This window comes from Bubalus kerabau, chromosome 9 (assembly GCF_029407905.1).
Source record: "Bubalus kerabau isolate K-KA32 ecotype Philippines breed swamp buffalo chromosome 9, PCC_UOA_SB_1v2, whole genome shotgun sequence".
NCBI classification, from domain to species: Eukaryota; Metazoa; Chordata; class Mammalia; order Artiodactyla; family Bovidae; genus Bubalus; species Bubalus kerabau.
Window position 1 is genome coordinate 32,797,056 of NC_073632.1, and position 439,640 is coordinate 33,236,695.

At 39.3% G+C, this 439,640-nt stretch overlaps 3 protein-coding genes, 3 long non-coding RNA genes and 1 other non-coding gene across 20 annotated transcripts; 3 read left to right on the plus strand and 4 right to left on the minus strand.

The window, feature by feature from the left end:
- Window positions 1-10,343: 10,343 nt before the first annotated feature.
- Window positions 10,344-12,376, plus strand: LOC129659981 (uncharacterized). The gene is made up of 2 exons (XR_008718275.1): window positions 10,344-11,061; window positions 11,698-12,376. It is a non-coding gene; the product is annotated as an uncharacterized LOC129659981 (long non-coding RNA).
- A 13,484-nt stretch (window positions 12,377-25,860) lies between these two features.
- CENPW (centromere protein W) lies at window positions 25,861-34,264 on the minus strand. Its single transcript, XM_055534948.1, has 3 exons — window positions 33,924-34,264; window positions 28,309-28,422; window positions 25,861-26,385 (listed from the first exon to the last, which is right to left on the minus strand). Exons 1-3 carry the CDS (start codon window positions 34,047-34,049, stop codon window positions 26,359-26,361), a joined length of 267 nt encoding a protein of 88 aa, XP_055390923.1. The 5' UTR covers window positions 34,050-34,264; the 3' UTR covers window positions 25,861-26,358.
- Window positions 34,265-127,246: 92,982 nt separating this feature from the next.
- Window positions 127,247-146,850, plus strand: LOC129619695 (uncharacterized). Of its 2 annotated transcripts, none has more exons than XR_008698041.1 (4): window positions 127,247-127,616; window positions 128,270-128,407; window positions 143,598-143,704; window positions 144,254-146,850. It is a non-coding gene; the product is annotated as an uncharacterized LOC129619695 (long non-coding RNA). The 2 variants fall into 2 exon arrangements; XR_008698042.1 differs by having other exon boundaries at window positions 128,274-128,407.
- TRMT11 (tRNA methyltransferase 11 homolog) lies at window positions 135,258-402,465 on the minus strand. Of its 13 annotated transcripts, none has more exons than XR_008698037.1 (15): window positions 401,872-402,463; window positions 393,578-393,643; window positions 391,708-391,781; window positions 386,886-386,967; window positions 386,690-386,782; window positions 386,259-386,393; window positions 385,363-385,519; window positions 376,401-376,481; window positions 373,632-373,800; window positions 372,978-373,054; window positions 371,414-371,486; window positions 371,144-371,275; window positions 360,878-360,998; window positions 143,252-143,365; window positions 135,258-135,322 (listed from the first exon to the last, which is right to left on the minus strand). XR_008698037.1 is itself a non-coding variant. In XM_055534949.1 (14 exons), exons 1-14 carry the CDS (start codon window positions 401,941-401,943, stop codon window positions 339,335-339,337), a joined length of 1,464 nt encoding a protein of 487 aa, XP_055390924.1. In that variant the 5' UTR covers window positions 401,944-402,453; the 3' UTR covers window positions 338,054-339,334. The 13 variants fall into 13 exon arrangements, 9 of the variants coding, with proteins under 9 accessions (XP_055390924.1, XP_055390931.1, XP_055390925.1 ...); XR_008698038.1 differs by having other exon boundaries at window positions 135,258-135,453; XR_008698040.1 differs by lacking the exon at window positions 135,258-135,322 and adding an exon at window positions 138,013-138,461.
- On the minus strand, window positions 261,770-264,823 carry LOC129619697 (uncharacterized). The gene is made up of 3 exons (XR_008698043.1): window positions 264,799-264,823; window positions 263,516-263,677; window positions 261,770-261,918 (listed from the first exon to the last, which is right to left on the minus strand). It is a non-coding gene; the product is annotated as an uncharacterized LOC129619697 (long non-coding RNA).
- Window positions 392,511-392,582, plus strand: TRNAC-ACA (transfer RNA cysteine (anticodon ACA)). Its single transcript has one exon. It is a non-coding gene; the product is annotated as a tRNA-Cys (tRNA).
- An 8,847-nt stretch (window positions 402,466-411,312) lies between the features above and the next one.
- HINT3 (histidine triad nucleotide binding protein 3) lies at window positions 411,313-426,084 on the minus strand. The gene is made up of 5 exons (XM_055534959.1): window positions 425,566-426,084; window positions 420,605-420,722; window positions 417,148-417,217; window positions 415,994-416,120; window positions 411,313-411,823 (listed from the first exon to the last, which is right to left on the minus strand). Exons 1-5 carry the CDS (start codon window positions 425,764-425,766, stop codon window positions 411,791-411,793), a joined length of 549 nt encoding a protein of 182 aa, XP_055390934.1. The 5' UTR covers window positions 425,767-426,084; the 3' UTR covers window positions 411,313-411,790.
- Window positions 426,085-439,640: the final 13,556 nt, after the last annotated feature.

Consider the following 439,640-nt stretch of genomic DNA (forward strand, 5'->3'; position numbering starts at 1 on the left):
GCTAATTTTGTTACAAAATCATTTCCTTACATACCTAAAAATCTTTGAGGACTATATAATTCACAAGATTTCAGAATCCCAAAACACTATCATTTATATCTTGCACCTTTAAATATTTTTCATATGTGAAGAAACATTGTTTACATAGTTATTCAACTATAAGAAAATATAATTACTTTGAGGCCGCCCCTAGAACCAAAAAGAAAACTGACTCAGCTGCATCTAGAAATAAAGTAACATTTAAAATTCCAAATGACTAACAGTAACATTTTATTACTCAAGGGCATAGAATCTATATTACTGGTAATATCCCAAAACACTTTGGAAGACTTATGTAACAATGAAATGATTGCATTTCCAGAAAGACACTAACCAAGTTTATTGCTGGTTCTTTCTGCACTTCTTCAGTGATTCAGTCTTTTGGCTAGACATTTTAACTTCTTCTGCATCGCTGGAAACTTGTCCAAAATGTATTTCAAATAACCACATACATTCAGAGCCTCATTCTTAAAACTTATAGGAATATTTCACCAATTCAGTGATCTCACTAACTAAATATCTTTGGCTATACAATTCCACACCTACATCACATATCATTTGGGGAACAGGGTGTACTAGGTATCCTGATAATCTATCTGGCTACGTTTATTTCCTGGTATTGAATTGTTTTAAGTACACCAGGCATTTAAAGTGAAGGTTACTTTATATGGGATCACAGATATTAGAAAGCAAGAGAATAAAATGACACACAATTTTGAAAATATAATTTAAGATGTTGAACATTAAAACTATAAATATGAAAATAAAATGTTTTATTTAAACATGTTTGAAACCACATATTTGTGTATTATTTTTCATATTCATAAATTTCCCCTCCAATTACAAGTATTTTCCACATTTTCTCACTAGTAAAATCTGTATTTCCTCTGGCCACACAGTCTGAGAAAGCAATAAGATCAAAAAGAGTAACAAATGTCCTGATTCGGTATTCAACATCTGAAAGAACTCCAGCCTAATATTTTAAGGCTTTAAACTTAATGATTTTAATATACATCTTTTGTAGAATCAGTGGGTTCTACAAAACAGCTCTTCTGCCAGACACACATATCTAATACATGCTTTTCCTTTCTTTAATGACAGAACCTTGACTGTGTTCAGAGAAAGTGCCAAAAATACTAAAATACTTATGAATAAAATTTAACCAAGGATATAAAAGACCTTAACACTGAAAAACTATGAGATAGAGGAAAGAAATTGAAGACACAAACAAATGGAAAAAGATATCATGTTCTTGGATTTGAAGCAATTTTGTCAAAACGTTCATACCCAAATCAATCTACAGATTCATTGCAATCCCTATCAGAAGTCCATCAGCATTTTTCAAAAAATAATAATAAATAAATAAACTATCCTAAAATTTCTATGGAACTGCCAAAGACCCCTAAAAGTCAAAGCAATCCTAAGATGGAAGAACAAAGCTGGAGGCATAATACTTCCTGGTTTCAAGATATATTACAAAGCTACGGTAATCAAAATCATATGGAACAGGCATTAAAAAAAGACACAGACCAGAAGAACAGAGGAGACAGCCCAGATGTAATCCCATGTGTATATAACCAACTCATTTTTAAAGTATTTATTTGGCTGCATCAGGTCTTGGTTGTGGCACCAGAGATCTTCACTGCATCATGCAGGATCTTTCAGTGCAGTGCACAGGCTCAGCTGCTCTGTGACATGTGGGATCTTAGATCCCAAACCAGAGATCAAACATGTTTCCCTTGCATTGTATGGCAGATTCTTGACCACTGCACCACCAGAGACGTCCCTGACCAACCCAATTTTGACAAGGGCGCCAAACACATAATGGGGAAATAATAGACTCTTAAATAAATGGGGTTGGGAAAACTGAATATCTACACACAAAGGAATGAAACCGAACCCCTTTCTTATACCACACACAAAAATTAACTCAAAAGGGATCAAACACTATATATAAGAAGTGAAGCAAAACGTAACTATAAGGCACATACATCAGATCACATTGTTTTTCTCTGCACAGAAAAAAACTTCTTTTTTTTTAAAAAAAATAAAAAAAATAAAATAGCAGTTTTATTTTTCAAATTTGAATTTTTAGTATTTATGCTTTACAACTACAAAGTCTTAAAATTTAATGCCAGTAGGGATCAAAATTAATGCTTTTTCTCATTTAGATCTTGGCAGACTTAACTCTCAAAACTCAGAGATAACATTTGATTTAAAAGCCCACTAAGAACAAATTGCTTAACCAGAAACCTGGACTTCACAATTAAGGTATTTCATCACCCACAAAATACAGGGAAAAGAAACATATATGGCAACAAAAGATAAAAATTCTCCTTTTCATTTAATGCTTTGTGGATAAGAAGTAGGAAAAAGAAAAACAGAAATGTTTTTCTTGCTTAACTAGTTACTGACATCCCTAAAAGTAGCTTTGAATAGCCTCTTTTCATCATAAACACATAGTTTTACACATAGATAACACTGCTTTTCTTTATACTGTGCTATCCTAGTTGTGGTTTGATCACAACTCACAGATATCTTTGAAAATCTGTAAAAAAGTCAAAATTTCATTTTAATTATCTCTGACTCTCAAGTTTACAATATTTAAAGATTAAGCTAGGTGATCTGAATTCTTTATACTGTGACTCCAGCGGTACGTGGTTCTACCTGAAAATTATGAAATTCTAGTCATTTCACATCACTCAGATCTCAAGACTCAGCAGGATCATTGTCTTCAGCATTTTTATCTGCTTGAAAATTGCTGAGCACATGCAATTTTGAGCATGATTATGAGCAGCAAACTACTGCTCTCTGAATCTGAGTCTCCTGATTTGTGTTTAAGTGCATAATTGTGAATAAAAACTATCTTTTCAGGCTTCTAGTAAAAACAAAATATCTCAGTTCAGTTGAGTCGCTCGGTCGTGTCAGACTCTTTGCAACCCCATGGACTGCAGCACGCCATGCTTCTCTGTCCATCACTCCTGGAGCTTATTCAAATTCATGTCCATCAAGTTGGTGATGCCATCCAATTATTTCATCCTCTGTTGACCCCTTCTCCTCCCACACTCAATCTTTCTCAGCATCAGTCTTTTCCAATGAGTCTCTTCTAAGCATCAGGCAGCCAAAGTATTGGAGTTTCAGCTTCAACATCAGTCCTTCCAATAAATATTCAGGACTGATTTCTTTTAGAATGGACTGGTTGGATCTCCTTGCAGTCCAAGGGACTCTCAAGAGTCTTCTCTAACATCACAGTTCAAAAGCATCAACTCTTCAGTGCTCAGCTTTCTTTATAGTCCAACTCTCACATCCATACATGACTACTGGAAAAACCATAGCTTTGAATAGACAGACCTTTGTTGGCAAAGTAATGTCTCTGCTTTTTAATATGCTGTCTAGGTTGGTCACAACTTTTCTTCCAAGGAGCAAGCATCTTTTAATTTCATGGCTGCAATCACCATCTGCAGTGATTTTGGAGCCCCCAAAAATAAAGTCTCTCACTGCTTCCATTGTTTCCCCATCTATTTGCCATGAAGTGATTGAACCAGATGCCAAGATCTTAGTTTTGTGAATGTTGAGTTTTAAGCCAACTTTTTAACTCTCCTCTTTCACTTTCATCAAGAGGCTCTTTAGTTCTTCTTCGCTTTCTGCCATAAGGGTGGTGTCATCTGCATATCTAAAGTTATTGATATTTCTCCCAGCAATCTTGATTCCAGCTTGTGCTTCATCCAGCCCAGTATTTGTACTCTGCATATAAGTTAAATAAGTAGGGTGACAATATACAGCCTTGACATACTCCTTTTCCGATTTGGAACCAGTCTGTTGTTCCATAATCTCAATTGTCATGAGACGAGATTGAGAAATATCTTAATCGTCCTGCAAACGGGGTGTCTTCTGAGCTGCTTTTACTCAGTCACAACTTGCTAAATACTAAATTTACTTTAGCCTACACTATTTCACTAACTCTTCTTCATGCCTCTCAATCATGGTTAGGTAGATGATGGGGGAGTGTGTAATTTCCTTGGTTCTGTCTCACTGCAGCAAAAACCTGAAGCGACAGACAGACCAGTGTTACAGCTCCGTGTTACAACTCAGTTTTATTTGGCAAGCAAAGGAAAATACATCCTTGAGGCATGAGGGCGGCCGATCCCAAAGAAGAGAGAAAAGAGGCCCCTGGCTCAATTTTGGCTCCTCTTTCTATATATTTTTTCTCCTCACACTGAGCCTACCCTATGGAAATTGAGCTAGCCAGGAGGGCTGTTTATTTTACCTGAGGTCCTTACTACAGTCCTCGGTCCTTCCTTTCTTCTATTTTTCAGGTTTTCCCTTTCTTGTCTTTTAGCCACTGCCATTCTGAATTCCTTTTGCCTATTCTAAGTACCTAACAGTAGATAGGATACTGAAAGAGGAACTCCCCTAGTAGGTAGGTGCCCAATGTGCTACTGGAGATCAGTGAAGAAATAACTCCAGAAAGAATAAAGGGATGGAGCCAAAGCAAAAACAATACCCAGCTGTGGATGTGACTGGTGATAGAAGCAAGGTCCGATGCTGTAAAGAGCAATATTGCATAGGAACCTGGACTGTCAGGTCCATGAATCAAGGCAAATTGGAAGTGGTCAAATAGGAGATGGCAAGAGTGAATGTCAACATTCCAGGAATCAACAAACTAAAATGGACTGGAATGGGTGAATTTAACTCAGATGACCATTATATCTACTACTGTGGGCAGGAATCCCTCAGAAGAAATGGAGTAACCATCATGGTCAAGAAAAGAGTCCGAAATGCAGTATTTGGATGCAATCTCAAAAACGACAGAATGATCTCTGTTTGTTTCCAAGGCAAGTCATTCAATATCACAGTAATCCAAGTCTATGCCCCAACCAGTAACGCTGAAGAAGCAAAAGTTGAACGGTTCTATGAAGACCTACAAGACCTTTTAGAACTAACACCCAAAGAAGATGTCCTTTTCATCATAGGGGACTGGAATGCAAAAGTAGGAAGTCAAGAAACACCTGGAGTAACAGGCAAGTTTGGCCTTGGAGTACAGAATGAAGCAGGGCAAAAGCTAACAGAGTTTTGCCAAGAGAACACACTGGTCATAGCAAACACCCTCACCCAACAACACAAGAGAAGACTCTACACATGGACATCACCAGATGGTTAACACTGAAATCAGACTGATTATATTCTTTGCAGCCAAAGATAGAGAAGCTTTATACAGTCAGCAAAAACAAGACCGGGAGCTGACTGTGGCTCAGATCATGAACTCCTTATTGCCAAATTCAGACTGAAACAGAAGAAAGTAGGGAAAACCACTAGACCATTCAGGTATGACCTATTTCAAATCCCTTATGATTATACAGTGGAAGTGAGAAATAGATTTAAGAGACTAGATCGGATAGATAGAGTGCCTGATGAACTATGGACAGAGGTTGATGACATTGTACAGGAGACAGGGATCAAGACCATCCCCATGGAAAAGAAATGCAAAAAAAAAAAAAAAAAAAAAAAAAAGGCTGTCTGGGGAGGCCTTACAAGTAGCTGTGAAAAGAAGAGAAGCAAAATGCAAAGGAGAAAAGGAAAGCTATAAGCAACTGAATGCAGAGATCCAAAGAATAGCAAGGAGAGATAAGAAAGCCTTCCTCAGTGATTAATGCAAAGAAATAGAGGAAAACAACAGAATGGGAAAGACTAGAGATCGCTTCAAGAAAATTAGAGATAGCAAGGGAACATTTCATGCAAAGATGGGCTCAATAAAGCACAGGAATGGTATGGACCTAACAGAAGCAGAAGATATTAAGAAGAGGTGGCAAGAATACACAAAGAACTGTACAAAAAAGATCTTCATGACCCAGATAATCACAATGGTGTGATCACTCACCTAGAGCCAGACATCCTGGCATGTGAAGTCAAGTGGGCCTTAGGAAGCATCACTACGAACAAAGCTAGTGGAGGTGATGGAATTCCAGTTGAGCTATTTCAAATCCTGAAAGATGATGCTGTGAAAGTGCTGCACTCAATATGCCAGCAAATTTGGAAAACTCAGCAGTGGCCACAGGACTGGAAAAGGTCCGTTTTCATTCCAATTCCAAAGAAAGGCAATGCCAAAGAATGCTTAAACTATCACACAATTGCACTTATTTCACACGCTAGTAAAGAAATGCTCAAAATTCTCCAAGCCAGGCTTCAGCAACATGTGAACCGTGAACTTCCAGATGTTCAAGCTGGTTTTAGAAAAGGCAGAGGAACCAGAGATCAAATTGCCAACATCTGCTGGGTCATGGAAAAAGCAAGAGAGTTCCAGAAAAACATCTATTTCTGCTTTATTGACTATGCCAAAGCCTTTGACTGTGTGGATCACAATCAACTGTGGGAAATTCTTCAAGAGATGGGAATACCAGACCACCTGACCTGCCTCTTGAGAAACCTATATACAGGTCAGTAAGCAACAGTTAGAACTGGACATGGAACAACAGACTGGTTCCAAATAGGAAAAGGAGTACGTCAAGGCTGTATATTGTCACCCTGCTTATTTAACTTATATGCAGAGTACATCATGAGAAATGCTGGGCTGGAAGAAGCACAAGCTGGAATCAAGAATGCTGGGAGAAATATCAATAATCTCAGATATGCAGATGACACCACCCTTATGGCAGAAAGTGAAGAGGAACTCAAAAGCCTCTTGATGAAAGTGAAAGAGGAGAGTGAAAAAGTTCGCTTAAAGCTCAACATTCAGAAAACGAAGATCATGGCATCTGGGCCCATCACTTCATGGCAAATAGATGGGGAAATAGTGGAAATGGTGAGAGACTTTATTTTGCGGGACTCCAAAATCACTGCAGATGGTGACTGCAGCCATGAAATTAAAAGACGCTTACTCCTTGGAAGGAAAGTTATGACCTACCTAGATAGTATATTCAAAAGCAGAGACATTACTTTGCCAACAAAGGTCCATCTAGTCAAGGCTATGGTTTTTCCAGGGGTCATGTACAGATGTAAGAGTTGGACTGTGAAGAAAGCTGAGCACCAAAGAATTGATGCTTTTGGAACTGTGGTGCTGGATAAGACTCTTGAGAGTCCCTTGGACTGCAAGGAGGTCCAACCAGTCCATTCTAAAGGAGATCATTTCTGGGTGTTCATTGGAAGTAATGATGCTAAAACTGAAACTCCAGTACTTTGGCCACCTCATGTGAAGAGTTGACTCATTGGAAAAGACTCTGATGCTGGGAGGGATTGAGGCCAGGAGGAGAAGGGGGACGACAGAGGATTGGATGGCATCACCGGCTCGATGGACCTGAGTTTGAGTGAACTCCGGGAGTTGGTGATGAACAGGGAGGCCTGGTGTGCTGCGATTCATGAGGTCGCAGAGAGTCGGACAGGACTAAGCAACTGAACTGAACTGAACAGTAGATAAAAGAATTTTGAAGGGGAACAAGATATGAAGCACATTAAATGTCCTTCATTCAAGTTTTCTTTGATGTGTATGTAATAAAGTGGACAGTTTTATTCACCCATTCACAAAAGAGCTGATTCTCGTGAAAAAAGCAACCCTGACAGAAAAGTTACATTTAGAATGGATAGTGGTTGGGGGGAGCACCAGACATAAAGGGTCAGGTGGTCACAGGAATATCTGAAAGCTCAATGCAGGGGGAAAAGAGGAGGAGCTATTAAACACTGAGGGAAAATAGTGCAGCAGTCTTGGAGAGAGTGTGTGGAGAGACTGAACACAGCAGAAATTTCCAGAATTCATAAATAGGTAAGTGAAATCTATCAAAAGAAAAACTTTAGAAGCTTTCTGGATAAACTACAGAAAACTGAATATTGTGCCTTAAGAAAGCCTAAAGTTACCTTTAGATAAATTTTGAAGACAGGTTTTTATTCCTTTAAATGTGATACAAGAATGATAACATCAAAAGAGGCTGGGTTTTAAGGTGTTAAGTGATCGTTTCTGTCATTCTTCCATTCAACAGTTATATAATCAAAAACTTCATTGATGCAGGCACAGTAGTACATTCTTTGGGACTATAATGCAGAATTCTGGATCTCAGGTTTAGTACCAAATGCCTCTAGGAGACAGCTTAGAACTACGTGTAGAGTACATTGCACCATTCCTGTCAAATCCTTTGACTCAGGATGCAATGGACCGAATGTAAGATAAATAGTGTGCACTGTTATGGTTCCTGGTACAGCAGCATCATTAAGGAAAAAGAGACATTACTGAGGTAAGTACAATTTGAAAAGGTCTTTCTTGGTGTTGAAAATACAGAAAAGCAAAACCTATATAGCACTATTATTTGTGCACTATATGAAGGAAGTCTAAGAAACTCCTCATGTGTGTGTTAGTCACTCAGTTGTGTCCGACTTTTTGCAACACCATGGACTGTAACCCACCAGGCTCCCCTGTCTGGAATTCTCCAGGCGAGAATACTGGGTTGGGTAGCCATTTCCTTTTCCAGGGGATCTTCCCCACCCAGGAATCAAACCCAGGTCTCCTGCACTGCAGGCATATTCTTTACCAACTGAGCCATGGGGAAGTTGCAAATTGGACAGAAGTCTTAATCCAACTTACATGGAAACAGGAAATCTTAAGATATTTGAGTCTCTTTTGGATGGGAGAGGTGAGGTTGATGGGAAATATGCTTGAATGGGCTCAAATATTTAGCCCTACTTCTACTGCCCAAGATCAGATTCTTTAAGAATCTGGCTGCTACTATTCAACTTGTAATTGAGCAAGCTTTGGAACCAATGATACAAAGCTAAGTGCTACCAGAAACTTGAGAAAGAGAAAATAACTGAGTCATAGCTAGGGCATGCCACTAAAATTAACCAGAAATGTCAAAAGAAATGCCAATTTTTAAGTGTTCAAATGGGTTGTGATTTCAAATATCTACAGAAATGTAGCAGTTAACTAAGGCAGGCCTGACTAAGTGGAGTGAACCAAATACCAAAGAAATGTCTTCATCTGAAAGGAGTTATGTAGGACCAACTGATTATGGCTGTTTTATTTCCATATTGCACAATTTTTCAAAAGAAGCCAGAAATCAAAGTTGCATGTAGAATTTAATTATTAATATGCGATCAACTAATTCAATGTTTAAAAATTATATGGGCCAAACTATACTTCTCTGCAATGGAGAAGGCAATGGCACCACACTCCAGTACTCTTGCCTGGAAAATCCCATGGATGGAGGAGCCTGGCTGGCTGCAGTCCATGGGGTCACACAGAGTCAGACACGACTGAAGTGACTTAGTAGTAGTATACTTCTCTGCAGGCCAAACACGATACCTCAGACAACAGTTTATGATCTCTGGTTATTCCACCCCATAACAGATGGCCAGCTGGGAGTCCAACAAAGAATTTTCGAACTGAGAATTAACAGATGTAGGCCATTTTTCTTTTAAAATGTATTTCTATGTTTTGTTTTTAAAATAAAATTTGACTATACATGCCAAAACTGTCCCAACGTCACCAAGATATATCCTTGAAACAACCTATCTCCCAGCAGTGCTATTTTTACTTTTTAAATTTCCTAGTTCAGCTATTATTTTAAAATAAAGTCAAATGAAAAAATAAGATTAATTTTACATACATTTATAGAACCCTTGAGCATTATAGGTTCTAGTTGCATTTTTTTTTCAAACTTACACTCATGAGAAATCCTATTATCTATAATTTATCTTTATACTAAGCAACTTCATATCAAAAATATGTATTTATATTGCAAGTAAGGCATTGAAATCTTGGTACAATAATGCTTTAAAAGAATTACGAACTTCTACATCAGACTAAGAATCTATGAGGCTTTCTTTCCAAGATGAACCATACACACATACTTTCCCTCCTTAGACTTCTTTAAAATAATAAAGTATAAAAAGGTATAAACCAAAATTGAATAGCTAAGATGTAGACTTCAAGAATCTTCTAGATGCAAGGAGGATATATTCTGAGTGCTGAGGAACAGCCAAAGAGGTTACAGGCAACAACAGCAGTAGCAGATGCTGCAGCAGACAGCTGACCTGTCCAAGCAGAATTCTGGGGCCTCCTGAGTCCAGATTGCCACATACAATGCAGGATGAGAGTGAGACGGGGCAAAACAAAATGATTAAGTGAAGACCTAAATGAGGGACAGACCACTCTCAGAAAGTTTATCCTGGGAGGGAGAGGGGGTGGATTCTTCTCTAATGAAATAACATTAATTACACAGAGGCCACGAGGATGACTGTGAATAGTTCATGATAAAGTTCTCCATGTTCTGAATTTTTAGAGTTCCCTGGCATTAATACCTGGCTCTCAGCTCATTAATTCACTCACCTCCAAAGAAAGCTTGATAAAAAATAATCTCTGCCTATACATACATATCTCTAAGTTCCAGACCACAAATAGTTATAATCAGACTCAGAAGTTTCATTTTAATCTAAGATTATGAGCCACAGAAAGATGCTCAATAGAAACATGACATGATTGGGTATACATTTTATTCAGACAATTCCAACTCTGTGGAGATGGACTAGAGGCTGGATGAAGGTAGCATAGGAAACCAGAGTCAAGGAAACCACATAGGATGCTATAATAATTCAGGTGTGGATACATATTTCCTGTATTAGACATTGAAAGAGAATCTGAAATGAAGCAGTGGGTATGGAAAAAGGTAGGGATAGACTTAAGATTCAAAGTCAGATCTTGGTGACCTATTTAACTGAATAAGGGAAGGAGGCAGATGGATGTGAAACAGGAAGACTCAAGGATAAATCTCAGGTTTTTAGTTTAGCTAACTGTAAAAATGGACTGCAATGGAAAATAAATGAATTTGAGGGAAAACTTGAGTTCAGATTTACATACATTAAAAAACAACTGGAGGGAGGGAGGAGCCAAGATGGCGGAGGAGTAGGACGGGGAGAACACTTTCTCCCCCACAAATTCATCAAAAGAGCATTTAAACATCGAGTAAATTCCACAAAACAACTTCCGAATGCCGGCAGAGGACATCAGGCACCCAGAAAAGCAGCCCAACTCTTCGAAAGGAGGTAGGGAAAAAATATAAAAGACAAAAAAGAGACAAAAGAGGGAGGGACGGAGTTCCGTCCCGGGAAGGGAGTCTTAAAAAGAGAGAAGTTTCCAAACACCAGGAAACCCTCTCACTGCCGAATCTGTGCCGAGCTTTGGAAGCACAGAGGGCAACATAAAAGGGAGGGGAAAAAAAAAATAAACAATTAAAAATCGCGGATTGTGAGCCCTACGGGAACTCCCCTAGCGGAGAAGCAGCGCAGATGCCTGCACACGGCATTAGCAAGCGGGGGCTGGGCAGGGAAGTGCGGCACGGGCTGTGTCCCTTAGAGTAAGAATCGGGCCGAATGTCCTGAGCGCTATCTGAGCGAAATAATTTGGGCTAGCAAACCAGACTGTGGGATATCTACCACGCGAAAAGCCAGCCCTAACCTAAGACACCGCCAGGCCCGCGCACAGAACAAAGGACTGAACAGAGATAGCCGGCTGCAGACCTCCCCCTCCGGTGACAGGCAACCAGAGCCGGAAGGGGGCAATCGCAGCCCCAGAGAGACACTATCTATAAAACTGTAAGCAGGCTTCTTTGCTAACTAAAACTTCTTGGGGGTCTGGACGGTCAACATCTGCCTGAGAAGGTGCGCCGGTTTTACACCCAGATAACCGAGTGGCGGGGAGGCGATAAGTCGCAGCATTGGCGCCCGCCAAGCACCTCATCGCCTGAGCTGCTCGACCTGGGAAGAACACAAAACGCAGGCCCAACCGAGTCTGCGCCTCTGAGGACTACCCGAGTGCCTGAACCTGAGCGGCTTGGACCTGGGAGCTCAGTCCAGGGCCGGCCTCTGATTGTTCCCGGCGGAACAACCTAGAGCCCAAGCAGTGTGGGCAGGGAGGTTACACGCGCCGTGAGCGGGGGCAGACCCAGTGTGGCCGAGGCACTTCGAGGGCACGCCAGTGTTATCTGTTTGCAGCATCCCTCCCTCCCTCCCCACAGCGCGGCTGAACAAGTGAGCCTAAATTAAAAAAAAAAAAAAAAAAAAAATAGGGTCCTCCACCGTCCCCTTTGTGTCAGGGCGGGAACCAGACACTGAAGAGACCAGCAAACAGAAGAAGCTCTAACAGAGGGAAACGCCTTGGAAGCTACAGGCCATAGATTAAAACCCTGTGGTTACTACGGATTACATAGGAAGGGGCCTATAGATCTTGAGAAATATAAGTCGGACTAAGGAACTGCCAAAAATGAACTGAACCCACAATACTCACAACAAAACCAGAGAAAGACCTAGATATATTTTTACTATTTTTACGATCAATCTTTCTTTCTTTCTTTTTTTTTTTTTTTTTTTTAATTAAAAAAAATTTTTTAAGTCCTCTATTGTCCTTTAATTTTCACTTTTATAACTATTACTTTGCAAAAAAAAAAAAAAAGACCCTATTTTTTTTTTTTTCTTCTTCAGCAAACTTCATATATATATTTTATAATTTTTTGACCGTGTTTTTCTTTTTTTTTTTTTTTCTTTTTTCTTTTTCTTCTTTTCTTTAACATTGCATTTTTGAAATTCCAAACTCTACTCTAGATTTTTAATTTTAGCCTTTTGATATATGTTATCAATTTTGTACCTATAGTTTTTTTCATAATTGCTGTGACTTTTTTTTTTTCCTCTGTTTCTTTCTCTTCTTCTTTTATATAACATCGTATATCTGCAATTCCAAACGCTACTCAAGATTTTTAATTTATGCTTTTTGGTATTTGATATCAATTTTGTACCTGTATTTTCTTTATAATTTTTGCGACATTGTTTTTGTTGGTTTGTTTGTTTTCTCTCTTTATTTTTCTTCTTCTTCTTCTTTTTTTTTTTTTTTTTTAACGTTGTATTTTTGAAATTCCAAACTCTACTCTGGATTTTTAATTTTTGCTGTCTGGTATTAGTTATCAATTTTGTACCTGTAGTTTCTTTATTACTTTCACGACCTTGTTTGTTTTTCTTTGTTCGTTTTTTCTCTCTTTCTTTTCCTTCTCCTTTTCATTAACATCGCATTTTTGAAATTCCAAACTCTACTCTAATTTCTAATTTTTGTTTTTATGTATTTGTTACCAATTTTGTACCTTTAAGAACCCAATCTTCAGGACCCATTTTTCACTAGTGTACGAGATTACTGGCTTGACTGCTCTCTCTCCCTTTGGACTCTCCATTTTCTCCACCAGGTCACCTGTATCTCCTCCCTAACCCCTCTCTACTCTACCCAACTCTGTGAATTTCTGTGTGTTCCAGACGGTGGAGAACACTTAAGGAACTGATTACTGGCTGGATCTGTCTCCCGCCTTTTCATTTCCCCCTTTTATCCTTCTGGCCACCTCTGTCTCCTGCCTCCTTCTTCTCTTCCCTGTATAACTCCGTGAACATCTCTGAGTGGTCCAGTTGTGGAGTGCACATAAGGAAGTGACTACTGGCTAGCCCACTCTCTCCACTATTGATTCCACCTCATCTCATTTGGGTCACCTCTAACTCCCTCCTCCCTCTTCTCTTCTCCATGTAACGCTGTGAACCTCTCTGAGTGACCCTCACAGTAGAGAAACTTTTCATCTTTAACGTAGATGTTTTATCAGTGGTGCTGTATAGAAGGAGAAGTTTTGAAACTACTGTAAAATTAAGACCGATAACTGGAAGTAGGAGGCTTAAGTCCAATCCCTGACTCCAGGGAACTCCTGACTCCAAGGAACATTAATTGACAGGAGCTCATCAAACGCCTCCATACCGACACTGAAACCAAGCACCACACAAGGGCCAACAAGTTCCAGGGAAAGACATAACAAGCAAATTCTCCAGCAACAAAGGAACACAGCCCTGAGCTTCAAGATACAGGCTGCCCAAAGTCACCCCAAAACCATAGACATCTCATAACTCATTACTGGACATTTCATTACACTCCAGAGAGAAGAAATACAGCTCCATCCACCAGAACATCGACACAAGCTTCCCTAACCAGGAAACCTTGACAAGCCACCTGTACAAACCCACACACAGCGAGGAAACGCCACAATAAAGAGAACTCCACAAACTGCCAGAATACAGAAAGGACACCCCAAACTCAGCAATTTAAACAAGATGAAGAGACAGAGGAATAGCCAGCAGATAAAGGAACAGGATAAATGCCCACCAAACCAAACCAAAGAGGAAGAGATAGGGAATCTACCTGATAAAGAATTCCGAATAATGATAGTGAAATTGATCCAAAATCTTGAAATTAAAATGGAATCACAGATAAATAGCCTGGAGGCAAGGATTGAGAAGATGCAAGAAAGGTTTAACAAGGACTTAGAAGAAATAAAAAAGAGTCAATATATAATGAATAATGCAATAAGTGAAATTAAAAACACTCTGGAGGCAACAAATAGTAGAATAACAGAGGCAGAAGATAGGATTAGTGAATTAGAAGATAGAATGGTAGAAATAAATGAATCAGAGAGGATAAAAGAAAAACGAATTAAAAGAAATGAGGACAATCTCAGAGACCTCCAGGACAATATTAAACGCTACAACATTCGAATCATAGGGGTCCCAGAAGAAGAAGACAAAAAGAAAGACCATGAGAAAATACTTGAGGAGATAATAGTTGAAAACTTCCCTAAAATGGGGAAGGAAATAATCACCCAAGTCCAAGAAACCCAGAGAGTCCCAAATAGGATAAACCCAAGGCGAAACACCCCAAGACACATAGTAATCAAATTAACAAAGATCAAACACAAAGAACAAATATTAAAAGCAGCAAGGGAAAAACAACAAATAACACACAAGGGAATTCCCATAAGGATAACAGCTGATCTTTCAATAGAAACTCTTCAAGCCAGGAGGGAATGGCAAGACATACTTAAAATGATGAAAGAAAATAATCTACAGCCCAGATTATTGTACCCAGCAAGGATCTCATTCAAGTATGAAGGAGAAATCAAAAGCTTTTCAGACAAGCAAAAGCTGAGAGAATTCTGCACCACCAAACCAGCTCTCCAACAAATACTAAAGGATATTCTCTAGACAGGAAACACAAAAATTGTGTATAAATTCGAACCCAAAACAATAAAGTAAATGGCAACGGGGTCATACTTATCAGTAATTACCTTAAACGTAAATGGGTTGAATGCCCCAACCAAAAGACAAAGACTGGCTGAATGGATACAAAAACAAGACCCCTGCATATGTTGTCTACAAGAGACCCACCTCAAAACAGGGGACACATACAGACTGAAAGTGAAGGGCTGGAAAAAGATTTTCCATGCGAATAGGGACCAAAAGAAAGCAGGAGTAGCAATACTCATATCAGATAAAATAGACTTTAAAACAAAGACTGTGAAAAGAGACAAAGATGGTCACTACATAATGATCAAAGGATCAATCCAAGAAGAAGATATAACAATTATAAATATATATGCACCCAACACGGGAGCACCGCAGTATGTAAGACAAATGCTAACAAGTATGAAAGAAGAAATTAACAATAACACAATAATAGTGGGAGACTTTAATACCCCACTCACACCTATGGATAGATCAACTAAACAGAAAATTAACAAGGAAACACAAACTTTAAATGATACAATAGACCAGTTAGACCTAATTGATATCTATAGGACATTTCATACCAAAACAATGAATTTCACCTTCTTCTCAAGCGCACATGGAACCTTCTCCAGGATAGATCACATCCTGGGCCATAAAGCTAGCCTTGGTAAATTCAAAAAAATAGAAATCATTCCAAGCATCTTTTCTGACCACAATGCAGTAAGATTAGATCTCAATTACAGGAGAAAAACTATTAAAAAATCCAACATATGGAGGCTGAACAACACGCTGCTGAATAACCAACAAATCACAGAAGAAATCAAAAAAGAAATCAAAATTTGCATGGAAACGAATGAAAATGAAAACACAACAACCCAAAACCTGTGGGACACGGTAAAAGCAGTCCTAAGGGGAAAGTTCATAGCAATACAGGCACACCTCAAGAAACAAGAAAAAAGTCAAATAAATAACCTAACTCTACACCTAAAGCAACTAGAAAAGGAAGAAATGAAGAACCCCAGGGTTAGTAGAAGGAAAGAAATCTTAAAAATTAGAGCAGAAATAAATGCAAAAGAAACAAAAGAGACCATAGCAAAAATCAACAAAACCAAAAGCTGGTTCTTTGAAAGGATAAATAAAATTGACAAACCATTAGCCAGACTCATCAAGAAACAAAGGGAGAAAAATCAAATCAATAAAATTAGAAATGAAAATGGAGAGATCACAACAGACAACACAGAAATACAAAGGATCATAAGAGACTACTATCAACAATTATATGCCAATAAAATGGACAACGAGGAAGAAATGGACAAATTCTTAGAAAAGTACAACTTTCCAAAACTCGATCAGGAAGAAATAGAAAATCTTAACAGACCCATCACAAGCACGGAAATTGAAACTGTAATCAAAAATCTTCCAGCAAACAAAAGCCCAGGTCCAGACGGCTTCACAGCTGAATTCTACCAAAAATTTAGAGAAGAGCTAACACCTATCCTGCTCAAACTCTTCCAGAAAATTGCAGAGGATGGTAAACTTCCAAACTCATTCTATGAGGCCACCATCACCCTAATACCAAAACCTGACAAAGATCCCACAAAAAAAGAAAACTACAGGCCAATATCACTGATGAACATAGATGCAAAAATCCTTAACAAAATTCTAGCAATCAGAATCCAACAACACATTAAAAAGATCATACACCATGACCAAGTGGGCTTTATCCCAGGGATGCAAGGATTCTTCAATATCCGCAAATCAATCAATGTAATACACCACATTAACAAATTGAAAAATAAAAACCATATGATTATCTCAATAGATGCAGAGAAAGCCTTTGACAAAATTCAACATCCATTTATGATCAAAACTCTCCAGAAAGCAGGAATAGAAGGAACCTACCTCAACATAATCAAAGCTATATATGACAAACCCACAGCAAACATTATCCTCAATGGTGAAAAATTGAAAGCATTTCCTCTAAAGTCAGGAACAAGACAAGGGTGCCCACTTTCACCATTACTATTCAACATAGTTTTGGAAGTTTTGGCCACAGCAATCAGAGCAGAAAAAGAAATAAAAGGAATCCAAATTGGAAAAGAAGAAGTAAAGCTCTCACTGTTTGCAGATGACATGATCCTCTACATAGAAAACCCTAAAGACTCCACCAGAAAATTACTAGAACTAATCAATGACTATAGTAAAGTTGCAGGATATAAAATCAACACACAGAAATCCCTTGCATTCCTATACACTAATAATGAGAAAACAGAAAGAGAAATTAAGGAAACAATTCCATTCACCATTGCAACGGAAAGAATAAAATACTTAGGAATATATCTACCTAAAGAATCTAAAGACCTATATATAGAAAACTATAAAACACTGGTGAAAGAAATCAAAGAGGACACTAACAGATGGAGAAATATACCATGTTCATGGATTGGAAGAATCAATGTAGTGAAAATGAGTATACTACCCAAAGCAATCTATAGATTCAATGCAATCCCTATCAAGCTACCAACAGCATTCTTCACAGAGCTAGAACAAATAATTTCACAATTTGTATGGAAAAACAAAAAACCTCGAATAGCCAAAGCGATCTTGAGAAAGAAGAATGGAACTGGAGGAATCAACCTACCTGACTTCAGGCTCTACTACAAAGCCACAGTTATCAAGACAGTATGGTACTGGCACAAAGACAGAAATATAGATCAATGGAACAAAATAGAAAGCCCAGAGATAAATCCACGCACATATGGACACCTTATCTTCGACAAAGGAGGCAAGAATATACAATGGATTAAAGACAATCTCTTTAACAAGTGGTGCTGGGAACTCTGGTCAACCACTTGTAAAAGAATGAAACTAGAACACTTTCTAACACCATACACAAAAATAAACTCAAAATGGATTAAAGATCTCAACGTAAGACCAGAAACTATAAAACTCCTAGAGGAGAACATAGGCAAAACACTCTCTGACATACATCACAGCAGGATCCTCTATGACCCACCTCCCAGAATATTGGAAATAAAAGCAAAAATAAACAAATGGGACCTAATTAACCTTAAAAGCTTCTGCACATCAAAGGAAACTATTAGCAAGGTGAAAAGACAGCCTTCAGAATGGGAGAAGATAATAGCAAATGAAGCAACTGACAAACAACTAATCTCGAGAATATACAAGCAACTCCTACAGCTCAACTCCAGAAAAATAAATGACCCAATCAAAAAATGGGCCAAAGAACTAAATAGACATTTCTCCAAAGAAGACATAAAGATGGCTAACAAACACATGAAAAGATGCTCAACATCACTCATTATCAGAGAAATGCAAATCAAAACCACTATGAGGTACCATTTCACACCAGTCAGAATGGCTGCAATCCAAAAGTCTACAAGTAATAAATGCTGGAGAGGGTGTGGAGAAAAGGGAACCCTCTTACACTGTTGGTGGGAATGCAAACTAGTACAGCCACTATGGAGAACAGTGTGGAGATTCCTTAAAAAACTGGAAATAGACATGCCTTATGATCCAGCAATCCCACTGCTGGGCATACACACTGAGAAAACCAGAAGGGAAAGAGACACGAGTACCCCAATGTTCATCGCAGCACTGTTTATAATAGCCAGGACATGGAAGCAACCTAGATGTCCATCAGCAGATGAATGGATAAGAAAGCTGTGGTACATATACACAATGGAGTATTATTCAGCCATTAAAAAGAATACATTTGAATCAGTTCTAATGAGGTGGATGAAACTGGAGCCTATTATACAGAGTGAAGTAAGCCAGAAAGAAAAACACCAATACAGTATACTAACGCATATATATGGAATTTAGAAAGATGGTAACAATAACCCTGTGTACGAGACAGCAAAAGAGACACTGATGTATAGAACAGTCTTATGGACTCTGTGGGAGAGGGAGAGGGTGGGAAGATTTGGGAGAATGGCATTGAAACATGTAAATATCATGTATGAAATGAGTTGCCAGTCCAGGTTCGATGCACGATACTGGATGCTTGGGGCTGGTGCACTGGGACGACCCAGAGGGATGGAATGGGGAGGGAGGAGGGAGGAGGGTTCAGGATGGGGAACACATGTATACCTGTGGCGGATTCATTTTGATATTTGGCAAATCTAATACAGTTATGTAAAGTTTAAAAATAAAATAAAATTTAAAAAAAAAAAAAATAAAAAAATAAATAAATAAAAAACAACTGGAGTTAACGGTCAACTTAACACTATCTATATGTCCTGTGTGCACTAGCTTACTAGATGCATGCCTTATATCAAGGAGTGCTACAGGAAATCCAGATAGATTTGAGAAGGCTTACTAAGGAAGTGGTTAAGTTGGGTTTTAAGGAATTTAAATGTGAAGTGGATAAGACATTATACCTGAAATATGTTCCCCTCAAAGTGGTTAAGAGGACAAATACAATTTCCTACTAATTTATATTATAAAATGTGATTGGTGTTATTCAGTCACTAGTTGTGTCAAACTTTTTGCAACCCCATGGACTGCAGTACCTAAGGCTTCCCTGTCCTTCACTATCTCCCAAAGTTTGCTCAAACTCATGTCCATTGAATCGATGATGCCATCCAATAATCTCATCTTCTGTTGCCCCCTTCTTCTCTTGCCCTCAATCTTTCCAAGCCTCAGGGTCTTTTCCCGAGTCAGTTCTTTGCATCAGGTGGTCAAAGTATTGGAGCTTCAGCTTCAGCATCAGTCCTTCCTATGAACATTTAGGGTTGATTTCCTTTAGTATTGACTGGTTTGATCTCCTTGCTGTCCAAAGGTTAGGGTTAGAGTCTTCTCCAACACCACAGTTCAAAAACATCAAATCTTTGGCACCCAGCCTTCTTTACGGTCCAACTCTCACTGGAAAAACCACAGCTTTGACTAGATGGACGTTTGTTGGCAAAGTATTGTCTCTGAGTTTTCCAAATTTGCTGGCATATTGAGTACAGCACTTTAAAAGCATCATCTTTTAGGATTTGAAATAGTTCAGCTGGAATTCCATCACTTCCACTAGCTTTGTCCATAGCAATGCTTCCGAGGCCCACTTGACTTCACACTCCAGCATGTCTGGCTCCAGGTGAGTGATCACATCATCGTGGTTATCCAGGTCATTAGGACATTTTTTGTACAGTTCTTCTGTATATTCTTGCCACTGTTTCTTAATATCTTCTGCTTCTGTTGGTTCCATACTGTTTCTGTACTTTATTGTGCCCATTTTTGCATGAACGTTCCCTTGGTATCTCTAATCTTCTTGAAGAGATCTTTCCCATCCTATTGTTTTCCTCTATTTCTTTCTATTGATCACTGAGGAAGATTTTCTTATCTCTCTTGCTATTTTTAGAACTCTGCATTCAGATGAGTATATCTTTCCTTTTCTTCTTTGCCTTTCGCTTCTCTTCCTTTCTCAGCTATTTTTAAGGCTGTCTTAGACAACCAGTTTGCTTTTTCGCATTTCTTTTTCTTGGGCATGGTTTTGGTCACCACCTCCCATACAATGTTATGACCCTCCATCTGCAGTACTTCAGACATTCTGTCTGAACATATAAAATGTGATACATTCACTTAAAGAATTCACATGTTCCACGACCCACCAATCCCACTGCTGGGCATACACACCAAGGAAACCAGAATTGAAAGAGACACGTGTACTCCAAGGTTCATCGCAGCACTGTTTACAGTAGCCAGGACATGGAAGCAACCTAGATATCCATCGGCAGACAAATGGATAAGAAAGCTGTGGTACATATACACAAAGGAATATTACTCAGCCATTAAAAAGAATGCATTTGAATCAGTTCTAATGAAGTGGATGAAACTGGAGCCTATTATACAGAGTGAAGTAAGTCAGAAAGAAAAACACCAATACAGTATACTAACGCATATATATGGAATTTAGAAAGATGGTAACGATGACCCTATATGAGTCTTTTGCTGATCCTATGTGAGACAGCAAAAGAGACACAGATGTACAGAACAGTCTTTCAGACTGTAGGAGAATGCAAGGGTGGAATGATTTGAGAGAATAACATTGAAACATGTATATTATCATATGTGAAACAGATCGCCAGTCAAGGTTTGATGCATGAGACAGGGTGCTCAGCGCTGGTGCACTGGGATGGGATGGGGAGGGAGGTTCAGGATGGGGAACACAGGTACACCCATGGCTGATTCATGTCAATGTATAGCAAAAACCACTACAATATTGTAAAGTAATTAGCCTCCAATTAAAATAAATAAAAAACAAAAAAAGATTTACGTATTCCAAGCCATGTATTGGACACTAGAAGTGAAGTCCTAGTCAGCTATATACTGGATGCAATTTTGCTAAATTGTGTCTGACTCTTTTGTGACCCCATGGACTATAGCCCACCAGACTTCTATGTCCATGGGATTTCCTAGGCAAGAACACTCTAGTGGGTTGCCATTTCCTTCTCCAGGGGATCTTCCTGACCCAGGGATTGAACCCAGGTCTCCTGCTTAGGAGGCAGATTCTCTACCACAGAGCCACTTGGGAAGCCCCATACTGGATAGAGAAATTTAAAAAAAATGTTTAAAATAAATTCCTTTTTCAAGTTGGTGGTAGGTTTCCACATGTGCCAGACGTACAGTACATGTACACTAGACAGTACAATAGAGGAAAGTAAAAAATTCTGGGAAGGGTTGAGGCATTTTTCAACACAAGTATCAAAAGGAACAAGCCAAAGCTGCTTAACAATTGGAGGACCCAATCTTCAAAAGGAAAAAAAAAGTTTCAGTTCATCTCATAGGGAAATTATTTTGTTAAGTACATTTCAAGAAATGCAATATCATTATAATAGGATATCCTAGAATTCTCATTTTATTTCCAAATTGTGCTAAACTGTAATTACATAATTCAAAAAAACTGATTTTAGTCAACATACTATCATTAAATAAAACCAAGAGCCAACTCTATGTTGGGCACTTTTCGTAATACTTCAAAACTCTGAGGAAACCAGGACATAAATTACAAGCAGGACCAAATTCTGATCTACCTAGCAAGCCACAAGGGAAGCCCATTAAAATTTTAGGTGGGAGGATATCCAAAACAAATCTAAATGGACTTGTGATTCATTAATTAGGAGTCTCAAATCTACTAACCACAAAAGCAGTACTGGCATTCACCAGGGCCAAAGGTATATTACAAAACTCTGACAAATTCCAAACTGGCACTGTAGTTAATGAGATCATTTCATGTGACAACTTTCAAGATTTTTTTCCCTTCTGTAATATTTATTAAAAATAAAATATTTTACTTAGCTCTTGGTAACTTCATCAAAGTCTTTCAGAACTTCTGTTTTCAAGAAGATAAACATATTTTACATACATGTGTGGGGGGATGTGCGTGAAACAGAAGAGAAGACAAAGGACTAGCTACAAACTTAAGATCAAAGGAAAAATACAGTGCTGAGTTCCCAAATTTGTCAAAAAACAAACACAAAGATTCGGTGACCTCCAAATAGTATATACCCAATAAAATCCATGGCAAAACACAATCACAGTCAAATTTCTAAATACTAAAGATGGGGGGGGGGGATCTTTAAAGTAGCCAGAGAAACAATGCACTATAACACGAGAAAAACATTTTAAATTACAACAGGTTTTCATCAAAAACTATGGAAGTCAAAAGGAAGTGATACAAGTGCTAAAAGAAGTTATAATCCAGTGAAATTCTTTATCCAGTGAAAATATGCTTCAGAATGAAGGGAAATCAAGACATTCTCAGAGGAAGGAAACAAAAATCTGTCACCAGAAGATCTACCCTAAAGTAATGACATAGTGAACTTCCTTTTTTATTTCATTATTTTATTCATGGTTTGAAAGACTCAACATAATAGAAAGATGTCAATCTTCCCTCAAATTAACACACAATTTAATGCAACTCCTAACAAAACCCCAGCAAGGTTCTTAGATACAAACAAGATTACTCTAAAATGTATATGAAAAGTAAAGGATTAGAAAAGCCAAACAATTCTTAAAAAGAATCAAGTGAAGGGAATCATTCTATCAGATTTTAAAACGAATTATATAGCCACAGTAATAAAGGCTATATGTTACTGATTGAGAGACTAAAACAAATCAGTGGAATGGAGAACTTAGGAATAAGCCCACGCAAGTATGACTGACAGATCTGTAACAAAAGTAAAGAAATTCAATAAAGGAAAGACAGTCTTCTTAACATGGTGCTGGAACAAGTGAATGAGAGATTTAAACATAAAACAGACTATAAAACTTGTAAAATAATACAGGAGAAAATCTTCAACATGTAGGGCTTGGTGAAGAGTTCTTAAACATGACACCATATAACATGACAAATAATTTAAAAATAAATTGGACTTCATCAAAACTGAAAATCATTGATCTTCAAAGATCCTGTTAAAGGATACAAGGCAAACTACAGAATAGAAGAAAATATTCGGAAACCACATATGCGATCAAAGACCTATGCCTAAAGAACTCTCAAAATTTAACATTAGAAAAACAAACAATCCAACAAGAAAATGGCATCAGATATGAAGAAACAGTTTGCCGAAGATAAAATATGGATGACAAACATATGAAAATATGTGCAACATCATTAGCTATTAGGGAAATGTAAATTAAAAAGCATGATTAAAGGGGAAAAAAAAAACATGATGAAACATTCCTATCAGAACAGCTAAAGTAAAAAATAACTATCAAGTGTTCATGAGAATAAGGAAAACATTACCACCTCACAACCTGCTAATGGGAATACAAAATGGTACAGCCACTCTGGAAAATAATTTGGCCATTTCTTTTTTAAAAACATTTACTGTAGAAAAAGCAAGAGAATTCCAGAAAAACATCTACTTCTGCTTTATTACACTGAGGCCTTTGACTGTGTAGATCACAACAAACTATGGAAAATTCTTCAAGAGATGGGAATACCAGACTGCCTTACCTGCCTCCTGAGAAATCTATATGCAGATCAAGAACAGTTAGAACCGGACATGGAACAATAGACTGGTTCCAAATTGGGAAAGGAGTACGTCAAGGCTGTATACTGTCACCGTTTATTTAACTTATATGAAGAGTACATCATGTGAAATGCCAGGCTGGATTAAGCACAAGCTGGAATCAAGATTGCTGGGAGAAATATCAATAACCTCAGATAACAGATGACACCACCCTTATGGCAGAAAGTGACGAGGAACTGAAGAGCCTCTTGATGAAAGTGAAAGAGGAGAGTGAAAAAGTTGGCTTAAAACTCAACATTCAAAAAACTAGGATCACGGCATTAGTCCCATCACTTCATGGCAAACAGATGGGGAAACAATAGAAACAGTGACAAACTTTATTTTCTTGGGCTCCAAAATCACTGCAGATGGTGACTGCAGCCATGAAATTAAAAGACACTTGCTCCTTGGAAGAAAAGTTATCACCAACCTAGACAGCATATTAAAAAGCAGAGACATTACTTTGTCAACAAAGGTCTGTCTAGTCTAAGTTATGGTTTTTCCAGTAGTCATGTATGGATGTGAGAACTGGACTATAAAGAAAGCTTTTGAATTATGGTGTTGGAGAAGACTTTTGAGAGTCCCTTGGTTTGCAAGGAGGTCAAACCAGTCAATCCTAAAGGAAATCAGTCCTGAATATTCATTGGAAGGACTGATGCTGAAGCTGAAACGCCAATACTTGTAAGAACTGACTCATTTGAAAAGACCCTGATGCTGGGAAAGACTGAAGGCAGGAAGAGACGGGGATGACAGAGGATATGACGTTTGGATGGCATCACCAAGTCAATGGACATGAGTGTGAGCAAGCTCCAGGAGTTGGTGATGGACAGGGAGGCCTGGTATGCCCATTGGGTTGCAAAGAGTCAGACACAACTGACTGACCTGAACTGAAACATATACTTACCATTCAACCCAGTAGCAATCATACTCCTGGGCGTTTATCCCAGTGAAATTAAAATTGCATAAAAGCTGGTACACAATTGTTCGTAACAGCTTTATTTATGATAACCAAAAAAAAAACTAGAAATAATCAAAATATTCCTAATGAGTAAATAGCTATACAAACTATGGTACATAAATACCAGGGAATAGGATGACTCGGTAATAAAAAAGGAACAAACTGCTATACGCAACAACTTGGAGGATCAAGAAAGTTAAGACAACTGAAAAAAACAAATTTCCCAAAGTCAAAACCTGTATGATTCCATTACAATGGCTAAACCATAGAGATGGAGAACAGATTAGTGGTTGCCAGGGCTTAGAGATGGTAGGGGTATGAGGGGGGTTGTATGTGCAGTGGTTGTGGGGAGCTGGGTGTAATTTATAAAAGAAAAGCATGACAGAGAACTTTGTGGTGATGAAATAGTTCTATATCTTGATAGGAGTGGTGATTACATAAATCTGCAAACGTACTAAAATGGTACAAAATTATACACATATTGTACTAAGTCAAATTCCTGGTTTTGATACTGTACTCTAATTATTTACATTGGGATAAAACTGGGTATGGAGTACAAGGGGACTTCTCTGTACTACTTTTGCAACTTCACATTGCAATGTATAATTATTTAAAAACAAAACGTAAAAAACACAACTATCAGATGATATGCAATAAATAAAAGATTTCTTGGGGGAACAGACACCCATCTATTAAATGTGTGACTTGAAGAAAATCAGTCCGTTTGCTCTGTAATTTTTTTTTTTTTGGTTTTGAAGAGAAATAGGTTTTAAAAACACTCTGCTGGTGTTTACAGTCAAATTATTTCAGTATACTATTGGCCTAATATAAAAGCAGAATGCTTTGCTTATGCAAAGGTATTAAACAGTTAAAATATTTAAAATGTATCTAAATTTGACTGTACATTGTCTTCCTTCAGAGATTAAATTGATTCCCTAATTAACAGTGAGTACGTCTAAATACTTATAAACTTAATTCTAAGAAATACATCTCTTCAAGCTACTTCATACACTAAGATTTCATTTTTGATATGTAAAACATTTGCAATACCAACAAAAGGGAAGTAGGATGAACTTGAAATAATTCCTCAAAAACAAAGATTATATAGTTCTACATGTTTAAGATATTTCAATACCAGCAAAAAACATACAAATACACACATCCTTCAACTAGCCAATATTTTAATACACAATATTAACTACTTTATAAAAAGTGCTTTTATGATCTGTTACCACCTAAAATAATACATCATACAATTTTCAAATATGTGTTCTTTGACTTCTAACCTCTGCTCTTCTTTAGAATTACCTGTGAGGGGGAGAAAATGAAGATTTACATTATACCTAGGGCAAATAAAACACAATTACTCAACAAAAAGTTTAAAAGTCCTATGTGTATAATATACAAGTCTCTGAATCCATAAAAACCCAATTTGGAATGTGATTAGGGAATCTTTTGCCTTATAAATTGTCTTAGACTTCTCTAAAATAGTCTAATTCTCTCAGAGAATATGAAACATGCCTAGATTCTCAAAATCTAGTTTTATAATAGTCACTTCTAGATGTGAATTTCTTCAATTGTGCCAAAAGTATCCAGATTAATGGCTTCCAACTTGAGGTTTATAGAAAATTCGGTAATTCGGGGATTTAAGATATGTTCTAAAACCTGAAAATCCTATTATAAACCAGGAATGTAACAACCATAAAGCAATACAAATTCATCCAAACACCAAATTTCCTCTATTTAGGGTGGAATTATATCAGAGACCAAGGCCAGTCATCTCAAGCTGAAAAGCTTGTTACGTAGATAATTTTCACAACACGAAGCCCCGAAGAAAAAGTAAACACAATGAAATCTTAAGTTGTAAAGGACAAAGAACACTAGAGACCAGAATATATATATACAAAAAAAATTCTTTTAAAGAACTTACCTTCTTTTAGGTAAGCCTACTTATAATTCACTAATAAAAGCAAACCAATCCTAAATTTAAGATACACACATAGACTCCTCATGTTCTTAAGCCCTGCTTTACCTGCAGAAAACACTTACATTGACTTTAACAGTCCAGAAACTAGTTGAAATGTTTATAATTGTAAGAGAATTTAAAGCCCCTTAAAAAATGCCAGGGCATGCCATTTCTAGACTCTCACGTGAGTCATCAAATAGATTTATACCCTAGGCCAGTACTTCTCTGTTCTACAAGATGTAGACTGCAAAATAAAATACTATGTACTCAAATTCATTTACAAAATTCTAAGTACATTATACACCCAAATTTACAAAAAGGTAAGTTAAACAGAGTTCAACAAATCACTGGTGTATTTCTCATAACTTTTGATAACTAAATATATAACTATATATTATAACTATAACTATATATAAGATAACTTCTCATAACTTTACATAACTATAGTTATATAAAAATGTTTACATTGTGGGAAGCTGGATAAAAGGTACAGTGGAAACAGTATAGTATTTTTGTACCTTTCATGGGTCTATAATTAGTTCAAAATATTTAAATGTTAAATAAAAAATACTTATAAAGAAGTAAACTATAAAAAATAAGTCTCTCTCTCACATCATCCCCCAGTGAACCATGTGCCAATTTCTTGCATATTCTCACAGAAATGAGCTCTCTATACATAACATTGTAACTATTCAGGGAGGTATAATATATTAGGTTATATCAACTTATTTGACCCTAAAGCCTTTCCTGTTGGGGCATCTATTAACATCGAGTGAAAATAATCTTGGGAACATTTAAGTGAAAATAATCTTGGGGACATATATGGCAAAAATTCTGCCTTAAGTTATCACACTCTATATTATATAGAAGTATCACTAAGAAGCAATCTTCTCTGCTTATGTAAGCAATTTGATTTAGAAGTCACTCAACTCAAAACAAATTTAGAAAAATAATTAGGTAAACTTAAAATGGTCAAGAAGAAAAGTTTTCATAAATTTTAAGGTAATAATGTTACTACAAATCACACAGATTAGCAGTCAAACATTCATTTTCCTCTAAAGCAATAAAGCAATGGCCATGAATCTTTCCATCAGAAATCCATACTATACATAATAAAGAAAATCTAACTCTGTAATTAAAACTCATGAAAAGCTAAGCATCAACTCAGTCAAGGAAACTGAATAAGGAATCTAAATCGGGCAGAGGTGACGAACTAGGTGGTGTTCTAAGGTAATTGTGCTCAAGAGAAGAATTTCAGATCTCACCTTTGCTGCAGCCAGTACATGCTCCTTTTTAATGACTCCACACTTACTCCCACAAGCATTTATCCGTGACTCTTCTGCTAATCGATGAACAAAGAGTAAACAGTTCAGATGCACCTGTAAAAGAGAAAATTCAAAACAATTTTTAAAACTCAAACATTGATATTTTGAAATAATGACTTCTAAAAAGAAGATCCCAAATTTTAATGCTGCACTATTTACTACTGTGATTCAATCACTTGACTTTTATTTAAGGTAACACAGAATTCAGTTTAATAAAGGTCCATCTTAAAATTTCATAAAAAAGAGACTTAGCTACTACAATACAGGAAACAAGAACGTGTAAAGCTGACCAATGGCCATAGACAATAGTACTACTCTAAAGGATCATTATATCAAAACTTAGGTAGGACTTTAATAAGAACAAATATTTCTGTTTTCCATTTCAACTAAAGTTTCCAATGTAATTTAAAATCCCCTCTAAGAAAAACATATCAACTACTGTATTTAAGGCTAATCATCTCTCATTCTACAATCCAAGGTATAAAATTTTTTAAGAAGATATTTAATTTAAAATGTCTAATCAAAAAAAATTTAATAATTGAAATTTTAAAAGTTTATTCAATTGAAAAGAGTAGATACACAGGTCAAGTTACTTGTTATACAACAACATGAGAATAATCATATCTACTATTAATAATTTTAAAATTTATTTTAAAATAGCTTTAAACTAGATAAAATAAGCAGAGAATACAAAATTCAAAACTGCACAAAGAACTAGAGTTATATATTAGCATTGTGGGAAGCTGTAGAAAACGAATGGGAATTCTGTACTATTTTTGCCACTTCTTGTGAACCTACAGTTATCTCAAAATTAACATATAAAGCAAAAAATCTATAAAGATAAACTGACAAAACTAAACCTCTCTTCAACATCATTCCGCAGTCAAGTCTGATTGCCAGTTTCTCGCATATTCTTACAGAAACAACTTCTACATAAATGTAAAATATATATATGTATCATAAAATATGTGTATATATATCTGTATCTTTATTTAACCTCACTATTTGAATGTGTACATTTTGCTAAATATATTACTCAAAGTTCACACTAGTCAATCAAAAAGTGCTACTCATTCTATATGCATATACCTTGAAAACAGTTAAAGTAGAGCACAAAACCCAAGTAAGTGAGAATGTATCCTAAAAATTCCCACCAAATAAAACTCTTAAAAAAAAAAGCAAGACTAAAGTGAGCTGCTGTCCTATTTCAATTCTCCACTAGTATCGAGTCTAGTGCTCTTGTATTTAAGTTATTGGTAATACTCCATCCTTTGTTTCTGCCAGGTGCCTGAAGGCACTACCAATTCAGGTCCAATTAAACAGTATCTTTAACATATAACTTCTTTGGTCATTTACTTAATGGTACACATTCTTTGGGCTTCCCTGGTAGCTCAGTTGGTAAACAAATCCACCTACAATGAAGGAGGCCTGGATTCGATTTCTGGGTTGGGAAGATCCCCTGGAGAAGGGAACAGCAGCCCACGCCAATATTCTTGCCTGGAGAACTCCATGAACAGAGGAGCCTGGCGGGCTATGGTCCATGGCATGGCAAAGAGTCAGACAAAACTGGGCAACACTTTCTTTCACTTTTACACATTCTTTGTAGTGAGAGCAATTAATACACAACACTTAACTCTTCCCCCACAGTTCACTAAATGCTAAATAACTAGGTAATGTGGTCCTTTCAATTATTACTTATTATTATTATACAGCATAAATCTTTAGTGGATTGTTATGTTTAGGAATGTTTTAGTGATAACTGGGGAAAGTATAGTAGGGGATTTAAACTGAACATAATAGAGAACCTTTGGAAGGAGATATTCTTTTGGTCTTCTTTATCATAAGAACTCTGAGGTAAATCACCCAATTGATTCTTTACACTATACCATGTCATTCAAAATATGTTTAAACTTCCTATGATATACCATTTCCTTTTGCAACAAAAACATTTCATAATATGGCAGTTTCCTCCATTAATCTTCATTCTCTACTTCTAAACCTAAATAGCTTCCAGATACCCTCAGGATAAACTCCCAATTCCTTAATGCTAAACCCCATTTGACTAGGTTTTTACAATTCCATCTCACCTTTTCCAGCTTCTAGTTCTATGCTAGGCCTTCTGAATTTCTTTCAGTATTCAAATACAGTTTTGCCTACTGCCATGCTACTGGTTTATACTGAAAGGACAAGTCCTCCCAATACATAAGGTTATATGGATCTATGGTACCCCGAACTTCTTATAACTGTACATACACAGACATTAGGCAGCAATCTCTCACCTCTCTTCTTCAATGTAAGGGCAAAACCATGTCTACCTTCCCAGACATTGTATCCCAGTGAATTTTAGCCTGTGGCCCAATATGCAGTTAAGCAGTCAATAATTATCACTGCATGAGCAAAAAATCCATCCATATCTCCCCAAATTAGGCAAAACAAAATTTTTAGGCAATCCCAAATAAACCACATTCTGTTTTGAGACTTGAGTCCTTTACTCTTCATGGGCATGAAACACAGACACTGAATTAATACTACTTTTTTTTAACATCAGAATTTTTTTTTAAAACAACGTATTTCTCTGTCATAAAACAGTTAACTGGTGCCACTCAAGTGCACTAAAGTTTAGATTAAAATGGTCATAAAAAAGCAATTTTAAGGTTTCAGGTAGACATTCAACCTTGGAAAAGGTAAGCCATTCCATTAAGAACTTACTTTGGGAAAATTTAAAAATTAGCTTCCTTGAAAGGTAAGCCAAAAGATAATTTACAAAGAAATATCCATTTGACTAAAAGACTGGGCCAGCATGACTTCTTCCCCACTTTCTCATAGAACTTTTGAGTTTTACATAAACCATAAGTACTCAGATATTTGCACAGTATCCCTTAGTGATAAATCTAAAAACTAACTCAGCGACAAGAAAGCTGAACAATCTGAGATTAACATATGCTCCCCAGTACTGGCCCGGTGACATACAATCAAGTAAGGTATAAAATAAAACAACAACAAAAAGCCAGTGCAGGAGAACTATAACATAACACAAGGAAGTTATGAATAAAATGTTAGAAATATCAATCCACATATAGTTACATCACTCTCAAATTGTACACTCAGAATGTTCAAGGAATAAACACAAGGAATACAAAAAGTTCCCAATTCAAAGTTCCCAGTCAGATGGGAGAACAAAACCCATAAGAAACTAAAGACAAATGTGTGACAGTAGATGATAATGGAAGATAAGATAGATCGTTTCTAAGATGATGAAGACTTCACTGAGTCTTCATCTGAAGACTGAACTCAATTTTGAAAGAATTGGTGTTTGCCAAGCAGAGTGGAATGAGGACATCTTCACGTAGAAGCATCATCTTATGCAAAGACAGCAGAGAAGATTAGTTTTGTGTTAAAGACAATGGGAGACACAAAAGGAGATATGCATGGTTCCTTCTCCTCAAGAAGCTGTGTACCACACTGGGGGACAACACTGACACACGAAACTCTTAAGAGAACACTGTCAGGGTCCCAGTAGCTAAGCTGTATGATGTAAACTCTATGGCTATCAACATTTAGAGAAAAAGAAATACAAACAGATTGCCTCAATTGTAGAGAAGTTTATGGATGACGTGGGACACCTGCTGGGTAAGATTATTAAGTGCCAATGGTAAGCAGAAAACCCTAAGTAAAGAAACCAGAGTGATGCATGACATACATAAGACTGTGAAGGAGAAATAACCAAAGCCAAAGATAAGCATACAATCTAGGGATAGACAGTGGCCAAAAGAACTTCCTTTCCCCTACCACTGCAAATGCTTAGAATTTCACCTCCCATCCTTTCCTGTACCACCTGGATCTGACTCCACAACAGAACCCACCTGTCCATGGGTCACTTTGAGGCAGGCAAGTGTGAATGTGGGAGGAATCTGACTACTTGAGAAATTTCTGGCCAAAAATTTGCACCAACTTGTAATCTCCTTCCCCTCCATTTAGAACCCCAACACCAGTGGAAACTTCACAATTAATAACTTAAAATTCTTTTGAAAAATCAATTTCACTTTAATACAGCTCACTTATGTCACCTCAATCACTACCTTCGGGGAAGGAAGGTAATAAAACAGTATGTATTGTCTTTTCATACAGAGTCTAAGCAAGGAACCAAAAAGAAGGACAGGAGATATTAGAAAGGCCACTTTTATAAGAAACAAAATTTAAAAAGTAGTTCTGGCTTCAGAGAAAGGAAAAGTGAGGACAATTCTATAGTAATCTAGCAAAAATAGAAATCCTAAAATCACAGGCGGCAGTAGAGAACTAGCAGAGGCTACAGAGAAAAGAGATGGGGAGGTGAGGGAGAAAAAAAACAATGTAGCTTAGGAACAAATTATTGCATTCCGAAGACACTCTCCATGTCATATATCCCTATTATCCACAATTCTTTATCCTTGATCTCCTGGAAATTAGGTGCCCACCTGTGGTGGTTCCTTTACTCCAAGAGCTCTTATAACAAACCACAGGAGATGCCTCCTACGGTACAAACCCAGGGCAAGTGTTTATTCTGTTAGAGGGATAATATATTCCAGGCATTCAACATAAAAGCCCTCCATTTATTTCAAAACAGAAATATTAGAGTGGTTTGAATGTGAGCATTTTTTATTAGGTGAGCATTATGTAGTAGTTACTATGAGTCAGGTAAAATTTTTAAGGTTGGCTTGAAAACTAAATTAATAGGTGTTCTCCCTGTCTAGGAAAACGAATTCACACTTGGGAGCATACTACTTACAAACTTTTGGATCAATGTTCTTTAGTAAGTAAACTGAAGCGGAAGAAACGGCAATGTATTTAATAACGTAAAAAGAAGGTGAAGGAAAGAAGACCAGGAGAAATGCACTTTAGAAAAGCATGTCAGTAATGCCTTTTACAGTAGTTACATGAAAGTAACCCACCCTGAATTTCAAAATCTATTTTTAAAAAACTATCTTCGAACCTTCACAAATATCACTAAGCACAGTGTAAGTATCAGACTGTGCTCCTAAAAAGTGATATTTAAAAACTAAAAGCAGTTAGTTTATTCCTTAAACTGATGTGGCTAAAAGGATTCCGTTAAAAAAAAAAAAAAAAGGTCAGGATATCTACATTTCAGCGGGCTCCAAAACAACTTAGCGTCAGGAATACTAACAGGCCCAGGTTTTGCTGCGAATGCCTCAAACCTAGGCCTCAAAAGAGCTAGACTGGCTGTTACTATTCAGTCGCTAAGTCATGTTCGACCCCATGAACTGCAGCACACCAGGCTTCCCTGTCCTTCCTTATTCTCCCTGAGTTTGCTCCAGCTCATGTCTATTGAGTCAGTGATGCCAGCCAACCATCTCATCCTCTGTTGCCCTCTTCTCCTCTTGCTCTCAGTCTTTCCCAGCATCAGAGTCTTTACCAATGAGTGGACTCTTCGCATCGGGTGGTCAAAGTACTGGAGCTTTAGCAGACTGGCTGGAGGGGCGGCGAAATACAGGCTGGGGGGTTTATTTCCCTGATCTATCCCCGCCCCACTGCCAGTCTATGAAGGGACAAAATCTCACCAGTAGGTCGCTACTCGTCTCCAAACGAAGGTGAGGCTTCTGTCGTTTGAAAACGCGCTTTAGAAAGCCGCGAGGAGCCTTGCGCCTTATCATCTTCCTCTGCGAGACCGTGGTAGAGAGCGCCATTCTCACCCTCGGGTTTTGGCAGCAGCCGCCTCAACTTCCCGGGTCTTCCTTGCGCCGCACTGAAGCTCACGCCAGCGAGTACACCAAGAACCCCGACTCAGACGCTCCCACAGGCCCCGAGACCCCGGCCGGAACGTTTGAATCTGCCGCCACAGAGCGCGCCCGGCGCCCGGTAGTGACGTTAGGGGCGCGCAAACCCGCCCCTTGGCGCCCGGATGTTGGTGGAACACACCCTTGGTGGGCGTTCCATGACGTCACAGACGGGGAGGGTTGCGGGTTTCCCCTTAAGTAGCTGTTGGAAGTCATTTCTCCAGTGTGCCATAAAGATGTTGGAAATTTGTGGGAAATGCTGGTATGCCAAGGCAGTCACTTGAAAGCTTACTGTCCCAGCTTTCACTCTCTACTGAGCCTAAGACCAATGAACGAAAAAGTAGATGAATAGAAGGAAGTTTGTCATGTTTTATCAGGCTTCTTAAAGAACCAATGCCTTCTTAGCAGGGCTTGATTTTCTAATATTAGAAAATATTTTTCACTTTTACATAATTTTATCTGGAGTTCACCTGAAGTATTTTCATGAGTCAAGCTTTTCTTTACAAATGCTGCTGTCTTTAATTTTAAGCCCTCTCTGCTTAACCTTGCGATAACTTCTGGTGTAGTTTAAATGCTACCTCTTTGAAATCTTTATTTGCAAGCAGTTAACTCTTCCATTTTTCGTGCCAACCCTATAAGTTCTCAGACTTCATCCTACAGCACCTGAAGCACCATCCACTGGTTTCTTGGTTTAATAGATCTGGATATGCCTGCGCTTAGTCACTTCAGTCCTGTCTGACTCTTTAGGACCCTGTGGACTGTAGCCCACCAGGTTACTCTGTCCGTGGGATTCTCTAGGCAAGAATACTGGAATAGGTTGCCCTGCCCTCTTCCAGGGTATCTTCCCCACCCAGGGATCCAACAGGTCTATTGCCTCTCCTGCAACGGCAGGCTGTTTCTTTACCACTCGCACCACCTCAGTCAGTCAGTCAGTTCAGTCGCTCAGTCGTGTCCGACTCATTGTGACCCCATGAACCCACAGCACGCCAGGCCTCCCTGTCCATCACCAACTCCCGGAGTTCACTGAGACTCACGTCTATCCAGTCAGTGATGCCATCCAGCCATCTCATCCTCTGTCGTCCCCTTCTCCTCCTGCCCCCAATCCCTCCCAGCATCAGAGTCTTTTCCAATGAGTCAACTCTTCACATGAGGTGGCCAAAGTACTGCAGTTTCAGCTTTAGCATCATTCCTTCCAAAGAAATCCCAGGGCTGATCTCCTTCAGAATGGACTGGTTGGACCTCCTTGCAGTCCAAGGGACTCTCAAGACTCTTCTCCAACACCATAGTTCAAAATCATCAAATCTCACACCACCTAGGAAGTCCCAATAGGTCTGGATGAGACTTTAGAATTTGTATTTCTTTCAAGTACTCAAGTTGTGTTGGCACTGCTAGTCTGACCACTCTGGTATCCCTATGATTTATTTTAATTACCTCTGTTACTGGGCTTCCCTGGTGGCTCAGCTGGTAAAGAATCCACCTGAAATGCAGGAGATGCAGGTTTGCTCCCTAGGTCGGAAAGATCCCATGGAGAAGAGACTGGCTTCCTGCCCCAGTATTCTTGCTTGGAGAATCTTATGGGCACCCAGGCAGGATACAGTTCAGAGGGTCCCAAAGAGTTGGACACGACTGCTGTGGTAGTTTTTGTGCTTTCAGTATCCACATGGATGATCTATCTGGCCTCCCATTTTCAAGCTCTCGCTCTGCCATTAGTCTTATCTTTCACCCTATGAGCCACTTACACCTGTGTTCATACACTAGGCCTTGTCATTGCTAATACCTTTTCATAGTCTCAGTTCAGTTGCAGTACTCTTCAACCTTCTCTCCTGAACTCACTCCCTCCATTATCTCCACTTCAACAGTTTACATGCCACTGAGATCTCTGTCCTCTCTGTCTCTACTATGCCCTTAACCTTAATCTATATTTTTATCCTCTTTTCTGTAGTCTGTTGTTATTATCATCATAATAGTGCCTTGCATTTCTCCTTAACTCTCTTCATGCTCTTTTTTTCCCTCATACCACTTGACAAAAACCTAGCTCTGCTTAAATTAAAAATCTCAGTCCATTCTGTTTGCATCTGTGCATTGACATTGGGTGATGCCTTCCGCTTTTAAAGCTTTACATACTTAAAAGAATATTTGAATAGAATATGATGGCAATGATTGTATTCATCCCTGTAATGAAGAATGTCCTTACACATTATCTTATTTGATTTAACAAAATTATAACATTAGTAAGGCTCAAATGGGTGTTATTGTTTCTATTTGACATGAAATTAAATAGAGAGTTTAAGTGGCTCTAAGTAAAAGAGTTTATGTGGAAAATTTAAGACATTACTCCTTTTCAACTTTCCATTATGTTATACTGTCTTTAAGTGTAAAGGAAGCATCTAAATTCTGCATATTGCTTTTCTAAACTAAAGTTTTTAATTTTTTTTTATAGATTTCACCTTCATTTAGTAGAGTCACAGTGTAAAATATTATGAAATTTCATCATAATTTAAATGTTCAAAATGGCCTCCTTTTTCCTGGTTTTTCAATAATTTAAGTTCCTTTGATCTAAAGAGTAAAAATCACAAGGCAGCTATTGAAACCCTAACCACACAACTAGACTCTTCTCCCTAAACTAGACATGCTTTGAGTGATGACAGCCCTTGACTCCAAATCCAGGGAAAGTAAAGGGACTCTAGATAGGAAGGACAAGATCTGGACAGAATCTTGACACCAGCAACATAAATACATCCCTTTCTTTATCCCAATTTTTTTCTTCTAAAGTAAATTTTGCCTTCATTTGAAAAGGGCAAGGCCCCTTTGATACAGCTGTTTACTTGAAGGATTTTACCCACTCTCATGTTATTCTAAGGAGTTGCTATAAATGAGAAACAATTAAGCTATTGAGAATTTTTGTCTTTTCTTGATGACATTTCTTGATGTCTGCTAAGATTCTCTTTAAAACAGTGATGAGTTTGTTTTTCAAAATCTGTCCTAAGGAAATTACCCTAAATATAAGATACATTTTTCCAGAGAGGTTTTTTTTGAAAGTTTTTAAAACGTGTCTAATGTGTAAATTTGGGTACATGCATTCAGTTAACAATTACTATGGCCAGGTTAAAAATGACATTTATGAAAGTTATTAATAGCCTGGAAGAAAGTCCAAATTTGTGCCAAATGGGAGAAAAATACCTGTACACCAAACTAAATGTAATATGATCCCAAGAATATTGAATGCATGTGCACATACACAACACTGGGAGCAAACATACCTAAACATGAACAGTTTTTAGGTACTAGGAATATGGATACTTTCGTTTTACTATTTTAATGTTATCCAATATTCCATAATAAATATACCTAAAGAAGTAATAAGATGTTTCATATTTTAGGTAACTGATGTTTGTATATGGTTTGTTTCTGAAAGAGATGGGAATACCAGACCACCTGACCTGCCTCTTGAGAAATCTATATGCAGGTCAGGAAGCAATAGTTAGAGCTGGACATGGAACAACAGACTCGTTCCAAATAGGAAAAGGAATACGTCAAGGCTGTATATTGTCACCCTGTTTATTTAACTTATATGCAGGGTACATCATGAGAAACACTGAGCTGGAAGAAGCACAAGCTGGAATCAAGACTGCCGGGAGAAATATCAATAACCTCAGATAACAGATGACACCACCCTTATGGCAGAAAGTGAAGAGGAACTAAAAAGCCTCTTGATGAAAGTGAAAGAGGAGAGTGAAAAAGTTGGCTTAAAGCTCAACATTCAGAAAACTAAGATCATGGCATCTGGGCCCATCACTTCATGGGAAATAGATGGGGAAACAGAGGAGTGTCAGACTTTATTTTGGAGGGCTCCAAAATCACTGCAGATGGTGATTGCAGCCATGAAATTAAAAGACGCTTATTCCTTGGAAGGAAAGTTATGACTAACCTAGATAGCATATTCAAAAGCAGAGACATTACTTTGCCAACAAAGGTCCATCTAGTCAAGGCTATGGTTTTTCCTGTGGTCATGTATGGATGTGAAAGTTGGACTGTGAAGAAGGCTGAGTGCCAAAGAATTGATGCTTTTGAACTGTGGTGTTGGAGAAGACTCTTGAGAGTCCCTTGGACGGCAAGGAGATCCAACCAGTCTATCCTAAAGTCCATCCATCAGTCCTGGGTGTTCATTGGAAGGACTTATGCTGAAGCTGAAACTCCAATACTTTGGCCACCTTATGCGAAGAGTTGACTCATTGGAAAAGAGCCTGATGCTGGGAGGGATTGGGGGCAGGAGGAGAAGGGGACGACAGAGGATGAGATGGCTGGATGGCATCACCAACTTAATGGACATGAGTTTGAGTGAACTCCGGGAGCTGGTGATGGACAGGGAGGCCTGGCGTGCTGTGATTCATGGGGTCACAGAGTCGGACACGACTGAGCGACTGAACTGAACTGATGGTTTATTTACTGAATAAATTTCATTAAAATACTTCTATAAGAAAATTACTTACATTAGAAAAAGCTAAAAATTGACAATACTTTCTGATGTGTGACAAAATCTTGGAAAATAATTTGACTTGCTTTTCATGTTTTTCAGTCCCTCAGTCATGTCCTACTCTTTGCAACCCTATGGACTGCAGCTCGCAGGCTTCCCTGTCCTTCACCATCTCCCGGGGCTTGGTCAACCTCATGTCCATTGAGTCAGTGATGCCATCCAACCATCTCATCCTCTGTCGTCCCCTTCTCCTCCTCTGCCCTCAATATTTCTCAGCATTAAGGTCTTTTCTAATGAGTCAGCTCTTCGCATCAGGTGGCCAAAGTATTGAAGCTTCAGCATCCGTCCTTCCAATGAACATTCAGGATTAATTTCCTTTAGGATTCCTTTTCATAAGTTGTACTAATGCATACATATGGAAAATATTACTAGGTAACATATTCCTGTGAACTAACACTTTTGGATCATTTTAAATTAAATGAATGATTTAAAAGATTATTTCTGTCTTGTGCTTTTGTGCTCATCAGCAAAATGTTACAAAAAGTGTTAATTGTAATTAACACTGTTTAGGTAGAATCTTGGGCTTCCCTGGTGGCTCAGACTATAAAGAATCTGCCTGAAATATAGGAGGACCAGAGTTCAATCCCTGGGTCAGGAAGTTACCTTGGAGAAGGGAATGGCAACTGATTCCAGTATTCTTGTCTGGAGAATCCCATGAACAGAAGAGTTTGATGGGCTACAGTCCATGGTGTTGTAGAGTTGGAAATGACTGAGCAGAAACTTTCATGCTTTTCACAGGTAGAATCTCATAGTTTGTGAAAGGTTTTGACACATTGTGCTGTTTGGTCCTTAAAATATCATGTTGATTATAATGGTTAAAATAAAAATTTTAATCCACTACATGAAGCGCAGTTGCCAAAAATTTCTACTTTAAAACCCCTGTTATGGCTTCCATTCATCATTTGTGAGATATAGAAGTTCACAAAATTTTGGAATGTGCACTATTTAAGTTTTTCATCAGTCCAGTGGCTTGTAAGACTAATTGCTCCAGGAGCTTTAGAAATGTTCACCTTACTTGTGAGGCCTCTTAAATAATATTTATATTTCAAATGTTTAGCTCTCATAAGTACATCTCCTCTTCCCATCACTGGTTATGTCATTTTTCAGATTGCATATGGAGTGGTTACAGGGACACACATTTATTTTCAAGTATTGATAAAAAGATACTGGCTTTGAAACCAATTCTTGTTATGAGTGCCAGACACCTTAGACTTCTTGATGTGTTTTCCATGATAAAAGATGCCTTTGAAATAAGACACAGTAATTTAAAAGAAATGGATATTGTTATGAAATACAAAGTGGAAATAAAATCATAAGTTAGAGTAAAATCAACATTACTAACAATAATTTTTCTGTAACATTTTATTGCTGGTTGGTACACTAAGATGAATAACTGTTAGTAGAATATTATTTGGAACAGGATAGGACAAAAGAAAGTGAAAGTCACGAAGTCGTGTCCTACTTCTGGCCAGAATACTGGAGTGGGTAGCCTTTCCCTTCTCCAGGGGATCTTCCCAACCCAGGGATCAAACCCAAGTCTCCCACATTGCAGGCAGATTCTTTACCAGCTGACCCACCAGGAAAGCCCAAGAATATTGGAGTGGGCAGCCTATCCCTTCTCCAGTGGGTCTTCCCGACCCAGGAAACAAACCAGGGTCTCCCACATTGCAGGTGGATTCTTTACCAGCTAAGCCACACTGAAAGGTGAACTCCCCAGGTTGATAAGTGCCCAATAGGCTGCTGGAGAAGAATGGAGAAATAATTCCAGAGAAAATGAAAAGACAGAGCCAAAGTGAAAACAACACCCAGTCGTGGATATGACTGGTGGTGGAAGTAAAGTCTGATGTTGTAAAGAGCAATGTTGCATAGGAACCTGGAAAGTTAGGTCCATGAATCAAGGTAAATCAGAAGTGGTCAAACAGGAGACGGCAAAGTGAACATCAACATTTTATAAATCCGTGAACTAAAATGGACTGGAATGGGTGAATTTAATTCAGATGACCATTGTATCTACTACTCTGGGCAAGAAACCTTTAAAAGAAATGGAGTAACCATCATAGTCAGCAAAAAAGTCTGAAATGTAGTAGTTGGGTGCAATTTCAAAATTGAGAGAATGATCTCTGTTAATTTCTAAGGCAAACCATTCAAAATCACAGTAATCCAAGTCTATGCCCCAAACAGTAATGCTTAAGAAGATTAAAATTGAATGGTTCTATGAAGACCTACAATAGCTTCTAGAACTAACACCCCAAAAATATGTCCTTTTCATCATACAGGACTGGAATGCAAAAGTAGGAAGTCAAGAGATACCTGGAAAGTCAAAGTGAAAGTCACTCAGTTCTGTCCAACTCTTTGCGACCTCATGGACTATACAATCCATGGAATTCTCCAACCAGAATACTGGAATGGGTAGCTGCTCCCTTCTCCAGGGGATCTTCCCAACCCATTGATCGAACTCAGGTCTCCTGAATTGCAGGAGGATTCTTTATCAGCTGAGCCACAAGGGAAGCACAAGAATACTGGAGTGGGTAGCCTATCCCTTCTCTAGCAGATCTTTTGACCCAGGAATCAAACAGGGGTCTCCTGCCTTGCAGGTGGATTCTTTACCAACTGAGCTATGAGAGATACCTGGAGGAAAAGGCAAATTTGGCCTTGGAGTACAAAATGAAGGAGGGCAAAGGCTAAGAGAGTTTTGCCAAGAGAACTCACTGGTCATAGTAAACACCTTCTTTCAACAACACAAGAGAAGACTCTACACGTGGCCATCACCAGATGGTCAATACCAAAATCAGATTCATCATATTCTTTGCAGCCAAAGATGGAAAAGCTCTATACAGTTAGCAAAATCAAGACTGGTGGGAGCTGACTGTGGCTCAGATCATGAACTCCTCATTGCAAAATTCAGACTTAAATTGAGGAAGGTAAGTAAAAGCACTAGACCATTCAGGCATGACCTAAATCAAATCCCTTATGATTATACAGTGGAAGTGACAAATAGATTCAAGGGATTCGATCTGAAGAAGTGCTTGAAGAACTATGGATGGAGGTTCATGACATTGCACAGAAGGCAGTGATCCCCAAGAAAAAGAAATGCAAAAAGGCAAAATGGTTGTCTGAGGAGGCCTTACAAATAGCTGAGAAAAGAAGACAAGTAAAAGGTGAAGAAGAAAAGGAAAGATATACCGATTTGAATGCCTAGTTACAAAGAATAGCAAGGAGAGATAAGAAAGCCTTTCTTAGTGATCAATGCAAAGAAATAGGGGAAAACAATAGAATAGGAAAGACTAGAGATCTCTTCAAGAAAATTAGAGATACCAAGGGAACATTTCATGTAAAGATGGACACAATAAAGAACAGAAATGGTGTGGACCTAACAGAAGCAGAAGATATTAAGATGTGACAAGAATACACAGAGGAACTATACAAAAAAGATCTTCATGACCCAGATAACCACGATGGTGTGATCGCTCACTAACCTAAACCCAGACATCCTGGAATGTGAAGTCAAGTGGGCCTTAAGAAGCATCACTATGAACAAAGCTAGTGGAGGTGATGGAATTCCAGTTGAGCTATTTCAAATCCTGAAAGATGATGCTGTGAAAGTGTTGCACTCAATATGCCAGCGAATTTGGAAAATTCAGCAGTGGCCACAGGGCTGGAAAAGGTCAGTTTCATTCCAGGCCCAAGGAAAGGCAATGCTAAAGAATGCCCAAACTACCACACAATTGCACTCATCTCACACACTATTAAAGTAATGCTCAAAATTCTCCAAGCCAGACTTCAACAGTACATGAACCATGAACTTCCACATGTTCAAGCTAGATTTAGAAAAGGCAGAGGAACCAGAGATCAAATTGCCAACATCTGTAGGATCATAGAAAAAGCAAGACAATTCCAGAGAAAAACATCTACTTCTGCTTTACTGATTACGCCAAAGCCTTTGACTGTGTAGATCACTACAAAATGTAGATCACTACAAAATGTGGAAAATTCTTCAAGAGATGGGAATAGCATACCACCTTACCTGCCTCCTGAGAAATCTGTATGCAGGTCAAGAAGCAACAATTAGAACCAGACACGGAACAACAGACTGGTTCCAAATTTGGAAAGGAGTACATCAAGGCTTGTCACCCTGCTAATTTAACTGATATGCAGAGTACATGATGAGGATCGCTTGGCTGGTAGAAACACAAGCTGGAATCAAGATTGCTGGGAGAAATATCAATAACCACAGATATTCAGATGACACTACCCTTATAGCAGAAAGTGAAAAGGAACTGAAGAGCCTACTGATCAAAGTGAAAGAGGAGAGTGAAAAAGTTGGCTTAAAATTCAACATTCAAAAAACTAAGATCTTGGCATCTGGTCCCATCAGTTCAGTTCAGTCCAGTTCAGTCGCTCAGTCGTGTCCGACTCTTTGCGACCCCATGAATCTCAGCATGCCAGGCTTCCCTGTCCATCACAAACTCCCGGAGTTCACTCAGACTCACGTCCATCGAGTCAGGGATGCCATCCAGCCATCGCATCCTCTGTCGTCCCCTTCTCCTCTTGCCCCCAATCCCTCCCAGCATCAGTCTTTTCCAATCAGTCAGTTCTTTGCATGAGGTGGCCAAAGTACTGAAGTTTCCGCTTCAGCATCATTCCCTCCAAAGAAATCCCAGGGCTGATCTTCAGAATGGACTGGTTGGATCTCCTTGCAGTCCAAGGGACTCGCAAGAGTCTTCTCCAACACCACAGTTCAAAAGCATCAATTCTTCGGCGCTCAGCTTTCTTCACAGTCCAACTTTAACATCCATACATGACCACAGGAAACACCATAGCCTTGACTAGATGAAACTTTGTTGGCAAAGTAATGGCTCTGCTTTTGAATATGCTATCTAGGTTGGTCATAACTTTCCTTCCAAGGAGTAAGCGTCTTTTAATTTCATGGCTGCAGTCACCATCTGCAGTGATTTGGGAGCCCAAAAAAATAAAGTCTGACACTGTTTCCACTGTTTCCCCAAGTATTTCGCATGAAGTGATGGGAATGGATGCCATGATCTTCGTTTTCTGAATGTTGAGCTTTAAGCCAACTTTTTCACTCTCCTCTTTCACTTTCATCAAGAGGCTTTTGAGTTCCTCTTCACTTTCTGCCATAAGGGTGGTGTCATCTGCATATCTGAGGTTATTGATATTTCTCCTGGCAATCTTGATTCCAGCTTGTGCTTCTTCCAGCCCAGCATTTCTCATGATGTACTCTGCATATAAGTTAAATAAGCAGGGTGACAATATACAGCCTTGACGTACTCCTTTTCCCATTTGGAGCCAGTCTGTTGTTCCATGTCCAGTTCTAACTATTGCTTCCTGACCTGCATACAAATTTCTCAAGAGGCAGATCAGGTGGTCTGGTATTCCCATCTCTTTCAGAATTTTCCACAGTTTATTGTGATCCATACAGTCAAAGGCTTTGGCATAGTCAATAAAGCAGAAATAGATGTTTTTCTGGAACTCTCTTGCTTTTTCCATGATCCAGCGGATGTTGGCAATTTGATCTCTGGTTCCTCTGCTTTTTCTAAAACCAGCTTGAACATCTGGAAGTTCACGGTTCACATATTGCTGAAGCCTGGCTTGGAGAATTTTGAGCATTACTTTCCTAGCGTGTGAGATGGGTGCAATTGTGCGGTAGTTTGAGCATTCTTTGGCATTGCCTTTCTTTGGGATTGGAATGAAAACGGACCTTTTCCAGTCCTGTGGCCACTGCTGAGTTTTCCAGATTTGCTGGCATATTGAGTGCAGCACTTTCACAGCATCATCTTTCAGGATTTGAAATAGCTCTACTGGAATTCCATCTAGCTTTGTTCGTAGTGATGCTTTCTAAGGCCCGCTTGACTTCACATTTCAGGTTGTCTGGCTCTAGGTGAGTGATCACACCATCGTGATTATCTGGGTCGTGAAGATCTTTTTTGTACAGTTCTTCTGTGTATTCTTGCCACCTCTTCTTAATATCTTCTGCTTCTGTTAGGTCCATACCATTTCTGTCCTTTATCGAGCCCATCTTTTCATGAAATGTTCCCTTGGTATCTCTAATTTTCTTGAAGAGATCTCCAGTCTTTCCCACTCTGTTGTTTTCCTCTATTTCTTTGCATTAATCATTGAGGGAGGCTTTCTTATCTCTCCTTGCTATTCTTTGGAACTCTGCATTCAGATGCTTTTATCTTTCCTTTTCTCCTTTGCTTTTTGCTTCTCTTCTTTTCATAGCTATTTGTAAAGCCTCCTCAGACAGCCATTTTGCTTTTTTGCATTTCTTTTCCATGGGGATGGTCTTGATCCCTGTCTCTTGTACAATGTCATGAACCCCTGTCCATAGTTCATCAGGCACTCTGTCTATCAGATCTAGGACCTTAAATCTATTTCTCACTTCCATTGTAGAATCATAAGGGGTTTGATTTAGGTCATACCTGAATGGTCTAGTGGTTTTCCCTACTTTCTTCAATTTCAGTCTGAATTTGGCAGTAAGGAGTTCATGATCTGAGCCACAGTCAGCTTCCGGTCTTGTTTTTGCTGACTGTATAGAGCTTCTCCATCTTTGGCTGCAAAGAATATAATCAGTCTGATTTCAGTGTTGACCATCTGGTGATGTCCATGTGTAGAGTCTTCTCTTGTGTTGTTGGAAGAGGGTGTTTGCTATGACCAGTGCATTCTCTTGGCAAAACTCTATTAGTCTTTGCCCTGCTTCATTCCGGATTCCAAGGCCAAATTTGCCTGTTACTCCAGGTGTTTCTTGACTTCCTACTTTTGCATTCCAGTCTCCTATAATGAAAAGGACATCTTTTTTGAATGTTAGTTCTAAAAGGTCTTGTAGGTCTTCATAGAACCATTCAACTTCAGCCTCTTCAGCATTGCTGGTTGGGGCATAGACTTGGATTACTGTGATATTGAATGGTTTGCCTTGGAAACGAAGAGAGATCATTCTGTCGTTTTTGAGATTGCATCCAAGTACTGCATTTCAGACTCTTTTGTTGACCATGATGGCTACTCCATTTCTTCTGAGGGATTCCTGCCCACAGTAGTAGATATAATGGTCATCTGAGTTAAATTCACCCATTCCAGTCCATTTTAGTTCGCTGATTCCTAGAATGTCGACATTCACTCTTGCCATCTCTTGTTTGACCACTTCCAATTTGCCTTGATTTATGGACCTGACAGTCCAGGTTCCTATGCAATATTGCTCTTTACAGCATCAGACCTTGCTTCTATCACCAGTTACATCCACAGCTGGGTATTGTTTTTGCTTTGGCTCCATCCCTTCATTCTTTTTGGAGTTATTTCTCCACTGATTTCCAGTAGCATATTGGGCACCTACTGACCTGCAGAGTTCCTCTTTCAGTATCCTATCATTTTGCCTTTTCATACTGTTCCTGGGGTTCTCAAGGCAAGAATACTGAAGTGGTTTGCCATTCCCTTCTCCAGTGGACCACATTCGGTCAGATCTCTCCACCATGACCCACCCATCTTGGGTTGCCCCATGGACATGGCTTAGTTTCATTGAGTTAGACAAAGCTGTTGTCCTAGTGTGATTAGATTGACTAGTTTTCTGTGATTATGGTTTCAGTGTGTCTGCCCTCTGATGCCCTCTTGCAACACCTACCATCTTACTTGGGTTTCTCTTACCTTGGGCGTGGGGTTTCTCTTCACGGCTGCTCCAGCAAAGCGCAGCCGCTGCTCCTTACCTTGGACGAGGGGTATCTCCTCCCCGCTGCCCTTCCTGACCTTGAATGTGGGATAGCTCCTCTAGGCCCTCCTGCCCCCTTGCAGCCACAGCTTCTTGGACCTGGGGTTGGTCCTGGTCCCATCACTTTATGTCAAATGAATGGAGAAACAATGGAAACAGTTACAGACTTTATTTTGGGGGGTTCCAATATCACTGGAGATGGTGACTGCAGCCATGATATTAAAGACACTTGCTCCTTGGAAGAAAAGTTATCACCAACTTAGACAGCATATTAAAAAGCAGAGATATTACTTTGCCAATAAAGGTCAATCTAGTCAAACCTATGGTTTTTCCAGTAGTCATGTATGTGAGAGTTGGACTATAAAGAGAGCAGAGTGCCAAAGAATTGATGCTTTTGAACTGTGGTGTTGGAGAAGACTCTTGAGAGTCCCTTGGACTGCAAGGAGATCCAGTGAGTCTATCCTAATGGAAATCAGTCCTGAATATTCATTGGAAGGACTGATGCTGAAGCCTAAACTTCAATACTTTGGCCACCTGATGTGAAGAGCTGACTCATTGGAAAAGACCCTGATACTGGGAAAGATTGAAGGGGGGAGGAGAAGGGGATGACAGAGGATGAGATTGTTGGATGGTATCACCCACTCGATGGATATGAGTTTGAGCTAGCTCCAGAAGTTGGTGTTGGACAGGAAAGTCTGGTGTGCTGCAGTCCATGCAGTCGCCAAGAGTCAGACACAACCGAGCGACTGAACTGAACTTAGGGCAAATAAGAGAAACCCTATAGTTTAAAAATTTTGCTCAGCTGGTAATGGACCAGATCATCAGGGTTTTTTATACTTTTTTTTAAATTTTTCTCATTTTGTGACTCCAGGGATTTTTCAAACTGGCCAGGCTTTCAATGAATAGATTGTTAAGAATTCTGTAAGAACACTGAATGACATCCATATCAGTTAATTCTAAAAAACAAACAAACAAAAAAGCTAATCATTTCTTGCCAGGCAAAACTTTTTGTCTTAAATCCCTAAAAAAGTCGTGACATTTATCTGGGAGAAAAAGATAAAATGAGGAAATTTTCAACATTGCTTATTACTTAGCAACTTGTATCAGAAAGTAGGAGGGGAGACAGCATGGAGCTGTAATAAAGAAAGTAATACATCTTCCTCTCCCACATCAGGATTCCCAGTCTGGGTCAGGTATGATTAGCTGGAGAGAAGCTTTAAATTGCATCTGAGTTCAAAGTTTTAAGTTTTACTATAGACTGTATTGCAATGATGGAATAATTATGAGACTAGACTAGATTTTTTATCATCAAAACAGAGGTCTTTTAGTTTATTACCAATGAGAGACAGTAAAATCATGAACTTTCCATCTAACAAAGAGAAAAAGAACAGCTTTTGAGGGAGAAAGAGAGAAGGAATAGAGTTAGTTTCTGCTTACACTTCATCAAGTCTATCTTTTTCAATCAACTCAAGTGATTAAAATATATGATATTGAAACGTTTTATCCTTTGCATTTACCATGTGCCAGGAACTGCTCTGTACACCTAAGGAGCAAGTGTGAATTTAATCTTCTCTAGAGTTTTAAATGGAGAAGGCAATGGCACCCCACTCCAGTACTCTTGCCTGGAAAATCTCATGGATGGAGGAGCCTGGAAGGCTGCAGTCCATGGGGTCGCTGAGGGTCGGACACGACTGAGCGACTTCCCTTTGACTTTTCACTTTCATGCATTGGAGAAGGCAATGGCAACCCACTCCAGTGTTCTTACCTGGAGAATCCCAGGGACGGGGGAGCCTGGTGGGCTGCTGACTATGGGGTCACACAGAGTCGGACACGACTAAAGTGACTTAGCAGTAGCAGTAGGATTTTAAAAATAAGTACCATCATTATCTTCTTTTAAAGAGAAGGAAAGTGAGACCCAGAGGTAACATTCTAAAATGGACCCTTCGAGTACATGGTGAAAATAATATTTATCAAACAAAATAACTGGGAAAAATATAAAATATCCAGTTAAATAAACACAGTGTCTCCACAGAGTGCCATACACTCACTTAAAATGATAATTTTAATCCCAGGTAGAAATATATAAAAATATAGCTTAACATGGAAATTGAAAAAAACAAATAAGATACTCTATTTTTGGTATGATTATTTATGTATTTTGTTAAAAATAAAGCTTATTAAAATATCTAGAAAAATCACAAAATGTGAAAGAAAAGGTGTGAATTTGTGGGTGACTTTTTTCTCCATAATTTCCTACTTGTTTCTAAAATGGTGACATTACTCCTCTATAGGAAAATAAATGTATAATAAAATGGGGAGAGGAATCTTCTTTTGAAACTTTTGAACATATCTAGTCAACGTGATTTATATTTTAAAAGTTGATTTAAACTAGGTTTTACATAAGCTGACTGTTGAACAACACGTTTGAACTACTGAAGTCCACTTATATGTGGAATTTTCCCCAATAAATATATACTACACAATTAGACTGATTGAATTTGTGGATATGAAACCTTCAATAGGGGTAATTTACCTACCATGGTGACATGGATTTCTGATTGTAGTAGGTGAGGGTGCCCTTAACCCCTGCATTGCTCAAGGATTAACTATATTATGAATCTAGCAATGGCCACAGCAAAATTGTCTTATTTTTTTTTAACATGGGTACATCCTTAAATTTGATCTTCTGTGAGCCCATCAATGATCAAGCAAGAACAAAGGAGAAGGTGGAAATGAAACATATACCCTTTTCTTTACAATCAGTATCTGAAAATCACACATACAGTTGACCCTCAATCAGTTCAGTTCAGTTGCTCAGTCGTGTCCGACTCTTTGCAACTCAATGAATCACAGCACGCCAGGCCTCCCTGTCCATCACCAACTCCCGGAGTTTACTCAAACTCATGTCCATTGAGTCGGTGATGCAATCCAAACATCTCATCCTGTATTACCCCTTCTCCTCCCACCTTCATTCTTTCCCAGTATCAGGGTCTTTTTCAATGAGTCAGCTCTTCACATCAGGTAGCCAAAGTATTGGAGTTTCAGCTTCAGCATCAGTCTTTCCAATGAATATCCAGGACTGATTTCCTTTAGGATTGACTGGTTGGATCTCCTTGCACTCCAAGGGATTCTCAAGAGTCTTCTCCAACACCACAGTTCAAAAACATCAATTCTTCGGTGCTCAGCTTTCTTATAGACCAACCCTCACATCCTCATATGCTGTCTAGGTTGGTGACAACTTTTCTTCCAAGGAGCAAGCGTTTTTTAATTTCATGGCTGCAGTCACCATCTGCAGTGATTTTGGAGCTGAAAAACATAAAGTCTGTCAGTGTTTCCATTGTTTCCCCATCTATTTACCATGAAGTGATGGGACCAGATGCCATGATCTTCGTTTTCTGAATGTTGAGTTTTAAGCCAACTTTTTCACTCTCCTTTTCACTTTCATCACGAGGCTCTTTAGTTCTTGTTCACTTTCTGCCACAAGGGTGGTGTCATCTGCATATCTGAGGTTATTGATATTTCTCCAAGCAATCTGGATCCCAGCTTGTGCTTCTTCCAGCCTAGCGTTTCTCATGAAGTACTCTGCATATAAGTTAAATAAGCAGGGTGACAATATACAGCCTTGATGTACTCTTTTCCCAATTTGGAACCAGTATGTTGTTCCATGTCCAGTTCTAAGTATGGCTTCCTGACCTGCATACAGATTTCTCAAGAGGCAGGTGAGGTCATCTAGTATTCCCATCTCTTTCAAAATTTTCCAGAGTTTGTTGTGATCCACACAGTCAAAGGCTTTGGCATAGTCAATAAAATAGGAGTAGGTTTTTTCTGGGTATGAATCCAAACACAATTTCGTGGCTCCTACCATTTTGAAATCAGATTGATTATATTCTTTGCAGCCAAAGATGGAGAAGCTCTATACAGTCAACAAAAACAAGACCAGGAGCTGACTCTGGCTCAGATCATGAACTCCTTATTGCCAAATTCAGACTGAAATTGAAAAAAAGTAGGGAAAACGACTAGACCATTCAGGTATGACTTAAATGAAATCCCTTATGATTATACAGCAGAAGTGAGAAATAGATTTAAGGGTCTAGATCTGATAGATAGAGTGCTTGATGAACTATGGACAGAGGTTCATGACCTTGTACAGGAGACAGGGATCAAGACCATCCCCATGGAAAAGAAATGCAAAAAAGCAAAATGGCTGTCTGAGGAGGCCTTACAAAGAGCTTAAAAATAGCTTACAAATTGAAAAGAAGTGACGCGAAAATCAAAGGAGAAAAAGAAAGATATAAGCATCTGAATGCAGAGTTCCAAAGAATAGCAAGAAGAGATAACAAAGCCTTCTCCCGTGATCAATGCAAAGAAAGAGAGGAAAACAGCAGAATGGGAAGGACTAGAGATCTCTTCAAGAAAATTAGAGATACCAAGGGAGCATTTCATGAAAGATGGGCTCAGTAAAGGACAGAAATGGTATGGACCTAACGGAAGCAGAAGATATTAAGAAGAGGTGGCAGGAATACACAGAAGAACTGTACAAAAAAGATATTCATGACCCACATTATCACGATGGTGTGATCACTCACCTAGAGCCAGACATCCTGGAATGTGAAGTCAAGTGGGACTTAGAAAGCATCACTATGAACAGAGCTAGTGGAGGTGATGGAATTCCAGTTGAGCTATTTCAAATCCTGAAAGATGATGCTGTGAAAGTGCTGCACTCAATATGCCAGCAAATTTGGAAAACTCAGTGGCCACAGGACTGGAAAAGGTCCGTTTTCATTCCAATCTCAAAGAAAGGCAATGCCAAAGAATGCTCAAACTACCACACAATTGCACTTATCTCACACTCTAGGAAAGTAATGCTCAAAATTCTCCAAGCCAGGCTTCAGCAATACATGAACCGTGAACTTCCAGATGTTCAAGCTGGTTTTAGAAAAAGCAGAGGAACCAGAGATCAAATTACCAACATCTGCTGGATCATTGAAAGGGCAAGAGAGTTCCAGAAAAACATCTATTTCTGCTTTATTGACTATGCCAAAGCCTTTGACTGTATGGATCACAATAAACTGTGGAAAATTCTGAAAGAGATGGGAATACCAGACAACCTGACCTGCCCCTTGAGAAACCTATATGCAGGTCAGGAAGTAACAGTTAGAACTGTACATGGAATAATGGACTGGTTCTAAATAGGAAAAGGAGTACGTCAAGGCTGTATATTGTCACCTTGCTTATTTAACTTATATGCAGAGTACATCGTGAGAAACGCTGGGCTGGAAGAAGCACAAGCTGGAATCAAGATTTCCGGGAGAAATATCAATAACCTCACATGTGCAGATGACACCACCCTTACGGCAGAAAATGAAGAGGAACTCAAAAGCCTCTTGATGAAAGTGAAAAAGGAGAGTGAAAAAGTTGGCTTAAAGCTCAGCATTCAGAAAATGAAGATCATGGCTTCTGGTCCCATCACTTCATGAGACATAGATGGGGAAACAGTGGAAACAGTGTCAGAATTTTTTTTTGGGGGGGGGGCTCCAAAATCACTGCAGAAGGTGATTGCAGCCCTGACATTAAAAGACGCTTACTCCTTGGAATAAAAGTTATGACCAACCTAGATAGCATTTTGAAAAGCAGAGACATTACTTTCCCACAAAGGTCCATCTACTCAAGGCTATGGTTTTTCCAGTGGTCATGTATGGATGTGAAAGTTGGACTGTGAAGAAAGCTAAGTGCGGAAGAATTGATGCCTTTGAACTGTGGTGTTGGAGAAGACTCTTGAGAGTCCCTTGGACTGCAAGGAGATCCAACCAGTCCATTCTGAAGGACATCAGCCCTGGGATTTCTTTGGAAGGACTGATGCTAAAGCTGAAACTCCAGTACTTTGGCCACCTCATGCGAAGAGTTGACTCATTGGAAAAGACTCTGATGCTGGGAGGGATTGGGGGCAGGAGGAGAAGGGGACGACAGAGGATGAGAAGGCTGGATGGCATCACTGACTGGATGGACATGAGTCTGAGTGAACTCCAGGAGTTGGTGATCGACAGGGAGGCCTGGCGTGCTGCGATTCATGGGGTCGCAAAGAGTCGGACACGACTGAGTGACTGAACTGAACTATCTGGGGCTTCTCCTTTGCTTGACCCTCCATATCAGCAGATGAATAATCAGCCCATTGTGCTGTGCCATTTTTTATAAGGGACTTGAGAATGGGGAGTTTGGTGTCTGGCAGGAAGGCGAGGGTCCTGGAATCAGTTCTACCCCCTCAATCAAGGGACAATGATACCATACCATTTCTATTCCTCTGGACAGAACTCTGGTATATGACCACCCCAAGATATAACTTTGGGTACAAAATGCTACTTGTATTTGGGCTACCATGTATCTAGATAAAAACCAAAGGATGTGTAGTAACAGGCTGTGACACTGGAGATTTTCACTGGAAGTCAATATGAGTAGAGATTACAATGGATTTTGAACTCAAACTGGAATCAGAGTACATATCTGTCACTTATTAGCTTTGAGAACTTGGGTAAGTGGCTTAATTTCTCTAAACAAGGATTATATTATCTTCAGTTGAGTTCAGTTCAGTTGCTCAGTCGTGTCCGACTCTTTGTGACCCCATGAATTGCAGCATGCCAGGCCTCCCTGTCCATCACCAACTCCCGGAGTTCACCCAAACTCATGTCCATTGAGTCGGTGATGCCATCCAGCCATCTCATCCTCTGTCGTCCCCTTCTCCTCCTGCCCCTAATCCCTCCCAGCATCAGAGTCTTTTCCAATGAGTCAACTCTTCGCATCAGGTGTCCAAAGTATTGGAGTTTCAGCTTTAGCATCAGTCCTTCCAAAGAAATCCCAGGGCTGATCTCCTTTAGAATGGAGTGGTTGGATCTCCTTGCAGTCCAAGGGACTCTCAAGAGTCTTCTCCAACACCACAGTTCAAAAGCATCAATTCTTCAGCTTTCAGCTTTCTTCACAGCCCAAGTTTCACATCCATATGACCACTGGAAAAATCATAGTCTTGAGTAGATGGACCTTTGTTGGCAAAATAATGTCTCTGCTTTTGAATATGCTATCTAGGTTGGTCATAACTTTCCTTCCAAGGAGTAAGCGTCTTTTAATGTCATGGCTGCAATTACCATCTGCAGTGATTTTGGAGCCCAGAAAAATAAAGTCTGACACTGTTTCCACTGTTTCCCCATCTATTTCCCATGAAGTGATGGGACCAGATGCCATTATCTTCGTTTTCTGAATGTTGAGCTTTAAGCCAACTTTTTCACTCTCTTCTTTCACTTTCATCAAGAGGCTTTTGAGTTCCTCCTCACCTTCTGCCATAAGGGTGGTGTCATCTGCATATCTGAGGTTATTGATATTTCTCCCGGAAATCTTGATTCCAGCTTGTGCTTCTTCCAGCCCAGCGTTTCTCATGATGTACTCTGCATAGAAGTTAAATAAGCAGGGTGACAATATACAGCCTTGACGAACTCCTTTTCCTATTTGGAACCAGTCTGTTGTTCCATGTCCAGTTCTAACTGTTGCTTCCTGACCTGCATACAGATTTCTCAAGAGGAAAAGGGGGAAATACCTAGTGCTATAGTGATAGTGTACATTTCCCATATTTTGGCAACCTTCCTGTTTTCATAGGAAATAATTATTGTGTGACTCTTGTAAAGCTATCCTCACAAATATCACACACAATTTGCTGTATATATCAAGATCCCATAATAGTTTATTATTATGCTGTGTAAGATATTTTTCTACCAAAATTAATCATTAAATTTTATGCTTAGTTCAATTATAATAATCATACGCCAAATATAAAGATGTGCTTTAAAAGAAAAAACATGCATTTAAGTGCACAGCAGATGATAACAGTGGTACCCTTGTATTATCCTCCAAAAGTCAAGTTTCTATTCCTCAACATAATTTTAATGTAATATTAGAGACCATGTAAAGAAAATAACCAACAGCAGCAAACACAAGAGAAGTAACAGACACCTGAAATAGATCCTCAAGAACATTAGATGAAGAAATAATTGAATGAAGATATAAAATAAATATGTTAAAAATTTTTAATTAAAATCGTCATTACTAAAATATGAAGCCAGCCATTTTTTAAAAAACAAAACAGAATATCAATAAATTTTCAAAGAATATTCTTTGAAATTAATTAATTAAGACGTTAAAAACAGCAAAATAGAAAAGTAGTGACTTGTAAATTGAAGAAACTATAAAGTAATGGAAAAGACAAAAGAGAATTTTTTTAAATATAGAGGGAAAATACAGCAATTCCAGGAGGAGAGACTAGACAGAATTGAAGAAAAGAAAGAGTCAAAAGATATTGGCTAGAATTTTCCATAACTGAATTTTTTACCATCCAAAAACCATGAATCCTAGGCAAGATAAATAAAACAAAACCCACACCTAGAAACATGTTAGAAAAACTCCTTAATACATTGACAAAGGAAGCATGGTAAATGGTAAACCCCAGCCTACAAAAGAAGAATAAGCTAATAACATAATTCTCTACAGTAACCATAGAAGCCTAAAGACAGTGAAAAAATAACTTCTATTTAAAGCTAGTAACACTCAATGTAGAATTTTGTAACTATCATTCAGAGAGAGAGAGCAATATGAAAAACATTTTCAGACAAACCAATAAAGATCAATACTATCAATAACTTTTACATAAAAAATGTCTAGGATCCTCTTCAGCAAAAAAGAAATTAAAACCAGAAATAAGAAATTGGATATAAACAGTAAAACACAAGTGAGTAAATCTAAACAAACATTGATTCTATGAAATAAGAATAATATTCAATTTGGGAGAATTTGGTGGAAATTAAATCTTGGACAACAATTACATGTGAGATAGGAGGAAGGATAATCAGAATGAAAAGATTCTATTTGAGGGAATATTTTACTAAATATTTTACTAAATGTGTATATTAAAATATTAAGCCAATGTTTTTGAAAGAAGAGGAATAAAAAATTGTAATTATACACACTACCATCCAAAGAAAGCAGATTTAGCCAAAGTCTTGTGGTACAAACAGCAACATTTTATTCACAAGTATATGAAATAATAGAGTAAAAATTTAAAGGAGAATAAAATATCAGTCTTAAAATGACTGAAGGTCATTAAAAAGCTAAAGAGAGTCATTTAACTGGAAAATAGATTTAAGGAAATTATCTAGAACATGGAACAGAGATATACTTTATAAAATTGTGGAAATTACTGAAGTCAAATGAAGAGATGTTGAGGTTAGAATGAAAATGCCCAACATAAATTAAAGATGAGTTTCATACTGAGGGACTAGAGAGAATAAGGGAGAGGCAATACCTTTTTAAAATGGCCTAGAATTTTCCAGAGTTGACAAACAACATGAAATCTCAGATTCCTAAAGTAGAAGCAGGAAAAAAAATTAATATACAGCAAATGCACCATACGAAAATGGCAGAAAATCTTAGAAATAAGAAGATATTAACAAGAGAAAGGTGAAAGGGAATATTTCTTAACTATTTTAAGGAAGACAGTATTGTTGTCACATAAACCTATATATATAAGAACAATAAAAGAAAAAGTATATAGGAAGATCTTACTTATGAACTAGACAGAAAATTCTAAAGAAAAATCTTTCCAAAAAAATCAGCAATACATTGAGAAATACATTTAACCCAGGAATATAAGGACTATTAACTTTGGAATAACTACTAATAAAAATCTATCTCAATGACATATTAAAGGAGAAAAATACCATATGAACATTTCATATGATAGAATTAAAACAACTTTGATAAACATTATCACATTAGTAATTTAATAAAACTACTACCAAGCTAGAAATAGAAGGAAACTCCTCTCCCTGAGGAATGTTTTCTATCAAAATTCAGTGCAGATAACAAACTCAATTTTGAAACATTCCTTTATAAATCAGAAGAAAAGATGCTTCTCATCATTAAATTAGGTGATCCTTCCAGTGACATAAGGCAAAAGAGAGGGGGAAAATAGGTAGAAGAAAGAAGAATTTGGAAAACTGTCACTATTTTTAGAAAATATTGTGAGAATACTGATAATTTCAGAGACTACAAAAGGATAGCAGGTTTGTTTGATATAAGTTTAGTATATAAAATTAGGAGTCTCAATGCACTTGAACAACAAACAGAAAAATACACTTTATAAAATGGTATTACCTTCAATGGTAACAAAAACCATACATTTTCTGAGAATAAATCTAATAAATGAGATACAACTCAACAGCCTGGGTTCCAGGTTCATCCATCTCATTAGAATTGACTCAAATGCATTCCTTTTTATAGCTGAGTAATAACCCATTGTGTGTATGTACCACAACTTCCTTATCCATTCATCTGCCAGTGGACATCTAGGTTGCTTCCATGTCCTAGCTATTGTCAATAGTGCTGCAGTGGACATTGGGGTACATGTGTCTCTTTCAGATTCTGGTTTCCTCAGGGTATATGCCCAGCAGTGGGATTGCTGGGGCATCAGGCAGTTCTAGTTCCAGTTTTTTAAGGAATCTCCACACTGTTCTCCATAGTGTGTGTACCAGTTTGCATTTCTACCAACAGTATAAGGGGGTTCCCTTTTCTCCACACCCTCTCCAGCATTTATTGTTTATGGACTTTTTGATGATGGCCATTCTGACTGGTGTGAGATGATACTTCATTGTGGTTTTGATCTGCATTTCTCTAGTAATGAGTGATGTTGAGCATCTTTTCATATGTTTATTAGTCATCTGTATGTCTTCTTTGGAGAACTGTCTGTTTAGCTCTTTTGCCCACTTTTTGATCGTGCTATTCATTTTTCTGGTATTGAGCTGTATGAGCTGTGTGTATATTTTGGAGATTAGTTCTTTGTCAGTTGTTTCATTTATTATCATTTTCTCCCATTCTGAGGGCTGTCGTTTCACCTTACTTATAGTTTCCTTCGTTGTGCAACAGTTTTTAAGTTTAATTAGGCCTTGTTTGTTTATTTTTGTTTTTATTTCCATTACTAAAGCACCACTGACTGTAATTGCAAAGAAATAATTTCTCTATTTATGGATGTTCAAATGGATCAATTTGAACATCTATAAATACAGAAATTATTAAGCAAATTATAGTACATCATACTCAGGAGAGCTATCAAAGAGTAGTATAACCCTGTATGAATGTGTGTTTGATTGATTGCATTGATGGCCCCAATTCTTTACTCCTCCTATTAAAGATAGGGCATTCTGCTCCACTCTTTCACTCTGAGCTAGATACAACACTCTCGTTGGTCATTGAAATGTTATCAAACAGGACAGTCAGAGGTGAGAAAAGTTCTTGTGCATTGGGACTCACTCTTACTGCCCTTGCTCCTTCTCCGGAACCGTGAGAACATCCCTGGGTGAGCTTGCCAGGAAATTGTGAGGAACACCTGGAGGAGAGCTGTATCATCACCACGCTCACTATGCAGACCATCCTATCCCAACAGGCCCCTCAGAGCCTCCAGCTGACTAGAGATAGATGTCTGAGAGACTCACACTGTCATCAGCCAGACTAAACCCAGATCAGTAATGCCTAGATGACCACAGACTTACGAGACAAAAATAACTTGTTTCAGTCCTTTTACCCAAACAGTAAATAACCAAGGAAAATTCTAGTTGGAAAAAGACTGTCATAGAATATTTACAATGTCATTTTCTAATCAGAATTTTTCCTGATAATTTATCTTTTGGGTAAAAAAGAACTGAAACATTTGTCACCATCACCTCCCCTTAAATGTCTCCTTCTTTAATTGGCTCTAAAGAGAGTTATTTTGATGTGAAACAAATAGACTGCCAGATATTTCTCCAGCAAAGATGGGTTTATTTGGGATGAGCTGTACTGTGCTTAGTTGCTCAGCTGTGTCCAACTCTTTGCTACCCCATGGACTGTAGTCTGCCAGGCTCCTCTGTCCATGGAGGTTCTCCAGGCAAGAATCCTGGAGTGGGTTGCCATTTCCTTCTCAAGGGGATCTTCCTGACCCAGGGATCAAACCCAGGTCTCCCACGTTGCAGGCAGATTCTTTGCCATCTGAGCCACCAGGGAAGCAGAGTTAGAATTTCGAGTCTACAACTATGAAGAACTGCATGCAAATCCCTTGAGAGCAAGGGAAGAGCTCTTTTATAGAAAAAGTAAGTTGGGAGGCTTTAGTTGCTGTAGTCATGTCTGACTCTTTATGATTGCAACTGTATGGACTATATCCCACCAGGCTCCTCTGTCAGCTGGATTCTCAAAGCAAGAATACTCGAATGGGTTGCCCTCCTCTCCTCCAGGGGATCTTCCCTACCCAGGGATTGAATTTGCAGATTGAATCTACCTCTCTTACATCTCCTGCATTGGCGGGCAGATTTTTTTTCTTTTCTTTTTTTACCACTACCACCACCTGGGAAGCCCATATAGTTCATGGCTTTTCACTGGCTGAGTCCTTGCCAGGAAAGAACAATCTTCCTTTTTCTTGTTGGGCTCTATTTCTGTCACAGGGCATAAGGGCTTCCCTTTCTGGTCTTCCATATCTAATTGAAATTTCTGTTATTAAGTTTTTTACAGAATTGAAATTGCATTCAGTTATAATCAGTATCTAGAAATTTACACTTGCTAAAATTTAGAGTTAGAAAACCTCAGTGTATATCAGAAATAAATTTCTATAAGGACCAGTTGCTTCCAGAATATAACATTTTAACAAGTGGTTAAAGAGAATTATTAAAAGGGTTTCAAAAAGTCTAAAGCAGGTTCTTCACATTAAAACTGTAAATACACTTTACAGTTGTACCATTATAAGATTGGAAGGATCCACAAGAGATTGCTTGGTTTCAATGCCTAAATTTTAAATCAGCATTCATTTTAGGAAATAAATTAATATGTGCATCTCTTTTATCTCTGCTCTCTATGTTATTAAAACACTAAGATATACAGAGTAGAGTCATGATTTTTTTGTCAAACTTTTGCAAAGCAGGTACTGCCTTAGCAAACAAATAGCAGACATGTTTTTCTGTTTAGGTAAATGTTAATAGTCACAGCTGGTTTGGTAATTCAGTTATTCAACAAAGGCATTATAAACTACTTGAAAAGAAACCATCTGGTTTGCAGTTGTAAAACTGAAACCAATTAAAACATTTGAATGGCATTTTGTTTTTCATATTAATCTGTAAAAACATATTTTGCAAGTTCTAATTAGCGGTTGATTTTTCTCTATTACTTTTATAATGTGAATCTGACTCTCGAATAAATTTTAAGTTCAACAAAGCTGTTTTTATTGTTATTTTATTGGGATACCAGATGACTTAAATGATAAAGAATATGAAGTATCTATGCACTGATACCCATACACCCAAAGAGTGTAATATATAGAATTCATCTGTATCAGACTTGATAAAACAAAACAAAATATACCACTTCACAAAAATTGATTGGTTAGGAATAGCCTAAGAACCTGAAAATTCAGTTCAGGTACTATCACTGTGAAAGAAAGAAGAGAAAGATTGTAATCAAAAGTATGCTTTTTTTCCCACTCACTCTCACTTTGAAACTTATTCAGTGATGTGAACTTTTCACTTTGCCTATGGAATAAAGCACAAGTAGCCCCATGACTCTTCTCACTTTCAGATAATAAAAAAAGTTATGATCACTCTGGGTTTGGTACAATAATCAAAGCCTGGATTTGGTACTTAGAACGTCCAATCTCATTACAGTCAAAGCGTCCAACTGCATTCAAAATTAGAGCTATTCCTAGTCCTCCAGGTGGATCTTCAGTTCAGTTCAGTTGCTTAGTCGTGTCTGACTCTTTGCGACCCCATGAATCACAGCACGCCAGGCCTCTCTGTCCATCACCAACTCCCGGAGTTCACTCAAACTCACGTCCATCGAGTCAGTGATGCCATCCAGCCTTCTCATCCTCTGTCATCCCCTTCTCCTCCTGCCCCCAATCCCTCCCAGCATCAGAGTCTTTTCCAATGAGTCAACTCTTTGCATGAGGTGGCCAAAGTACTGGAGTTTCAGCTTTAGCATCATTCCTTCCAAAGAACACCCAGGACTGATCTCCTTTAGAATGGACTGAGGCCTGTAATTAGCAAGAAACCAGTAAAGCCAAGAGGATAATAATTTTGTATCTTTTTGTCTCTGATTCTTCCCCTTAGGTCTTCTCTCCTTCACCTCCATCTAACCATATTTGAACCTTACCTCCAGACCCAGTGTGAGAGGAGGACAAGGGATGAGCTGGGGGCAGGGAGTTCTTACTTGACTGCCACTGTCTTAAGTTGCTTTCTCTTTCTCAAGGGCTGGCAGATGTTCAAAGTCAACACTTTCTCCTTTGAGCAACTTTTACATTTGTATAGATACAGAGAACAGTAGTGATTACCAAAGGTGAAGAGGGTAGGGTGGGCAAAATGGGTCAAGGAAGTCCAACAGTATGGTGACGGAAACTAAACTTTTGGTGGTGAGTTCCCTGTAAGATAAACAGAAGTCCAACTATAATACTGTATACATGAAACTTACATAGTGTTAGAAAAACCAGTTGAAAAATAAAACAAACAACCCACCCACCAAAATGCCTAGCCTACCCGTTCCCCATTCCAAGTGGTCTCTGGCCAGCAGTTCCCCTGACAAGGGCAAATGTGCTCCCTTTCAGTGCTTGCTGACTTCTCTACCATACTGAGTGATGACTCATGTCTAGCCTCTCCTTTTGAGGCTCGTTTGGCCTCTTGTGGACTTGATTGTACAGTATCTTATAAAGCATCTGCTCCAGCTCTCTCTCGCTGAAACTTCTATGATGTGCAACAAGCACTCAGACATCCTTAACCCCACACACCTAATACAACGTGACACTCCCCACAGAGGAGCTTCATTCCACTTTCATTGTTGCTAACCATTCCCTCACTGTCTATTCTTCCCTGTGACTCCTTAGCTGCAGGGACATAGCTCAGCCTTTCTGAGTAATCCTGGTAGAAATCCTCTCTTGAGATGAAGAGGGAATCATAATTTTGTTCAAAAGAGACTTTTCACTAATCTCCCCTCCCTGCTTTCTTTATTATTTATATTTCTAATGAGAGTAAAGAAGGCTGAGTGCTGAAGAATTGATGCTTTCAAATTGTGATGCCGGATAAGACTCTCGAGAGTCGCCTGGATAGCAAGGAGGTCAAACCAGTCAATCCTAAAGGATATCAACCCTGAATATTCATTGAAAGGACTGATGCTGAAGCTCCAATACTTGGCCACCTATTGTGAAGTTGTGTTTGTGTGTTAGTCACTCAGTTGTGTCAGACTCTTTGCCATTCCATAGCCTACCAGGCTCCCCTGTCCATAAATTCTCTAGGCAAGAATACTGGAGTGAGTTGCCATTCCCTCCTCCAGGAGATCTTCCTGACCCAGAGATCGAACCCAGGTCTCCTGCATTGCAGGCAGATTCTTTACCTCCTGAGCTACCAGGGAAGCCGGAGGAGCCAACTCATTGGAAAAGACCCTAATGCTGAGAAAGACTAAGGGCAGGAGGAGATGGGGGCAACAGAGGATAAGATGGTCAGATGTCATCACCAACTCAATGGACATGAATTTGAGCAAACTCTGGGAGATAGCGAAGGACAGGGAAGCCTAGCATGGTGCAGTCCATGGGGTCGTGAAGAGTCAGATACAACTTAGCGACTGAACAACAATGCTAGTAAGGGTTTTTTTTTTTTTTTTTTTTTTACAGACAATTCCTTTGAAAAATATCATCTTGGCCTGGCAGCTCACTTTAAAATTTCATAACCCATTATATTCTAATATTGAAATTAAATTTTCTTGTTAACATCTGGCCTCAATAGTGGTGGTTTCTTATTTTTTTTTTTTTTTTTAATAATAATTCCTGTGTTGTGCTGCACTTAGTCGCTCAGTCGTGTCTGACTCTTTGCAACCTCATGGACTGTGGCCCGCCAGGCTCCTCTGTCCATGGGGATTCTCCAGGCAAGAATACAGGAATGGGTTGCAGCTATTTCCTCCAGGGGCTCGTCCCAACCCAGGGATCGAACCTAGGTCTCCCACATTGCAGACAGATTCTTTACCAGTTGAACTACCAGGGAAGGTAATAATCCCTGCTGCTGCTGCTGCTGCTAAGTCGCTTCAGTCGTGTCTGACTCTGTGCGACCACATAGACGGCAGCCCACCAGGCTCCGCCGTCCCTGGAATTCTCCAGGCAAGAACACTGGAGTGGGTTGCCATTTCCTTCTCCAACGCATGAAAGTGAAAAGTGAAAGTGAAGTCGCTCAGTCGTGGCCCACTCTTTGCAACCCTGTGGACTGCAGCCTACCAGGTTCCTCCGCCCATGGGATTTTCCAGGCAAGAGTACTGGAGTGGAGTGCCATTGCCTTCTCCAGAACAATCCCTAGCCCGAGCAAATATTTAAATGTTATACAGACACCTTTTCACCTTTACATTAATAGTACCATTACAAATATTTGACTCTTCCCCCCCCCTCCCCTATAATCTGTATAATGTTATGACTTAGGAATTAAAGGTTAATAGATCAAAGTGGTTTCTTTTGTAGTGGCTATTGCCATGGCTGGCCCAGTATCCCTATGATCATCCTTTGAAAAACAGGCCCCTATCTTGACTACAGAGATGATCATGTGGCCCAGGCTGGATCACTTATAATTTGCTTTAGTTGGGGTCAGAGGGATTGGTTTGGGAATGGGTATATGCATCAAGGTGAGCCAATCAGAGTTTTTCCCAAGGATCTTTTTGCTAGAGATGATAAGAATCTTTCTTTCCCCCTTGGTCATGAAGCTCCAAGTCTGAGACTGCAGGACTTCCAGAAACCATGTCTGGAATGCCCAGAAAGCAGCACAGATTAGAGGCAGAATGTTTCTGACATCCCTAAGGCTATCATAGCTCTCAATAGCTTCCTTCATGTGGTCTCTCCCAGCATCTTTGCTATAAATCTTTTTCATTAAGCTTGTCTGAGAAACAGCTTTTCATTAAGCAAGCTCAAATAGATTAATTAATAATTAAATAAGAGCATTGTTTTTAATTATAAAATATATGTAGTAGGAAAAACATGTAAATATCTTCTCAAAAAAAACATAAGAGGACATACAGAGAATTAATTACCTAAATCCAAATATTTAAAAAATATATACATGCTGTTACCTGGTTGTTACTCTTCTCATTCGAAGAAAGATTGAAGTAGTAAAGGAGCAAGCACTTGTTTTCCAAATAGCAATTTGAACACTCTTTTCAAAGAGTCTCAGATATACTTTAGACCTATCGTATTCATGTAATCATCTTATGAATAATTTCTCCATTATTGTTTCTAGCTTCAGACACTTTTCATAGAAAGTATAAAGTTGAAATCCATTTAATTCTCTCAAAATTTAGAAATATTGTCATGTGAGCAGTATAGTTTCATATTTAAATAACAAGCTGAACTAAATTATATTTCTCATCTTGCCTTTAGATGCATTTTAGATTATGAACCTAGAGATAGCCTTATGTAGAGTGAAGAAAGAATTCATAGAGTGGATAACTTATCTGTGATTCATGGTGTCAACTTATTTTCTCCTATCTACTTTTAACCAGTTCATTTACTTATTCACTCATCACATATTACTTGAGCTTTATTTATTTAATAAGTATACAATAAGAAGGTATTTTCCATGTCTCTCTGTGATCACACAGAGAAGATAACCAGGCAAACAGAATATACATTAAAATGTGAGCATGGCTCCAGTGCAAGTGTGTTTACATGTGTATGTGTGTCCATGTAAAATGTACTAACATTGTGGAGGAGGAAGACTTAAACTTACCTCAGTTGGGGTGGGGTTAGAACATTGAAGAAATCTACACAGAAGAGGTAACATCTGATTTGAGAATTGAATTCAAGTTTCACTTTAGGCCTGAAAAGCTTATGCCTGGTGCAGAAGTGACATTAGAGACCAAATTATTATTTAGGAGTCTATATAGTTATATTTACAGAGTTAGTGGGAAGGATGCTGAATTCAGGTGGGAGGGGGATAGTCCAATGTAGTAAGTATTCAGTATAGCCTGAGTGAAAAGTGGTTGCCAGCTGAGTCACTTGAAGTTTACCTGGACTTCATGGAACCTGCAGAGCTTCTTAAGGGGGACCTTATATTTCTTAATGCAATGTTTAATTTTTAAAATTATATTTTATATTAATTATAAATGAATATTCTTGAAGTGCTAATTTGTCTAAATATACTGCTAAAATAAAAATTATTTTTTCTTAGAACTTTAGTTTGTTTTTAGAAAGAACACAACAATTTGCCAGAATCTTATCATTATAAAGTAGCTTTTCTTAAGTAGAAAAAAAGGCCTTAAATCAAATATAATTATCTTCTAAATTTACATTTTCTCTTTGTAAAGTAGAACATTCAGAACAGAAGAAACTTTGAACTCTATTGTCAAACAAACATGTATCTATTACCTTTCATGTGTTTCTTGTAATCCCTTTAACTATCACAGACAGTTGTCAAAGCTACAGTTAAACAGGATTTTGCTTTCTCCTAGCTTGAGTTCCTGGAGAAGGCAATGGCACTCCACTCCAGTACTCTTGCCTGGAAAATCCCATGGACAGAGGAGCCTGGTAGGCAGCAGTTCATGGGGTGTCTGGGAGTCGGACACGACTGAGAGACTTCACTTTCACTTTTCACTTTCATGCATTGGAGAGGGAAATGGCAACCCACTCTAGTATTCTTGCCTGGAGGAGCCCAGGGACGGGGGAGCCTGGTGGGCTGCCGTCTATGGGGTCGCACAGAGCCAGACATGACTGAAGCGACTGAGCAGCAGCAGCTTGAGTTCTCTATCTATTTGATCCTAAACTGAGATGTTGAATTTGTGACATCAAAACCCTATCTAGGGCAACCATTTATTATTGTGGTCAGTCATGACTTTACAATCTCCCTGTAAGAAATGAAAAAAAGTGCATAAAAGAGACTATTTGTACAAATTGTTCTCACAGTGGTAAAAAATTATTCTCATAGCAAAAGAAAATAATAGCTAACATAGCTGCTTCTTTATTATAGTTCTCAGTTTCTACATTCACAGAAGTATAAAACATCCCTTTTTTAAAAATTAGCACTATCGCTTTTTTAAAGACCCTGTTCTTACATTCATGCAAACATAAGCAACTTGTACAAAAATCACCATGTAATGTTCCCATTTGATCAGATTAAACATTTAAGTTTGGGGGAGGGGCAGGGAGACAGTGAGCGGCCAGAAAGGAGATGAGTTGGTCATATCTTCCAGAACTTTGAACCATATTTTTGGCATCAAAATCAAAGAGAAATGTATTATCCATTGCTGCAGTGTTTCAGGACAAATGTGCTTTATGCACAAGGGTCATATATTTGTATTTTTCTCTATTGTAATGGATTAAGTTTGAATCCCATAGCACTATAATATTTGTATTTACAAATAGAAACCATATTTATTCTGAATGCATTTGTAACCAAGTATACAATTCACAGCTTTATCGCTTGTTTTATGAGTCCATTTGGCTTGGCACAGAAAAAAATAATTAATCAGGTCTGTCGATTGCAGGGCCTGGTCTTTATTTATGCAGAAACTGCTTATTTATTAACATTAAGCGTCTCCCATTTGGTCTAAAAGAGATGTATAGTCACATGGAAACAGAACAGCTTTCAGTGGATGATTGCACAACTACAGATGCTTTTTTCCTGACACTGTCACAGCTGAGGAGGTCCCACCAAATGAAAAACAGTTCTGATGAAGTGAGAAACAGAAAAGCGGTACCATGCAAACGCTATTACATAATAAAATGCAGGCCAGCACACATTTTTTTAACTCTCTTTATTAAATTTACATGAATCAAGAGGAAAGGGTGAAAAGTATATTTACTGATGATAAAAATGATTTTCTGGATAATCTTAGCCATCTCTTTTAAAATTTATTTTTTTATAAGTTTCTAGTTTTCCCTACTTCCTTTTAGCTCTGTCATCTACCCCAAAGTCAAACTTTGGGGATTTAATAGAGAAATAGACTTTGCAGGTGGTATGTTCCTGAACATTCTAATATTAAGTGATGTTACAGAACAATTAAATGAAAATTAGTAGGCTGTCCTCGCTAACCTTAGCCTTAAAAATATTTTCAGATCATTCGTCTTAACCTGTTTCAATAGTCATATCAGACTGTGTGTCAATTCTGCCCCACTGGGAATGATGCCAGCCAGAAAATGCATGACATCATGGGATGTGTTATGATGCTATTCCTGAAAGATTTCCAGCCTCAGCTATACTCACAGCATTATACCAGAGGGAACCTAGCACCCCAATGGATTCTTAAAGTACATGCAGATGTGTTTTACTGAATATATGGAGCTAGAAATATTGCTTATCCTCCTGGAATGTACTAATATAGAGAAAGATACAAATATTAGAATCAGTAGTTGTAAAACATATACATGGGTTAAGCATATTTATTTCTTGCTTCCAAAAGCATTGTTTCTCCATTACTTACTATACGTGTTTGTGTGTGCATATATAGTTTTGCCATATATTCTATTGTTTTAGTTAAAGCAATTATCACAAAGCTTATTTCCTCATATTCAATTAGTGTACCTGCATTGGAACTGAAAATAATTTTTGTTCATCGCCATAGCATGCATTAAGCTTTTATTATTTGCCCATAATGTGTTGAATGTTTAATGTATATCATCTCACTTAATTGTTACAACAGCTTTATGAATTAGGTATTTTTATGCTGTTTCACCAGTGAGGAAACTGTGCATCTGAGAAACTGGAGAATATGTGAGACAACCCATTCTTTACCCTCTGAGCCACCAGGGAAGCCAAGTTAACAAGTAGGGAAACCAAAATTCAAATTCAGGCTCTAGTTTCAAAGCTATTGTTCTTAACCAGTATTTCTTTCAAGTCAGCTAACCAATAAACTAACTCAATATTTTAGCACAAAAGGGATATAAAAAGGATTGCAATTAAGTATGCTTCTTTAAAGAGATCCTAATAAATGAATAAAATGCATTCATTTTTAACTAAATGAACTAGGAGGGAATTTATAGCTCTACTGATTCTTTAGCCCTAAATGTCTTTCTGCTTCCTTACACCAACATCCAAAAATATTTGAGAGAAATATAAATCTATCATAGGGTCTGACGTAGGTTGATGGTTTACATTTGTATAGCATTTCTTTCAATATTATTAATTATTTAACTTCTATGGTTTTGTTATTTGCTCAAGTTAAAGCCACCCAAAAATGCTTTGTATACTGTTCCTTCAAGAGATTGCATCACATATTTAGTTTCTGTACAACGAGTTCTATTCTTCTATCATTCATTTTCCCTTCTGCCTTTTGTACTCTCTTCAGAGGTACATCCAAAGATAGAAAAGATAGGAATGAAATGAAATGGGCCTATTACCATAAACTTCAGAGAAAGCAGGGATAAAGTATTATCAAAGTCTGTTGTTTGTTTGGATTTAATGATCATCTGTAGTGTTGTTTCCAGCATAACCATTTTGAGTTCTTTTACAGAGAGAGAAAAATGAAGCTAGCATTCTCCTAGAGAGGATGAAGCTAGCATCTATTTTAATATAAAGTAAATCTAGAGTCAGCCCTTCACACTGGCAAGTAATATTTGAAGCCCCAATCTACTAGACTTGTCAAAGTTCCCATCATTATTCCTTTTTATTGGACAACAAAAGTAGGTATAGTCTTCACCCAAGACATACAAACAGATCAATAAAACATACTTCAACGCTACAGCCAATGAGATTGCTTTTGACAGAGTAGAATAGAGTCAATTCCTTTTTCAAAATGAGGGAAATTAAGTAGTACTGAACTTGTAAATCTTTTTCCTTCCTCTACTCTAAGTGAATCTATATAATCTTTTTCTCAAGGACAGAGAGAAATTATGCAAAGACAAAGCAGTGCAAAGAAAGAGGGTTGAATTTTAGAGCAGATATTTTTCCAACTTCAGTGTTGGAGAAGAGTGAAAATCTTTTTATGTTATAATTTTGCAGATATATTTTCTGTAGCAATTTGGGAACAATAGTAGCTTTAGTCACAAAAATGCAGTTAAATGTGACTGATCTGAACTCTAAGCCATAGCAGATCAAGAGATTATGAATTCTTTATAGTCACTATAAAATCATGATAAAATAATGCAACTGTTCTGACATTGCCTAGCCTGAGATATGTTGTTGAAACTAAAAGAGAAAGAACACATGACTTGGAGACAGGATGATAAATGAATGACAGAATCTAGATAAGAGTCAGACAAGGCTTTCCCATAACACATCTAAACAAAAGTCTCACCATTTCATTGTAATGAAAAATTAAAAGTTAATACATATTTGTACTATTTAAATTACAAATGCATGTACCTTTTAAACTGGGATACTAATTATAGGAACTGACATATATACATGGTTAACCACTTCAGCATTCCTGAAATAACAAAAGATTGGAAACAAACCAGATTTCCAACAAAGGGCACTCATTTTCTATATCCATACAATAGAATACTAGTAGCTATAAGAAATAATAAGGAATCTCTCTATGCACACTACTGACAGAATGTCTGATGAACTATGGACAGAGGTTCCTCACATTGTACACGAGACAGGGATCAAGACCATCCCCAATAAAAACAAATGCAGAAAAGCAAAATGGCTGTCTGAGGAGACCTTACAAATAGCTATGAAAAGAAGAGAAGTGAAAAACACAGAGGAAAAGGGAAGATATATCCATTTGAATGCAGAATTCCAAAGAATAGCAAGGAGAGATAAGAAAGCCTTCCTCAGTGATCAGTGCAAAGAAATAGAGGAACACAATAGAATGGGGAAGACTAGAGATCTCTTCAAGAAAATTAGAGATACCAAGGGGACATTTCATGCAAAGATGGGCTCAATAAAGGACAGAAATGGTATGGACCTAACAGAAGCAGAAGATATCAAGAAGAGGTGGAAAGACTACACAGAAGAACTGTACAAAAAGATCTTCATGACCCAGAGAATCACGATGGTGTGATCACTCACCTAGAGCCAGATATCCTGGAATGTGAAGTCAAGTGGGCCTTAGGAAGCGTCACTATAAACAAAGCTAGTGGAGGTGATGGAATTCCAGTTGAGCTATTTCAAATCCTGAAAGATGATGCTGAGAAAGTGCTGCACTCAATATGCCAGCAAATCTGGAAAACTCAGCAGTGGCCACCGGAATGGAAAAGGTCCGTTTTCATTCCAATCTCAAAGAAAGGCAATGTCAAAGAATGCTCAAACTACTACGCAACTGCACTCATCTCACACGCTAGTAAAGTAATGCTCAAAATTCTCCAAGCCAGGCTTCAGCAATACGTGAATCGTGAACTTCCAGATGTTCAAGCTGGTTTTAGAAAAGGAACCAGAGATCAAATTGCCAACATCTGCTGGATCATGGAAAAAGCAAGAGAGTTCCAGAAAAATATCTATTTCTGCTTTATTGACTATGCCAAAGCCTTTGACTGTGTGGATCACAATCAACTGTGGAAAATTCTTCAAGAGGTTGGAATACCAGACCACCTGACCTGCCTCTTGAGAAACCTATATGCAGGTCAGGAAGCAACAGTTAGAACTGAACATGGAAGAACAGACTGGTTCCAAATCGGGAAAGAAGTATGTCAAGGCTGTATATGGTCTCCCTGCTTATTTAACTTATATGCAGAGTACGTCATAAGAAACACTGGCCTGGAAGAAGCACAAGCTGGAATCAAGATTTCTGGGAGAAATATCAATAACCTCAGATATGCAGATGACACCACCCTTATGGCAGAAAGTGAGGAGGAACTAAAAAGCCTCCTGATGAAAGTGAAAGAGGAGAGTGAAAAAGTTGGCTTAAAGCTCAACATTCAGAAAACTAAGATCATGGCATCTGGTCCCATCACTTCATGGCCGAGAGATGGGGAAACAGTGGAAACAGTATCAGACTTAATTTTTTGGGGCTCCAAAATCACTGCAGATGGTGACTGCAGCCATGAAATTAAAAGACGCTTACTCCTTGGAAGGAAAGTTATGACCAACCTAGATAGCATATTCAAAAGCAGAGACATTACTTTGTCAGCAAAGGTCCATCTAGTCAAGGCTATGGTTTTTCCAGTGGTCATGCATGGATGTGAGAGTTGGACTGTGAAGAAAGCTGAGCACAGAAGAATTGATGCTTTTGAACTGTGGTGTTGGAGAAGACTCTTGAGAGTCCCTTGGACTGCAAGGAGATCCAATCAGTCCATCCTAAAGGAGATCAGTCCTGAATGTTCATTGGAAGACCTGATGCTGAAGCTGAAACTCCAATACTTTGGCCACATGATGCGAAGAGCTGACTCATTTGAAAAGACCCTGATGCTGGGAAAGATTGAGGGCAGGAGGAGAATGGGGATGACAGAGGATGAGATGGCTGGATGGCATCACCAACTGGATGGACATGAGTTTGGGTAAACTCCAGGTGTTAGTGATGGACAGGGAGGCCTGTTGTGCTGTGGTTCATGGAGTCGAAAAGAGTTGGACACGACTGAGCGACTGAACTGAACTATGCACTACTTTAGTCCTCTTGGACTGCTGTAACAAAATGCCATAGACTGGGTGGCTTAAACAATAGACACTTATTTCTCAAAGTTTTGGAAGCTTAAAAGTCTAAGATCAAGGTGTCAGGAGACTACATTCTAGGTGAGGGCCCCTTTTCTGGCTTGCAGACAGCCATCTCTTAGCTGTATCTTCACATGTTGGAATGAGAGAGTGATCTCTGGTCTTTCCCCTTCTTACTAGGACACTATCCTTTATGGAAGCTCATAACCTCACCTAAACCTAAGTAAATAAGTGTCAGTCATTCAGTCATATCTGACTCTTTGCCACCCCATGGACAGCAGCCCACCAGGCTCCTCTGTCCATGGAATTCCCCAGGCAAGAATACTGGAGTGGGTAGCAATTCCCTTCTCCAAGGGATCTTCCCAACCCAGGAATTGAAACCAAGTCCCCTGCATTGCAGGTAGATTCTTTACCATCTGAGCCACCCGGGAAGTCCCATCTAAACCTAATTATCCTCCAAAGGCTCCACCTTCAAATACCATTACATTGGGGGTTAAAGCTTCAACATATGAATTTGAGGATGTGCAACATTCAGTTCCTAGCAGGACTAGATTTCCAAGATCTATTTAGTGAAAAAAAGCAAAATGCAAACTCTCTTTATAGACTGCTATGAGTTTAAAAGGTGGAGCAAAATTAGAATATACGCTGATTTTTTTTTCAAACTTTACATTTTTAGAAATGCAAAGAGCTTATACTGGAAGCTAATAAAAGTATTTATTTATGGAAAAGGAATGGGAACTGGGAGGGTGAAGAACAGGTGAACTTAATATTTTTTAATGTGCAAATAATAGAGCTACTAAGTAAATATTTTACTTAAAAACAAAAGTGAAGGCCAATATTGAAATGAGGCATTGCCTATAAATTTCAGTTGAATTTGTGACAAAATTCAACACCCATTAATGATACAACTTTCAATAAACTAGAACTAAAAGGAAAATTCTTTTATAAGATAAAAACAATCCAAGAAAAAAAATCTTATAGTTAATATAAACTTAATGGTGAAAACTAAATTCGCCCCCACCCTAAGATTAGGAATGAACCAAGGATTTCCAATCTCATCCCTTCTCATAAATACTGTATGAAAAGTCTTAGGGAAATAAGGCAAGAAAAGGCCATTTTAAGTGTAAAGGAAAATGTAAGGGGCAAAATTGTCTTTTTTCACAAACCAAATAAATGAATGCATAGGAATTTATAAGAAATCAACAAAGAAATTTATGAGAACTAATAAGTGAATTTAGTAAGTCTAGAATACAAGTCCTATGAAACAATATAACAGAATAAAGAGTCGAAGAGATATTTCTTAAACGTAACAGAAAATCAGTCCTCAGTTGTGCAGAAATATGAACATTAAACCTGCAGAGAAATAGTAAGGAAGGACTGATGCTGAAGCTGAAGCTCCAATACTTTGGCCACCTGATGCAAAGAGGAAACTCATTGGAAAAGACTCTGAGGCTGGAAAGATGAAGGCAGGAGGAAAAGGGGGCGACAGAGAATAAGATGATTGGATGGCATCACTGATTCAATGGACATGAGTTTGAGCAAACTCTGGGAACCAGAAAACAATAGGGAAGCCTGGCATGCTTCAGTCCATGGGGTCATAAAGAGGCAGACAAGACTTAAAGACTGAACAACAACAAAAACTGTGGTGGATAAGCTTAACAAAGCATTCATATTCATATCCAATCAGATTCTAAACTTTTCTAAATGTCTTCCATACAGTGAATTTGATATCAAGAATTTAAGTTCTTGATATCAAATTGCAGTAAAGGAATTTTGGGGGGGACTTTCAAATGTATGGGTACTAAATGTCCATTGCAGTAATATTTACAATAGACAGGACATGGAAGCAACCTAGAGGTCCATCAACAGATGAATGGATAAAGATGCTGTGGTACATTTATACAATGGAATGTTCTGCTCAGTTCAGAAGTTCAGTCGTGTCCAACTCTTTGTGACCCCATGAATCACAGGACACCAGGCCTCCCTGTCCATCACCAACTTCTGGAGTTTACCCTAACTCATGTCCAGCGAGTCAGTGATACGATACAGCCATCTCATCCTCTGTTGTCCCCTTCTCCTCCTGCCCCCAATCCCTTGAGCATCAGGGTCTTTTCCAATGAGTCAACTCTTCGCATGAGGTGGCCGAAGTATTGGAGTTTCAGCTTTAACATCAGTCCTTCCAAAGAATACCCAAGACTGATCTCCTTTAGAATGGACTGGTTGGATCTCCTTGAAGTCCAAGGGACTCGCAAGAGTCTTCTCCAACACCACAGTTCAAGGCATCAATTCTTCTGAGCTCAGCTTTCTTCACAGTCCAACTCTCACATCCATACACGACCACTGGAAAAACCGTAGCCTTGACTAGACGGACCTTTGTTGGCAAAGTAATGTCTCTGCTTTTGAATATGCTATTTAGGTTGGTCATAACTCTCTTTCCAAGGAATAAGCATCTTTTAATTTCATGGCTACAATCACTATCTGCAATGATTTTGAAGCCCCAAAAAATAAAGTCTGCCACTGTTTCCCCATCTATTTCCCATGAAGTGATGGGACCAGATGCCATGATCTTCGTTTTCTGAATGTTGAGCTTTAAGCCAACTTTTTCACCCTCCTCTTTCACTTTCATCAAGAGGCTTTATAGTGCCTCTTCACTTTCTGCCATAAGGGTGGTTTCATCTGCATATCTGAAGTCATTGATATTTCTCCCGGCATTCTTGATTCCAGCTTGTGCTTCCTTCAGCCCAGCGTTTTTCATGATGTACTCTGCATATAAGTTAAATAAACAGGGTGACAATGTACAGCCTTGACGTACTCCTTTTCCTATTTGGAACCAGTCTGTTGTTCCATGTCCAGTTCTAACTGTTAATTCCTAACTTGCATATAGGTTTCTCAAGAGGCAGGTCAGGTGGTCTGGTATTCCAACCTCTTGAAGAATTTTCCACAGTTTATTGTGATCCACAAAAAGGCTTTGGCATAGTCAATAAAGCAGAAATAGATGTTTTTCTGGAACTCTCTTGCTTTTTCGATGATCCAGCGGATGTTGGCAATTTGATCTCTGGTTCCTCTGCTTGTTCTAAAACAGCTTGAACATCTGGAACTTCACGGTGCACATATTGCTGAAGCCTGGCTTGGAGAATTTTGAGCATTACTTTATTAGCATGTGAGGTGAGTGCAATTGTGAGGTAGTTCGAGCATTCTTTGGCATTGCCTTTCTTTGGGACTGGAATGAAAACTGACCTTTTCCAGTCCTGTGGCCACTGCTGAGTTTTCCAGATTTGCTGGCATATTGAGTGCAGCACTTTCACAGCATCATCTTTCAGGATTTGAAATAGCTCAACTGGAATTCCATCACCTCCACTAGCTTTGTTCATAGTGATGCTTTCTAAGGCCCACTTGACTTCACACTCCAGTATATCTGGCTCTAGGTCAGTGATCACACCATCATGATTATCTGGGTCATGAAGGTCTTTTTTGTTCAGTTCTTCTGTGTATTCTTGCCATCTCTTCTTGATATCTTCTGCTTCTGTTAGGTCCCTACTATTTCTGTCCTTTATTGAGCCCATCTTTTCATGAAATGTTCCCTTGGTATCTCTAATTTTCTTGAAGAGAGCTCCAGTCTTTCCCACTCTGTTGTTTTCCTCTATTTCTTTGCATTGATCACTGAGGAAGGCTTTCTTGTCTCTTCTTGCTCTTCTTTGGAACTGCATTTAGATGCTTATATCTTTCCTTGTCTCCTTTCCTTTTCGCTTCTCTTCTTTTCACAGCTATTTGTAAGGCCTCCTCAGACAGCCATTTTGCTTTTTTGCATTTCTTTTCCATGGGGATGGTCTTGATCCCTGTCTCCTGTACAATGTCATGAACCTCATTCCATAGTTCATCAGGCACTCTATCTATCAGATTTAGGCCCTTAAATCTATTTCTCAGTTCCACTGTATAATCACAAGGGATTTGATTTAGGTCATACATGAATGGTCTAGTGGTTTTCACTACTTTCTTCAATTTCAGTCTGAATTTGGCAATAAGGAGTTCATGATCTGAGCCACAGTCAGCTCCCGGTCTTGTTTTTGCTGACTGTATAGAGCTTCTCCACCTATGGCTGCAAAGAATATAATCAATCTGATTTCGGTGTTGACCATATGGTGATGTCCATGTGTGGAGTCTTCTCTTGTGTTGTTGGAAGAGGGTATTTGCTATGACCAGTGCATTCTCTTGGCAGAACTCTATTAGCCTTTGCCCTGTTTCATTCTATACTCCAAAGCCAAATTTGCCTGTTACTCCAGGTGTTTCTTGACTTCCTACTTTTGCATTCCAGTCCCCTATAATGAAAAGGACATCTTTTTTGGGTGTTAGTTCTACAATGTCTTGTAGGTCTTCATAGAACCGTTCAACTTCAGCTTCTTCAGTATTACTGGTTGGGGCTTAGGCTTGGATCACTGTGATACTGAATGGTTTACCTTGGAAACAAACAGAGATTATTCTGTCGTTTTTGAGATTGCAACCAAGTACTGCATTTCAGACTCTAGTTGACCATGATGGCTACTCCATTTCTTCTAAGGGATTCTTGCCCACAGTAGTAGATATAATGGTCATCTGAGTTAAATTCACCCATTCCAGTCCATTTTAGTTAGCTGATTCTTAGAATGTCAATGTTCACTCTTGCCATCTCCTATTTGACCACTTCCAATTTGCCTTGATTCATGGACCTGACATTCCAGGTTCCTATGCAATATTGCTCTTTACAGCATCGTACCTTGCTTCTATCATCAGTCACATCCACAACTGGTTATTGTTCTTACTTTGGCTCCATCCCTTCATTCTTTCTGGAGTTTATTTCTCCACGGATCTCCTGTAGCATATTGGACACCTACTGACCTGCAGAGTTCCTCTTTCCTATCATTTTGCCTTTTCATACTGTTCATGGGGTTCTCAAGGCAAGAATACTGATGTGGTTTGACATTCCCTTCTCCAGTGGACCACATTCTGTCAGACCTCTCCACCATGACCCGTCTGTCTTGGGTGGCGCCACACAGCATGGCTTAGTTTCATTGAGTTAGACAAGGCTGTGGTCCGTGTGATCAGATTGGCCAGTTTTCTGTGATTATGGTTTCAGTGTGTCTGCCCTCTGATGCCCTCTTGCAACACCTACCATCTTACTTGGGTTTCTCTTACCTTGCACGTAGGGTATCTCTTCATGGCTGCTTCAGCAAAGCGCAGCCACTGCTCCTTACCTTGGAGAAGGTCGCCCCTTATGACCTTGAACATGGAGTAGCTCTGCTCGGCCCCCCTGCACCTGTGCAGCTGCTGCTCCTTGGATGCCCCTGACCTCAGAGGTGGGGTAGCTCTTCTCGGTTGCTGCCCCGACCTTGGGCATGGGGTGGCTCCTCTAGGCCACGCTTCTGCACTGATCACTAATTGAATATGGTCATAAAGAAGAATTTAGTGAAATGTGGATATGAGGAGGAAAAAAAAAACCTCACTAGCATTATCCCGAACTCCTGTCTCACTAGAATATGTTTTCTTACACCCACTGCTCCACTCACTACCATGCCTGGATTTCACTCCCATCGTGACAACTAGGGGTTGATTTCATTTTCAGAGATACTTTTCCAGGAAATAAAATTTGTGATTTCAGAAGTTTTATTATTTCTGTTAAAATAAGAAAATTATTAATTATATCAAGCAGAGGATTCTTGCTAGTAGGTTAGGCTCTTTCTAGTGAACCAAACCTATGGTATGTTCAGTTGCAATTTCTTCCTAAGCCCAAATCAAATTTTTATAATTCAGATCCTTTCATGGTTGCTGTCATATTGTGAAAACCAAAAAATATTAGTTCCAAAAGCTTAAAAGACTAATATATAAGGAAATGCAAGACAAGATGCACTACTCCCCTAGCTCTGATGGGCAAAGTTTTTTTTGGTATTTACTTGCTATTCAACATTTGATAAACTTTAGTACATGAGCAATGGCACCCCACTCCAGTACTCTTGCCTGGAAAATCCCATGGATGGAGGAGCCAGGTAGGCTGTAGTCCATGGGGTCGCGAAGAGTCGGACACAACTAAGCGACTTCCCTTTCAATTTTCACTTTCATGCATTGGAGGAGGAAATGGCACCCCACTCCAGTGTTCTTACCTGGAGAATCCCAGGGACGGCGGAGCCTGGTGGGCTGCCGTCCATGGGGTCGCACAGAGTCGGACACGACTGAAGCGACTTAGCAGCAGCAGCAGCAGCAGCAGCAGTACATGAGCATCTGTTCTATGTCCAGAATTGTCATGGGCTTTGGGGGATTTAAAATAAGGTAGAAAGTTTTATTTTGTCCATCAAAGCCTTTACAATAGAATGCCTTCTAAGATATTCCACAAATACTTGCATTTCTTTCCTAAATTAAGTAAGAGTCTAATAAAATCCAAATAAAACAGCAATTTATTAAGTATCCACCACAAAGGAAGTACTGTGTGTGCAACTTTAGTGACAAAATTTGAATTCTCTGTGTAGAGGACTGTCCTTCTCATTATTATGATTTTCAGCAGCATCACCATCTTTCTGGCCATTATTTCTATGCTGCTTACATAGGCAATTATCAATACTGGTGGTGCACAGAGATTTGAAGTAGAGAGAGGATTTGAATGGCAAGAAAGCTTAGGGGTAAGAGAAAAGGCAAATTAATTAGCTTGTCAAATCCTTCCTCTTAGCACTAACATAGTAGTCTTCCACATTAAAGTATGGTGTCCCAGGAATACTCAGTGTCCATTTCTTCCTTCTCTTCATATTCCATTTTATGATTTCAGAAGTAATCACAAATTTATGTGGTTAATGTAGCCATTGCACATGGTTAGTGAAGAACATTTAGCAATATGAAAACAGCGGTAGTAAGTAATTTATATTATTCTTAAATTCTTATATAATTATGGACATAAGTGAAGGATGATACTGAGTTTACATTATTGCATGGATTCAGACATTGCTTTAAAAGATGGGTGAAAATTCATGAAGCAGTAGTAATTCCATGAAATCTTCATCTGATGAAATTAAAAATATTTTTTAACATTTCTGTGATTATAAATATTTATTATTCATTTTAATATTTAAAAATAGTATGTAAGATTTATGGTTAATTTCCAAATCCTAAACAATTTTGTAAAAAATTTTATTGATTTTATTTCTACCTTCCCAGAAGAAAAAAGTTTCTACAAATTGCATTTTATAAAATCCTACTTAAGAAGTACATTGGTTCAAGAAATGTTGTTTAATTTGACATCACTCTTAATAGAAGATAAATTATGTAAAATTACTGATTATAATGACATAAAGAGTGATTTTGTTAAATCACTGGGGCAAGGCAAATTTTATGACATATATATATATATATATATATATATATATATATATATAACTATAGTTTGTCTTTATTTTATTACTTATCTAAACATTGCTCAGGCTTCTCTGGTGGCTCAGTGGTAAAAAAAAAATCCACCTGCCAAGCAGGAGACATGGGTTTGATCCTTGGGTTGGGTAGATGCCCTGGAGAAGGCAATGGCAACCCACTCCAGTACTCTTGCCTGGGAAATCTCATGGACAGAGAAGCCTGGCAGGCTACAGTCCACTGAGTCACAAAAGAGTCAGACACAACTTAGTGACTGAACAGCAACAAAACGTCGCTAGTTGGCAAACAGTATGCTCAAAAATACCCAATGGTAGTTAAATTCAGCTCATTTTATCAATTTTAGAGCTATACACATATCTTTAATTTTAATTTTAGGAAGGTATATTTGTCAATGTCAGAGGATAGAACATATTTTATTGAACTGTTTCAGATGCATCTTAGGTGGGCCTCCATTTGTACCCTTGATCAGGCTCTTACAAACACTGGAGGAGGGATTGAATTTCCACTGACCATTCATTTGTCCCTAGCCTACAAGAAAGAAGGACAGTGTTTGCTTGGAGAACTAAGATGCGCTAATGAATCTTTTTCTTGAGAAAGCATTAGAAAGGTACTGTGTGTTCCTTTTATCCTGCCCTAGGGCAAAAGTGATATGGAGCATTCTCCTCAATTCAAATTAACCAAGGAAGGCTTCAAAATATGTCTCATTAGGTGATTAGAGGGGCATAAGGATTGCTTTTTGACTCTCACCTATTCAAACCTAAGGACTGGATCAGAAATTGGTTCAAGATGGCAGAGTAGAAGGATGTGCACTCATCTTCTCCTGCCAGAGTACCAAAATAGCAAAGAGCTGTTGAACAACCATTGACAGGAAGACACTGGAACCTACTAAAAAAAAGATGCTCCACATCCAAGGACAAAGGAGAAGCCACAAAGAAACGATAGAAGGGGCACAATTATGATAAATCAAATCCTATACCCTCTGGATTGGAGAAGGCAATGGCACCCCACTCCAGTACTCTTGCCTGGAAAATCCCATGGACAGAGGAGCCTGGTGGGCTGCAGTCCATGGGGTCGCTAGGAGTCGGACACGACTGAGCGACTTCACTTTCACTTTTCACATTCATGCATTGGAGAAGGAAATGGCAACCCCCTCCAGTGTTCTTGCCTGGGGAATCCCAGGGACAGGGGAGCCTGGTGGGCTGCCGTCTATGGGGTAGCACAGTGTTGGACACGACTGAAGCGACTTAGCAGCAGCAGCACCATATCCTCTGGGCGGGCGACTCACAAACTGGAGAACAATAACGCCAAAGAAGCTCTCGCAGTTTTGTGAAGGTTCTAGACAGCATATCAGTCTCCCCAGCCTGGGGATCCAGCCAAGGAACTGGGAATCCCCAGGGAATTTGACTTTGAAGGCCAGCAGGATTTGATTATAGAGCTTCCTTAGGACTGGGGGAAATAGAAACTCTTGGAGGGCCCAAACCAAATCTTGTGCACACCAGGACCCAGGAGAAAGGAGCAGTGACCCTACAGGATACTGAATCAGACTTTCCTGTGAGTGTTTGAAGGTCACCTGCAGAGGCGTGGGTCGGTAGTGGCCTGCCACAGGGGCGGGGCACTGGCAGCAGCAGTCCTGGGAGATGCGTCTTAGCATAAATTCTCTTGGAGGTCACCAATAGCCCTACTGTAGAAGTCTGTGCTCCAGGACTGAGTCGCCTCAGGCCAAACAACTAACAGGGAGGGAGCACAGCCCCACTCGTCAGCAGACAATTTTATAAAAGTTTTACTGAGCATGACCCTTCCTTGACCACAGCAAAACCCAGTTTTCCCCCCAGCCAGTCCCTCCCATCAGGAAGCTTGCACAAGTCTAAGGGCTGGATCAAACAGATTGGCAGCAGAGCAAAGAGAGAGTGAAGTGGGTGTATAGTAGAGGAGGGGCAAAGCTGTTTCCCCAAATCAGTGTGGATCCCACAAACAAAACTGGCCTGAAGTTGTCCTAGGAGAGAAGGAGCCCTAACTGAGAAACAGATTGCCATAAAACAAGAGCTGAGGGAGAAATCAATAGTGGTGTCCAGAGGATATACTTCCAGGCTGAAGGCAAACGATGTCAGAGTCCCCCAGAAAGCAGATCCTGGAGGAACCCACAATTGTCCTTCATGGGACAAGACATGAACCTCGGCCCCTACTGTAAGCTGACGCCAGATTTCAAATGCACCAGCCAAGTGAGGAGGGTGGGAGATAGAGCCAAGGTGCTCTGACACAAACTCATGCCATCTTCCACCCACTCCTCCTCTACCTGTAGCCATCTTCTAAGCTCAGTGCAGTCTCAAGCTACATGAAAGGAGACGTGGAACAGGACTTTATAATACTTTGAAAAGGAGAGTATCCATCAGTCATTTATGAGTTATTATTAAAGCTATGAGAAATCCTGCAAGATTGGGCTTAAGGGCAGGGAAAGAACTATCTGTCAAACTATATTTGACAAGAAGTTTTAGGAAAGAATGTAGTTGTTTTTTGCTCATCTTCTACGGAGTACATCATGTTCAATAAAATGATTCTACAGTAAACATCAGCTTGGAAAATGTATTTAAACAAAATAATGATTTTTTTTTTGTATTATGCTGAAAAAAACTTGGAATGTAAGGAGAATTTTGAGTTTTTGCTGTGGAAACATTTTTTAGAAATCCTGCAAATAATACTATAAAGTTAATAAAGTATCTTAACATGGACACTTTAGTATGAGTAAAGCATGGACCAGGTAGAAGAGGAAATGCAGAACTTGCAGAATATTTGAGATAAAATCTAGAATCAACCCATTCAGAATCTTTACTCTTAAAGAGATTGAAGGTATTTATGAATTAATCTCTAAAGAGAACTAAAAATGCAAATCAAAACTTCTCTACACAGTATTCAAACTTTGTAGCATTTATTTCTGTGGTGTTAAATCTAGAATAAAATAAATTTCATGGCTGTATGCTTTTCATCTACTGCTGTGGTACCAATGATACCCAGGCTTAGTTTCTTAATACAACAACCATATTATTTAAGCACTCTGCCTTTTCTTCTACTCAGGCCCTCAATGGATTGGATGATATCCATCCACATTGGGGAGGGCAATCTATTTTACTGAGTCCACCAATTCAAATGCTAATCCCATCCAGAATCACCCTCATAGAAACATCTGCAAATAACTTTTAATCCAGGCACACCATAGGCAGTCAAGTTGACATAACACTAACCATCACACTCTATGATCCCACCTGCTGCTATTTGAGTTCAATTTCTCTGCTTTTCCTCCCTGAACTCTTGACACTTGCTTAGGATAAATTTTAAACATGATTTTCCACTTGGTGATTGAATCCTTATACGTAACATTTGATAACTGCCCTCTGGTTTCACACAATAGAACATAGTTAACAGACATTCAGCTTTTTCCTGCATCTTTTTCCTTCCCTCTATTCCCCTCCTCCTTCCATTTCTCTTTTCTCTCTTCCACCTTCCTTATTTTCTTTCTCCTCCTCCCTTTTTCCCTCTCTGCATCCTTCTCTACCTACTCTCCTTCCCTCCCAAACGATTGTTCATGTACTTGAGTGTTGAGAGCACTACTTTTGTACTTAGGACCCAGTGACCAACAAGACAGATGTCAGTCTTTAAGAAACCTACACTCAAGCAGTACATAAATAATTTCAAAATTAATGATTTGGCTCTAATCATAAATACTATTAAGAAGCAAATGTTGTAATGAAAGAACACGATAGGAGTCTTAACATCTTGATGGGGGGGTCATCTTTGTGGAGTGAATGACATAAAAACTGAAATCTAAACAATGCATGCAAATTAGCCAGGTGACGTCTAGTGGAAATGGTTTTTCAGGCAGAGGGAGTAACATGAATATCCTGAGAAGAAAGGCCCTGGGAGCATTTGGAACCGAAAGAAATTCAATGTGGCTGGGGCCTCAGAGAAAGGAGAGTGGTGAGAGCTAAGGCTTCAAAGGATGGTAGGGGCTAAACCATGCAGTGCCTTGCGAGTGATGATGACGCTTCTGAAGGGAATTAAGTGGGGAGGGATTAAAAAGCACTTTGGTATCCAGTATCATGCATCGAACCTGGACTGGCAACTCATTTCATACATGATATTTTACATGTTTCAATGCCATTCTCCCAAATCTTCCCACCCTCTCCCTCTCCCACAGAGTCCATAAGACTGTTCTATACATCAGTGTCTCTTTTGCTGTCTCGTACACAGGGTTATTGTTACCATCTTTCTAAATTCCATATATATGCGTTAGTATACTGTATTGGTGTTTTTCCTTCTGTGTATACCAGTGGCGGATTCATTTTGATATTTGGCAAAACTAATACAGTTATGTAAAGTTTAAAAATAAAATAAAATTTAAAAAATAAAAAAATAAAAAAAAAAAAAGAGGAAAAGCACTTTGGCTGTGTGGCATTGAATGACCCAGCCTGACCATTAGTGGAGGGAGGAAGAGAAATGAAAGGACAAAACTCCCAATTTAAATGAAACTTTGAGATAATCTATAATTTGTGCTTACTCATTTTATACCCATTAGTGAATAATAGTTTTAAATCTTTCAAATTGAATACAACTGTGTTTTGTTTGTTTTTACTCTACCTAGAGTATGCTCTGCCTCTCTTCTTGACATATGAATTCCTCTCTGTGTTCTGAATTGAATTCAGAAGCCCCCTTTAACTGATACATTTTTGGAATTCACATGAAAGTAAAGGAGGATCAAGAGAATGCTGCAGTACTGTTTGTGGTTATCTGTTTACAAGAACATATAGCAATCAATGTTTGCACCCCATGGAAATGTGGTTTCAATTTTGTCCTTGAAATAGGAGAAGAGATGTGTTGCCAACACATATTTATTCCTGTAAAGCATCTTCTTATTGCTGGGGTGTACAGACATTCTATGAAGTTTTGCTTTCAATTCTTTCAAGTTTAGTTTCATCTTACTATGACGAACACCTGATAAATGACAACACTTGTTATGATGGGAGTATCAGCTCTGTGCCAGCAAAGATGGTGGATAGATACCAATTGCCAAGAGTCTACTAAGTTATCAACTGCTGACTTATTTATTGGGATTTTCATTTGAACATACTGACTGACTTTCAAATCTGAACTTTGCATTGATTAGAGTCAAAACAAGGGGCCAAAATTTGAGGCTGAGTGTTTAGAACTTGTTGCATTTTGAACTGTGTAGCTTATCACCACGGTATTGAACTATATAACAGAAAAGGATGACTAATAATTATGATTTTGAAAATTCCTTATAAATGTGACACATTCATTTACCAAAACTTTAAAATCTTAAACTTTACTTATGACCAATAATCTAGCCTGTAGTCCTTTGTTGGATTTCATGTTCATACTTTTTATTTTTTTAGCAAGAATTTGAAGGGAAACAATAGCAGGCAATCCAGCATTGTTATGATGAAAACCAAAATTTGAAATTTGTGTTACTTTGGTGATTCACTCTGGGATACAAATGTTCTATCATAATAAATGGGTTAAGGTCACCAAAGTTGGCCTTGATATTTAGGTTTCTTCTAGCTACTATTGTATTCAGTCCTACTTCTTTTACACCAACCACATATTTTATTATTGTTTTACTTTATTCAAGTACAGTACCCATGCAATTTTTGTTTTATTTTTTAATTGGAGAAAAATTGCTTTACAATGTTGTGTTGATTTCTGCCATATGACAATGAGAATCTGTCATAATTATATATATATTATATTTTATATATATATTATATGAACCTCCCTCTCCTCCCCCCATCCCACCTCTCTAGGTCATCACAGAGTGCCAGGCTGGGCTCCCTGTGTTATACAGCAACTTTCCAATATCTATTTTATGCATGATAGTGTATATATGTGAATGCTACTTTCTCAATTTGTCTCCCCCTACCCCTCCTCCACTGTGTCCACAAGTCCACTCTCTACTAGGTTCATCAGTACCATTTTTCTAGGTTTCATACATATGTGCTAATATATGATAGCTGTTTTTCTCTGACTTACTTTACTCCATATAAGAGGCTCTAGGTTCAACCACTTCACTACAACTGACTCAAATTTGTTCCTTTTTTATGGCTAAGTAACATACCATTAGGCATTCTTTGGCATTGCCTTTCTTTGGGATTGGAATGAAAACTGATATTTTCCAGTCCTGTGGCCACTGCTGAGTGTTTCAAATTTGCTGGCATATTGAGTGCAACACTTTCACAGCATCATCTTTCAGGATTTGAAATAGCTCAACTGGAATTCCATCACCTCCACTAGCTTTGTTCGTAGTGATGCTTTCTAAGGCCCACTTGACTTCACATCCCAGGATGTCTGGCTCTAGGTCAGTGATCACACCATTGTGATTATCTGGGTCATGAAGATCTTTTTTGTACAGTTTTTCTGTGTATTCTTGCCAACACAAATTCTCCAAGCCAGGCTTCATTAATACGTGAACCATGAACTTCCAGATCTTCAAGCTGGTTTTAGAAAAGGCAGAGGAACCAGAGATGAAATTGCCAACATCCGCTGGATCATCAAAAAAGAAAGAGAGTTCCAGAAAAACATCTATTTCTGCTTTATTGACTATGCCAAAGCCTTTGACTGTGTGGATCACAATCAACTGTGGAAAATTCTTCAAGAGGTGGGAATACCAGACCACCTGACCTGCCTCTTGAGAAACCTATATGCAGGTCAGGAAACAATAGTTAGAACTGGACATGGAACAACAGACTGGTTCCAAATAGGAAAAGGAGTACATCAAGGCTGTATATTGTCACCCTGCTTATTTAACTTATATGCAGAGTACATCATAAGAAACGCTGGGCTGGAAGAAGCACAAGCTGGAATCAAGATTGCCGGGAGAAATGTCAATAACCTCAGATATGCGGATGACACCACCTTTATGACAGAAAGTGAAGAGGCACTAAAAAGCCTCCTGATGAAAGTGAAAGAGGAGAGTGAAAAAGTTGGCTTAAAGCTCAACATTCAGAAAACTAAGATCATGGCATCTGGGCCCATCACTTCATGGGAGAAACAGTGTCAGACTTTATTTTTTTTGGGCTCCAAAATCACTGCAGATGGTGATTGCTGCCATGAAATTAAAAGACGCTTACTCCTTGGAAGGAAAGTTATGACCAACCTAGATAGCATATTCAAAAGCAGAGACATTACTTTGCCAACAAAGATCCATCTAGTCAAGGCTATGGTTTTTCCAGTGGTCATGTATGGATGTGAGAGTTGGACTGTGAAGAAAGCTGAGTGCAGAAGAATTGATGCCTTTGATTGTGGTGTTGGAGAAGACTCTTGAGAGTCCCTTGGACTTCAAGGAGATCCAACCAGTCCATTCTAAAGGAGATCAGTCCTGGGTGTTCTTTGGAAGGACCGATGTTAAAGCTGAAACTCCAATACCTTGGCCACCTCATGCGAAGAGTTGACTCATTGGAAAAGAGCCTGATGCTGGAAGGGATTGGGGGCAGGAGGAAAAGGGGACAACAGAGGATGAGATGGCTGGATGGCATCACCAACTCGATGGACATGAGTTTGGGTGAACTCCGGGAGTTAGTGATGGACATGGAGGCCTGGCATGCTGCAATTCATGGGGTCGCAAAGAGTCGGACACGACTGAGCGACTGAACTGAACTTTACTGAATGAAATTTAAATAAATTATGAGAGCAGACAGAAAATTTACTGATGGTTTTATTGTGTGAATGATTCTACCATGTTTTCTTTTGGAAACAAGAAAGTAATTTGTAAAATTACTTCAGTAGGTGCTTTTAGCCTGACAAAATTATAAGCAGAAAAAAAAGTAAACATTATAAAGATGTTACCTTATAACATATTCAGAAAATCTGCAGCTCTCAACATAAATTTATTTGGCAAAACGTCAGGAGCCTGTAGAAATACATCTCTAAAGCTGTAGTTGGCATATTATTAGTGTAGCTAAAGGAATAATTTTTTTATAAAACCACAAGATATCACCCCACACCAGTCAAAATGGCTGTCATAAAAAAAAAATTCACAAACAACAAATGCTAGAGAGTGTATGGAGAGAAGGGAGCCGTCCTACACTGTTGTTGGGAATGTAAATTGGTACAGCCACTATGGAGACCCATATGGAGGTTCCAATGGACACAAGTTTAAGCAAACTCTCAGAGACAGTGAAGGACAGAGAAGCCTGATGTGCTCAGTTCATAGGCTCACAAAGCGTCAGATACAACTTAATGACTAAACAACAATGGTGGTTCCTTATAAAACTAAAAATAGAGCTGCCATATGACCCTGCAATACCACTCTTGGGCATATAAGCCAGAGGAAAACATGGTCCAAAGGGTACATACATCCCCATGTTCATTTCAGCTTTATTTACAATAGCCAAGACATGGAAACAACCTAAATGTCCATCAACAGAGGAAGGATAAAGATTTGGTACATATATACAATGGAATACTACTCCACTATTAAAAAGAATGAAATAATGCCATCCATTTGCAGCAACATGGATGGATTTAGAGACTGCCATACTGAGTGAAGTGAGTCAGACAGAGAAGGAGAAATATCCCATGACATCCCTTATATGCAGAATCTAAAAAGAAATGGTGCAAATGAACTTATTTTCAAAATAGAAACACTCACAGACTTAGAGAACAAGCTTAAGGTTGCCAGCAGGGAAGGATAGGTGGAAGGGATAGTCAGGGAGTTTGGTATGGACATGTGTACTAAAAATGGATAACCAAAAAGGACCTACTGTGTAGTACAGAGAACTCTGCTCAATGTTACGTGGCAGCCTGGATTGGACGGGTGTTTGGGGAGAGTAGATGCATGTATATGTATGGCTGAGTCCCTTTGCAGTCCACCTGAAACCATCACAACATTGTTAATTGGCTGTACTCCAAGATAAAATAAAAAGTGAAGAAAAATTAAAAATAAACTTCAAAAAAAGTCAGGAGCCTGTAGAAACATGTCTTTAATGCTGTAGGTGGCATATTACTAGTTCAGATACAAGAGTAATTTTTTATCATGCAGTAAGATTTTTTTTTTTTAATTTAAAGGACCATGCAACTTTGCATAATGTGAAATAAACTGAAAAGGCAGAATCTTAAGACCTCTAGATAGACTCCAAACCTCATACATAGAATCATAACCTCATACATATGTTATCCTCCCAAGCTAAAGAAACACATCAAGAAGGCTAAAATAACATTCAGCCCAAAATGAAACTGGTTGGAAGAAATTGCCTTGGTGAGAATACCCAAGGGAAAGAAAGCACAAGTTTTCAGTTGCCAGAGTCAAACTGGCCTTGAATTTAGGGCAGTGCAGTTGGTAGGGTAATTAAGCCATGCTTATTCACCATTCTACAAAATGCAGCTCACCAAGAGCCGATTTCCTTGGCAGACATATATGAAAATGTGGATCATGGCAGATCTCTTTTGAGACTAGTTTAATAAATGTTTTGGCCAAAAGTATAAAAATATATTACTTCCCATAACTGTGAATTTAAGGTTCTGCTAATAATATATCAAATATGCACAAGCTCTTCCATTTTTTACGGCTAAGTGTCAGTTAATATGCTATTCCTTTCCTTTAATATCATGACTCTCTCACAGCCTTCTAAACCAAAGCATGATGACATAAACACTATGGGAAAAAAATCTAAGCACTGATGCCAGTGTTTGGCAGAATGAGAACTTGCTTCTATGACCACACTGCTAAATGACTGATGAACATTAAATCTTTAGTGGGTGAGGTGAAATCTAAAAAGTGAATTTTTTAGAAAGCTACGTGGGTGAGGGCAGTGTTCCATCCACAGATGATGGTGTGATGCCATCATGAGAGTTGCATAGAAAGTGGTGAAGATTTTGTAGGCAACATTGTAGGCCATGAAAAAGAGCTGGTTCACTGTGCAGAAAACCAGGCAATCTGATTTCAAACAACTGCAACATTAAGGAATTAGAGCCAACTATTTTGGATTTTTGAAAATATGCTGAGGCCCTTTAATATGCAAATGCAAAGCTGCCAACACATCAATGTATTAGTCATAATTAATAAATAATCTTTAGCTATTTTTCAGGAAATGCAAAAATAATTGCCAAAGGCAAAATAATACTGCCATTCATAATGTTCCTTAATAACTTAACATTTTGCAAGCTACCTCCCTCTGGTATCCTTCCATAAAGTGCTTTCCCATTCTATCCCTCCTATTCTTTGCCAACCACTTCTTCCATAAAGGTCTACATGCATTCATCTAAAATCAGTATTGTCAGATAAGGTTTAAGTTAATATTACAAAATAATAATGCCTGTTGTGTCATGTACAGCTTACTTTATGGTGCAATTTATGTAAAAGCCTTGTAAATGGCTTCACCCCTATATTAAAAGAACCATGAATGGTCTGAAGGAGTCACATTTTTAAATATAAAGTACTTCATTGGGGGCAAAGGGTAAAGTATGTGTGATAGGATTATTTGAAAATTTGGAGATTCACAGATTTCCAAGGAAATCTCAATGGTACACACACTAGAAAGAACAACAGTGAACCTTCCCTGCTCTCCTTTTGTAATGAAAATAGGTTCCATGTACACTGTCCTTCCCTTAAGCTTTGTAATCATATTTTCAGTTTGTGGAGAATGGAAACCATACCCTTCAGAATATAAAGTCTTCTTTTATATCACGATCTATAGAAGTTGTAAGTTAAAATGCTTAAGTAGGAGATGAAAGTATTTCTACAGCCTGAGTGTTTCATTTCAGTTGATACTGTGTTTTCATAACTGTCAGACTTTACAGGTAAATCAAGATTTCTCTCCATCTCCAAACCCACCCATCTTTTATCTCCACTTGTCTCTCAAGGAGGAGCTGCTGCTGCTGTGCTAAGTCGCTTCAGTCGTGTCCGACTCTGTGCGACCCCATAGACGGCAGCCCACCACGTTCCCCCGTCCCTGGGATTCTCCAGGCAAGAACACTGGAGTGGGTTGCCATTTCCTCCCTGGTGGCTCAGGTTAAAGCATCTGCCTGCAATGCAGGAGAGGTTGGTTCGATCTCTGGGTCGGGAAGATCCCCTGGAGAAGGAAATGGCAACCCACTCCAGTATTCTTGCCTGGAGAATCCCATGGACGGAGGAGCCTGGAGGGGTTTTGTCCACGGGGTCGCAAAGAGTCGGACACGACTGAGCGACTTCACTTCACTTCACTTCTCCAATGCATGAAAGTGAAAAGTGAAAGTGAAGTCACTCAGCCGTGTCAGACTCTTAGCGACCCCGCGGACTGCAGCCCACCAGGCTCCTCCATCCATGGGATTTTCCAGGCAAGAGTACTGGGGTGGGGTGCCATTGCCGTCTCCGCAAGGAGGAGCAGGGTTAGTATAACTGGTCAAAGTCCCAGACCTTACATTAGTTACAGTGGCATTAGGTAGAGTCTTGAAGGAGAGGAAATGTAGAGCTTCCTTAAATGTGGCCTTTTTGAGTGCACCCTCTCCTCCCACAGCTTTGTAAATCAGGAAGCACCAGTGTCCCAGTCCACTCTGCTCTTAGAGCTGATGTAAGCTCTCTCACTACTTTTCCTCGCATCTCTATCTACCCTGCCCCTTCCTCACCACAGTTCCCTTCTCCAGGGGTGGACCCTTCCCTTCCCGACGCAGGTATCGAACCCAAGCCTCCCACCTAGCAGGCAGATACTTTACCATCTGAGCCACCTGGGAAGCCCCCGAAGAGCAGCAGACCAAGCGATTTAGGTTGAGTCCGCAGAATGAGATAGGAACTGAATGGTAGGTTAGCTATCAAACTAACACATATGAAGGGAGAACACGATCAGCTCCTGTGAGAAAGGAGAAAGTGGTTAGAGGATTTTTAAGAAGTTTTGCTATGTGTGACACAATGTAATTTCCTCTTTACCACTTCATCAGGAGATGTGCAATAAATACCTACCTATTTTTAAAGTTTTATGTGGTTACATTCATATTTCTTTTAGACACTCTGCTAATACTGGCCTAAGACAAACCATTTTTCTTCCAGTTCTGTGGGTGATCCTGAGAGCTTGGCCAAATACTGTCATCCAATTTTAGCATTTCTTATATTAGTCATTTGGATTAATGTGTTCTGAAAACCCAATCCAACATCATCATTTTTGGTACAAAAATACTAAAATATACAGATGATGTAAGTTATTCTACTTTAGAAGGAGGAGGGAGAGCTTTTCTACAAATCATACTTTTAAAAAATTTCAATATATTAGGTATGACTACTTAAAAAGTATTTTGACAGCACGCAGCAATATGACTACATCCCATCTTAATTAAAAGTTGCATTTATTTATGGCATATTTATTCTGAATTCTGATTAAACAGCACTGAAATTTAAAAATGTAAATCTCTTCGAGTCACAATTTGCCCCGACTTGCAGCCATAATGGCTGTCAATTGTGTACATCAACTACAAAACCGGATAACTTTCTAAACATTTGGAACTCCTAAAGGATTTTGCTTGGAAAATAAATTATGCTAATATAAAATTATTTATTTTTAAATATATTTAAAGTATAAATGCCCCAAGTAATAAATATAAAATCTTAAAAAACAGTAACTATTTTTGAGAACTTACCCTATGATAGCCACAGATCTAAGGGCTGTTTATACATTATCTTCTTTAACCCTCTCAACAACCCAACTGAGGTAGATTTCATTTTGCCTATTTTACAGATGAGGAAATGGGCGCATAAAGGTGAAAAATCTTGCTCAAGGTCAAGTTAGAAAAGAATAGGAATTACTAAAGCAGTTTAACTGCCAAACCAATATACTTAACTATTATCTTACATATGTTGGCTTCTAAGATATCTAGATAGATAGACATATCTATGGTAATATATAATAATACTTATGTCAAAACCTATATTTGATATGGCTATAATCAGGATTAAAATATAACATATTCAGTTATTTTTTTAATTAATATTATGCCTGTTATTAATTTATTACCTCTCTGCTCCAAATTCACCCTTTTTGCATTCTGTGTGAAAATGGATCCAGATCCTTTGCTTTGTTCTTTACCAGCAGGCTCTGAAGCTCTCTCAGTAGAGGGCCCCGGAGAGACACGGCCAGAGGAAAAGAGATTCATTTCCTTGTTTCCATTTGCTTACTAGGTAGGAACTCACAGCACAGATAGCTCCTCTAGCACCAGGCTCCAACAGTGCAGCAGCTTCCAGTAGTCATCAGCTTTCCACAGCAGACCCCTCAGATTTCTGATGAGACACCTCCCTGTGAATAGCTTTCCCTAACACATAAAAGGGTGGGTTTCCAGCACATTCTACTAGTGTGGCATCACAGTGACGTTTTGGCCATCCAGTAAGCCATGTCTCTGCCCTCTCCAACAAGACTTGTGTCTCAAACTTGGGAGAATGGAGATTCTTCACTGAGTATCTATCTTGGGCCTAGAAGTAGTGCCTGCTTCTTACATCTGCTAGTCATATTCTTGAGTTCTCTCCACTTCTTACTTAGCCAATCCCACACTACACCAATTCCTGATACAGTTAATAGCATGTTACATTAAACTTTCTCCATTCAAATTACTGTGTTTTTCCCTCCTAATGGGGTCCTGACAGAAAGAGATACTTATCCCAAATGATAAATTTTATTTAAAGTACTCTTGTGACAAGTGATTAGCTATTTTATTAAACCTTAAAAACTTACTAGGAAATCTACAAATAAAATATTGTTTACAAATAAATGTGCAATTATTTTATTTATAATTATTAATTTACTTGAAATGTTAAATGAAATAATCATCAATCATGTTGAAATCTGTAGTAGTTTTCTCTTTTAAAAGGAAGTCTTTTGTCTATTATTTTGGTTCCTGTTTATTACAATATCTAATGGGGAGTAAATGAGTGAAATACCTAACATACTGATTTTGACCAAATAAAGCATTTAGGTTAATAATTATTTAGTTATTCAAATAAACCCAAATATACCAAGTTTAATAGACATAAGCTGTAATCATTATCTGACTCGGCAACTTAATATGTATTTAAATGTCTTTTTTATTTTGACCATAAATATAGCCTGAGCCTATATTTCTCAAAGTCTTGGGAGTGTTTCAAGCCAAAAAGAAATAAAAAATATTAGTTGAGTTTAATTCCTTTCAGCCAGTTATGCCTAGGGAAATACATATTGGAATGCAGAAAGTCAGCTCTGTTGTGTTTGAAGTGAAAAATTAATCAGAAAGCAGCATTTGTAGAACTCAGTAATACAGCTATTGGTAACTTTAAAAATCCATAAAATTCAAATCTAAGGAAAAGTTGGCAGAGAGCAACTGATTTTCAAGTACGATGAATTTCATCACAGGTCTAGCCTATTCAGTCATGATGACTGAAAAGCAAATGTCTAGGAGTGCTTACTGAGGAGTTCATTGCCCGCTGAAAATACGACTCTTAAAACTTTTGTTTATGCATAGAAGTGTGACTTTAAGGATTGGAAAAATCTATGTTAACAAAAGCTAAACTTTTCTGAAACTTAGGACCACCCTGGGCTGTGACTTTCTCAGTCCTCATAAAATAAACTATGTCTAACTTTGTCATTACTTAGAAGGAAGACCACCAAAGAAAATCCAAGGTGTGACTACATGCAGTGATTCAATAAATAGACCTTTTTGTGGAATCAGCATTTAATAGTACCTTCAAAATAATGTTCAAAACTGTCCAAACCACACACAGTCTATATGGACTGCTTTGGTTCCACGATTTCTGATTTAGAATTCGACCCCTTGGAGATTATGGAGAACTCAGTGACTAAAAGTGAAAAGACTGTAAGATTGATTCAACTCTAAAGATGCTGGGAAAGTAGCAGGCTTGAGTATGATGTCTGTGTTCAGATCATTTCTCCATGGAACGTTGACTTCCTCAACTGGTGTTGTCAGCCTAGTACAATTCACTTCACATTTCTAATCCTTGGTTTCCTCATCTGTTAACATAGAGATAATAATTTCAACTCATAGTGTTCCCATGTGGAGCAAATGAAATCATCTGTATAAAGTGTTCTGCCCACAGTAAAGGTAGTTCCCCTCACCTCTGCCTCATCCCCATTCCTCTGAACATATTTTTGCAGTTCAGTCTGGTGAGAGTAAGGTAATGACAAAAAGGAGATGGAAAGGAAGGTCAAGTCATGAAAATTAGATCTAAAAACTGGAAAGACAAGGAGAGAAAGTGGAGGGTAATGTAGAGACAAAAGAGTTTGTTGCTGTTCTACTCGAATTCTTTTTTTCCTTTTGATAATCTGGGCTTTCCATCACTGCATTACCTGACATCTTAATAACAACTTGCAAGAGAAAGCAAATAGAATATGCTTCACCACACAATCAAAGAACATTTTACCCAAGAAACCACTGGCCTCAGATGATATTTTTTATTTATATAATATGGCATTTTCTAGGTTAATAGGCAAAGAAATGCCCATGTGATGCAAAGGATTTTAATGATCAGAATGCCTTTGCTCTGTTTTAAATTATGTGGCATAAAACCAGTCATGCTAACTTTTTGGCCACACACACACACACATACATTTTTTAACATATGCATTATTTCACTTATTCCTTTTTCATAAAGCACTTAACATTAAAAAGACCTCACTAGTCCACTGTCAATAGTTAAGTTTTAAGACAATACTGAAAAAAGTCAAAACTTTTATTTTAAATTAAGTAAAGTCATAATATTTATACTCAGAGAACAACAAATAATATACAGAAAAAAAAATTTTAAGAAGCCACTTGAACACACAATTCTGAAGAAGGGTCATGTACTTTGTTTGGGTTATTCTGGGCCCAGAATATTGTCCATAAAGCAAGCTCAGCCCAGTCCAAGCACAGGTATGTAATATTTGCATGTGCTTTCTAAATAGGCACTTTATGAGAACGAACTATTGATTTATGACTAAACCCATATTATGTAACAATAGGCATTCAGTTCAGTTCAGTCACTCTGTTGTGTCCAACTCTTTGTGACCCCATGGACTGCAGCACACCAGGCCTCCCTGTCCATCACCAGCTCCCAGAACTTGCTCAAACTCATGTCCACTGAGTCGATGGTGCCTTCCAACCATCTCGTCCTCTATCATCCCCTTCTCCCCCCACCATCAATCTTTCCCAGCATCAGGGTCTTTTCCAATGAGTCAGTTCTTTGCATCAGGTGGCCAAAGTACTGGAGTTTCAGCTTTAGCATCAATCCTTCCAGTGAATATTCAGGACTGATTTCCTTTAGGACTGACTCCTTGCAGTCTGAGGAACCCTAAAGAGTATTCTCCAACACCACAGTTCAAAAGTGTCAATTCTTCGGCGCTCAGCTTTCTTTATAGTCCAGATCTTACATCCATACATGACTACTGGAAAAACCATAGCTTTGACTAGATGGACCTTTGTTGGCACTGTCTCTGCTTTTGAATATGCTGTCTAGGTTGGTCATAACTTTTCTTCCAAGGAGCAAGTGTCTTTTAATTTCATGGCTGCAGTCACAATCAGCAGTGATTTCGGAGCCCAAGAAGATAAAGTCTGTCACTATTTCTATTGTTTCCCCATCTATTTGCCATGAAGTGATGAGACCGGATGCTATGATCTTAGTTTTCTGAATGTTGAAAGCCAATTTCTGAATGTTTTAAGCCAATTTTTTCACTCTCCTCTTTCACTTTCATCAAGAGACTCTTTAGTTCTTCTTCACTTTCTGCCATAGGGTAGTATCATTTGCATATCTAAGGTTATTGATATTCCTCCCAGAAATCTTGATTCCAGCTTGTGCTTCATCCAGCCCAGCATTTTGCATGATGTACTCTGCATATAAGTTAAATAATCAGGGTGACAATATACAGCCTTAACATACTCCTTTCCTAATTTGGAACCAGTCTGTTGTTCCATGTCCAGTTCTAACTGTTGCTTCTTGACGTGCATACAGATTTCTCAAGTACAAGTACTAATTTGTACTTCTATATAAACCAACTATAAAGGTTTCCCAGGTGGCACAGAATAGAATCCCCCGGGCAATGTAAGAGATGCAAGAGACATGGGTTTAGTCCCTGGGTCAGGAAGATCCCCTGGAGAAGGAAATGGCAACCCACTCCAGTATTCTTGCCTGGAAAAATTCCCTGGACAGAGGAGCCTGACAGGCTACAGTCCATGGGGTTGCAAAGAGTGGGACACGACTAAGTGACTGAGCACACACACACACATAAACTAACTATGTAATGTTTAGCATTCTGACATTTGCCTTTAATTTCTCCTCAATAAGATGCTGATTACAATCCTTATCCAATGTAAGTCTGGACATAGTCCTTGTCCGCTCCAGATCATCTTCTGAATGTCCTGTAGCGTTCTTGTCTAGTGCAATATGGCCTTTACAGACACTTCTTTGTTCTGGGCCCTAAGCAGTGTACACAGAAAACTAGTCCTGTGCCTCTCAGACAACTGCTCTTAAGTTTGCATTCTCAATGAAAGCTCAGCATTCTACAGCTGTTCTCCTTGTGACCTCCTTGGGATCTTTTCTCTTTTTTTCAAGTCGTGTAATTTTGGTTGGTGAATTATAAGCCTCTCTCGCTAGGTAAAATAAAATCATGATCTTCCTAGAGTCATAACTGAAAATGGATCCCCCTTTAACTCAACCCCTTGACACTTCAGGTGCAATTCATTTTGTATTCTTTGACAACAGTGTCAGTCCCTAAATACTCAGCATTGTGCAGATGACATATGCAAGAGGTTAAATCCAACATTTTGCTAAATAGCCTGTAAATTTCCTTTTCAGCAGATTTTAATAGGACACATTTTTACTATATCAAAAATATATTTTGGCCTGCAGTTTCTCTTGATATATATCTTTAATGACCATTAACATCTCTGTGTGTGTGTGTGTGCTCAGTCGCTTCAGTTATGTCCAACTCTTTGCAACACTTTGGACTATAGCCCGCCAGGCATCTCTGTCCATGGAATTTTCCAGACAAGAATGCTGGAGTGGGTTGCCATTTCTTTCTCCAGGGGATCTTCCTGACCCAGGGATTGAACCTGTATCTCCTACAGCTCCTGCATTGACAGCCAGATTCTTTCCCACTTGACCCACCTGGGAAGCCCATTAATATTCTATAGAAAGTTTCAAACATGGGTTATCTATATGTAAACCATTTGGAAAATAAGAAACAAAATGATTGGAAGGATAAAGTATTAAAATAACACAATATCAGTTTTGCCCTCTCATTTTACTAAAATCCCTACAATCAGTGTCCCAAACCAAGGCCATGGGACAACACTTTTTACTCTTGAAAAAAATGTGTGAGGAGAACATGTTTGGAGCCAATTAAAAGATGATCCTTCTGGAACATTGGTTTTATGTGTACACAAAATTAAATTTAAAATATCTGGAAAAATGCCAGGAAAACGGTCAGAAGATGATAAGCTCTGAAAAGTAAGAACACACAATGTGCTTTTCAAGTACTTACAAAATCATAGAGAGGATCGAGGTTGAAAAACACTAGGGAATAACAAAGTGAAGTAAAAATGCATAAATGCATCTTATTTTTCTTGGCAAAAAGATATGAGGGAATAAATTCAGAATGCTATACTTGACTTTATCTTTATGTTTTCCTTTTGTTCCATGACCGAGAATAGAATCTTGTATTGCGTTTAGGTGTTATGTTCCTTGAGTCTCCATTAACCTGGAAAAGTATCTCTGTTTCTCTGTGTCATTCATGGCATTGGTATTTTTGGGAAAGATGTATGTTAGAAACCATGAGGTCATTCTGATACCACCAGTTACAGTGTAACCTCACAAGGCTCCTCCTTGCCACTCCTCTTCTATACTGTCACCCCTTGTCCAAAGTGAGAACTCTTGCTTCCATCATCAATGCATGTACCCATTCGATAATTCTATTATAACAACAGGGAGTTTCAGAATTCCTACTTTATACAACTAGAAAAAGGAAACCTCCTAAAAGAGTGTAAGATATAGAATCAAAGCACTGTATCCAGATTCTTTGGATTAGTTAATCCTTAAATGTGCTTCTGTCATTTATTTGAAATATTCTCTGCAATCTGATTAGGGTTTTTTCTTCATCTTTATGAATTTAATTTTATTTTGAATTATGTAGGGTATTAACATGCTTCCAAATGCCAAAATTGAACATCAAGGTATGCTCATATCCTTTCCACCCCATTCTTCCCTTGCAGGTAACCACTTTCAAAATTTCTTGATTTTTCCTTTTAATGTTTCTTTCTGCAAAAGTAAGTACATATTTATTTCCTTATACCTCCTTATTTCTTACACAGTATGCACCTTACTACAGAAATTCTTTTAAACTTCGCTTTTTTCACTTAATAATATATCCTATAAATCATTTCTTATCAGTTCATAGAGCTCCTCTTCTTTTTCTTTACACTTGCATAGCATTTCATTGTGGTTTTTCAACCAATCTCCTATATTAAGCACTTTCAAATTATTTGCAATTACAGGTAATGTTATAATAAATAACTGTGTGTGTATGTAATTTTGTAGAGTTGAACTGTCTCTTCAGAGTAACTTCCTAAAAATGAGATTGCTGGGTCAAAAGGTAAGAGCATATATGCATATTTAGTAATGCTTCAGTCACCTCCAACTCTTTGCAGTCCCATGGACTGTAGCCCGCCAGGCTCCTCTGTCCATGGGGATTCTCCAGGTAAGAATACTGAAGTGAGTTGCCATGATCTTCCTGACCCAGAGATTGAACCCACATCTCCTGTGGCTCCTGCATTGCTGGGCAGATTCTTTACCACTGTGCCACCTAGGAAGCCCAAGAGCATATACAGTTTTGTAAAATATCTACTTGATCTGGTATCAAGATCTAGCCTTATTTTTTTTATTGTTTTTATATGACTTATTTATTTTCCCCATGCTTTTCTTTCCAGCCTTTTTGAAAGTTTGTGTCTCCTGTGTAAATATAGAGTGTGTTTTGCTTTATCAATCAATTTGGAATTCTATTTTCCTCTAATCGTTGATTTAGACCCATTCACATTTTTTATATGACTTGATGTGTTTTGCACCAACTCTTTCATAATATTTTGTAATTACTTGGTTTACAATGTTGAATTTACCATTTTTCCTTTGCCTTGTAGTATAATTCTTTGCTATATTTAAAACTTTAATCGGTGTAGGAAGGTTTATTTTTGTCCTATACATTGAATTTTGGGTTTTAATATCCAATTTTCACACACAAAAAATTAATGACAGTAAATAATAAATGGGCTTCCCAGCTGGCACTAGTGATAAAGAAACCACCTGCCAATGCAGGAGATGTAAGAGATGCGGGTTTGATCCCTGGGTTGGGAAGATCCCCTGGAGGAGGGCATGGCAGCCCACTCCAGTATTCTTGTCTGGGGAATTCCATGGGCAGAGGAGCCTAGTGGGCTACAGTCCATAGGATCACAAAGAGTCAGACACGACTGAAGCAACTTAGCACACACGCAACTAACAAATACTTTGGTTTAAGTAAGATGCTTCTGAATACTAATAGACACTTTTATAACAGATCACAAACTTTAACAGGGCTTGGGAGTGTAGGCCAGCCACTGTGGCAAGATGTCCCAGGTGAGAAGGACGAGGCTCCAATCATGCCCAGATTTAAACCCTGGCATTCGTGGACCAAATTCTTGATTCTGTCAAGCTCAGTTAGTAAATAAATGATCTCAAAGGATGAGAGTTTAGAGCCTTTCACATAACCTATCTGTAGAGGTTGGATGGTTATGGGTACACCCTCTTACTCCAGCCTCTTCTTTACTCCCATACTATTATTTTGATACAGCTCAGGGCTCAACTCCCCAGCTCAACTCCAGTCCCTTCTACTGAGGGAAGTGTAACACTATCCAGGCATCTCCCAGCACAGAGAGCTGAATGTCATTGCTCTGCACAGTCTGATTTATATCAGGTTGGTTGAAAATCACCCATATGCTAGAAACCCCCTGTGGAGAGGTGTGCACTGGCCCCAGGCCATAGCTCTCTTCTTCTTTTTCTTGTTTTTGTCTCCTTGCCCCAAATCTGTAGTCGGAGGGACCTGCTGTGTATTTGTGAAATTATTCTCACAGGGACACGGAAGAACTTTGGCTTCCTTGAAATAATTTACACCTAACTTGGTTAAAGGCGCATACATGAAGGGCTGGCTCTAACCCATCACTAAGAAGTGTCATTTGCAGTACTTTTCATGCGAGGTTAGGGCACACACAGCTAACACTTTCTATCTTCTGGGGCTAGAAAATCTCTCTGAGTCAGAGATTATTCTTGACAATATGGTCCTAAATCCTTGGGGGAAAAAAAAAGTCAGGGCAGATGGCCTGGGGCCAGTCAGGAAACCCTTAATCACCCAGAAAAACAAGGAACGGGAGAAGTCATTATTCTTAGTGGGCCAGACTGTTAAACAACGTTTTTAAGTCTTCAGATTTATAGCAAAGCACCTTGAAATATCTTAGGCAATTAAGAACAACAAGACTGGTCCAAAAAGCATTATGCAAAATTTTCTTGCTCATTTTCCTTAAACAAAACTGTCTGACCATCTTCTAACTCAGTAGACAGCTTTCCTGTTGTCTCTCTCACTGGATCCTTTCACCATGGTAGATTGAGCACAATGACCAAGTTAATCCAAAACATCATAATAATTTAGCAGAAGGGAAGATTAATTGGGGACAAGGTATACACACATTCATTTTCAAGCATATAATTTGGCTGTACTATCTTCTACCTGCAAATGTAAAAAAAGCACAAGAAACTGAGTAGAAGGTGGGTGGATGAGCAATAATGGACTAGGAGTGAAAAATCCTAAAATTAAAGATTAATCAGAAAATGAAATTAATACTTTCCAAGCCCTGCAATGTGCCAGGCTTTCTCATAAAGTTCTTCATTATATCTTTATATAATATATACATTAAATCATTTCACACAACAACTATAATACAAAAGCTTATTGATGATGTTTTTACAAATGAGATAATTCTAACCTCCAATTGTTTAAGTGACTTTCCCAGTCTCACACAGCTGGCATGTGACAATGTTAAAATGCATTCCCGAAGGCCATGCTCACTCTGGGTTCCAAACTATCAGCGGATAGGGCCCTGTGGAAACAAGGCCTAAAGCCTGGTACACATGTGTGGGTGTTATGTTGCTTCAGTCGTGTCTGACTCTGTGCAACCCTATGGACTGTGGCCTGCCAGGCTCCTCTGTCTATGGGATTTTCCAGGCAAGAACACTGCAGTGGGATACCATGCACTCCTCTAGGGGATCCTCCTGATCCAGGGATCAAAAACAAACCCGCATTTCTTATGTCTTCTGCATTGGCAGATGGGTTCTTTACCACTAGCAGCACCTGGGAAGCCCAAAACCTGATATACCAAAATATGCAATACTATCTTACTACAATACAAATTAATAATAATGAACTATTTACATGTCAGTCTTACTTCTAGTACATTTTCACCAACAGTCATGATACTGCTTTATCTGTACAAGTAAAGGAGGGAGAGTACAAAAATAGTCTGTAGTCTTCTAACTCTATGCCTGTGCTGTCATGAATCTAACTGAGACTATAAAGAAACCATGATTAGGCATGAAAGGAAGTCATTGTAAAAGAACAATTTCCTTTTAGAAACAGGATGAAGCCAGGAAAGTTTGCTGAAATCTCTAAAAGTAGTAGATTACTATGGCAATGAAAATAAAAATGGATTTTGTTTGAGACAGTATCAACCTGCAGTTTAGCACAATAATACAACATGAAAGGAAGAGACCTTGGACCTCATTGTGTTTATTCCTTACGAGATAAAAATATGGATAGCCTTTATAAAAAGGAAACCCCATGCAGAGAGCAGCCCTATATTAAATAATTTATACCTAAAATGAGAATTGAATATAAGAGTTTTGCATCAAGTACAGAAATAGAGAAAACCTGGGGTATCTAAGTTCATAGGACTTTAAAATGCTTATGACAAAAAGGAAAGCTGCCACTAGCTATTAAATTAGCTATCAAACATGAAAGCCTTACGGTGAGCACACCCAGACATGTATGTTAGAATGCTCTGATGCTCAGTGAGCACAAGGCAAGAAAGTACTTAAACCACAGATTTAAAGTTTATTATTCACATTCTAAGTGGACCAAGTAATACTTCTGATTTTGGAATTTCTCAAGGCTCTTTCCACAAAGAAGGCAACACACTCTCTTGAAGAAATAGCATCCACAAAAAGTCAGACAAATTTGTTTTAGTCCAGCTACGTCACCCTATCTGGGCCACAGTTTCTACATCTATAAAATATTTTAAAATGCAACTTAAATAATTGCTTATATTAAATACTAATTATTATTCAAGTAATAATTCGGTTAGAGTTAATCTAAGGTCATTTGTAATGGTGAAATTCTGATTATGAGCTACACTTTGTCAATAAAGAATTTTTGTTTAAGAGTGGTTCATAATTCTGAATTCTAAAGACTCTGTTCCCTGGAAGGAAATCAGATTAAGGGTTTATGGATACAAGATCACTTTTAGAGACAACTACAACAAATTAAAGACATATGTTCCTTTTAACCTGTGATATTTATAAAGTTATATCTTGCCCATGTGGCTTTAAAAAGGCTACATGACTAGTTAATAAGATAGATTAATAGCTACAGATAATATTACTTTAAATTTTTCTTCTTTTTAGGTAATTTTTGGAGGGCCTTTGAACATATTGTTCTAGAATTTTCTGGTATTTCACTATTGCTTTGTATCTTAATTTTTTTTGTCTCAATGTTTCAGTTTCATAGCCATAAGACTATATGGAACTAAACAACCATATAGAATTATGATTATTTTAAAGGTAAAAATTTTGAATATCTTCCTTGAAGCCAAAATTTGGGAGAAGTTTAAGAAAATATTTTCAATTATTAAGACTTAGGTATAAACCTTAGATTTTAGGGATAAATTAAGCCAATGATAATAGCATAGAAGGAAAATACTACTATTATGCAATAGTGAGCATGGTGAAATGAGTCTGTCTTCACAAGATTAGTTGTACTTGAGAACAAGACTCATTATTCTCTTTGATTAAGGAGTTCCACAGCAAAAGCCAAAACTTTGTAACTCATACAGTGGATAAACAAGACACGGTACACACAGAACACTGATGTGCACACAGGTGTACGTGTGTATGTGAATGTAAATGTGAACATACAACACACATTTGGAAAAACTGAACTGTAAATTCAGTGAACAGAAAAAAATGTTTATATAAAATGGGATTTATTGTAAGGCTCTGAAATTCAACAGAACGAAGTCTGATTTGGCTTTCCCACTTACGAGCTATAGAAACAGAACCAAGAGGATGTGTGTGTATATATAGAAAGAGATTTACTTTTTAAGGAGTTGGCTCACATGATTGTGGAGGCTTGGAGAGTCCAACAGGGGATGGGGAAAGCCTGCAGGCTAGTAGAGACCCAGAAAGAGCTACAGTTAGAGTTCAAAGGCACTCCTGTCAGATCAGGAAGAACTGATGTTGCAGATGAAGTCTAAAGGCAGTCTGTCAGCAAAAGAGACACTATGTATAGAACAGTCTTATGGACTCTGTGGGAGAGGGAGAGGGTGGGAAGATTTGGGAGAATGGCATTGAAACATGTAAAATATCATGTATGAAACGAGTTGCCAGTCCAGGTTCAATGCACAATACTGGATGTTTGGGGCTGGTGCACTGCGACAACCCAGAGGGATGGAATGGGGAGGGAGGAGGGAGGAGGGTTCAGGGTGGGGAACACATGTATACCTGTAGTGGATTCATTTTGATATTTGGCAAAACTAATACAATTATGTAAAGTTTAAAAATAAAATAAAATTAAAAAAAAAATAAAGGCAGTCTGTTCCTTCTTGTTTGTGGAGGGAAGTCATTTGTTCTAAGCAGGCCTTCAGTTGATGGAATTAGGCACCCACATTATGGAAACCAATCTGATTTACTCTAAAGCCACCACTTTAAATGTGAATTTCATCCAAAACCACCCTCACAGAAATATCCAGAATAACGTTTGACCAACGATCTGGGCACTGTGGTCCAAGCAAGTTGACATATAAAGTTAACCATCACACTAGCTGGGCAATCTTAATCAAATAAACAGCCCTCTCTGAATCTCATCCTCTGTTGAATTAGGTCAATAAAATCTACCTCTTAGAAATGTTGTCAGATTATGTACACACAGATAGCACATAGTAGGCAATTAACATATTTTAGTGTTCTACAGCTACATATTTATATGTTCATGTGTGCATGCTAAGTCACTTCAGTCGTGTCTGACTCTTTGCCACCCTATGGACTGTAGCCCAGGAGGCTCCCCTGTCCATGGGATTCTCCAGGCAAGAATACTGGAGTGGGTTGCCATGCCCTCCTCCAGAGGATCTTCCCAACCCAGGGATCGAACCCACATCTCTTATGTCCCCTGCATTGGCAGGCGGGTTCTTTACCACTAGCACTGCTGGGAAGCCCTGTATGTGTTCAGAATCCCTTGAATGTAAAGTGAAATAAAACTGCAAAAATAAAAGAAAAAAAAAACATGTCTTGAAATATGTGTAATCCTCACAGAGTTGATAAAAAACAACGCAACAGAAAATAATTTATTCTTATTTACTCTCTATGCTTACAGCAGACTGTATTTTATGGTGTGTCCACAACTTGATTTAAAGCTCCTTTTGGTGTGATGCCCTAAGCCAGACCTAGATATGCACTGATGATCAGTGACACGCACTTGGCCATTTTGAAGCAATCACATGCTGTCAAACTCTTATTTGTGACATGCAAAACCAGCAGAATTTCAGTTTTTAAAAGATTGTTTCACTGTATTTCCCAGCCAAGAACAAAGAAATATTAATGATCCTTCATCTGGAAGATTAAAATAGGATTTTTTTTAAGGATGAATGAATGCAGCCAGATAAAATAGAAACTGTTCATAATCCCTAACCTTTGCTCCAAATTTAACCAAAGCCTCTTTCAGAGGTTTGAGGAAGCTCAGTGTTCCCCCCACCCCTGCCCTGAGTTAGTCTTCATTTTTGCCTTTCTCTGCAGTTTTGGATTCCAGCTGGAATCAAACATACCCAAATACCCAAGATGAGGCTGTCCTCATAAGATATCCAGCCCAGTTTTCAAGACTTGAGAGGTTCAGATAGTTCAGATAAGGTTTGAGATCAACAGCCAAGCACTTGAATGGTTATCTGGACTGAACCTTCCAAGTTTTGCCCAATATTAGCTCCTAGAACTGGAGATAAATATTACCTCTAATTAGCTCTCCATTTCTTAGACACATCTGGATCTCACGCAATGTTAAGACATTATATATATGGCATTTTGCATGTTCTGTGGAGATTGTTTTGTGATATTTTAATAAATTACAGTCAAAAAAGTAAATAGATAGAGAAGTGATTACTGATTCATTTATAATTTTGCCAGTTACATGTATTACTTTATTAAAGACCTACAAGGTTTAGAACCAGAAATAAGGATGACCTAACTCTATGGCAGATAGGAGCATATGATACAGAACAATGATTCATTATTTTCCCCCTAATATAACAAGTATGAATAATGTTTCAGAATCCAGATGGAAAACAATGAGCATTATTTCATTTCTATTTAAAAAAAAAAAGCACAATTGCTCAAGATGGAAACTAAGCTGAATACAACCTTCCTTTCCTGCTAGAGATCCTGATAAAATGACAGGAAAGGATAAAGCTTTGACAATGAAGTGAAGAGAAAGGAGATAAAAGCAGTGAGGAGTCTGTAACAAATGGATGCAAATCAGAAATAAGATGGAAGGGTGTTGGTGAGGTCAAAACAGAGCAAGGAAGGGGCAGCCCAGAATATTCAGGAATGAAAGCCTTCCATGGTGGCTCAGATGGTAAAGAATCCACCTGCAATGAGGGAGACCTGGGTTCGATCCCTCAGTTGGGAAAATCCCCTGGAGGAGGTCATGGCAACCTACTCCAGTATTCTTGCCTGGAGAATCCCCATGGACAGAGGAGCCTGGTGGGCTACAGTCCATAGAGTGGCAGAGAGCTGGACACGGCTGAGTGACTAAGAACCACACAGTATGAAGAAAACTGATCTTCCACCTAAATGCAAAACAGTTTCAGGCACAGAATCAGAAGACAGTCAGTTGTGAGAGTGAGAAGGGAGGCCAAAAATGTGGGCACTGTTAGTGATCAATCTGCCACAAACATTGCTTACATTATCAATGATCTCATTTCCTTCCAAAGCATAGCACTACCCTGAATAATCCCAGTGGGGGTCCACTGTCCAGCTACTGGGTCTTATTCATCATCTAGGTAAGATTTTCCACCCACGAGGGAAAGCTCTGTCTCTCTTGTAAGAGGAGAAAAGGGAATGCAGGAGACCAAGGTCGAGGCAGAAATCCCCCAAAGTAAGTCATCTAGAGGAACATATCAGATCGTTGAGGAAGAGAAACAGTCTTGCCTCTGATAATGTTAAATATTTTGTGTGACTTATAAGTATTGCCTGACTCAGCCTGGGCTTCCCAGGTGGCACTAGTGGGAAAGAACCTGCCTGCCAATGCAGGAGATGTAAGAGATGTGTGTTCAATCCCTGGGTGGGGAAGAACCCCTGGAGGAGGGCATAGCAACCTACTCCAGTAGTTTTGCCTAGAAAATCCCTTGGACAGGGTTGCAAAGAGTCGGACATAACAGAAGCTATTTAGCACACACACAGAAGCCACTGGCTCTTGTTTTGAGTGACCGACAGCAGTGGGGGGACGAGATACAGAAAACCTTCTTATGTTGAAGCAGTCAATTAACTAGTTAATACATACACAAGTATCTCTGGGCCTGAGGGTCCTCAACTCTAAAATAAGGAAAGGCGATTTGTAGGTCAATTTTTCTCTAAGTTCTCTAGAGCTTTAACAGTCAATTATGCTGAAAAATATAAATAACCAATACATTTTATAAATGGAAAGCAAGAAGATGTTAAAAACTGAAGGCTATTGAGCATAATCATAAGGTTAAAGGTTATTGAGCATGATTATAAGATTCTTTCATGAGTCTTGCTCAAAAGTCTGTCAAGACTAAAAGAGGGACTAGGGCAACAGATATCCTTGAGAGGCATATATAAGCAAAGAACTTTAATCATATTTATTAAATACAAAGTATGTGCAAGTATTTTGTTAAAACTAGGACTATAGCTGCAAACAAGGTATTTTCCCTACATTCCTGGGTGCTTATCAACAAAGGTAGAAAAAAAAGAAAACAGATGATATGTGATCAAGGCCATGATGAGTTAGTTGCGGGGGAGGGGTGTGGAAAAACCCAGGCTTAAAGTGTCAAGAAAGGCTCCGCAGAGAAAATGAAGATGGTGACACAAGAGTTAGTTCAGCAAACAGTAGGAAAAACTGTTGGGAAATGGTTAAGACTGATTAAACTATTTCTTGCATTCTATCTCTGTATGACAACCATCAATTAAATAGGTGGACATTTTAATGGCCCATTCCAGGAATTAAAGACAAACTTACTAAGCAACCCATCTTTACTTCACCTTTACCACAGAGAAGTGTTACCCTGTAACAATTTTAAGATCCTTTACTATATGCTACAGACTAAATGTTTGCATCCCCAAAAACTCATATGTTGAAATGTAATCCTCAGTGTAATGGTATTTGGAGGTAGGGGTCTTTGGGGTGAGTCATGAGGGTAGAGTCCCAGTGAATGGCAGTTTTGATATTGTTTAATGGCTAAGTCCTGTCTGACTCTCTTGTGACCCGATGGACTATAGCCTACTAGGCTACTCTGTGCATGGGATTTTCCAGGCAAGAATACTGGAATGAATCGCCATTTCCTTCTCTAGGGGATCTTCCCAACCCAGGGATCAAACTCACGTCTCCTGCATTGGCATGTGGGTTCTTTACTACTGAGCCACCAGAATGCCATTCATTCAAGCCCAATGAATGGCATTAATGCCCTCATAAAAGAGACTCAGGTCTTCCCTGGTGGTTCAGTGGTAAAGAATCTACCTGCAATGCAGGAAATGTGGGTTCGATCCGTGGGTTGGGAAGATGCCCTGGAGAAGAAAATGGCAACCCACTTCAGTATTCTTGCCTGGGAAATCCCATGGACAGAGGAGCCTGGCATGTAACAGTCTGTGGGGTTGCAAAAGTTGGATAGGACTTGACTAAACCACCAGCAAAAGAGACTCCAGAGAATGACCTTGCCATTCCCACCATATGAGGACACAAGGAGAAGACCAGGACATCTATGAACCAGGAAGCAAGCCCTCACCAGACACTGAATCTTCTGGTGCCTTGATCTTGGACCTCCCAGCCTCCAGAGCTGTAAGAAATAAATTTCTGTTGTTTATAAGTCACACAGTCTATAATACTTTGTTATAGCAGCTCAAATTGACTAAGACACGGTGTAATGTTCTGAAGAATAAACTTTTCAAGGGAGGAAGACAGCAATGCAGTGGAGAGATGAAGGGGCAAAGAGAGAGATGGCAGAAACAGAATTTTCCTGTTCTGTTAAAAATCAGATGAGGAGAGAGTTTTCCAATAAGACAAAACATTTGATTATAAGAAATAGCAATACCTAAGAAGACCTGTTGAAGAAAAGACAAACTAAATTAAAAAGATCTAAAAGGCAGGGTTGCATTTTGTCAAGATATATACAAAAATATTGATATTTATAAAGTAAAACTGATAGAATTAAAGGATGAACAATATAAAAATACTTAAAATCTTGCAAGAAACTTTTAAAACAGGTCAGAGACCGTGTCTGATCACCGCTACTGCGAGAGGCTTTGAAGATAGACGTTTCGAATGTCAGACATAAGAGTGCAAAAGCTACAAAAAGGTTTTCATGGAGATTTGGTAAACAAAAGAGGGAGAATTAGATGAAACAAGAAAGACTAGGACTTAAAGGTCTCTGTAAAAGACATGGAAAATTTTCCATGCACTTATCAAAAAGCATTGGCAAGGGAAAAATCAGAAGGATAAAACACATTAGAAAACCCAAGAGTTAATCCTACAAATGTGGAAAATTTTAATATTGAGTTTAGAAGAAATACACACATAATATTTCTGGAAATTTATATTTTTAGTAAGAGCATTTCTAATAAAGGAATATAGGCAGTATATGAAAGAAACACATTTCACAGGTAAAACAGTTTAGAAGAACAAATTCTGTAATAAGTGTGAGAACATTTAGCAGTGTATGAAGTATAACACAGATGTATTGTCATTAAAATACATGCTATTTGATTCTCAGGTATTTATAATCTGTAAGTAAAACTTGTCATGTACTGTGTAATAGTGCATGGTGGGAAAAAAATGAAAAAGGCTGTGTCTTGTAAACCTCAGATAACACAATGATCAATTATCAAAGCATAAGCAAGCAACACAGCCCATCTGCAATCACTCACAAAGTCAAGCTTCATCAGATTAACAGTTGCAAGATATTGCTGCTGCTAGTAAGACGCTTACTTATTAAAATAAAGCTTCCTTTCAATAGTTTCTTTTTGTTTTGGTAGTATAACATTATCTTCAAGTTAAATTCTAACCAGTAGAACTTTCTTTTTCTTTTTTTTAACCAGAGGATAATTGCTTTGCAATGTTGTGTTAGTTTCAACATGAATTGGCTACAAGTATACATACATCCCCTTCCTCTTGTGCCTCCCCACCCCTCATCCTCCACCACAGAACTTCCTTAGATTAAAGCAGAGTCATGGCATCTTTGGTTTTCTTCCCCATTGCACTTTTTCTAGCCTCTCCTCTTTGTATCAGACTACTGCTCTCGTATGCAAGAATAAAGACAGAAACACAGGCATGGAGTGCCTAGCCGTTTGATTCATTCAGTATTGCTAATTATGACAAGCACACAGTTCAGGTACAGGAGAAAACAGAACAGGAAATTCAAGGTCTCTGTTCTACTAAATCACCATGGCAGTGGGATAAATAATAAATGAAGATGGAATGATAGGTAGGTAGGTAGATATAAATGAGAAGAATATTAGAGGTAAAGCTATGAAAAGAGTTAAAATAGAGTAACCAGAAGACTATTTCAAATGAGGTGGTTAGAGAAAGCCTCTCTGAAGAAGGGCCAAATCTAAAGTATAAGAAGGAATGAGCCGTGTAAAGATTGGGAGGAATTAATTCATGTAGTGAGGAAAGAGGGCAAAGGCCCTATGGTGAGAAAATATCACACTTTTAAGAAGTAAAGAGTGGGATTGGAATATCCCAGAATAGAAGATGAGTGGTAAGGTGGGGTTGAGGAAAGATTATATAGGGTTTTATAAGCCAGAAAAGGCATTCGGCTTTTATTCTAAGAGTAACGTAAAGCACTGTTGTTCAGTTGCTAAGTTGTATCTGACTCTTTTGCGGCCTCGTGGACTGGAGCCCGCCTCGCCTCTGTCCATGGGCTCTCCCAGACAAGAATACTGGAGTTGGTTGCCATTTCCTTCCCCAGGGGCTCTTCCCAACCCAGGGATTGAACATGGGTCCCCTGGATGGGCAGGAGGATTCTTTACCATGGAGCCACCAGGGAAGCCCAATAGAAAGCATTGCTGGGTTTTTAACAAGAGAGCAGTAGGATGTGGTTTAAATTTGTTTTTAAAATGTTTCTTTATTTACTGTGACAGATCTTAGTTGTGGCATACGGGATCATTAGTGGTGACATGCAAATTATTAGTTGCAACATGTAGGATCTAGTTTCCTGACCAGGGATCAAACCAGGGCCCTCTGCACTGGGAACACTGAGTCTTAGCCAATGGACCCCCTGGGAAGTCCTGGGTCTGGTTTAAATGTTTTAAAAATGACCCAGGCTGCTAAGTGGGACAGAAGAGGAGGCTTGAAGACAAAGTAGGAGATACTTTCAGTGTTCAGGTGAAAGAAGATAGTGACGCCACTTGACTGTTTATAAGTCAGAGACAGAGAAAGGAGATGGGAATTTCTTAAAGGTATTTTATCCAGTCCCATCACTTCATGGCAAATAGATGGGGAAACAGTGGAAACAGTGGCTGAGTTTATTTTTCTGGGCTCCAAAGTCATTGCAGATGGTGATTGCAGCCATGAAATGAAAAGATGCTTACTCCTTGGAAGGAAAGTTATGACCAACCTAGACAGCATATTAAAAAGCAGAGACATTACTTTGCCAACAAAGGTCCATCTAGTCAAGGCTACGGTTTTTCCAGTGGTCATGTATGCATGTGAGAGTTGGACTGTGAAGAAAGCTGAGCACAGAAGAATTGATGCTTTTGAACTGTGGTGTTGGAGAAGACTCTTGAGAGTCCCTTGGACTGCAAGGAGATCCAACCAGTCCATCCTAAAGGAGATTAGTCATGGGGGTTCTTTGGAAGGACTGATGTTGAAGCTGAAACTCCAATACTTTGGCCACCTCATGTGAAGAGCTGACTCATTTGAAAAGACCCTGATGCTGGGAAAGATTGAGGGTAGAAGAAGGGGACGACAGAGGATGAGATGGTTGGATGGCATCATCGACTCAATGGACATGGGTTTGGGTGGACTCTGGGAGTTGGTTATGGACAGGAAGGCCTGGTGTGCTGCGGTTCGTGGGATTGCAAAGAGTCAGACACGACTGAGCAACTGAACTGAACTAAAGGTGTTTTATTAGGAAATATATCACTTAGTGCAATATGTCAAATTGAGATACACCAGAATCAAAATAAAGTCTAGAAAGTATACAAACATAATTTGCCCATAGAGTTTTCTGTCACAGAGTGTCTTGTAGAACTAAAGTTTGGTTCAGATGGTAAAGAATCTGCCTGCAATTCGGGAGACCTGGGTTCAATCCCTGGATTGAGAAGATTCTATGGAGAAGGGAATGGCAACCCACTGCAGTATTCCTGCCTGGAGAATCCCATGGACAGAGGAGCCTGGCGGGCTATGGTCCATGGGGTCGCAAAGAGTCAGACACGACTGAGTGACTAAGCACACACAGTAAAAACTGAAGAAACTAGTCTTCATCATCTAGCCTGCATTTTGAACAACAGACACATTACCAGTTTTCTCAGAGCAGCAGAAATTATCAATTGGAAGAAGTGGTGTTTAGATTATCCCTCTGAGTCCAGTTTGGTGGCCCCAGGATCAGATATATTAAATTATCAAAATTGATAAAAGAATATTCTTTGGACTAGTCAGTGAGATCACACAGGTGATTTTTATCATGATTTCTTGTTTTTCAGTAGTAATTAAATTCTTGTGACTAATTCTTCAGCTTATTGTTATTTTCTGATTTTTAAAACCATTCTGTTGCAAAATAATCTTCTACTTATTATAAAAGTTGCTGCATCGCTTCAGTCGTGTCCAACTCTGTGCAACCCCATGGACTGCAGCCTACCAGGCTTCTCTGTCCATGGGATTCTCCAGGCAAGAGCACTGGAGTGGGTTGCCATTTCCTTCTCCAGTGCATGAAAGTAGAAAGTGAAAGTGAAGTCACTCAGTCGTGTCTGACTCTTAGCGACCCCATGGACTGCAGCCTACCAGGCTCTTCCGTCCATGGGATTTTCCAGGCAAGAGTACTGGAGTGGGTTGCCATTGCCTTCTCCCTATTATAAAATTAGGCTATTGTAATTATAGACTAGAAGCTCACATTTGGTCTGGTCTCATGTAGTCTTCGAGATATGCTCAGTGGTGTTTATATTTTTGTCATCATACTGTAATTTTTTTTGAATTCTTGCCTGGAGAATCCCAGGGACGGGGGAGCCTGGTGGGCTGCCCTCTCTGGGGTTGCGCAGAGTCGGACATGACTGAAGTGACTTAGCAGCAACAGCAGCAGCAACAATTACAATTACAGGTAGAAAAGTTGTATTATTAAAATTAATACAGGAAATATAATTTTTATATTGGGAATCTGAACCTTTGTAGCCCCTAGTTTCCCCTCATTGAAAAATATTCATTTTTACAAGATAATATCTGATAGTACAAATATTCTGAGGAATCCAACTATCACAATATAAACATTACAGTAAAAAAAGTTACCATATATTATACCAAATGAATCAGCAGGTAGATGCTATACAACCAGGAAGATTATTTACCTATAAATACATTGTTAGGCATATATTAGATTACAACTTCTGAAATTTAATCCAAAGACATGGAAACATAAAGGCATTTGATGACTTGTAAACTTATACCCAGGCTTCCCAGGCGGTGCTAGTGGTAAAGAACCTGCCTGCCACTGAAGCGGACATAAGAGGCAAGGGTTTGATCCCTGGGTTGGGAAGATGCCCTGGAGGAGGGCATGGCAACCCACTCCAGTATTCTTGCCTGGAGGATCCCTTGGACAGAGGAGACTGTCAGGCTACAGTCCATAGGTTTGCAAAGAGTCAGATACGACTGAAGTGACAGAATGCTCGAACAAACTTACACCCATGCATTCTCATTCAGGTTCTGTTGGAGTTAATGCTAGATTTGACCAGCACATACGTATGTTGTAATGGCTCAATCCTTGGGATGTTGTTAACACAGAAAGAATTCAATTAATGCTGGTTCCACCCCCACCCCCCCCACCCCCATTTACTTGATGAGGGCTTCCCTGATAGCTCAGTTGGTAAAGAATCTACCTGCAATGCAGGCGACTTGGATTTGATCCATGGGTTGGGAAGATCCCCTGGAGAAGGGAAGGGCTACCCACTCCAGTATTCTGGCCTGGAGAATTCCATGTGGTCACAAAGAGTTGGACACCACTGAGCAACTTTCACTTTAACTTATTCACTTAATGAAGAAATGTTTGAAAATGCATAAAGAAACTTAGAAGTTGATATTACAATGTGTTCAGTAGTCTGAAAGTGTTCAATAAAATCATTCTAAAATTCCAAAGAGATTTTGTTTAATGGTCTTCAGTCATGTATTACTAAAATGACTCCTTTCTTAAAAATCTTTTCTCCACCTGCTCTTAAATACTTGTATTTCTTCTCTTTACTGCTTGGTTTTTTCACTTCTTATCCTCTATAAAGAGAAAAATCATCTTAAGCAACTAAATAAGCATTGTGACTATGTTAACCACAGCCACTAATTTGCTGACACTACTCCCGTTGAGAGACTGCCTTGGTCCCCTCCCTTTAATTTATGGTGGGTTTTTTAATCGCTTTTATCAATATAGTATGTTGGACATGATGCTACGTGAGTCCCAAGGCTAGTTCATACGAGACCATGCATGCAACTTCCCCTTGGACTCAGGGAACACTCACTCTTAAGGAGCATTGAGCTGCCTTGTAAGAAATCCAGTTACAGTGACACGGCCCTGCTAGAGAAGCCACATGTAGGCACTCTTGTTGGCAACCCAGGTAAGCGTAACCCTCAGCTGTCCCGGTCAGACACCAGACAAATGAAGAAGCCATCTTGAGAGTGATCCTCCCGCTCTCGGTAGTTCCAGCCCTGATATCCGAGTTACCCCCAGCTGTTTGAGTCCTTCTAGCTGAGATCCCAAACTTAGGGAGCAGAGAAGAGCAGTCCTTTCTGTGGCTTTCTGAATTCTAGATCTTCAGAATCCACGAGGATAATAAAATACAATATTGTAAAGTGATTAACCTCCAATTAAAATAAATAAATTTATATTAAAAAAATAAATAAAAGTAAAATGGCTTTTACTCCACTCAGTTTTGTGGCAGTTTGTTATAACAATCACCAACTAGAAGAAGCATTTTTAGTAACTTACATCTTATGCATGCATTTAACATTTGCAAGCATGTGTGCTAAGTTGCTTCAGACTCTTTGAGACACTATGGACTGTTGCCTGCCAGGTTCCTCTGTCCATGGGATTCTCCAGGCAAGAATACTGGTGTGGGTTGCCTTGCCTTTCTCAGGGGATCTTCCTGACCCAGGGATCGAACCTCTTAAGTCTCCTACACTGACAGGTGGATCCTTTACCACTAACACCACCTAGGAAGCCCCTCACTTAATGTTTGTTGTTGTTTAGTTGCTCAGTCCTGTCCGATTCTCTGGGACCCCATGGACTATAGCCGGCCAGGCTCCTCTGTCCATGGGATTCCCCAGGCAAGGATACAGGAGTGAGTTGGCATTTCCTTCTCCAGGGGATCTTCCCAACCCAGGGATCGAACCTGGGTCTCTTATGTGGCAGAAGGATTCTTTACCACTGAGCCACCTGGGAAGCCCTGCATTTAATGTTTATCAATGGCCTAATGAGGAAAGCTTTATTTCAGGTTGGATGAATTTCTCTGATTCCTTCTGGAAATCAAATTTTGCTAGAAGTTGTATTATGGAGGCACTGGGCAAGATGCTAAGTATATCAGAATTCTGGGCATGAATAAGCTGAGGGATAGATAGAGCAAGGAAGATAGAGCAAGAATGAGAACAAGAGAAAATAGAGGCAAAAAAGGGAACTTCAGATTTTTTTCTTCAACCTAATCTGACTACAAAGATTGGTATCTGGCCCAGAAAGTCACCTTGAAATGGCAGAGGAACCTTGGTTTCACTCAGGGAGTAACCTAGTTACTGAACGCAAGCTTCACTCAGTAACTATTTCTGGATAACAGAGAGAGATGGTTTATCAATTTAGCACATTTGTCGTAATCACTAAGGACTGGAGTGTAATGTAGCCTAACTTTATGAAATGAAAAAAAGTCACTGATATTTCACTTTTCCTAAATACAAGTAAATAGTCAGACGTAGTCAAAGACCCCTCTATCTTGCTCAATACAGAGAAATAATTACTTCTCAACAGCTTTAGAAGCCTCTGTAGAGAATGTCTACAAAAGGCATACCTGAAAAGGTGAACTAAAGGGAGGAAGGTGGGAGAGACCTTAAAATTGTAAAACTAAGCCTCCATGAAAATGTGTTGTATGCTTTCCTCATCCCAAAATGGAAAGATGTAGATATAATATTTTCTTGGAAAGTCTTTATGTGACCATTTCATTCTCTGTACATTTCATGATCCTTTCATTTTAAGTTAAAGCTATTTAATACAACACAGTCTATTTTAAAATCTAAGTGATTATTAAACAATTATGCCCTTTAAATGTCAGCTATTTAATTTCCACACACTCTCTCCCTCCCCTTGCTCATTGCAACTTCTTGAAAATAGTTTGCACTTGTATCTGCTGCCCCTACTCCCCTTCACTCCTCATCAAGGGTGTTTCCCTTGCAACCTTACTGCGTTCCTACTGTTGGTGGAAACTGCACCCATTGGGTCTCTTCCCAGTTGCCAAATTCAATGAACTCTTGGTGCTTCTAAGATTCAGCATTTACTTTTGTTGCCTTTACACCTTCTTATATAATAATATGTACATGAAAGTGAAAGTGTTAGTCACTCAGTCATGTCCACCTATCTGCAGCCCCACGGTCTGTACCCTGCCAGGCTCCTCTCTGAGAGGGATTCTCCAGGCAAGAATACTAGAGTAGGTTGCCATTTCCTTCTCCAGGGGATCTTCCTAACCCAGGGATCAAACCCAGGTCTCCTGCATTGCAGGCAGATTCTTTATTGCCTAAGCCACAGGAAAGCCCCTCTATGTGCATATCATTTTATATATATATATATATATATATATATATGATTTTTACTCAATAACAAAGTATGCTCATTGCAGAAAAAAAAATAACCAAAAACTATACTGAAGAGTTTAAAAAGTCCTCTCCTCACTATCCCTCCATCCCAATTGGAGGAACCAAAGCTCATAGTTGAGGCTCATCAGACCAGACATTTTTCTGTGCATATCTAGTATATAATCTAAAATTTCAAGTCCAAACTGAGAGGATTTGAGACTAAAGAATTAAGTACCCTTTACCCTCATTTTTCCTGGGCTTCCTGGTAGCTCAGTCGGTAAAGAATCTGCCTGCAGTGTAGAAGACCTGGGTTTGATCCCTGGGTCGGGAAGATCCCCTGGAGAAGGAAATGTCTACCCACTCCAGTATCCTTGCCTGGAAAATCCCATGGCAGAGGAGCCTGGTGGGCTGCAGTCCTTGGGGTCCCTAAGAGTCAGGCACAACTGAACGACTAATACTTTCACTTTCTTTCACTCTCAATCTTACTCTTCATTTCTGACAGCCATTTATACAAATTTATGTTGCTTTTGGTGGTCATATCTATAATGTTTATATTTATTCATTTATCAATTTAAACTATATCTAATTGCTACTCCTACCGTGAAGAAGGAGGAGTTATGCTGATGTACCCTGCTTTCTCACTTTCCTATTCCCACTGAGGTTTCATACCTCAAACTCTAAAGGCATATTTTTATTTATTAAGTTTTTAAAACTTGCTAATGTATGTTTAGCAAGTTCAGACTTAAATTGAAGAAAGTAGGGAAAACTACTAGACCATTCAGGTATGACCTAAATCAAATCCCTTATGTTTATACAGTGGAAGTGAGAAATAGATTTAAGGGACTAGATAGATAGAGTGCCTGATGAACTATACTGAGGTTCGTGACATTGTACAGGAGACAGGGATCAAGACCATCCCCATGGAAAAGAAATGCAAAAAAGCAAAATGGCTGTCTGGGGAGGCCTTACAAATAGCTGTGAAAAGAAGAGAAGTGAAAATCAAAGGAGAAAAGGAAAGTTATAAGCATCTGAATGCAGAGTTTCAAAGAATAGCAAGAAGAGATAAGAAAGCCTTCCTCAGTGATCAATGCAAAGAAATAGAGGAAAACAATAGAATGGGAAAGACTAGAGATCTCTTCAAGAAAATTAGAGATACCAAGGGAACATTTCATGCAAAGATGGGCTTGATAAAGGACAGAAATGGTATGGACCTAACAGAAGCAGAAGATATTAAAAAGAGCTGGCAGGGATACACAGAAGAACTGTACAAAAAAGATCTTCATGACCAAGATAATCACAATGGTGTGATCACTCACCTAGAGCCAGACATCCTGGAATGTGAAGTCAAGTGGGACTTAGAAACCATCACTATGAACAAAGCTAGTGGAGGTGATGGAATTCCAGTTGAGCTATTCCAAATCCTGAAAGATGATGCTGTGAAAGTGCTGCACTCAATATGCCAGCAAATTTGGAAAACTCAGCAGTGGCCACAGGACTGGAAAAGGTCAGTTTTCATTCCAATCCTAAAGAAAGGCAATGCCAAAGAATGCTCAAACTACCGCACAATTGCACTCATCTCACACGCTAGTAAAGTAATGTTCAAAATTCTCCAAGCCAGGCTTCAGCAATACATGAACCGTGAACTTCCAGATGTTCAAGCTGGTTTTAGAAAAGGCAGAGGAACCAGAGATCAAATTGCCAACATGAGCTGGATCATCGAAAAAGCAAGAGAGTTCCAGAAAAACATCTATTTCTACTTTATTGACTATGCCAAAGCCTTTGACTGTGCGGATCACAATAAACTGTGGAAAATTCTGAAAGAGATGGGAATACCAGATCACCTGACCTGCCTCTTAAGAAACCTGTATGCAGGTCAGGCAGCAACAGTTAGAACTGGACATGGAACAACAGACTGGTTCCAAATAGGAAAAGGAGCACGTCAAGGCTGCATATTGTCACCCTGCTTATTTAAATTCTATGCAGAGTACATGATGGGAAACGCTGGGCTGGAAGAAGCACAAGCTGGAATCAAGATTTCCGGGAGAAATATCAATAACCTCAGATATGCAGATGACACCACCCTTATGGCAGAAAGTGAAGAGGAACTCAAAAGCCTCTTGATGAAAGTGAAAGTGGAGAGTGAAAAAGTTGGCTTAAAGCTCAACATTCAGAAAATGAAGATCATGGCATCTGGTCCCATCACTTCATGGGAAATAGATGGGGAAACAATGGAAACAGTGTCAGACTTTATCTTTTTGGGCTCCAAAATCACTGCAGATGGTGACTGCAGCCATGAAATTAAAAGATGCTTATTCCTTGGAAGGAAAGTTATGACCAACCTAGACAGCATATTAAAAAGCAGAGACATTACTTTGCCAACCAAGGTCCGTCTAGTCAAGGCTATGGTTTCTCCTGTGGTCATGTATGGATGTGAGAGTTGGACTGTGAAGAAAGCTGAGCACCGAAGAATTGATGCCTTTGAAGTGTGGTGTTGGAGAAGACTCTTGAGAGTCCCTTGGACTGCAAGGAGATCCAGCCAGTCCATTCTGAAGGAGATCAGCCCTGGGTGTTCTTTGGAAGGAATAATGCTAAAGCTGAAACTCCAGTACTCTGGCCACCTCATGCGAAGAGTTGACTCACTGGAAAAGACTCTGATGCTGGGAGGGATTGGGGGCAGGAGGAGAAGAGGATGACAGAGGATGAGATGGCTGGATGGCATCACAGACTCGATGGACGTGAGTTTGAGTGAACTCCGGGAGTTGGTGATGGACAGGGAGGCCTGGCCTGCTGCAATTTATGGGGTTGCAAAGAGTCAGACATGATTGAGCGACTGAACTGAACTGAATGTGTGTTTTCAAATAAAGCAGAACCTTCTATTACTTGACATCTGTTTTAGGCATTATCTCATGCTTTCTAACATCCAATTTTATATCATTTATCTTCTCCTCTTAGAACTAAAAGTAACTAACTCTTTTGTCTGCTGCTGCTGCTAAGTCGCTTCAGTCGTATCCAACTCTGTGAGACCCCATAGACGGCAGCCTACCAGGCTCCCCGGTCCCTGAGATTCTTCAGGCAAGAACACTGGAGTGGGTTGCCATTTCCTTCTGCAGTGCATGAAAGTGAAAAGGGAAAGTGAAGTCGCTCAGTGGTGTCTGACTCTTCGCGACCCCATGGACCGCAGCCTACCAGGGTCCTCCCTCCATCCATGGGATTTTCCAGGCAAGAGTACTGGATTGGGTGCCATTGCCTTCTCCCTTTTGTCTGAAGGTTAATCCAAAACAAACAAACAAACAAACCAGCATTTACAGTATTATAATCATTTAAATGTAGTTCCGTGAAAAATCGAGAGGTAACTGGATAGTGAGTGGAGATGCAGATGGCAGTGGCCATTAATTTTGTTCAGCTGGAAGGAGTACAAACTAACAAACAGGGAAGGGGGCAAGGCACATTGCTTATGTTTGTTTATTTTTATGATTCTATACTTCCTTTTTATCACCAAAGTCGCTTAGCTTCTTAATCGTGCTTTATTACAGGAAATTATTTTTGGAGCCATCTTATTCCCTGTTCTAATTTGCACCCTAGACCTCCTACATCACGGTCATCCTGGAATTACTTTTCCTTTTATAAAATCTTCTGCTACCTATTTTTACTGATATCTGTTCTAAAAAAACATAACAGCGAAACATCGTCTCGGTACTCTTAAGATTGTGATCTAGCATTTGAAGTTTTCCTCCCTTGGACTGACTTGCAGAAGACATCTCATTTTTAAGAAAATCTTCTAAAGGTTTAATCATCTTACAAGTGGTGTTGGAATAGATATCTTTTCATGTAGAAGTTGAAGTGAAAAATTGGAATCTCAAATAATAGGTAATATTGAGTAGTTGCAATTTTTGTATTTGGAAAGCATTAATATTTTATAAAGAATGAAATTTTACTTATTACTAATGTTTGTAATAACAAGACTATTAGTTCATTCAACACATATTTATCAAGAACTCAGTGTGTTCCTGGCAGTTCTCCATGTTTGGGGTATATAGCAATGAAGAGTGGAGAAAGAAATGGCAACCCACCCTAGTGTTCTTGCCTGGAGAATCGCTGGGACGGGGGAGCCTGGTGGGCTGCTGTCTGTGGGGTCGCACAGAGTTGGACACGACTGAAGTGACTTAGCAGCAGCAGCAGCAATGAAGAAAGCTCCTCATGAAGTTTATTCCAGCAGTGAGGCAGAGGCAAAAAATAGGAAGCATATAAATAAATAGTTTGTTATGGAAATCAACTCTTGATTGATGCTGGAAAGGTGGGCTAGAGAGTGCTGGGGATCAGAGGATGGCAGTGGAGTTTTTGGTTGGCCATGCTCTGGGTGGGGGCTCCTGATAGAAAGGAGACTTGTGTTTTTTGTTGTTGTTGTTATTTGTTGGAGTATAGTTGCTTTACAATATTGTGTTATCTTCCACTGTACAATGAAGTGAATCAGCCATATGTATATACATATCCCCTCCCTCTTAGATCTCCCTCCCATCTCTTATCTCCAAAATATACAAATAGCTCATGCAGTTCAATATCAAAAAACAATTCAATCAAAAAATGAGCAGAAGACCTAAATAGACACTTCACCAAAGAAGACATACAGATGGCCAAGAGGCAGATGAAAAGATGCTCAACACCTCTAACTGCTAGAGAAATGCAGATCAAAACTACAATGAGGTATCACCTCACAGCAGTCAGAACAATTGAAAAAATCTACAAACAATGAATGCTAGAGAAGGTAAATTTGTTTTTTAACCTTGTAGAGTTTCCTTTCTTCATTTTAATTTTTTAATTTCAAAATAATCACAAGGTTACAGAACAGTTGGAGGCACAATACAAAGCATATTTTTTCCTGATCCATTTGAGAATAAATCGCTGACTCATTGTTCTATCCCTTCTGAATGCTACAGTGTACATTTCCTACAAAACAGTGATATTCTACTATACAACCATAGTAAATGCATCAATACAATAGATCAGGTATTCTGTTTAATGGATCTCATTTTTTTCCTCTTTTTTACATTCCTTTGTTGTTTTGCTGGATACACAGAAAGTAAGTCTTCCAAAGAGAATGGCTGGATTTTTCTGAGTCTTGCATATCTAAAAATGTCCTTATTTTACTGGCACTCTTAATTGATAGTTTGGCTGAGCGTTTACTTCTAAATTACAAATCACATTTCTCTCAGATCTCAGCCTTTGAGTATGTGATGTCTCTGATGAGAAGCTGCTTCCCATTTATTAGAGGCAATAAGTGGAGGATTTGAGGATCTTCTCTTTACCTGAATCTCTGTCTAGATGTGTTTTTTGTTCTTCATTCATGTTCGCTTTATTCTGTGTGCCCTTTCAAGCTGAGGATGCATGTGTTTATATCTCAAATATATTTTTCCAATTATCCCTTTGATAATTTCCTAAAATACTTTCTTTCTGAAAAGAGGGAAAATCCTTTTTCTTTGAAAGATTGTACTTCTCCTAGCTAGATCCTCTAAGATTTTAAAGTCTTTTTCTATACAATCTTCCAATCTTAATTTTTAAGCCTAATTCTAGATTTCCTCAGATTTTTATTTCAACACTTCTTTTTAATTTTTCTTAATTTCAGACATTGTATTTTTAAATTTCCAACATTTCTTTATTGTTCCTTAGTATCTGTGTGTTTGCTACGTCAGTTCAATCATGTCTGACTCTTTGTGACCCTATGGACTGTAGCCTGCCAGGCTCCTCTGTCCATGGGATTTTCCAGGCAAGAATACTGCAGTGGGTTGCTATGTCCTCCTCTAGGGGAATCTTCCTAACCCAGGGATCGAACCCTGCCTCTCTCATGTCTCTTGCATTGGCAGGTGGGTTCTTTTTACCACAGGAGACACGGGTTAGATCTCTGGGTCAGGAAGATCTCTTGGAGAAGAAAATGGCAACCCATTCCATATTCTTTCCTGAAAAATCCCATGGACAGAGGAGCTTGGCAGGCTACACACAGTTCATGGGGTCACAAACATTTGGACACTAAGCATATTACCACTACTGCCACCTGGGAAGCCCCTCTTTAGTATCTATGACGATATATCAGATTACATCAGCCACTCAGTCGTGTCCGACTCTTTATGACCCCATGAATCGCAGCACGCCAGGCCTCCCTGTCCATCACCAACTCCCGGAGTTCACCCAGACTCACGTCCATCAAGTCAGTGATGCCATCCAGCCATCTCATCCTCTGTCGTCCTCTTCTCCTCCTGCCCCCAATCCCTTCCAGCATCAGAGTCTTTTCCAATGAGTCAACTCTTCGCATGAGGTGGCCAAAGTACTGGAGTTTCAGTTTTAGCATCATTCCCTCCAAAGAAATCCCAGGGCTGATCTCCTTCAGAATGGACTGGCTGGATCTCCTTGCAGTCCAAGGGACTCTCAAGAGTCTTCTCCAACACCACAGTTCAAAAGCATCAATTCTTCGGTGCTCAGCCTTCTTCACAGTCCAACTCTCACATCCATACATGACCACAGGAAAAACCATAGCCTTGACTAGACAGACCTTTGTTGGCAAAGTAATGTCTCTGCTTTTGAATATGCTATCTAGGTTGGTCACAACTTTCCTTCCAAGGAGTAAGCATCTTTTAATTTCATGGCCGCAGTCACCATCTGCAGTGATTTTGGAGCCCAGAAAAATAAAGTCTGACACTGTTTCCACTGTTTCCCCATCTATTTCCCATGAAGTGGTGGGACCGGATGCCATGATCTTCGTTTTCTGAATGTTGAGCTTTAAGCCAACTTTTTCACTCTCCACTTTCACTTTCCTCAAGAGGCTTTTGAGTTCCTCTTCACTTTCTGCCATAAGGGTGGTGTCATCTGCATATCTGAGGTTATTGATATTTCTCCTGGCAATCTTGATTCCAGCTTGTGTTTCTTCCAGCCCAGCGTTTCTCATGATGTACTCTGCATATAAGTTAAATAAACAGGGTGACAATGTACAGCCTTGACGTACTCCTTTTCCTATTTGGAACCAGTCTGTTGTTCCATGTCCAGTTCTAACTGTTGCTGCCTGACCTGCATACAAATTTCTCAAGAGGCAGATCAGGTGATCTGGTATTCCCATCTCTTTCAGAATTTTCCACAGTTTATTGTGATCCGCACAGTCAAAGGTTTTGGCATAGTCAAAAAAGCAGAAATAGATGTTTTTCTGGAACTCTCTGGCTTTTTCGATGATCCAGCTCATGTTGGCAATTTGATCTCTGGTTCCTCTGCCTTTTCTAAAACCAGCTTGAACATCTGGAAGTTCACAGTTCACATATCGCTGAAGCCTGGCTTGGAGAATTTTGAGCATTACTTTACCAGCATGTGAGATGAGTGCAATTGTGCAGTAGTTTGAGCATTCTTTGGCATTGTCTTTCTTTAGGATTGGAATGAAAACTGACCTTTTCCAGTCCTGTGGCCACTGCTGAGTTTTCCAAATTTGCTGGCATATTGAATGCAGCACTTTCACAGCATCATCTTTCAGGATTTGGAATAGCTCAACTGGAATTCCATCACCTCCACTAGCTTTGTTCGTAGTGATGCTTTCTAAGGCCCACTTGACTTCACATTCCAGGATGTCTGGCTCTAGGTGAGTGATCACACCATCATGATTATCTGGGTCGTGAAGATCTTTTTTGTACAGTTCTTCTGTGTATCCTGTGCCATCTCTTCTTAATATCTTCTGCTTCTGTTAGGTCCATACCATCTCTGTCCTTTATTGAGCTCATCTTTGCATGAAATGTTCCTTTGTATCTCTGATTTTCTTGAAGAGATCCCTAGTCTTTCCCATTCTGTTGTTTTCCTCTATTTCTTTGCATTCATCACTGAGGAAGGCTTTCTTATCTCTTCTTGCTATTCTTTGAACACTGCATTCAGATGTTTATATCTTTCCTTTTCTCCTTTGATTTTCACTTCTCTTCTTTTCACAGCTATTTGTAAGGCCTCCCCAGACAGCCATTTTGCTTTTTTGCATTTCTTTTCCATGGGGATGGTCTTGATCCCTGTCTCCTGTACAATGTCATGAACCTCATTCCATAGTTCATCAGGCACTCTATCTATCAGATCTAGGCCCTTAAATGTATTTCTCACTTCCACTGTATAATCATAAGGGATTTGATTTAGGTCATACCAGAATGGTCTAGTGGTTTTCCCTACTTTCTTCAATTTCAGTCTGAATTTGGCAATAAGGAGTTCATGGTCTGAGCCACAGTCAGCTCCTGGTCTTGTTTTTGCTGACTGTATAGAGCTTCTCCATCTTTGGCTGCAAAGAATATAATCAATCTGATTTTGGTGTTGACTATCTGGTGATGTCCATGTATAGAGTCTTCTCTTGTGTTGTTGGAAGAGGGTGTTTGTTATGACCAGTGCATTTTCTTGGCAAAATGCTATTCTGTGCCCTGAATAATCAGGGGTTTTTTTTAAAGTTGATTCCTTGGCTCATATTGGCACTGTGCATATGTGTATATGATTATTTTTCTTCTAATATGATATTTATCCATTTAAACTAATAAAGTGGACTGCTTACTTGGCACACTTTGCTGACCTGGCTTCCTTCTGTTGGCATGCAGTCCTCTTCCCCACCTGCTCTCTCGTCAGTGACTGCGGTGGACTCTGAGCTCAACAGACAGTTTTCCTTCAAAATGCATGAACAGACAGCGGGGAGCAAACTAGGTCCACACTGCTGCTGCTGCTGCTAAGTCGCTTAAGTCATGTCCAACTCTGTGCGACCGCATAGACGGCAGCCCACCAGGCTCCTCTGTCCCTGGGATTCTCCAGGCAAGAACACTGGAGTGGGTTGCCATTTCCACACTACCTGGGTTTTGTTATATTTGGGAAATCCAAAACCAATTTCTTTGACAAGCAGTATTTACAGACGGAGAAGGCAATGGCAACCCACTCCAGTCCTCTTGCCTGGAAAATCCCATGGATGGAGGATCCTGGTAGGCTGCAGTCCATGGAGTCGCGAAGAGTCAGACAGGACTGAGTGACTTCACTTTCACTTTTCACTTTCATGCATTGGAGAAGGAAATGGCAACCCACTCCAGTATTCTTGCCTGGAGAATCCCAGGGACGGGGGAGCCTGGTGGGCTGCTGTCTATGGGGTCGCACAGAGTCGGACATGACTGAAGCGACTTAGCAGCAGCAGCAGCAGCACTTACAGAAGAGGTACTAAGTTGTACAACCTTTTAGAGACAAACACTGACCTCGATCTCTGAGCACCACCCCTTCATGAAACTGAACTTTGATCTCAAGGTTGGGAGCATTCTGGAAGCACCACCAGCAGGGAGCTTGGTTTCTGCCTCTATTGCAGCTTCTGTGTGTGCACATCCGACTCTGCTCCTGCTCCTATATTTTAATTCATAATGTAGTTTCAGTCTTCCTGAAATTCATCAAGTATGGTTTGTGTACATTTCTGCCTGGTTGGAGAACTGTTATAAATTTCTTATCCTTGGTAATTTTAAATTTTATTTCAATGGGATTTGCAGAAGGACAACGTCCAACCTACCACCTTGAAGAGGAAGTCTCCTTTCTTCAGTCTCAATATCCTCTGCCCCCAAGCCTGCTCTCTACCACTGCTCTGCTATTTATTTGTCCCACTCAGTGCTGCTTTCTTTCCTTTCGCTTCTCCTTTAAGGTTGATGCTCCATCCCTGTTCCCTCCTTTTCTTTTATTTATTCTCTGTGAACAATTTTCATCACTCGCATGGATTCAATGATCACTTTCAGTAAGCCAGTGGATCCATTCTATACACCAGCTCTTATCTCTCTTCTGGACTGCAGTGTTGTGTTCTCTACTCACTATTGTCATCAATACCATGTTAGTTTTTCCATCCCATCAGGAAATAGTATACAGTCAATCATATCTTAATCAATCAGTTAATTAATTAACTAGTGAGTGCTAAAGGATTTAGAACTGGTTTTAAGATAATCTTCCTACTACACCAAACTATTAACCAATTATTGTTCAGCAGTTCATCAATAACTGATGAGTTATTTGTTCATCTTGGTATGAGATCAACTCTGGGGCTTATCTTTACCAAAAAAAAAGAAAATCATATAACCTATTTTCCAGTTATACAATATACTCAAACTTCACATATGTCTCCTTCTCAAAAACTGGAGGCTGCAAAGCTTGAGAGGAGCAGAGAACCACACCTGTTTTCAGTTTCCAATTATAATGTAGCACTGTAATTCTATTTCTAATTTCAGTTATTATAATTGAACTTCTGTTATATCAAGCTTTTGGAGCTAAATACTCAAAGCAGAAGTTTTCACTTACCTAATTGGCTATCAATGCAGGAACAGATTCAATCCATGTGTCCCTAAGTGGGTATGTGTTTCTTTGCCAGTCTTCCCTTTGTTTTGGCTTTAAATTATCGTTCATAAGCCTGATTTCTCATGGAAGAAAAGCTAGTAACAGTTACTCTTCTAGTCTGAGCATTTCAACTTTAATAACTTTTGATACTGGGCACAGATTCTATCCAGTTCTGTCAGGATGAGGAAAAAATTCAAATTAGCTAAGATTCCCCACAACGATGGATTCTTTAGATGCTGAATAACAAACAGATAAATGAACAAAAACAAGGTTCTTTGTTCACATGGATCCCTAATAAAGTGGTGGACTGTAGACAGTGACAGCTCTTATTCTAACTTTAATCATTAATGGATCCAATCAATCTGCCCTCAACATTCAACAGTTCCAGGAATGATTACTCACATATTGCCCCAATGACATCAAAAACCTTTCTTAAATTTGAGAAACTACAGGCAGATGGAATTTTCACAGATCTGGAATCATAGGTCAGCATTTCTCTGGACAGTCAAGATAGAAAACACTTCACATGAATAATAGTAGTAATAATAAGCTAAAGTATGTTGAGTGCTAGTCACTACTCTAAACTCATTACATAGAATATTCCATTTAATTTTTACAGTAACCTTTGAGGTAGTTCTTATCATTAGTCCATAAAGAATTGAGGCTTAGAAAAGTTAAATGTCTTACTGAAACCATTTGCCCAGTTCCTAAATAATTGAGCACAGGCAGTCTGATAACAGAGCACACTTTTTTAACCTCTAGGCAAGGATATCAAACAGATTTCATCTTGTATGTCAACTGTGATTGATAGGGACTACATGGGATTGCTGTTGAAAAAACTTGGCTATGTGACCGAGTTCCAAAATGATCAGTGATGTCAATGACGAGCATGTTAGATTTCTGGGCCATATTCTAGGTACTTGCTCTCCCGAGGGATGAGAGAGAGAAAGATTGACCAATTATAAACACCTGTGTGTTTATAAACAACTCTCATAAAAAGCATCATTTAGGTTTTAGGGACATTCACAGAATGTACCAAACCCTGCCAGCAACTTGTCTTTCTCTATGTTCATTTATAACAGAAAAACTACTAGTGATTTGAATTTTTGTTCCACTTTATTTTCTTTCTTGCACACATGGATGGAGTTTGTTTTTCTGTAACTTATTTGTTTGGCTGAGTTGGGTCTTAGATGCAGCATGCAGGATCTTCGTTGTGTCATGCTGCTACATCACATGGGATTTTTCACTGGGGCCCATGGATTCTCTCATGGTGGCTCGAGGGCTCAGTAGTTGCGGCAGGGGGCTTTTAGTTGCTTTGTAGTGTGTGTGATCTTAGTTCCCTGACCAGGGATTGAACTCACATCCCTGCAATGCAAGGTGTATTCTTCACCACTGGACCTCTGGGTAAGTCCTTGTTTTTGTTTTAAATGAAAGTAGTAGTATAAGGAATAAAAAGAAGACACAATTTGCTGAGAAAACTATCACTTGGAAGACTGAGTCAACTGTGTTCAATTACAAGGAATTTTTTTTTTTTTTTAAACAGAGACGATTTTTAATTTTCTTTTCAGAAGGCTCAGATGTGGTAACATACAGATACATAAGATCTAAATGTGGTAGGATCATACTTCTGTGATATTCACCCATGTTCCTTTTTTCCTTCTGCAATTTCTTACTTTCCTTTTCCCTAATTTGAGCACATTGTCTGCTCCATGTTCCTTGATTTAAGGAAAGTTTTTCTAGTTTTTATTAAAGAGATTTTTAAAAATTAAAGCTAATTTTATCCAGATTAGAAAATCTTTTTACCAGCAGGGGAGATGGAGAAAGATGGAAGGGAGGTCAAATGAGAACAAAAACCTCCCTGGAGCTGAGAGCGAGGCTTTTGTGGCCTACTTCTCAGAGAAAAGTCCACGGGAGGCAAAAAGATCTGAGATATTTTTATAGAATATGGAAACAAAAGCTACCTGGCTCCCAGGAAAAACTTCAAGAAACAGCAGTCTGTACTTGTTCTAAGAGTTGTTTATAGATACACACTCAGTAATCAGTCTCTGTCTCTCTAGGTAGACAAGTACCTAGGAATGAAAAGGCTCTGTGACACCTTCAATTGAAGAGAACAATTGAAGAGATGCCAATGTCTCAGTATGGCTGAGGGAAGCAGAAAGATTTCATCCTAGGAAAAAGAGCCATAGCCAAACAAGGTATGCGCAGGAAGCCGAGGACATCTATGCAGCAAACCATGTGGAGTGATAACCCAGGACCAATTAGAATAGATCTCTCATTTGCTGTCTCCATGCAATAGGTCACAGAGACCACATGGGTTCTTTTCCCCAATGTCTTGTATCCTTTCCAAATTCTTAGATATATCCCTAAATATATGCCCTAGAGAAGTGTGAAGGAGGGGAAATCCCAAATTTACAGAAATATTGGGCTTCCCTGGAAACTCAGTGGGTAAATAATCCACCTGCAATGCAGGAGACCAGGGTTTGACCCCTGGGTCTGGAAGATCCCCTGGAGAAGGAAATGGCAACTCACTCCAGTATTCCTGCCTGGGAAATCTCATAGAGAGAGGAGCCTAGCGAGCTACAGTCCATGGAGTTGCAAGAGTCAGACACGACTTAGCAACTAAACAGCCCACTATAAGAGAGAGTGCAACATAGAGAGTCAGCTGAATTACACCATTGTTACACACAATTTTATAATCAGAGAGTCATCCTTGCTAGACCTATTTTTTCAATCTAAAAAATGATTAGGAAGAATGGGTGTTCATACTATTTAATGATAAGATAATTTCTCAGCTTAAAGAGACTGAATTTCAACAAGTTAGATACTAAGGAGTAAAATTAAATTTGAATATTAATCAAGTAGTCTAGTAAGGTGATATTAGATTATTAATACAAAATGTGAAATCATATTCATGATAAAGTGGAGCCCATGTCACTCAAGGACATAAACATTAGACCAAAGAAGGCAATGAAAGGTTTCAATGAGAATTCATCCCAGAATTCTGTAGTTTGTTTAATCTTGCTTTTCTATACTATGCTCTTTAGCATATCCCATGTCAAATACTTAAGGGCTAATGCAAACATTTTCTAAACCTAAACTTCCACATAAGAGAAAGTTTACTTCCTGGGTATAACTGGTTAAGTCCTTTTAGAGGAATTCTTACTCAGGTCACAAGTGTCTACTTAAGGAATCAAAGTAATAAATTACTGAATAAGAACCCTGTGACATGTGCAAATACACATGCCTCAGGTACCAACACACGGAATAATTTAACAAGCCCTGTCTACAGAGCCAAGTAGAGAGAAGAGGGACTCAACTGTCAAACATATTTTCAACCCACCAAATTCATGCAGATGATTCCAAATAGTCAGGCCAAAGAAAACAGCTATCCTTGCCTAGTTGGAAGAGATTGGTTAGGGCCATTAAAATTGCTAAGTACTACTTGGTTGCCAGAAAAAAAAAAGAAAGAGTGAATTTGTTAATTTTTGAGAGCAGGGACTCAATTTTGTTTAAAATATCCAATTATCAAAGAGTCTTTAAAAAGTAACATAGTACTCAGGCATTTTGACACCTGCCCTTCTCCTGAGGACACAGGAACATATTGCAGATAACCTAAGATTTTAAGGATGCAAAACCTAGATAATGTATCCAGATGTACTTTTTGTTTTGTACTGCAAAAAAAAAAAAAAAAAACCTTTGGTAAGATTTTGGCTTAGGTGGGCTCATCTTTAGATATAATCATGAGATTATAGAGTCTCCTCCTAAATCATGACTCTGTTCATGTAATGAGCATCTGGCTATTTTCTAACTGTGTGAGTGTCTCAAATGGCTCACCTAAGTATTCATACCATATGGACTATTCATGTTCTGGAGCAACGTTAGATAGTTAAAGTGATACTTCTCAAACTTTCTTACTGAAATAATTTTAATGACAAGCAAAGTAAGAACTCTATAGGCACACCCAAGAAATATCATCCACATGCTGAATTTCTTTGAATTCTTTTCTTTTGTTTGACAATTCGTGAACTGTCTCATTCTACTCCATAATATTTTTGTATTAGACCTTAATATATTGCAACACACCATGTATTTTTGTAAATATAACACAGTAAAATTTACGTCTAGAAACATTTACTGTGTTGACCCTATGATTTCAACTCATCAGTATATATTAAGACTATACACTAGCTTGGAATGCAAGGCTTTGGAGTAATTTAAAATTATTAGTTTTAATCACAGTCTTTGAAGAAAGCATGAATAGGCTGTCATTTTAAATGCTGATATGATTGAAAAAATATAGATTTATTTTTAAAGTTTTAAATATTGATATTTATGGAATATTACATTAATCCTAGCTTATTCAGTAGCACAAATAAATTGTAATTATTGGTTAACATTTTTGAAAAAAAACAAAGAACAAGGGTGATACAGACTATCATTGTAAATATGGCATATATATATATGGGTTTCCCAGGTGGCACAAGTGGTAAAGAACCCTCCTGCCATTGCAGGAGATGTAAGAGACGAGGTTCGATCCCTGGTCAGAGGAGGAGGGCATGGCAATCCACTCCAGTATTCTGGCCTGGAGAATCCCTTGGACAGAGGAGCCTGGCAGGCCACAGTCCATAGTGCAGCAGAGTCGGACATGACTGAAGCAACTTAGCATGCATGCGCATATACATATATATACATACATACATTTGTATACATATGTATATATATAAATATATATTTAAATTTTTGGCCACATCTCTTGGCATATGGAACTAATTCCCTGACCAGGGATTGAAACTGTGGCCCCTTGCATCTTAATCACTGGACACTGGGGAAGTTACAAATCTGGTATATTTAAAAAAAATTTTTTTTTAATTTTATTTTATTTTTAAACTTTACATAATGTATTAGTTTTGCCAAATATCAAAATGAATCTGCCACAGGTGTCAAGTCTTTGCTGCTGCGAGGGCTTTTCTCTAGTTGCAGAGAGCAGGGGCTACTCTTCATTACAGTGCCTGGGCTGCTCATTTCAGTGGCTGCTCTTGGTGCGGAGCATAGGCTCTGAGGCACAGGGCTTCAGTATCAGGGCCTGTGAGCTCAGCAGTTGGGGTTCAGGGCTCTAGAGCACAGGCCCAATAGTTGTGACACAGGCTTAGTTGCTCTGTGGCATGTGGGATCTTCCTAGACTAGGGATCGAACCCATGTCCACTGCATTGGCCGGCAGGTTCTTCACCACTGAGCCACCAGGTAAACTCCAAATCTGGTATATTCTTGATTCCCTTCCAGAAGTAGCTGCATTTATTCCTTGATTCCTTATCCCTCGAACGTGTTCTCAGTCAAGAGACAACCTTCTTACTCAATAAAACAAATTCTAATGAGTTGTAACTGCTAACTGATTAACATTTAAATTTAAAAATTATAATTATTGTGTGTTTCTGGTTATAAAAATCATCTAAATTATTAAATTAAATAAATATGAAAATAGAAATAAAATCACACCTTGTCATGGAAATTTTGCACACATTTATCTTTTCAGGTAGATAAAGACCTAATATTTCACATTCTATTTTGAAATGTTTTGTCTCTGATAGGGCAAGTCAGTAGATGCGAAATTTAGAGACAAACATGCTTTTTTTTTTTTTTCTTACTCTTTTACCTTTTTTTATTTTTTATTTTTTTAATTTTATTTTATTTTTAAACTTTACATAATTGTATTAGCTTTGCCAAATATCAAAATGAATCCACCACAGGTATACATGAGTGCCCCACCCTGAACCCTCTTCCCTCCTCCCTCCCCATACCATCCCTCTGGGTCGTCCCAGTGCACTAGCCCCAAGCATCCAGTATCGTGCATCGAACCTGGACTGGCAACTCGTTTCATACATGATATTTTACATGTTTCAATGCCATTCTCCCAAATCATCCCACCCTCTCCCTCTCCCACAGAGTCCATAAGACTGTTCTATACATCAGTGTCTCTTTTGCTGTCTCATACACAGGGTTATTGTTACCATCTTTCTAAATTCCATATATATGCGTTAGTATACTGTCTTGGTGTTTTTCTTTCTGGCTTACTTCACTCTGTATAATAGGCTCCAGTTTCATCCACCTCATTAGAACTGATTCAAATGTATTCTTTTTAATGGCTGAGTAATACTCCATTGTGTATATGTACCACAGCTTTCTTATCCATTCATCTGCTGATGGACATCTAGGTTGCTTCCATGTCCTGGCTATTATAAACAGTGCTGCGATGAACACTGGGGTACATGTGTCTCTTTCCCTTCTGGTTTCCTCAGTGTGTATGCCCAGCAGTGGGATTGCTGGATCATAAGGCAGTTCTATTTCCAGTTTTTTAAGGAATCTCCACACTGTTCTCCATAGTGGCTGTACTAGTTTGCATTCCCACCAACAGTGGAAGAGGGCTCCCTTTTCTCCACACCCTCTCCAGCATTTATTACTTGTAGACTTTTGGATCACAGCCATTCTGACTGGTTTGAAATGGTACCTCATAGTGGTTTTGATTTGCATTTCTCTGATAATGAGTGATGTTGAGCATCTTTTCATGTGTTTGTTAGCCATCTGTATGTCTTCTTTGGAGAAATGCCTATTTAGTTCTTTGGCCCATTTTTTGATTGGGTCACTTATTTTTCTGGAGTTGAGCTGTAGGAGTTGCTTGTATATTTTTGAGATTAGTTGTTTGTCAGTTGCTTCATTTGCTATTATCTTCTCCCATTCTGAAGGCTGTCTTTTCACCTTGCTAATAGTTTCCTTTGATGTGCAGAAGCTTTTAAGGTTAATTAGGTCCCATTTGTTTATTTTTGCTTTTATTTCCAATATTCTGGGAGGTGGGTCATAGAGGATCCTGCTGTGATGTATGTCAGAGAGTGTTTTGCCTATGTTCTCCTCTAGGAGTTTTATAGTTTCTGGTCTTACGTTGAGATCTTTAATCCATTTTGAGTTTATTTTTGTGTATGGTGTTAGAAAGTGTTCTAGTTTCATTCTTTTACAAGTGGTTGACCAGATTTCCCAGCACCACTTGTTAAAGAGATTGTCTTTTCTCCATTGTATATTCTTACCTCCTTTGTCAAAGATGAGGTGTTCATACATGCGTGGATTTATCTCTGGGCTTTCTATTTTGTTCCATTGATCTATATTCCTGTCTTTGTGCCAGTACCATACTGTCTTGATAACTGTGGCTTTGTAGTAGAGCCTGAAGTCAGGTAGGTTGATTCCTCCAGTTCCATTCTTCTTTCTCAAGATAGCTTTGGCTATTCGAGGTTTTTTGTATTTCCATACAAATTGTGAAATTATTTGTTCCAGCTCTGTGAAGAATACTGTTGGTAGCTTGATAGGGATTGCATTGAATCTATAAATTGCTTTGGGTAGTATACTCATTTTCACTATATTGATTCTTCCAATCCATGAACATGGTATATTTCTCCATCTATTAGTGTCCTCTTTGATTTCTTTCACCAGTGTTTTATAGTTTTCTATATATAGGTCTTTAGTTTCTTTAGGTAGATATATTCCTAAGTATTTTATTCTTTCCGTTGCAATGGTGAATGGGATTGTTTCCTTAATTTCTCTTTCTGTTTTCTCATTATTAGTGTATAGGAATGCAAGGGACTTCTGGGTGTTGATTTTATATCCTGCAACTTTACTATAGTCATTGATTACTTCTAGTAATTTTCTGGTGGAGTCTTTAGGGTTTTCTATGTAGAGGATCATGTCATCTGCAAATAGTGAGAGTTTTACTTCTTCTTTTCCAATTTGGATTCCTTTTATTTCTTTTTCTGCTCTGATTGCTGGGCCAAAACTTCCAAAACTATGTTGAATAGTAATGGTGAAAGTGGGCACCCTTGTCTTGTTCCTGACTTTGGAGGAAATGCTTTCAATTCTTCACCATTGAGGATAAAGTTTGCTGTGGGTTTGTCATATCTAGCTTTTATTATGTTGAGGTATGTTCCTTCTATTCCTGCTTTCTGGAGAGTTTTTTATCATAAATGGATGTTGAATTTTGTCAAAGGCTTTCTCTGCCTCTATTGAGATAATCATATGGTTTTTATTTTTCAATTTGTTAATGTGGTGTATTACATTGATTGATTTGCGGATATTGAAGAATCCTTGCATCCCTGGGATAAAGCCCACTTGGTCATGGTGTATGATCTTTTTAATGTGTTGTTGGATTCTGATTGCTAGAATTTTGTTAAGGATTTTTGCATCTATGTTCATCAGTGATATTGGCCTGTAGTTTTCTTTTTTTGTGGGATCTTTGTCAGGTTTTGGTATTAGGGTGATGGTGGCCTCATAGAATGAGTTTGGAAGTTTACCTTCCTCTGCAATTTTCTGGAAGAGTTTGAGCAGGATAGGTGTTAGCTCTTCTCTAAATTTTTGGTAGAATTCAGCTGTGAAGCCGTCTGGACCTGGGCTTTTGTTTGCTGAAAGATTTTTGATTATAGTTTCAATTTCCGTGCTTGTGATGGGTCTGTTAAGATTTTCTATTTCTTCCTGGTCGAGTTTTGGAAAGTTGTACTTTTCTAAGAATTTGTCCATTTCTTCCACGTTGTCCATTTTATTGGCATATAATTGCTGATAGTAGTCTCTTATGATCCTTTGTATTTCTGTGTTGTCTGTTGTGATCTCTCCATTTTCATTTCTAATTTTATTGATTTGATTTTTCTCCCTTTGTTTCTTGATGAGTCTGGCTAATGGTTTGTCAATTTTATTTATCCTTTCAAAGAACCAGCTTTTGGTTTTGTTGATTTTTGCTATGGTCTCTTTTGTTTGCATTTATTTCTGCTCTAATTTTTAAGATTTCTTTCCTTCTACTAACCCTGGGATTCTTCATTTCTTCCTTTTCTAGTTGCTTTAGGTGTAGAGTTAGGTTATTTATTTTACTTTTTTCTTGTTTCTTGAGGTGTGCCTGTATTGCTATGAACTTTCCCCTTAGGACTGCTTTTACTGTGTCCCACAGGTTTTGGGTTGTTGTGTTTTAATTTTCATTTGTTTCTATGCAAATTTTGATTTCTTTTTTTATTTCTTCTGTGATTTGTTGGTTATTCAGCAGCGTGTTGTTCAGCCTCCATATGTTGGATTTTTTAATAGTTTTTCTCCTGTAATTGAGATCTAATCTTACTGCATTGTGGTCAGAAAAGATGCTTGGAATGATTTCTATTTTTTGAATTTACCAAGGCTAGCTTTATGGCCCAGGATGTGATCTATCCTGGAGAAGGTTCCATGTGCGCTTGAGAAAAAGGTGAAATTCATTGTTTTGGGATGAAATGTCCTATAGATATCAATTAGGTCTAACTGGTCTATTGTAAACATGCTTTTTGGTCAACCTCAAATTAGGCTTTCTCAGGTGACACTATTGGTAAAGAACACGCCTTCTAAGGCAGGAGATATAAAAGATACGGGTTTGATCCCTGGGTTGGGAGACTCCCTGGAGAAGGGCACAGCAACCACTCCAGTATTCTTGCCTGGATAGAGGAACCTGGCAGGCTATGGTCCATACGATCACAAAGAGTTGAACACAACTGAAGCAACTTAGCACACATGCACAAATTAGGCAAGCTGTCTCCCCATTAAAGATGTGGATAAGACTATATATGGGAGAAGAGATTTATTGGAGAATAAGATTATGGCACTACATTTAGAAAAGTTAGCATCTTCAGAGTAAACTCATACAGCAATGATAACACAAGGATTAAAGTAAAAAATCACAATGGAGGAAAAGTAATCATCTTATTTTGTCTACCTTTAAATACCATGCATGCATGCTCAGTCACTCAATTGTGTCCAACTCTTTGAGACCCCATGGACAGTAGCCTGCCAAGCTCCTCTGTCCAGGGAATTCTCCAGGCAAGAATACTGGAGTGGGTAGCCATTCCCTTCTCCAGGGATATTCCCTACCCAGGGATTAAACCAGGTCTCCCACAGTGCAGGCAGATTCTTTACTGTCTGAGCCACCAAGGAAGTCCAACTGCTGTGCCTACTGGCTAATATATGTCAATCCTACCTATCACAGATAATGCTAGTTAAGCCCCCAAAGCTAGTCACCTCTTCTTCTAGAATAATGAAACTCCCAGTTTTTAACCAGGCACATGGGTAAAGAATCTGCCTGCACTGTGGGAGACCTGGGTTCAAACCCTGGGTTGGGAAGATCTCCTGGAGAAGGGAAAGGCTACCCACTTCAGTAGTCTGGCCTAGAGAATTCCATGGACTGTATGGTCCACGGGTCGCAAAGAATCGGACACAAATGAACGACTTTCACTTTCACATGGCCATCTAATATAAACTCCACAGTTCCAAGCTCCCTTGCAGCCTCGTGTGGCCAGATACCAAGTTTCGTCAATGAAATGTGAATAGGAGCAGTGGTCACAACTTCAAGGTTGTACAATTTTCCCTGTATTTGGGATTCAGCAGTGGTGAGAGTGAGTCATTCAGGCCACGGAAATGGGGACAACATTCTAGGGATGCTAGAACAACAAGATAGTAAGAACCTGGGTCTCTGACGTCTCATGGAGCGCTGATGCCTTCCCAGAAATATCCCAAAACCAGCCTGGGTTTTATGTGAATGAGAAATAAATTTCTATTCACTTTAAGTCTCTGTTATTTGAGGTCCTGGCTACATGCAGCCAAACCTAATTTCAAAATAATAGCATTCCCTTTCAGACTAAGGAAATTGAGGCACAGATATGATGTTTTCTCAGTGAGATTTAGCACAAAGTATAACATAGCAAAGGCCAATCCTGATCCACTCATATTCAAAACCTATGCTCTATTCATGGTCTTCCTACATTGCCTTCTCAGACAATGTCCTTCAGAGAAACAAAAAGCATGGAGAACAAAAAGCAATTATGAGAGAAAGAAGATCATAAACTTTATGAAGCAATGAGTGTCATCAAAAGAGAATCCAAACAAAAAACAAATGGAAAGGGAAAAAATGAAACAGATTCAATGTGGATTTTTTCCAGTACCACATGACTTGGCAATTTGAATTATGACTACTTACAGGAAGTATTAGAAAGTTTCCAAGAAAGGAATAGCTCCCATAAATGATGGATTCAGTACATTTTACTTATTTGTCAGTTTTGACAATAAGTGTAAATATTATTATTTTTTGGCTCTTATAATTTCTGATTTTAAATGACATAAAGCATCATACTGAGATTCACAAAATATATCTGGACAATCTGAGAAGTGCTTCCAAATACTGGAGGAGGAAATGACAACCCATTCCAATATTCTTGTCTGGAGAATCCCATGGACATGGGAGGAGCCTAAAGGGCTACACAATCCATGGGGTCACAAACAGTCAGACATGACTAAGCACACACACACACACATTTCCCAAATACAGATCCAGTTGTTTCTTTCTAGTGCTCAGGATCCCTCCTGAGTACTTTCCCGCCTGATCAGTGTGTCCATCACAGTGAACAGGATCTCTGCCCAAACAATCACTTCTGTTCTTTGAATACACTAAACTGTCTAGTTACTAATGGAGTGTCACTCTTTAAAAATTAAGATATTTCGTATATAGATCTAAGTCTAGGGTCTTTTCTTTCAAAGCAGCTAGAAAGAAAATAAAGTTTCCTACCATTCTACAAAAGCCGTATTTTATTTAAAAGGGAGTCTTTCAATGAAATTGGAGGGGGATTTCTTCCATTCGTGGCTCATTAATGTAAACAAAATGAAAGAACACAGATGTCACTTGCTCTCTGGGTATATTTTACATTGTTCAGGAGAGATCAGCTTAGAAGTTTTTTTTTTTTTTAATGAGCTTCGCCCTTATATATAAAATATGCAGCATTCAGTTACATTTGTTGTTGTTGTTCGGTCACTAAGTTGTGTCCCATTCTTTGCGACTGCGTGAACTGCAGTATGCCAGGCTTCCCTGTCCTTCACTATCTCCTGGAGTTTGCTCAAACTCATGTCCATTGACTCAGTGATGCCATCCAACCATATCATACTCTGTGTCTCAATCATACCTCCTGCCTTCAATCTTTCCCAGCATCACGGTCTTTTCCAATGAGCCAGCTCTTAGCATCAGGTGGCCAAAGGATTGGAGCTTCAACCTCAGCATCAGTCCTTGCAATGCATATTCAGTACTGATTTCCCTTAGGATTAACTGGCTTGATCTCCCTGCTGTCCAAGGGACTCTCAAGAGTATTCTTCAATACCACAGTTCGAAAGCATCAGTTTTTCAGTGTTCAGCCTTCTTTCTGGTCCAACTCTCAGATCCGTACATTTCTACTGAAAAAACCAAAAAGCTTTGGTTTCAGTATATAGATCTTTGTTGGCAAAGTAAAGTCTCTGCTTTTTAATATGCTGTCTAGGTCTGTCTGTCATTTAGTTCTCCTTTCTTCCAAGAGCAAGTGTCTTAATTTTGTGGCTTCAATCACCATCTGCAGTGATTTTGGAGACCAAGAAAATAAAATCTGTCACTGTTCCCACTTTTTCCCCATCTATTTGCCATCAAATGATGGAGCTAGATACCACAATCCTAGTTTCTTGAATGTTGAGTTTTAAGCCAGCTTTTTCACTCTCCTCTTTCACCCTCATCAAGAGGCTCTTTAGTTCCTCTTCATTCTGCTACTAGAGTGGTATCATCTGCATATATGAGGTTGTTGATACTTCTCAGCAATATTGATTCCAGCTTGTGAGTCATCCAACCCAGCATTTCGCCTGTTGTACTCTGCGTAGATGTTAAATAAGTAGGGTGACAATATACAGTCTTGACTTATTCCTCGCCCAATTTGGAACCAGTCTGTTGTTCCATGTCTGGTTCTAAGTGCTGCTTCTTGACCTCCATACAAGTGTCTCAGGAGACAGGTAAAGTGGTCTGTTATTCCCATCTCTTTAAGAATTTTCCAGTTTGTTGCAATCCACACAGTTGAAGGCTTTAGCATAGTCAATAAAGTAGATGTTTTTCTGGAATTCTCTTGCTTTTCCTATGATCCAATGGATGTTGCCAATTGATCTCTGGTTCCTCTACCTTTTCTAAATCCAGCTTGTATATCAGGAAGTTCTTGGTTAACATACTGTTGAAGCCTAGTTTGAAGGATTTTGAACACTACCTTGCTAGCATGTGAAGTGAGTACAACTATATGGTAGTTTGAACATTCTTTGGCATTGCCTTTTTGAGTGATGGGAATGAAAACTGACCTTTTCCAGTCCTGTGGATACTGCTGAGTTTTCCGAATTTGCTGACATATTGACTGCAACACTTCAACAGCATCATCTTTTAGGATTTGAAATAGCTCAACTGGAATTCCATCACCTCCACTACCTTTGTTCATAATAATGCTTCTTAAGGCCCACTTAACTTCACACTCCAAGATATCTGGCTTTAGGTAAGTGACCACACCATCATGGTTTTCTGAGTCATTAAAACCTTTTTTGTATAGTTCTGTGTATTCTTGTCACCTCTTATTAATTTCTGCTTCTTTAAGGTCCTTACTGTTTCTGTCCTTTATAGTCCCCATCTTTGCATGAAATATGTCCTTGGTATCTCCCATAAGAGATATCTAGTCTTTCCCATTCTAGTGTTTTCCTTTGTCTCTCTGCATTGTTCACTTAAGAAGGCTTTCTTATTGCTTTGCTATTCTCTGGCACTCTGCAGTCAGTTGGGTATATCTTTCCTCTCTCCTTCGCTTTTAGCTTCTTTTCTTTTCTCAGCTATTTGTAAGGCTTCCTCAGATAATTTGTTTGCTTTCTTACACATTATCTCTAATAATAAATGTTTTCAACCTCCAATATTTTTTTCATTTTGGATATAGCAATAAGAGTATCAGCAGTAGGCTTACTTTGTGATTATATACTTTTATCTCCTTAGATGAGAGCTGATCCACAGAGAGAGAAAACCACTAACTGAAATTTGTCCTTGCCTCTCCTGTCACAAAGACCTTGTGATGGCCAGAGTCAGAGCTTAGTAAAGGAATGTAAGACAAAGACATTCTTCTCTTTTCTCTACAACTAGCCCCTGAAATGGCCTAAATGAAAGATAATTTGTTATGGTGTGGGGGAAAATATTATAACTTTATCTTTTATCTAAGAAGTGGCAAGAATACACAGAACTGTACAAAAAAGATCTTCATGACCCAGATAACCACTGTTGTGTGATCATTCACCTAGAACCAGACAGCCTAGAATGTTACGTCAGGTGGGCCTTAGGAAGCATCACTACTGATAAAGCTAGTGGAGATGAGATGGAATTCCAGTGGAGCTATTTCAAATCCTAAAAGATGATGCTGTGAAAGTGCTGCATTCAATATGCCAGCAAAATTGGAAGACTCAGCAGTGGCTACAGGACAGGAAAAAGTCAGTTTTCATTCCAATCCCAAAGAAAGACAATGCCAAAGAATGTTCAAACTACCACACAATGCACTCATCTCACACGCTAGCAAACTAATGCCCCAAATTCTCCAAGCCAGGCTTCAACAGTACATGATACGTGAACTTCCAGATGTTCAAGCTGGTTTTATAAAAGGCAGAGGAACCAGATAAAATTGCCAACATCTGTTGGATCACAGAAACAGCAGGAGAATTCCAGAAAAACATCTACTTCTGCTTTATTGATTACTCCAAAGCCTTTGACTGCGTGGATCACAACAAACTGTGGAAAATTCTTAAAGAGATGGGAATACCAGATCAACTTACCTGCCTCCTGAGAAATCTGTATGCAGGTCAAGAAGCAACACTTAAAACTGGACATGGAACAACAGACTGGTTCCAAAATGGGAAAGAAGAACATCAAGGCTGTATATTGTCACCCTGCTTATTTAACCTATATGCAAAGTACACCACGCAAAATGCCGGGCTGTATGAAGCACAAGCTGGAATCAAGATTGCCGGGAGAAATATCAGTAACCTCAGATACGCAGATGACACACCCTATGGCAGAAAGTGAAAAGGAACTAAAGAGCCTCTTGGTGAATGTGACAGAGAAGAGTGAAAAAGCTGGATTAAAACTAAACATTCAAAAAATGAAGATCATGGCATCTGGCCCCATTACTTCATGGCAAATAAATGGGGAAACAATGGAAACAGTGACAGACTTTATTTTCTTGGGCTCCAAAATCACCAGAGATGCTGACTGCAACCATGCAATTAAAAGACACTTGCTCCTTGGAAGAAAAGCTATGGCCAAGACAGACAGCATATTAAAAAGCAGAGACATTACATTGCTGACAAAGGTCCATCTAGTCAAATCTGTGTTTTTTCCAGTAGTCATGTATGGACGTGAAATTTGGACTCTAAAGAATGCTGAGGGCCAAAGCATTGATGCTTTTGAACTGTGGTGTTGGAGAAGACTCTTGAGAGTCCCTTGGACTGCAAGGAGATCAAACCAGTCCATCCTAAAGGAAATGAATCTTAAATATTCATTGGAAGGACTGATGCTGAATCTGAAGCTCCAATACTTTGGCCACCTGATGTGAAGAATGGACTCATTGGAAAAGACTCTGATGCTGGGAAAGAGTGATGGCAGGAGGAGAAGGGGATGACAGAGGATGAGGTGGTTGGATGGCATCATCAACTCAATGGACCTGAGTTTGATCAAGCTCTGGGAGTTGGTGATGGACAGGGAATCTCAGCATGCTGCAGTCCATGGGGTCACAAAGAGTTGGACATGACTGAGCAACTGAACTGTACTGAACTGATTTTTTATCTAAGCAACAGGAAAGTAGCCACATTTTATTACATGGATCAACACCATTCCCCTTATTCAGTCTGTATGCAGACTTCTGCCACATGCAATGAGCAAGACATCCAAAAATAAGAAAGGAACTCATTTCAAAACACATCAGGCATAACAGTAATATACTGTCTCATGTGCTGGTTTCCAGTGTGTTCCATTATGCTGTAATTTTTGTGGATCCAGTTAACTGAACTAAAAAATTATTGGGTTTTGAATGAATGTACTCTCTAAAATGTCAAGTAGATTAAAAAGTTTCTGCAAATATCCCATGGGTTGAAAAATGCTAGTAATTTAAATCCAAGCAAACCACCAGAAAATGGCAAAATTAATATTTTAGCTCCCATTACAAATTTTTAGTCATGTTATATATTTTTTAAAATCATCTAGTTTTGTATAAAAAGACTTCAGTTTGAAGGCTTCAAAATTATCAAGAACACTATTTGAAATATGAGTTTACTTTCATTATTTTTAACAATGAACTGCCACGATTTTCATCAATGAGTCGTATGCTAAGGGAACATTGTACATTAGGATAGTAGCTTACAATGTAAGGATGTAAAATATGGCATAATCATTTTTTTCAACACATGTTTAAAGCCATGCCATTCTCAAGACAGCAATTTATAACATTTTACTAAATTTAATGATAAGTATTTAGGATCCACTTCTGTGGTTCCTTAGTTAATAGTGAAAGTAGTAGTGTTAGTCACTCTTTGCAAGCCCATGGACTGTAACCCTCCAGGTTCCTCTGTTGATGGGATTCTCCCTGCAAAAATACTGGAGTGGGTTGCCATTCCCTTCTCCAGAGTTAATAGTGAAACCACATACAACTGGGGAAATACTTTCTCTTCCTAGTAAAAATACATATAATTTATATAAATTAATATACTTAACAAGCTACAAAGCATTCCTTTATCAACAAAAAGATTTGGAAGGTGCATTGAAAACATTGCTCAAGGTTTGGCCGAACAAGCATCAGATCACATTTGTTAAGTGTAAGAAGCTTGCTGTAAGTTGGATGAACAGAGTAGTGGCCCTCATGCAAAATATATGGTATTTGTCAGATTTTGTTTAAATGAAATACACAAAAACCTACCTCTTTTTATCAGCTATCAAAGGGAAGAGGAAACAGAAAAGGCAGTTTCTCAATAGTACAAAAATTCTTCAATAACACAATGCTTTAACAACTGTATAATATAATCATTGCTAAAGCCACTGCCTCTACTAGAATATAAGAAAAGATTTCAAGGTTAATCTTACAGAGATAGCCTTGTACAAAGGACTACTTCCTGCACACTTCATAAGCCAAGTGTGGTAGCAAAGAAGTGAAAGCCAGAGGTACCTTTCAAGATATAGGATGTCAGAACTTCCCTGGTGGTCCAGTGGTTGAGATTCTGTGCTTCCAATCCAGGGGGCATGGATTCAATCTCTGATCGGGGAACTAAGATCTCACACACTGTCCAGCAAAAAATAAAACAGATATAGGGTATCAAAAGCATGATAATTTCTATAGAAATAAGACGTTTAAAAATGATGGAATTTTTAGAATATTCTGAATGAAGTAGGAATAATCAAGAAAGTCTTTGGTTCTCAAAGTTTTGTTGGTTAGCTCATGTAAAGTTCTTAAAAGAACTGTTGAACTTAAAGATAGAATATCTTTTAAATGTAAAATTTACCATCCTTTTCAGAGTGCTTACAATGACTGCCTGCAGTGTCCTCCCAAGAACATTTTTTAAAAATATAAACACATGTAATCTGTTGGATTTGAAGTTGGATGTTTCAACAATGAGTATAAGTAAGTATTTTTCAAAAGCGAACCCTGCAATGGTGACAGCATTTTGCTATTTGGAAATATTTCTACTTTTATAGAAATTTATTACTAAAAAAGTGTCATCTATTTTTAAAGTATCCTTACATCTTTTCTTTATATGTTGATCAGACTGGAAAACAAACTGTCCAATACATTTAAAGTTCTTCCAAACAAAGCCTTCTCAGTAAATTTTGAATGCCTGCTAAAAATATTAAAATGTAACATTTTTATTAGTTCACAAGAACCCATTGTCAGAAAATACAGACATACGGTATACCAAATTTCATTAAAAGATTATATAACTGGAGAACGCTATTTAAAACATGAGTATCTTGAGTTAGAGACACAGCCCAAATATGCTACGTTTGAAGCCACATGGCTTCACGAAGTATTTATTTCCCACTATGGTGGTGGTGGTTTAGTCTGTAAGTCATGTCTGACTCTGTGATCCTATGGACTGTAGCCTGCCAGGCTCCTCTGTCCATGGGATTTTCCAGGCAAGAATACTGGAGTGGGTTGCTTTTCCTTCTCCAGGGGATCTTCTCAACCCAGGGATCGAACCCATGGCTCCTGTGTCTCCTGTATTGCAGGCAGATTCCTTACCACTGCGCCACCATGGAAGCCACCAGAAGATGTATCAGGGTTTAGACGCATCAGAAGTAACTTGAACTTAGAAGCTAACAGGGAAGAATCGCTGCATCACAAAGGGTTAAACCAAGAGTTTTTCAAACTTTCATGAGAAAGAAGTTGATAGTAACTACAGGAAACCTAAACCTGTGTATTTTTTTTAACTGTCAGTGCTCAAATGCTTGTGAAGCTCTGAGGGCTTGTTCTAGTTTATTGGAAATCATTAAAACGGTGCCCTCTCCCCACCTGATATTAATAAGGCCACACCATTCTTGCTGCCTGCAGCACCTCTGTGTAATTTGCCATGGCCCCCAATTATCTGTGGGTGATCTGCAGGCCTGCAGAGGGGGTTCCACATGGGCAGGCACTTAATGAACAGACTGGCTTATAAACATAGTCTAATCTCTCCCACATGAGCACCTGAGGAGGATCACAAGTGACAGCTGTTTAAATTTTCAAGGAAATTAATGATCCCTAAAGAGGCAGTGCTTATCAGGCTAGGAGTAGGTTTGATAGGGGAGAGTCACCACAGGGCAAAATGTTTATAATCGTCCATAAGTGCCTCATTCTATGGCTTCATCTTGGGAACTTTTATTGACACGCTTACTTCTATTAATGCTCAGGTTGACAGAGCTTCTTGGTTCAATCTGTTCATGATAGCAGGCTCCTGCGGCCGCTAATGAGCATCTCCACATCCTCAGATCGCAAGCCATTTAAAACGATCAGGACTGTGGTTGGCATCCTGACCACTTAGGGAAAATCCCATCAGATGCAGTCCACAAGGCATTTGTAATGCATCAGCTGAGCCCCAGAGATGGGCCTCACAGAGGGAATGGGGAATAGCCTGGCCGCACTGGTTGGCTGCCTGGGAAATAGGGCAGGAACAGGTAATTAAGTGCAGATTGGCCAAGGGGCCTGAAGTGACTTTTAAAAAACAGATCTGGGGAGAAACAGCACATGGCGAAACTCACCACCCTCTTCTCCCACTCATACACATGCAACCCCCTCCCCCCAACCGCTGTTCTGGTATTTTATGACTTTCATGTATCTTTACTGCAGGACATACTACTTTGTTCACAGTTGTCTTTACATGCCAGACCCCAGGATCATTTAACAGGAAGCAGCCTCATCTCCAAGGGGGGTTTTACAGAGTGTAGTGTCATGTGAAAGGAGATAACAATAGAGAGACAGACAGACACGAAGACAGATGAGAGAGAGATATGCTGGTCTGTGAATAGTGTTAAAGGCCGAAAGCCTTAGCTAAACTAAAATAAAAGGAAAAAAAAAAAAACAGAAGTAAATTGGATCTGCTGGGGAGTTCATTTCAGAAGAGGGGAATTTTATTACTATTAGAAAATATGAGATTAAACACTATTGGATTTTTATGCAATTTTCTCAAATGGTTAAGTAGCCAAATGTTCTACAGAGGTATGTAAGTATGTTCAAATTCAGGCTTCATGGAAATAGAGGAAAACAATAGGATGGGAAAGACTAGAGAACTCTTTAAGAAAATGACACACCAAGGGAACAATTCATGCAAAGACGGGCACAATAAAAGACAGAAATGGCAAGAATCTAACTGAAGCAGAAGAGATTAAGAAGAGGTGGCAAGAATACACAGAAGAACTATACAAAAAAGGTCCTAACTACATGGATAACCACAGCAGTGTGGTCACTCTCCTAGAGCCAGACATCCTGAAGTATGAGTCAAGTAGGCCTCAGGAAGCATCACTATGAACAAAGCTAGTGGAGGTGATGGAATTCCAGCTGAGCTATTTCAAATCCTTAAAGATGATGATGCTATAGTGCTGCAGTCAACATGCCAGCAAATTTGGAAAACTCAGCAGTGGTCACAGGACTGGAAAAAGCCAGTTTTCATTCCCATCCCCCCAAAAGGCAAAGCAAAAGAAAATTCAAACTACTGCACAATTGCACTCATTTCACATGCTAGCAAAGTAATGCTGAAAATCCTTCAAGCTAGGCCTCAGCAGTACATGAGCCAAGAATTTCCAGATATACAGGTCGGATTTAGGAAAGGCAGAGGAACCAGATATCAAATTGCCAACTTTCATTAGATCATATAAAAAGTAAGCAAATTCCAAAGAAAATCTACTTCTACTTTATTGACTATGCAAAAGCCTTTGAATCACAACAAACTGTGGAAAACTCTGAAAGAGATGGGAACCAAACCACCATACCTGTTTTCTGAGAAAGCTGTATGCAGGTCAAGAAGCAACACTTAGAACTGGACATGGAACAACAGACTGGTTCCAAATTGGGACAGGAGTATGTCAAGGCTGTATATTGTCACCCTGCTTACTTAATTTATATGCAGCAAGGAAAGATATACCCATTTGAATGCAGAATTCCAAAGAATAGCAAGGAGAGATAAGAAAGCCTTCCTCAGCAATCAATGCAAAAAAATAGAGGAAAACAATAGAATGGGAAAGACTAGAGATCTCTTTAAGAAAATTAGAGATACCAAGGGAACATTTCGTGCAAAGATGGGCTCAATAAAACACATGTATACCTGTGGCGGATTCATTTTGATATTTGGCAAATCTAATACAGTTATGTAAAGTTTAAAAATAAAATAAAATTAAAAAAAAATGTAAAAAAAAAAAAAAAAAAAAAAAAAAAAAAGGACAGAAATGGTATGGACCTAACAGAAGCAGAAGATATACTAATACAGTGTTTCAGGTTTAAAAATAAAATAAAATTTAAAAAAAAAAGAAGAAGACATGGCAAGAATACACAGAAGAACTGTACAAAAAAGATCTTCACGACACAGATAATCATAATGGTGTGATCACTCACCTAGAGCCAGACATCCTGAAATGTGAAGTCAAGTGGCTCTTAGGAAGCATCACTATGAACAAAACTAGTGGAGGTGATGGAATTCCAGTTGAGCTATTTCAGATCCTAAAAGATGATGGTGTACATCATGGCAAATACTGGGCTCAATGACTCACAAGCTAGAATCAAGATTCCAAGAGAAATATCAACAACCTCCAGATATGCAGATGATACCACTCTAATGGCAGAGAGTGAAGAGACACTGAAGGACCTCTTGATGAAAGTGAAAGAGCAGAGTGAAAAAGCTGGCTTAAAACTCAACATTTAAAAAACTAAGATCATGGCATCCATTCCAATCACATGATTACAAATAAATGGGGAAAAAGTAGAAACAGTGACAGAATTTGTTTTCTTGGGCTCCAAAATTACTGTGGACAGTGATTGCAGCCACAAAATTAAGAGACACACCTTGGAAGAAAAACTATGACAAATCTAGACAGCATATTAAAAAACAAAGGCATCACTTTGTCAGCAAAGGCTCATATTGTCAAAGCTATGGTTTTTCCAGTAGTCATGTATAGATGTGAGTTGGACCATAAAGAAGGCTGAACACTGAAGAATTGATGCTTTCAAACTGTGATGTTGGAGAAAACTCTTGAGAATCCTTCGGACAGCAAGGAGATCAAACCAGTCAATCCTAAAGGAAATCAACCCTGAATGTTCATCGGAAGGACTGATGCAAAGCTGAAGTTCCAATTATTTGGCCACCTGATGCGAAGAGCAGACTCATTGGAAAAGACCCTGATGCTGAGAAAGATTGAGGGCAGGAGAAGGGGACAATGGAGAATGAGATGGTTGGATGGCATCACCAAGTCAATGGACATGAGTTTGGGCAAACTCTGGGAGATGGTGAAGGACAGGGAACCTGGTGTGCTACAGTCCATGGGGTCACAAAGAGTTGGACACAACTTAGTGACTGAACAACAATGGCTACCTGGATTTCTGGAATACCAAAGTACTGACAATGTCACTCAGAAAAGATAACCTGATCTCTTGGATGCATTTCTCTCCCCATGGAAAGGAAAAATGGCATAGTTACCCACTTAAAGGCACACTGAAGCCTGGGATATAAGCCTTTATTATGGAGCTATTTTGGGCTTCCCAGGTGGCTTAGTGGGTAAAGAATCCACCTGCAATGCAGGAGATAGGCGAGTTCGATCCCTGGGTTCAGAATATACCCTGGAGGAGGCCGTGGCAATACACTCCAGTATTCTCGCTTGGAGAATCCCAAGGACAGAGGAGCCTGGACATCTACAGTTTATAACATTGCAAAGAGTGGGATGTGACTAACTCATGCACAGAGGTATTTTAGTCCTTTGTGAGTTTTTGCTATTTTAGCATTTATCTAAGGATAAATAAAGAAATAATCATCTTACTATTTGGTCCATTAAAAATGTACATGTGTACAAATTAAGAATTCAGAACTTAAAAAGAAGCATGCTGGCAACAAATCAACACATGTATGCAAACAATTTCTTCAGTATTTCCAGACCTTATTGAACTTTATTTTGTCTGTTCCTAGTGAAAATATGTCCCAGGTATATTATTCAACTATTGTAATGTTTGCATTCCTATAACAGGCAGAAAGTTTCATTTGATAAACATTTCCATGTAGGGATAATTATAATTCATATCTGTTTGTTATCAAAGAATGAAAAGTAAGAAAAATTACTCTAATGAGCACAAAAGACATTGTTAGTAAGTAACGTGACAATTTCAGCAAGGTACTAATGTTTATCAAATGTTCATTGAATACATAACAAAATATATCCTTAATTAGTTGAGACTGGAGTTAGTAAGATTTATATATTTCTTGGTTTGAAATTCTATACTTTTAAAAAAGCATTTTTCTGTTATTAATGAAATAAATCCTAATAAGTCATGAGTATTTTTTATATTACTCACAGATTTATTTTCCATATTACTCAAAAGTCAGTACATGATTAATAAAAGCACCCTCAAGCCTCCTACTCATTTCTCTTGTCCTACAGTTAAAAATAATTCAAAAACACTAACTCTTTTGCTTTATTACGTAAAATACTAGTTTGGGATTTTTATTTTCATAAAAGTCCAAATGAACTTAGAGTTTCAAAGATAATTATTCATCCTGTTCTCAAGCTCATTTAATAGTCCAAAGTAACATTACCCAAGGAAATGTTTTTCTGACTGAAAAATAGAAAGTATAACAGACTCTTGCAAACCAAAGGTAAAAACAACCAGAAAAAAACTTTAATAAGATGATCTTTGTTTAACGTTCTTGCTTCAAGATAATATTTGGATATGTACACTTGACAGAATCATTCTTTATCTACAGTGTTTTTATGTAAGGGTGATAGAAGTAGGCTCTTTCAAAAGAACAGAGGGGGAAAACGACTGCTTGTGTATCAGCTTCTGACCATGGTCTTCCTGGAAAAAAGTCTTCATTTTTGTTATCTTCAGGGAGTGAAATTCTGGCTAAACAGCAACTGGCTTCACTCCTCTCTTTTGGGACCAAAAGCAATGATGGAAACATGTTTAACCATTTGTTCCTAGAATGCTCATGAATGTTTAGGTCCCAGTGTGGACAAAGAAGAAATGTATAGAACACTAGGTTGGGGTGGAGGAAGCCAAACTTCCCAGATTCAATCCCTGGCTTTTTCACTTCCAAGCCAGTTGTTTCTTTCTATACCTGGTTATTCATTTAAAAATGGGAATAATAAATGTAGTACACCAATATTTTATCCAACCACCACTATTTCTGATTCTTTTCCTGCCAGGAATCTGGGATGACTGTATATCTCTGCCCCTTGTCATTAGACATAGTCAGGTGATTTGCTTTGCCCAGGTGTGACAATTCTGGACAGAAGCATTTAAAAACAGGTACAGGGTTCTGCATCATTTTTCCTCCTATTGTAGTAATTGTGGAAGCATGTGTCAACATGAGGCATTTAACCTGGTTCACTGAGTAACTATGATAAAGACTTCTACCTGCTAATCATAATTATACATGGAGCATAAGCATGAAGCATTGGCTAACATTATCTCTGGATTTTAGATGGCCCAGTAGGTAAAGAATCTGCCTGTGATGTAGAAGACACGGGAGACGCAGGTTCAATCTGTGGGTTGGGAAGATCCCCTGGAGCAGGCAATGGCAATCCACTCCAGTGTTCTTGACTGGAAAATCCTATGGACAGAGGAGCCTGATGGGCTACGGTCCATGGAGTCACAAACAGTTGGACACAACTTAGCAACTAACACACACACATTCGCCTAGCTTATCCTAACTGATAGGATAATCCTACCCATCTCATAATATCTTTGTAAGAATAAACTGAGTATGCATCACTTAGAAAAATACCTGGAACATTATAAATAGTTCATTTATTAATTATTCAACAAATATTTATTGAGTACATACTGTGAACTGAACCCTGTGCTGGGTGGAGAGAATATGATGCAAGTAAAACCAAAAAGTACCTGTTCACATGGTACCGACCGTATACTGGGAAAGGCAATTGTTAATCAAATGTTGTTGCTGTTGTTTACTTGCTAAGTTATGTCCGACTCTTTTGTGATGCCATGGACTATAGCCCGTCAGGCTTCTCTGTCCATGGTATTTCCTAGGCAAGATTACTGGAGTGAGTTGCCATTTCCTTCCCCAGGGGATCTTCCATACCCAGAGATGGAACCTGCATCTCCTACCTGGCAGGAGAGCCACCGCTGAGCCGCCAGCAAAGCCCCAATCAAATGATGACACAAATACCAACTTGCAACTTTGCAAACTGGAATCCCTAAGGGGAAGAAGTCACAAGAAGGCACGTGAAATAGTTGACTAAGGTTGGGAGGTCAACACAGCTTCCTTTGAGGAAATGCAATGCTGATTTAACTTAGATCTGGAAATCACAGAGTGATGTTAATTAGGAAAGAAGAGCCTTCCTTGAGGAAGGAAGTGAAAGTGAAAGCCACCCAGTTGTGTCCAATTCTTTGCGACTCCATGATCTATACAGTCCATGGAATTCTCCAGGTCAAAATACTGGAGTGGACAGCCTTTCCCTTCTCCAGGGGATCTTCCCAACCCAGGGATCATACCTAGGTCTCCCACACTGCAGGAGGATTCTTTACCAACTGAGCTATCAGGGAAGCCCCCTTGAGGAAGCAAAGTTGTATGTAGAGACTTGTGCAGGTGGGGTGCACAGTACCTATGAGGGGCTAAAAGTCTCCCGCTGCAGTGGTGACTAAGGGAAAAGAAGCACAAAATTAGGATAGATGGTGGTAAGGGCCAGGCTCTACAGGCTAGTGAAGATCTTGGTCTTTATCTAGAGAACAGTGTGGAGCTATTAAATATGTTAAGTGGGAGAGGATTACATGTGGAAAGATCATGCAGTCTGAAGAGTATAGAGCAGATTCTAAGGGTTATAGGAGGGCATGGTGGATACAGAGGCTAACCAGCTAAAAGGCTGTTGCTAGAGGTCATGCCATAGATAATGACGGCTTGTAATAAGAAGGTGGTAATGGTGGTAGTGGTGGAGGGGGAGTAAAAAGATAGATTAGCTGCCTTTTAAAAATATATATCCATTCACCTCATCTATTGTAAGCAAAAAAAGGGACATATCTCAAGGTATTAAGTAACTTACAAATTTCTAAAGGGGTCAAATCACCAAGATGGAATGGTGCATTTCCAGAAACACTGCAACAAAGGGAAATGCCCAACCACACAAGACTATGGTTCCAGTGGAAACCTTGTGGCCCTCAAGATGCTAAGGACCAGACAGTACAAATACTGCTATAGCTGCCCCAGAAAAACCAGTCATCTCCTGTACACACTTGCTAGATGGTCTGTACTTCTCATCCACGGCTGCCACCTCCCACTGCTCACCTTACAGAATTCACATAAATCCATCTGTCTCACAGAAGCTAAGCATCATGAGAAATCTCAGCTACAAAGAAAGATAAATGTTATCTTTAGCTTGTCATCTTTCAAAGTAGAGGGAAGGCATATTTGATAGGAACAGAGTAGATGTTGAGTGAATCAGACTAAAGTACTTTCCTCAAGGAAGCGAAATAAATTGGAATTCTTGATGCATTGGATATAAAGTACAAAGCTGAGAAAGGTATAAAAAATGACTCCTAGGTTATTTGCTTCTTAAGATGAGGGATGATAAATGCTATTCACTGAACTTGGCTCAAGACGAATGGACGTGAGAGTCGTATCGAGTACACTGAAACTGAAGTATCTTCGAGACAGCCACGAGAAGATGTCAAATAGACAGTTGCATATGCAAGAGAATGTCTTGCTGGATATATAAATTTATGAGTCATCTGGTGATAATTGAAATCATGTTGAATTAATTTTCTATTGCCGCATCACAAATTACCACAATTTAGGAGCTTAGAACAACACCCATCTATTATGTCAGTTTCCATGAGTCAGGAGCTCAGGCAGGGATACACTGGGTCCCCTGCTCAGGGTTTCCCAAGGCTGCAATCAAAGTGTCAGCCAGGACAGCTATCTAATCTGAGGTTCAGGGTCCTCTTCCAAACTCACTGGTTGTTGGCAGAATTTACTTCTTTGTGATCATAAGGCCTGAGGCCCTCAGCTCTGAGAGGCCCCTGACTGTTTCCTGTCGTGTGACCCTCTCCAGAACATGGCAGTTTGCTTCTGCACCACCAATGAGAGAGCTTGCGTCTCTCTCATGTCAAAGTTCTCTCAATTCAAACCTCTAGACAATCTGAATTTTCAAGGGCTCATTCAATTTGGTCAGGCCTGACCAAGCTAATATCCCTTTCGACTAACCAAAATGCAAATTATTAGGGACCTAAATTATATTTGCATAATTCTTTCACCTTCACCATTTAGCATAACTTAATCATTGGAGTGAAATCCTTCATCACGTTCACCAGTCCTGCCTACACTAAGAGGTGAGGGCTATACAGCATGTGTAATACCAGGGAGTGGGCATCTTGAGGGCCATCTTAGACTTCTGCTTAATAGAAAATTAACGTCCATGGGTAAGATATCCTAGGGAGAAATTATAGAGTGAGAACAGTATAGCACCTAGGAAAATGACTATTATGATTTTCAATATTTAATGATGGGACAGAAGTAGCTGAGATTGAGATAGAGAATAGAAGTCTATCATCTTTATTGTTATAACTTAGTATCTAATATGGGCTTCCCAGGTGGCAAGAGTAGTAAAGAACCCTCCTGCCAATGCAGGAGATATAAGAGATACGGGTTCAATCCCTGGGTTGGAAAGAGCCCCTAGAGGAAGGCAAGGCAACCCATTCCAGTATTCTTACCTGGAGAATCCGATGGACAGAGGAGCCTGGAGGGCTACAGTTCATAGGGTCACACAGGTGACCTGTTGCTATGCAGGTCAAGACACAATACTTAAAACCGAACATGGAACAACAGACTGGTTCAAAATTGGGAAAAGTGTACACCTACACTGTATATTGTCACTCTGCTTATTTAACTTATATGCAGAGTACATCATGCAAAATGCTGGGCTGGATGACTCACAAGCTGGAATCAAGACTGCCGGGAGGGGAAAAAAACCAATAACCTTAGATATGCAGATGACACCACCATTATGGCAGAAAGCAAAGAGAACTAAAGAGCCTCTTGATGAAGGTGAAAGAGGAGAGTGAAAGAGCTGGCTTAAAACTCAACATTCAAAAAACAAAGATCATTGCATCCAGTCCCATCACTTTATGGAAAACAGATGGGGAAACAATGGAAACAGTGAGAGACTTTATTTTCTTGGGCTCCAAAATCACTGCAAATGGTGACTGCAGCCATGAAATTAAAAGATGCTTGCTCCTTGGAAGAAAAGTTATGACAAACCTAGACAGTGTATTAAAAAGCAGAGATGTTACTTTGCCAACAAAGATCCATCTAGTCAAAGCTATGGTTTTTCCAATAGTCATGTATGGATGTGAGAATTGGACCATAAGGAAGTCTGATCGCCAAAGAATTGATGCTTTCAAACTGTGGTGTTGGAGAAGACTCTTGAGAGTCCCTTGGACTGCAAGGAGTCAAAGCAAATCAATCCTAAATATTCATTGGAGGGACTGATGCCGAGGCTGAAGCTCCAATACTTTGGCCACCTAATGCTAAGAGCTGGAAAAGACCCTGATGCTGGGAAAGATTGAAGGCTGGAAAAGAAGGGGACAACAGAAGACGAGATGGTTGGATGGCATCGTCAACCCAATGGACATGAGATTGAGCAAGTTCTGGAAGATGGTAAAGAACAGGGAAGCCTGGTATACTTACATTCCGTGGGGTTGCAAGGAGTCAGACACAACTGAACAACTGAACAACAACAACCATATCATACACAAGTCTTTGAAATAATTAACCTATTTCAGATTTTGCAACTTAATAAAGAAGTTTTATATGATTGAGGTTACCAATATTCTAGACTCATAAATAAAATAAAAAATGATATAGTAAAACCTTATTTTACCAATAAGGACATGGATAATAATGATTTTGCCCAAGTCATTTAGTCAGTGAATGACTGAATCACAGGTCTTCTGACTCTAAAATCAGTAAATATTAGTTTTTATTTTCTTTAACTATTAAGTCTGTTCCATGAGATTAAGATTGGTCATAATGCTTTATGCTGAAATTATATTCGATAAAATTTAAGTTATTTCAGAGATACAATTCCTTATTTTATCTATACCTTAGGATTCAGCATGGAAGCCTGAGTAGTCTCTGTTTTATAGACATGTTCCTCATAAATTTCCTCTCTCATCTTACCAATTATACTTTCAAATGGCATGGAAAGGGTCATACAAATATACTATTTTATAGAGTTTTTAACATACTCTAAACTGATAATTTGAAAAGACTGAAGATCTTTTTTCCTTACTGTTTCAGAACATTTTCCTCAATAATTTCCCCTCTATAACTCATCCAAGGAGCCATAAACTTTAGTTTATGTATATTATTCTATCCTATGGCAAGAATGTTGTCTCTTGTTCTGCTGAAAACACTTTTACTATGTTGTAAATTTGTTTCTGTTGCAAACATATTGTATCTATTTCTGGTCCAAACACTTGAATTGTGTTATAAATTATCTATATTAGTCTCTCCCAGTCCTTTATACATATATACATATATGAGCACTCAGTAGCTATTTGTTGCTCACCCATGGAGGACTTATTAGCTTGGAAACAGACAATATTAGATTTGAGTCCAGCCTCTATTACATAACTGTGTGATTTTGAGAAAGTTGATACTCTGTGTCTGTTTTATCTGTTAAATACATGTAAGAATGTCTAACTTGTAATGTTTTATGATACTTAATGACAGATGTATCATACCCCATGGAGTACATCATAGGCTCTCAGCATGCTGAGAACACACATTCCTTCCTTTTTTTTTTTTTTTTTTTTTGGTTCTTTCATGGGCAGCTATATCCTTTTGTCATAGACTTGTAGACTTTTTTTGTAAATAATGGAGCCATTCTGTCTTTGTTTGCATTATGTATTCTTTATAAATTACTCCATTTTTTTCACTAAATAAGAACCAGCTCTCTTACTGATTCTGAATTTATCAGCCTTTATTAAAATTCTACACATCTGAGAAACATGATACCTTCCTATCAGTAACTATTGTTCCCTTATTGAGTCCTCACTTGAGAGTGGGATTTGGCATAGGAAAATATACTCCCTAGAAAAGCCTATGAGGGACTTCCTGGTGATCCAGTGGCTAAGACTCCATGCTTCCAATCAGGGAGGTGGCAGGGGGCGGGGGGAGCAGGTTCGATCCCTGGTCAGGGAACTAGATCCTACATGGCACAACTAAGATCTAAGATCCCACGTGCCGTAACTGACACCCAGTGCAGCAAAATATATAATTTTTTTTTTTTTTAAAGAAAAGGCTATGGGAAGCTCCAAAAAGGGAGGGAAAGCAGCATGTCTGGAGAGCCCTCCAGGTGACTCAAACATCTGCCCCCAAGGATGTGCTGCTGCTTCTCCTTGCCCTCTCCCTCACTGAGGTCACTGGGTACTATTAGTAAATGTTCTGATGTATGCATTATTGAGACTGAAATAAACTCCAGAGGACTTTTTCTTCTTTGTGGCAAATGATCAACTCACCAACCATCCTTTGTTTCCATTAAAATTAGTCTAAGCTGCTTTTCTTTTTCTATATTCAAGCTTACAATGGCCTGACCTCATTTACTTTTTGAACCAGGAAGATTTATTTTTCTATTTCTTTAGTCAATGTCCTTAGTTTAAAGTTCATTTTGCGCACTTTGTATTCAAAATATTCATCTTCATTCCAACTTGCTGTGCCAATAACTGTGATTATTACCTTTTATTTTTCTGCCTTTTGGTATCACTTACTAATGTAATGCACTTGCTGGCAAACACAGACTGGTTTCAGTTGTTCTTCGTTCATTCTGATTCTTATTTGAGTTTACACATACTGATAGCAAGATGGCCACGAGAAATAGCAGCCTCATGGAGATACGGCTTCAGTGTACTGTTCTAAAGAAACGTGTGTTAGATATTTAATAGGCTTCTTTCATTTATAATAGTTCAAACACCAACTCAAACTGACTTTACAAAAAGGAAATTAATGGCTTGTGAGATCTGAGAAGCTCAGAGATTTGTAAGAAGAGCCAAAGGGAATCAAGACAACTCTGAAAGCTCCATGACTTAGAACTATTAACTCAACGCCCCTTGCTCTGTCTCTGCCTGTCCATCTCTCATCTGTTTGTCTCTGAATGGCTTTCTTCTCTCCAACAGAATCAGTATCATCTTGCTTTCTGATTCACCTCCTAGCAGCTGCGTGGCCGAGATACAATGCACTACACATGGAGTACCAAACAAAACAATTCCCAAGAGGCCTCTACTTGTCTCAGGTGGGTCACTTACTTCTTTGGACAAAATCATTTTAGACTGTAGAGTGCAGTGATGCAATTGGTCATGTTCATGCTTGTGGATATGAGGCAGAGCACCACAAAAGGAAGCCCTACCAACGTCACTTGACTGCGGGTAGAGAGAATAAGTTCACAAAGGAAGGGAGGACTACATGGGACAAACATTATAATCACCACAGATAATAAATAAACATCATGGATGTGAGAGTTAGCAGTACATTACATGGCATGAGACCTTCAACTTCTCCTGCCAAGAAGAACTAAAGACAAGCATACTTGGCTAAAAGATACTGTTTTAATATACATTTTATTTCTTTGGTGAAATAATTTCTACTTTATTACATTCAGTAAAAGAGTATAGGTAGTTTACAAATCAAAACTGAGTTTAATTCAGAGCTATGCTAAATTAAGGACTTTCCCTTAAAGACACATGTGCATGTGTGCTAAGGCGCTTTAGTCATCTCTGACTCCTTGCGACCCTGTGGTCTGTAGCCTGCCAGGCTCCTCTGTCCATGGAATTCCCCAAGAAAGAATTCTGGAGTGGACTGCCATTTCCTACTTCAAGGGATCGTCCCAAACCAGGGATGGAACCCAGCTCTCCTGAATTGCAGGCTGATTCTTTACCATCTAGCCACCAGAGAAGCCCCTTAAAGACATACTGCTGCTGCAGCTAAGTCTCTTCAGTCGTGTCCGACTCTGTGCAACTCCATAGATGGCAGCCCACCAGGCTTCCCCATCCCTGGGATTCTCCAGGCAAGAACACTGGAGTAGGTTGCCATTTCCTTCTCCAATGCATGAAAGTAAAAAGTGAAAGTGAAGTCGCTCAGTCGTGTCCGACTCTTAGAGACCACATGGACTGCAGCCTACCAGCCTCTTCCATCCATGGATTTTCCAGGCAAGAGTACTGGAGTGGGGTGCCATTGCCTTCTCCACTTAAAGACATGACTAGTGGTCAAAATACCCTTACATTGACAAGGTACCCAGAAGCCTATTCATAAACACCAGTGGGCTTTGGAGGAAGCCTTGATTTGACACAAAGACCAAATTCAAGAGAGATCTAAAGAATCCCAGAAGTATTATGAGTTATGAACTTGCAGCACTCAACAAAAGAACTCACTGCAGATTAACATTGGCTTCTCCACCAATGTTGTAAGCAAAAATACGACATGTTTTGAGGATTAAATGACTAGGCACAGCCAGGCTTCATGCAATCCTTTTCACATACCAATCTTACAAGATACTGAGAATACCAGGAACAAGATAACTAAACAGCTCTTGTGCTGTGAACTAAAGTGGAGCAATCTAATCCTAACTACTCAAAGTCTGTGGTCCATAAATTGGCCACATCTGTATTATCTGGGAGCTAGTTAGAAATGAAGCATCTAGGCCCAAAGGCAAGATTCCCAAAGACATTCAAGTTTGAGAGTAAGGGTCTCCCAGGTGGTGCTAGCGGTAAAGAATCCGCCTACCAAAGCAGGAGACGCAAGGGATGCAGATTCAATCCAAGGGTTGGGAAGATCCCCTGGAGAAGGAAACGACAACCCGTTCTAATATTCTTGCCTGGAAAATTCCACGGACAGAGGAGCTTGGAGGGCTACAGTCCATGGGTTGGACTGTAGAGTTGGTCAACTGAGCACAGCAGCAGCAGCAGCAGACCCAGAATAAACCTAGAGGGTGAAGGCACCAACTTAAAGGCAGGGTAGGTTATTATGTCAAGCAATCTAGACTACCCTAGACTTTGCCGGCCTGACAACGAACAGTCAGAAGAGTTACACTGCAGGTTTTAAAAGACAGCATTCTAAACAGAAACAAATCCCCAGAAGATATCAGTGATCACTGTTATTAAGACAGTATTTTATGGGGACACATCTGCTTCTGACATAGCGAACCGCAGTTAATAACGGTACTTTCAGTGGGAAGCTCAACTCCATGTGCGTGTGTGTATACACATGGTCATACATGTTGGAGTGTGTTATCTGTGTCTGTCTGAGGTTTCTGCCATCTTCCTTTATCCTCTCCATACATACATACATACATGTTGGAGTGTGTTATCTGTGTCTGTCTAAGGTTTCTGCCATCTTCCTTTATCCTCTCCCACCCCCATCTCCTAAATGTCTTCCATAACTGCCAACTTCTGGCACAACTTTTCCTCCAACTTCTGCCAGGAAGAAACAGACACAAGGACAGTTGGCTAAGTACTATTGCTCTGATTTATCCTTGATTACACCCAAAAAGGGCTTCCTTGGTGGCTCAGACAGTAAAGAATCTGCCTGAAATGCAAGAGATCCAGGTTTGATCCCTGGGTTGGGAAGATCCCCTGGAGAAGGGCATGGCAATCCACTCTAGTATTCTTGCCTGGAGAATTCCATGGACAGAGGAGTCTGTCAGGCTACAGTCCATGGGGTCACAAAGAGTTGGACAGAACTGAGTGACTAACACATACAGACCCAAAAAAGGAACATAGATATTTTCTAAATCAAAGCACAGTTTAATTGACTATAATTCAAATTACAGTTATGATAAATGACAGTAAAATTCCCTTAATGACTAATGAACAATCATCTTTGAAATATCATGTGCTCTTAATTTTTTAAAATAAATGAAAAATGACTGAGTCTTCCTATTCTATCTCCACCCACTATAAATGCATCTACTGGGATCTGAGTACAATAGCACTAAAATCCTATTGACTTATTGATAATTGATAATTGCAATTAAAATATAATTTATTGGAGTGTAGCTGATCTACAATATTGTGCTAGTTTCTGCCATACAACAAAGTGAATCAGTTATACATATACATACATCCACTCATTTTTAGATTCTTTTCCTATATATGTCATTACAGAGTACTAAGAAGAGTTTCTTTCACCATTAGTGTCCTTATTAGTTATCTATTTTATATATTAGTATTAAGTATAATATTAAAATAGGATTTTCAAGAGAATTGTAATACATGAAACTGTTAGTTACTCAGTCATGCCTGACTCTTTGCAACCCTACAGACTATAGCCTGCCAGGCTCCTCTGTCCATGGAATTTTCCAGGCAAGAATGCTGGAGTGGGTGGCCATCCGCTTCTCCAGGGGATCTTCCTGACCCAGGGATCAAACTTTAAATGGAATACAGTCTATGAAAATATTGAATCACTATCCTGAAACCAATAAAATATTGTAAATTAACTATACTTCAATATTTAAAAAGCAGAGGATAAAAGAAAGGGGGCAAGAAGGACAATGATCTGACCCCCAGAAGAAACACAGACAATCCAGAGAATTAAAAAAAGCTTAAATAGATGAGTTAAGGAATGAATGCTGAAGACTAGCTTGGCAGATTGCTTCTTGGCAAATGAGTGTATAAGTACTTAATCCACACTGCTCTAAACATAGAAATGATGGATTAATATAAAAGGGGGGGAGATACAAATAGATTGAAATGTTCTATGGATTTCTATTGATTGGAAACAGAATAAAATGCAAATCACTGAGGAGGACAGAAGTTGTAAGCTTGGTGGGTAGGCCTGCTGGGCTAGGAAGGTCACAGGGCCTGGGTGCAGCTTCTCAGCTAGGAACTGAGCCAAGCCATCTACTGGATTTCCAACTGGTGCTGCCACCACCCTGGGGCTTCCTTGGTAGTTCAGACAGTAAAGAATCCACCTGCAATGCAGGAGACACAGGTTCTATGCCTGGGTCGGGAAGATCCCTAGGAGGAGGACATGGCAATCCACTCCAATACTCTTGCCTGGAGAACGCCATGGACAGAGGAGCCTGGCAGGCTACAGTCCATAGCAAAGAGTCAGACACAACTGAGCAACCAAGCACACACCAATGCACATTGCCACAGCCCCAATATTACTACAGAGTGCTGACTCTAAATTGTCGTTCTGAGACCTGGCTTTGATCTGGGGTCCCGTGGGCCAGGTAGGAGCAGTTTTAAATACATTCCAGGATAGAAGATGGTAGTGAGTACAGAGAGAGAAAGAGAAGATGCCTAGGTGTATACCTTGATGAAAAGTGTGATAAAAGTTTAAGACAGGATTGACATGAGGGGGAAAAGCTGGAAATAGTTAAGAGCATATTCTGTTGATAACCATTTCAGATAGAAGCTGGGGGAAGACTGGGCACCATGGAAATTGGGAAGTATTATGTAAGGTAGATGCATCAGAGAATTAGGCAAACACGAGTGATGGAATGGACTTCCCAGTTTGCACTAGTTGTAAAGAACCGCCTGCCAATGCAGGAGACATAAGAGATGTGGGTTCAATCCCTGGGTCAGGAAGATCCCCTGGAGAAGGAAGTGGCAACCCACTCCAGTAGTCTTGCCCAGAGAATCTCATGGACAGAAGAGGCTGGAAGGCTACAGTCCATAGGGTCTTAAAGAGTCATACACGACTGAAGTGATTTGGCATCTATGCACGCACACACAAGTGACGGAAAGCATAGGAAAGACTATCCCTTGTAGCTCAGTTGGTAAAGAATCTGCCTGCAATGCAAGAGTCCTCTCCAATGCAGGAGACCCAGGTTCGATCTCTGGGTGGGGAAGATCCCCTGGAGAAGGAAATGGTAACCCATTCCAGTTTTCTTTCCTGGGAAATCCCATGGACAGAGGAGCCTGGTAGGCTACAGTCCACGGGGTTGCAAGAGTCAGACACGACTTAATGACTAAATCACCACAAAGCAAAGCAAAAATAAAATAGAGGTGGGTACATCTCTTGAGATTAATTGTGAAGTAAGTAGGGAGTGGTTAAGGGCCAGGAACAGGTGAGCAGCAGTGTGAAGGTTCTATAAGCCCAGCTAAACTACATAGGAAGAAAACTGACACTCTGAGGAAGATGCTTCCAAAACATGGCAATGTCACCTCAGCAGACTCGGGGAACTGGAATTCTTACAAGTGCTGTGTAATCTATACCACTGTGATCCAAATGGATATAACAAATATGTTCTGTTTGATTTCAGCATTTGAAATACACATCAATTCAAAGACAATGAGAAGAAGGCATATGTTAACAGGGAAAATGAGAGGATTTATCTTTTCCTCATCAAGTGCTGTTTTTTGCATACAATGGTTCTGAGAAGAGCTCTGAAATGAAAATGAGGAGGAATAACATCAACTAGGCTAATTATAAATAACAATTGTAAACAGGAAAGAAGAAACAGAAGTATAGTTAAGTAACATTATTTCTGCTGTAAATTTTGTAGATATTCCCTATCAAATTAAGAAATCTCCTTCAGTTACCTAATTTGCTAGTTTAAAAAATTATGAATAGAGATTAACTTTTTCAAACACTTTTTCTAAAGCTATTGAATCACTGTATTAATTTTCTCCTTTAACATGTTAATTTAAAATACATTGAGTTTCTAATGTTAAGCCAACCTTGCAATCCTGGAGTAAACCCACTTGGTTATGAAAAACAATGTAGAATTTTCAGTATTCATTAAAATATATATATTTTGTTTAATATATATATATACACATACATATATATATATATATATTTACAAAACTTCCTCAGATGCCTTTAAAAAAAAGTATATGTAGATTGAATGGAAAGATACAATATCCCTAGTTATTAAGATTTTACAATAAACATTAAAAATCCAGTTACCATAGAGATTCTATCAAAAAGCCAATATGTTTAGGCAACTAGATCTGCCCAACTTGCTAACTAATTTCTGACTCAAACAGGTGTTGCCAGAGCTAGAAGCAAAGCTCTAGGACATGCTACTGTACTTTAGGAGCCCGGTGGGCTGCCGTCTATGGGGTCACACAGAGTCGGACACAACTGAAGCGACTCAGCAGCAGCAGCAGTGCATATAGGACATAATGCTGGCAGAAGTCTCAGGTCCAAAGAAAGAACCATAATTCACCTCCATCAACACCCAAGGAAATGAAATTTGGCTTCCACAAGACAGGTTTGTGTTCTTGCCAGTCTATCATATTAAGCTATAATTGACCTATGGAATCAAGATCTGTTAGGAGGGAACACATACTTATAAGTACAGACAGGATGATTTAATAAGTTTTCAACCTTGTCACTGCCTTCGTAGGTAAAATTCAGAGCTACACGGACTGTATCCATCAGGATAGCCTTTTTAATAGGAAAAGCTGAAAGAATATAATACTCTTAGGCCTTCTAGTATATATATAGTAACTTCTCCTCCTTGGTGGTTGTGAAAGAGAGCCATCATCTAACAGTGGAAAATAAGGATCTGGTCCGGAATTCTTTCATCAAATTGGCAAGCCATGTGCCTCACAGATGGGGGCTTTGCCACTTCTCTCACACCTTTATGTTGTAGCAGCTGAGCTGATGCATTCTGCACCTGCCACAGTTTCTGAGGAAGGCCAAAAAACAGTAAATTATAGCTGACTAGCTAAAAGTAAATGAAGACAATAATATCTTCAAAGGAAAGAAACTATTCCATTGAAACTTCCTCTTTAACACATGGTTGTTTCTTTAATGCCTATAGTTCATGAGGAAACAGAATAAAAATTTATAGCTTTCTTGAGTATGGAAACAAAGCTTAGCAATAGTTGATTTGCTTTTACTTGCTTTTTCTCTTTGCCATTGTCTGTGTATATGTTTTGTGTTTTTTTTAATTGATATATGGTTGATTTACAATATTATATTCATTTCAGGCATAAAACCTAATGATTCAATATTTTAATAGATGACACTCCATTTGAAGTTTTTATAAAATAATGGCTATATTCCTTGTGCTGTACAATATACCCTAATTTCTTATTTATTTTATACATAATAGTTTGTGTCTCTTAATCCCATACCCCTATCTCACCCCCCCCCCGTGTGTGTGTGTGTGTGTGCGCGTGTGTGTCTGTGTCTGTGTGTGTGCATGCTCTGTCTTATTTGACTCTTGGCAACCCCATGGACTGTAGCCCACCAGACCTCTGGCCATGGGATTTCCCGGGCAAGAATACTGGGGTGAATTGCCATTTTCTTCTCCAGAGTAATGACTCGTCTGTTTTTTTATATCTATGGATCTGTTTTGTTATATACATTCATTTGTTTTACTTTTTAGATTCCACATGTAAGTGTCCTGCCATATCATTTCATTGAACATAATACTCTCTAGGTCCACCCATGGTGCTGCAAATGGCAGAATCTCATTATTTTTATTAATATTTTTGCTCTAAAAACAATCTAGAAAAATTAGAATGTATCACTAAGCTAAAAAAACTTATCCCATCACCCAGAGATAATTATCTTGCATTAGACAACTTTGTAAACTTTTTATCTATGCATAGATTTCTACATATATCATATTATACAGTATATTATACTGTAAAATATATAGTAATAGTATATATATAATATAGTATATATATATATTATATTATATAATTATATATTATATACTTCCCTGGTGGCTCAGATGGTAAAGCATCTGTCTACAACGCTGGAGACCTGGGTTTGATCCCTGGGTTGGGAAGATCCCCTGGAGAAGGAAATGGCAATCCACTCCAGTACTATTGCCTGGAAAATCCCATGGACAGAGTAGCCAGGTAGGCTACAGTCCATGGGGTCGCAAAGAGACGGACACGACTGAGCAACTGATCTGATCTGATAGTATTATAAATAATATATAGTATTATAATGATGTAACAGTATTAGTCAGTTCAGTTCAGTCGCTCAGTCGTGTCCGACTTTTTGCAACCCCATGAATCGCAGCACGCCAGGCCTCCCTGTCCATCACCAACTCCCAGAGTTCACTCAGACTCACAGCCATCGAGTCCGTGATGCCATCCAGCCATCTCATCCTCTGTCGTCCCCTTCTCCTCCTGCCCCCAATCCCTCCCAGCATCAGAGTCTTTTCCAATGAGTCAACTCTTCGCATGAGGTGGCCAAAGTACTGGAGTTTCAGCTTTAGCATCCTTCCTTCCAAAGAAATCCCAGGGCTGATCTCCTTCAGAATGGACTGGTTGGATCTCCTTGCAGTCCAAGGACTCTCAAGAGTCTTCTCCAACACCATAGTTCAAAAGCATCAATTCTTCAGCACTCAGCCTTCTTCACAGTCCAACTCTCACATCCATACATGACCACAGGAAAAACCATACTGTTATATAATTTTCATATTTAGTAGTATACATCTACAATATTATTGTAATGGCTGCTTGATATGCCCTCAAGCAGCATGTAATTTAAGTATTCACAGATAGACACTTAAATCATTTCCAATTATTTGCTGGGCTTCTCTAGTAGCTCAGTTGGTAAGGAATCTTCCTGCAATACAGGAGACCCAGGTTCAATCCCCAGGTCAGGAAGATCCCCTGGAGAAAGAAATGGCAACTCACTCCAGTACTCTTACCTGGAGAATTCCATGGACAGAGGACTGGGACAGGCTGCAGTCCATGGAATCGCAAAGGGTGGAACACTTTCATGAGTAATATTGTAAAGAATGTGTACAAACAGCTTTGCATCATTTATCCTGTGGTGGAATTACTAAGGTAATAGTTCTGTGCATTTCAAGGTTTTTGAGATATACTAGTACAAGTTGGTTTTGAGGTTAAACCTTTCATTAACACTATATAAATTGCTTTTCACTGCCCAAGAGATGGGTTGCTCTCAACCAGTAGTAACTAGGGTCGACTGAGGTAATAAAACAGACTCTTGGTAAATCTGGAAAGTCTCAGATAAAAGACTACAGCTTTACTGATATTTCTGCTCACCCTTTTGGAATCTTCCTTATGCTCTTAAAATGGTTATGGAAAACCCAAGTAGTCTTCCTAACTTTGAAGACGGTGTGAAGGTTAAGTCTCAGCAGAACCAGCTACATAATTTGAAGACTCACTGAAAATGAAAATATGGAAACCTTTGTTCAGAAATTATTGAGAATATTAAGATGCAACAGCAAAGCAGTAAATAAAGGCCAGGGCCCTTCTGCTGTGCAAATGTACAAATATCAGGTGCCAAAAATGGCCCGAGGAGCATGCTCCCCCAGAACGTATCTGCCATGATCACTTACTTGGTCATACAGCACCAGTTTTCAGATCAACTCTTTTATATCTCAGACATTCATGCCTAAAGAGCACACAAAATTCTTTATATAATTGTTCATGTAACCATTTGCTACTTCTCATTAATAACATCCAACTACACTTTCCTTACATTTCACATAGGGAAAAATAGCCTTAATTCTATAAATGAATAATGTCCTCATGATAGTGAATAGTTTAAATTTTCTAGTTCATGCCCTTAACCTAGTAAAGATGAAGCTTCCATAAAAATAACACTGAAACACAAACCTCATTCACTAATGCTATTTTTCCACACCCATATGTTTGTCAGTATATGTTTTAACTCAACAAACACAGTATACTTTTTTTTAAGTTTAATTTTAAAAGTCTTGGTCTGTGTGTTCACATTGAATTAAAGAAATCAACACAGAACTAAAGAAAATCAGGCAGTGGTCTGAAATTTGGCAGCCAAGAGACATTTTATATTTAATGCCTTCTTTCCCTATTGCTTTTGGCTTGGTTTCCATGGAAATGTACATTTGCTGGAAGCCAAGATTTTTTGTGGTCTTAGCTACAGGAACAAAGTAGGAATACATGTAGATAGATGGTCAAAAGAAATGTTGATTTGAAATATGGGTGAGGCACATGCAAGCCTTATAAAATGAATGAAATTCTGAGTGCTCCATCAAGTCCTGAATACCCTTTGAGAGTAAACTAATTTCTGAATATAGGTACATCAACCTAAAAAAGACAAAAATAAGTTTATGTGCTCAGCAGTGTGTTAAAACAGGCTTTAGGTGTAATCTTTGTCTTTGATAATTTATTTATGAAACAGATCTTTATTGGGTGCCTACTATATATCAGTTACCATAATTATGTACCAGGATTACAGCGGAGTTTAGACTAGTTCATTTCTGTGGCTGCCAGAAAGGTTAAAGAATGTTAACTGATTCAGCATTCAGCAAACATTTATAAGGCATCTTTTCTGTGTGGACTTGGAGAAAATACAAAGACAAATAAGGGTATAAAATGAAATAGGAGGAAAAAGTAGAGCATTCATAATTACAATTTAATGTTATAGGATAAGGCTCTACTGAAGGAGCTGTTCATGTCCACGGTTACATTCCTTACAATTTAATGCAGATTGTAAAAGAACTTTAAATTAGAGGAGGTTAAAAAAAAGAAAGAAAGAAATGAGTCGTGTGAGTAAGAAAATGAGAGGATGAGGAAGCAGACAAATAATTTAAGGAAAAAAGAGAAGTAAAGAGAAAGCATAAGAAAAAAATTCTAGAAGAGTAGAGAAGAAGAAAAGGAACAAGGAGAAAGGGACCAAGATATAAATTATTGGGGTCAAATGCTTCAAGAAGGAGAGAAATAGAGAAAAGTGGAGGTCTGTGAAATATCATTTGAACAAAAACAGGACAGCGGGCTTATTCTATAATTTCCTTGGTCCATTGTGGAATTGATAGAATTAGAACCAGTTCACAGGGAGGCCATCTGTGGAAGAGCTCTCTAGTTCTTGGAAGGCGATGGTCCCACATGGAGTGTGGAAGATGATAGCACATTGAACAGGCAGCCTGCAGGGTGCACAATCTGAAGACTGCATTCCTCACAACTGCCAGCTTTTACACCTTTGTTTTACCTACGGAAAGTAATTTGGTCAAAGAATAATTTCAAATGAAATCTATGTCAGATTTTTCCTATCAAGATTTTCTTTTTTATGAACAGAAGCACATTTGAAACAACATTCATCGTTTAAAACCAATGGCCAATAGTCATCATTTCTATGATGAGTGCTCTCATAGCTGTCCCAGATATAAAGAAGCGCTTGTCCATGGACCAAGCAGTTACCAAGGAGACTGCATCAATAAATCTATCATTTGTGAAAGATGCCAGGATTTCTTATGGAATATGATATTGGCAGGCAGCTCATTTTGGAAAGTTATTTGAGTTTGCATTTAAAACTCTTGTTAGCAGACAAATCCTCACAATCTCTATCTAAACACTCCCTGTGCTCAATGCATCAAGAATGTGTGTTTGCACCATTATCTAAAAACCACTGCCTCAATAGAGAGAACTACTCACAGTCAGAAGAATCAGGACAAGCCAATGATGAGTCAGTGTTCCTTTATTAAAGCATATTAGATCAGAATGGAGATTTAAACACTGAAGCGTTGTATTTTATCACTATATATGCTGCTTAGCAGTGGACTTGTAACTAGGTATAACTGCCAGAGCTTAAAATATGGTGGTGGATCTTCATTTCTCACTTTGTATTTTAAAATAGCATAACACTGCCACTCTCCACAGGAGAAGAAGGTAAACACTAAGGCCAGAGAATATTATGATAATTATAACCTACCATACAATGTGATTCTCTTTCCTACTCTACCAGCCACACACGTGCCCTCTCAACTAACCACTGACAACATCAGGGCTTTTTGCTAGTTTAAATTCCTCCTTGATTTATAGGAGATTAGTATCTCATAATATATATCCATAACAGTCACTTTTCACTGAAGCAAAGTTCTGTTCTGTGACAAACTAAATTCTGTAATTTATAACACCCTTTAAGAGCTCCGGATGAATATAACACACTTGGACTCTGAAAGCAACTTCAAATTGTTCCAACTTGGGAGAGCAGAAAATGTGAACATTGGGGTGTGTATCTGATCTTTGACCAAAGCAAACATGATCCTTGAGGACATTCAAAGAGCCGTCTGAGGATTGCAGGGGAAAAAAAATCCTCCAGAGTATCTTTCATATAAACACAGAACTGAAATGGAATGTCTGTCACCAAATATATGTATATGGATGTTTCTGCCACAGTGGTTTTCCTATAAAGCAGGTGCTCATGACATCAGGTGATTGTGACAGGATATTAGAAGTACTCAGCCTTTAAGTTCTTCATTGGCTTTGTGCTCACATCTGTTACAGGAACTTTTCTCTCTTAAGCCATTTTTATTCCCAGCTGCACACCAATTATTTAATGGATGTTCAGTTATATGAACATGCTATAGAAAACCATCCTTTGTTCTTCCTCCTAGAACTCAAAGTACTTTGGTTAAAGTGCTTCCAGTATTATTGTCACTGGATCCAGAAATACAAATTCTTTAAACATGGGGAGAAGGGGCTGAGTTGGAGGGTGGACACTGGTGTGAGGCCCCTTTCTTGGTAGTCTTAGTTACACATGTCAAGATTCTTGGAGGTTGTGCTGCTTAAATTTTGGAAGGAAACACGGTGTGCTCTTCTCCATCATGATGATGATTCAAAGAACTCACTGTAGACATCCTTCACCCTGGGAAATATCCCTGAGGTTTCTCGAAGAGAGAGAGCTTATGACAGCGAGTAGATATTTCCTACCCATAGTGCAGAAAGTTCTCACATTTAGTCTGCAAATTGCATTTGCTGAATTTCTGTGGCAGCCTGTCAGACAAAGAAAGAAGGGGTTTTGTAAACTAAGATTAACTAAATAGTGTGGTCTAATCCCGCCTAGTTTGTGTTTATGCTTGCTTCACTGTGGGATTTACCAACTGAGCTCATGGAAAGACAGAATAAGCGTGGGGAACACAAAGAATCCAGGCTTTGTGTTTCTGGAATTAGGATCAGGTTCAGGTGGGAAGCTATTGGAAGATTTATCCGAAAACAAGATACAGAAGCAGAGCAAGGTAGAAAAAATCAAACTTCTTCTTGGCTTTTATAAAGACCCATTTTAAATGATCCAAAAACACAAACAGCAACAACCTTACATTTGCTCACTATAAGAACGGACACAGTGACAAATTTTTTTTTTCAATACAAAGCATTTCTCAGGTCCTTCTTTTCCTACAGTGGTTTCCTCCCTTTCTGGTCCTAAGTTCCTACAACCAGAAGCACCACCCCTGTGTTAGAGGACTGTTTTTTTCTCTGCCATGCATCTGGAAAATTCTTTCAGGCTTGTCACTGAAGAGATGGCAGTAATTGACAGAGGGTAGTGGCTGTGTCCTGAAAGGTTAAGAGTAGAATGTAAGCTATGTCTAAAATGTTCCCATCAAGTCTATTCTGTCTTATTAAGCTGCTTCAAAGACTACATTCATTCTTCTCCACTCCAGATCAAGTTGGCTGATAAGCAGCTTTTATTATTTCTTCTCACCTGGATAAGACATAGTCTACTTGTTATGAGAGGCCCTTTTGTTAGACTAGTGCATGTCCTTTGTGTTCATGTTTTCCCCTAGTCCTTCATTGCCTTCTGGATTTTACAAGCTTTCACCTCGGAAGAGCTGGGGGCAGCTGGGAAGAAGAATCGTGATACGTCTAACCACACAAAAGTGGTAGGCTATGACCGCTCATAGGAAAGTAGATTAAACAAGGAAATCTGTATATTTATGTCCTTACTGCATTCCTATCCATAAATGACCTTGCCTGTGGTATAATCAAGTTAATTTATGTGAAAGGAAAGAAAACAAGCAGGTCTGCTTTGTTTAATACAGTAAAAATAATGGATAAAATGCTCTAAAGAATGTATGGAAACTAGTCATTAGAAATTGCACTAATAATCTCCCATAAGGTGAAATACTATGTAGTCTTTAAAAGATGTGATGATCAAGGACATTTAACAATGTGGGGAAATGTTCCTGTTACATGTTTAAGTGAAAAATAAAAATTAGAAAACAGCCTGACAATCTCTGCATAAGACACAGCAGACTGAACAATTCAATATCTTTGTTTCAACCTGAAATCCCATTTAAATTACAATAAAACTTTTTTCTGAGGTATAAATACAAAAAAAGTTGTCTAGAGCCAATCAGTAGTTCAGTCTAGGTTTCAAAACCCTAATGATTATATTTATTAATGTATCTGTAAATCAGTGAACATCAGAGAGTTGAGATGAATGAGATAAGTTTTCAAGGAATATGCAGGAGGAACTGATTTTACGAAGAAATAATTGGGTTGTCATATAAATGATCAGTGATGTGTACCATCGGTGAAATGGTGAGTAGCACAAAGGAAAGAGTGACCACTCAACAATGTCTCCACTGCTTGGAAAGGAAGGAGTTAACCTCAGTCACCAAAGCAGAGAATAAAAGGCAGCTTTGCAACATCAATTCATCTGATGCCCCCCAAACCCTAAAGTGATGAAACTGAAGCAAAGATTAAATGACCTACTCATGGTCATAGAGCAAATATGCATCAGAACTGAAATTTGAACCCAGGTGGTGTTTATGTCTTTTAAATGCTATTAATACACACAACATACTGCCTCAACTATGCTAGGTATCAGATAGATGGAGACAGTGTGGTACACTTAGAGAAAAAAAAAATGATTTAATGACTTGGTGGACCAGAGTTTGAATCCTGGCTATGTTACTTAAAATCTTAAGCTATTTTCTTAATCTCTCCAGGGACCTAATTTTAGTCCTCCATAAAATAGGACACGAAAAAATAAAGAAAGCCCTTGTAAAGTTTAGAGGCTATGTCTTTCAAATAACTAACACAAGACCTTGGACAAGAGAAGACACTGATAAACTGCTCTGCAAGAGGCACCTGCAGCAACATAGCCCTAAATTGACGAGTGCTACAGAAATACCACACTAAAAACAACAGAAATACAGATGGGGCTTAAAAGAATGCCAGCTATCATATAAGCTCTTCCAGATGCCAGGGTCCTCTAACAATAACAATTTAAAAGATAAAGTGCTATGCAATCCGTAAAAACATAATACAGTTATCTACATCTCATTAATGACCACAGTAAAAGATGTCAATCAACACCAGGGATTAGAAATATATAAACAAACAGTGAGTGAATGTTTTGAGAAACAAGTAGGAATTTGGGATTATTAATGTTAAATTATTACATTTGCACTTAACTTGAAAATCTATCCAATATGCTATCACATTGCTAGGTCAGAACTGTATCAACCTCAATGAACCACAAAATAAAACTCTTTCAAAAGAATCAATGACAGGAACTACAGGCAAAGTAAAATCTGTCCCTACATTTATTGGCCATTTAAGGAATGGAAACCTCAGTACCTGATGGAGGTACATGGGGCCTCAGGGAAATAAGTAAAAATATTCTTATTTTCTATAAAATGTTATTGGGAAACACAAAAGAAGATTTGAATAAATAAAGCAATAGAGTGTTCATAGATTTATTTTTTTAAGAACTGTAATATATCTTTGCCTGTCATATTCACAAAGTTTATAAAGTAGAACCAACACCACCTTCTTTAGGATTTGAGGCACTCATAATCATGTTGATAAAAGAAAATTTATAAGAAAACACAAATAAATCTTTGTAAGCATTTGTAGGCATGAAGTTAAACAATGAAAAAGCTGTATCATGAATGTTCCATTGTAGGGATGGGTGTTCTACTTAAGCTCCATTCAGCCTTCTTAAACTCAAGACCAGTGATTTCTGATCCCTTCTTGTCCTAGTAAATCTCACAGTAACAAAGAGTAACATTCATCATTGTCAAGTCATTCAAGTCATTGTCACTGACTTTCAAATTACATTCAGAATTAGAGACGTTTCTCAAACTTCATTGCCTATTTGATGTATTTACCAAAATCTTCGAGTGGGAAATGTTGATAGGGATTTTCCATGGTTGTTTCTCGAATTATCTCCTTCTACAAAGTAACACACACACACACAGGAAAGGTCTGGAAAAGAGTCCCTGGTTCTCATCAGAGCTGTAGATTGAGTGGCCACAGGCTTTGCCTGCTGGTCAGTTTTACCCACCCACTGAGTGTGCTGAGTCACTTCAGTTGTGTCCAACTCGTTGTGACCCCCATGGACCATGCCCTCCAGGCTCCTCTGTCCACAGGATTCTCCAGGCAAGAATACTGGAGTGGGTTGCCATACCCTCCTCCAGGGGATCTTCCTGACCCAGGGATCGAACTCATGTCTCCTGCGTCTCCTGAATTGCAGGCAGGTTCTTTACCTGTTGAGCCATCGGGGTACCACCCACTAGGCACTCCAAACCCATCATCATCAGGCAACATGCTCCTTTACACATTTTTTCCTTTTACATTCTGCTCCCTCCTCTGCAATGGCCTCCCCTCTCTGTACTGATCAGCTCCTTTCCTTCAAGGATAAAAAAGCATATCTTTATTATTCAAGTTAAATTAAGAACTCATCCTGCCCTATTGTTTCCTTTGCACTTATCATATTGTATTGTAAGACTACTGGTCAGTCTTCCCAGTATATTATACAGTTTTTAAAAGAAAGGACCAAGTCATTGTCATCTTTGTATATTCAGTATCAAGCAAAGTGCCTTAACTTGGCGAAGGCCCCAACTCTGGTTGTTCAATGAGTAAGTCAATGAATGCCAGTGATGACATACATGGGGATATCATGAAGCCCCTAGGATCCCTGACATCCCTGACATTTCTTAGAGGTCACCCAGCTTTCCTCTCTACCCCTGAGAAGTTTCTTTCCTCAGTAAAGTCCTTCTTTGCAGGTATCTCTCATTTCAAGAAAGTAATTTACATCTCAGAAGAAACTCTAATCCCTATCCTTCTCCCCACAACCCTATAGGACATATGTAAATACAAAGATGAAGCTGAAGCTCAAAAAATTTAAGCCTCTTGTTTGTGTGATCAAAAACCCACAAAAGAGCCAGTGATAGAAGCAGAACTCTTTTGTATACATATCCAAAGCCACTCACACCATGTACTAGTATAGCTTGTTTCCAGATACACATTTATGGTTTTGTTTGGTAAATCCTCAGTGTTATTTGTGGCATAATAGACTAAAAATGCCTGGATGAAAGAGACTGACTTGGCCAAATCTGCGTGATTTTCTTTGGTGTTTGGAAAATGCCAAGATAGGAAGTTGTTTAACCAAACATATAATCATGAAAAATAAAACTAATATATTCTGAAAAGAGACATTTAGTTCTCTGGGGCTGTATCTATTTGCATATGCAAATATAACATCACAAGAAGCTTTATTCATCTCTCAAACAAAAGCAGCAAAAGAGACACAGATGTATAGAACAGTCTTTTGGACTCTGTGGGAGAGGGAGGGGGGGATGATTTGGGAGAATGGCATTAAAACATGTATAATATCATATAAGAAATGAATCTCCAGTCCAGGTTGGATGCAGGATACAGGAAGCTTGGGGATGGTGCACTGGGATGACCCAGAGGGATGGTATGGGGTGGGAGGGGGGTTCAGAATGGGGAACACGTGTACACCTGTGGCGGATGCATGTTGATGTATGGCAAAACCAATACAATATTGTAAAGTAAAAATAATAATAATAAATTTTTTTTTTTAAATCAAACAAAAACAAAAATCCTCAGGCTCTTGACTATCAAATAACTCCTGGCTACAGCCCCAAGGTTTAAGAAGAGAAACTACAGACAAGTTCAGCTGTCAGATTTGTAAACTTTTTCTGTATTATTATTTTTAAATCACTTTTGAAAATTGCTAAACTGATTTAACTTTCAATCATCATACTTTTTTAATCAATTAGTAGAAAAATGTGGCATTCTGGTAAAGTTTGGAGACTCTGGTTCTTAGCTTTCCTTAATCAATCAGCCTTGAATCTTAAATGAAAGGCAATTTTTAATCTTTGGAATGTATTCTTTTTTTTTTAATTTTTAATTTTTTTTATTTTTTAACTTTACAATATTGTATTGGTTTTTCTGGAATGTATTCTTATTTCAGTAGTGAAGGTGCCCATGCAGGCTACTAGTACTCAACAAACTATCTTAGCCATAAATGTCTTGTGCTCAGTTCACCTTGGCTATGACTCCAAAACTGATCAGAAGGTTTTAGTTAATAACAAGATTCGTAATTTAGAGAGCACCTACAATACATGAGGCACCATCCTGAGCATCTTCTACATAAAACCTCACTAAACCTGATCAAACCTAGGTCTCTCATTGCAGGCGGATTCTTTACCAGCCAAGCCACCAGGGAAGCCCAAGAATACTGGAGTGGGTAGCCTATTCCTTCTCCAGGGGATCATCCCAACCCAGGAATTGAACCGGGGTCTCCTGCATTGCAGGCAGATTCTCTACCAGCTGAGCCACCAGGGAAGCCATAGAGTATCTGAACTCTGGCCTATTTGACCCCACAGTCCATCTCCTAACACCTTCACCAAATCACCTTTTCAAACTTCTGGCACTCAAAGGCTCTGCTCTTAGTCTCTGTGTGAAAGAGACTAGAAAGCAGCAACCCCTAAGTATTAATTGATTGATTGGTTGATTATTTAAAGATCTATAAGTCCTATGACTTTTGCTTTTAATCAGAAGGAGACAGTCGTTCACTTTAAATTTTTTAACCTTTCCAATTAATTTCCTCCAGGGAGAACAGCTGGCCTATTTGAATATAACAACTAGATTTATTGATTACATGTGCTCAACTGTATATCATTGATTCAATGTATCAAGTATATCATTGATTCAATAAAAACTCCTTTGAGATCAGTAAGTTCTCAGATTTATTTTGAAATTGTTTGGAAGATAATACATGTGTTCAGGAATCAAGAAAATATGGTAAATTATCCTAGCTATGTAGTGGCTAACTAAACAAGTCTTCTATTTGCAAACTGTCTATATGTTCCTTAAAAGCAAGAAGTTTGTTTTACCCACTGTGAACTCTAAATATGTAGCTGTTGGATATGTACATGAATGAATAAACATTTTCTAAAGAAAAAAAAAATTCACAGAAACTGAATTGCTTTGAACAGAATTTAACATGATCAGAAATGTAAACTTATTTCACAGTAACACCAAATTAATTAGTTACTCCACATCCTTACCAATTTACAATTGGAAATTGTTAAACTTTTATTTTAGCCATTCTAACAGGTACAAAGCAATATCACATTGTGGTTTTAAAGTGCATTTCCCAAATACTAACAATGTTGAACCATTTTTATATGTCTATTGGTCATTCTTATATCTTCTTTGGTGAAGTGCTTGTTCAAGACTTTTGCACCCCCCCTTTTTTTTTTTTTTACTGAGTTGTCTATTTATTGTCAGTTTGTAAGAAATCTTTAATTTCTAGGAAATCCTTTTCTATTCTGGATATAGGTAATTTGTCAAATGTATAGACTGGATTGTGAATATTTTCTTATAGACCATGGTTTACTTTTTTTTTTTGGTTGGTGTCTTGTTAAGCGGTAGTTACTTTTGATGAAGTTGACTTTATAAATTTTTTTTTTCCATATTGTGTGCTTTATATGTCCAAAGAAATCTTTTTTTACCTCAAGGTCAAAAAGATATCCTTCTGCATTTTCTTCTAGATGTTTTATACTTCTAGCTTTTACATATAAGCTTGTGATCCATCTCTACTTTTATTTATACTGTGAGACTATAGAGGCTGAGGCTTATAATTTTCCTTATGAATACCCAGTTACTCCATCTCCTTTGTTGAAAAGACTTTCCTTTGCCCTAAGAATTCCTCACTGACATGTGCCTCGATGGAAAATCAATTGATTATCTGTGTATGAGTCTATTTCTATTCTGTTTTATTGATATATTTAATCTATTCTTGCAACAGTGCCTTAGTGCTGCCAATAATTGATGCCTCTTAATTATTGTAGCCTCTTAATTATTGTAGCCTCTTAATTATTATAAATGTGTCTTGAAATCAGGTCCTACAAATCCTCATACTTTGTTTTTCAAGATTGTTTTGCCTATGTTAGATTCTTTTCATTTCCATTAGGTTTTAGAATTTGTCTAATTTTCCAAAAGTTTTAACATATATTATTTCTTTAAGAAGTTTATTTGGACTGTGATTGAGATTGAGTTAAATCTGTAGATCAGCTTGGTAAAAATTTAACAATGTTTTAGTTTAAAACAGTCCACAAATATGGTGTTTCTCTATTATTTTATGTTTCCTTTCATTCCTTTTAGTAATGTTTCATAACATTCAAGGTAGGGTTTTGCACATTTTTCATTAGACTTGTTGTCAGGTATTTGATTTTGGGTTTGTTTTTTTTTTTTGGTGCAGGTGAAAGTGGTATTTTTTTTTCCAAATTTTGTTTTCTAATTGTTAACTGCTATTTTATAAAAATTCAATTGATTGTTTCATATCAATCTTATATCTTGCATTTTCATTAAATTATTAGTTCTTTTAGTCTTTTTGTAGATTCCATAAAATTTTCTTTGTATATTATTATATCACCTACAAAGAAAAACAATCTTATTTCTTCCTTTCAATTCTGTATACGTCTTTTTTATCTCATTATACCGGCCAGGATTTTAGTTGAAATGAGGTAATGAAAATAGATATCCTTTCTTCTATCTCAGTATTAAGGCAAAAGTATTTAGTATTTCATCATTAAATAAAATATTAACTGTAGGCTTTTTTAATAGATGCCTTTATTATGCTAACAAATTTTCATTTTTGTCCTAATTTTCAGAATATTTTTTTTTATTTTGAAACAGTTTTGACATTTTTACTAGATGGGTATTTCTTATTTTATCCATGAAATTCAAAATTTAGGCTTATTTTTCATTATAGCCATTTTTCTAGGTGATATTTAATTGTAATTTGTCGATGTTCAAGTCTACAATTTGTAGTCACCTGAAAAATGTAATGAAAATATTACATTGTTTTGTTTTCCAAAAGCATTATTTGGTATAGCTTTTTAATTTCAGATCCCACTTCTTGAATCAAAATACATTTTAGGAATTCAGTTAAACTGGTTGATTGATTTTGAATTTCATTTAGCTATTCTTGTAGATCCCTAAGCAGAGTGTTTTTGCAATTTAGTGAAGAAAATCCCACTGCGTGCTTAAGCTAGATGAAATGAAATAAAGATACAGTTATTCTGTGCCTAGAATATGTGTCTAATTAAAATAAATGGAGGTGTTCTGTCCTCTTTATTATAAACCAGTAGGCTACCTACATCATGTTATGTGGTAAGCCATGGAAGATTTCAAGACCTCACCAATCCCCCCAAAATCACAGGACCCAAAGTCTCATAATTGAAGTTAATCTTCTGGATTAAAGCATTTCCTTCAGAAGACTCTTTTAAAACACACAAGCCAATATGGAGGGCTAACTAAACCCTAACGCTATTACCTTAAATCATGGAATCATTCATTAAATCGGCAAGCTTTACCATGGGAAGCAGAAAGGAAGAGGTTAGAAGAACACTAGGTAAGAAAATTAATGAATAGGAGAATTTTTTTTAAATTAGAAAAGCATACCAGTAAGAGAAAATAAGTGACTCTCCTTAAACTATACAGGCTCAGCAGATTTTCAATATTTATTTGTAGGTGGACAGTTGAGAGTAGCCTAGGGTTAGGACATGCAGATGAGGGCTGGCTCCTCACCAGATTGTTGATCATTCCAGAAGGTGAAGGGTCTCCAAAAAGGAGAGTAAAGAACACCAAGGGGAGATCTGGGATGGCATTCTAAGGAAGACTGAAAGAATAGGATAAACTTTGCTGACCCAAACAGTTTATCTAAGCCAACCTTACTGACTTTACTCCTCACTTAGAAATAAATCATATAACCAAACAAATATTTCAAACCAAATCTAAGTTATCCACAGAACATTTTGAATAGAAAAAGAAAGGTGACTTATTTCCAGGGACTGTTCCAAAACACTTCCCCAACTGATCTATCTCGTTTTATCATCCTTCCCCACCTTCAACAACTTCAATTAGAATCATTCCCTTGAATTAGAACAATGTTCCTCAAATTCAGTAGGCCATAAAGAAAGAGATGATTTCAAGAACCCCAGTGTTGATACTAGATATATTTGTTTGCTTGCTTGCTCAGTCACTTGTCATGTTCGACTCTTTGCAACTGCAGCCCACAAGGCCCCTCTATCCATGGGATTCTCCAGGCAAGGGTACTGGAGTGAGTTGCCATTTTCTCCTCCAGGGGATCTTCCCAACCCAGTGATTGAACCTGTGTCTCTTGTCTCCTGCATTGGCAGGTGGATTCTTTACCACTAGCGCCAGCTGGGAAGCCCCTAAATATACTTAATGTTTTTTAAATATGTGCCATCATAAAACCATATATAAATATATTATATTTATAACTCAAACTTTAAAGCACAAAGTCAATTTAAGCTATGAAAATACAATTTATATTAAGTTAAATGAAAGAATAAGCCAATGAAAATCAAGTTTGCAACCTTAATTTAAATAGTAGCCGAGTTACTATTCCCTGGTAGCTCAGCTGGTAAAGAATCTGCCTGCAATGCAAGAGACCCCGGTTCAGTTCCTGAGTTGGGAAGATCCTCTGAAGAAGGGATAAGCTACCCACTCCAGTATTCTTGCCTGGAGAATTGCATGGACAGAGGAACCTGGCAGGCTACATCCATGGAGTCACAAAGAGTAGGACATGACTGAGTGACTTTCTCTAATTTAAAGGATGGACACTAACTGCTAGTCAAACATCAGAAAACATTTATTCGTATGCGATTGGTTGTTTTGAGTCCAGCATGCCTGAAGTGTAGGGCACTGAATAGCGGCTCAATTTCTCCATCACTGGGCTCTACAGGAAATACTGTGAAATCGCCTATAGAAATATGTATCACAGCCTATAATGTGAGATAGGTAACTAATTAAAATTATACTTTCTATATCTCATATTACTTTACGAGTCTAAGAAGCTCCTTCCACCAAGCTGGCAGCACAAGTAAAATCTCAGACTTCCAGGAGCTCACCCCCTAGAACAGAGCCACAAACTGTTTCCTTGTGCCAATGCATCAGGGAATTAGGGAGATGGAGCCAGCTCTGGACCATCAGTCCTCACAGATTGCCACTGGGAAGCTTGTCACGTCTTTCTGCTCAATGCAAACAAGCTACCATCCCTGTGTCATGCTTTTCTGAGGTTGCCTATGGTCTGACTTCACCCTACTTACTATGCAGTCTCACTTTCTGAGCAAACACTTGACTCCCATAGCAAAACTATAGTAGACCTAAGTAGAGTTTCCCCGGTTCCTGGAACCCACCCTTCCTGCTGAATCCTCCCATAACGTGGATGGGACCTACACTCTGTTCTAGGTGCATTCCTCCAATTCAGAGAGCCAGAAAGTGAAACTGAAAGTGAAGTCGCTCAGTCGTGTGCAACTCTTTGCGACCCCATTGACTGTAGCCCACCAGGCTCCTCCGCCCATGGGATTCTCCAGGCAAGAGTACCGGAGTGGGTTGCCATTTCCTTCTCCAGGGGATCTTCCCGACCCAGGGATCAGACCCAGGGATCGGACCCAGGGATTGAACCCAGGTCTCCCGCATTGCAGGCAGACGCTTTAACCTCTGAGCCACCAGGGAAGCCCAAGAGAACCAGAAAGGGTCTGAATTCTGAGCTGGAGGAAACACTGAGAGAAAGAAACACACACACATACACACACACGGAAGGTTGGCCTCCTCCACATGCCATCTCTTGCCACTGAGCTTCAGGTGCCTCTTCTTCAAAATGAATAGCAAACGAGATGATGTATGTAATGATTCTGGCACAGTGTAGCAGTTCAAAAAACTAGCATTACTATCATTATTATACCATGGACTTCCAAGCAAGACCATTGTCACCTAAGCTTCAATGAGCAGCTTCATTAAGCTGTGGAGAATTACAGCTGGATCCACAGCAGCTGCACAGTAGAGACACAATGTTCTCTTTGCCTTCAAGTACTTAAATGGAAGAACTCTAGACTATCTAAACTACAATTTTTGAGAGGTATAGAAAGAGGTAGAAATCAAAATGCCCAAGTCCTTGACCCAGTTTGTGTTAGGTATTTGCTGCAGTTCGTAAGTTCATGACCTGACTGCTCTGAGGCTCAGGTTACTCCTCCTTAAGGCGGAGAGACCCTGATGCTAGGAAAGATTCAAGGCGGGAGGAGAAAGGGACGACAGAGGATGAGATGGTTGGATGGCGTCACTGATATGAGTTTGAGCAGGCTCCGAGAGATGGTGAAGGACAGGGAAGCCTAGCATGCTGCAGTCCCTGGTGTCGCAAAGAGTTGGACACGACTGAGTGACTGAACAATGATAAATGTTTTCTATTTCACCTACCTCCAGGATAATTATAATGCCAAATAAAGTGTGTCAGGGCACTCAGAAACATAAGGAATTGGTAGTGATTTCCAAAATCAAAGCGATACCTTGTCCAATTCCCTTATTTTACAGAGGACAAGACAGACTCCTGGAGAGAGAGCTGGGGGTTGCCCTTAGGGTTAAAGGTCTCTCTCCAGGTTGTGGGCATCAACCATCCCCCAACCTCTCCTTCTCTCTTTCTTTCTTCCTCCCTTTATCTCTCTCACCTCTCTTCCTCCCTCTCATTAAATAGACAAAGCACCACATACACACTAAAAATTAAACTTAGATTTCTTGTTTGAAATGCCAAGGTGATAGAATCGGAAAGCAAACAGAGTTTACAGTCAGGGAAGGTTTCATAAAGATGAGTTCCCTGAGCAGGTGTCCTGCAGTTCACAGGATCTCCTTTCAATTCCCTGTCCACAGCCATTGTTTATGGGCACAGCAATAAACTTCCACAGCACTTAGCACTCCCTGGGACCTCTTTAAAGGGCTCCCCGCTCTCCTACGCTGCCCAAGAAGGCTAATTAATAAGCCTATCTCAGCTGCTTTACTGGAACCTTTCAGAGAGTTGCACACTTTATGAACCCATCAGTCGTTTCCTACTTTTCATGAGGTGGCTTATTTTGGTCAATGCGACACCCTGACACCTCGGCCAACTCGTGAAAGCTTTCACCCCGCTCTCGTTCGGGCCTTGTTTACAGGAGAAAGTTTTACTCAGTACTTTGGACTTGGAGCACTATTTGGAAAGACTCAGCTCATAAAGTCTTACAGTTCCTTTGTTGGCCTTATCATGACCTGAACGTTTTGTTAACAAAGCACCCTGTTAATATTTTGACCACAAGAACTAATGTGCTTGGGGCTGATGGTGCTGCCAAAGTGGTGCTTGCTCCTAAAAAGGGAAAGTTTTAATTCTATTTTCAAAGTAAGTCATCTCACCCCTGCTATATTAGGAAATGCCATCAGTCCAAGAAGCCTGCAGTGGGTTGGGGGGAGGGGTGGTGAGCAGTGTTGGGGGAGGGGTGCATGAATTCCCTTGTTGTCAAGGCTTCCCAGTGTCACCAGCCTCAACATCCTGCAGGGGGATAGGTGGAATGCAACATCCCCAGCTTTAAAACAGGCTTGAAATTGGGCCTTTTAATTATAGAATACATAAAGGTTTTCTCAATGGATGCAGCCTTGCTGATACTCAGAGACTGGGGAGAAACTGTAAAATAATAAAGGTGATCTGCAGGTGGAAGGACACAATGAGTCAATTCATTTCCTGAATAGTCACTCTCAGCTGAAGAAATGGCCTGAACACTGAGTCGTAAGCATGATTCCTCTAAGAGTGAATCTGCAAAGCTGTCTGCCTACCTGCACCAGGGATGAAGCAGCAATCTCACAGGAAGGATATTGCCCTGTTGCAGGTGTCCAAGGGAAGGAGTTCAAATCCTCAAAAGAGGAGCCATATTACAGAGCAAGGGGCTCAAGAAGCCATGCTATCTCAAGCACAGACCATGTAGGGGAAAATGAGATGAACAGAGTGCTCCAGAAAGAGACTGCTGAAGACAACATTGATCAAGTCCCAACAGCCCATGTGCAAGCAAAGCAATCCTGTTCCAGATACACCTGAGTGGGAAGCAGAGTCCAAATTTTCTGGATAAAAAGAACCAAAAAGTGGAGGAAAGAAGAAAGTCTGCCCCAAACAGCAAGGCTCTGGGTATGGATTAACTTCCTTGACCCTTCTGCTCTGTGGAGATTTGCAGACCACCTAAGGATCCCTCTGGGCTTCCCTGGTGGCTCAGTGGTAAAGAATCCTCCTGTCAATGGAGGAGATGCATGTTTGATCCCTGAGTCGGGAAGATTCCCTGGAGAAGGAAATGGCAACCCACTCCAATATTTTTGCCTGGAGAATCCCATGGACAGGGGAGCCTGCTGGGCTATAGTCCATAGGGTCACAAAGAGTCAGACAAAACTGAGCTGACTAAACAGCAAGGATACCTCTACCTCATGAAACACCTCATCCTTCCCCCAAAGCTTTCTCTCAATCCTGCAAAATCATATTCTTTCCTTCTCTTTTGCAGAACTTTTTCAACCTCATTCTGCTTTGATGAATCTGTGCGTTCTAGAGTTTATGTCACTATAATACTTCATTCTATAAAGTTACAAAAGCTTTCATGTTTTATTTATGAGTTGGTTGTCTCTTATCTCCACCAGTTTGTAAATTCATTGATAGTATCCAAGGAGTTTGTTCTTCAAGTATCTGCTAACAGGATGACTTGCTATGTTTTTAGTAGATCTTATTTCTTACCGTTAAGTGTTGACAAAAAATCATTAAAATGAAGGAATCCATGAAGAAAAGAAAGTAAAGGTAGTGAGAAGCCTGGCTCAGTAAGCTATCTCAGTTGCCTCAGTTCTCCTGAAAACAGGCCAGACCCCAGAACACTCTCGAGTCAGGATATTGACATTAACCAGTCTCCATGCCCCACTTTCAGGGACAACATGGCTGACAATCTTTTCTATTAACTACCGTAATCACAATCCCATGGGAACAATGGTACCCTTTTCTTGTAGGTCAGAGTTCACCTTGGTCAATTTACATTCCTGAACCTTTTAAGATTAAGTCTTCTTGCTTCATGGTCCAACCTACAAAACACTTTGATAGGTAGGAATCTGTATTAAGGTGAAAATAGCTGGTAATGACCCAGGCATGACCCAAGATGCCTAAATTGAATAGAAATTTCCCCATCACTGGGAGTAACAAAACAGAATTTGGGTGATGTATTTAGCAAAGTAATTGTCAATTAGCAAGGTAATATTCAGCAAGGTAATTGTCAATATTAGCAAGGTAATCTTTAGCAAGAAATTAAAAAACAGAGACAGGAATGAGACAACAGGTCATCACATGCATTTCCAACTCTTAGTGTTATGGATTATGAATCTTTCTAACAAAAAGAAGATAGCAGATTTAGGTGAGACATTTCTACCAGTTCAGTTATTGAGCCAGAAGGACATTTCACCCATATACAAAATTTAAATTTAAAGTAGTAGTTTAAAGAAGTAACTGATAAAAGTATTTATATTATTAATCTTACAAAAGAGATTTTAAAAAATTATCTAAGGCAAAATTCTGGTAACATCAAATAATAAAAGAGTTCTATGTTTTGATCCAGAAGTAATCACTAAAATATTAAAAAAAAAAAAAAAAGCTCATCTTTCTAAATGTGTGTCCTATTTATGGAACAATGGGCAGTTTAAATCTTGAGAAAATTGAGTTCTTGTAAATTCTTATTATGTAAATAATGAAACATAGACTAAAATATAATTTGTTTAAAATTTTCCAAACAAAAAGATTTTACTGCTTAGGGAATGCCCTTTGCGCTTTAAACTATTAAATTAAATTTTGTAATTAGTTGGGTTTTGTCATTCAAGTCTTGTTTCTGTTACATGAAAAAACAATGGGACAGAGCTTTAGTGGTCAAATTAAGACAAGCAATTCCCATGATTTGTAAACCATAGAGCTGTGTGGCCAAGTGACTGAAGATTCAACACCTGTCTTAGACTCATATCAACCACATGTACATACAGTTGTTGAAGAGAGATAGACAACTCCTCATTAATTTTGCAATAGAATTGAAAACATATGTATTCTTCTAGCTTCTATGTGTTACAGCTCTGGACTGGAACAAGTCAATTTAAGAACTAACATTTTAGGAAATTGTTTATAAACCTAACACTAAAGTTTTCAGGCCAATGCATCTTTGCTGTAAACATGATAAACTATCCAATGAGTGAAGCATATTTACCTAGTTAATGGCAGCAGTTACTATGGTTTGGATTTCAGGGAAAATCCATTGTGTATTAATGATACACAATATCTCAGATGCATATTCAAATTTGAAAGGCATAAAATACACTGGTATGTATTTTTAAATTTTAAATACATATTCACAACAGGAAATCTGTGCAGATTATCTAAGAAGACAAATAAAATATTTCCAAAAATATGATTTCACAGGTCAATGATCAAGAAATACAATCATTGGTGCTTTTTCTATAAAGTTATATTTTATCCTATTTCATTCCAAACTACCTTTAATCACTTTATCACATAGTGTATTCTATTTGAATTAAGCAGGTTTGAACGTTTATTTCTGATTCAAGCATATTGAGTCTTCCTTTTATGAAGTTTATAAAAATTCTCCTGCTCTTTCTGGTATTGAAAATGGTTTTGGCAAAATTCTATCATTTACAGAAATTGTCTATAACTGAAAAGAAACTCAAAAAAGCATGGATCTCAATTCTGGTGATTTTTTTAAGTTTTCTGCCTTAATTATTAGAGATCAATAAATTAAAATATGTTCAGATGTTCAAATGTTTAGATTTCATCATAATATTTCAGAAATGAGAAATTTTAAACTCATTTGCACTTGTTTGAGTGCTAAATGATTATCTTTGAAAAGAGATCTATGTGCTTCATTTTTATTTGTGAATTGTCACAGTTAATCTTTGCTGTCCGTTTAGCCTTAAAAAGAAATCTTAGATTAGAAATCTGGCATTTAGTCTTTCACTTGTGTCACCTAAAGATATTTATCCCATTTAATATTATTTAGTAGAATTGTCCTATCTTGAGGGTTTTTTCTTTTTTTCATGTTAAGATTGTCTTTAAAGAAATGAGATTAAAAAACGTATTGTGAAAATGAACAGCCAGCAAAGTAGGAAGAAACTAGGCAAATGTGTTGTCCTGGAAGCCAACAAGAATGTGTTTCTGAAAAGAAGACATGGTCCACATTGTCACATGCCATTGATTTGGTATAGTAAGAGTATGCTATGCTATGCTAAGTCACTTCAGTCATGTCCGACTCTGTCCGACCCCATAGACGGCAGCCCACTAGGCTCCCCCGTCCCTGGAATTCTCCAGGCAAGAACACTGGAGTGGGCTGCCATTTCCTTCTCCAATGCATGAAAGTGAAAAGTGAAAGTGAAGTCGCTCAGTCGTGTCCGACTCTTAGCGACCCCATGGATTGCAGCCTAACAGGCTCTTCCGTCCATGGGATTTTCCAAGCAAGAGTACTGGAGTGGGGTGCCATTGCCTTCTCTGTAGTAAGAGTATACTGATTTAAATTAGTTCGAGCAAAGCCTGTGTGTATACCCATTCTCTTTCAAGCTCCACTTAAATAACAATAAAGAAGCAAAAAGAGAACTGAACTAAAATATAAAATAGAAGCAGAGATGATGGCAGGTGAGAAATAGCAACAAAATGTTGGAAGATGGAAAGCTGATGGATGAACAGTAACTGATTTAGCTGAGAGGAGAGACAGCCTGAAGCCCTACAGGGGCAAGGTATTCCACAAGAAGCAACATAATTCCTACTGCAGTACTTAGAAAGGATCATGTTCTAGAGGTACACCTCTGGAGAGTTAGGGAGCTGACGACAAAGGAACTGGGTGAAAATTTGTATAAGGAAAAAAACAGATACTTCAAATCACTTCCCAGTTCCATATACCTTGAGAATGCCCCTCCCACACTCTAGTAGGAAAAAAAAAAAAAAAAAACAAGAAAGAATAAAGAGAATTCTCTAGAGAGTTCATAACAGAGAAGTTTAGTAGAGTGGAAATTGGAGCAGAGACTCCAGACTAAAAACCTAGAATATTACATTACAATATTTATACTAACAGTGGGACTCCCAGATCTTTCTCCCATCAGGTTGTAGAAAGCTGTTATCCAGGTTTATGCTCTCCAAGAAGGAGAAAGGAGGAAGACTGCATCCAAAAGACCCACAGACACCAAAGAAACAGCTGGTTCCCTGGTTTCTACCTGGTGACGCTAAGGACACATATGCCACGCACATTTAAGCTTCCCATCAATTCTACATTCAAATAAGATCAGATAGAAAGTCTCTAGCATGAATGTCAAAGTCCAAAACGAATAAGCAGAATAAAGGTAACTTAGGAGAAACAGATATGCTGCCTAGAAACAAGAACAGTTGTAGCTTTGGTTCCCTGGGAAGCAGATGCTCAGATGGAGACAAGTGCGCAAGATGCTTACTGTGGAGTGTCCTTGGAGGGGATGAAAGCAAGAGTGGACAGGGAGAAATCAAGCTGCAAAGGACAGCCAATAACAGACTCAGCCTCAGTCTCAGGGGTCACAAGAGCCTTTCAGAGTTACCCCATGTTGGGTCAAGATGCCTAACCATTCATACTCCATATGGACGTATCTTTGGATATGAATCATCCAAGAAAGGGGAGTGATCCTACGTGAGGCAGCTCTCTGTAGCTGAGATGATCCTTGAAGGGCCAACAGCTGAAGATTCTCTGCTCACAGCACTCCCAGAGTGGGGGCCATGGGGCCTTCTTTGAAGGGCCCTCTGGGTCCTGTACCCCATTGTCCAACACAAAAACATCAGAGAAATCATAATAAATATCTTTAGAGTGCTAATGGCATTATGACATCTGGTGAAACACAGAAAAATGTTATAGGTTTTGTCTTTTTTGCTTTTAATGTGGAATATTTTGAGAACATAAAGGAACTCTTGAAATCTAAAAATAAAATGGCAGAAATATTAAAGCAACTCCATGGAAAGGGTGGAGGATAAAGTGGAGAAAATGTGTCACCCCCGTGAACATAAAACATTCAACTAACTTAAAAGGAATTTGGAAAGTTAGAGACACAATTCAATTCTCATATCTGAATAACGGAAGTTCTACAAAGAGAGAATGGATAAACTGAAGCAAAGAAATGGTCAAATAACTAGTACACAAAAATAACACCAAAAAAAAAAAAAATCACAAAAGGTATGTGTTTCCAAGACTGAAAAATTCCATTAAGTGTCCAGAACAATAAGTGAGAGAAAAAAAAATTTATTTTCTGTATGAAATTTCTGTACTTAAGAAATAAAGCAAAGACTCTAAAAACTTCCAGAGAAAAAAAGTAAATCCCATGTGCAGGATTATTCATTAAAGTAACACTGGGCTTCATAAAAACAAAATAGAAGGTAGAAAGTAATTGAAACAACACCTTTAAAATTCTGAGGGAAAATAATTTCCATCCAAAATGCCATAAGTAGCCAAACTTAAATAAAATATAAAGGCAGAAAAAAAATACATTTCTTTTCATCCAGCTTTTCTTAGGAAGCATAATAACTGGGAAATGAATCCTCCCCACTCTAAAAAAGAAAGAATAATTCGGGAAACAGGAGCAAAGACAGAAAAGGATAAAGACAATCCCCAATTTGTGGAGGCAGGGAAGGGGATGGCTAGTCAAAAAGTGAAACTCATGTTTTGAATCTATTGAGTAGGGCTGTATACTTCTCTCTGAGATTTAAAGGATGAATCAGTACTAACTAGATAAAAATAAGTTAATGAAAAAAATGATACAACTCTTCATTTAGGAAAACAAAAAGTTGAAAACATAGGTCAGAGCACCCTGCTTAGCTCAGCTGTGTGCAGCATTTACAGTCATAACAAACTTAACCCTGAACATGGGATGAGCTAAAAGGGATGACTTGACTATATTTAGAGGATGAAGAAATAGGAAATATATGTCAAGTGGTATCTAGAGAATTGATAGGACTGGATTCTGTCCTCCTCTAAGTGGAAGCAATAGAAAATAGCTAAAACTTATTCATACATATACAAGAAAGTACTATATAAACAGGTTATTTAGACATGTGGAGTTATATGTCAGAAGAAAGAGCTAAATAAATAAATAACTGGTTTCATTTTTGCATGAAACTAGCTAGTAATAAAAAAGTGGTGGAAAAGGGTATTGCTGTTTTTCATTATAAATTTTCTATTGTTTGACTCTATACACTATATATGTGTATTAAAGAAAGAAAATACTAATTAATAATTCCTGTTTCTATAATAATTTTACATATAATCCCTGTGAAAATTGGGATTTATAATGCTGCAATTCACTCCAAGAAGAATGATCTCAAGTTCAAGTATCATTTATGGGAAAAAAGAAATACATGAACTGATGATATTTGGACATTAAAGTTGGCTTTAATGATTTGAATTTGCATCTTAGCTCTGATGAAACACAATGGCTTTGCTGGACTTGACCCATTTTACCCTTTATCTCAGCTAACTTTTCTTCAGCCACCATTAAACAAGAAGGAGCAGTTGTTGGAATCTAGGTAAATATAACTTTGATTTCTCTCCAAGTTCTACATTTAACCTGGGTGAGTGAATGAAGGGCTGAAGGATTATCACATTCTTATGCTATAATTTATGTTTATGTCAGGCAAGGGAACACTGTTCATATATCAAACTGTCAAGTATTGTCACCTTAATAGAGTAAACAATTAAAAAGAAGAATTGTAACCACTATTTTAATGGGCTTCTTGTTCATTTATTTCATAAAAAAAACTAAAACTGATTTATAAAAATAAACTACCCATACTTTGCCCCTTTCTCTCTCTTAAAGTGATCCATCAAACAGGCCATCACAAGTGTTCAGTAAATCTATTTTATTTTAATAGGAAAATTAGAGAATAGATCCAAGTGGAGAAGAGGGTGTTGTCTGGGTTCCTGTCATCTCTTTGTCACCCAAAGGTCACAGGAGATTTTCAAAGTTCTTTAAATTGCTTACTATTTTTTTTAAAAAAGATCTGGGTTCCTTTTTCCAAATAAGATAACCCACCACCTCCCTCAAGTGGTCAGTTGGATTAGTTTTCTGTTTCCAGAACTGATTCGTGGCTTATGTCTAAGACCTGTAGAGTCATGTACAATGGCTGGGCAAAATGGATTCTTTTCCTTTAATAAAGTCTTTGGCCTTTGGGATAAAAGAAGGAAGGTTACATTGAATTGTGCTGCCATTTTAACCTCTCTGTGTTGAGAGAAAAAGGTATTTACTGGGGCTAGCAGTTGTTCACGGGGCTTCCAACGCAGGGCTGCTCTCCATCCAACCCTCTCCTTTCCTGTTTAAAGGCTTAATCCAAACTTCATCATTTCTAGATACTTAAGGCTTTGTAGCAACTTTTTTTCCACTGCTGCTGCTAAGTCGCTTCAGTCGTGTCCGACTCTGTGTGACCCCATAGACGGCAGCCCACCAGAGGTGTTAATTCCTGCTTCCTGAACAAACTGGCCTTTCAGTGATTACCCACCACCCACCAAAACTTGTTTAGTAACGTTATTTCCTAATTCAAATGGCATACTTTTAAAAATGTTTCCTCAGTTAGTCTCTGAGAAGGAGAGGGGGGTGAGAACGGAGGCTGAGGCTGTCTTTCTGATGAACAACAATGAATGAAATTCTCATTAACATCTATAGTCAAATCCATTCCAGAGCATTTAGTACCAAAACTTCATTTCAGGAGACACTTATAAAAGTCACAGCTCTAAGTCATGAGGCTAATTACAGTTCTAACAATTTCCCAGAATAAAATAAGCCAACAAGGATGTCTGTGGGATTATTAACTTGAAAGAAAATACATGAGTTGATGTTACCACATAGTTACCATTCAAAAATATGAACACTGCTGTTGCTGTTCACGCTTTTGGATGGTAACTGAGTGAAATTTCTTTTCTACTAGATTCACTCCTTAGGCTGCTGGAAACATTGAAAGAAAGGAGAGCAGACAGCCTGGCAGTCAGGTGTAAGAGCAGACACCACTGAGTATAGCTTTGTTCTCTTTGGTACAAAAACAATGCTTATTTAGAACTTTCAGGTTGATTTAGGTAACCTAGAAATCAGCTAAATCAGATTTGGGGGGAAAGGGACATTGCTAAGTTTTTTCTCCTTCAGCCCCAAACAGAAGATAAACTCCTACTAAAAAAATAGTCTGTCTCTCTGAGATTTTTTGGCCCCTCAACTGACTTTACAATGAAGCCAAGAACCTAGAAATGAAAAAATGTCCACACGTACACACAAAAAGTATATTAAGCCTATGTCCAGAAAAAAAAAAAGAGCCAAGAATGTAAGAGTGGAGAGGATCCTATGCACTCTAATCTCAAAATAGAACAAGATAGAACAGGGTGCCATGTTTCTGTACCTCAGTCTACTCATAGAAAACTGCCAGTTATTCTTGACAGGGAGCCCTAGGTTCGTTTACTGTCACAATGCTATGAGTTTGAGACGGTTGACAGACCCAGAAAAGTAGTCGACGATATGAAACATTTCAATATATATGTCCTTGCTGGCTGAAGATCATGTATTAAGATCAAGATGGATCATCTGAGGCCAACCTGGGAAAGCTGGCTCAACTTTGCTAATAAAACAGACTCCTTTTGATACAGTGTTCTGCAAAAAATCACTATCTGTGCTCTCGTTGCTGCCACCAAGAAAGAATGAAGTTGGGGCTCAACAGGAAGCTTCATTCCTCTCATTCATTGTTTTTTCTTCTCGTTCTCAATTTGCTCTTGCTCTGTAACTGTTTCCTCTTTAAACACACACACACACACACACACACAATTATAGCATAAATTTGCAAAGGTGACTTTACTGTTCACTCACAAAAAACTAGAAGGTCAGGACCATTCGAGGTGAGGATAAGAGTTGGACCATAAAGAAGGCAAGAAGGCTGAGCACCAAACAATTGATGCTTTCGAACTGTGGTGCTGGAGAAGACTCTTGAGAGTCCCTGGGACAGCAAGGAGATCAAACCAGTCAACCCTAAGGGAAATCAACCCTGAATATTCATTGGAGGGACTCATGCTGAAGATCCGATACTTTGGCCATCAGATGCAAAGAGCTAACTCATTGGAAAAGACTCTGATGCTGGGAATGATTGAGGGCAGAAGGAAAAGTGGGCAACAGAGGATGAGGTGGTTGGATGGCATCACCAACTCAATGGATGTGAGTTTGAGCAAACTCCAGGAGATGGTGAAGAACAGGGAAGCATGGTGAGCTGCAGTCCATGGGGTCACAAAGAGTCAGACACAAATGAGCAGCTGAACAATAACACCCCAAACAGGAAATCCCCTTAGCTAGATAAAACTTTAAATGAAGAGTTTTGACTTCTACTCAAGAGGCCTGTGATAATCAAAAGAACTCAATATTGTTTCTATTTTCCAAGAAGGAAAACTTCACTTATATTAACTTCCAGGGAACCAATATCTTGGTTCATTTTTTCATGTAAAGTGTTATTTAGGTAAGTGTGGTTGGGGATAGTGTTTGCTTTAGGGGCTTGAGTTTGAGATAAACATCAGCAATTTCCTCATTTTATGGGTAGAATGCCATAAGAAGTTTCCATGTTTTGGTAAACTGAAGGTAAAGCCAGCCAAAAAGATGTGAAGAGGTACAGATTCCAAATTCACACCCTAACATGTCTGGGGGCTTTTAGTGGGCTTCCTGAGGTTTAACCAACACAGACTCTAGGCCTGTCTGAAATGAGAACATTCCTTTGTTTTCTGTGACTTATACTCATCTGGGTTTGGGGTACTGGTTGCTTAAAGAAGAACTGAATGTTTGTGGCCTGTTGCCTCACCTTAAAGCCCACAGTACCATTCGTGAGGGTAGCCTCTGTGGAGTGGGGGACAGTGGAGAGTGAGAGACACAGAAAAGTGAGGGCGGAAGAGGCAGCGCCTTGGCCAGTATCCCCAATTTAACCTCCTGATTCCGGGGTGTGGTCTGAGATTCTGCACATCTACTAAGCACCTAGGACCACATTTTGAGAAGCAGGGACCCTGAATCAAGGCTTCTCACACTATCTACTGAAAAGAAATACCTCCCCCGTCTGTTCAATGCATTCAGGAACTTGCTCCTATTTTTCTCGGACAAGAGAAAATTTTCCTGAGCCAGAGCAAGGTTCCACGGTAACACACTACTCACTTCTGCAGCACACCCAGGACGGGATGGATGCACAGCTAGAAATTCTGCTGGGTTCCAGAATGAGTGTCTGAGAAAGAAGGCACAACAAAGTTCTCCTCGCTGCACCACTTAAGGCCAGACGGCCCCCGTCTCACGTGGAGGAAGGCGGAGTTCCTTGAGTCTTCCTGAAAACAGCCGCTGACACTTGCCTTGTACTCAGAGAAGGATTCAAAATCTTCCACAGCCTATTCTTTTTAAAGGAGCAAATCACGAGGCTGACTTTCCATATGCTTCCCATCTCCGGGGGTCTCTTCACCAATTGACTCCTCATCATGCGTTTGCCCCTGCTGCCTTTCAGTCTCTACAAATGAAATTCAAGATTCTCTGGTAACTGGAGCAGGACAACTCCTCAGAACAATGACCTTCCAAATAACCTTCTCATTCCTCTCTTGTTCAGAGAATGGGGAAGGATGCCAGAGAGCTATGTGAGGGTGAACGAGGGCCAGAATTGTAATTTATATCTATGACCTGACAGAAAGGTGGAAACAGAGGGAATGTTACTCAGGGCTTTTTTTTCCCCCCACCGTTCTAATCTCTCCTCAAGGATTTGCCAAGACAAAGCATATATTTTACATGACACGTCTCCCATTTAAACTGTCCTTGCCGTAAACAGCCATCTCAAACTTAACAAGGGAGAAAGAACTCTTTTACTAAAATGTTAGCTCCTTGAAGGCAGGAATTCTGTCAGCTCATTTGCTGCTATACCTCCAGCAACCAGAACAATGCCTGGCCCATAGTAGGAGCTCAGGAAATGCCTGTTGGTAGATGGCTAAGAAATATACCATATTTCTATGGCATATTAGAGCAGAGAAATAACTGAGATTCAGCCACTTTATTTACTTAGCAGGGTATACCATGTGATGGGCAAGATCTTAGTTCCCCAACTAGGGACTGAACTCATGCCCGCTGCAGTGGAAGTGAGGAGTCCTAACCACTGGGCCATGAGAAAAGTCCCTAAGAATCACCTACTTTAAAAACTCATCTCCTTGGGTACTTCTGGGCTGCCCACTCCCCCTTTCCCTGCCGCACCTACTAAGGTCTGACAACTTTTTACAGCAACCCATGTTCTGGACTCTCCTTCTAAGTCCACAAGCAAACTCTCCTGGGTCCACTTCCTTCAGAGCTTTTTTCTAAGAGCAAAATCATCCAACCTATTAACCCATGAACAAAAAAGCATTTGGTCTTCTCAGACACTTCTTTGCATATTACCAATGACCCTGACTAAAAGGAGGGGCTTTAACAATGGGAACTTGAGGCCTGAAGAACAAATGTAGGGGAGAGCTTTATCGCTGGTGTTTTCACCACCTTCAAATACTGCCAAGCAGTGCAGGTGGGTTGTCTTTTTTTATCCCAAATGGAACAGGCTCCCAAATAAGGAACAGCTCATCCTGGGGCTTCCCTGGTGGCTCAGACGGTAAAGCGTCCGCCTGCAATGCGGGAGTCCCGTGTTCCATTCCTGGGTCGGGAAGATCCCCTGGAGAAGGAAATGGCAATCCACTCCAGCACTCTTGCCTGGAAAATCCCATGGATGGAGGAGCCTGATAGGCTACAGTCCATGGGTCGCAAAGAGTTGCACATGACTGAGCGACTTCACTTTCATCCTGACACACCTATTAGGCTTCTTCTTTGAGCAGGACTGCAGTTCAGAGACACTGTGAGTTAGCATGCTGACCGTCCTCTCCACGAGCTCTTGTGCTAACAAGTCAGACAACTCAAATACTTGAATCTGACAACTAGACAAAAAATAAGCCATCCCATCTCAAAGTGAAAGTAAAGTGAGCAAAGTAGCTCACTTATGTCCGACTCTTTACGACCCCGTGGACTGTAGCCTACCACGCTCCTCCCTCCATGGGATTCTCCAGGCAAGAATCCCATCTCAAAGAGCACCCATTATTTCATACTTCTCTCTGCAGTCTGGAAACAATAGTGGGGGAGAAAAAACACACCATCCAGTAAGAAAACCGGGTGACAGGGCATAGAAACTGAAGTTTTCATTAACCCACAGCAAATTCCAAATACTCTCAGGAGAAATCACATTCTAACTAACAAGCACCAAGCCTACTTTTGTTGTTCTTTAAATTTTCCACAGCATTAATGAGGGTATGAGAATTTTCATAAGGCTGGAGTATGTTTTAACTGGTTACACCACAGTTCAGCAGCAGCCTTGAGGAAAAAAGCACCAGAATGCCTTCAGAGTTTGTAGGTGCAGAACACTGGTTCAAGCTAGCTGCTTTTGCTGTCTCTTAATGTATGTGAAAGTGAAAGTGTTAGTTGCTCAGTCATGTCTGACTATCTGTGACCCCAGGACTGTAGCCCATTAGGCTCCTCTGTCCATGGAGTTCTCCAGGCAAGAATCCTGGAGTGTAGAGGGAGGTTCAAGAGGGAGGGAACATATGTATACCTATGGCTGGTTCATGCTGATGTGTGACAGAAAACAACAAAATTTTGTAAAGCAATTATCCTTCGATTAAAAGAAGAAATAAATTAAAAAAATAAGAATACTGGAGTGGGGTGCCATTTCTTCTCCAGGGGATCTTCCCAACCCAGGAATAGAACCCAGGTCTCCTGCACTGCAAGGCAGATTCTTTACCCCCTGAGCCACCAGGGAAGCCCCTCTTGATGTATAGATTGACTCCAAAGCCATGATTATAAATTAGAAGGTACTAATAATTTACAGTCAGAAAGATTCCAGACCCATGAAATGAAACTGATAAGAATCAGTTTTTTTGTTAATATATATGCATACACACACACACACACACACAGGGCTTCCCCAGTGATACAGAGGTAAAGAATTTGCCTACAATGCAGGAGACATGGATTCCATCCCTGGGTTGGGAAGATCCCTTGGAGAAGGAAATGGCAACCCACTCCAGTACCCTTGCCTGGAAAATCCCAGGGACAGAGGAACCTGGCAGACTATACTCCATGGGGTCGCAAAAGGGTCAGATGTGACTTAGCAACTAACACAACAGGTATTATATGAAATGCACGGTGAAGGTATCTGATCAGTTTTTTTCATGCAGCTAAATTTTAACATCACAAAACATGCCTCTATCTGACATCATGGTTTTGAAGACTCAGAAAAATCCAAACACCCTAAGAAGTGTAGGGAAAAAGAATAGTTTGATTTGCTTGATTTCCAAGTTTAACCTATATTTCCGTACTTCCTACCACTCAGGTACACCCAATATCACCACCCTCTCATTTTATCTCAACAGAAACCTGGGGAAGACATTTTCTCTTTAGAAAGTTCCGAGAAAATGGGGAAATGATACTTTTATATAGCTTTGGAATATGGATTATTTTTTAAATGAGAGGTAAGATTTTTAAAAATATTTTAGAAATCCCCCCCCCAAAAAATCAAATCAAATAGCCATACTGGAGTCTCTTCCCCTGTACAAAAGAATTAAGAAAGCTGAGGAGAAGTATCAAACAATGTAAAAGAAAGATTCCCTGTTCAATTGAAAAACATGTCAATTTAGAGATTTCTTTATCTAAAAAAAAAAAAAAAGAATAGTAACAGAGTGGTTTGAAGTTGTTGTTGCAGTGATTCCCTACATCAACTGTAAAAAGGACAAAGATGCAGGAAGGAGCACAAAGCCATGCCAACATTAGGAAGACACGTTTCTGTGAGGGAGAGAACACAGCTGAAGAAAAAGTTTTCTACTTTGCAGTTGTGACCAGGGCTACAATAAATCCATGAGTAAATATTTATTGAGTCTTCACAAGACTCTGAGCAATGTGTGATGAAGCCCATAGCTACCAGAGACTCTCTGGAGACCTGACACAGTGAGACCACCATCCAACCTTTACTAAGGATTCTGCTTGGGGTTCTGCCACATGGTGGGAAAGATGGATGTCCAACCAGATCAGTATTTCTCTACTCATGTCACTTTCTGGAGTAACACTCAAGGAACCAACCAAAATGACATCTTACTCTGCTTCACGCCTTTCTTCTTCCACGTGACACTTCAGAAATTCCCCGTGATGACAGAATCGGGGCCCCTCAGATAAACTTAATGATGCAGAAATAACTCAGGATATGAAAACCAAGAAAAGAAGGTGGTGTACTCACTAAGTAGAATACGTTTAAGGAAAATATAGTTTTTGCTTTTGATCAAAAAATTTGATCACTTCAAAAATATGATCATTTGCTCATGTTTCTCATTGTACACTGGAAGAAAAAAAAAAAGTAGGCTTAAGAAAAGTAAACAATTTTTAAAAACAGTCTCAAGGTCTAACTTGGAAAACTAGAACATAAAAGAATTTGCCCATAATGGTATTCTTACAACTTCCACTCTTGTGACAGACTACTTGGTGACTATTACTTTCCCAGTTCTCACACTAAAAATATTTTAATGTATGTTTTAGAAAAAAAAAATCTGTTGGTTTCAATTTTTCTTAAACCAGCTAAAGTTCAACAACCTGAAACAATTAAAAGTAAATGGGAACTTAATCCTTGGTACCCCATCATAGCATATGGCTTAGTTGTGCTAATCCCGGCAACACTAGCACCAAGTTATGATGAAATGAAACCATCCCACTGAAATATCCACCCCCATTCCCAAGACTCAGGATACAATGTCATGTCTATCACTGGCCAGGAGTTCCTTCCTTCTTGCTACCACAAACACTCCCATCATCACCAGAAGCCCGAGGGAAGCATGAGGAAAAGGAAAAAAAAAAAGTGAACCTTCTTTTGCTCCCACAATGCTATAAAAACATATATAGTCACCTTCAGAAATTCTTTCCTAAACTCTTTACCCTCCCCCAGAATAATTTTTGGTGGGTTGAAGCACGTAAAACCAAATAGCTTGGAGTTCTTCTCTTTCTATAGTAATTACTCACTTCCCACCCAGAGGAAAGCACTTCAAAAAAATGGCAACAGAAAAGAAGGTAAAAAAGTTCCGGTAGGACAACTGAATGGGTCTTGGTTGGCTCATTAAAATCACCTGGGACAGGAAAACAATTTCCCAGAGTTTCCAAATTGGTTGATCTGATGGAGGACCCCAAGGCACTGACATTTTATCAAAGATTCTTGGCTGATTTTTACTGTGCCTTGTAAGCAACCCAATTTTTACTTTTTCACTTATTGTATAGGAGACAGGGATAAAAACCATCCCCAAGAAAAAGAAATGCAAAAAAGCAAAATGGCTCTCAGGGGAGGCCTTACAAATAGCTGTGAAAAGAAGAGAAGCAAAAAACAAAGGAGAAAAGGAAAGATATACCCATTTGAATGCAGAGTTCCAAAGAACAGCAAGGAGAGATAAGAAAGCATTCCTCAATAATCAGTGCAAAGAAATAGAGGAAAATAATAGAATGGGAAAGACTAGAGATCTCTTTAAGAAAATTAGAGATACCAAGGGAACACTTTATGCAAAGATGGGCTCAACAAAGGACAGAAATGGTATGGACCTAACAGAAGCAGAAGATATTAAGAAGAGGTGCCAAGAATACACAGAAATTGTACAAAAAATATCTTCACGACCCAATGATCCCAGATGATCACTCACCTAGAGCCAGACATCCTGGAATGTGAAGTCAAGTGGGCCTTAGGAAGCAACACTATGAACAAAGCTAGTGGAGGTGATGGAATTCCACTTGAGCTGTTTCAAATCCTGAAAGATGATGCTGTGAAAGTGCTGCACTCAATATGCCAGCAAATTTGGAAAACTCAGCAGTGGCCACAGGACTGGAAAAGGTCAGTTTTCATTCCAATCCCAAAGAAAGGCAATGCTAAGGAATATTTAAACTAACACACAATTGCACTCATCTCACATGCTAGTGAAGTAATGCTCAAAATTCTCCAAGCCAGGCTTCAACAATACATGAACCATGAACTGAACTTCCAGATGTTCAAGTTGGTTTTAGAACAGGCAGAGGAATCAGAGATCAAATTGCCAACATCTGCTGGATCATCAAAAAAGCAAGGGAGTTCCAGAAAAACATCTGTTTCTGCTTTATTGACTTTGCCAAGGCCTTTGACTGTGCGGATCACAACAAACTGAAAGAGATGGAAATACTAGACCACCTGACCTGCCTCTTGAGAAATCTGTATGTGGGTCAGGAAGCATGAGTTAGAACTGGACATGGAACAACAGACTGGTTCCAAATAGGAAAAGGAGTACGTCAAGGCTGTATATTGTCACCCTGCTTATTTAACTTCTATGCAGAGTACATCATGAGAAACACTGGGCTGGAAAAAGCACAAGCCGGAATCAAGATTGCCGGGAGAAATATCAATAACCTCAGATATGCAGATGACACCACCCTTATGGCAGAAAGTGAAGAAGAACTAAAGAGTCTCTTGATGAAAGTGAAAGAGGAGAGTGAAAAAGTTGGCTTAAAGTTCAACATTCAGAAAACGAAGATCACAGCATCTGATCCCATCACTTCATGACAAATAGATGGGGAAACAGTGGAAACAGTGTCAGACTTTATTTTTGGAGGCTCCAAAATCACTGCAGATGGTGATTGCAGCCATGAAATTAAAAGACACTTACTCCTTGGCAGGAAAGTTATGACCAATCTAGACAGCATGTTAAAAAGCAGAGACATTACTTTGCCAACAAAAGTCTGTCTAGTCAAAGCTATGGTTTTTCTAGTAGTCATGTATGGATGTGATAGGTGGACTATAAAGAAAGGTGAGCCCCGAAGAATTGATGCTTTTGAACTGTGGTGTTGGAGAAGACTCTTGAGAGTCCCTTGGACAGCAAGGAGATCCAACCAGTCCATCCTAAAGGATATCAGTCTTGAGTGTTCATTGGAAGGACTGATGCTGAAGCTGAAACTCCAATACTTGGCTGTCTGATGCGAAGAACTGACTCACTGGAAAAGACCCTGATGGTGGGAAAAATTGAAGGAGAGAGGAGAAGGGGACAACAGAGGATGAGATGGTTGGATGGCATCACCGACTCAATGGACATGAGTGTGGGTAAACTCCGGGAGTTGGTGATGGACAGGGAGGCCTGGCGTGCTACAGTCCATGGGGTCGCAAGGAGACGGACACGACTGAGTGACTGAACTGAACTTATTAAAATAAATTTTCACCTATTTTTAGCAGAGTTAAACCTGGAAAAAGCCTGAAGTTACCCAGTTTGTATTTCTCAAACCTTCATAAGCATACAAGTCACCTAGGGTTCTTGTGAAAGTGTAGACTCTAAGTCAGAAGTATGGGTATGGTCTGAGCTTGTTTGGTGCTACAAGCTTCCAGCTGACTCTGATACATTTGGTCTGAGGACCAGACTTTGAGTATCAAGGAAGTTCTTCACCCTTAACTTTCAAAGATGAGGAAAATATCCAGAGATACTATGGCTTCTTGAAGGTAACACAGTGAGCAAAAGGACAAAATAGGATCGGAGCCTACATAATGACTTGTACCCCAGGGTTATCACACAGCAGCTACCACTTGGGAAGAATATTCATTCCTTAAAAAATAAACAAACTTCTAGTTTTCTAAAGAAAACTGGGGGAAACCTTTATTTCACTATGGGGTTTTGCCAATTTAGGGTATTAAAAGCCCTGATTTGTAAGTGGAGTTCATGTAAAGAGATTAAGAAGAAAACTGCAATCACTTCATGGCAAATAAATGGGGAGAAGATGGAAACAGTGACTTTATTTTCTTGGGCTTCACAATCACTGCAGACAGTGACTGCAGCCATGCAATTAAAACACACTTGCTCCTTGGAAGAAATCCTATGAAAAACCTAGACAAAGTATTAAAAAGCAGATGCATCACTTTGCCACCAAAGGTCTATATAGTCAAATCTATGGTTTTTCCAGTAGTCATGTATGGATGTGAGAGCTGGACCATAATAAAGAAGGCTGAGTACCGAAGAATTGATGCTTTCAAACTGTGGTGTTGGAGAAGACTCTTGAAAGTCCTTTGGACTGCAAGAAGGTCAAACCAGTAAATTCTAAAGGAAATCAACCCTGAATATTCATTGAAAGAACTGATGCTGAAGCTGAAGCTCCAATACGTTGGCCTCCTGATGCCAAGAGACAACTCATTGGAAAAGATCCTGATGCTGGGAAAGATTGAAGGCAGGAGGAGAAGGGGACAACAGAGGGGGAGATGGCTGGATGCCATCATTGACTCAATGGACAAGTTTGAGCAAACTCCAGGAGCCGGTGAAGGACAGGGAGGCCTGGTGTGCCACAGTCCATGGAGTCGCAGAGAGTCAGACCTGACTGAATGACTGAACGACAACAACAAAAGAATCCACTTGGGGGGAGCGGTTTGTTTTTAAGCAAGAGGCATAAATATATGGTCAGGGAATAAAACAAACTGGAGAGAGAAATAAGCAGACCATGTGAAATAGTACATGAGGGAAGGCACCAAGAGGCAGAACATGAAACAATAGACAGAAAATAAAAGAGAGCAGACTGACAAAAGGAAAATAAGAATAAAAGTAGAAGACTGGAAAATTAAACACAGATTGTAGAATAAAAGGAAAATGCAGCATCAGAGAAATAAAAAAAAGAAAGAAAGGAAAACCTAATGAGATGGAAGGATTCCTGGAAAAAGGACTGTATGACATGAATTGCAGGAGAATACAAAGCATGGGAAAGGTGAAGCATTTATGAGAGTCAGAAACAGGGACACGTATAAAATAATTTTTTGTCTGATTTAGTATTAAAAACCAGAAAAGAGGTTGCATTTCATAGAAAGAAAGAAAGAAAATCGCTCAGTTGTGTCCAACTCTTTGCAACCCCATAGACTATAGCCTACTAGGCTCTTCGATCCATGGGATTTTCCAGGCAAGAATACTGGAATGGGATGCCATTTCCTTCTCCAGGGGATCTTCCCGAAGCAGGGATTGAACCCAGGTTTCCTGCATTGTAGGCAGACGCTTTACCATCTGAGCCACCAGGGAAGTCTGCATTTCATATACCATGATTTTAATATTTTTTCTGATCATATTTGCAAAATAAAAAAAAATAGTTTTTCCATAACCAATTGGAAACTGAAAGAAGGGCGTAGTCCTGGGAGAATGAAGAACCCCTTTCAGGTGACCATATCCTCCAGGAACTAATAGTTGAAGAGAGAATGAGAACTAACTAAATCCAAAAGCATTCCGGTTTCCTTGTCCTGTGTCATATTACAGGACCTGAAACTTTCTTCCCTCACAAGGTGACCATAGTGGAATACAGGCTCCTTTGAAGCCCTAGTTGCAGACACTCAATACAAACGCCACCATCCTTTGGGAAACATCTCCCCTTGCAGTATATCTACAGACTAAACACGTATTGCCTACCTAGTTCTGGTGATTCTGTCAGTCTTTCAGACATGGGAAACACTAAACCCAGTTATTGTCAAATTTACTTAATTGTAGTTAGCAAAGCCCATTTATTTATACATTTTCACTGGCCATTTCCACTCCCTTGCCATAACTCATTTCCATTACAAATTTTTAAAACTTTTTAAAAAACCTCTTTAGTATCCCAAGGAAGAAAATTTTTAAATTGTTGAAGCTTGCTTTCCTTTCCTATGGATCAGGGACAGCAAATTCAAATGCCTTCAAGGATGGGCTTTGTTATGTTAATGAGTACAGTGGGCATGCATTAATAGGAGCACAGTGTGCTGTGCTTAGTCACTCAGTTATGTCTGACTTTTTGCCATTCCATGGACTGTAGTCCGCCAGGCTCCCCTGTCCGTTGAATTTTCCAGGCAGCAATACTCTAGAGGGTTTTCTTGCCTTCCTCCAGAGGATCTTCCTGACCCAGGGATCGAACCCAGGTCTCCCGCATTGCAGGCAGATGCTTTACTGCCTGAGCCTGCTCCCCTTCAGTGTGGCTCCAGTGTGCTGTTGCCATGCAGAAATGCAGGTTCGGTGCTGTCACAGGCTGGTTTTATAAGAAATGTGGATTCTTAGGTGTAATCTCCTGACTTCCAAATGTTGATAACTAGTTTTTGTTTTGGTATGATTCTTGAATAACTGTTTGCAATTCTCCTTTGCTGTGTGCTAAGTCACTTCAGTCGTGTCTGACTCTTTGCAACCCTATGGACCACAGCCCACCAGGCTCCTCTGTGCAAGGGATACTCCAGGCAAGAATACTGGAGTGGGTTACCATGCCCTTCTCCAGGGGATCTTCCTGACCCAGGGATCAAACCCATATCTCTTGCATCTCCTGCATTGGTAGGTGGGTTCTTTATCACTAGTGCCCGTGGGGGAAGCCAAATTCTCCTTTAGATTTTGCATTTTCTTTAACAAAGGTGGAAATTTATACTAGGAGATCAAAAGTTAAAAGGGTATGGGACAAGCAGATTCACCACAAGTGGACTCCCATAAAATACAGCAAAAGTGAGTCATACTTTTATAAGACATCTTTTTATCCTAGGATACGGAAACTGTTCATAACAGCCTATATGATCCATGGGACACCATTGGCAAAATATGAGCCTCCCTATTAACACTTGTTCCTATAGCTCTACACATTGGGAGCGTTTTTCTTTCCATTTACCAACGATAAGTCATTCATGTCATTTACAGGTATAACTTTGTTCCTGGACTTGACTTGAAATCCCCTGGGTGAATCCTTACTATCTGGAGTCAAAGTCAGATGGAAAAGCCACCAAGAAAGGCTTACTCTGCACTAGTTCTGACTGCAGATTGTCTGGGAGGCCCGAGGTTGCCCATAGAGGAGGAGAATTTTCATGGTCTCAGTGTTCAGCATCAATATTCACTGATAAAGACTTAACATGCTATAACCTGCTTAACATTTAACATAATAACCTGCTCCCGAGTCTCCTGGGGCCCCACTGTGGCTGATTTTCTGGAGGCCCACATCAGTCTTCCAAAACACATCTGAAACCATCCAGTGCGCATTCCAGCTGTAAATGGGAGGCACTGACCCAAGTCCAAACAAAAACAAAAATCATCTAAAACCTCCTTTCTTTCCAACATCAGAGACCTTTGAATGATATGTTTAGATTCTCCCAGGCTAGAGTTCCTCCAGACAGGCCTGGGACTCAGTAATGGTGGGCATCTCAGCTGACCGATCAGACATCAGAAAACCTGTCTGGAAACATGTCTGAGGTGTGAGAAAGAGAGCTGGCCTGCTAAGTGTATAGACACGAGGAAACACACTTCTGTGCTGATCATTTGCATACAATGGAGAAACACTGATAATTAAACACAGACATAAACACAAGAACATTGCCTTCCCAATATTCACTGGTTCCCTCATTTTGTTTTATAACTAGGCTGTCCACAGGATAGCAAATTAATTTTTAAGAACTAAAATAACAAGTTTACCAGGTGCTACCTATCAGTATTTTCACCTTTTGATTCACCTTGGCTTGTAACTTTGTTTCAAAAGTTTGCTAGAGAGAAATCATCAAAATCAGTATCCTGACAGTATTCAATTTTTTATAAATTGAAAACCAGTTACTTCTGTTAAGCTTTACCTAAAAGAAGGCTATTGGTTGGAGATGGAGGTGAGGTTCTAAACATCATTTATCTTTAACACCTTTTATAGCTCTCAGCAGAAGTTACAAAGCAGGCATGTCTTCTGTGTTCAGGTTAGGATTAAGCATGTCCGGTCATGTCTGCAGGGGTGGTAACAGGAGGGTCAGGAGAAAAGGAAGTGGTTCTGCCAAGATTACAGTTGACTAATGAGCCTCCTGGAAACAGTTTATGCTGAGTGAACTAAGCAGAAACACAGCTATGCAGTCCTGGTGAACAGCAGGTAGAACGATACTCAGTCACAAAGCCTGTGCTTTGTTGAGATGGCTGTCATCTTTCACCTCTCCATTACCACTTCTGGCTTCCTTCCAGCCCTCCATGGACTAGGCCATGAGTTCTGGAAAGATAGTGGCTCTTCTTTCAGGTGAATAAGTTGCTTCAAAACAAAATTTCTCAGATATACCGGGTGAATTTTCCCCCAAATCAATCAAGTGCAGCATGCCACTGATATGGTCATAAAGTGTGCTCAGTAATAAATAAATCCCTCCCTGCAAAACATAATCGCTTTTTGTAAATTGAATTGAGTCCCTCCAGAAGCTATGTTGAAGTCCTAACCCTTGGTACTTGGGAAGGGACCTTATTTAAAAATAGAAACCTTGCAGATGTAATAAAGATGTAAATTAAGATGAGGTCATACTGGAGTAGGGCAGACCCTCAATCCGACTATCGTCCTTCTAAGAGAGGAGTTGGTGATGGACAGGGAGGCCTGGTGTGCTGCGATTCATGGGGTCGCAAAGAGTTGGACATGACTGAGCGACTGAACTGAACTGAACTGAAGAGAGAAGGAGACAGAAACACAGGGAGGGTGCCATGTGCCAATAAAGGCAGAGCCTGAAGGGATGCAGCTGTAAGCCAGAAAACACCAAGACAGTCACAACCAGAAGGTAAGAAAAGGCAGGGAAGGGATTCCCCTGGTGGTCCAATGGTTAGGACTCTGAGCTTCCAATGCAGGGGCCATGGTTTTGATCCCTACTCTGGGAACTAAGATTCCATAAGCTGCAAGGAGCACTACAAAAAAAAAAAAAAAAAATAGTAAGAAAAGAAAAGGCAGAGAAGGAGTTTCCATACAGGTTTCAGAGGAAACACAGCTGTGCTAACACTTTGATTTTGTACGCTAGACTTCAGAGTTGTAAAACAATAAATTTCTATTATTTTAAGACATCTATGAAATTAAAAGATTCTTGCTTCTTGGAAGAAAAATTATGACAAACCTAGACAGAATATCCAAAAGCAAAGACATCACTTTGTCAACAAAAATCCATCTAGTCAAAGCTATGGTTTTTTTCCAGTAGTCATATACAGATGTAAGAGTTGGACCATAAGGAAGGCTGAGTACCAAAGAATTGATGCTTTCGAACTGTGGTGTTGGAGAAGATTCTTGAGAGTTCCTTGGACTGCAAGGAGATCAAACCAGTCAATCCTAAAGGAAATCAACCCTGAATATTCATTGGAAGGACTGATACTGAAGCTTAAGCTCCAATACTTGGGCCACCTGATGTGAAGAGCCGACTTATTGGAAAAGCCCTTGATGCTGGGAAAAATTGAGGGCAGGAGGATAAGGGAACATCTTTATCCTCCTGATGATGAGATGGTTAGATAGCATCACTGACTCAATGGACATGAATTTGAGCAGACACCAGGAGTTGATGAAGGACAGGGAAGCCTGGCATGCTGCAGTACATGGGGTCACAAAGAGTAGACACAACTTAGTGACTGAAAAATAAATGGCAGAAAATAGATAACAAATATATAAATCAAATACAACAAAAGCCGATTTCTCCTTCACATGACAGTTGAAGGTAAGTGTTCCTGGTCAACACTCATCTTCCAAGCTCTTAACAGCTTGTGGCTCTGCCAGGCCAGGTGCCAGCAAACTACAGCCCATCCCTTTTTGTGTGAATAAAGTCTGATGGGAACACAGTTGCACATTTACCCATTGTCTGTGGCTGCTTTTGCACAACAGCAGCTGAGTTAAGTAGTTATGAGACCATAAGACCCTCAAATTCTGCAATACTTATGTTCTTTGTTTTAACCAGAGCATTACCATCATTTGCATCTAGCCATGACAAAAAATAAGAGGTTCCCCTGAAAAGGCACACATCACTCCCAAATGTCTAGCACTGCCTAGAAATTACTTACGAGCCACAACCATTGCTGGGATGACTGAGTGATGTAATACAGCTGTATCCAGGAGGAAGAGAAAACAGGTATTGGGGGAACACCTAGCAGGCTGCCCCTAGGCATCAGTGGAAGGTGTCACCCACATCAATGCAGTAGCAGCAGCATGAGAGGCCACCTATATGGGGATTCACAGAGTCCAAGAGATTTAAAGAAGATATTACCAAAGGGAATCAAAGCCAGGCAACAAGAGAAGAGACAGATAGATGTCCCATGGTTGCCAAGAATGCTGTTTTCCAGAGCATACAGGAGACACCACCTGGAGACTGACAGCAGTAACACGTGAGAAGAAGAGACTCTGCAGGAAGGAGAAGTACCACAACCGCAGATGGGGCCTGTTGTTGTTTGGCAGCTAAGTCATGTCCTACTCTTTTGCGACTCCATAGACTGTAGCCTGCCAGGCTCCTCTGTCCATGGGATTTCCCAGGCAAGAATACTGGAGTGGGTTGCCATTTCCTTCTCCAAGGGGATCTTCCCAGTCTAGGGATCAAACCGCTGTCTCCTGCATTGGTAGGCGGGTTCTTGACCACTGAGTCACCTGGGAAGCCCAGGTCGGGGATAGAGCCAGAGAAATTGCTTTTTCCCTGAAACTGTCACTCTGCATTTGCTCCAAGCTTGATGTGACCTTGGCAGCCTAGTTTATACCAAATACAAAAGTTAGCAAAGCACATCTAGAAAATTTTTAAATTGCTGTACCATTTGGGAAAGCTTATCTCCCATTTGCCTGCAGTTTGGGGAGTCTTGCATATATAATAATAATTCAAGTCTGATCAAGGCACTAGAGTGTATAGTATATAATCAATTCAGGCACTATAAACATCAACAATTTCTAAAATTATAAGAAGACAGACAAGCAGACATTATGTGCCTCCTACAGTTTTCCCAAATACCATCTCTAGTCATGCCAAAGATATTAAACTTGAGTCTAACATTGCCTCTGGGCAAGCTGCCAATTTGCAGGAAATAGAAGAGGACAAAGGAACATACTAAACTACACCATGAGTGTGCAACCAGCAAAATCCAGACTGTGGGAAACTGCAGATCCAAGAGTCCATGTCTTCAACAGAAACATAGGGAAAAGAAAGAGATAGGCGGAGGAACCACAGATTAAAAGGGTCTTTAAAACATCAAAGTTTAAATAATGGTCAAATTTAAATCCTAGTATCTAAGGGTGCACATTCGAATGTCAAAACTAAACACACACGAGGAAGTGATTACTACAGAAATGACAATAACAGTTACATGTGATGGAAGGGAGGGGGTCTAGCACATAGAGGGGACTTCTGTGTGGCTGGCAAAGTTCTATTTCTTGTCATAGTGATGGTTACAATGGTGTTCACCTTAACACTTATTAAGCAATTCATTAATGTATACACACATTCATTTGCAAGGGTCTACATCTGCATTTTATCTTACAATCAAAAAATGTAAAGACTAAATTATCAAAGAAAGAAAAAAATGACTGAGAAACAACAAGGTAAAGAAAACTAGAGTGATTCTTCTTTTTAATAAAATGTACTGTTCATTAATAGAAATCCAACTGTGGATTTCATTTCTTTTCATCAGACCCATCTGAAAAATCTCCATGGTAAATTGGTGACTTAGAGAAGATGTTGACGTAATGGGTATAATATTTTTCCAATATTAAACCAATGTAGTTTCATCCTTGGTAAATTCGAAACCCTCCTTTTCCTGTAGTTTTCCCCATATTCCCCACACCCTCTTAATTCACTGGAGTTCATTGCTTCAGGAAAAGGGCATCACACAGCCAAGAACAGCAGTCATCAATCAGCTTACAGTTTTAAAATACAAGATTTTACATCCATAGCAAGACTATTGCCTGAATGCAAAAGCTTTGATTGAGAGAGGCTAGGCTTTCCTGAAGAAAAGAGCTCTACTGAAACTTCCCAAAGCTGGGTATTTTGCATATGAAAGCCAAGCCTGAAGGACTCATCAATGATTAAATGTTCTAGAGTAGAAAAGAAAGATGATGTGAACCAAAATCAATTTCTAGAAGACAGGAATTGTAGAGGTCAAACCATATCTGTGCTGGAAGGACAAGCAATCAGATGCGAGAGGCTCGCAACCCAATCCCCTGCCCAGGGGTCAAATCTCAGGGACAGAGGGTAACACCCTCTTAAGTTTGGGGGAATCTGAGGAGCCATTACTGAGCCTCTGCTTCCCAGGGCAGAGACTGGACCCAACACAAAACTTTCTTAAAAACTGTGCATTTCCTTGCTATGCACCTTAAACTTTGCGAGTAATAATTGCTCTGTCATGTCGAAGTTTTTGCAACCCCATGGACTGCAGCCTGCCAGGCTCCTTTGCCCATGGAATTCTCAAGGCAAGAACACTGGAGTGGGCTCCCATTTCCTCCTCCAACATTGAAAATCAACTGTACTTCAACAAAATATATATGTTTTTTAAAACAGCTCTACATTTGAAATGACATAGCATTCAAAATGGCAGCAGGAGTGCAAGTGAGATACGGTGTCCACAGCTGAGGAAGGTGCCTGTGTGTGAATCTGGGGTTCATCCCCAGCGGGTTCACACGCTCTAGTGAAGGGTGGAGAAAGAAACCAGAAGATCCTTATGGGAAATGTGAAGGCTCTCAGAACCTGGGGCCAGAAAGGACCTGCCACGTTGATTCAGAGTCTCAAAACCAAAGGTACATAAGCACAAGCTACAGAAATGATCAGGATGCTGAAAAGATTGTCATGTGCTGGAACCAGGCAGGGATGAGACCAGCAGGGACCAGGAGGACAGCTAGCCCGCTGCCACGATGGTGATGACTCTCCCTGGCTCCCAGACGCCACTGAGGAAAACGGAAAGAAATCCTTTCAGATGCCCTTCACTGAAAAGCAGCTGAGCTTTGAAATGAACAATGACGAAGATATTTAATTTTGGCTGAAAAAAATCATTGGATCAAACTGAGAATACTGGGTTGGGAGAACCTGAGCTGTCTTTGCAGAGCAGGGCCTCAAGAGTAAAACTGGGACTCTTAATTTGAGAAAAGAATATCACATTTCTGCCTTCCTCGGTTGTGGTGTATACATTTCTATCTGCTACGATAGAAACTTTTCCATATTTCGGTTAATGCCATCACTTGTCAAAATGTCATTTCACCTGCTCTTTAAACTTTTACTACACACACACACAATCATGCAATCACACAAGCTTTGCTATCTTTCAGCACTGACATTTAGCCTGTCAGGACAACAACAGTATCATAAAAATTGCTAAGAAAACTGAATGTGACACTTAGAGAAATTTTAAATTGCACAAACATTATAGTTCTCTATGTTAGATGACAGCACTATAAAGATTGAAAGCTCATTAGATGAGCGGTAGTCGTATGATCTAGTTTTATTTATCCCAAAATCAGGAGGCTTTTTAAAAGAGGCAGATACCAAGGGAAAGTTTTTATTACCAGAAACCTACACATGGCATACACTCCTCATTAGCACTACTGGTACTGATGTGCAATCAACATGCTCGGTATCTGCCAAGACACCTCAAAGACATCAGATGGTACACAGACCTCCAGTGTCACTGCAGCGAGAATGGCTCACTTGACAGTAGCTTAACCTGGGTGCGTCATGGGGAAAGGAGTTCCAGTCACACCCACACAGATGGTTAGCAATCACCAGCAGCACACCATTTAAAAATACAATGTGCATGAAAAGATGCTCAGCATCACTCATTATCAGAGAAATGCAAATCAAAACCACAATGAGGTACCATTTCACGCCAGTCAGAATGGCTGCGATCCAAAAGTCTACAAGCGATAAATGCTGGAGAGGGTGTGAAGAAAAGGGAACCCCCTTACACTGTTGGTGGGAATGCAAACTAGTACAGCCACTATGGAGAACAGTGTGGAGATTCCTTAAAAAACTGGAAATAGACCTGCCTTATGATCCAGCAATCCCATTGCTGGGCATACACACTGAAGAAACCAGAATTGAAAGAGACACGTGTACCCCAATGTTCATCGCAGCACTGTTTATAATAGCCAGGACATGGAAGCGACCTAGATGTCCATCAGCAGATGAATGGATAAGAAAGCTGTGGTACATATACACAATGGAGTATTACTCAGCCATTAAAAAGAATACATTTGAATCAGTTCTAATGAGGTGGATGAAACTGGAGCCTATTATACAGAGTGAAGTAAGCCAGAAAGAAAAACACCAAGACAGTATACTAACGCATATACATGGAATTTAGAAAGATGGTAACGATAACCCTGTAAGCGAGACAGCAAAAGAGACACAGATGTATAGAACAGTCTTTTGGACTCTGTGGGAGAGGGAGAGGGTGGGATGATTTGGGAGAATGGCATTGAAACATGTATATCATATATGAAACGAATCGCCAGTCCAGGTTCGATGCAGGATACAGGATGCTTGGGGCTGGTGCACTGGGATGACCCAGAGGGATGGTACAGGGAGGGAGGTGGGAGGGGGGTTCAGGATGGGGAGCACGTGTACACCCGTGGCAGATTCATGTTGATGTATGGCAAAACCAATACAATATTGTAAAGTAATTAACCTCCAATTAAAATAAATAAATTTATATTAAAAATATAAAATCAAATCAAAAAATAAAAATACAATGTGCAAAACATGCAATGTGGAAGACATTGCTGAAAAAGTTAAATTAGGCATTAATAAGATGGAGGTGGTTAAGTGGGTGCAGACTGACAATTTGAATGGTTTTTTCCCACTTTATTATCTGTGATGTGGTTGTGTGCAGATTTGGTTTAAAAAGTTTATAAACAAAGCAATCTGCCCTTAGCAACTAAGAGATTAACCCAGCTAAATAAGGAAAGCACAACCACTAAGAGCTTTCCTAGTATTTCTTAAAGAAAGACTTAAAGTAACAATGTCTTGTTAGTTACAGCTATATTTTTATATTATAATTTTTCCATTATCAATATTTATTCATTTGGGAGTTTTAGCCAAAAATGAACTATACTGACATATTTTGTTAACTTTCCTTTGCATTTTTTATTTTTTATAATTTATTTATTTATTTTATGATTGGTTGCACTGTGTCTTCTTTGCTTGGCAGGGGCTTTCTATAGTTGCCATGAGTGGGGACTATTCTTTGTTGGGGTTCATGGGCTTCTCACTGCAGACACTTCTCTTGTTGCAGAGCATGGGCTCCAGGCACGTGGGATATTCCCCCACCAGGGATTCAACCTCTGTCCCCTGCATTGGCAGGCGGATTCTTATCCACTGTACCATCAGGAAAGTCCTAAACTCCATTTTTAAAATTGGAATGCTAGTTTGGGGTATCTACCTAGTGACTTGATATTTGCATCCATTATAAAATGAACCCCACAGTAAGTCTAGTAACCATCTGTCCCCAGAGACAGTTATTATATTATTGGCCATATTCCTTAGGCGATATACTACATTTTCATGGCTTATTTAATTTTATAACTGGAGATTTGTACCTCTTAATCTCCTTTACTCATTTTGCCTTCCTCCACACCCTTCCCCTCTGGCAGCTACCTGTTTGTTTTCTGTATGTATGAACGATCCTGTTCTCGCTTTGCTTATTCAATTGTTCTGTTCTTTACATATTAACCATATATCAAGTGTAAGTAAATTATCAAAATGTGGCTTTATTCTTACAGGAATTTCAAAACTGAATGAAATAATGAAGATGAAAATTAGATCAGAAAACTTCATTTTTGTTTACTTCAATGTCAAGAGTTTTGCCTATTGGTTCCTACAAATTAGCAATCTTTGGACTAAAACATACTTTAAAGGACATGTTGAAGTGTTTAATGTTTTATATTTAAATTTATTTTGTCATTTTTAAATAAAAAGTTTTAGACCTTTTCAAATGAAATCCGTTGTCCCAATAGGGGCTGTATAAACCTCATAAATGTTACAGCCTTCCTAGAGGGAAATCATTCGTGAACTTTAATCTGATATTTCTAAGATATAATATCTCTGAACAATTTAAATAGATTTTCAGTGCTTCCAATTAATACGTTTATAGACCTTTGAGAGGTTCCCATATGTTTAACAATATCTGGAATTGTGCAAATCATCTAGCATCATTCCCTCCATTTTGCAGATGAAGTATCTAAGGGTCTGAGAAATTCAGTTGCATTATTTGGGTCAGAGCTTGGTTTAGATTCCACATCTGTGAAAACCAGTCCGGAGGCCTTGCACTCTCTTCCATAACTGCCTCAGCACAATTCTGACATCACCCTTCGCTGTACTGTAACAGCAGTGACTGGGGAAGGGCTAGAAGCACACGTAATAAGACAACAAAGTAAGACTGACTTTTAAAGAATCAAATCAGCACAACTATCATCTTTCTCCCTAGACTGATATGAAGAACCTAAAGACTTGGTTGGAGCCAAAGTTGGAAGAATGTTAAAAAGCAACCTCAGTTCCAGCATCACTCCACACATAGGCCTGAGAAATAGTTGTTCCTATTTCTTTTTTATTCAAGCTTGGAAATATAGTTAATACTACTCTCATTGTAATCGCTTAATTCTCATTGTCTTCTTCTAGCCCAAGGCAAGTGTGTCTCAGTAATCCTTCCATAGAGTACCCATAATCTGCAATTTCTCCTTATAATGCCAGTAATCCTTGGATTTTTCCCAGGATGAAAGGCAGTGACTTCCCAAGTCAAGTCTTGTCCTTTTCTTGAATATACTATCAAGTCAAAGATAATTCTCTTTACCCACTTAAAGACTGAAGTATATTTACATCCACTGTTTATTTCTTCATTATACATTTTCTTAAGTATGCTGATTGATTTTTTTCAGCCATTTGATGAAACTATATCAATTGAAAAAGAACAGTACACCACAACATAATCCACACTACAGAAAGTCATTAAGTTTCATTCAGCTAGCAGCTTTAAACTTTTTTGTATAGAAACACACACCCCACCACCATACTTACCTCATCCTCAAAGAAGGAGAGAGAAAAAACAGAACAAAACCGGAATATATGCTGCCTGCAATAGAGAAAGAAAGAAAGGGAGAAAGAGAGAAAGCTAGAGAGGAGAGAGGGAGGGAAGGAGGGAGGGAAGGAGACAGGGAAGGGAGGGAAAGAAAAAAGCATTAAAGTCAAAAAACTAGGAATCAAGGATGTTTAGTTCTTATTTTAATCCTTCAACTAACTTGCTAAGGGATCTTAGCAACAGGACAAGTGAAGTCTCATAAATAAAATGGAAAATTAGGTAATTCTTTCTCAAAGAGCTTTGAGGTGTTCTAATTAGAAATAAAAAGTGCCAGTGCCAAGTGTTCCATAGATTAAAATACATGAAAGTCTACTGGAAAGATAAGAAAGATAAAAATGCTGTTATATATACAAACACCACAAGGGAAAATAAATACTCTTTCAAAAGTAGAAAATGAGAACTAATAATTCTTTTTTTTTTATTTTATTTTTAAACTTTACATAACTGTATTAGTTTTGCCAAATATCAAAATGAATCCGCCACAGGTATACATGTGTTCCCCATCCTGAACCCTCCTCCCTCCTCCCTCCCCATTCCATCCCTCTGGGTCGTCCCAGTGCACCAGCCCCAAGCATCCAGTATCGTGCATGAGAACTAATAATTCTGATAAACTAAAGTCCTGCTTAAAAAAATTAGATGTGAGGCTTTTACTCTAGCCAATCATTCTGAACACTGATCCTAGCTCTGGTTATATCTCTATCACTCAAAGTATTCAGGGTGGAAATGGAGCTACAACTTCACAGAGCTGAAATGAACCCACAGTTACATGTGGTGGCAGTGGTTTAGTCGCTCAGTCACGTCTGACTCTTTGCAACCCCGTGGACTGTAGCACGAAAGGCTCCTCTGTCCATGAGATTCTCCAGGCAAGAATAGTGGAGTGGGTTGCCATCTCCTTCTCCAGGGTATCGTCCCAACCCATGGATCGAACCCAGGTCTCCTGCATTGCAGGCAGATTCTTTACCAACTGAGCCACTAGGTGCTTGGCCAGGCTCAAAACACAGAACTTTGCTTCTTAGAAGGATTCTGGTGACCAAATGAGAACCCCAAGTTACCAGAGTACTCCTTAGTTGGGAAAGGACCAAGTATTCAGGAATAACCTGGGGTGTACTTAATGACCACTGAAACACTAATGTTTCTTAAGGCAAACTTGGAGAAGGCAATGGCACCCCACTCCAGTACTCTTGCCTGGAAAATCCCATGGATGGAGGAGCCTGGTAGGCTGCAGTCCATGGGGTCGCTAAGAGTCAGACACAACTGAGCGAATTCAATTTCACTTTTCACTTTCCTGCATTGGAGAAGGAAATGGCAACCCACTCCAGTGTTCTTGCCTGCAGAATCCCAGGGACGGGGGAGCCTGGTGAGCTGGCGTCTATGGGGTCACACAGAGTCAGACATGACTGAAGCGACTTAGCAGCAGCAGCAGCTTAAGGCAAACTAGGGTTTCTGGAGATGTGGAGGAGAAGCAGTTGACATAGATCCCTGTTTTCAAACTTGTTTCTTGGCCTTTATAGATGATAGACAAATTGCTATGCCCTCGTATTAGCAAGTGTTCCTTGAGCACAGACTCTGCACTGGGCACCACAAAACCACTAATGAATAAAACAGTGTCCACGCTCACGTTTTTGTGGTATGGGATACAGTGATTAATATATTATGCTAAGGGTTATAAAGGGCATATAAACAAAAGACCTAATGAGAAACAATTTAGAAAGTGAGGGTTGAGGTTTCTACTTTGTAAGAAGCATACAAATGAAAACTGTGAAATGTAACTACTGGCACAGCCATGGCCCTTTTTATCACTTCAGAAGTCAGAAGAGATGTTTCTGAATGACCTAGTCCCTTGTCTCTCAAAAAGGGCACGATTGGCATTTCAAGGGGAACATTTTTTATTGTACTGTCGAGAGCACTGTGGGACATTTGGTATCCAGTTCCTACTCCCCAAATCCAGCAGCGCCCCATCACCCCAGTCACCATGACAATCAAAAATTCCCCTGACTACTTTCAAATACTCTGAAGGGAGACAGCATCTCTCTCCACTGAGAACCACTCCTCTTTCCTGTCCTTTTTCTACACTTGTGCTTGAACAATACAAGCACCAATTAACTAACGTAGTGGAAAGAACAGAGACTTAACTCCAGTTCAATAAGAGTTTTAATTCCGGCTCTACAATTTACTATTGAGTGAGTTAGTGAGCCTCAGTGTCCTTGTCTGTTAATACAGGTGATAAAGCACATTTTAGCAGATGATTATAAGGTTACTGCTAAATAACATAGGTAAAACTGCCTCAAAACATGTCTCGCCTAATGGTGGATACACAGTTCATTTATCTCAACAGAGTTACAAAAGTAGAAAAAGAAGAAAGAGTGTTCCTTAGCAAAACAACTTGTTTAGAAGTTGACTAATGCTGGAATTCCATAGTAGCTACAGTGCTAAAAAAAAAAAAAAGGCAACAACAGTGACTGTGCCAGGCAACGGAAACACAACTGAAAGCTGCTGCTCTGCCAGCCTCTCTGGACACGGCATCCTGCTCCATTGCAAACCATCCAATTGGCTCCCCAGAAACACTGGCCCTAGGTCTGAAAAGATTAGCACTCATCAAAAAACTCTACTATGCTGATTCTGGCCATATATATTAAGGTGAGAAGAGCTCCCAGAAGTCATCTGCTTTCTTTCATCTCTGCCATAATAATTATCATATAGTTTATGAAGTACAACCACACCCAGTCCCTTATTTAATTCTCACAGCACACCTGTGTGTAGGTCATAGCATCAATCTATAGGTAATATTATCCTCATGTTACAGATGAGGAAACTAATACAAATTAACTTAATCAAGCATTACGATAATAGTTGTAGCAGTAGATGACATTAGGTATTTTTAATGTTAATCACTATATTTATTAAGCAAGTTGTTAACAATGCAAACACATTAACACTTACATTCATAATTAAGTCACTATTGTTAATATTATCAATTTTATTTAATGGTGATTCACTACATATCAATCACTCTACTAGGTGACTTAAACTTTTAACCTTTATATCTTTTTTTAAAACTTTGCAATAAATACTATCACTATCTCTATTTTTCCAGGGAGAAAACAAGCTTAGAGAGCTTAAATAACTTATCCCAAATATTAAAGCTAATAAATCGTGGAAACAAAACGTCAACTCATATCTATTTAGTTTCAAACACGTTAAACTATATTGCCTCTCCTAATATGCTTCCAGGAGAAGTTCACATACAATGGCCAGCAGAACATTTCATTACAGGGGTTTTCATGGAAAATAAAGTACTTTTGGAAAGAATTATGTAATTAAATAGATCACATAAATTTCCCCTACACTTAATTAAGGAGCTAAAGGTAAAAATGCATTTGTAATATTTTCTGTCATTTTTACCCTTAGGTTGATAGGCTGGGCATTGAAGGAGACCATTTAACTTTGCCCAGCATGTCCGTGTTGGTCAGGACACCATGGCTGGGGTGGGTGGCCAACCTCTGGTCATGAACCAGACTAAATGAGAGGCCAGCGAGGCAATACCAGGAGTAGCAGCAAACAATATTTCAGTAGAGTATGAACAAAATGAATAAATCACTAAATCACTACATACAGTTTAATGTTCCCTCTCTCTAAATTTTATTTTACAATCTCAGGATTTTTTTTTAAGTGCCTCCCTAATCTCCTCACAGTTGCAAAGAGACAAATCCTGGTTTATGTTTTTAACTTCCTTCATTTCCAGAGTCTTCAGCACTCACACCCTGCCCCCCTGCCCCCATCTCCCACCCCGACTGTCTCGATGGCCCCACTTTATTTTAAATCCCATATCCAAAGCTTCCCTCGAGGTTGTGACTATGGGCAAATGCTGAGGACAAGAGGTAACTGCAGCACAGTGTCTTACTCCATACAGTAGACCACTCCATACGATTTCCTTAATCAATGAAGGAACAGCCATCACAGACACTAGCTGGTGTTTACTGGTCATTGAAGTACAATGCTTTTCCTTAGAAATTTAGTGTTGTCTTTAGGAATATACCAGGGCTTCCCTGGTAGCTCAGAGGGTAAAGCATCTGCCTGCAATGCAGGAGACCTGGATTTGATCCCTGGGTCAGGAAGATCCCCTGGAGAAGGGAATGGCAACCCACTCCAGTATTCTTGCCTGGAGAATCCCATGACTGGAGGAGCCTGGTAGGCTACAGTCCACAGGGTCGCAAAGAGTCAGACACGACTGAGCGACTTCCCTTTCCTTTCTTAGGAATATAAAGTCTTCTTATTTACTCAGTCTATATGCAGTAATGCAAATATAGCTTTCAAGAATTAATTCCAAAATGGTATGCTTTAAAAGCAGCAGCTGGACAGTAAACTGCTCATGACTCTTAAGGATTTAAGTGATTTGATATTATGAGTATATTTATTATTTTGGCACAGGTATCAGCTAAAAAACTCAATGAAATTTATTAAAAAGCTGTTAAAGAAAAAGAAGAGAAAGTATAAATGTTGCCAAATAACCCAGAAAAACAGCTCTGAAACCCTGCCCTTTTCTGTTATATGCATACTCACACTTTTCTCCCTGACCTCCTTTCTCTTGAAACTTAAATTCTCCTTTGTGTATTCTAAATTCTGTCTACTCTTCTAGGTCCAATTCAGTCCTCACTTCTTCAGGGAAGTTTTCTTTTCCCCATCTGCTGGTCAACATAAATTTTTCCTTAACCTGAGTGCCTATAATTGAAAACATGGTTATTATCATATAGCTTAACATTTTAATATCCTTAAGTAGCCTCTGGGTGATTGGCCTCTGATAATTTTAACCCCTAAACTAAATATAAACATCCTAATTATTATTAATATAGACAATCATAATAAAGCCAGCAGTTACTGTATATGGAGAACTTATGAAGTACCAAGTACATGTAAGATGTCATTTAGTCGTCACAGCAATCCTGTAAGGTAAACACTGCTGCTGCTGCTGCTGCTGCTAAGTCGCTTCAGTCGTGTCCGACTCTGTGCGACCCCATAGACGGCAGCCCACCAGGCCTCGCCGTCCCTGGGATTCTCCAGGCAAGAACACTGGAGTGGGTTGCCATTTCCTTCTCCAGTGCATGAAAATGCAAAGTGAAAGTGAAGTCGCTCAGTTGTGCCCGACTATATCCCCATTAAATAGATGGGGAATCCAAATTATAGTTAGAAGACCATTTTGCTAGAAGAAGACAGAGCTGGAATTTAAATCCACTGCCTAATCCCACCACTTCTTTTCCCTCCAAAGCAAGTAGGCCAGTGTGTTATACAAAATATATCTCGTGATGAGGATACTAAGTGTCTTTACCAGAGCTGGGGAACTTCTACTGGGAAAGGTAGAAAATTCCCAAAATGCTATATTATGGATGAGGCTGAATTAATAAGAAGAATAAGCAACTGTTGTAATTCCTACTTTATTTTGGAAAAATTCCAAAAGGCCAAATTACCCCAAAGGTTACTGAACAAATGCATACTTGCCATTGTGTGTATGTAAACTTAATCATTGGCACTTAATAAAGGTACCCTTGGTCCTTTGGGTGAAGGTTAGGTTCCCCAGAGGTAAAAAATTGAAGGGAAAAAAAAAAAAGACAGTATCTTAGTGTAGTTAGAAGAGAATCTTAAAACATTTTTTTGTAAAGGGCCACACTTAGCTAAAAGAGGGAAATAGAGAGCCAGAGATACCTACCTATACAAAGCACAGAATGGAAAAGAGTAAAAAACAAACACAGAAGGCCAAGTGAGAAGGTTGTAATCTAACCTGAAATAGACTAAGGGTGCCACTGGCCCTGAAAGCCTTCACTGACCCCCCTCCCAATCCTCCCTTTACATTCCTGGATAGCCCCTTCTTCTGGGAACAAAATGCCTAGCAGCAGGAGAAGCAGAGCGGCCAGGTCTATGACAAGGATAAATTGCCTTTTCTCCACTGGGTGTCTGTTGCTAATGGAATGTTGGCTGTAAATATTCTGAAGCCCCCTCTCCCTTTTCCTCTCTTAAAGCTTCTCCCAACCTGCTAGTCCAGCATTCTCCTATCTTTTCCATCTTATCTTCTTATTCTATCCTGCTCTCTCTTTCTTTTCCCACCTCCCTTCCCTGTCCTGTGGAGTTAGGGGCTGTGAGGAACAGACTGAGATCTGAAATGCCAGCAACCATGGATTCAAATTCCAAAATGCTAACTTACACGCTTGGTGTTAAGTGCCGTGTTTGGGTAGTGTTCTGTTGAGTCAGACCAGAAGGCAATTTCTTTTGACCTTTTTAAGCCTGTTTCTTCTCATTTCTCCTTTCTAGAGGACTTTACTAGTGGTAATTTTTTTATCTTCTCTTCCTATTTTTAAGTTACTTCTGTTTTCTTCCTAAAGTCATCCTAAAGCCAGGACCATAAAGATACAATACTTTCGTTGGCAGTCTTTAAACATTATCATGGAGATCTGTATTTTTTTTGACATGGAAAGATGATCACTTTAAAATGAAAAATTATTTTTAAGCATAATCACATAAAAAGTCATATATCAAAGAATATAATTATATAAAAACCAGAAGGTCTGCTTTAAATTGTTGAAAGTCTCTGGTTGGGGGGAATTTGGCTGATTTTTTCCCCCATTTTCCACATTTTCTTGAAAAATAATTTTAAAGAAATATACATGAATAGCTTGACTGACCAGAAAGAAACAACAAAAAGAATGAAAATAAATTGTAAGCTTTTACTATCTTCTTGACAAGGAAACATGTCTGAAACCTGGATGGGCAAGGGGGAAGCAGAGTGTAAGAATGTAGACATCCATCTGACAGTGAGACAGGGAGTTGGTGACAACATGCGAGTAAAAACTGGGAATGCTGTCATTGTCTGGAAAGCTTTGAGGAGAAGCAAATTACTACGTGTTATAGAGAAAAGCCTTTGGTCATAATAGCCACTCCAGCCATACAACTGCTTCTTTGCAGCCTCATTAATGTTGGTTCTAAATAACTCACATAATCAAAAAAGGGGGAAAGGAAAAGTTGGGCTGTAACCAGGACAGGGCTAAGATGTCTCTTCGCAAGGAGCATGGAGGTTCTCACTGAGAAATAAATTGACTAAGAACCTCCTGTTTAGATGTTAGTCCTGTGTGAGTGATAATAACCCCATCAAATTCCCAAGAGGAAACAGCTATAGAAATAAAAGGAAAACACCACAACAATGTTTAAAGCTGAAGAACACAAAAACACTGGGCTGAGCCTTACAAAATGGAACAATGGTCCAAGTAAACCCTACACAGCGGGAGCGCCAGACCGTGAAATGGAGAAACAATGCTTGCTGGAGTGGGATTGAAGGCTCAAAAGCAGCTATTAATTCAAGCAAGATCAAAACAGAAATCTATCTATTCATGGGACTTCCAAAAGATCATTAAAAACTAATTACTTTCTGTCTACCTCAATTCGCTTTGTTGCTTGGCTAGCAGATTGTTCTTCCTCACTCTCTGTCTAGAAGGCTGTGGAATAAGACAGGGTGTTCCAACTCAGATCACAGGGAGTCAAGTGGCCCTATCCTAAAGCCCAGACACTAATTCGGGGTATTTCTAAACATTATCACAGACTCTCCACTTAACAGCACTAAGCTTATGGAGGCAACCAAGTGCCATTAAATCACGTAAAGTGATGTCATGAGTTATTCTGATTTCCAGGAAAAAAAAAAGATTATGAGGAACATGCTGAATCAAACTTTTATGCATAACCTAATTTTGAAAAACAAAAGTCAAACCCTTCTTTTCTAGGGCTATGGTCAGTGACTTAACATGTTGGTAATTCAGTTCTATTGTTTGAGAAGAGGCTACATAACAATAATAGAGACAATTTTTATTTCTTCTCCAAATCTGATGCATTATCAAAAAATAAAATCTTCTGCCATGCAAGCAAATTTATTTTGTCAAGTGACATTGTCCAGACAAGTAGTGTCTTAAAATAATAATAATAATAATAAAATTTCTGACAATATTTTCTGTAATTTGACTTTGGTAAATAATTTCATCTCCTTTCAACTCAAAAATTTCCACTGATTTTCCTTCAAAATAAAACTGATCTTTTCCTTGTGTATATATAAATATTCTCCCTCAGGAGACTATTTGCTGTGGTCTTAGTTGTTTCTCAGGAAGCTAAGGGAATTTTTATGACCCAGAGCAACATTTGTAAAAGAATAAAAGTCAACAGTCAGAAAAAAAAATCATTCTTTAGAATCTTGTTTGTACATGACCAAGGATAAATGTGATGTTATATGATCTTGGATATTAAGAACTCCCCTTTCCTGAATGTTTATCTACTGTGTTCTGGGGGTAAAATACAATACATATAATATCAGTGCCTGATTAAATATCTACTTTTAAGGTGAACAGCTTCTATTTTCCTGAGTGTTCTATAATTTTCAGTTTATTGCATATTAGTTTCTCATTTGATACCTACCCAGTTTCTCTAAGACAGATTTTTTTCTTATGGGAGCATACTTCTTCCCATTCTACAGTTAAGAAAACTGGGGCTTAGAACATTTATGGGAACTACCTATAAATGGGAACTAGCAAGGTGATATCATTTGTGAGAAATAGAGCCTAGAACAAAGCAGCCTCCTGTTAATGGAACTATTGAGGAAAAGAAAAATTAATAGACATTGAGAAGCTTCTATGTGATACCTTCCTGGTGATTTACAAAGGACATTTCATTTCATCTTTATGAGATGGGTTATTATGATTCCTATGAATGTGTATACCAAAATTCAGAAATTGTGAGAGCTCTCATCAAATTTCAGTGTGACTGTGTTAGTCGCTCAGTCATGTCCAACTCTTGGCAACCCCATGGATGGTGGCCTGCCAGGCTCCTCCATCCATGGGATTTTCCAGGCAAGAATACTGGAGTGGATTGCTATTCCCTTCTCCAGGGGATCTTCCCAACTCAGGGATCAAACCTGGGTCTCCTGCATTGCAGACAGACTCTTCACCGTCTGCTCCACTAGGGAAGACTATATTTACTATTTAAATTTCATCAAATTTACCCAGCTGAAAATATGGCATAGTTAGAATTCCAATGTGGATTTCTGACTATACAATCCATGTTCTTTCCATTATTTTTTGATGCCAATTCTCCCTACAAATTGGTAGTTACAGTCTTGCATAAAATTCAAATTTAAGTGCTTAGAGTACTCCACTCATTTTAAAACTAAATCAATAAACTGATGTTTATAAATCATAATTTAATACAAATACAATCAAAACCAAATGCCAACAGAGTAGTTACAATATACCATGTTTATACCCTATCTTGCAAGGACATCTCTCAAGGACTTGGCATGGTTAAGCTAAAAAAATAAGTTCCTTACTCCATAAAGCAAGGCAAGCATGATATCCTTTTCAACCACCCTTTCCCTCATTTCTTCAATGTAATACCCACCATCTATCACCTATTATTCTTTTCCAGGGGAGAAGAATTAGGTAAAATATAGAAATCTGCTCCTCACAAAAAATTCAGAGATCACCACCAAAAAACTTTAGATTTATTACTAGGTGAAACTTTAACTTTCTTGAGTAGAATAATGCAAGGAAGTATAAAAAGGACACAAACTTCTAATCTTGCATCTTCAGTCTGAAATTTTAGTCAGTAAGACAAATGGTTCTGCTAAGAGAGATTGGAAACTCTTTTCCTGGTAGGGTTTAACAGAGAAAGAAATATTCAAATTACAAGAAAATCAAGACCAAGAGTCTTGGAATAAGTCTAAGGCAACACTATGAGAAAGAAAAAAATAATTAACTAGACTGGATTTTACTTATGCTCAGTGTAAAAGAAACTTACCTTGTAAGAAGCTCAAAGATAAGGGGCAAAACCATGAAAGTGCTGCAAAACAGTGGGTGTTGAGCTAATACTGAATATAGCCTCTTTTTCCAAAAGAAAGGTTTTATTTAGATAACTGTGTGTGGCAAACTTAACAGAGCATCTAGTTCAGCTTCTTGACTTCATCTCCTGCACTTTTCTTCTCGCATCACCTTCACTGTCCTGCCAGGCTAAGGGTAGAGAAGTTTCTCTCCATGCCAAACGCACTTTAGCTTTTGCAGCAGCAGAAAAACCAATAGATTGATGGTGAAACAAAATCTTCAGAACTGCTACTTTCATAAAATCACAATTAAGTCAGAAAAAAATCATCCTCACTGATCTAAGGTATGTGTAAAAACACATACTTTTGACTATTTGGCTTACTTATTGAATTGATTAGAACTACAATTAACTAGGTATAATCACTTTTTGTTTGTTTTGCTTTTGATTAAGCTGACCAGTCTACTTGTTTGATAACTCAAATTAGACAAAGTAGTTAACTTTACCCTATTAATTAAGATGATGAAATAACAGTCCAAAGCCCCAGATTCAATTCTAATTACTTATACATAGAGTAAAACTCTCTTAGGCAAATAATAGTTTTCACTAAATACATTTTCTCTAAAGCAAAGGGATATATTAATAAAAACCTATCCCTATAAGTTAACAAACACAAACTTTGGATGGAGGCCAATATGAGTCATTATATGTTTTAATACAGTTACATCTGTGAGATAGCAAGGTATTATTTTCAATTTTATTGGTGAGGAAATACACAGAGTTTAAGAAAATAAGAAGCATTCTGGAATTCTCTGGTTATTGAGCCTGGAGTTGGGGTGAAAGTGAAAGTGTTAATTGGTCAGTCGTGTATGACTCTTTGCCATGCCATGGACTGTAGCCTGCCGGGCTCCTCTGTCTATGGGATTCTCCAGGAAAGAAAACTGGAGCAGGTAATCATTCTCTTCTACAGGGGATCGTCCCAAACCAGGGATCAAACCTGGGTCTCTTGCATTGCAGGCAGATTTTTTTACCATCTGAGCCACCAGGGAGTTAGGGGTGGCATTACTTAAACACATTGTCATCTTTTTTTTTTTTTTTAATTTCTTACAGTTACTTGATGGCAAAATAACTTAATTCATTGTAAACAGCACAAAAACTGGAGTGAAGCATAGGTTGTTTTGTTGGTACAAAAGATAAAATTAACTCAGCAAGAAAAGCAATATATCTACTTCTAGCTAGTGATAGGGGAAAGAATTAATGCATCTTTTGTTTTCAGGTGGCAAATTTAGTATACTTAGATGTATACTAAATACTTAGACACAACACTTAGCCAAAATAGACAATTTTCCAGAAAAGATATGTGGATCACCAAAACTGACTCAAAGAAAAAGTGTTACAAAACTTCACAAATCAATAACCACTGAAGGAATTAGACTAATAACTAAAATGCTGTAATTTAAAAGGAACCTGATCTAAGTTTTTACTTGAAATTTTATCACACCCTTAAGAAACAGATATATCTTATTTAAACTTTTCAGAGCAAAGAAAAAGATGACAAGTTATCTAATCCATTTTACTGAACAAATACAGCACTGATACCAAAACAAGACAAAGCATGAGAAAATAAATTATGGCTCAGTAACACTTATAAATGAAGATATATATAGTTTGAATAAATAAGAAGTTGCAGAATAACTCATACATTAAATACAATTTACATTTTAAACCACACACATTTGTGAATAATCGTAAATATATCTCTTGTAAATAAAGATAAAATGGTTTGGAAAGATATAGATCAAGTTACATGTTGCCACTTCTCAAAAAAGAATTAGGATTGATGTTAATGATGAAAAGAGATTGTAGCTTTATCTATAATATTTTTGTTCCTGCAGCCTGGAGATATTTATTAGTTGTACCATTACAAATTTATGAATGGAACTGAAAACATACAATAAATAGCTTCAACTATTTCTAACTATTTCAACTTCAAACATTTATTTGAATAACTTCATACTATTTCTTAAAGTTTGAATTATCACTTAGTTCTAGGATAGCATCAGGAAAATAAAAAAACATTAAAAATTACAAGTTCATAAAACTTAACTTTGCTACGAAGTACACATTATTATTTTGAGTTAATATTTGTGAGAACTGATTTATTGATGTTTTAAAATCTCAATAAATTAAATTTAGGAATATGAAGGCCAAAGATCGAAAAAGTTTGTATATGTATACATATACATGTCTAGGTATATAATTTTCTCCACAACTTCACTAGCACTACAATATAAAAATAATAAACTAGCCATAAACTCAGGTCAGTGAAATAGGTTCATTATGAAAAAACACTGGAAGTTATTATTCAAGACTATGACAACTAAAATTTTTAATGCTATTTTTCAGAAAAGACCACTATATCATTGAATTTCTCTTTCTCTCTCAATATATTAAACATCTGGTAACCAGGTTCCTTTTTGTACTTGTCAGAGGCCTTGAAAATTTAAGAATGATGGACATCTGCTCCCAAATCAAATATGTGCCTTAAAAATAATAGTAAACTCTTCAAGAATTCCATGCAGATTGATGACTCATTTATAGGCATGATGACATCCTATTGTTAAGGACAGCCTCAGTGTGTGCTTCAGTAATAAATACTCTCTAGATGCCACTGAGAGAAAAGAATACACATTCACTCCAAAGTGGTAGACATAGAAAGTATACAAAATTGCCCTGTCCAAGTCATTATTCTCCACTGACTGTTGTTATTCAGTCATTAGGTTGTGTCCGACTCTGAGATGCCATGGATTGCAGCAGAGCCGTCTGCAGGCTCTTCTGTCCTCTGCTGTCTCCCAGAATTTGCTCAAATTCATATCCACTGAGTGGGTGATGCTATCTAACCATCTCATCCTCTGCCACCCCTTTCTCCTTTTGCCTTCAATCTTTCCCAGCATCAGGGTCTTTTTCCAAAGAGTCGGATCTTCACATCAGGTGGCCAAAGTATTGGAGCTTCAGCTTTAGCAACAGTCCTTTCAGTGAAAATTCAGGGTTGAGTCTCCACTAATATTCTCCACTAATACTGCACAGCAGACTTAATTTCCTAAAGGAAAGAAACAGTCTTTTAAGAAATATAATTTACTCTCTGTTGTTCAGACTATTAAGATCCTGGAGATTCTACTTTATATCAGTTGATTCTTAGCTAATCATAACACACATTTTTATACCTTACTGTGAAATAAAATCTTATTAACTTTTACTCACTTCTCATTTGAAATAGATTTTTACTCACATGTCCACTCAAACGCATGAAGCGTGTTGAGAACTCAACTCACTCCAGAAATCTTGATTAAAGAATTCTGAGGCATATGGATGAATTGAATTGTAGAACTTTTTTTTGTTGCTGAGAGTCACTCCTTTTCATTGGATATTGAGGTTCAATGGCCAAAATTTGTTTCAGAGTTCCTCCCTGAAATGATGAGACTTTAACTTATAGTCATTATTGGTCTGAATGACTTTATTAGCCTCATAACTCTTCATTGTCCAGTATAAGATATATACTGACTTTCTTGAAATCTCTTCAGGGCTTGAATTTCCTGGGAAACACTCGACAGATGGGTAATCCCAATTATATGTTTAATAAGTGTCCTAGAGTCATCCCTTCACCTAGTAGGAAAGATGTGAGGATTCTCAAGTAGCAGAGCATATAGACAACAGCAGCTCCCTATGTCCCTGAAACACAGGAAAAGGAGCATTGAGAGATAGAGCAGGCAGAACTCCACGGAAATGCAGGTAGGGAAAGGAAAGACAGTCTGAAAGTTTGTTGCTCTGCATCAACTTCAAATGGAGTGTAGAGCTCAATCGTTGTGTATTCTCCTTATTTTTTGAACCTTGTCTTTATCTTTTACACTAAAGGAGAAATTTTGAGCAGTATGTATTCAGACATTTGACTGTGAAGTAACGATTTAATAAATGATCAAATTCCATAGCTTGGCCAAAGCATACATGTACTTAAAAGTAACTGAAAAAAATGGCAAGAGAATAACATGCTCTTTCTAAGTGGAGTTTGGTGGCTCTCAAAAATATTGTATATTCTCGATTTTCATCCGAACTTAATTATTTTGGGGGTTCCATTTCTGTTTCCAGCAAAACACAACTTCCTAGTACTGCAGAAGAAAATACATAAATGGGTTTTGTGGAGCTCAAATAGCTCTTTAAAACAATATCTTGATGAGTTAAGTGTAAATGAGCCAAAGCATATGGATTAAATGTCCTTTTAAATACACACGGATTTAAAAATTAAGGGAAAAAAGGTTTTGGCAAAATGTGTTTCAGATTTGGTTGAAAGAAAACGTTTGAAAGAAATAGTTTGAGGGACTAGACTAACCCAAAACATACCTGAGCTCCTCTAACCTTCTATAGTACAACCAACTCTAAAACATATGGATTTTATACTATAATTTCCCTACCACACCCAGTCTGAGTTCTGAGTTTTTCTTTCTATGTTGGAAATCATTAAAAACAGTCATGGTGTCATTACTGTGTTGAAGAGACCATAACCTACTACTGTAATCAGTTGCAGTCAAAGAGAATGAATGTAACTGGTCATCACTGTATAAAAATAATGGTATCATTTTTGTTTCAAACTCATAAAATTAATCTATATTTCACATTAACCTTTATTAGACAGTAAGACTACATCATAGATACACACTGAGATAGATATAAAGTCTGGCCAGAACATGAAATGGCAGGATATCCATGTTGTGACATAGTACTTAACCAAAGTCAAGAAACAGACCAAAAAAAAGGTCAATGGGAGAAACACCAAAGCACAACTTGAATCAGGTCAGGTAATTCTGACCTGCTTGGAATATTTCAAAATGTACTCATCTGATGCAGATGACTAGAAGCAAAAGCAACTGACCTACTCAGAAGTGGGTCCACTGAATGGCAGGTCCCAGAATCTGTGCCACCCATGTCTTAGGTTTCTCTTCAAAGTTGCCACCTCCAAAACACACAGATGACAATGCTATCATTAAGCTCTTCAGTCAATGAGATTTATTTCTAATTTGTGGTTAGGACTAAAACCATTAAAATTTTGTAGATGTCAAATAGATAAACCATTATTAGCTTTATGAATTTGTAAAGTTATCTGTGTTGCTGTCCCATTTTTTCCCCCATATAAACCCATAGAATCTCACCATCTCTATTGAAGAAAGTAGAGTGGTTAATTATTTATTGTCATTCTCTCCCAGATTACATTTGAAAAATAGCCATTAATATGAGTAAGTGACCCTAGTCATTATGCCAAGTTGCCATAATTAGTGAGCACCCTCATCTAAGCAATCTAGTTGCTATGCCACTAAAGTATACTGCATTTATTCAAAAACTTATGTATTTTTTTCTGCATTTTTTCCCATTTTATTGAGTTTATGATATATAATTGACATACAAGAACTATGCACATTTTAAGGTAACCAGCATAAGGTGTATGTTTATACACTGTCAAATAATTATCATAATAAGTTTTGTTAACATTCATCATCTCACACAGATACAAAAAAAACAGAAAATTTTTTCCTTGTGATGAAAACTCCAAGGATTTACTGTCTTAACTTTCATATATATCATACAGCAAACTACAGTTATCATGTTATACACTACATGCCTAGTACTTATCTTATAGCTGAAAGTTTGTAACTTTTGACCACCTTCATCTAATTCACCCTTTCCCCAGCCTCTGATAGCCACAAATCTGATCTCTTTTTGAATATATTTTGTTTTGTTTTAGATTCTACCTATAAGTGAGATCAAACAGTATATGTCTTCCTCTGTCTGAAAGTGAAAGTCACTCAGTCGTGTCTGACTCTTTGGGAACCCAGGGACTATACAGTCCATGGAATTCTCTAGGGGAGTGGGTAGCCATTCCCTTCTCCAGGGGATCTTCCCAACCCAGGGATCAAACCCAGGTCTCTCTCATTGCAGGCGGATTCTTTAACAGCTGAGCCACCAGGGAAGCCCATGAAGTAAGTCCTCTGTCTGACTTATTTTATTTAGCATAATGCCCTCAAGGTCCTTCCATATTGTCACAAATGGCAGAACTCCCTGCTTTTTATGCTTTGTTTTTTATCTTTTATTGCTGATTATAGCAGTGCAAGGGACTCTCAAGAGTCTTCTCCAACACCACAGTTCAAAAGCATCAATTCTTCCACACTCAGCTTTCTTCACAGTCCAACTCTCACATCCATACATGACCACAGGAAAAACCATAGCCTTGACTAGACGGACCTTTGTTGGCAAAGGAATGTCTCTGCTTTTGAATATACTGTCTAGATTGGTCATAACTTTCCTTCCAAGGAGTAAGCGTTTTTTAATTTCATGGCTGCAATCACCATCTGCAGTGATTTTGGAGCCTCCAAAAATAAAGTCTGACACTGTTTCCACTGTTTCCCCATCTATTTGCCATGAAGTGATGGGACCAGATGCCATAATCTTTGTTTTCTGAATGTTGAGCTTTAAGCCAACTTTTCCACTCTCCTCTTTCACTTTCATCAAGAGGCTTTTTAGTTCCTCTTCACTTTCTGCCATACGGGTGGTGTCATCTGCATATCTGAGGTTATTGATATTTCTCCCAGCAATCTTGATTCCAGCTTGTGCTTCTTCCAGCCCAGCATTTCTCATGATGTACTCTGCATATAAGTTAAATAAGCAGGGTGACAATAAACAGCCTTGACGAACTCCTTTTCCTATTTGGAACCAGTCTGTTGTTAGTCCATTCTAAAGGAGATCAGCCCTGGGTGTTCATTGGAAGGACTGATGCTCCAAAGCTGAAACTCCAATACTTTGGCCACCTCATGCGAAGAGTTGACTCATTGGAAAAGACTCTGATGCTGGGAGGGATTGGGGGCAGGAGGAGAAGGGGACGACAGAGGATGAGATGGCTGGATGGCATCACCGACTCGATGGACATGAGTTTGAGTGAACTCCGGGAGTTGGTGATGGACAGGGAGGCCTGGCGTGCTGCAACTCATGGGGTCGCAGAGTCGGATACGACTGAGTGACTGAACTGATACATATGTGTGTGTATATACATATGGGCTTCCCAGGTGGCACAGTAATAAAGAATCTGCGTGCCAATTTGGGAAACACAAGAGACTTGGGTTCGATCCCTGGGTTGGGAAGATCCTCTGGAGCAGGAAATGGCAACTCACTCCAGTGTTCTTGCCTGAAAAAGTCCATGGAGGTGCCTAGTCTGCTACAGTCCATGGGGTCTCAAAGAGTTGGACACTACTGAACACCACTGCCACTGCCATAGATCACCCATCAACGGGCACTTATGTTGTTCCCACGTCTTGGGTATCATAAATAATGCTATTATGAACATGAGGGTGCAGCTATCTCTTCAACATAATATTTTCATTTCCTTCAGATACATTCCCAGAAGTAGAATTACTGGGTCATATGATAGTTCTATTTTAATTTTTTGAGGAACCTCCCTACTGTTTTCCATAGTAACCATACCAGTTTACAATCCAACCAAGAGTGCATAAGGGTTCCATTTTCTCCACATTCTCACCAGCATTTGTTTTCTCTTGTCAAAGACTGAGATTGTATCAAATCTACTGAGGTAGATCAAATCTCCCTTCTAAGACATCCTTGAGGACATTAGAGGACATCCTTTAAGAAAAAGAAATGGTAATCAATGACTATATATATATATATATATATATATATATATGGAAGAAAAAGAGTTGTGATCTGAATCATTTTGCTAGAGAAGCAATGGCTGAAGAAACAATCCAATTTGCAGTATGCTCTTCAGGGTCTAAAAGAAAATTCAGGAACCTGAAACTGATGTGGTGGGCTGTTTGGGAGGGGAGGTGAACTTGCTCTCAATGAAAATGATAGCGTCTCTAACATGTGACTCCAGCGGACTGACAGGGCAATTGAAGAGATAAATGGTGGATTTGTCTTTGGGAGGGTCAGTCTGGCCTCATTCCCGTGCTCTAATTTCCTTTTAAAGGCGTGGTGGAACTGCAGCTTTATGTGTTGAGTTGAGGATTTACTTGAAATATACTTAGACATACTGCTTCTACCCAGGGGAATTGATGCAAGTTCTTAAAATTCCTGCAGTTCTTTCCTTGGGGAGCAAACACTCTATAGCTAAATCCCATAATGCGCCACTTTGCCAATACTGCTAAGCCCCAGATCAGTTATCTCCTCTGTGGACTGGGGTCTGTGGGAGTGGAAGTTTTAAACCCACGAGTTATCCAGACTGTGACAGGGTCAAAATTTGCTGTAACAGCAATTCTCTTGTCCAGGATAAAATAATTCCCTTATATTTTATGCCTGCCTGTTGTCTTCAGACATGGAAGCTATTATTATCCTTTCTGTGGTAGTTTTTTTTGTTTTTTTTTAAATATATTATGCTTTGTTTTTCCATTGACTTGAAGTACTTTTCAAAAATGTGTTTGTCAATGTCTGCTGAAGGAAATATATATATATATATATATATATACTTGACTCCAAGAAAAAAAAAAATTTCCCACTGCACACTAAATAATTACAGCAATTTTTCCAAAGCCTAATAGATAGTGACCAAAACTGTTCACATGATGTCTTTCAAACATATTCATGGAAAACACTCTGATGGTGGCTTCCTCTTACAGAGGAGCAAAGGTTCAAACTGACCTCAGATTCGAACATTCATTCAGAGTCATTTGTCATTGCTAATTTTTTCCCATGGAACTGGACTGCCTAAGAGAGAAAATCTCTCTACTCTTCTAGAGGAAATCTTGAGAGTGGCTGCTGTGTGGTTAGCAGCGAGGCTGTGGTAAGTGTTGAGAACCACCATGTCATAATCATATGCTTGAAACATTAAATCATGACTCTGTCAAAATTCATAGTTGGAAAATTGTGGACCACTTTGGAGAATCAGAGATGTACTGCAGACTGACAATAAAATATGCTAGGAAGCTCTGCATTTTATCCAAGGTTTCTCTGGCAGAAATATCATTACATTCTCCTCTCTGAACAACTTGGAGCACTATACCCAAGAGTCAGAAGACCCAAATTCACCTTCTGGCTTGGTAACCTGCTAGTACCTTATTTAAACTCTCAGGTTTAACTGACCCTTTGATTTAAAACATCAAATAATAGTGGTAAAGGATATCACATGTATTAAATGATTTTGTGTGCAATGAGTTTCCTTGTGTCCACAATCATGTTCTAAGGCATACTGTTCTCAGAATATCTAGAACACCATCAAATAAGACTGCAAACTCCTTAAGACCAATGACTCCATTGTTATTTCTTTCATAGCTTTCTCTCTTCCACCTTCAGAGAAATGTATTTCTTTACATATACAAAACTAGTACAGGGCTTATCACAGATCAAAATGCTCAACAGATTTAATTAAGCTTCTAATGTACTGAACTGGAATAATTGGCATTCCATTATATGAAGGTAACATCTTCCTCCAAGCCAAAATAAAGGTTCTGGTAGATCAGGGCATTCTCCTGCTGAACCTCCCATTAGACTCAGATACTCCAAAGACACCATCTCTGCATGCCACTTTCTCCAGCCGTGCTCCTGATGAATTCTATAAACATGGAAATAGCAACACCAAAATCTCTCCCAGAACACAGAAAAATGAGCCAAAGTTTGCTTGTGTAAAAGCAAACATGCAGAGCATCACAGACTATGAGGTGAATATAGCATATTGTGAACCACAGTGAATGAGTGATCAAGCTATTCTAAGAATAGGTGAAAATACAACTTATATAATGCTGCTTGAAAGATGAATGATAGGAAATAGATTTAAAACTCATATAGGGTGTACTTCTTGTGCCAGACATCATGTCAGGAATTCATTTGTAATTTTAACAAATTTGTGATGGACTAGCATATTTTCAGCAAAGTAGCAAAATACTGGGTTGGCCCAAAAGTTCATTGGGGGTTTCCATATCATATGGCGAATCAGAACGAACTTTTTGGCCAATGCAATAAAGCACTACCATTAAGTTGACACTGCTTCTGCATCAGACAGTGTTCAAATACTTCACGTGCATCAACTCATTTGATTCTGATCATAATGCTAGCAAATGGGTATCCCCTATTTTATGAGTTGGAAAGCTGAGCCACACAGAGGCTAAATGACTTGCCTGCAGCTGCACACACTGCGAGGAGTATAGAGAATGGGAACAAGGTTAGACATAGAGGGAATCTCCCAACTTCTTCTCAAGGAATATTAGAGCTGGTAGGGGCTAGAATTCCAATGAATTTAAGCTTTCTTGTTTTATAGATGAGGAAGTTAAGACCAGAAAGATTCGACGCTTGGTCCAACGCAGCATTGCTAATTAGTGGTAGAGCCAGGACTAGATTCGTGTTCTCTGTCCTTTCACAACTCTGTTAGTGCTGGGAACAGACTGTAGGAAAAGACTCTCCCCTCTTAAAAACTATGTTTAAAACAAAAAAAGACACATTTTCTTTTCAACTATGCTCCTACATGGCGGAGTCATCAAGTTCGTCATCTTCTCAGGTAATGGTCGTGATCTGTAGCTTTGAAAGTGACTTCATTACAATCTCATAGGAGTGATTTAATGAGTGCTAGCATATCAACTGCTAGCCCAGACTTGTGGTGAATAAATGGAATGAGTTTATGATAAAAATAATTTAAAACCACAAACATTTATTGAGAATCACTTCATGCAGGAGAGGGTAGTAGGGGTTGTGGAGATTACAACAATGTATAAGACAGATTCCTTTTTGTCATACACAGGAGGCAATGAACATATTCACAAATGGCCACGCCCTGGTCAAAACACAGGGAGTGGTCCAGGGACACAGAAGAAAATGGAAAGAATTCAGTTTGAGAAGATTAGGTAAGGCTTTGGGGAGAAAAATCAATGACTGAGGTTCATCCCATGTGATAGAAATGAGAATTAATTGTTCAATTGTAAATCCTCATAACTAGATTGTCCAGATTTACCATATTCTTAATTCTCAGCAATAATATGCAAAGGACAGTTAAATATTTTATCTATTAATTTGGAAGGATAAAATGAAAAGGGAAAAGGAATAAATGCTATTTTTAACCTAGAAATTGGGATCAAAGCTGATATTTGTACTTCTGTTAATTGACCCCAAATGGTTAATTTATGGGAAAAAAATGCCAAAGTTATTTCAACTATGTGTAGCGGCATTCCTTGAGTCAAATGAGTAAATAGAACACACTCACATATTAATATTTCATTATTCCCATTATAATAGACAGAAGTAAATAAATTCCTAGGTTATATAAAAGCATTCTACAATACTGTGATGCTAGTTTTTTAAATGTTCAGGAATCACCTGCCATAACAATTTCAAACACTCCAGAATCTCTGGATAAAAGGAGACTTTAAAATCTCTTGTCCAATCAACTCATCAGTGAATCAATCCCTTCTACAACATCCCCACCAAGTGGTCATCCACTTTATCCTTGGTTGCCCAGAGGTTCAGAATAGTCTCCCTGGACAGCAAATTTCAGTTTTAAACCATTCTTAAAAAAAAAAAAAAAAAAAAAAAAAGCCCAAATATATCTCCATGGGTTCCTACTCATTGAGCCAGCTTCAGTTCCCTGTAGTCATCTGCTTTCTCTTCCACATGACAATTTGATGGCTCTGATGATAACTATATTCCTTGTCCTCTCTCAAACCATCCCCAAGTCTTCTCTTCTCCAAGTTTACTCTTCCCAGGCTTCTCAATCTTCCCTCAGCTAATATGCCCTTGGCTTCCCACAATCAATCCTAAAGGTTCTCATGGGGACCCCCTCTAGTTTATCTATATTTCCCTCATTTGATGGTGTGTAGGTGGAAACACAATGCCTGGAAGTAGTGGGCTGAACACTGTGGGGAAGAATAAGATCAGCCTCTTTCTTCTAATATTGTCCTCCTACTACAACAACCTGGGCTTCCCAGGTGGCACAGTAGTAAAGAATCTGCCTGCCATTGCAGGAGACACAAGAAATACGTGTGCAATCCCTGGGCAAGGAACATATGCTGGGGTAAGAAATGGCACCCTGCTGCAGTATTCTTGCCTGGAGAATCCTATGGACAGAGAAGCCTGACGGGCTACAGTCCATAGGTTTGCAATGAGTCAGACACAACGGAGCAGGCATGCACTACAATGCTCTAGAACTGTATTCTGTATTTGCCTTTATTAATCTCATCTCTTGAATCAGGCAAAATATAAGGTCACCATATAGCACCTAAAGAACAAAGCGTTAGTCCCTTAGTTGTGTCCAACTCTTTGCAACCCCTGGACTATAGCCACCAGGGTCCTCTATCCATGGAATTCTTCAGACAGGAATACTGGCATGGGTTGCCATGTCCTTCTCCAGGGGATCTTTCCAACCTAGGGACTGAACCTGGATCTCGTGCATTGCAGGCAGATTCTTTACTGTCTGAGCCACCAGAGAAGCTCCCTAAAAGAACAAAGATTTATTTTTTTCCTAAGGAGGTGAGAATAAATCCCTGTTCATGAGTTTCCATAAGTGGAAACCAATTATAAAGTTTATTTCAAGTGTTCAAATCTATCTTAATATCTCAAGAATGTTCTGCTCAATGTAACTATCATAGGATCCTAGGGCTACAGGATGTCTGAACCCCTTTTTTTGATCTTGGGAGCAGTGGGCCTCAGCCGGGCTGAATCAGCTAACATCCTGCAGAGATGAAAGGGTAAGGCAAACAATTCTTTTGAACCACCAAAGTTAATAGGAGGCAATAGGGACTGGAGGAATAAGCCAGGATAGAGTGGTAAAGGAATATCCATATCAAAATATCAGAGAGCAAATATGAAGACTGGATCTGAAGGGAGAGTATGAAGTTGAATAAAAGGAGTCATGAGTTCAGTCATGTGTGGAGATTAAACGAAAGTGAAAACAAAGCAGAAACAATTTGGAGGAGGCTATTGAGGCAACAGGGGACAGTGATCTGGCATCAAGAGTTGGAGATCAGGTAGATGAGGAATTTCACAGAATACCTCAGAAGGCTGAAAACCTGTTCAGAATCCACAACCTAGTCATTAACAAATACTGGTGAAACAAATATTGAAATGCAATTAAAAATATATACCACTAAATACATTTATATTTAGGGAGAACTGATTAATAACAGAAGAAGAATGTGATCTGGGAAAAGTAATATTGTATCTTACGTTAATGTAAACATCTAAAATAGCCAGGTCCATTACAATGGGAAGTTTTGGGGACGTTGACAAATGAGACAGATCAAACCCTATTTGAGAGGTCAACCCTGGGAATTCCCTGGTGACCCAGTGGTTAGGACTCTGTACTCTTACTGCTGAGGGCCTGGATTCAATTCCTGATTGGGAAACTAAAATCCCAAAAGCTGTGTGGTGCAGTCAAAAATAAAATAAATTTAAAAAAAAATAAAGAAGTCCACCCCATGAGTTCTACTTAATGTTGTCATGCAGGAAGGTGGCCCAATGTTGTAGCACTTCTGATTTTTCTGAAGTCGGAAATCAGAATGTGTGTGTGTGTGTGTGTGCATGCATTCAAGCTTATAAATGCTTGTATGTGTCAGAGAGAAAGAGAAGAAGAATCCTGCTTTTTAAATATTGACAAGATATTCTAATTTTTTTTAGGAGTCTGCACTACACTTCTGAAAGTTAAAAAGGATAAGTTATTATCCAATAGTTAAGCTGACAAGGAGGGCATGGCAACCCACTCCAGTATTCTTGCCTGGAGAAGCCCATGGACAGAGGAGCCTGGTTGGCTATGGTCCATAGGATCGTAAAGAGTCGGACATGACGGAAGTGACTTAGCACAGCACAGTTAAGCTGACAACTATGTGTTGTTCAGTCACTGTCATATCTGAGTCTTTGCTACCCCATGGACTGCAGCACAGCAGGCTTCCCTGTCCTTCATTCTCTCCCAGAGTTTGCTCAAACTCATGTCCTTTGAGTCGGTGATGACATCCAACAATAGGACTCCATTCTTAAACTGGCTCAGCACATTATAAACCCCAGTGACCAGTGGAGGTAACTGTTGGGTGAGCTCAGTATATTTACTAGGACAATGCAGAGAGAAGTGTTCAGGGAAGACAATTGGTAGATCTCTATGTTGTAGGTTCCCTAAGGACAGCAACCAAGTCTATTTTGTTCTTCACTGTTTCACCAGTGCTAGAACAATACTTGGTCCATAGTAGACCCTTGACAAGTAGTCATGGAATGAATTAACATATGAGATTCAGCACAAACAAGTGAAAGCATTGGCAGAAGAGTCAATTATCATTATACTATTAAACTTTTCAGAGAGATGTTTATAATCGTATCATTTATCACCCTGAAGTAAATCACACTAGCAGATAGATGAACAATCACAAGAAAACAATAAACAAAAACAAGACTTAGAATCGGGGAGGAAAAAAAAATAACGAGATATTTCCAGCTAAATATGAAATATTGAAACACATATTTATCCCCATGTCCTCCTAAATCTTTCCATATGAGAGGAAAAGAATTAAAGAGGAAGGCAATGGAACCCCACTTCAGTACTCTTGCCTGGAAAATCCCATGGATGGAGGAGCCTAGTAGGCTGCAGTCCATGGGGTCGCTAAGAGTCGGACACGACCGAGCGACTTCACTTTCACTTTTTACTTTCATGCATTAGAGAAGGAAATGGCAACCCACTTCAGTGTTCTTGCCTAGAGAATCCCAGGGATGGGGGAGCCTGGTGGGCTGCCATCTCTGGGGTCGCACAGAGTTGGACACGACTGAAGCGACTTAGCAGTAGCAGTAGCAAACTTCATAGGACAAAATGAATCAAGGAGGAATAAATGTAGAGAAGAATGAGCAAAAAACCTCAGACACTAGAAAGTGGATGGGCAGGTGACTTAGCCAACAGGAAAAGACTAAATCCTGGTGCCTACAAAGAAACAACTCCAGTTATGACACGGAGCCCTGGAAAAGCTCAGGAATATGTCACATCAGAGACAGCTGAGAATGGGGCCAGGGTGTGACTTAAAAGAGGATCTGTGGAAAATTAGTACAAATAAGGTGGAATTAATCATCCCAATGGGCTTACCCATGGCTTAGTGGTAAAGAATCCACCTGCAAATGCAGGGGCTACAGGAGACATGGGTTCAATCCCTGGGTCAGGAAGATGCCCTAGAGGAGGGCATGGCAACCCACTCTAATATTGCCTGGAGAATCCCATGGACAGAAGAGCCATAATATAGTCCATAGGGTCACAAAGAATGGGACATGACTGAAGCAACTTGGCACGCATGTGTGAATCAACCCAATTCCTCTCCTACTGTGTATAACATGGTCACTTACATGCAGTCTGGGCAGAAGGCAAGAGGTTAATTTCTGAAGAGGTTTGCAGCCCTGAGAAGGAGGGTAGAGCCTTGTAGTAGTATTGACAGTTATCTGCAATAATGCTTTGTAACAAACAACCCCCAAACCACAGTGGTATTCAACAACAACAATGCATTCCTTATGAGTATGGGGTTAGCCAGAGATGCAAACACGTTGGGAGATTGGTTGGCTGATCTAGGCTCACTTAGGCTAGGGTGACCAGAGTGACACTATGCTGATCCACAAACTTCTCATTTTCCAGCAGGAGAGCTCAACACGTCCTTGTGCTGATGACAGGTATGAGAGAACAGGCCAAAATTCATGAGGTTTTTGGAGTCCCAGGCTTGAAAGGGCCACACTTTCAATTCTGCCACAATCTATTCCCCAAAGTGAAGTAACAGGTAGCCCAGATTTAATTCATGGAGAAAGAGACACCTCTGAGGTGAGAGGACCTGCAGTCATACAGCAAAGGGCATGAATACAGGGAGGTGTGAAAACTGGCATTGCTGTTGCAATCCGTCACACCTGTATTAAAAAAGAGGGCAATGAAGTGAAAGTCTGCAGACTGAGGAGTGATACTCCCTTATTCCATGCCCACACTCAGTTCTGAGAATGTTAGCATTCAACTGTATACCTTCCAGTGTGAATTCTTCTTCAGACACAGAAGAGAGAAGAATTAAGACTGGGACACTTTTGGGACCACTCCCGACAAGAAATTGGAATTACTCCCATGTTAATCTTCTGTGAAGCACAAAATCAATATACCTTTTTACTTACAATTATGAATGAACAACCTAGGCTCACCAGACATTCAAGGAAATCTCCTAATACAAAAGGCAGAAACAAACAACAACTCTTCCCCAAAAAAGCAGAAGAGACAGTGTCCAGGGAGCAGAAAAAAACTTTAAAATATGTTAAATCATCTGTCAAATGATAAATTAAAAACTATTACAGCCAAAATAGATATTCAATCAAAGGTTAGAAGATTAAGTTTTAAAAAGACTCAAGAGAAGGACAACAGACAAGAGGTAGACTAGCAGGAGAGAAAGAAGGAAAAGTCTGATAGATCTTTAGAGGAGATTCCGTATCCAAAAGTTAGAAGCTAGATACAAGAAGATAGTGCCTGAAACATCAAATGACTTAGCCATAGTGCTTGTTGCTATTTAGTTACTAAGTCATGTCCGGCTCTTTGTGACCCCATGGATTGTAGCCCGCCAGGATCCTCTGTCCACGGGATTCCCCAGGCAAGAATACAGGAAGGGGTTGCCATTCCCTTGTTCAGGGCATCTTTCCAACCCAGGAATTGAATGTGGATCTCCTGCATTGCAGGCAGATTCTTTACCACTGAGCCACCAAGGAAGCCAATCTGGTAATCAGAGCAAATTGCACATTTTCTTTATTTATTAGGGTCATCAAGTTACTTGGTTATCCACCCAGGCATACCACTTTATTTCCAATATAATAAATGCCCATGTTGCAAGTAGAGCTCGAAATTACATCAGAAAATAAAGATGTTCCATTATCAGGATGTTCCTGTGTTTATTTTCTTCAGATGCCAGCAGCATCTGGAAAAAAAAAAATCAGTGGCGTCAAGATTGAAGGAAAAGATTTCTTGGGCAGAGCCATCACTTTCCTTGTCTATTTGTCGGGAGTATTGAAGTCTGTCACTGCTCACAGGATGCTCCTTATCTCATGTGGGGTCTGGCAACCTTTTCAGCACACTGTGTTCCTTGACTAGTGCTGTTAACAAGTCCAAATCACTGTGAGGCACAAATCTCCAAGGTATATGCTCCCTTTCTTGTGCCACCAAATATGGCACCAGGGCTAAAACAGAAGCTTCATTTCATTACTGGAAGACTTGGCTCAACATAATCCTTCAAGAGCTCCATCTTTTGAATTATTTGATTAGGTGTTGCTAGCTTTGGTTGACTGCTTACTATGTGCTGGACACTATTCTAAATGCTTGGCAGACATGCATTCATTTTATCCTCAGAGAAGCTCTTTATAGCAGGTATTCTTATTACTACTATTATTGTTAGTCCTGTTACAGACAGACAAAAACCTCTCAAACAGAAAGGTTCAATGCAGCAGCAGGAGTTTTTTTTAAGAGTTTATATTTTTGATACATTTGGCTGCACCTGTTCTTAGCTGCGACATGCAAGATCTTTCACTGCTGCATGTCAACTCTTAGTTGCGGCATATGGGATCTAGCTCCCAGGTCCCCTGCAGTGGGAGGGTGGAGTCTTAGTCAGTGGACCACCAGGGAAGTCCCCACCACAGTAAGATTTTTAATTCAAGCAGTTCATCTCTGGAGTCCACTAAAATCTCCTGCTTTGAGTGTATAAAAAAATTCATAGATTATGTGTAGGGGGGAGCGGGTGTGTGGGTGTGTGCTTAGGCACTCAGCTGTGTCTGACTCTTGGCAACCCCATGAACTGTGGCCTACCAGGCTCCTCTGTCCATGGAATTTTCCAGGCAAGATTATTGGACTGCGTTGCCATTCCCTTCTCCAGGGGATCTTCCCAACCTAAGGACTGAATCTGCATCTCTTGAGTCTCCTGCATTGGCAGGCAGATTCTTTACTACTGAGTCATCTGGGAAGCCCGTATAATACATACTTATAGCCAAAGTCTTTTGACTGCAGAAATTTACTCAATATTTCATCTCGGTATTCCCTCACAATTTTCAAAAGGGACCACTGTTTGGGGGCATGTGTTATAAGGATAGACTAGTGATTTCAGAGCAACAGACCCCAAATATTAAGTAAATACTGCCCTACAAATTCTAAGGGGCTTAGCCCTGGCTTTCCAAGAGGACATAAATTGTTCAGGACATGGTGAATCCTCTGTCCTCATGAGTGCAGAGACTTAAATCTGCGTGCCAGATACTATGTTAAGTGCTTTCATGCCTCATTTCACATAGTCCTCACAACAAGGCTGGGAGACAGCCATTAATTAACTTCACATGTTACCGATGAAGAAACTGAGGCTTGGAGAGGATAAATCATTTAACCCACTGCCAATAAGTGTCAAGGTTAGATTTAACCCAGTTCTTTCTAACACTAAAGCCCACATCATTCTTCTACATTATAAAGTTAAGTAAAACGTGGTGGAGAGCCCTGGAAACTTAGATCAAGTGTAGATTGTAGCTCTGCACTCCATATTTTTCATTAGTAAGCAGTACTCTAGAAAGATGCCTCTTTTTTTTTAGTTTTTACAGTTTTTTTAAAATTTACTTGCAACAACTTTTTTGAGTTGATAGATGGGCATATCATATCTAACTTGCTTGAAGAGAGGAAGGGGGACTCTGAGCCAGCCAAATTACCATCTGATTCATTAAATAGGTAAGTTCAGTTCTGCCAACATGGGCAAGTGCTACTCAGTCATGTCCAACTCTTTGTGACCGCATGGACTCTATCGCATCAGGCTCCTTTGTCCATGGCAAGGCATGGGGAATAAAAGGCAGCAGTATTTGTGCTTAAAAAATTGACAATCTAATGGAAAGTCATAATACATTACATGTGTCATGGAGGTTCAAAGGAGAGGGTGATCACACTCGTAGGGGTGGCAATACAGGCTTCAAGGAAGTGCTTTCATGTAACATAGACCCAAAGAACATGAGAGGGGATAAGTCCAAGATGCATTCCAGGTGGAGAAAAGACCACCAAAATGGTAACAAGACAGTAAGTCCAGATCAGCTCTTCAGATATGGCAAATGTGTCCGAAACATGGAAAGCAAACCAAACTTAGGAAAAAAGAGTTTGATGACCCAGGTCCATGTCCAGTGAATAAGTGAAACTATAACATATACGTTTGGGATGAGAGAGATGTAACTCAAGGCTTCCTCTGCTTCTCACATATATCTGCCATTGTCCAGTTCTAATAAAATGGCTTAAAAAATTATACTCCATCGAATTTGTTTAATCTCAAATTTGGATGTCCCTTTCATCATAGGGAACTGGAATGCAAAAGTAGGAGGTCAAGAGACACCTGGAGTAACTGGCAAATTTGGCCTTGGAGTACAGAATGAAGCAGGGCAAAGGCTGGTAGAGTTTTGCCAAGAGATCTGGTCATAGAAAACACACTCTTCCAACAACACAAGAGAAGTCTCTACACATGGACATCACTAGATGGACAATAATGAAATAAGACTGATTATATTCTTTGCACCCAAAGATGGAGAAGCTCTATACAATCAGCAAAAACAAGATCGGGAGCTGACTGTGGCTCAGATCATGAACTCCTTATTGTCAAATTTGGACTTAAATTGAAGAAAGTAGGGACAACCACTAGACCATCAGGTATGACCTAAATCAAATCCCTCACGATTATACAGTGGAAGTGGCAAGTAGATTCAAGGGATTAGATCTGATAGACGGAGTGCCTGAAGAACTATGGATGGAGGTTTGTGACACTGTACAGGAGGCAGTGATCAAGACCATCACCAAGAAAAAGAAATGCAAGAAGGCAAAATGACTGTCTGAGGAGGCCTTACAAATAGTTGAGAAAAGAAGAAAAGTGAAAGGCAAAGGAGAAAAGGAAAGATATACCCATTTGAATGCAGTGTTCCAAAGAATAGCCAGGAGAGATAAGAAAGCCTTCCTCAGCAATCAATGCAAAGAAATAGAGGAAAACAACAGAATGGGAAATACTAGAGATCTCTTCAAGAAACTTAGAGATACCAAGGGAACATTTCATGCAAAATGGGCACAATAAAAGACAGAAATGGTATGGACCTAATAGAAGCAGAAAATATTAAGAAGAGGTGGCAAGAATACACAGAAGAACTATACAAAAAAGATCTTCACGACCCAGATAACCACAATGGTGTGATCACTCACCTAGAACGAGACACCCTAGAATGCTAAGCCAAGTTGGCCTTAGGAAGCATCACTACAAACAAAGCTAGTGGAGGTGATGGAATCCCAGTTGAGCTATTTCAAATCCTAAAAGATGATGTTGTGAAAGTGCTGCACTCAATATGCCAGGAAATCTGGAAAACTCGGCAGTGGCCACAGGACCAGAAAAGGTCAGTTTTCATTCCAAACCCAAAGAAAGGCAATGCCAAAGAATGCTCAAACTACCACACATTTGCACTCACCTCACAGGCTAGCAAAGTAATGCTCAAATTTCTCCAAGCCAGGCTTCAACAGTATGTGAACCGTGAACTTCCAGATGTTCAAGCTGAATTTAGAAAAGGCAAAGGAACCAGAGATCAAATTGCCAACATCCGTTGAATCTTCTAAAAAGCAAAAGAATACCAGAAAAACATCTATTTCTGCTTTATTGATTACACCAAAGCCTTTGACTGTGTAGATCACTACTAACTGTGGAAAATTCTTAAAGAGATGGGAATACCAGACCACTTGACCTCCCTCCTAAGAAATCTGTATGCAGGTCAAGAAGCAAGAGTTAGAACTGGACATGGAATATCAGACTGGTTCCAAATTGGGAAAGAAGTACATCAAAGCTGTATACTGTCATCCTGCTTATTCAACTTGTATGCAGAGTGCAACATGAGAAATGCCAGGCTGGATGAAGAACAGTCCATGAAGTCCATGGACTTCATCCAGTCCATGAAGCTAGACTCAAGATTGACAGGAGACATATCAGTAACCTCAGATATGCAGATGACACCACCCTTATGGCAGAAAGCAAAAAGAACTAAAGAGCCTCTTGATGAGGGTGAAAGAGGAGAGTGAAAAAGTTGGCTTAAAGCTCAACATTCAAAAAACAGAGATCATGTGATCCAGTCCCATCACTTCATGGCAAATAGATGGGGAAACAATTGAAACAGTGAAAATTTTATTTTTCTGGGCTCCAAAATCACTGCAGATGGTGACTGCAGTCATGAACTTAAAAAATACTTGTTCCTTGGAAGAAAAGCTATGACCAACCTAGACAGCATATTAAAAAGCAGAGACATTACTTTGCCAACAAAGGTCCATCTAGTCAAAGCTATGGGTTTTTCCAGTAGTCATGTATGAATGTGAGAATTGGACTCTAAAGAATGCTGAGGGCTGAAGAATTGATGCTTTTGAACTGTGGTGTTGGAGAAGACTCTTGAGAGTCCCTTGGACTGCAAGGAGATCCAACCAGTCAATCCTGAAAGAAATCAGTCCTGAATATTCATTGGAAGGACTGATGCTGAAACTGAAACTCCAATACTTCAGATACTTGTGTGTGTGTGTGTGTGTGTGTGTGTGTGTGTGTGTGTAAAAAACCTGCATCTTCTTTAATACTTTAATTTCAGAACAAAATAAACAAAAAAAACACAACACACAACATTCAAACCTCATGTCAAATGTGGAAGGATAGGGCTTGAGGTCCATGTATCCTGCCTTAGAAGGACAGAAATAAAACCACTAGACATCAGCAGAGGGAACCACATGGGCCAGGGCCACTGGGGCTGCTGCTGCTGCAGGAGCCATGGGGACGCTATACAGAGGGAGCAGTCTGCAGGTAGAAACTCCTAATCTACTTCTTCCATGCAAGAGGCGTCCTCGTCACCCTCAAGGGGGGGCATCTCATCAGGAACAGCAGCACTGGGCTCCTCTGCCGTCACCTCATCTTCATCAATGCCCAGGCCGAGCTTTATCATGCAGTAGATGCGGTTGGAGTGGGTCTGGGGATCCTCAAGCGAGAAGCCAGAGGAGAGCAGTGCAGTTTCGAACAGCAGCACCACCAGGTCCTTGACGGCCTTGTCGTTTTTGTCCGCCTCTGCCTTCTGCCGCAGGGTCTCCATGATGGGGTGGTCAGGGTTGATCTCCAGGTGCTTTTTGGCCATCATGTAGCCCATGGTCGAGTTGTCCCGAAGCGCCTGGGCTCTCATGATGCGCTCCATGTTGGCAGTCCAGCTGTAGGTGCTGGTCACGATGCAGCAGGGTGACGACACTAGCCTGTTGGAGATCGTCACCTTCTCCACCTTCTTATCCAGGATCTCCTTCATGAGTTTGCAGAGGTTCTCAAACTTTGCCTTGCTCTCCTCCATCTTCTTCTTCTCCTCCTTATCCTCGGGCAGCTCCAGGCCCTCCTTGGTCACAGAGACCAGACTCTTCCCATCAAACTCCTTGAGCTACTGTACACAGTACTCATCGATGGGCTCTGTCATGTACACCACCTCAAAGCCCCGCTTCCGCACACGCTCCACAAATGCGGAGTTGGCAACCTGCTCTTTGCTCTCACCAGTGATGTAATAGATGGACTTCTGGGTCTCCTTCATGTGAGACACATATTCTGAGAGAGAAGTCATCTCGTCTCCAGACTGGGACGTGTGATAGCACAGCAGCTCAGAAAGGCGTCACCGGTTAGTGGAGACCTCATGGATTCTAAGATGTGAAGAACTGACTCATTGGAAAAGACCCTGATGCTGGGAAAAAGTGATGGCAGGAGGAGAAAGGGACAGAGGATGAGATGATTGGATGGCATCACCAACTCAATGGACATGAGTTTGAGCAAGCTCCGTGTGTTGGTGATGGATGGGGAAGCCTGACGTGCTGCAGTCCTCCAGGGGGTAGCAAAGAGTTAGACACGACTGAGCGACTGAACTGAACTTGGCCACAGCAAGCTCTAATACTATCCGAAATCAAACATTAGATGCCAAATTTCATCCTATATAGATATCTTTATGTAGAATTATAACCCTTGAATATAAAGGACCCATACATAAGGGAAAGTCTAACAGATATTTAATTATCCACTGGGAAATTGCTATACAACAATAGACAACCTCCTCACAGGACACCCATATTTTAGGTTTATAACCTTGACACAAATATTTGCTCTTGAATCAATTTCTTAATAACATTTTTTTCCATCTGTATAGTAATAAATGACCATTGTGGAAAATTTGGAAAATACAAAAGGAATAAAGAAAAATGAAACCATTTATGGACAGCCACTAATTAAAATTCTATTTTTATCATATGTATTTTATATGCTTGAGATCTTTTTATTAATATATTTTATATACTCTTTTAGTGTATATTTATGGCATAAATTCATTCTCATAGTATTCATTCTGCTATTAATAAACATTTAATTTGTTCCTTTATTTTTGCAATTACAAATAATGTCCCAGTGAATATCTTTTGGTCCAAATTTGCTCATTCTGATTCTTTTTTGAGGATAGAGTCCTGCAATTGAAATTATTGGTTCTACATATATGAATGTTCTTTATCCCTTTGATAAATATTTCCATCTTGTTTTTCCAGAAAGATATTTTCAATTTACAGTCAACCTGATGCTCCAACTAATGGGAGCATTCCAAAGCCTAACACAGTGCACAGGCATATTGAATCCTCATTCATAAATTTAGGACATTTAATAGAAGACCAGGCTGATTCTCATTGGCACACTGTTACTTCATTTTCCATTCTGGGCATTGTCTCTCTTCTTCCAACATATTTTCCTTGCCAGCCATCCAGTTTTCTCATCCTGCCTTATCTCTGTTGTCAAAGGAGAAAGGATCTTAGAAGTCAAGCACACTAAGGTGTCAGGACCTTTCCAGAGCTATGGCCATATTTTCAAAAGGATGACCTGGAAAGACCAGATTTAAGCCACTTAGTGACACACTATTAGTGAAAATCTAGAGCTCAACAGGAAATATGTTTGGGTCAAAATGTTTAAGATTTCTCAAATCATACCACATAGGCAGTCACAAGCTTTTAAGGAAAACTGGACCTGTTCTTACTGTGAAGAACAAGGTCTTTGTTTTGGGAGCTTCTATTTTGCAAATGACCAACATTCCCATATTTATCTAGTGACTAATGGCTGTGCTGAAAGTCTCATCAGAAAGGACTCTCTTGGGTCATTCTTCAGAGGGATCACACAACCAAATGTAGGAAGTGAATGGCATATAGTTTGGCCCCGAGGTTGGATTCAGAGTTCGTGGAAATAAAGCAAAAGTCTGTGTCTGTCAACTTGGTCCTTTGGGAAAGTGTATAAAATCCTACCTACCTACAGAAATATTTATAAAAGAGATTTGGCAGCCTAAATAATTGTCATTCTTCTATTAATGAATACATGCAATTTAGATTTTTAAAAAGGGAAAAGAAATGTTTCCACAGTGAAAACTGGCTGAAATACAATGGAGATCTTCCTCTGAGCTTTGCCTTACAAACACAGTACCTTCTCGAATGTTTCATTTGGTAATTTATTTTTTTATTTATTTTTTAATTGGAAGATAATTAGTTTACAACATTGTGTTTGTTTCTGCTTTACAATGCAAATCAGTCATAACTATATACGTATATTTATATACACATGTATATATATACATATATATATACATCCCTTCCATCTTAAACTTCCCTCCACCCACCACCCATGGTAATTTCTTAATAGTCAAAATTTCTATTGTGGAAAAGATAGGGAAAGTTTATTTTCAAGCTCTTCTTAAAGAATCAAAAGAAAATGCATTAGAACTAAATTCAATTTTTGAATCATGCTTTTGAAAGTCAATTTCTTCAAGAAATAGGAAGAAGGAAATGAATTTATCCATCTCCCTAGAAATCAATGCTCATTGTTTTCTTTTGTCCTTTGTTCCCTTTCTTTTTTCTTTCTTTTTTTACTTGAGGAATTGTTGACACACCGTGTTGTGTTAGTTTCAGGTGTACAACATAATGATTCAACATTCACATACAAATGAGCACCATGATGAGCCTAGAATCTGTGAGTCCCCATCCAAAGTTATTGTAATATCATGAAACATACTTTTATATATGTATGGTTGATTCATCTTGCTGTACCATAGAAACTAACACAGCATTGTAAACCAACTAAATTACATTCCAATAAAAACTATTTTTTTTTATTATGCTTTTGTTCTGTGGTGTTGGAGAAGACTCTTGGGAGTCACTTGGACTGAAAGGAGATCCAACCAGTTCATCCTAAAGGAGATCAGTCCTGGTGTTCATTGGTAGGACTGATGCTAAAGTTGAAACTCCAGTACTTTGGCCACTTCATACGAAGAGTTGACTCATTGGAAAAGACCCTGATGCTGGTAGGGATTCGGGGCAGGAGGAGAAGGGGATGACAGAGGATGAGATGGTTGGATGGCATCACCGACTCAATGGACCTGGGTTTGGGTGGACTCTGGGAGTTCGTGATGGACAGCGAGGCCTGGCGTGCTGCAGTTCACGGGGTCACAAAGAGTCGGACATGACTGAGCAAATGAACTGAAAAACTAATTTTAAAAAAGAAGTACAAAATGCTCATTTTCTAAATGCTATCACTTCATCACTCCTATATCCAAAGCCAGATACCAACATTACTACAGTTACCTACTCCATTCAAATGATGGACCTTCATTATGGGTTGTATGCCTATTTGTTCAATATTGTTTTGAAAGATTTAGTTGTAGGAAGGAGTTTTAAAAAAAATAATAATGAACATGTGATTTTCCCCCAGGAACTTTTAGAACCCTTAGAAGATAAGGCAGCATCCTCAGCTACTAGAAATTACTGAGGACTGACGGCCACTTGAAGTGTAATCGTCTTCTGAGAGGGCCTGCTGCTGGTTTTCTGGGCACTATCTCCACAGTAGCAGGCACTTAGTCGTTCAATGTTGTCTGAAGAGGTTTAAGAGGTGCTACAGCTGCTGCTTCTCAGGGTTCTATTTTTAATTGGGATGAATTTAACTGGGGCCTGAATCTCTTCAAGGGAAAGACTCTCAGGAAGCATTTAAGGTACATCTACAGACAGCAGTGGAATATAAAGATAACTCAGTAATCAAATCCTCTGAAAATAAAGCCCTTTTCTAGAAAGTCAACCTGCGTCAAAGGGTTGGGGGGATTTTCAGGCTTCTAAGAGTTCTAAGCCTGTGAAGTAGACAAAATTCATACTACAACTTATGTTTTGCCTTATAGACTAGGAAACTAAGATTCAGAGCACAGTTATTAAGTGGTAGTACTTTGACTAGAGACTCTCTTTCCTGACTCCATTTTCAGTGATCTTTCTCCTATTCACTGCTTTCTGGAGGCAAACATTTTGAAGAGTTTATTGTCATTATTATTTGTTTTCCCAGTCAAAGGGCAGGGTTACAGTTAGTTATTCATATTCCTTTTAAGCTAATGAATAGATCCTACAAATAATCACAAGTCAGAACAAAAGGTGCAATTGAAGGTCTTGAAGGTCTAGATTACACTGTGTGTGTGTGTGTGTGTGTGTGTGTGTGTGTGCACGTGTGTGCACATGTGCTCAGTCATGTCTGACTCTTTGTGACCCATGGACTGCAGCTCTCCAGGCTGCCCTGTCCACGGGATTTCCCAAGCAAGCATCCTGAAGTGGATTACCATTTCCTTCCTCAGGGGACTTTCCCAGCCCAGGGATTGAACTCACATCTCCTGCATTGGCACATGGGTTCTTTACCACTACTCCACCTGGGAAGCCTCCTAGATTACACTATGCACTAAATAATATAAGCAACATAGGAATAAACTAGACATTAACAGTGTGACTTGACCTACCCATTCAAGGTGAGAGGAGAAGAATAACTGTTTCCTGCATGTTATTACACATCAGGGGAACCACTTTCAGATGACAAACAGGAATTGACTCTCCCTCTCAAAGAAGGTATAAACACCCCTTTCAACGCCATAGAAAGGAAGAATAGAAAAGAAAGAAAGAAGTGAAGTTGCTCAGTCATGCCCAACTCTTTGCAACCCCATGGACTGTAGCCTTCAGCTCCTCCGTCCATGGGATTTTCCAGGCAAGAATACTGGAGTGGGTTGCCATTTCCTTCTCTCGGGGATCCTCCCAACCCAGGGGTTGGACCTGGGTCTCCCGCATTGCAGGCAGACGCTTTACCTTCTAAGCCACCACACCATAGAGAATGCTAATCACACAGACAAACAGACTCATCAAGGAACGGGATTTGAGATTTGAGACTCTTCAAACTAGGAAAAGAAAGCTGTGGTATTGCTCAGCCAGTTCAACAGATATTAAAACTAAACATTTTTTGTAATTAATAATAAGCATCAGAAGCAAGAAATAAAGATCTCATTAGACGAGGAGTATAGAATTCATGATAGAGGATGTAAGCTGTATTAAACTTCCCCTAAATATATGGGGGAATAGTTACCCCTTTCTTTAGCAAGAATATAAAAAATTGAGTACATAATCTTGACAGTTGCTGCACTTATGGCAAAATAGCACCCAGACATAAAGAGTTAATATTTGTGGTTTCAGTAATTGATAAACAACACCCCAAAATTCACCTCTGCAATTTTTTGGTGTCATAATCTGAATCATGGGCTGGGGTTGAACCCCTTGACTAGGTGTTGATCCGAGGTTCTGCATCTTAGCAAGGCTTGGTTTTTCTTTACACTGTTGCACATGAAAAAATATTCTCAAGAGGGGATTAAAATGTGTTCATTTTTAGCACAAAATAACGCCAGAAAAGTTAATAATAGCAGACTCTCAAGACAATGAAACAATATAGGAAAGTGGTATGTGAATTTAACTCTCCCTTATGAATGCCTAAAGTTCTTTCATTAGAGTACGTGAGTCAACTCCCGGTTATATAACAATGGTTGTAAAGTTAATACACATTAAATGCAGTAGGGATAATTGGGCCAAATAGAATCCCCTTATTTTTAGAGTTAAGGTACTGCTGACCAAAATGAACAAATCTGAGAAAGAAGAATCTAAGTTTTGACTTAATGAAACATGGATTTACTACATGTTGTGTAAGAACAGGCAGGATGATCTGAGGTGTGCTATTCCTAGTAGTAGTTGGAGTGAATCACACACGCAGAAGATTAGCCATTTGCACTGCCCTGTGATTAAGGATGAGACCACAAATACAGAAAAATTATAAACCGTGGGCCTCGAGGAAGGAAAGGGAATGCCGGCCAGAAGGACTGTATTCTTAACAAATGTCACTGTGGATTACTATGGATTCTTCCTTGCTTACCCTTATCTCTGATTCATATTCCCAGAGTCTCTTAGCTAAGACAGATCAAGCAAAATTATGAAGGTTTGGACCCAGTGTACTTTCATCCCCCCACGTCTGTCCACCTCTTGGTTCTTGCATCCTCTCCCCCAGTTCCAGCCCCTAGGAAGATTTCCAGCACACTGTCATTGTTGCCCCAGATGGAGATGAGCTACCAGAGCCTTCTTGGTTTTTTGCGTCCACTGAAAGCCGACCTCGTTGCAGAACCATACTCGTTAAACTGGATAATCTGGAGACTAATTTCATTTAGAGCATAGTAAGACTCAGATCCGGTTGGAGCAGAAAAGAACAGATATTTCTATAAAGTAATTTAATATAGGAAATCGGTTAAGCAAGTGTTGGAAGATTTTTGTTTGTTTGTTTTTTAAGATACTAAAGTAACACAAGTAATAACACCAGGAGATTACAGTAAGCTAGAATCTTGAGGGGCCCACAAGCTGGGATCCAAACCTAACTGCTGCCAGTTCCTCTCAGCAGGTGCATCGAGACTGATTCTGGGAGCACCCAAAGGAGCTGGAAACTAGTCCCTCCTGCCACTCCAGGGTGAAAGCTCCATGCTGCGGTGACACCGATAGGAACAGAAAGGAGACAGGTAGAAGTGCGTTCCTCTTCCCTCCCATAGGGTCTGCCACTGGGACCCCCAAGGAGCCAGATGGTTAAGAATTTGTCATTTGTAGATTTACAGCCCCAGCATCACAAAGTGGAATATAAAAAGGAATCTTGGAAGCTAAGGAAATAGATTAATAACCAGCACAGGTGAGAGGTTAAGTAATGATTTAATGCCTTTTCCCTTTTGGGTAACGTACATTCTAACTGCTTTACCTCAAACAGTAATGTAAATACTGTCAGATCTGGGCAGGACTAGAAGAGACACAAATACGTTTTGAGTGCTGAAGAAAGTTCCTGAACTTTTAAGTATGAAGCCGCTGCATTCTCCGCCTACGCATTTGTTCTTAATTTTTACTGCGCATTGAAATTGTGTGAGATTAGAAACACAGCAGCAATTCCTGAAGCTGGGCAGGTAGTTTTTGGTGGCTGGGGCTGGTAGGGAGAGGATGCTTTGTGCCATAAAGGCTCCCCAACTGCAGCACAGATAAAGCTGATGACCTCAGGAAGAGCAGTCAGAAGGCAGACATTTAGACCAGCTATCATTTATGATAGCTCCTTAGTAATTTAGGGCTTCCCTCATGGCTCAGTTGGTAAAGAATCTGCCTGTAATGCAGGAGATCCCAGTTCGATTCCTGGGTGAGGAAGATCCCCCAGAGAAGGGATAGGCTAACCACTCTAGTATTCTTGGGTTTCCCTTGTGGCTCAGCTGGTAAAGAATCTGCCTGCAATGTGGGAGACCTGGGTTTGATCCCTGGGTTGGGAATATCTCTTGGAGAAGGGAAAGGCTACCTACTCCAGTATTCTGGCCTGGAGAATTCCATCCATGGAGTCACAAAGAGTCAGACACGACTGAATAACTTCTACTTTTCACTTTAGTGATTTAGGGAACAAAGTCTATGGGAAAACACACATGAAGTAATAAATGCTTGAAGGTAGGAGATAGGGGTTGATACACAAAACTTTAGGAGAAAAACCAGAACTTAAAGCAAGGGGAATGGAAAGTAAGATGATACAGAATAAAAATCAGTGCCAAGGGTGACTTGCTATGCTGTACGATTCTATTTAGGCCACAATAGAGTTTGTTCTTTACAGAGTTGCTATTAATCAAGCCTGTTCACCTGTATGTCTTCTAGAAGTATTGTAGCATGGCTGACAGAAAATAAACTCTCCAGAATAACAGAGAAAACAGTTATTGAATGAATGAATTTACTGAATACCTACTTTTAGGTGTTGAATTAGACATTAGAGAAAAAAAAAAGATGATCAGACACAGTTCCTACTGGTGGAGGCAGAAATGACTTTAATTGCAACATAAGGTGTGTTGCTTTGTATGAAAGAAATGAAAAGTCAGGGTACACAGGAAACTCCTGCTATGGCACAGCACTCTTATAACCTCTTGCAATAATGCACAGACCCTGTCCTTAAAGAGGTCACAGTCCAAAATATCAGCTCATGAAGAAATCCTAATGTCAACTGGCACATTCAGCTAAACATGGTATCTCCAGACCTAATCATCACCCACACTGGTACCCCAATAGAGGATGTCTCTAGCACCAATGTTCTACTTTTTTCTGGGAGTTTCCACTAGGATTCAAGATGTTAACCGAGTACTTTTGGGGTGATCTCTGCATTCTAGCCTTGAGTCAGCTCTGAGGACTTCATTCTGTGTCTACGTAAGCTTGTCTGGAGGAGTTAATTCAGACTTCTATTCAGTTAGACTCATATGAAGAAATACACCTTTATCAAGACTCAGTACATATACTTGTGTGTGTGTGTGTGTAAAAAAGCTGAGACAAGTTTCAAAAAACAGCACACCATCAGGATATAAAATGCACTCTGATTTTTTTCTTTTTTCTTTTAAAAGTTTTCAATGTATTAGTCATTTTTTTTAGCTATTTAGTCAACTCCTTAAGTAGTTAGTTATTTTAAAACTCAAATGGGTGAGGGGGAAATGCTTTTAAAACTCATACTATTGTTGAATCTATTTACTAAAAGAACAAAAGAGGGTGGGGCAAAGGATTGTCACCCTATGCTTGATGTAACTGAAAAACGTACAAGTATTTCTGCTGGTAAGAAAGATAATCCAGATCAGGAACCTACCCCACTACCTCAACCACTTATGTAAACCCAGGCAAATCAAAAACCCTCAATAATTAGTAATGTAATTGTCCCCCAATTAAACTAGCTTCATATATTGGTCCTTGATTTATAAATAGGAAGACCACATAATTTATATTGAAATAAAGACACCAAAAGTGAAAGAGGGCCTTACTGATACATCAGAAATGCTGGACAAACAGAGATATACAGTACTGCAGAGGAAGTCAAAATACTATAGAGTGCTTCATGTTCATATGGAAGTAACATCACATCCCCAAAAGCCACTTTGTTTATACTTTAGTTATAGCACTTAGCGCATTGTATTATGTTTGTTTAAATGCCTAACTTTCCAAATGAAATGGGAATTCCTCAAGAGCAGAAAGGGTGTGACACCTCTGCATTTCCAGCTGCAAGCTTACCATCTAACTGGTTCAGGCCATATGTTCAATAAGGATATATTGAACGGATCTGACCGTCTAAAGACACACAGCCTACTTCAGTAATAGGTTATCTGGGCTATAGCCATATGAAAAAAAAAAAAAAAAAAAGAAGATGTGAGGAGATACTGATTCAAAGGGACTCCGTTTCTTTTCCTTATGACTAAGGAGGCCATTGGGCTTCCCAGGTGGCACTAGTGGTAAAGAATCCGCCTGCCAATGCAGGAGACACAGGAGACGCAGGTTCAATCCCTGGGCCGGAAAGATTCCCTGAAGGAGGAAATGGCAACCTGCTCCAGTATTCTTTCCTGGAAAATTCCATGGACAGAGGAGCCTGGTAGGCTACAGTCCATGGGGCCACAAGGAGTTGGACACAACTGAGTGACTGAACACAAGGAGGACATTAAATCTCCAGTTCGGTGAAAAATCACAGTAAAAGCCAGAGGCTGAAAGACTGACAATGACATAGAGGAAAGTAGGCAGCTAGAAATCAGTGAAAGATTTGTGGTAAAAATGAAAGATGAGAGAATGCCAAGAAATAGAATCTAGACAGAGTTGCTAGCAGCCAAGCAGAAATTTAGGGTAATTAATAAAGTGCACATTTTTAGACAACCAATTATGTACCCAGTGATTGCTATTACTACAACAAATGGTTGTCACACATAGCAAGGCCAAGCTATCTGTAACTTATCCCACAGCTGAAATACCCTGGAGGAACACTTGGCTGGCACCTAGCCAAGCCATGTCAGTTGAAAGAATCTCCCCTCTGTATCTCCACTCCCTCAGAATGGAACTGACTGCTTGAGGCGAAACAGTACTCATGTAGAAAACCCATGAAGAAAAGATATGGAAAGAATGTATAGCTCCAAAGATGCAAGCTGATGTAACCACAGCAATAATGTCAAAGATCTGGGAAGACTGAACCACTCCTGCCATTCTTAATAGACCTCAGTAAAGGGTTGTTAACTGATTTACCAGTTTGTTCTTATTTAGTCGATAAGCTGTGTCTGACTCTTTGCAACCCCATGGACTGCAGCATACCAGGCTTCCCTGTCCTTCACCATTTCCCAGAGCTTACTCAAACTCATGTCCATTGACTCTGTGATGCCACCCAACCATCTCATCCTCTGTCATTCCCTTCTTCTCCTGCCCTCAATCTTTCCCAGTAATGGGGTCTTTTCCAATGAGTCAACTCTTTGCATCAGGTAGTCAAAGTATTGGAACTTCAGCTTCAGCATCAGTCCTTCCGATGAATATTCAGGGTTGTTGATTTCCTTTAGGATTGCCTGGTTTGATCCTGCAGTACTAGGGCCTCTCAAGAGTCTTCTCCAGCACTACAGTTTAAAAGCATCAATTCTTCAGCTCTCAGCCTTCTTTACAGTCCAACTCTCATATTCATACATTACTGGAATTATCCAGGCCAAAATACTGGAGTGGGTAGCCATTTCCTTCTCCAGGGTATCTTTCCAACCCAGGGATCAAACCCAAGTCTTCTACATTGCAGGCAGATTCCTTCCCATCTGAGCCACCAGGGAAGCCCTACTTCTCAGTTTAGTCAAGCTCAGTTCAGAGATACTTCCATAAATAGCCCAGATCTCCAATAAGCAGGTGACAGGACGAGTTCAATAACCAAAGAGGGATGGGAGAAAAAGTTAACACCAGGTAAACAGTAGTTCCCGTGACACAGCAAATCCCCTTTCAGAATGTAGCCCTGTTTGAGCTTTTGACTCTAGATTTAGACCAAGCCAGGTATGTATGCTATCTTTTATGCTTTCTCAGTTAAGTATTCAGAAGTTTGAAAGAACATAAAATGGGATGGAAAGAAACTAAGAACCATCATTTATTAACAACTCACCCTAGCATCCAAGCACCATCTTGTATCACTCATTTCAGATTCAGAGCCACACTGGAAAGTAGGACCATTATCATTAATTTATATACAAAGAACCATGAGGCAGAGAAGCTACTTGCTGAAGATTTCACATACTCAGGAAGCTGCCGCACCAGGTCTCTGAAAACTCCATTGGAAATTTCCCCAAAGTTATATAGGCAGGTGACAAGGGAAGCCCAACCCATTCCATTCAGGCGTGAGATGATGAACCCTGCAATCCCTGTGTGAGCTGCAGAAATAACATGTGAAATCTGCAGTTTCTTATGTCTGTCTTACTTTGAAAACACATGGTAGCCACAGCAGTTGGAAAACAAATGGGAGGTGACGTGGTCCTGGGAAGTGAGCAACCGTGTAATTAGCAAAGTTAATATTGTGTAGCTTCCGTAAATAACATGCAGTTTACTTTTGTTATTAACAGACATTTAATATAACAAAGTGTAGGGGGTGTCTGAGTTAGGAAAGAGATGGTCTGAGGCATATGTTAAAGGGGAAAAAAATTATTCTAAGAAATTTTGTGTTTATTTTCAAATAACCCTTACATCCTTAAAACAAAACAAAACAAAAAACCCTCAGGGTTTCCCTTGAAGTTTGAGGACTTGATTTTGCTGCAGTGGTTATTCGAAGGATAGGCCAAGACTTTCACCTGAAAATTTGCCTACAGAGAGGGCAGCTTGTTACTATTACCCAGAACAGGGAGTCTCCTCATCAAGAATCCTCCCCATGGGGTCTCAGCTGCAGCAGACAAGGATTAAAGCGTTAGGTCATGCAGTCCCCACAGTCCCTCCCAGGGTTCTTGGAAATGGCTGCAAACCATCCCTAAGCTCGACATTTAAGTCTTCTCACACTTGCTTCATTCCTAACTGCCTGGATCAAACTCATTTTCTCCTTACCTACCTTTTCTGGGAATGCATTATTCAATATTTCTGTTTTGGAAATATTATCTTTTTCCATTTTGTGGCTTTGCTATCTCATTTCAAGCATAAATTCACTAAGCAAACTTGACATTTAATTCCCGGGTCTGTCCAGGGGACTATAGACTTGCAATAAATGTTTAAATAATGATGACAACAACACTAGATTCAACTAGCAGTGTGATCACAATGAAACACTTCATTTTCCCAAATGCATGAACCCCACAAAGCTTTGACCCCAAAAGAGCTTTATATACACACATGTGTGTGTTTCTATGGGCTTCCATTGCCCCATTTTATGTTTATACAACACCTCATTGCTATGATCTCCAGGAACATTGATTAAATTAAATGAATAGGAAATATCATGGGAGAAGAAAAGGATGAAAATAAAGGAAGCTGAAAGGGACCAGAATTACAGAGGCAAGAATGGGCAATTTTTTCAGAAGCAATTATTTTCTAAATAAATTCTTTAACAATACATATGTCATTGTGCATTCTGGTTTTCTCCTATTTTCACCCAACTCAAAGGTATGGAAAGGAAGCTATATTTCTCAGTCTTCAGGTATTTCTTGGAAGGGTATGGAGACCAGACCAGATTATGCTATGTGTTTCTCAGCCCCAATAGCATTGCACAAGTGATATGTGATTGAAGGATAACCTGGAAAGAGAGAAGTTTTCATGAAAATGCCAAAAAAAAAAAAAATCCTTACCCCACCCAATAATGATGCAATGCCAAGGTGAGTGTAGCTTGGATGAGGTGAGTATAGCTGCTCACACTGATTGCCTAAATGCTGATTATGAGTCTCAGATCTTTAACAGCAAAGCCATCACACTTGGTCCTCAGACCTGTGTCCTGCTCAGTCTCTAAGACCAGACCAGACTTTAGGCTAAAAGTTTCACTGATTCTCTAACCTCTCTGACAGAAGTCTCCTTTGAGTCATACTTGGTACCAGCCCAGACTTGGTCTTGTAGCTCAATTCTATAATCCTCTGATTTGTTTCCCTGTGCTAGAGTAGCAATCTGTGCATCTGCTTAATTCCCCAAGCCTTGACACTTGAATTTTTACCTGTCTTTCCTCCTTTAATTATCATCTCTATCTGTGCCACCCCTACTTACACATTCATTCATTTCCCTTTTCATTTCCCCATGACACATACAAGCACATGCACACACATGGGTTGCTGGTGGACGCAACTGCCTGCTGTTCTGGACATGATCCCTTATTGTCTTCTACAGGAGACGATGTTCTGACAAACAGCTTCCTCCATTCCAGGAAAGGTTGTGATTTCAGATGGCAGCCCTTCCCACTTGGCCTAATTTTGCTGCAACGAGTTGGGCCTCCAGACTAGATATGACGGCATCTACTTTCTTGTCTAACAAGAGCTCAGAGCTGATTGGCCACACCCTCCATTCCCACCCCAAGAGCAATTGCTCAGAAATTACTCTGCTCAGCCATAACCTGAATCTATGGTAAAAGTCATATTTTGTTTTGACATAGAAATATTTTGCTATTTCATCTATTTATTAAAGATTTGCCAAATATCAAGATACTTTCTAAAGTTCAAGCAGAATCACAACATGAGATTCTGAAGATAGGAGACGAGATTTAGGTTAATTTTTTCTCAAGGAATATCTCAGCTGAATCACCGGTTTTCACAGCATGTTCCTAAGACTTAGAGATTGGCAAGCTAGCTTTCTCAGAATATTCAAAGTTGGTTCAGGTAATGGACCTTCTTTGAAACAAGTTCCCAGGAAACTGGCATCTAAATCAAATTTAGATTTAATCCTTTGAAAAATGGCAACTTTACACTAAAGAAACCTACTAATATCAACAGTAATGGGACAAATTACTATCATGTGCCTCCTGACATGATGCACTGAGAAGAACACAACATTGCTTCCATGTTATTCCTGCCCAAAGTGTATAATATCAATCCAATCATGAGGAAACAAACTCAGTTGAAAGACAGTTTACACAACAGCTGACCTGAACTTTTTTTTAAATGTTAAAATGGAAAAAGACAAAGAAAATTTTCCAGGTTAAAAGAGACTAAAGAGACATGACAACTAAATGCATCGTGTGATCCTAGATTGGTCTCAGAACACCTCCTCCAAATATTTTTACTGGTACAACTGGTGAAATATAAATTATATCTGTAAACATTAGCAGTGAATCAGTGTTAATTTCCAGAGGGTAACCATTATAATGTGGTAATGTAACAAAATTTACCTATTCTTAAAAAAGTGTACACCAAAATAGTTAAGATATAGGGACATTGTGTCTATAACCTATTCCTAAATGATTCATAAAATAATATTAAGTATCTCTAGAGAGAAAATGATAAAAACAAATATAAAATATTAATAATTGGAGAAGACTGAGTGAAGGAAAATGTTCTTTGTACTTTTCTTATAATTTTTTAAGAGTCTAAAATTATTTCAAAATAAAAAAGTACCAAGAAATATACAATCTCTAGAAGAACTTTGTCTTCGTCTTGTGATCAGAATGTGTGAGTGACCCACTCACATCACTGCACACTAACAACGTACCTGAGAAGACAATTTAACAAGAGCCAATTGTGTGACTAAGATTCTCTCACGTTGGTAAAACTCCATGTTATATCTCTTGCCACACCTAACATTCTTTCTTCGCATCTTCCTCCTATCTTGTGCGCTATACTCATGCTTTCTAAGGCACTGTATTTAATGAACTATAGTGTCAGAGATGGCGTGCAGTGAAGTGGATAGAGCAGAATGTTAAGATGCTATTTCTGGCTCTTCTGTTTAACTGCAGTGTGTCTGGGAAAACAATTTTTCTTTAATCTCTAAAATGAAGGTGACACTAGTTCTTACCTCATGAGGTTGTTATGATTAAATGAGATTAAAATGTAAGATGTCTGCCACATATACGTGTTCAACAAAAGTCTCCTGCTTGTCTTATTAGGTTAAGTAAATGAAGTACCTTAAAAGAAATAAGAAAACTTGACTCTAATAAATGAAAAATTGGTGCAACCCAGAATGTGTTCATATCATTAGGACACCATGGGCTAGAATCAATAGGGAATATGAATTCAAGCAACTATAGAACCATGACTGAATAAAGAAATGCCCCAAATCCAAAATAATAGAAGACATGAGCATAAACAAGCAACTTAATTCCATTTTAGAGCTGTGACAAATCTAAAACAAAGTGGAAATTACAGGCAACAGCTTAAGGAAAAATGAAACCAAAAAAAAAAAGCAGTACTTTGCCTCCCAGGGGGAGACTTTAAAAAGATAGGGAAGAATATTTGATTATGAGACAAAAACATGTGTAACTTTCTCATTTCCTGCTCATGAGATGCTTTGGCTGCCATTATATAAGCTGTGTTGAGGATACAGAATAAGAGACCAAGCAGATATAAATGTCCAACGTGGTGATTCTTTATAGCTCCTTGGCACCCCGTGCCGAACCTTAATAAGGTTTACGAGAAACCAGTGAGCACTGTAAATTGCTGTGCCTCTAATTTGAATCACACTGCAGACTTCGTTTGTGTCCTACATGCTGATCTGACAATGAGAGATAAATCTGATAAAGTTCTCTGAGTTGGAAACAGATTTGTTTTCTGTCCAGGGAATCTATCGCTATGAGGAAAAGGTTATTGGGCCTGGAGCCATGGGCAATAATATGTGTACCTGAACTACCTCTTAGACATTCTGAGTGTTGTCACATGGGATACTTGCTTATTCAGCCTTTTTAAATGGTCCTGAAGGAATGTTTTTGTGCAACCCCCTCAGCGGCAGACCTGCCTGCAGGGAAGTGATTTAGGGCTGAAACGTTATTAGGTGAGCCATACTTGACCAGCAAGGACTGGGTGGCTATCACTTTAGATCTACTGTCACCCCAAACTCTACTGCTTATTTATATTCTTAATATTTAGGAGGTAAATATTTCCAAGACACATATTCTAGCTCATACCTTGTCAGGGTATCCTGCAAGCAGGTCAAAGAAAAGGAAATTGGCTTCACCTTGGTTTTCAAGTAGTATTTCAAACTGGCTTGCATTCTTGACCCTAAGTAATGTTTTTCCTTAAATAGTAGTGTGCTGTAATTGCTTGTAGGAAAAGTCATAACAGACAACTACTGGGAAAATAAATTTCCATCTTGTGGGGAAAAAGAGATACCAGACGCTTTCTATACAGCAGTGTATTCTCATTTTTTCTTAAAAGTTTGGAATCACAAAAATTACATTTCAGAATAACAAGAAATCAAAGCAACACTCTTCATCCAAAATGATGAGGTTCTTTTAGTGATACGCTTTTCTTTTCCTGCAAGGATGCCCTGAAAAGCTAAACAAATGGTTAAATTAAAATTGCAATAATTTTTACTTAGGACAATAGTTACCTTGCCACAAAATAGTCTGAATTTCAACACAAAAGTAAAAACTATAGCAATTACTGGTGTATACCCTAATACTACTAATAATAATGAAAAATAAGTCATCAGTTCAGTCGTTCAGTCGTGTCCGACTCTTTGCGACCCCATGAACTGCAGCATGCCAGGCTTCCCTGTCCATCACCAACTCCCAGAGTTTACCCAAACTCATGTCCATTGAGTCGGTGATGCCATCCAACCATCTCATCCTCTGTTGTCCCCTTCTCCTCCCGCCTTCAATCTTTCCCAGCATCAGGGTCTTTTCCAATGAGTCAGTTCTTTGCATCATGTGGCCAAAGTATTAGAGTTTCAGCTTCAACATCAGTCCTTCCAGTGAATATTCAGGATTGATTTTCCTCAGGATTGACTTGTTGGATCTTCTTGCTGTCCAAGGGACTTCTCAAGAGTCTTCTCTAACACCACAGTTCAAATGCATCAATTCTTTGGCACTCAGCTTTCTTTATAGTCCAACTCTCACATCCATACATGACTACTGGAAAAACCATAGCTTTGACTAGATGGACCTTTACTGGCAAAGTAATGTCTCTGCTTTTTAATGTCCTATTTAGGTTGGTCATAAATAGCCCACATTTATTGACTATTTACTCTGTTTGAGCACTAGGCTAAGCACTTGACATAGATGATCTGTTTGAATGATGTCTTCTATCCCAAGACATCAGTACTGATACATTTATGATCACCCCCTTTCTATATATATATTCTATGACACATAGCCCCCCTTTTACAGATAGAGAGAGTAGAGCTTAGCAGAGAGGATATTACACCCAAGGTCACAGTGCTGTTAAGACATATGCCCAGGTCTCACTCCAAAGGTGGAGTTCAGCCACTCTGCCATATCACTTATATCTTCTGATTCTGTCCTGTTTTTCAGCAACAAAATTCTTTCCAGGACTCTGAGTACTAGTGATGCCATAAAGCTAGCAGTTTCTTAGAAGACCCATCTGGAGTTCTAGTGAGGAAAAACACTAAGATATAAAAAAACAAAGATTCCAACTAGACCAGGAATGGCCACAGGGAAATTCCAACATCCCAGTGTTGTCAAGTAGCCCACTTGTTGGAAATTCAACAAATAAGTATTAAGTACCTACTATGTGTCTGGCACCGTTCCAGGCACTTGAATTTATGGAGGCAACATACCTTTGGATTCTCTGTGTTCATTCAATGCTTTTATCATTGAAAGAAGCCCAGGAAGCAAATTCAATACTAAAAGCCAGGGTTTCCAAGTTAAATAAGACACAGCCTCTGGTTTCTGAGATCTCACAATCTAGTGCAAACCCAACAGATGAAAATCAGGAGTATGCTGTTCTTTACTACTGTTGTGCTGTTCTCCTTTACCCTAAAAAAATTAGAGCTAACCACCCACATCCAAAATAGCACATCAAACCTTAGCGATATATCTTGTTGGGTTTCTTAATTACCTTTTAAAAGAAGCCACATGCCAAGAACCATCTTCAAGCCATAGAATCAGAATGAGTGAGAGCTAAATGGAACCTTAAAGATCATCCATCTGGATCCACCAGTTTCTGAGGAAACTGAAGTCTGGGTCTCAGGAAGCCACTAGCAGATCCCATATCATCTGGTCCCGGGGACATTTTCCTTCCCCAGTGCATCGTGTGAGCCACCGCCCTTGTGATCAACCCATGTCCCTTCTGCCTGCCAGAAGAAAAATGAAAAGTTTTATTATTCATAATTTTGGATAGGTTGTAATATTGTAGGTTCATGTGAATTCACTCAAAAATTATACTCAATAAACCCCAGTGAACAATTTAAAGGCACGATACCACCCCCCAATCTTGCAGGGAGGGCCAAGGTGATGATGGAGCCAAAGGGAGGAGAATGGGGGAAGCTCATAAATTATGAGAAGCAAAGGAGTGATTTCATCAAAGTGCCAAGCTCAGTCCATGGAATGTTTCAATTGTATAAAATTTATAGTTTTCTGAGAGGGATGATTTACAGGCCCTAATTTTCTACAATAAAAAGCTCAGTGGGGATTCTGTGAATGAAATATCTTTAAAAAAATAAATTAAAAATGTAACTTGAAATGAGGGTCAATGGTGGCACGTCTGGAGAATAACTCCTTCTCGGACCAGCTCCAAAAATGAGTCATGAGAGAAAGACCCTATAAAACATGTGTTGCTTTAAAAGATACAGGAAGTTGTAAAATAAATAAGAAAATTGCAAAAAAAAAAAAAAAAGCATATCTGATGCAATTTGTTCAATTGATAGGATTATATCTTTTTATCATTAGATTTTCAATGAAAAAAGAATAAGTGGACAGAAATCCAAGGATTTTAATGAAAGCTTAAGTGTCTAGCGAAGAGGAGATAGGAAGATGGAAAAACAGAAGTCTTATTAGAAATAATTAAGAAAATCTGCCTTATATTCAAAGAAAAACAAAATGCAAATAGCAAATATGTATTGTATCTGACAGATTTGATCAACATGGAATCAGAGCCTAGATTTCTGGAGATAGTTCTGACTCTCCCCCTTCAGCAAGGTCTTTCACAAGGAATACATTAGGAACCTTCCCTCTGCCTACAAATGCTGCCAAATTCTAGTCCTCGGAGCCAGGAATGGGCTCAATGAGCCACAATCTGACCTCCACCCCCCACCAGCATGGGCATGCTCGGTCACTCAGTCATGTCCAACTCTGCAATCCCACAGACTGCAGCCCATCAGGCTCCTCTGGCCAAGGAATTTTCTAGGAAGAATACTGGAGTGAGTTGCCATTTCCTACTGCAGGGGATTCCCCACAACCCAGGGATCAAACTCACATCTCTTGCATCTTCTGCATTGGAAGGCAGATCCTTTACTACCGTATCACCTGGGAAATCTGTTGATGGCTATGACTTAATAGTTAAAACAAGAAGATCAGAATCAGATTTCTGAATTATATTTCAAGTGCTATTATTGATTTGCTAAATAAATTTGATAAAGTTTCAAATATTTGTGCATTTCCTACTTCTTTCACTTTTGTAGTACATAGACACTAACATGGTCTTCTCATGATCCTCAACTCTTGCTGTTAAAGCTCTTGTATAATTCTATCCTCTTGAGAGTGCACAGGATGTGTGACTTGCTTCTAGCCAATAAAATGTGGCAAAGGCAATGAGATGTTAAACTATCTAAGACTCCATCTGGGCTTCCCTTGTGGCTCAGCTGGTAAAGAATCTGCTGCAGTGCGGGAGACCTTGGTTCAATCCCTGGGTTGGGAAAATCCCCTGGAAAAGGGAGCAGCTACCCACTCCAGTATTCTGGCCTGGAGAATTCCATGGACTGTATAGTCCATAGGATCGCAAAGAGTCGGACACAACTGAGCGACTTTCACTTTCACACACAAGACTCCATCTTACTAACAGACTCACACCAGAGACTCTCAGTTGCTGATTTTAAGGAAGAAAACTGTGACTTTGGAAGATGGTCTATGGATGAGAACCATGTAGCATGGAACTGGGGCAGCCTATAGGAGCAGCGAGTGGCTCCATCTGATAGCCAACAACCAGCTGGAGACCTCAGTCTTACAAACACAAGGAAATGACTTCTGCCAACAACCTGAGTGAGCTTGGAAACAATCATCACCATTCAAGACTTCCAGGGGATGCTAGTGGTGGGGAACCTGCCTCCAATGCAGGAGACAGATGCAGATTTGATCCCTGGGTCAGGAAGATCCCCTGAAGAAGGGCATGGCAATCCACTCCAGTGTTCTTCTCTGGGAAATCTCATGAACAGAGGAGCCTGGTGGGCTACAGTCCAAGGGGTAGCAAAGAGTCGGAAAGGACTAAGCAACAGCACTCACACATTCAAGACTCCAGATGAGAACTGAGATGCAGCTGACACCTAACTTGCAACTTTACAAAGAACCCAGTCAAGATGTGTCCAGCTTTCCACAAAAATTGAAAGACAACATGTGTGTTGCTTTTAAGCACAATGTTTGTGGTAATTTGTTAAGTAGCAATAAATGAGTACAACTCTAAATCGAATAAATACAAAACTGATTACAATGTATGCTGTGGTGGATACTGTAGGAGACTTGTTTTTATCATTTCTAAGACAAAGCTTCCAACATTCAAAAAGTTTACAATTTAGATAGAAAGATTAAACGAGGCTAAACAATACCCTGTGATAAGTGAGAGTTAGTTTAGAGCTGTTCATAATTAGTTGTCAAATAACTGAGGCTGGCTAAAGTGTTCTAGGTGCACTTTGGAAAGGGAGCTCACTGAGTCCCAGAAAGAATTTCTGATGGAATCTGAGCCCATCCCACAGTTTTTGCAGGATGAACAGGGTTTGTTTCAGCAGAGACGGAAATGGAACAACTTTGTAACATGCAGTACACCTCCTTGGTCTGCCTGCTCAGTCACGTCAGTCATGTCTGCCTCTGTGTGACCCTATGGACTATAGCCAACAAGACTCCTCTGTCCAAGGGATTCTCCAGGCAAGAATACTGGAGTGGGTTGCCATGCCCTCCTCCAGGGGATCTTCCGATTCAGGGATCAAATCCATGTATCTTACATCTCCTGCATTAGCAGGCAGGTTCTTTACCACTAGCACCACCTGGGAAGCCCTCTTTTACAGAATCTAAATCTCAATCTCTGTAGAATGAAAATTCAATTTTCTATGGGATTAACAATTTTATGAGACTATAATTATATGACCTTGACAAGTTAGTTTATCTTCAAAACTAAGTTTCCCTCACTGTAATATAGGTATAAGAACAATATCTTTCCAAATTTCATTTGAAAGTCAAATGAAAAAAAAAGAATTAAAGTGCTTAGCTCACCTAGTTCAGTTCAGTTCAGTCGCTCAGTCATGTTCGATACTTTGCAACCCCATGGAATGCAGCATGCCAGGCTTCCCTGTCCATCACCAATGCCCAGAGTTTACTCAAACCCATGTCCATTGAGTCAGTGATGCCATCCAACCATCTCATCCTCTGTTGTCCCCTTCTCCTCCTGCCTTCAATCTTTCCCAGCATCAGGGTTTTTTCCAATGAGTCAGTTCTTTGCATCATGTGGCCAAAGTATTGGAGTTTCAGCTTCAACATCACTCTTTCCAATGAATTTTCAGGGCTGATTTCCTTCAGGATGGACCTGTTGGATCTTCTTGCTGTCCAAGGGACTCTCAAGAGTCTTCTCCAACACCACAGTTCAAAAGCATCAATGCTTCAGCGCTCAGCTTTCTTTATACTCCAACTCTCACACCCATCCATGACTACTGGAAAAAATACAGCCTTGACTAGACGGACCTTTTTTGACAAAGTAATGTCTCTGCTTTTTAATATACTGTCTAGGTTGGTCATAGATTTTCTTCCAAGGAGTAAGTGTCTTTTAATTTCATGTCTGTAGTCACCATCTGCAGTGATTTTGGAGCCCAAAAATATAAAGTCTGTCACTGTTTCCATCTATTTGCCATGAAGTGATGGGACCAGATGCCATGATCTTACTTTTCTGAATCTTGAGCTTTAAGCCAGCTTTTTCACTCTCCTCTTTCACTTTCATCAAGAGGCTCTTTAGTTCTTCTTTGCTTTCTGCCATAAGGGTGGTATATCATCTGCAAATCTGAGGTTACTGATATTTCTCACAGAAATCTTGATTCCAGCTTGTGCTTCATCCAGCCCAGTATTTCTCATGATGTACTCTGCATATGAGTTGAATAAGCAGGGCGACAAAATACAACCTTGATGTACTCCGGTCCCAATTTGGAACCAGTCTGTTTTTCCATGTCCACTTCTAATTGCTGCTTCTTGACCCACATACAGATTTCTCAAGAGGCAGGTAAGGTGGTCTGGTAGTCCCATCTCTTTCAGAATTTTCCAGAGTTTATTGTGGTCCACATAGTCAAAGGCCTTGGCATAGTCAACAAAGGCTTTGGCACAGTCAATAAGGCAGAAATAGATGTTTTTCTGGAACTTTTTTTGCTTTTTTGAGGATCCAACGGATATTGGCAATTTTGATCTCTGGTTCCTCTGCCTTTTCTAAATTCAGCTTGAACATCTGAAAGTTCATGTTCATGTACTGTTGAAGCTTGGCTTGGAGGATTTTGAGCATTACTTTACTAGTATGTGAGATGAGTCCAATTGTGCAGTAGTTTGAGCATTCGTTGGCATCGCCTTTCTTTGGGATTGGAATGAAAACTGACCGTTTCTAGTCCTGTGGCCACTGCTGAGTTTTCTAAATTTGCTGGGTTATTGAGTGCAACACTTTCACAGCATTATCTTTTAGGATTTGAAATAGCTCAACTGGCATTCCATCACCTCCACTAGCTTTGTTCATAGTGATGCTTCCTAAGGCCCACATGACTTCACATTCCAGGATGTCTGGCTCTAGGTCAGTGATCACACCATCGTGATTATCTGGGTCGTGAAGATCTTTTTGTATAATTCTTCTGTGTATTCTCGTCACCTCTTCTTAATATCTTCTGCTTCTGTTAGGTCCATACCATTTCTGTCTTTTATCAAGCCCATCTTTGCATGAAATGTTCCCTTGGTATCTCTAAGTTTCTTGAAGAGATCTCTAGTCTTTCCCATTCTATTGTTTTCCTCTATTTCTTTGCACTGATCACTGAGGAAGGCTTTATCTCTCCTTGCTTTTCTTTGGAACCCTGCATTCAAATGGGTATATCTTCCCTTTTCTCCTTTGCTTCTCACTTCTCTTCTTTTCTCAGCTATTTGTAAGGCCTCCCCAGATAGCCATTTTGCTTTTTTGCATTTCTTTTCCTTGGGGATGGTCTTGATTCCTGTCTCCTGAACAATGTCACAAACCTCCATCAATAGTTCATCAGGTACTCTGTCTATTAGATCTAATCCCTTGAATCTATTTGTCATTTCCACTGTATAATCATAAGGGATTTGACTTAGGTCATACCTGAATGGTCTAGTAATTTTCCCAGCTTTCTTAAATTTAAGTCTGAATTTTGCAATAATGAGTCCATGATCTGGGCCACAGTCAGCTCCTGGTCTTGATTTTGCTGACTGAATAGAGCTTCTCCATATTTGGCTGCAAAGAATATAATCAATCTGATTTTGGTATTGACCACCTGGTGATGTCCACGTGTACAGTCTTCTCTTGTGTTGTTGGAAGAGGGTGTTTGCTATGACCAGTCCATTCTCTTGGCAAAACCCTATTAGCCTTTGCCCTGCTTAATTCTGTACTCCAAGGCCAAATTTGCCTATTAGTCCAGGTGTTTCTTGACTTCCTACTTTTGCATTTCAGTATAATGAAAAGGACATCTTTTTTGGGTGTTAGTTCTAGATCTTAGAGGTCTTCACAGAACCATTCAACTTCAGCTTCTTCAGCATCACTGGTCAGGGCATAGACGTGGATTACCATGATATTGAATGGTTTGCCTTGGAAATAAACAGAGAGCATTCTGTCGTTTTTGAGATTGCATCCAAGTACTGCATTTTGGACTCTTTTGTTGACTGTGATGGCCATTCCATTTCTTCTATGGGATTCTTGCCCACAGTAGTAGATATAATGGTCATCTGAATTAAATTCACCCGTTCCAGTCCATTTTAATTCACTGATGCCTAAAATGTCCACATATACTCTTGCCATCTCCTGTTTGACGACTTCCAATTTGCCTTGATTCATGGACCTGACATTCCAGGTTCCTCTGCCATACTGCTCTTTACAGCATCGGACATTGCTTCTATCACCAGTCACATCCACAACTGGGTGTTGTTTTTGCTTTAGCTCCATCTCTTCATTCTTTCTGGAGTTATTTCTCCACTGATCTCCAGTAGCACATTGGGCACCTACTGACTTGGGGAGTTCATCTTTCAGTGTCCTATCTTTTAGCCTTTTCATACTGTTCATGGGGTTCTCAAGGCAAGAATACTGAAGTGGCATTCCATTCCCTTCTCTAGTGGGCCACATTTTGTCAGAACTCTCCACCATGACCTGTCTGTCTTGAGTGGACCTACACAGCATGGCTCATAGTTTCATTGAGTTAGACAAGGCTGTGACTCATGTGATCAGATTGGCTAGTTTTCTGTAATTGTGGTTTTCAGTCTGTCTGCCCTCTGATGGAGAAGGATAAGAGGATTATGGAAGCTTCCTGATTGGAGAGATTGACTAAGGGGCAAACTGTGTTTTGTTCTGATGGGTGGGGATATGCTCAGTAAATCTTTAATTTATTAAATTAAATCTTTAATCCTATTTTCTATTGATGAGTGGAGCTTAGCACATCTAAGCACCTGATAAATACTTGCTCTTTTATTATTAATAGAACTGTTAATACGTGCTAGGAAAGAGAGCTCCCTTTTCACCATATCCTTTAACAGCTCCTTTCATCTTTACCATCATATCCTTTACCATCCTATAGGTGCTTCCCTGGTACCTCAGGTGGTAAAGAATCTGCCTGCAATGCAGGAGATCCAGGTCAGTCTCTGGGTTGAGAAGATTCCCTGGAGAAGGGAATGGCAACCCACTCCAGTACTCTTGCCTAGGAAATCCCACGGACAGAGGAGCATGGCAGGCTACAGTCTATGAGATCACAAAGAGTAAGACATGATTGAGTGACTAACACTTTGACTTTTAACAGCTCAGAGGCAAGCTAAGTATCTCAGCCTCTCTCTCTGTGCTGGGGCTATTTCAAAGAAATGTTGCATTCTACTCTGGCTTCCAGCCTTGTGTTGTTAGACACTATGATGGCAATGCAGATTCCCTGTACCAAACTATGAGTGACTCAAGGATGTTGTTGCTGTTGTTCAGTTGCTCATTCATGTCTGACTCTTTGTGACCCTACAGACCATAGCATTCCAAGCTTCCCTCTCCTTCACCATCTCCTACAGCTTGCTCAAACTCATGTCCATTGAGTCATGATAACATCCAACCATCTCATTCTTTGTCGTCCCTTCTCCTCCTGCCTTCAATCTTTCCCAGCATCAGGTTTTTCCCAGTGAGTCAGCTCTTTGCATCAGGTGGCCAAAGTATTGGAGCTTCAGCTTCGGTATTAGTCCTTTCAATGAATATTCAGGATTCATTTCCTTCAGGGTTGACTGGTTTGATCTCCTTGCTGTCCAAAGGACTTTTAAGAGTCTTCTCCAACATCACAGTTGAAAAGTATCAATTCTTTGGCACTCAGCCTTCTTAATGGTACAACTCTCACAATCACACATGACTACTGGAAAAACCATAGCTTTGACTACATGGACCTTTGTTGGCAAAGTAATGTCTTTGCTTTTTAATATACTGTCTTGGTTTGTCATAACTTTTCTTCAAAGGAGCAATGTCTTTTAATTCCATGGCAGCAGTCACCATCTGCAGTGATTTTGGAGCCCAAGAAAATAAAGTCTTTCACAGTCTCCAGTGTTTCCCCATCTATATGCCATGAAGTGATGGGACTGGATGCCATGGTCTCAGTTTTTTTTTTAATGTTGAGTTTTAAGCCAGGTTTTTCACACTCCTCTTTCACCATCAACAAGCTCTTTAGCTCCTCTTCAACTTCTGCTATGAGTCAAGGAAAAAGGCCGCTCTATTTCATCTTCTTAACTCTTCAGTTCAGTTCAGTCACTCAGTCATGTCTGACTCTTTGCGACCCCATGAATTGCAGCACACTAGGCCTCCCTGTCCCTCACCATCTCCCGGAGTTCACTCAAACTCATGTGCATCAAGTCAGTGATGCCATTCAGCCATCTCACCCTCTGTCGTCCCCTTCTCCTCCTGCCTCCAATCCCTCCCAGCATCAAGGTCTTTTCCAATGAGTCAACTCTTCGAATGAGGTGGCCAAAATACTGGAGTTTCAGCTTTAGCATCAGTCCTTCCAAAGAAATCCCAGGGCTGATCTCCTTCAGAATGGACTGGTTGGATCTCCTTGCAGTCCAAGGGACTCTCAAGAGTCTTCTCCAACACCACAGTTCAAAAGCATCAATTCTTCAGTGCTCAGCTTTCTTCACAGTCCAACCCTCACATCCATACATGGCCACTGGAAAAACCATAGCCTTGACTAGACGAACCTTTGTTGGCAAAGTAATGTCTCTGCTTTTGAATACGCTATCTAGGTTGGTCATAACTTTCCTTCCAAGGAGTTAGCGTCTTTTAATTTCATGGCTGCAGTCACCATCTGCAGTGATTTTGGAGCCCCAAAAAATAAAGTCTGACACTGTTTCCACTGTTTCCCTATCTATTTCCCATGAAGTGATGGGACCCGATGCCATGATCTTCGTTTTCTGAATGTTGAGCTTTAAGCCAACTTTTTCACTCTCCTCTTTCACTTTCATCAAGAGGCTTTTTAGTTCCTCTTCACCTTCTGCCATAAGGGTGGTGTCCTACCAGGTCCCAAAAAAACTTTGCATGTAATAAATTCTCCTAAAGTGATTTTGTGTTTTTGTTTTCTCTAATGTTGATTAGGCCAGAAATCTTGGGATCTGGGAGAGGGCTAGGGATATAGAGAGATTTCTTAAAATTCTAGCCTCTATCCTATGTTTTTTGAAATATTTTGTGCCAACTTAAAGAAAAATGCACAATGTGAGAGTTATGAGTTAAGTTTTATTTGGGGTAAAATGAGGACTCTAGCCTGGGAGACAGCGTTTCAGATAGCTCTAAGAAACTGCTATGAAGAGGTAGGAGGAAGGTCAGCATATATGTGATTTTGGTGAAGGGGGAGCACATGCAATCAAGGATATATATATATATTTTAAGAAGGTTTCTGCTAGTCCTGTGGCAGTTAATGCTAGTCACGAGGAATGGATGTCACCATGAAGGAGTTTAGTGCTTTTCTAGATATCAGGAGATACAAGAATTGGGCTCCTGAAATTATCTATCTGAAGACCTTTTCTGCCAGTTTTTCCTAGAGCACAGAGTGCCTCATTTCTGCTCTACACCCTGAACTCCTTTCAGGAGGTGTTGAAAGTCAGTAGCTGCAGCAGCACCTGATCTAATCCTTGTAGAGGTAGATGGCAAGTGCCCATGGCAAATGCCAATATGTCATTCACATCTGCTTGAAGTTCCAAAATTTAAGACCATCCTGTCCAGCCTCAGGGGAATTTACCCACCCAAGTTAAGTACAGGAATTTCAACTTTTTTTTTTTTTTTTTTTGGTAACATATCTGCTGGTAACATAACATACCACTTATACATACTTCTTTTCTTTCAGTATTCATCTTGAGAAAAGTTCCTTGCTTGTAAGCTTCTCCACAATAATCAAATGCTATAATGAAAAATGACAGCAATAACCTGATGAGGTCCCATCAACCTGTACTTTTGCAGACTGTTATTGCTTCCCTGGAGAAAGCATATAAAATCTCTATCATATTAAAAAGTCAAATTTAGAGTCCATTATATCTATTGAAAACTTATAAATATGAGGCATATGTGAGTCTTCTGGTTAGGTGATGGAATTTACAGTCTTCCTGTTGTTCAGTGATGACATCGGAACATAAGTCCCCAGGAATTTACTGGAACATTCACATATGGTCAAATATTACACATACATTTGGCATCCTGGTTTATTTGAGAAGCCGTATGTCTTCACACAGACAATTGGCATCTGGCTTGAATGTTGAAAAGTATGTAGGGAAATAGAGATGCTAATAGGAAATCAAAAGAAAAGAGAAGCATGGCGAATGGCCCTTCTCCCAACCAAAGGAGAAATGGAAACATTACAGGTCCATCAGATGATCAGCTGTCCAAGTGTGAAAATTCCAGGTGGTGTTAGGAGTAAAGAATCCTCCTGCCACTGCAGGATGCTGGGGTTCAATCCCTGGGTCAGGAAGATCTCCTGGAAAAGGAAATGGCAATGCACTCCAGTATTTTTGCCTGGAAAAATCCCATGGACAGAAGGGCCTGGTGGGCTATAGTCCCTATTAGACCATGTATGATACCACTCTAATGGCAGAAAGCAAAGAGGAACTAAAGAGCCTCTTGAGGAGGGTGAAAGAGGAAAGTGAAATGGCTGGCTTAAAACTCAACATTCAAAAAACTCTGATCATGGCATCCAGTTCCATCACTTCATGGCAAATAGAAGGGAAAAGTGGAAGCAGTGACAGATTTTATTTTCTTGGGCTCCAAAATCACTGCAGATGGTGACTGCAGCCATGAAATTAAAAGACACTTGCTCCTTGGAAGAAAAGCTATGACAAACCTAGACAGCATATTAAAAAGCAGAGACATCACTTTGCTGACAAAAGTCTGTCTAGTCAAAGCTATGGTATTTCCAGTAGTAGTGTATGGATATGAAAGCTGGATTATAAGGAAGGCTAAGCAGCAAAGAACTGATGTCTTCAAATTGTGGTGCTGGAGAGTCCCTTGGACTACAAGGAGATAAAACCAGTCAATCCTAAAAGAAATCAGCCCTGAATATTCATTGGAAAGACTGATGCTGAAGCTGAAGCTCCAATACTTTTGCCACGTGATGTGAAGACTCATTGGAAAAGACCCTGATGCTGGAAAAGATTGAAGGCAAAAGGAGAAGGAGGTGGCAGAGGATGAGATGGTTAGATAGCATCACTGACTCAATAGACATGAATTTGAGCAAACTCCAGGAGACAGTGAGGGACAGGGAAGACTGGCATGCTGCAGTCCATGGAATTAAAAGGAGCCAGACACAACTTAGCAGCTGACAGTGGCAATGTACAAAGGGGCTTCCCAGGTGGTGTCAGTGGTGAAGAACTTGCCTGCCAACGCAGGAGACATAAGAGACACAGGTTTGATTCCTGGGTTGGGAAGATGCCTTGGAGGAGGGCATGGCACTCATTCCAGTATTCTTGCCTGAAGGATCCCATGGAGAGAGGAGCCTGGTGGACTACAGTCCATAATGTCACAAAGAGTTGGACACAACTGTGGTGACTTAGCACACATGCCCACAATGTACACAGATGGTCCCTGATTTATGATTGGACTTACAATTTTTTACTTTATGATGGTGCCAAAGCAATACACACTCAGTAGAAACTGTACCTTGAATTTTGGTCTTTTCCTGGGCTAGCAAAGTATAGCACGATAAATTTTCATGATGCTGGGCAATGGCAGCAAGCTGAAGCTCCCTGTCATTCATGTGGTTAGGAGGGCAAACCACTGATAGCCTTACAACCATTCTGTTCCCACATAACCATTCTGTTTTTCACTTTGGGTAAGTATTCAAAAAATTACATGAGATGTTCCACATTTCATTACACATGGTTATGCTCAATGATTTTGCCCAACTGTGGGCTAATGTATGTGCTCTGATCATATTTAAAGCAGGCCAGCTTATGATGTTCAGTAGTTTAGGTATATTTAATACATTTCAACACACATATTTTCAATTTTTGATGGATTTATTGGGACAAACCCCATTATAGGGTTAGTTGACTCAGTTGTGTCTGACTCTTTTCGACCCTATGGACTGCAGCCCACCAGACTCTTCTGTCCATGGAATTCTTCAGGCAAGAATAGTGGAATGGGTTGCCATTTCCTACTCCAGAGGATCTTCTGGACCCAGGGATCAAACCTGTGTCTCCTGTATTTCAGGGAGATTCTTTACTATCTGAGCCACCAAGGAAAGTTGAAGAATATCTGTATAGTCTTATAAAACATTATTATTATTATTATTGGCCTTACTGAATCATTTTGTAAGTGAGGCATATGCAATAATAAATACAAAATTATGGCTAGCTGTAATAAATATTTGCCTTCCAAAGAAGACACCTTCTTGTGGGAACCGATGCCTCAGCAACCACTCCCCCTTCCCTAGCTGGGCTTCATCTGAAGTGTCAGAACCACCATGTTAGCATAGCATGAGTCTGCCTGGTCACAGACGACTGAGACATGTTTCTGAGGCTTAGCCACATTCTTACTCTCAGAATATGTGAAGTAACCCCCACATCCATATAGTAAATTCCATGTAGCAAATTTTACTTTATAGTGACTTCCTTGGTGGCTCAGATGGTAAAGCATCTGCCTACAATGCAGGAGACCTGGGTTCAATCCCTGGGTTGGGAAGATCCCCTGGAGAAGGAAATGGCAACCCACTCCAGTATTCTCGCCTGGAAAATCCCATGTATGAAGGAGCCTGGTGGGCTACAGTCCGTGGGGTCGCAAAGAGTCAGACATGACTAAGTGAGTTCACTTTCTTTCACTTTAAGTTGGGTTTCTGTCACCTGCAACAAGAAAGATTTCTAAAACCATATGGGAGACAATAGTGAGATAAGGGTACAAAGAAAAGGACAGAATTTCAACATGGTGTGGATATAAAAAAGAAGGAATGTAATAGATAAGAAAGGAGACCATCTAAGTTATCTGGTTACAGCTACTGAAATCTCAGCATGGTGACTTATTAGTCATGTGACACTAAGCACATCATAAAATGGAGTTAGTTTGAAATGCTTATAAAATTTTGGGTACAAACGAGATCCTGTCTCTTATTTCACCAGATATGAATAAAACTAACTCAAGAATCTTATACTGGCTTCATCTTCTCCTTCTTCTCCTTACCCTGCATCATCTGAGAACACTAGGTTTAAACAAACCCACTAGTAGGGTCACCTAATTTCCAACCCAAGCATAAGAAAAGTGTCCTAGGTTGGCATGGCTTCTGGAAAGAAGGGAAAGCTGTCAGCAGCACTGCTCTTTTGACACCACACTCCACCCAGGCTGCCAGACCTGCCAGGCACAAACTCAACAGGCCCTTCCAAAGTCCTTCTGCCCCACAGGCTCCGTGCCCAGGCTGGTACAGAGTCCCATCTCTTCCAGACCCACAACCACATATTTGTTTCCAATCCCAAAGATTACCTCAGAAGTCTGATTGCTTTCCTTTTCAATCTCTGGGATTAAAAACAGCAATAGTCTTATGCCACTTCTTCCCTTGATTATGCAGCTACACATGTTCCATCTTCCTTCATTAAACCTCTTTCCCAGAGTAGCTACCTGGTCTATCTTCCCTCGTTGAAGTACCTCCACTTTAAGCATTAAGCTGTATTATCCTCCCAACTCACTTCCAGGAGACCAGGAATTTGGAACTCTTCTCATAGCTAAGATCTTAAGGTTTGTTCCCCTTCTAAGACCATGAGCTCCTTGAAAACTGGGAGAGCACTTTTATTTTTCTTTGGGTCAAACCATACCCACCATCAGCATCCAACACCTAGCCAAGTACCAGGCACATGGCTGTGTGTGTATGTGTTCTAAGTCGCTTCAGTCGTGTCTGACTCTCTGTGACTCTATGGACCATAGCCTGCCAGGCTCCTCTGTCCATGGAATTCTCCAGGCAAGAATACTGGAGTGGGTTGCTATGCCCTCCTCCAGGGGATCTTCCTGATCCAGGAATTGAACCCGCATCTCTTATGTCTCCTGCATTGGCAGGCAGGTTCTTTACCACTAGTGCCTCCTGGGAAGCCCTACCAGTCACACATTCAGCTTAAAAATGTTGCATATGAAACTGCAACATGGTTTGTCTTGATATTCCTCCAGCTACTTCCTAGATCATATAATGGTGTGGCTCACTCATCATGGGCAGGGGTCAGGTTTCTTCTTGACTTCAGAGAGTTTAGTTATGCTCCTCCCCTTGCATTTTTGCTTTTGACATCAGATGAGAACAAAGAAGGATGAAATAGAGGGGGTGAGGTGTACTCACATGAAGGGCAATGTCTATTCTTATCATGATTTTGAAGCAGAATTAGAAAGGACAATGTCTGTGCCTCCTTTTTGATAATATATTTTGAATTCAGGTCTGTCTCTCCATGTACTACTTCATCCACTACTCTTACCCAAGAAACTTTGTCAACATCTTATCTTCAGTCTTGGTGTCTTCACTATAATAAAGAGCTGAAAATAAAAGGTTGGATTGTATAGACATTATAGAATCCTTTGGACACACATAAGTTACTATAGTTATGCTTTGAAGTGAAAATTCTGGAACTACAATATATTCATGAATATTGTAGCTTTTGTTTTCAAAAACCTGGCTTTTGGTTTCATTCAAAAAACTATACTTCAAAAATGAGAGAATCATCATATTTTGAAGTCCTTACAGTCTCTCTCATATTGCAGGTCACTTTCTCAATTGAATTTAACTTGAACAAAGTAATTTGGCTGAAATTGTATCAGACAATGTTTACAGAGATCACCTGAGACACCAGATATTTAAAAATTAGGGGGCAAACAAACTCAATACAGCTTTAGCATTGTAAGCAGGCTTCTTGAAAACAAGTTATTATAACACAGAAATTACAAATAGCATAAAATTTCCATATCAGAATCATATACTAAACCAAAAATATTATAACAAATAGTTAAAGGTAATAGATGAAGATGTTGGTAATACTTTGATGGGAAATTCAAAGTTCTTCTGATGATAAAAAGGACAATAATGTTTAAGATATATGTGAAGCATTTAAGTAAAATCATTTCATGAAAAGTGTAGAAAAAATAAATCATTTCTAAATCAATATACTAGCTCATGTATTATTTTATATCAATATATTGGCTCTAAAATATTTCAAATATACATGGATAATTAATTAATCAACTATATAGGCACAAATTACCTATTTTATCCATCCCTGAAAGAGATATATGTTCAAACTGGCCACAAAACTGATTCTGTTATCTTTTCATTGGAAAAATAAAAAATGGCCTAAAACCTGAGGTTGTGTAATATTCAGACATATGGTGAGTGAAGTGAAATGAAGTGAAAGTCGCTCAGTCGTGTCCAACTCTTTGTGACCCCATGGACTATACAGTCCATGGAATTCTCTAGGCCAGAATACTGGAATGGGTAGCCTTTCCCTTCTCCAGGGGATCTTCTCAAACCAGGGATCGAGCCCAGGTCTCCCACATTGCAGGCAGATTCTCTACCAGCTGAGCCACAAGGGAAGCCCAAGAATACTGGAATGGGTAGCCTATCCCTTCTCCAGGGGATCTTCCCAACCCAGGAATCAAATCGGGGTCTCCTGAATTGCAGGCGGACTCTTTACCAACTGAGCTATCAGGGAAAGCATATGGTGGCGGTGGTCTATTAGAGATACGCACGCCCGCACGCTATGTCGCTTCAGTCATATCCAACTCTGTGCGACCCTATGGACAGCAGCCCACCAGGCTCCACCGTCCACAGGATTCTCTAGGCAAGAATACTGGAGCGGGTTGCCAGTTCCTTCTCCACTCTTAGAGATAAGACATCCCCAAGTCTTATCCCACTCTTGCAAGCCCATGGACTGTAGCCTGCCAGGTTCCTTTGGATTTCCCAGGGATGGATACTGGAGTGGGTTGCCATTCCCTTCTCCGGAGGACCTTCCTGACCCAGGGATCAAACCCACATCTCTTGCATTGCAGGTGGATTCTTTACCACTGAGCCAGACATACACAGTATATCAAAATGATATACACTGTATGGTGGAGAGTGAAAAAGTTGGCTTAAAGCTCAACATTCAGAAAACGAAGTTCATGGCAACTGGTTCCATCACTTCATGGGAAACAGATGGGGAAACAGTGGAAACAGTGTCAGACTTTATTTTTTTTGAGCTCCAAAATCACTGCAGATGGTGACTGCAGCCATGAGATTAAAAGACGCTTGCTCCTTGGAAGGGAAGTTATAACCAACCTAGATAGCATATTCAAAAGCAGAGACATTACTTTGCTGACAAAGGTCCGTCTAGTCAAGGCTATGGTTTTTCCAGTGGTCATGTATGGATGTGAGAGTTGGACTGTGAAGAAGGTTGAGCACCGAAGAATTGATGCTTTTGAACTGTGGTGTTGGAGAAGACTCTTGAGAGTCCCTTGGACTGCAAGGAGATCCAACCAGTCCATCCTAAAGGAAATCAGTCCTGAATATTCATTGGAAGGAATGATGCTAAAGCTGAAACTCCAGTACTTTGGCCACCTCATGCGAAGAGTTGACTCATTGGAAAAGACTCTGATGCTGGGAAGGATTGGGGGCAGGAGGAGAAGGGGACAACAGAGGATGAGATGGCTGGATGGCATCACTGACTTGATGGACGTGAGTTTGAGTGAACTCCGGGAGTTGGTAATGGACAGGGAGGCCTGGCGTGCTGCAATTCATGGGGTCGCAAAGAGTCGGACACAACTGAGCGACTGGACTGAACTGAACTGAACTGAACTGATGGTGTTTTTCTAATTCAATGTATTTATTTTAATTGGAGGCTAATTATTTTACAATATACAATGATTTTAACTAAGATCTAATCCCTGTCCCCCTGGTTTTTGCATTCAGTATTGGAAAGATGTGGGAAGGATTTCACAATCCTTAAAGAACTTCATTTTCTTTTTCCTTCTCAAAATACACAGAAAAAAGTTACCTTACTTTACTTTTACAATGTCTCAGATGCTAAAAAAGAATCTGATTTTCCTAACACTCCCAAATATATCTGCTAAATTTAACTTGTTATCATTATGACTTAACCTAGGTTTCCATTTCCTCAAATGCAAAATCAGGAGAAAAAATGCACCCATCCTCAAAGGACTGGCAAAGGTTAAATGAGATGCTGTACATAAGCCCAGCCTAGCAGACATCAATAAACTTTAACTACTATTATTATCAGGAAAAGTACCTGGATCTAACTTGCCATGCAAAAAGTTACTGAGAATTATCCGGTAGATTTCAGCATTGTCTCAATTACCAATACACAGAGAGTCAATTATGTAGAGTCTATTAGTTCTGATATCAACTCACAAGCATGTGGATAAATTTTGAGTAATGAATAAAATTTATTTTCATTTTAACAAAAGATATGTAGAACAAGAATTCTAGACAAAGAATTTTGCTGAACTGGAGGTGTGACTGGATAGACCACAATGTGAAAGGAAAAGCTAAGAGATATGGTATTAACATTACATCAAAGAGTAGAGTTTTTCTGAAATCTGGGGGAGCTTTCTCTCCCGAATTCAAAACACCACACATTCAAACAGTATCCCAAATGCAATATATTCCTGTTGTTGTTCAGTCTCTCAGTCATGTCCAGCTCTTTGCAACCCCATGGATTGCAGTACTCAAGGCTTCCCTGTTCCCCACTATCTCCCAGAATTTGCTCAAATTTTTGTCTATTGAGTTGGTGATACTATCTAACCATCTCATCCTCTGCTGCCCATCTCCTTTTGCCTTCCTAAAAGGCAACCAAATGATGGACATTATTTACAGATACTTTAAGGATGTACCTTGACTTCCCTGGTGGCTCAGATGGTAAAGTGCCTGCCTACAATGCAGAAGACCCGGGTTTCAATCCCTGGGTCAGGAAGATCTCCTGGAGAAGGAAATGGCAACCCACTCCAGTATTCTTGCCTGGAAAATCCCATGGATGGAGGAGCCTTGGTAGGCTACAGTCCATGGGGTCACAAAGAGTTGGACATGACTGAGCGACTTCACTTTTCACTTTTTTTTTTTTTTTTTTCCTTTAAGGATGTTACCAAGTTCCTAGCAATGAGAAGTAACTCTCCAAAGAGAGAGGATGGGAAGTAACTCCTTGGTAGATTGAATCCTGTGTGAACAGTTGCCTAATTTAATTATTTTCCAACTGTATGGTACATAACTGGTACTAAACATATACTTGTAGACTTAATGAAATGTTGAATACCTACATTTTCTAAAATGATTAGTTGCTTAAATCCATAATTTTTTAATCCATTTCCTGTTTTTAAAAACTCCCCCTTTTGGACATTTCTTAAGCTACTGAAGGGCTTCCTTGATAGCTCAGTTGGTAAAGAATCCTCCTGCAATGCAAGAGACTCCAGTTTGATTGCTGGATCAGGAAGATCCCCTGGAGAAGGGATAGGCTACCCACTCCAGTATTCTTGGGCTTCCCTCATGGCTTAGCTGGTAAAAAATCTGCCTGCAATTCAGGAGACCTGGGTTCGATCCCTGAGTTGGGAAAATCCCCTGGAGAAGGAAAAGGCTACCCGCTCCAGTATTCTGGTCTGGAGAATTTCATGGACTATAGTCCATGAGGTCTCAAAGAGTGGGACACGATTGAGTGACTTTCACTTCACTAAGCTACTGAGACATGAGGGAGCAAAACAGAATAGGCATGTGTTTATGTTGGCCCGTTTGACCAAGAGGGAAACTGATACCTGAAGTGAGGGACTGGTACATATTAATATTCCTTGGTGGGCTTCTCCTAACTATACAGTTCTCCAACTTGTCATGCTCCCCACCTCTCTCTCAATCTTGTTTCTCTAAGATCCTAACAGGAAGGCTAAAGAAAGAGAGTGATTGCAACCAAGTCAGAGGGCAAGGCATAGAACTGAGCTGAGGAGAGAAGCAGGTTGGGGTAGGAATTTGAAAGTGTTGTATGGTACCCATAGCCTATATGGAGTGATACAAGGCACACTTTGGAAAAAAAAAAAAAAATCAGATCTTTATGGAAGCCAAAGTAACCACTATTCATTCCTTTGCACTACAATATTGCATCTGAGAAACATGCTTAATTAAAAGGCACATATATCTATGTTTTCTAAATGTTATGCTATGCAATATAATAATTTTATACTTTATAGTAACTGAATTGTACTATTTCATTATTCAGTGACTTGCTTTTTCTACATAATAATTTAGGTCTCAAGTTAATAAATATGGTTTTATAGCACCAAAAAGAACAAAAAGGCACATATATCTAAGAGGAATATACATGATTCACACTTAATAATCCTTTTATTTATTTTTTTTTTGTTTTCCTCAATTCTTTTTTTTTTAATTTTATTTTATTTTTAAACTTTACATAATTGTATTAGTTTTGCCAAATATCAAAATGAATCCACCACAGGTATACATGTGTTCCCCATCCTGAACCCTCCTCCCTCCTCCCTCCCCATACCCTCCCTCTGGGTCGTCCCAGTTTAAATTGAAATCGTACCCAAGACAAAGAGAAGACAAATTGTCATGAGGGTACAGAAGTTCAGAGTGGGCAGGATTGAGGGAGGCCTTACAGAGAAAGCTTGCCACAGTGCAGTCAGGAGCACCTGTGCAGAGGCTGAGCAGCACCTGACCAGGGAAATGAGGGTCACAGCACAGAGGACATGGAGAGGAGCAGAGAGGACAGCGAGTGGACATCAAGTGCAGTAAATTAGTCCAAATAACAACTTAGAAGGCAGGGGCAGCAGAAGGGTTCTTCAACAAGAGGAAAGAAGGATGGTGCCTCTCGGGTGGCCTGCTGAGTCTAGAGGTGTGATCTGTCCAGAAAAACAGTGGGGAAACTCCAAACTAGACCACACGTCCTTCCATTTAGTGTTCTGGAAGAAATTTTGAATAATTCTTCAGGTCATTAAAATCCAGGGAAAATTTCAGGGAAATTATCCTACCCAGCACTTTGTAAAACCACTTACCATAAGAATAAACACAGAGAGCCTGGAGATGTTTCTTTAAACGGGTAAGAGGCATTTTTAAGTGCTTTTCTCCACTTCCTCTCTTAACTGCCCACACTCCCCAGCTTGTACCCCGAGAACACACACATATTGAAATGTAAAGAAATTAAAGAGTTCAGAAATAAAGAGCTTAAACAGATTTTCATCTTCATAAGCCAACTAAATCTCTAGAAGCAAAAGAAGTAAAGATGAGATGAAGAAATATTAGTTCAAGTTCAGATTTTTAAAAATTTCAGTTGATTAAAAAGTTTGAGAACACCCAGGATATTACCCAAAAAATTCACAAATCATGCTTCAGAAGCCATTAAAAATAAAAGACTGTTTCACATTCGATACGTGTGCAATAGAATAAAAATTATGTCATATTTCTCAGACAAGAACATAATATACTATTGCCCGAAGGTAAGGAAAGTTAAAATGATGTAAAATGCTCATTTTATTCATCAGCTTGGCACATTAAAAATGTATTCTCTGGAAGTTTTCTTTCCCTTGAGTAGTATTTAAAATAATTATCATTTATTACTATATGGTCTTTTTAATACAGAATGTAGGTCCTGTGATGTAAGCATTACTTATTGCAGCTTTTTAGCAGCTAATGAGACATCATCAGTGCTAACAAACAGGCTGAGTCAGGGAGATTTTCTTCCATGAGGGAAAGCTATTTTCCAATCTAGATACTATATTAGAATGCTGCAGTTAATAACTTTTCTTCTAACACTACCATCAGAACATTCCTCTGTTTCACAGCCATCACCGTCAAATCACACAGTTTGGGGAAAATACAAACCCACTCATTTATGTATCTAGTCATCTTTAGTTTTGATACATTAACATCAAATAAAATTTAAGCTGTTTGAGAGAAAGAAAAGCCTGCAAGTCGGAATAGTTTGATGAAATAAATAACATTCCCTGTAATTACAAATGGTTCCAGCCATTCACTGTGGTTATAAACCCCAAGCTTATATCTGTAGCAGTGACTCACTGCCTGTGTCCTTTTCTCCAAATTTTAGCCTTTCATACAGAGAAGGTGATGGCACCCCACTCCAGTGCTCTTGCCTGGAGAATCCCATGGACGGAGGAGCCTGGTGGGCTGCAGTCCATGGGGTCGCTAAGAGTCTGACACGACTGAGCGACTTCCCTTTCACTTTTCACTTTCATGCATTGGAGAAGGAAATGGCAACCCACTCCAGTGTTCTTGAGTGGAGAATCCCAGGAACGGGGGAGCCTGGTGGGCTGCTGTCTATGGGGTCGCACAGAGTCGGACACGGCTGAAGTGACTTAGCAGCAGCAGCAGCAGCAGCAGCCTATCATAGCTCTGATATAGCAAGCCTCTCTTTAAGGAAATTCTCCAAGAAAGTTGGATCAATTTAAATCAATTTCATATTAATAGATGATGTAAAATAGCAAAAGACAGATCCCGGGTGCAACCAAAAAATTAGTTACAGAAGAAATATGATTGTGATGTCATCATTTGGTGAACCATTACTGAGCTTCTACTAAATGCACAAATTCTAGGCATGATGGGGGCAGGTGAGTATTTGACATTCCAAACATGCTGTTTCTAAATTTTAAAGATGAATGCTATCAGCTTACAGCCATTCCTAACTATAAATACATGGAAAAGTATGATCGTGAAGAAATAACTTTCTGTGTTTTATGAGTTTACAGATCAGATCAGATCAGATCAGCCGCTCAGTCGTGTCCAACTCTTTGTGACCCCATGAATCGCAGCACGCCAGGCCTCCCTGTCCATCACCAACTCCTGGAGTTCACTCAGACTCACATCCATCGAGTCAGTGATGCCATCCAGCCATCTCATCCTCTGTGGTCCCCTTCTCCTCTTGCCCCCAATCCCTCCCAGCATCAGAGTCTTTTACAAAGAGAGTGGAAATAATGAAAGCTTTAGAAGCATCTTATTTTAAATATGGGGAAATTGAGGTGATAAAATTGATTACTAGAATCTAAATTTGATTCTCAATCCAAGCTTCTTTCCCTATCTCAAAAAGCAGATCTCCACCTGCCTTGTAAAATCACTGCAAGGGTAAAATAAGGCAGAATGTGTTGGTAGAAAAAAATGTGAGAGTTCTTTGAAAAGACTCTACATAATGCATTTGTTATTAATTAAGTAGAAAACAGACCACTGTTACTGTGACCTGTGGTGTCCACTCCAAGCATGTTCTTGAACATTCAGTTCACACATAGTAATTAAAAGGTACAAGAAAAGAGCCATTGTCTTGCTTCTTCCTACATTCAAACCAAGGTCAGGCCTATGAGGTCCCTGGCATTCTCCATGCCCATTGACTAGGCAATAACTTTTCTATGACATGCCTACAGCATCCAAGGTCTGGGTGGAAAGCCTCGGGAAGACACAACAGAGGGAAAGTTTTCTATTTCTCTTTGGTAAAATCATAAGTATTGAATCCAGGCAACCAGGGCAGTAATTTTAAAGCTCCTCTGAGACTATATCAACATTGAAACGCAAATATATAAAATAGTCCTATATAACATTGCAACAGTTTTAAATGAGAAAATTTCCCTTCTGAAGGAACATGCTTCTCCATCCTACTGGGTATACGCTCTTCTTTGACTGAGTTTCTATCTCAGGATTAGAGGGTACAACCATGCTCAAAGTTAACACATGAGATTTTATTACACTGAGAAACACAAACAAAATTAAATGATTGTGATTATGAGAACACCATCCCCTCTCCTGCCCCAAGGTGTATTTCACCAAAAACACAGTAATCAGAGAAAATGCAACAGACAACTCTACTTGTTTCGTTAGTGATGTCTCATGCGCATAATCACTTTTTTTCTATTCCACTACTTAATCATGAATCAAGGAACAACTGTTCAAGTACATACCACCCTGAAAGTCAGTTCAAAAACATAGTTCCAGAAACCATTCAGTCCTCTTGTTGCTTACATCCTACTTTGGGGAAAATTCTAGAGCTAGGTGAAGCATCCTGGATAAGTCTATTAACTCAGAAAATTTTCAATTATTCATTGCTAAGATTTAGAAATCTAATTTATTTTTACATATTGACTTTATGTCCTATGAACTTGCTAAATTAACTTATTAGTTATAGGAGATACATATGTCTGGTAGGTCTCAAGCTATTCAAGTACCTGATTAACTGTACTCTTCCACTAATATGCATTAATTCTATAATTTAACTTGCTCACAGAGTTCATCTTATTTTCTGTTTCTAACTTCTTGAGCAAGTTCCAGAACCCAACTCATTAGCCAGTACTAGGAAAAAATATATATGTTATTTTCTGCACTAGGGTACCAAATGAAACTATCTTGGCCAGTGTGCATGCCTGCTAAGTCACTTTAGTCGTGTCTGACTCTTTGTGACCCTATGGAAGACAGTCCTCCAGGTTCCTCTGTCCATGGGATTCTCCAGGCAAGAATACTGGAGTGGGTTGCCATATCCTCCTCCAGGGGATCTTCCCAACCTAGGGATCGAACCTGTATCTCCTATGTCTCCTACATTGGCAAGCAGGTTCTTTATCACTAGCACCAGCTGGGAAGCCCCTTGACCAGTGTACTGAAGCCTAAAGCAAAGTAGCTTTATCTTACCCTTCTTGAGTCTAGAACCCAATTACACTCAGAAGAAAGTAGTTATAAGTCCCTTCTACTGTTCTCCAAACTTCACATCCCTGCACACTTAATTGGAATTACCTTTAGAGTCAACATATCTTGACATTCCAAATACAGAGCATAAAGAGAGTCTACAATGAGGAAAGAAATCCTGTAGAAAACCATAGCTAATAGTGTTTATACTTCCTCTCCAGGATCTGAAGTTCAAATTAAGCAATGTGAAGGAGTTAACATATTAGGAGAAATCACTAATTTTTCATGTGTTTTTTATCTTACCCACATAGCTCAGATTTATGATCAAATGTGAGACTAACACATAAAACTCACAGAATTACATTTGGACTTTTAAGGAAATAATTTGATGCCTTTCTAGGAAAATATCTCCCTCTTTCCACCTCAATTAAATAAGAAATGTGGAAAGTATTTCCTAAGTAAGAAACAGTTCATGGAGCAGATTAAAATGTAAGATTCCTTTTCACACAGACAAATTCCAGCACATAAGAGAAGTGAGTGAAGGGTTCAGAGTACACGGGGGTAAACCGAGAACTCTTACACAGTTTCTAGAACTCTATCATATGGCTCCACCAAGATTGGCAGAGCTCACATACTTTCTGTGTCACAAATTAAGAGTGTGTCATATTAACTTATTTGTGAGAATTCCAGTATCCAATTGATCAGCTAGCAAATAAGTCCTTCGAAGCAGAATCACTGAAATAATCAAAGTTCCTGAAATTTCTAGAAATCACCAAGACAAATGCCCAATCACCACGGATTTCAAATATCGTAACAAAAATAAAGAAATAAACAAACATAATCACCAAACACTGAGAAGAGCAAAAGGCCTCAGACTATATTCACTGTGTGCTCCAGTTGCTTCTTGTAACAGTTAGGAAACCAGGTGTGATACTTAAATCAAAATAAAAACTAAATCTACACAGAGAATGTAACCACTATGAGCAAGTAATTATGACTAATCATGCCAAATAAAGTTTTTTTATAAGACTAAATGTGAATCATATAAATAATTGCCTTAATTGGTCACCTCATGTTTCTTGCACAGCACCTTAAATTTTGAAATCATGTGATTGTATATAACTTAAATGTTTCTTAGGACTCGTAAATGTAAGTGATGAGTTATTTTTAACTCCTCACTCTGGGTAATTTAAAAACATGGAATATGAATTAACAAGTTAAGAAGCCAGAACTTGAGCAAACTGAAAAGATCTCAAGATACTGAATGAATTTCCATACAGTCATTTTAAAGTCAGGATATACTGATGGAAAGTAATCAATGTGTCATCAAGACACATAATATTCTGTAGACTGAGAGAGAACTATTTGGGTTTTACCATTTCAACCCCAAAAAGGTAATTAGTGCTCTTTTGGCTTTTGTGTAAACAATCAAGTTGCCATAATTACCATGCCCTTCAGGGTTGAGGACCCTCACAGTGCCAGGCAGATAGGACGTGACCCAGGGTACCCAAGACACTGCCCCAAACACCTCTTCTCAGGGTGAGAAACATAACAACTCAAAGAAATGCTTTGAAGAGCTGAATTCAGAAGCTGTTTCCCATATTAACAACTATAATACTCACACTTCATGTGTATGGACTCTCAAAGTCATTATTGTAGTCACAGAAATTGCACAGATGAATGTTGGGATGAATCAGTCTTAAGTATTAAACAGTGGTGTAAAGATGACTTGACTTATTAAATTAAATGTACAGAAGTTAAACTGAGATGACAGGGACTTCCTTGATGGTCCAGTGGTTAAGAATCCACCCACCAATTCAGGAGACACAGGTTCAATCTCTGGTCAGGGAACTAAGATTCCACATGCCATGGAGCAACTAAGCCCATGACACATCTACTGAAGCTTGCTCACCTAGAGCCCATATTCTACACAAGACAGTAGCCCCTGCTTGCCGCAGCTAGAGAAAGCCAGCACACACAAAGACCCAGAGCAGCCATAAATAATTAAATAAATATCTTTAAAAATAAAACTGAGATGACAGGAGACAAAGACTTACATTCATACACACCCATACACATAAACGTTGCTAAGAATGGCACTGCTGCTGCTGCTGCTAAGTCGCTTCAGTCGTGTCCGACTCTGTGCGACCCCATAGATGGCAGCCCACCAGGCTCCCCCATCCCTGGGATTCTCCAGGCAAGAACACTGGAGTGGGTTGCCATTTCCTTCTCTAATGCATGAAGAAAGTGAAGTTGCTCAGTCGTGTCCGACCCACAGCAACCCCATGGACTGCAGCCTTCCAGGCTCTTCCATCCATGGGATTTTCCAGGCAGGAGTACTGGGGTGGGGTGCCATTGCCTTCTCCGAGAATGGCACTGGAAATCAACTAATTGCTTTCAGAGAAGGCTGTATCTTTGTTCAATAGTAAATGTGTTTATTTGCACATGCATATCTGTATTTCCCTTAAAAACTTTTGGGGGAGGCAATAGGTTTTCAAGTAGAACAGAAATCTAATCAGAAATGGATGAAAGCTTTCACAGCATGGCCTTTTTGGTCAATTGCAGGTTGTCTAAAGCATAGTTTATTCAAAACTTCAACCTACCAACTATCTCCTGAGCACACACCATGTGTTAGGCACTGTGGACAGAGAATTAAGAAACAGTCTTGCCCCCAAGGAAGCCTCCTGCTTCATAGGAGAGGCAAATAAGGATTGTCAGGAGAACTGTAGAAACCATAACAAAGTTATAAGGTATAGCCTGAATTAGGGAAACAAAGAAAAAGTGTTATTTAGGCCCCTGGTGGGTAGTAGTGAAAAGAGTTCAACAAGAGGAAAGATGCTTGAGCATCTTGGAGGATTGGCTGGAATTTGACAAGTAAACATGACCAAGGAGAGCAGGGCACAGGGCCTGGTGGAGCAAACAGCATGTGTGCACTCACAGAGGCAAGAAACAGCACAGCATGTTCCAGAATGAGTAGTTGAACTGTCACTGGATTTAGATACAGAACAGTTGTATTAATACATTCTATAATTTCCTTATAAATAAACCATACATTAAAGCCCCATTGCTGCTTTTCCCCATCTTTTAACACTGAGAAAAATAAATCCCATGAATTTTCCTTGAAATCTTACTAGATCATCCAAAATACATTCTAGGGGAAAGTTACAAACACAATTACAGTAGACATAAATTCACAAGTGACTTACAGTTGAACTTAAATCAGGAAGAAACTCCTACAATTTATTTCTTTTCCATCACCCTTGTGTTTCAGTGTAAGCACCTAATTCAATGCTTTTCTCAGAAGCCCCATGTAGTAAAAGTCATTCCTGGAGCACAGTGCAAGGTTAAGAACTTTGGACTTCTACTCATCTGAGTTTGAATCTTGCCTTTGTTTCTCAGTAACTATGTGACCTTAATAAGTATCTGCCTTTTTTTTTTTTTAATTAAAAAAAATTTTTTTTAATTTTCTGGGGTTTTTTGCCATACCATAGGGCATGCAGGATCTTCATTCCCCAACCAGGGATTGAACCCTTGCCCCCTGCCTTGGAAGTGCAGAGTATTAACCACTAGACTCCTAGAGAAGTCCAGTTTCTTACCTTCTTGAGCCCCAGTTTCCTTGTGTATAAAACAGGAGTTATTATGCCTCAAATGGATAGTCTGATAAGTGAGATTATATGTAAAGATCTTTGCAGAGAGTCTGGAATGTAGTAAGATCTCAATAAATTATTTAAAAATAAGAATGAAACAAAACAATATAACACTTGTCTGTAACTGCAAACAAAACTAGGAGTTTCTGTAATTATCCAAATAGTCATGAACTAATTCTTATTTTTTGAGAAATAAATAACTATTTTAGATATTTAAAAGGATATGGGTTTCAGATGAAAGTGGTTTGGGGTTGATTTTTCTAGAAAAGTAAGTCAATTCTCTTTTATTTCTGTAAGTGTATAGAATCAACCTAAACTTCTATTCTCATTAAACTCCTTAAACTTCTTGAACTTTGATTATCCCAAGTTACTCTGTAGTTATATGTCACTTATATTGTTTATTATAAATAGATGAATGAATGGAGAACAGTGTGGAGATTCCTTAAAAAACTGGAAATAGAACTATCATATGACCTAGTAATCCCACTGCTGGGCATACATACTGAGGAAACCAGAACTGAAAGAGACACATGTACCCCAGTGTTAACTGCAGCATTGTTTACAATAGCTATGACATGGAAGCAGCCTAGATGTCCATCGGCAGACGAATGGATAAGGACACTGTGGTATACATACACAATGAAATATTACTCAGCTATAAAAAAGAACACATTTGAGTCAGTTCTAATGAGGTGGATGAAACTGGAGCCTATTTTACAGAGTGAAGTAAGTCAGAAAGAAAAACACTAACACAGTATATTAACGCATATATATGGAATTTAGAAAGATGGTAATGAAAACCCTATATGCGAGACAGCAAAAGACACACAGATGTATAGAACAGTCTTTCGAACTCTGTGGGAAAAGGCAAGGGTGGGATGATTTGAGAGATAGCACTGAAACATGTAAATATATATATTATACAAGTATAATATAAACATGTATATATTACCATATGTGAAATAGACGACCAGTCCAAGTTTGATGCATGAAACAGGGCACCGAAAGCCAGTACACTGGGACAACCCAGAGGGATGGGATGGGGTAGGAGGTGGGAGGGGGGTTCAGGACAGGGGAACACATGTACACCCGTGGCTGATTCATGTCAATTATGGCAAAAACCACAACAATACTGTAAAGTAATTAGCCTCCAATTAAAATAAACAAATTAATTTTTTTTAATTTTAAAAATTAATAGACCACTGAAAGAAAAGTACCTATACACCAAAGAAGAGGATATTGAGATAGTTGAGAAGCCTAACAACTCACAAATAGCATGGCACACTCTAAAAAGGCAACTAGTAGAAGTCCACAGAAGCTGTTTCCAAAAACACCTTAATAATTACCACTGTCAATAGACTCATTAATCAATGCAATTGCACAGTGCTTTTCGACCTTCAGTTCAGTTCAGTCGCTCAGTAGTGTCCAACTCTTTGCGATCCCATGAATCGCAGCACGCCAGGCCTCCCTGTCCATCACCAACTCCTGGAGTTCACTCAGACTCACATCCATCGAGTCAGTGATGCCATCCAGCCATCTCATCCAATGTCGTCCCCTTCTCCTCCTGCCCCCAATCCCTCCCAGCATCAGAGTCTTTTCCGATGAGTCAACTCTTCACATGAGGTGGCCACTGCATTTTAAAATCACCTGGGGAGGCGGTCCTAAGATGGCAGAGGAATAGGACAGGGAGACCACTTTCTCCCCCACAAATTCATCAAAAGAACATTTAAACGCTGAGTAAATTCCACAAAACAACTTCTGAAGGCCGGCAGAGGACATCAGGCACCCAGAAAAGCAGCCCATTGTCTTCAAAAGGACGTAGGAAAAAATATAAAAGACAAAAATGAGACAAAAGAGGTAGGGACGGAGCTCCGTCCCGGGAAGGGAATCTTAAAAAGAGAGAAGTTTCCAAACACCAGGAAACACTCTCACTGCCAAGTCTGTGGCAAGCCTTGGAAGCACAGAGGGCAACATAATTTTAGGGAGACTCCCCCAGCAGAGAAGCAATGCAGACGCCTGCACCCGCCACTAGCAAGTGGGGGCTGGGCAGGGAGGCGTGGGCTGCATTGCTTAGAGTAAAGATCTGGCCTGAATGCCCCGAGGGCAATTTGAGCGAACTAACTTGGGCTAGCATACCAGACTGTGGGATAGCTACCATGCGAAAAGCCCAAAGACACCGCCAGGCCCACGCACAGAACAAAGGACTGAACAGAACTAGCCGGCTGCAGACCATCCCCCTCCGGTGACAGGCAGCCAGAGCCGGAAGATGGCAATCGCAGCCCCAGAGAGACATTATCTACCAAACTGCAAGCAGGCTTCTTTGCTAACTAAGACTTCTTGGGGTTCTGGACAGTCAACATCCACCTGTGAAGGTGCACCGGTTGTACACCCAGAAAACCGAGCGGCACGGATGGGGGAGGCAATAAGTCGCAGCGACCTCGCTCGCCAAACACCTCATCACCTGAGCTGCTCTGACCTGGGAAGGGCACAAAACGCAGGCCCAACTGAGTCTGCATCTCTGAGGACTACCCGAGTGCCTGAACCTGAGCAGCTTAGACCTGGGAGGTGCATGCAGCCCAGGGCTGGCTTTGGACGGTTCCCGGTGGAGCAACCTAGAGCCTGAGCAGTGTGGGTAGGGAGGGCACATGCGCCATGAGCGGGGGCAGGCCCAGTTTGGCTGAGACACTGCGAGCACACACCAGTGTTATTTGTTTGCAGCGTCCCTCCCTCCCCATAGCGCGACTGAACAAGTGAGCCTAAAAAAGGTGTCCACCACAGCCACCTTTGTGTCAGGGTGGAAATCAGACACTGAAGAGACCAGCGAACAGAAGAAGCTGAAACAGAGGGACCCTCCTTGGAAGTGACAGTTGCAATAGATTAAAACCCTGTCGTTAGTACCAACTACATAGGAAGGGGCCTATAGATCTTGAGAAATATAAGCTGGACCAAGGAACTATCCAAAAATGAACTGACCCCACAATACCCACAACACCTCCAGAGAAAGTCCTAGATATTTTTTTACTATTTTTATGATCATTCTTTTTTTTTTTTAAGTCCTCATTACTCTTTTAGTTTTCACTTTTATAACCTACTATTACTTTGCAAAAAAAAAAAAAAAAAAGAACCCTATTTTTTAAAAGCAAATTTCATATATATATTTTTTTTTTAATTTTGTGACTTTGTTTTTTTTCTCTCTTTTTTTTCTTCTTTTCTTTAATATTGTATTTTTGAAATTCCAAACTCTACTCTAGATTTTTAGTCTTTGCTTTTTGGTATTTGTTATCAATTTTGTACCTTTAAAAACCCAATCTTCAGTACCCATTTTCACTTGGGAGCAAGATTACTGGCTTGACTGCTCTCTCCCTCTTTGGACTCTCCTTTTTCTCCAACAGGTCGCCTGTGTCTCCTCCCTACCCCCTCTCTTCTCTACCCAACTCTGTGAATTTCTGTGTGTTCCGGATGGTGGAGAACACTTAGGGAACTGATTACTGGCTGGATCTGTCTCTCTCCTTTTGATTCCCCCCTTTTATCCCCCCGGCCACCTCCGTCTCCTTCCTCCTTCTTCTCTTCTCTGTATAACTCCGTGAACATCTCTGAGCAGTCCAGTTGCGGAGTGCACATAAGGAAGTGATTACTGGCTAGCTTGCTCTCTCCTCTATTGATTTCACCTCATCTCATTAGGGTCACCTCTAACTCCCTCCTCCCTCTTCTCTTCTCCATGTAACTCTGTGAACCTCTCTGGGTGTCCCTCACTGTGGAGAAACTTTTCATCTTTAACCTAGATGTTTTATCAATGGTGCTGTATAGAAGGAAAAGTCTTGGGGAAAATAAGACTGAAAACCAGAAGCAGGAAGCTTAAGTCCAAACCCTGAGAACACCAGAGAACTCCTGACTCCAGGGAATATTAATTGACAGGAGCTCATCAAATGCCTCCATACCTATACTTAAACCAAGCACCACCCGAGGGCCAACAAGTTCCAGAGCAAGACATACCACACAAATTCTCCAGCAACACAGGAACACAGCCCTGAGCTCCAATATACAGGCTGCCCAAAGTTACTGCAAAACCATTGACATCTCATAACTCATTACTGGACACTTCATTGCACTCCAGAGAGAAGAAATCCAGATCCCCCCACCAGAACACGGACACAAGCTTCCCTAACCAAGAAACCTTGACAGGCCACCTGTACAATCCCATCCACAGCGAGGAAACTCCACAATAAAGAGAACTCTACAAACTGCCAGAATACAGAAAGGACACCCCAAACTCAGCAATATAAACAAGATGAAGAGACAGAGGAATACTCAGCAGGTAAAGGAACAGGATAAATGCCCACCAAATCAAACAAATGAGGAAGAGATAGGGAATCTACCTGATAAAGAATTCTGAATAATGATAGTGAAAATGATCCAAAATCTTGAAATCAAAATGAAATCACAGATAAATAGCCTGGAGACAAGGATTGAGAAGATGCAAGAAAGGTTTAACAAGGATCTAGAAGAAATAAAAAAGAGTCAATATATAATGAATAATGCAATAAATGAGATTAAAAACACTCTAGAGGCAACAAATAGTAGAATAACAGAGGCAGAAGACAGGACTAGTGAATTAGAAGATAGAATAGTAGAAATAAATGAATCAGAGAGGAAAAAAGAAAAACGAATTAAATGAAATGAGGACAATCTCAGAGACCTCCAGGACACTGTTAAACGCCCCAATATTTGAATCATAGGAGTCCCAGAGAAGACAAAAAGAAAGACCATGAGAAAATACTTGAGGAGATAATAGTTGAAAACTTCCCTAAAATGGGGAAGGAAATAATCACCCAAGTCCAAGAAACCCAGAGAGTACCAAACCAGATAAACCCAAGGCGAAACACCCCAAGACACATATTAATCAAATTAACAAAGATCAAACACAAAGAACAAATAGTAAAAGCAGCAAGGGAAAAACAACAAATAACACACAAGGGGATTCCCATAAAGATAACAGCTGATCTTTCAATAGAAACTCTTCAAGCCAGGAGGGAATGGCAAGACATACTTAAAGTGATAAAAGAAAATAACCTACAGCCCAGATTACTGTACCCAGCAAGGATCTCATTCAAATATGAAGGAGAAATCAAAAGCTTTACAAACAAGCAAAAGCTGAGAGAATTCAGCACCACCAAACCAGCTCTCCAACAAATGCTAAAGGATCTTCTCTAGACAGGAAACACAAAAAGGGTGTATAAACTTGAACCCAAAACAATAAAGTAAATGGCAATGGGATCATACTTATCAATAACTACTTTAAACGTAAATGGGTTGAATGCCCCAACCAAAAGACAAAGACTGCCTGAATGGATACAAAAACAAGACCCCTATATATGTTATCTACAAGAGACCCACCTCAAAACAGGGGACACATACACACTGAAAGTGAAGGGCTGGAAAAAGATTTTCCATGCAAATAGAGACCAAAAGAAAGCAGGAGTAGCAATACTCATATCAGATAAAATAGACTTTAAAACAAAGGCTGTGAAAAGAGACAACAAAGGACACTACATAATGATCAAAGGATCAATCTAAGAAGAAGATATAACAATTATAAATATATATGCACCCAACATAGAAGCACTGCAATATGTAAGACAAATGCTAACAAGTATGAAAGGGGAAATTAACAATTACACAATAATAGTGGGAGACTTTAATACCCCACTCACACCTATGGATAGATCAACTAAACAGAAAATTAACAAGCAAGAAAACACAAACTTTAAACGATACAATAGACCAGTTAGACCTAATTGATATCTATAGGACATTTCACTCCCGAAACAGTGAATTTCACCTTTTTCTCAAGCGCACACGGAACCTTCTCCAGGATAGATCACATCCTGGGCCATAAATCTAGCCTTGGTAAATTCAAAAAAATTGAAATCATTCCAAGCATCCTTTCTGACCACAGTGCAGTAAGATTAGATCTCAATTACAGGAGAAAAACTATTAAAAATTCCAACATATGGAGGCTGAACAACACGCTGCTGAATAACCAACAAATCACAGAAGAAATCAAAAAAGAAATCAAAATATGATAGAAACGAATGAAAATGAAAACACAACAATCCAAAACCTGTGGGACACTGTAAAAGCAGTGCTAAGGGGAAAGTTCATAGCAATACAGGCATACCTCAAGAAACAAGAAAAAAGTCAAATAAATAAACTAACTCTACACCTAAAGCAACTAGAAAAGGAAAAAATGAAGAACCCCAGGACTAGTAGAAGGAAAGAAATCTTAAAAATTAGGGCAGAAACAAATGCAAAAGAAACAAAAGAGACCATAGCAAAAATCAACAAAACCAAAAGCTGGTTCTTTGAAAGGATAAATAAAATTGACAAACTATTAGCCAGACTCATCAAGAAACAAAGGGAGAAAAATCAAATCAATAATATTAGGAATGAAAATGGAGAGATCACAACAGACAACACAGAAATACAAAGGATCATAAGAGATTACTATCAGCAATTATATGCCAAAAAAATGGACAACGTGGAAGAAATGGACAAATTCTTAGAAAAGTACAACTTTCCAAAACTGAACCAGGAAGAAATAGAAAATCTTAACAGACCCATCACAAGCATGGAAATTGAAACTGTAATCAGAAATCTTCCAGCAAACAAAAGCCCAGGTCCAGACAGCTTCACAGCTGAATTCTACCAAAAATTTAGAGAAGAGCTAACACCTATCCTGCTCAAACTCTTCCAGAAAATTGCAGAGGAAGGTAAACTTCCAAACTCATTCTATGAGGCCACATCACCCTAATACCAAAACCTGACAAAGATCCCACAAAAAAAGAAAACTACAGGCCAATATCACTGATGAACATAGATGCAAAAATCCTTAACAAAATTCTAGCAATCAGAATCCAACAACACATTAAAAAGATCATACACCATGACCAAGTGGGCTTTATCCCAGGGATGCAAGGATTCTTCAATATCCGCAAATCAATCAATGTAATACACCACATTAACAAATTGAAAAATAAAAACCATATGATTATCTCAATAGAGGCAGAGAAAGCCTTTGACAAAATTCAACATCCATTTATGATCAAAACTCTCCAGAAGGCAGGAATAGAAGGAACACACCTCAACATAATAAAAGCTATATATGACAAACCCACAGCAAACATTATCCTCAATGGTGAAAAATTGAAAGCATTTCCCCTAAAGTCAGGAACAAGACAAGGGTGCCCACTCTCACCACTACTATTCAACATAGTTTTGGAAGTTTTGGCCATAGCAATCAGAGCAGAAAAAGAAATAAAAGGAATCCAAATTGGAGAAGAAGAAGTAAAACTCTCACTGTTTGCAGATGACATGATCCTCTACATAGAAAACCCTAAAGACTCCACCAGAAAATTACTAGAGCTAACCAATGAATATAGTAAAGTTGCAGGATATAAAATCAACACACAGAAATCCCTTGCATTCCTATACACTAATAATGAGAAAATAGAAAGAGAAATTAAGGAAACAATTCCATTCACCATTGCAATGAAAAGAATAAAATACTTAGGAATATATCTACCTAAAGAAACTAAAGACCTATATAAAGACCTATAGTTTATATAAAACTATAAAACACTGGTGAAAGAAATCAAAGAGGACACTAATAGATGGAGAAATATACCATGTTCATGGATTGGAAGAATCAATATAGTGAAAATGAGTATACTACCCAAAGCAATTTATAGATTCAATGCAATCCCTATCAAGCTACCAACGGTATTTTTCACAGAGCTAGAACAAATAATTTTACAATTTGTATGGAAATACAAAAAACCTCAAATAGCCAAAGCAATCCTGAGAAAGAAGAATGGAACTGGAGGAATCAACCTGCCTGACTTCAGGCTCTACTACAAAGCCACAGTCATCAAGACAGTATGGTACTGGCACAAAGACAGAAACATAGATCAATGGAACAAAATAGAAAGCCCAGAGATAAATCCACGCACCTATGGACAACTTATCTTTGACAAAGGAGGCAAGAATATACAATGGAGAAAAGGCAATCTCTTTAACAAGGGGTGCTGGGAAATCTGGTCAACTACTTGTAAAAGAATGAAACTAGAACACTTTCTAACACCATACACAAAAATAAACTCAAAATGGATTAAAGATCTAAATGTAAGACCAGAAACTATAAAACTCCTAGAGGAGAACCTAGGCAAAACACTCTCCAACATACATCACAGCAGGATTCTCTATGACCCACCTCCCAGAATATTGGAAATAAAAGCAAAAATAAACAAATGGGACCTAATTAAACTTAAAAGTTTCTGCACAACAAAGGAAACTATAAGCAAGGTGAAAAGACAGCCTTCAGATTGGGAGAAAATAATAGCAAATGAAGCAACTGACAAACAACTAATCTCAAAAATATACAAACAACTCCTGCAGCTCAACTCCAGAAAAATAAATGACCCAATCAAAAAATGGGCCAAAGAACTAAATAGACATTTCTCCAAAGAAGACATACAGATGGCTAACACATGAAAAGATGCTCAACATCACTCATTATCAGAGAAATGCAAATCAAAAGCACAATGAGGTACCATTTCACACCAGTCAGAATGGCTGCGATCCAAAAGTCTACAAGCAATAAATGTTGGAGAGGCTGTGGAGAAAAGGGAACCCTCTTACACTGTTGGTGGGAATGCAAACTAGTACAACCACTATGGAGAACAGTGTGGAGATTCCTTAAAAAACTGGAAATAGAACTGTCTTATGACCCAGCAATCCCACTGCTGGGCATACACACTGAGGAAACCAGAAGGGAAAGAGACACGTGTACCCCAATGTTCATCGCAGCACTGTTTATAATAGCCAGGACATGGAAGCAACCTAGATGTCCCTCAGCAGATGAATGGATAAGAAAGCTGTGGTACATATACACAATGGAGTATTACTCAGCCATTAAAAAGAATACATGTGAATCAGTTCTAATGAGGTGGATGAAACTGGAGCCTATTACACAGAGTGAAGCCAGCCAGAAAGAAAAACACCAATACAGTATACTAACACATATATATGGAATTTAGAAAGATGGTAACAATAACCCTGTATGAGAGACAGCAAAAGAGACACAGATGTATAGAACAGTCTTTTGGACTCTGTGGGAGAGGGAGAGGGTGGGATGATTTGGTAGAATGGCATTGAAACATGTATAATATCATATATGAAATGAATCGCAAGTCCAGGTTCGATGCATGATACTGGATGCTTGGGGCTGGTGCACTGGGACGACCCAGAGGGATGGTATGGGGAGGGAGGTAGGAGGGGGGTTCAGGATGGGGAACATGTGTATACCTGTGGCAGATTCATGTTGATATATGGCAAAACCAATACAATAATGTAAAGTAATTAACCTCTAATTAAAATAAATTTATACTTAAAAAAATAATAAAATAAAATAAAATCACCTGGAGATCCCTTTATGCTCCCTTGCGTCTTCTGGTTGAATGTCTAGATAGCAAGCAGCCTTGGCATCTGCAGTTTTTAAAATTCCCTACTCCATTTAAATGGGCCTCCAAGGTTGAAAACTACTGGTGTGACATAATGCCCTCTTTTAACACTAAAAACAAAAAAGAAACTCTTGTTACATACAGGGACCCTTGAAAATGGTCATTTTGATTTTTGTTTCCATTAATAATTTTGCAAGGGAAAAATAACATCATGTCTTCTTTTCTTTTTGCTTAATTAAATTTAATGACAATGTTTACTAAGTGCTCACTATGTACACTGTTAGTCAGTCAGTCAGTTCAGTTGCTCAGTCGTATCTGACTCTTTGAGACCCCATGAATCGCAGTATGCCAGGCCTCACTGTCCATCACCAACTCCTGGAGTCTACTCAAACTCATGTACATAGAGTTGGTGATGCCATCCAGCCATCTCATCCTCTGTCGTCTCCTTCTCCTCCTGCCCCCAATCCCTTCCAGCATCAAGGTCTTTTCCAATGAGTCAACTCTTCACATGAGGTGGCCAAAGTATTGAAGTTTCAGCTTCAGCATCAGTCCTTCCAATGAACACTCAGGACTGATCTCCTTTAGAATGGACTGGTTGGATCTCCTTGAAGTCCAAGGGACTCTCAGGAGTCTTCTCCAACACCACAGTTCAAAAGCATCAATTCTTCCGCGTTCAGCTTTCCTCACAGTCCAACTCTCACATCCATACATGACCACTGGAAAAACCATAGCCTTGACTAGACGGACCTTTGTTGGCAAAGGAATGTCTCTGCTTTTCAATATGCTATCTAGGTTGGTCATAACTTTCCTTCCAAGGAGTAAGCGTCTTTCAATTTCATGGCTGCAGTCACCATCTGTAGTGATTTTGGAGCCCAGAAAAATAAAGTCTGACACTGTTTCCACTGTTTCCCCATCTATTTCCCATGAAGTGATGGGACCGGATGCCATGATCTTAGTTTTCTGAATGTTGAGCTTTAAGCCAACTCTTTCACTATCCTCTTTCACTTTCATCAAGAGGCTTTTTAGTGCCTCTTCACTTTCTGCCATAAGGGTGGTGTCATCTGCACATCTGAGGTTATTGATATTTCTCCCGGCAATCTTGATTCCAGCTTGTGCTTTTATGCTAATAACTGTCAGGAATATTTTTTTAAGTCCGTGATACTGTTCTTGGCAGAGGAAATAATCTGGTTAAGGAGACAATATTCACACACAAAAGCATAATTAGTGATAGCTACAAAACAATAATATGAATAATTGAATAGTCTGATTCTAGAGCTGTCATTAAGGTCAGGAGAAACGACCAAAGTGACTGAATTTCTAAGGAACATTTGAAAGACACTGGGGGAAACTGAGACAGATCTTAAAAAGATAAGATTTGTAAAAGCAGAGAGAAAAGAAAGAAGTTCAGCACTTCTTTAGGAGGATGTATGTGGGGAAGAAACCAGTTTTCAAGGCATCTTTCTAGATGGGGTTATTTATCATCATCTAGTTTAGAGGCATACTTAGCATGCCCTAGGCCTCTTATGAGGCTCTCCTTTCTTCATAATTTGGTGACTGTTGTAAGACATGAACAAACACACATCATGATAAAATGACAGCCATGGCCTCTTTCTGCAAAGAAAAGGCCTCTGAGTTCAGTTTATAGGGAAAAACAAAACCAAAAACAACAGGACAACAGTGTAGATATCAAGACATTTTCAACACTTTTGAGTTTATTTCATTTTCATGCCAGACTGGGTTTCCTAACATTTTAGTTTCTTGGCCAGTGTTCTTTAGTTTGCTATTTGTCTTCAGTCTACAGTCTTGGTCCCTAGACTTGCTTGTGTCTCTCTTTAAAAATGCTGCTGCTGCTAAGTCGCTTCAGTCGTGTCCAACTCTGTGCGACCCCAGAGATGACAGCCCACCAGGCTCCCCTGTCCCTGGGATTCTCCAGGCAAGAACACTGGAGTGGGTTACCATTTCCTTCTCCCTTTAAATGCCGGCAGTATTTAAAGTAGGTTTTAATACTGGTTGAAGATTTTTCTTCTTTAATTTGCAATTTGTGGCTTGGGAAATGATCTGTTTAATGTTTTCCAATATAATATAATATTTCTTCTTGCACTCCAGTGGGTTCATTTACAAAACATTTAATGTCATTTGTGTCTTTGAAGAACAGTATATTCACTTAAAACAAAAGCAAGTTCTTACACTGAGCTTGTGATGGTTTATAATTGGAAAACTACTAACTTAACTAGGTTTGTGAACTAATAAAAGAATGGGAAACTTTTGGATGTACACTCTATTCCTTTCACTCATTGATTTATTTATTCAACAAATGTTTATTGAGACACCCTCTCTGCGTCAGGCACCAGGCTCAGCGCAAATAAGGCTCAGCTCCTGCCTCCAGATAAGTTATGATTCTTTCAGAGAGAGAGGCTCAAACATAGTGCGAACAATGTCATGGCAAAGACAAGCACAGGGAGCTATGGGAAGCCTGGAGGGAAGGCAATCCCACCCCTAAAAACAAAGTGTTTCAGCTACACAAATAAGAGAGAAAGGTTCCTTCAGGCAGAAGAAGCAGTTTGTACAAAGGCCTAAATGTCATAAGAGATCATGAAGCTCCAAGTATGGAAGAAATAACTGACAATAAAACTAAAGAGATGAACAAGAACCAAGTACAGAACGTGGTGCCAAAAACCATGAACCTTAACTCTATAGACAATGACAAATCATGGAAGAACTTTTAAGTAGGAAGATACACGATCGGGCTTAATATGGCTCTGATTTGCGGGACAAGGAGAACAGATGGAGCAGATATAGTGATCTGAGTGAGAAATAAAGAAACTATGAACCACAAGAGTAGAAATTCATATGTATAAAAAGGGATGAATTTGAGAGGCAGATAGAACTGACAGAGTACACAGAATGATTTGATGAGGATAGATATGGGAATGGGAGAAAAGTGGTTGGTGACGATGTCTAGGTTCTAGCTTGAGCAACTGCCTGCAGTGATACCACTAACTAAACATTCCTCTCTCACATTCCCTGCGGCTTAAGTAAATTTTGCCCAGAACTAAAGTAAACACATGTGTTTGAGTAATAATGGAAATTTAAGTAATTCATTCACGAGTCAATGAATAAAATGGGAAAATTTTCATTTGTGGTTCTGTCTGGATGATACCTGTGTTGAGTATCTCTTATGGCTTCATGGGTCTGATGACATCCAGTTCATGATGGGAAGCTCAAGCCACCTATTCACTTGGTGTCCTGTGGCTGAACATCTGGTCTTTACACAGCACAGTAGCAAATCAGAAGCTGTTTCAAAAGGATAATTATTTGCACAGGAAGGCACAGATCTGCTTCAAAAGCAGAGATCTCCTTGCCTGAAGCTCCATACTGCATCCCTGTGTGCTATGCACGCATTGCCGCTGGATCTGCTAGATCACTAGGCCCAGGTGGTGGAGCAGCAGGCTCTGAAGCTGGAATTGCTGCAGAGCCTTCTCTTGCTCTGGTTCATGTTCAGAACTGTCAGCATTATGGGATATACCCTGCACAGAGCTAGGAGCATATACAAATGTGGTATATGTGACCTCAAAATTTTTTAAAAACCACACACTGAACATTGTACCTCTTTTTTCATGGCAGATGGTGCAAGATGCAGCAACTTATCTTTCACCTTTCTCCAGACTGTGGAACCCCTAGAAATCTCACCGAGGTGGTGGGCCACTGAATTTTTGTGGGATTTATGTCCCACTCTCGTTTACCTATGTGCAGGTCAGGAAGCAACAGAACTGGACATGGAACAACAGACTGGTTCCAAATAGGAAAAGGAGTACGTCAAGGCTGTATACTGTCACCCTGCTTATTTAACTTATATGCAGAGTACATCATGAGAAACGCTGGGCTGGAAGAAGCACAAGCTGGAATCAAGATTGCCGGGAGAAATATCAATAACCTCAGATATGCAGATGACACCACCCTTATGGCAGAAAGTGAAGAGGAACTCAAAAGCCTCTTGATGAAAGTGAAAGAGGAGAGTGAAAAAGTTGGCTTAAAGCTCAACATTCAGAAAACGAAGATTATGGCATCTGGTCCTATCACTTCATGGGAAAGAGATGGGGAAACAGTGTCACTGCAGATGGTAACTGCAGCCATGAAATTAAAAGATGCTTACTCCTTGGAAGAAAAGTTATGACCAACCTAGATAACATATTGAAAAGCAGAGACATTACTTTGCCAACAAAGGTCCGTCTAGTCAAGGCTATGGTTTTTCCAGTGGTCATGTATGGATGTGAGAGTTGGACTGTGAAGAAAGCTGAGCACAGAAGAATTGATGCTTTTGAACTGTGGTGTTGGAGAAGACTCCTGAGAGTCCCTTGGACTTCAAGGAGATCCAACCAGTCCATTCTGAAGGAGATCAGCCCTGGGATTTCTTTGGAAGGAATGATGTTAAAGCTGAAACTCCAGTACTTTGGCTCCCTCATGCGAAGAGTTGACTCATTGGAAAAGACTCTGATGCTGGGAGGGATCGGGGGCAGGAGGAGAAGGGGACGACAGAGGATGAGATGGCTGGATGGCATCACTGACTCAATGGACGTGAGTCTGAGTGAACTCCAGGAGTTGGTGATGGACAGGGAGGCCTGGCGTGCTGCGATTCATGGGGTCACAAAGAGTCGGACATGACTGGGTGACTGAACTGACTGACTGACTCTTGTTTACAGAATTTTTTTTGTACCACGGCATCTGATTTCTACTTTCTGCTCCTTAGACACAATCAACATCATATTATATAGATCACCAGTGTCATGTTTTGTTCAGTGTCATGACAATCAACTGCTCTGCAACTGAATACCTTATAGCAATGAGCAGAATTAATATAGCTCCTACTCAGGAGTGTGAAGGTCCACTGTTGACTGTGCCAGATAAAAACAAACTGCCTCCGGTGGTTCTTGCAAAATAGTTTATAGAGGGAAAGGCATGATTCAGGTCAGTAGTTGTATTCCAAGCTCCAGGGCCAGTGTTTCTTTGTTTGAGTCATATTTAGAGACTAGAGAAGGCAATGGCACCCCACTCCAGTACTCTTGCCTGGAAAACCCCATGGACAGAGGAGCCTGGAAGGCTGCAGTCCATGGGGTCGCTAAGAGTCAGACACAACTGAGTGACTTCACTTTCACTTTTCACTTTCATGCATTGGAGAAGGAAATGGCAACCCACTCCAGTGTTCTTGCCTGGAGAATCCCAGGGACGGGGGAGCCTGGTGGGCTGCCGTCTATGGGGTCGCACAGAGTCAGACACGACTGAAGTGACTTAGCAGCAGAGAGTAATTGGAGTTAGTACCTGTTTATGATTCACAGTCATTCTCCAAGATTCAGTCAATGTCTGCACAGGCTGAACAGGTGAGCTCAATGGGCACATGAACAGGCACCCTGCACCCCTCAAGTCTTTGACAGTGGCACTAATCTCTGCAATTTCCATTTTCTTTTGGTTTACTATAGTTGTAGGAATGGGAAATCCCAGGGGCTTCAACTTCACCTTCCCCCTATTATAATGACCCTTCTCCACAGGTTAGAGAGCCTAAGGAAGAATTCTGAATGCTTCCAATTACATACCCCGATTACTAAAATTATATATTCAGCAGAAATAATCACAAATTGGTCAGTTGAAAAAGAGAGCTCATGGTGAGTTAAACTTGGGCTTATACTGCATCAGTCTCTTGACCACTGAAAACCCCCATTTTAACTGGTGGACTACAGTGGGTATTTAGGTCATAGAAATTAAAATAATTAAGAGCCAGTATCTAGTAATTACTGAAAGACCTGTGTATTTCCTTTTGCTTTTCCACAAGGCATGGTCATTTTATCAAATGGCTGCAGGTCCCTTTAGGAAAAGACTTGCAGGAAATCTATGGTATTCACTTGAAGCAATAATGAAGGGTCCTCCCTCCAGGGGGCCTGGCTTTCAGTCAAGAAGCTCTGAATCTGTGAATTGGATTCGGTCAGAAAACTTCATGAGTGGCCTTTATCTTCCATTGTGGCAACTCAAGTCAGGTTTTGGCTAGCCAAACTTGTGGTTTTCTTTTATACAGATCAAGCAATACTTGAAACAAGTAAACTGCTCATCTATTTCATTCCTAGGGACACCATGCTCAATTAGCCATCACCAAAGATCTCTACAGCCCAACGCATTCTGATGATTGTGATGTCCCCGATGTCTACAACTGCAGTAGAAAGAAACTCCCTATCATGTGTAGGAAGAAAAAAAGGATCTTACTGATCTTGTCCTGGGATTTTCACAGTCAAAATGATTCTCTCTTTGGCTACCTCATGTGGGTCTGAGGTTCTGATTTATTCTACATTTATGGTCCAGGAACTCCCCAGCTGAAAAACTAACAAGCAATAACCCCTTCCAGTCATAGTTCACTTGTCTGAAAGATGTAAGTAATATTTACCTCCCACAAAGGGTAGTTCTAAAGGTTAAATGCAATAATGTATAAAAGTACATAGCATAACGCAGAGTACATATAAAATTTTTGAAAAATATTAGCTGTTATCATTATTTGATAAGAGAAGACTATCACACAATTGATTCTACACAAAAAGTGCACCTCAGCTACTATACGCTGTCCAGAGTAGCAGGACAAGAGCACGCAAACTTCCCAGTGTCCCCGGGTCAGCTTTTGCCACTTGTCTTGTCTGAAGCAGCTGTTCCCTCTCAAGCTGACTGGAGTTGTATACCTCTGGCTCCTCAAGCGGGGCTACGTGCATACCCCTCGGCGCTGGCTGAGTTTGTCCTCAAAGCAGCGTGACTCTCTAACCTTAAGTAAACCCAGAGATCCAGGGCCTATGACAAATGCACTGTAAGGACGACTTTACGACAGAAGAGTTGCTTGATTTATTGTGTCTTATGAAATAAAAACCTCCTCACATCATGGGAATTAGTGATGGAATTTTTAAAAGAATAACAAAATGAAATCATGAACAGAAGAAAAAAAATACCCTGATCCAACTCAAAAAAAAAAAAAAACTTTCTAATAAAAAATGCAAACCAGATGCAGTTAGAGATGACTGATAATTAAGGATGATAAATGACTAATGTTTTCTATTGAATTATCCAGTGCACACTATTGTTTCTACATGAGGGAATGATTTACATATGGCTGCTGGGCTATCTTTTTACTTAAATTTGATTTCACAGGCAATTCACCCAATCCCAAAGTGCCCACTCCATCACTGAGTTCTATACTTCCCTCAGGAAAGTGACTATCTTACCTTTCAAATATTCCTTTTATAAGAATAAAAAAGAATAGGATATATTATAGATAAATATTTTCTCCAATGAATGTAAAATGTATTTCAGCAAAGCCACAATAAATAGGATACAAATGCTGTTTCCTCAGCAGTGGAAATGACGCATTAGCATGAGACTTCCCATATTCCCAAACCAGTCTATCTTGTGACAAAGGGTGTATATTTTTCAGGCACACATAATGGGTGAGGTGCATGGTCTGTAATTAAGCCTTTCTTAAATCCCTGGAACAATCCTTCAGTCTCATTGTCAATGTATCATTGACAGGCCACAGCCTGTTTTTTGAGCTCCTGAAGTTTCAGTCTGTATCACATCACATAGTTTTAGCTATACGCTGCCTTTTGCTAGGAACCACTTCCCAGGTGGCACTAGTAGTAAAGAACCTGTCTGCCAATGCAGCAGATGCAAGAGGTGTGGGCTTGATCCCTGGGTCAGGAAGATCCCCTGCAGGAGGAAATGGCTACAGTCCATGGAGTCACCAACAGCCGGACACAACTGAGCAACTAACACTATATACTACTGCTTAATCTATGCTAGTATTATCTCAGCAACTACATTATGAGCAGACTTGAGACACTGACCCCATCTACTTAGTACCACGTGAGCATGATGAGTATTCTCAACACACACTTGGAGGATGTGTTCTCCATCTCATACATCCATATACATGCTAATACTCAACTGAGACAATTAGCTTCAACCCAGACTTGGTTTACATAACTTCAGGATTTTTTAGACATGAGCTGATTATGTTAACCACATAATAAGCAGAATCCTGAAGAACAAGCTAATAGTCTAATGATCCGTACTCTCTCTATCCCTAGAGAATCCCGTGTGGATGTGCCAAGTTGCTGTAGTTGTGTCCGACTCTTTGTGACCCTATGGACCGTAACTCACCAGGCTCCTCTGTCCATGTGATTCTCTAGGCAAGAATACTGGAGTGGGTTGCCATGCCCTCCTCAGAGAATCCTACTTAAAGCTTAATATTAGCCTTTCCTAGTCAAAGATGCCAGACATCAATTATTTTCATTTGAAGTTGTCAATTGAATTGTTAAATCTCCACTCTCACATAGGGAAAAAAAATAATGTTTAGTTTATATATGTTGAGGGGCTTCCCAGGTGGCACAGTGGTAAAGAATCTGCCTGCCAGTGCAGGAGACACAGGAGATCCAGGTTCGATTCCTGGGTCGGGAAGATCCCCTGGAGTAGGAAATGGCAACCCACTCTAGTATTGTCTGGAAAATTCCATTGACATGGGAGCCTGGCATGCTACAGTCCATGAGGTCGCAAAGAGTAGGACATAACTGAGTACATGCACATACATACATACATGTTAAAGGAAAAACAGTCCCAATTTCGGAAAAAAGGAGAGGTCTTCTAACAGCGGTCCCTAACCTTTTTAGCACCAGGGACTGGTTTCATGAAAGACCATCTTTCCACAGACCAGGGTTGGAGGGATGGTTTCAGGGTGATTCAAGTGCATTACATTCATTGTGTACTTTCTCTCTATTATTATTACCTCAGCTCCACCTCAGATCATCAGATCCAGAGGCTGAGGATCCCTGCTCTAAAAGGACACTTGACCCCTGCCCACCCCCCACCACCCTTCCAGAGTCAGTAACACTTTCTATCCAGTCAGTAAGAGGATTTGGGTTTAATTAACCTTAATACCTGAGGACAATCTATGGGGAGGGATTTAAGGGAATTTTCATGTGGATTGTTATTCAGTTCATTTAACTATCTTGGACAATAAAACTTTCTCTACTTTTGCTGCCTGGCTTGTGAAAGAGGAGGAATTCTGTTTTCCAGGTAGGGGTTTCCAGCAAACCTAAACAGAATTAGATGAAAGAAACTACGTAAGAAAGGAAAGTGGTACGTCAGAGCCTCTTGTCTCATTTTATATGTCCACATGTCTTGTCTGATTTCCTAGTCACACTCTTCAAAGCCCAGATGTTGCACATCTGGGGCAGAGCAGGTTGGACCCTGTGGTGATGACAATGTTAAAGGAAAGTCACTCTTTGGTTCCATGTCAGACAGCCAAATTGCTCTATTAGTTTTAAATTTAAAAATTGGCCCCAGCTGCTTCAACTTCTTTTGGCTCCTGACTAAGAACACTACATAAAGACAAATAATTAATCAGCCTATTGGAAAGAAAGTAAGCAAATGTCATGTGATTTAGAGACTGAGGTTACAATAGTTTGGGTCACCAGAAAGTTAGAGCGTATCTTCTTTCAGACTTTTCAGCAGAAGTGTTGGGTTGAATAGGACAACTGGGCCAAATTCCCTGACACATTCTGCAAAGCTTGGTTCTGGCTGTGAGATCTATAGCTCCGCATTGCCATGACCAGAGAAAACATCACTCAGATTTATTTCAGGTATCTGCCAAACAGTCTTATTTTGGTAGAGGTGATGGGATGGAGGGGATTGTCTCCCTTAATATTCTTGAAGCTGATTTAAATATTTGACTTGTCACAAGTGGAAATTATTAACTGGCAGAAGTAAATCCATTTTGACTCACATAGTAATCAGCCAACTAGTAATTATAAAACTACTAGCAGTTAAACTAGGATTAGGAAAAAAAAAATATGTAGGACAATTTGTTACTCTCCATTTATATGATATCTAAATTACAAAAGCAACAATTCTGTGATGTAAATATATGGGTTATAACTATTAGTTACTCTCTTAGGCAACTGCTAGTTGTTTGGGTTTAAAGACAAAGAAGAACAAGGTGCTATTTTGGAGTTTGTAGAGTGATAACTACTAGTTTTTTTAGTTATGACTTAGAGAAACCAAACTCATCCTAGCTCAAACTAAAGGAATACATGGCTTACATAACTGGTAAAGTCAAGGCATGAAGTGGCACTGCTTCTTCCAGGGGTTCTATCAATGTCATCCAAATTCTGTGTCTTTTCTCTTGCTCTACAGTCTCTTTGTTTGACTTCATTTTTGAGCAGATACTTCCACTGATCGTACTGTGTTGGCACACCTACTGGCATTATAGACATAGGGAGACTGAAAGAAGGGCCCCTCCTGTCTCATACTATGTCTGCTTGCCCAGCTCCAGAGAGAAAGGTCAAGCCAGAACTACATGAACCAAAACTGGGAGACAGCTGGTTCTCATAAGGAAACAGGAGTTCGGCTACCAAAGGAGACAATAAATATCTACAACCTACGTCCTCTTCTCCCCGCCTCCTACTCCTAACCCATCAATTCTCATAGTACATTTACCAGGCAGAAAAGGGGATGAGTGAAATCCAGTTGCTAAGGATATTGTGGTTAAAGCAGTTAATGTTTACCAAGCACCCACATCCTCGCATGCACGTCTCAGCCTCCCCTGCAGTTATCTGGAGTACTGCCATTAGATCTTGCCAAACGGACTCTGAACCACGATGACACGTGTCACTTCTAGGCCAGGACAACTAAGACTCACGTGCCTCCTCCATATTCCTTCTTCACATGAGTGACCTTGGAGACTCTGTGGTCCAGGTGGGATGGCTATCAGATGGAGAAGGATTCACCTACCCACATGGATTCCATGTGAGCAAAACGTAAACTTTATTATATTGTTACCGAGGTTTGGAAATTTGTATGTTGCAGCAGCACCCAGCATTAATTATCTAACTAGTATTTTTCAGCAATAGAGAGATGAGAGGCACCATTTTAAAAAAGCCTTACTTATAGATCTTGCACAGTCATGTACTCTATGTCTTCTTCTTCTTTTAACTATTATAAATTTGTTTTAATTGGAGGTTGATTACAATATTGTATTGGTTTTGCCATACATCAGCATGAATCTGCCATGGGTATACACATGTTCCCCATGCTGAAGCCCCCTCCCACCTCCCTCCCCATACCATCCCTCTGGGGTCATCCCAGTGCACCAGCCCCAAGCATCCTGTATCATGCATCGAACCTGGACTGGTGATTCGTTTCATATATGATGTTATACATGTTTCAATGCCATTCTCCCAAATCATCCCACCCTCTCCCTCTCCCACAGAGTCCAACAGAAAATGGAAATTTGAAAGTTTCCTTTATTTATTTTTAAAAACTTTTAATTTTGTAGTGGGGTATAGCCCGATTAACAATGTTGCAATAGTCTCAGATGAATAGTGAAGGAACTCAGCCATACATATACATGCATCCATTCTCTCCCAGATCTCCTCCCATCCAGGCTGCCACATAACATTGAGCAAAGTTTCATGTACTATACAATGGTCCTTGCTGGTTATCCGTTTTGAATATAGCAGTGTGTGCATGTCCATCCTGAACTCCCTAACTATCCCTTCCCCTCAAAATCAGATGGACACTTTTAATTACTCACTTTAAAGGCATGACTGACAAGAGAAATATGAAAAAATGAAACAGAAAAATTCCACTTGAGACCATAAGTTTGTTCTCTAAGTCTGTGAATCTCTGAAAGTTTCCTTTAACAAGAGAGTGAAAAGCAGTTGTTCTAAGGTGTCCTGCATGTGTCTCCATGATTATTTTATTGACAGTATTTTCTTTATACAGAATACTTAATTGGAATTTAGGAATTAACTTAGGAAACTTGATTCCCTAAATATCATGTTAGTTTACATTTAAATAATCTTTTGAGTTTTTATTGAGAATCTTTCTTAAATGTATTATTCTCATTATCAGCCATTATTTTTCAAAAATTAAGAAAATTTTGATGATATAACATCACCATGAAGATTAATTATCTTTATATACTTCAATAAATGATGAAATGGATTAAGTGAGTGCTGACCTTCAGACTTTTTTCTGGCAGCACATCTTGAAAATAAATTATTTAATTACTTGCTCTTTGTATTGTATTTTTCCCTAAAGTCTGGTACAGGTAGGATCCAGTTAATTAGGGATTCTGCCTAATTAACTTCCTATTTATCTAGGTTCATTGAAATAAGAAATTAAGAAGTTGTCGTGTTGGATGCAGTGTAGAAAACAGTGTAGAAAAAAAGACAATGTTCCAGGGATCCAACAGCAAAAAAAAAAAAAAAAAGTGATTAATTCCTAGGCTCTAATGTCTTTTCTCTCCCTGAAGGTGGCAGATCGGTACCACACTGGAACCAATTGGTAATGGCCCTTTAGATCATTAATTTTGGCTATAGGTACTATTCAATTAATTTAGCTTATATATACTTATCCCTAACCCAAGAAATCCATTTTGCTGAGAAAAACCTTCATATCATGTATTCATTCAACAAGTAGTATGTGCCTATAATAAGTAAAGAAGCCTGTGCCCTGGACTTAAAGAGCTCACAGTCCAATGGGGCACAGGATAAGGAGAAATTATGGTGTAAGAAATGCTAAATGCTGTGTAAGGCATATGCACAGGAATACATGCAGCAGGAGTATAGACAAGACCTTCTGGCAGAACAGATCCCTCAGCTTCTCCTTAGGGATAAGCCTGGTTAAAATGCAAATTTAGGATATTTCAGGCAAAGAGCACAGGTGTAGAGGCAAAGCAAGGAAGAAGGACTGGCTTGTTTTACTTATTAATGTAATCAGCCTGGGAATAGTCAGGAGTCCATTTGCAACCATGGCATCTTTTCAAAAGACGTGATTCTATGACCAAGTAAGGTATGCCTTATCTCTTGGAAGGACAATTCACAGCATGTTGCATGAATTCTCGGTTTGAAAATGCATTGCCCACAAATTGATCCCAGGAAGCTGAGATATGGCAGTTACCCCTGCAAGGACTGTCAGGAACCCCAAGAGAGCCAGCCAGAGGGCAAGCAGTGACCTGTAGGCTAAGCTGATTGGCTCCACAGGTTAGCAGCACCTAAGATGAACAAAACTGGGGCTCCACATGGTGTGGATCAGTGAGCTTCCTACTGGTGCCCAAATGTGGGACCCCCAACTGTGGAGTGAACCTTTGTCCCAGCTGTGTTAAAACCTCAGTGTGGTACCAATCTGCCACCTTCATGAAAACACCACTTATAGATCATGTTTTCTTGAGGATAGGTTGGCAATTTATTTTGATAAGAAGGGTCGCCTATTCTTATATGAAGGGTATATATTCTATTCATTTCTCCATCACAAACACCACTGCTAAGGGAAACTACAGGGGATTTCAATGTATTTTTCACCTTTCATGTGATCAGGATTATTCCTTATCAATCTGTAGTCACCAGATACTGGTTTGTTTTTTTAAGTGTGATTAATTCACATGTATCCTTCCTTGTTCTGAAAGGATTTTAGGTAGTTTAAAAGAAATATAAACACAGAAGGATAGCATACATTAAGAGTAAGTGATGAGAGACATGCTGTTTACAGAAAAAAAAGTGGCTTATAACACTGTTATACACTAATATGCCAATTTACTGAAACACGAAGATGTACCTGTGCATAGAAAAAGACTAAAATATTCTGGGCTTGTTGTTTTTGCCTTTCTATGTTTTCCAGTTAGTCTAAAATAAACATGAACAATTTTATAATTATAGTCTTTTTTATAAAGTAGATAACAAAAGAATAGAACACGCACACACACACACGAAGGCAAAAGCCCATATCCTGTACATTAGCTGATTAGTCACAAGTAGGGTCCAAGCTAACAGCTACTGTGAGCACGGAAACTCAGTTAGTAACAATTTCACACTGTTTAAAAGAAACCAGCAGTTCAGGAAAAATATTGACATTTATATCCAAGAAAAAAATCTCCCTAAGACACTAAAAAAAAATGTAGTAATATACTCATAATAAAGTATTCGTTTATTACCTAACCAGTCAACTTTTGATGCCCATTTTCCTGTGTACAGGAAAATAAAAGAGGAACTATTTTATATTCATGTCACATGAATTTTTTGAGTACTAGGCAAGGAAATATTTCTAAAGTGGGTTTATGTTGTAACTTTGTCATTCATGAATCCATTTCAGTCATGTCTGACTCTTTGTGACCCGTGGACTGTAGCCCACCATACTCCTCTGTCCATAGCATTTCCTCTGCAAGAACACTAGAATGGGTTGCCATTTCCTCCTCCAGGGGATATTCCCAACCCAGGGATTGAACCTCCATCTCCTTGCATGGGCAAGCAAATTCTTTATCACTGAGCCACCTGGGAAGCCAACATTATTAGAGGACTTGACTTATTAACTAGAGAAATGAACTTGCCCTGACAATTAAAAATAGAAAATGGAATTATCCACATGTACTTAGTGTGCTAAGTCCAGTGATTAAGACTGTATTTTATAAGACAGTGGTTTCAGTAACTGCTTGCTGAGTCTTCATGAGTAAAGACTCAGGAAGATTGCTCATTCTCCCGAGTTCAGAGTGGGCAAATCTCCTTATGTGTGGTACTCAACTAGGGCTCACAGCATTTCTACTACAATACAAGTCTGTATTTTTAACAATGTTCAGAATCCAGCCATCAGTGATGGCTACAAGGGAAAAGCCTCCCAAAGAGACATAGAGCTGGAAGGCTACTCCTAGAAATCCTGGTAAGGGCAACATGAATACTCCTCAAATAAGATCCTCTATGATCCAAGCCCCAAATGCTCAGTCATTACCTTCAACTTTTTTTTTTTTTTAACTTTACATAATTGTATTAGTTTTGCCAAATATCAAAATGAATCCGAAAATTGAGGAAAACAGATAATTTCTCCTAATTATGTATAAATTCTAATTCACATATGAAGGGTGCAAAATTTGTATTATTTCTATCTACTCAAAGACTATAATTTTACAGAACTGGCAACCAAGTTTAAATTTAAAATTCAATGTTTCAGCTCAACAAGCATCTATTGAACACCTACTAAACTTAAGAGATTCTCTCAGGTGCTGTGGCATACACCAAGACAAGATCACAAGTATGTGCCTCTCAGAAATAACTGCTTTCTTTTCAGAATGTCAGTGCTCAAAGTTTAATTATCAGACTTTATTCTCTATGGTCAACATTGCTACCTGACCTTATACTGAAGAACATCATTAGTTCATTCTCAGAACTCCCCAAAAACAGTGAGATAAATATTTTTATCAGCTGGGATCCCAGCAGGTGCTATTAGATATATCATGTCATTCTTTTTTTTTCTTTAATATGATTTTATTTTTAAAGACTTTTTTATGTGAACCATTTTTAAATTTTTTTAATTTTAAAATTAATTTTTTTTCTGAAGGATAATTGCTTCACAGAATTTTGCTGTTTTCTGTCAAATCTCAACATGAATCAGCCATAGATATACATATATCCCCTCCCTTTTGAACCTCCCACCCATCTCCCTCCCCATCCCACCCCTCTAGGTTGATACAGAGAACCTGTTTGAGTTTCCTGAGCCACACAGCAAACTCCTGCTGGCTATCTATTTTACATATGGCACAGTCATTCTTAAAGTGATTCCTAAACCTGCAGTGGACTAAGGAGCAAGTGATTCAAGAAAAAAGACACAGAACACTAAGAAGTGTTTAGATCACACAGCTGGATAGCATGGAGCTGGGACTGTAAATCAGACCCTCAAAATTTGGTACCTGCGCCCAGCAGCATCAGGATCAACTGAGAACAAGACAGCCATGCAAATCTCATGCCCCATCAAAGACCTACTGAGTCAGAAACTCTGGCCTGGAGCCCGGCAATCTGTGTTGTGACAAACCCTCCAGATGATTCTGATACATGCTGCAGTTTGAGAACCAGTGATATGCCAGGACACACAGAAAACCTGAGCTGAGACTTGATTTTTCCAGCTGTGGCCATGATGTTCTGAACGAGATCTGATGTTACATCTTAACACTAAAGGCCAACTGTAGTGTGACTTCTAATCCCATCTTCCTTGCTCCAACAGAACAGTTCATTTTAGCTTCTGAGAAAAAAGAAAAATCTCCCTCACTGATCACTATGCCAGGTTTTATTCTTAGAACCAGGCCTGCACTGAATTATCTGCAAAGATCTCAAAGATCTTTAATATCCCACCAACATATGGGAAAATAAACCACTGACAATGCGTCAATGCTTTCTTTTGCCTTTTTTTTTTTTTTTTTTTTTTTGCTTTGCTTTTCTGTGATTGAGTTACTGGAAACAATGCAATTACTTTTGCAATCCTGAGCTCTGCGGACTTACAGAGGATCTACTAAAAATGTCATAAATTCAAAGCAATTTGGTAAAAGAAAAAAGAATTCAAGCTATCACACGAATGGCAATGGCTCAACTGGCTTATGATTAAAACATGACATCTACTTTTCATGATTTTTACAGCTAATTAGAAAGATTTATCAGTATCTAAAAGAAGCCCCCCAAAGAAAGAGAGCTGCATGCAGTGATTAATGATAACCAGTCTTTCCTTCAAGGGCAACCTACTGCTGCTGCAGCTGCTGTTAAGTCGCTTCAGTCGCGTCCAACCCCGTGTGACCCCAGAGACGGAAGCCCACCAGATTCCCCCGTCCCTGGGATTTTCCAGGCAAGAACACTGGAGTGGGTTGCCATTTCCTTCTCCAATGCATCAAAGTGAAAAGTGAAAGTGAAGCCGCTCAGTCGTGTCCGACTCTTAGCGACCCCACGGACTGCAGCCTACCAGGCTCCTCTGTCCATGGGATTTTCCAGGCAAGAGTACTGGAGTGGGGTGCGATTGCCTTCTCCGTCAAGGGCAAACTACTACACTCCAAACACAACTGGCAATGAGAATGACAATTGGTTCTGAAGGGAAAGAACTGATCAGAACTGATGGCATAAGAAGGCCATAAATGACATTCACTTCCCCCACATAGTCTTCACTAACTCAAGCCCCATCAACTCCACAAAGATTGACTCACTGACACTTTATTTCCTTCTGTTTCTCACCAAATTAGCCAGTAAGGCACAGTATAGGCTTCCCTGGTGGCTCAGCAGTAAAGAATCGGCCTGCAATGCAGGAGACACGGGTTCAATCTCTTAGTCAGGAAGATCCCCTGGAGAAGGAAATGGCAACCCACTCCAGTATTCTTGCCTGGGAAATCCCATGGACAGATGGGCCTGGCGGGCTGTAGTCCATGGGGTCGCAAAAAGCATTGGATATGACTTAGCTTCTTAAGAAGTTGGCTTCTTTTAAGAAAAGGAAACTGCAGAAATTGGAGAAACCCAAATGATTTTTGCTGTAGGGATGTTTTCAGAATTCTCCCACAAACAGTAACGCTATAGTCACTAACAATTTGGCATTTTAGTGGTTGCTCACAGCTTTGTCTCTTTGGCATCACAGACAACACATCTGCTCAAAGGAATCCCCTATCTCTGACACAAACTAGCAAACCACGGGTTTCCTGCTGCTTTCACTTGCTGCCTAACACTTGTAGCCTAGCTGCCTAGCTCTGCCATGTGTTCATTCAAGCACAACCTTACAGGTAGTTGGGTCAGAGGAAGAGAACGGAGGAAAGGTAACCATTTACCAAACATCTTCTGTGACTTGGCATTGTTTTATGCTTATGGATCACTCTTTCAGTTATCAAGGAATCAGAATGATTGGATTTCACCAGCTTTCAAGCCCATACCTTCATACCTTAACTTAAAGGGACTCCCAAGTTCTCCCTCTCCAAACTGGCAGACTTTTCTGTCCCTGTGATCCCCTGCTCAGGTGCCCAAGACCCCCCAGATAGGCTGACTCATCTCCTAAGTGAGTCCAGTCTCTTTCCTTTGGTCAGGAACTCCAATGGCTCTCGATTCTGGTCTGGAATGACTCCACACCTTCTGGTCTGGAAGTTGGTTCCTATAGAAAGCAGTGCTAGACCACAGTCTTGACCATTATATTAATAGCTGTAGTGCCTAGAACTGTCACTCACAAAGTGAGAGGAAACAAGTTTTAGGGGATATACTTTGTAAAAATGGGGGGGGGGGGGCGGTGGGAAGGGAGAATGAAGAAAGTCTTCCGGTCAAAATTCTAATACACACTTTTGTGGGATGTGACAAGATGATTTTTAAATTCATAAGAAAATACAAAAAGGCAAAACCACTACAATATTGTAAAGTAATTAGCCTCCAATTAAAATAAATATATTAATTTACAAAATAAAAGAAATAGTCAAAATGCTCCTTTGAATAAAAGCAAAAAAGGAAAGAGACGATGACTTGGCTTTTCTAGATATCAAACATCAAATCATATTCTAAAGTTACAGAGATTAAGACAAGGTGGTATTGGCCCAAACATGTACAGCCCTATCAATGGAATATTTAATAGAAAAAGCCCTAAACAGACCTGTGCATAAATGAATACTTCATTTATGTCAAATGTTGCTCTGCAGAGCAGTGGGGAATGGATGATAAATAATAATAATAATATTCTAGCACTTTGAATAAACAGCGCTGCTGCTGCTGCTAAATCGCTTCAGTCGTTTCTGACTCTGTGCGACCCCATAGATGGCAGCCCACCAGGCTCCCCCGTCCCTGGGATTCTCCAGGCAAGAACACTGGAGTGGGTTGCCATTTCCTTCTTCAACGCATGAAAGTGAAAAGTCAAAGTGAAGTCGCTCAGTCGTGCCCGACTCTTGGCGACCCCATGGACTGCAGCCTACCAGGCTCCTCCATCCATGGGATTTTCCAGGCAAGAGTACTGGAGTGGGGTGCCATTGCCTTCTCCGAAACAGTGCTAGAAAACTGGTATTTTAACAGAATAAAAATAAAATTTTCTCCTTAACTCACATCAATACACTAAAGTTACATCTGAGTGAATCATAGATCTAAAGGTGAAAGGCAAAACAACAGGTTTTCTAGAAGATAATATAGAAGACTAACTGTGACTTGACTTAGGAAATTCAGTATTTCTTAAACAGGACACAGTAAGTTGTCACTATAAACAAAAAAGTTTTTGAATTTATATGAAACAAAATTGAAAACATCTGTTTATGAGATAGCAATATTAAACAAGTAAAAAGCACAAATTGAAGAAGAGTTTAGACACAGAATATTTTAAGAACTCCAGCGGAACAAATGAATAAAGAAAATGGACAATCCCCCCAAAGGAGGCACAGACCTAGACCCATCACAGCTAAAATCCAAATGACCTATAAACATGTGAAGAAGTGCTCATCTACAGTACTAGAAATTAGGAAAATAAAAATTACAAACAATAAGTGATGGTTACACAGTTCTGTGAATATTCTAAAAACCACTGAATTGTTCACCCAAGAAATGAGTAAATTCTGTGGCATGTGAATGCTATCTCAGCAAAACTATTATGAAAAGTAATATATAGCACAATTAGTACATACTTATCAAAATGACTAAAATTAAAAGGATTGTACTGGTGAGAATGCAGAACAATTAAGTTGTTAATCACTTCTAGTGAGAAAGTGAATTGATATAACCACTTGGGAAAATAATCTGACATAACCTGTTAAAGTTGAAAACGTGCATACAGTGTAACCAGCACCTTAACTCCAAGGTACATGTGCATTCTAAGTCACTCCAGTCATGTCTGAGTCTGTGTGACCATATGGACTATAGCCCGCCAGGCCTCTCTGTCCATGGAATTCTCCAGGCCAGAATACCGGCATGGGTTGCTATGCCCTCCTCCAGGGGATCCGTCCAACCCAGGGATCAAACTCATGTTTCTCATATCACCTGCATTTTCAGGAGGATTGGAAAGCCCCAGCTCCAAGGTATCAGTTCAGTTCAGTCACTCAGTCGTGACCAACTCTTTGCAACCCCATGGACGGCAGCACAGCAGGCCTCTCTCTCCATCACCAACTCCCAGAGGCTACTCAAACTCATGTCCATTGAGTCAGTGCCATCCAACCATCTCACCCTCTGTCGGCCCCTTCTCCTCCCGCCTTCAATTTTTCCCAGCATCACAGTCAATTGAAGAGTCAGTTCTTCGCATCAGGTGGCCAAAGTATTGGAGTTTCAGCTTCAGCATCAGTCCTTCCAATGAATATTCAGGACTGATTTCCTTTAAGATGGACTGCTTTGATCTTCTTGTAGTCCAAGGGACTCTCAGTCTTCTCTGACACCACAGCTCAAAAGCATAAATTCTTTGGTGCTCAGCTTTCTTTACAGTCCAACTCTCACATCCATACTTGACTACTGGAAAAACCATAGCTTTGACTAGACAGAACTTTGCTGGCAAAGTAATGTCTCTGCTTTTTAATATGCTGTCTAGGTTGGTCATAACTTTTCTTCCAAGGAGTGTCTTTTAATTTCATGGCTGCGGTCACCATCTGCAGTGATTTTGGAGCCCCCCAAAATTAAGTCTCTCACTGTTTCCACTGTGTCCCCATCTATTTGCCATGAAGTGATGGGACCAGATGCCACGATCTTAGTTTATTGAATGTTGAGCTTTAAGCCAACTTTTTCACTCTCCTCCTTCACTTTCATCAAGAGGCTCTTCAGTTCTTCTTTGCTATCTGCCATAAGGGTGGTGTCATCTGCATATCTGAGGTTATTGATATTTCTCCCAGCCATCTTGATTCCAGCTTGTGCTTCTTCCAGCCCAGCATTTCTCATGATGTACTCTGCATATAAGTTAAATAAGCAGGGTGACAATATACAGCCTTGACGTACTCCTTTCCCAATTTGGAACCAGTCTGTTGTGCCATGTCCGGTGCTAACTGTTGCTTCCTGACCTGCATACAGATTTCTCAAGAGGCAGGTCAGGTGGTCTGGTATTCCTATCTCTTTCAGAATTTTCCACAGTTTGTTGTGGCCCACACAGTCAAAGGCTTTGGCTAGTCAATACAGCAGAAATCGATGTTTTTCTGGAACTCTCTTGCTTTTTCGATGATCCAGTGGATATTGGCAATTTGATCTCTGATTCCTCTGCCTTTCCTAAATTCAGCTGGAACATCTGGAAGTTCACAGTTCACGTACTGTTGAAGCCTGGCTTGGAGAATTTTGAGCATTACTTTACTAGCCTGTGAGATGAGTGCAATTGTGTGGTAGTTTGAGCATTCTTTGGCATGGCCTTTCTTTGGGATTGGAATGAAAACTGACCTTTTCCAGTCCTGTGGCCACTGCAGAGTTTTCCAGATTTGCTGGCATATTGAGTGCAACACTTTCACAGCATCATCTTCTGGATTTGAAATAGCTCAACTGGAATTCCATCACCTCCACTAGCTTTGTTCATAGTGATGCTTCCTAAGGCCCACTTGACTTCGCATTCCAGGATGTCTGGCTCTCAATATCATGTAACAATTCAAAAGGGAAAAGAATTTGAAGAACAGATGTATGTATATATATAGCTGAATCCCTTTACTGTATATCTGGAACTATCACAACATCGTTAATCAATTTTATTTCCTTTTTAAAAAAGGAATACATTTGTGGGGAAAGTGTGTGAATTTTTATGCAGCTCTATGAATAGACAAAACTGAAATGTGTCCACTAATTGACATCCTTTGATGGTTGTTAAGTGGATGGGTCTGTACTAATATTATTTTCTATACAATAGATTAATAAGTTCAACATGTGTTCTTTCTTTTCCTGGGGTTATTTTTAACTCATTTAGGATGTAACTCACTTAGAGCACCTGAAGACCAAAGATATAAGAGATGGGAGGGAGGTTCAAAAGGGAGGGAATATATGCATACCTATTGCTGATTCATGTTGAGGTTTGACAGAAAACAACAAAATTCTTTAAAGAAATTATCCTTCAATAAAAAATAAATAAATTTTAAAAAAAAGTTTGAAAACTAAAAACCACACTGTGCTTAAGGTTGAAGTCACCATGAATGTATCAAGTAGCTATATCCTAGTGATTATTTATCAGTATTAGACTTTGCAAGGACATACTAATATATAATAAACTACAACAAGGTACAGGATAAACGTTATAAATAACATTTGAACAACCTTAAAATCTTTTACATCTGGCTAGAGAACACAATCCAGTCAATGTAACAAAGAGGAAAGTTGTGATTCATAAGAGCCTTACCTCCTCATTAAAAATGAAATTAAGTTTTTCACAATGTGAACCATATTTAGACTCCTTTGCTCAGCCGATGTTATTTGACTTGAATCAACAGAAAGGAACTCTGGCTATTTTGGGCAAATAAAAATGGACTGTATTATAACAGCATGAAATAGCAACAGAATAGAAAGTCAAACAGCCAGACTCAGACAGAATGATAATTCTGAAGCCCCAGAATGTAGGCAGCAATGGTCCTTTCAGCTCTTAGAATAAATGAGCTTCAGCCTTACAATCAGAGGGTGTCTGATTGGTCCCTTTAGTTAACTGCCAACCCATTTGGCCACTGGGGAGACGGGTGGGGGCCTTGTTTGACAGCCCCATCCACCTAGAGGCCTCTGATGAGGAAGAGGCTATTATTAAATTATTAAATTATTAAATTAAGGGAAAATGGGCACCTGGGCAGTTAAGACCAACAGCTGTTCATACTGTTATTCACTGTAATCTTCTCACAGTGTGATGGCTATATACTGGCTATTGGTCGCAAAGAAGGACACCAACAAATTCAAATATCACACTGAACTGGTTACAGACATCAGTGGCTGAAAGAACTGACTGACCCTTGGTTTATTGTGAGGATTGTGAAGCATGTGGAGGGAAAAAAAAAAAAGAAGGCTATGATTTACCGATGCACAATAAATGGTTTTGGAGAGAGTCAACCATTTTAGTTTAAAGAAACAAACAATTAACCTTGATAACAAAAGTTTAAGGACTATGTGAATGACGTTAGTCATTTTTCTTCTCTGATCTTAGATGACAGTTGTAACTTATGTGATATTACTGGAACTTGTTTTGAGTTCAGAGAGTACTTATCCAATGTTAATGTCCATATAAATCACTTGGGAGATACTGTTAAGATGCAGATTCTGGTTCGGCAAGTCTGACTTGGGGCCTGACTTTCTAACAAGCTCTGGGGGGGATAACTGCAAAGTACCAGAGAGCTGAGCCTCTCCTGTGGCCATGATTCTCCTCTCACATCCCATCGTCCTTCATGCAGGGGCTGCATGATTCACCAGCACTTTCAGATCACAAGAGACTACTTACCTTCTGGCAACTTTTAGAAAGCTATGGTGGAGAAGGAGATTGAAACTACCCATGAACATGAGTCTTATGGATTCCATTTACACAAGTGCAATGGACTGAATGTCTGTGTCCCTCCCAAATTCATTCATTGAAATCCTAGCCCCCAAAGAGATAGTATTAGGAGGTGGGGCCCTTGAGAGGTGCTTAGGTCATGAGGATGGAGCCTCACAAATGGAATTAGTGCCCTTACAAAAGAGAGACCCCAGAGAGTTCCCTTGCCCCTTCTGCCATGTGAGTTCATAGTGAGAATATCACTACTCAAGAACCAAGAAGCAGGCTCTCACCAGACACCAAATCTGCCAGCACTTTGATCTTGGACTCCCCAACCTCCTTAACTGTGAGAAATCAATTTCTGTTGTTTATAAGCTCCCCAGTCAATGGTATTCTGTTACAGGAGCCCAAACAGACTAAGACACCAAATAATCCCCTTTCTACAAGCACAGAAACTGCAGTGCTTTTGTCTTCTGACCCAAAAGCAGACCACAAGTGGTTTATGTTGCATTTTCACAATGCTGCTCGACCCAGAAATCTAATATACTGACTTACCACCAGCCCTTAAAATGGGGGCATTGTCTGTCAACAGAGTTGGGGGATTCATTTCTCCATCAAAAGACAAAAAGGGCAACTTTGAAATGAATCTCTTGTGTGCCTGCTGGACAGAGCCCAGGCCCTGTCTTCACCTCTGGCAGTGACTGGCCACATCCTGTGAGCAGGGCCAGCCCAGACCCTCTGGATGCAGTGAGGGGCTTTTATCTGCACCTTGTCACAGACCCACTGAGTGACAGAACATGAACTGAATAGCCCATTCTCTCTGTCGAGACAGAGTCAACAGTGTTCTTGTAGCACACTCGGCCTTCCTTGCCTGAAGGAGAGTGAGGGCACCGCACACACCCCCTCTGGCAGCTCACTTCCCTTGGTGGACAGCTTGAGCTGGAGAGCCGGAGATAAGATAAAAGTAGAATAGAAAGGGCAGATGTCAGGTTCAGAGGCGAGGCATTATTTTTAGAGCTTGTAGGTAACAGAGTGGCTAATCCTAAAGAGAAGACAATCCCTTAATTTTTAAATTTGACTTCTTGACCTAAGGTTCTAAATTTAAGAAATATAATAATTAAAAAAAAAAATCATGCAACCAGGTCTAGGTTTGTTCTAAAGCATGAAGACAGGAAATTAAAAATAGAACCTGCTCACAAAGAGTACAAGTGACAATACATTTGAAATAAATCCACAGAATTTATATAATCTTTCTCTGGGTCTTGATGGTCTTTGTCCACTCATTTTCACTAGAATGCTGGTAAGCAAAGGGCTTGTGAAGACATCATGGCCAACAGTAGCAGTTCTCACCCCATCTCCATTGACCATGACTTTTTTCCTTCCTTTCCTCCAGATAAATTTTTTGAATATCTTTCCAGAGTTGTCTTTGAACATGGCAATGTGCAGTTTTGTCAATGGAGGCCTGGTGCTTCCTTGAGAAAAAGATACAATTCTGTATAACCACACTATGATTAGGTATTCAGAAATCCAAAAGAAATGGGCCAGAGGCCTTATCCTGGAGAAACCTACAGTCTATAGGAGACGAGCTATTGGTAGACTGCAATGGTCAAAAGTACAGACCTCATCAGTCAGATGCAGGTTCAAATCCCACCTCTAACATCATTCACCATTAAACCACTCACTTCATTTAGTCTCTGTGAATTTCAGTTTCCTCATCCATAAAATAGATATAATTCCAATGGCATAGAATGACCATGAAGATGAAATATTCCATAAAAAGCACTTATCACAATGTCCACCTATTAAATATTTGGTATATACTAGTAATTATCATCATCAGTACTGCAGCTCACTGAATTTCCTCATGCCAATCCTCTGCCTTCTACGCATTGTTTTTCCTACTACTCATGTTTTGGGTCTGTTTACAAGACCTCGTTTTAGCCACATGATCTTTGGTTCAAAATACATTGAGAGAATAGGGAGGAACATCCTGAATGGTGTGATATACAATTGGCTTGGATTAATACCACCTCTGGGATCATTCTGGGTCCAGAATCTTAGAAGTGAAGAGAAACTTAGAAATCTAGTAACTAATCCAACTTATAGAGGAGCTTTTTCCTGCCACATCTTTGGCCACCAATAGTGAGATACAGTGGGGCTGATAGAGATCGGAGGTACAAGGATCCAGTACCTCCAGAGGTACATACAGAAATAATCTCAAGACCCAACATAGGCTCCTATATCTGTCTGAGGTGCCAATGACAAAAATCTATCCAGCTCCATCATCTGCATTGACCTTATCCTTTTGAAATACTATTGGGGAGATGGAACTGTGCTGCTAAGCCTCTCAGTCCCCACCTGCCTTTTTTTTTTTTTTTTAAACTTTACATAATTGTATTAGTTTTGCCAAGATGCTCTAGTAGAGACTTTGAAGACTACCAGAGCCACAAGGGGGTAATCTCATAGGCCACTAGGGCTTGACCTATGTGTCTTGAGTTCCACTGCTGTCAAAAAGCTAAAACCCTCTCAGATACAGATGGTGGGTTTGACTGACTGAAGACAATAGAGTAAATGACACATTGTGTTTTTCCTGAAGACTAACTGCTGCCTGGATAGAAGCATTTTAACTATTCTAATTATTATTAAACCCATTACAAAGCTCCTTTAAGCAACTAGCTTAACCAAGCCTATTTGATTCTTTGGTGGCTATGACTTCTCCTAGAATTACAGTGCTCAGAGTTCTGATTCAATACCAACCACCAATCCCTTCCAATCAGTAGGGACTCTCAACTTCTCCAGGGAGCCCCTAATAGAGTAAGGAATAGAAAGTGTCTCCAGCCAGACATATAATTTACAGTAACTTCAAAGAAAACTTAAGACTTCAACTCCCAGCATCAGAAAATCAAGACACAGACCATTGAGACCACCAGACAATTGCCTGTGGAGTACCATTTATTTCCTGCCACAGAGGAATGGAGAAGAGAAAGGAGAGAGGAGGCAGTCAAGACTTGCAACCTCAGACATTCTCCCAGGCTTTGTTTAGGCTTTGTTTAGGCCAAAGCGTGCCCGTGTACTGCAGTGGCTTTGTTTAGGCTGCTTCCTAATGGAAAATGAACGTTCAAATCAAGTTTATCATTCATTAAGTTGTAATAGTCTCTTAAAAAAAAAAAGTCTAGGAAGGGCATACGATGAGGGTTCATCTGATAAAACTGTGCCAGAGTTCACTGACTAGAGGACACGGGTCTTGTGCGCTTAACTGATGGCTCTCTATTTGTCACCACACAAGACTCAGTGGACTGCAGACCAGAGCTGCTATCTGCCCTAGACACAGCCTTTCTGGGGTCAGGTGCAGGCACACACATGTCAAAGCTCACCTTATCTCCCTCCCTGCTTCCTATCTCCTGTCGATAAACAAGGGCTCCAGTTCTCAGCTATCAGGCCAGGTCCTCTTCACATGTGCACATTCAACTGCACAGACAGTCAGTCCTCATTCCTTCTCAAAGTACAGCTTCCTCCCCAGTGCAGTACACGGGCACGCTTTGGCCTCAGGGAGGATGGTGATGTCCATCCTGAAGACACAGCCCTCCAGCAGTCTGTCTTGTTTCCCAGACTCACATGGTTTTCCACGGAACCTTGACTAGACCTTTTCTTTGTTGGAAACCATTTGACAAGTCAGAAAGGAATCAAGCATCTCAGGAAATAAGCCTCAGCTGACCCCCAAGGCGGGAGATCAGGCGGCTACAAATTCATGTTGATGTATGACAGAAATCAAACCAATATTGTAAAGCAATCGTCAATCAATTAAAAATAAAAAAATATAACTGGGGGGAAAAAAGGAATCGCATTCTTTGCTTAGTCACGCACCCAGGAGACGACGCTGCCTCCACTAGGTCACAGGAGGACTCAAGAAAGGATCTGAAAATGGACAGGAAATAAATCCATCCTTTACCTTCCCCTACTGAGCCCCAACACCACTCCAAGTTCTTCCTGGCAAGTTTTGAAATCACGTGAAAACTTTCTTGGAAGACAGCCCGGAGGATTCGACCCTTTCTTGTGACAAACAAGCCTGATGGGTTTAGCGTTAGGCTCTGGATTTTCTCTTCCTTACGGAACAACCTTTCCAAACGCATTCATACATATCATCTCAATATACCTTCATTCCAAGGGAGATAGAGAAGTAAACATTATTATTTTTAAGTTAACAGTGAGAGAAACAGACACAGGTGAAGTCAGAGCTGTCCTGACGAGGCTGGGACGGACCTGATAGCTTCGCGTCCTTTTCTTACCAGCAAAGCCCATGAATAATTCCTGGGAAGTAAACATAGAATCTGGGTAATAAAATAAAGCCTAACCTTTCGTTTTTCCTTTTCCTTTGTACTTAGTCTGGTTTCACTTGCTCACAAGATGCCACAGGCAGAGGCCTTGCCCTGGTGTTCCTCGCAAGAATCTGCGGGGCCAACACCCCAGCTTTGAAGAATGGCAGAATTCAAGATGGCGGTGGGCTGCGTACAGAGACCACGCCCTCCCCCACGCCCCGCTGGGATCTGGAGTCCCCCAACCTGGCTGCACCTGCTGGCATGCCCACCCTTGGGAGGTCTGCTCCCCGCTCCCCCCATGAAGACCCTATAAAGCAACCGGGAGCACAATTTGTCAGGGAGGGCATGGGCCACAGAGTGAACTCTCACCTCTCCATTCTCTGACCAAAGACTAAAACTGTCCTCGGTTTTAGGAACTGAGTCTCATTCTATTGGCCCAAACACCATCCAGCTGGAAGAACCTTCCTGGAGCCAGACAAGTCACACTTGGTTCTCGCCACTGATTGTCCCATGTGTGTGATGCAATGATGGCCTCACATTTAGACTGTCCTAGCTCCAGTGTTCTTGCCTTGAGAATCCCAGGGACGGGGGAGCCTGGTGGGCTGCTGTCTATGGGGTCGCACAGAGTCAGACACGACTGAAGCGATTTAGCAGCAGCAGCAGCAGCAGCAGCAGCTTGTTTGAAGGGGACTTCCCAGGTAGCGCTAGTGGTAAAGAACCCAGCTGCCAATGCAGTAGACATACGAGACATAGGTTCTACCCCCTTGGTTGGGAGGACCCCCTGGAGAAAGGTATGGAACCCAGTCCAGTATTCTTACCTGAAGAATTCCATGGACAGAGGAACGTGGCAGGCTATGGTCCATAGGGTTGCAAAGAGTTGGGCATGTGCAAAGAAGCGACTTAGCATACACACCCATATCCCCAGCCTACCTCTCCACCATTCTCAACCTCACTAGTCTCTCAGCAAAAGAGCAGTATATTAAAAGTGGCATAATCTATGTTTTGTCTGATATTTTTGCTTGTTTTTTTAAGTACCTGACTTTGAAACTCAGAATATTATTTTTAATAGTTTAACAAAAATCACCTTAACCAAAGACTATGTATATAGCTTCTCAGCCTGAGAAATACACTTTTTATCATCTTTTTGTCCAAGGTGGTTGGTATACATTGGGTATGCAGTAAATGCTGAAGGAGAAGCAAGAAGGGAATGATGGAGGGGGCTGGAGAGGAAAGAAGGATGATAAACAAGGGCTCTGAGGATTTCATCCTGCCTTCCTTCTCATCCTCATTATTTATGGGCTTTTAAAAAGTCATCAGAATATGATGATTCAAAAAAAAAAAAAAAACCCACAAAACTGGATGTTCTTGGTAGCCTACTTCAAGAAGTGCTCAGGGTTCTTAGATGTAAGAACAATGAACCCCAAGGCAAGTCTCTGAAACAAGCAACAGTATTTGAATCACAAATCATTTTTTATTTGTGACAGCTTTTTTGAGGTTGATCAGTAAAATATCCTTTTGAAATCTATTTGCTAGGATTTCAAAATAATGACACTTCAACAGTTCATTTGTCTTGGAGTAGAGATGCAGCTCCTGGAGACAAGGTTTGTGTTTGTCCTTGGAAATAAAGGACAAACATGAGCTGGCAACTCAGTCTTTATTTTCGTCAGCTTGCTCTTCTGCAAGCTTACACCGTCAGCACTGTGTGAAGAGTGAAACCAATAAAAAATCATCTCCCTCAACGCAGGAGGCCAACTCAAGACTGTTTCTTGGCTCAGGAGCAAGTATCTGTCAGTCAAGGTCAGGGAGGTTTCTGCTGCATTCAGCCAAAAAATCTCTCACACAGAGTAACTGGGAGCCTGAGAAGGGAGCCTAAATGGAAGAAACTGAGGCTCCCAGATGATAACGCTTTGCTTCAGTGAGGCTCGCCCTACTCAGAGGTCATTAACTGAGATCCAGAACCAAGAAAAGAACAGACCCTAGTGCAGTGGCAAAGTCACAAAACTCCATCACATGGGACGTTTGTCAAGGAAGTCAAGAATCCCAGCCACAGGGAGCCATTTTGCAAGAAGCTACAACTTCCTAAAGAGCCTTGACAATGGCATAAGGGAACAATCTTCATGGGGAGGGAGCTTCTCTCAGTTCAAGCCTCAAGCCTAGACTTTGTAGCAAGGGTTGGAAGTCCTTCATGATCTGGCCCTAGTTTCCTCTCCAGCTTCATTTCTTCTAGTCATCCAACACTTATAGTTGAGCTCCAAGTATCCAAGCTACTTGAACTGCTATCCAAGTGTGCTTTTCCAGATGCCTGGAATCCCCCACTCGCCCCCACCTGACGTCAGCTGGCAAGTTCCACAGCTTCTTCTTCAGGAGTCTGCTTAGATGTCAGTTCAGTTCAGTTCAGTCACTCAGTCGTGTCCGACTCTTTGCGACTCCATGAATTGTAGCACGCCAGGCTTCCCTGTCCACCACCAACTCCCAGAGTTCACTCAAACTCACGCCCATCGAGTCAGTGATGCCATTCAGCCATCTCATCCTCTGTCGTCCCCTTCTCCTCCTGCCCCCAATCCCTCCCAGCATCAGAGTCTTTTCCAATGAGTCAACTCTTCTCAAGAGGTGGCCAAAGTACTGGAGTTTCAGCTTTAGCATCATTCCTTCCAAAGAACACCCAGGACTGATCTCCTTTAGAATGGACTGGTTGGATCTCCTTGCAGTCCAAGGGACTCTCAAGTCTTCTCCAACACCAAAGTTCAAAAGCATCAATTCTTCTGTGCTCAGCTTTCTTCACTATCCAACTCTCACATCCATACATGACTACTGGAAAAACCATAGCCTTGACTAGACGGACCTTTGTTATCAAACAACAAAGATGTCAACTTTGTTGACAAACAACTTAGATGTCAGCCTCTCTCAAAAGTCCTCCTGGACCCAATCCTCTCCCACTGTTTGTGTTTGAAAATGTAGATTTCCTAAGTATTCAGGTTTGCTGAGACCAACAGGTCAGAATACCATTGCCAATGAAAAGAGAGTGTTCTTCAAAGATCCCCAAAGAGGGCAAGCCTTGCCAAGCTGGTGCACACAGATTTGTCAGGAGGCAAGGGGGGAGGTAGGGGAAAAATGTGGGTAAGAGCCTTTATAAATAAAGGTTTTTATTTATTTATTTATAAATAAATACAGGTTTCCTTTATGGGGGTTCCCATAGGAACAAACGGAGAAGCAGGGTGAGGAGGCTTGGGAATGGCAAGTCTGAAGTTTCCGTGGGCTCTGGGGTGTAGGGTCTGTCCCTATTGTCTGTGCCTGGCCTTTGAGTGATTATGGTGTGGGAACAGGAGCCCAGAGTATGAGAGCCTGAAAGAGGAGGTAGGGGTTTATAGGCTCTGAGCTCTGTGTACATATGAGGCGAGTCCTTTACTACCTCTCAGAATTGTCTGGCCCTGGAAGGAGCAGACTCTCCAAGGTGAGCAAGACCTTGCATGTCATGTCAAAGGATCAGAAACAAATGATTAAGACTATATACTGTTCAAAGTGGTTAACTGCTCCTCTTATACTCCCATGGACTTACCCTCTGGAAACCTGATTACTTAGCTCTTTATTTGCTACCACTTTTGGCCCCCTGGACTTGAAGCTCATTGAGGACGGGGGCTGTATCTTTTGCAATGCCAAGAATGATAACAAAGTATACAGAGATCAACTTGATTGGCTTTGAGGTCTAACCCTTGTTCGGGTGTACTAGGTGACCAGTGCAGGATCGAGTCTCACGGAGGGTTGATGACCCGCTGCAGGATCAGGTCTCATGGACCATTCAACAGCTCATGGAAACATGTCATGTCTTCCACAGCACTGTGTTGCCCTTTTTTCCTTAGGAACCCAGTTAGCATCATGCAAGACCTCTCTTTGGGTTCAGAAAGCCAAACTGAAGGCAAAAACAAAGTTCCGTTGTTTCCAGATTCTTGATCTGTTTTTCCAAAACTAAGAAAACAAGCTAACAAAGGCAAAAATTAAAAAATAAAATTTTACTCATCTATTTTGCTTCAAAAGATAAGACTGTTTGTAGAATTAAATGTCAAGGGATCTTATGACATTTCTTGGCAGAATTTCTGTGTGAAGCTTTCAAATCAGTCAGTTTAATCCAAATTAGTAGGAGCTTCAGAAAAGGCTTTTGGCCCATCCTTAACTGGGAAGAGGTTTTGTCATGGACTCTGCCAAAAGCATAAGTATATATAAAAAAGAGATGGAGGGAAATTGGGATTTTGGCCCAATATTTTTTAATAATGGGCAAACAAAACCCTCAACTTAATTAAAAATTTCCCCACATTCTGGCCTACCCTGTGTGATTTTTATGTTGCTACCCAAAAGCTATTAAGAGTTACTTAAAAAAGAGAAAGGGGAAGTATGTTTAAAGGATAAGGAGAAGAGAAAAAAACTCAAGGTTTCCTTTCCTTTTTCTACATCCAGAGTCCAAATCATGGTGGCCTGTTTCTTTAGCAGGTTTGTCTTTGAGGCAACTAACAGCTTGTCAGTTTTTAAAGTTCTATGATGAGGCTCATGAACATATACAATAAATGGGGTGCATGCATTCATCCAGTTTGGACAGGGGCTCATCACCCCAAAGCTAGGGGTATTGCTCTCTGCAGCTTCTAACAGTGCGATGCAGCAGTTTCATCTCACTAGATGAGTTTCATCTTACTATATCTCACTGTATTTGTAACTAAAATTAAATTTCTCATAATAATTTTGGAATTACCTCATTCAGTCTGACAGGTGTTGGGTCATGCCAATTCTCTTTACTAAATATACACATCATGCAAGGGGGCAATGCAACAGAATGAACCGGTATGGGGTATCTTCACTCAGTGGCTCTTTGTCTCAGGCAAGGATCTTCTGCTCCTCAAATTTGCAACCACTATCCAGATTTGCTCTTGAATACTCAACAGTCTGTTGTGCAGTTTTCTGTGCCTGTTCCATAGGCTTCTCACATTCAGGATGTCTGTCTGTCCAAACCTAAACACACGGTCTCTTCTATTTTCTATTGCATTGTGCCATCCACCCAGTCGCCCAACTGGAACTCTGGACATCATCCATTACTCATCTCTGTGTGCAGTCAATCAGCAGGACCTGCTCATTTCATCTTCTAAATATTCTCCATTCAATCTTTACTGTCACTGCTCTCTAGTTGAGATCCGCACATCTCTAAGCTGGATGGATGACTGCAGCAACCCTCTGACTAGCATTCCAGCTTCTAATCTATCTCCCTTCATTCCAAACCACTACTGGAGTGATGGTGATAGACCAAGCCTGACAATATCACCCACGAAAATCCCAAGGTAGCTTGCCTTCCGCCCCCAGGAGGCAAGGTAGAAAGCCCTCCTGCCATAATTTCTAGCCTTGTTCTGTTGCTCCCTTCAGTGATTCCAAACCACATGCAGTTCCCCTACACACCTTCATCTTTTTATGCCTTTTATCAACCAATCAGCAGCAAGCAAGCCTTTGAACACGTATAACAGGAAAAGAAGGGAGCTTCTCTGGTGGTTTAATGGTTAAGAATCCACCTTGCAATGCGAGGGATACCATTGCCAGGGTTTGATCCCTGGTCCAGAAAGATCCCACATTCTGCGGAACAACTAAGCCTGTTCTCTGCAACATGAGAAGCCACCACAAAGAGAAGCCCGTGTACCACAAGGAAGAGTAGCCCCACTCTCTGCAACTAGAGAAAGCCTGTATGCAGCAACTATGATCCACCACAGCCAACAAATAAAATTAGTCCTTAAAATAAAAAAAGGAAAAGTAGAGTAGCACATGTAACTGGTACATGGCAAAACAGTTATCATTAAAATAAAACAGAAAAGAATGTTTTTACATATTTTGGGCTCTAGAGGAAAATATAAAGAGAAGAAAATGGAAAATAATAAATCAGCTGAAATATTGATTTTCCAGCTTCAACATCAATAATAAAGCATACCAGGTAGAGGGCTCCTTTTGGACCAGATTGTCACAGCTCCCTCTCTGGGTCTAGTTCTGGAAACCTTCCCAGTCTGAGGCTCAAGCTGTTAATCAACAATTGTCTCTGAGCTAAAACCCAACAATTAAAAGACTTAGGTGTCTGACAAAGGACAAAACACTGTACTGTTCAGAGCTAACTCTAGATCAATGTATTACTAAGCCTTTCTGAGAAGGGTTGGTAAATGACTGCCAGAGAAAACATAGAACAATGCAGAGAAAATTTCCAAAGCTCAAAAATTCCAGATGCCTGTGGATGGTAGGGAGCATGGAAAGTCTATCAAATACCTTGACTATCAGCCCATGGTTGAGCAGCTTTTGCAATAAAAGGTATAATACCATTGTCATACCAATGGTTCAGAAAGCCAAACATGTGACACCACTTAGTTTCAAGGGCCAAAGTGATGTGGCTGGAGTCAACTGATCAGACTGGAACAGCAACGCTGTAACCGAAGAAAGCGCCAACAGCAGTGACACGCAAGCAACAGCTCTGAGAGTGGGGGCCAAGATCCGAAGTAATCAATCTGCCAGGAGCAGGCTGGACAGCACTCCATGCAACGCGGCCTCCTTCACCGCAAGGCAATCAGGTCTACTTTTCGGCAGGAGTCATAAGTCTGGCACCGAACAGTAGCTTTGCGTCAGAAACACAGCCCTTTACTTCGTGTCCTGTCTACATACTGGCGGGTGTGCGGTCACATGTGGGACAACGATGGATCCAGGCCACAACGATGGCAATCTGGGTGGTGTCGGCCCAGCCAACAGCTTTCTTCTAGCTGGCTTCATCAGAGAATGACCCAGACAGCTCTGTCAGCAGCAAGTCTGTTTCTGCTGTTGGTAGCCCCCAAGGAAGGGTATCTTTAGTCAACCAATCTGTAGTTTTCCAAGTGATGGACCAAACCATAGGTCATCAGCAATAGCCTAAAAGTCAGTAAAAATATAACAAGTCTCAGCAAAGAGGGTACTGGCTGGAGCTATGAGAACAGCTTTGAGATTTGCCCATGGACCAGGTCAACCGCACCCATTTTCGGGTCTGAGAGCCTGGTGCCAAAATGGAGTGGCCACAGCAGCCCATTGAGCACTACTGGGTTTCAGTCTGGCCAATACTTCAGTGAAAGAGGCAAAAGGCACTTAGAGGAATCTCCTAACTATAACGTAAAAGTATTTTTAACCCACCGTAAATGTAACCTTTAAGACTCAGGGAGACCATTGAGCCACTCCCTTTGTTTCAGGCAATGTGGAATAGGGGACAAAATTTTCCTCAAACGGATAGCTGCCACCTTTTCATCTAAATCTAAGATGTAAGCAGGGCTATGCCGGCTGCATTCTTGAGTATAGCAACTCCATCTGACAAACAAGGTTTGCTGGACCCTTCTCATCGTGGTGAATCTGTTTGATTCACTCCACATTGGCAGTAGCAGGTTGGTTGGCTCAGGTGTTCAGTTTTGACAAGAGCCCAGTCGTTTGCTGTTTTTTAGAAGGGGGAGCAGGCAGGGGGAGACACTATATCTCTGTCTTTCAAGGGTGCTCACACATCTACCAAAAGAGTCTAGAATGTAGAATGTAGAAAGAGTCATTGCTTCCTTAGTAAGATATATAGAAATGCAAGACATCTATGAAGAATTGTCTCCCAACAGGTAAAAACTGTAGAAAAATGCAAAAAAAAAAAAATTAGTTTGCTGTTTGTGCTGGAAGCACTCAGACTTGTGAGATACTCCAGTCCATGATTTATAAACAAACCAATATCAAAGTAGACTTCACTTACTCTATGGATATAATCCTTCTAAGAAAAAAAGATTCTTACAAGTGTTTAAAGAGGTTTTACAGATTTTTAAAGGTTCACCAATACCAGCTCTGACCATCCTGATTCACTTCACAAATGTACAACATATTAGATACAATACTTAGGCAGACCATCGAAGCCCAACCCAAGTACCATTTCACTTCCAATTTTAATTTTCTCCTCAGCCATTTTTTAAATTTGACTAACTTCACACATAAGCCCAGCTAATCTCCACTGCTGGATGTTAGACAAAATAGAGTTCTTCTGATAAGCCCTCAGGAGAGAGATGGGAAGGCTTGATTAAAGGAGAGATTTTAAAGTCAGAGGTCAAACCAGATTCCTTTTTGGGTGATTCAATTTGGCATCACTGTGATATAATTATCTTAGTAAGAACATTCAAATGCTATAACAAAAATATACTAAAAACATCCTAATATCCCAAGAAATAGGGCTAGCAGTTACATAAAGTGAAGTGGGCTTATCTTAACATTCATCTCTTAAGCCTATTTTGTTCTGTGACCCAGGCTTCTTAGGAGACTGCCATGAGAATTTAGCCTCCATCTCCCTAAAAGCCTGTCTACAATGGCTTATGAAGGAAGGGATAAGAGCCAAATTCCAGGTTGGCCTTGGTTATGCCTAAATGTCAACTTGCTTATCCCACCTAGTGAAACATATGAACATCCTGAGGCAGACCTCTATTGAGGGAAGAGGGTCAGGTTCCCTAGTGAGCTTTGCTAGGAATGTGCTGTCTCTATGATTCTATGGCTAGACAGAGTCACAGATATGTTTATCATTCCATTACAATTCTTTACACTCTAGACCTTATGCTCTCAAACCACTCTTTTACAGACACTCTCAAGGTTTTAGTAAAGTACAAACATCATCAGTCTAGTATTATTGTGTCCATGTGTATGTTCTGGATTAAAGCACTTTTTTTTTGGTTTGGATTACAAACCACATTACTTGATAAATATCTGAGAAAAATGGGAGTGAGTGAGTTGGAAATAAAAGTAGATTTTGCTTATTCTATGAGTACAATTCTTCTAAGAAAAAAAGATCCTTACAAGTCTTTAGTTTTCTAAATAACTTTATGATGGAGAAAAACCATGTTCTTGTAAACTGTCAAAGTTCTTATTCTGGTATAATTTACTCCCTTTGGTCAAACAGAAAAATCAACAATAAGATAATCAATGTTCTTAGCCACAATTACCTCCCATTTCTATCCCTATGCTCCATATTAATTAATTAATTTATGCCCTGCTTTATCTACAATGGATTTTTCCCCCCTATTAGAACTATTAACATCAGCTTAGTTCCACAGTGCTTTTACAAGGGAGATTAGAATGCGGTAGAAAGATCATTTTCCCCCAAACATGTCACCTTCACTCTTTAAAACATAAACATTATGCCTTATTACGTATCTTCTGAGATTAGCAATACCTGATAATACTTCCAGCATGGGTTATTTCTTTTTATCCAAAATGACTACACCTTTGATTCAAAGAGTCAGATTTGCTTATACTGGCATCTAGATAACCACCTTAACATCTAATTTCCTGATGTTAAAAAAAGTCATCCCTGATTATAAGAGTATAATAAAACATATTACCTAAACAGTTGTTTCTGTCCCAAACTTTTGAAGCACATCTTTCACTCGATAATGTAAACACCTTCACTATAATTCGTCCATTAACTCATACTCTACCTTTCCCTACCAAACTTGAAATTTCTTTAGTTGTAATCATCATTCTCCTTAAATGTATAGGCAATATCAAATTTTAAGTGAAATTTCACCATAAGGAAATAGTTGTAACACTGACTTACCTTCCAGAGTTTAAACAGTTTGAAAATACTTTATTGCTCAATCTCTGTATTTAAAGAATTAGTCATAAGGACGTTAGCGGTGAACAGGCCTAAACCCGGGCTACCCTGGGCAGAAAGCGGCTAGAAATTTATAGGAGATTTGAAACTTTTAATCTGCTGGTCACTTTGTCTAAATACCCCAAAGACCACCTACTCCACTATTCCCTCCCAGCTATCACAGAAAAAAAGAAAAAAAAAAAGATGTACCAGAATGGATGGGAAGGAGGTTACTTATGATGAAACACCACCAAGGTAGCCATCTGGCTTTTATAGATGTTTTAATATATGCCAGAAGCGAAATTATAGAGTCTGTCATATCATGAACATTAACTAGGCCAGCCCACAGACCACCTAAGGTTCACTCACAGATTATACTGTAAATTCATACCTCAGGACTGCCTAACATACAGGCATTATGCTAGGTGATATTCTTGCTAGTAAAGTGTGTGAGGAATATACATAAAACTCAAGCAATCCTGGAAATGATCTTCTCCAACTTATGCAGGAAGTAGTAAGATCCTGATGCCAGAAAATAAAGTTGTTCTTTCTAGAATAAGAGGACATGTGATCTCTAAAATCGAAACTGGTTGACAGTGATTAGTTTCTTTTTCACTTTTGGGTACCGACCTTAAAACAAGTGAAAACAATCTCACAACGATGAAGAATTAAAGAGTAGAAGACCTCCACTAGAGGTAATACGAAATCATTTGAATTTTTTTTTTTTAATGTAGGGTCATTTTTTTAGAACAAGTGATTAAAATTAACATTGCAACTTTTCCAGATCTAATTTGGACTAATTTTTGTGAAAACCAAAAAACGAGACAAGGCTAAAATTTCATATTCCAAATTTAGTCAGCTACAAACTTTCAAACTCACTCCCCATACAACCTCAAAAAATTTTAAATAAGACGGTTTACAACAGAAATACTGAAAATAAATCATTCTTGAATACTTTTAGATGTTCCCCAGTGTACTACAAATCACATCCAAAAACCCAAACAAAATAATCACTGAACTGTTTGAGATCTGCTGAAATTCAGAGCTGCAGAACAAGAAAAAGAGGGAGAATGTAGCAGACGGCCTGCTCCCTAATTCTGGAGGTCTTAAGCTATGCACATTCAAATTGTGAGTCCATAAAAGCCAGCAGTAACACTAAAATAATAATAACAGCATAAATAAAAATAGGCTCTGGTTAGAGAGAGAGGATTCATTTACTGCCGCCCTGCTGAGGTACTTTGGCCACTGAAAACAGGAAAGCTATTAGCATCCTGAATTAATGGGTATAGTGGTTTCCAAACAAGATATTTTCATGATGGACACAATGTGGACTCAGCAAAGTTTCTCCTTCAAGAAAAATATAGCTTCTATTTCAAAGAGCTCTGATTAGACTTAATACCATTAGGGAACCATCAAGGATTTGTGTTGTTGTTACTGCTTTAACTATCAGTTACTTTCTAAACCAAAAATTGTGGGTAGTTAACTTGACCGACAGTCAAGGTTTAGGAATGCAGGAGCAAATCCAAGGTACAGACGAACTTCAGATGTGAACAGGCCTCAAGGAGTTTGGAATCTTTTTAGGTTGTCAGGTCCTAGCCTTTCTCATTATCACCATGATCATTGTTACTACTTATTCGTCTGGGATTTATAAATAAAAGTTCATTTCCATCATCACACCCCCTCTGTATACTACATGATTTTAGAAGTCCTCAGTGAGCTTTATTAGTGACAACGACAATGTAAAACAATTACAATCAAAAACAAAATAAGTCTACCTAATGATAAATTCTCAACCACTATCAATTGCCTATAACATATCCAGCAGATTATGTTTAAAAAGTCAATACGATTAGTTCCCTTTATAAATTAATTACCAAAAATAGAACTGTTTTCAATTTCCATAATACTTGAAAGTACAACTATAAAGTTCAAAAGACACATACAAAATAGTCTATAAAACAAAGCTAGCGTTAAAAGAATTGTACTTTGTAGAATTTATTTTATTATATAAAGCTATTTAAAACAGTACATTTTCTGTATTATACATCAAAATTCACATCCAGATGTCTTTTCTATCAAATCCTTATTCTTTCTCCTTTGTCAAAAATCTTAAATTTTCATTCCTGGCTAGATTTTTCTTCCTTGGCAATTCTTTTTGTTACGCCACTGAAATATTTCTCACGGAAGGAATTATGACCTTGGTACAGCAGAAAGTGATCGCTCAGCAGATGTGAATACTGGTCCCGGTTCTGGTTGGTTGGACAATACAGAAATAAAAATGTTTGAGTTACTTCTTTTGTTAGCCTACAAGCAAAGCAGTTACTTTAAGCAAAATCTCACTCTCTGGTACACAGTTGTTTTTCCTTTATCACATCTGAATTGGAAATATACCACCATCTTGTATCTGGGTCATGCTTGTGTATCCAAAGTACTTTCACCTACTTCACCTCACCTGATCCACCCAACGGTCCTCTGCACAAAGAGGGCACATACTCTTATGGGGTGAGAGGGAAAGCAGGGAGAACCATCATCCGCAGCTTTAGTCTGGACAGCCACCAGCATCTTCCGATTCCTCGCTCAGCACAAACAGAAGCCTTCTTTGACTATAAGAATTATTGAGCGAAGAAGCTTCTATTCCAACAAATTACTACATCTGCATGATATCATACAGGTCAGTAAAACTGGGGATACGTCCACGTTTGGTTAATGACGTCAACTACTCCTGGCAACTTTAACCTCAGTAGATGAGATACAGGCTAAACAAGTGGTCTTCACACTCTGAGACTTCAAAGACAGGTGAGGACTAGTGGTCAGACAGATCTTTAGGAAACTAGAAATATGAAACTGGGATAGACTGTCATGTTTCAGATTAGAAAACCAAGGGATAATAAGACTGACAGAAAACACTGAAACATCAGCTTCTTGGTCAATTTCACTAGTCACCTCAAAATGTGAAAAAAATCGAATTAGAAATAAAACCTCATATCCCACCTCCTTCTTCAAGTTCATATTCTACTGCACAAGGATTAATGTGATTTGGAGAACAGGCATGGAGACACAATTAGAAACTATGAAGCCTAATTTATTACTCTGGTTTCAGTATAAAACAATATCTACAAATATATCTGGAATATAACAATCCTCAAAATATTCTTGTATTTTTCCTCATTCCTGTATGAGATGAATATCTTCATTCTTTCCCTCATATCTAATATTAATAATAGCCCAGGTTTATCCAAAATAAAGTTATTTTGGCTGATTCATTTATTCGAAACTATTTTGCCCCAGAATGCTTTTTTAAAAATCACACACAAAAGAAACAAATTATTAAACATGCCGAGATTTCCTGATTCATTTTATTAAAAAAAAAAGTGGCTACTTAAATTCTATGGCACTAAGAATACTATACTTCCAAATTCTTGCAAGAACATGAAAACATGATGGTTATTACTAACTTCAGGCTATATAAACGTCAAAAGATTAAAAATAAATTTTACCTATCTACAGGTAAAAAAATTAAAGAATACCAAATGAAAGATAGTATTTATGCAGTATTTATTATGGGCCAAAAAGACAACCCACTCCAGTATTCTTGCCTGGGAAATCCCATGGACAGAGGAGCCTGGTGGGCTACAGACCAAGGAGCAGCAAAGAGTCAGACACACATACACACACACACCATCCTCAATGCTTCGTAGAAGTGGAATTGTTAGTTGCTTAGTCGCGTCCAACTCTTTGCGACCATGTGGACTATAGCCCCCGCAAGCTCCTCTGTCCACTGGATTCTTCAGGCAAAAATACTGGAGTGGGTTGCCATGCCCTCCTCCAGGGGATCTTCCCAACCCAGAGATGGAACCTGGGTTCCTTGCATTGCAGGCAGATTCTTTACCATTTGAGCCACCAGGGAAGCTCAAAGGCTTCATAAGCACTATCTAATATAAACCCATCAGCTCTAAGAGATAAGCACACTACTATCACATCTAGAGATGAATTATTTAAGAGTACAGGCCCAAGATAATACAGCTAGTAAGTGACACAGCTAGGATTTGAACACAGGTCTATCAGACCCAGGGATTACACTCTTTAAATGTAACATAATGAGGCTTTTTTTTTTTGGGGGGGTCCCCAAAGAGCTAACTTTTTCCTCAACTCAAGAAGCAGAAGTATCTCTGGGAACAAAGCATGTGATGAACAAAGGCCTCCCAGAAAGGAAGAGAACTGGATCAGAAATGCTATTAACTTAGTTCTAGTAACTAAAAGAATTACTTCAATGACACAAAATTTTCCTACTAGGAGACGTAAGGAGCCACAGATGCCCTAACCCTAGGAGGACAGTTGACTTGAAGGGAGGACTCAAGGTCCAAATCTCAGAACCAGACATGGGAGAGCAGCAGTACAGAACAACGGTCCAGCATTTAGCCTCTGCAAATGCCAATTCTAATCAAACGTCTGACTGAGGAGTCATAAGAAAGGACGGGACACGCCTTCATCTATTCCTCCAGGTATTCTGCATTCTGTCCATATATAAAATAAAATCATTAGGAAAGTTGTCTACTTGCTGAACTGCATGAGTTTAATCCTGGCAGAAATACCTTTGCTGCTACTGCTGCTAAGTCGCTTCAGTCGTGTCCGACTCTGTGCGACCCCATAGACAGCAGCCCACCAGGCTTCCCTGTCCCTGGGATTCTCCAGGCAAGAACACTGGAGTGGGTTGCCATTTCCTTCTCCAATGCATGAAAGTGAAAAGTGAAAGTGCAGTCACTCAGTCGTGTCCGACTCTTCACGACCCCATGGACTGCAGCCCACCAGGCTCCCCCATCCATGGGATTTTCCAGGCAACAGTACTGGAGAGGGGTGCCATTGCCTTCTCCAGAAATACCTTTACTTAGTTATAAATAGAGCTATGTCCAAAGTGACATCTCTCCTGCTATTACGTCTCACAGCTCTTTGCGTCATTCTCCATCCAGTCATCAAAATCAGAAAGTGATTTTGGGTCAAAGTGCTCTCTCTTTCTTTCTCACTTTAAGTCAGTCCTGTAATCTTAGGTCAGAGAAGGCAATGGCACCCCACTCCAGTACTCTTGCCTGGAAAATCCCATGGACAGAGGAGCCTGGTAGGCTGCAGTCCATGGGGTTGCTAGGAGTCGGACACGACTGAGCGACTTCACTTTCACTTTTCATTTTCATGCACTGGAGAAGGAACTGGCAACCCACTCCAGTGTTCTTGCCTAGAGAATCCCAGGGACGGGGAAGCCTGGTGGGCTGCTGTCTATGGGGTCGCACAGAGTCAGACACGACTGAAGTGACTTAGTGTGCTGCTGCTGCTGCTGTTAAGTCACTTCAGTTGTGTCCGACTCTGTGCGACCCCATAGATGGCAGCCAACCAGGCTCCCCTGTCCCTGGGATTCTCCAGGCAAGAACACTGGAGTGGGTTGCCATTTCCTTCTCCAATGCATGAAAGTGAAAAGTCAAAGTGAAGTCGCTCAGTTGTGTCCGACCCTTAGCGACCCCATGGACTGCAGCCTACCATGCTCCTCCGTCCATGGGACTTTCCAGGCAAGGGTACTGGAGTGGGGTGCCATTGCCTTCTCCGGTGACTTAGTGTAGTGTGTGTGTAATCTTAGGTTCTACATCCTAAATATTTCACATCCACCCCTCCTCCTCATTTATAACTCCAGTACTATAGTTTAAGCCTTCCTCATCTCTCCTTGCTTTTTTCCTGAACAGCCAGTTGCTCTGCCTTTGCGGCTCCCTCTCTAGTCTATTTTCTACAGTGGGATCAAATACAACTTACTAAAGTGCAAATCTACTACACCAGCATTCTGGTTGAATCCAAACGAGTCCAAACTCTCCCCAGTGCTGAGGCTTTTCCCTTAACGTTTGGGAGTGACATACAATTTCACGTCAGTTTGCTGAACGTCCTCTCATTTTCCCCTTCTGAACAAGAGGGATCAGAACACTATCAGGCAGTGAGATCCTTCAGTTCTGCCTTCTGTCCTTTCTTCTCCCTGTGACTCCTCTAAGCCACGCAAGATCACCTCTACACCAAAATGCACTGCAGACTAGTTTAGCGAATGTTCCAGGGCTGCAGGGGTATGACAGGACAGAAATGTGTGATGCAAGTGTGCAAGCTTAAAAGGCAGAGGTGTGGTAAGACAGCTGAAGACCAGGAAGGGCCAGGAACTGACTGGGGCTCAGTTGCTCCTGCGCCTAACCTACCTCAACTGCCAACTATGCAGCTCACGAGAGGAAGCAGGAGAGAAAGTCAGAGCACAATGGAAGACAGGTGTCCTCAGAAGACAAACTGAGAGCTTAACAAGATAGCTTGCCTTTGATTTCAAGGATATACACAGGACAAACTGATGATAAATAAAGACAAGACTATAAAGATCAGAGGCAGAGACTAGGAATGAACAGCAGAAGCCTGGAAAACTCAAAGTGATGATTATAACCTATACCAATGAATGATTACCAAGAAAACATGTACTAGCTATGGCATTCTTTATCTGACTAGTTTAGACCTCAAGATTTACTCAAAATACAGTAAAAGCAAACTAAGCCTCTTAATAGATCATTTGCTCAGTGCTACAGAGACCCAGTGACAGAGAAATACATGCTACTGGAAAAGTGGGGAAAGACTATTAATAGAAATGCAACCTCTTCGGGGGTGGGGGAGGGGGGGTATGGTGGTGGTGAAGTGAAAGTCACTCAGTCATGTCCAACTCTTTGCGACCCCATGTAATAATAGTCCATGGAATTGTCCAGGCCAGAATACTGGGGTGGGTAGCCGTTCCCTTCTCCAGGGGATCTTCTCAACCCAGGGATTGAACCCAGGTCTCCCACATTGCAGGCGGATTCTTTACCAGCTGAGCCACCAGGGAAGCCTTGGGTGGAGAGGGGATCCTATTCATCTCCCAGGGAGTAGAGAAGAATTAATGTGAGTCTTACACTGGAATGCCTCCTTATGCAACAATTGATTGCCCCCCGATTGCAAAATCAGACATTCATAACAAAAATTCCTGGAGAACCCCAAAGCTCCAAATCCCTTGTTTAGCCAGGGATCTGGCAAGAGCTGTTCTATTACTAACAGCATAAATCTGCTTCAGGACAAGCCAGACACTCCAGGACTTTGACTACCATTTTCATCCAAGTGGAAAAGACATGGTTCACAAAATGTTTCAGTACGTTTATGGGTTCTGTACATTCTGTAATAGGTTCAGTACGTTTATGGTCCACATAGATATATGTAAATATCACACCTATGAACAGTACACTCTGGTCCTCATGAAAAATACCATTTGCAGCATTCAGAACTTATGTTACCTTGACGCTGAATAGAATAGCAAAGTCAATGTTTTTCTTCTTATTTCTCTCTCTCTTTCAACCTATCTTTAGTTCAGTTTACCAGGGATCACACTTGAGATGATGATATTCAACTCCACATATTTTTCATCACCTTTTGATAACTCTTCTCTATTCACATTCCCTGCCCATCTCAACCAAGAATATCTGCAGATTTTTTTTTTTCAACTCAGTATCTCAAAGGCCAAGAGTTTACTTAAAAGGGAGAAGAGGATCCTCAAGCAACACGACCCTTGAAGTCCCTCACTAACTCCAGCTTGCCCCGGTGTTTGATTTCTGGTTTCTCTGACACTTCCCAATCTGTCTATCACTATCAGTCATGATATCGTCTATGTATCATAAAACCTGAGTTCTGCCAGTTTTTAGTATGCAAGATATACTGCATGGAAAATAAACATAAACAAAGAATTAGGAAATGCCAAGAAAAAAAACTATGGCAATGAAAGATTACAGACCACCTTTCCTAAATACGATGACTACTGGTTAAATTTTGGCACATGTCAGTACTTGAGGAAACAGGAATAAAATATTAAGATTGTTGATTATACTATCTACTGTTTATCATTTTTATAACCAGAAATCAAGAATTTCTGTAGGGAAATTCTGGCTACATAATGGGAATACACAGCTTTCAGATCTATCACTTAACTTTGTAAGACAAACAGCAATTATGACAAGAAACATACAAATTCTGATTTAAGAAAGCAACGGATATACATTTATAGCTATGTGTTTGACAGAAGTGAATTATTTAATTTTATGCATCTTTTCACAGCAGATTATTATCTAAATTTTCCACATACGGAGACTTCAAGAGTTTAAATAATCTGCCACAAGTCACATAGCTAGTAAGTAATGCCAGAATTGTAGACTAGATCAGGCTTTAAAGCGCATACTTTTTCTGTCACACATTTTTTTTAATAGACATTACATCAAAACAGTGGTTAAAGAGTTAACTTCCTGCATGGTAGATTAGTGGGTTGTTCAAAATGAAGTGTGACATTTTGAGGCTGTTTTTCACTGAACAGCAACATTATGGTAGTACATATTTCATCTCTAAACTTTTAGACAGAACCTCTTTAAGCACTGTCCCACCCAGCCAATTTCCGGTCCTATCACTACTACTAATTCTAAACATAAACTTCTCGAGGAATTTTAACACAATTGCCAAGGGAAAAAAAAAAAAAATCAAAGGAAGCTTTACAATTGGCCATGTACTTTTTAATGTGTACAGTGCCCCCTGCTGGCTGGAGCAGATCAATTCTTCTTATAGTATTTCCTGATGTGGGTAAAGCGCATTTGAAGCCCAGGTGACCACGATGCATCGGACAGTCAGGAGCACTCCACTTCCCTCTCTGTCTGAGTCCTGGTTGCTGTAAACATCTAGAGCCACAGAACATCAGCAGGACAGCCGTTTTCCTTCAGAGAGCACTGGCATTTATTCACATCATTTCATTTTTAGAAGAATGATGTGGAAATATACCAATACGTATTTACCTTAGTGATTCTAAAGTGTTTTATCATTGTCATTTATGTCCAATCTAGAACTGCAAATTATTCTCTAGAAAAATAAAGAAAAAGTACATAAACCACGGCTTATTCAAGTTAACCTTTATTTTTACAACTAATTCTACATCAAAAGTTGTTTAGTTGCTCAGTTGTGTCCGACTCCTTGGCAACCCCATGGACTTCAGCCTGCCGGGCTCCTCTGTCCATGAGATCTCCCAGGCAAGAATACTGGAGTGGGTTGCCATTTCCTCCTCCAGGGGATCTTCCCTACCCAGAGATCGAATCTGCATCTTCTGCATTGGCAGGCAGATTCTTTACCACTGAGCCATCTGGGAAAAAAGTAGAGCATCAAAAAGAAAAAAAGAGACTTTAAAAGGGACGTACTTTGGCTACTTATAATTTAATAAATGTTAACTTAAAGGGGAACAAATCCTCAAGAAAAAAAACAAACTATGTTTTATAGCAACATCTGAAGCTGCCACTTTAAATGGAACTAATGACACTCTGGATTAATCTGGGAGATACATATTTGCAAGAGTGTCCTCAAACTGAATGTCATAAAACTGCTCACTTTAAAGAAAATAAAGCTGAGAACTGCACTTACATAAAACTATCCTTCTAACTACTGTCTTCTCCCAGAGATCTGCCATTCTTTGTTATTTCCCCCTTAATTAGAAGGATGGTGTTCTGATTTCCACAGTATAGCGATCCACCTGTTTTTTTGTTTGCTTCTCATACGGAGAAAGCAATGGCACCCCACTCCAGTACTCCTGCCTGGAAAACCCCATGGGCGGAGGAGCCTGGTGGGCTTCAGTCCATGGGGTTGCAAAGAGTCGGACACGACTGAGCGACTTGACTTTCACTTTTCACTTTCATGCACTGGAGAAGGAAATGGCAACCCACTCCAGTGTTCTTGCCTGGAGAATCCCAGGGACGGGGGAGCCTGGTGGGCTGCTGTCTATGGGGTCGCACAGAGTCGGACACGACTGAAGCGACTTAGCAGCAGCAGCATAAGAAATAAGGCCTAGGTATCATAGGATTAAACTGTTTCTAAATCACTGATTTTTCAGGAGTGACATCAGGGTAATGACAAAATTCAGTGTATTACTCTTCCTTCAAATGGATGATTTAAATACTGTTGAATTTGACTGCTTTTATTCTAGAAGGGCCCCAAACAATCACCGAACAGTTACTATTTATTTCATAAATATTTACTGAGTAGTGAGCAAAACAGTCAAACTCCATTAATTCACAGAGTTACAGACATTAAACAATATACACCCTAACATATACTTACAAACTGTGATGAAATACTGGGAAGAAAAGGGTACCATAAAAATTTAAGGAGATACCTAGTCAGATGGGAGAGAAGAAAATGAATAAGAAAGGCTTCCCAAAGGAAGTGACATTTACCTGAGACCTAAAGGATGAATCAAATTTACTCATAAAAAGAGACAGGAAGAAAGCATTCTAGGAACACAATGAGGGAGGAAACACAATGTGAAAAGATTCAGACTAGAAAGAGCTAAGTACATTCTGGGGAGTGAAAGCGGGCCAGTGTGGCTCAGGCTTGAAGAATGAACGGAAAGGTGGCTCAAAATCAAATTGGAGAGACCGGCTAGAAGTAGTTCAGGCTGGACCTGAAGGTTATGTGAAGGATTCTGAATTTTGGTCTAAATTTCACAGCAAGTTATTGATGAATTTTAAACAGGTGAGTTTGATTATCTGCTTCCACTCTGAAAGATACTCTGGCTACTGTGCACGCTATGTGATGGGAGAAGCTGCAGAAGCAGGGAAACCAGCGGGAAGCCTCCTGCAGTAGCCCAGGGGAGCAGCGCTGCACCCTGTCCTTTGGGACAGGGGGCAAGGGTAACAATACCTGCACCTACTCAGCCCAGATTTCTAAGTCAGCCTTCAACCTGTCTCCCTTCCCCAATCATTCAGTCTTCAGGTCCTGCCACATCTACCTACCCGGAAACTCTCAATATCACTCTCTCCCCCACAATCTCTATATTCTTTCTTAGTTGATAGCCTCACTGTCTTCACAAGATCATGCCAGAAGCCTCCAGGCTGGTGTCACAGACATCTTTCCACAACAAAAACTTGCCTGCATATTAAAGTCTGGGTGACCTTCCTAAACAAGAACCTCTGTTACTCTCCTAACTCACATCCCTCAGGATTCGCCATCGCCAATAGGATAAACTTGAAACTCTTTGGTAGGTAAAGACCTTCAACACTACACTAGGCAGGCCTCTGGTTTTCCACTTTATCTCCAACCACTTCTCCCCAAATACTTTCAGTCACGCTTCAATGTCTAGAATTCCCTGAATGCACCCCTTTCGTGTCTCTGTAGCTTTGCTGAGAATGCTGGCCTCTTGACTCTAGCACCATCTCCTCGAGGAGGTGTCCACTGCTGTTCACAGAACAACTTGCACAGATCACTACAGAACCAAACTTTCTCTCACACCAAGTTCTCTAAGGATAAGGACTATGTTTCATTGGTCTGTTCTATCTCAGCAGATGACAGAAGTGGTTCTATAAACACATGCTGAGTGATGAAAGCCATGATGGCTTTCCCCTCAGGGAGCACGCAATCAAGTCAGAAAAAGAAAACACAACAAAAATATCTGAATGTAAAAATCAGTAAAAGACAGCTTTCTTTCTCATTTTGCACAGTACTTTTTCCATTCGCTCTCAACAAAAACTTACATCCTTTATAGCGAAAAAAGAGGAGTCAGGGGGTATGAATTTCCTCAACCTCCTTGCCTGCAGCCCACCCTCTACTACAAACTGGATCCCCTTGCTTAATTCTACAGTCTCATCTCTCACACCACTCCCTACTCACATTCTAACTGAAGCCAAAATTCTCTCACAGCATCCCTTTTCTGCCAAAGAGTGACTTTTAAAGAATCCCCCAATAATATACCTAAGAATAATCATCAATTTATAATTAATTTACTGTTTAAAAACAAGAGCTTTCCCCTAGAAAGGTATCACTTTGGGGATGAAGTTGAAAACCATTTAGAAGAAAACCAAATGCCTTCTATTTTAATTATAGGTCAGGTTTAAGTTGTCCTTTTACTTAACTGACAATTCCTGATAATGAGATAATGATTTTTTCTACCTCACTAGTATTAACCTTAAGTCATTTATATTCTCAAAGTGGCAGCAGTTTATATAACACAGCAGTTTCACTGCAAACACTTGATACAAATGGCTTATGAAACTTATTCTTTGATAAGTGGAAACCAATGATGCTGTCATCATAATAAAAGCCAAACTGGTGATGCTCACCTAATTTTGTCACGACCAACTTCTGGATTCAGGCAACAGATTAAAGGTATAATATACATTCTTTAATAAGGTGAGAGGAAGAAGGCAAAGAGATGGAAGAGGAAAAGAGTCAATAGATTTTCCTTCTTATAATGAGCAGAGAGTGAAATGAAAAGTAAATGATAGTGCTGAATATAATGGACCTCAGTTCAGCTTCAGGGTAATTACCCATGTCCAGCTTTTGTTTAAAAATCCTTGCTCCCCTTATCAAAGCTTCCCACTGTTCTACATCTGGTACTGGACAGTAGCTATAGAAACCACTTGTGCTAAAGTTATACAACTATAAACAGCACTAGGCCATTTCCAAACCAAGGACAAGCAGGTCAAAAGTCTGGCATCCAATACTATTAAGGGAAACTTCTAGCATTACTCTTAATGGGAACAAGGTAAGGGTTGGAAATCTTCCTCCCTAAATTAGGTGTTCACATATAATTGATACTTGTAAAAAAAAAAATTACTCTGTAAGGCATTAAGTTACCTAAAATCTGGTAAAATATTTTAATGTATTAAAAAAATCTTTATAGCTAGAGTTCTGAAAATGAGTGACATTCAATGACTGAACTTTGACATCTGGCACTCAACACATAACTTCTAACTGTAAAAAAAACACCAAAAAAACCCATCATGGATATCTGTGCTATCATGATGATACAGAACTATGAGTATATTCTACATGCTCACCACTAAAACCTATAACTTCATAAAATTCAAAACTTAACCCCAAACATTAAAATACAGGCCAACGCACAGGATAAAAATGTAATGACAACTTATTAGTTACTCTATCTAATAGTTAATTACAGTTAAGAAGAATCTTACTTATTTTAAGCAGCAAAGGATGGGTCATAGACCAAAGCATGCACAGACATGCACATACAAACTCTGTTTTAATGTGGAAACACTTCATCTCCTAGGTGACTTTTTAAAACCATCACAACCCACTAAAAGGAAAATTAATAAAAATACATGTGCATTTATATATATAAAGATCAAAAACAAAGAATTATTTTGCTTAGCAATGAACTGGATAGCGATAATATTACAAAGGAAAGCAAGGAAATGATTACCGTAAGAGTCAGATTAGTGCTTATACCTGTGGGAGGAGGCGTTTATGACCAAAAAGGGCCACAAAAGTGAGGTGCTCCAATACTCCGTAATTTTGACCTTGGTGGTCACTACAGAAATGTTTACTTTATAATTATTCATTAAACTGTACCCTTAGGATTTGGGCAAAAAAATACATATTAAATTTCAGGGTTAGGTTCTTGGTGGGTCATACGGTGAGAAGACAAGTTTGTGTTTGAATTTGAAAAATACTAAAAAGACAGTTCTAAATTAAATAACCATATGATAAACAAAAATACAAAAAAAACAGAAAATGTGTCATTTGAGAATTATAATAAATTAAATAACCATATGATAAACAAAATTATAAAAAATAAAAAATGTGTCATTTGAGAATTATTAAAAAAAAAAGCTCCAGAGGATTATGCTGACTCTGAACATACACTTCTCATTTCCCTAAACCATTCATGCCTTGGACTCCCAGATCACACTTTGTATTTTGCAAATGACCTCTACCTAAGATTCTGTAAGAGCAATACATTAAAGACTGTTTTACTGTCATGGTTTGAAAATATGAACATTAGAGCTGGAACATTAAGACAAATGCTCCCTCTGCCATCAGAGAACTGCTTTTTCCTGCAAATAAGAGAGTTATATCCAAGTAGCATCATAAGTAGAAAGACCCAGGTATCTTAAATGATTCCTTCATGGAGGTAGTAGGGGACAGAGTTTTGTTTTTACCTGGTTTACCAGAAACAGTAATTTCAAAATATTGTGATAGGATTAATTTAACAGAAAATCCAGTCTGGCAAAGTCATTTGGTTGCAGAAATATAAAAGAAAAAGTCAAATGACAACTCTCTAAAATTTAAATTCAAGGAAACTACCATTAATAGCAAAAGTAATTCACCTGGTAAATAGATGGCATGATCCTTAAACCTGAATTAATACAATACGATATATAGCATCATTAGGCTTCTATCTGTGGTTATAAGCCTTTTGTAAACACCTCAAGTTGAACTATAATTTAAAAATAATGCAAATAGCTTCCTTCTGATTTCTAATGCAAAATAATTTGGAAGATTCTCTCTCCACCTCTGTTCCTTGACTTCTCTCTCACACACATACACACACATATTTTGATGCTAATGAATACTGTATTGTACTAAGACACAGACTGAGTTCATATCCCACCATCACGTTCTTAGTGTCATTTTGTCTTATTTTTGTCACTGATAAACGAAGTAGCATCTATTTCCCACGAGGCTTAAGATCCAAATACTTCATACCTAATATTTAATCTTTCCTCTCTGATCGAAAAGAAAATACCCAATCACCCTGGCAAGGGATAGGCAAAAAACAAAGTATTTCAGAAACAGGAAGACACACCTTTAATTCAAATGGCTGCCTGAGGAAAAACAGCTAACAACGCTGATCCTGGGAGAGGGCAATGCATCGTGGAAACAGGCACAGGCATGAAGTCAGCAGAACGCCAGAGTTCATGATTAGCGACATTACTGTCATTCTAATATGCCAACCACTTACTTATACGAAGTCAAACCTCTTCCACTTCAAGCCATCCATAAGTCACCTTCTCAAGCAAGTGACCCTCAGTTTCTCTTCTCTCTCCTCCTCATTTAAAACACTGTTGTTGTTAGTGGTATGTTAATGGCTCTTTTCTCCCTCCACAGCTTTAGCATCTTTCAGTCCTTTAGTCAAGTCTTCTGGTTTTGGCCACCTTCCATTATGATTAATGAAGCACTCATAGGCTTCATGTTATGGGACTCTTTCATTTGGTCCAAAATAAAAACTTACATTAACTTTCATCACCTGCCACTATGACCTTCCAATATTCTCTATTTTAAGTCATGTGAACTATACTGCCTAGCTACTAAAAAAAAAATAATGACAACTGACTCACACTATAACTTTAGTCTAAATTAATGTCCGTGATATCTAAGATTAATTTACCCATACTTCAGAACTTTTCAAATCACCAGCAGGGTAAGGCAGGATGTCAAGTAAATAAGCCACAAATAAATAGGGCATGTGTGTTAGTTGCTTAGTCGTGTCAAACTCTTTGCAACCCCATGGACTGTAGCCCACCAGTCCCCTCTGTCCATGGGATTCTCCAGGCAAGAACACTGGAGTGGGTTGCCATTTCCTTCTCCAAAAGGAACTATAGAAAGAAAGAAAATGAAGTCGCTCAGTTGTGTCTGACTCTTTGCGACCCCATGGACTGTAGCCTACCAGGCTCCTCCATCCATGGAATTTTCCAGGCAGGAGTACTGGAGTGGGTTGTCATTTCCTGCTCCAAAATAGGGCATATGATGGCCTATTTAGTGTGATGGCAATTTAAGATAATTTTCTTATATTTAACTAAGTACTTCTATAGCATATAAAAATTGTATGAATGTTTAAAAAAAAATTTCAAGGACATCTTGAAAATGGCTGCCTTGGGTACACATTCATCTGTCCAAGTACACTGGTATAGAACACAGAGTATTATTTTGGGTAATTTTCACTCAAGACAAACTAATGTACTCGTATTCTTCTGAAAAACTCTAGCTGCTGCTGCTGCTAAGTCGCTTCAGTCGTGTCAGACTCTGTGCAACCCCATAGACGGCAGCACCGCCCCTGGGATTCTCCAGGCAAGAACACTGGAGTGGGTTGCCATTTCCTTCTTCAATGCATGAAAGTGAAAAGTGAAAGTGAAGTCGCTCAGTCATGTCCCACTCTTCGCGACCCCATGGACTGCAGCCTACCAGCCTCCTCCATCCATGGGATTTTCCAGGCAAGAGTACTGGAGTGGATTGCCATTGCCTTCTCCAGGATAACTCTAGAGATCAGCATTTTTCTCCTATGAATTTTATATGAGAAAAATGTTTTATACAAGTAACCACTGTGACCACAACTACATATGGCAGCATTGACTACACGTTGTATCAGCAGGAAAAATAAGATCTAGTACAACAAATCACATTCTACCACAGCCACATGAGGCATGAGAAAAGAAACTTGTAACATGCCACTCAAGAATGTCTGCCTTTTAATCTTGGCATATTCTAAAGGCAGGATTGTGTTTTGGTAAAGAGGCAACATGATGCTGAAAAAAGGATATAGAATTTCAGGTGCAAAGGAGGAGTTTTGGTCTCAAACTGGCTACTTCCTACTTAGGTGGACTGGGCTAGGGCCTTGGGCATTTCCTCATCTCTAACCATATGCAACAATAAGAAGGTCAAATTGATGTGAAACTGCTGCAAAAAATAAAGCCTTATAAAAGGGCTATTTGTCATTCATCTAGCTTTCAGATTATATCAACAGGGAATAATGACAAAAACTGGCTTTTCTTAGCATGCATTTTCATATTTTAACACAGTCAGCAAGAATTTTCTTCCTTACTACCAATGTTCAGTAAGTCTAAAAACGATACAATAAAGATACAAAATTTTATGACTTATCTATACTCTTTAGATATTTTTTACATTTATAACTTATGTTTACATTTTAAATGGGGGGAGAGGGAGAACACTTTATAACAACATATCAGCTGGGCCAAGAGTTATACTGAAGTTAATCCTAACAAGTGACAAATCAAAAATGAAGAGACACAGTATACAAAAGTGTAAAAATCTAAAATTAATAGTCTTCCACTGCCAAAGTCAACAACACTGAACAAGGTCAAGAATAATTTGTTAGATGTACATGAGAACTGTTTGACAATTTTATGTCATCACTTTCATTATAAAGGACTGGGATCTTGCTGCAATTATATACACTCCTCTCCATACAAACAGAAGGTAGAAATGAAGCAATTAATTAAAAGCCAAACATGACTAATTCAACATGACAAAGTAATTTCAGTTATAATAAACTCCATGCAAATTAAAACTCACTGATTAAATTTGATCTTATAAAGGGAAGGCCATTTCAAAAAATTACTCGAGCAACAGGATTTCCTTACTTTATAAATTAATTTAAAAGGACAAAAGTAAAATATTAAATATTAAAAATATCTCAGGAGACTGCCTTTATTTTTAGATAGCAGAAATATTCTCAGAAACATCCTTAGATCATCCTCTATTTCCTCTTCTGTGTATCAAATTTGTTTGGGGAAATATAAATCTATCCAAAAAATACCAGACTTTCTTAAACAAATTAAACTCGGAGGAAAGCAAACGTGAAATGGTCCACAATGGGTCTTAATTCTGTCATTAAAACAGAAATGACTGGCTTATCATGTGGCTCCATTAATTCTTAAGCCTTTTCTCTAGACTGTTCTTCCAATTCTTTAGAATCACTGCTTCAAGTCTTCATAACCGTCATACGGTGCACTTTTTACGGAGGCCACGAAGTAACAATTGCTGATGTCAGTCACTGTACTTTCTAATATCAAGACTTAAAACTGAAAAATCTATTGCTAATGTTAATTTTTCAAACATATTAAAATAAGCATTAAATAAACAACCTAACTTTATACCTCAACAAACTAGAAAAAGAGGACCAAAGCCCAGAGTAGAAGGAATACAGGTCAGAGCAGAAATAAATGAAATAGACACTAAAAGGATAATAGAAAAGATAAATGACACTAAGAGCCGGTTCCTTAAAAAGATAAAAACTGGTAAGCCTTTAGCCAGACTCATTAAAAATAAAAAAGGCTCAAATAAGTAAAATCAGAATTGAAAGAAGAGACTTGAAACTGACACCACAGGGGAAAAAGAAAGGACAAGAGACCACTGTTAACATTTACATGCTAACAAATTATACAATCTAGAAGAAATGGGATAAATTCTTAGAAAGACTTCTAAAGAATTCTAACAAATTCCTAGAAATTCCTTCTAAGACTGAGTCATGAGGACACACAAAATCTGAACCGACCAATTACTAATAGAGACTGAAAAAGTGATAGTCAAAGTGTTAGTCGCTCAGTTGTGTCTGACTCTGCAACCCCATAAACTGTAGCCCACCAGGCTCCTCTGTCTATGGAATTCTCCTGGCAAGAATACTGGACTGCGGAGCCATTCCCTGGGCTTCCCTGGTGGCTCAGACAGTAAAGAATCCACCTCCAATGTGGGAGACCTGGGTTCGATCACTGGGTTGGGAAGTTCCCCTGGAGGAAAGCATGGCAACCCACTCCAATATTCTTGCCTGGAGAATCCCCATGGACAGAGGAGCCTGGCGGGCTACAGTCCATGGGGTCGCAAAGAGTCAGACCCAACTGAGCGACTAAGCATAGCACAGCACGGCCATCCCCTTCTCCAGGGGATCTTCCTTACCCAGGGATCAAACCCCGGTCTTCTGTACTACAGGAGGATTCTTTACCATCTGAGCCAGCAGGGAAATCAATAGAGATTGCATTAGTAATCAAAAGTTTCTCAAAATACAAAAGCAGAAGACCAGAGACCCCCATTCGGTGATTTCTACCAAGCATTCAAACAAGAATTAATACCAACTTTTTCAAACTATTCAAAATATAGGAGATGAGGGAACAATTCCAAACTCATTCTACAAGCCCAGCTGTACCCAAAACCAGACAAGGATACCACAACAAAAGAAATTACAGGCTATATCCTTCATGAACACAGATACACAACTCCTTAACAAAATATTACTGAACCAAACTCAACAATACATTAAAAGAATCATATACCATGAACAAGTGGGATTGATGCAACAGTTCCAGGGATGCAACAGTTTAATACTCACAGATCAATCAACATGATACACCACATTAACAAAAGGAAGAATAAAAATCATATGATCATCTCAATAGATACAGAAAAAGCACCTGACAAAATTCAACATCCATTTATGATAAAAAAAAAAAAAACCTGTAAACAAAGCAGGTATATAGGGAATGTACCTCAACAAAATAAAGGCCAGGTATGATAAGACTATACTCAAGAGTGAAAAGCTTAAAGCTTGTCTTCTAAGATCGAGACAAGGATGCCCACTCTTGACAATTTTATTCAATTCAGTATTGAAAGTGCTAACCAAAGCAATTAGGCAAGAACAAGAAATAAAAGGCATCCAAAATGGAAAGGAAAAGGTAAAACTGTCACTATTTGCAGATGATGTGATAATATATACAGAAAACCCTAAAGGTTCCACTAAAAATTATTAGAGATAATAAACTGTGAAGTTTCAGATGCAGTAAAGCTGCAGAATACACAAATCAATATACAAAAATAAGTTGTATTTCTATATACTAACAATCAGAAACAGAAATTAAGAGAACAATCCCATTTACAATTATGTCAAAAAGAAGAAAATACCTAGGAATAAATTTAACCAAGGAGGTAAAAGATCTGAAAACTATGACACTGAGGAAAGAAACTGAAGAGAACACAAATAAATAGAAAGGTATTCCATACTCATGGACTGGAAAATTTAATATTGTTATAACGTCCATGCTACAGGTTCAGTGCAATCCCTATCAAAATTCCAACGGTATTTTTCAAAGAAATGGAACAATTCTAAAATTTGTATGGAATTGCTGAAAAAAAACCAAAAACCCAAAGAGCTGAAAGACAACACATAGACTATGGATACCTGAAAAGATGCTCACCATGACTAATCAGGGAAATGCAAATCAAAACCACAATCAGGTAACATCTCACACCTGTTAGAACAGCCATTCTTCAAAGGAAATAACAAGAGTTGGTGAGGATACAAACGGAAGGGAACCTGTGTGCTTTGTTGGAAGGAAGGTAAACTTGTGCAGCCACTATGGAAAACAGTCTGCTGCTGCTGCTAAATCACTTCAGTCGTGTTCGACTCTGTGCAACCCCACGGACAGCAGCCCACGAAGTTCCTCTGTCCCTGGGATTCTCCAGGCAAGAACACTGGTGTGGGCTGCCATTGCCTTCTCCAATGCATGCATGCATGCTAAGTCACTTCAGTCGTGTCTGACTCTGTACAACCCCACGGACAGCAGCCCATGAGGCTCCTCTGTCCCTGGGATTCTCCAGGCAAGAACACTGGAGTGGGCTGCCATTGCCTTCTCCAATGCATGCATGCATGCTAAATCACTTCAGTCGTGTCTGACTCTGTGCAACCCCACGGACAGCAGCCCACCAGGTTCCTCTGTCCACGGGATTCTCTAGGCAAGAGATCTGGAGTAGGTTGCCATTTCCTTCTCCAATGGAAAACAGTATGAAGATCCTGCAAATTAAAAACAGAACTACCACGGGAACCAGCAATTCCACTTCTAGGAATTTATCTTAAGAAAATGAAAACACTAATCAGAAAAGATATATACAACCCCACATTCAAGGCAGTATTATTTAAAATAGCCAACATATAGAAGTAACCTATCACTGATGGATGGATGGATAAAGATGTAATACATATATGCAAAGATGGGCACAATAAACAACAGAAATGGTACAGACCTAACAGAAACAGAAGATATTAAGAAGAGGTGGCACGAATACACAGAAGAACTGTACAAAAAAGATTTTCATGACACAGATAATCACGTTGGTGTGATCATTCACCTAGAGCCAGACAGCCTGGAATGCAATGTCAGTGGGCCTTAGAAAGCATCACTACAAACAAAGCTAGTGGAGGTGATGGAATTCCAGTTGAGATATTTCAAATCCTAAAGGATGATGCTGGGAAAGTACTGTAATCAATATGTCAGCAAACCTGGAAAACTCAGCAGTGGCCACAGGACTGGAAAAGGTCAGTTTTCACTCCAATCCCAAAGAAAGGCAATGCCAAAGAATGCTCAAACTACCACACAATTGCACTCATCTCACATGCTAGTAAAGTAATACTCAAAATTCTCCAAGTCAGGCTTCAGCAATACATGAACTGTGAACTTCCAGATGTTCAAGCTGGATTTAGAAAAGGTAGAGGAACCAGAGATCAAATTGCCAACAACCACTGGATCATCGAAAAAGCAAGAGAGTTCCAGAAAAACATCTATTTCTGCTTTACTGACTATGCCAAAGCCTTTGACTGTGTGGATCACAAGAAGCTCTGGAAAATTCTGAAAGAGATGGGAATACCAGACCACTTGACCTGACTCTTGAGAAATCTGTATGCAGGTCAAGAAGCAACAGTTAGAACTGGACATGGAACAGACCAGTTCCAAATCGGGAAAGGAGTATGTCAAGGCTGTATATTGTCACCCTTATTTAACTTATATGCAGAGTACATCATGAGAAACACTGGGCTGAATGAAGCACAAACTGGAATCAAGATTTCTGGGAGAAATACCAATAACCTCAGAAATGCAGATGACACCACCCTTAGGGCAAAAAAAGCAAAGAAGAACTAAAGAGCCTCTTGATAAAAGTGAAAGGGTAGAGTGAAAAAGTTGGCTTAAAGCTCAACATTCAGAAAACTAAAATCATGGCATCTGGTCCCATCACTTCATAGCAAATAGATGGGGAAACAGTGGAAACAGTGAGAGACTTTATTTTGGGGGGCTCCAGAATCACTGCAGATGGTGATTGCAGCTATGAAATAAAAAGACACTTGTTCCTTGGAAGAAAAGTTATGACCAACCTAAAGAGCATATTAAAAAGCTGAGATATTACTTTGCCAGCAAAGTTCTGTCTAGTCAAAGCTATGGTTTTTCCAGTAGTCATGTATGGATGTGAGAGTTGGACTGTGAAGAAAGCTGAGCACCGAAGAACTGATGCTTTTGAACTGTGGTGCTGAGAAGACTCTTGAGAGTCCCTTGGACTTCAAGGAGATCAAACCAGTCCATCCTAAAGGAGATCAGTCCTGATGCTGAAGCTGAAACTCCAATACTTTGGCCACCTGATGCGAAGAGCTGACTCATTTGAAAAGACCCTGATGCTGGAAAAGATTGAAGGCAGGAGAAGGGGACGACAGAGGATGAGATGGTTGGATAGCATCACTGACTCAATGGATATGAGTCTGAGTAAACTCCAGGAGTTGGTGATGGACAGGGAGGCCTGGCGTGCTGCAGTCCATGGGGTCGCTAGGAGTTGGATTCAACTGAGTGACTGAACTGAACTGATACACATATATATATGTGTGTGCATATACACACAGCTTAGCTTTCAGAAATGCCCTGATACTAAAGCCCAATTATTGAGAAAAATGTCATACTGAAGATTCTGAACCTTACTCTGTAATAAAAATCAGTCACTAAAATTCTTGCAGAAAGAAGTGACCTAACAAATGGAGTGTTTTAGGAAGATTTATTTAACATATAGGGCTTCACAGGTGGCACTGGTGATACCAAAGCTGCCTGTCAATGCAGGAGATTTAAGAGATGCAGATTCCATCCCTGGGTTGGGAAGATCCCCCTGGAGGAGGGCATGGCAACCCACTCTAGTATTCTTGCCTGGAGAATCTCATGGACAGAAAAGGCCTGGCAGGCTATAGTCCATGGGGTCAGACAGAGTTGGACACAACCAAAGAGTCTTAGCACACACGCATATTTAACATATAAGAGCTAGAGGTGTGAAAAGTAGAAGGAGAGGTAATTTAGGAGCTTATCAGCATAAACCAGGTATATGGTAACAAGGGCCTATATTAGCGACAGACAGGAAATAGAAATTAAAAGGAAAAAAAAAACAAGAAATATGTAGAACAACATATGCAAACGCACTGTACAAATATTAGTCTTTATTATTGTGAAAGAATCCATAAGCTGTGAAGCACATGAAAAAAATGAAATGCAAAGTTAAGCATGAGTAAGACAAAATCCTCAGGCAGTAACACTTTATTCTTTTCTGCTTGCCCTCCAGATCCAAAGCACTCATGGGGCTTACCCAAGTTCTAGTGAATGTGGAAGTGCTTTGGTTGTTAATCAAGATCTGTACAGACCAAGATGAATTCTGCAGATTTAATTAAGCTCCATGAGGAGGCATTATTCCTATCAATTCTGATCTTGGTATGAAATAACAGATGTTTTGTTCTTTCTTTTCAACCTGAAATGAATTGTGTGTGGTAGAGAAAGAACGAAAGAGAGGTCACACATGTTGGACCCTAACAGATGGGTCCTTCTCCTTTATATAAAGTGACATTTTCTCTTCAGTAAAGTCTGCAGTCAAGCAGGTTCTGCTTTTAAAGAAAACGGGTAACTAGTACATTTCTAGTTACACCTTGGTTGTTTAATTAACAGTGCTCTGTTCTATAACTAAGTTAGCCTAAGGATAACAAACATAGCCTGAAAAATAAAGGTCAACCATTCTTTCTATTCTTCAGTTTCTATATTCTATTCTTACCCCACCAAATGCCACAAACCTGTTCAACTTTTGCCTCCTCCTGAATGCATTAAAAACTTAAAAAAATCAAGGACTAACATTAACCAAACTTCATTAGAGGACATTAGAAAAATCTACGTTTAATTCTTCCAGAATTTATCTGAAAAAAAAAAAAAAAAAAAAAAACTTGGATAATTTACCTCAAATTCCTTCACCTTTTCCATTGTTATCAAGCGCCTTGATGTGTGACTGGAAAGCTTCTGCTCGCAGTTGCTGATGAGTTTCAAGCAGGGGTGCCAGGGTACCATCTCCTCAGTGTATCTGAAGAAAGAAGAACTGACGGTTATGAACACTCACAGGTGCATCCCGCACAGGATCATCAAGGGGGCTGATCCAGTGTGGAATGGGACCTCCTCCCCCTACAGGCTGCACCATTTTATTTCACATATGCTAACTGTCCACATAATCCATAAACCATCTGCTTTTTAACAAGTAGCAGTTTAATTTTTTTACCTATATAATGTGAGAGAATACCGATACGTTTTATTGAAGAATGCCAAGCATTTAAACCACAAAAATACAAAATGACAATTCGACCCTAAAGGATCCCGAAAGAGCACAAAAAGACAAATACAGACCACAACAACTCTCTGACATTCTTGACGGACTGATTCAGCTAGGGATTTTTATAAATTCCCCAAGTATAAAGTCCACTACACTATATGTTTTCCCCTTTAAAATGAAATGTCACTGAAAAATTTTAATGACATCTTGAGACCTCTAATAACTTTGTTATGTAAAGATAATTGAGACAAACTACCGCTAGAACACTACAAAGGACATCAATCCTCTGCCATGAAATAAAACCAGAGTCAGGATGAAGAGCAGTGGTACCCGCTGCTGTGCAGCCCATGTAGTGTACTCGGTGAATGAAGATGATGACACCAAGAAAGCACAGCAGTCCAGCTGCAGGAGTTCAGAACCTGACATCTGATAGGCTTTTGGCATTGATCTTGGTAGAAGCAGGTAACAAATGTGAGGGAAGTAGTTATGGAGCAGAATTCAGAAGAACAGTAGAAGAGAGGGCTCCCAGTTTTTGTTTTCTTTTTTCTTTGCAAATCTTCATACCTTTCTAGATACATAGTTTCTGCAAACATTTCTTATATGGGAAATTTTAAAGCTCTGATCCAAGGTGGGAAAGGAGCTGATCAGCACTTCCTGTAAAGGACCACCCACCATCTTGGTTAGCCCACTGTAATACATCAACACTGTCTCCCCCACCCCTCTAACTGACTTATCTAGGTCCCTGTGACCTTCAACAAGCTCTCCCTCACTACCTTGACCACTTGCTCAGAACCTTCACCACCCACTTACCAAACGACATTCATAATGCACCTCACTTCATTATCAGTGGAAGGAATTCTCTTGAAGTCATTCTCTGACTCCTTCCTCAGGGCTTTCCAACAAGTAATGACCATTTTGGATTTCATTTCACCCCACAATTCTCTAATGCTAACTACACAATCAAAAATGTGCTCTTATAACATCAGCTGACGTCAAATTTGGAGACTTCATATAAAGCATTTATGATATGAAAGAATACATTCTATATCATAGTTGACAGACTAAAATAATGATAACAGAAAGAAAATACAGTTCTGACCTTAGGCTCACAAGCAGCAGGATTTCTAGATGTCTGAAACTGTCAAATTTAGTAATGTACCCTTTTTTAAAGAAAAGAATCTTATTTTCCGGCAAAGTAATAAGGTATTATTGTTAAAATGCTACTTAAATGTATACAAATATAAATTCCTCATGCTTATATAATCTGTATAATTATAAAACCCAAGAGAAATCTAGAAATCAAAGGACAAAACCAATACAATTATTTATGACATGAATAATATTAAACTGGTAAAACTAAGTCATTGGCATTTGGCTTAACAGCAGAAAAACATATTTACATGTTCTAGATTATTTTTTGACTTGATCTTTGAGTTTGAGCATGAAAGGACATCATTTAGGTTATCATTATCATTAACAAACTTGTTTTTAACTTACTACTCTTGAATGAGCCAATCAATTTAATCGTGTACTTCCAAAATATACTAAAAAAATTAAAAAACAGCATTTAAAATCATCTACTATATATTTATTAATATATTTCATACCAATGGATTGTTTGCCATCTCTTAAGTAGGAGCTATAAATCTGTACTATACCCAGATGATGATGATGGAATGGTATCTTATCTTAATTCTGTTTTTATTACCATCCGCCTATGATATAAGCAACTATTTAAAAATCTAAATAGTTAATAGTCAGCTAGAATAGGTAAATCCACAGAGATAGATAAGTGATTGGCAGGGAAAACAGCAAGAGACATTGTTTGCGTGAATGGGGTTTATTTAGGGAATGATAAAAACGTTGTGGAGTTAGACCTGCAGAATCCCATGGACGGAGGAGCCTGGTAGGCTGCAGTCCATGGGGTTGTGAAAAGTCAGACACGAACTGAGCAACTTCACTTTCACTTTTCACTTTCATGCATTGGAGAAGGAAATGGCAACCCACTCCAGTGTTCTTGCCTGGAGAATCCCAGGGATGGGGGAGCCTGGTGGGCTGCAGTCCATGGGGTTGCTAAGAGTCGGACAAGACTGAGCGACTTCACTTTCACTTTTCACTTTCATGCATTGGAGAAGGAAATGGCAACCCACTCCAGTGTTCTTGCCTGGAGAATCCCAGGGATGGCAGAGCCTGGTGGGCTGCCGTCTATGGGGTCGTGCAGAGTCGGACATGACTGAAGTGACTTAGCAGCATGGTTAAATAACCTTGTGGCAAGGCTAAAAACTGTGGGGTTGCACACTTAAAAACTGTGATTTTTCTGGACTTCCTTGGCTATCCAGTGGTTAAGACTTTGCTTCCCAATGTTAGGGGCTGTGGGTTTGATCTCTGGTTAGGGGAACTCTGATTCCACATGCCTCGTGGCCAAAAAAACCAAAATATGAAACAGAAACAATATTATAACAAATTCAATCTTATTTAAAGATAAAATTACGGTTTTCATGGTATACAAATTAAATTTCAACTTTTTTTAAAAAATGGGGAAAAGACCCTATATTAATACATAGCTTTTCCATCAATCAGTTCTTTTTTTTTTTTTCACATTTTATTTTTTTTTAAAGGAATTTTATTTTATTTTTAAACTTTATAATATTGTATTAGTTTTGCCAAACATCGAAATGAATCTGCCACAGGTATACCTGTGCTCCCCGTCCTGAACCCTCCTCCCTCCTCCCTCCCCATACCCTCCCTCTGGGTCATCCCAGTGCACCAGCCCCAAGCATCCAGTATCGTGCATTGAACCTGGACTGGCGACTCGTTTCATACATGATATCATATGTGTTTCAATGCAATTCTCCCGAATCTCCCCACCCTCTCCCTCTCCCACAGAGTCCATAAGACTGATCTATACATCAGTGTCTCTTTTGCTGTCTCGTACACAGGGTTATTGTTACCATCTTTCTACATTCCATATATATGCGTTAGTATACTGTATTGGTGTTTTTCTTTCTAGCTTACTTCACTCTGTATAATAGGTCCCAGTTTCATCCACCTCATTAGAACTGATTCAAATGTATTCTTTTTAATGGCTGAGTAATACTCCATTGTGTATATGTACCACTGCTTTCTTATCCATTCATCTGCTGATGGACATCTAGGTTGCTTCCATGTCCTGGCTATTACAAACAGTGCTGCGATGAACATTGGGGTACACGTGTCTCTTTCCCTTCTGGTTTCCTCAGTGTGTATGTCCAGCAGTGGGACTGCTGGATCATAAGGCAGTTCCATTTCCAGTTTTTTAAGGAATCTCCACACTGTTCTCCATAGTGGCTGTACTAGTTTGCATTCCCACCAACAGTGGAAGAGGGCTCCCTTTTCTCCACAGCCTCTCCAGCATTTATTGCTTGTAGACTTTTGGATCGCAGCCATTCTGACTGGCGTGAAATGGTACCTCATAGTGGTTTTGATTTGCATTTCTCTGATAATGAGTGATGTTGAGCATCTTTTCATGTGTTTGTTAGCCATCTGTATGTCTTCTTTGGAGAAATGTCTATTTAGTTCTTTGGCCCATTTTTTGATTGGGTCATTTATTTTTCTGGAGTTGAGCTGTAGGAGTTGCTCGTATATTTTTGAGATTAGTTGTTTGTCAGTTGCTTCATTTGCTATTATCTTCTCCCATTCTTAAGGCTGCCTTTTTACCTTGCTAATAGTTTCCTTTGTTGTGCAGAAGCTTTTAAGCTTAATTAGGTCCCATTTGTTTATTTTTGCTTTTATTTCCAATATTCTGGGAGGTGGGTCATAGAGGATCCTACTGTGATGTATGTCGGAGAGTGTTTTGCCTATGTTCTCCTCTAGGAGTTTTATAGTTTCTGGTCTTACGTTTAGATCTTTAATCCATTTTGAGTTTATTTTTGTGTATGGTGTTAGAAAGTGTTCCAGTTTCATTCTTTTACAAGTGGTTGACCAGTTTTCCCAGCACCACTTGTTAAAGAGATTGTCTTTAATCCATTGTATATTCTTGCCTCCTGTCAAAGATAAGGTGTCCACAGGTGCGTGGATTTATCTCTGGGCTTTCTATTTTGTTCCATTAATCAATATTTCTGTCTTTGTGCCAGTACCATACTGTCTTGATAACTGTGGCTTTGTAATAGAGCCTGAAGTCAGGTAGGTTGATTGCTCCAGTTCCCTTCTTCTTTCTCAAGATAGCTTTGGCTATTCGAGGTTTTTTGTATTTCCATACAAATTGTGAAATTATTTGTTCTAGCTCTGTGAAGAATACCTTTGGTAGCTTGATGGGGATTGCACTGAATCTATAAATTGCTTTGGGTAGTACACTCATTTTCACTATATTGATTCTTCCAATCCATGAACATGGTATATTTCTCCATCTATTAGCGTCCTCTTTGATTTCTTTCACCAGTGTTTTATAGTTTTCTATATATAGGTCTTTAGTTTCTTTAGGAAGATATATTCCTAAGTATTTTATTCTTTCCATTGCAAAGGTGAATGGAATGGTTTCCTTAATTTCTCTTTCTGTTTTCTCATTATTAGTGTATAGGAATGCAAGGGATTTCTGTGTGTTGATTTTATATCCTGCAACTTTACTATAATCATTGATTAGTTCTAGTAATTTTCTGGTGGAGTCTTTAGGGTTTTCTATGTAGAGGATCATGTCATCTGCAAATAGTGAGAGTTTTACTTCTTCTTCTCCAATTTGGATTCCTTTTATTTCTTTTTCTGCTCTGACTGCTGTGCCCAAAACTTCCAAAACTATGTTGAATAGTAATGGTGAAAGTGGGCACCCTTGTCTTGTTCCTGACTTTAGAGGAAATGCTTTCAATTTTTCACCATTGAGGATAAGGTTTGCTGTGGGTTTGTCATATATAGCTTTGATTATGTTGAGGTATGTTCCTTCTATTCCTGCTTTCTGGAGAGTTTTGATCATAAATGGATGTTGAATTTTGTCAAAGGCTTTCTCTGCATCTATTGAGATAATCATATGGTTTTTATTTTTCAATTTGTTAATGTGGTGTATTACATTGATTGATTTGCGGATATTGAAGAATCCTTGCATCCCTGGGATAAAGCCCACTTGGTCATGGTGTATGATCTTTTTAATGTGTTGTTGGATTCTGATTGCTAGAATTTTGTTAAGGATTTTTGCATCTATGTTCATCAGTGATATTGGCCTGTAGTTTTCTTTTTTTGTGGGATCTTTGTCAGGTTTTGGTATTAGGGTGATGGTGGCCTCACAGAATGAGGTTGGAAGTTTACTTTCCTCTGCAATTTTCTGGAAGAGTTTGCACAGGATAGGTGTTAGCTCTTCTCTAAATTTTTGGTAGAATTCAGCTGTGAAGCCGTCTGGACCTGGGCTTTTGTTTGCTGGAAGAGGAAGATTTTTGATTACAGTTTCAATTTCCGTGCTTGTGATGGGTCTGTTAAGATTTTCTATTTCTTCCTGGTCGAGTTTTGGAAAGTTGTACTTTTCTAAGAATTTGTCCATTTCTTCCACGTTGTCCATTTTATTGCCATATAATTGCTGATAGTAGTCTCTTATGATCCTTTGTATTTCTGTGTTGTCTGTTGTGATCTCTCCATTTTCATTTCTAATTTTATTGATTTGATTTTTCTCCCTTTGTTTCTTGATGAGTCTGGCTAATGGTTTAGTCATTTATCTTCCTGTGAATCTTCACGCCTCAGACTAACCATTTCCAAATGTCATTAGAGGTGTACCTCCCATTCAAGACACAGATTTTGTGCTGATTAGAGCACTTACTAAAAACAATTTAAAGAATCATTTTTTTCTGTTTCCCAGATGAAAAATGAAAAATATGTTCTGTTCACTGCTCTGAGCCACCACAAAATTCATTTTATCACGATTAAAATTTATCCCCAAATCCTACTCTGGAGTCCTTTATCAGACTTCTTCACTTTGTCATCATTTTTTCACAAGCTTAGCAGTTGGATTTCTATGAAAGGACATCTTTCACAAAGAAACACAGTTCCTAATCGTTTCATATGGGTATGTGGAACCTGGGCAAGAAGCTACAGTGACTCAACAGCTTAGCAACTCCTTTAACATCAAACACACAAGTTGAATGTATGGCCTGACCAAATGAATGTTACACAGATCTTCATGTTCATTTGCAAATAGTTGAAATTGTGAATAAACTCACATATACCAAGAGTCAACAGTAACTTTATGTGGTTAAGTTTCTATGAGTAATAAGAGTAAACTACTAGAACAGCACAGATGCTAGACTGATACATTCTGCTGAGAAGGGCTGGGAGTGTCAGAGGTCGTGACAATTAAGCCTGACCTTAGATTACCAGAATTTTACAGCTGAAGAAAGAAGAAAGAGTATATCAAGCAAAGGGGACAAAATAAAAAGGTAAAAGGATATAAAGAGTACAGAGTGTCTTGATGCAGGCCTCAAACCCAATATACTACAGCAGGAAGAATCTGATCTAGAGGAAGCAGAATTTGTTGAGCAGTAGTTTCTTCATCACAATTTAAATTGTTAAACAGTGAAAAAAATCCTTTTTCAATCATCAGTTTTGATAATTCTTCACAAATAACTAAGCTGTGATGTTTTTATTATGCCTTACAACTTTCAAAATGTCCTGGGTTTAATGAATAATACCTTAACTTGATTATAATGTGCAATTCTTATTTTTAAACTTCAATCATATTAACAGGATTTGGTTGAGTAAATGAATTCAACAGCAGGACTAAAAGCCAACATTACTATACCAAAAATACAGAAGTTTTCCAATTAAGCTGTGTCAAGGCACAGTTTTAAAATGAACTCTATTCCCAGTCTAATAAGAAGCTATATCCACAATACAACATAACCAAACTAATTCTACATTGTTTAATTCAAAAGCAAGAACAATATTTCAAACTTTCGCAGATGACTTTAGTTTTAAGTTTATCTAATAGAAACAGTAAAGATTTGGGGTTATGTTTGCTACAAAGGTGAAAACAGTTCATTCCCTAATATAAACTCATGACAAATTAAGTTCATTACTAAGAGCACTTTGGGTTAAGGGGAGGAGAAGACACAATGGAAGTCTAGTAATGAACATCAGAAGAACTGAAAATAACTCTCAGACAAGTAAGTCAGGGAAGTAAATGCCACAGAGGTCTTCCTATTTGTGTCCTAGCCTGGATGAAATTTGCCCTTTGATAAAACATCTAAAGCAGAAAAAAAAAAAAAAAAAAAGGATAAAAACCTGCCTCCTTTTTCACTTCTAAAAAATCCCTTTGGTTATATGAACTTGGAAATTTCCCGTTGTCAAAAACTATCAAAAGAGATGTCACTGAAGAAACATCCTAGCCATTTTTTAAGATCTTCAGAAATAGTAAAATAGTTGAAAGTGCCTCCAATTTGACTTTTCATAACAACAATAAAAGAATTATAAAACATACTCATAGCCACATTTAATTTCAATTATAATTAAATAATAAACTACAAAATAGTGGAAAGTAAAAAAATGCCATAAAACAAGAAACACGAAAACTAACGAGGATACTTCAAAATGACAGAGCAGCTACCTCAAAGGGACTTTCATAGTTCAAATCTAGGACAATTTGAGTAACAAAGTCATGATAGAATTAAATTATAACCCAATTAATAATATTGGAATCTCTGACTCCATACCAATATAAATCAACAAATTAATGGGAGGGAAGGGGAAACTAATCCTTGCAGAATGCCAGCTTACAAATGCAGAAGGAATGATGGAATAGCAAACTCATCATTATGGTGGTTGTCAACAATAAAACGAGATATTGGTGTATCCTGGAACATACATATTGAAAAGAAAATGATAAATCACTTTCTTTATCAGAGTTCTGATATTTCTTTATCAGAAATGATAGTTTTTCCACTTGACAGAACATGACCAGATGATTAAGTTTAAGATCTCCAGGAGGGGCTGCTTCTGTGTGCCCCATAATGCAATGCACTAAGAACATAGTAACATTTTTGTGGTATTCCTACCAAGAGCATCACCAGAGTCTGGTCACGGAAGAAACATCAGATGGACCTGGTTAAGGGTCAACCTTCAGAATATAAGCCATGTACTGTACAACTCTTAAGGACACAAAAGATAAGGAAAAGACTGAGGAAGTGTTCCAGACTGGAGGAGAATGACATGATGGATCAAGGCAGTACATTTTCCTGGAGAGACTATAATCAGTAAAATCTGAAGGGGTCCAGGATCGGGCAGAAGCACTGTCAATGCTGTTTCCAGACTCTGGGGCTTGATGGGGATTTGACAAGAATGCTCTTGCTACTGAGAAATGCAATGAAATACAGAGGGGTGATAGGACATCATATCTGCAACTTCTTAAACAGTTTCAAAAAAGATTAATGACAGTGGGCATAAATGTAATGTGTGAGCAAACAAGGGTAGAGGAGGTATATGTGAACATTTGGAAAATTTGGATGAGGGAAGAAATTAGAGCTTTTTGTACTGTATTTGAAACTTTTCTATAATTTTTAAATTTATTTCAAAATAAGTTTTTAAAAAATTCAGTCCTGAAACTTGAATTAAAACAAAAACACAAGGAAGCTTGCTGCTGGAATTTAGCTTGTCTAAGGCAGAAACCACTTTTTCATAGAAATAAGCAAATATGTTCTTTTCTGAAAATATTAATAAAACCTCACCTATCACTTCATATACCAGGTACCTGAGATCTTGGCAGGATGCTGAATTAAGTGAACACAGCACAAGGAATAATGAAACCAATGAACTAGTCAGCTTTAAACTTTAGACAAGTCATTTCATTCCTTAGAATTAACTTTTCACATTTCTAAAATTAAGAAACGATTAATTTCTTAACAGAACATAAGCCCAGTGTTAAGAGGTTCAGATACAAATGTGCACAGTTTTATTAGCCAATAAACAAAATGCAAGACTAAAGTTAGTGCATGGTAGCTCCCAATGTAACATTTATAAAAAAACAAAAAAGCATAGCTTCCAACTGCTGAAAGACCATCCACCATTACAAAAACACAAACAAGATAAAACTGTTCTGAAATGCTCTTTGTATAACTATATACAGTAAATATAGAAATTAAAATAATTTTTAAGAAAGATTTCTATAGCAGATTGAATAGCCAAATCTTGAGCTTAATACTGCTTTTCAACTCTAAAGATTCTATTTGTTCAACATATCATGTCTTTCATTGTTGATGTACATAGCTCTGTTTAAAATTAATAATTACTGAATAATAAAACCCAAACCACTAATGTTGAACATAATCAGGGCTTTAACTATATGCATAGCTCTTATTTTGGTCTTAGTTTTTTAAGACAATCACAAGAGCCAACATATATTAAAGCTAACAGGCAGTAAATAGATGAATCACTGAGCTAAGTTGTTAAAAATTACCTAGGTTTGTGGCCTGGCAAAAGAGCTAATGAACAGCTGACACACAGACCCTGAGCTAAGAGTGATAAACACCAAGGCAAGCTTTTGCACTTACAGGTCAGACAGCAAATATTTTAGCCTTATGGACCACGTGTGCTTCTGACACATATTCTTTTTCGTTGCCTTTTTCCTTTCTAACAGCCCTTTAAAAAGGTAAAAACCAGCCTTAACTCAACTGCTTTACAAAAAAAAAAAAAAAAAAGGCTAAAGACTGTATCAGGCTCATACGCTGTAATTTGCCAACCCCTGATGTAAGATAAAAAGTTCAAAGCAATTCAATCAATAAGAGAAAGGGGCCTGTTTTATACAACATGTTGGTAAATAAAGGCTATTGTTCACATGTACACATTAAACACGAAGATACTCCCTCTGAATATGATTTGAGACAGGAAAAAAAGCATGTTAGATACACAAACACCATAATAAAAATGAAATTAAAAGTAAAATTATTATTATTACATACTCTGGTGTGTATACTGGTAACCAATAGACGAGCCTTCCACCTAACACAAGGGTCTCTGCTGAGAAGTTTAACAGGTCAAAAAACATATCACTCAGATGATAACTCAAGGAAACAGGAACGTGGCTTTCTGGACTAGACAAAACAAAATTTCAGAATCAGTGAAAAACTTAAAAACCAGTGAAAAACTAACACTATTAATCTCAGTTAATTAAAAAGAAGCAATAAGCTTCTTCCCAAGGTACTAATATATCATATTTAATATTCACTTACCATTTTTCTATTCCCTTTGGTATTTCCTTCTGTGAACCTGTTCTTCTTGTAGATTCTCTAATACCATATGGAGCTAGAGAGAAAGCACAGGGAATAAGGACAGTCAAAAGTCACCCCATCACCACTGCCAAGCAGATGGACACCACGTGCCTCCAGATGTGACATCCTGAGGACACAGCACCTGTGCAATATTCCAGCTGAGAATGCAAATGAGAGGGACATTCTTGTTAACACTGGGAGGGCAGGCAGGCAGGTGACTGTGTTCTTCAAAATGTCAATGTCATGAAAGACAGAGGAAGGTTGTGGAAATGCTATAAATTAAAGGAGGCCTTAAAGATATGATTACTAAAAGCAATGCCTGACATTAGACTGGATACTGTACTTCAGGGAAAAACATGCTATAAAGGAGTATTACTGGGTCAACTGACAAAACTGGATGAGAAACTACAGATTAAAGTACTGCACGGACTCACTGAAATTGATAACTGTACTCTGGCTATCTAGGGCTTCCCAGGCTCAGTGGTAAAGAATCTGCCTGCCAATGCAGGAGCACAGGTTTGATCTGTGGGTTGAGAAGGTCCTCTAGAGGAGGAAATGGCAATCTGCGCCAGTTATTCTCACTAGGATAATCCCATGGGCAGAGAAGCATGGCAGGCTGCAGCCCATGGCATTGCAAAGGGTTGGACAGGACTGAGTATGCATGCTCTCTGGCTATCTGAGAGCCTATCCCTATTCTTAGGAAATACACACTGGAGTGTAGGAAGGTAAAGGGCCAAGATGGACACAACTTACTCTCAACTGATCAGGAACAAAATTACATATTTTTATAAATACATATAGAGTGAGAGCAAGTAATACAGTAGATTATAAATAAAAAGCCATCCAATTTCCATAAGTATATTCATAGTGACATTGTAAAGTGAAACTTTACAAAGTATCCAACTCTTTGAGACCCTCATGGACTGTAGTCCATGGAGTTCTCCAGGCCAGAATACTGGAGGGGGTAGCTTTTCCCTTGTCCAGGGGATCTTCCCAACCCAGGGATCAAACCCAGGTCTCCTGCATTGTGGGTGGATTCTTAACCAGCTGAGCCATAAGGGAAGCCCAAGAATACTGGACTGAGTAGACTGTCCCTTCTCCAGTGGATCTTCCCAACCCAGAAATCAAACTGGGGTCTCCTGCATTGCAGGCGATTCTTTACCAACTGAACTATCATTGTAATGCCTTAATAATTCTTCTTTTGTTATATATGAAACCACCTAAGTTACCAAAGAACTGAAGAGGTCTGAGATGGAAGGGCTGAGATACAGCTTGCTATTATGTACAGCCAAAGACTACAGAAAAGGCAGATCTATTCTTAGACAGGATGCCTGAAAAGCCCAAGAGCTCAGGAGGCAAGCGAAAACAAGTTCCTGTGCACATTCCTGAAGCTCAGTGGGTTCACAATCCCAGTGGTTCACAGAACTCCAAATTTCTTATAACTCTAGGAAGAAGATGCCAGTTATAATGGGCATAAAAACAACAACAAACACAAAAAGTTATAGACACAGAAAATCTGAGATACCTGAAACTTTCTTTTTCAAAATCTGATCCCATAATTCCAAGTGACATTTTGGCTCTAGTTGGTATGCTAATAAACAACTACAGGTAAACAAAAAACAAATATAAAAACAAATTTATGTCTTGAAAACAAGCTGAAGAGAAAAAAGGGGTGACAAGTTAATATACATAGTTTAGAAAAACAAAACCATGAAGTTAAATTGGTGTCCTGCCCTACATTCATAATTTCTTCCTTCTCACTATGTGAAGAAGGCAGGAGTGGGGGTAATGTTAGTACAAGTTGGTTCTTTTTTGTTGTACTGATATATTTTGTACATTAAATGTAAATGACCTTAGGAACTCAATCCTACTCCTGCTGCTGCTTTTAAGTCGCTTCAGTCATGTCTGACTCTGTGCGACCCCATAGACAGCAGCCCACCAGGCTCCCCCGTCCCTGGGATTCTCCAGGCAACAACACTGAAGTGGGTTGCCATTTCCTTCTCCACTGCTTGAAAGTGAAAAGTGAAAGTGAAGTCGCTCAGTTGTGCCCGACTCTTCGTGACCCCATGGACTACAGCCCTCCAGGCTCCTCTGTCCATGGGATTTTCCAGGCAAGAGTACTGGAGTGGGGTGCCATTGCCTTCTCCAATCCTATTCCTACTTTTGTATAAAAACTTACTTACGATCAGTGATGATTGCATCAAAATATGTGCCCTTTCTCCAGCAAGGTTTAGATGCATCCGAGACCAGGACATCAAGGTAATACTTCTCTAAACCATACTGACGAAGATTTGCCCTAATGTTTTCATCCGGTCCTCTCCATTTCTGGTTTTTCCTACTAGCCTTTCCTAAAGGGAAAGAAAAACGAAGACAGAACTAACAAGCAACATTCTTAACTCTTGTCATTTAGCTAAAAGCAATATTTAGCTCATCCAAACCTAACTCAAATAGAACCTGCTTTTGTTTATAAAAGTTTAACTTCATTTATACAAATGAACAATTATTTTTATTTTAACTTATTATAAAAACATATTCTGAACAGTAAATTGTAGTGCTGACTAATTATCCTTTCATGTAAAATGGTCTTAAAACACTCATTCAATAATTAATGCATTCAAAGCACACTAATAAAGATACAGGACTGGTTTGGCAGAAACCAACACAATACTGTAAAGCAACTATCCTTCAATTAAAAATATATAAATGACAAAAATAGATATAGGACTGAACAGAACATGGTCCTTTTCCTCTAGCAATGAAGAAATACTGATGAATGAGATAAACGGAGCAGAAATGAAGAGAGCTAATTTTGGAAATGCAGAAGCAGTGACCATAGAGAGAGAAAGGAAAAGGGAGACAAGAGATATGAAAAGTTAAAGTGGGGGCTCAAGGGAAGTTCAAAAGTTTTAGTTTAGGAGACATGAGTAGATGATGACATCGTCAATTAAGATCTGAGAAACCAAGAAGAAAAACAAGCCTAGGAAAAAAGATGAAATTCATTTGCGATACATCAATCTCGATATACCTTGAGGTATCTATAGAGGAATCAGAAAGAGATATTCAGCAGGGAGTTAGAGGCCAGAATATATATACACACTGGGGGATATCAGTAAATAAACTTAAGCTAAATGTATAAGAATGAACGATATTTTTTATTAACGTAAGTGGCAATTATGTTTGTTCCAGAATTTCTCTATTTTTATAAACTCCTCTGTATTATGATCTACTTCACAATAAAAACGAAACCTAAAAATTAAAAGATGAATGACATGACTCTGCAGAGTATGTAATGTGATAGAAGGGGCTAACAAAGATGCCTGGAGAAAAGCAACATGTAAACATAGGGCCTTCAGGAAATTGAGAAAGAGACAAAGAAATCAAAGTACCACCAGATGAAGTCACTGTCTAGGAAACCAAGGGAGGCGTTATGAAGGTCAACACTGCCAAATACTGTAGACCTGTGGCCTGAGTTTTCAGTAAGCATGGAAGCTGGAAAAGAACAGGCAGAAGACAGTTAAGAGATGAAAGAGAGGAAATAGCAAGTAAATACTAATCTTTTTAAGTAGCACTTTGGCAAACAGAAGAGGAAAACAAAGTAGTAGATAGGAGGAGGGCCTCTATAGGGTTGATAGAAAAAGTTTTGCATTTTTAAAATAGAAGAAATTTGGAAGTATTTGAGAGTATAGTAAGAGATGGGAAGCACAGGAAACAGAGGGCAAATCTAACAGCACCTTGGATAAGCTCTGAGGAAATTCTACCTCAATCAGAATTCTACTCAAGCAGACTGAGAGGTTAGCACATAACTTTTACATGTAACTCTAATAAATAAAAATTAAAATGAAGCACACAGGACAATATCCTTAAAGCAAACAGACTGTTTCTACTAAAAGCAAACAGGAATAATTCTTCTTAGCACTCTGTCTGTGCTAAAATACTGCAAACAAAGACTATCTTTTTCTAATTAGCCCATTTAGGTGAACTTTATAAAATGTTATTCATTCTCCTTATAGTACTAAATTCCTTAAAGTCAAGGTAGAAAAAAAAGCAGTTCATCAAATACAATATATCAAATTACTTCAAGAAAAGAAAGTCTAATAAATTTTCACCTATATAGTAATTTACACTGGGTGAGAAAAATAAAAAGCATGTTTTACAGGCTGATTCTAGCTACAACGATGAAACAGTAACATAAATACAATTTCAAAATCAAAGAAACTTTACATTTTTAACACTATTCAGCTATAAATAAATATTTTTAGATTGATTCAATTTCATGCAATCACACTTCATTAGCGTAGCTTCTAGATTTTAAAAGTGTTTTCCAAAACTGCCTCAAAACCAAGCTGATGCTTATTTCAAGTTACTCTCAGTCTAATGCAGAATCTTTAGAGACTGCTTTGAAGATGTTTTGGTTAATTATGAAATCAAAAACATATATGGTACTCGAGGACTAGAGTAATTAATCAAGTATACACATAACAAATGACTGCTAAACAAAAGAATGGTGATAATTTTTAAATTATTTTAAATTATAGAAACTATGTTTTACTAGGTGAATACACTAATTACAAAAGGCTTAGTTAGTCCCTCTCCTACTTCTTTCCCAGCCATAAAGTTTTACAACTTTATTGATTGCCTACTTTTTAAAAATCTAAGACCAAAAATAGCTCTGAGAGAAGGGCTTTTTGTTTTCATCTTTGGTTCCCCTGGGAGGTCATTTTGCTCACTGGATAACTTCATGAAAAGCAGATACCCAAAGAAAAGTCTTATTGTTGTAAAAATAACTAAAACTATATCACAATGCTATATTTTAACATTAAAAGCAGCTGTATAACGCCATACATAACTATTTAAGTATTTTAAAGGTACATTTGGTACAAGAGCAAAGACTCATCTGCTCATTTGTTATAGAGGAAAGACTGTAACACTGTCTAGAACCACTACTCACCCAAGCCATGAACAGTATTGTAATCTATATCTGTCCCATATACGTATGCACCAAAATGAGCAGAAGCTATCAGAAGGCCACCTGAAAAAAATCACACAATTGTGATTTGTTAACCAGAAAGTCCCAGACTCTTATTTCTTCCTCTATTTAATCTGATCCAGATTCTTACAGACTACCTGTAGGCAGACAGGTACCTGGAATGACCTGGATTGTACCCTGGAATGACCTTGGTTCTGGCCATATTTAACAGGCTTCAGGATGAAAAAACAAACTCCTAACCTGTGCTCATCACCCTGGTTAGAAAGCAAGGAATTAATATATGTCCTAGCATTACTACTTAAAAATTCCCAGCACTACTTTGGGAAAATTATCCATTTTTTTGGTGAAAATAAGGTGTTTAGACATTTTCCTTTTATTTTTGAGAAGTCTATATAAAAGCATCTTGCTCCCTTCTTACAAATAAACATATAAGGCTGCTACACAAAGAGCTGGCAATAAGTTCTGACAATTGAACTTAATTCTCACTAAAGTCAGAGTTTCAGATAACTTAAAGAGGGCATAATTAATATATAAGAGATTAATTCTTACAAAAATTAAAATATGAGGACAAGTAACAGTTACTCCTATAATCAGTGAGGTAATTATTTCATTTTAAACTGTAAATATCTATGGTAGGGCAATTATGTCCAAATAAAGCTGTTATTAAAAAAAACTGTAAATACAAATTTCTGAATAACTATTATCAGACATAAACAAAAATAGTTAATACAACAAATCTTTTTACCTAGTGCTATAAACAAAGAAAACACAAATGTCCTAATACAATCTGAGGGGACTAAGTAACTTGGTAGGTATGACCAGTTTAATATGAAAAAGAATCCTAATAGAAATTAAAAATTAATGAAACCCTTAATGAAAAATGAAATATTTTAAAACTGTTTAAGAACAAAAATTCACAAAGTTAATAGCTGTTCTTTTCAGTGAACTTCACTTTATAAATTACCCAAACTAAAAATGTTCTTAGTGACTGGGTAAATCCTAATAGCTTTACTGCAGAAAGATCTGCCAGTCAATATGAAATCAGAAATATACAGAAACATATACTTAGACAGTGCACAAACTTGGATACGGGGAAATAACTAGGGCTCTTTCCATTCTATCCTTTTGAAATGTAACCTCTAAAATTAAGATGGGTAGTGCCTCCAGAGGGTCAAGATCCATAAATCTTGTTTTGAGATTTATAGATAGATATAGATCTATATATCTATATAGATATAGATCTATAAATCTATAAATCGTGTTCCTTCCATAGTCATTTAAAACATAGTTTGGTAACATGTACTTAAAAATACTTTGCTCAATGAAAAACAACTGACTACTTCCTAGTGGAGCCACGAGTAAGAGAGATGGAAGACTAATAGCATAGCAGAAATCAAAAACTAGGTTCCCCCATACAAACTACAAAAAACATTTGTTTGAGGAGGTAAAGTAAGACCTCCTAATTCTTAGCCTATAAATGGAACAGTCAAAATTTAGGAAAGATACTGTATGTAATGACTTGAAATAATCATAAAAAAAAAAAATCACTTCATCCAAATTATGAGGCATTACTGCAATTCTGCCAATTAAGGCAGATACTCACCTAGAAGAACTAGTTGTCAAGGGGAACAGAAAAGCTTTCCTGTGCTTCCTTAAACAGAACCTTATCCATTTGGTTAGAGTGAGCTTTGAGAAGACCCAATTTAGAGTACACTGCTGAAAGGAGATGAATAATCTGTTAGACTACATCTGTTAGTTAACTTTGTACTCTTTAAAGGTTTTCAAGTTTTAAATAAAATCACTATAAGTTAGCTTCTCTGGTCACTGGGTTATCATTGTTAATCATCTCATTTTATTTCTAAATTGAAGCATTTTTGCATTTATTTATATTTCTCAGATGGAGTTTTCTTGGAAGCTTTTTGGTGGAAGAAGGGATAATAAAAAAGGAGGGGTGAAGTGTTGAGGGGGCAGATAATGCAATTCACCCGATTTCTCATTATGCTATCAAGTGTAAAAGTACCACAGTGTGATCCACACTAGTAAACCAGTGTTTTAATTTATTACTTAAACAGTAACCAGTTTAAGGTTCGGGCAATATCTTGGTAGGCAAACAGACACAATAACTGAACTTTATAATGGAGAAACTAATTTATGATTTCCATCTGTAGAGATTTAAGCAGAAAGCTATACAAAATATGAAAGTCAGAACTGGGCTTTAGTTTTGCTGAAAGAAAAAGAGGAAAAATTGTGATACTACTTTACCTATGTTACCCTAAAAGAAGAAAACAAAATACACAGAACTCTAATAAACCGGCAGCTTATGCAGGATACTGCCAGAAAACAGAAAGTCTACCAAACTATGAGACTCAGGAAAATGGGACTACAGAGTGGTGAATAAAATGGAAGCAGAAATTATTAGAAAGACCTACAGAGATCCATTATCTCTCTCCTAACTTCCTCTCCTCCTCGTCATAGTCTCTTTTCAGAGATAGGACAGTGGGTATCTCAACACCTTGCTCTATCATTCTGCAAAGATAAAATTTCACTCTTTTCCTTACACCTATGGGCCACTTGAAGGTAGAAGCAGCCAAGGAATACACAACCAGTCTCCTGGGTATATTCTCCACTAAAGGAGTTGATTCATTTGAGAAAGGAGAAAGGGAAAAGGAATCTGAGCTATGGCTGCAGAGCTATGTCACTGCACCTGCAGACACTGGCAGACACTCATGCCAATTATTTTCATTATAAACAAAGAAACAGAAATTCATAATTTTAACCCTCAATTACTTTTCCCACTGCCATAATTTGCAAATAATTGCAAATTATGAATATCTTGGAAATCAGCCAAAGAAGGAACTAGAAAATGAATTCACGGCCAAATTGTTCATCATAACAATTCAATATTGGCTGTATCTAACATCTTTCACCAAAAAGGATCTCAGTGCTTAACAAAATAATTTAAAAATGATAAACAGTACAGTTCACTGTCTACCATGCATCACACAATTTCCTAATGAATTCATATACATATATTACCTCATTTACCCTCACAATATATTACTTATTACAATTTTACAAATGATGAAATTGAGGCCCAAACAAGTTAAGAATTTTGCTCAAAGTCACATAGTAACTGGTAAGAGCAAGGATTTAAAACTCACTCTCTTTGCTGTTAAAGTGGTCTATAATCAGACAACCTCCTCTAGGATCAGCAGCAACTGAAGTAAATATTTATTAGGCTACTACTGAGATACACAAAAGTAAAAATTCATTATTAAACAGATTAAGTAAGACTACACACTCAGTTAAGAGTTGTGTACCATTCACAAGTCTTTTATCACATCACAGGTATGCCTATGACATTATAGGTATTCAACTGATGCATCCTCATCACTCCTTTAGTGATGTTCATATTAGAATAGCAGTACTTTCTAATTACTGAAAGCTGATCCAGGATATGTATCTTCTGCCTTAGAAAAATGGAGATGCAAAACTTAAAAAAAAAAAAAAAAAAAAAAAAAAAACTTACTACAATGAGAATCAATGTATTTGCTAAAACAGAAATGAAAAGTGTGCTTCTGCAGCTTATAATGTCATTCTAGACAAGACAGCAGACTGTCCAAAAGAAAAAGGTATTTAGGTAGCAAAAGATTACATCTCTCCTTTCAACTTCCCAGAAGTTCTCTAACCTACTCTATAACCTTGAGAATATCACAAGTCATAAGTAGTCTGTGGGTAAAGCATTTAGGAAACTAATAAATATCAATTTTATACTTTCAAAACAGAAAAGGGATTGCAGACACTTACATTTATAAACAAACAAACAAAAACTAAAAAGGAAAAAGGACAAAAATAACCAATAGTGTGTGAAAAACTATGACCATGGAGGAAAGCACAGGGCTGCTTATTTCTCCAATCCTTCAGAAGGTACTACCCATCAAAGAGAGAAAAGGCCCAGGCAAGAGGACAAACTGCTTAAAAACTGTTGCCTGTTCACAATTACTGGCCATTATCAGTTTTAAAGGTGGAGCCAGTGGTGAAAAATCCACCTGCCAATGCAGGAGATGTGAGTTTGACCCCTGGGTGGGGAAGATTCCCTGGAGAAGGAAATTGCAACCCACTCCAGTATTCTTGCCTGGAAAATTCCATGGACAGAGGAGCCTGGTGGGCTACAGTCCATGAGGTTGCGAAGAGTAGGACCAACTGAGCACCAGTTTTAAAACAAAAGCACTAACAGCTAAAGTCTTAAAGCTATGCTTAAACAACAAGCACAAATTATGAAATGTATTTTAGCAACGTCTTTGCAAAGATCTTCCTCCTGCAATTTTTCATTAACTGTCCTGCATAGTGCAATTAATTCTCCATTAATTGTCCTTATGTTGTTATCATTCAGTCGCCAAATCGTATTTGACTCTTTGAGACCCCATAGACTGCAACATACCAGGCTTCCCTGTTCCCTGTCCCTCACCATTTCCCGGAGTTTGCCCAAGTTCATGTCCATTGAATCGGTGATGCCATCCAACCATCTTATCCTCTGTAACTGTCCTATACAAACACTTAAATGACCAAGATATGCCCCTCACTCTAAAGAGCTGCCCTAAAGCACATTAGGGGCAGATCTCTCACATCTTCCCACACTAACGGTAGTCAACATCTTGACTGCTATGGAAGTTAGCATTTCATAACATGCCCAGCCTCATCCATGTCAAGGGAAGAAAACTTTACCCATACTAGTAACTATTTTTAATCTTTATGATCTTGCCTGTGTGTGTGTGTGTGTGTGTGTGCATATTAAACACATACATGTATGTATCTCATAAAAAATCACTCCCCAGAAAAAGGTTTTAGAAATCCAAGAACAAGATAATTAATAGAGGGTTAGCATTTGGAAAAAGACAAATTAGATTTATTCCTCACAGCACACAAAAAATAAACTCCAAATGCATCAGAGATCTAAAAGGAAAAAATCAAAACTACTGAAGAAACCATAGATGAATTCCTCTATAACTTGGATGTAGGGAAAGCTATTGCCTGGTTAAAAAAAAAAAAGTTACACACAAAATCAAAAGAAAAATGGCAAACTGAGAGAAAATATTTTATATATTTATATACATTAAAACAGGAAAAAAAGAGGGGGACTAAAATACAAAGTATTTTTAAAAATAAGGGGGGAAACCAAAATATCTACAGAAAAATAGGGAAATGACTTTAAGAAAATTCCAAAAAAGTTACACTGCTAGTCCTTAAAATAGAAAGTTATTAGACTTCACTCATAATAAGAAAAATACAAATTAAGATTACACTGAGATAACATTTTCACCCAATGGACTGGCAAATTTCAACAGCCTGATAATACACTCTGCTGGTGAGGCTGTGGGGTAACGGACTCCTATATATTGCTGGCAAGAAAGCAAAATGGCATAATGGAGAGTAACTTCGCCACATTTAACAAAATTACATAAACTCTTCAACCTAATTTCCTAATTCTAGGAATTTACCCTAGACCTGTATTTCCAACACTATAAAAGTATATATATAAAGATTATTCATTGCAAGCACTATTTATAACTGTGAATATGGGAAACTACCTATACCCAAGCTTAGGAGACTATCTGAATAAATTACAGTACATAAGAATGTGCCTGCAATGCAGGAGACTGGGTTTGACCCCTAGGTTGGGAAGATCCCCTGGAGAAGGGAACAGCTACCCAGTATTCTGGCCTGGAGAATTCTATGGACTATATAGTCCACGGGGTCAAAAAGAGTCAGGTACAACTGACTCTTTCATTTCATTTCAAACCCATGGCGTATGCTGTAAAATAGATGAAAACAATCTCTATGAACTAAAGGAAGTGATTTCTAGGAAATATTGTTAAGTGAAAAAAGGTTAGAGTGGAATTTGTAGTATATGTGAGAACTCACAAGTTCTAAACTATGCATATATGTTTAGTTATGTATACATACAGTATGTATGCATGAATATGTATATTTGCATATGCATTTATATAGATTATATACACACACACACACACACACACACGCATTTCCAAGTTGTCTGCTGAAAGGGTGTAGAAGCAAAAATACCTAGCACCTAGATCTTGGTTTCTAATATTAATACCATTCCCCACTAAAAGAAATAAGAATTTCTAAGAGACATGACTGATTCCAGGGTCTGAATGAGCCAGAAAGAGGAGGGAGGTGTTAAAAAAAAAAAAAAGACTACAGGAACATATCACAAGACAGATCCAGTATGAAAGGGCTTGCACAAGACAAATCTGGGACAATTTGAGCAATAAAATAATTAAGAAAAAAATTAATTAAGACCACTTGGGGAAAGGAGGGGAAATCCACTAACTCTTATTAACAATAGATAAATGAATACAAAGGAAAAGAAACAGCTTTTGCTTATAATAAGAAAGGTGTCCACTGGAGGGAGTGCTGAAGACAGAAAATCATCGCTTTGTAGCCAAAGTCAAGATGGGTGTAGGCAAGAACCGACAATCAGTGCTAAACCTGACAACCACAGGGTGGGGGTGATTCAGGTGTGTAGAACAGAATGTTTTCAAGACCTTGGTGTGCCACCATACAGACTGCCTATTAACTGCATGGAAAAAAAATAGCAATCACACAGTGGGGGGAAGAAAAAATCAAACGTCATCTTAATCAGTTGATCAAAATTTACATTACCAATGGGGAGAGATGGGTACTATGTGGATGCCCTAAGAAGGACACAAAATCATTGATGCAGTGGTCCAGCCAGGAAAGTAAGACCCCTTAATCTAACCATAAGGAAACATCAAATTAGCCAAAATAAGGAATATTCTGGATAAAAAATAAAGAGAAGAGGGATAATATTCCAAGTTTCCTAAAAGAAAAAGACAGACTTTGGATATATTTCATATCAAGGGATCAAAGAAATGCTGACAACAAAATACAACACCTGATGCTAGAATGAAAAAGAAAAAAGATGGTATAAAAGACATTCGTGAGTCAACCAACAACAATGGAATACCAACACTAAAGTATGGAATACCAACACTAAAGTACTATCTGAATAGTACGTTTACTAACAGTGAAAACTATACTGTGGTGATGTAAGAGAATATACTTATCATCAAGAAAGATATATTAAAGTGTTTGAGAGGTAAAGGGATATAATGGATGCAACTTACTTTCAAATGGTACAGAAAGAAAAATACTGTGTATATAAAACATAATGAGAAAGTGATAAAGCAAATAATGCCAAATTTTAACAACAGTCCACTCTGGGTCAGGGATATGTAGGATTTCTTTCTCTTATTTTTATAATTGTAACATTTCCATAAGTTTTATTTCCTGTCAAGTTCAAAAAGTTGGGGAGGCACTTAGGATGATTACGATACGAAAAAAAGGAATGAGTAATATGTCAGGGGTAGGATATACAGAGACAATGGAGGAATGGAGCAGAGAGACGCACCAAGATTGATTTAACAACTCAGGAAATTATTCCACCATTTAGAAATCTCTTGACCTTGATTCTATTTGCTCCTAATGTGCTGTATTCCTCACGTTAGTTTATGGTACAGTAGCTGGCTGTGGCACCCCACTCCAGCACTCTTGCCTGGAAAATCCCATGGATGGAGGACCCTGGTAGGCTGCAGTCCATGGGGTCACTAAGAGTTGGACATGACTGAGCGACTTTACTTTCACTTTTCACTCTCATGCATTGGAGAAGGAAATGGCAACCCACTCCAGTGTTCTTGCCTGGAGAATCCCAGGGACAGGAGCCTGGTGGGCTGCCGTCTATGGGGTCCCACAGAGTTGGTCACGACTGAAGCGACTTAGCAGCAGCAGCTGGCTGGCAGATCCTAATGCTGAGAGAGGCAGTGCTATGACAGTAACAGGCACTGAGCCCTGGAGTTAGTCTGCTTGAGTGTGAAACCCATGAGACGTCTACCATGTATAAGTTTGGGCAAGTCACTTAATCTCTGTGCCATAATCTCAGGAAGATTTTGTAGGGTATCTCAATCTCAGTAGCTGTAGAGTGTTAAATCAGACAGTAACCTTGGAGTGCACAGCTAGTACGTGACATGTTTTCTATTCAACAAATGGGAGCTCCTGCATCATCACTGCTTACGGAGTTTCAGAGGAGTTTCTGACAGGGAAAGACCACTACAGTGAGAAATTCCAACTGCACATAATTTATTCTTACAGTCTGAACACAGTGAATTTAGTCAGGCGAACCTAATTGTGAATACTCCATATGCATAGGCAAGATGGAAGAAAAATGGGTTGAAGCAGGAAAATGTCTTCAGACTCAGGTGAAATAACCCTGGGTTTTCACACAAAGTTAACTACGAGGACATCCAATCAAGGGCGTACAAAACCCAGGTAACGGCCTCAGCAGTCATGCTCTAGGCCACTGATCCTTAGTCACTTTTCTTATTTTCAAACTTCACACATGAACCTACACAACCCAAAGATAAGGCACATTAATCATTTTTTATGTAAGTATATAACTGCCAATTTTAAAAGATGAATACTTTTTAAAATTGTGTCACTCAAGTCTTTCTTCCTCAAGTGTTTTCCCGTTTTTTTAATTCAAGTACAGTAAGAAATTTCCTATATAAAGAAACTGTAAAGCTTTACAACATTTCTATAATGAATGGTATGCTCCCCTCAGTCGTTACTTATGGGAAAAAACCCCACAAAATTCTAAAAAATATAATAAAAATAAAAACAGAGCCCACAAAATTTCTTTCAGCATTATCTCTGGAAGTAGCAAAAATGTCAAATACTATTATACAAATATGTGGTTGTCTCTTATTTAGTGATAAATAAAAAATTATTCTACTTAATCTTTTAGCAAAAATAATACTATGACCTTGACTAATATAAACAAGTAACATTTCTACATTAGTTTAAAACAATTAAATAAAAATACCTGTTCCAACAAATGGATCAAATACAATATCATTTTTTTTCACTTTTCCATGGTTGGCCATGATGAATGATAAACCAGCATCCATGCTTGTATTTCCAATAAAGTGTCTCTTTTTGACACTGTATGACTCAATAAGCTCTCTCTGCCCATCTGCAATCTAGATCAGAGATATTTTTCAATAAGTATAAATCTACAAAACGGATTTAAAATAATTATTCACATTAAATCCACAGTATCTTGATGACAATAACTTCTTTCCACTTAATCACTGCTTTATATAAAAATGTGACTGAGGCAGTTACGGACATACACTTTTTATTTCTTAGTGTGTTCCCATGTACTTCTGCTTTTCAAAGCAAATATGAATTGAATTTGAATGCAACTATTCCAGGAGCTGGTAGGGAGCTCTAGTCACCTCTTTTATTCTCCTAAATAGCAATATCTTGTGGCATAAGCCACAGATTCCACTTGCCCACTCAGTGCCTCAGGGAAGTGGGCAGAACTGCTCTGCAGTAATTTCCTTTAAGAATGGAAACCTCAATCACAGAGCTTCACAAATGAGGTTCCTGCTGTCACAGCACTCTGCCTTTTCTCTGCTTTTATTTAAAAAGCAGTTCACGCTTTCCAGCAAGTTTTGGGTTAAGGTTTCCAGGTACGCAACCTCCTACCTAGGCCCCACACCTTATAACACCTTATAATAATCCTCTTGCATTTCATCAGAATCTCGGGGGGGTGGGGGGGGGACACACAACCACATATTTTCCACTGATTTTACTTCACAAAGTAGTTCTGACTCTTCGGCTCCTTTCAAGTTTTACATATAAAGAGTCCAATTCAAAGGACTAACATTTAGGTTTTAAAGAAAACTAAAATAGGTAAAAAGAACACTTGCTTACCCATCTACCAAAATAAATATTATGTGGATTTTCAGGGATGTGGTTTGGGTCCAAACCATAATCCTCCAAAATAGAGAATACATGTTGTGGCTTCTTTAAATTTACTTTCCCTTCAAATGGCAGAAATTCAAGTGCCTAAAAAATAAAAGTAACTCTAAATAATATAAATATCTAAAAGGAAAAATAGTGCTTATATAATAATTCCTATATTGTAAGTTTGGTTATCAGCTATTAAATAAGACAAAACATGAAAAGTGCTTAGCATACAATGTGGTACAAAAGTACTCAGTAGACACTGGGGATTCTTATCCATCAACGGCGGCTATTTTACATTAATCTCATAGGTCCTTTTAGCTTTGCTTTTGCCTACGGGCTCAGTTGTGTCCAACTCTTTGCGACCATAGGTTTTGGTTTTTGCTAAATTCACTTACATCTATCCGTTTGACTTTTTCTTCTTGTGTCAGTGTTTTATTAAATGTGTGAATCTTTATTTTATATGTAGAATCTGAATGCAGAAATGGAACCTAAAATAAGAGCAGATAAATCCTTTAAGTTTTGTACATAGTACACATGTAGATAGTACAGTATCTACAGATCTGCTTAGATAAAGCCACATTTGCTACGTACCATCTTCTCTACAGGGTAGTTTTTAAGAGAACTGTACAGCTCCTCTGGACACTTCCCATGACCCCACAGTTCAAATATAGACCTAGGAAATAAATGATTGGCACTAACCTCAGTAAAAAAAAGTTAGTTCATACAGTAATATGTAACAGTTATTTCATTGGTTCTTTATGCTCGCTCCACCAAAACAATTACTGCCTATGTTTCTAAGCTATTAAATGAGAAATACGTATCCTGAAAACAAATATAGCTTAAGTCTAAATTACAAACACAAGTTGAACTTTACACAGAAGAATTTGTAAGTCAAGATCTTTTTCGAAGTCTTCACCATTATCATTTCATTTTTTTTTAAACTAGAACACAAATGATGCCATAAAAATCACTTCTTTTAATGAAACAGTTATAAAGTGAAGGAAATTCAATCTTTCCCAACGTCTTCTACATAAAAGGAAAAATGACTGGATAAAAATGTTACCATTAGTATCTAGCCATATTTGATAACACTTAGTAATTGTTACTTTTAAATAAAAAATTCTTATTATGAAAAAAATCTCAAGTTTATATTTATTTTAAGGAATAAAAAAATTAAGCAAAATTTTATTGCAATCAACGAAACCACTTTTAGAATCAGTTGTAATGAAACTTGATCTATATATTACAGTTTTGTGCATCTAAAATCAACTACTTTATGATTAGAAAAAATGCTGCTCTCAGGACTGCAAATATTATCCTTTGAAAATGAATTCCCCCTTTCCCTTGTACTGAATTTATTCAGGGCCTCTACAATTATACTACTCTTACTCAGCTAAGTAAGAGCTAACACTTAATATAACGCAAAGTACCAGGGACTGTTTTAAGGCCATTTAATATTAATTCAGGTATTCCTAATAGGAATCCTGAGGTAGCTATCAGTATCATCATCCATTTAACCAGTGAGGAAACTGAGGTACAAAAAGATTAAATGACTCTCTCAAGTCATACAGCAGTTTGTAAGGTAGGATTCAAACCCCAATCCATCTGACTCCAGAATCCATACATCACTTCTCTATGCAAAAAGACAAGAACTCCAGGCCATTCAGGAAAGGCACAGACAATGCCACAATTCATAATTATCCCTAATGAACTATTATACAGTAATAATAAAGGAACTAATGCTTGGAGTGACAACCCTAAAAATAATACTCCATATCCTCTTTCAGAAAGAATTTATATAACATAATAAATTTATATGTAAATGGAAAAATTAAAATATTCAATATATAACATCATAAGCTTCCATTATAACTGGCACACTGGAGTAACACCTTTTATGATTTAGATTTTCATAGTAAACTGTTTCCATATATATGACTGCACTATTATGATTCCTATTTTAGACATTAGAAAACTTAAATGGATTGCTACATTTCCCATGGCTGCTATATAAATAAGCATGGGTGTCCACTTATTAATATCCGTATGATCAAAAACATTTCACTGATTATAGCAATAATAATGAAACCTTTCTCACAAATAATGCTTTAAGAAACTATCCTTTGAAGGAAGGAGGGTTAGAACTGGGAAGTGTACACAGGGAGCACCAATCATTTCTGTAATGGTTTATTTTTTTTAAAAATTGTGGCAAATTACACCAAAATGTTGAGATTTAACAAGGTAGGTACCTAGGCATTTGTTATATTTTTCACTCTGTAATATGCTAAAAAAAAAAAAACAGTGCATGTTAAAAATAAGTCAAACAAAATCAACTTTCAATCCCTATTCTACCATAAAAAAATTTGAATCTAAGTTAGCTTTGAATACACACTTCTAATGTCTGTTATTCAAGAATAATTAATGCTACAATTAGGATTGTGAATTTTATCCTCTGAAAATGACTTCCCCTTCACCTATTAATTATAGGGAGAAGGCCTCCACAGTGATACTACTTTTACTTAGTTATCACTTAAGGTATAACCTCAACCATGAAAAATATACACAGACTAAAAAGCGAAGTCAAGTGGGCCTTAGGAAGCATCACTATGATGAACAAAGCTAGTGGGGGTGATAGAATTCCAGCTGAGCTATTTCAAATCCTAAAAGATGATGCTGTGAAAGTGCTGCACTCAATATGCCAGCAAATTTGGAAAACTCAACACTGACCAAAGGACTGAAAAAGGTCAGTTTTCATTCTAATCCCAAAGAAAGGCAATGCCAAAGAATGTTCAAAGTACTGCACAATTGCACTCATCTCACACACTAGCAAAGTAATGCTCAAAATTCTCCAAGCTAGGCTTCAACAGTATGTGAACTGAGAACTTCCAGATGTTTAAGCTGGATTTAGAAAAGTCAGAGGAACCAAAGATCAAACTGTCAACATCTGTTGGAGCAACAAAAAAGCAAGAGAATACCAGAAAAACATCTACTTCTGCTTCATTGACTATGCTAAAGCCTTTTACCATGTGGATAACAACTGTGGAAAATTCTTCAAGAGACAGGAATACCGGACCACCTTACCTGCCTCCTGAGAAATCTATTTGCAGGTGAAGAAGGAACAGTTAGAACCAGACATGCAACAATACTGGTTCAAAATTGGGAAAGGAGTATGTCAAGGCTGTATACTGTCACCCTGCTTATTTCACTTATATGCAGAGTATATCATGAGAAATGCCAGGTTGGATGAAGCTGAAGCTGGAATCAAGATTGCTGGGAGAAATATCAATAACCTCAGATATGCTGATGATACCACCCTTATGGCAGAAAGTGAAGAGGAACTAAAAAGCCTCTTAATGAAGTGAAAGAGGAAAGTGAAAAGGCTGGCTTAAAACTCAAAAAACTAAGATCATGGTATCCAGTCCCATCACTTCATGGCAAATAGATGGTGAAACAATGGAAACAGTGAGAGACTTTCTTTTCTTGGGCTTCATTATCACTGTAGATGGTGACTGCAGCCATGAAATTAAAAGACGCTTACTCCATGGAAGAAAAGCTATGACCAGCCTAGACAGCATACTGAAAAGCAAAGACATTACTTTGCCAACAAAGGCCCATATAGTCAAAGCTACGGTTTTTCCAGTAGTCAAGTATGGATGTGAGAGTTGGACCATAACGAAAGCTAAGCGCCAAAGAACTGATGCTTTTGAACTGTGGTGGAGAAGACTTGAGAGTCCCTTGGACTGCAAGGAGATTCAACCAGTCCATCCTAAAGGAAATCAGTCCTGAATATTTATTGGAAGGACTGATGCTGAAGCTGAAGCTCCAATATTTTGGCCACCTGATGCGAAGAACCGACTCTCTAGAAAAGACCCTGATGCTGGGAAAGATTGAAGGCAGGAGGAGAAGGAGATGACAGAGGATGAGATGGTTGGATGGCATCATTGACTCAGTGCACATGAGTCTGAGCAATCTCCGAGAGTTGGTGATGGACAGGGAAGCCTGGCATGCTGTAGTCCATGGGGTCACAGTCAGACATGACTGAGCAACTGAACTGAACTGAAAAAGCAGCCAGGGATATTATTTCATAAAGTTACACAAGTATTACACAACTATTTACTGTACCATTACTCAAATGCATTCATCAAAGATATGAGCTATGAAGGAAGCATATAAATCTGGTTCTCAATAAGCTATTTTAAGCCTATAAGATTTATCTTTGGAATTCAAACATCTCTCAGAGCCATAAATTTTAATATGCTAACATACAGTGATAATTACTCAAATGACGTGTTTTTTAGTTCTATTTCCATTTTCTGGTCATTTTTATTGACTAAGTAAAACTCATTAACAAGCTTCAATTTATGAGATTAGACTGAGCAATGCAGCTAGTTTTCAATTGTTGTTAAGTCACCAAGTCGTGTCCTACTCTTTGGGATCCCATGGACTGCAGCACGCCAGGCTTTCCTGTCCATCTCCTGGAGTTTGCTCAAACTCGTGTCCATTGACTTGGTGATGCCATCCAACCACCTCATCCTCTGTTGCCCCCTTCTCCTCCTGCCTTCAATTATATGGGGGTTGTAATCTACTCAATAATAAAGCATTGCTAACCATATTAACAAAACTAGATATATGTAAATTCTTATTTGCACTGCATTATTAAGTATAATTTCCAAGCAAAAAGAAGGAATTTCTCAGAAATCTGTCAAAATCTTCAGGGAGTTGGAGAGGAGTGTTAAAAAAAAAAAAAAAAAAGCAAGGATAGCATAAGTTTTTCAATTTTAAAATGCTAATTGAAAATGCAGTTTAATTTCCAAACCCAAAGACAGATTTTTCCAACAATGAAACAAGAAAGAAGAAAGAATAGATACTAATGACGAAAGCCAGAAAACACTCAGGCAGGATAAACAAGAATGACATCATTATATTAATTCACATCAAGATATTATAATCAGAACTACACTAACAAAACAGTAAAACATATTTTATGGTAGGCTTCATTTTTTGTCATCTTACACTTCACCAATCTGTTCATCTAATTAAAAACCATCTATAAGAAAAACATTTTTAGGCTTTCAATACTTTGGTTATAATTAAATGTGGCATTTTTCCTATGTAATAACATAGCATTTACATCTTAAACCATATGCTTGCTTAATATAGAAGTTTAAAAAAATTATTCTAAAGCACGTGTTTCTGCATTTCATCATCTGAGATTCTCTCATCCACAGTTTGAGTAGATAACTCTCCTCTGTTCTCTTACCACCATCCAGTGGCAAATACACATAACTACAAGCTAAACTGGGCTCACAACAATCAACCCCTTCTACTTTCTGCCAATATAGCGAAAAGAACAGAGTAGTTATGAGAAGTCCAGCTTACACTCATGCAGGAGAACATAATAAGTTTTTCTTACTTGGCACACACTGTCCGTTTCATTAAGTTTCTGGCAATATCCTCAGAGGGAATGCTAAGAATCCAAAAAGGAGACTGAAAGAAATAATAATATACAACTTACTTCTAAGTGGTTTTATGACCTTATTTAAGAAGTCAGTAAGAAGAAATTCCTATTTGCTACTTTTATGTGACAATATCTAATCTGACACTAACCAAAATAAAAACTGCTCCAATAGTGGAAAAAAAATTAATTAATACATAACCTGTTAGGATAATACAGTACAAAATCAGAATTCTTTTTAAAATGATCATATAAATGAAAACATTTTTTACCGCAAATTTAAGGTTATTTAAACTTAAGGTTAATTTCATGTTTGCTCATATGTAGTATGACCAAGAATTAACGCACATTTTACCCTTAAGTATAATCTCAGAATTTTTTTTATTGTTGCTAATATTTTCTTATAATACAGCTATTTTGTTTTGAATTACTAAGTAATATATGTCTGAATCATCTCTCTTTTTTCTTTTCTAGCTAGCTTTGGCCACCTAAGAGGGTGGGGTCTCTGCAATAACTATGATGAAAAATTATATACAGTATATTATTCAATTATCATTTATTATTTTATCCAAGGAAAAAAGTTCCAAGTGCATCAGGGGGTTTTAATACCCAAGATTATAGGCATCTTTGTGCTCCCCCCAGATAACCACTTGCCAGAATGCAGCAATATGTAGCAGGACCCCAACCTCAGTTCATCCCCCTCACCCTATTATATCCACACGCTCTCTCTTTTCCTCCTCCACCAATAATTGAAGTTCACTTCCCTGGTGGCTCAGACGGTAAAGCGTCTGCCTACAATGTAGGAGACCCGGGTTCGATTCCTGGGTGGGGAAGATCCTCTGGAGAAGGAAATGGCAACCCACTCCAGTACTCTTGCCTGGAAAATCCCATGGGAGGACCCTGGTAGGCTACAGTCCATGGGGTCGCAAAGAGTCGGACACGACTGAGCGACTTCACTTCACTTCAGGTGTAAAAGTCCAACACCAGAGAACTTTCAATTTAAGTTCTCTCACTTTTTATGAGAAGGTCTCCCTGCCAGACCCAGTCTTGATTCCAATTTTTATACTATCCTACAAAAAAATTCAAAATAACCCAAACAGGGAAAAAGACGGTAACCTTAGTATTATTTTTATTAGGAAAAATTTTAAAGCAAGCTGAATTAAGTGAAATCATTAGATAAATTATGGTTGAGTTAACTGATGGAAAAATACACAGTCCTGTTAGTAATGAATGCTAAGCAGAGTGACTATATTATATATGTGATTATATTATGTGTGACTATATTAATGCTATCAAATGAAAAAGAGATACAGAAGTTCACTGCTAGTATTACAACTAACGGGGAAAAACATATATCAAAAGACTAGAAGGCAGTATCGCCAAATTATAAGTCATGTCAAAGAAGAATTGTAAATGATTTTTTTTCTGTTTTTTTAAACTTCCCCAATACACTGATAAACTGTCAAACCCAAATATATGGCTCATAAACTCACAATTTCACACATGCATAATTAATTTAAAATTATAAAATGAGTACCAGAAATAAGTCTGAAAGCAGCTAAATTCTAATTATACCTCATCAACAGAGGACAGACCTCTTTTCAATAAAGGGACAGATAAAAATTATGGTAGACTACCGAAGTAAAATTTAAAAACTAATAAAGTGAAAATTGGAGATAAATCTAACTTTCCAAAACAAAAATTTCCCCAAAATATCCTTTTTATTCAACTGCCCTTAAAAACAGACACAAGTAACTATAAAAATATAAATTTAAGATTTCTAAGGATACTATATATATGTCTAATAAAAAATATAAATTCAACTTACCTTTCCATAAGTTTCCTGACTACTGGTGAACTGACCTCCAAAAAGTGAAAGCAAAGACTTTATCTCCTATATTGAAAATATTAGAGAATACATTTGCACACATGGAACTTAGAAGTATAATAAAACACAGTTATTAACACAATTAAAAAAAAAAAGAGAAGGGGGGGGTTGATTATCTACCTAAAGGGCTAAAATGTCAATACCAGACAAATTATAACTCTGGGTTCTGAAAATATTTTACAGTCACAACCATGGGAAGCAATTTCTGAGAAATTTCAGGAAAAAAAAAAAAAAAGTTGTCAAAAGATTTTGAGAAAATGCCCTGATTTCTGAAAAGGAAAAAGCAGATTGCAAAAAATGGTATCTGACAATGGATCAATAAAAATAAAACCATTAGATGATTTTAGGATGTTAAGAAAGGAAATAACATGTTTGTAATGAGGTTTAGGACTCTTACTTCTTCCCTTTAAATATTAATTTCATAAACATTTTTCTCCTTGGCATTAGGATTACAAATTTTTCAGTAGGAAACAATATACTTTATGTTGAACACTTAGGTGTTTTCAAAATTTTATCAGTTTAAAAGGCTAAATACTCATTTTCGTAAATATCTGGCTTTTTCCAAATTTTAGATTGTTTCTTTAAGATAGAGATGCAATAAACAATGATATTATACCCAGAGATGTGGAAAGTTGTATGGCTTCTTAAAATACATATGGTCAAAATACTTTCTTAAAGAATTGTTCTAAGTTATAAGGTGAGAATATCAATTTGCCGTTTCACTACTGTTCAACTGGATGATGTACTGTTTTTAATTCATTAAATGTATGAAAAATAGCACTTTTGTTTTAATTTTTTGACTACTTGGATAGAAAATTATTTTTAATGTATGTTTACAAGCTGTATTTTGAACCATTCTTTCTCTAGAAAATCAAATCATTAGTTATGTATTATGATTAACGAAGACCAAAACTAGAATTTTACCAAATGTCAGAAGAGAATACTTTACAGACTAAGTTTGCTGTCTTGTCCAGTTAATTAGATGAATAAATATATGTTGAATTAAAAAAAAAGAAAAGTGATAATTAGGGAACATAACTATAGATTAATTGAATAAGTACAAGTTATGGTACTTTTTATCCTTTCCGGATAAAATTACAGAACTAGAAAGAGAATACAACAGCTACTTTAAAAACATCAAGTACCCAAAGTTGAAATCTGTTCAGATAGTTCATATGGCCTATGAAGCAAATACTTTGTATTGGTAAACACAAGATGAGAATACAAACTTTCTAATTCACACTGCTAACAAATTTTACCTTCCTCAAATAACATAAAGCAGGCAGACTCCCTCTCTGCTGGGGAGGTCTTACACAGGATGAAACCCAATGAGAGGGTGCCTACAATCCCCTTTCCTCTCAGGCAGGGGAAGGAAGAATTAACACCCAGCCCACCACGAGCCCTGGTCACCCTGGGAGAAAGTACACCCAGACTGTGAAAGCCCTCCACCTCCAGACCAAGAAGAATGGGAGGTTAGCGCAACTAGCGCCTTATCTGTTTTTCCTTTTGTCTGTGCAACGAATCTTTTTTTTTAATCCCAGGTACTAGAAGGTGCTGCATTCACCTGAATCATATGGACAGACCAAGAACTAGCAAAGACTATCAGGAAATCACTGAAGGTAGTCCAACAGTTATTTTGCAACAGAGGTGACACAAATTTAAACAGAAGGCATCATTCGACCTTGGAGGCAGGCCACAATTTGGTTTCCAGTTCTTCCAAATAGCAGCTATGTGATTTTATACAAGAATCTTAACTCCCTCGACTCCCAGTTCCCTCATCAATGAAACGGGAAATCAGCTACCTCAAAAGGTTAAGGAGATTTGTAATGAAAAGAGCAAAGAACCTAGGCTGTAACTGAATGAATCAAGATAGTGATCACCACAACACTGTCCTTGAAGTTCAGTGGGTCAAGAAAGCAAGCAAGACTGACAATTATACTACTTAAAAGAAAAATGAAGTTATAGATTGTTTCTTGGCAAGAATGATAATTGTTCACTCCTTATTAAAGCATATTATGAATATGAATTCATATATTCATAACATACTTTCAAAACATGAAAGTTTGCTGCTCTTGGAATACAGTTAGAAATGAGCAACAGGTTAAAGCACAAAGGTTCTAAGTATAAAAAAAAAGTGAGGATCATTCAAAATTTTATGGCATAGGATTAGCACCATTACCCAAAATCTAAGAAATGATTTAAAAGTCAGAGTAAACGTGATAATCCATGTTTCGAACTGAAAAGCAAAACACGTATTAAAACTACCACATCAACCTACTTGCAAAAAGCAAAACAAAATTTTTATTCATCACATGGCAAATTTACTTTTCAGTTAATCTTTTTACATCAGGAACAAAGAATTTAGACACTGGATACAAAAATATGGCATGATCTGGGGCATACCTGATGCATTAATTCACACGAGCTTTGCAGTTCTTTTAGCCACTCACTTTTTCATCCATTTAGTTTGTTTCAGAACCAGCAGTAAAATCCAGGTGTCTGAACTTTTAGTACAATAAGGCAGCTGCCAACTAAAACTAGCCCTGATTAACTGCACAGAGGTAAAACCAGAACCATATTTGCACTCTTAATCTTTCACTTTAAATCACATAGGCAGCTACTCATTACAGCTTTCCTGTCTAGCAGTTCTAATAATGTGTGTGTGTGTGCATGCACGCATGCACACTCAGTCAAATCCAACTCTTTGCCACCCCATGGACTGTAGCCCGCCAGGATCCTCTGTCCATAGAATTCTTCAGACAAGAATACTTGAGTGGGTAGCCACTGCCTTCTCCAGGGGATCTTTGCCATCCAGGGATCAAACTCACATCTCTTGTGCCTCCTGCATTGGCAGGCAGGTTCTTTACCACGATGCCATCTGGGAAGCCCTCTAACATAGTAGATGGGTCCAAAAGCGTGCTTGATTGCCTTCCCCAAAGAGATCCTATTTCACTCAATTCAATATTTATTAAATGACTAATATATGCAAGGCATTAAGCTGTGTAAAGATTCATTGAGCTGTGTAAAGACCCTGAGGGAGCTAGGGTCTAGTAGAACTAACATTTAACCTAGTAACTGAAATGTGAGGTGTACAACAGTGAATGCCCTTAAAGAAGCAAAAAAAAAAAAAAAAAAAGACAAACACAATAATAATATACTAGAGTACAAAGGAAGAAAAGATTGCTTCAGTTTTAGAAGAAAACTTTCAATGGAAACTCACTTTAAGCCCTGAAACACAGGGAGAATCTATACAGAAAGAGAACTTTGAGTGATGGCAATTCAATTCAAATCTAATTCAGGTAACTCACATTAAGCCTCCCGTTGAGAAGAATTAAAAAAAAAAAAATGACCTCTACTTGAAGGCATGAGAGATTACAAGAATTACCAAATCAAGATCCAGGACAGGACAGATATCTCAAGGTATAGTCACTCTTTCCCTGGGAAATATATCAAATCCAAGAGTAGCAGTGAAGGTGGACAGCTTAATGGAGCCAGAAGAACAAAAAAGAAAGAGCACAGGACCAACAATGGGAAGGAAAGAAAGTTGGATAAAACCACTCAGTTCAGACTGGAATCCCCCAAACCTATGCATATTATCAAGCGCGTGCAAATCAGAGCAGAGACAGAACTCAAAGCCTGAAAACGAGTTCAAGCGATCCTGGAGTGTTAATGGAGTTTTAATGCTCCTATCTTCAAGAGCATTTGCATCATCCCAGTATTCATTTCTTTTTTTAAATAAATTTTCAAATATATCTGGCATGTATTTTAAAAACACCCAGCACACATATGAAAAAGCAGCAAGAGAAACAATACATGAAAGAAACTGACCCACAGGACCCCTTTTATCAATTACATATTTTAACACAGCAGTGCTTTCTATATTGAAGAAGATAAAAGACAAAATTAAGAATTTGGGCAGAGAATTAAAAAAAAAATGCACATCTGAAAAAGAATCAAGTAAAAAAAAAAATCATGAAATCTAAAATAAACAAGTATGTGGGCAAATCGAAATGAACACTGACTATATAAAATCAATAGACTGAAGAGTGGTACAGGAAAGACCCAAACAAGATGGTGGGAATGTCAGGGAAGGGTATCTGGCTGCGCTGTTGGTGGCAGAGGTCGTGGGAGGGCGCAGAGAAGAAAATCATGCAATGGCAGGCTTTAAACACCAGACTAGAGTTTCAGCCTTAGGACAATGGAGACAGAAAAGAAGATTGAGTTTTGGGGAGATGGAACTGGCACAAAGGAAAGATACCAAGAAGAACTTAAGAAAGAAGAAACAGGTAAAAAATCAGCAACTACTAGGGATGCTGTTTTTTAAGACTGCAGCCTAAGCATGCCATTCTCCCTGCATTACCTGCTACAGGCACTCACCCTCCTTGGCTGCTCTCTAGTTCGACCCTGGTGGATTAGAATCCTAGAGGATTCTAAGTGGTATCCCTTCTCTGGGACTCCAGAGTTACTTTTTAAAACACAAATGACTGCTAGTCACTTAATGATTTAAAAAGGAAAAACGTTTGCTATTTCTTGGCTTAAAAAGGAAATTAAAAAAAAAAAAAAAAAGGCCAGTGGTTCTCCATAATCTAAAATAAAATCCAAATTACTTCCAACAGTTTCAAAACACTTCAGAATCTGGATCCTAGCCACCTCTCTAGCCTCACTGTCCATTACTTCATCCTCCTTCCCCATACAACCCACACCCAAACCACCATAAACAACCACCCCTCTGGGCCTCTACACTTGCTTTCTTTTCTCAGTGAAGTGGGCTCTTGAGTCCTCTTCATCCCCAGAGCATCTTCCTCATCAATTAAGATCTAACTAAAATATTACTTCCTCCATGAGACTCTATGCCCTTGCACCTCATCTCGCCAGTACACCTGCTCAGCCACACATTAGTCCTGAATGAATGCAGCAGTCTTCCTTGGAAACTCGTAAGGCCAGTGGACTGAACACAACTGAAGAGAATCACAGAATCCTGGCACAATTACAAACATGTGCTCTTCACCCCAGCTAAGTTTTCCGCATCACTCTAACACCCGACTTCCTCTCTACCTAATTGTTTAGCTCATCAGCTCCCTTTTTGCTCTCAAGATTATTTCAGTTTTCTCAATTTCTCCATTCAACTGCTTGGTCCTCTATCTTTCAAGAAAGTACCTTGACTCATTCATTACCTAGAAAATAGCCCTTCTGGCAACTACCCACACCTGCCCTAAGTCTCCTCTGCCCAAGCTCCCTCCTATGGAAAGGCCAACACCTCCAGCTGTGTCCTTATAGCCACTTTCCCCTTCCCTCCAGCCTTCAAACACACCAATTTCTCCAACAGGGAAAGGGATTCTCCCTCAACTCTAGGTCTCCTCAAACTGTTAACCAATCTCTTACTTTACATTCTTGTGTTAAGAGCAGTCTATCTCTGCTTTCTCATTTTCTAGTGATCACTAAACCAAGTAATCTATTTCTTCCTAAAACTACACAACCACTCTAGAAAAACCCTAAAGCTTTATCTTCTTGATTTCTTTGGTCTCACATTTAAAAACAGAGACATCAATTTGCCGACAAATGTCCATACAGTCAAAGCTATGGTTTTCCCAGTAGTCATTTATGGATGTACGAGTTGGACCACAAAGGCTAAGTGCTGAAGAATTGATGCTTTTGAACTGTGGTGCTGGAGAAGACTCTTGAGAGTCCCCTGGACCGCAAGAAGAGCAAACCAGTCAATCCTAAAGGAAATCAACCCTAAATATTCACTGGAAGGACTGATGCTGAAGCTCCAATACTTTGGCCACCTGATATGAAGAGTCGACTCACTGGAAAAGACCCTGATGCTGCAAAAGTTGAAGGCAAGAAGAGAAGGAGGTGACAGAGGATGAGATGGTTGGAGGGCATCACTGGCTTAATGGATATGAGTCTGAGCAAATTCCAGGAAAGAGTGAAGGACAGAGAAGCCTAGCGTGCTGCAGTTAATGGGGTCGCCAAGAGTCGGACACAACTTGAACAACAACTCTCTTCCTATTCTGACGCTTGCCTATCTTCCTCATGACCTTTTTTCCCACTTCCCCTTAATATCAATGCTTCCAATGCTGTATTTGGCCTACTGCTCTTTTTGATGCTATGCTTTCTCTGAATAATTTCATTCTCTCTCCTAGGGTTCATATGCAAAAGACTTCTAAATGTTAGTTACCAGCCCATGCAGCTCTATTAAGAGCCATGCATACTCATATTCACTGCCTCGTCATGTCTGTCTGGTGTTACACAAGCATATCAAATTCAGCATAACCAAAATTTAAATCTTACTTCTGCCCGTGCTATTTTAAACAGAAACACCTTGATATCGATCCCAGGACTCATCCTTGATTGATCCCTCTTCCCCCCACCTTCAACCAATCATCTAACCGTCAACCCTCATCATCAAGCCCTGATGATTTTATCACCTAAATGTTGTCCCAATGTATACAGTCATCTTATTCCTTGCCCTAATTCAGGCTTTCTTAATTTATTAACAAGACTATTCCAACAGACTCAACTCCTAGCTCCTGATTACCCTCAAATCCATCCTCCGTACTGCTTCCAAAGTGATTTTTTAAAAAATCTAATTTTGTCACTTCCTTACTTAAAATTCTTCAATAAAATCTCCTTCTAAGTTCCAGAATATTTAAGACTTTACATTTTACAAACCCTACCCTTCTTTCCAATATTTTGGCCACCTGATGTGAAGAACTGACTCATTGGAAAAGACCCTGATGCTGGTAAAGACTGAAGGCAGGAGAAGGGGATGACAGAGGATGAGATGGCTGGATGGCATCACTGATGCGATGAACATGAGTTTGAGCAAGCTCCAGGAGTTTGTGATGGAGAGGGAAGCCTGGTATGCTGTAATCCATGGGATCGCAAAGAGTTGGGACACTACTGAGTGACTGAACTGAACTGACCCTTCTCTCCCAGGCAGTGGTAAAGAATTCGCCTGCCAATGCAGGAGACACGGGTTCAATTCCTGGGTTGGGAAGATCCCATGGAGAAGGAAACGGCTACACACTCCAGTATTCTAGCCTGGGAAATCCCAGGACAGAGGAGCCTGGTGGGCTAGAGTCCATGGGGTCGCTAAAGAGCTGGACACAACTTAAGACACTACAACAACAATCCTTCTCTCCCACTCTCTTATCATTCTTTGCTACATATTTGGTAACTCAGTAATAATGAATAGCTTGTAATTCTAATTTACTTGTGTCTCTCCCTGGCCTGGCTAACTTCTCATCTTTTAAGTTACAGCTCAAGTGTTATACCCTCCTGAAAGCCATCTCAATGGCCAACATCCCCCACCCCTCAGATTTCCCTTCCATATGCTGGTATTTCACTGCGTGTCTATCACTGCACTTACCAAAGTTATTTCATAACGCTCTGTTTACGCATCTGGTCACCCTTTATCCTAAACGGTAAACTCCGTGAAGACAGAAACTCTGTCGTCATTATATCCCCAGCGTCCAGCACATTCTATTACATGTATTCTGAAAATCTTTCTTGAATGAATAAAAAATTTCCCCACCTTTTCACCATTCAACCCTAGCACGCAAATTCACCACCACTACTCCAACCCCCATGAAATTTGAGCCGCATATTCGATACTTAAAATACTACCCTAAGCATTTCTGTCCGCTGTCTCTATTTTCCCATAGACGAAGAGCTCCGGCAGGAAGAGGACCGGTCGTATTCACCTACCTGCTGCTGCTGCTGCTAAGTCGCTTCAGTCGTGTCCGACTCTGAGCGACCCCATGGACGGCAGCCCACCAGGCTCCCCCGTCCCTGGGATTCTCCAGGCAAGAACACTGGAGTGGGTTGCCAGTTCCTTCTCCAATGCATGCATGCATGCTAAGTCGCTTCAGTCGTGTCCGACTCTGTGCGACCCTATGGACAGCAGCCCACCAGGCTCCTCTGGCCACCGGATTCTCTAGGCAAGAATACTGAGGTAGGTTGCCATTTCACCTACCTAACTCCGGTTAACTGGCACAAGGACAGAAGAATGAATAAATATGCTTAGCGAGGATGAGAAGCTGTTTCGGACTTCTCTCTCACATCCTCCGCGGAGCTCAGACCTGTCCCAGGGGACGAGTCGTCTCCCCGACAAGCACAGACCCCCAATCCCCGCGGGCTCAGACTGCGCGGGTCGCCTCCACCCGCACATCAATCCCCACCGCGCCGTCGTCTCCCGCCAGAAGCAGTGAACGGCACTGCGGGCTCACCGGAAGGCGGAACTCCAGGTGCTCCTGTGCCATGAGCAGAAGATACCTGTTCATGATACCCGGCGGCGCCATCGCAGCAACCCACAACACGCCTGCGCGGTCCAGAGTGTCTCACCGCTTTCTTCCCACACACACCACTTCCGCTGGGGGCGGAGTCTGAGCCGGAAGCGGAAGTAAGGCGAGCCGGGCACTGTCCGGTGTTTCCCAGCCGTTGGAATTTGAACTCTCCGGCTCCAGGCGAGGCTTCCTCCGGTACTAGGTGCGCGCTAGTTGAGGCCACCTTGTACTAGGCGCTTGTGTGGGATGCCGCGTTGTGTTCCAGAGTAGGTTGCGATGAGACAGTGTAGTTCCCAGTGATCCTCCACCTGAAATGTACTTTTAACTTTCCCTGCTGCTACTAAGTCACTTCAGTCGTGTCCGACTCTGTGTGACCCCATAGACGGCAGCCCACCAGGCTCCCCCGTCCCTGGGATTCTCCAGGCAAGAACACTGGAGTGGGCTGCCATTTCCTTCTCCAATGCATGAATGTGAAAAGTGAAAGTGAAGTCGCTCAGTCCTGTCCGACTCTTAGCGACCCCATGGACTGCAGCCTACCAGGCTCCTCCATCCATGGGATTTTCCAGGCAAGAGTACTGGAGTGGGGTGCCATTGCCTTCTCCTGCTGCTGCTGCTGCTAAGTCGCTTTAGTCGTGTCCAACTCTGTGCGACCCCATGGACTGCAGCCTACCAGGCTTCTCCGTCCATGGGATTGTCCAGGCAAGAACACTGGAGTGGGTTGCCATTTCCTTCTCCAATGCATGAAAGTGGAAAGTGAAAGTGAAGTTGCTCAGTCATGTCCGACTCTTAGCAACCCCATGGACTGCAGCCCACCAGGCTCCTCCATCCATGGGATTTTCCAGGCAACAGTACTGGAGTGGGGTGCCATTGCCTTCTCCTACAACTCTTCAAATTCGAGTTACTCTAACTGAACTGAAATTTCACTTACTTCAGTGCAGACTTCTCCAACCACTTTAGGCTTGGGGACTGACTTAGCTGGCCCACTCACTCAAGATTTAGTATGCTTTTTATATTTTCGGTAACTTTCAAAGATACTTGCCTTGTAAGCCAATTAGAGTCAGCTCTTGAGGACGGAGGTCGTCTCAACAATCCATTCTGTACCTCACAGAAAACAAAGTGAAAGTGAAGTAGCTCACTCCTGTCTGAGTCTTTGGGACCCCCATGGACTATAGCCTACGAGGCTTCTCCGTCCATGGGATTTTCCAGGTAAGAATACTGGAGTAGGTTGCCATTTCCTTCTCCAGGAGATCTTCCCGACCCAGGGATTGAAACCGGGTCTCCCGCATTGTAGGCAGACACTTTACTGTCTGAGCCACCAGGGAAGCCCTCCTCAAAGTAAGTACAGCTGATCCTTGAACAAGATGGATTTGTACTGCTTGGAGTCCAGTTATATGTGGTGGTTGTTGTTTTTCCACTGAGTACTAAAGTACTACAAGATTAGAGGTTGAAGGGCCAACTATAAATTTTACACAGATTTTCAATTTTGCAGGGGCTGAATACCCCAATCCTTCCCCAAGACCCCACCCACACGGTCTTGTTCAAGGATCAGCTGTACCTGAGTTGTGGTGTTAGGCTCAGGTGACAAGTCCACAGCCAATTGTATATTAAAACAATGATGTAAGTTGCTTCTAACTATTCACACTGGCACAGATTTGATAGCAGATAGTTCATAAGTTCTAATAATTTACATATTCTATGTATATGTTGTTGCTTTTGAGGATACTGAGTCTTCTGTGCTTTTGAGACCTGTTTTACATTCTACATAATATTGTGCAAAGTACAGAAGGGTTGGTATTCTCCATATCCCCACCATCAAGTGCCAAGATCATAGCTGATGCTTAGTGGACGTGATTAAGAGCATAGGCTGTTGTCAGTCTTAGGTTCAAACTTCAGTTCCACTGTTTACCATCTATATGCTCTTAAGCAAATTTCTTTGCCTCTTTTACGCTCAGTTTTATCAGAAATGGAATAATACTGCCTCGCTTAAGGGATTGTTCTGATTGAGATAATTTACATAAAGAGTTTAATAAATTGTATGGGGCAAAGGGGCTTCCCAGGTGGTGCTAGTGGTAAAGAACCCACCTGCCAATACAGGAGATGTAAGAGAAGTGGATTCGATCTCTGGGTTGGGGAGAAGGCATAGCAACCCACTCCAGTATTCTTGCCTGAAGAATCCCATGGACAGAGAAGCCTGACGGGCTACTGTCCATAGGGTTGCAAAGAGTTGGACATGACTGAAGTGAGTTAGTACATGTAGGGCAAAAAAAAAAAAAAAAAAGGATATTTTTCTTCTCGTAAAAAAAAAAACTGTATGAGAATTCCTCTTAATAAGCCATCTACTTTTTTTTTAGGTAAAATGTCTTGATAAGCCCACTTGAAGTAAGTGAGCCTCTGAACGTCTCTTGGCCAAGGCTTCAGAGAGGAATAAAACTACTAGATGTGAAAAAGGAGTTGTTGACTCCTTTAAGAAAAGAGGCCAAGGTAGGCACAGAACTGATGAAATGTTAGGGCAAGGATGTGCAGTGCTTGATAAACCCCTATCCCCCGAGTTTCTCAGAATGATTAAATACTATACATGAGATTTTGATGGAACAGCTTTTTAAGTTTTAAAGAAATGTTGATTTTCATGGCTGGGTTGATTTGGTGCTGTGCAGAAATACCAAGTGAGAATACTGGCCCTAGGAGAACCCAGATGAATTCAAGTTTCACAGATTGTTCACGTTGAGATCCTTTAAGCTAAGGTTCATAACTAAATCGCTACTAATTCTTCACTCCAGAAATGAGCAGGAGAGCATCTGCATCATGAATCTCAAAGCATTGGCTACATGGTCCGGGGAGATAGAAATTAACCCTGCATAGGCCATTAGGGTTAGTGTGAAACTACTCTGAGATCAATTAAACTGCCTTTGGAGGAATCGCAGCTAGAACTGTTCAACATTTTGGGGCTTTCTAGAGTAGTTAAGGAGCAGCAGGAAGGTATGGATTTGGGAATTTGGTGTTCAAATTAGCATCTAGAGACTTGCAATTTAAAAAAAAAATCATTTTGTTGAAGTATAGTTCATTTACAGTATTGTTAGTTTCTTGTGTACAGCAAAGTGATTCAGTTATACATATATATATCCTTTTTCATATCCTTTTCCATGGTTTATTATCAAATATTGAATATAGTTCCCTGTGCTATTCAGTAGGACCTTGCTGTTTATCCATTCTATATATCATAGTTTGCATCTCCAACTAAAAAAAAAAAAAAAGTACTGGAAGGAGTTAAGAGGTTCAAATTCTGTCTTCTGGGAGCTGATCCAAAGCTCCATTTTTGTTTCATCTATCCAGACAGATCTCTTAGAGCCCCGGCTCCTCTTGTGAGATTGGAGCTTCTGGGATAGGCTGCTCATATTAAAAACCCAGAGGAATTCCTGGGAAGTCAGAGAGGAGAATTTTGAGTTCAGGTTATAATAGGTCACTACAGTGTTGAGACAAGTAGGACATAGTGAAGCTAGGAAATGAGAGTTAACAGGCCCAGCAGCAGAAGTGGGACCATACATCTAACTGAACATCTAACACTTGAAAAGTGTTTGGGTGTCGCAAAGAACCACAGGGATTGTGAATCAATGAGAGGGAGAAAAGTATGTATTAAGGCTAGATTTTTGCAACAAATTAAAAGCAAGGGGATTCTGAGCAGTTCAAAAAGTACATATTTGTTGTAACAAGTCATATAAGAAGTGAAAACTTCACTATAGTGAAGCATTCCTGAGGGAGTTCTGTTTCACAGGATTTCAAAAGAATACTCATCATCAGTCTTAATGAAGATAATTCAGGAAGAAAAGAGAGGGAAAAAAAAAAAAAACTGGCTGCTTTCAGGAAACAAAACTGAACAAAGTGGGACTCTGAGTTCAAACTCAGCTCCTGGAGGCTAAATTTCCAACAAGCAAAATCTCTAGATGAGGATAAAAGTAGATTCCATCTTCTGGTCAAAAGACTCCCTAGAACAAACCTGAAGTCCCAGTTGCAAACTAGACCAACTAATTTGCTTCCTGTGAAGCACAATCTGTGCATAGAAAAAAGTGTGAAGGGAAACAGGCTGGAGATTCAGCCTTCTCTCTTGGTCAGCCTGCCACTTTCAAATAATCAAGGGCCATATACTTCCGGGCAGATGTAAGATGGCAGCATGATTGGGTTAGGCTGGAAGCCAACTCTCCCCAGCTGAGCAACTGCATGAAATCGAAACAATTTTTCCAAAAGGAGCCTAACCTAGCGGCTGCTGCCAAAGTTAGGGATGCCTTTCCTCTTAGGGCCTGTCCTTAATTTCTTTTGTTTGCAATGAGATCGATTGCAAGATATGAAAAAATGGTTTCAGTCTTTTACTCCACTTCAAATACAAGGCCATGCAAGACCTGGATATCATCTGCACTGCTCCAGGCTTCAGCTTTGTAGCTTAGGTGACTCTGCACATCTTTGTACAAATGCCATTTATTACTTCTCTTGGGCAGAACTTGTGTACTAGGCATAAGTTCACAGCGCATGTGCTTTATCTGAGCCAGATCTTTCGTCTTTCTTTTTTTTCCTCCTCATTTTCCTTCTCTTGCTTCCTTCTTTCCTTCCTAAAATATAAGAAGCAAAATATGATATCTAAATAAAGGCTTTTGACAAGTGTACATGCTAAATTGCTTCAGTTGTGTCTGACTCTTTGCAACCCTGTGGACTGTAGCCCACCAGGCTCCTTTGTCCGTGGGATTCTCCAGGCAAGAATACTGGAGTGGGTTGCCATGCCCTGCTCCAGAGGATCTTCCCAACTCAGGGATCAAACTCTTGTCTCTTACATATCCTGCATTGGAAGGCAAGTTCTTTACCACTAGGGCCACCATTTGTTTGCAGATATTAAGTAGGTGTGCAGATTTCCTAGGGAAAAAAAACACACACAGATTCTTATTTAGGCACAATTCCCAATAATCACCATCTCTTGATCCTAGCTGCTTCCCACAAGTAGGAAAATAATCATATATAGTTAGCTTCAGGTCCCATAGAAAGATTTTCTTGAACATCTACTGTAACAGGGCCCAGAGAAGTTTTATTCAATCCCATAGGACACAGGTTCTCCAATTTAACTGCACACTGGAATTACCTGAAGACTTTTTAAAACTACAAAGCCTGGAATCTATCTCCAGAGACTCTATAATTTGTCTGGTATGTGGCCTGAACACAGTTATTTTTTAAAAACTCCTTAGTTTTTATTTACTGTGCAGCCACCAGCATATCACCTGGGAACCATTCAGAAATGCAAAATCCTGTCCCACCCTACATTAGACACTCCAGTGTAGGGCCCAGTAGTCTGTTTTCAGTGAGCCCACGAGGTGATTCGAATGCACAATGAGGTTTGAGAATCACTGCCGAGGAGACAGGGGCACGGATGATGGATGGGCTTTGAGTCCCAGGTACCACAGATAATAGCATGTTTTGCCTTCTTCGCACCCACCTTTGGGAAGAGAATTTATGTGATAAATTTGCAAAACACTGCAAATATTTTCTCAGAAAATATAACAAGAAAATATTCCTCTCTTACTAGCCAGAATGAGAATCAAAGATAAATCTCCTTAGCTGAGAAAGTACCTAATATAGCCTCCTGTGCTAGGTCACTTCAGTTGTGTCCAGCTCTTTGTGACCCTACAGACTGTAGCCCGCCAGGCTACCCCGTCCATGGTGATTTTCCAGTATAACCTCCTAAGGTAGGTGAGTTCTTGTGGCCCAGGCATGGTGATTAGAACTGAGGCTTCAGAGCAAGTTTTTAAATTCCAGAGTGAAAGTAAGATAAATGTGTCCCCAAAGGCAAGGAGAGAAGAAGTAGAGGAAAAGTGAGTCAACAAGATGGCAGGAGCTAGATAACACTTTCCCCTTGCCCTGCAAAGGTGTGGTTGTTAGCTGCAGGAAATGCTTGGTGTGGGTGGATTCTTTGGAATCTCCGAGGTTTCAAACCTGAGTTATCTTGGTCATGGACACTGCTGTAACGCCAGGAAGGTCCTGACATCTAGGTTGTACTCTTGATTTTTGGATTGAAAGCTGCCTGAAATCATTAAATCATGGTGCTTGACCAGATTTTGGTTTGTTATGGTAACGTTTTAAGAGACGCAGAAATTAAAATACAATATTTCCTGAGTGGTATTATGCATCAGTCACCGGGTTAAGGCAGTGGGAATACAAGGATAAAAAAATCATCCAACTAAGAGTTTTAAATCCAATGGCAAGAAATACACCATATTTCCTGGCTAGACTGTGTAAGGTCTATGCTAGGAAAATAAAATGTCATGGACCACAGCTGATGGTACATTTAATAATGCTGTGGTTGGGGATGGGAAGTATCAGACATGACTTCCCTAAGGAGGCAATGTTTTAACCTGGCCTTTAAAAGTGAACAGATTTTCAGAGGTGTGCTCAGTTTAGTTGAAATAGTAAAAAACATCTGGCATGTGGACTATGAGAACAGGAGATAAAGCTGAAAAGGTTGCTGAATAATCTTGATGGTAAATGGATGTTTTCATAATAAATAAAATTGCATAATCAGGTCAGTAATTTAGAATGGATTCTGATGGAGGCTGTGTTAGAACGGAACCAATAATGGAAACAGAAAGCCCAGTCAACAGAGTCTAGTAACATTCAAGGCAAGAGAGGATGAGTGTCTGGAAAGGCAGAGACTTTGGGCACTTACAGGAATGAACTGATTTTTGTTTTAGCTTCCTTCAATACACAGTCTTATGATACGATAATGATACACGTCATTAGGGAGCGTCCGCGTGTGCTCGGTCATGTCAGTTGTGTCTGAGTCTGCAACCCTAATGGACTGTAGCCCACCACCATGAGATTCTCCAGGCGAGAATACTGGTCTGGGTCGCTGTGCCCTCCAGGGGATCTTCCTGACCCAGGGATTAAATGGATCTCTTGTAATGCAGGTGGATTCTTTACCCACTGAGCACCTGGGAAGCCCCTACATGTCATTCATTATATATTTGTCCAAACCCACAGAATGTACCACACCAAGGGTAAACTTGAAGATAAACTATGAACTCTGGGGTGATTTTGATATGTCAATGTAAGTTAATCAGTTGTATTAATAACAAATGCACCACTCTGGTGGGGAACCTTGATAATGGGAGAGGCCTTGCATGTGTGGGGACAGGAAGTATAAGAAATCTACGTACCTTTCTCCTAATTCCGCCATGAACCTAAAACTACTCTAAAAAAGCAAAATCTTTTAAAAACAAAAAAAATTTTTTAAAGTCCAGAGAGACAAAATTTCACACAATATTTTTCCATATTTATTTAGCAGAAATTTAGCTAAGTAAACAATTTGAAACAGTTCATTATTAATGATTTTAAAATTCTGCAGTTACCAAAAACAGTATCACAACATGCATTAATAACACTCTTGATATTACTTTAAACATTTTTAAGACAGGTTATGAATTAGCATTTTTACTGAGCTAATGTTATAACTGTAGCAGCTAGAGTTACCAAATATTAATAATTAAATAAATAAACTAATAATTAAACTATATACTTAAATAAACCTAATAATTAAACTACTGCAAAAGCTGAGTGAATTTCAGTTGTCATAATTCGATTATTAACCTTGACAGGAGAAGTGCCACTAAAAATTTAAGGCTCCAAGGGTTTTCCAGCAAAGGAAAAAAGCTTACTATGAGAGGGTATAACCCCATATAAATTAAATCAAATGGCTAATCAACATTTTTTGTGAAGCCCATAGGGCATCTGAGAATTCTGAGAATTCCTTAAAAAGCTTACATGTTACTATCATAATACTGTCCATTATGTCACTACAAGGTCACAAACCACATCACGTTGCACATGTTGAAAACTCCTTTCCTGAAGAAGCTGGTCACGGCTGAACTGATTTACAGGAACATGTAACTGTGAATCTGCGTAGGTGCTCAACAAGCTACTTAATACAGGAGTGCTGACAAACTCCTAAATATGATTTTGAGAGCCCATAACCCCTCTCTCCAGAGAAGGCAATGGCACCTCACTCCAGTACTCTTGCCTGGAAAATCCCATGGACAGAGGAGCCTGGTAGGCTGCAGTCCATGGGGTCGCTAAGAGTCGGACACGACTGAGTGACTTCACTTTCACTTTTCACTTTCCTGCATTGGAGAAGGAAATGGCAACCCACTCCAGTGTTCTTGCCTGGAGAATCCCAGGGACGGGGGAGCCTGGTGGGCTGCCGTCTATGGGGTCGCACAGAGTCGGACACGACTGAAGCGACTTAGCAGCAGCAATAGCAACCCCTCTCTCCACCTCCAGTGAATACAATGGAATCCGGATATTCAATTGTAAAGTAAATAATAATGGAGGCAAAACCCAAGGAAAGTGCACATTGGTCTCTCGGCCTTAATGTCCATGATCCACCTGCCTAACACTGAGTCACGAGCACTTAGTTCTGCCACCTGTCTCCAGTGTTTCCCTCTCCACAGACACAGCTACGGACGCTTTGATACTTAACATACCAACTTGTACTCACTGGTTTTGTCTGATCATTGTATTGGCAATTAAAGGCAGATGGTCCTTTCTCACTTCTATATTTCCTGATCCTGGCAGTGCCTGGTACAACTTAAATGCTCAGCAAATGTTTGTTGAATGAATAAATGAACTAGACAATATTGACTCTAGAGGTTGTAACTAAACATTGTAATTGTAATAAGTATTTCATTACTTAAAACTATGTTTAATATAATGCCCCCCAAAAAGGAAGGAAAAAAAAAACTAGTCTTCTCAGATTATTTCTACAATCAATACTTTAATCCTTATGTTCATTTATATTCATGTGCATGGTACAATTATACACTGGCACAACATAAGATCAGCTTTCAGTGCTTTTTCATTCACATTCGCTACTATTAGTGTAGATTAGCACCAAATTCCTAAAGAAATATGTCTCATGAAATGATTTATCAATAATATTAATGTACTATTAAAGTACATTTTCTCATCCACACCTATCCATCTCTACTTTCAAGTCAGGGCTTGTTCATGATAAAAGACAGGTCTAATCACTTTTTAATTCTAATTTTCCTTTGTTATAGTAAACAAATTATCAAGCAGCAGCTTCCTCCAGTTTTTAATATATTAGTAAAACCACTTCATGTGTCTTCCCCATTTATATTCTTACAGGTAAAATTCCATTACAATGAATTCTCTTGGATAACCAAATTGATTTGTTGTAGCAAATTCACCGTTAGAGAAAAGTTATTTTATATGTATACTATATAGCTTTCAGTATCAATTTATTACAAAGATGCTAGGTTTCAGGAAGTGAAAACCAGCATCTGAAGTCTGAGTAAAAAGTGACACATATACAATTCTTTCCATCAAGATCAGAGATCACTGTGTAGTATGGTACTCTTTATTTTGAAATTTTACATGTAAAATTACAGAACAATCAATAAGTAATTTCTTTCTCTCCTTGCTATAACAAAGGTTCCAACAAAGTACTTTTATACCAGTTTATTCTTCATAAATAAATCACTATTATAAGTGACTACTTAGGAGAAATAAAAATATTTTAATTTCTTAAAAATATACAGAGCCCTTCTTGATTAACAGAATTTGTTTTAATGGGATTTTATCTAGAGTATCTTATACCTTAGACAAGGAGCCATTAAAACAAAGTCAATGACAAAGAATTTATATGACTATATCACACATTTCAGGAAACAAACATGAAGAAACAATTTAAGGCTACCCAGTAATAGCTTCTCATAAAACCCAGTGAACCTTGCAATTGTAATTAGACTTCAAAGAGATGAAAATATTAGTCTATGTTGAGCCAAGATTAGGAAATCTTCCACTGTTGACATTTTCATGTTCTTAGTTTTTCAATCAAATAATCAGCCTGTAATTTAAAAAATAACATATCTTTATTCTAATTATCATAGCCTATATGAAATAATTTTACTGGCATTCCTATTATAATAAGCCACAACAGAAGAGCTGGATACTACATATTCTTTTCCTAAAAATCTTACGAAAAACTCTCAATTGTTTTTAAACTATACTCATCTCACATGCTAGTATTCTCCAAGCCAGGCTTCAGCAATACGTGAACTGTGAACTTCCAGATGTTCAAGCTGGTTTTAGGAAAGGCAGAGGAACCAGAGATCAAATTGCCAACATCCGCTGGATCATGGAAAAAGCAAGAGAGTTCCAGAAAAACATCTATTTCTGCTTTATTGACTATGCCAAAGCCTTTGACTGTGTGGATCACAATAAACTGTGGAAAATTCTGAAAGAGATGGGAATACCAGATCACCTGACCTGCCTCTTGAGAAATCTGTATGTAGGTCAGGAAGCAACAGTTAGAACTTGACATGAAACAACAGACTGGTTCCAAATACGAAAAGGAGTACGTCAAGGCTGTATATTGTCACCCTGCTTATTTAACTTATATGCAGAGTACATCATGAGAAACGCTGGGCTGGAAGAAGCATAAGCTGGAATCAAGACTGCCGGGAGAAATATCAATAACCTCAGATATGCAGATGACACCACCCTTATGGCAGAAAGTGAAGAGGAACTAAAGAGCCTCTTGATGAAAGTGAAACAGGAGAGTGAAAAAGTTGGCTTAAAGCTCAACATTCAGAAAACAAAGATCAGGGCATCTGGTCCCATCACTTCATGGGAAATAGATGGGGAAACAGTGGAAACAGTGTCAGACTTTATTTTTTGAGGCTCTAAAATCACTGCAGATGGTGACTGCAGCCATGAAATTAAAAGATGCTTACTCCTTGGAAGGAAAGTTATGACCAACCTAGATAGCATATTCAAAAGCAGAGACATTACTTTGCCAACAAAGGTCCGTCTAGTCAAGGCTATGGTTTTTCCTGTGGTCATGTATGGATGTGAGAGTTGGACTGTGAAGAAAGCTGAGTGACAAAGAATTGATGTTTTTGAACTGTGGTGTTGGAGAAGACTCTTGAGAGTCCCTTGGACTGCAAGGAGATCCAACCAGTCCATTCTAAAGGAGATCAGTCCTGGGTATTCTTTGGACGGAATGATGCTGAAGCTGAGACTCCAGTACTTTGTCCATCTCATGTGAAGAGTTGACTCATTGGAAAAGACTCTGATGCTGGGAGGCATTGGGGGCAGGAGGAGAAGGGGATGACAGAGGATGAGATGGCTGGATGGCATCACCAACTAGAAGGACATGAGTTTGAGTGAACTCCAGGAGTTGGTGATGGACAGGGAGGCCTGGAGTGCTGCAATTCACAGGGTCACAAAGAGTTGGACATGACCGAGGAACTGAACTGAACTGAACTGAAAGGTGTTTATTTAATATTTTGTATATAAATAGGCAGATTTTTATCCACATTGCCTATTTGTCAGAAAGTTTCAAAAAGAAAAAGAAATATATAACACTAAAGTTTGATAAAGTAAACTAAGGGGGCTTCCCTCGTGGCTCGGCAATAAAAGAACCCGCCTGCACACGCAGGGGACAAGGGTTTAATCCCTGGCCAGGGAGGATCCCACAGGCTGTGGAGCAACTGAGCCTGTGTACCACAACCACTGAGCCTGCTCTCCAAAGCCCAGGAGCTGCAATTCCTGAGCCCATGTGCCACAACTGCGGAAGCCCGTGCACCCTAGAGGCTGTGCTCCACAAAGAGAGGCCACCGCAATGAGCAGAGAGTGGCTCCCACTCGCCACGACTAGAGAAAAGCCCGTGCAGCAACCAAGACCCAGCATAGCCAAAGCTCAATAAGAATTATTTTTTAAAAATCGAGAAGTAAACTATATATGGAGGAACTTGAAATGCATTTTACTAAGTGAAAGAAGTGAAAAGGCTACATACAATATGATTCTAACTATATGATGTTCTGGAAAAGGCAAAACTGGAGACTTGGAAAAAAAAAAAAAAAATCAGTGGTTACCAGAGGTTAAGGGGCAGGGAGAAACGAATGATCAGAGCACAGAAGATTTTTAGGGCACTTTAACTACTCTGCATGGTACTACAGTATTGGATATATGTCATGATACATTTGTCCAAAGCCACAGTATATACTACACAAAGAATGAACCCTAATAAAAACTATGGACTTTGAGTGATAAGGATATATCAATGTAGTTTCACAGATTATAACAAATGTATCACTGTGGTGTAGGATGTTGATACTGGGAGAGATTGTGAGTATGTGGGGATACAGGATATATGGGAACTCTCTGAACTTTCCATTCAATTTTGCTGTGAACCTAAAATTCTTAAAAAAAAAAAAACTATTTAAAAAAGAATAAAAACTAAGGTCTTCTAGTTATATTATTTCAGATACTTTACTCAATCATCTTATATATCTGGAATACTATATAAGATTTCAGAATAAATGTTAATATCTTTATTTTGATTTTTTCAAAGTCTCATAATACATACTTAATATCTATATTTAAGAAGAGTTCAGATTCCCAGGATGAACCATTAACAGATATCATAACTTTGTTCATTCATTTTTTTCCCAAATAAAAAATCTTTTAAGGAATACAGTTTAGAAGTTATAAAAATGTATTTAAATTATTTTTCATTCTAAAACATAGTATAGAAAATGAGAAATACAGATTAAAAAAATACCTCTTTTTTATCATACCAATCTTTTAAAGAGACCACACCAGCTTCCTACAAAATGTCCCATTTTTTAATCTGAAGTACACATACATCTTGGCTTCCCAGGTGGCACTAGTGGTAAGGAACTCATCTGCCAATGCAGGAGATGTAACAGACAGGGATTCGATTCCCAGGTTAGGAAGATCCACTGGAGAAGGGCATGGCTATCCACTCCAGTATTCCTGCCTGGAAAATTCCATGGACAGAGGAGCCTGGCAGGTTACAGTCCATGGGGTCACACAGAGTCATACATGACTGAAGCAGCTTAGCATGCACACACGTACATCTTAAATATATTTTTAATTAAATAAAATAATCTGGACAAGTTGAAGAAAGAGATAATTAAGTCTGAAATCCGAAGTTTCTAAAAATCAAAAGTTTTTTCATTTCTTCTGTAATACGACTATAATAATAATATATATTAACTAATGGTAATTACTTAATTTGTAATTTGATGGTTTTTCAGATATAGCTGCTACAGGTCACCTTATCATCATGTACATATAAGAAACTGGTAAATTACTAGTCAAGTGGCCCTGGAAAGACAGAGTCATTTAATAACAAAGCTTGACTGTCGGGTTACAAGCTTATAATCAGTAGAATTCTGTTCTACTGTTGCTCTAGCAAAGCAGAATTCTGCAATTTTTTAGACTCACAGCTTCAACTTCAGGTTTAGTGGCTGATGCTACTCGCCTCTCTGTTTTTACAAAGAGGCTAATGATGATAGAGGCTGCATTTACTGAGCCCTTACTATCTGCAAGGTACAGTTTTAAGCACTTTGTGCACATGTGTGTGTTTGTGTGTGTCTGTGCTTAGTCGCTCAGTTGTGTCCAACTCTTTGCAACCCCATGGACTATAGCCCACCTAGCTCCTCTTTCAACCGAATTTTCCAGGCGAGAATACTGGAGTGGGTTGCCACTTCCTTCTCCATGGGATCTTCCTGACCCAGGGATCGAACCTTTGGCTCCTGCACCTCCTGCATTGGCAGGAGGACTCCTTACCACTGCACCATGTTAATTAAATCATCAATCCTCTTCTGAACCCTAGAGGCAGGCACTATTACCCGTAAGTCAGTAGTAGACAAAAAACTTGGGCCTTAAAAAGTTTAAGTAACTTGCACACGGTCACTTGAATAACTAACAGATGCAGAATTCAGAACTATTAATGCCACAAACTTCTACATCATATCCTCTGCTTACAATTCAGAGACTTCACCACGGTGTCTCTTCCTACAGATCTGATGAGCTGGAAAGTCCCCCAAACTAAAAAGATTATTTTGGATATGTGCAAATAGTATGTTAAAACAGATGACCAAATCTATAAGAGGTGTAAGTGTCTACTGTTGCCAAGAAAAGAAAAACTACAACCAAAAGGGCAAATATTTTTGTATGCTGCTAGCGTAACAATAATACTCACTGTGATAAACCAATAGGAATTCACTCTATAAACCAATCTTGACATGAAGCTCAGCTGATCAGCTGGTGCCAGAACATGAAGGTGCAAGTGGGCAATGGAACAGAATGGTGACACATGGAAACCCATTCTGAAACAGAGAAGTACGAGATAACTGACAGATTAGTTCTACAATAGTTTACAATGATATTTTCAGGTTAAAACACATAAATATTAAAGATACCCAAAACAGGTTACCTAAGGTAGACAGATTACCACTCAAACAACTCTTCCACTATTTTTCTACATGAACTTCAGAGTATTCACACTGTTCTTTCTCATGTTGAAGTTCACAGTAAGATAAAGTCTTCATCAAGAAAAGCTTTCACAGAATATTATGGCACTGTATAACTCTTATTAATTCTGAGCTGGCATTATGTCTTACTTCAGTTCTTATCGCTGGTGGCTTAGACGGTAAAGCGTCTATCTACAATGTGGGAGACCTGGGTTCGATCCCTGGGTTGGGAAGATCCCCTGGAGAAGGAAATGGCAATCGACTCCAGGACTATTGCCTGGAAAATCCCACGGACAGAGGAGCCTGGTAGGCTATAGTCCATGGGTTCGCAAAGAGTCGGACACAACTGAGCGACTTCACTTTCACTTTCAGTTCTTATCATATTATCTTTAATTTTCCTAAAAAATGCTGAGTCACTGGACAGGGAGTAGAAGTAGGGAGTCCTTACTTCTAAGACATGACCAGTAGATGGCATGCTTTCTCCTAAATAAAGTGGTCATTTCCTTACCATCACTAAAAAAACTTTGTCATCACTTTAAGTTTCTTGAATACTAAAAGTAAGTTAGATTTTTTTCCCTAAGGAAATTCAGTTTATACACAATTTTATAGGAATGCACATACTGAACAAAGAAGACTAAGTAACTAGTTTTACCTGTCCACTGCTTGAATATTCCTGTCTGTCTAAACTCTAAGTGGTGATTATTAGAAGATGTTGAGATGTGAAAAGTTTTGTTTATTAAATTTACTAATGAACAATATGTTCACTTTCAGGAAAACTGCATTTAAACCATGAACTCTGCATCTCTCCTTTCATTTTCCTAAGGAAATAACATTTGAGAAAAACCAACTGTATGTATTGGTTTCTATCTGGAAGTAGACATACCTTGTATTTTCAAAGTCAGTGAAATTATTCCTTTCTAGAATGGCTTTTCCAACAGTTACCATGTTCTCAACTGTAAAACAGGAAAGAACTACATTATGCTCTAGGAGACATTAAGTTCATTACCAAGTTATTAACCCAAACTTTTAGATCCTAGTAAAAAGTCATATCAAATAGATACACATTTAAAGACTTCTTCAACAGCTCTGTTACTGAGACGTTTGCTGATCAATACCTGAAACGAAGGTTCAACCTATCACAAACTATCACACATGAGCTGACTCTAAACAGCTCTTGAGGGATATTATCAAGTGATACTACTTAGGACATCTGATCCTGCTGTGGTCTAATTCTAATCATAAGGAAACCAAGTATCTACACAAAACTTGTCTGAGTTAAGAAGACAAGAAAACTTTGAACTTGCCTTTGAACTTAAATTAGGAATATGACACCCCCTATACACTAGCCCTGCTATGACTAAATGTTTGTTTTGGCTTCCAAACTCTCATCTGCCTTAGCATCTTAGTCTCAGTGTTTCACGGTCTTCAGATGGGATATGCTTCCCCATTAAAACATTTTTGGCAACCTGGTATCTTCAAGCACAGTGCCAAACTTCAGATCCCTTCTGTTTCTGAATGGTGTAATCAAGCATTTAAAATGGGAAGAAGTGAGAGAATCTGCAGAGGATAGTTTTATAAGAGGTTTAAAATCATTGCTATCAGTTTGCTTCTCTTAAGTCAGGCTTGAGTGGGAAGGCTTCCATGACAAGGTCAGTACCACTCAGTCAAAAAAAAAAAGCTCAAGCCAGACTGTATCTTGCTTTCTTTCAAAAGTCTCCCAAGATTCGAGGGGGTGGGGTAAGGTTAAATTAGGAGGCTGGGATTATCATACATACACCGCTATATGTAAAACAGATAACCAACAGGTACCTACTGTATAACACAGGGAACTATACTCAGTATTTTGTTATAACCTGTAAGGAAAAAGAATTTGAAAAAGAATATATATACATACATGTATAACTGAATCACTGTGCTGTATACCTGAAACTAACACAATATTGAAAATCAACTATACTTCAATGAAAAAATTTTAAAATAAGAGAGAGATGGTAGAAGCATGCTACGGTCCATGTAACAAGATAGAGAAGGACTTTCAGCACCATAAATCTAGTCCAGAGATCTTAACTGGATGACAAATTAAACTGAAAATATTCAGATGAATGTTGCCTGGTTTCTGGTTCAATATGGAGACCTGTGTGATTATTCAACTTGCTTTTGCTTTCAACATAAAACCATTCTCGAAAGTATAAAATGAGAAAAAAAATACCCCCAAGATGCCAAACATTTGAATAAATAAAAGACTGTTTTTTCTTTTAATTTCTTTAAAGGACATATGACTATTTAATCATTTTAACAGTAACATGGCATTATAAAGTATATAGATGAAATATAAATGACAACAATAACAAAGTGTTGCAAAGTTTCTCATATTTTGAATTGATACAATGCTAATTCTAAGTAGGCTGTTATAATTGTAGGATGTGTATTTTAATTTCACTATAGCAACTAGTTTAAAAAAATACGAAGAAAATTGGCTAAAATGACAGGAGATAAATTAAAGTGGAATATTAAAAGTATGTTTGAAAAAAAAAAAGTATGTTTGATCAACCACAGAAAGTCAGGAAAGAAGAAACAGGACAACAAAAAGCAAGTGGGACAAATAGAAAACAAATGGCAAGACGGCGGACCTAAACCCAACTATGTCTATAGTTATATTAAATGTTTCTGAACTAAATGCTTCGATTAAAAGATGGAGATTTCCACATTATATTGTTTTTTTAAAATGTCAGATGCAATTACATTGCTATCTTCACATCTTTAAATATACATATTCAATTTATTATAAGTAAAGGATAGAAGGGGCTTCCCTGGCAGCTCAGTGGTAAAGAATCTGCCTGCCAATGCAGGGGACACAGCTTCCATCCCTGGGTCGGAAAGCTCCCGCGGAAAAGAAAATGGCAACCCACTCCAGTATTCTTGAGTAGGAAATCCCACGGACAGAGAAGCCTGACAAGCTACAGTCCATGGGGTCTCAAAAGAGTTGGATACAACTTAATAACAACAACAACACAAGGATAGAAAAAGATACCCAAGGCAAACAGCAAGTAATAAGAAAGTTGGGAGTATCTAAATTAATATCATATAAAATAGACACAAGAAGTATTTCCAGAGATTAAGGAATGTTTTATAATGATAAAAATAGATCATTGTGAAGACATGACAATTATGTTATGCATTCACTTAAAATCAGATCCAAACTACATTAAGCAAAACCAATTGTCTCATTCCTATTTCATTGATTGGTATCTACTCTATTATTTCCTTCTTTATACTTATTTTTATCTGATTTTGCTTGCCTCTTTCTAGTGTCCTAAACTGAAAACAGATCATTGGTTTTATACCTCCCTGTCTAACATAAGCACTTAAAGCTATAAATTTTACTCTATATACTTTAGCTACATTCTATAATCCTTTGATATATATTTTTATTACCAATCAATTCAAAATATTGTCTTTTTTGAACTATTTAGAAGTTACTTAAAAGTGGGTTAATTTAAAAATATTCAGTACTATTCTAGATTTTATTATTTCTTCAATGTAATTCCATTGTCATCAGAAACATATAAGATTTTGATCATTTGAAAATGTACTGAGACTTATTTTATTGTCCAGAGTATATCTTGGTGAACATGTGCTCATAACAAAATATGTATTCTATAGTTAGGTGAAGTTCTATTAATGTTAATTATAGTCACAGGGCTTGACCCTGTTACTAAGCTCTTCTATATGGTTATTATTTTCCCAACTTTAAAGACTATAAAAAAATTAATTGCATTGACTTTTAAAGGTTTATTATAAAGATATTCAAATATACACAAAATCAGTAAAAACAGTATTATATAATGAAATCCAAAACATCTACTATGCTGCTTCAAAATTCGTAACATTTGATTTGCAACAGTTATAAAAGCTTTCAAGAAGAAATATTAGACAAAGAAAAGCAAGCATAAACACATTTCTTCCTCTTAAAAAAAAGTAAATACTTAAGGGGCTTCCCTGATGGCTCAGGGGTAGAGTGTCTGCCTGCCAGTGCAGGAGAAATAGGTTCATCCATGATGTGGGAAGATCCCACGTGCCACAGAGGAGCTAGGCCTGTGTATCACAACTACTGAGCCTGGCCATGAGTTAATAAATGTTGAGGTTCGATGATAAGGACATAAAGCTTATACTAAATATTTTCTTTACTTTGGTATATATTGGAAATTTTTCATCATGACAGTTTAAAAAGCCACATGCTCCTTTATCACAATACCTGTCTCAACTATTTCAATTGTCACTGCCATCACTGATGCCAGTTCAAGATGATATGACCGTGAAGAATACCACCATCCACTTACTGAGTTCTATTTGATCTTTCTTTAGATATTTGCAGTTTTCAAAATGCTTCTTTGGTACCACAAGATAATGATGAGGTGCTGCTGGCTTGATATCTTTGAAGCAAACGAGGTCTTCATTCTAAAGGAAAAAAAAAAACGTGTCATTTGTTAGTAAATTTTTAAAAAGAATTTCCTAATGCGGTTGAGGCATGTGTTAGACATCATAAATCTCAGTCTGATATGGAAATGGTACTTACGTTACAACTAATCTCCATTGTGCAATTTTGTGATTATGCATTATGTCCATAAACACAAGCTTTAGCTTCCTTCATGAGACACTCATGAAGTGTCTCCTAGAGAAGAAAAAGACTTTTTTAAAGTCAATTTCAAGGAAAAAATTATGAATGAAGCTATTAAATTCATTACTATAATCCCAAATTTTTAAAAAATTTCATTATATATTTCTCCATCTCTACCCTAAGGTTTTTCTCCTCCTAATATGTACTTTTAAAGGTTTGACTACAGAATCATAGCAAGTTTGATAAATTCTTTTTTAAATTTAGTTTTTTTCCAAAGTCACATTTTCTTCAATTATAGCATCATCTAGCATCTACATGGGATTACATTTTAAAACTTTTTCCACAAAATATTTTTTTATTTGCCACTTTACAGCATTAAAAAAGACTCAAAATATTGAAAACAAACTCCAGTATATTGTGCTAAGAGATGTATGGCATCAGTTTTCTGTTTTATAACCTCTACACAGTAATGTAAGGAAAAAAGAAAAGGAAACAAAACAGTGAATCTTTCAACCTATTAACATTTGAGTTTCAAGCTTTTCCAAGAGAAAAATCTATATTCCCTAAATAAGCTTATTCAATTTCTCATACTTAAAAATTAAGTAAAAACTAAAATCAGTATCAATAAGCATGCTGCTGCTGCTGCTAAGTCACTTCAGTCATGTCCGACTCTGTGCGACCCCATAGACGGCAGCCCACCAAGCTCCCCGGTCCCTGGGATTCTCCAGGCAAGAACACTGGAGTGGGTTGCCATTTCCTTCTCCAATGCAGGAAAGTGAAAAGTGAAAGGGAAGTCGCTGAGTCGTATCCGACTCTTAGCGACCCCATGGACTGAGCCCACCAGGCTCCTCTGTCCATGAGATTTTCCAGGCAAGAGTACTGGAGTGGGTGCCATTGCCTTAAGCATTGTTTCCCTCAAAAACACTGACAGAATGCACTGTTGCTCATTAGTTCTCCATTCCAAGAACTAAAATTCAACTGGGACAAGGGCCTCATATGCATACCAATAATCTTGATTTCAACAAGAATAATGATGAAAGGCAATTGTACATGTATCATGAACTTCCTTATCAGTATCCATCAGTTCAGTTCAGTTGCTCAGTCGTGTCCGACTCTTTGCGACCCCATGGACTGCAGCACACCAGCCCTCCCTGTCCATTACCAACTCCTGAAGTTTACCCAAACTCATGTCCATTGAGTGGGTGATGCCATCCAACCATCTCATCCTCTGTCGTCCCCTTCTCCTCCCGCCTTCAATCTTTTCCAGCATCAGGGTCTTTTCAAATGAGTCAGTTCCTCACATCAGGTGGCCAAAGTATTGGAGTTTCAGCTTCAGCCTCAGACCTTCCAATGAATATTCAGGACTGATCTCCTTTAGGATGGACTGGTTGGATCTCCTTACAGTCCAAGGGACTCTCAAGAGTTTTCTCCAATACCACCGTTCAAAAGCATAAATTCTTCAGCGCTCACATCCATACATGACTACTGGAAAAACCATAGCCTTGACTAGACGGACCTTTGTTGGCAAAGTAATGTCTCTGCTTTTTAATATGCTGTCTAGGTTGGTCATAGCTTTTCTTCCAAGGAGCAAGCATCTTTTAATTTCATGGCTGCAGTCACCATCTGCAGTGATTTTGGAGCCCCCAGAAATAAAGTCTGACACTGTTGCCACTGTTTCCCCATCTAATTGCCATGAAGTGATCAGTATCCATACTGCTCATCTAAACTTTAGGTGACTGACAAGCTGATCTCCAATAACACCACATGATACTTTAACATCACAAATATACTTTATATCTGTCATATTCTATATGACATAGCTGTACTTTATAAATGATATACTTTGCTCCTTCTCCTTCTTCAGAGCTTTATTCAAATGCCACCTTCTTTTCTTAAGTTTTTAAAATTTATTTGGCTACATCAGATCTTAGCTGTAGCACACAGGATCTCTGTTGTGTTATATGGACTCTTTCGTTGAGGCACGCAGGCATGGGCTCCAGCTCAGTAGTTGTGGTGCACGGGCCCAGTTGTTCCAGGGCACATGAGATCTTAGTGCCCTGACCAGGGATCAAACCCATGTCCCCTGCATTAGCAGGCGGATTTTTAACCACTGGACTACCAGGGAAGTCCTCAAATGCCACCTTCTTAGTGAAGCATTTCCTTACTAAAATTTTAAAACTGCATCCCTTTTCTCTTTTGTTGTTCCCCATCTAAGAAACTATGCATTTTATTTATTATGTTGCTTATTGTCTATTTCCTGTGAGTAGAATGTAAGTGCCACGAGGACGGGGATTTTTGCTCATTTTGTTGCTGTATCCCAATGCCTTCAGCAGTGTCTGGCACACAGAAGGCACTCATGTAAATACTGAGTAATGGACGGGTGACTGAATTTCCTCTTTCCCAGGGACAAAGCTCTATCTCTTGGGGCCAGTTTAAACCTTTCTCCATTGGCACCTGCCCATCGGGATTTAAGCACACCAAAGACTTCCCTGTTTTATAAAACTTTCTCTTAACTCCACCTCCTCCTGTAGTTACCACTATCTCTCCCTTCTCCCCAAGACTGCCAAACTTCCTTCAGAAGTTGTCTGTCTTTGCTGTCTTCAATGTTTTAGGTTGAATCTCGAGGTTTTCATCAGCGATCTGCCCTCTGCCCCATCACCGCACTGCAGTTGTTCTCCTGAAGGTCAGCGGTCATCACCTTGGGGACAAAACCAGTTCTAATCTAAGTTGGCCTCTCTGCATGCATACTGGAGAGTCATCCAACCCAGATATGAGGATGAGGGAAGGTAGATATTGCTGCCAATTCCTAGCTCCTCAACATATTCCTTTCTCTTCGTTTTCCTAGTTTCCCCGTTTGTTTCTCTGTCCCCTTTTCAGGTCTTCATCCTCTACCTCTCTCTTACGATGTTAGGGTTCTTTAGAGTTCTGTGCAGGGATCCCTTCACTACCCTACAAATATGTTCTGCTGCTGCTGCTGCTAAGTTGCTTCAGTCGTGTCCGACCCTGTGCGACCCCATAGATGGCAGCCCACCAGGCTCCCCCGTCCCTGGGATTCTCCAGGCAAGAACACTGGAGTGGGTTGCCGTTTCCTTCTCCAATGCATGAAAGTGAAAAGTGAAAGTGAAGTCGCTCAGTCGTGTCCGACTCCCAGCGACCCCATGGACTGCAGCCTACCAGGCTCCTCCGTCCGTGGGGTGATCTTATTAATTTCCCTCTTTTCAATTTCCACCTATAAGCTGGCAGTTCCTATCATCTGGGCTAGAAATGCAGACCTCTGCATTGTCAGACTCCTAATTATTCCTAAATTGATCTGCTTTTCTTCATCCCCATTATTACATTTTATATCAGGCTGGATTACCTCAACAGCTTCATAACCAATCTCTATGCCTCCAGCCTGGTCCTCTCCCAATCATTCTCCCCCAGGGTACCAGATGATCTTTCAAAGATCAAACGTTTTCATGGACCTCAACCGTTTTCTTCCAACCCAGCATGAACAGTAGCAATAAACTGTGGCGCTTCCTTCACTTCACTCTTTAAATAAAGCCCAAACTGCTTAACATGAAGTACAACAGCCTTAATAACTTGGCCCTCGCCTACCTCTCCACCCTCATCTTTTACCACTCACCCCTTCAAACTATCTGTGCTCCAGTTAGATTGAATTTCTATTTGCCTGTGGCAGAGACCAAACCGCGGAAGGTTCTCTTTACCGAAGACACTCTTCTCTCCTCCTCCTCACCTGACCATATTTATTTTTTCATGTCTCACTTCCTCTGGAAGCTCTTCCCTAACCCTTCGAGTCTGGTCAGGTGCCCCTCTCACGGGCCTTGCAAAATACTGCAGGTAGTAAAACCATCTCACCGTAGCACGGAGCACTATCAGCTGCCTCTTCTGTCGGTACTGACTCCACCCTTTAGATTATAAATTGTAGACAGGGACTACTAGCCTTTATTTACCTTGCTCACCACTCAATCTCCAACAGTGCTTAGAAGGAATTCAATTTACTTTTAACCAATGCATGATTACTACAAAACAAAAACAAAGCCCAGAATCTTTGGAGCTGATTCTTTCAAAAGACTGTTTCTTTAAAGGCCAGGCAAGGTGGTAGACGAAAGTGCCTACCCGGTATCTGTTTTTAAATATCTGAGCAAAGTCTAAATGCTCTGAAAATTTCCACATATCCCAACTGATAATAACACTTCTAAGGAACTGGACTCTTTAGTGGAAATCAGAATGCATTAACTGTGTGACCACGGACCGCTTCTGCCAGCCTATTTTCAATCTAACAAATGGGCTTTTCACAGTCACCATTATCTATTTTCTACTAGTTTGTTTTCAGTATCAGTATTTGCAGAACGTAAAGGCAGTGTCTAGAAAAGTGGGGGGAGGTGGGGTAGGGGGAGGTTCCTTTAATAAAATCAGAGGTCACTATTGTCCACCGACCACCTCGGCAGCTGCGGAGAGAGGTTTTATCTCTCCATTTTCTCCCCTTAGAACAGCAAACGAGGCTGGCGACACTCCCGGCGCCTAGAGAAACAAGCCTGTCTGTATCACTAGGACCATTTACGCAGGACCGTCCCCACCCGATCCACGCCGGCGAGGCCCCCCTAAGCTGAGGCGCCCTAAGCGGAGCCCCCCAAGGGCGTTCCGGATCCCACCCACGCCGGGTCGCACGTCGCAGCCCACCTCACAGTGCAGGAGTTCGGTGCCAGGATCCTGGTGCGCCGCGATCCGGCAGAACACGCACTTGCTACTGTAGTTCGCGAGCTCCGGGGACTCTACGGCGACCGCGGGGGTCTCCCCTGGGGACCCTGCGGGTTGGGCAGCCGCCACTGGCTCAGAGCGGGCACACGACTTCCCTAAACCGCATTCCTTCTCCTCCATCATCTCACCCGCTCTTCTGCGCCGCTGAGAGGCTTCTCCGGGATAACAGGGCCTCTTGCAGAGTTAGCCTCCTGCACCTGCTAGATTTTACCTCGAGGCGTCGCCCCTCGTCTGGCGCTGGGCCGGGCCGGGAGCTGGGCACAGCGCGGATCCAGGGCGACCAGAGCCGCAAGGTGACTGGCCGCGGAGCCGCAAAAGCCAGAGGCTGGCCTTCACGCTGACTGCCACGCGGGGGCGCGCAAGGACGCGACACGGAAGAACCGCCGCCGCCGGCGGCAGTCGCCCATCCCCGTGCGTCTCGGTGGTAACGACTCAGGACTTCCGCCACAACGCCGGGCTCGCGCCTCACGCCACGGTGACATCACGTTCGCGCTCTACCCGGGGGCCGAATGGAACTCATTGACCGTTCTGAACGTCATCTCCTGAAGCCAGCAACATAAAGTGCCTCGAGTGTATAATGATGTCTTTAAAAAAAAAAATTTTTTTTTAATTCGTAGGTTTTACGAGAATGGTCATTTCTAGAGCTTTGTTTTCTACACAGACTATATTTGATGCTTTGGGTATCCATTTTCTACCATGATAATTTTAGGTGATAAGGCTCAAAATATCAAACAGAACTATACACCTGTTTTTACCTTTTGTTGTTATTATTGACAGCACCAGCTAGATCAAAATAGTGGGCTTTATCTCATTCTTCATACACAGATAAATGCGGAATCCTGTAGTTTATAGTCTGACATATTCCAGAACTTCATAGAAATTGACGAGGAATTGACCTAGAAACTTCAAGAAATTGACAAGAAATTCAGGCAGGGCTTTCTTGGGAGTTGTGCTTCGGGAAAGAGCGAAAAATGAGTAACACATTCCCTTGCTGGCTCCCTGGGTTGGGAGGGGCCCACGAGTTGGTCCCTTAAATGGGATGAAGGCCGGGGCAGATCTGGGGGTCTATGAGGAGACGGTGGCTTAGGTGGTCTGCCCACCCACCCCCACCCTCTTGAGGGTGCTGTGTGCAGGGATCATGAGTAATACCCTTTTTCTGCTCAGGACATCACAGAAGTAGCAATTGGGTTTTTGGTCTTTTTGTACCTTGTTGTTTATAATTTGTTCAGGCTGTACTTCAGTTCAGTCCCTCAGTCCTGTCCAACTCTTTGTGACCCCATGGACTGCAGCATGCCAGGCTTCCTGGTCCATCACCAACTCCCTGGAGCTTGCTCAAAACTTGCAAGAAGTTATTTTTAGTCCTTTGGTTTCTTTATATTCTGTTGCTCAAGGAGACATTTGTCCACATGCAAACACTGTAGCAAAGCGTCCCAAGTCCTCAGTCTTTCTCATTCCCCCCACTGTGAGCGTTCACACCCCTTGTTTTTAAGGGTTAAGGGGCTGAAGTTTTCCTCTTCTGAAGCATCTTCCTGCTGGACAGGGGTCTCAGACCCTAGCTTACACTAGAGGTGTAGAAGTCCCTTGCTGACTGTTTCAAGGACATGTAGGGACCTGGGCCACCCTCTGCTGGAATGGGTTGAAACCCTTGAGCCATAATGAGCCTTACTTGAAACTGCTGGAGCCTAGAAGATACAAAGTTAACCAAAAGATTAACCAGACAAGGGCCAAAAAGAGCAATAATGGCCACTAAGGGGCCTAGAAATGGAAGGAACCAAGTTAACTTTGGGAGTAGGGCTCCTGTAACTGTTGACCAGACAGTGAGATTGTGTTGCTCTTGCCAAAATTGTGAAGCCTTTCTGCATGGGTGAGTATTTCTTTAATATTAACATCCGCTGTTGCATTGATCCAGCCACAGCAGGAAGTATTAGTTACCAAACAAACTCCGCCTTGTTCTGCCAGAAAGTAACAAAGAGCCAGGCAATTATGAAGAACTATATTAGCCAGAGACAAGAAGAGACAAGAGAGGTCTTAGGTCCCATTAAGGCTTGTTCTATCAGTTCCATCACATAACCACAGTCGGGTGAAATTTCTCAGTGTTACTTCATGATAAGTTAAGCCTCCATGTAGAGCTGCCTGTCCTATGGCTAGCCCTGCCCTATGCTAAGATCATTCCTTTTGCTCTCCAGATTTGGGAGTGAGCCAGCCTGGTCCTATTATAGATAATATCCCTCTTATCCCTATAGAGCACACAGGACACTCTCACACGAAGTGGACATCATCAGTGCATTTACAGGCCATAGTATGAAGGCCTTGGAAAAAGGACATGGCCTGGCATAACTCCATAACGTGATGTTTTGGGTGAGGAAAACAAACCCTTCAAGGGGGCAGACCTGAATGTCTTAATGGTTGTTCAGAGCTGATAGTCCTTGAAGGACATAGCTGTCGCTAGTACCTATGCAACTAGGAGACCACAAATCTTTCTGTTGGTAATTTAGATTATATCATGTTATAAAGGTCTTCATGAAATGCTTGAGTGTGATCTGGTTGGTTTCGTCAGCGTTAACAACTGTAGTCCAGCTCATTATTTGCTCAGTGTCCCACAGGCGGGTTGAATTGGATTGACGAGGTGGATGAGATGTTTCTTTCAACCGTTCACACTCCCCTTCCATGTTGCTTAGGAAGACGGAGCCATAGTTTGAAACAGGACACAGGTGGGGTAGGTTGTAAGTACAGTTTCTCCCTACATAAGAGGCAAAATATCTGCTGTAATTCTGTCTCCAATTGCGGGGGGTGGGGGGGGGGCAGGCATACAAAACAAGTACCATTTGTGCAGTTTAACATAGTGTGCCCCATGCCTTGGGTCGTTGTATAGGGGATTCAGGTTAAGGCATTGTAATAGCCCCTGGAAAGTGTAAGCGTGACTAGCAGAGAGGGAAGGGGTGGCAATTGTCCCCAATTTAGTTGGTTAATCAATATTGGAACCGGAAGGATCAGGAGAAATGCAAGAGGAGGGCCACTATCCAGCTGGGGCGGTGAGTGTTGATGGTATATCCAGCATTATTTTAAATGTTCTCTTTTGGGCATGATTTTGGAAATGTTGATAAGTGAGAGTTCTCACTATTTTTCCCTGGTTACAGGACTAGTAGGGCACACAGAGTCAATAACAGAGCATTTTGGGGGTGGAGAATTTTCCCTTAAACCAGCATGGACAAGGGAGTTAATTCTCTGGCGAGGGTGGCTGAGCAAACCAGTAGGATGCAAGCAACAGCACAATAGCAAAATTGCAAATAGGAGTCCAACTCACCACACTGTTTTACTTACCTGTGGATCATGCCTGTGCTTGCAATAGGCATCTCGGGTTTTCCACTGGCTCACAGATGTGTTGCTCTTCTCTAATGACTTGTGGGGTTTTTGGAGGTAATAGCTTTAGTCTAGACAAATGTACCCAACTAGATATCCCTTGCAGTTTGACAGCAGTCAGGATGGCTAAAATTACTTCACAGTAGCCTTTCCATTTTGGTAAATAGTTGGTCTTCGGGGGAACCTCTCTCTCCAGGTTTTAAGAAGAGCCTGGTTCCCAGGGTTTATTTGTGAAGGAACTGCCCCTTGCAGTGTGTTTTTAGTCGGGGCTGGCAGTACCTTGTGGGCATAGTCATAGATTGCCTTATGAACTTGTCCTAGATTAGTAATATACCACAGTGTCCAGCTCACTTCCACATCTAGTACAATGTCAGTAGTAAGAAAAGGCCTCCCACTGGTCATTTCTGAGCTAAGCCTCAGGCCACTCCTGGGGGCTACATGGACCCTGAAGACTGCAAGAGGAAGCAAGTGTCATGAGTCTCTTGGCAGAGCTTTGCTAAGGTTTTCTTTAAAGTATGGTTCATTTTCTCCACCTTCCCTGAAGACTGGAGGTCTTCAAGTATGGAGGCCAAGTAGTATGTAGCTTGTAATCAATCCCTAGGGCCCTTGTGAGCCCCTGTGTGATTTTGGCTATAAAAGGGGGCCTGCTATTGCCCTGGAAGGGAAGTTCAAACCAAGGAATTATTTCTTTTAAAAAGGACTTAGATTTCAGTAGCCTTTTCAGGTAGAGTGGGGAAGGCTTCAACCCATCCTGTGAAAATATCAACAAATACACAAGAAGATACAGCCTCACCACAGGGGCATTTGGGTGAAATCTAACTGCAAGCCAGTCTTCCCTGTGTGTGTCCCTTGATGTTGAACTGGCCTGAGTAGCAAAGGCTGGATTGGATGGGTTTGTGGGTTATTACAGGCTCACAAATTGTAGGCAAGGGTTACTTGTTTCACTGTTCTTTGGAGCCCCTTTCCTGGAAAAGCCTTTTGCGTGAAGCCCCATAGTGCATCCCTGCCACAGTGGCTGGCATCAGGCAAGCTCTTAGCGAGTTTCCGTTGTTGAACCTTAGGGATTAGAGCCTTGTGAGCCTTCAGGCCAGCCTGTGCTTCCTTTCTTATAGCCCCATTTCTCAGCATTTTCTTCTTCCTGTGGGGAATACTGGGAAAATCTAGGAAGTTCAGGAGGGCCAATCACTAGGGCCATAACTTGATCAGGTTCTTGTGGTCAAGCTGCCTGTTTTGCAGTTTGATCAGCTTTGCTGTTCCTGTGGCTCACAAAAGATCCATCCTTCAGTGGATTACTGCTACCTGGCTTGGGAACTGCACTGTTTCTAGAAAGCCAGAATTAAATCTTTATGATTTTAAAGAGAATTTCTAGCAGTTAACATTCCTCTTTACTAAGTATTGGGGCAACCATACAGTTAACAGAATAAGTCTCAATTTTTTAATAGAGCCTGGTCACAGGTTATGGAGCATTTGATCTTTATTTAAGCATATATTACAGCAATAAACTTCAGGAAAAAAAAAACTTAGAATGTCTTTTTAATAACTCAAACTACAGGAAGGGGCTGTCTGGGAGGTGAGTTTTAGGCAGTAAATAGAGATTACTTATGTAAGTGTAATTGATCATATAGGTTCTTTTAAATTGGCTATGCTGGACTTTTCATAAGAAGGTCTCAGACTAAACTTTTAAGACCTCCCAGGACCAAGGAAAGCCATGCCAAGGGTTTATCACAGATTTTTGCCTAGCAGATTTGAAGAAATTTCTCCCTTTCTGTGGCTTTTCCCCCAAATGACCTTGAAATTCTTGCATTTGTTTGGAGGTGGGCTTCCTTATTTACTGGATAAATTTCCTGGGAAACTCTGAGTTTCCAGTTTCTGGAGGAATCAGGTAGAGAGAAAATATAAATGCTTCAATTCTACTTAGTATTGTAATTTACCAAACTGCTATAAATCATAATTAGCTTTAAGGGAAGGGTTTTCTTATATATGGTGAACATATATAAGAACATATAATATCTCAGACAAAACAAAAGAATTATAACCATACCCATCAGTTTACTCAGTCCTATGTAATTAACAGTTTTCTAGAGCTATCAAGTTTACCTAGTTCAGTAGAATGATATGAAAGTTCTCAGAAACCTGTATTTGTCAAAAAACCCTTTCTATGAATCTTCCTGAAATGAAACTTTTTTTTATATTTACATTATTGAAGTACAGTTGATTTACAATGTTGTGTTAATTTCTGTTGTACTGCACAGTGATTCAGTTACATATATATATGTACACACACACACATATATACACACATACACACATTCTTTTTCATATTCTTTCCCATTATACTTTTTCACAGAATATTGTATATAGTTTCCTGTCCTCTACAGTAGGGCCTTGTTTATCCATTCAATATATAATAGTTTGCATCTGCTAATCCTGAACTCCCAATCCTGAATGCCCTGGCTTGGCAACCACAGGTGTGTTCTCTGTATCTGTAAGTCTGTTTCTGTTTTGTGATATATGGTATTTGTCTTTCTCTCTCTGAACTACTTCACTTAGTGTGATGATCTCTAGTTGCATCCACATTGCTGCAAGTGGCATTATTTCATTCTTTTCACGGCTGAGTAGTATTCCACTGTCTATATGTACCATGTCTTCATTATTCATTCATTTATAGATGAACGTTTAGGTTATTTCCATGCCTTGGCTGTTGTGAACAGTGCTGGTGTGAACACAGGTGGAGTGGCAGCTGTCCTGGTTATATCCCTAGTCATACCTACAGTTGCTTTGCTCACTTACCGGGTATTTTCAAAAAGTTGCTTTCCGTTTCCAAACCTTGGACTTGATATAGTTCCCTGCCATAGAAGTGGGAGGAGCAGAACAAAATATTTGAAAATTTTCTAGTGTATGTGTCCTGGTGTGGGAGCAGGCAAAACTATAGGCACTGTGTGTGCACAGGCAGAGCTGATACCAGCTGGTATTCTGGATAGCTGCCCTGGGAAACAGCAATTTGAGTTGTGTGACAGTAAACGAACTTTAAATTTTATTTGCAAAACGCAGTGCTCTTTTCTAATTTCAAAAGGGCACCATATGGGGCAATAGCAGACCTGCTTCAGAGCAGGCTCTGGAATTAGACAGCTGTGCAACTTGCCATCTGTCAAGACATGGGCTAAGTTTTTCTCTCTCTCTCTGAGATATATATATCTGAAATACTTTGCTGTATATCTGAAACTAATACATAGTAAAATCAACTAGAATTTAATAAAAAATAACTGATATAAAAAAATATACAATATGGAGTAAGTCACATTACTGTTGTCAGTAGCAAACATTTATTAAAAGCCAACTTTGAACATCATTGGAGAAGGAAATGGCAACCCACTCCAGTAGCCTTGCCTGGAAAATGACATGGACGGAGGAGTGTGGTAGACTACAGTCCATGGGGCCGCAAAGAATCGGACACGACTGAGCGACTTCACTTTCACTTTGAACATCATATCACAATAAAACAAGCCTTCATTTGTCCATGCTTTCCCCATCACTTACTGATCCCTTTATCTGCTCTCCTTTGCAACCTCAAGAGTTGACCATGCTCCTCCCAATCCCTCCCCGCCCCTCCTCTCACACTGTCTCCCATCAGGCTTTCACGGCCATCATTCCATCCAAACTATTCTGCCGAGAGGACCAATGACCTCCATGTCACCAAATCTAATGGTTCAGTGGTCATCTTTTCAGCAAAAGTTGATTATTATCTTCCTCTTAATGAACTTCTTCTCTTGTTTCCAGGACATGACACTCTCTCAGCTTTCCTCCTTCTGGGTTGGTTATTTCTTCTCAAGTCTCCTTGGCTGCTTCCTCTTCTTCCAGACCTCTCTCACCACTAATGGGCTTTGGTCCTAGGCTTTTTTCTCTCTCTCCCTCCCTCCTTCTCTCTCTCATTCCCTCCCTCTCACACATAAAAAGCTGTACATATTTAACATGTAAGTCTTCCCTTAACTGTACTCACTCCCTTGGTGATCTCCTGCAGCCTAATGGCATCACATTAGTCAGTGACAGAGCTGAGACCCAAATCCAAGCAGTCTAATGGGAACATGTGCTCTTAAACCATAGTCCTTTGACACAGACGTGTGTTCACTAGGTTACAAGATGATTCACCTAGTATGAGTCCAGGTTTATCAAATATACTTATGAATTTATAAGAAAGCTGCCTGAAAGAATATATACCAAATATATTTGCACTGTGATCTCTGGATGGATAAATTATGACTCGATGGTTTAGCTATATATTTTACATCTTCAACAATGAAAATATAGTATTTTTGTCATAAGGAAAACATTCTGACAGAGTTAAAATTCAGGATTCCAGATAAACTTCATTTCATCATTCTCTGTTTCATAAATAATCTCATTCCATACATTTTTTAAGTTGTTCAACCATGATATCAAAAATCACAAGGCACTTTAAGGGCAGATTTTTTTGGTGTTTCCGGCAGAGACAGACAATGGAGCTACTACAGCCATATGTCTGATACAATGCAGTGCTGAGTTCATTTTACAGTGAGGCTATAGAAAGTGTGTTGGTGAGCTTGTCTTAATCTCATAAAATATCATCTCAACAGTAGACACCCCTTTTCCACATCCTAAATAGAAATTTCCTGAATATTAATACAAACACCTTCTATGGCTTATATTGAGTAAATAGGGATAACTTTTTACTGCTTCACCAGTCTCAAGAATTTTAGATTATTCTGGAGATAAAATATAAGCATGGGTATATTTCCCTCTCCCTAAGAAAACCAGTGTAAAAGTAGGTGTATGTGTTGGTGCAAAGGCATGTCTGACTCTACGACCCCATGAACTGTAGCCCATCCGGCTCCTCTGTCCATGGGATTTTCCAGGCAAGAATACTGGAGTTGCCATTTCCTTCTCCATGGGATCTTCCTGACCCAGGGATTGAACCCGTATCTCCTGCATTGGCGGGCGGATTCTTTACCACTGAGCTGCCTGGTATGCCCATAAAAGGAAATACTTAAGGCTAAAGTGGCCACTGCTTGGTACTAAGTACTGCATGATGCTGGCCTCCAACTGTTGGAGTGAGTGAAATGTCTAACAGGCAAAAGAGGGGAGGAAGAAGTGCTTGTGTATGGGAAAGGAGAGAACTTTCCAGTTTCTGATTATTAAACTGCCTTATTTAGAGCTCTCTTTGAGCAAATACTGGCACATGGCCCAGGATCCTAACTTGTGACTGTTTGAGCTCTGCTGAAGGACTTTAAGGGAAGTCCTGACCTGCTGTTCTGAAGTGGAAACTTGGTAAATTGTTTGTAATGGATAGGATGACAAAAGAAAAAAAAATCCCATCTCCTTATAGCAACTTTCCCATTCCTTCTATTTCCCTGATATTTTGTTTACTTGTCTACAGAATATAACATAGACACCTCTGCTTTTTGCCATAATCCTTTCCTGAAAGCCATGTCTTCAAAGCACTGAAAGTCATATCTTCAAAGCACTGAAAGTAACTTCTACTTTTATCAGAAACCACATTACAGTTAGACTTTGCATTTCTGATAGAGAATGCAGAATAAGCAAAGTTTGATGTGACCAACACCATAATAGTACTCCCTTACCTTTGTCTGGCACTTTGCAGCTTTCTAAGGCACTTTCACACCTGCAACACAGGAGACTTGGGTTCAATCCCTGGGTTGGGAAGATCCCCTGGAGAAGGGAATGGCTACCCACTTCAGTATTCTTGCCTGGAGAATTCCATGGACAGAGGAGTGTGGTGGACTACAGTCCACTAGGGTCTCAAAGAGTTGGACGCCGCTGAGCAACTAACATTTCCACTTTTTCACTTGTTTCACATATGTAAATTAATTTGATTCTCTTGACAAATCAGAGAAGATGATATTATTACTTCTATTGTGCAAATGGAGAAAATGGGACAGAGGAAGATGAATCAGCCTACTCAGGATCACTTAGGTGGTAGATAATAGAGGGGCCATCTTGCAGACCTTTTAGCAGGACCAGAACCAGAGGTACTTCGTTTCTTCCTCAAATCAACAGAAAACAGCTACCATGTAAATCGGCACACTCCCATCATCTTGAAGTTAACATCAATATTCTTGTCAAATCACACCTGCATTTTTTCATAATCTCAAGGCCAATTAATCTCATCTTTGCCATTCATTCTTTTGCTCATTAAATTTTTTTTTGTCTTTACTCATACCCAAACTGTCTTATGCTTCCTTTCCCCCTTTTTTCCACCTCTGGCCTCTTTGAATCTTTTTCCACTCTAAAAGCCACAATTTGTAAGCACCCTAATCTATATCAACAACTTCCTCACAGAACCATACCTTCACCTTCTTGCCTTGACTGAAACCTGCCATTCCCTTAAGGACATCACTCCCCTTGAGCCCTGACAAACAAAAACTGCTTTTTCTGCCCCCCTTCCAGCATGCTGAAGCAATCTGGAAGCAATGTTGGCATTCTCCAGCTTCTGACTGCCAGTCCAGGTGATCCCATTCCTACCTGTATGTACCTCCCCACCCTCTGTGCCCTTTTGAGTATCATGTTGTAGCACGAAGCACAATCACATCACGCACCAGCTTCTCGGTGACTCCCTCAGATAAACAGAGAGCTTCAGCACCTGGCCCACAAATGCTGCCAAACTCCCATGTTATCTCAGACAACCCCAGCACCCGTGATTCATAGCTTCTCAGTCACACAAAGGGACTGCGTTTGCTTCCATTCCTCTTTAACACAACTCATTCCTGTGGCAAAATCCCAACCTGACATCTTCCAAATGCTCTGAAAAACCTAAACGTTAATGATTCTTCACAACTCTGAAAGCACCCGTCCTAGCAACTTTCACTCTCTCCTGACTTCTTAGTGACTTCTGTTCTTGATCTTTCTTCAATGCTTTCTTTTGGGTTCCCACCTTCACTTCTCTCCCTTCCCAGCATAAACTCCCAAGCCCATCATTTCCCAGAATTGCTTCTGGGCACCCATCATGCCCTCCCTCTATTTTTGCTGTACTGCCAACTAACTTGCTATTGCTTGTGGTTATCTCAGTGGTTAAAGGCAAGAGCTGGGGAGTCAGACTTCCTCAATTTCTACCATTTAGTAGTGATTCCATCTTAGACGAATCATTAATTTTTCAGGGCTTTCAGTTTCTCAGTTGGGAAATATAATACAGTACTTAGGACCATCACAAGTTATTATGAAGATTAATTGAGATAATGTACGTGAAGTGCTTAGAACAGTATTATGCCTCACACATAAGTGCTCAAAAATCTTTACTGTTATTACAAATAAACTGCTTGATGCTGCTTCTTAAAAGAATCACATAATCAAATTAATAAGTGCCAATATATGCCCAAATCTGCAAAGCAAAACACAAATCAACAAACATCCCCCTTTTTCACCCCTTTCCCTAGATACTGCCTAGATACACTGAAAGGAGATACTTGAGAAAATACCCTTGTAGGGCCTGAGAACCTCTGAGATATGTGTTTGTGCTCAGTCGCTCAGTCATGTCTAACTCTTTGCATCCCCATGAATTGTAGCCCACCAGGCTCCTCTGTTCATAGGATTTCCCAGGCAAGAATATTGGAATGAGTTGCCATTTCCTCCTCCAGGGCATATTCCTGACCCAGGGATCAAACCACCTCTCCTGCCCTGACAGGCGGATCCTTTACCACCTGGGAAGCCCAAGGACCTCTGATATCATCATGTTAACTATTTGTCCTCCTCATCTAAGGTAGATGGGATTAACAGACTGGCTAATTTCTTTTATTCTTAGGGCAATAACAGCAAGGATTTCAGGTGACTACTTCCCAGAAGACAGACTAGAAGAAACAGGCATTGACATGAATAGACATCTCACAAAGGAGAAAACATAAATGGCTAAGGAATATGTTAAAAGATGCATATCTTCATTAATAGTCAGGAAAATGCAAGTTGGAACTACAATGAAATAACATTGCACATTCCTGAAATTGGTGAAAACTAAGAAATTTAACAATGTCAGGTGTTGGACAGAATATGCTAATAGGCATATAAATGGTACAGTCACTTTGTGAAACATTAAGAGATTACCTTGTAAAGCCAAATACTTACTCCATAGACTAGCCATTCCACCCCCATGAACCTCTTTCTTGTGGGCCTCAGGACAATTTTCAGAACCAGACAAAACTGCCAGCAACTCTATCCACTGATAGAATGGATTAAGTAGTGATACAGTGGTACATTCACACCAAAGAATATTAAACACACACAGAAATGAAATATAAAAGCAATAACAACATGGCGGGATCTTAGAAACAATGATGAAAGGAAAAGAAAAAACCACATCTCTAACAAGTAAATAGTATAATGACATTTTACACTTATCAATCCACTTAATTCTTCCAACATTGCTCTCATTTGACAAGTGAGGAACTGAAGGCACAGAGAGTTTAAAAAACTTGCTGACAAGGGGAAGGTTCCAGGATCCAGATAACATTTACTTCGTGCTTACCATACCATGTACTTTCCTGCTGCTGCTGCTGCTAAGTCGCTTCAGTCGTGTCCAACTCTGTGTGACCCCATAGACGGCAGCCCATCAGGCTCCACTCTCCCTGGGATTCTCCAGGCAAGAACACTGGAGTGGGTTGCCATTTCCTTCTCCAATGCAGGAAAGTGAAAAGTGAAAGTGAAGTCACTCAGTCATGTCCAACTTTCCTAGGTTATTATTTTATGAGAAATGCTCCACATAAAATGTTCTTGATTTTTTTTTTTTTCCCTGACTAATCTTTCTTCCAAAATCAACACCTTGAGTCAGGAGTGAAGGACCCAGTTTATCATATGCCTTTGCGCTCTTCCCCTAACCCTATCACCAAAGTGCAAACTCACTGGATAGTTGGATCTTTACTTAAATGGTCTTCTGAACTATTTTCTAGATTTCTCACTTGGAAGCAGACTGTGACTCACTGTCAACACCCTAAAGCCCTGAAGCCTTGAACTTCCCTTTAGTCTACACTTTCAGAATGCCAGTAACTAAGAGGTCTGAAAATGGAGGAATTTTATTCCCAGAAAGCATTCACACACCACTCTGCCCTCCACCCCAGACTTTACGTGACACTCCTAATACCCAAAGGACAGAACTTGAGCAGCTAGAGGAAGGTCATTTCTTCTTGCATCACAATCTTAAGAATGATGCTTGTAAACCTGTGATTAAGCACTATATAGCAGGAAGGGGAGGACAGCCAGGAATCCAAAACCTGTATTTTAATCTCAAGTTCTACTACTTAGCTGTACAACATTGGGCAAATTCAAATTCTCTGGTGTTCATTTACTTTAGTTACACACTTTGTTCAGTCAGCCTTGACAGGCATTTATCGAATGCTTCCTAGGTGCCATGCACCCTGCCAAGCATGGTACCTGGAGAAGCACTGGGACTATAGGGATGCATAAGACCTTGTTAGCTATGGACAACCTCCCAGACACTAAGGAGCTTTCTTTCCAGAGTGAAAAACTGTGTTATCTTGGTGCCTGAGATAGTTAAGCAGAGTGTGGGTAACCTTGTGGTGGAGATGTAGAGACTGGACAATGTCAGCATACTCTTGTGGTTAAGAGCTTAGCTCTGGGGTCAGTAATAACTAAATGTATCCTGGCTTTAACTCTGATGAACTCAGTGATTTCTGGCAAGTTATGTAACCTCCTGAAGAATCAGTTTACTCATCTCTGAAACAGATAATACTATATATACTATAGAGCACCGAAGAATTGATGCTTTTGAACTGTGGTGTTGGAGAAGACTCTTGAGAGTCCCTTGGACTGCAAGGAGATCCAACCAGTCCATTCTGAAGGAGATCAGCCCTGGGATTTCTTTGGAAGGAATGATGCTAAAGCTGAAACTCCAGTACTTTGGCCACCTCATGCGAAGAGTTGACTCATTGGAAAAGACTCTGATGCTGGGAGGGATTGGGGGCAGGAGGAGAAGGGGACGACAGAGGATGAGATGGCTGGATGGCATTACTGACTCGATGGACGTGAGTCTCAGTGAACTCCGGGAGTTGGTGATGGACAGGGAGGCCTGGCGTGCTGCAATTCATGGGGTCGCAAAGAGTCGGACACGACTGAGCGACTGATCTGATCTGATACTATATTTATATATGCTATATTATATATATATACTATGATTATACTATATTCAATTTGAGAATCAAATATGATAAATGCATATAAAAGGAGGTTGAGACTCATGATAAATAAATGTTACCTGTCCTCTTCATTCTCCTCTTCATATTATTATTGTTAATACATCATTTGTTTCTCTATAAGGCACTGTGACAGAGTTTGGAGATTTAGACAGAAGTTGTCCATCGTCTTGCTTGGCTCTAGCTGGAGGATGGTACTTTAGATGGATATTCAGATCTTGTACCCCAAGACGGTTCCTGAAAATGTTGACATGTTTTAACAGGATGATTACAGGCCAGCACAAAGTGAAATTGATCTTGGAGGAGGTTATTTATAAATGTTCTGAAATATGGAAGGAGGTATAATTAATCATAGAATAAGCAAGAGGATGCATTTTAAACTAAGGATGGGTCAGTACATTCTTTGGGGAGATGTTTAAATGAGTGAAAATCATGCTAAATAAATTTGAC

Coding starts and splice junctions, on each gene's coding strand:
- CENPW (XM_055534948.1), bottom strand. CDS start 34,049: ATGGCGCTCTCTACCACGGTCTCGCAGAGGAAGATGATAAGGCGCAAG. Junction 28,423..33,923: donor AGACGAGTAGCGACCTACTG/GTGAGATTTTGT, acceptor TCTCTTTTACAG/GTGCATCTGAACTGTTTACT. Junction 26,386..28,308: donor ATGTACTGGCTGCAGCAAAG/GTGAGATCTGAA, acceptor TCCCCCTCACAG/GTAATTCTAAAGAAGAGCAG.
- TRMT11 (XM_055534949.1), bottom strand. CDS start 401,943: ATGGCGCCGCCGGGTATCATGAACAGGTATCTTCTGCTCATGGCACAG. Junction 386,394..386,689: donor AAAAAGTCAAACGGATAGAT/GTAAGTGAATTT, acceptor TTTATTTTTTAG/GCACTTGAATTTCTGCCATT. Junction 376,482..385,362: donor TGATCCATTTGTTGGAACAG/GTATTTTTATTT, acceptor GATTTTTTTCAG/GTGGCCTTCTGATAGCTTCT.
- HINT3 (XM_055534959.1), bottom strand. CDS start 425,766: ATGATGGAGGAGAAGGAATGCGGTTTAGGGAAGTCGTGTGCCCGCTCT. Junction 416,121..417,147: donor ACTGACTTTGAAAATACAAG/GTATGTCTACTT, acceptor TCTCTGTTTCAG/AATGGGTTTCCATGTGTCAC. Junction 411,824..415,993: donor ATTCCTATTGGTTTATCACA/GTGAGTATTATT, acceptor TTTAAATTACAG/GCTGATTATTTGATTGAAAA.